The sequence below is a fragment of the Dermacentor albipictus genome, chromosome 9 (genome assembly GCF_038994185.2).
Source record: "Dermacentor albipictus isolate Rhodes 1998 colony chromosome 9, USDA_Dalb.pri_finalv2, whole genome shotgun sequence".
Classification (NCBI taxonomy): domain Eukaryota; kingdom Metazoa; phylum Arthropoda; class Arachnida; order Ixodida; family Ixodidae; genus Dermacentor; species Dermacentor albipictus.
Window position 1 is genome coordinate 124,274,047 of NC_091829.1, and position 555,599 is coordinate 124,829,645.

Sequence of the window (555,599 nt, forward strand, 5' to 3'; positions counted from 1 at the left end):
GCTCGTCGCTGTCGCGCACAAAATCGCGCTAATGAGGTTTTTTTTTTTATTGCATGAATATTGTATAATCTTGTTTTGTTTCCTTTTGTACTTGTTCATTATTGTATACCCGTTATTAGTGTGCGTAATTGTATTTGTTTTAAAAGTCTCGATGCAAAGGCTCTGCCAAGCGAAAGGGGGCTTCGGCTGTGTCGATCTGTATCTGAAAGCTTTTTCTGCGCCTCCGCTATGTGTGCCTTATTTCTGGCTGAAATAAATAATTTGAATTTTAATAAATATTTATCGTAAAAGCATCACGTCTATATGTGCACGAAGTTTGATATGTGCGTGCATACATACACAGTCAATACGCTTTCCAGGGAGCTTTGCACAAAAATGGTAGGTATGCTTCACAGGAGACGGTGCTTGAAAAAACACTCATGATATACCATGAATTTATTAATTCTTAACTGCTTGATTGTTGAATGTCATTAGTTCATTGAGCAAAAATTGGAAGAATTTGATCTAACTCTAGTTTTTCCCAATCAAATCCACGTCGGCAGCAGAAATGCTCCATTTTATGATTTACATTGATTGGCATGCAGCCTTAACTATTCTTAGACGAGTCGACAATAGCTACAAATATTGCAGATTTTAACATCTCTTCACAATTCGGCTTCGTATAATCGCTTCTTTCACCCTCCCCAGTGAAAACATTCAACTGAAATGTTTCCTAGAACTGTATACAGTCCACGAGTCGCCTGCGCTTAGATCGTTTGACGATTTTTGCTGTGCTGCGACAGGGCCGTTTACAATTAACATGCCGTTCGCGAACAATATTGCTTGACTCTTTCCGCAGTTCAGATGACTATTGCGAGGACTGTGTAATGCAATATCCACTTGGTTAAATATTGTTCCCCGTTAAATAGTTCTTTTCTCGATAGTTTAACTACAAAAGAAGAAAGCAATAATGAACGAGACAATAGTGTTGCAAACATATCTGTTTTTGAAGTATTGAAATCGTGTGCTTTTTGGTAAAGCAAATGTAATACTTACGCGATGTGTCTTCTTCTTGCGACTTGCACACTGGTCTCACGTACTCTTGCTCTCATGATAGTGGTCGTTGCATGCACACCCGCATATATGGCGAAAATAAATTTGATTATGATTTCATAATTCACTCTAATTACTAGAGTTCGATCAGTCCGGAACAAAACACAGAACCATCTTTTAGCCGGAAGCTGATCTAACTGCCAGAAGAACTGTCACTAACGTCTGTGTGTGATGGTTGCTGTTTTTCCACGTGTGATGAGCCGCCGTCATCGCTTTTGTATAGCTGGTATATATTCCGTCATTATATATATTCGTCCGTCAACATTTGTTACGCAAAAGCAACAACAACAAAAAATTGCTGCCTCTCACTTCTTCAAAGCACTGCGCAGCCTGTCGGAACGCACTGGCGCGTGTGAACGCATGGCCTGAAGGCTCAATTTCAAAGCGTGGTTCAATTGCTGCCTGAACCACTCGTGAAGACCTTTCGCGCCACGTTACTTTATCATGCTCGCTTTTCTTGTGACCGATGACAAGACATTAAATTCGGCGGCCTCTGCAAAACAAAGCTGCATCAATACAGCTTCTTAACTATATGAATTGGTTCAGCGGCTGTCGGACAGTGTGCATGGTCCCTTGTGGCACGTCACTAAAAAACCAATTAACCACTTAGCGTATATGCATAAAATGGCGCGACCACTAATACAACGTGAGAGGGGACTTTCGGTCTCACAAATAACTATATATATATATATATATATATATATATATATATATATATATATATATATATATATATATATATATATATATATTACACGAAGTGATGCCGCAAGGAAACAGGAAACGACGTATAAAAGCGGGTGCTCGCAAGGCGCAATTTATTCCTCCTTACTGCGAACTGCCGTCGCAAAATGCCGTGAAAGGACGAGTGCCTGCACAATTACTCGTTGTTACTGCTGACTTCTTTGTCGCCGTCGGCGATGACGGTTTCTGCCCCCCATGCGACCGAAGTTATTCGGCAGGCTTCAGAAATACCCGTAATGGAATCGAATACGGCGAAGGCACTGTGCGACGATTCTCCGGGCGACTTCGAAAGTCGCTCGCTTGGCGCGCCTGCACATCACCGCCGATCGTCTTGCACAAGGTTTCGATTAATACCCCGTAACCATATTGATGCGGCGCTAAGAGTGGTTAAAACCGGGAGGATAAAGGCGGCGCGAAATGAACAGTGAGAACTCCCAGCTCGCGCGCTCTTGCGCACGGTGAAATGTCAGCGTTAGATCAAGTAAAAGAAAAACAGCATACGTTATGTTCATGTCACGAACCCGAGTATAATGCGAAGCGCGTTCCAAGGCTTGAAATTTCGGGGAAAAAACTCGCGCTATGTTCGTGAAAATATTAAGTGCGTATCATCTCGTGTGTGGCCTCTTCTCTGGCTCACGCTGGTAGCAGCAATAACACCTCCTTTTATAGTAATGTTATTTCATTATTTCAATGGTCAACTCACCAGCATTCAGGCAGTCCAGCTACGCGTGTCTCTGTCTGTGGTTGTACCCATTCGCTACATTATGTCATTAATTACAACTACTCATTTAGGCGTAAACCTCGTTTATGCATTATGGTATATGTCTTTATCAATTAGACGTCATTTCGGACGTTCGGTGGTCTCGATTTGTCACGTAAGTGCATCATAGCCCCATATAAAAACCAGAAAACATGTATATTCGAACGCAGAAACGTCGAATCGATCACGTCAAACGACTGTTCTGTTTTTTTTCGTATATGTGCCAGCTAGAAGAAGTGCGGGATATCTACCGGACGTTCATATGTAAAATATCCACAATGAGACTTCCGACGGATGCGATTTCGTATACTGAGGCAGTACATGCATGAGTCATATATTGTAATGATCAAGCTTTATTTTAGATGAGAGCTATAGGTTACGTGGCCGCCTGCATGCAGCGCGCAGTCTGCCATTTGGGAAGTGGTGCCATTGTCGAGAAGGCCCTTCCTCTTGCGCAAGAGCGATATATGAAAGCGCTATACGTGAAAACGTATAAATTTGACAGCAGCAATTGATGGACAAGAAAAAAGAAACCTGTACAATATTGCCTAATGTAAGCCGTTACATGTTTTCAGCCAGAAGCTTATAACTATATTAAATAAAGCTGTATAGGCAAAACTATACTGATTAAAAATATTACAATTAAACTGTACATTTGTTGCGACGCACTACAGCGTATACATCCATGTTAATTCTTCCGCATGCAAGAGCTTTTGTGGTGCTGCCTTGGGTGCGTTTCTGAATTTCTCATCTTAGGCTCAGATAGATCGCACCGTATATTCAAAATTTATTGACAACAGACACCGCTGGCTTCTCGGCCGCAAGTGCAGCCTACAGCGACCGAAACGAAAAGTTTCCCGCGCTTCTCCCTTCCCTGGTTGCGAACGTTTTGTATTTTTCTTTCTTTCCCCTCCTTGCTCCATACTGCGGTTACCCGGCCACGCTACTCGGCCTTGGGCTCGGTCCTCCCTTCTTGCCCGCATTCTTCCCCGCCTCTGGACTATTTTCCTTGACTTTTTTTCCCCCCTTAGTCCGAGTCGCCAGAGCCTACATCAGCTTGTCGTTGGAAGTAGGCATGCGCGTTTACATTGCTTGTTCGTTCGCGCTCAAAGTTCGCAATGAGGTCGCATTCTTTCTTCTTGCATTTTTCACAGAGTGTTTAATTAGTATCTCTGCTTGCCACGGTTCATGCGAAAAAGACACTTTCTACCCAGTCGAACCGAACCAACGGCGAACGAACCAGTTTAAAAGCAATGCAAAGCGTTTCACCAATGCGGAGAAAAAAAATGCCGCTTTTTAGCGAAACGTGAGTTGAAACCAAGCAGCAACATGAGCAAACTCATACAAAAAAAATAAATTACAAGATAGGTCCAGAGTTGCGGTCTGGTGCTTCGGCAGTGTGCATCAGTTGTGGCAGCATGCAAAATGCTTATTATTGTAGTTATCTGCTTAGCGCAATGCATTTTATGCTCTCTAAAAAAAAAAATACATGGAGCCAAAGTTCAGTCGGCAACTAAAGCCGGCCCGATGCATTGCCGGCTTGTCGCGCCGACGAGCGTTTGGCGCGCTCGGCGTCCAGTCGTGCTCTGACGGAGGCCGTGCGGCCGGCCGCGTGCCGATGTAGCTGGAAGGGGACGTCGGGCCGACTGTTTTCGGAAGTCGGGTGGCCAGTGAAGCCGGCTGCCGACTATTTCCCAACAATCGGCCAATCATTGGCAGTCGGCTAGGGTTGCTTGGGCTGTAGCGTGGCTGGGCACACGGTGCGAAGCGGGGAAGGAGGTGGGCCAGGTTGCCTCAAGGCTTGCGAATATGACATACGGGGGCTGTCAGTTCTTAGCAGTCGAGCTTCTGTGTTGAAGGGTGCATGGTTCTCTTAGCGCATGCTGAGCTTCGTCGTGGAGAACGCTGCACAAGGAGCTGAGCGACGGCTGTGAGGATACCAACAGTTTCTGGCGTTCTTCGCAGAAAACGGACCGAATGAGCTCTCGAAAGAAATCAACGTGGCCCTTGAGAGCTTCGAAGTAGTTCGTAGGTGAGGCAGCGTTCACTTGGCGTTCGTATGATGGTGCCCGCTGCCGAAGTGTCTGTTCCATGGTGACAGCCTCGGAAAGAAATTTTGACACCGTCTTGGGAGGACTGCGCATGAGACCACCGAACAGCTGCTCTTTCACTCCGCGCATCAGGTACCGCACCTTCTTCCGACATGCTGGGGTCGGCTTGTCGAAAGAGATCCGTCATGTCCTCAACATACATTGTAACACCTTCGTTCGGCATTTGTATACGGGACTGGAGATCACGCTCGGCTCGCTCTCGGCAATTGGGGCTCACATAACGTCTCAAGAAGCCGGCGTTTGAATTCTGCCCGTGAAATTAGGGCATTTGAACGGTTCTCATACCAAACACGTGCGCCATCATTAAGGCTGAAATATACGTTTTCAGTTTCTCTGCGTCATCCCACTTTTTGAACAGGGCAACACGCTCATAGTGCACCAGCCAATCTTCAACATCCTCATGTATGGCGCCATGGAAGAGATTCGGCGCTCGCGGATTAAGTAGCGTACAATGAATTGGCCTTCCCTACCAGTTGGGGTGGTCGGAGCCATAGAGTTTCCTACAAAATTTTGTAGGAAACTCTATGGTCGGAGCTGCCATTTTCTTTAGGAGGAGTCCAAACTCAGGGGCTTGTTCATGGATCCTACTGCTGGCGCGGTGTACAGGCGTAACCACCAGTACGGGGCTGGAGCTCCTGCTGCTCGGAGGGTTTTCGTGCATAGATTACTTTGCCCAGCACCTTCACCAGTTTGTCACGCGCTAAGGCAAGAGTAAGCAACAGTAACAGCAGCCAGACACGAAGGGACGGTGATGATGATGATGATGAATCCTCAACAAATGGCACAAACCCACTATGGGGGATTAGCCCCGAGAACGTACAGGGGCTCTGCGAGCGCCGCTCGCGTGACGTCAGGGCAAGGACTCGCGCCTGTCGTCGTTATAGTCCCTCGTCTGTGTTAAGTAGATCCAATGTGGTGATGTATAATTGTTTCCCTGGAGGCGCGCGTCGCCAAATGCGAGCGTCCTGCAGAGAGAGAGACCGATGCGGAGGCGAAAAGATTCTTCTTTCGGCTTTGTAGTGATCGACAATTTCCCTGTACGTGATCATGCCATCTTTTATCCCTGGAACTGGCTGCTCTAGAGTTGCCCGATGGTAGATTGCTCGGGCGAGCTCATGAGCGGCTTCGTTGCCTGGGACTTCTTCATGGGCTGGTACCCAAATAAAAGTTATGTCCCTCCTGGGAGGGTTTTTGAGTAGAATGTGGAGGGCTTCTTCCGAGATTCTCCCTTTGTTAAAATTTCGGATAGCTAATTTGTTATCGCATAATATTACTCCCGCTTTTGTTCCCGCACAAGCGAGCGCTACTGCAGCCTCCTCGGCTGTACAGGCGTCCCTCGTGCACGTGGAGCACGCTATCTTAACGCACCCGTCGCCATCAACCACCGTCGATACCGCAGCCCCGTCTCTGCCGCAAGCGGCGTCCACGTACGCTACGTTATGCGCCGGTATGTCTTAAAGTTTATTTACTAGAGCCTTAGCCCTGTGAGCTCTCCTCTCTTTGTTGTAGATGGGATGCATATTTTTAGGTAGGGGCGCGATTCGGAAGCGCTTACGCACGTCCAACGGAATGTCTTTTTTGTCAGTCGGGGCACCCCTGTCACATTGAATTCCTACCCATTCCATGATTTTTCTCCCCGTTTTAGACTGGCCTAATCTTTCCAACTGAGACACTCATACTGCTTCACTGAGTTCAACTAGCGTGTTGTGTACCCCCATTTTGAGGATGAGGTCTGTCGAGGTCGAGTCTGGGAGCCCTAGGGCTCTCTTAACGCTCTTCCTAATGATCGCATCTATTTTATCCTTTTCTTCTCCTCTAAACACAAGATACGGTGTGGCATATGCTATACGGCTGCAAAATTTGTAAGCAAAAAGGTACGCTATACCATATAATATGGGAGTGTGCTGGCTCCCCAGGGGCCAAGGAAAACATTGTTGGTAGAGAAGCCTGGGAGGCCTTGCTCCAGAGCGAGGCTGAAGACGACCAGCGTCGAGCAATCCGCCTGGCCGTTGAGGCCGTGAAGACTCACCGTCCTCAACGCGCGGGGACTGCTTCGTCCTCCTCCCCTACCTACGTGTAGGTTAAGAAGCGGGCACCCCAGCTCGGTGGAACAATAAAGTTTTCAATCAATCAATCAATCGCGCCTGTCGTCTGCTACAGTTCGGGCGGTGTCCGGGCGCTTTCTGCGGTGTTTTAGTTTGCTCGCTCTCGTTCTCTCTGCCTGTATACTTATGGCGGTCGTCTCATATATATTTTTACGACGTCTTCATTTGTGAAAATTTATTCAAAGAACTTATTACTTAGACGACGATGCAGCTCTCGAAGGCAACGCTACAGTACCTGCCGAAGAAGCGCAGACCCGCCCATTGCAGGTTTTTCAATCGACAACCGCAAAAATATAGAAAATAAGAATCCAGTTATGACACCATACCTGCCGCGGTGCAACAAGTATGTCACAGTCACTGGCTATATATGACTTCTACAACAGTTACAATCCGCTAAAACTGGTTTGCTCACGACGAGTAGATTATGGTGTAATATCAAATTTTTGCGTTTTTTCACAGAAACGCTCGGCAGTAACACGAGGACTTAACTAATACTGCAGTTAGGTTCTACAAGCACAACTTGCTTATTTGACTGCTCCTTAAAATTAGGCGGTTCTTCACGTGTTTATTTTAAGCGGCGGTAACTTGAAGTAAAGCTAATGTACGCTTACGTCTATCTACAGAATACAAATTTGAATGTACCAATATATATTCCTTTTTCTGTGCTACACGTTCAACTCACTTGAGAAATTTACTGGTGCTTGTTGCTTGAGGAATATACATGACGAATTGGTTTGGCGAACTGACACAGGCTACTCGGCCGAAATTTTTTAGTGAACTATGCCTGTTGGACCGCATGCTACAGCCAGAAAGAAGTCGAAGCGTCAATCATTAGTAGTATGGGACATATTGAAAATATAATTCCCCTGTGGTAAAAAATCAAGTGAATATATATGTAAGTTTTGTGGTGTTTCCTTTATGAATGTTTGCGATTGGATTGGAGCAAACTTTATTTTGCCTGCAGTTGGGCGAGGTTCTCTTTTATGTACCGAAGAAGCGAATAGTTCTCCGTTTGCATAACGCTGGATCGAGACATGGCGAGACAGAAAGTGCTTGAATTTTCCTTTTCTAGGCAATCTAATCTGCGCTGTAGTAGCTGGAGAATATTTTAGCCATTCCAATTGGAAATGTAAAAAATGTTTTATGGTTTCAATTCGAAATTGTACTGAACTGATGGGTTTCACGAACAAAGCGTGCATCGCCATACCGACAGTCGGTTGCTACCGTTGCGTGATCAGGGGCGTGCCATATTGTCGATGGAGGCTACTGAGGGCCACTATGAGACATTTCATCACTTGCAATTGATTGGCTCTCGATCTTAACAACGAAACTTCTCTCAGGTGATTGCTACTATGGTATTTGTGAATTAACTATGTAAATACTCTACATGACGCGCCGTCGTGTTACCAGCCATGAGCGATTGGTTTTTTGGAGGCCTGTTGCAGAGAGGGGTGAAACTACCAGCAGACTTTTTCATAAAAAATGGTCGCCTAACTCTTTCTTTTACGCATTAATAAATGACCATATTTGGCTAGAACAACTCACCAGAGTAATAAGAATCATGATGACAGCTTCGCTGGGCAATGTCTTTCTAACACGGATAACATACTGATGCCAATCACCAAGATTTTTCTTTCATGTAAAATGCAATGTCTCTCATCGCTAAATTCTAAGGGAATGTTAAGTGTTTAGCCAAGCATCGTACACCACTTCGCGTATTGAATTTGCAGACATTCTTTTTACGCAAAATTTATGGACAGGCACGTCGCATATATGCATTGTAAGACCAGTCGCCCCGTTCAACGCTACATAGCTTGCGATATCCAAGCCTCAAATTTTATTGACCCACGTTATTTAGGAGAAACTGTGGTTCAGGCATGGCAGCAGAAAGAAGCCGACGTATCAATGAATAAGTGCGGCTCGAGCCACCCATACCCCAAGCATACACGAAGGAAACGAGCGCGCGCGGCCTCCGAGCGAGACGGAGCGAGCGGCGTCCTGGCCCTGACGTCACACGCGAGAGGGCGCCACTCCTAATTCTCGCCGCTAATAGGCCAGGAATCGGGTGGTAATATGATTGAATTAATAAAAGAATTTGGTTAATAAATAACTAACACAAAAAGTAAAATAAATATATAATCCAAGATGAAAAATAAACTGTGAATACATGAGTAAAACTAGTGATCAATACTATAGTAAACCTTGCGTTGATAGGAATACTAAATTATTTAAAAAAAGAAACATATACTTAAACTTGGGTAAGCTAAATTTTTGAACAACAATACTAGAAGGATTTAAACTGTGTATTAGTGCTTTTATATTTTTTTGAATTTCGTAGACTGAAGTTGAAGGAAATCAATCGTGGAAACTCAGAACTATTAACAAGGCATTCTTTTTGTGCCACATAGAAAATTATAAATGGCTAGGCATATGTTCCTGTGGCTGTATCCCAATACTGTTGCTCCAAGGGAGAGAATAGTAGTACTGTTTAAAGGTAATCCTAAACTTTGAAGTGGGATTTCTAGACATAATCTTCGGTGAACAGAAAATCGCCGACAAGATAATAAAATATGATCTATAGATTCGGGTTCATTGCAGAGGTAGCATAGAGGGGATACCGCCAGACCACACCTGTGCAAGTAAAAATTAAGTGTTGGAATACGGCAACGCAGCCTAGTAAATGAAACTTCGAATTTCCGGTTAAGACACCGTTTTCGGTTCCAAGAATAATTTAGGTGCGAAAAATCTCTGCATTTTGCTGATGACAGGGCTTTTTTGTCTTCGCTCAAAGAAAATTGTCTATATCTGGCTGCAGTGACGTGCGCCGTCGCCGGCAGCAGAGATAGCACAGGGCCTGTTAAAGAAGGGATGGTGAGTAGATACCCACGCCTGCCTTCTCTTCACACGAAGAAGCATCAGTTGCTATTACATTTATTTTGAAACGGGCCAAATATTCTTGTAAACAGTCATTCAAATATGTTGTGGGCAGAAATTTGGCATTGTTAGGAACAATGTCTGCAAATTCAATTTTGAGCGATCCTGTAGAGCTATGAAGCGGAATTATTTCTCTAAGGCAAACATTTAAAGGTGTTAATTGTGCTTGCACAAATACAACTTGTGGGGTATGCAACCGTGACCACGTGTTCTCAAAAACTGGATGTGGCTCACTAATAAATGCATATTGTCCCTGTCGTAGCGAAGATTCATAAGCTCCTAAGTAGGTTTGAACCGTAAGCATGCGGAATCGCGTGTGAAGAGTAGGTAGGCGCGCTTCCTGGTATAATACATTATTAGCAACGAATTTAGGGAGACCTAAACATAGTCAAAGAGCTTCTCTTTCTAACAGAATAAGGGGCTTTAATTTATATTTTGCGCTTCCAGAGAATAAAACACAGCCAAATTCTAGAATCGGTCGTATATACATACGATAAATCATAATTAGTGTGTCGCTTCGCATACCAGAACGTCGGTTACTAATTCTACGTAGTAGACCTACGGCTCGTGTCCCCTTCGTTCCAATATTCTCTATGTGAGAACGCCAGTTAAGTTTTCCGTCATATATGATACCCAAGTATTTAATTGACTCTACCTGAGGAATGGTTCTTTGTTCATATACTAATGATAACTGTAACGGCCCGGAAAACGGAAAAACAAGGACTGCACTTTTGTTTACGTTAAGTGATAGATGCAGATCGTGAAGCCACGTCTGTAGAGTACAGAGGTACGTTTGCAAAGACAGGTGCAGAGAATTGATGTCTCTAGCAGTCGCAAAAAATGCAATGTCATCGGCATAGATCTACAGACTTACATCGTGGTGCAGCGGAACTGAACTCAATAGGTTAAATAGCACAGGAGACAGAACAGCCCCCTGGGGCACCCCTCTTGTCTGATTGAACTGACTTGAAGAAAAACCGTTTTGAAAACAATGAAATTTTCTGTTCCTTAGAAATTCAGAAATCCATGCCGTTACATATCTAGGAAAATTGTAGGACTGTAATCTGTCTAGCAGAAGAGAGTACTCAACGCTGTCATAAGCTTTTGCGATGTCAAGAGTCACTAAAGCACTCACTTCTTTTCTATGTTGAGCAAGTTGGATGCGGCTTTCTAAATCTACACGCGCACACCAAATGGACAGACCGGGCCGGAAACCTATTTGGCATGTGCTCAGTAACGAATTTTGGTATACATGATCCATCATACGATCATATAAAACTCTTTCAATTAGTTTTACCATATTTGACGTAAGAGAGATAGGCCTAATGGTGTCAAGATTGTAGCCGGCTCCTTGTTTTTTAAGGAATAATTTTGGCTGTCCTCCATTCTTGTGGAATCCATGAATCTTGTAGAGAATAATTTACCGTATTCAGAATGTTCTCCAGCTGGTGAGGGATCTTTGACTTCGTCGTCTTCTTTGCCATTTCTGCTGGGCACGCAATGCTGACCGTCTGCTGGCTCAAAACACCAGGCGGCAATATTCAAAAAATATATATATAAATACAGTTGCCAACCAATTTACAGAGCTGGATATTTAGGACCCGTTTCATTATTCTAACAGATACCTACAGCAACACCACCCACTTCACTGAACCCATACATGTACAACAGCAACTGTACTTCAGGACAGTGTTACATGAATATTTCAGGAATAAACTTCATGAATATTTCTTTCCGAGAGGCAGGTCATTTTAACCGTGAACATAGATGAAGAGTGACCGTCTACAACGCTCTTCCTTTCCCTTCCTCCTTTATTGCCTGTTTGTTCCTAGAGAATAAATGCTGTGATTAATAATAAACAGTACATATCTTGAGCACTAAAGCAATTTTAGTATTTTTAACCAAAATTTACTATTTTGGGGCTTCAACTGTAGTTTTTTTCATATAATGTTGGCACATTTCGACCACAGTTGAGCACTTCAAGTTTCCGTCTTCCTGCAGTCCGCTGTCCTGTTAAGCGATCAAATAGCACAACAGTACCATATTTGATATTTGATTTCATGATACTACCGTGCCACTGATTGTAACACGTAGTTATATTACCATCTAGATATAAAAAAGCAACTTGGTGCCAGTACAATCGCACACATCGGGTAATGAAACCTGAGTTGATGCATACCGTGTTGAAACAATATTATGGAACATACAAAGGCACACATACACCCACACAGCTGAATCTTAGCAGCTAGTTGCTATGAATTGAATGACGCCTCTTTTTCGCTGTCTAATGACCGCAGAAATTCATCTTCAGTTTCATTGATGCATTAGCAATGCCATATTTCTAGAAGGCTTGCACAACTGCTGTTTGTGGCAGGGCATTCCACATACCATGGACTCATCTTGTGATGTCTCCAAGCCTCCTTCTTCGAGTGTCGCTTACTTCAGACAACCAGGTGGCTAGCTACCTTGCATGTAGGTTTTTTTTTTCAAAGTAAGAATTTGTTTAGTTTTTTATTTTGAGTAGGATTATTTATGATTGTAATGCACGTACAAATTTTGATGTACCTTTTATTGAAAAAAGGTGTGTATTAGAATCGTGCAAATACGGTATTCACGGGACCTTTGCAGATGTGAATGGCTTTCACGTGATGTTTAGCAAGATTTTTCAAAGCCAGCTGCAACAGCAGCACTGCTTGCAGTTGATTTTTCAGTGGTGGTCAGAGCTGAGACTTTTGAGCTAGCAGGTTGCTTCATTTTGGAGCAAGTTAGACTGGCTACATTTGCGCTTGTCCCCCGGTGCCTTCTCCTACATAGCCGGCAGCAAGCCCCATCTGCCCTTTGCTGATGGTGGCAGCTGGTGATTGGCCTAGGTGCGTCTCCAGCCCTTGCCATGTCCTGTTCATCAGGTACTCGCCTGCAAAGCAGAGAGGCCATGCGGGAGGTTAGTTTCTAGCTGCATCACCTAAGCGGAAGCTTTAGCTCAGGCCCAATTCGGATGCTGCCTATTCAGATACATGTGAAAGGCAGAAACGCTTTTCTGGGATAGCCACTAGGCCGATTTTAATGAAATATGTTGTATTTGAGAGAGAATGTTAAATTCTAGTAACTGCTGGAAGCGGGATTTTCATTTAGGGCACAAATTGTTTAAAAGAAGGTTTCGAAAATTGGTGTGTGAAAAAAAAAATGGAAGCACTAAGTTTACAAATTTATAGCTCAGTACTAACAACAGATAGTGCAGTTCTATAAACTGCATCCATTAGAACATTCGAAGCGGACAAATTTGATTTATCAGTTTATATCTTACATGAATTTGTTAGTGTTTGCAAGGGTTTTGCAAAAGCCCTGCTTACATATTAGTGGTCTATTTGAGAGCCATATATAAGGCATCAATTTTGTCCGCTTTGGATATACTATTAGACAAAATTTACAGAATCGCGATATCGTTTTTCATTGCCGAGTTCCAGAGTTGTAAATTTCATTGTTTCGTTTTCTGAAAATTTTCTATTTTCAACCACTTTTATAAAATATTGATGGTATAAATAAAAAATTTGCAACCAACAGTCACCAGATATGTTTATTTTAACTGCAACAAACCTTATCAAATTTGCTGCAGTGGTTGCTGAAAAAAATTATTTCTCCTCCACGTATTCAGATAGGGAACCCCAAGCTAAATAGCAGATCACGGTCAAGCACGCACAAACAAGGACAAAGTGAGGAGTAGACAACACAAGCACTTACTTCCAACCGATGGTGTGTTTACAAAATTGCATCATTTCAACACTTTCCTTCATGACGTCACAAGACCGAAATGCCGACATCGGGTGACCATGCTCAGAAACTTAGTTTCTTTGGATGACATAAAAACAGAAGGTACACTGAGACACGACACATCTGCCTTTCTAATGCAATCCGCTTCAATTATTTCCCCAACATCCTGATTCTTATCTTTGGTCACTATCCTACACATGTTGAACAAGGGTTTACACGGCTTCTTGTTCTGTATTCCACAGTCATGACAATGTACAGAAAGATTCTCATCGCGATAATGCCCCACTTTCCTCCTGTGTTCTAGAAGTCTTTCATTCAGACACCTTCCAGTCTGACCGATATAACTGGCACTACACGATACAGGAAAGTCATATACCATGCCATATACCACGCCCAAGCTAAAGCCTCCTTTTAAGAGAAACACTTCATCTCTTTGAATTTACATCTTGCATTTCATGTGCCAAAACCGCCGTATAATTATGAGGTGTGCTGTAGTGGAGGTATGTGGAAGGCAGTAGGATGGGATGGGGATGAAGACCGCACACAGCAGGACTTGCGTGTTTTAACGCGATAGCGTTAAGGAGCTCGTGTCGCAGAAAAGCCGGTGTCGTCGGCGTTGACCGTGAGCGATAAATCACTGAAGGCACTGCATAAATAAAAAGCAACTTCCAAGATGGGCTGGGTGGGAATCGAACCCGGGTCTCCGGAGTGTGAGACGGAGACGCTACCACTCAGCCACGAGTTTTTTTCTTTATTGCCTTTTTACAAACGCAAACAAAAAGATCAAATACACGACATGTACATATTCTAAAAACACCAGCCACAGCTCGGCCAGTGTAAGGTGTTTAAAAGGGTTTCACAGAAGCCAATTGGTCTAGTACAGGAAGCCATTCCGGGGGTTCACATAGTGTTCTGAACAAGTCGCGTGTGTATATAATGCTCTCAACAAAATAGTGTCTTGCTGAGTGAGCCTGTATATGACAATGCCTGATGTCCATTCTCGTCTTCCATACGCTGTGCATGCAAAGCAGCATTAGCATATCACTCGGCGCTCCCCCTGTTTCTGCACGTGGAAGAAACCGGATTCCAAAAGGGCTTATCGGCAATTCTTTTTTAAGTGTTCTTTGTAGGACGTCCCACAGAAATACGGCGTCATGGCAGTCAATAAAAATATGCTCAATTGATTCTGGCTTATTACAGATTAAGCAGTTTACCGACCAAGGTACAAAAAGACCTTTGCTTTGTAACCATGGCTTTACAGGGAGAGTGTCGGTATGTAATTGAAAAAAGAACGTTTTAGCAGAAGGTCTCACTGGCATTTTTTTAACGCGCTTTAGCACATCGCTGTCAGGACCTAGCCTGTAGGCAGCTCGGTAAACCGGTAATGGTAAAAATACATCGAGAATATCAGAATACAAACACTTTTTCGTGACATCACACAAGTATTCATATGAGAACCTTGCCTTGAGCAGGCGTACAGAAGTAACCACTTCACGCAAATAAGGACTGAGCGGTCCAGCTCCGAATGAAGCAGATGACACGACAAAGTCAGATAGATAATCCTGCAATCGCGCTTGGATCACAGTTCTCAAAAACACATCAGTCTGGTCCCGAACAAAGAAGAATCTGCTTACCAGCTGCTTGAAAAACAGGTGCGAGAGCCCTAGCCCACCATTTTTCACCCGGTGAAACAAATTGCACCGGCTTGTGCGCTCCCATTGCGATCCCCAAATGAAGGTCGCAAACACTCGGTGGATTTTTTGAACCGAAGTTCTTACCATGGCCATCACTTGCAACACGTAGAACACTTTTGCAATTAAAAACATATTACAAACGGAAGCTCTTGCGAACATTGAAAAGTTATGGCCACCCCATTTATCGGTAGCATTTTTGACGCGTTTATTTTCCTCAGACCAATATTCATCAGCATTGAGGTAGTTATTTAGCGGGACACCGAGGTACTTTACGGGGGAGACGGTCCAATTCATATTACAGTACACCTCGGGTGTGCTCTGCCAGTTGCCATGCCAAAATCCCAGGCATTTCGGCCAACTGATCACGCTACCAGTTGCTGTGCAGAACGCCTTAGCAACACCGACAACTTCCTGCACGCTTCTAGCATCAGTGCAAAACAAAGCTACGTCGTCCGCGTACGCTAAGACCTTAACTTCACTGCTGAAAAAAGTGAAGCCTCGAATACATGGTGTTGCAAGCAAACGTAAACAAAACGGCTCCAAGTATATCGCAAAAAGTAGAGGGGACAACGCACATCCTTGTTTCACACTCGACCGCACAGGAATTGACATACTTAATTCTTTGTTGATCACTAATTTGGCTGTGCAATCACGGTACACCATTTTAACACCTTCAGTAATTACAGATCCAACATTTACGTGCTCCAGCAATAAAAACAGAACTTCATGTACAACTTTGTCGAACGCTTTATGTAAATCTAGCTGAATCATAGCTACGCAGTCATGCATTGCGTCACAACATTCCAGAATACTTCTTGCTATGTGTATGTGAAAATTGTTCTCAGGTTTGATGCAGGCCAACGAGGGACTTAACGTTTTGGAGCCTTCTAGCTAACACTTTCAGTATATTTCATAATCTGTATTGGTCAAACTAATGGGACGGTAGGACTCAACTGAAAGTAATTTTGCAGGATCGTCAGTTTTGGGGATCATTACTACGTCCGCTGTCCTGAACGAGAGAGGCGCTTGCTTTTTTTCATAGCATTCAGCGATCACTCGGTGTAAAGCCACTGCCATTTCTGCCTTAAAAAATTTGTATACAGCTGCACCCAGTCCATCTGGCCCAGGTGACTTGCCATTACCCAAGTCATCGATTGCCGCTTCAATTTCGGCCACGGTAATTTCAGATTCCAGTGATTCTGTAACCGTGTCCTCTAATCTTGGCATAAGAGTTAGAAAGTGGGCTTTGAAGTACTCGGGGTCATAAATTCTTCCTCCAAGAAGTTCGGTATAAAATTCAACAAATGCACGTTTTATCTCTTCGCTTTCTCGTGTAATTTTGTTGTAATATAGAATTTCATTTATCTCCTTATTTGCAGCATGCTTCTTTTCTTCACTTCGCACACGCTTAGTGGGCGTTTCGCCCAGCCACAACTTTTCAGTGCGCGCCCTTATCATTGCGCCGCGGTACTTATCTTCGTCGATCAACTCGAGTTTCGCTTTCACCTCTCGTATTTCTTTTTTAAACGCTCCAGGCACTTCATTTTCTACCCCTAACATGTACACCAGTTCACTGTGTAACTGTTTCTCTTGTTGCCTTTCCTTGTGACGCAATACGCATGCTCTATCGATGGCAGCAATTTTAATGTCGCATTTAAACTGCTCCCACACTGATATGAAACAGTTGGTTTTCGTATGCAGGGCATTTGAAAGATACTCCTTGGCTCTCGTGACAAACAATTCATCTTGCAGCAGTTTTTCATTGAACTTCCACAGGAACCAATTAAACTTGACACTCTTGCGTTTTTCGCCAATCGTAACCGAGACCAAACTATGATCGCTGAAACTGAGATATTGTGTTTCATAAGAACACAGTGGTACAAACTTCGCCGGTACGTATATTCTATCAAGCCTCGCATGGGAATCACCTTGAAAGTGCGTATACCGTGCTTGGCCATCTCGCGTCATTGCATAACCAATGTCCTCAAGCTCTCTCTCAATTACTATCGCGTTCAACAGCTCAGCGCTTCTATCGCGTACTTTGAGGCTGGTCGTTTTATCTTCAGCTGTACAGACGCAGTTGAAATCCCCAAGAAACACAACATGTCGTTCTGTTTTCAAAAATCCTTCAGCATACTTAAAAAAAAAATTCGCGTTCATGAATTTTGTTCGGTGCGTAGATGCACACAGCGCGCCACAGTAGACCAGCAAAAATAAAATCACATGCGACAAGTCTCCCACTTTCGCAGGTGGACACTTTTTCTACAACCGATATGCTATTGCGAATAAAAATGACGCAGCCTCCTGACCGTCCAACAGCATGGCACACACATACACTGTATCTAGATCGAAAAACTTGAACCATCTGTTCTTTTTGCTCCTCACTCTCAATTTTTGTTTCTTGTACAGCCAGAAGGTCAACGTCATTCTCTAAAAGCATGCGACTAATCTGGCACTGCCGCCTGCGCGAACACATTCCTCGCACATTCAATGTCGCAACGCGTAGGCTAGATTTAAAGTTAGACGCCATCTCATGGGGTTGCTTGGCCAAGCGTCCTACTCACATCGAAGCTGTGGGGTTCTTGTAGTCATCGTTGAAGGCTACTGGAACGGGTCCTCCGCTAGGGCGGAGGTGTTTTAGGGGCCACCCTACTGCCAGGCGGCACGTTCGACTTCGGTTTAAGCATAGACCGCCGCGTAGTCGATGCCTTCGTTGGAGGTTCGCCGGTGCCTGACGCAGTAGTTATTCCTGTATTGCCAGTGTCTTCGTGGGCACGCTTTGCAGCGATGCTTCCGGTCATAAGCATCTCGACGTCCGTTGCTTCCTGCCCGACTTCTTGCGGCAGTGACGATGACGCGCTTGCTGCCTTCACGCCTGCGTCGCATGTTGCAGTCTCTGGCTTCGTTTCCGGGGCTGCAGCCAAGGGCTCACCCCCCAGGTTCGCTTCCTGGGCAGCTCCTGGGGAGGGTTCAAGGGGCTTTGCAGGAGTCTTCGCCACGTCGTTGTCCTCCCTGCTAGCTTCTTCGGCATCTGCGGCGTCCATCATGTGTTCGGATACTACGTCCCTTTGGAGTGGGCCTGTAACGCTGGCATACGAGCGCACACATTGGGAATCATCGTGGCCGAAGCGACGACAGACCCCACATCGTGGAACGCGGCACTCTCGCCGGATGTGTCCGATGCCACGGCATCGGAGGCAGAGCGGCGCTCTGCCAGGAACGAAGACGAGCGCCATATCCTCAGCCACACGCAGTTGATGTGGTAGGTCGTCCACAGTTAGGCCCACATTTAATTTCAGCGTCACCGAGCGGGTGGTTGATCCTTTGTCGATGCAGCCCTTGACCTTCCACTTGTCTCTGCTGATTTCCGTCACTTTTCCAAACGGCGCCAAAGCCACTCGCACGTCTTCGTCCGGAACGCCATGAAGCAGCCAGTATAGCTTCAGTCGGACACCTCGGTCGCGCGGGTCGATGACCATGCAGCGGTGGTCTTTAACGTTGAACGCTTCAGCTTCTAATATCTTCCTCTTGCCTTCCTCGTCCTTAAACGTCACTGCCCACAGGTCATTCATTTGGTATGCCCCGAGGGCAACCACTTCCGGCAGCAACGAAAGACGTGCAAGGCTCTCTAGGACATGCTCCACTCGATATGGCCTGGCGTTCACATCGGCATGCAAAAAAAACGGTGTTTAAAACAGAAGCACCTGTGGGCAGATGAGGCAGAACAACCTGGTAGTCTTCAGCCGGCTTTTCAGTACACCTGATACCACGGCCCACACGGGCCGCTGAAACCGCCCCTACAAGGGAGCACATGATAGCACGTCTTTCCACTTCGGTAGCCAAGACGCGTCTGCACTCAGCCACGAGTTCGATGCTTCCAAACGGTACAAACGCGGCTCTAGTGAATGCGGTGTTACCTTCGAAACGAGCCGTGGAAAGTTATACTGCGGTGTATATCGGTAATTATGAACATGTAACTTACAGAAGTCGCAATTACACGAGTAGCGAAGTGCGTTTCCGCTGCATTTCTTCTGCGCTTTCCGCACACGCAGAGCCATCTTGCGGCAAACACAGAAGACCCCCTCCTCTCCATGTACGGGGCTGCCCCGACAGATGGCGCGCCACGCGCGCATTGGAGCTGTCTGAGCACTGTTGCGAGGCGGCCTGGACTCTCTCTCCCCCTGACAACGCTTCGCCTTGCTACCTCTGCAGAATCAAGCGTCCTTCCTTTCTTTAGATCACTATCTGTCCTCTCTGCCCGTGCCGATCCCGACGTTTGGCTGGCGTGCATCATTTCCCCCTCCGAGATACCGAGTTCTTTGGTTCGTTCCGTTTGCTCAGGCGCACGTTTCGTTGCTCGACCATATGGCTCGACGCTCACCGCGTCCGATGCGGGGCGCCTCGTAAGTGATGGCTGCCCTGTAGCCCATTGTCTTACACCCCTTGGCGGGTCGACGGGAACGCTGTCGCGTTCCACTCTTGAAGGCGAAGCTTAAGCGTCCTCCAATTTTTTTGTCCTGGTCCCATAGCACTGCTTCAATATACCTTCAGGATGAACCAACACGCCCAAATCAAGTTGTTGCTACCATACTGGGGAAACTACAGATGAATTTTGACCACCTGGTGTTCTTTAACTTGCACCTAAATAAAAGTACATGGTCGATCTTGCATTTTGCCCCTATTGAAATGTGGCAGCCACAGTTGGGATTGAACATGCAACCTTGACCTTAGGAGGGCAATGCCACAGCAACTAAGCTACCATGGCGGGTACACTTGTCCTTTTAACACTATCATGTCAAAACTCAAGTTACATCAATTTCACAGTAATACGTAGTGTTATAAAATAGAAGAAAAGTTACACTGAATATTGTGCTGGCACAACTGCGTGACGTCACGGATTTCAAAGTGTTTTCTCATATTTGGGCCCTTGCGGCCAAGCTACTGAAACTTGCATACGTCAGTATTTGACTCTTTTAGAATAAAATGTAACCCATCTGTATCATTAACAAATTAACTAGGCCCAAGTAAATGTAAATATCCATGATCTCATGACGAACTGGTACAGGAGCTTCAAAGTGGCATCGTCACTTGTCTTTCCCTTTTGGGCTTTTTCTAGCGTACCAAGAGTCTTTTCATGGTAAGCGTGGCCTTTTTCATATTGCAGAAAGGCTAATTTATTAGTATAGCACAATTTATTTTTCCTTAGTGTACTGTTAAAGCGCCTTTGTTTTCTAAGAAAAGACATGGGTCTCAGACAAACAAACAAACAAGCTTTATTCTTAGACGTATGGCTGCTGAAAACTTGCACATATACCAGGTGTTTATATGAGGACTTTAAGTAGTATTTAAAAATAGCTATTCCGAAATAAAGGAATGGCTTTTTTTGAGACATGCCATCAGTGATGGCGACCATGGGGTGATGGGTGATATGGAATAATAAGGTGATAATTAAAAGTCTATAAACCTTTAAACATTTTTGTTTCAGCAGGCTCATCGTTATTGGGAAATTGAAGCGAGCTCTCTAGAGTGTGCAAGCCATATGATCTTCTGGATCTGGAATAAATACGGATACCTGCGGAACTGTGACACGACGAATTCTGGCTATCAGAGCGTGGGAAACCAAAGCTGGGAGGCTGTGTGAAAAGCTGTGCACTTTGAGGGAATGTTCTGCTTGCGTCACCCAGCAGCAGGCAGCCAGCACGCTGTGGCTCTGGGCTCCTCGCTGTCGCAGCGCACTCGCTGCCAGCTGCTGGGTGACGTAATCAGAACATAGCGGCACCGCTTTGCGCTTGATGTAGCCTCCCAGTTTCCATTCTGCGTGCTCTGGGGCATGATTAGAGATCATTGTTCAAAACGCGCGTTCAGTTTGCGTTCAGTCTCGCCTCGCGCAATTGGCCTAGGCCGTGCTGAGTCGTCAGCCTCGCCCGGCGGCTCATGCCTTGGTGTGGCCTAAGCCAATCGTGTGATGCAAGACTGAACACAAACTGAATGTGTGTTTTGAACAACAATCTCCAGTTGTGCCCCGCCCGTGATGCCCAAAATTTGTTGTGCCACAGTTTAACGGATATCCATATTTATTCCAGATCCAAAAGTTGATATGGTTTGTACTCTCTGGAGAGCTCACTTCAATTTCCCAATTAAGATGAGCCCACTGGAATAAATGTTCAAGTTAATTAATGAATATTTGTTAATTAGTGACTAACTACCCTGCATCACAGGTCACTCCATGGTCACCACCACTGACAGCATGTTTACAAAGGAACCGTCTTTTTACTTCAAAATGGCTATTTTAAAAGTTTCCTTTAAATGACTATTGTTGAAGTTTCTTCCAAGCGTCTGGAAGGAAACTTCCAATCTCGGAAATTCAACAAGTGGTGGTAGCGCTGATGATAAACCTTGCAACCTTGAAGCTCCAAGCAAGTGGGGACAGCATAGAGGTGAACCGAGCAGCGTGGTGCTGTATCTGCGGGTGAGCGTGTGGATTTCTTCCCTTGTTATTCGCCAGGCGTCAAATTTTGGGTGACTAGTATTTTGATTGTGATGGGAGTTGGGGCATTTTGTGGCATATTTTGTTTTACGCAAATACATTGTAGAAACGTTTAGCCAACGTTCCAGACAGTTACCATGGATCTGAGAAGGTTAAGAAAGCCAGATTTGCTGTTGGTGTGCGAGGAGCTGGGTAGGGATGCTAACGAAGGAGTAGGAGAGCCAGCTATCCAGAGAGCAATTACTGATAGTCGTAATGACAACGCAAGTATAGCGATAGCTCGGGAGCTGGGACAGGAAACCCAGGAAGAGCATGATCAGAAATAGCAAGAGCAGAAAGAATATGAAAAAGATATGGCAGACTAAGAGATAAAAAAGCTAGAGCTTCAAATTCACAAGGTGCATGCAGTGATGGGGAGTGAAAGTAACGGCTCAAGCAGACCAAGTAATTTCGAACTATGTTGTATTGGATCAAGCCACGAAAGATGGGTGAGGATGTTGCCTTGTTCTCAGTTCATTTCGAAAGAACTTGTGAGAGGTGTAACTTCGCTCTGGGCACATCGTCGCATTGGCTGGTGACTTTGTTGCCATGTGAAGCTACAAATTAGTCACAAGGCTACGTGACACATCTACGAAAAAGTGAAGTCAACGCTCTTCATGAGATACCAACTTTCACTGGAAGCAATCAGGCAGTGTTTCAGAGAAGTGAGCGAAAACAGCAACGAGGACTACTCTGAGTTTGCGTACAGTCTGAAAATGAACTTCATTGAGTGGCTCAAGGGTGCCAAAGTTTACAAAAGTAGAAAGAAGGTTGTAGAATGCATCTGTATCGAACAATTCTATAGCAGAATTATACAGCTAGTGAGGTTTTGGTTGCAGAATAGAGAGGCTCTAGACATGGTAGAAAAGGCGGCTCGGCTAGCTGATAATTACGCAATGCAGTGAAAACACATTGCTGAGGGAGGGTGTTGAGAGGGAAGGGATAACATAAAAACATACACTGGTGAAGCCTACTGGGCAGGCTGAGTATGTGAAAACCCAAGAAATGGCCAAAGATAACAGTGCTAGTCATTCTAGGGAGGAAGTTTCCGAGGAGGCCAGTTTACAAGGAACAAGTCTACATGTCCTTTCGGGCAAACAACACACCCAAGGCCAAACCGCGGGACATTTTCCTGGCCAGCTGCAGGACCTGCGTTTTCAGTCTCCTGCTCGACCTTCTCACGCCAGCCACGCCGCCTGTTAAGACGCTGGGTGAGCTGCTCGCCATACTATACTCGCATTTCAACCCAGCGCTATCCACACTAATGGAGTGTTTCCGCTTCAACAACTGGAGCCGCCGGGAAGGAGAGACCCTCGGGCAGTTCGTTGCTATGCTACGAGGGTTAGCGAGTACCTGCGCTTTCGCGGACCAGCTGGACTCACTGCTCCAGGACCGTTTTGTCTGCGGCATCAACAGCCCCGCCATGCAGACGCAACTCCTGGAGCTTCCCAACCCTTCGCTGGACGATGCCATGAAGGCAGCGCTGGGAATGGAAGCTGCTGCCAAGGACGCCAAAGAGATTGCTCGTGCGACTGGCTCACTGTCGGGGGAAGCGGCGGTCAAGAAGTTGGCGACAAAGGGCAGTACCTGCAATCGCTGTGCTGGTGCCCACTCCCCTTCACAGTGCCAGTTCTCTCAAGCCCAATGCTTCACGTGCAGAAAACTGGGCTCCTGGCACGGGTATGCCACAGGGGGAGGATGAACAGAAACAGCAGCAGCAGCCTGGTTCAAGCCCAGGTACCACACAAGCCCGCGGCCAGAGTAGCCGTTGCAAGGGTACGCAGTGGGAGCATGCGGCAGCAGGGTCGAGTTCTTCTGTGGCCAGGCTTCACATCGTGGCCGCGGACCCGCCAATTTTCAACATGTGGCACACAGGCCTTGTACCGTTGTCTGTGCCACGTACATGCTGACCGTCGAAATCTGCGGGCACCCCATTTCCATGGAGCTGGACAGAGGGGCCAGCGTGTCAGTAATGGCCGGGAAAGTCTTCAAGCATACTTTCTCCGGCGTGTCCGTCGAAGCTTCGGGGGTGATGCTGCGCAGCTACTCCGGGCAGCTCTCCCAGGTCCAGGGTCAGGCACAGGTCAGCGTTCGCTTTGGCGACAGGGAGGCATCCCTTCCCCTTTACCTAACCAAGGGGTCGTCGCCGACGCGGCTGGGCCGAAACTGGATTCAGGCACAGGGAGTTCGTTTGCCAGAGTACCAGGAAGCCAGCCTGCATGCGGTGAAAGACGTTCCCAGCCTCCTAAGTGAGTTCAAGTGCTTGTTCCAGCCAGGGGTGGGCACATCCGCCGGCAGGACGGCTGGAATCTATGTACCTGAGGGAGCCCGGCCACGTTTTTTCAAGCCTCGCCCACTGCCATACGCCCTGAAGGACGAGATGACCCAGGAGCTGCAACGGTTACAGCGACAGGGCATCCTAGTGCCCGTGAAGGCGTCTGAATGGGCCGCTCCCATAGTACCAGTCCTCAAGCAAGACGGCAGTGTCAGGATCTGTGGGGATTTCAAGGTTACCATCAACCCCGACGCTACCATCGAGAAGTACCCGCTGCCCCGGATAGATATCTCTGGTCAACGTTGTCTGGTGGACAGAAGTTTACCAAGCTCGACTTCAGAGATGCTTACCAGCAGCTGGTGCTCCAGGATGCCTCCCGAAAGTATGTTACAATATTAACAACTTTTGGGCTCTGTCAGTACACGTGTGCTTACAATTTGGCGTGGCCTCAGCCGCGGCCATACTTCAGAGGGAGATGGACAACCTCTTCAGGGGCATGAGTCATGTGGTGGTGTACTTGGATAACATCCTGGTTACTGGCAGCATTGATGGGGACCACCTGCAAAACCTGCACAATGTCCTGGCACGACTGCAGGACGCCGATCTCAAGCTCAAGCTGGAAAAGTGAATCTTCCTGGCCCCCAGTGTTGAGTACTTGGGACATGTCATTTCCCAGGCTGGCCTAGCGCCGGCTCCCCACAAAGTTGACACTGTGCCCAAGGCACCTAAGCCTCAGAACAAGAAGGATCTTCAGAGCTACCTTGGCCTCATCAACTTCTACAGGAGTTTCTGCCGAACCTGTCAGAGCATCTACAGCCGCTCTATCTTCTGCTTCGAGATGGTCAGCAATGGGTTTGGAAGAAGGAACAGGACCGGGCCTTCCAGTACAGCAAGGAGCTAATCACCAAGGCTTCAGTGCTAGTATACTTCGATCCTGCCAAGCCTGTCGTCCTGACCGCAGATGTGTCGCCGTACGGCGTGGGAGCCGTCCTGGTGCACCGAGACAAGGATGGCCAGGAATGCCCTGTGTTGTTTGCTTCTCGTTGGCTTCATGCTGCAGAGCAATGCTACAACCACCTGGACAAGGAAGGCCTGGCCCTCATGTTCATGTCGAATGCTTCCACCAGTATCTGTAGGGCTGGAAGTTCAAGGTAGTCACGGACCACAAGACGCTGTTGGGGCTGCTCGGGCCTGACATGGCAGTTCCCGTGCAGGCATCACCTCGAGTGGTACGCTGGGCCTCGAGACTGGCAGCTTACAGTTACCAGCTGGTTTATCATCCGGGAAAGGACCTGGGACCTGCTGATGCCCTGAACCGCCTGCCCCTGCCTGAGGTGCCTGATACTGTTCCAGAACCTGCTGAAGTGTTCATGCTGGATCATGTGTACCCGGAAGTACTCTTCAGATCAGTGCACTGTATTGCAAGCGACCAGCCGGGACTCAGTCCTGTCTCAGGTGGTCAAGGCGGTGTTCTGTGGGGATGAATTGGTTCAGCAGGCCTACAGGCACAAGGCCGCCAAGCTGAGCTTGCAGCAGTACTGCCTACTGTGGGGTTTCAAGGTGGTGATCCCACAAAGTCTCTGGTCCAGGGTCCTGCAGTTGCTGCTTGCGGGTCATCCTGGCGTCGAAAAGACTAAGATGGTGGCCCGGTCCCACGGTTGATGGCCTGGCCTGGACCAGGACATCGCTCGCACGGTGCAGAGCTGCCAAGTCTGCCAGGAGCATCAGTGGGCCTCGCATCATGTGTAAATCACCCCCTGGCCGTTCCCACAGAGACCCTGGTCCCACCTGCATGTGGATTTTGGGGGGCCCTTCAAGGGCCATTACTTCCTGGTAGTGGTCGACGCCTTTTCAAAGTGGGTGGAGCTTCTACCTGTCAGCACTCTATCAGCAGGCGCGACCATTGCAGTGCTACGACAGGTCTTTGCCGCTCAGGGGTTGCCGGACATCACCGTGTCCGACAATGGTCCTGCTTTCGCCAGCACAAAGTACCTGGCCTGGATGATGGAGAACGGAATCTGCTGGATGATGGTTCCACCATACTACCCTGCTTCTAATGGTGCAGCCGAGCGGATGGTGCAAACTATCAAGGACAAGGTCAAGAAGAGCCAGATGGTATTTCTGGGATTTCAGCACCGGACCACGCCCCACGATGTCACTGGCCGTGCCCCCAGTGAGCTCCTGCTGGGTCGGATGGTCAAGACACCCTTGGACGTCTTGCATCCGGACTTCCGATCAGTGCTCCTGAAGCAGCTGAAGCAGAAGCTGTCTGCTGACCGAGGGTGCCGTCCCGGGCCTTTGCCGGAGTTGGGAGTTCCAGTTTTCACCAGGAAATTCCGTCCTGGCTCACCCTGGTTCGCCGGACAGGTGGTGTCTCCTGCCAGCACTTCATTGCTGCTCGTCCACATGCCAGAGGGGGCCACGTGGCAGACACGCCGACCATATTAGGCCTCGTCTTGGGACCTGGCCAGCACCCTCAACTGCCACTTCAGAGTTACAGCCTGCAGGAGGACTAGCGGCACCACCAGTCACTTCCAGCGAAGCACCACCCACCTCGGAGGTGGCAAGCATTGCGAGTGATGCGGCGCTTGTTGAGCCGGTGTCAAGTCTGGCACCACTCACAAGGCCGACCGGTGCGGACCCTCCAGACGGAGTGAGTCTGGCTTAGGCAGCACCCGGCGTTGCCACACCCGACCCGTCAACACCGGTGCCTAAGCGGACTACTCAACGGCAGAGGCCACCGGACCGCTACTCGCTTGGGTAGCAGGCACCATCGACCTCGCTAGAACGGAAGCAGAGTCTCGTACATTGAACTTGGAAGTCTTTTTGTTGTCGACAAACAAACTGGGGGTAAGGGGGGTGTAACAAGCATGTGACGCCCCCTCGGGTATATTCTTCATTGGCCTGCCAGGCTTGGTAGGCAACATTGGTCACCGCACCAATAAACACTGGCGAAACACCAGTCAGTCATTGTTTATCACCACCACGCAGCAGAGCATCTGTCTAACGGGAGGTGCCTCGAACCCTCCCTCATTCAGGAACCTGGGCGGATTGTGACAGGTATGATGTTACATTTGTCACGGACTATGGCACTGTGCCTTGCAATGTAAGAAAAAGGCAGTGGTACTCTTCTATGTTAGCAGAAGTGTTAAAAGTTCGCAGCTATCCATCCATAACTTCTGGAGCTGCAAGTAAACGGAATGACTTGTAGGGTATTAAGGGACAGCCGCGCGACCATGTACCGAATTCACCTTCTATTGTGAGAACCAAAGGCTATACCAAAGTGTCTACCAAGTTGACATTTCCAAATTCCCTGAGTTTTCCACGTTTTCCCTGAGCACCTTTGCAAAATTCCCTGAATGAGCCAGAACTTTGTTTTATGTCAAGACAGGCTGACACCATGTTGCCCAATGCTGTCACTCTCTAGCAAGCATGTCGAAACAAAAAAATGATTTCATCCAGTTTGAATAGTAAGGAGTAATATCTATTTTATTCAAAAAGAAGACAGAAAGAAGGTGATAGTAAAATGCACAGCGAAAAAAATGGTAAAACCCATTCCGAATCGAGTCGAACATTTTAATATACGAATGAAGAGGAGATGCATACAGAAGTAAATATTTTCGAATATGAGCTATTTCTATCCACTGATAGCAAGTTCATCGGTATGAGGCCTGAACTTTGTCACAACTAAGATTCTCTCTCAGCAGATGGGAAGTCAACCTCAACTGTCCTGACATACTCGCAGCCCATACACAATATCTCAGTGCTGGGTTTCACTATTTTAAAGAGTTTATTTTGGTTTGGATGAGGGACACCTGCATCTCAGCGTCAGCCAACACTTTGTTTTTTTGAGCTCAAGCTCCTGCGAAGAAGCAGCGGCACACTTCCTTTCTTGTTAATTCCTCAGTGCGTCCGTCCTCTCTGTTCTCATCCTCCTGCCTCCACGCGTTCGCCCCATGGATCATTTGAAGCATCTTCTTGCTTAGTTGTAAAGTCAACGTCCGATTTTTCGGACTCCCTAGGGGCTGCGAAAACATCCAAAAAATCAGGCAGTCCGAAAAAAAATGAATGCATGTCTTTAACTGCCCTTAACTCTTTTGTTACCACGCATATTAAAATAGATCACTGGGGATCGATAGTTTAGATCACCGATTGCGACATGTTGGAGCCGTTTCATATACACTTAATGCCATCTAATAGTTAGTACAGGCACTGAACTGTCAGAACCAGTTGTGATTTTTGATGAACCTTTTTGTGAACGAATGCGTGTATGTTGTAGCGAAAAGGGGTGTGGCCGTCCCTTTCTCCTGCGCTTGAGAAAAAATCACGTCGCTCATGATTACACTGCACTCGCATCAAAATATTGCAATCAAATGACTCCCAGTAAGTCAAGAATTAAATTATATCGTCGGTTTTGAAGTCCGACAATGCTGAGTGGTGATAATTAACTGAAAACGACGCCAGCTGTTCACTAGTGAGCTTTGGTTTGGAGTCCGAGTCGTTTTATTCCACCAAAGTGTATTTCTGAAGGTGCACTGCATGTCTAGCATGTGGACCTGGCATTTTCAACCAGTTTCCAAGAGTATTGGTTTCGCTTCTCTTGTAAAATCCAGGTACGGGGTGCTGCCGGTGTCACTGCGCAGTTATTGGAAGTGGCTCCCATGGTGTCATCCCGCGCGGCTGGATCGTGAGAAAAGTGTCATGGTCAAAACTATGCTGCACTCGCACTTCAATTTAGTAATGAGGACTCGATTTATGATTCCCAAGATGACAGCAAAGCAGATTCAAGCTCTGACAGCTACGTTGTTTTAAGTCACCATGGGACATCCGCAACTGTTCACTGTAAGTTTAGGTTACGGCCTTGAGCGGTCTCCTTCCTTGTGCGCACTTAACTGCCGATCTTTTTGCACGACCTGAGAGCTCTCCTTATTATCTTCAGGGTGTATACTTTGCTTGGTTATGATGTGCTGCCATCGGCAGCCAAGAAACATCTGTTCACGCCAAGAAGGCCACCCATAGCACATCTCAGCCCAGCACTGCAGATCAGCGCAAGACAGTTTGCAAGGGTGTGGGATTTCTTTCTACTCTTCTTCTCTGAAGAAGTGATAAAGATAATCTGCAAAAATGCAAACAGATATGTTTGGATGCATAATCTTGTAGTTGCCCAGCTACGCTGAGAGCAATTGGCCCTGGAAGAGGTGCATGATCAACTCTAGATGAACTGGTGAAGTATGTTCTCTGGTCTTCTCATCGGATCATCATCAAAAGATGCCGAAAAGACAGAACTGAAAAATATGTTACGAGGACCACAAAGATGACCAAATACCAAACATTTTGTGGGAAAAGTGCAGAGTGCACCTATGCTTCACAAAATCCAGGAACTGCTTAGCCGCATGGCATGAGCGATGAACTGGTCTTAGTTTCTTTTTTGTACCCGTAGAACGGCTGTGTACTGAGCATTTATTGTTTAGACACTATTTATGGGTTATTTATCTTTGAAATGTATATTTGGAATTTCCTTTGATATTAATGTTTTAGCAGATATAGTTTTATTATTGTTGTTTTTATCAACTGGCAGCAAAAATTACGCTTTCTAGAATTTTTATGTTGTACCTAAAAATTTTTTTGTTTGGGAATGTATGTTCTTCGAAAGAGAATTTCATTATGCACAACGTGCTATGCTGCAATGTGTGCTGGAATATTATTTGTAGTGGTAAATATTTTTTTTTCCGAGACCTATAAACAACTACTATTTTCTCGTGGTAACGAAAGAGTTAAGGGCTCAAATTGCCACAGGCACGTCTGAAAAAGCTCTTGAGGCCTGCCACTACTACACTTATTAGGCATATTGTTGCTCATACTGTGACAGGAGACGGGGGTGCACGCATGTATAATTAGGGAATACATACTGTGTCCCGTAACAATTTCCCCTTCCCATGCATGTTATGCTTCACCGCGTAACATTCCTGTATTAAGGCGAAGCTAACTTTCGAAGACTGGCATTACACAACGCGCTGTGCTTCGCGAGATTCGAAGCCAATCGCGAGAATAATAAAGGCGGAGTCGGTGCCATTGTTGACGGCGGCGAATTCTTTCAATGAAAAACACGGCACCACACGGCAAGAAGCTAGCGAACGTAGAAGCAGCTAAGCCTAACATTGCGTGGTGGTTGCTATGGCTACCAGCGGATCTGCGTGCGAGAGCACCGGTACGAGGCGGCGAGATAATCAAAATGGCAGCGGTGGCGGCTTATTAATGCCATTTCAGAACTGCAGCCAGGGTAATATACATTTACTTTATGAAGTACGTGGTGGTGTCACGAAGCCGTGCGAATTATTAGGCAGGTCCGAAAAATCGGTCGTTAACTACTCTGACAATACCTCGTGCCGATGACACGGCGTCAATGACGATTGGTTGCGATTCCTCTGTTACTGGATCCAGCATTAACACGACTTTCATTCCCTTTCAATAAAATTACAGCAATTTTTTTCTGGTACAAACACAAATTCCCTGCGTTTTCCCTGAGTATTTCAAGACTATTCAAGTTCCCTGAGAATTCCCGGTTTTCCCGGTTGGTAGACACCCTGTATAATAATACAGGGGAACTATTAGATGAGTACAGTGTGTGCCTGCTGGTAGCATGGGTGACAATTTCTGGTCCCTTTGGAGAACTAAGGATAGGAGCGGGCATCTCGAAAGCGCTACCCATGGACCATCTGTTCCTTATTTCAGACCGTTCAGCTCATTTGTTGCGCAAGCGTGGTCAGGTGTTCGAAAAAGGAAGGGTACATGCGTTAACCCACTCACAAGCACGCCAGATTGCTGCTCAGCTAACGTAGAATTCAAGATCAGATGTAGCAGAAAAAGATGGAGTGCTTCATAAAATAGGGGTAATTGAGGGAAAAGCAAACAGTGCAGTTGTGGAGGTGCCAGTCGAGATAATACCCGAAGAAAAGTTGCGTAACACAGAAATTATATAAGTAGAAATCACATACATGAACAACGGTAGTGCTGTCACCTGCCTCTAGGACAGACAGAGCACTGCTCAGCACAGAGCAAAAGGAAGACATGAGTCTAGCACATTTGCACATGAGCAAGAAAGAGGGCATCGCTATACACAATGTCAAAAAAAGATGAGTCCTGTACAGACACTACAGAGATTGTAGAGGCTGGATTCTCGATTAGCTAATCGTGCCCGAGAGGTATCGAGCTCATCTTCTGAGTTTGTGTCACAGAAATGGCTAGTCGGGTCATCTAGGAATTAGGAAAACAAAAGAGAGGCTTTTGTTAGAATACTACCGGGTCGGATGTTTTAAGGACATTGAGAACTATGTAAGATTGTGTGATGTGTGGCAGCAAGTTTGGAAACTAGGAAATAAAGGCAAAGCGCCTTTAAAGCTGGCTCCCTTGATCATGTCCGACGGCTGGTAATCGACACAGTGGGGCCTTTGCCGCAAAGCACAGCAGGGTGCAAATACCTTTTGACCATGTTTGTCGGGTGGCAAAGTTTCCTGAAGCTATCCCTTTGAAGGATTCAAGCTCTGTCGAGATAGTTGATGCTCTGTTGTCAACTTCTGTGAGGATTCGCTTTGTGGCTGGAATTCAGGCTGACCAGGGGACAGTCTTTACAGATGCCTTAACAATGATGAAGAGGTTTGGGGAGCGGCTGATGCACAGCTCCATGTATCATGCACAGTCAACCAATGTTGAGAAATTGCACTCGGTACTTAAGAGAGCATTGCATGCATTGTGCCAAGAGGACAAAGAGGACTGGGAGGGTTGTTTACCTGCAACACTGTTTGCATTGAGGTCAGTTCCACACAAAGCAACAGGGTTCACCCTAGCAGAGGTGGTGTATGGCCGAACCCTTTGTTTGCCTCTCAGAATGCTGTGAGAAATGTGGGAACAAATGGAAGACAGCCACATGGTAGTGAGCTACGCATTGAAGTTGCTGGACCACATAAGTGTCTCGCATGAGCTGGTGGAGAAAAACCGAAAGGATGCGAGAGAAAGCGTGAAGGTGTAGTACGTCAGGAACGCACCTATTTGAAATTTCAGGGTAGGTGGCAGCCATGATCCTACAGGCCTCGCGGAAAAACAAACAAGTACAGTGCGAAGGGCCTGTCGAGATTACGCACGAGATCTTGGAGACAAATTACACCCTAAAAATTCCAGGAAAGAATAAAGTGAGCATTTACCACTGCAATTTAATGGAGCCCTATGTCAGAAGGGAGGAGATTGTGAATGCAGTACTCATTCCAATTTTGGACATCCAGACAGGTGCGAAGTGCACTGCAGGTGACATCGGATCTGTCAGTAAACCGGTAAGCTCACAACACAATGAAGTAAGAGACCTTCGAGAGCTTGATGAGTTTCGCCAGTGTTTCAGTGGCCAGCCAAGAAGGTCAAACTTCATCACTCATGGTGTTGTGCTAGCAGCGTGAGATGAGCCAGTCAGGTCAAAACTGTATCCGGTCTCACCTCACCAGCGAGAAATATTGGAGGCAGAAACAAAATGAATGTTCGAACTTGGGGTAACTGAGCCTATGGACAGTGATTACACTTGTACCATGATTCTCATAGAAACGAGTGGGAAAGAACCTCATCCATGCGCAGAATATAGGAAATTGAATGCGGTCACGAAGGAATAAGTTTACTCCATAACAAACATAGAGGAGCAGGTAGAACATGCAAGCGGCACAAAGTACATTTCCACACTTGACTTGCTTTACTGGCAGGTACCCATGTCAGAAAGCGCCAGCCGTGATGTGGTCTTTATTTCCTCTATTGGTACCTTTTGACCACTGATGCTAAATTTTGGTTTTAAGAACACACTGTTCAGCTTTTCGAAGCACATGGACATTGTTCTCCAAGACACGCAAGGCTATGCTATCCCGTATTTCGATGATGCAGTGATCTTCTCGAACAGCTGGGATGAGCACATATTGAACAGAAGAACTGTACCAACACATTTGCGGGACGAGGGTCTCATGATAAAGGCTGAAAAGTGCACCTTTGGGTGCTCGCAGGTTACCTATCTTGGGCGTGTCATGGGTCAATAAATGCGGTGGCCCTCCGAACTAATGTTAGGACCTATCGCTAACTTTCCTCAACTGCAAACAAGAACAGGTGTCAGGACATGTCCTCAGATTGTGGGGTATTACCAGCGGTACATCACCAATTACTTTGATATCGAGCCCACTGACAGATGTGCTCCGAAAAGGAGAGCCCGAACAGGCTTGCTGGGATGAGGTGAAAGAAAGAGCGTTTCAGGACCTAAAAAGCGTTCTAATCTCACGACCCGTGCTTCAAACCCCCAACTATTCTAAAGAGTTCGTTGTGCAGTGTGACACCGGTGACAAAATGTTGGGAGTAGTTCTTAGTCATATAGGTGGAGACGGGGAGGAGCACCTAGCACGTTATGCTAGCCACAAGTTAACCAAATGAGAAGAGGCCTACAGTGCCTCAGAGAATGAATGTGCCTGCCCAGTTTGGGTAGCCCAGAAGTTTTCTTTCTATTTGTACAGAGTGAAGTTCACTTTCAAAACAGACCACAGGCTCCAAGAAATGTCTCATAAGAACCGATGCTTGCTCTGGTAGGGCCTAGTTCTCCAGGAATATAATTTCACCAACAGGTTAAAAAAAAAAAAAGAAAGGCAGGATGAATGGAAACACTGATGGGTTCAGTAGATCATTTTAATAAACTGAGGTTTCACATGCACTACTTTGTTAGTAATGTGCATGACATGTTAGTCTGAAGTTTCTCTAATCATTGTAGCCTCAATTTTTTTTCTTGTTTTTGTACTAGTACAGTTCTTTTTATTTTGCTTTCAATGTTTGCACCAACAAGCTGTGGCTCTGTCTGCTTTAGATGAGGTAACGTACGCTGTTTGGAAGGGCGGCTGAACCTCTCCAGTCAAAGTTCAAAACGAGAAAGTTGAATTTAAGAATTTAGTATGAGCCTGGTGGGTCAAGGGCAAAGGCTTGCACTAACATGTGGGGCAGCGTGCTGTTGCTTCGTTTGATTTGATGTTTGTTCTCCAGAAGGGGGGGACCTGGGAGTTCGCCTATGAAGATCAGCGCCTGTGGAAAATGTGAATATTCGTTGTTATTCTGCTTCTTCACACGCTCTCAATTATTTTTTCTTCTTTCTTCAATAATTAGCATTATTTTAACTTATGTATCCAATTTCCTGTTATAGATAATCAACTTGCCAAATTATTATTATTATTGTTCACATGACTGTACTTCTTTGCTGTCTTTGTATAATAACCCTATTTATGTAATCATAGGAGGTCCCCTGGCACGTCCTGCTGTAATACTATTACCATGTAGCTCCAATATGACTGTTCCAATAAACTTGACTTGACTGGCGGCAATCAAACAAACTGCTCTCATAACTAAAGAACTAGAAGCCAATGTACTTCCTTGTCTGATCTGTACTGTCTCCTTGCCATTCACCTTCAGGTGCTGCAAGTACGAGGGTTTACCAACTAGTCTGCGGACAATTATCTGCAAAGTGTAGTATAGTGTCGCCCCCTGTCAGATCTATGTGTCATCGCACATGTATGTTTTGTAGTTGTTTAGCTAGATGGCGCACCCCCCTTCTGTCATGTGATGAACATTGGACCAATCCGGAGGTGTCATCTGGCGTGTGAAGCCTTTTTAAGAATTAACGGCCGTGACTCGGCCGAGTCTTCGTTCCGGTATTCATCGGGAGCAGTTCGCTTTGAGTCTCCTTCACTGTGCCGGCGTTAGCCGCGTGTTCACTGGTAGGGGCCCCCCGCTTGCCTGCCGCTGCCGACACAACACAAAGCAATAAAGTGTATTCAACCACACTTTATACACTATGTGCAGGCATCCACAATGAGTATGTCACAGCAGTTATATATTCTTCACAAGAAAAAAAAAATCAACGAATGCCATCCATGTAAAATGTGCAAGGTTCATCTGATAGACAGTGGCCTTGACTTCAATATCATAGTGAAATGAGTGATTATGCATGCATGCACGTGGAAACTTATTGCCTTCATCATAAACATAACTGATCGGAAAGTTACAAAGATAGAGTATAATAAATTATGCCACAAGAGCATCTGAAGCCACAGGCACAAGAATTAGACATACCCATGTACAGACATCATCATCATCATCATCATCATCATCAGCCTGGTTACGCCCACTGCAGGGCAAAGGCCTCTCCCATATTTCTCCAACAACCCCGGTCATGTACTAATTGTGGCCATGCCGTCCCTGCAAATTTCTTAATCTCATCCGCCCACCTAACTTTCTGCCGTCCCCTGCTACACTTCCCTTCCCTTGGAATCCAGTCCGTAACCCTTAATGACCATCGGTTATCTTCCCTCCTCATTACATGTCCTGCCCATGCCCATTTCTTTTTCTTGATTTCAACTAAGATGTCATTAACTCGCGTTTGTTCCCTCACCCAATCTGCTCTTTTCTTATCCCTTAACGTTACACCTATCATTCTTCTTTCCATAGCTCGTTGCGTCGTCCTCAATTTGAGTAGAACCCTTTTCATAAGCCTCCAGGTTTCTGCCCCGTAGGTGAGTACAGACATGCCAACCTCAAAAGTTGAAAAATACTACAACAGAAACCGAAGATTACTAAAATCCGTGGGAATAAAAAGTTGTTACTCGTAATAATAACTGTTTATTTTTTAAAATTTGGAGCGTGCACTTTGCAGGAATGATGTCAACAAGCATGCTGTTTTATACTCACAGCAAGAACGATCTGTGCCACAGACAAATGGCATAGGTTATAAAGTGCATTCATTAAGCATTAACGCAACAGTGGCCAAGTATTTGGTTGCTTTTATATGCTTGTTGAATGCGTGTGTGGTGTTGCTGTAAGTAGGGGCCAAATAATTCAGCAGGTTCTAAAAACCAGGCTGAGAAATCTGTCAAGGAATGTTTCGTATCCTCTTGAAATAATTTCACCCCACAGCATAGTACCGTAAAGTTATAGATGTCAATACGACAAGCATAAATGAGCTCTAAAAATCAGATACTATGTCGTGATAAATTTGTAAAATTTAGCAGGTGTGCGTGTGCTGCCCATCATTCCCGTGGCAGATGAAGAATCACAATGTTGGGGTTACGCTGTATACCAGCGTTTGGACGAGCAAGCAAAAACAAAGAGAGCAAAGTGGTGCGCGACCAAGGACTCTGAGCTCGTGACCACGCAACCTGCCTTGCAGTGTTCTAAAATGAAATAAAAGGCATCTTGCAATACTGGCAACGAGGGAATGAGACCCTGCGAAGCAAGTTTCCCTTGAAGACAATGCCTAAAGGCAAGATACCAGAATCTGTGCCCGGCACCAGCTGGTCGTCATGGGTAGAGTGCCTCCAGTTCTACTATGAAGCCAACCACGTCGTTGAATCTTCGAAGATGCGAGCGGTTCTCCTCACGCTATGCGGTTAGGAGACCTACAAGATGCTGAGGGCCTGGTTGCACCACGGAAACCTTCTGAGGTGAATTTGGTGGACATCAAGTTAATGAGGCAGGCACTTCGATCCCTGGCTTTCTGAATTACTCGGACGATATTGCTCTCAGAAATGAGATCAGCTTGCTAATGAATCCGTCAAAGACTATGTGACAGCTCTGCGAACTTTTGCAACATAAACTCCCCGATAGTGGGTCCTAATACGTTGGGCGGAAGTACAATCTCAAGCAGGGAGTACAAGGCTTCCCTTGGAAATAGGATGTCTATTTCTTCAAGGTCCTCACAGGCTCCAAAATGGAGTATTGTTTGAAGGGTGTTACAACAAGATTAAGCAATGAAAAGGAGCAAGGAAGCTTGTTTCATATAAATTCACCATTATGGAAATGGGAGCTATACAATAGCTAGCCATTGATTTGACAACGCATGCTTTCGGGATATATGTATTTTTCTTATGCTCATGTCCCATAAAGGCTTTTCCTGACTAAAAAAAAAAAAATCCAGAAAGCACACATTGTCAACCCAATGGCAAAACCCTAACATACGGCAAACTATATACAAAGCTAGTTAATTGAAAATATTGTCTTAAGACCTCGCATATGACGTATTATGAAGCTGAAAATATTTATAAAAATCTATCGACGTGGCCACGTCATCTCGTTATTGCTGCTTCCAACGACACGTCGTTGGGCCCGCCGATGCGTTGTAGACTCGACGTCACTGTGTCCGACGTTCGCTCCGCGGTTGGCCTGGTCAGGGGGTCAAGAGGGTGGAGTGACCTAGGCGCCTGAATCGGCCGGTCAACTCTGCAAGTTGTGGATCGTAGCCGCAGGAAATCCAGGAAGTGGCACCATCAGCCTGTAGCTGCGGCTTCCGATGGGAGGTTCACTCAGCTCGCGGGTTGTGGCCACGGCAGCTTAAGAACTGCTTCCACTGGGTTGCCGCCGTCTCAGCGAACCACCTGTCCTGTTCAGCCTCCAGCCCCTTCTCCTTGCCTTTGTCCCAAAGCCTAGCTGGGCCGCTCTTTTTGACTATGTGTCCCTTCTCCCATTGGCCACGTAGCTGCAGGTGCACTTTTGCGCTTCTTCTTCTGCTTTCATATTGTATTCTTTTTATTCGTACGCTCTTATTTTCTATCTTATTTTTTCTTTATTTCTGCCACCGACTCCTCGTGTCTTCTTGTTTTCTTATCTTCTGCTTTTTTTTCTTCCTTTATTGGCTCATGACAGTAGTACAGTCTGTCATTGTTAGAACGGATCCAGATACAACAAACTTTTGGATATAACGGACCATATTTCAGCCTTAGTTTCTTCTGCCTATTTTATTAATGCAACGAAGTTTGCTCTTAACAGACCTCGCTACAACGGATTATCGGTCTAATGGATGAAATTAGCAGCAATTCTTTTCAAAATCGGGCGTATAAGACATCCTTTCACCATGTCGACAAAGGCTGACAACTGATTCGTGAGGGTCAGCCAAAGATCATGGCTCAATATTGTGTGTGAGGGAGGAAGGCAGGGCGGAAATGCACTGTCTTCTTTCATGCGCGTAGCATTGGGGGGGGGGGGGAGAGAGAGAGAGGTGGGTTCTATGGTGGCTGCTGCTTACGGCGCGGCCACCGTACCTTGAAAGCGATCCGATCTGCAATGTGGACAAAGTGCTCCCTCGCGTGGTTGCCGTATTTTAACGCGATAGCGTTAAGGAGCTCGTGTCGCAGAAAAGCTGGTGTCGTCGGCGTCGGTGTCGGCGTTGACCGTGAGCGATAAATCACGGCAGGCACTCCATAAATAAAAAGCAACTTCCAAGATGGGCTGGGTGGGAATCGAACCAGGGTCTCCGGAGTGTGAGACGGAGACGCTACCACTCAGCCACGATTTCGATGCTTCCAAAAGGTACAAACGCGCCTCTAGTGAATGCGGTGTTGCCTTCGAAACGAGCCGTGGAAAGTTATACTGTGGTGTATATCGGTAATTATGAACATGTAACTTACAGAAGTCGCAATTACACGAGTAGCGAAGTGCGTTTCGCTGCATTTCTTCTGCGCCTTCCGCACACGGAGAGCCATCTTGCGGCAAACACAGAAGACCCCCTCCTCTCCATGTACGGCGCTGCCCCGACAGATGGCGCGCCACGCGCGCATTGGAGCTGTCGCGGCTCGGACTCTCTCCCCTGACAACGCTTCGCCTTGCTCCCTCTGTAGAATCAAGCGTCCTTCCTTTCTTTAGATCACTATCTCTCTGCCCGTGCCGATCACAGCGTTTGGCTGGCGTGCATCATTTCCCCCTCCGGGATACCGAGTTCTTTGGTTCGCTCCGCTTGCTCAGGCGCACGTTTCGTTGCTGCGCCGAACGCCGCGTTGCTCGACCATATGGCTCGACGCTCACCGCGTCTGATGCGGGGCGCCTCGTAAGTAATGGCTGCCCTGTAGCCCATTGTCTTACACCCATTGGCGGGTCGACGGGAACGCTATCGCGTTCCACTCTTGAAGGCGAAGCTTAAGCGTCCTCCAATTTTTGGAAGCAATCTGCAATGTGGACAAAGTGTGCACCCATGTGGGCCTCATATTCAAAGCAATCCGCAATGTGGACAAAGCGCATCCCGTTCCGGTAGCTTCATATGCGCTGTGCTTTCAATGTTTTGTTCGCGTTATAAGCGAGAGACAGCACGAAGGTCAATTTACTCGCTGCTGCTGTAAGGCTTATCTTGCTTAATTTGCTATCGCAATTGATGCTTCACCTTTCAGGTGAAACCGACTTGTTTGTTAGTTTTTTACTTTGGACGCTCATCGCTCACTCTTTGCAACAAAGTTGTTAGACGTCGCAACGAAAGTTTTGGAAGTGAGGATACAGTGAACCCTCATTAAACCGTAGTTGGCTGGAGCTCAGAAAAAGTACAGTAGAACCTTGTTAATTATAAGTCCGTCGGACCGTGAAAAATGATGGAATTAACCGGGTTTTCGAATTATCAAAAATGGATGAAAAACGAGAAATAAACATATGAAATGTGGCTGAATCAACACTGCACCTTTATTTTGCCTGAAAAACGGTCACTTGAAGTACCGTATTTTCACTAATGTAAGGCGACTGGAATGTTAGTCGACCCCCCTCCCCCCCATATCGCGTGACAGAAAAAAAAAGAGAGAGAAAAAAGGAGAGCACATTTGAGGGTGCATTTGATAACGAAAATTTATTAGTAGCTGACATGGTCACTGGACTACTCAGCTTCACTAGTGCTGCCATCCTCATCGTTGCTACGGTCCCACAGCGCGTCGTTGTCCCGCATAATTTCATATTTGGCAAACGACCGCACCACGACATCAAGCGCCGCCATTCTGAGGGTGCTGCCACAAATGGAACAGCGGCATTTCCATCAACTATCGACACCCCCTCATGAGTGCTGTGTGCACTGTAAAACTCTCAAAAATGTTGAAAAACCCTTCTGAAAAGCCAACAAACACGCGGGATAGCGAAAATCTACGGGTAGGGCCATAGAGCAAACAAAATTCAAACTACGTTGTAGCTCCCGTTGGTCTCCCTTTTTTGGCGGTGCTATGTTTTGGTTTCGATTGTAAGTCGACCCCCCCCCCACTCCAGATTTTCAAATTTAAAAAAAGTGTTCGACTTACAGTCGTGTAAATATGGTAGTCATCGATGCGTGACTGCTTGGCGCGGTAGTTAGCCGCACCGTTGGCTGCGTCCTCCAGTCTGCTTACAGTGCGCAGCAATTCACTGTTACCGCCATGGATCACGGAGGCACCGAAAAATCACGGAGGCCATGGTTTAAACTGACGGATTATCCGGATATGGGCATGCTGGCTGTTCAAATTATCCGGCAAAATTTGCATGCAAACTGTTGGGACTGTCGAAAACCTTCGAATTACGCGGGATTTCGAATAAGCTGAGTTCGAATTAACGAGGTTTTACTTACGTACTAAATGGTAGTACTGCTTAACCGAAGTGCAAGATTGCCCACTTATCTGTCAAAAACGGAACTACGAGAAAGTGCGATGAAAAGGCAGAAATCATGCAGTATTTATTCACTTCACGTGACAAAAGCGTGTTATTTTCATCTGATGCTTCAGTGGGCTAGCAGCGATGACGACGGCCTTAAACTCACTCAAGCTACGAGCCAGCTTTTTCGCCAGCCCCCTCTTCTCAGTAAACACCAGCATGAGGCTGACGTAACGCACAAAATGTGCCACTGCCGAGCCTGAATCACCCCTGCTGTCGCTTTCCGTGTCGTCCTCACCACTGCCGTTAGGCGACACTTCGGAAATAACACAGGCAACGATGGCGAAAAGTTGAACCTCACAGCCGACATATTTTCACAGTCGTAGCAGCATTGCCTATTAACTTCTTCGCATTTCCAAATGCCACACACCATAGTCAACGGTCAGTGGCGTAGCCAGAAATTTCGTTTGTGGGGGGCTCACTTTGCAGCTCGGCCTCCCCTTATGATTTAGTCGAAGGATAAAAAAGAATATATATATATGTATATATATATATATATATATATATATATATATATATATATATATATATATATATATATATATATATATATATATATATATATATCTGTCATTTAACAACCTTGTTTACATTTTCGTACATATGCAACGACCAGGGCAAAATCTCAATGACGCTTTCCTTTGTTAGAATGTATTGAGCAGGAGCAGTTGTCACCGGTTATGTATTGCGAGTAATTGCTCGGAAATTATAGTTGCAACAGAGAGCCCATATAAAAAGCAGGAGTTCTGCAAAATATACGAGGGCGAGTCAGATGAAAGTGAGCCAATGCGAATATATGACAAACGGGGTACTTTATTTAAAGTAGTCACCATGAGTATTTAGACACTTGTCCTACTAACCAGTCGCGTGATTCCCGTCTCATAAAACTCCTTGAGTTTCTGCCTCAAAAATCTGTAAATGACTACACGTCATCTTCCGACACGAGTGTGGTTCCCTTGAGCAGTTTTTACAAATTTTACCAAATGTGGAAGACGCAAGGCAACAGGTCTGGGCTGCCTGAGCGATGTTGCAGCGTTTCCCACTTGAACTTTGCCAGTTTTGTATCAACAACATCAGCGACGTGGGAACGGGCAATGTGGTGAAGCAAGATGTTCCCAATGCTCAATTTTCCACGTCGTTTGTTCTTGATGGCGACACGCAGCCGATACGACCGTTCAGAATATCTGAAACGATTTAGAGTTTCTCCAGGTTTAGAAAATTCGATCAATAATGGCCCCTAACGATCTAAAAAGAAGTCAACACTTTTCCGGCAGAAATGACGGCCTTTGTTTTCCTTGGGAATGGTGAATTCAAATGTTTCCACTGTAAGCTTTGCCGTAGTGTTTCAGGCTAGCAGTAGCGGCACCACGAGTCACCGCCGGTCACAATCGCAGACAAAAAGTCGTCACCCTCATCTGGGGTTCTTTGACGTGCACCTAAATCTAAGTACACCAGTGTTTTCGCATTTGGCCTCCATCGAAATGCAGCCGCCGTGACCGGGATTCGATCCCGCGAACTCGTGCTCAGCAGCCCAACACAATAGCCACTGAGCAACCACGGCCTTTTCAATTGTGTTGGGGGTAATTGCACGGTGGCTTTGGTCCGGCCATGGATCTTCTTTGTAACTTTCATGTCTTTCTGTGTACAGTTGGCTACAACGCTTCGCACTAGCCAATGAAACGCAATGTTCAACGTATACGGCAGCCATACGGCGAATTATTTCTTTTTGGGAAACATCTTCATTTGCCAAAAACCTCACGACACCAAGCTGTTCAACTTTTGGAGTGTCCAATATGCCACGCAATCATGTTCAACCCAGTGTATGAGGGCATTAAAGAATATTTAGCCTCGCCTCTGCATGTCACTTGTAAATGAGATGCGTATGTGCTACGCGCATGCCTCGAAAATAATTAACCGAACCATTACTGCGCGGGGTGAAGATACAGCTTGATACAGGGCAAAAAAATTGTTACTGGAAACAAAGTTAACTGCGCATATATACAAAACCTCGCAACAAGATATTTAAATATACGTATAAGTCTCCAATAAATCTACGTACCTAAGAAAACGTCACTATATATAATGCGTCAAACAAGGTAAATAAACAGGTTGCGCAACCACAGATTCACAGATCACACCTCCCCCCTTCCTCAACTCCCAAAATATATCGCGTTCGACGGAAGGCGGCGCGCTTCCTCCCCGCTTTTCTCCCTTGCGCACACAAGACTCATCGTCGGCTCACCCCTCCCCCTTCCCCCCCCCCCACGCTTTCATTTGCACATAGAGCATGCGGCGCGTGGTCACGATGTTATCGCCCTTGGCCTTTATTTATACGGAACATGCGGGCAACAGCAAGAATGCGCCTGGAGTCATCATATAGCTGCCATCGCAATAATATAATAGTATCCGGCAACTGAAGCGTCCCATGGCCCATTACTTTCCGCAAAAGAAGTAACAAAATCGAACTTTCACCATGCGACAATTCGCTGCGCCGCAACAATGTCTTCTTTTTTTTCTTTTATCGGGTGGGGGGCGGTGAAATAGAATAACGCAAAGGAACGCATGTTGGCTACAATCGAATGCCTACTTTGGGCACCTAGTGTGGCTACCGAAGGAATATCGAAGAAAACGTGTGACGCTTGGTCCACAGAAAACCGTACGCACACTGCTCGGTATCCTACACCAGCGAGACAAAATTTTCTGGAGAGGTTGCGGTCAAGGAAACGCATTGCAATCCGTCGAGTCCCCGCAGTGCTGGCGGCGAGCGACTATGCATTGTTTCTTTTTCTCGTCTGCTAGCCAGAAAGCGTCTAACACACTGCCAGGCGAAAATGCAGTAGGACAGAGAAAAAGGGACGCGCATCCATGTGCGTAGCGCGGTTGTCGATGCAGCACGAGAAAAACGCATGCGCTTTGGCTGGATTGGCAGCTCGCCGGTTACGAGAACAAAAGAAAAAAAGAAGACGAAGGGGCTCAATGTATCCTCGCGAATAAAAGTCTAGGTAGAAAAATAAATAAGAACTTAGTTACAATGGTGGATTTAGTGTCTTGACATGGATGCTTTGGCGCAGGTGGGAAAAAAAATCTTCATTTCTTTTCTGTGACCGGACGGCACAAATGAACCACCACAACGCTTTGTCTCATCGGACCTCGCTGCGTGCTTTGTCAACTTGTCTGATAGTATGTTGATTTGGCTTGTCTCGTTGTATGGCCCGATGTACGACTTTAGAAAAGTCGATGCACCTTTGGCGTCAAATGTTTACAACAGCATTAAACCCACAAAGTTCTGTAATTGAAAATCTAAAGCACGACTTCGGAAATGTCAATGCACATTTCGCATCAAAATGTTATGAGAACTTTATACCCACAAAGTTTCAGAATTTAAATCCAAGCGCTCCGTAGATTCCACGGCCTCCGCGAGATGCCGAGACGAGCCAGCTCGCCTTTAAAACACCCTTGAAATTGTGTGATCGGTGGGGCTCCTTGCGTTACGATATGCGACTCCCGATGCATGGGCATTGCCGCGAAATACAGCCTGATTTCGCAATGTTCGCTCTTAAATGTCTTTTCGAGCGTGAATTAAGGACATTTTAGACAAAATTGAGCATGATTTCCGGCGCCGGGAGTTGTTTTGGTCGGCGGCACATAACAGCACGAAAAAATTTCGGGGGGGGGCTGAAGCCCCATAAGCCCCCCCCTTGGCTACGCCCCTGTCAACGGTAGATCCCTCTCGCGTGCCAGCACCGACTTCTTCGTGCCACGTTCGACGACATGAACGATGTCTAATTTTTCTTCAATACTGAGCATCCGGTTTCTGTCCTAGCTTGCCCGAAACCACAACGCGGGCCACAATGCTCTGACTCTGGGGCACAGCACCAAAGTGATGTTGATGTGGCTTCACCCTTCCAAGCACCCTCTGCGTTTACGCTTGGAGGTCATTAAAATCTACGAGGCTCATTTGCTCTGTCGGGCCGACGTACCGTCATGATTTTGTGACGAAAAGTGGAAACACTATGTGTTAACCGATACATATGCGATAAGCTGGTATGGTTTATGCGGATACAAAACGCATTATGTTCTGTGGCCACTGGGTCGATAATTTCATTTTACTACTTTTAAAACGAAACTACTGTTTAAGTGGATACAGTTTAACAAGGTTTTACTGTATCACAGACTTTGGATAAAATGGACGTTCCATTGCAACGAAAGTCGACTGTAGTTGAAGAATGCGGCAAGAGGTCTTTTGCAACGATGACCCAGGCTGGCTGGTGGCACAGGCGTCACGAGGATCATATATACGTTGATTGAAAATGCAGTTCAAGAATCAGCCTATTATTCTTGTCTAGGGAATGACTCACTCGAAGACAACCGTTTCACTACTACAAGACCCCTACTCAGTACAGGTGTCGAGCGTCCAACAGAAGATGCACCCACGGCTTTTGACCTGTCTCCCAATGCATGCGCAGATTTGCGCACTGAAACTGGGATACCCGAAAGAATGCAGCAATCAGAACAGTCGCAAGCCGCTTCCAACTGTATACCATACAGTCACTATGGTCGTGTTCTGAAGGCACCAGAGTGATTACGCATTTGAATATGTCAACATAAAATTGACTGAGATGTGTTGAGGGTTCACTAGAGGGGGGAAGTATTAAGGAAGTATATATGTAATATTGTAAGGAAGTATTATAGCTGTAATATATAAAAAAGGCAACCGAAATGATTTGGGCGATTTGGACGTTAATGAATTTATCCAAATTCATTAACAAGTATGAACTGCTTACTGCACATCAATATGGTTTCACCAAAAATAAATCAACTGAACTGGCACTTCTTGCACAGAAAGAATTTATACTTGAACAGCTTGAAAAGAAGTGTATGGTACTTAGCATATTTGTCGATTTTTCAAAGGCTTTCCACTTGGTGGATCGTAACATATTATTGCAAAAATTAGATGAATATGGAGTTCGCGGTAAGGCTTTGCAACTAATACGGTTGTATTTATCCCAGAGAAAGCAAGTGGTTCAGCTAACTAGTTCCTTTTCTGCAATTAAATCTATCCAAACTGGTGTGGCACAAGGTAGCATACTAGGACCTCTCCTCTTTAATTTGTACCTTAATGAGATTGTAAACATAAATCCTGATGTAAGATTTATTATTTATGCAGATGACGCTACTATGTTCTTTTCAGGAAAGAATACCTCTGAAATGATATCCCCATGTAGCAAAACCTTGACCGCACTAGGAAAATGGGAAATATCAAACTCTATGCGTATAAATGAACAGAAAACTAAGGCAGTCATTTTCCGACGAATTAACAAAATCATTCTGCCATACCAACCCATAGTATTGAACTTCCGCAACACAGATATTGTAGAGAGTTTCAAATGTCTGGGCGTAATTTTCTCTTGCCATATGTTCTGGGATGATCATATAAACTAACAACAAAAATAGCCCCAATCATCGGTATGATAGGCCGATTAAAACATCAGCTATAACCACAAACTAAATTGCTTCTTTATAACTCCCTTTTTTTTTCTCACTTCACTACTGCCAACTCATATGGGGAACCTCAGTGCCCTCTAGCCTGCAACACATTCATCTTTTGCAGAAGAAATACCTTCGTCATGTTTACAATGCACCTTACCGATCCCACACAGCTCAACTTTCTCACAATTCTAGAATAATTAGTATACACAGCTTATATAAGTACCGACTGAGCGTGAAGTTTAAAACAGAAATAAGACATAACCTCAATAGTTTACAATTTCTTGCAAATACTCATCTTACTACCGGACAACAGCATTTATCCTACACATTACCCTCTCTTTTGAACGCCTACAAATTAGATAACTTTGATTTATTTTCTAGTTTTTACCAGAATCTTCGCCTTATGCTTGATTCCGGATACTTCCTTTCGCAGTGACTTCATGTTATTCTATGGTTTGTATTGTAATTAGAATCTGTTTCTGTTCGACCCTGTGCTTGCCAAAATAAACAGACCAGGGGTTGTGGGCTCATCAAGCTGCCTGCGAGCAGCTTTTTTCCCTCTGCCCTCCCTTCTAACATGTATGACGGCAAAAGAAACATTATTATTATTATTATCATATCAACGTTTGGATGAGCGAGCGAAGACGAAGAGAGCGAAATGGCACGACCAAGGACTCTTAGTTGATGACCACACAGCCTCCCTTGCAGCATTCTAAAACGCAATAAAAGGCATTTGACAATAGATTTTCTCTAGTAATATTTAAGAAAAACTCTATGGTAGACATGGTCTATAGTCGTCACTCCAGAAGACAGCCGAGGCACTACTGAAGTTTTGAGTTTGAGTGGCCTATTGAACTATGATTCTCCCGGGTGTTCCCGACCACCTCTATTTTTTTTTCTTGCGCGTTTGCTTTATTTCTATGGTATTCTTTCCATTGTACTTATTCCCCTCACCCTTCCCTCTGTGTATGATAGCAAACCAGAAGCTCCTCTTCCAGTTAATCTCCCTGCTTTTCCCATCTCATTTCTCTCTCTCTCTGGTTAGACGAAAGGTGGTCTCCTTGCCATGTGCACAGCACCATAATATCTGGCACATGCAACTTAGTTAGAACTATGTGTTTTACGCGCCGCACTTGTTCACTCAAAATGCTCGAACCTGTTCAGAACCACCCACCAGTGACAAACACACTGAAAGGAAAGACAGCTATACCTGCAGCAGCAATGTGGAGCCCGGGCACAGCGACTGTGGCCTCTTTAGCCACGAGTGCACCGTGGGCGGTGCTGCCCTCGTCCTTCGTGTTGTCCTCAATGCCGAGGCTTCTTATCTTGCCAGTGATCAGGGAGACGTCGTGCTTTGGCTGTGAGGATTGCTCTGTGAGCTCCAAGTACAGCTCACCACCTGCCGATGGGAAGGAAAGACAAGAGACGTGGTTGCCACGCATATACAGTGGACATTTGGTGACACGATTCTGATATGGATTCGTAAAGCTGCTCTGCTACTGTGCATCGTCTTACAGCAGCAAATAGACACTAAATACTGACGCATGCTGGGTAATGGGTGAAGCCATTGAAGCATAAATAAGACAAACATGAAGGGCAAAAGACCGGACACGATGACCGCTACCCATTCAAAGACATCAGGAAGGTGGCAGGCAGGCACAACATAGCTGTGGTTCTTTTAGGTGCTGTAAAAACTCACTGTTATGCGAAAACAGAAAGCATGGATGCCAGAGGAAGCAAGCCAGGTCAAATGGGAAATGCACACCAGGCACAGTTTACTTTATACCACTGTTTATTTATTTATTTATACATACTTTCAAGGCTCTAAGGCACTACAGAAAGGAGTGGTACATAACAAAGCAAAGTAATATACAGACAATGGTATAAAGGAAAACGTTAAGCGATAGTGTGGTAGACTGCTGTTTTGAATGAAGATGTATCTGTGATCTGAATGATGGAAGCAGGCAGGTGGCTCCAGTTGACACTTGTGCGGGATAAAAAAAGAATCATGATACTTGTTCGTTCGGCAGGAGGGGATGGCAACTTTATATCTGTGGTCAGAACGGGATGAAACGTAGAAAGGTGGGGTGATAAGTTGATCCTTGAGCACGTGGTTAGAGTGATAAACCTTGTGGAATAGGCAAAGGTGAGCACATTTGCGATGTAATGAAAGATCTGGCAGATTGAGGGTTCTTTTCATATACGTTACACTGGATTGGCAGGAATAGTTGGATAAAATAAAGCGAACTGCTTGATTTTGAAGCACTTCAAGGTTTATGGTTAGTGATGCTTGGTTGTTATCCCAAATGGCAGGTGTGTATTCTAGTTTTTAGCGAACTAGGGTTTGGTAGAGTGTCAATTTTACCAAAGTACAACGGTAGAAAAGTTACGATGAAGATATTCTAACATGCAATTAGCATTAGCAGTAATATAATTAGTATGCATATCCCATGAGAGATCATTAGTTATGTGAAGACCAAGATATTTGTGAAGGTAACGAATGCTAATAAAGTGTCACTAAGTACATATCTGCACTGATTGCCATTGCTGGCTGTACGTGATATGTGCATTGATTTACACTTGCTAGTATTACGTTTCATGAGCCATTTATTAGACCAGAGTGATACATTGTAAAGATCCCCTGGCAGTTTATCTTGATCACCAGGGTTAGTGACCGTTCGGTATACTACATCATCGTCTGCACACAGATTAATTGATGATGATGTTACGCAGGTAGGGAGATCAGGTAAAAAACAATTAGCATACTTAGTCCCATCCTTCATAAATGCACATCCTAACACGATCACTATCGCGCAAAACTTCAGATCATTAAACTGCTTTAAAAGTGCCATGAAAAAATATTTGCTTTCCCTTTCTGATTGACATTGTGCTAATTGGTTTTTTGTGTGTCTTATGTACAATTATTTTAAGTGCGTTTCATTTTGTGCTTGTATATATATATATGTGTGTGTGTGTGTGTGTGTGTGTGTGTGTGTGTGTGTGTGTGTGTGTGTGTGTGTGTGTGTGTGTGTGTATATGTGTATATATATATATGTATATATATATATATATATGTATATATATATATATTATGTATACAGTTTTTTTGTGCTTATATTACTCTGTTGATCCTAAACGGTTTCTGCTTAGAAAGTTGTATAGTTATTGTTGTATTTAATGCACGTATGTTTGCAATGTATGCTATGTACGTCTAATCCACGCTATTGATATGTGTGTATACTATCTGTATGTTATATGCTACCACACTGTTGAGCAATGTATGGGTGACAGGGCCTTAGTCAGGCAGACAATGTACTGCCTTTAGCCTTGCCATCCAAGACCTTCACTGTGTCTGAATCAATGCTGAATAAAAAAAAAATATAAATCAAGAAAAGTGAAGGCCCCAAGACGTAGCCTTGTGGCACTTTGGATGTAACTGTTGACAAAGCAAATGAATAGTTATTGGTTGTGACATATTGAGTTTGAGTAGAAAAAAACTCCTTAATCGAAGACAACACATTTGGGTCAATATTAAGCTGATTAAGTTTATGGATAAGTAGGTTGTGACGTACGGTGTCAAAAGCTTTGGCAAAATCTAAAAAAATACAGTCAATATCGAATCCTTGATCTAAGGCGGCGAACAAATCGTTAGTGAAATAAAGAAGTTGAGTATGGCATGAAAAAGTTTTTCTAAAACCATGTTGAGATGGATGGAAGAACGAGTTGCTTTCCAGAAAATCGATGAGGTGAGAATATATTATGTGTTCTAAGAGTTTGCATGGAAAGCTAGTTAATGAGATGGGTCGGTAGTTCTCGGGACGGGACAACCTGCATTACCTGATTCATGGACTGGAACAACCCTCGCAATTTTCCAGTCCGTAAGCGATGAGTGCTGTACTGACTGAGTAAACAGTTTAGATAGAATAACAGATGAAAATAATGCCGTACATCTTAACATTTTTGAATTAGTAAGCTCAGGAACTGCAGAAGATGAGATCTTTTGATTATAAATCAAACGGGTAATACCAACTCAATCAAGTATTATGGGATCCATAGCACAAAACAAAGAATGAGGAATATTCGGTAAATCGGCAAGGTTATTATCACAAAAAAATGAGGTAGACACTTCATTTAACACAGTGCAACACTGGTTTTCATCAACATCACTGCCATCAACATGAACTAAATGAATAGAGTCAGTTTCTTGTTGTGAACAATGCACCAGAATTTACGTGGGTTCATTAGTAAGAGGGATGGCAGTGTGACATTAAAATAGGTTTTTTTAGCATTGCTAGCAGCATAAATGTACTCGGCTTCTACACGATGGTAAGCATCCCAGCGATTGGCAAGATTGGTATGTTTGGCACGACAGAAAATATGTTTCTTTTTGTTGCATAGTCACTTAAGGGAATTGTTGAATCAAGGTGAGCGCGAGTTATAAGGAATTTGCTTTTGAAGTATATACCGGTTAATCAAGTGGAGAAATTTATTTTTGTAGAGCTACCAGTTTTCTTCGTCAGAGCGTTCATCAAATTTATTAAGGTAGTCACTGGTAAACATTTCCAGTTGACCGGTAATTGAGGGTATGTCAGCGTGGTTATAGTCAACAATAATTTTAGATCACTTCTTGGAAGATACATGCATTTTCAACGTGAAATTAATGATCAAGTGATCACTTACACCCTGGAGTAAATCAGTTTAGAAACAATGTCAGGCACAGTGGTGTAAATAAGGTCCAGGATGTTAGATGATGTAGAAGTTGTATGAGTGGGTTCATGTACTAACTGTGACAAGTTAAAGTCTGAACAGATATTCAGAAATTGTGCATCCTCGGAAGAGCTTTTTGCCAGGGCACGGAACACGAAATCACTTCTCCACAAAATACTAGGAAAATTAAAGTCCCCCAGAATAAACAAAGGTGACGCAGGGCACCGAACAGTTAGATTGTTTAGAACATCATGTAAATCATCGCAGAAAGATTTTGGTGCTGTTGGGGGTCTATAGCAAGCGTGGGTGGGCCTACATAGGTCAAATTAGATGGTGTGTTAATCGCCAACATGATCGCCTTGTGTATTATTCTGTACATTTTCTTTTTTCGTCTTCTAGGGGACTGTAACAGATAAGTTGTCAATGTACTGCCCATGGTAACCGGTCTTCTGTTCTTTGTGCTTGTTTTATTTGTGCTACAATGGCTTCACCAAGTACCAGCCAACTTGCCCAAGAACAGCTTACCATGAGTTACCCTTTTAGGTTGTGTCTGGTTAACCGCCTAGAGACCTTCTAAAAATATTGTGATTAGCTTTTTGAGTGAAGCTGCTAGTAGTGCCTGTGACACGTCTTTCACTGGCTGTGTTGTAATGCTGCATTATGTTAAACAAGCATGAACTAGCCTGACAACATGTCCTCCCCATGTCAGTTTTATGCAATGAGACATCTCATTCGCAGAGAAAATCTTGATTGAACAGGATGCACATTTTTTGTGTGAATTAAATGGCCCGCTATGACTGAGTTTGTTCTTCTGTGCAACGCACCACTGTGGTTTGGGTGACATACTAAACTCACCCTGACAATGATCGAGAAGGCCTCCCTAGACAGGGTTTTACAAGTTCCAGTGTACAACCAACATTTCCAAAGGGACCTGGAGCAGGATCCACTTTTGTGGCCTCTATAGAGAGATGTCTCATTCACTGACAGCTTTAAAAATTTACATTGCAATTGACGCAGGCTCATCGACAGGCTAGTATACCCCAAAGACTGCACTCTTTTATTTCTTTTGTTTGCTAATGATGATGTATGGGTTTTTTTTTTGGCGCCAGGGCCACGTATGGCCAAAGAGCGCCATGTCTGTGCTAATGGGTTTGCAGTGTACTTATGATTACTATGAAGTTGGTGTGACATGGCTGTAAAGGGGCCTTAAAATATACGCACTAAAGTGCGTAAAATCTGTATAATAAAATTATGGCGATGACGTATGACTTGTACTATGAACATTTAGATGCATTTAAAACGAATGATAGGATAGGTAAAATATAGCAGATTATAAGAAATGCTAGAGCACTACTGCCTCCTTAGGGCCCTTGAAACACAAGGGTCTGGAGGCATGTGCTATGCAAAACAATTATCGCAGTGGCATCCTTTGGAGAGAGGAGGCGCTACGTATGCATGGGACTAATAACATGTAAGACCACATCTCTGATGAAACCTAGGACTGTGTCTGTATTAAAAAGTGGTTCTGGACCAAGAAGCATTGCAGGATGAAGAGGAATGTGCTGTCGGTACGCTAATGAAAAATGTCTCTTTCTCTCAGATTCGGCTTCCCGACACTCCAGGAGGACGTGGAGTACGGTCAGCCTCTCCTTGCATCTACCACAGGTTGGAGGCTCACTTCCGGTGAGTAGGAAATTATGGGTGCCAAACGTGTGTCCTATTCTGAGACGACAAAATAGGACACCTGTTCGGCGCGATATTGTAGTAGAGGGCCAGAATCCTAACTGTGGTTTTATCAGGTGGAGCTTATTATCCGTTTCCGCGTCCCACATGCGTTGCCAGTGGTCTCGCAATCTCCTTCGCAAGAAAGGTCTCAGATCTGTGACAGGCACCGCAGCGGTAGAGTTAACAGCTTGCGATGCGATTGACGTGGCCATCTCGTCCACCAGAACGTTACCCTCAATGCCTCTGTGGCCAGGCACCCAGCATATAATGATACGCTGGTTAGATATGTACGCTTTACAAAAGACGGTGTAGAGTTCATTAAGTACAGGATTTTTGTGCGTATAGATTGACATCAAGGCCTTCACGACGCTTAGGGAGTCTGTATAGATCGCTGCTTTTGGAAGTTTTGATTTTCTTATATGCTTCACAGCAGAGAGTAATGCGTAGCCCTCGGCCGTAAATATGCTTGTTTACGGATGCAGTACGTCGGATTCCGAGAAGGATGGGCCGACGGCTGCATAGGATACCCCGGCATTTGACTTCGAAGCGTCTGTGTAGCACTCTGCACAGGAATGCTTGTGCTGGAGTTCTAGGAAATGCATTCTGATTTCAATCTCGGGTGCATATTTTGTTACTTCTAAAAAGGATATGTCACATTCTACGATCTGCCACTCCCAAGGTGGTAACAACTTGGTTGGATGCATTAGGCGAAGCTCGAGGAGTGGGACACGTATTTCATTACTAAGCTCCCTCACACGAAGCGAGAAAGGCTGTCTTACAGAGGGACGGTTATGGAAAAGTGTAGTAGTACATGTCATATCGTTAACAGTGTTAAAACATGGATGTTGATGATTGGAGTGCACTTTTAGGAAATAAGTAAGGTTGATGTAAGTTCTCTGTAGATGGAGGGACCATTCATTTGATTCCGCGTATAAGCTTTCAATCGGGTTTGTTCTGAAAGCGCCAGTGGCTAAACGGATACCTAGATGGTGGACAGGATCTAGGATCTTTAGTGCGCTCGGAGCGGCAGAGTTATATACGACGGCGCCATAGTCCAATCGTGATCGAATTAGGCTCTTATAAACATTCATCAGACACCTCCTGTCGCTACCCCATGTTGAGTGGGATAGAAATTTAGGCAAGTTTATTGCCCTTAGACATTTTTCCTTAAGATATTTAATGTGCTGTATAAAAGTGAGCTTGGAGTCAAGTATAATACCTAAAAATTTGTGTTCTTTGTTGATAGGTATTTGATGTCCACTCAGTTTAACACAAGGATCTGGAACCAGGCCTCTCTTTCTAGTAAAAAGAACACAAGAGCTTTTGTGGGGATTGATTCTAAATCCGTTTTCGTCTGCTCACTTGGAAACCTTGTTCAAGCCCTGCTGTACCTGTCTCTCACATACTGTGAGGTTGCAGGATTTGAAGCCTATTTGTATATTGTCTACGTATACGGAATAAAAAATGGCCGGTGGCAGTGATGCACGTAGTGCGTTCATCTTAACGATAAAGAGAGTGCAGCTGAGTACGCCTCCCTGGGGTACACCAGTTTCCTGCGTAAAGGGACTTGACAGTGCGTTGCCGACTTTTACTTGGAATGTACGATGTGACAAATAGCTCTCAATTGTGTTCAGCATATTTCCACGGATGCCAATTTCCGACAGGTCTCGCAAGATCCCGTAACGCCATGCCGTGTCATATGCCTTCTCCATATCGAGGAATATCGATAGGAAAAACTGTTTATGTATACATGCATCGCGGATATTTCCTTCAATGCACACAAGGTGATCGGTAGTCGACCGCCCTTCTCGGAAGACACACTGATAAGGATCGAGCATATTGTTGAGCTCAATGAAATGAATAAGTCGGCGATTTATCATTTTTTCAAAAAGCTTACACAGACAATTTGTTAGAGCTATCGGACGGTAACTTGCCGCCAAGGAGGGGTCTTTTCCCTGCTTCAGGACAGGAACCACAATCGCCTCTTTCCATGTAGATGGGAGGTATCCCTCAGCCCACAGAGTGTTGAAAAGTGTAAGTAGTGTAACTTGTGTGTCAGTATGCAAGTTTCTGATCATGTCATACATCACTCTGTCAGGTCCCGGTGCAGTGCTTTTGCATGTGTTCAAGGCAGCTCTCAACTCGGCAATACTGAAAGGCCGGTTATAGGGTTCATTTTGTCTGGATTTTCTAATTAGTGGCTTACATTCTTCTGTTTGTTTATATTTGAGGAAGGACTGAGAATAATGGGTTGAGCTCGACACGCTCTCAAAGTGCTCCCCAAGTGAGTATGCCTGATCTTGCAGGGTATCGCCTTGTGTGTTTACCAGAGGCAGTGATTGTGCTTGTCGCGCCCTATTATCCTAATAACCCTGTTCCAGACTTTGGCCTCATCTGTATACGTGTTGATACCCGATAAAAACTTCTGCCAACTCTCTCTTCTGGCCTGTCGGCGCATTCTCCTGCCTTCGGATTTTGCTTTTTTAAAGTTAATAAGATTCTCCGCAGTGGGAGAGGCGCGTAGCAATCCCCATGCTTTGTTTTGTTTCTTACGGGCGGTCCTACATTCGTCGTTCCACCACGGGACACGCCGTTTGCATGCGAAACCACTTACTTCAGATATGCATTTAGATGCGGCATCTATAATGAAGGCTGTAAAATACTGCACAGCAGCATCAATTCCTAAAGAGGACATGTCATTCCATGAGATCCTGGTGAGAGTTCGGAATTTCTCCCAGTCGGCTATATCAATTTTCCACCTAGGAGCCTGTGGTAGACATTCGTTTTCTTTATATATTCTTAGTAGTATAGGGAAGTGGTTGCTCCCATAAGGATTGTCGTTAACTTCCCATTCAAGTTCAGACAGCAGTGACGGGGAGACTAGGCTAAGATCTATTGAAGAAAATGTTTGCAAGAGAATAGTATGTCGCCTTCTTCTTATTCAGAAGACAAGCATCAGAAGAGAAAAGGAGCTGTTCAACAAGGCGTCCTCGCGCATCTATACGAGGGTCGCCCCACAGGTAGTTGTGTGCATTGAAGTCGCCAAAACAACATAAGGTTCTGGCAATTCATCTATAAAGGACTGAAATTCATGTTTGGTTAATTTGTAATGTGGGGGTATATAAAGCGAGCAAATAGTGATGAGTTTGTTTAGCAGAACAACTCGCACCACCACTGCTTCAAGGGGCGTTCGCAGCTGTAAAGGTTGACAGGCTAAACTTTTATCAGTGAAAATCGCAACACCACCGGATGATGCGACGGCATCATCGCGATCTTTGCAAAACTTAACATACGTTCGGAGGAAGTTTGTGTGTTTGGATTTTAGGTGTGTTTCCTGTAAACACAGCACCTTTGGATTATGTTTGTGGATGAGTTCTTGCAAGTCATCAAGGTTTCTAAGGAGACCTCTGATGTTCCATTGAATAATTTGTGTATCCATATTTAATGTAAGTGGTGTGTGTACGGAAAGGGAGGTGATGCCTTAGGTTACAGAGCTCTTTCGAAGCCCTGTAACGAGGGTTCTGCCCTTTCTGGAGCGTTCGAGGGAGCCTCGCCGCTCCTTAGGCGCTTGGCGCGCCGTGGGGATAGGTGTAGTGTCCATTGCCTCTCGTGAGGCGCCGGACACGTGCTCTTTCGAGCGAGAAGTTTTCAGAGAGAGTCCCGCCTTGGAGGGCAAGACCCCTGCGCCCACCAGCCCGAAGGTCGATGGGGCTCCCTGAGGGATCTGGCTGCGCCGGCCGTTGCCAGCGCTGGATGGGGCGGGGGAGGTTGGGGTAACCTCGGCTGCGCCCACCTTCGGGGTCGATGGCCCCGTCTGCTGTGTTGGCGTAGCAGCGTTAGCTGCAGCCGCCGAGGGGGCGGATGGCGTCACTGCCGCCTCACTGGGTGTGGGTCGGACAGCCGCCGGGCGCCGTTGTGGCGCTGCCCCCTGATGTGCCACTTCGGCATATGTGTTCTTAGGCAGGTATGCCACCCGCCTACGTGCCTCCTTGAATGATATATTTTCTTTCACTTTGATCCTGACAATTTCTTTTTCTTTTTTCCAAGATGGGCACGACCGCGAGTACGAGGCGTGCTCTCCATCACAGTTTACACTATGCAAAGAGTTCGCGCAAGCTTCAGACGTGTGTTCATGGGCACTGCATTTTGCACACGTTTGGCGGCCTCGGCAGCTCTGCGAGCTGTGGCCGAAACGTTGGCATTTGTAACATCTCAGGGGGTTTGGCACATATGGCCTAACACGGAGCTTAATGTACCCTGCCTCGATTGACTCGGGCAGGACACTCGAACCGAAGGTGACTATCAAGTGTTTCGTTTGGATTTTTTTTCCATCTCGCCTTATCTTAATTCTTTTGACATTTATAGCATTCTGTTCACTGAAGCCCTCTAAGAGCTCAGCCTCAGTGAGCTCCAGCAAATCATCGTCCAAGACAACGCCCCGGGTGGCGTTCAAAGTACGGTGCGGGGTTACTGTTAGTTGGTTATCCCCAAATGACACAAGCTTATACAGTTTCTCGTATTGTTTCTTATTGCGGAGCTCAAGGAGGAGATCACCGCTTGCCATCCTGGTCGCCTTATAACCAGCTCCAAAAACATCAGTCAAAGTCTTTGATACAAGGAACGGTGAAATAGTGCGCACTGATTTGCTGGGTTTTTCCGAGTGAACTACATGGAAACGTGGGAAGTTGTGGACTTGGCGTCCTAAAAACTGAAAAACTTCATCGGTGCGCCCTCTTTTCTGAGGGCGATCAGGGAGTGGAGGAAAGGAGCTATCCATAAATATATGTGAAATTTCGGCAGCAACGCTAGCCACCCACCATGGAGTCCAACAAGCGGACGCTGCAGGGCCTGAAAAACAGGGCCTGCAAACGCCAACTGTACGTTGCCGCTATAACCCAATATGATATAACCAAGGTTGGCTACTCACACAAGGTTAACCCTTGCTGCCAGGAAGGTCGGAAGTAATAAAGAAATGAGAAGGAGACAGGAAAGGTGGAAAGTAAGGAAAAGACGAAGGTTGTAGGGAGAGAGAGACAGGAAAAGGCAACTACCGATTTCCCCCGGGTGGGTCAGTCCGAGGGCGCCGTCTATGTGAAGCAGAGGCCAAAGGGATGTGTTGCCTCCGCCGGGGGGCCTTAAAGGTCCAAACACCCAGCATCGGCTCAACCCCCAGGATCCCCTTTTCCCCAGACGCGGCTAAGCCGCGCACGGCTACACGCGAGAGGGTCCAACCCTCGTGTGCTCGGGTACGTGGTGTCGCAACACACCAAACGCCTGCTGACGCAGACACCCCTGCGGGGTTTTGTTTGCTAATGGATTTGGGATTCATGCTTTCCTGACAATTACTCCCAAAAACTTTGGTGCTGCAATCATGCAATCATTCAACACATTGCAGTAACTCAGTGGCTGTGGCATTATGCCGGTGAGCTCAAAGTAACAGGTTAGATTCCTGCCTGCGGTGGCTGAATTTCAATGCAAAAAATGCTTGTGCATTGGGCGCCTGTTAAATAATCCGAAAAGCGTTACGTTTTGGCCGAGTTGGTTGAACATGGTTCTTGTCAAACTTTTGCGCGCACAAAGACAGGATGTCGAACGAATAATGTCCTGTCTTTGTGCGCGCAAAAGTTTAATAAGAACCAAACAACCCCAGGTGGTCAAAATTCGTTCACCGTCTCCCACTGCGGTGTACCTCACAATCAGATCATGGTTTTGGCATGCAGAGCCCCAGAATTAAATTTTTGTAACCATTCAGTTACCATAAAAATGATAAGTTTGTCCCATATAGATTCAGACATTCTCGTGGTATCTATAGCTTTCTAAATTTCTAAGAAATCATAGTTTTCTAATCACTTTCTAATCACAAATCTTTGTGCAGATGCATAAACATGCAAATTGTTGTATTTATAGTGCAATATCTTATTGAAAATGATAAGTTTGCAAAATCACAAAGCCGTTTGAAGCCAGGAAAAAGTTTAGGCAAATCCCCGCATTGTACCCATCACTCCCATGGTGGCTGAATCACCATAGCTGCAGTTCCCATGGACGCTATGCTAGATTTCGCTTTAGTAAATATAGCATAATGCTTTATGGCGCCCACATCTGCATGGTTCCATGAGTACCAAGGCTGCCCGTGTGACAGTGACGTTATGCTGGCCACTTTTTGGCTAGTTCTGCTGTGCTATCCAACTGCACAAGTCATGTTAGGCGCACTGGCCTCCTAGACTCACCAGTGTAGCCTGCTGCACGGGCGCTGCCCTAGTGTTGTGATAGTAACCTAAAGCAGAAGACCGTGCAACCATAGTAGCAAAAAACCTGAACAACTACTTGCCTGGCAGGATGTCATTGAAGGATGCTGAAAACACTTGGCTCCACTTCCTTGAAGGGTTCAGGGCTAGTTCCAGCTCAAGGGGAGTCACGATGGGCCGGAAGAACTCTTTGGAGTCGAGCAGTGTGTTCTCGGGACAAGCAACTAGCACATACACGTCAACCTCCTGAAAATTGGCGAGCTTGGCTACATTCAGCTTGCCTGTGACGAGAGTGTAGGGCTTCTTTCCTGCATTCCGGATCAGCTTCTTCAGGTGGCCTATTGCCGAGAGGTAGTTCTTAACTCCCAGGGTGCCCACGAGAATTCCCACAATGTTGGCGTCTTTCGCCTTCTCGATGAGGTAGTAACGACGCATGAGCTGTTGGTTGACTGCCAGGCTCTCCTGACGAGTCTTCCGAGTGCTTGGGTTGTACGAGTAGCACGCACAATTATTAAATGTCAAAACAATGTTTGTCAGTGTCCGGTTCTCGGGTCCAATGAACAGTACAGAGTAGTCGGCAAGGCTGGTGTCTTCTGCAAGATAAATTCTCCGTGAGCATTTGGTTATGGCCTTTATCCCTCTGCTGTTGTCCTTCAATTCCTGCTGCATAGACGGTATGACCAGTTCAGAGCAGATGGCATTTCTGAACAGGGCCGAGATCTTGGTAAAGATGTCACCTGCAGTAAAGCACGAAAGGCATGCTGGCAAAGGGAGGAACAACAAGTGTCCGCAGGATGCCTCTGTTATCCAAATTTTCAGCTAAATAAAACAACAAAAGGTTTCAATGCAGCGGCTGCAATTCTGTCTATCTAGGAAGAGTGTGACCAGCATAGTAAGAGACACACAAATCTGTGTCTATCTCCTTCAGGTGCAAATTGTTTCTGTACATTGAAAATTTAGTTTCACAAAAGTTCTTGCATGTTCAGAACAACGAGAACTGTACAGCTGCAAAACTAAATAAGAATTTTAACTCTTCAGTGAGTTTTGTCATGTTTAGAGAATGTGGGCTCCATGCGAGAACTTGCTACAGGAGCATCAGATATGAGATCATTAACTATTTCATGTCTAGCACACTTGGAAACTACCATTTCAAAAGTATGCCTGATAGTGAAAACACTGTGAAGCACAGTGAAAAAGAATGAATGAGGTGGACCCGCCACACAATGACATGCTGACACTGAGAGTGAGCACCCAATTGCCTATCCTCCAACACATATCGCTAAAATGATTTAACCATACTGCTCAAACTTGCAGCACAGGTCAAATCAGAAGTGTTTCAAGATGCATGCGACATGTTTTAAGTATTATTATTTTCATCAGCGCTTTGATTTCGATGCACTATCTTGGTGTGCGCAATTAGGCACACCGCACCTGAAATAATAATAATATTTATTGCCACCAAAAATGCGAAACACAAACAGGCCGGTCTAAGCCTCAGTTGGCTTGCAGGACCGTGCCTATGGATATGATACACATGGCAATAAAAGAAATATTAAAAAAACTACACGAATTGATGAGACATGTAGAATAAAGAAATAAAATGAGTGACAAAAAATGGAAAAGAACAAGGTAACATTTGGTTATTCTATTTAAAGGAAGTTTCTTTGAAAGAAGTCCTATTAGGGTTATTATAATTACACGAAGGTATTTCGCCCTCGCCAGCAGCAGTACTTGAGATAGCTATTCTGGTGGCTAGCTTCCCACGTTTTGCGTGCCGCCCTCACACCTGTTTAAGCTTTTCCTAGACGCTAGAGCTATAGTATGCCCGCGCAACCTTGAGCGATCGGAAAGCGCGTTTTCCACTCTTGGCAGGCGGAGAGGGGAAGCTTCGTTTCGGCCACGAAGCTCTCCACATCTCTGTAAGGTGCCTGGTGGTGGTCTTGTGCTGACGATGCCCTCTCGGTGAGCGCATATTTCCCCCCTCATTTTTTAAGAGGTTCAATACATACAAGCATTTGTCTCTCGATCAGATTTATTTCAAGGGAATTTTCCACGTCTCAATAATTTCTCTCGTCGTATTCGAGTGTTGATTGCCGTGTTATAGTTTGTTAACGAAGCTTTCCCTCAAGTCTAAATATTTTAAGGCAGTTTGTCGTGTGCGTATCATGGCCACGCACGCTTATATCGCCTTCCGTTTCTCTACCACGGTTGTGCTTTAAAACCACGGCGCTGCAAGTTTGCTTCAGAGACTATCCTTTCCTTCCCTCTCCTCCGCCCTTAAACTGGCTCTCTTAACTACTACACGCAGAGACAAAGCAACAGCGCGCGCTTTAGATCCTATAGATGAGATGAATATTTACAATTATTATTAGGGTTATAATTAAATTCAAGTGCTGATTGCCGTGTTATAGTTTGTTAACGAAGCTTCCCCTCAAGTCTAAATATTTTAAGGCAGTTTTCCTAGTCTCTAAAGCCGCTCGAGTTCACGCTGCTCCTCTGGCGGCCATTTTTCCAAGACATTATGCCTTCCAACCACTCAGAATCAGCAAAAATCGACTGTCGCGGACAACATCAGTCCCTTTTCACATAAGTATGAGGCTCGGAGCAGGAGCTATGGCGCTTGAAAGTAACCGGTGGCTTGACGAACCAACCGACTGAGCTACCTTTCCGGGCAACATTGAAGGGTCACGAGTTCAAATCACATGTTATGTTCCTTTTCCCCCCCCTTTTTTTCTTTTTTTTCCCCTTTCTTTTTAATGTCTTTTCCTTCATTTTATCGCTGTACGGAAACCCTCCTAAAAAAAATTACATATCCTCAATTATGTGTGGCCACACATGTGCAGGTCATAAATACCTGGTTCTCTAGCCGAGTGCCATCCATGCGGTATAACCGAGCTCAGATTGGTCCACCTTGACTGATCAAATAGGGCACCACTGTAGGTTAAATGAGGCGTACAACTCCTGCGGGACCCGCCGTGGTTGCTCAGTGGTTATGGTGTTAGACTGCTGAGCACAAGGTCGCAGGATCGGACCCCGGCCACGGCGGCCGCATTTCGATGGGGGCGAAATGCGAAAACACCCGTGTACTTAGAATTAGGTGCACGTTAAAGAACCCCAGGTGGTCGAAATTTTCGGAGTCCTCCACTACGGCGTGCATAATCAGAAAGTGGTTTTGTCACGTAAAACCCCATAATTTAATTTTTAATTTAACTCCTGCGGGGACGGTAGAGTATCTGTTTCCAGTGCAAGAGGACCGTGATTCAAATCCCGGTGCCGCGCAATTCTCCACCGGAAAATTAAAAAAAAAACGGGTGTTGAGAAAATTGCACAAACAGGCCTGGAGTGCGGCCTGATCCCGGTGACCAGAACCAGTAACGCACTCTCTCACCAGAGCAGGATTGGCCACCCTGGTGCAGTACTTGGCCACAACCTCCTATATGAATACAACAATCAAACCCCGGCCCTCAGTCCCCAGCAGCCGCAAAGCAACTGACCACGGCGGCGGTCAGATCTGTGACGCTGCAGAGGGTGCTAAGAATACCTGGCTCCGGACAGGCCGCCATTGGAATCTGAACTTGGCAATGTTTAATGTTAGAACGCTATCTAGTGAGGCGAGTCTAGCAGTGTTATTGGAGGAATTAGAGGGTAGTAAATGGGATATAATAGGGCTCAGTGAGGTTAAGAGGACAAAAGAAGCATATACAGTGCTAAAAAGCGGGCATGTACTGTGTTACCGAAGCTTAGGGGAGAGACGAGAACTAGGAGTCAGATTCCTGATTAATAAGGAAATAGCTGGTAACATACAGGAATTCTGTAGCATTAACGAGAGGGTGGCAGGTCTTGCTGTGAAACCTAATAAGAGGTACAAATTGAAGGTGGTACAAGTCTATGCCCCTACATGCAGTCATGATGACCAGGAAGTCGAAAGCTTTTATGAAGACGTAGAATCGGCGATGGGTAAAGTCAAAACAAGTACACTATACTGATGGGCGACTTCAATGCCAGGGTAGGCAAGAAGCAGGCTGGAGACAAGTCAGTGGGGGAATATGGCATAGGCTCTAGGAATAGCAGAGGAAAATTATTAGTAGAGTTTGCAGAACAGAATAATATGCGGATAATGAATAGTACCTTTTTCCGCAAGTGGGTTAGTCAAAAGTGTACGTGGAGGAGCCCGAATGGTGAGACTAGAAATGAAATCGACTTCATACTCTGCGCGAACCCTGGCATCATACAAGATGTAGACGTGCTCGGCAAGGTATGCTGCAGTGACCATAGGATGGTAAGAACTCGAATTAGCCTAGACTTGAGAAGGGAACGGAAGAAACTGGTACACAAGAAGCCAATCAATGAGTTAGCGATAAGAGGGAAACTAGAGGAATTCCGGATCAAGCTACAGAACAGGTATTCGGCTTTAACTCAGGAAGAGGACCTTAGTGTTGAAGCAATGAACGACAATCTCATGGGCATCATTAAGGAGTGCGCAATAGAAGTCGGTGGTAACGCCGTTAGACAGGAAACCAGTAAGCTATCGCAGGAGACGAAAGATCTGATCAAGAAACGCCAATGTATGAAAGCCTCTAACCCTACAGCTAGAATAGAACTGGCAGAATTTTCTAAGTTAATCAACAAGCGTAAGACAGCGGACATCAGGAACTATAATATGGATAGAATTTAACAGGCTCTCAGGAACGGAGGAAGCCTAAAAACAGTGAAGAAGAAACTAGGAATAGGCAAGAATCAGATGTGTGCATTAAGAGACAAAGCCGGCAATATTGTTACTAATATGGATGAGATAGTTCAAGTGGCTGAGGAGTTCTATAGAGATTTATACAGTACCAGTGGCACCCACGACGATAGTGGAAGAGAGAATAGCCTAGAAGAATTCGAAATCCCACAGGTAACACCAGAAGAAGTAAAGAAAGCCTTAGGAGCTATGCAAAGGGGGAAGGCAGCTGGGGAGGATCAGGTAACAGCAGATTTGTTGAAGGATGGTGGTCAGATTGTTCTAGAGAAACTGGCCACCCTGTATACGCAATGCCTCATAACCTCGAGCGTACCGGAATCTTGGAAGAACGCTAACATAATCCTAATCCATAAGAAAGGGGACGCCAAAGACTTGAAAAATTATAGACCGATCAGCTTACTGTCCGTTGCCTACAAAGTATTTACTAAGGTAATCGCAAATAGAATCAGGAACACCTTAGACTTCTGTCAACCAAAGGACCAGGCAGGATTCCGTAAAGGTTACTCAACAATAGGCCATATTCACACTATCAATCAAGAGATAGAGAAATGTGCGGAATACAACCAACCCTTATATATAGCTTTCATTGATTACGAGAAAGCGTTTGATTCAGTCGAAACCTCAGCAGTCAAGGAGGCATTACGGAATCGGAGTGTAGATGAGCCATATGTAAAAATACTGGAAGATATCTATAGCGGCTCCACAGCCACCGTAGTCCTCCACAAAGAAAGCAACAAAATTTTTATAAAGAAAGGCCTCAGACAGGGAGATACGATATCTCCAATGCTATTCACAGCATGTTTACAGGAGGTATTCAGAGGCCTGGAGTGGGAAGAATTGGAGATAAAAGTTGATGGAGAATACCTTAGCAACTTGCGATTCGCTGATGATATTGCCTTGCTTAGTAACTCAGGAGACCAATTGCAATGCATGCTCACTGACCTGGAGAGGCAAAGCAGAAGGGTGGGTCTGAAAATTAATCTGCAGAAAACTAAAGTATTGTTTAACAGTCTCGGAAGAGAACAGCAGTTTACGATAGGTAGCGAAGCACTGGAAGTGGTAAGGGAATACATCTACTTAGGGCAGGTAGTGACCACGGATCCGGATCATGAGACTGAAATAACCAGAAGAATAAGAATGGGCTGGGGTGCGTTTGGCAGGCATTCTCAAATCATGAACAGCAGGTTGCCACTATCCCTCAAAAGGAAAGTGTATAACAGCTGTGTGTTACCAGTACTCACATATGGGGCAGAAACCTGGAGGCTTACGAAAAGGGTTCTGCTGAAATTGAGGACGACGCAACGAGCTATGGAAAGAAGAATGATGGGTGTAACGTTAAGGGATAAGAAAAGAGCAGATTGGGTGAGGCAACAAACGCGGGTAAATGACGTCTTAGTTGAAATCAAGAAAAAGAAATGGGCATGGGCCGGACATGTAATGAGGAGGGAAGATAACCGATGGTCACTAAGGGTTACGGACTGGATTCCAAGGGAAGGGAAGCGTAGCAGGGGGCGGCAGAAAGTTAGGTGGGCGGATGACATTAAGACGTTTGCAGGGACAACATGGCCACAATTAGTACATGACCGGGGTAGTTGGAGAAGTATGGGAGAGGCCTTTGCCCTGCAGTGGGCGTAACTAGGCTGATGATGATGATGATGAAGAAGAAAATATTATGATGCAAAAAGGTTCTGGCGGTTAATTTCACCATAGCTGCTTTAATAATTCTATCAGCATGCTTTTCGATGTCACGTTTAAAATTTCACCTGGTAATTTGTTAAAGATGTCCGGCACATATGCACAGCATCTGGCCTCACCATACCTTGTGGCTGAATGGGGAACTACATAACGGACGTGCTTTCTAAGTTCTCCTGTGGTGGCACTTTTACGTTTGAAGGCAAGATTCCAAAAATGTTTGATGACAACTATTTCTATAAGCAATGAATGAAAATTCAGTATACCAAGTTTACAGAAGATATTTGCAGCTGTTACTATTGGGGAATTGTAGGCAACATTTTTAAGAACATTTTTTTATAATCCTGTCTACCCTGCATCTCCAATGATCTGAACAGAAGCCGAAGACTTTAATGCCGTATCTCAACCCACTGTAACCCAGTGCATGTATAATAATCTTTTTTATGGACAAGGGTGCAAAACTTTTGATATTAAACAACAGCCAAGCTACTGACCTCAGTTTAGAACAAATAAGTGATAAGTGATGTTGCCATGACAAGTTGCTATCGAAAGATTCCAAGATATTTCACACAATCCACGTATGGAATAGGCGCACATTTACAAGAAACACAGTCCGACTCATGTAAGTAGAGAGGCATGTTAATTACTGGGATACACTCCAAAGAATCTGGCCGGTATGGTAGAATTGTGTCCACAGTGCATGAAGGTTCGTGTCCATAAAGGACAAAGAAAGGGGAGAACCCAGTGGTGCTTTGCATAGTGGTATTGCAGGTGTAGGTGAAAGGTAGAACGCAATCCCAATTCGAGTGGTCAGATGAAGTATGCATGGCCAACATGTCGCCAAGGGTGCGGTTGAAACGTTCTGTCATCCCATTAGTCTGAGGATAATATGCTGCGGTAGTGCAGTGAATGATGCGACACTCCTTTAGCAATGCTGAAAGGATGTCGGAGAGGAAAATACGGTACGGCACGGCAAGCGGTACGGCACATCCGTCCCGCTTGCTTCCCGAACCCCCAAGAGAGCAAGCGCCTTCCTTTCGGCGCCCAAGTAACCTCGCCTGTCGGTGGCGTTAGCAGCGCAACACTTGCGCCATCTCTCGCACTGCGCTTCAACCACTCCGACCGCCGCGGGCGCCAGGCCACGCGGCGGGCGAAGCCACTTTGCAGGAGACGAGCTATGCAGAAAAACTAGATCTCAGGGGAGGCGTGAGAGTCACGCATAGCCACAAAGCGGACCGCATAGGTCAATGCCGACGCGGTGGAACGCACGCGCGGGGCATGGTAAAGGTTGCAAAGGGCCGGTGGCATGTTGAGGTGGCGTCTTACGTCGTTGGCATATGTGGCATGACCAGAAGGTACTGGCGAACGAAACGGTACATACCGCACCACTAGTACCGAAGGTGGAGGCGAGATTATGTCTTTAATACACCAGCGTGGCCGCACTGTAGGTTGTCATGGAACGTGGCACAGATGTCGAAGCGGGGGTGTCGGGTATAACAAGCAACCACTCGCGGCCACTCGAATTGTAGTTGCGGTAGCACAGCAGGTTATCCCGAATGATGAAGTGCGCGGCTTGACGACGGAGCGTCCAAGAGATCGGCGCTAGCGACTGGCTAGAGAGAAAGTCAATAAGCAAAAAGATTCATGGGTCTTTGCGCTGCTCTGATGGCATGTCGGAAATATTGAGGGCGAAGGCACCGCAGGTTGAAATAGACGAGTAGACAGGACCAGAGGGCAGGGGTGACCGGGATAGAGCATCTGTGTCTGAATGCTTTCGGCCTGAGTGATAAACAATGTGGATGTCGTACTCTTGTAGGCGCAATGCCTAATTGGAAAGCCGACCAGTTGGATCTTTTAGTGAAGATAACCAGCATAGGGCATGATGGTCGGTCACGATGTCAAATGGACGCCCGTACACATAAGGACGAAATTTTCCGATAGCCCAAATGATGGCCAGACATTCCTTCTCAGTAGCTGAGTAGTTCGCCTCGGCTTTGGTAAGGGAGCGGCTGGCATGCACGACGATGTGCTCTTTGAAGCCATCCTTGCGTTGTGCAAGAACAGCACCAAGCCCGACACCACTAGTATCCGTATGTATCTCAGTTGGAGCAGAGGGATCGAAGTGTCGCAGTACTGGAGGCGAGGTGAAAACGCGTCGCAGTTATTGGAACGCGTCATCGCACGCCGGGGACCAGGCTGATAGGTCAGAACTGCCAGTGAGAAGCTGCGTCAAGAGGGCAATGATAGAGGCAAAGTTACGGACGAAGCATCGGAAATATGAGCACAGGCCAATGAAGCTGCGAAGCTCTTTCATGGTGGTTGGTTTAGGGAACTTGGGTACGGCGTTAAGTTTTGTGGGGTCCGAGAGGATACCATCTTTTGAAATTACATGGACAAGAATAGCAAGCATGCGAGTGCCGAAGTGGCATTTCTTCAAATTTAGTTGCAGTCCTGCAGTGGAGAGGTGCATAAGTACTTGCTCGAGGCGGCTGAGGTGCGATGCAAAGTCGGTGGAAAAAAAACCGCAATGCCATCTAAATAACAGAGGCACGTTTTCCACTTCAGCCCTCGAAGAGTGTGTCCATCATTCGCTTGAAAGTGGCAGGCGTGTTGCAGAGGCCGAACGGCATGATGGTAAATTCATATAGCCCATCAGGTGTTACGAAGGCTGTCTTTTGGTGATCGGCCTCTGCCATTGGCACTTTCCAGTACCCGGAGTGCAGATCCAGCGAGGAAAAGAATTCCACTCCTTGCAGACAGTCCAAGGCATTGTCGATGCGCGGCAGAGGATAGACATCTTTACGCGTTATTCAGTTAAGGCAGCAATAGTCGACGCAGGACCGAATGGAGCCATCTTTTTTTTAAGGAGGACAACCGGAGATGCCCAGGGGCTGTTATAGGGCTGGATGATGCCACGCTCCAGCATGTTGTGAACGTGCTGGTTGATGATATGGTGTTCAGCAGCCGACACACGATACGGACGCCGGCGCAATGTTGTTTGTTGACCGGTGTTGACATGGTGAACGACTACGGACGCTCAGCCCAAGGACAGTTGGTCAATGTCAAATGAGGAACAAAAACGTTGGAGGAGCTTGATGATTTCTGTGTGCTACGTAGGCGTGAGTTCTGCGTCGACGGCACGAGCGAAGACATCTACAGGGGCAGCGGTCGCGGTGGGAGGAGTAACGGCACAAATCGGAAGTGATGCCGTATCACCAAACATGGTGGCCGGGAGAACGCAATCAAAAGCTTCAGAGGTACCCAGGCACTCGCCGCGGAGGAGGGATGATGGGCAGACGGACGGATGGCACACGTAAAGGGCAGCAGAACCTTCACAAGAAGTGACGACAGCAAACGGAAGCAGGAAGTTCCGGCGGCGTGCACAAGTGGCCGATGGTGTAAAGAGAACAGATGAGTTCACAGCAGAGTTACATGACACAGGAACCAGAGCGGCAGAAAAAGATGCGATATCGATGTCAGAGGCGACAACAACTTTAGGAGAAGAATGGTCATCAGGGTCAAAGCACGGCACTGATAACGCAAGTTTGGCGAGCGCAGTCGATAAGAGCTTGATTGACAGATAGGAAATTCCATCCAAGAATAACATCGTGTGAGGAACGGGATAGGACGACAAATTCGATAACATACATAACGCTTTGAATGACGACCCGGGCTGTGCACGACACTGAAGGCTGAATGCGATGCAAGGTTTCCATACGCAGAGAAAGAGAGGTAAGGGGAATCGTGACTTTGTTCAAATTGTGGCAGAGTTTCTCACTAATAATAGAAACGGCGGCTCCGGTGTCGATAAGTGCATGTATGGTGACGCCGTCTATGGACAGTTCAATTTTGTTCGCCGGTGCAGAATGAGGCCTTGAAATGTTCGACGTAAACGCAGTTCTTGTCTCTGGAACTGTGGCTGTTAGTTTTCGCTCGGGGTGGGCTGGGTCGGCGTACCATCGGGGAAATGGATCGGCGACGTGGGGAAGGTGATCAGCGTGAATCGAAGGGGAGGCGACTGTAAGACGAGTCCGGAGGAAGGTTAGATGGGTTGTGACGCGGAAGTCGAGCAGGCCTGTAGCTTGAGGTGCCCCCACTGTCGGGTAAACGGCGGCTGTGATGGCGGCAGAATTATGCTACGTGGCCCGGAAAATGGCAGAAATAGCATATTGGCCAGTTGTCAGGTGTATGCCATGGGTTGACGACAGGAGCTCCAGCGGCCGAGTAACGGACGACAATTGGGCGTGAAGGTGGCGGCGGCACATGGAAGGTGCCAGTGGCCCGGGTAGGCATCAGGAGCCTGAGGAGCATAAGGCCGGGTGACAACGTCAGCCTAAGTTAGCGGTCCAGCTGCAGGCTGCGGAGGAGGGGCAGATGGCAGCGCAGTGGCAACTTGCGTCTGAATGATGTTGACGGCTTCGGTGTGCTGTTCACTAGAGAGAGTTGGCGTGCGACTTCTTGACAGATGAACTGCGAGCTGGTCTTCCACGTCATGGTCGTCTGTGTCGCTAAATATAGCCGGATCGCGCTGCCGGATGACGCCAGAGCAGACGATGGCCAGGGCACGGGAGCAGCAGCCTGGGACGGTGCCGGTTCATCCATTGCAGTAGCTGGTGGTTGCGTCCAACTGCAGAGTTCCAGGATGTCGAAGAGAAACCCAGCAGCTTCACCAAATACAACAGGGGTGTTCGCCTAGCAGCACTAGTTCTATGTTGTAGCCGTAGGCTTAAACAGGTCAGCGCTATATCGAAACGGGGAAGCCAGCACTTCTCGTCGTCTTCTTCTCTTGCACCAGCACCATGCCCACTGCCCAGTGCCTTCAGTACAGTTATAATACTTAAATACGAGGTAAATAAAGGTCCGTGGATCGCAAAAAATAAATAAATCAGAATATCGAAAATTTGGACAATTCGGCCACTTCAATTGCCGCGTACCCCTTTACGGGGAAACATGACTTTCGCATCGTGAAACATGGAAAAACATAACTGACTTTTTGAAAATCACATTTTCAGTTTCCGTAACCCTTTTTCTGCCTGATTCCGAAATATCATCACTGTAAAGCATGTAGAAGTGCTCTAAAAAAATTATTTTATCAGCAAAGGAGGTGAAAGATTTACGGAAATCAAGAAAGAATGGCGTTTTTGGCGCACACATAGTATACGCCAAAGTATGTTTCATATAAGGTCCAAGGGTTATAACACCATCACCGCACGCATTATGCTATATGTGCAAGCGAAAGCACATGAGGGAAGCCAACGATCGCAGCTCAATATTATGCATGCAAGGGAAGAAAGCGGGCAGGAAGCACGCTGTCTTCCGTCGAGTGCGAGGCTCCGAGGACGGGAGGAGGGGTGGCGTTGTACACTAGCAGCAACTGTGTCATGCAGGGATGAGCACAGTCGTGCTTGCTGTACTTTGGAAGCTATTTGCATTGGAGGCAGAGTCTGGGTGCGCTGAAGGCTCATGCCTTTATGCGTGCTGTGTTCTCGCCGGTCAGTTTGCATTGAAGCGATAGACAGCACAAAGGTCACTTCGCTCGCTGCTGCTGTCACGCTTGCTCACGCCGGTGTTTTGAGAGCGAGTGTCTCCCGCCATCGAGTTTGCCATAGTGCACTGCCAATATGCTTGTTAATTTACTTAATAAGCAAATGTGAACAAGTTTAGATGGCTGAATAAACCTACTATCCTTACTTTGTATAGTTGTCTACTAATTTGCTATCGCAATCGATGGTTTGCCTTTCACGCAAAACTGCAACTTTTTTGAAACGTGAGAGTTAAAAATAAAGTGGGCAGTTCACCACAACTCTCACTCCTCATTTTTCCTATTTCCTGGCTCTTGCATTTCCTGGCTCATACATATTTCTTCTTTTTTTACGGTTCCGTGAAAAACGTATCAGCGGTGTTCTATTGTAGAATGCAAACAGTCTGCCAATCTCGCGGAGTTAGCTAAGGCAGCTGACGGCCTCATGGAGCATGCTTGGAGGCATTTGCAGTACAAGCCGGCTCCGCCTGCGAATCACCAAGTGGCGGAGGATCTTGCCTTCTAGTTAGCTGTAACTGTGACTGGCCTGCCAGCAGCACAACTGTGTGTTGATGGCTGCAGCTGTTGTGCCTTCCTCCGCGCGTCTTCACTGCACTCATGCCATCTAGTCCAGTCTCGCAACTACAGTGAAATGTGTACGCGGCCTCTGAGAACCATGCCTTGCCTTGCTTCAATTGGAGCTTTCGGTCCACTTACGCCGCCACTCTCTCCTCGTTGCGAGTTGGTCTGTCAATGATTGCATTTTTTAGAGTGCAGTACTTAGGCACCTGTTCCTGCGTTGAACATTAGCATGCCTCATCCTGTGCACAAATTCTCACTAACTTCACTGCAATACACTGAATGCTTCGCCACATCACACAGATGCCCATGTTGAAGCCATCAGAAATTACCGTTTTCTTTTTTCTTAACAAAGAATTTTAGCATGCTCGGTGTTTTAGTAGAGTTTCCCCTTTGGTCTATGCTTTATTCCAATAAGAGATGAGACAATTTCGTGTTGGCCATGCACTTTTCCTTTACACATAGTGGGTACAGTCAAACCCACTTATGACAATATTTAAATGCCATGAAAATTCCATCACTATAACCGATATTTGTTAAAACTGGGTTGCATGAAAAAATCAAACTGACACGGCAGAGATGATCTTAGCAAACTATAATGGCGGGGAGGCCACGGCACCTCCCCACAACCTTCCTCCATCCGGCTGCTGATTGTGCTCACTTGTTCAACTGCTTCCTAGGCGCTCTGATCACGTGTAACAAGCCACGGCTGTCGGCGTTAAGGAATGGCACTGCTATAACTGCAAAGAGGGGTCACGGGTGGCAAGCGATATGCAAGTACCACCGAGGCAGCGCTTTGGTGGGCCCAAAAGGGGCCTTTTAAAAAATGCGAGGAGGTTGCTGAGGCAGCCTGTCAGCTTGAGAAATCCAGAAGAAACACTGAGGCAAGATCGCCACAAGCGTCTCGTCACATACATCGCATTGCATTGCACGGGAAAACCCTATGCCCGTCAGCCTTGCCAACATCCTTCTCCAAGGTATCCAGGTGCTCCACGTAGTGCAGCTGAAGGTTCCTCATGAAAATGAAACCCCGGAGCGATTGAATCATCTGCCGGGCCTCCTGCGAGGACAACGATGAGGCAGCCTGCCCTACCACGTCATCGCAGCTGTCGTCGCCGTCGCCATCCGATACAAGCGCGTTCGTGACGATCACCTCATCGGTTTAGTTTAAAAATCTATAACCGTGCGCTTTCTTTTCACCAGCAACGTCATGCATTGCCGATTATCACTGGGCGGGTCAGTCATCTTCTGTTTCGGCGGCGAGTCAAAAGAGGCTGAGAAACGATGTGGCCAGGAACGGTTTCGACACAACCAACAAAGATGAACACGGGCGATTATGCTGTTTGCAGAACTGCGCCGAATGAGGAGCCAGCGAGCGAGATGCGAGTAGCACAGTTGGCGCAGTCCATTCGTGTTTTGTAGGGTGGCACAGTGTAGAGATATGGGTACAGCCCATTCGTGTTCAGAGGGGTGTAAGGGCGACGGGAGAGAGGAGCGTGAAGAAGGCTGGAAAATGAGCGCGCCGCGGTCGTTCGGGCAGCAGAATCATGCAGCGGCTTTAACTTCTTGCTTTCCTTTTTTTCTTTTCAAGGATTTCGCATTTCACTACCTTTCGGCTCGAATGCCGACCAGCCAGACTTCATCATTATAACCGATAATGTGGCATCGGGGCATTGTAGTATGCGGGTTATTTCACCATGCAAAACATACAAAAGTTAATGGTGCAGCAGTTTCTCATTGTTATAACCAGTATCACTATAAGTGGGTTCGACTGTATAAGAAAATCATATCCCAGGAAGAACTGGGTGTCAGAGCTAAGCCACACGCATGGCAGCAGGAAAGTGCTTATGGTTTGAAGCATGCTTTAAAGGCTTATGGACGCATACCTGCAAATATATGCGCGCTTCTCATTCCGTCTGGCATATGCACTCAGTCACTCTGTGTGGCGTCAAAATATTTTGGACACGTGTGCGCTCCACATAACGTATGCGGCCTTAAGTCTTACCTCATTGTACTAGAGTTCTCAAAAATATGCACTCTGGCTCCATAATCATGCTGCCGCCACGTTCTTCCTTCTTGAGGTGGCGCGTGTCCGCATTCTGCATGAATGCTTTTTCAGCATCGTTGAAAACAGAGCGACGTGGCTTTTGGCAGCGAGGTGTGGCGTTGTCAAAGGCCTGCACACAACCCTTGTTCAATGTTGCACAGGCATTTTTTAAAGCATTTCAAGTTGCTTCACGTGCCTCGGAGACACCACAGTGCAAGTAATGCGTGCTCTTATCAGCAAATGGACGTCAGTGCCCACTGCTGCATCGCGTTCACCACGGTGGCAGCCCAGCATCGGAGCATAAACAAACTTAAATCTCGGAGGCAACGTCAGAGGCCACGGCCCTGGGTGCTGCCACGCTAGTGGAAGTGGCCTGCGGCGAGAGCCAATAGGCGCGCAGCTCTGACCCTTCAGCACCCAGGGGATATGTTTTCCTCATAGACAACCCAGTAAACTAGTTGCAGTTGCCTGACACAGTTCACCAGCATCCTTTTTAGTGGCTTCCATCGCCAGGGCAGTTTTTGCTACATCCTTGAATGTGAGGTTAGAACTTGTGGGATCGCAAGCGCATCCTGATATCTCCGGAGCGACCACGCGGTTATCACGCGATAATCACATGCTCGCTCGCGGAGGGTAGCGGGGAGAGGGCCCGTTCACCGCTCCCGCTGCGCTTTGCGCCTGGCCGCGACGCCGCAGCCAGGGCACCCCGTTCCCTCCTTTCCCTTTCTTGGAACCAGAAGGACTCCCTCTCCGCCGCTCGGGGAGAAGTGCTATTCCCCCAATGCATCTTTGTCTTTCGGCTGAGGAGCTTGCGACTGGCCTTATCTCAATTCAGCTGCTGAGACCGCCGTATGCCGTCCCCCTGCAGCGCTCAGCCTTCGTGAGCGACTGAACACCCTAGGGCCCGAAGCGGATCCACTCTGGGTGAGCTTAACTCTTATCAGCCCTTTTTGTGGTTTCCAACATTGTGCGGTTTCTGTCGCCTCAGACGCGCGGAACGCTCTGCCGCTGTGGTTTTGCATTTGTGTTTGTGGTTGCTGTTGCTGCTTGTTGGTATTGTACTACAAGGTAAATAAACACCTTAAGTCCGAGACTCACTGTGTCCCCCTGGCCTGAACCTGCCGTGGTTGCAACTCACTGCGAACTGCGGGTTAAGGGTCACAGCTCTGACTGTTAGGGCTGCTATGAAAGTGCTAGCAAGCGACTGCCACTCCAGAGAAGGGTCAGGTGCGCACACGCGAACTTGAGTAATACCCCTATAAACTCTGGAGTAGCCGCGTCTGAACCACTGCATTGTTTATGTCACATATTATTCAGTTTCTCAACATGTTGGTGAGTTCGGTTCCACAATCGCAATGTTCAGACAAACACTTCAGGGTTGCAACAAAGTCGCTGTCTGCTCCTCCTTCGGAACGCCCCCTCGAATTCAAGTGAAACCGTTGCACTATGACAGATGGCATGGGAGCATAGTGCCTGCCAAGTACGGCCAGTATCTCATCGAGAATTTTATCTTGGGGTGTTTCCGGCTTTAGAAGGTTGCAAAGTAGTGTATAGGTACGAGGTCTGCAGCAGCTAAAGAAAATTGACCTTTTCTTTGCTGGCTCATTGTTCCCAGTCTAGTAGCATGAATGCTTCTTTCCAGCTTGTAGCGAATAGTGCACCAGTCTCACAAGATCCAGCACAGCACATCAAAGATTGTTGTCTCCTTGTATGACACTTATGGTGTAATAGGATGCAAAACAATGTGAAGTAAGAACTAACACGACATTTCCTGTCCTGTTCTTGGTTCACGTTTTGTGATTACCTGATAAGTATGAACGAACTATCCCAACAAAAAGTAGTGATAGGTCACGTTTGTGAGACACTCTTCTTGTGAGATTTATAAATGGGATACAGTTAGTGTACTGGACCAAGTAGCCAACTCCTGCTCTGGTGAGAGCACATCTTTCCTTAGCTTAGTATACCTTCCTAATGTGGTTAACCCAGGACTAGTGTAATCTCACTGGCTCCCTGCAGTTTATTATTGTGGTGGAATCAGATGCCACTCCAAGCTTGAAAAATATAAATGCTTGGATGGGGATTAGAATAAAGAAGCATGAACACTCCATGCCACTGCAATTTCATATCATTTCTCTATAAGTGATGTGAAGAAACACACAAAATTATGAGATGTGAATGGATTTTTTCAGTTCACTCTGGCTGCTCTTCGATGATGCCAAACCAACCAGGCTGTGCTCCATGACAACTAAGATTGTAGTATAGGCTTTGTCCACAAAGCTGCATTATGATTGCCCTCTGTGCTTCCAAACTCAGAAATTCAGTTCTCAAGGAACACCAACACCGGAAGAAGTTCGCCTCTTCTGTGATGCCACGAAAACAAGCGAATGTAATTCACTGGCACATCTATATAAACCATCTTTGAGTTGACAGTTTTTTGCCAGCACATTTTTAGGCTATCACCAACTTGTGCACAAGCGTTACTTACAGCTGCAGTGGTCGTACTGCGTGTCGAAAAGCACCACTATCCTGGCATCGGGGTCAGGGAAGACATTTTGCAGTCCCCGCAGCAATCCCTCCAAGCTACATGGTGACCTTCCAAACACAAACAGCACCGGAAGTCTTGACGGCATGCTCAGGCAGGAGTGGCCGAAATGGATGATGGCATCCGCCAGAATGTGCTCCGCAGCAGCTTCGTCGACACAGCAACTGGAATTACATTTCCGAGCAAAGTTAGAGCCTATTAAGGCCAAGGCTGGATGTAGCAGTGAGCGGTGATGTTGGAGGCAAACAAGCCTCCTTGGGACATGTCTGTGTGGTCAATGCTTAGATAGGCGTATACTGCCACATTGTAATTACGGTGAAGAACAGAACCCCCAAAAGTGCTAGTAAAAAATTTAACTCGTTATTGGGCAAACCTGTGCCTAGCAAAACTCGAATCACGATAGTGGCAAGCACAGTTGTCGAAATTGGACCCATGGGTCAAGCACTGCAGCTATTTATATGACTCATGGCACATTTCAATGATGTGTGCACAATCTGATTAGATAAGGCTTTCTTGCTTCAGAATCGGTGACAACATTGAAAATTTCTTATACATGTAGGCGTACTGTGCCAAACAAAAAGTTGACAGTCACTTTAGCATATACTAAAGGGATTAAGGTGAAAGCCTGCATGCTCACGAGACATTCGTTAAATTAGCCAACATTCTCATTTGAATGTGTTGTTACTTCCTATTACTTGTTTTCACTAACCAAAGGTCGTGGGTTAGAGTGCCTGAATTAACTCTACCTTAATTAACTGTGCCTTCATTAGCTTTGCCGTTGTTAACACCAAAGGCTGCAAGTTTTTGTGTCTTGTCTTAATCTTAATTGTATCTTAATTAACTCCACTCTAATCAACACCAAAGGTCGTGGGTTCTAGTCCCTTAATTAATAATGTGCAAGTGTTGATATCTTGCATCTGTGCCCCAACAATGGTAAAACCATACAACTGTTGGACATGTAATTGGGTGCGCTTGGAAAGCATTCTAGTACAGTTAAACCTCAATATAGCGAAGTCGGCAATATCGGCTATTCGCTTTGTTAGATTGAAATTCCGTTCTATTGAAATTCAACCTTTTATGTAAATAATACAGTCACCGATCACTTTTTCTTACATGGAAAAGGGCTGCAGAATTTCCAAATTATCAAGCAATCGAAAAAAGCAGATTTGAATAAGAAAACAATTCATTTTGATAAATTTGGGATTTGGCAACGAATGATACGGTTTCATGCCAAGTATGTCGATGATATCTTCTTGGCAGCATGAATTAAGTGAAGCCAGCCACGCCTTCATGTGCACTCTTCTCCTGTGGCTATAGCGTCGCCCGCACTCGCACTGGGAAAACGCTCTTAGGAAAAGCGCCAACAGAGGGGAGCGAATGCTCCGTCTCCCTCTCGCTCTAATGGGTCACCGAAACTCGAGATTACGCAACCTCCAATACTAAATGCATGGTAAGACAGTTTACATGGTGCCACACCGTCTCGACACGCTGACTCTTTGCATATGCGGCATATTACTGCTAAAGCATGGTGCACAGCTGCGTATGCGCTCAGCCACGCTTACGGCCATGTGACGCACACCGCCCCCTCGCCCGTGCGCGCTCATGATCACATTATTGCGAGCTCGCTCCTCTCTTTCCCTTTCCTCGCAAAGGAAGGCACAGCACTCGCAAAGCCACCGCCTTTCTTGTCTCACCCTCGTACACTTTCACTCGCACCTAAAGCACACAGTGCGCGTAGTGTTGTAGGATCTTATCGCACTTGGACTTTAACGGAACATGATGCAGCTCCACTTTGGTGGTCACTCTTGTTGCATGATTTGAGAAGTGCGCTTGAAAAACAGCCACTGGTAATTCAATCATTCGACCAAGTGCATGACGTTTCTATTTATTGTCTCGGCATTACATTGTAGTGGCAGTGAAATGTTGTTATATTTAAATGGCACATACATATACTTCGTTATATTGAGGTTCTAAAACATGGTCTTTTATGGACAAGAGGTTATGAAAAGTTAAGTACTTCGTTATATATTGAGAATTTCGTTATACTGAAGTTCATTATATCGAGGTTTAACTGTACAAGCAGACAAGAGCAAGAGGAGACGGGATGTCTATGTCTCCATGTTATTTCATTCCTATGCCAGCGGCTACACCAATGGGTTCCGATGAGTCACAAACTGAAACTTGCTCTGGAAGAAGGCACTCCATGCTGTTACTCAAGCTTCCTTGTACACAAAGTGAAGATACACCCATCTGCATGTTGATGTACAACCTCAGCTCATACAGTGAAACTCCGTGGTATGTGGGACTGGAGTGTAAGGAGGACAATGACACAGACCTGGGCGAGCTCACACTTGGTGCCGTCACAGCCAGCCAGCACAAGCTGGCAAGGAGGTCTACTGCCACCTAGTTAGACTGCTGCTGTCACTACACGGATGTGTACTCGCTGCTGATTCTGCTACTTGGTCTTGGGTTTACGCAGTGCTTTCTGGCTTTGTAGCAGAGGTGGCATCGGTTGATCTCTTAGCCTGCTGGCTGATGTACTTGAAAAGCATTCTGGCGCAAGCAGACAAGAACAAGAGGAAGATGTGATGTCTACCTCACCTATTCTTGTCTGCTTGTGGTAAAATGCATTCTGAATGGTAAAAGTCCTTTACTTGAAAAATTCTTGCACTTATAACGCTGCATCTATTTCAGCATGTAAAACTGTGTGACAGACACTGTGGGTAATGGCCACATGTTCTGTTACAAGGTGTATATTAGAATACTAGATTGTGTGACAGCAAAATTAGAATTTACTCTTTAAATTTTGATGGGCAAAACATGCATGCAATGTTGTCCAGTTTTTATTAAAGAAATAAAACGGTTCTACTCTTATGGAGTCTTGTTCACTCAAAGACAGGTTGGCTGTATTTATTTATTTATTTATTTCAAGTACCTGCAGTGCCCGAAGGCATTACTGCAGAGGGGAATACACAGTGTTACATAAGCTCGATAAAATACAGAACTGATTAACCAAAAATAAGACAGCAATAGAAAAGTTCCCGCCGCTATAAATTCAATGGAAATGCTCTGAATGATGCTTCAGTGCGACAATCAGCAATTTCCTGCGGTAGCCGATTCCACTGTGATATTGTGTGTGCCTGACGAAGGCTGATGAAGTCCAGGGTATTAAAGAGACCTGTCTGGTTGGGATGAAACATATTAAAGGGTAAAAAATCCATGCTATGGCGATCAAACTTTCTGACTTGACGACGACTTTAATGAACAGACTTTTCGTTAAATACTTGAATAGCATAGCATGCATTTTTCACCATTTAATATGTTTCATTGAGACCACATAAGCTTAGAACTCCTGGATTCTGTGGAAATTTATTTTTGGCTGCTAGTGACAATGCATGCAGTGACATCTGACGATGGGTGCAAGCAGCAGGGCTGGCTTGCACCACAGCTTTCCTGTCTTTACATGCAGGTGCATGCAAGAAACAGCTAATTCTTTAAACGCTGTAACACCAATAGGTGCTGTGGGTGTAATGTCTGTTGTGAAATGCATTTGTATTCCTTCCATGGAAACTGCTAGTGCTGAAAATCAGGCATGAAAGTACAGGGACCAGGCTGTGGAAAACAGTGATGACAGTGCAACACACTTCAAAAATGAAAGCACTTCAAATCGGGCTGTAGTAACAAAGGGAAGTGCGGGAAGAACACAAATGTAATTCATGCTTTCCTGTGATAAGATATTGGGCACACAAGTTCTTTTGTGCTGTTGCCTGTTAGGCGCGTCATTTTTTTCCCTCTTATGCTCCATGTCTTTTCTGCCTATCTAGTGACAAGTAAAAGACGAGTTTTATGTTGTGTCACAAGTTGTACTTGTGAAACTTCATTGTTCTTTTTCTTGACTTCTTACATTAAGTACACTATACTTTCCATGTCCCGACAAAGGTGTTGAATGTGCAAGTCTTGCTAGCTTTTTAGTTGTGCTAGTCACCGTACTCTCAGCTTTCAGCACATTCTGTGTGCACTTCAAATGGGTGTGTCTGTAAAACCATAATGTCGTGCCATGCAATATTTACTTGCTATATCAATCTATATGCCTGCAACACTTCCAAATCAACCAAATGTTCTGCCTAATGTTCTGCATGTCTAAAAAAAGAAAACCAAGTGAAGGTCCAGAAAACACCTTCCATAGGATGTGTCGCCTAGAATGAAGAGTTCAGCCAGAACACTAGCCTGGAGTGCTAATGTTACGTTCACGGAGTCGACCAACATTTCGTCTGGGAACTGCAGAGCTACCTGGAAATGAAAAAAAAAGCAACATTAATGAAAAGGTTAACTACACTATTAGTACAAAAGAAAATAGCAGCTCTGCCAGACCACACTTTTTGAACACCAAATGACTGTTTTTTGGGGCATGATTTCTAGAACTTCAAATGCATCAGGTGGGACGCTTAGGAAGAATGCATCCATGGCAACTATGTTGCTGCTTTTATCTAATGTTTCTAGTGTGAAACACTAGATCTGCTATCAATTAAGCACTGCTGACACACATACTACACAGGTCCACGTCGCAGAGGCTGAACTTCTGCTTGGGAAGCAACCACAATCGCCTGACGTGTTTTGGCATCCACCTACCAAGAGCCTAGTTGCGCAATACCTGACAGATAGACATGGCCAACAGACATGTCCAAGTGGCACACAAGTCAGTTACCCAGCAATTTGAGAAAAGAGTCATCCACAAGACACTGGCCGCTGACATATTCGAAGATCTTAACAGTGCTGCATGATGTTTTATCATGAAATCTGCTCCAAGAAATGAGGGGGCACGTAGATGCAAGAGTCAAAGGGATAGGAAGCGAGGGTGGCTCTTGAAGTGCGACGGGCTGCAAATTGAGCTGGATGGAATATCTAGGCAAGAAGAGGCAAATGCAGCAAATTGTGCGCGCACAAAATTTCATTGTGGTGGATTGCCACATGCCCGGATGTTGCAGGGGCTTGTCTTTGCAGATTATCTGGTGCTCCTGGCACAAAACATGGAGCAACTGCAAAACTTGGTCCGGCTATCTGCTAACTACCTGGCCTTGCGGAGCCTGACCTTTAATGTCAAAAAGCTTGCAGTTCTCCATTTCTCAGGGCTTATGGACAAGCATCACCTGCTGCTAACGAGAGGGAAGGCCACACCGCAAACTATGTAATACTGCTACTTTGGAGCGATCTCCTGCAGGAGTGTGTTACGGGGCCTGCAGGGTGAAGCTGAAGCAATAGTCACATCAACCGAGTGCTGAAGCAATAGTCACATCAACCGAGTGATGCCCTATGGAGATCACGTCTATGGGGCATCAAATGGTATGTGATGGGGTGCGCACTATGGAAAGTGGTACAGATGTCGAGCTTGACTTTTGTGAATGCCATTACGTGCCTACAGTGAGTACTCATTCTTGACTGGAACGCAGCCAACAGGAGGTGGGCAGTACAGCAGGCAGTGAGTGTGACATCGGATGGTTATCATTTGAGGCCTGGGAGGCCTGCAGCAACATATTGTTCGAGGCCTGCCTTCGTTGCCTGGATGACTCGTGATAGGCCAGGTGCACAGTGATCCAACACTGTGTATCTGCTGTGAGGCAAATTTGGCTTCTTCAGCAAAGAAACCGACAGTACCATTGAATGCCCTAAAGCTCAGTCTGTGCGGAGGCGTGTGTGCAAGGTGGAAAGGGCACAGTCGTGACTATGTGTAAAACAAACATCCACACAGGAGACACATATACTGTACAAGACTGCCATTGCCAGGGATAGCCTACACAATAACAGAAAAGGTGATGCATTGCAACTCAAGGGGTGCGCAGGAGCAAAGTGTAAGTTCACCTACTGCTGCCATTTTGATTCTGCTCCTCATGTTGAAGCCACATGTTACAGCTGTGCAGGCCAGATATGAGACTGATAATCACACTACACTTGAATGCATCTTTGTCCCCAACCAACAAAAGACACTACTCAGCTGTGCAATGGAGGAGGAGGAAAATGATGTCGAAACGTCAACCACAAATGCTTGCCTCCGACTCTTGTGGAAGACCATGCTGCACTGAACAGGGACATGGCTACACATCAGTGCAAGCGGATGCGCAATGTTCTATTAAAGATGAGTTTCTGTACCCTATTCCCCTGGCTAGGTTACAGAATCTTTGGCCACATGCCGCATCGACATCAACACATCTCACCATCGCAGGTGGTGGAGAATGCGAGAGTTGAGTGACCACGCACTGAAAGTGATATCAACGAGAAAAACCATCTGAGAATACTGACATCATGCTATGCTGTCATAGGATTGGCATTATACAAGTCAAATAAAGAACCAGTTGCTTTGATTTTGATCTTTGATTGATCTATTGATTTAGATCTATTGTTGCGCGTTAGCGTCACTGCAGTTCGAATAAAACGTTATACACCCGCTGCGCTATCTCGAGGTCACGGCTTCGAGCCTGGCATTGCGGTGGCACTCCGATGGAGGCGAAATAATGCAGAAACGCTCGTGTACTATAACGGCACGTTAAAGAACCCCAGGTGGTCACAATTAATCCACAGTCCCCCATGACGGCATGCCTCATAATTAGACTGTTATTGTTACTTTGGCATGTAAAACCTCAAAACATATTCCCTTTCTTTTAAACATTACATAACAATGTGAAGTAAACCACGAGTATGCTGAGCCTAGCTAGTACAAAACTGAAAGTGCTTCTGACCACAAAACAGCAAGCGATGCATGGTCGTGCAATCTGCCCACCGGATGGATGAATGGATGTTACTAGCGTCCCCTTTGAAATGGCGCGGTTGGTTGCACCACCAAGCTCTTGAGATTATGCTGCCTAATGTCCATCATCATCATCATCAGCCTGGTCACGCCCACTGCAGGGCAAAGGCCTCTCCCATATTTCTCCAACAACCCCGGTCATGTACTAATTGTGGCCATGCCGTCCCTGCAAACTTCTTAATCTCATCCGCCGACCTAACTTTCTGCCGCCCCCTGCTACGCTTCCCTTCCCTTGGAATCCAGTCCGTAACCCTTAATGACCATCAGTTATCTTCCCTCCTCATTACATGTCCTGCCCATGCCCATTTCTTTTTCTTGATTTCAACTAAGATGTCATTAACGCACGTTTGTTCCCTCACCCAATCTGCTCTTTTCTTATCCCTTAACGTTACACCTATCATTCTTCTTTCCATAGCTCGTTGCATCGTCCTCAATTTGAGTAGAACCCTTTTCGTAAGCCTCCAGGTGTCTGCCCCGTAGGTGAGTACTGGTAAGACACAGCTATTATACACTTTTCTGTGTTCAATGTCCTACCTAGGTTAAAAAAGAAAAGAAAGAATAAAAAGAACCCTATGAACTCCTACAACCAAATTTCCTGATCCCCTATTGCGAACTTTGCTTGCGAACTCCACCAATCTTCCAATCGCCTCTTACATATCTCTATAGCAGACATGTTTACTTTTCCACTGCTCTAGCTGAACCCAAGGGCTTCAAGGAGGCCAGTGGTGCCTAAATCGACCACTGGGCAGTCTGTCTTCACATTCTAATAAAAATGCATCGTTTCCCTAGGTTTAGCGCAGCAAGCACATGCTTAGTCTTCCTTCTTATATCTCGCTTTATAGGTCCGTGTTCTAAGGCATTCCGATCTCACACCGAAAAGTAATGAGCTTCCCTTTGAGTTATCATAAATTGTTTCTTTCCTGATTTCATTTTTTCCTCTTAAGTAGTTACTCATGGCAGGTTACTTTTCCATTGCCACCACCCATGAGATTATTTCGGCCTCTCTGACTTTCCGCTTGACGTTCTTTCTTGCTGTGTTGCCCACCTTAAAGGCCGCAGACTTGCTGGTAAGCTTCCTAGTTCTTTTCCTCCACTGTGAGGAGGAGAAATAAACTCTATTTGTGCACAGCAGATTTAAGACCTAGGCCTCTCTACCTAGATGACAACCTCCAGCCCTTAGATGACAACCTCCAGCCCTTGGGCCCTGACGGCATCTTCGGCCTGCTGTATTGCCTTGAGTTGGCCTTCCGGTGCACAGCTGCGCAACGCGGTCTCCCACTGCTCTCTGGTCTTGTTTATTTTGTTGTGTGTGGGTGTCTGAGGACAAGCCCAAACCATATGTTGTAGGCCCGCCCTTTCTTGACAGAATCTACATCTATCCGTGTAAAGCTCCGGGTAGTAGCGGTGGTAGGCCACCGGGTTCGGATATGTATCTGTTTGTAAGAGGCGCCATGCCGTCACTTGCCGTCTACTCAGTGAGGAGTGTGCCGGGGGGAAATGGGCCCTTCCTAATTTATAGTGTTTGGTGATCTCGTTAAAGCTGGTCATCCGGTCTCTCTCTATTCCCAGTACTTGTTGTGTGTCACCTGCTTGGCCCGTCAGTTCTCGAGCCAGGTTGTGCGCTATTTCGTTCCCGGGAAGGGAGGAGTGTGTGGGTGGCCATATAATGCGAATGTCGCGATCTTCACGAAAGTTGTGTAAAATTCTAAGCGCTTCCGTAAGATTATTCCTTTTGCATAGTTCTTGATGGCTGTCTTGCAGTTGCTTACTATGATGTTAGCTTCCGTGGAGGCTATTGCCAGTGCTAAGGCAGCCTCCTCCGCCACCTCCACCTACCGTTTTAACCATGCCACCAACTCTGCAGTCACCCTCTAGACTCGTAACAACTATCGAGATACTCTGTCTATCTGCGTACTCCGCCGTGTCCACCCAGACCGTGTCCTTGGCACTACGGAATCTTTTGTGGAGAGCTCTCGCTCTTGCGGTTTTTCTATCTTGGTGAAATTCCGGGTGGATGTTTCTGGGGATTGGGGGTATTGATAGATGTTCCCTTATTTTCCTTGGGACGTCTCTCCACACTCCGTGCTGTGCTTCATAGGTTATTCCGATGTCATCTAAGATGTGTCTCCCCGTCAAACTCTGTGTAAGCCTTCCATACTGCGCTATCCTCTGGGCCTCAATAAGTTCGTCTAGTAGGTTGTTCACGTCGAGCACCAAGAATTTCTTGTTTGACGTATTTGCTGGAAGTTCCAAGGCTTGCTTATACGCCCTCCTAATAATGCATTCTATCTTGCCTTTGCTTGAGGTAAGGGACCACATATACAATATGACTAATTACGAATGTTTCCATTAATCAGATGAGATTGTGCTTTTTCATAAAATAGTGCCTGTTGCATATTCGCTTTATTAGTCTGATTGTTTGTTGAACACTATTGTCAAGTAGTCTAATCGTTTCTCTGTTACGGCCGTTTTCGGATATGCGGAGTCCCAGTATTCTCCGGCTCTCCACTATCAGTATTGTGGTGCCTTCTACTGTGACCACAATGCCTGGCCTTTCCTTAATGCTTTTTCGACCCGGGCATGTGGGTCTACAGAGTAGAAGTTCTGATTTTTGCGAGGAGCCTCTGAGTCCCTTGTCTCTGATGTAGTCTTCGACCGTGTTTACTGCTGTTTGAAGGATCTTTTCCACATGCCCATCGTGTCCACCCGCCACCCAAAGGGTGATGTCGTCCGCGTATATGCTGTGTCCAAGTACTTTGATCTTTTCGAGTCTCGAAGGAAGACCGATCATTGCCACGTTGAATAGAAAGGGAGATAGGACTGAACCCTGCGGGGTAGCCCTATTACCTAGTTTGAGCGCCTCAGATTTGGATTCTTCAATCGAAATCTTTGCGGTACGATCCGTCAAGAAGTCTTTGATGTACGTGTATGTTTTACGCCCTACATCCAGCTTTTGTAGATTTGTGCATGACGGTGTCAAAGACCTTAGTTAGATCGAGACCTAGTATTGCCTTGGTGTCTAGTTTTCTCACCCGCATCTATGATCTCATGTTTTAGTTTGAGCATAATATCCTGCGTCGATAACTTGGGTCGAAATCCAACCATGGTATGTGGGTAAAGTCCTCCATCATCCATGTATCTCGGGGGGCGTGTGAGAACCACATGTCCCATGAGTTTACTGACGCAGGATGTTAGCAATATGGGCCTTAAGTTCGTCAGTTGTGGTTTCTTTCCAGGCTTCAATATAAAAATGATTTGGGCTGATTTCCATTGACTTGGCATGCCACCTTGCTCCCAGCGGTTATTCATGTAGTCCGTGAAAGCTCGGATGGATACATCATTTGGGTTCCCGAGTGTTTTGTTGCTTATCCCATCAGGTCCTGGTGTAGATTTTGCATTGAGCCTGGCAAGTTCATATCTGACTTCTGCCTCTGTAATAGGGGTATCCAGATCAGGATTTTCATTACCTAGATAATCCAGGAGTCGTTCTCTATCCGCATCTCCAATGTACATTTTTTGGAGCTCTCGAAAGAGCTCTTCCTCTGTACCGTCGTAGCTGTGTATAACCTTCTGTACATTGTGTCCTTGTAAGGTATTTGTACTACTGGGGTCCAAGAGGCATCAGAGAACGTTCAGGTCTTGGACATTCCTATCTGCCTTTCCATCAAGTTGCATGTGGCCTCCCACTTTTGTTGGATTAACTTATTTGCATATATCTCGATTTCCTTGTTTAATTCGACAATTCTCTTCCTTAATTCCCGATTACGTTTTTGCTTTTTCCATCTTTTCAGCATACTACCTTTCGCTTCCCACACGTGCAATAATCTGCTATCCGTATCTTTTATCCCTGCCTCCTCTGGAACAGTTTTGGTAGCTTGTTTACTGCTTTCTTGTAGTTTCTCTGCCGATTTCTCAATGTCCGTTATAGTGTCTTCTGCATCTTCTGGTCGGATTTTGCGGGAAAAGTCCCATTCTACAAGTTTCAGTTCTCTACCCTCTTTTTCCTTGGGCCTGCTTGTACCGTTGTGACGACGATGGAGTGGTCCCTACCTAAGCTTTCCTGCATGTTTGTCCGTTGAGAATCTGCTACATTCTTTGTAAATGTGAGATCTGGTGCCGTGTCGTTGGTTACGCTGTTTCCTATTCTGGTTGGTGCCTGAGAGTCAGTTATGAGCGTTAGTCCTTCGTGCTGAGGACTGCCCATAGGCTTTGGCCCTTAATGTTTTCTATGCTGTATCCCCAAGCCATGTGTGGCACGCTAAAATCGCCGACCATGACTAGCGCCTGCTTGTGTGCTACGCTCAACACATTGGGGAAGAGTGGGTCGAATTTGGGCTTGTGTTGGGCTGGACTGCATATGTTAAGAATAAAAAGACTTCCCTCTTCTTTACGGGAGGGGATTATTTCAATCAGGACGTGGTCTGTGCTGCACATACCGGTATCATGCTTGACAGCTGAGAGGTTTCTGTGTATCAGGGTTGTGACGGTTGCCTTCTCACCGAAAGCAACGTAAGATTTTACCCCAATAATTTTGCCATCCCCCCCCCGGTCTCCTACAGGGCGATGACATCTGGAGTCTCCTTACTTGTTACGAACTGCTGCAGATTTCCTCGCTTGCGATGATACCCGCGACACTTCCATTGCCAAATTGCATATTGGTGACAATGTCCGTTATAGTGTCTTCCGCATCTTCTGGTCAGATTTTGCGGAAAAAGTCGGAAAAAGTTGTATCGCCATGTTGATATATCTGTTCTTCCCCGGTGGCCTGGCTATTTTCTACCTCATTTGGCCTACTATACGGTTTACTTTTAACCGGTCCCTTCTCCTGCCGGCCAAATATCCTTTGGTATGCTTTCTCGTGCCGCTACTCTATTCCCTAATCCATCGAATTGTTGTTTAATCTCTACATACATGTTTGTGATTTGTTGCTGCAACCCATCGAACATTCCTTTAAACGTTCCCATAACCTCGCTGATTCCATAACCTAGAACGTTCCCATAACCTCGCTCTTTTCTTCAACCGTTTCTTGCGCCCTCCTTTTGTGTAGTGGTGCTTCCCCATTCGTTCGTGTGGGAACGGGTGTTGGAGCTCGACTAGGCGTTGATGTCGTACTGGTGGAGGGTGTGAATCAGTGTTTTTCCTGTACAGATACCTCAACACACCCAACCAATTTACTTTCTTCTATATTCCTCAGTCGTTCTTCATAATCAATTTTAATGCGATGAACAGCAGTGGGGATAAAGGGCCCACTGCCTCAGTCCCTTGTTGATATCAACTTTCTCCTCACTCCTCATCCCTTCCAATTCAATGGAAACAATTTGTTCTAGGTAAACCTCTCTTAAAAGCTGTAGACAACAGTCACCTAATCCTTCCTCTTCCAGAATATTCCACAAAATGTTGCGATCTACGTTGTCATAGGCTCCTGTAATGTCTAAAAAGGCCACATATAACGGTCTGCTTTCTACTTTTCATATTTCAATACACAAACATAACAATAACGAATAACAAATAAGTTATACAAACTTTTACCTATTCTGAAGCCACTCTGAAGTTCTCCCAAAATGCCATTATTCTCTGCCCGTGCTTGCAGCTTTAATTTGATTGCCTGCATTGCTAGCCTGTATATTACCAACGTAATGGTCAATGGTTTATACGAGTGAATTATATCTTTCTCCCCCCTTAATAAGTTAAATTAATTCTACTTTGTCGCCAGCTGTCTAGTATTCGTCTATCTTTTAAAGTTTTTTCCACTGCTTTCACCAGAGTTTCCTTATTTTTTGGTCCTAGTTCATTAATCAGCCAAACAGGAACCTCGTCTAGGCCTGTGGCTGTGCGCTTAGGAATTTTCTCTTCGGCTTTCTTCCAGTTGAAATTTGTCAGCAGCAGCTCCTTGTCCACTTGGGTCTCTTTCATGCTCTTTTGTTTCTTCAAGTACAACCTTGTCATTGTCTTGGAAAGATTCAGTCGTTATTTTTACGATGTAACTTATTACCGCTTCTCCTTCCATTCCGTTTCCATCTTCGTCTAGGATATGCTGTTATATTGCTGTTGACTTCCTGCGTAATAACTTTATGTGGTTCTAAAATATTCTAGGTGCGGCCTTCTTTTTCTCACATATTTCTGACAACCAACATTCACTTTCACTTTTTATCTTTGCTTGAACCAGTATTTGAACCATATACTTTTTCTCCCGGTATATTTCCCATTTACTGGCTACTTCATCCAGCGGCAACTGCGCCTTCTTTGCCTGTCTGTGCTGTCGGGATGCTTTCTGTCATTTGTGTCTCATATCTCCCTGTTCCACCAGCTTTTCGGTTAATTTTTTCCTTTCCAACGAACACGTTGTTTCTCTTTCCATATTTCTGTCATTACTAAACTTAGAAGCTCACTATATTCCTGCTCTTTACTAGGCCATTTGCCAAGTTCTTCCTCGACTCTAGTGACTACATTTGTTATTTGTTCAGCATTCAAATTTGGACTGGCCATTTTGCACTCCTTGCTCTCTTTCCCAACTACATATCCTATTTTTAAAATGATGTGTTTATGGTCACTCCTAATGCTGCTATACGCTTCCTCATCAATGACCATTTCTCTCAACTTACGATGAGTTCCTTCTGTCATCAGACATATAATCAATGGTCGATTGCTGGTTTCCCACTTGCCACGTGATCTGCCCTTCACACTTAGGCCCTGTATTCATGATAACGAGGATGTTGCTCACAAAGGTCTAGCACTGACTTCCCGTTGTTGTCGGTATAGCCATCTAAATCCTGTATGTGGGCATTCATGTAACCTAATAGGATAATTTCAGCATGATTCCCGAAACCCTTAATATCAGCACTTATGCACTCCACTAATCCTTTCTTTTTCTCTGCAATTATTTCTGGTCCACAAATACGTAACACCCAGCCAAGTTTTTTTTTTCCTACTCATTGTACCTGATAACCAATGATGCTCTTGACATTTTGCATTTACTCTTTTCCATTTGGCTCCTTGATGGATGAGCATTCCGACTGCCTCTCGCTTTCTTTCCGACTTAGTTCTGTTGCACGCTCCCCAAACATAATTCTCAATCACTGATGGCTCTTCCTAATCTCTAAGGTGCGTTTCTTTAAGGAAACGCACCTTAGATTGTGACGGCACGCACGCAGAAACAAGCGCGGTCAGGCACGGTCGCGGAGACTGCGAAGGAGCGGAACACCAGTGCTGACGTCACTACGCCGCGGTTGCCGGTCTCCGCTCGCATTGTCAGCGTCAGCAGCAGCGCGCGGCACTCGACGGAATTCAACTATTTAAAAACAAAAGCAAGCTCAAAGCATGCACAAAAGCTGCCACGGAGCCCTTTGCTCAAGATCAAGCCAACCACCGCAAGTGTGAGAAGCAGCGCCTTCTACAGTAACGCTTAAGCGCCTGGTTTAAGAGGCAGCGGTTTCAACTAGAGTATACTAGAATAATCGACATAGTGTCGCAATGAACAGGAACGAACAAACTGCCTCTCCACGGCTTTTAACACACGCTACCCTACGTATACTATGTTGCCAAACACTTGACGAGAGGCAAGGTCCTACCTTCTTGAAGCGATTTTCACAGATCCAGGCAATAGCACGCTTGACTTCGTACTTGAACTCGAGTTCCGAGCAGCCTACCGTAGGTTTGACATCGTCAGCCGACACGTCGGCGGTGCGATCAATCGCTGCTTGATCACTGCTGCTGAATGCTGATGCCATGGCAACAATCAATATCAGCGCATCAATTTGATAACTTACTGAACTTTCACAGTGATTCAAGGCTCGAACCTAAGCTGTCCTGTGCCACATTTTCAGAGCACGTTGTAAACCACGTTGTAAACATAAACACATGGAGGAAGACACATGTTTGAGGGGTTGCCAGAACGTTCAATAAACGTCGCCACTAGCGTTGTCACCGCTAAAAATAAAGGGCCAAAATAAAAGCCAGCTACAGCTTAAACTACTAAAAGTTTACAAAAACGAACATAAGCTAAAAATATTATAGGCAGCCAAATGTTTGATGATGTCTACAAACTATAGTGCCTAGAATATACTGGCTAGTGTGCCGTCCACGGCCTCTCGGGTGGCACGGTGGCACCAAATGCAATGAATGCCGGCGGCTGCCACTAGGGGCGCTGCAGTGCAGGTGGGTGCCGCGGCACCATTCGGTCTTCGTAGCCCGCTGTGTTTCCACAGCATCGGCAAGCGGGCTGCTGCGCTTTTTGTTTTTATTAAGCTGTAGCAGCAGCACAGTTCAAATGTGGGCAGCTGATTTATAAATTAGGGTTTGTTTCGATTACAACAGGCTTCTCTAGCGCTTGTCGCTTGCGTGAAAAGCGTGTGCTAGCTCAGCTGGGCTTCGAGCGGGGAACCTGATGTGTTTCTATGCTGGCGAAGAGAAAACGTAATTTCTAAGGCAAACGCCTTGATCTCCATGTTCCAAGGCCATGTTGCGAGGAACAGAACATATCACACGATCCAAGGAAGGCCAGAAACGAACCAAAGCATGTCCAGCAGTGTATAGGAGATGCTAAATGATTAGCAAATTTAATTATTCATTATAGTGATTGGATTAAGGGGATAAGGCTGAATTAGAGGGATTAAGGTGTATTAATTAAGGATTACAGTGAATTAGAGTAGGCTTTACAAGGCTTTCACCTTCGTACGTGTATATCTTCGGCGATAGCTGGACACTTTTTTTATTCTAGCGATGATGGCAGCGTAATTTTTTAAGGGTACGTTTCAGGTTACATTTTTCATTCTAATAAAGTAAAGGATTTCTAAGGTTAGGTTACTATTCTATTGATGTTATATTAATGCATAACCATTCAAAACCGCTGTAACCGATCATCTTTTGAAATGACTTGAATTTCTGTGTTCTTTCTTTGTATTTTATTTGCTGCTATTTCTGCCTACTATCTTATTGTTGTCCTCGTATGTTTGAATGTTTTTGATGGTTTGTAAACCATATACCCATCTCCTCATATTTCCCATTGGGCCCCGAGGATAGGATAATAAGCAAAAAAAAATGCCTGTAAAATGGACTACACGTGTGGTGTTCCGTGTACTATACATTCTTTTAATACCTGGTAAATACGTGCAGATTTCTTTTTATGTCTGATATACGTGAAGAAAAATAGGAAACAGATATTTCATTTAAGCGTAACAAAGATTTTATTCATGCGTAACAACAGTCAATCGCAGGCATATAAGACAGCCCTAGATGAGATAATGCACACATGCATGAATAGATCGCGCAGTGACGCAGTTTCAGCGCTTCTGCCGTTGCCTTTACGCTTCAAGTTCAAGTTTATTGTTGTTATGACATGTACAAAAAATGGCTGTGGCTTAGCTAGGTAAGGTTAAGCCCAGGATGCGAAGCATACTACCCTTTATTTTAGTTGTTGAACCACTGTTTAGCCTGGTGAACTGCTGTTGCTTGGCTATATTTGGTTCGGCTAGACGAAGAAACAACTCATGCATTACTTCTTCGCCTTCAAGAGTGGAACGCGACAGCGTTCCCGTCGACCCGCCAAGGGGTGTAAGACAATGGGCTACAGGGCAGCGACTACGCGCCCCGCATTGGACGCGGTGAGCGTCAAGCAAAGCAGCGTTCGGCGCGGCAACGAAATGTGCGCCTGAGCAAGAGACGCACGCCTTAGAAACAGCGCGTTTCTAAGGCAACACCGCATTCACTAGAGGCGCTTTTGTACCGCTTTGAAGCGTTGTACTCGTGGCTCAGTGGTAGCGTCTCCGTCCCACACTCCGGAGACCCTGGTTCGATTCCCACCCAGCCCGTCTTGCAAGAGTTGAGCCAAAGCCACTTCTCCTCTGTCGTGACGTCACGGTGTCACGTGATTTCATGGTCACCGCCGCGCCTGAGAAGCTGGGTTGAGCCCTCGTAATATGCTTCGCATAAAAAACGGGCTTACATATTATATACAGCATCAGGAGGTCACAGAGTGAGAAACTGCCAGGGGGACCTCCTATCATTAGTGGGTGCATAAGAGTGTTAAGAGCAGCAATAAGTAGAGGGCGAACAAGCAAACAAAACAAAAGAAAAAAAACGCGTTAAAAATACAATTCGTAGGGAACAAGTGCAAATAAATAGAAGTCAAGCCTTTCACAAAAAAAAAACGAAACATCAAGAAAACAAAGAACTTTGCAACTGCTGTACGTCAAAAGCTGGTTTTTCATGCTCTGGGCACCCTGGTTGAGGAAAGGCCAGCTGTCTGCAGCTGACCTGAAAAATCAGCTATACTCGCTACATGTAACTTGTTTTTGCTGAAGAACACAGTACAAGCATCTTCCCCGGCCTTCACAGCGGGTCTGGCTAAGATAGACAAGCAAGGCCTCCATTGTCAAAATGGGAAGTGCAATAATGAATTCTGTACTAGCTTCAGCTTTACTTACGCAAAGGAAGCCTGCACAATGTGGTCAAGAATTTTGGGCAGTAATCTATCGTGCAACATAACCTGCAGTATAGTAGATCAAAGCACTACTGCTCGTTTTTTCTTCTTTTTTTCCCCTGGTACTCAGGAAAAGTAAGCTGAATGCTCGGGAAATATCGTGGGTATAGCTTAGGGTTTCAGGCGTGGTCACGATGGAAGAATACTTCCCCCGTGGGCGTGTTTTATCGCGGGGTATCTCGTGGACAACGTCATTCACGGTGATAGAGAACGCGCGCTCGACTAAGCTGTTTTCGAACTGTTTTTCACAAACCGCAGCAGTTGGTGCCGGCCTTCTGTCCGTTCTCCTGATCATTCTTGCCCATTCTGCTGCCGCTTCGTATCATATGGTAGAGTGAACAAGGATACACGCCCTTTGTTCGAGCGGTAACCGCTTCAACACAACGGCACAAAGCAGGTCCTCTCCTTGCACTGTCTCTTCGGAATTCTTTCACCGCCGCCGCATAGTTCTTGTAATGACAGGCACACGAACACAGCAGCGACGCACTCACTCTTTGACAACACCAAGAACAAACACGCAACGCTGTAGTAACACTGAAAACGCCAACATAGATACCGACGCAACAACTGCGAAATTGATATGCGAAGCAGACGACACACGCAGTCTGCACCCACCCGTGTGGCAGCGACCTCTGCCGGCCATCGTGGGCATTCATTGCAGGCGGCGCCACGCTCGTCCATTGAAAAGAGCTGGTGCACGGCACACTAGCCAGTACAGACAAGAACGGCACCGAGAGCGGCGCTGCTGCGCCGGCGTTGAGAGCGCCGCATGCGAAGCAAAATTCGGGTGGTACCCCTCTCCCATCTCTCGTTCGCGCCGCCTTGATTTCCTCCTGCACTGCGCGTGTTTGGGCACGTTTCGTGCCACGCGCGGTGTATGCCTACGTGCGTGCGCGTGGACATTTCCTTCGAAAGGCGGTGTGCAGTCTGTTTCACATTTAGGGGAAAACTCGGAGCGCATTGCATCGCGATGCGGCGAGCGCTTGAGTCAGGCGGCGGCAGCAGCTCGCGCAGGTGCTCGAGGGGCGGGATCTTGAACGGCGGCGCGCGCTGGCCGCATTGTCGGGAAACGTTCTACTGTCGGGTGCAGGGCGCCGTTCCCATCGTGACTGCGTGAAATGAGCCGGTATTCTTTGCTAAGCGTTGCGCGACGCCCACTGATACGCCTGGAATGTAAGTTCATCGCTGCAGGGCAGTCATAGACGATGTACTGATTCCATACATTCTTGACGGCCCGTTCCTGGAAGGCGACTATATATTCTAACGCGATAGGACGCCGATCCACACAGCTCGTGCTGTGCAAGAACTGCTAGAAGAGCGCGCAGTCACTCTCTTGGAGCGGCCGACTCAATCCCCGGGCGCCAACATCATTTAAAATGTCTGGGGCTCGTTGAAAGTATCGCTGGCGCAACATCCCCTCTATCAGTCGCCCGAGGATAGGCTTCGATCCACCATCGTCAGCGACTGAGACGTGCTGCGAATGAACACATCCCTGATCAAGTCATTCTACACTTCACTGCCTTCCAGGATGAGCGCTGTCATCGCTGCCGCTGGGGACATGACGAGATACTAACTGAAGTTCCTAGCGTGACGTGTCCAATTCCCCACCGGCGGGCAGGGTCTGCCTGGTGTAGCGAACGATTGTCGAGAAAAATCACTTCCAGCTCATTGTCTGAACCTAAAACTTTCATTCGTATCCGTTTGTTTCATCGTGTTCGATTCCCATTGTTGAGTGCCGTTTTCCTTTCGAGCCAAACAAAGACTGAGCACGTTGCGCGCACATCTTGGTGCGTTTTATCGCTGCTCATTACGGTAGCGCACACACAGTGAAGAAATATACGTGCACACGCTCAGTACTCCGGCCTTTCGAAAGAACAAATGAACCATGCTGTCAAAAGAAGTTTGTGGAACTCCATTATCGCCAATGAAGGATCAGAGTTTGGCGACGCACAACGTTTAGTAAAGAATATCAGCTCAGTTCCCGCAGTACCGATAAAATCGGTGCACTGCCCCTGACAGTACCACGCTTCCCGAAAATGCGGCCAGCGCGCGCCGCCGTAGCAGACGACGCAGATCACGACACCGCCCCTCAAGCGTGTGCGCCTGCTCGAGCTGCTGCCGTCGCACGACTCCATTGCTTGCCGCATCGCGATGCAATACGTTCCAAGTTTTCCCCTTAGTGTGAAACAAACTGCACACGCTATATTTGCCTTTAAGAAGATCGGTACGCTTGACGATTATTTTTATGGCTGCAATGCGGTGAAAGGGCAGCGTCTGCTTAACCATGTAAGTGACGCTGAGCAGGTAATTGGAAACGACATCGTATGTGCCGCCGGAAAAATCGTCAGCACATACGATGCGGCACATACATACGGCACCTACGAGCTAAAGTCATTTTTGCAGTTTCTCACATTATGTTTGCTACAAATCCGTGTTGTCTCTGATGGCGACAACGGACTTCTATCGACACTGTGCGGAAATAAACAAGATATATCGCTGCATAGCACAAGTACAACATGCGCACACAACTAGTACGTCCCCTACAATATGGAATAGAGGCAGCAATGTAGACAGCTCGGCCATTTTTTAACAGTACTCAAGAGACGGAAGCTGAAAGTATTAGTAATCATTCATGCTTCAGCAATGCCGGCGCGACCAAGACGCGGGTGTGTATCGTCCAGTAACCCGATCGATCGGTGCAGTGGTGAAGCGGGAATGAACTCCGGTCATGTTTAATGCATCATGCACATATTCAATTCCTCGGCACGCGTGAACTTCGGCCACTGCTAACGCATACAACAGACGTGGTTTCCATTCTTGGGCAGCGCACACACAAACGAAACACGAGAAAGAAGACAGGACAAGCGCTCGTTGAACTTAAAGTTTTTATATGAATAAAAGGATTATGTACCGAGTAATTATTAAATTCACGTGGGTTACATATAGAAACCGTCATACACTCAGGAGTGATCAATGAACGAGCTCGCTTCGTTTGCCAGTTTTAACGCGATAGCGTTAAGGAGCTCGTGTCGCAGAAAAGCCGGTGTCGTCGGCGGCGTTGACCGTGAGCGATAAATCACGGCAGGCGCTTCATAAATAAAAAGCAACTTCCAAGATTGGCCCGGTGGGAATCGAACCCGGGTCTCCGGAGTGTGAGACGGAGACGCTACCACTCAGCCACGAGTTCGATGCTTTTTACTTCGCTCGGCGCACCGCAGTAATCCATGTCTGTCGTCTGCTTCTTTCGTACCATTTTCTTGTGAATCGGCAGAATTTCACTGGTGGCATCAACCATATCATGTTTACATTGCTGTCGTGACAGTTAACAACACAATAATAATTTCCGGTTATTGGAAAGGCGCCGTCGCAAACAAGACACGTTTCGCGCGCAGCGCGAACTGAACGCGGGCGCGACCGCGAAGGGAGCGGCGACGGAAACCTACACCCGTTGGAGATGAAATCGCTCCGCCAGGGGAGAAACGAGCGCTGGCGTCTAGGATGAAACTTGGCGTGCGGTCGTCTATGACGTCCAGGTAGCTCACGTACCATCCCAAAAATTACGCCACCGGCTGGTAAACGTGAAAGACAAGCTTCCAAAGACTAAGTTTCCTGGCATCGTCTACGGGATTCCATGTGAAGACTGCGACTGCGTATATACAGGAAATTTCGAACAGCGGTTGAAGCAGCATATCAACGATGTAAAAAAGAAAAAAGTAGCCTCAAACGCCTTGGTAGAGCATGCAGATGACTTGGACCACAGGATTGATTGGGATAACGCGAAGATATTAGAAAAAGAAAGAAATTTGTCGTCAAGACACCACTTGGAATCTCTCCTAATCCAAATGACAGATAACACCCTCAACCGGAATGACGGAACCCTCCCCCCCATCTACACGCACCGCTTACATCATATTTTAAAACCATATAAACATTGTATCGCACGCCCTTGATTTCATTGTGAACAAGGCTCCCGTCAGGAGAGCCGAAACGTCTTTTCTTGTATTCATTCAGTGGTCGGTGTCTTTCTTTTTACCCTTCTTCAGAAAAATGATTGGAAGTGCAGGTTTCGAATTTACTTCAATTTTTACACCAACGTTTAGACATACGTCCGTCTTTCGTCAGTTTTTTGTTTCGTTTCTGATAGAAGTTGCTCCATTTCTGGTAGATTTCCGGTTTCTATTTTGAGAAGTTGTTATTTCACAGTTCTTATAATGTTGAGCCTCTTTGTGAAAATTTGTCATATCTGAGCTAGCTAGGTATTGTAAATGCGTTTCTGGTAATGAACTTGAAACATGACTTCTGCTTTCACTTCTGGTTTCATGTTGGTTGCGCTGCGCCGTCTGCCGTTATCCTTCTCCGTTTTGTAGGTGTTATATGATGTGTCGTGATTTGCTCTCTTGAAAAGCTTCTTGAAGAAGCGTTTCCGCGTCTCATGACAGCAAGAAGTTCCCTATGCCGTGCTGTTTTGCCCCCGGCTGCACCAGCGGCGTAAGACATGATGCGGCTGGTCATCATTTTTTCGCACCGCCGCGAGACGCTGGAGAGTTTAAAAGTTGGGAACGCATATGCTACACCGAAAAGACAAGCGCCTCACAAACAAATCAAAAGTGTGTGAACTCCACTCTGAGGACGACGACATTTTGAAACACTACAAGCATGTTGTGGGTAACAAAGAAATATTGATTGCTCGCGGGAAATGGATGCTTGTTCCTGGCCTACTTCTTCGGCTCTTTTCTGGGCTGCCTGAGCACATCTCAAAGCCAAAAATGTGAAGCGAAAGCGACGTCCACCAAAAGAACGAGCGCAAGTGCCGGCAAGTACATCGGGCGAAGCTTAAGTGTAGTGACAGCGCTTCAACTAACCTGCTGTTTGGCTTGGAAGAAGGAACTTGAGAAATACGCGCTACACACTTGGTGCTCAACGAGCTCACGAACGTGACACTGCCTTCTGCGCTCTGGAAGTTCGAAATTGTTGAGGAAGACGCAACACAGAAGCGATGCGGAATATTTTATATAGAGGCAACTGGTAGCCAGGCATCTGCGAGTAATGAAAACAGTTGTGCTTGAAGAGGATATGGTACTTACTGCATAAACGGCTACAGCAAAATTCACAGGAAGCTATTTCGAGCTGCGACTAGCATTGCAAGTGTGGAAAGAATCCTGAGAGAAGCAGAGAGCTTGAACATGTGTGCGGGCGTGAAAGCAGGCCAGCGTGACACGGTGACATCAGATAATATGCACCACAAGCAGTGCAATGTACTTACAAAGCAACTAGTCTGCGCGCGTTGTCTCCGTCTACAGAGGAAACTTCGACTGAGCATTAAAGCTCCGAGCGCAACGCTCAAGCAATATCAGAAGCCACGCATTGCGAAGAAGAGGCTGCCTAGCTAGGCCAGCTGCTGCGCATCAAAAGCAAAAGAATGAAATCTTGGCTCTGAAGAAGGCTTTCTCAAATGTCCGCGGTAACGGAATCGAGGAAGCGTTGGCCGAACTTCCTTGCATTTATGACATCGTTTAAACAGTTGAAAGCAAAGTCTCCGTGTGGCGTGCGGTACAATGCGGACTGGCTTCTTAATTGTTTAATGCTGAGGATATTAGCGAGCCCTCGAGCATATAAGCTTCTATCTGACATAAATATGCTGCCCTTGCCCTCCATGAGCCGTGTCACACAAATAATGAAAGGAACACCATGCAAGTAGGGTTTCAATGCTCTCTGTATGGAAGCCATTAGAAAAAATTAAATTATGGGGTTTTACGTGCCAAAACCATGTGCACTTTCTGATTATGAGGCACGCCGCAGTGGAAGACTCCGGAAATTTCCACCACCTGTGGTTCTTTAACGTGCACCTAAATCTCAGCACCCGGGCGAAGCTATTGGAAAACAGCTGGCAACAGAGCAGATGGGAAGAAATTCGGCACACTGATTTTGGATGAAATTAATTAAGTTACGCCAGGCGTACAATTTCAACAAGTCAACCTCCAAACTTGATGGTTTTGTGGACTACGATGGTATTTCAAATGAAGGAACTGACCAACTTGCAGATCATGCGCTCGTGCTGATGTTCTGGAGAGCTGGGTGCAACCGCGTGCCACCTATAGCTTTGCCACGAAAGGTGCTGCGCCTGGCAGGATTTTAGCAGAGCTGGTGTTGCAAGAAATAATGCAATTGCATAAACGTGGTGCTGTGGTGATCGCCGTGGTCAGTGACGGATCGAGCTGCGAACAATCGCTCGATGTGGCAGCAGATGGGAATCAGCGGCAGCGTAACCTCACCTTCTCACAAGATTCCACATAGTACATGCCTGCCTGAGCGCGCGTACCTTTATTTCCAGTGTGATGTGCCACATGCCCTGAAGTGTGTACGCAACCATTTGCTGAAGCACAAATATGGACAGGTGAGCTAGTAGGTTATTTCATATATAACCTGTGCTGATTGGCGTCGATAACTCGCTGACATAACAGGTGGAAGCAGCCAGAAAGAGGGCAAAATTGCTTTGAGCAAAAGTAGCACAAAATTACTTTTTTGTGCACAAAGTAAATAAAAAGTGCCACTGTGTTTGTTGTTTGTTTTGTTCGCCAAAAAGAAAATGAATTAAACTTTGACATAAATATGTTCATAGTATTTAACTTCGTCCTTGTCACTGCTCACAGATCACTTCCAACTCATTTGCACGTCCCATAATGTCCGCGGACAACTATAAAAAATACATGTGTCAATTAAATTTATTAGGCGAAGAAGCGTTGACGGGGGTGGATCAATTCACCACAGCGTTATCTCAAGCGACCGCTGGGCGTGATGCGTTAATGTCCCTACGTCTGCACAGGCGCTCGCCGTCTTTCATGAATACACATATTAAGAATAAGCAGCAAAAAACAAAGCCCCCGCTGAAGGGAGCACCGTGGCGCTTTTATAGGGGGAAAAAAAATTGGTTTACAAGCGGAATCGAAGTGCACGACCTCTCATTTGCGGTGTAGTTGCAGCTTCTAAAGACTGGCTAGACATGTCATTCAAAGGTCCTTGGCATAAAATACTGTTCGGGCAGCCAAAACGCAGTCGTCGAAGAGCGAACGGCACAGCCCAGTTGGGGAAAACGACCCACCGCAGAGATGACATCGTAGGAGTAGACGATATGCGCGCTGCGTGAGAGATATGTCACTGCAGCGCCGATAGTGCACAGACACCATGAAGTCCCCGTTACTTACGCCCGGCAGGTTTGTCACAAAACTTATACTGCGTATCTAAACTACATTTACCGATGGATAAGCGCCTACAGGCCTGTTGGTGCAAACGACGCATCGCAGCAGGAGCAGACGACGCGCGGCGCATGACGAAAGACGCGACTGCAGCGCCGGTAGTTTCAGTGACACCCGTACAATGGGCTAGCATAGGGAGCTGCGAAACTGAGAACGTTGCTATAGACTAGTGGCGTTTGCTTGCGGCGCAAGCTAAACTCAAATATTATTGCGTGAAATTTAATTTTATTTCTTAAGTGTGTTATATAGTTACAACATGCTACATAAACTTTGTATGCATAGAGTTTCTCATTATAACATGGTAATGTAGTGAGAAACTCTATGTTTGTATCATAGAGTTAGTAGAACAACTCTAGAGGAAAAGCTGGGCCGGAAAAGTGGGAACCTCTAGGGCGCCGCCCTGTTGCTACTGGTCAATGTGGCCAGCGCAATTACTATTGAAAGAGCTGAGAACAAGTACAGGTCACCTTATGCTTTGTCACCTAAAAACGCATACCTGATGGCTTTATGAAGGTGGTACGTTAATATTAAATTTACAGAAAGCGATCGCTAAGTCCGTGACTTATGTAAATTACGATGTACGCATTCATGCAATAAAGGATGACGCGAATTTCGGTTTCGAATCTGTTTTTTGGATGCGTAGTAGTAGAGAGTTTTAGTATAGCGTAAAACCCTTGCGTTAGCGTTAGCGTGCGACGCAACGCTAACGCAAAGAAAGACTGCACTGCGCGGCACAAGGTAGTGCTTTAGAATAGCGGAACGGAGAAAAGCGTTAACGTTAACGCAAACAAATACAGCGCCATCTAGATGTAAAGACACAAAGTACTGGAAAGCCAAATCCACACGAAATGTCGAGCTTATCCAATGCCGAATCCGCAAGTGTGTCCCTAAGTCAAGCTTATCGAAAGCCACAGTCGCTGCGTTAATTACGCATGCAGGTGTTTGGTTTGAGCGTTGTTTTGTCGAGAGTCGCGAAACATACCGATTAATTTTGGCATGCTGCGATCGAGTGTTCTGTGGGACCCATATTACGTGTCCTTTTTAAGTTGGGATGACATAGACACCCTCATGCTTCGGGAATGAGAGCGACCGCGCAGGTTCTACGTGTCCTCAAAATCCACTCAACGTCGAAGCTATACCGGAGGGGACGTTTCGCCGGCAATTTCTCTTCCAGAAAGCGGATTTCCCACTTCTTTCCAATTTTTTGCAACGGACGCCCACCTTGACGTCCATCCGAATGGGTTCAAGGCGAAAACCTCCTTCACGAGGTTCATATCGTCGTCGTTGGTAAAACGCACACGCATTGTGACCACAGCACCGACCACACTACTGTGTTTTGCCGCGGAAAACATGACATTCATCGCTTCCACATGCGGCTTTACACCAAGCGAACGAGCGAAATACACTTGGGCGCCATCTCGAGGCGGATACAGCAAACACATTAAGCAAACCCATAGAGTTGTTCTACTAACTCTATGAGCAAACCCTCTCGTTAAGCCTACTGCGCCGCTAATCGAGAACGTATATCGTAAACAACGCCCATTTGTCACCTGTGCACCGCTGCCGAAGCATCATCACACAAATCTAAGGCGAACACGAGCATTAGTGGGGAAGGATAGAGCCTAGCAGTGCAGGCAGACGGCTCGATAGATCCGAAGCGGGCTGCTCTCACTTCGACTGGCGCCGCCATCTTGCCGTACGTAAGGCTCCCCTTGCGTGCGTTAGCGTTCAACGCTAAATCCTGAAAATAGCGTACGTACGTAAGAGCTCCAGCAGCGTTTACGTATAGCGCATGCGCAGTGTGGTGCACGCAACGCTAACGCTAACGCTAACTCTTTGCGTTTGCTGCTTTACGCTATACTAAAACTCTCTAGTTTCGTTTGACATGCGATCGCGCGCCGACATCGGACGCTATGACACACTCGTGCCTTATGTGCCACCGAAGCCCCGAAGTGGTCTGGCATATACCTTCACATGTAAGTAAACGAATTTATCTCCTTGTTGAGAATATCACGCGAGTAGGCAGCTCTTGTGGCACATCACAATCGTTCGAGAAGCGTCACAGTAGAGCATTTTTCTGCATGCGGAGCGGTGTTTTTATTTGCAGGTTTCCCTTCAGTAGGAAATTGCTGGACAGGCGGACCAGCGCACCGGAATTGTACTGGCGAAGCCACAAGCAACTCAAAGAATCTGTTTAATTGTTGCACTTTGAACAATCATGCTTCTACAAAGGCCACAGCAGAAAAACAGCCTGATGACCGAGTATTTCTGTGCCACGAAGTAATCAAGAGGCGAGTGCCTAATGCGGACGAAATAGAGTGCATCGAGACTTAGAACGACAGAAAGCTGAGCTAGTTCGTAAGGATTCATTATGCAAAACAGAGGTGAGGCGTGCAGACAGGACACAAGAGTAGAGAAGTGGGCGGCGCGCGTGTTGTTTGCTTGTAAATACTCTACTCTTGTTTCCTGTCTGCACGCCTCACCTCCGTTTTGCATAACGAGTGCATCAAGCCACATATTAATAGCTTAGGCGTTTTATTAACTGTGCAATATTTTCAACACTTCCTTGCATGCCATTTCATGTGGCATATCTTTTCTGGTCACAAATTTGTGCAGCGAATCTATTTGCATGATCGACCGAGCACTTTCAAAATTCAATTATTTTCGACAACAGGCACATATGCAATACTGACATAATCCGGAATACCACTAAGCAGCTGGGACACATTTTTGTTGACCATACTCGCAGGTAAAATAAGTACACCATGTGGACAGCTCCAGCTCATTTTCCTTAAGTCAGTGTGTACAAGGGTTATGCAAAAATAATTTTTTTCTCGCGCACCGATTATTTTGCTTTATAAGCAAGAGAACCCACCACGTTAGTGTAACGTATCTTGTGCATCACACTAATATGTGCTTTCATTTACCAAGTGAGATGAGTTACTTTTATGGCTCATTCAGTCATATCACACTGCAAGCTGCATTCATCAATCTTCAATGGGATTTTGCAAATGTTTAATGAAACATGTTTCCCTTTTATGCAGATATGCAATGGCAAGCCCTTCCGTGTGTTCCAAAGGTAAAATTTAAGCTCTAAATTAAAGAAGACATTTCTAGTCAGAAACAAGCAAAAATAGTGAATGCAGAGTATCAGAAGCGCAAGGTACAGACATTATGAGAAGTGTCGAATGATTTTAAGGAAAGAGTCGTATTTAAAAATGCAAGACCCTTTAGTGGAGGTCAAGCAAGTCAATATAGGTAGAATACTCTGCAAAATTATGCGAGTGAGGGCATGTCAAACAATGGGTCAGGAAATGCATTGTTTTTCTGCAAAACAAAAGCTGATTGCCATTACATAAGTCACTTTAGCATCATGATAAATTCAGAAATAAACCAAAAAACAAGACACGCAAAAATAAACAAAACATTTAATGATATTTCAGCAGAACTTTTTGTTGGGCTAGTTGGTGCATATTACTGAAGTACTATAGCGCCAAACAGACGACACAAGAAGAAGAGACACGGACATAAGCGCTCGTCCGTGTCTCTTCTTGTGTCGTCTGTTTGGCGCTATAGTACTTCAGCCATTTAATGATGCTCTCTCCACACTGGGATAAATAAAAACAAACACATCACATCTAATGTGGACATATCAGATGCCTTGTGAAACATAAAGGAACAATTCAGTTTCGAGCTATGGCACTTGCCGCATAGATGTGGGGGGGCCTTGCACCAATAGTGATAGTTACCACTGCATTTAGAAATTGAAAGCATTCGTGCAGACAAGGATGATTCTTTATATTTTTGGGTACCACTTCAAATGCCTCCACCAGGTGTTACAAAATGCTGCACGCAGCCATACTAAGGATCTCGCAACAACACCTGCAGGTAAAAAGCAGAAGCAGTCAAAGTGCTCTTTTAGGCAAGAAGAGTGCAAGAAGCAGACATAACTGCATTTATTTCCATAATTCCCCATTTAAATGGCCTTTTCTTTTTGCTTAGACAATGCCTACGCCTAGCCACAGCAGCTCCCTCATACAGACTCCGCAAACCAAGAGGCCGTGGAGGCAAATGCAGGTAAGAGGCAATAAGCAATAGCACTGGTATCGACATTCATCTAATTTCTTTTTATTTCGTTTAGGCAGCCAGCACACCTCGAACAGCCACCTTGACTGCGGGTGTGTCACCCTAGTCGCCAAGGAAACATTTGAGGGAAAGTGACAGGCAATGTGAACAGCCACTCCTCCATGTAAACAATACTCTTTCTCTCGGATGACTCCCACGCCTCACCACGCCAGCACACTTGTGCACAAAGGTGCCGCAGAGGCACATGCAGGTCAGAGGCAAGAAGCAGTGGCACTGGTGTCGACATTTACCCAATTTCTTTTTCTTACACTGAGGCAGCCAGCACACCTCGAACAGCCACCTCGACTGCGGGTGTGTTAGTTGATCCCTGTTGTACATATGCTCATAATAAACTTCAGTAAACTTGAACTTCATAATAAACTTGAAGGCAAATGGTACATTGATGCATTGTATTTTTGAACATTTATTGTACACATACAATATATGTTATACTTTGCAGTGCTACAGAGCGTATTTTGAAGCTTCCCCCTATATTTTGCACCTTTAATTACGTATGTGTTGTGTGGCCCTCAATGCAGTTCATGTTGTAGCAGCTGCTTTGTCTGTGTATCGCACATTGGCTTAAGCTCGTGATATCCACATACTTCTCTCACATATACAAAATAAATTTCTATGTAGTCCTCAGTGTTACAACAAAAAATGAAAGTAAACAATCCGATCGTGGAATTATGTTTATTACAGTGATTCCTACGACAGTTACTGACAAGTTGACAACTTGAACTGGTCAATCGGTCCATAGTCTCCTCTATTTTTCAAAAATAAAGGAGGCTATGATCAGTCATGGCAAGGAATTGTATGTATACATAAAAAAAAGGGGGTATGTGTGTGTTTGTAGTGGGGGTATAGGATTAGGGCGGTACGAAAAAATGTACCAACACTGTCCTCTAGACCCATTCCGTTGAGGTACCGTAACAAAACGAATTATGCATAAAGTTCATACAACCAACTCTGATATTACTACAGACGCCAGGCGACGCGAGCTACATTTGTCATGATGCATTCGCGACTGCACCGGATTCCCTCCACATTATTCTCGTTAATCATGCTCGCTGCGCCGAGGCAAAAGAAAGACCATGGGCGCAGGTGCCTTTAAAGTATCTCGACCTTGCGAGGCACGGCTGCGCGTGCCAGGGGAGCTGTCCGTGCGAACACTCCCTGGCACACACCTGCCTCGGCGGCCCCAACCTAGGTACCGTTCTGCTTCGAGCTTTGATCCCCCCACTGTCCCTCGGGTGCCCTGGAGTTCATGCGCCGCCTGCTCTACTACCATCTCAGGTGCTCTCCTGAGACTTCCGTTTGTCGGTTACATGTGCCCTACAGCTGGATCATTACTTATAATAATAAAAAACCCGATCTATCGTCACGACGATAGATCGCGAAAGCGGCTTTTGCAACATACCGCGCCCGTGCGAAGATAATTACGGAACGCCAACGAGGAATCTGACCACAGCTTCGAGCTCGTAACGTCGTCGAGCGACACTCCTGCAACAGGCGTGACCGCTGAAAACCGCATACCGCCAGAAGCTTGAACAGGATCATCCCTCGGTTGCATAACTGCCAGCTCTACGGCCAACATGGACCACACCCACACCATCCCGCAACATAGAATAAAGAACCGACTTATGAAGCCCAAACACACGGCTGCACGCACACATCACAACACTTCAAGCGAGACGCCATGCTGGCCATGCTGCTACGCTGCTACTGTTGCCGGATTAATACTGACTACTGTCACCAAGTCTAGCAAGCGTCTCAGGAGCTGGCAACCTCGGCGCGTAGCAACATGGCGGCGCTCTTGAGGTTCCCGATTTTAATGCATGGGCCCTATGGGTACAGTGGCCTAGAAGGGGCAGTGCAGCGAGCGGAGGCGGCGGCGCGTTGAGTAGCCTGACTCCGGTGGTGGCGAACGGAGCGGCGGCGCTGCAGTCGACCAATCTTGAATGTGATCGCCGTCTGCACGTGGGAGTCGACGACTGCTGTGCTTGTTAGGCGGTGTTTCTCGTTTCTTTGTGTGTGAATGTGGGCTTCTACAACGCCCGAATGGCTCAGAAGCAACGCCTGAACCATTGTTTCGCACCGGGGTGCAACACAGGATACTCCCGGATCAAGCAAACGGCCAAACTCTCGTTATTCAAAGCACCCGCCGACCCGGAGAGAAGAAGCGTGTGGGAACGCAACCTTCGCAGAGACGACAGGAGACTCACACCTGATTGTGCTGTTTGTGAGTTGCATTTCGAGAAGCATTTCATCGTCAGGGACTATGTTCATTGTATTAATGGCACGGAGGTGCGAATTCCGCGCGGGATCCCGACGCTCACACCGGACGCCGTTCCGACTATTCTACCGAACGTTCCCTCATATTTAAGCAAGCGCTTACCTGCGAAAAGAAATGAAAGGAACAGGAAATCTGCAGACGATGTCGTGCCCAGGAAAAAGTCACGACTGTCTACTACTGACGAGCCTGATGTCTTGGACGAGCCCACGACAAGCCAGGGCGCCGTTGTAACAGTTGCCTCCTTGAAAGAAGCGAGACTGCCTGATAAGTACTGGACGTTTCATGAGCTACGTAACGCTGAGGGTGCGTGTTTTACGTGTTGCGCCCTGAACGCCGGCACAGGGGAGGTCAGCGTAGAAAAGGCAGTGTTTTTCACTGTAAACAGCGATGGTGTTTTCAGCTCGAGAACGTTTGTGCTCGGGAAGCTCGTAGGAGAGGCGGCGGTAGTTACTGTGTGGGATGTGGAAACCGTTCTGGGTCAAGCGTGCGCACTGCACTTGTGTAAAGGAGCAGCTGCCCATCGCGATTCATTGTTGAGCAATCTGACTACAAACTTGCAAGGCCAAATGCAGTTCAAGTGTGGGTCTGCTTTCAGCATTAAGTGCCTAGGAAGCGCGAAGAAGGTGGGAACGCCTTGCGTCAGCTGCAAGTATTTAAGGAAGGCCCTTCTCACGCGGCAGTCGCGACTGAAGAAGCTTAGGAAAACAACGGCTAATACCTGTGGAAGTGCCGAGCGGAAGCTGAAGGTATGCAAGCGCAGAAACAAGAGGCTCTTGTTGAGGCTAGGAAGCCTTGAAGAACACATTCAGAAACTGAAAAATGAATCTTCTGCTAGTACTGAAGAAGCATTAGCAGCAAAGATAGGATCACTACCTCCAAAACAGCAGCTTGCCGTCAAACAGTGCTTTGAAGCAGCAAAAAGGAAGAGTTTATGTGGAATGCGATACAACAATGAATGGATGCTGGAGTGCATTTTGCTCAAGATAAGAAGCCCGAAGTTGTATCAGTACATGAGGAAGCAAAACATCCTTGCACTTCCAAGCGAAACCACAATACGCAAGTACACTGCTCGCTACAGAACTGGCTATGGTTTCAATGAAAAGATGCTGAGCGCGTTGAAAACAAAAGTAGCCCAACTTGAAAATATGCACCGGCATGGAGGTATCGTCATTGACGAAATGAAGCTTTCTGAGCACTTGACTGTGAGCAATGAAGGCAAGATTGAAGGCTTTGTAGATTTGGCGCAGTACACGCCTAAGGGCCAAGAATCACTGCCCTGCAATCACGGGCTTGTCGTCTTGTTTGTGCCACTTGTGGGCAGCTGGACACAGGTGCTTGGGACATTCGGTAGTCATGAGAACGTCAGAGGTGACCTATTAGCCAAAATCGTGCTGGAGGCTACAGTTTTGGCAGAGAAGGCTGGCCTATTCGTGGACTACTTAACCTGTGATGGAGCTTCATGGAACAGAGTGATGTGGCGAAAATTCAACATACATGCTTCATCGAAGGAAGTGGTCTGCAAAACTGTGCACCCTGTTGACAGCAGCCGCTTTCTTTACTTCCTTTCTGATTTTCGTCACCTCGTGAAAAACGTTCGCAACCGACTTCTGACAACCTCGCTGAACACTCCCGAGGGGCTAGTTTCTTTGGAGTTTGTGAAAGAAGCCTTCAAACTGGACAGCAATTCGGTAACATTGAAAGCGATGCCAAGTATTACCACTGTTCACTTAGCTCCCAACAATTTTGAGAAAATGAGAGCGAGTTATGCCTTTCAGCTATTCGGACACGGTCCACTGCAGGCATTTTTTTTGTACCGCACTCAGCTTGAGAGACAGTGTGGTAAAATTCAAGCTACAGAGAAATTTTTTATGCGAATGAAATCTTTGATAGCTGTTATGACTAGCAGATATGCTGCAGAAGCTCTACGGCCAGCCTCTACTAAGGTGGAAGTCATAAAAGAAATGCTTGATTTTCTAAATTTATGGGAGGCTCATGCCGACAAGCAGCAGTTCCTAAGTGTGTCTACTGCAGAGGGGCTAAGGGTGACACTTACTAGTACACTTGAGCTGCTCGGCTACCTGAATAAAGTGGTTGGATTCAGCTATGTTCTGACATCCCGGCTCAGCCAAGACAAGATTGAGAATTTTTTCGGCATTGTAAGGATGTCGTCAGGCTGCAATGCGCACCCAACGCCACAGCAGTTTCTGCTCACAGTTAACTGCCTATCATTTTATAACCTCGCCCGAAGTGTTACAGGTGCCAACGTCGACGGAGATACTATCAGTTCTCTCCTCAGCGTTGAAGACAAAGAAAAAACTGCAAAACAGAAACTGGTGGATATCGTGAAATCTTACACAGACAAGCTGGCACCTTCATCTGCTTCAGGAGATCCTGTAGACCATCCCTACATCGTGAGCAGGAGTGACTCTAGGCTTATATGCCACATTGCTGGTTAAGCGGCAAAGAAGTGTGTATTGCCAACCAAGTGTCCATCTTGCACCGACCGTCTTTTGCTCCCGGCACAGGAAGGGCGCCGCTTAGCTGCAGCGGAATACATAAAGCACAACGACCGTGGTGGCTTGGTGTACCCCTCACTCGAACTGTTCAGGTTCATCACACGCTTAGAAGACGTCTTTACAAACTGCTTTAGCACACGGAAACTGCACTGTGAAAGCATTATGGATGTTCTGCAGATGATTCACAAAGCTGCTCCACTACAGGTTGGATGTGAAGAGCACGTAAATAGCCTAACGCCGCGAATTGTAGGCTTTTATATCACCATGAGGCTTCATTTTTTTGTGAAAGGCGTCAACAAATCAAATCTCCTGAAAAAGCGTAACTCGACCAAGCACCTCAAGCTCAGCAGGTTGACCTAAGTGGAGGTCTTACCTATACAGATTGTAAACATACATGCATGTGCACAAACTGCGTCCTTGTGTTTCTTTCTTGCAACATAACCTTGCAAACACCCCTCCTTTGCATGGTCTCTTAAACTAAAGCAGTTGTTCTGCCATTTGTTTGAAGTTTCCCTCTTTGCCTTCTGCTTCAGTGTTTGTGTTGATCCATTTCTGCAGCTCATTCATATGCGGGCGTTAAGCTCTTGAGAATAAATTGCTTGTGTGGGCATATTGCAGGACTCATAATTGTTTATTCCATGGATGGATTCAATCTGCACTTATATTATTGCATGAATTTACCATCCAAGGTGAGTAATCAGCTTCTTTCTGTCGTACCATTCAGTTCTCCTGGGTGTTAATATTTTGCAGAAGTTTTGAGTTCTCCAATATCCTTGTGAAAAGTTGTACCAAACGTTAGGAAGCGTGCAGTGTAAGAACTAATTATATAAAAATAATTAAAACCGCCGCGCTACTGCCGAGTTTAATAATAATTGGTTTTGGGGGAAAGGAAATGGCGCAGTATCTGCCTCGTATATCGTTGGACACCTGAAGCGCGCCGTAAGGGAAAGGATAAAGGAGGGAGCGAAAGAAGAAAGGAAGAAAGAAAGAGGTGCCGTAGTGGAGGGCTCCGGAATAATTTCGACCATCTGGGGATCTTTAACGTGCACTGACATCGCACTGCCGAGTTTAAATTTAATTTTTAACGTGTTTATTACCGCAGCCACATTTCAGTGGTGGATACAGAGACGCCAAGTTCGTTTCAGCGTGTGCTTTGTATCTACCGTATGCACTTTGCATTTAATTTCTTCGCTGTAACCAAAGAATATGAAATTAACTCTTCCATATGATAATTTTGAAGAAAAGCACTTGCGTGCGATATGATCATATGAACGCCTCCGCGAAACGCGCGCCATTCGCTACAGCAGTTTCGCCTGCTAGCTTGGAAGATAGTTCGACCGCAGCGCCGCCGCTACTGCCGACGCTCCAAGGGTCGCCTGGAGAGCGGCGCCCGCTGCACTGCCCCTTCTAGGCCACTGTACTATGGGTAGCTTGTCCTCTGGAGTCAGTATAGTAACTCCATGGTTTGTATGACTTTGAGATGGAAGCATAGAGTTACTATATGGATGGAAGCATGTTTTACTATGGTTTATCACCAGGACACACCAGGGTATGCATTATTGTGCGATTCTGTTCCCGATTTAACGCCAAGAAGTATTTATTTATTTATTTATTTTTGCAACAACAATAACAACCGTGCATGTACTTATACAAAAATACTCATCAAGTATTTCTGGAAATAAAAATGTTGTATTGTGAGAAAGTGTTGCACCCTTGAGCGGAATGCTACAAGTGTCGTCTGCTACGACGCCTGCTCGCTGCAAACGCGAGACTTTTCTCGCAGACAGCAGGCACTTCCGAACTCTCTCGCTCTTTCTAAAGGCTGCGTCGGCTATCACGATTGCTGAACATATTCAAGTACTTTTAAGCACATCTGCTGCAGTGCGACTAGGACGCTAGTGGCCTAGCTCCTACAAGTATGCTTCATCGTATCTTATATTGACGTACCGTTTCCGAAGCGTTATGGCGTGACTTTGCACTGACCCATTTTGCGACACTAGACTACAACTAGAATGCAGCAACCTTTTCTACCACGAGTAAGCTTGTGTTCTCAAAGCCCTAAAACACGCATTTCAATGAGCAAATAAACGAGCAATGCATCACGTGGCGCCACGGCATCACTTGGCGCCACCATCGCGCCTTCTCAAAAGTCCCTAAACAAGCCTGTCCACTGGCCTGTCTCTAGGTGCCCAGAATAAGGTCACGTGAGGGATTTTTGTTGTCGCGTCCCCGGCAAAAGGCACGTGTGTTGATGTGCCGGCGTGCCATGTGGCCCATGCGGATTTCTTTGGCCGGTGGTTTTCAAATATTGGCAAGTGTGTAGCTGGTGTAAATGCACAACGCTAAAACTGCCCTAGTGCAGCTTAAAAGACGGGTATTCGGCGATGGATCTCGAAAAAATCCCTCACCGCTTCGTGGACAGCATTAGCTTTAGCGTGTTCAGCACCGAAGAACTGCTGCGCCAAGGCGTGCTCGAAGTCACTTGCTCCGAAACTTTTGACATCGTCGGACACCCGACCAAAGGTGGCCTCCACGATGCCCTGCTCGGTAAGACGGACTTGCAGTATGCGCTGCAATGCGACCGGCTTCTTTAACTGACCTGTTTTGGAATGGACACTTTCGTCTACGTTTTCGTGGCACGCCCGTGTTTTGCCTCTTGTGGGTTATCTCACATTTTCTTGTTTGTACATTTATGTCGTAGCCATGCTGCCATCTTGCACGCTTGACACGCATCCTTGCTGCGGATGCCTGTCGGGTATATATAATCAAAGTTTTCATGGTTACGTTCGATTTCCTCATGGTTCACAGCACCGTGACTGCATCAGGGCTGCCGAAAAAGTAGCGACGGGCCTGCAGCACGCAGGCGTACCAGGGCAGGGGGGGGGGGAGGGGAAAGGGGTTCGCACCGTACACGGGAAGCCCCTTCCCGAAATTTGTTTCATTATGCGGCCTGCCCAGCCTTTCCTTTCCCCACTTACGCTCCCCGACCCCGGTCAAGTGCGTGACCCCCCATCCACTTCGAAGGACAACATAAAAGAAAAAGTCTGGCTATGCCACTGGTCAGATTCAGAATCAGAATTTATTGTTAGAATTTGGGTCAAATTACATGTATTTAGTATGCAGGAGGAGGTCCCATAGTCAAAGACTGTATCGGGACCTCCTGTACAAGAATAGTTATGATAATTGACATCGCAAAGCAACAGTAGCATATAATAAGGTATTATACAAGCAACAGGAAATGAACGATATACCTTCTACTACTAATGTCTGCTACAATTCTGCAATATTAAAATCTGGAAATGCTGTTCCTTTTATAACAAAAGTGTCACCTGATTTTGCTGACGCATTACAACACTTCTTGGAACAGTTAACAAATCTGACGTAATCAAATATTTATCAAGTGTGCAACTCATTTGCATATTTTTCATTTCATATTTCATTTAATATATCATTTTTTTTCTTCTGAAATATGTACTTTTGTATAATGTAGTTTGGATTTTATGTTACATTTCCTTAAAATTTATTGGTTTTATGTTCGACCTCATATTTCATCAAAATTGTATGCTTTTGTTGATGAACCTGCTGATTTGATTTTTATTTATTTTATTTAACAATGTCCTTACAGGCCTCGTATGAGGCATTGGGTAATGGGGGCGTTACAATAAGATTAAAAGAGTATATAGAGCATATAAAAAACATAATAGACATACATTATTAATTGACAGTGGAAAAATGTATACATATCTTATACAAGTATTAAAAGCATTGTACAAAATAACAAGGTCTGGAATGTACATATTAGAAAAAGACAAATGATACAGTTCCTTTAATAAACAATGAAAAATAATGTTGCCGCTCCAGTACAAATACTAAACAATACTAAAAAAATACAAGAATAATAAGCGAAATGAGCTCATAAACAAGAGAGCACATAACTGAAAAAAAAAAGCATCGTGCACTTTATTGAAGTTACACGGTGGAATATGAACTGATGAGCTGGCGAAATCATCGGGATTGGGTTCGGAGACGATGAAATCAGGAAGAGTGTTCCACAATCGAATGGCACGAGGAAGCGCCGACTAGTTAAATGCATGTGTGTTCCCGTAGATGCGAGGGAAGCTGAGGTGATTATGTAATCTGCGAGATGTGAAAGGTGCGACTTCAAGCCGTAAAGATTTTCTATCCGCATAAACATACTTGTGAAATAATGATGAGTGCAAAATCGCGTCAAGTACTTAGTGGCTGAAGTGAAATATCAAGTTTTATTTGTGAGATGCTTGAATTGTAGGTGTAGTTACGCGAAATAAACCTGATGATTGTATATTTGATTTTGTTCAGATTTGTTTACCATGTTCGAATAGCCATTGTAATAAAACAAATTCTTTTTTTGGACCTAAGCTAGCCTAGGGCTAAGGATCCACACGGTGTGGGAAAATCTTATGTTGCAAAAGAAGAAAATAGTCAATTAGAAAATGAAAAAAAGAAAATGGTGATTTGAAGTATTCAACGATCTTCTGAGCGAGGGATGTCTGTGGCTGGTACTAATGTTTCGACAAGAAAAGAATTGCTTTCCTTGGCATTGTTTATAAAGCATGCTCTCTCCCTCTACTACTTGTGAGGAGTATGAGGCAACTAATTGAGCTAGTAGGTGCATGTATTAATCTGCTTAAGACAAGTTCTTTAAAGGCACCATAAGCCATCTCTGACTTTCTGAACACATTTTAAATAAACATGCATTGCGTACAGAATATCATGACATCCGTTTCTACTGAGAATGGCAATGTTATGCACCACCACAGTGAAGCTATTATTTTAAGCACTAAGCTTGCACTTCTGTTTTGTCCCTTCTTGCCATGTCGTGTTGTCAGCAAGGTCTTGTGCATGGCATCAGGGTAGAAGCTGTTGCTTGTTTAGTCGACGACCACACCAAAGGTACAAGAGTTGGCTGCACGTTCTGAGAAGGGGGGGGAGCTCGCCCATTGTGCAGTATTGATCCTTCCTTGACGCTTACATTCAGTTGGCGTTGCATGGAGGGCAACTACAGAGGGAGGAGCGTTTCTTCATGGGCGTTGATGGCGACTTGCAGCTTTCACAGTGAGAGAGTGCGATAAGGAAAAGACAGAACCAGTGGGGAGGGCACCGAAGGTGACTGAGGTAGTATGGTTGTTATCCTGTAACTTTGCTGTTACAGCATAATTTCCCACAATTATTGCACCTGTTTTTTAATCATAGACTCATACGCAGCTGCCACTATACAACAAAATTTTGAGCTTGTAATGGCTTAAGGGTTCTCTATGCTGACTGAGATGCTTTCCTGTGGCCTGAAAAGGCCTGTCTAACCATCTTGTGCACTGGCGTCCCCGTTTTCTCTTGACCTTCAACTTCGGCAAGCATTAAATTGTGTTCATTTGAACAGGCAGCCTTCATGACATGGGCAAGCTAAAAAGCTTTATCATCATGACTTTTGGGCTGGAAGAATATTCAGGTTTAATCTAATTTGGGCTGGAAGAATATTCAGGTTTAATCTAATTTGTGACCAAATGATTGGTTTGTTTGGCAGACCTTGGAATTCTCCAAAACTATGCCAGTACTTAAGCTCGAAGGAATCAAGTATTTTTTTTCATGTTTCGACAAGGTCCATACGCTCTTATAGGTGTTGGCATACAGTATGTATATACATACTGTCTTATCAGAACGTTTTGAATCGTTTTGCACACTTAGTAAAGACTGTGACGTGAATACATTAGTTCACCAATTTGAAAACATTATAAAGCTATGTATTCAACGCTTTGTTCCATTAAAAACTAAGAAAAAAATCGTGCCCTCTCTTGGATGACTAGAGAAATCTTGCAGTTATCACGCCGCGTTCAAAGACTGAGACGCTCAAAATGCAGTAATGACCCTGATGCAATTGCTGGATTCACCTCTGCCAAAGAGGAACTAAATTTGAAAATGAATACGGCCAAAGGTTTTTTCTTTCTTATCGAGCTGCCAGGTTTACTAAGAAATAATCCTCGGAAGTTCTGGCGTTCTGTCATACCTACTACTGAATCTTCATCTTCATTGACTATCAGTGATGAAAGTATAAATGATCCTGTACGCATCTCCAATGCATTCAATGACTATTTCCATTCGGTGTACGCAAACGATTCCCATGTCTGCCCTGCTTTTGATAATGATTCAGATTTTTCTATTTCCAACATTTCCGTTGATGTTAATGGCGTTTTTAATTTGATTCTAAATTTAGACACAAAAAAGTCTAGTGGCTCCGACGGTATTCCTAATTCCTTTTTACTTCGCTATTCACAATGGACATCACGCTATCTTGAAATTATATTCAATAAGTCTCTAGATACAGGAATCGTTCCTTCATCGTGGAAACTTGCAAGAGTAATACCCTTGTATAAAACAGGCAGGAAGACAGACATAACGAATTACAGACCCATTTATTTAACTTCCCAATTGTGCAAAATGCTGGAACATATTATTTACAAACACATAATAGATTTTCTGGAGTCCAACACCATTCTAACTAATGTTCCGCACGGCTTTAGACGTGGTTTCAGTACTATCACGCAGTTAACCGACTTCACCCATGACATCGCTTATCAGTTGGATCTCGGTAAACAGATTAATGCTATCTTCATTGATTTTTCTAAAGCTTTCGATTCATTACTTCATTCTCACCTCTTGCAAAAATTAAATGCAATACTAAAAAATTCCCATCTGGTCAATTGGATCGCTAGTTTCCTTTCTAACCGGTCCCAATACGTCGACTTTAGTTCTGCAAGGTCATCCATACTTGAAGTAGGCTCCGGGGTTCCTCAAGGATCCGTCCTGGGTCCTTTATTATTTTTAATTTATGTCAATGACCTCCGAAAACATGTTTCCTCTAATATTCGTCTTTATGCTGATGATTGTGTCTTATACGACGTGATTGATTCCCCGAATAGTTCTCAGCGATTAAACGATTCTTTTGTCTCTTTCAGTGCTTGGTGTGAAAAATGGAAAATGAACATTAATTAAAAAAAACGGTTGTTTTGTCCTTCACGAAAAGAGCAGCACCTGTAATTGCGACATATTCATTGAATGGGTCTCCTTTAACCAGAGTTCGACAATACAAATACCTTGGCGTAACATTTACTCACAATCTCTCATGGACTACACACATTGACCAAACATGTTCAAAGGCCCTAAAACAGCTTGGATACCTTCGTCGCACTATGCAAAAGGCTCCGAAAGCAACAAATCGATTATGCCGCAACAGTCTGGTCACCACATAACCAAAACAACATAATCAAACTAGAAGCAGTTCAGAAAAAAGCCGTCCGTTTCATTTTACATCGGTATGACCGCTATTTTTCACTGTCGTCCGTGCCCTCCCTACGCTGAATCTAACATTACTTTCAGTACGTCGTGATGTGGAATCATTAAAATTTTTGCACAACATAATTAACAAGTCATACCACACTTCAAACACAGCTTGCATATCTTTCACCAAGCCTTCTTGCACGCGCGTAATTTCCACGAGCTTAATCTTAACCCTCTCTATGCCCGTACAAATACCTTCAAGTACAGCTTCTTTCCCCGCACAATAGAATTATGGAATTCCTTGCCTGGCTCCGTTCGTTCACTCCCGATAAGGGAATTTGAAATTGCCGTCTATAAAAACCAGTATATGTAACTATTTAAATCAGGTTTAGTGTGCGTATTGCTGTGTCGTTGCTCTTTATGAATCGTTGAAAACAATTTGTAAGATTTTGTAAATGATTGTTAAGATGTTGTAAGAGTCAATGTTGCTTTCACTTTATTTTTGTTCAACACTGTTTTTACCCACTCCTGCAATAGCCCTCCTATGGGGCTGCACTATGTACAAATAAATAAATAAATACATACACACACACACACACACACACATACATACATACATGCATAAGTATACATTGAGTTGGTACAGATATAAATCTTCAGTAACGCTGATTTTAAGGTTTACATTGTTGCATTTTACAATGTGTATGTTTGTTATGGTGTCCTGAGTGTTTCACATCTTTCTCATAGTAATTATTTGTTTTTTTTCTTTTCACAATTTCTTGTACTGCAGTACTTATGTACATGTCTTCCCTTGCGATGATCTCGCATGAGATTGGCAGTATTGTGAAATAATGCATGAAATAATATCACTGCATGAAAAATAAGAGCATTAACCAGCAGTTTTTTCTTTATTTTTTTGTAAACAATTTTATGTTTCATACCCGTTAAAAATCCTTCTATTGCTCTCTATCTGAGTACTGTTCTCTGAATTTCTTTAGCATTAATGGCAGATTTACTTATGCTGGATTCTAGAAAGCAGTGTTCTACAGAACCACTCGTATTATTTAATCTGTTCGCCCTGTTCTTCACTGTTGTCATTACTTTAGTTTTGTTTATGTTTAGGAAAAGATCAGCATTTGACTTTCTTTTTTGACTTTAAAAATGAGTGTTTTTACCCGCCTTGGTGGCTTAGCGGCTATGGTGTGGTGCTGCTAAGCACAAGGTCGTGGGATCGAATACTGGCTGTGGCGACTGCATTTCGATTAGGGACAAATGCAGAAATGCCCATGTATGCCCAGGCGCATTGGGGGCACATTGAAAATCCCCTGGTGGTAAAAGTTAATCCGGAATTCGCCACTGCGGTGTGCCTCATAATCATATCGAGGTTTTGGCATGTAAAACTCCTGAATTCAATTCGGAATGATTGTTTTTAAGTCCTTCATACAGTGCTGGCTGAAGCAAAAAAGTTCCATTGCCACTGCTCTTAGGTGTGCTGCTGTTTTGTTCTTCCAGGGCCTAGTGACCGTGATGAAGTCTGTGCCACCTGTGGCCTTGGCTTCACGCACTGCCCAGGCCACATTGGGTACATCAGGCTACCCTTGCTCGTGTTCAATCCCGTGTTCCTTAGGACTCTCTATCAGGTAAGGCTTACATCTGTGAAGTTGTGCTGATCGGTTGGTTCCCAACTTGTGATATCGACATGTTTGCGCAGCGCAAGAGACGAAAACTGGAGGCAGAACACAACGCAGGCGCTGACTTCAACTGATCTTTATTTGCGAAATCGCCAGAACTATATAAATGAACAAAAGTAATCAAAAAACAACTTTTGCATTAAGTCACACTTGGGCCCCTATTGCATCACAGCCAGATACTTGATTTAGTTTTTTTGTGAGGGCAATAGACGGCACTGATGCGAAGGTTGCCCAGCCGCTGTATCTTCGGATAGTGGTTAGTCTTCGGATAGTGAATTCTGGTGGTTATTGTTAAAATGTCAATTTTGGCCACCTGGAATTCTTCAACATTCACCAAAAGTATGGCCCCCTAGTGTTCTTGCATTGTACCCCTTTTGGAATGTAGGGAATCACACTGGGAGCTCTGTGGCCGAATGCCACGGCAACCGGACCACCATAGAGGATATAATTGCTACGAACCCTACACTTCGAACACACTCGGCCATCGTCAAAAATTTGGTCAGCGGGTCAAGCGCGTCGGCTTTTATACATCGGTCATCAAAGGTACCCGAGTAATCACTGGGACTCGTGTATCTTCCAGAAAGTTCTGCATCATTCGTGACACGCAATGAAATGAGATTGCACCAGGTTAGGTGACAACAGACAGCATAGGACCATTGATAACATTTGAGAAACTTCTGATACATGCAAGCGTGTCCTGTGCTGTGCCATAAGTAACATTTGTTAGGCAGTGAAATGCGGTCAACCGATAAAGATAAACAAGTATACCTGTCAATACACCCCCTCTTAAAGAGCATTGTCCGGATGCTACAAACATAAGAGAGCGAAACACAAAAGGACACTTATTAAACAAAAGTAACAAAACAACGAAATGAAAAAAAGTCCAAAGTAACACAGTCCAGGAAAAGTCCAAAGGTGAGCTATGCAAATTACCAAAGTTCATTAGCACTGGTAAAACAGCTTAAGTCGCACAATGTGTATTATTTGAAGTTGTGAGCGGCGCCGCTGTGATAGCGAAATGCCATCTAGTACGACCTCATAGTTGAGTGTGCCAATGCATCGGATGATCTTATAGGGTCCACAATAGCGGTGTAAAAGCTTCTCACTAAGTTCTTGTCGGCATATTGAGGTCCAAACTCGAACACTGTAGCGTCGTCCAAGGTTGTAGTGTTGGCTGTCGGTCCTCTGCTGGTTCTTGTTTCGCGTGTGGGCGAGCTGTCGGGCGCCTTCAGTGTGCTGGAGATAGGTGGTGATGTCAAGATTCTTTTCATCGGCAACGTGCGGCAACATGGCGTCGAGAGTCGTGGTCGGGTTCCTGCCGTAAACCAGCTGGAACGGTGTGATCTGTGCTGTTTCTTGCACCGCCGTGTTGTAAGCGAAGGTTACGTATAGCAGGATGGCATCCCAGGTCTTGTGTTCGACGTCAACGTACATTGCTACCGTGTCGAGGCAAGGGTCTCAACAGGTGCTCCGTAAGACCGTTTGTCTGCGGGTGGTAGGCAGTTGGCCTCCTGTGGCTTGTCTGGCTGTGTCGCAGAATGGTTTGGGTGAGCTCCGCTGTAAAGGCTGTTCCTCTGTTGGTGATGAGGACTTATGGGGTGCCTTGTTGCAGAAGGATGTTCTCCATGAAGAATTTCGCCACTTTGGCTGTGTTACCTTTTGGCAGAGCTTTCATTTCAGCGAAGCGGTTGAGGTACTCCGTTGCCACGATGATCCACTTATTTCCAGTTGTTGACGTTAGATAGAGTTGCAACTAGTCCATCCCGATCTGCTGAGATAGTTGGCAAGGAGTCTTGATTGACTGTAGTAATCCTGTTGGCCCTGTTGGTGGTGTCTTGCATCGCTGACAGTCTCAGCATGTCTTGACGTAATGGGCGACGTCAGTGGTCTGGCATGGTCACTAATACTTTTCCTGTATCCTCGATAGCGTCCGGGAGAGTCCGAGTTGCCTAGCGGTCGGATTGTCATGTAAGGGGTGCAATATTTCTGGATGCAGCGCTGAGGGAACAAGAAGAAGTTGGCACGGACTGGTGAGAAGTTCTTCTTTACGAGTAGGTTGTTTTGAAGCGAGAACGAAGACAATCTTCACTTAAATGCCCTAGGGACCACGCCGGTGTGCCGTTCCAAATATTCGACGAGGCTTTTTAGCTCCGGTTTTTCTCATTGCTGTTCAGCGAAATGTTCTGCGTTCATTATTCCAAGAAAGATGTCATCTCACGGCGGCAAGTCAATGGGGACGCATGATGCGCAATCGGCATCAGAGTGTTTTCGTCTGGACTTGTAGGTTACAGTGATGTCATATTCTGAGGCTCCACTGTGCCAGCCGTCCCGAAAGGTCCTTTAAGTTCACTAGCCAACACAACGGGTGGTGGTCGCTAACGACTTTGAATGGCCTGCCATACAGGTAAGGGCGGAATTTCGCTGTAGCCCAAATGATGGCGAGGCATTCCTTTTCGGTCGTAGAATAATTGCCTTCCACTTTTGACAGTGACCAGCTAGCGTAAGCTATCACCCGTTCAAGTTTGTATTTCCTCTGGACTAGGACGGCACCGAGGCTTCGACTACTGGTGTCAGGATGGATTTCGCTATCAGCGTCCTCGTCGAAGTGCGCAAGTACTGGAGGTGACCGCATGCGTTGTTTGAGTTCTTGAAATGCATAAGCCTGCGGTGTTTCCCATTTGAATTCGACATCACATTCAGTTAGATGTGTCAGCTGCTCAGCAATGCGTTAAAAGTCCTTGAAAAAGCGCCTTTAGTAAGCACACATGCCAAGGAATTGACGGATGGCCTGTGGGAACTTTGTGATGGCAGCTGTCTTCTGTGGGTCAGGGCGGACTCCGGATTCGTTGATGATGTGGCCCAGGTACAGAAGCTCATCGTAAGCGAAGCGGCACTTTTCTGGCTTCAGAGTGAGCCCTGATGACTTGATGGCCTCTAGTACTGTCGTAAGCCGCCTAAGGTGATCGCCGAAATTTCTGGCAAGAACGACGACGTTATCCAAATAAACAAGACAGGTCTGCCACTTCAATTCGGCTAACACCGTGTCCATGACGCACTGGAACATTGCAGGCACCAAGCACAGTCCGAATGGCATGACCTTGAACTTGTAGAAGCCGTCTGATGTGATGAAGGTGGTTTTTTCGGGACCTCTGTCATCGGCTTCTATTTGCCAGTAGCCAGACTTGAGATCCATCGACGAGAAGTATTTAGCGTTGCCGAGCCGATCCAGTGTGTCATCTATCCGTGGTAGGGAGTATACATCCTTCTTTGTGATCTTATTCAGTTGACGGTAATCGACACAGAAACATAAGGTTCCGTCCCTTTTCTTCACCAAGAAAGCAGGAGATGCCCATGCACTTTTCGATGGCTGCATGATGTCGTCGTGCAGCATTTCGTCGACTTGTCTTATAGCTTCACGTTCTCATGTCGAAACTCGGTAAGGGTTCTGGCGGAGTGGTCGAGCGCACTCTTCGTTTATTATGCAATGCTTTGCGGCTGCTGTTTGTCGAATCCTCGATGACGTTAAAAAGCTGTTTGTATCGGCGGAGCAGACTTCTGAGCTGTTGCTGCTTAATCATGGGGAGACTTGGATTTATGTCAAAGTCTGGTTCGGAAACTACGGTCGTCGGGTAGATGCGGCAGAATCTGAGAGGACGAGTGTATTGCTGGTTTCCAGAATATCCTCAATGTATGCGATCGTCATGCCTTTGTTGATGTGCTTAAACCCCTGGCTGACCTTTGTCAACATCACTTTCGCTTTCCCTCCATGCTGTCGAGCGATCGTTCTTGTGATGCAAATTTCATGGTTAAGCAGTGGGTGCCGGTTGCCCTCGATGATCCCTTCTAAGTCTGCTGGTGTTTTGGTACTGACGGAAATAACAATGCTGGAGTGAGGCGGGATGCTCACTTGATCTTCAAGCACACTCAAGGCGTGGTGACTATGGCAGCTTTCTGGTAGTATTGCTTGATCTTCCGACAGTGTTATTGACTTTGACTTTAGGTTGATGACTGCGCCTTGTTGGATCAGGAAGTCTGTGCCGAGAATTATGTCTCGTGAACACTATTGGAGGGTAACGAAGGTAACGGGTTAGGTTCGGTCATGAATCGTGTAATTCCTGCCGTGCAGATTCCAGTTGGCGTTATTAGGTGCCCTCCAGCGGTCCGAATTTGGGGGCCTTCCCACACAGTCTTAACTTTCTTGAACTTGGAGTGAAGTGTCCACTCATGACTTAGTAGTCGGCTCCTGTGTCTACTAATGCGCTGACTGTGTGGCCATCGAGAAGCACGTTGAGGTCAGTGGTTTGATGTGATGCGTCGCGTTGATGTGTGGCTTGTACGTCGCGGCATCAGGTCCTTGTTTGGTGCATTCTTTGCTTCCATGCTTCATCGGGATGGCAGTGTGTCGTTATTTTCTCGAGATTGTCTCTTCAACGGTGATGGAGGATCTTCGTCATTTCGACGAACAGCAATTGCACCTCCATTGGTTGCTGCTTTTAGTTTTCCAGATATGGGCTTGCAGACTGGCCGCAGGGTTCTCCAGTGTATGGTCAGTGTTGCGGGGACAGGTAACAGCCAGGTGACGCTGAACGCGATGCTCGTCGGGAGTTCCACTGAGTGGCGGCTTGGTAATCGGTGATGTCTCAAGCTGTGGATGCTGCGCGTTGACGGTGAATCCTCTCAGACCCATGTCGCGGTATGGGCATTGGCGGTACACATGGCCGGCTTCTTCGCAGTGATAGCACAGCAGGCGGTGGTCGGGGGCTAGCGAAATGTCAGTCTTCCTCGCGCAGCTGGGCGATGGGTGGGTGTGCTGGTGGCGGTGGATGATGGAATTGTGGCGTTAGAGGGCCCTGGCATGGTCGCGGAGGGGTGCCTTGACGGCGTGCGACAGACATCAGCGACGATCATTCGTGCAACAGACAGCAGATAGGACCATTGATAACATTTGAGAACCTTCCAGTACATGCAAGCATATGCTGCGTTGTGCGATAACATTTATTAGGTGGTGAAACACGGTCACCTGATGAAGATAAACAAGTACACATGTCAATAGGTTCGCATCTGGAGCGCTTTTTACGTACTAGTTACATATATTTTGCAGCATAGAGCTATGAGACATAGAAAGATGCTTTAGCTTGGCGGCTCCTATCTATATACATGGGAACAGATAAATAATTTTTCTTTGCAACCGCTGCACCGAATTTAATAACGTTTGTTGTATTTGAAAGAAAACATCAATATCTGGTGGCTCTAGAAAGCATATTTTAGATTTAGGCTGGCAATTTTTTGACAAATATTGTTGAATATTGCTAAATGGAAGTTCACTCTGTAACTTGGCAATAAAAGGTATTATAATTCGGTAAAGTGCTCCTAATAATACTTCTAAAGTAGATAAAAATTGATGTATTAGAATCTGCTCTGAAATATACCTCTAATTTGGTAGCAGAAGTTTTGCAACACATTTGTAAGCATTTTAACAATTTTGCATAGGCTGTAAATTCATATGTCAAAATTGTTTGCTTTATATGCTCTGAGAGACACAGTTTACAGAACTATGATGTCTGTTTTTGGTGCAGAGTTAACAATTTGTAGACTTCATACTTTAATTTTTTTTAAAACTTAGCCGTTTCTGGCGAAATTGTAAGCAAACTGCAGGCCCTAGATCAGAATTCTGCTTCTCTGAGTTGCTAGAATTTTTTTTTCTCTCAAATCCATCAAATCTAATTGAAATATGTTGTCATTCATGTCGTGTTCTTTTACAAAGAAAATTGAATGACTGGCTGAAAGCACATGAACATTGGCTGCGAGCATTACAAGAAAGACAATGTTTGCCATAGCTACTGGAATGCAGCACATCGAACATGGCAGCATGTTTAAGTGCAAGACTCAACATGCTGAACTAAAGCAGAGCCATCTGGAGTGGGCTCAATTTACCTGCAGTGCAGTGTCAGAGGTTTCATTCATGCCACCACTTGGCAGAACTGGCAGAAGCAAATGTGCGTAAGTGTGTACACTGGTGGCTGAAGGGAATAACTTCTTTTTGTGCATGACACGTTGCTTTTTGGTCTCGTATGCGTGCAGTGAGAGAAGTCTCTTTAGCCATTAAAAGCGTTGCCATGCTATTGAGAAAGAGTGTCTAGTATGGCACCCTGTCCTTGCGCTGACTGCATCAATTTCTCTGTGCAGTTGCTTCGGGGCAGTTGCTTCTCCTGCCACCGTTTACTTTCGCCTCCGGTTGCCTGCCAGGTGGCACTGGCGCAGCTGCAGGTGCTCCAGTATGGGGCTGTTGGTGCGGTGCAAGAACTGCAGGACATTGCCAACGAGACCCTGACTGACGACGACGACAAGGGTCGGCTGGTCCACCGCGGAGTTGTTAGGCCTGTGCTTCAGCGGCGCATCGAGCAGAGTGTAGCGTCGGTCATCGACAGTGTTGGCGATGTGGAAGAGGCTCGTCGCGCAGCAGGTGCAGTGGTGCCAAGCCTCTAATGTTGAGCGGTCCTTTGGCTTAGTGACTTGTACCAGGTGTACTAGGGTTACAGAATGGGTGCCAAGGGAAGCGCAGTCGAAGATGGCAGAGAATTAAGGTGGTGGGATGAAATTAGGAAATTTTTGGGCTCAACTTGAAATCTGGCAGTGGTCATAAATATAGGCTACTGATGATGATGACCAGGTGTTATCTCTTGTGAGGAAATAATATCTAGGCCCCTGCCATTCTTGCGGATAGGTTACATGGCTAGTCAGACAGGAGCAGCAAGCAAAGTTTCAATGCCTTCGCGATGGTAGCGACATTTTGTTACATATATTGAAATCATGTATAAACAAACTTCGTTATATTGAGGTTCAAAAAAACATGGCGTTATGGACAGGAAGTTATAAAAGGTTAAATACTTTGTTATATTTACAATTTCGTTACATTGAAATTCATTATATTGAAGATTAACTGTATTGTTGAGACCAATATTGTTATAAGTGTTTATGACTGTATGCATTTACAAATTTTATCAGCTTTAATGAAAATGAAATGTAAATATAAGTGTACTATGGTATGATTTACTTGAATTTGTTGCTGTATTTGACAATGTTGTAACTGGCCAAAGCAACTTCAGCATGTGAAATCCGAAGCCCAGAAGCAAAATGATGCATGCTGTGTCAAAGCTGTTTCAATGCTGACCTCAGGAAGCTTGCCGAGTACAACTCCTGGTAAGAGAGCTGTAGGTGACAGTTATCTATAAATTATGTTCTGCAGTATAGACTCTGTTCGAAATACTTTTCTATGTTGCACCGTGTTAGTTACCATGTTGAGAGTATGCATCCTCTGCCGAATGAGTTATGGCAAACACATTAAATAACAAATAACATTAAGTTTGTCTGTGTGCCATCATGCAAATGGCATTAGCAAATTAACGTCATGTTTTGTGCCTGTGTGGCATTGGTATAACTCTCATTGAACAAAGTGTGCAATGGGCCAGAAGGTGGTTGTTGCCACAATGGACAAGGCGGCTTTGAAAAGCCACCTGAATAGCTTGAAGGATGGATCCAATTCAGTGGCTGCTTAGCTGCTGGCAGATTTCAGTATTTGTTAGCATGTGTATGAATAAAGCTTGATCCCCATTGCTTGAATTGTGACCATTGAACATCCCTGCTAATGAGCTAATGGGGATCCCTGAAATCCTTGAATTGTCCTTGAATATTTAGTTAAATATTCTGCAAAAGCCCTGGGAAACTGCAAAATTGAAGTGTGAAATCATATTTGCTTAGCAGAAATATTAACACTAGCACCACTTCCGTTATACTGGGCCTTAATGTGTGCTCGGAAATACGTTAACGTTGCAGTTCTGAACTGTAGGAGACACAGCTTTCAGAACTGTTAACCAGAATTCAAATGTTTATGAAAACTGCAGAGGTCTAGATGCAGTCAAACTCACTCATAACGATCTCAGATATCATGATCTATCGGTTATAATGACCACATTTGAGTGCATTTATGATTTTCTGACCCTCCCTATGGAAACTTCTTCCAGATATAACAAAACTGTTTTAAATTGCCGTGTTGCTACAACAAACGCTTCGAACCTGGTCACTGTAAAAAGAGGGCATACAGGAAGGTCCAAAACATGGAAGCACGACCAAACTGGGCGCATGGTAGCGTGTGCCCCGCTGCAGTCCAACTGCAGCGATAATATGGCCTTCGAGATGAACGAGCTAGCGCTTGCCTCCTGCGGATTCTGGAAGCCACGAAGAAGGCGATGCATTTTCGAAGCACGCCTCCAGGGTGAAGTGCCGCGTACAGTATAAACAGCCTGGCGAGGGGCTTGTGCTGGCGCGTGCGCCTGTGTGCCATCAGATGCTGCAACGATGTCACTCTTGTTTTTGCGCAGTTGTCTGTGTGGCACCACATGCATTATGCCTGTTTCAACTATTTGAAATGACAATCTACGTCTTTCCATCATGGGAACAAAAGCCGCTCAAGTGTTCCTGTCGACGCGGCCTGAGTTGGCAACAACGTTGCACCACGCGCGGCCGCCACTGTCACTATGCAAAAGTTGCAAAAGGTTGGCGGTTACTACACTGTTCTTAGAAGATCACAGTATGGCGGCGCTTCGTTTATGCATTGCCAATTGCTGGCAACGGCTTGCGGTGACATTTTACCCTTCGAACATCACATTTTTGGGGGGCAAGAAGTGACATAGATAAAGTAATTTTATGGCTCTTGTGTGGTTGTCGTGTAGTCGTAATGCCGTGACCATGGTGTCTGAGACTGTCGCAGAATGGCGGCATATCGCTGCAGTTTTAACAGTTTTCGATTCCGGCCAACTGGAACGCTGCATTCTCATGTGCAGAATACAGCCGTCTCCCTGGTAGTAAAATATATCCCAAGCTTTTGAATAAAAAAATGGTGTCTGCGCTTGCAGTTTCGAAGTGACCAGGTGCTGTTTTGAAAGATCGAGGTACAAAACACTGCATTTTGTTCTTTAGATGAACGTTTCTATCAGTAGTTTACAGCCAGGTGTGGGAACGCACTGGGAACGAAAATGAAACTGAAAATTTGATTTTCTGACCAAAGTGCTGCCGAATAGTAACTGCTGATGCCAGCTTCTGTGGGGTGAATTGTTTAGCACTTTGAAGAGTGAGTCCATATATATGAACTATGGATATAATGACCACTTTTTGCTGAACTATCCAGTTCGTTATACATAGGTTCGACTGTATGACAATAATAATAAAAAAAAATGGAAAAAGAGGAAGGCGTTTCGCACAAGAAACAGCATTTAATGTATATTTTTTCAGGTGTTGCTTATAATTTGTGCCTGATCTTTTTTCCCCCCTCTTTTTGGATATATATATATGTTTACATGTACAGATGCAAATATGTATAGATGCTGAGTTGGTGCAGATACATATGTGCACAGATGTGAATAGATGTATATAGGTGTTATATATGTTCTGATGTCAATGTGGATGTATGTATAATATGAATTCGTTTTGTACATATGTAACACATTCTAGTTGTGAATATGCTGCAACTGGTTGTCCAAGAAAGGGGACAGGAACCTTGTCAAGCTGCAGTTGTGCAGCTTCTTGTTCTTGCCCTTGCATTTTCTTTTGCTGTAAAAAGGAAAATGTGAAATAAAGCTGAAAGAAAGGTTGAAAGTTGTGCCCCTTCTGGGGGCAGTTGCCAGCATCTGGTATTTGCATAGTTGTAGCACGTAGGATGTAGGAATCGGGGCTAACAGTGTCATTGACAAGTGAGCTAATGGAGATTTCTGATGGGCAAACAGCACTGTAGGTTGAGATATGCCAGGAGTTGCAATTTTATCGCTGGCACAGGTTTCCTTGTTTTTGTACTAGAAAGAATGCCTTACTGTTCATGCTTTCGTGAAAGGGAGAGAACAGAATTTGTACATCTACAAATACTAAAAACAGCACTGTTGCTCTAGCATGAAATGGTTCACAGAACATGAGTTTAATTTCTTCAAAAGTATGAGGGCATTCCGAAAGTAAGTTTCATCATTTATTTTCACACAGAAACTTTATTGCAAAAAAAGAAAGAACACCACGGCATCATGAACTATACAACTTGCACTGTTTTCGCACATAGTCACCACCGACATTGAGACATTTGTCGTAGTGTGCAATCAGTTTGAAGAAATCACTCTGGTAAATCTCGACGCCTTGCGATGCAAGAAATTATCGCACAGCCTGCTCCACCTCAACATTGTTTTGGAAGTGACGTCCTGAGAGTGGCTTTTAATGTAGGGAATAGGTGCCCATTCATACTGGATAACAGGATGCACTTCCATTGATGGCCACGTTGTTAGCACAGATCTATCGGCCATCATGATTTGTGCTCGAATAATCTCAGCCACGCAGATCTGCTGCTACTCTCTCTTCTCTTCTTTGGCGCTCTGTGCATGCGTCATTCCTCCTCCTCTGATGCTCCTTCCGTTGCAACAAGCGTAGATTCTTATGGGGATTGTTTGTTTCACCTGGTGTAACATCTTTAAAAAAAATGACGAAACTTACTATCGGAATGTCCCTCATAGTAATAGATGTATCATTCAACAGTGGATGCAGCTAAACACTTTTCACAAACATGTCTTTTGGAGTATCTGCAGTGCACAGGATTGAAGCGGACGGGGAGGCCTGTGTGAGGAGCCATAGGCTGGTTGTGGCTATGCAGCTGTTCTAGGGCTGGTGCGGGAATGTGTCTTGCTCTTCCCAACATACCTAATTTTCTCAGTCTTGCAGATAGGTAGCAAAGCCGCTACATGGCACTGCAAAAGTGATGCCACAGAAAGCATGCCAAGCAGGGTTCCTAGCAGTTTTTGAAACCTCTACCGGACGAACGTAGACAAATGAAGTTCCCTCTTTGGCCCCCTAGTGGCCAAAGAGGAAACTTGCTGGAACGCCAAAATGGGCTGGACCAGCCTGGTCCATTACTGGCACTTGGAAAGAGTTCCCAAACAAATGGGTGAGACAGACTTGTCCTTGGCACTAATTGCAAAAAGATATGGTTGATCCCTCTTTCGTAGAAATTGGTAGAAAACGAAAGGGGAATGTGCCTTCACAGAAGCTGTTGCACAATTGCTCCATGAGCTCGCAGTCCGCTGCCGCGAGAGGTGCACGATTTGCGGGTCGGCGTCCATGTTGCAGGTTTCCTTGGCGTGCGGCGTCCTGCTGCAGAGTCATATTGGTGAAGGTATCAGCATTTTGGTCTTGCTTCATAGTGTCTTGGGAAGCCAGTCTGAGTTATGAAGCGCTCAGCTTCAGGAATGCGAATGGCCGAGTTAGCAGCATGCACTGCGAACATGCGAAGGCGTTCTGCTTCACACTGGCATGTCTTTTGCTGGACCGAAGCGAGATTCGCCTGTCAACATCATTGCCTTGCTGCACCGCTTAGCACAGCAGTTGTTTTATTTGGTGCCATCGCAAGCGAAGCAGTAGGTGGCTTGTAAGCACTGCTGACGCATGTTGAAGCTGCACTCTTTAGGCGACGAGGTGTCACAGGCTGACCTCATGTGAAAGAGGAACCAGGTGCAGAAACGTCACCGTAGCAGGAGGCCTACACTAGGCTGCACCACGTTGGAGCCTCCGCTGCACTGAGGTTACCAAAGCGCTCACTGTTGGTGCTCGTTAGTGTCATGGTACAGTACATTGCTTCACTGCTCCTAAATGGTGGCACCATTCCTGTGCAACATTGCACGTGTTTGTGCAATGTTGCATCCATTACAGGGAGTTGATCATGGAACCCCGCAAAAAACACTTTTGTGTGAGAAAAATTGTCCATGGCACTTTTAAAGGGTCAAGTTTCGTGATGTGCTTCAAAATTCTCAAATTTTGCTTTGATTTTATTGGTGAGTGTGACTAGGTTTATGCAAGCTAAGAGTCCGGCCAATCCAATTAGTTTAGCAGCTTTATAGTAGACGGCCATCTACGGTAGTTCACGGTAGCTGGTGACGGTTTATGCAAAAAAAAATAAAATCTTAGCACTAATTTTTGTTGGTATTAGGTAAAGGTCCTAGACCTTGAAATCCTAGAAGAAATAGTAGCAAGCCTCAGAGCACTTCAAAGTGCACTTTGCTATGCATACAAGGAGTGGGCAAGCAACAAATGCAATGGCTTTATGTAACCATTTTTTGCACTGTTCTTTTTAATAAGTCCAGCTCAGATGAACTCACTCTTACAGAAAATTAAAATGATACAAAAACCACATCCTAAAAACTTAACGTCTTCAAGAGCACTCAGATGACATCTCCAACTTCCTTGTGTGTTTGTGTTCAGGAGCGATGTGAGGTTAAAATTGCGGTTTTCTCCAAAAGTATGCATTCCATTTGTTTCGGATTCCTCAACTTATAAAGAAGATTCTCGCCAAGTTTGGTTGCCATCTGTCCTTTAGAAAAGAAGAAAAGCCACCGTAGTTGGTGCTTCGCCAAGGCAAGAGTTTCAGCAAAATCAGTTGTTGCCATGATGAAGCGTTCGCTCCAGCAACATTGCTTGTTCGAACTTTATTGATGAAAGATTTGCTAAGGGACTAATAGATCTGAGACCTAATGGCCAGGGGTTTTTTGCTGCCCTGCAGATGTGAAGAATGTCGTCGAGTGCAGGCAACGGATCGTGAAGACGTTCATCCGTGAACATCTGATGGGGGCACCACGTAAGTGCCCACATTGCGGTGAGTTGCGCCGAGCCATGACCATCCAGAACAACAGCCGCTTTGTGTACACCAGCAAGATCCGACCCGCGGTGAAGCCACCTACCTCGTCCATGCCTTTTAGGTGAGACACCACTGCAATGCAATGCTCAATTCACTGTGTGCAGGAATGAATATGTGTACGAGCAAACTGTTTTTTTACCAAGAACACTAGGGGGTAATGTGACAGTAACGTCTGCATACTTTGTCGGTATGCAAAAGTATCGACAGCTGAGGGAGTTGGTGTGGCAACATGATGAAACAGTGCCAAAGTTAAACACGAAGAAAAGAAACTCCTTACTCCCACTCAGCGAACCATTGCAAGAAATGTGGCTGTACTCCTCGTTTCGATCACATGAACATTCTCACCTGCAATGGGGACTAAATTAACTGACATTATTGAAGCTTTTCACAACTATTGCCTTCAAGGTGAATGTGTAAGCTAACTATCGATTACACTAACAAGGTAAAAGAATAGAATATCTCTCACATTCGTGTGACTCCCAATCCTGATGGCTTGTGGCTGTGTGAAAATGTCTTTTTGCATCACGTTTACTTTAAGTTTATTGTTATTTCTTTTCTGCAATGTCTGATTTTTGTTGTTCACTAGGTGGTGCATATGCAGAAATTCAAAACATAAATAATTGTAAATAAGGTACGTATGTATGCCACGAAAGGGTGGACTGATTGCTCTCTGTAAGTGGCGTAGCTCCAGGCACCCATCTCGGGTTGAGTGAATGCCGCACATGTCTTAATAGGATGTAGCATCACAAAGGAAAAAACAAACAAAGAAAAAACTATTGGGTGAGGCCTTGTCCCCTTACCATCCCCCCTGTGTAGCTTCCAGCTTGCTAATGGAGATGAAAGGAGAGAGCCGCTCACTGGTGTAATAACTGCCTCTAACTCCGCTGATACTTTTGCGGCAGTATATATATATTTTATATTTATATTTTATATTTTTGCGGCAGTTGATTTGTAGCCGACATTCTCTAATAGTGAGACCATTCTATGACTAGTTGGGAAAGTGTTTCAGGGCCCCTTTAAAGTTCACAGGTTGGCAGGTATAGTTGTAGAAGTCCGTGCGCTGTTGGAAAAAGCGACGGCACTGGACGAGTGAATTTGACGCTTTGGCAGCCATACGGTTTCCTTGTTCACAATGTTGAAGATATAGTGTTGTAGTTCAATTATATAAGTAGCACATGTGATGTAGTGAGGGGACATAATGATGGTGTCAAAATGGATGGTCATATGCCTAGTGCGCTCACAGAACCTGCGCACAAGTGCACTCTTGTCATCAAATGGGACAGTGTGTCAATTGTTGCAACAGACAACGAAGTTTATGCTCTAATTTTTGCTTATACAGATAATATATAATGCAATACTAAGGCAGAAAAGGCGGAGGGGATGGTTTAACTGTGAACAAACTTGGGAGGCCTGGCTGGGCGTTACATAATGCTCCCCGCTAGTTTATTCTCCACCTTCTCGTCTGTTTGGGACAGGAAGAGGATGCAAACAACAGTCTCTGTCTGCAGGCGTACGTACAATGGCTTTGAGGACGAGGATGACATGTTAGTCGAAGAAGAGGAGGAGCGCCAAGCCCAGCAGAAGCAGGCTGAGGAAGAGGCGGCGGGCGGGGCGCTCTCCTACTTGACACCTGTCGAGGCTCGTGCCCACCTGCGAGAGCTGTGGACCAAGGAGCGGTCGCTGCTACAGAACCTGTTCGGCATCCTGGCCCTCGCGTCCGGCTCGCATGAGAGTCCCGTTGATATGTTCTTCCTCGAGGCGCTGGTTGTTCCTCCGACACGGTTTCGCCCGGTGAGTTCTCGTTTTGAACACTCAGAGGTATGGACATGCGTGAGTGGGAACAAGATGGATGGATGCGTGCACTGTTTTCTGTGTGGGGACACACGGAGAAATCGTGTATTCATGATTGTGTTTTCTTCATGTTTGGCACGTCAGAACTATCCCACTTACCCGATTCTAACACGTCTCCAAATCTAACGCCCACCCAATTTTCCCTTGTTTAAAGTAACAAAATAAAAGTGCACTTGAATGTAATATGCTGCCTATTCGTTGAATAAAAATATAGCACGCCCCCAAGTTCGCGATTTCAAAAGAATGACACGCAGAATTGACCTTCAAAGACGATAATTTCTTTTTCCTCATGAATTTCCATGGTAAAAGCGGCGCGTCATTGTTACCATTTGTGCGTCAGTGGCCACAGATACTAAGCACCTAGATAAAGTATTCTCGAGCAATCACTTCTACAGATACAGTCAAACCCACATATAACAATATTCAATTGCCACGAAAATTCCATTGTTATAACCGATAATTGTTATAACAGTGTTGCACAAAAAAATCAAAATAGGGGAATGGCAGAGCTGTTGTGAGGAAATTATAATGGCGGGGATGCCATTGCCCCTCCCCACCACCTTCCACCATCCGGCTGCTGATTATGTTCACTTGTTCAACTGCTTTCTGGGCGCTCCGATCGCGTGTAACAAGCTGCAGCTGTCGGCGTTAAAGAATGGAGCTGCTATAACAACTGCAAAGAAGGGTCTTGGGCACCAAGCGATATGAGAGCTCCACCGAAGTATCGCTTTGGTGTCCCCAAAAGGGGCCTTTCAAAAAATGTGAAAAGGTTGCTTGGAAGCCTGCCAGCTTGAGAAATCCAGAAGAAACGCTGAGGCGAGGTCGCCACAAGCATCTCGCCACTGGCTTGCACGAGAAAACCCTATGTCCGTCAGCCGTGCATGCTTTATGCGAAGCTTGCTGACATCCTTCTCCAAGGCAATGAAAATGAAGCCTCAGATGGACTGAATCATCTGCCGGACCTCCTGTGAGGACAACGTTGAGGCAGCCTGCCCTACCGCATCATTGCTGCCGTTGTCGCTGTTGCTATCCGATGCAAACACGTTTGCGACGATTGCCTCATTGGTTAGAAGCACTTAGTTTACAAATCTATAACTGTGCTTCTTTTCACTGGCAACGTCGTGCATTGCCGATTGTCACCGAGCGGATCAGTCATCTTCTGTTTCAGCGGCGAGTCAAAAGAGGCTGAGAAATCACGTGGCCAGGAACGATTTCGACGCAACCAACAAAGACGAACACGAGTGATTATGCTGTTTGCAGAACTGTGCTGAATGAGGAGCCAGTGAGCAAGATCGGAGCAGCGCAGTCGGCGCAGTCCATTCTTGTTTCGGAGGGTGCCTCAGCGTAGAGCTATGGACAAAGCCCATTTGTGTTCGGAGGGGTGGAAGGGTGACAGGAAAGGGATGCGCCGAGAAGGCTGGTAAATGAGCCCGCAGCAGCTGTTGGAGCAGTGGGCCATCGTCAGTGGCTCGAATTTCTCGTTTTCTTTTTGTCTTTCCAAGGATTTCGCATTTCTCTACATTTTGGCTCAGACACCCACCAGCCAGACTTCATCGTTTATAACCGATAATGCGGTATCGGGGCATTGTACAGTCAAACCTCGATATATCGAACACGGATATATCGAATTATTGCGTATATCGAACGATTTCTATGTCACATGGAAAATCGCATGCATTTTTAATTCTTTATTTCGAACGGGGCCGGATGTAAAATGGATATATCGAACTCCGCCGCCCCAGACCAAGTGCGCTCTGTTGACAGGAGGCGAGCTTTCCCGCAAGACTCTCAAAGATAGCGGCGGCGCAATTAGTGTTCCAGACTGCTGTGTACGACAGCTGCCCACATCGGTTGCGCCGAGCGTAACCGATTTGAACGTAGCGGCGTACACACGTGGCGGCCTGGAGCCAGCACGGCCGCCTCGATCACGCGCGCACCTATGCGCGCACGGCGGGGATAACCGCCTCGACCACGCGCGCACGGCGAGGCTTGCCCCCGCCGTGCGCGTGTGATTGAGGCGGCCGTGGAGCCAGTTGGAGCACTTTGTCGCTGCTGAGCCACACATCATGTGCATTGCGGACTTCTTTGGCGGTGACGACAGCACCGGAACAGTGGCGGAGTTAACAGACGTGGAGATCGCGGCACAAGTGACTGCTGAGTGGCCAAACGAAGACGCTGCCGAGACTGATCCAGCAAGCGCTGATGTTGCCCCGCTCCCGACTGCAACTGAGGCTGTAGCTGCTTTGGCCGTTGTACGCCGCTACTGCGGCGCTATAGAAGGCACTGGACTGTCTCTTGTGGACGACTGTTCGGACTATGTTGAGGACGCTGTGGTCAAGCACGCGGTTGCCAATATGAAGCAGGCTACGCTGCTTCAGTACTTTCAGCGAACTAAATAAATACTTTGTTTGAAGCTTCATGTGAGTAGCTATTGCGCCACGATTGGTGCATTGATTGATTTGCGCTAGTTTTTGACGCGTTTTCTATGTGATTTTATATATCGAATTCTGGCTATATTGAACTATTTTGCGATCACCGCGCTGTTCGATATATCGAGGTTTGACTGTAGTAAGCGTCATATTACACCATGGAAAATATACAAAAGTAGATAGCGCAGCAGCTTCTCAGTGTCATAATTGATATATTGTTAAAACCGGTATAGTTATAAGTGTGTTTGACTGTGTTACTATCACTTTCACAAGACTGCATCGAATTTGCCAAATTACCGTATTTACTCGCATAATGATCGCACTCGCGTAATGATCGCACCCCTAAAATTTGTCGTCAAAATTCGATTTTTTTTATTTCCCGCGTAATGATCGCACCCCGAACTTGCCGCAGTGATATGTCGTGTGCTAAGTCTAGCGAATAATGATCGCGCTTACCACCTGTCGAATGCTACGCGAACGACTCTTCAAGACAAGCCAAGCGGCCTGCACGCACTAAACATTCTTAAGTAGATGCCTCATTTCATTACTTTCATCACTTTCCGCACTTCCATGACAAAATTAGGTACAACCAAACTTGCCTTTATTATGGGTTGGCTTTATAATGGCTGATGTCAACAAAAATAAAGGCGCATTTCGATTCTTTTCATCTGCTTTTGCACTCGTGAGCACGCAACAAATCGCGCGCGGCAATGATAGTAGCCACGTTTACTCTGATACGTTAAAAGTGTACCCTATTCATGCGCCGACGCTTGTAACACAGCTAAGATATTCGCCCACTCTTAGCGGAAAGTAGTGAAGACAGATGCCGCAGTTTCCGCAGCATGCCCGTCATGTGTTTCTGTCACTGGCAGCTAAGCGCGCCCACCTATTTCTGTCCCCTCAAAGTGGACATGGCTACGTTATTGCCGCAAACTTGCCGATAATAACGATATTATTCATCACTAATACGGAAGAAACTGTTTCAATGCACGTAATGTACTCACGAGAAGAAATAAAAATCACATTCGGCGCGTTCGGCTCGCTCCGCTAGCCGCCATTTTTGTTTTGGTGTCCCGCACCCGCAATCTCGCATCCCGCAGCAAACGCGGACGAAAAAAAATTTTTTTTTTTCCCGGGAAATTTAACCCGCGTAATGATCGCACCCCTGAATTTGCTTCAATTTTTCTGACAAAAAAAGTGCGATCATTATGCGAGTAAATACGGTATGTGTCCTACAGTGTTCCTGGTACTGTGCGCAGATGACAAGCTTGGCACAGGGCCGGAAACGGTGTGGCCAATTTATGCCAGTGCATCTGGCTCCAAGTCGCATGAAACACTCGTGAAAATGATGGCATTTCCGAAAATTATTGGTTGAAAATAAAACTCAAGATCGTAGTCAAGCATAGAATGAACCTACCACAACTTTCACAATAATGTGCTCCGTTGCCATCTTGTGTTAGCGATGACGCTGCATCTGACGGCTTTGATCATGCATACCTGCCAACCCTCCCGATTCGCCTGGGAGACTCCTGATTTTTGACTGCACCTTCTGATTGTACGATCACTGTCTTATATCTCCTGAAAAGTGGTCTTTGTTCACGCAATAATGGGTTTTGCGAAACTGCACCGCGGAATCTACAGCCACATCGTAATCGTTGGCATCACCAACAATGGCTGCTCTAGCACCATCGGTATCATCGACTAAGCAGCCGACTACGGTGTTTAGTAAGCCGACCAAAGCCAGAGCCAATGTAGCTCTTGCATTTCGTGTATGCCTTCCTCCATCGTGCATCTTGTTGCTGCTGCTTGTATGTATGATTAGTGTTGGCTAGGCCGTGTGTGTGCCGTGTGCCGTGCACCGTATAAAGTTACAATCCTTGTGTGCTTGATGCCATGGCGCATCAAAGCCCAAGAAAAGGTATTTGCAGAAGTTTTTGCGATCTTATACTTTCGAATTCTCGTGTTTTTTGACATCAAGAAAAGGAGAACATTTTGCATTTTATAGAACGTTTGGATGCGACGTCAGCTTGTCTCACAGTGTCAACGGCGACTTGAAACTGCACGTTTGCACGGCGAAGCATCAAAGCTATGTTCGCACAGCTGAGTAGCAAGACAACATAGTGCACTTTCAAGACTGCGACGACCGGGTCATACGTGGGGAGTGCCCGTTTACGGGATTCCTCATCGAACACAACCTACCCCTTAGTGTCAGCTACCACGTTGGGCCTCTTCTACGGAGAATGTTTCCGAAATTCGAAGAGGCGAAGCGTTATGGATCTGGACGCAACTCTGAAACGCAACTCTGAAGAATGCGGAGGTGGCCAACCTGAAATTCATTTCGCAGGCATTGCTCTCGAGTCTTCGTTTCTTTATTCAGTTTCCCTCAGCTGCTGCCCCGAGATTCCAAAGAATCTGCTGAAGATGCTTTAGATGTTCTCAAAGCTGAGTTTGCCACATTACAGGCGTACAGTCTTCAAAAGGACATTCTGAATGAACAAAGGTGGGACATGCAGTGGTCTACGGTTGAAAAAATGAAAAACGCTGATGGAAAACATGTTTCACTGAGTTGCTAAGGTGATGCTTGATTTACTTGTGATACCACATAGCAAGCCAGAGTGTGAGAGGATTTTTAGCACGGCATGAAAAACTAGGACTGAATTCCTCTCATCAGTGTGCAACACAACCCTCCAACACCTGCTGCTAGTGAAGGGCCGTCAGTCTGGACCATGTTTTGAGCAAAGCTACTCCGGCAAATTCTCGAAGTGAGCAAAGTCTGCTACTGCAAGGTCCCTGCAAAAGGACTTATCGAATGCTGCCTGAAAGTTTGAACGAACCCCCCCCCCCTCCCCCTCCGTTTGCCCGAATAAAAGGTCTCCCGATTTTGGATCTCACCAAGTTGCCAGGTAGGTAGGTTGTTGCCAGCACTACGAACCCTGTTTCGGTTTCAGATCTGATTGTAAAGTGCAGGCAGGTTTTGGACCCATGTTGTCAAAAAAAACAAAAGTGTGCATTAGATTTGGAACACAGTGTGCAGTGCAACTGTGCAGGCAAGATCGAGAACCAACTAGCCTACACACAACTGTTTATTAAAGGAGATCTGATACAAAATTTTTACAAAAATACACAATTACTAGTGTTGGGCAAATATTCAGCACTCTTGAATATTCCATCAAATATTAAGCTATTTGGTATTCTTTCCGGATGAAATTTCAGTATCTGGAATTTTTCAATCATTTGGAACAAACGTTAGTTTTAAAATTTACGATGAACAGTTTCTCTCTCTCTACTGTCCCTTCATTTTCAAACTGCCTTATGTAGCCATATTGTCAAACCAATGTGTAATTTTTACTGTGTCTCCGTGAAAATACAGATAATTTGATTTTTACTGTTTTTCTGAGCCACAGCCTCCTATATTCTGTGCCTGCAGGATGATCGTCAAACCAAAGGGAAACAGCTGTTGTTGAGGCTACGGAGGTGGCACCACTTATGTAGGGCTGTCTTGAGCTCACTATTTACATTTTTTGGTGCTTGCTGCTAATGCTAAATGCCTGGGGATCAATATGAGAGTGGTAGTATTAAGAGAAGTATGAGGAGGAGGAAATAACCTTATTGAGTCCTGAGGAACCCTTCCTCACCCACTCTTGGTTTAGTGGTCGGAAGGGGTCGCGGGCCGCACCCACATTGGGACGGGAAGCCTGTGAGCCTCTGCCCTTTCGTGAGCCCTCTGGACGGCGCGTAGCTGGGTCTGGTGTTAGTCGCTTCGCAGGGCGTCCACCCAGTCTTTTTCTTTACTGAACACGGTGCCGCTTAACGTGGAGCATTGCCAGAGCATGTGTGCTAGTGAGCAGTACGATTCGCCACAATCTGGACACTGCGGCTCTACTTCTGGTGAATAAAGGCTCAGTCTGCCTCTCGAGGGGAACGACCCTTTCTGAAGCATTCTGAATATAGATGACTGTGGTCTAGTGAGTTTAGCGGGGGGGAGCGGGAAGGTGCTCCGCGACAGCTGATAGTGCGTTATTTCATTGAAGGTAAGCAGCGGGTCTCGGTGCTCTCCTCCCTCCCCGCCACTTCGCTCGCCATGATCGCCGCGGTGCGCGAGTCCTCGCGCGCTTCCATGCGCCAGCTCGTTGGCGTTGGGAAAGTCGGGGTGCACGTTGGCTCCCATGTGGGCTGGAAATCATTTGACGATGTGATGACCTGGGGCTCCCTCGCTGCTGAGGACGGCCGCCGCTTCCTGCGATATCGAGCCCGAGGCGAATGCTCTGGCCGCTGATCGCGAATCTGTATACACGTAAGGACGTTCGGGGTCCCTCATTGCCATGACTATTGCCACCTGTTTGGCCACCTCTGACGTTACCCCCTTGACTGATGCTGCGTTAATGATTGTACCATCCCAGTGTATCGAGACGGCTGCGTACCGGTCGCTGCGCCCGTACTGGGCCGCGTCTACAAATGCCGCCAGTCCCGGGCAGTTGGCGGTCGATTTCAGCAGTGCTCGGGCCCTCGCCTTTAGGCGCCCCTTGTTGAATTGCGGGTGGAAGTTTCTCGGAAGCGGTTCTACCTTGAAAGTGCCCCTGACTGCTGCGCTCAGCGCGACCTTGCATGCGTTGCACTCGGCCTCTGTATTTATCCCTGCTTCTAGGATGCGTCTGCCGGCCCTGGTGGTCGACAGCCACACAACCTGTGCCTTGGTCAGTGCTTCGATGATTTCCGCTAGTGCATTGTGGACCCTTAACTGATCGAGCCGCTTCATGTTTGTAGTGATCGGAAGACCTAGCACCCTTTTGATGCTCTTGCACACCAGTGTCTCTATCTTGGCCGCACCTCTCTTGGTCCATTTTAGCTCCGAGGCTACGTAATTTACGTGACTCATGAAGAAGGCATGGTAAAGTCTGATGAGATTGCTCTTGCTGAGCCCTCCCCTGCGTTTCGTTACCCTAAGGATCAGCCGAAGCATGTTTTCCGTTTTGGACGTGACTTTCATGACCGTTTGCGTGTTACTGCCTTTAGCCTCAATTAGCAGCCCAAGGATTCCTATAGTGTCCACTCTGGGGATCGGCTGGCCGGCGCTTGTGTGTAATTTGATAGGTATTTGACTGATCGGTGTCAAATTCCTCATGCCCTGTTTCGAGGGCCTGTACAGCAACAGTTCTGATTTGCTAGGTGACAGACGGAGTCCCGTTTCCTTCAGGTACTCTTCCGTTATGTCCAGTGCCTCTTGAAGAGCCTGCTTGACTCCTGCGTCGGACCCTCCCGGGCACCACACCGTAATGCCGTCTACGTACAGGGCGTGATTGACGTTGGTCACTCTCGCCAGCCGGTCCAAGAGCCCTTTCATTGCTAGATTGAATAATAGTGGGGAGAGCAACGCCCCTTGTGGGGTGCCCCTCACGCCCAGCATGTACCAATCGGACGGAGACAAGTATGAGAATCGGAGAGAAGTATGAGTTTTTTGTTTATATGTAGAGTCGACTCTCATTACAATGGACTCTGATAATCCGACAAAAGACGTCCGTTTTATCCGAAGTCTGTAATATCCAAAACGCCTCACTTGCGAAACTTTCATCGCAATGTCTAACAACGCTATTGCAAAGAGTGAGTGACGAATGCTCAAAGTAAGAAAGAAAGAAGTCGCAGTTTTGCCCAAAAGGCAAAGCATTAATTGCAATAGCAAATTAAGCAACATACTAAGTGTGCCAGTAGCAGCGAGCGAATTGCCTCTTGCGCTGTATCGCACTTTAATGCGAACTGAATGTTGAAAGCACAGCGCATACAAAGCTACCGGCACTGGGTGCACTTTGTCCACATCACCGGTCACTTTCCAGCTACGGCGGCTGCGCCATAAGCAGCAGCCGCTGGAGTATTGAATTGAATTGAATTTTATTCTGCAACAAGAAAAAGTTGTGAGGAGGACAGCTAAAAGCTGTAAGACAGCTTGAGAAGCCCTGACCCCCTAGCACACGGTGTTAGATATGGAGCTGTTTCCTGCGATTACTTCGAGTTCCCCAAACCACATCGGATTGCAGCACAGCTAATTGAGGAATGCAGAAGCAGGAAAGCGCATTCCAGAGGAGACACGTGCAAACAAGTTTGCGACCCCCAGGTCGTGTGCCGCCGGGATTAGAAGGGGCCCTGGGACAATAGAGCTCAATCGTCCCCCTTCGCCTTTGAAGAAGGCATTTGCCACCGCTGCGGAGCCGAGTCACGGGAAGCAGGTGGGCCCTTGTACAATGGAGCATGAGCGCCCCCCTCCTTCTCCATCTTAGAAGAAGTGGGTTGCACCACTGCGAGGCAAGACCGCAGAGAGCCGCCAGGTGTCACACCGCGACACGGGCGCCTACCATTGGCTGAAAGTGGCGTCATCGGAGCGGACTCTTCCATTGGTCAAACATGACGTGACTTACAGTGCTCGAAGGGTTTATAAGAAGCCTTCCAGAGAGACCTGAGGATTCTGGAGCATTCCCTGATTCCCTGATTCACCTCTCTCGAACTTCTTGCCGCGGGCCGCAGCGTCCGAGTTGCTGCCGGCCCGTAATGACTGTACGACTCTTAATTGACGCTCACCTCCCTGTACATAATGTAGAATAAATCCTCCCAAGTTTTTTGTTTACATCCCGACGCCCGTCCCTCAACCCCTACATCTGGTGGCAGCGGTGGGATCGCCTCCGAATGCATCAGCTAGTGGCAGCGCTACGGATAAACCTTCGTCAAGAGAGATCCTAAGGAACCGGGAAGAGCGAAGAAGAGAGAGCCTTCGTCGAAAGAGGTCCGAAGAAACTGGGAGTTGCGAAGAAGGAGCGAGCCTTCGACCCAGGGAGTCCGGAGGAACCGGGAGCAGCGGACGAGTGAACCGGATGGCAGGGTGCTGCAACCGTAAGTGAGCGCGTGGTTTTTTTCCTTATGATTCGCCAGACTCAAATGCTGTGTGTTCATTTTGATAGTTCTGGGAATCGGGAGTTTGTTGCATTGTGTGTTTGCACAAATTAATTAAGGAAAACAGTTTTAACCACCTGTCGTGGCAGCTGCCATGGATCTTAGAAGGTTGACGAGGTTAGACTTGTTGTTGGTGTGCGACGATTTGGGAGTTGAGGCGGACGAACGGATGAAAACGCCAGCCATCATAAAGGCGATTAACGATAGTGGAAATGATGGCAAAAGTATTGAGCTTGCTTGGGAAGTGATACAGGAGCCACGGGAGCGAGAGCGTCGTGTACGTTTGCGAGAGCGTCGTGAACTTAGGAGTAAGCGTCAGCGTGAAGAACGCGAGAATGAACGGAAGCAGGAGCTTCAAGAACTTACTCTTAGGTGTCAGCGTCACGAACGTGAGAATGAACGCAAACGTGAGTATCAGGAACGTAAGCTTGAGCGTGAGCAAAAGTATGAGAGAGAGAAGGCAGCACTGATCAAAGAGATACAGTATTGTGATCAGTTATTGGCACAGAGACAACGGCTGTCTGAGAATTCTGTAGGTAGTACAGAGCGAAAGAATGAGCAAGTGTCTAGTGGTTTGAAAAGAGTAGTGCCTGTGAGATTAGCTGCAGATTCATAAGTGAAGGGAAAAGGCTAGCTGCTAACGATGCCTTAGTGGCAATAGAGGCCGTTAAAGGCCAGAGTGAGAGCGACGAGGTGCTGTGCCAACAGATGACTGTGGAGACAGCTAGGCCAGCTGCGAACAAATTGGCACAGTTACCGAGCGTGTGCGTCGCTGGTAATGTTAGCGAGGTTGCTAGCGAAGAAAAGGGTACTGTTGACGCGACTGACGCGAGCACCCATGTCAGGTCAGATCTGCGTGCAGAAGTGAAGGGCGAACTGAGCGATGCAGTTGAGAGTAGTTCTCGGGATGGCGAACTCCGTAGTTCACGAGAAAACAACTGCATTGTTCAGGGATTGGTGCGGCTCTCCGCCAGTTTAGATAGCCCAGATAGGGATGATTCTGTGGTTAATCATTCGGACTGTGCGCGTGAGACAGCGATCGATACCGACGGGCTGTGTGCCGATGCACAGCGTGAGCTGGGCAATGTAGCAGAAGGCAGTTCGCAAGAGTGCGAGTTGTCTTACTCGAGTAAAGCCTGCTGCATTGTGCCAGAGTCGGTTGAGCTGTCCGCCAGTCGAGGCAGAGAGAGGATTGATTTAAATGTAAATCACTCAGACTGTGCGGGTAAGAGACCGATCCGGACCGACGAAGTGTGTACCGGCCAGCTCGAGGCACGAGAAGGCGACATGAAGGCGAGTGCAAAGAGAAAGCGCCGTAAAAAGAAGCGCGGTAAAGACCGAAAGTCGGTAATTAATGTAGCACCGCCAAAAATGGCCAGAAACCCAAATGGGCAGGGCGCGAGGAGAACAAAGGTGCAGTCGTCACTGACGATGTTGACGCATCCTAAACGTTCGAGCCACAGGTCAAAGGGGGACCGCGAAGAATGTTCTGCACGGACGCGGACAAAGGGCACGAGGCAGTTAAGCTCCTCGTCGTTCCGTAGTTCTTTTCACAGCTCAGCGTGCAGTTCGAAGAAACGCAAGGTGACAGGACGAGACCAGGTGGGGAGTAGCGACGCGCTCAATCGAGTTTGTGTTGAAAGAGGGGCGCGAGGACGCAAATTGGCAGGAGACCGTAACGTCTTGAAGGAGCTGATAGTGAGTCAGCCCTTTTGTTGTTCCTCCATAGCCAGAGTAGCTTGTAAACTTCGCCCACCGCGGGTTCGACTCAAAGTATGAGTCAGACGTAAGCGTTTGGAAAGGGAGCCCAAGAGAGCTTCCGTAGAAATGAAGTGTTTTGTTTTTTTATTTTGAGCATCGGAAAGTTTTTCGCGATTTGAGACTAGGATTTCTTTCAATGTGTAAGGTTAGATCTTTGTTTGTGTTTTCGTTTGAGAAGCTCCGTGATTTGAAAGATGAGGTTTATGTAAACATGTAGTCTCGCGAGATGCTCATTAATAAGTAGATAGGTTTTTTTTTTGTGCGTGTGTGAGTAACCTGAGGGTCAAGGTTATTGTTGAGAGGCCTATCGTAACGCGCGTGTGTGTTATTTAACCTTCTTTCTTTTTAAGCGTTTTTGAATTTTGTAAGGTTAAGCGCGTAGATTTGAGTGAGTGCATGATTTGCACTGAGAAGCGTTCTTAGTTCCATTAGCGCATGTCCTGTGTGGACGGAAGGAAGCAGATTTATGAGTGGGTTGCTCGTGTGTGTATAGGGCAGCCGTATTCTGACTTCTCTGATAAGTATGCGTGGAACGAGTTATTAAAAGACGCATTATTTTAAGAGTTCTGCGGAGTGTGTAAGTCCCGCAAGTTTAATTGTTCATTTATGTCACGTGTCCTGTAGGACTTTCAGGAAAGAAACGTGAGTAAGCGTGAATGAAAAGTTTGCCTACAATGCAAGTACGCGTTCTGTTTAGTGACCACAAGGCTGGTGCGCTTGTGATTACGTACTTGTGAGGTTGACCAGATTATTCAGTGGCACCAATACGTGCGAAAAGTACGCCACTGCGATAGATTGGAAACATGCTGTTCGTGTAGTTAGGCCACTTAAGTTATGTTCGGCTGTTTTCATTTGTTGTTTGCATCGTCAACGAACCTTTCGTTTTGCAACAACAATAGTACTCTGGTCTTGTCGGCAATCGAGGAGAAATGGATAGCTGTTTGGAAGGGTGGTTGGAACTGCTTTGTCAAAATTGGGGAACTAAAAGATCAGGGTTCATTTTGACTCAGTAATAGCCTGGCGAGTCAGGGGCGAAGAGCCTGCGCTTACACGTGGGGCAGCACTGTGTTGTTTTGTTTGTTTGACGTCTGTTCTCCAGGGCCAAGGATCCCGAAGTTCGTCAAATGAGGCTCGACCCCAGTACCCTGCAGCTTCTATCAGCGTTCCTCATGGCCAGCGAATTGAGTTTACCGGCCATTCAGAACTACCGGGGCGAGGACGAGCTGTTAGATATGGAGCTGTTTCCTGCGATTACTTCGAGTTCCCCAAACCACATCGGATTGCAGCACAGCTAATTGAGGAATGCAGAAGCAGGAAAGCGCATTCCAGAGGAGACATGTGCAAACAAGTTTGCGACCCCCAGGTCGTGTGCCGCCGGGATTAGAAGGGGCCCTGGGACAATAGAGCTCAATCGTCCCCCTTCGCCTTTGAAGAAGGCATTTGCCACCGCTGCGGAGCCGAGTCACGGGAAGCAGGTGGGCCCTTGTACAATGGAGCATGAGCGCCCCCCTCCTTCTCCATCTTAGAAGAAGTGGGTTGCACCACTGCGAGGCAAGACCGCAGAGAGCCGCCAGGTGTCACACCGCGACACGGGCGCCTACCATTGGCTGAAAGTGGCGTCATCGGAGCGGACTCTTCCATTGGTCAAACATGACGTGACTTACAGTGCTCGAAGGGTTTATAAGAAGCCTTCCAGAGAGACCTGAGGATTCTGGAGCATTCCCTGATTCCCTGATTCACCTCTCTCGAACTTCTTGCCGCGGGCCGCAGCGTCCGAGTTGCTGCCGGCCCGTAATGACTGTACGACTCTTAACTGACGCTCACCTCCCTGTACATAATGTAGAATAAATCCTCCCAAGTTTTTTGTTTACATCCCGACGCCCGTCCCTCAACCCCTACAACGGGGAAGCACAAAAGCGTGCGGCTAAAGGAGTACAACCTGCTAAGATGAAAACACTTACAGGAGTTATAAAATGTCACTTGAAAAAGGGATTATATAGTAGTCATGAAGAAAAGGAAATCATCGTATCACATCATTATACAAACATTAAACACAGTTTTTTTGGTGATTTACTAGATATGTCGATCTTATTATTTTTTATTATGTAGTTAAGAGGTGTAGGCAATTGAAATTGTAACATTCGATTTCCGTAATTGGTTCTACATTTGGCGACATACCACACTTCAGGATGACAAACATTATACGCAAGGAAGTTTTTCTCTAGCCTTGCTAGGTTTGTCATGGCATCATTATTTTTCAGCAAACCGAGTTTATATATATAAACGGCATAGCTTGTAATCGTACATTGATGGAACCTGAATGATGTGGTGCTTCTTAAACAATTCTGCACTGTGGTAGCGACATGGCACTTTACAGGCTAGGCGTAGAGGACTTTTTTGCAAGATGGAAAGTTTGCTAATGTTTGAAGCTGTTGTTGTTGACCATACAAGAAATGCGCAATTCAATAGAGAAGAAAATAAAGAGTTATATATGAGTATGTTAACAGAGGTAGGAAAATAGTTGCAGTGATGGCGCATAGTGCCAATTGTTCTAGATAGTTATTAATAATGTAGTTCACATGATCATTCCATGTCATGTTTTGTGAAAAATACACGCCCAGTGATTTGAAGCTTTTTACCACTTCAATTTTAGAGTTATTTAACGAAATGGTGGGCAACTGGACATATGTGGGGGCGGGGGTGAAATAAAACAGCTTTCGTTTTATTACTGTTTAGTTTTAATGAGTTCATTTGAGCCGATGCATTAATTTCAGACAGTGCGCTATTCACTCGACTACCCAAATTGGCACACGATTTGCCTGAAAAGAATAAACTCTTATCGTCAGCATAGATTATATAATGGTCTGTTTCATCAATGTGGACAATCTCATTAATATAAAGTATGAAAAGAAACGGTCCCAGGATGCTTCCCTGAGGGACACCTGTTTTAATAGATATTATCGAGGAATGTTTTCCTTCAATGACAACAAATTGAGTATGGTATAGCAAATACGACTTGATTAGTTTGTGCACGATACCTCTTATGTCACAGTGATCCAGTTTTTGAAGCAGAATATCATGATTAATGAGGTCAAAGGGTTTTGAAAAGTCGAAAAAAAACCCAAGTACCATATTTCTGCACTCGAAACTTTCTAGAATGATTGGGCTAGTAGTGCGAGTTCTGTAGACTTGTTTCTCCGAAAATCATACTGTGCAGAACTGATCACGTTGAAGTGGTCAGTTAAAGAGGTCAGGCGTTTCAAAATTTTCTCCAAACCTTTGGAAAATACAGGCAGAACTGATATAGGTCGGTAGTTGGACATGTCGTTTCTATTACCCTTTTTATATACAACTGTTACTTTTGCTGTCTGCATATTTCGAGGGAAGAATCCCGTAGATAAACACCTAATAAAGATGTAGGTAAGGCAGGGTGCTAGTATATGCATGACATATTTTACTGGTTTCATTTAAATATTGTCCGCATCAGTGGCTTTGCTATTGCTGAGAGTTAGAAATGTAGGAACAAGCACACCATCTGAAACTGGCTCTAGAAATATGCTATGGTTAGTTTGATCATTCACATATCTTAGGTCAGCGCTGCTGGTGGTAGCGTCACCAACTGATAGGAAGAAGTCGTTAAATGCATTGGCTAGCTCAGGGCCTTGAATTTCTATTCCATCTTCTACAATTTTGGTTACTGCCTCATATGCACTACTAATTACAGTGTTAAGTGCCTTCCAAACATTTTCTGTGCGTCCGTGTGTCGAGTTGAACAGGTTAGAATAATATTGCTTTTTTGCATCACGAAGATGTTTAGTGACAAAATTTATGTATTTCTTGAAAGCTTTGAGGGCTTCAGGGGATTTACTCACTATAAATGCCTTAAACAAATCGTCCCGCTTTCTTATAAGCTTGAGGCATCTTTATTTACCCAAGGTTTCCGACTGTTCTTGCGTTTTTAAAAGTCTTGATGGGAAAACACGCAAAGTATCATTCAGAGAACTTCTTCACAAACAAATCGTATGCCAAGTTGTGGTCGCTCGTTACAAATACGTCATTCGAGTTTGTTCTGCGTAAGCAATCTTTAAAAGTGGACAGTGTTTCAGGAGTAATTAGTCTGTAGGAAAATTCTGAATGCAGTCATTTAAGTGTATCAGTGAATTGACTGCCAAACATAAATATAGGCAAGTGGTTGCTAATATTATCAATTAAAGTGCCAGCCTTAACAAAGTAAGTATCGAAACTGGTTATAAACAGATCTAAAAGTGTTGTTGATTGTGGAGTGATTCGCATGGGGGATTTTATAAAATTTTGACTAGAATGAGAGTTTAACAGCGATTCGAGTTCTAATTTAGCACTGCTGACATGTTGATGTTGAAGTCACCACCCAGAATTAATGCATATTTTCTTTCCCTGATGAATTCTAACAGAGAGTTCAAAAAGGAGAAAAACAGACGGATATTATTTGAAGGAGGGCAGTAACAAACACAAAGAACCACATCTGATAGCATGCGTTTCATAAAAAGGAGTGATACAGCAGAATTCTGACATTAGTTCAGAATCAATTAAGTTGGAGATTAGCATTGCTGCGCCACCACCACTTCTGCCTTTGTGGTTCATGTAGTAGGATTTATATGTTGGAGATGTAAACGCATTCTCTTTCGAGGCAAACCAGGTTTCTGAATACATCACAACATCAAAGCGTACTTGCGCTTCACTAAAAAAATAATCAAATTCATCCTGCTTATTTCTACCAGATCTAAGGTTAAAATGAGCACGACTAAGGCATTTTTGGCAGCCAGTATCATAGAAGTTTTTAAAGTTTATAACCTGCACAGTTGAGGAAGGAAGCATGGTGAGAGGCGCAATGCAACCACTGCGCAGGTCTCGGCAGAATATTTTCCGCGTCAGTAGGGAGCACATCGGAAGGTGATAAATCTTAGGCATCCCGGCACCCGCTTGTCGGCATTCCCCAGCGCAGTCTGCGCGGGCACTGTCGGCGCCATTAGAGACTTGACGCGATGTTTCCGTATGCCGCGTTGGATCACCGAAACCTCGACAGAGCACACAGAGCAAACACCACCGTGCCGACACCAGTCACACAAACGAAAAAACGCGGCCTGCTCGCAGCGTCATGCGCGAAGACACAAATCAGCTGCTGGATTGTCTTGACATGGCTTACTAAGCTGAAACCAGAACTACTGCAGAGCCACTCTATCGAAGCAGGCAGAAACGATGATGATGAGCGGGAATTTCTAGTAGCACCACTTCGTGGGGCAGCAAGGAAGCTCCGTTCACAACAAAAATCGCGTTCAGCAAGTCGAACCATACACCGGTCAGAGTCGTTGCATGGTGCTCTCGACCTAGTTGGCTCCAGAAGTGTCCGAAAAATCAAACGAGAGGTTGCAAGGTGTCCGAACTTTCGGCAGTTATACATTGTGGTCTATGGGGAGGATGGCGGTGCCACGAAGCTGACCGACTAATCGGGCATGTCCGAATTTTTGGAGTCCGGAAAATCGGTCGGCGACTGTAGTTGCTTTTCAAAACGAAATCACCTGCTGCGCCTGCTGCTGCCACACATGAACACTATTGTTTCTAGAGTAGAAACAGCTTTTGCCCTCCACTGCCAATGGTGTGGGATAGCAAGCTGACAAGGTTTGTCATTACCCTGACCAAAATATCATCACTCTAACCCTATGTGTGTGGTTCCTTCATAGAAGAGGCAATTTCTTTGGTGATCTGTCAGGTAGAGAATTTAAGTCTGAATGCATGTCCCTGGTTTTAGAGTGTCTGTTCTCTTCTCGTGCCACAGATGAACTTCATGAATGGCCGCAAGTACGAGAATGCGCAGACGGTAAGCCTGTCACGGGTGCTGCAGTGTTGTGACACCCTGCGAGCAGTGCTCAAGCTGCTTGCGCGCAGGGGCTCGGACCAGTCTGAGCGGCCAGAAGACCAGATGGAGACCGAGCGGCTTGAGGTGGGAAATACTGTATTTACTTGATTCTAACTTGCCCTCCATTGCAACGCACATTAGTTTTTCTCTGTGTGGACTGAATGTGTGGACCAGATTACAAAGAGTTTTACTGCCAATGGCGATAGCTTGTCAGTCTTGTTGCTTCTAATGGATTGAGCATTCTTGGGACACTTCATGAACTTTTCCGTATGGTTCTGTGCTTTTTCTGTCTCTAACCATTTTTCTGGTGACTTGGGTCACTGCGTAGTCTGTGGTCTAATGGGTTGGATATTGGGCTGTTGTTTTGAAGAAACTGGTTTTAAAACCATCCATCGGACCAACTTGGGTGACTGAAAATGTGACACCAAGTATTGTATTACGATTATATATTATGATTATAACACGAAGTGATTCCGCCAAAAAAAAAGGGAAACTAGGAATAAAAGCAGATGTGTGCAGGGCTTTATTTATCGCTTCTGCGAACTGCCGCTGCAAAGTAAGTGGTAATAAGTGCCGACATCTTTCACTGTGGGCGATAACGGCATTGTCTTCTGTAACAGTCACCAAGGTTACTTGAATTGAATTGAATTGAATTGAACTTTATTCTCCTTGAACAAATACACAAGGAAGGAGCAGCCACAAAAAGCTACTGAGATTAGTAGCTTGACGAGGTGGCTGCCTGCCCTTTACACAGCAGCAGCAGCAGTAGTTATGAAACAATTTTCTTACAAATGACTGCTTTCATACATATGCACGGACAATGATTGCACAACAGAACATCAGCATTTTGCAAAATACAAAAGAAAACTTCACATTAACGCGCAAAATATATGAAAATAGATAAATAAATGCATCATAGTTCACAGGAACTGATCTCCCATTGTTTTTTTTGGACAACTGTGACACATCTACAGATCTGTTGGCAAAATTATTGAGCAGAGCTGGGAGAGTAAAAGCGATCGATTGTTTCGCATAGTTGTTTTGAGGTGTAGGTATGTGCCAAATATTATGGTGACGCGTAGGGTATACAGCAATATTTTCTCTTAATTCTGAAATCTCGCTGTAAAAGGAGTTGTTCTTTTTTGTGGCCGAACAGTATGTCTGAAGTAAACGATAATTATAAAAATCATGGACATTTATAACCTTAAACTGTTTAAAGAGTTGCTGCGTGTGAGAATCATATGGGACGTTTGCAATTATTCGCATAAACTTCTTTTGAATTAGGAACAGTCTGTTTAGATTCGTTGTTGTTGTTGTGCCTCATACTAGGTGGGCGTAGGATAACTGAGAAAGGGCTAACGAGTTATATAATAGTAGTTTTATACGTTGCGGAATGATATGTCTACATTTGTTTAGCATACTTGCAGTTTTGCACAATTTTTTATGAGTTTCGCGGATATGGTCATCCCAAGTTAAAGTACTTGAAAAATATACGCCCAGCACTTTCATGCATTCTACTATTTCAATCACATTGTGACCAAGTGTAATCAGCGGCAAATTTACAACCTTATTTTTTGGTCTGAAGAGTATTGCTTTTGATTTTGCGGTATTAATAAGTAAGGAGTTGCACTTCGTCCATTCCAGTAACAGTGGCGTTGTTTCATCAGATATCTTTTGTATTTTGTCAGTTGTTTTACCGGTGATTAATAATGTAGTGTCATCAGCATAGCAAATTGATGTTACATGTGGATTTGAGGTAAAGGAGTGTAGGTCGTTAACGTAAACACAAAATAAAAGTGGCCCCAATATGCTGCCCTGAGGTACTCCCATCTTTATGTATTTAATATCTGAAGAAGATGTTCCTATTGATACATACTGCTTACGATGCCTTAAATAAGAAGCTAAGAGGTCATACGCAATGCCGTGTACACCCTATGACTGCAATTTATCAAGTAGTATTTCATGCTGTAATGAATCAAAGGCTTTCGATAATTCTACATATACTGCCAGTGTTAAATTATGGTCTGAAAAGTTTTTTAAGATTATTTCCTTTTGCTGTAGAAGCGCGGTTTCCGTTGAGCAATGCTGATGAAATCCATGCTGAAAATTGTGTAGTAATGACTGCTTAGAAAAATAGTCAGACAATCTTATATACAAGAGCTTTTCTATCGCTTTGGAAAAAACTGGTAAAATCGATATAGGTCTATAGTTCTTCAATACATTTCTGTCACCACCCTTAAAAATTAAAGTTACTTTTGCAATCTGCATGTTTTTTGGAAATACACCAGTGGAGAGAATAATGGATGCGCTATCTCATGCACTGCATACTTTAGTGGTCCTAATTGCAGGTTGTCTACGTCGCAAACGCTACTGTTTTTAAGGTTTGTTATTGCGGAAGCTACCTCTTGAGCGTCTGTTGCGCAAAAAAATATGGTGTTTGGGGTTGTGTAAGGTCTGTGTATACTTTTGTGTTGTTGTACTGCATTACTTGTGAATTGGTTAATGAAAAAATTGTTGAACAGATTGGTTAAAGCAGAACCAGAAACATAATCGTTACCGTAACATATTGAGTCAATTTTGTTGGAATCTTGGTTACGCCCAAGCACAGTGTTTATTTTTTTCCAGGTTAGGTTGGTACGCTTAGTGTCATGTGAAAAAAGATTAGAGTAATACGCCGACTTCGCTTTCCGGAGCAATTTCACAATGTTGTTTCGAAGCCGCTTAAGTTCAGCAAATACATTTAGGTCCTTGGTTTTAAGGAAGGTAGCGTAAAGTTGTTCTTTGGTTTAAATTTTATCGTATATATCCTTGCTCACCCAAGGTTTTCTTATTTTGTGTGTCCGTTTAGCAGTTTTTGTGGGAAAACTTGCGTGATAAGCATCTTTTACTACATTAAGAAATTCGTCATATGCCTTATCTGCATCTTTGACTTCATATATGCACTCCCATGTAACATCCTGCAGGGATTCTTTAAATCGTGTCAAGTTTGCATCCGAAATATCTTGATAAACGCATTGATGTCTTGCTTTTTTATGGCAAACTGTGTCTAAAAGTAGAAAAACGGGTAAATGATCACTGATATCACAAGCTATGGTGCCAGCGGTAGTTTTTTCAAGCATGGTATTCGTTATGAATAAATCTATCAAAGTCTCTGATGTGTCTGTTATTCTCGTTGCGCTTGTCGGAACAATATCATAGCCATACATACTAACAGTCGATAACAAAGTCATTTGCTTAGAATCACGTTGAAGTAAATTAATATTAAAATCACCTCCGACAACAAGTTTGAGATTCTGCTCAGTTGAAAAACATAATGAGCGTGCAAAAAAGCTAAAGAAATTGTCAGAGCTGCCAGCGGGCGGCCTCTACAAGCCAACAAACATGTTTTCATTTGCACGGACCGCTACAGCTTCATAGTCATCAGTTACACATGTGTACTCTCTTTCAAGGTGGCAATCGATGCATTTTTGCATAAGGATAGATACACCGCCCCCTCTTTTGTTGTTTCGCGTCACGAAGAAATGAGCATACGGCGGTGGCGCATACATTTCCGAGTCCTTTTCATACCAGGTTTCTGTTAATATAATCACAGAGAAGGGGAAGCTTACGCGATGAAAAAAAAAAGTTCTAGGTCATCTATTTTTCATTTTGCAGACCGACAATTGAGAGTAAGAAAAGACAAAGAAAAATTTCGTGGTTTTACTTTTTCAGAGAACTGGTGGGGTAAGACAACCATATTGGATAATCACACGAGCAATGCTACTAAGTCAACGATTGCAACCGCGTGTCTTTCTCGACAGCAATCGCTCGATCCCCAGTGGCCTTCCGCATAAGAATTTTGCCGTTCGCATGCCAGACAAAACGGAAGTTGTTCGCCGCTGCCCAGTCTTTTGTTGAGCGTAGAAGTTCTCGGTTCTGTTTCGTTATATTTCATAGGATTGAAGCGCGATTCCCAACGTCTCTTAGCCTCTTACGTGTGGCGTACCACATTTCTCTCTCTTTTTGACGATTGAAACGAACAATTATACCGAGGGTTTTGTCTGGCCTTGCGGGAAGTCGGTGTATGGCAGTAATATCATTATCTTTCAGGCAAGGTACTTCAAGAACAGGTGCAAGTTCATTCACTTTACCGAGCAAACCTTCACCAGGTGTCACAGGAATACCATGGAACTCTAAATTTAGGCGCCTGCTGCGCCATTCGAGTTCATTGATGGCCTCCTGTAACTGCATCTGTGTTTCGCTCAATCGCGCTTCGTCAATCTTGTCCACTCTTTTCTTGAGCGACTGTATATCTTTGTCCTGTTTATCTAGACGTTTCATGATGTCGTCAAACGTTTGTGACATATGGTGAATCGATTCCTCTATTACGAGAACAGATTTGCTTAGCGGTAATAGTTTCTCTAGCTTTTCTCCTATCATCGCTAGCTGTAAGGCAACATCGGTTGCTTCGTATGCTGAACTGGAACTTTTTGCCGATATGCCAGCGGATTTTGCTTCCCGACAAGATTCGCGCTTCCATGTTTTCCGATAGGTATCACTTTTCGAGCGGAGTACCTTTTGTGTTACATCGCAACAGCTTCCAGCATGGAAAATGTTATTGCACTTAATACAAGCAATAGTCAATTCATCGTGTGTGGTAGGCTTTTCACAGACAGAACACTCTGTACTAGACATAACTGCAAGGGTTCAATGGCAGCAGCGGCAGGCGAGACAGATTAAGGGCACTAATAGTACAAAGCTATGGTTAACTGACCTGCGTAAAGCAGCAAGCAGATTTACGATGCGCTCTGGTCACCGCCGCTGCTGCCAGTGGAAAGCCATGCAGATATCGCTGGGTTTATATCAGGCCAAGCAGTGTCCAGATGTCGCTGCAGTGCCGTGACGTTGCGCTGAAGTACGATGCAGTGGTTCAGCTTGTAGATATGGTCCTCGTGGTTGGCGTTCCGTGGCAAGATAACAGCGACCTTTCTTCTTTTTTCCCTGCGTAAAGCAGCAAGCAGATTTACGATGCGCTCTGGTCACCGCCGCTGCTGCCAGTGGAAAGCCATGCAGACATCACTGGGTTTATATCGGGCCAAGCAGTGTCCAGATGTTGCTGCAGTGCCGTGACGTTGCGCTGAAGTACGATGCAGTGGTTCAGCTTGTAGATATGGTCCTCGTGGTTGGCGTTCCGTGGCGAGATAACAGCGACCTTTCTTCTTTTTTCCCTGCGTAAAGCAGCAAGCAGATTTACGATGCGCTCTGGTCACCGCCGCTGCTGCTACTGGCAGCAGCGGCGGTGACCAGAGCACTTTGTACAGGCAGTCCCGTACAGTGCCGTACAGTGCAGTGCCGGACAGGCAGTGCCCCAGAAATGCCCTCAACATGATCCCCATGACAGCAAAGCCTTTCCGGACTGTTTGGGGACCAAATGTGGAACATTGCAGACCACTCGCTTGCATGTCTGCACTACAGCGCCGATCATTCTGCTCGAGGTTGCGAGTAAGAAATAAAAGAAAGAAAGAAAAAAAAGCAGTTATACTCGTGTCACGAACTCTAATACCGTAGAACCTTGTTGGTGTGATTCTGAAAACAAGAAAATGCGACAAAGGACATACAAACCGGGAAAACATATGTTCTGAAGTCACTGAGAAAACTAAAACAAAATGTGTTTTTGTGTTGAGTCAACACAATAATGTGTGTCGGCAATAATGTGTTGACTCAAGTGTAGTCGACATTTTAGTAAGGTGAAGCGTTGCAAGATCTTTGCAGCAGGAGACACCAAAGCGCGCCAAGCTAGTGGGTCCCGAGCAGCTCGAGATGTCCCTTGTCGTTCTGGCGGGTTTGGCAAACTTACGTTCGTGCACCTCGTATTCAGTCTAGGTCGGCAGCTTCCTTGGGCTGGGCATTTGGTCAGGGAGTCTCAACATGCCACCAACCTGGTGAGAATCGTTGCAGTGTGAGTTGGCCGATATGTGTCGAACTGGTGGGCCTTGAGACGTCCGAGATGCGCAGTGTCATTTTCTTATTGCATGCTGTTTTAAGGCGGGACACTGTTATTGAAATAATGTTATCCTCTTTTTCATCAATATTAATGAAACTTTCCGGTCTTATTAAGATTATTGGGCTGATTTCAAATATGTAATTAGTTTTTTTGTAGGTCAATTAGTTTCCACGATAATTAACATTTCACTTCCGTTGTTTAAGGCCACAATGGAAAATAAATGGCACAATAAAAGATTGCTTGTAAGGCATGTTTAGATAGCATAAATACTAAGGAATGAAACATGGCAAGCACATTTTTTATCTGACCCTTAAGGGGGTACCTGGGCCTTGAGCAATACCATTATTGATATTGCTGCTAGAGGAATGAAATTTGTAGGTAATATGTAATTTAATGCAAAAAAAGAGGTGAGGCGTACAGACAGGATGCAAGAGTATAGAGGTGGACAACACGAATGCCGACTAGCAGCTGAAGGGAGCACTGAGGCGAAAAAAGAAAGAAGACGCAAGGCTCATCTGCGCAATCTCAGAAATGAATGAATGAATGAATGAATGAATGAATGAATGAATGAATGAATGAATGAATGAATGAATGAATAAATCCTTACCAACTAGCTCAGCTTTCTGTCATTCTAATATGTAATTTAATGTGCTTGATGCAAACATGTACAGTCGCCGACCGTTTTTCGTACCTCACGGGGACTGCGAAAATGTCCGAATAAACAGGTGTCCGAAAAAGCAGATTAAGAAAAAAAAATGAGATCCTTTATTTCCACGCACTTATTCGGGCTCGGCAGTAGGCTTAGAAGAAATCATGAATGCGCCGTTGCACGCTGTTTCGTTTACGCGCAATCAGATAAGCCTGAATCTCGGAGAGGGTCGTACAGTCACTATTAGTGGTTGAAAGCACAGTCACTGCTTGTACACGCTTCGCATGCGACGGCAGCGTAGCACATGGTGCGTCATCTTCCGACTCAGAGTCATCGTCCGGCGGTGCAGCAGAAACCTGACGAATGATCTTGCCGTCGTCGAGTTCTGCGCATGTCAATACAGCAGTGTCAGTACCTATGAAACTGTCAAACGAGACGTTGTCCGGAATCGCAATGCAACCACTGCGCAGGTCTCGGCAGAACATTTTCCGCGTCAGTAGGGAGCACATCGGAAGGTGACAAATCTTAGCCCTCCCGGCATCCACTTGCCGGCATTCCCCAGCGAAGTCTGCGCGGGCACTGTCGGTGCCATTAGACACTTGACGCGATGTTTACGTATGCCGCGTTGGATTACCAAAACCTCGACACAGCACACAAAGCAAACACCACCGTGCCGACCCCAGTCGTACAAACGAAAAACGCGGCCCTCACAGCGTCTTGCGCTAAGAAACAAATCAGCTGCTGGATTGTCTTGACATGGCTTACTAAGCTGAAACTGGAACTGCTGCAGAGCCACTCTATCGAACTAGGCAGAAACGATGATGATGAGCGGGGATTTACAGTAGCGCCACTTCGTGGGGCAGCAAGGAAGCTCCGTTCAAAACAAAAATGGCATTCAGCAAGTCGAATCATGCGCCGGTCAGGGTCGGTGCATGGTGCTCTCGATCGAGTTGGCTCAAGGAGTGTCCGAAAAAATCAGACGAGAGGTTGCAAGGTGTCTGAACTTTCGGCAGTTGTTACACATTATGGTCTATGGGGAGAATGGCGGTGCCGCAAAGCTGACTGAATAATCGGGCATGTCCGAATTTTTGGAGTCTGGAAAATCGGACGACGACTGTAATAAGTTTTTCACTGTATAATGAGAAAAATATTTTATACAATTTTTCCTGTTCCCAGGTTTCGGGGTGACTGGCAGAAAATGTTTTGCAGTAAGAAGTGTAAAAGTTATCTGAAAATATTCCTGAATGCTCAAGGAGTGCAATAAGCATTGTCTTATGTTTCTACCTCTGCTCTATCCAAAGTTACAAAAGTTCAAAGTTGTAACTTGACATGCAATATATATATTTCTTCCTCAAAATTTCAATAGGTTTCAAGGTGTTGAAATGCGGTATTATAGACTCATTCCACTCCCTTGGAGCCTAGCTATTGGATAAAGCAAGCATTATTCAAATTGGATGATTAGGCAAGTAACTATGCCTCCCGGAATATTGCTGATTACCAAAAAAAAGAAGAGAAATGTGTTGAGAAAAGTGGAAAAAGCTAGCCACCATGGGAAAAAAAAAATTTTATTCTCCTGGATGTACGAAATTGTCATAGCCAATGGCTCAGAAGGCTCTGGGGGAATAATCTGGATGGGAATTTCCTCGCTGCCTCTGCTTTGCAGCTGCTTGAAACGCTGCTGATGACATTCGCTTTCTCTCCACACTAACAATGTGATGACAGTCCTTTTCAGGGAAGACACTGCTATTGATATAATATTCATTTTTTTCATCAATATTAATGAAACTTTCTAACCTTATTAAGATTTTTGTGCTGATTTCAGATATGTAATTCTTTTTCCAATAGGCTGTTTACTTCTGAAGATAAATGAAATTCATTGTTCATCATTTGCAGAAACTAGAAAAATACCTGCGCTACGAAAATTCATATTACCGCATGCCTAGTACTAAAAAACATAAGGAACACAATGGTAGGAATACTTTTTTGATATAACTAATATTAGTAACTCTATAGCAATTCAATATTTACTGTTCCAAATGTGGGTTTCCTACTGTCTGAGCTAAAGCAGAATTGAAAATATTTAAAGCATAAATTCCAAAATCTGTTCCTACCGTTGTGTACTTTGCACACTCAGCTACAAGCCACAACAAAAATTATAGCTCTACCTGCCTTGAAGGCAGAGACATCACTGCCCCAAATCAGCAAGAAGTAAAAAATTGGTGTTTTGAGAAAACGAGAAAAAAAGAAATTCATTCACTTTTAATCAAAAGTGCAGAAACAATTTGCAATATTTTGCAGTGAAAGTGATTAAAAGCCACCAGGAATGTTGTCGCTCTGACCACGGCAACCCAAATATGGTAAAAACATCGTTTGGCGCCGTTCACAGATTCCTGGTAGCTTGCATCACGTGCGCGGCAAGGTTGCTGTTCACGCGGGTTGAGCTCCACGCCAATTTGATATCACCGCAGCACGCACAGGTGATAATGATCTTTATGGCTTGGCCATATTCCCGTTTGCTTTTGCCTACTGCGACGCTACTGCGACACATCTCGCACTTCACAAACGACATCAGTGCGTTCATAGAGTCCAACTGACAATAGCGAAACCTGCCTCGGCGTCGACTGGTGCGGCTGCAACGGCGTCGGGGCAAGTGAGCAAATCCAACTCTTGCTTTGTTGCTGGCGTTGACGCAAGAACTTGAAGCTTTTTTTGAGCATTCATCTCCCACTGCAGCGAATCCGCACGCTGCAACATTACAGTGCCACGCTGAATGCGGCCGCTGTCTGGAACACACTCACTCGTTGGTGAGCTGGCTAGGCCTACATGGGCATCGTTCGTGGCGTCAGCATCACTTGTGGTTGGTGGCGGACAATGCAGAAGATTATCGATGTTCTTCGAAGGAATGGAACACTTTTGAAAGTTATAAGCAGACCGCTTCTTCTGTTTGCCGAAGTGGTGGATCGGTCATAGTTTCACATTTGTCACAAACCTAAGACACCTCACCTGCGGAATGGAGCAGACGACAGGAATCTCGCGTAGCCAACCACAGCACGCGTTTCTGGTCGAAGGATGGGATCATGTGTTTTGACTTTTTTTCTTCCTGGATTTTAACGTCATCGGTGAGCCGGCGGAGTCCCTTTTGGTGGGAAATTGAAGAAGAAAGGCTCCTCTTTCCAACGAGACCAAGATGGCTGTGATCGCATGCGTAGGAAAAGAGCTACGCACTGTGATGAAAAGGGTAGTTTTTGCGCGGAATTCAGCTCACAGTGATGTCATAAATTATATTGCAGGCAAAATACTCTTCTGCAAGATGTGAAGCTTGGCGAAGTAAGGGAATAGTAGCTGTAGGTATTGAAAATGTTATTTTCAAAAAATCGATTTTTTTCTCACTTTTTTCGCCTCAAGACCCGTGTCCCCCCTTAAAAACTGAATCAATGACAAGGGTGATGTTCGAATTGAAGTCACCCGACGACAGGACAGCGAAACCACCTTCTTTGTCAGAGGGTAAAAGTGATAATGAGTTCACTTTCAGAAACATATCCAATGTAACACATGTAAACAAATGTAACATATCCGATCAGGAGTACCTTTGTGGAAGGTTTGCAATGCATCAAAACATCCACACCTTCTGCAACACACCTTTCAGATTCGGTATCTGGGGCACGTCTTGCAACTTGCCTGACAAGGGTGAGAAGCTTGCGTGGGGACTTTTGAAGTTCCACAGTGAACTTTGGCCCAACCGCTAACACATGTTGCACCTTTTTAGGTAATGTGACCCTTGATGGAAGTGTCGCATCTACAACACAGTGCGCATTTTTCCTCAGCAGTGGTGGCTTCTTTGGAGGTATGGCACGTAGTTGTAAAAGCGCATGTTGCCACAAATATTCAGCAGTTCTGTTGACGATAGCACGCTTCTTCCGTGTTCTTTAACTTCACAGTTCTGACAGACCGTCTACAGCAAAGAAAAAGTGGCATGAGTTGTCTACTATCGTTGAAGGCCACCCTTGCCATTGATTCAGTTTTTAAACATGATGATAGTGTTTCTCTTGCGAATGTGAAATTAAAAGCAAAAAAACTATGCAAATCCCTTAGCCTTGACAAGCTAGCAAAAGTGATATAAAAAACTAAAAAGTAAAGCCTAGATATTTTGTTTTCAGCTAAGACGCATAAGATTGACTGCCCTCTGCGGGTTATTGTAACTGAAGCAGCGACTCGGTAAAAGCTGTTGGCTTGTTTTTGCAAGATAAACTAACCCTTCTAATCATTGACGATCCTTTCCTTGTTAGAGATTCTGGTGAAGTTATTCGTTTTTTGAGAGAGACTGAAAGGGGACTCAAAACGCTCTCAATCGACGTTAAAGATCTGTACTGTTCACTTCCGCATGGCAAGTTGCTTCTGTTTGTTGAAGAATGCATTGATGACTTTGGAACAGTTGGCTTTCAAAATGCCGCAGGTGTTTCTGTTAGCGGCTTTCTTGAATTGCTAACCTTCTATTCGAAATCAACTTTCACCTCATGAAATGAACGAAATTACATACAAAGGTATGATGTTTCTATAGGATCGTGCCTGGAACCAGTCGTCAAGGAATTAGTCAAGGAACCAGCCAGTTGAAAGACGCAGCTTTGCAGTGCTACCATATACAAGGACTGGGAGAGCAGACATACACTGTGCCGACTTCCAACAATATTTTATTGCCTTGCCACATCATGTGTATACAGTGAAACCTCGTTAAACCGTAGTTGGCTGGAGCTCGGAAAAACTACGTACTAAACGGTAGTACTGTTTAGCTGAAATAGCATGAGATCGCTCACTTACCTGTCGAAAACGGAACTCAGAGAGAGTGCGATGAAATGGGAAAAAAACATGCAGTATTTATTCACTTCCCGCGACAAAAGTGTTATTTTCGTTTGATGCCACGGTGGCCTAGCACGACGACAGTGGCCTCAAACTTACTGAAGCTGCGTGCCAGCTTTTCAGCCAGCCCCCTCTTCTCGGCAAACACTCGCATGGCAGATTCCTTGTTGGCGTTACGTATTCTCCGTGCACGCGCGCAGTAGTGCTGCAGAAGTCCCGGAGGGGCATTTTCATTGCTGGGTGCTGGAGTTTTGAATACTTTTCGTTTGGAATAGAGTTAAGTTATCGCGCCCCTGTTCTTGTCGCGACGATCGCATTTCATTCATGAGGCTGACGTAACGCGTAGCTTCTGCCACTGTCGGGCCTGAATCGCCCGTGCTGTCGCTTTCTGTGTCGTCCTTATCACTGTCACTAGGCGACACTTCGGCAACAGAGGCAACGATGGTGAAAAGTCGAGCCTCGTAGCCGACATGTCTTCGCGGTCAAAGTAGCGCTGCTGAGCAACTTCTTCGCATTCCAAATGCCACACACTGTAGTCAACAGCAGATCCTTGTCGCGTGCCAGCGCCAATTTCTCCGTGTCACGTTCGATAGCACGGACGTCGTCTAATTTTTCTTCTATGCTGAGCACCCGGCGTCTTTTTTATCCGAGCTTCGGAATGACGCGAGTCCTCGCTTGCACGACGCCATAACGCTCTCTGGCACGGCGGCGAAATGATGTTGATGTTGATGTGGCTTCACGCGCAAACGCACAGGGCGCTTGGAGGCCGTTGTTCCGATCTCTGAGGCTTGTTCTGCCGGGCTGCCCGATGGAGACGACGCACCGCCGTGTTTGCGCGACGAAAAGTTGAAACGCTACGTTTTAACCGATGCGTACGCAATAAGCTGGTATGGTTTATGCGGATACAAAACACATTATGTTCAATGGCCGCTAAGTCGGGAATTTGATTTCACTACTTTTAAAATGAAACTACTGTTTAAGCGGGTACGGTTTAACGAGGTTTTACTGTATATATAAGAGGGGGCATGTGCAGAAAATATTATGTGTCCATAATGAGCGCTAACCTATGACGTCGCCTCAAAAAAGTTCTTACGCCTGCCATCACTCGAGCCGTATGCGTCAACAATGGCGCCACTGTTGCTGTCAGGGGTATGTGCACTGCTCGCATAGGAATTTCTGGCCGCCAAGTTCCAGTCCTGTTTCCCGTGCTGACTAGTTGCCCTTATGACCTAATCTTCAGGCTCGACTTTCTGACGACGCACTCTGCCCTCATCGACTGTTCCACCGGTATACTGTGCTTCGAGCTTCCTCTTCTTTCAGACGTTCGCCCCGAACAAACGAACACCCTCTGCACTACAGTGTTTGTTTGCTTACCTCCAAAAGCCCTAACCTTCGTCAAATTAGCCTCAACGGCAGCCATACCTGATGGTGACTATGTCGTCGCACCTATTCGTGATGTCCTCCTGGCGCGCGACATCTATGTGCCACACTCCGTCGTAACCCTTGCCGCTATTCAGATGTCTCCCCGATATCAATTTTGGCTCGATGAAGCAAGTGTTACCTGAAGGCATAGTGGTGGCCACGCTCCGGTCAATGACAGACGACCACGTCACTGCTTTTGCAGCCGACGCGTCTCCAGATCCTCCTGATTACCCGAGGATGCCTTGAACCTCGACGGCCTATTATGTCCCATGGTCGCTCCGGACCTCGCACCTGACCAAGCAGCCACCCTATATCGCCTTTTGCTTTCCTACCGTGACATATTTGACACTCACAATTGACCACTTGGTCAGACGTCCCTTGTTAGGCATCGGATAAGCACTGGTGATGCTGTTCCCATTGTACAGCTGACCGGCGATACCCTGGCGGGACAAGAAGCTCTTGTCCAGCAAGTACGTCGAGCAGCCATGGCCAGTGGAGTCCTGGAATGAGGACCCCACCCACTCGACCTCAAGAGCAACCACCTCGATCGTCCAAATAAATGTTTTTTCTCTCTCTCCCATTCACTGCCGATCGTATCGCCTGTCCACAGCAGAGCGGCAAGTTATTCAGCAAGAAGTAACCAAGATGCTCGCCAGAGACATTTTTGAGCCCTTGTCGAGTCCTTTGGCGTCGCCGGTCGTGCTCGTGAAAAAGAAAGATTGCACGTGGCGTTTCTGCGTTGATTACCACCACCTAAACCGAATTACTAAATAGGGCGTTTACCATTTACCACGAATTGATGACGCTCTTGATTGTCTCCACGGTGCCAAATACTTTTTGTCCATCGACCTTCGATCTGGTTATTGGCAGGTTTCGGTCGTTGAGCAAGACCAAGAAAAGACCGCTTTCGTCAATACAGATGGCCTCTACCAATTCCACGTTATGCCGTTCGGTTTATGCAATGCCCCTGCCACATTCGAGCGGATGATCAACTCTGCTTCAAGGTTTCAAATGGTCAACTTGCCTTTGTTACCTCGACAACGTCCTTGTGTTTTCTCCTACATTTGAGATGCACCTTGAGTGTGTCACAGCTATCCTTGACGTCTTCCGCAAGACTGGGCTCCAATTAAACTCATCGAACTGCCACTTCGGGCGCCGACAGATTACAGTGCTAGGCCATCTCGTCGAAGCTTCTGGGGTACAACCCGACCTGGAGAAGGTTCGAGCAGTAACGTCTTTTCCTGTACCTCAGTCTGTTAAGGACGTCCGGAGTTTTGTGGAGCTCTGTTCTTATTTCCGACGGTTCGTGAAAGATTTTGCAGCAATCGCTCGAGCACTCACTGAACTTCTGAAGAAAGATGTGCCTTTTACGTGGTGGTTCCCTCCAGGCTGCTGTATTTTCATGCCTTATCACGACTCTCGCCAATCCACCGCTCTTGGCCCACTTTGACCCGTCCGCACCTACAGAGGCCCGAACCGATGCCAGTGTTTATGGGATATGCGCTGTCTTATCGCAACGCCAACACGGTCACGACCGCATTATAGCCTACAATAGCCGGATCCTGACAACTGCAGAGCGCAACTATTCCATTACCGAACGCGAATGTCTTGCTCTCGTCTGGGCTGTTTCGAATTCCCGCCCATATTTATATGGCAAGCCCTTCTCAGTAATCACAGACCATCATCTTCGGCAGCACATCTTCGGCGATCGCCTCTTCGGTGATCTCATCGCAGAATGAGACAGCACTGTCTGCAGTCAAAAACTTCTCCTTCGACACACCACCTGTGTCACCAGTAGGAACGAGCTCCCAGAGCTCGGTTATGTCAGCGACTTCCACCGGGTCGGTCTCATCGGGTTGGGGAAGTTCGTCCTTACGCACAAAGCCCGCCTTCTTGAAGCAATTGATGAACCACTGGTAAAGCGCCTCTTCAACATCGGCGTAAAAAGGGTCCCTAACCCTTTTTCGCTGATCGGCATGGCCGCTGATAGCTCCTGCCTTCACAATCGCGGTGCTCCCGGTTTTCAAGATGGTTGATATCGTTAACTGGACGACCTCATACTTCTTCACGAGGGCGCCCACCTTGAAGCCGCATCGAGAGTCCTGCAAAATATCCATCTTCGTGTCAAGCGACACAGCTTTGCGCTTTGTCGGCGCCATCTTCGATCTGGGTTGAACCGTTGGTTGCACGCTGCTTCGGTGGCGTCAGCCTGCTATCGCGAGAGAGATGTGAGACGGGCGCCACCGCACCGCTTTGCTTGTCGCTTTTTTTTCTTTCTCTTTTGGAGCGACTGTGGCCGACGCGCATGAAGCAGCTAGCGCCATCTTGTGGCACACTGCACCTACTCAGCTATTCTCCGGTGCGCGGGCGGGGCGAGACGCGCTGCGCGGTAATGGCGGCAGATACGAACTTACGGAGGTAAACATCGCCTCGTCTCGACATCGTTCGTTTCAGGGAACTAAGCAACGCAAATGTTATGATTATTTGGCATGGAAAACGCCGTCCAGACTGCAAAATTTTGATTATTATATCCGATATGCGGTGAATAACCTATCGTTATAGATGGTTTTTTTCCCCATAGACCTAATGCATAAAATGACTCTCATGTCGACCCATCGTTATAACCGATATATCGTTATATGTGGTATCGTTATAAGGGGACTGCACTGTAATTATAGAAATCAATCTTAAGTAGTAAGGAGGTTGACTTAATGTGGCACATGGTTTTCTCTATCCTCCAGTAGTAATAAATTTGCTATGTATTGTTTTTTCAGATGCACTCACTTGCCTGTGAATATTTGTTTCAAACTGACCTTTGGCCTTTGGCTAACAGTCCAGTTGTGTCGATATTTCATAGCAAGAAAAAAAAGATCAAAAACCAAAAGAGAGTTGAGGATTTTATTTGATTTGATGCAGCAACTGATGAGCAAGACGATGGGCAAGGACCTGGACGCGAAGATGCACTTTGCCTGGAATGCGCTACAAGTGGCAGTCAACGTTGTTGTGGACAGCGAGCTCGATCGGCTCAACACCAACAAAGGCACACCGGGCATCAAGCAGGTAGGAACAACAGCACAGGCCCTGTTTACTGTATTGATTGTAACTCAAGATTTATTTGTGATTTTCGTTGTTCAAACTCAGCCCTCTTGTTATGTTCAAATGATGGCAAAATTAACCATTTTAACACAAATACAGTCAAGCCCACTTATAACAAAATTCAAATGCCATGAAAATTCCATTGTTATAACCAATAATTGTTATAACCAGGTTGCATGAAAAGTTCAAAATAGGGGGATGGCAGAGCTGATATGAGAAAACTATATACAGTGAAACCTCGTTAAACTGTAGTCGGCCGGAGCTCGGAAAAAGTACGTACTAAACGGTAGTACTGTTTAAGCGAAATAGCATGAGATCGCCCACTTACCTGTCGAAAACTGAACTCAGAGAGAGTGCGATGAAAGGGGAAAGAACATGCAGTATTTATTCACTTCGCGGGATGTAAGTGTTATTTTCGCATGATGTTGCGGCGGCCTAGCACGATGACAGCGGCCTCAAACTTACTGAAGCTGCATGCCAGCTTCTCAGCCAGCCCCCCTCCTCTCGGCAAACACTCGCACGGCAGATTCCTCGTTGGCGTTACGTATTCTCCGTGCACATGCGCAGTAGTGCTGCATAAGTCCCGGGGCGCCTTTTTCAATGCCGGGTGCCGGAGTTCGGAAAACTTTTCGTTTGGAATAGTTACGTTATCGCGCCCCTGTTCTTGCGACGATCGCATTCATGAGGCTGACGTAATGCGCAGCCTCTGCCACTGTCGGGCCCGAATAGCCAGTGCTGTCGCTTTCCGCGTCGTCCTCATCAATGTCGCTAGTTGACACTTCGGCAACAACAGCGGCAACGATGGTGAAAAGTCAAACCTCGTAGCCGACATCTCTTCGCGGTCGCAGCAGCGCTGCCGAACAACTTCGCATTCCAAATGCCGCACACTGTAGTTAACAGCAGAACCATGTCCCAGGCCAGCACCGACTTCTTCGTGTCACGTTCGGTAGCACGGACGGCGTCTAATTTTTCTTCTATGCTGAGCACCCAGCGTCTTTTTTATCCGAGCTTCAGAATGACGCGAGTCCTCGCTTGCACGACGCCATAATGCTCTCTGGCACGGCGTCGAAATGATGTTGATGTTGATGCGGCTTCACGTGCAAACGCACAGGCCGCTTGGAGGCCGTTGTACCGATCTCTGAGGCTTGTTGTTCTGCCGGGCCGCCCGATGGAGACGACGCACCGCCGTGTTTGCGCGACGGAAAGTAGAAACGCTACGTTTTAACCGATGCGTACGCAATAAGCTGGCACGGTTTATGCGGATACAAAATACATTATGTTCAATGGCCGCTGAGTCGGGGAATTGACTTTACTACTTTTAAACCGAAACTACTGTTTAAGCGGGTACGGTTTAACGAGGTTTTAGTGTACCGTATTTACACGATTGTAAGTCGACTCGAATGGAGGTCGACCCCCCCCAAAATCACATGCCTCACAAAAAGAAAAAAAAAGTGCGTGCGCATTTCTCACAAGAAAAATTTATTGCCATGGTTGATGACTACTCATCCTCACTGTAGTCATCCTCACTGGTGCTGCTGCCGTCATAGCTGCTGTGGTCCCACAGCACGTCGTCGTCAAGTGCGAGTCCACATTTGGGGAACGACTGCACCACAACATCGCGCGGTACCGCCGCCCAGACAGAGAGGTCCCACCCGCACACAGTAGCCAAGGAGGCCCTCCTCAGGCGCCCGCTTTGGGTGAGGTCGGGGTTTCCTCTGGAAATCCAGTCATTGTATTCGTGGCGCAGCAGGTCTTTAAAAGAGTTGTTGACCCTCACGTCGAGAGGCTGAAGCTTCCCCGTCAAGCCACCGGGGATTACAAGCATGTTGGTGTGCTCCTTATGAAGCACCGCTTTCACCTTGTCAGTGAGCTGGCCCCCGGAAAGAGTCCAACACTAACAGGTTGGGGATGTCTCTGTTGAGGGATGCCCCCGGCCTCAGGAGCCACACGAGACGGTTCCACCATTCCACTACCATATCATCCGTCATAAATCGCTTTGCATTCGCCTGTACCACAAGGCCTTTGGGAAGCACCTCTTTAGGCATCGTCTTCCTCTTAAACACGATGTACGTGCGAAGCTTGGTGCCATCCGCCAAGCATGACAACATGACCGTAAAACGCAGCTTTTCGTTGCCCGTTGTCAGTAGGTTTACATCGCGTGCTCCCCTAACGCTCACGGTTGTGCTACTGGTCATATTGAAGTATACAGGAGTCTGGTCGGCATTGCCGATCTGGCCGAGCAAATACCATCGGGAGTCTCGAAGTTTGAGGAAGTGCCTATGGAAGGCGAGGACCTTATCCTCGTATGCGGCCGGCAACTTCTGGCACATGCTGGTGCGTCTACGAAGGGAGAAGCCAGCCCTCTTCATAAATTTAGAGGCCCAGGCCCTGCTGGCTTTGAATTCAGTCTTCAGTATTCCTGCTTCCGAAGCGAAGACATGGGCTTGTTGAGTGATCATTTCGCATGTGACCAGCAGTGATCGATCGTGTAGATACGTCACGTACGCCGCAAGCTTCGTATCCAGCTCCGGAAAGCGTCCGGACTTAGGCCTGCGAAAACCACGGCGCTTGGAGTCGCATGAAAAAATTTCCGCGTGCTGAAGCCGCCACTGCCGCACCACACGTTCACTCACTCCAAACTTGCGTCCTGCAGCGCAGTTTTAGTTTCCTCGGCATGGAGGATAGCAGCCCGTTTGAATGCAGCAGTGAACGAGCGCTGACAGTTCTTTCGGGCACTCATGACAGGCACGACGATTCGACACAACAGAAGCACTGACAATCACGTGGTCGTCGAAAAAATCGTATCTCAAAGAGAAGCTCTTCCGCCAACTACCAATACCCCCCAAACGGCGACTTTTCCATCAATGATCAATGATCCCGCAAGAGCCTTGCGCTCGCGGTGCGCACAGTAAATGTTTCTTTAAAGAAGAAAAAAAAGCTTCTGTACAAGCTCGTGAAATAACCATACGCTGTGGGTTGAGCGTGAAACTTTATTTGCAAGAACACATTCGCTGCGAGATGACGACTATCCAATCAACCGGAAGCGGCCACTGCCGCACTGTGGGATACCAAAACAAGCTACATGCGACTGACGAAAACGGCCACACGCAATTTCCTTTACCTTGTGAGTATGTTACTCATATTCAGTGAGTGTTCTGTTGGTCTCTAATAATAAAATGAGTTATCAGCGAATTCCTTGATTCAGTTCATGGCGCTAACGTAGCCATGATCATATCACATTGTTCAATACATTTCCGAACTCGATGGCGGGAGGTTTGTTGCTCTAGGTACGGTGGCCAATGGGCACAGATTGGGAGCGCCAACTTTCAAAGTGGGCATCACCTGTATTGACATCAAAATGCATGCAATATGGTAAATTATTGCGCTACGCTTCTGCCGTAGCCAAGGAAACGTAGGTACAAAGTTGTAACCACGCTGTAGCGTCCCTGATTTCTCGATTTTCTTGCTTTTACTACCAGTTCACGGTTCGGTTTCGATTCTAAGTAGACCCCCCAACTTTGGATTGTCAAATTTGAAAAAATGGGTCGTGTAAATACGGTAGAATCGTGTAAATACGGTAGGCAGGGAGGGCAGTGTACCTCCCCACCACCTTCCTCTGCCCAGCTGCTGATTGTGTTCACTCGTTTAACTGTTTCCTGGGTGCTCCGATCGTGTGTAACAAGCCACAGCTGTTGGCGTTAAAGAATGGCATTGCTATAACAACTGCAAAGAGTTGTCACGGGTGGCAAGCGATATGCGAGCACTGCCAAGGCATCACTTTGGCGGCCCCAAAAGAGACCTTTTAAAAATCACGAGAAGGCTGCCGTGGCAGCCTGTCAGCTTGACAAATCCAGGAGAAATGTTTAGGAGAGCTCGCCACAAGCATCTCATTAAATACTTTTCACTGGCTTGCACGAGAAAAGCCTATGTCTTGCTTTACGTGAAGCTTGCTGACATCCTTCTCTAAGGCATCGAAGTGCTCCACATTGTGCAGTGGAAGGTTCCTCGCGAAAACGAAGCCCCAGAGGGACTGAATCATGCCGGGCCTCCTGTGAGGACAACGTTGAGGCAGCCTGCCCTACCGTATCATCGCTGCCGTTGTCGCTGTCTCTATCCGATGCAAGCACGTTCACGACGATCGTCTCATTGGTTAGAAGCGCTTAGTTTCCAAATCTATAGCTGTGCATTTTCCTTTCATTGGCACGTGCATTGCCGATGATCAGCGGGCGGATCAGCCATGTTCTGTTTCAACGGCGAGTCAAGTGAAGTTGAGAAACCGCGTGGCTAGGAACGACTTCGACACAACCAACAAAAAGGAACCCGAGCAATTAAAGCTGTTAGCAGAATTGCATTAAATGAAGAGCCAGTGAGCAACATGCAAGCAATCCACTTGCGGCGTAGTTGGCATAGTCCATTTGTGTTTCGGAGGGTAGGGTGGCGTAGAGCTATGGGTGCAGCCCATTCGTGTTTGGAGGGGTAGAAGGGCGACAGGAGAGAGCCGCGTGGAGATGGCTGGAAAATGAGCTTGTGGCGGCTGTTGGAGCAACGGCCCATCATGCAGCGGCTAGAATTTCTCGTTTTCTTTTTTTCTTTTCAAGGATTTCGCATTTCACTACCTTCGGCTCGGACACCCAGCAACCAGATTCATCGTTATAACTGATAATGCTGCATCGGGCATGGTAGTAAGCGGGTTATTTCACCATGGAAAACATACAAAAGTCGACGGTGCAGCAGCTTCTCATTGTTATAACCAATATATTGTTAAAACCGGTATCATTATAAGCGGGTTCGCCGTATTCCTAATCCCACTGTTTTTAGCGCTACATTGGAACTCTGCATGTTCATGTCTCGATGCAATCTATAGAGAAGTTGACCGAAGTCAAAACTTGTTTTTGTTTTTCAAACGATGTCATTTCCACTGTGTTTTTATGTCACGGTTACGAAGCTGCAGCACCCTATGGCCTTTCACACTTCGACTTCATTCATTCGTGATGTTATGGCAATGCAGTGGGTTCGGATGACGCTTGCTTTGAGTGAGGAGCAATTTTGATGGCCTAGAAGCTGGGAAACTCTGTTGTGGCTTGGCAGCTCGACATCAATAAGTCGACGATTAATGGATGGCAGGACCAACAGGAGGCCCTTTGTGAGGCCGGTCGGAAGCGCTCCATGGACCACGTAGTGGCTTGGCACTGCTCCTTAATGAAGTAGTTTTGCGGTCTTTTAAGAGGTGCTTAATCTTGAACAGGCTCGATAGCACAGAGGGTTACTTGATTCTTGGGCGATAACTTTCATGGCTTGTCTCGGCACCAAACCCCTTGAAGTATAAGGCCGATGGCGCTCTTGGCACTTTTCAAAGGTAGTGAGCTTGCCACAGTGCGAGGAACACTTGTCAAGGACAGGTTCGGTGCCGAGTTGCACGAAATTTCGTGAAGGGGAAATTATCTCCGAAAGTGACCCACCAAGAATACATTCCTAGAAAAGCTCTGCCTCTTACTCAGATGACAGTGCTGAGTGAAAAGAACTCGTTTCCAAATTGTGATTCCTTGAATAAGAGTACCACTTCTTTTTCTGTTCATGTCACGTTACATTTGCTGTTTTATTTTTCTAATTTCATGTTACTGGAAAATTGACCCTCGTGTTACAGTTGGGGCTATACTACATTCGAGTAAATATGGTACCTCTTTATTTTTACTTACCATATTTATTTACTCGATTTTAATGCTTCCTCGATTGTAACGCGCACATGTTTTCCGCTACAAAAAAAAAAAAGCTCCTGATTGTAACGTGCTCCTGTTTGCCGTGACCTAAAAAAAAGGAAAAGTCCTTTACAGTACCACGCACCGCATTCTTTCATACAGAAATACAACTTTCTCTCACTTGAAAAAACAAAGATGCATTGAAATTGCGACAAATAAAAGAAAGTAGCAGTTTTGCCCAAAAGGCGAAGCATTGCTTACGATAGCAGATTAGTAGACAGCTATTCGAAAAGTAAGGATAGTAGTTTTATCGGCTGTATAAACTTCGAAACATTCGCTTACTAGCTAAATTAACAAGCACAGTGTCACGTGCACACAAGCAAACGTGATCACTTCTCACTCAATGACCGCGCAAACTTTTTATCAAAATGCTGGAGCGAGGAAGTGTGGTAGCAGGAGTGAGAGAATTGACATTTGCGTGGCCTTCGCTTCAACGCGAACTAAGCAACGAGAACACAGCGCGGTGTGCCCAAATGCGTAGACTCTTGTCTTCGTTGCAGATCTCCATCGCAGACTGTACGTAGCAGCCGCCTGTGTAGAATGCCTCTCCTGTTTGCGCCAGTCCCGCAAGCAAAATTCGGCAACTCCAAACGCCTGTGATGCGGCCCGACTTCCGTCGTTCTCCGCACACGTGATTGCTCTCCTTTTAATTGCGGAATCGTGATGAACTCAGCATGTCTTTGCAGTTGGCGCTTCCATGGTGATAGAGCAAACGCAGAAAACGAGAAGGCGGACGGTGCACTAACCTAAGCCAAAGGAAGGATTGCCTAAGCACATATACTGTAGCACATGGAGGAAGCTATGGCAGCTAGGCTCGAAGCGCGTAAGATGCGGGCATATTGAAATGCCGATGGCGATATGGTAATGCAGATTTAGGGTCGTACTCGGTTCTAACGTGCACGCAATTTTTGGACCTGTTTTATGGGAAAAAAATTTGCGTTAGGTTCGAGTAAATATCGTATTTACATGATTGTAAGTTGACCTACTTTTTTAATTTGAAAATCTGAAGGGGGGGGGGGGTTCAACTTACTATCGAAACCAAAACATGGCACTGCCAAAAAAGCAAGACCAACGAGATATCAGGGGGGCTACAACGTAGTTGCAATATTATGTTTGCTCTATGACCCTACCCGTAGTTTTTGCTATCCCGCGTGTTTGTTTGCTTTTCAGGAGGTTTTTCAACATTTTTTTAGAATTTTACAGCGAACACAACACTTGGAGGGGGGGGGGGTTGTCCTGTAACCTCGCAGTCTGCGAGAGACAAGTACAGCATGGCTTGAACAAGGTGTCCAAGTGGGCAGACCAAAATGGGTTTAAAATCAACCCCCCAAAAAAGCTCTTGTGTTCTCTTTACAGCAAAGAGAGGCCTGGTCCCAGATCCTTGCTTAGAACTGTGTGGACAACAAATAACTATCAACAAAGAGCACAAATTCCTAGGTATTATACTTGACTATAGACTCACTTTCATTCCACACATTAAATATCTGAAAGAAAGATGTCTAAAAACAATGATCTTAATGAAACTTCTATCCCAGACTACATGGGGTAGTGACAGAAAGTGTTTAATGAATCTATACAAGAGCCTAATTCAGTCTCGATTGGATTATGGTGCTTTAGTATATAACTCTGCCGCCCCGAGCGCACTAAATATGCTAGATCCTGTTCGGCATCTAGGTATCCGCTTAGCCACTGGCGCTTTCAGAACAAGCCAGATTGAAAGCTTATACCTGGAATCAAATGAATGGTTCTATCTACAGAGAACTTACATCAGCCTTACATACTTCCTGAAAATACAATCCGATCATCAACATCCATGTTTTAATTGTAACACTGTTAACGATATGACGTGTACTACACTTTTCCATAATCGACCATCTGCAAGACAGCCTTTCTTGCTTCGTGTGAGGGAGCTTAGTCATGAAATGCATGTCCCACTCCTCGAGCTTCGCATAATGCATCCAACCAACTTGTTACCACCTTGGGAGTGGCAGGTCGTAGAATGTGACGTATCCTTTTTAGAAGTAACAAAACACGCACCAGAGATCGAAATCCGAATGCATTTCCTAGAACTCCAGCACAAGCACTCCTGTGCAGAGTTCTACACAGATGCTTCGAAGTCAAATGTCGGGGTGTCCTATTCTGCTGTTGGCCCATCCTTCTCAGAATCTGATGTACTGCATCCGGAAACAGGTATCTTTACGGCCGAGGCCTACGTATTACTGTCTGCTGTGAACCATGTAGGAAAATCAAAACTCCCTAAAGCAGCGATTTATACAGACTCCCTAAGTGTCGTGAAGGCCTTGATGTTACTCTATACGCACAAAAATCCAGTGCTTAATGAACTCTATTCCGTCTTGTGTAAAGCGTACATATCCAACCAGCGTATCATTATATGCTGGGTGCCTGGCCACAGAGGCATTGAGGGTAACGTTCTGGTGGACGAGATGGCCACGTCAATCGCATCGCAAGCTGTTAACTCTACCGCTGCGGTGCCTGTCACAGATCTGAGACCTTTCTTGCGAAGGAGATTGCGAGACCACTGGCAACGCATGTGGGACGCGGAAACGGATAATAAGCTCCACCTGATAAAACCACAGTTAGGATTCTGGCCCTCTACTACAATATCGCGCCGAACAGGTGTCCTATTTTGTCGTCTCAGAATAGGACACACGTTTGGCACCCATAATTTCCTACTCACCGGAAGTGAGCCTCCAACCTGTGGTAGATGCAAGGAGAGGCTGACCGTACTCCACGTCCTCCTGGAGTGTCGGGAAGCCGAATCTGAGAGAAAGAGACATTTTTCATTAGCGTACCGACAGCACATTCCTCTTCATCCTGCAATGTTTCTCGGTCCAGAGCCGCTTTTTAATACAGACACAGTCCTAGGTTTCCTCAGAGATGTGGTCTTACATGTTATTAGTCCCATACATTCGTAGCGCCTCCTCTCTCCAGAGGATGCCACTGCGATAATTGTTTTGCATAGCACATGCCTCGAGGCCCTTGTGTTTCAAGGGCTTTAAGGAGGCAGTAGTGCTCTAGCATATCTTATAACCTGACATATTTTTACGCATCGTATCATTCTTTTTAAATGGATCTTAAAGGGCCCTTGAAACGGTTCGGACAAATTTTGTAGACACGTAGAGTACAGTTTAAGTAGAACATCCGCACCACAATTTAAGTGAAGCGTTATGTATTAATGGAGCTACAAGCGATTAGAAGTTACCCTCCTCCCCAGCCATGCTTTTCCTCCTCAACTCGTTTGCCGAGCGAGCGGGGCTAAGCTCCGCCTTCACTGGTCCTGCGTCACGAGGCGACGTCACATCGTCCACTTCCGGTTGTTTTGAAGCCCGCCCCCACCTGCGCGAAACCTCTCTGCTAGCCGCTTGGCTGTCGACCCCAAGCGAGAGCTATCGAAGCAGCGTGCGTTGCGAGCATTCTGTCGTAGCGCCGAACGTGTCTGGTATTCCGTTAGCCACAGGCAAGCTGGTCATATCGGCAAATGACTGGAGGCATAAACTCAAGCTGATGAAGGAACTTTGGCGCAGACGTACGTGAGCGGCCTGATAGGTCTGCACGGTCCAGACACTTGTTGGCGCAGTGCTTAACCAGCCAAACAAAGCGCTAATATTGCTCTAACCAAGTGTAAAACATTTTAAACATTTATAAAAACAACGTGTTGATGATTACACTCCTGCGAAAAATACGCACCAGCAGCAAAAAAGAATACGTTACGTTGCTGCTACTATGTATGGTTGAGCTCTATGCCACCAGGTAGCTGCACCGTGCAGACCATTCACCTTTGCCCTTCTGCTCATCTCGGCTCATCCCGTTACGGCACAGTCAAGCGGCCAGACCCTGTCCCTTTGCGCTTACGTTTGCCCTGATACGGGACTCGCGATACGCTAGTGCGTTAGTAATCTTCCGGTGTAAAGTGACGGCCACAAACATGCAAATCCTGGCGCCGATCGGATAGCGGCAGTCCGATGCGCAGCAGCCAGTTCGCTCGTACGCTGCCCTGCAGAGGGACACGGATGTCGCAGCTTGACATATTGCCAGTCGCTACGTTTGCAGTCCACAAGGCAACAAAGTCGAATCATAGTGCTTGCGAAAAGACTGAGACCAACTCTGACCGCGGAGATCTCGTCAAAATGGAGTGAGTTGTAACACAAGCAGACGACACTTGCTGTGTGCCGGAAGTGATTAAGTGTTCTGAAAAATTGTTCTTGTGCATTCTCTTTCTTCTACTTTCTCTTTATAAAAACAAATTAACTAACATTCCAACTAATACAAAGATCATTTGTTTACCATAAAGTTGGAAAAATTGTCGATCACGCGCCCTGGTCAGCCAATCAAATAGCTCGCCCCACTGACGTCATATGGGTTATTTCGGTCATATGGGTAGGGGCGGCTTAAAATTCCGCCGAGCAGTGCGCTGCGATCGGCAGCGATGTGCATTTTTAAAACCTTATAATAAATTTCACGCTTTACGCAGAGCACTTAGATGTGTCAATTAATGATCAGAAGGACCTACTCTAACGACTCGGTATGTTTGTAGAAAATCGTCAAAAGCGTTTCAGGGTCCCTTTAATGTTCATAGTACACGTCATACGTCATCACCATAATCTTATTATACAGAGTTTACGCATTTTAGAGCGACCACTTTTTAAGGCCCCTTTACAGCCTCGTCACACCCACTTCATAGAACTCATAATTACACTGCAAACTCATTACCACTGACATGGCGCTCTTTGGCCATACTTAATGGCCCTTGCGCCATTAAACACCAAATATTCATTCATTCAAACTGAATTGTCACACCTGGCTTCTCATTTGCACCGTACAGCTACAGCCTCAATGCACGTGCATTTTGAAGTCGGCACAGGGAAATGTAGTTTTTTGCATTTACCTTGGCATAAAAATTTGACTGGGCAGCTAAACCACATTCACTAATCAGCAAGCGGTATAGGTTAGGTGGGGCAAATGACGCATCGTAGCAATCATAGTAGACGAAGCACCATGCGTGAAGAGAAACACGACTGCAAGACACATTAACTCAGATACACCAACACAGTAAAGTCGCTGCTACTTAAGTGCGGCAGGTTTGTTGCATAACTCAGAGTGTGTGTCTAAACTACATTTACCGACGGATAAGTGGTACAGGCCAGTTGGTGCGAACGACACATTGCGGCAGGAGCAGACGACGCGTGGCACGTGACGAAAGACGTGACTGCAGCGCCAGTTGTTCCAGTGACAGCCGCTGTGGCCATGTCAACCAGTGGGCTCACATAGGGAGCTGTGAAACTGAAGTATGTCTACGAACATTGGTCCCCGCAGCAAAACAATGGCAGAACTGGGGATGCTTCTGCTATGATGCCACCAGTAGAGTGCTGCGATCGACCGGCATGCCTAGCGTGCGAAATTTGTACATGTTGTGTGAAACTGTCTACATTTATGAGCTAAAACACCCTCAAAACAATTGAAATGGACATAATTCACAAAAAAATAAACACTACAAAGTCATAAGACATATCAAAACGGCATCTAAGCTTGCACGTTTCCAATCGCAGATCATGTAGTGTTCCTGATCGTCTGCTCAGCATTTCAGTTGCAGAAGACAAACAAACACTCGTCTACTCGTTGCGTTCGGTAAGCACACATATGTTTTTAGTATTTTGAATCGCACAACGATAAGAAGCCCAGAAGGAGCATCTGCACTGTGCCTGGTGGGTTGCATGGGATTCCTTTCATGTTGCATCAGCCAGAAAGGCGGTTGCCAGGTTTCACTGAATAGAACAAACAAACAAATGCACATGCACATACAGTTATTTAGAACTGTGGTGCTTCCCATGCACATAAAGAATGTGCAAATGCGGCAGGAAAAACCATAACAAGCAATCAGCGAGCTCTGTACGTACATGCATGACCTCTGCGGCCACCATAACTGCCAATCCAGGAGGCCCTGTGTTGCACCATTATTTTCGCTCTTGCCAGCAATGACTGCAAGCTGCAGCAACTGGTGGTGCTGCAGTAGATTGGAATGCTCCAGCACCTCCGGCCGTCATCGCAAGAAGAGGCACGTTTTCGCCGCCGTACGACACACTACCCTATTCCAGTACACCATAGCTCGGTCACAGCCATGGTCACGGCCTTGTTTCCTTTGAGCGGTCGTGGCTATGTCAGCAAAGTGGCATGAAAACGCTGCACTTAGTGTAGATGTAGAAAGGCACAAACTAGCAAAATATGTACGTATACAGGTATTTTTAAGCCTCGAAAAACTTCGAAAACGTTCGACGTTATTGAATAGCCCTATTCGATTCGAAGGTCGAATCGAATATGACATTATTCACTTCGGTATTCGAAAGTTTCGAATATTCGCACAACCCTATGTAGAAGCAATCAATTCCTGCTTGTGGTGCATTCAGATGCACACGTCAAGTGACTGTCGCAGCTTCTCGTCATCACCATTGCCATTTGCGCAGCTGCTTTGCATGTCTGCACCAGGTCTGTGAACACCTGCACCAATTTCCTCATAGACATTGACAAAATCTTCAAAAGAGATACTTACAGAAGGGGTCAGCTGCATTAATAGGAGATAACATCTGTGATAGGATCACCTTATAGGGGCCATGTGCAACCTGTGGATATGCTCCTGAATAAATTTGATGATTATTGGGTTTTTATGGAGCAAGGGCCAGTTCTGGCCAAAGAGCGTCAAACGTGAATAAAGTTAAATGCACACATTTTGTCATGTTGTCATGTCACATTTGAACAGTCTAGCCTTGTTATAATGAAGCCATATCTGGCATTACACTACCTTTTCAATATCCTATACATTTGAATCTTGGAATAATGAAATCTGGGTGAGTGGGCAGAGTGAGGGGGGGTGCAAAAAAATTCACTTTCGTGAGAATTGCAAAATGAGACAGCATAGACAGAGAACGCATTGCAAAAGTAAACTGTAATGTCAAAATTTCGTTCGCCTATTTTAGCAAGCCTTGCTTGAGACTATAGAACCGCATTGCTAACAGCACAAGTGCACCCTATGCATCAGTCAGCATTGGTGGCACTGCCTTAAAGTGGTACTCACAGTTGAATGCTTTTGGAGATATGATCACTTCGGCAAGATTTCGCGCAGCTTGGCACTGGACGCTGTGCAACAGCATTCCACGCACGCAACAGCGCTCTTCCAGCGCACGCTGTCACCCATAGACGCCAACGTGTCGGGTACCGAGCGTGAAAGTGATTGTATCTCATTTCCCCAGATGCAGTCCACCACGAATATGGCCCATTCACGCAAATCTACATACGGTGATGCCAAATCCATATGTGATGCTTGCTGGGTGGTGCCGAAGCCAGCGTTTTTGAAGCAAGGGACGTATATTCTCAGACACTCGCTCAATCATAGCTGGAGGCATGGCAGCCCACACTGCGGCCGCCCTCTCAAGTGCCATAAACAGGTCTACGTTGGTGGGCAGTGGATTTCTTTGTTTTTGCTTCATTTTCCTCACTGAACTGCAGATTAGGCACGGCGCTGGGTATGCAAGCATTGTCATTACATGTCGGTAGAGACATGTGGCCGTGCTGTTTGAAACGGCGCTCAACGAACCTGATAGTGACCCTAACATGTTTCTGGTGCATGCCATCGCTAAACGCTTCGATTTATCCATAACAAATTTAGATGGGAAGGCTCTCCCTCTAACCTTCTAGCTATTTCTGGGCTTCTTAAGCTTGAAGCATGAGCAAAACAGGCACGTTTAAAATTTCTTTATCAAATCCTGCATAATTATTTCAAAATTGACATTTGAAATTACATTTCTTATTCGCAAACACGACCTACCAGGCACAAACATACGAATACCATAGTAGAGTGTAAATGTAATAATGATGTGTTTAAATATTTTTTTTCCGGTTGCCATCCGTGATTGAAATATGCTAACGCCTCTCACCACTAAAGCTGAGTCACTGTCTCAGTTTGAATTAAAAATTGAAAAAATTTCCTAGCAGGTGAAAATTGCTAGTGCTACTATTAGATCATACAAACCAGCATGTACTTGTACCCTGTGTAAGTAGTCGTGTATGTAGCATAGAATGCCGAAATTGCCATTTTATTCTATCTTGAAAATTATCATGTACTTGTATTTGGTGCACATATTATGTAGTGTAAATTGTCTGTGTGTAAAGTGCAAAGGTGATGTTATACATGTATTGCTTGATCCTTAACATGATGACTGTTCTTTGTATAGGAGGCATGCACTCAGCTTGACCCGCGAGGCGGCGGCAGTGTCGCTGGGGCAGCCGCGCCATGTTGACGGTCAGGGAGCATCGAAAGAAATGGCAGCGGTCTTACTAGCGCAAACATCTGATTCCTATCTTTTGGCTCGCCGTTCGCCTTGTTTTTTTATCCAGTCGCTGATATATAAGCAGGACGTTTCAGTGTCTCGTGTGCAGTGCTGTTCTACGTCTACGAACAGGTCTACATACAATGTTTACGTATCTGGACAGACTACGCTCCGGCGTGGCCATGCGTCAACTGAGCTTCGGTGTCGCGGTGAACTGTGCTGTGTTCGGATGCAGCAGTCACACAAAAAAGAAACTCGGTGATAGGAATATGTTGTCCAAATTGAGTTCCTCTCGTTACGTGGTTATTTCTCTTTTTAACTGCAACATTAATGTAAAAGAACACAGCAGCTATGTGCGAGCATGCCTCTGCCACGCCTGCCTTGCAGGCGCAGTGTGCCGCCAGCACCTCGCCGTTTTATTTTGCGAGAAGCCATGGTACGAGTGGCTTTTCATCGAATGATTGTGATTGACAAACCTGGGAGGGCAAAAAAAAAAAGAGACTGTTTTGGCAAGACCAGAATAATTGACGTAACATAAAAATTACGAAGGCTGTGTAAAATCAGTGTTTAGTTCTCGGGGGAAGGGGTCTTTATTTTTTTTTTCATTGAAGCAAGTTTAACGCTATCCTTTGACAACGCAAGTGGACAATGCGGAGTAAATTCCGTAATGAAGGCGATCATGTTACGCGAGCACTTTGATGGCGGCTGCTGCACCCAGCTGCTCGCCAGATCATTGTGGCCTTCCATCGACTTGTAGGGTTTCGATTGCTCGTGGGTCGCAGAGCTCGTTGCATTTGCAGTGTAATTCTTGATGTCTGCGACGTCCACATGAGGCATTAGTCCGACATCGCGTTGAAGCTGATGATCTTTGAGTTCGAGCTGGTCGACACAGTCGCACGAGCCCATTTCGTTTTCAGAACGCGATTTTTCTGGTTCACTCAAACCACGCACATACGTGCTTAGGCCCATCGTTGACCTAACACGTACTACTTGATAGCCAAGTCAGAAAGGCACATTGAAAAGGTCGTTTGACGGTTTGTGCGTACCGGTGGGCCACTTGGCGACGCAGGCCTGCTCGCGTAGGCAGCGCGAACTTGCGACCGCAGTTATGGCAGCCTCCGCGGATGCCGCTAGCGCTCCTAGCGGATGACGTCATGTGCATGCCCCCTATACGTACGTATATATAGTGCCCACCTGCTATGGTCTCAGAAGAGACTGGCAGTATTGTAAATAAATAAATAAATAAATAAATAAATAAATAAATAAATAAATAAATAAATAAATTTCATTGTTGAGAGATACGAAATGCATTAGATCCTATGAGCATTCGCTGGGGATACGGAATTATTTCGTTTTCGTAAGAATTTCATTTTCACGAATTCATTACCCGCGGATATTCATGAGAAACATTTTAGATTAACTTTCTGATTTCTGATAAATAATTTTATCCGTATTCTTTTCATCAAGATTCAGTTGTATGTGTTTATCTGAAGTTGATAACGGTCGCACAGGCAGGTGCTTTGGGCTCATGCTTATATTGCGAGTCTTCTCGTGTCACCCCTATCCTCACTTCTCTCATATTTTTAAACCTTGGTATTTATGGAGTTTTATTGAAACTAGAAAGCTAAGCTGAACTAAGTGGAGCATATTGTGGTTGGAGCGTTTCCTTACCATGAGCTATGCCGCCATCTCTTCTTGTATGGCTGTGTTCCAGTAAGATGGCTAATAGACAGTAAAGCAGACAATGGCCACCTTAACTCTAGTTCCAATCGTGACGAAGCCGATAAAATATACAGCTTTGCGAAGACAGCTGTGAAGTGAAAAACAGTGCAGGCTACTTTGCTGTTCATACAAAATTGCGGCTGCGCAGAAGCCTCGAAAAGTCGATGGGAAGTCGTCTGCCCCCAGGAAAACATCACATTTTCTTACGCAGTTTATGCGAGCTACATTGTGTTTCTTTGTAGGTTCGCAAGTGCAAAGTGTTAAAATATAGCTGTGATAAATGCTTCTCTTAGCGTCTTATTGACGCAAGGTAGCATCACGTTCCAGTAACATCTTTCAGATGGTTCCAGACAGGTTCCATTACTTGGCCACGAAACTGTCTATGTAGACTATCTCTGATGCTTTCTCTGATGAGAATTGAGACACGCCACTTGTGTGGCCTACACTGATGGACCGTTTCTATGAATTTATAGAAAATTAGAAATATATGATGAGATTAGAGAGGTATTGACATCAGTGCTGTTCTTCCTTGCAGATCCTGGAGAAGAAAGAGGGACTCTTTCGCAAGCACATGATGGGCAAGCGCGTCAATTATGCGGCCCGCTCGGTGATCTCGCCTGATCCCTACATTGATGTGGAGGAGATTGGTGTGCCTATGGTGTTTGCCACCAAACTGTCATACCCGGAGCCAGTGACTGATCGCAACATAGCTGAGCTGCGAAGAGCGGTCATCAATGGCCCGGACATTTATCCCGGGTAAGCGTGGTGGCACTGGATTTAGTGCCATCTTTCAGAGGTGGTGGCAGTTCTACATGAGAGTTGTGTGATATTGCTCCAAGGCTCTTGTGCACTTCTATGCAATCCGCCTTTTTCATTTTCCTGTGCTGCCCTCTGCCGCACACCGTTGGAAACATTCTGGAAGGGTGCAGGTGCTTTTGTTGGTTACTTTGAGTACCTGCGCCCATGTTGAGTGTGCATTGTTTGTGCATTTCGTGGACCACGATTAATTATTAATGGCTTCTTTGGGGCAGCATGTCGTTCCTGGAAGCCATGTAGCACTCGTAGACTACTGGGTGAGGCAAGCCTGGGGGCACTCTTGCGCAAACAGTGCGAGCGTTAAAGGCACGTCGAGTTCCGTTTGCCGACATGGCTGCCTTGGAGTTTGTTGTCATTTATGTCTGCTCTTGTACCTTACTTTTTGTGCTCCTTTTACACATTGATTACACATTTCGCATATTCAAGACATCTTCAAACACAGTCTTCCACATCGGATTTGTTTACATTGACATCTGTAGCCACAGAATGTTGTCAGCTTCTGATATTGTGTAAACGGTGTATTGGTGATATGAAATATAATGTGAAAACGTCACAAAACATACATATTTGCACAAATGAGCAGCTGCGTTGTTCCACCCTGAGACCGGTCGATATGAACGACTGAGCCACTTAAACAGCAACTGTGGTCCAGACATATATTACAGGCTGGTATCCCTTTTCTTTAACTTCATCATACTTGCAGTATGTACCGTATTTACTCGCATAATGCTCGCACCCCTGAATTTTGTCGTCAAAATTCAATTTTTTAAATTTCCCGTGTAATGATCGCACCCCGAACTTGCCGCAGCGAAATGTCGTGTGCCAAGTCTAGCTAATATTGATAGCCCTTACCATCTGTCGAATGCTACGGGAACGACTCTTCAAGACAAACCAAGCGGTATGCACACACCAAACATTCTTAAGTAGATGCCTCATTTCATTACTTTCATCACTTTCCGCATTTCCATGACCAAAAAAAAGCTGCAACCATACTTGCCTTTATTATGTGTAGGCTTTATAATGGTTGTGGTCAACAACAACAAAAAAAGGTGCCTTTCGATTCTTCTCATCTGCAGTCGTGGTCATGCAACAAATCGCGAGCGGCAACGATAATAGTCACGTTTACACTAATACGTTAAAGGTGTACCCTATTCATACGCCGACGCTTCTAACACAGCTGAGATATTCACCCACCCTTAGCGGAAATGTGCCGTATTAGGATAGTAGTGAAGACAGATGCCGCAGTTTCCGCATGCCGGCCATGGGTTTCTAAGTCACTGGCAGCTAAGCGCGCCCATCTGTTTCTGTCCCCTCAAAGTGGACATGGCTAGGTTATTGCCGCAAACTTGCCGATATTAACGATATTATTCATTACTGATACGGAAGAAGCTGTTTCAATGCACGTAATGTACTCACGAGAAGAAAAAAAAAAATTGCGTCCCGCTGCAAACGTGGGACGAAAATATTTTTTTTTCTTTTCGCGGGAAATTTAACCTGTGTAATGATCGCACCCCTGATTTTGCGTCAATTTTTCTGGCAAATAAGTGCGATCATTATGCGAGTAAATACGGTATGTGCCGTAAAGTATTGTTAGAGAAAACTGTGCTCAGCATAAATGCTTATAGGTCTTGTAGTTCTCTCGTGAAAACAGGGACGCCATCGCTTGCACCGTTGGTAACTGAGCGAGTTTCTGCTGCTGTAACGAATGCACTCTTTTTTGTTTCCCGTTTGACACAGATGTAAACAGCGCTTCTATGGACTTAAAAAATGTCAGCATTACAACATGTACAGATCTACCCATCTACATAGTGAATGCGACCGGCAGCTTTCGGGAATAGGGGCATACAGTTGTTGGCACAGTGCTGTGTCGCTGCTTGCCGCTTATCGTATGTGCTGTGTGCAGGGAAGAGTAGTTGATATCAAATTGCTATAGAGCCGCAAATGAACTATAAAAACAGTTTCCTTCGTGCTAACTGCTTATCTTAAAGTTCAGGTCCACTGGTAGCGGGTGCACGAACTCGGCTGGGTCAGGCCTAACCCAACCTTTGCTAAGCAGGATCAACATTGGTTCAAACTTCATGTGCATGATGTGCATGGCTTGAGAGGATAGAAGCTTGTGCATTTGAACTTCAAAGGCATGTTTTTACTCATTTTGTATGCGATAAAATATGTATACAAGCGCAGGCGCTGCGGCTATCGGGTTGTCAGTTCGATGGCTGATCGCAGGGGGTTCGGTCGAGCGGTCCTGGTCGGCACACCGATTTTGTCGGTGCCATTAAGAACAAAGTCCATCGTGCTACGACAGCTTGTTCCCGTCGATTGCATCGTTGTCTGCCTGTTATGATGAAATGGTCCGAGTGACACACTGTGCTCTTTACTTGGCCAATCATTGGCGTCAGTGCCTTGTCAGTCTCGTATCAACCCAGTGTTACCATGCCTTAAGGGGGGACGCGGGTCTTGAAACGGCAAAAAATCACAAAAAAGTCGATTTTCGGAAAAGTGCATTTTCGCTACGTTTATACATTCAAGAATCCCTCCGCGAAATCTAGAAGCTAAATTTAACCGGAAAATAATAAAAAATCGCGCTTAAAGGGGCCAGGGTGAACGCGAAATCAGCAAAATTTGGTCAAAAATGTTCAAACTTCGCGCCATCACCATTTGCGAAGGCGGTGGCCGATGGCCGCCATCTTGCGCTTGTTTTGAAGCTGTTTTCTTTGTGCGCATTTTGCACCAGTTCAAAATGGCGTCGGTGAAGGGAAACCGATGCTATCGCGTCATTTCTGGAGGATGCGTCCGTGCCGCCGATTGGCCAAAGCGCGCACACCCCCGCGCGCCTCGCTCCCATTGGTCCGGTGCTCGTCGGCGCGCGCTCGACCGCTCTTGCGTCTTGCTACGTTTGTTTATCTCTGGTTTCATCGCGCCGCTGTCTACGTTTGTTCAGCCGCTTGCTTCGCGACGTTTGATAAGATGCTCATTTCGCTGCCCGGATGGCTGGAAAAGATTGTCGTCTCAACGCTACTACGTGTCAAGCGGCTGTGCAATGCGCGACGGAAGGCGTCTAGGCCTGTCATACTCGCGGAGTTGCCGGTTGCTGGTCTGCCGGGACATTCTACCGGATCGAGTTCCGAGCTGCAAACTGGCGCGTATAGCGTCAACACTTCGTCCGCCCACGCCACGCGTGTTGGCACAGATCGTGCAGGCACCGTTTCCTTCACGACTGAAGAAAGTAGCGAGCGCGCAGCGAGCGCCGGAAAACGTCCAGAGCGCCGGACCTTCGAAGTGCTAACTCCAGCAAGAAGCGAGAAGCCTCTTTGAGCGCAAGGAAGCTGGCCAAAAAGCGGCAAAAAGATAGGATGTATCCAGATTATGCCCCTGGCGAATTTCCTTGAGATGATAATGGTATTTTCTCAATAAAAATGTTGCAGAATGTTTTTCCTTGATTTCTCAAAACAACAATTCCGACAGACTCCCAGTTTTGGAGGTAAAATAGCTTCTGTCCTATTTCAGCTATCAACATAATTTTTTTTTTGCCAGAAAGATAAATGTATGCAGTAAGCAATATGCACCTTTTCAAAGCAGCACTCTTCTCAAAAAGTTTTTGAAGTGGGTCACATGCTTGACATGTCAAGATGGCATTTTTTTCTCACAACTTTGATGAGCTCTAACTCTTGCTCAGATTAGCCTAGAACATTGAGTAATACCTTATGGCACTCCCTGAACATCCTAGATAGTCTTTATACTCAAATTACTGTGTTAGGGTTTTCTGTTTAGAAGCTAATTTTCCTCCAAACAAAGGACTCAGCTTATACAATGCATTTAGAGTATATCAGAAACTACTTATCTTATGGCAAAATTAATTATATTTTTAGAATCTGCATATTCACAATGTGTCAAAATTTCGTTGAGATCTGTCCACAAATAAAAAAGTTGTAATTCAAGTGTAGCCTCCCCCCTTAAATGCGTACGTGAATCCAGGCACATGCTGCCACCATGGACCAGAAAGAGAGGGCAACTTCGTCAACCACGTGGTGTTTTTGAAGTATTGCCCAAATGTAATGCAAGTGTTTATTGATAAAGTTACTAGCCATCAATGCAAGGCAGAAACTTCTAGGTTCACTGTGCAGTTTGGATGAAACCTTGCCTGCTTTCTGTTTTAAAGGGCCCCTAAACCGCCTGGAGGTAAAATTTAGCTGTGCTGTTGCAGTTGTGTACGAGTCTGCAATGAACACTTAGCCTCGAGAATTTTTCAGAATAGTGCCGTAATAGTTAAGTTACATGTGTTTGATGATCAAAACGAGGCCCTTGTTTGTTTCACTCTTTCCTTTGCTACTCTGTTTGTCGGTCGGTCTCTTCCTCACCGAGTGCTCCTCCAATAGTCACATGACATACGTCATCGCCATTGTGCTTTTCAAAACACTGTTCATTCTCGGTTACTGCGACTCTGCGCTTCTCGGCTGCCCGCTGCAGCTGCCGTGCCTGCCCATGCTCCTGCAAAGCATGTTGCTATGGGCCCTGTGTTGCATGCATCTTTAGAAAAGCTCACCAATAAAATAGACTCGTACAGTGATACACAGTGCCGAAGCACCTTCGCTGGAGATGAACAGCTGCTGTTGTCGTCTTCCCCAGATCGTGGCAATGATACGGGTTGTTACCTTCTGCTGTTTTTGCCCACTGCCTGTTAGGCTGTTCCGTGCTAATGGCATCATTAATGCAGGTGCACGTGCGGTCTATGCATGGTAAGTACAAATGCCGAGGAGAACGTTTGCTGCAGGGAGGTGACAGAAGTCATTGCTAAAGGAAATTATGACTGCATCACGCGGCACCCAAATTTTTCGAGCATATGTCTGAATACTGATGTCCTCAAGGTGGCGCACTACACTTTCTGGGAGCTCGGCATGCACATAGAAGAGTAACAGAAGTGAGCAAAATATTTGTTCATTAAAACTTTACTAGGTTAACTCGTTCAAACGGCTCCAATGCACTCAAGCAAGGCATTACGCAGGGCGTCAAAGTGAGGCAGCGGTGTCGCATCGTTTCGTTTTTCCGGTTGGCACTCTTGCAGCCAAGCACAGCACACAGATGCCATCTAGCCATTGCAAAACACTGTCGAACTCTCTTCACAAATCTAATCAGACTGTTATGTGTGACTGTTGGAACGTGAGTGATTTGTGTTGCGGGGCGCAGTTACTGATTTGCATGTGCACACAAGTGAGCATACCTGCTAGCAGACTAACCGGAAGTCGCAGGTTCTTGTTCTACCAGTTGACAGCGTCTTCTCCTGGTGACATTACCAGATGCACAATGGTAACGTCACGATGACTGCTGGGGATGCTGGAAAGGCCCGGAGAGGAGCACGGGATTGTGTCTTTATTTTGTGGCAAACCAGTGGCATGTAGCGCTGCAGCGTTTGACATCGTTGAGCGTGACGGCATTCTGAACTTGATGCGCGTGTTTATTAAAATGTTAAAAAAATATTGGAGGTGGTTAAGGGGCCCTTTACAGTGGAGTTGCAGTCTTGTGCTATGCACATTTTTAGCATAGCACATAGACCTACATAGAGCTACAGTGAAACATCGTTAAACCGTAGTTGGCTGAAGCTCGGAAAAAGTGCATACTAAACGGTAGTATTGTTTAACCGAAATAGCATGAGATCGACCACTTACCTGTCAAAAACGGAACTCAGAGAGAGTGCGATGAAAGGAGAAAAAACATACAGTATTTATTCACTTCGCGCAACAAAAGTGTTATTTTTGTATGATGCCGCGGCGGCCTAGCAGTGTTGACAGCGGTCTCAAACTTGCTGAAGCTGCGAGGCAGCTTTTCAGCCAGCCCCTCTCTTTTCGGCAAACACTTGCATGGCAGATTCCTCATTGGTGTTGTGTATTCTCCGTGCACGCGCGCGGTAGCGCTGCAGAAGTCACGGGGCGCCTTTTTCATTGCGGGGTGCTGTTCTCGTCTTGATGATTGCATTAATGAGGCTGACGTAACGCGCAGCTTCTGCCGCTGTCGGGCTTGAATCGCCCGTGATGCTGTTTTCCGTGTCATCCTCATCACTGTTGCTACTCGACACTTCGGCAACAACAGAGGCAACGATGGCAAAAAGTCGAACCTCCTAGCCGACATCTCTTTGCAGTTGCAGCACCACTGCCGAGCAACTTCGCATTCCAAATGCCACACACTGTAGTCAACAACGGATCACTGCGTGTGCCAGTGCCTACTTTGTGTCACGTTCGATATAGAAGCGAAATAGAAGCGACTCCCGATATATTGAACGTCAAGCTGCGGAAAAGTGCCCCCAGAAGTTGGCTTTCCCTCGCAGTAGTGGGGAAATCCGGCGGCGCGGCTCCATCCAACCACTCTCCCTACCGTGGCCGCGCTGCCTCGGGCTGCTTGGGCGAGCTGTCGACACCCCCCTGCAAAAAATTATTCTGGCCCGCTCGCAGCGCTTGCTCAGACAGCCAATCAGAGGCTCTTGTGCTCTCATCGTGCAAGATGGCGAAAGTGTGAGTTGTCTCGCTGTTTTTCTGGTTTATTGTGTTTGTGCCTTGTGGGCCTTCTACCGCAGTGCTGCCGTGACGAAGTGGCAGAATTCGCCTTTCGTTGTGATGCTTGAAATCATAAGTCAGGTCGAATGTGATGAGAAGTCTGATGTCCCTGCAGTGTGCAAGATTCAGAGGAGCACTCTTGGCACGATTAGGGCTAAAGCGGCCAAACTCGCGACCCGGTGCCCATGGCGCCCGACGCGTATGCATGGCTGTGTACAACTGGTTCTTCATACGTGCCGGTTTCCATATGCTCGGGGATGACTAAGTTCTGATGAATGTGAGATAGCCATTGTTGGTGTTGCCGAAGTTTGGAGCGTGCTGTCAGAATTTTTGGAAGCTGTTGACGAATCAACGGTGGACGAGTTTGTGAGTGCAAGGTGATTCTGTCGCAACCACAGGAGAGCCCAAAAACGAAGACTACACCGCCGACATCGTACCGAGCACAAATGAAAGTGGGCACAATGAGGAAAGCAACAAGGGTCCTTGCCCCACATCCTCCTTAGTGATTGGTGCAGTTGCACTAGTCCGGTGCTTCTGTGCGAATGCGGAATGTTGCGGCCTGAGCTGCTCCAACTCCTTTTGACAATGTGAGGAAGTACGTGCGTCGCAGGCAGCGAAATTGCCCGAGCAGAAGAAAATGCAGGACTAATTTATGCGAAACTAAGCTAGTCTCATCAATAAAGTGATTTTATAAATGGTATGTGCTTTTATGACATCCAATTATTTAGCAGGCTTACATCGAATTATGCTCTGTATCGAACTGGTAGGCGTTTTTTTGCGAGTTCAATATAACCGGGTTCGGCTATGTCAGTGGTGTTCTGACGCAGTACACGGAATGAGTGTTTGCTGCAATGCATGTCCTCGTGCTTTGCTTTTCGTGGGACTTTCCTCCGATATCGGGCTGCATGGCTGTGTACGTGGGCTTCCCTTCCAAAGCGTCTCGTGACTAATCTGCTAGGGCAGGGTGCATGCATCGTCAGACTGTAAAAAAGGCAGATTGCCATGAGAAAGCATGCCGGTTGTGCTCACTGTATGAATGCTGATGCAGGGGTGAAGGTTTTGAGGTCTTAGAAGAATAACACAGTACTACAGTAGACTTCCATTAGTTCAACTCTGGTTAACTTGATCTTTTGGGTAATTTGATAATGACCAGATGCCCCCGCCAGCACTCGTGCATTTTTATTGGCCTGAACTTTCGGTAATTCGATGCTAAAATTGGTCTTTGTTAGATAGTTCGAACATAGCTGGTTATCACAGACGCCGCTCGGCTGCAACGGTGATCGCAGTGGTGACTGTAATAGTGTAATTCATTTTGCCAGTGCCCAGCGTACGAGGAATACATTGAACACATTTGAACCCCGAAAAGTAGCCTTACCCATCCCAGTTCAAGCCGAAGGGTCGAATAAGCGCAGGTAATTGAAATCATCACCACGGAAAAATCCGACGAAACATTTTCATTCTCAACTTGTGCAGCTCTCCTTCGGCTTATAAGCATAACCTCCACTCACTACTAAATAGGATCACAACCACTGTGATGTCATAGGCCTTAATAGTCGCAGGAGATTTCAATGCTCCCCACCCTGCTTGGCATATGTAACACAAACAAAGGGGCCAACCTAGTTGCAGCAAGTACAGACCTAAACTTAACGCTTGTCTTGGACCCACGTTTCCCCACGAGGCTTGGAAACTCGATCGCCAGAGACACAATGCCTGATCTCAGCTTCCATAGAAATGTGGTGGCCTAGTGGTCCAACTTACAGAACTTGGGGAGCGACCACTACATAATAGAACTCGGGATGGAAATAATAGCAACTCCTCCCAAAACCTCTAAATACAGACTAGGACCTCCTTAGGAAAATAAAGGTGAAGATGAGGCAGTATACGACACCTTCAGTGAACTGCTTGTACAGGTCCAGATGGATGTCGAGAAGGCCACCAAGGAAATAGTTGCAGATTTTGATGCCCCAGGGATGGATGCAAGATTAGCGCACCTCCTGAAAGCCAAATGCTCTCTCCTCGAGAGATGGAAAACACAGACTCAATTGCAGGCTACGGAAAAAGATCGCGGAGTTCAATAAACACATTGAGGAGCATTGCTCCGAACTTAAAGGGACACTAAAGGTTACTATTAAGTCAACGTTGTCTGTTGAAATACCATCACAGAAACCTCGAAACGCTTGTTTCATGCCAAGGAGAGACTTATTTTAAGAGAAAATGCGTTCTGAAGCGTCCGTGTACCTCTAGCGCAGTTCAAATCGCCCGCCCTCCAATCGAGGAGTACTGACATCATGGTCTCATAGTGACGTTGCGCCATCGGTAAGTAGAACGGCGTCCGCAGACGGCGCTACGGCTTTTCTGCGCAAAACGCAAACGCGCGGCCATAAACAGAGCCAAGACAGAGCCGACAGCAGAGCGAAAGCGGGAGTATGGTGGCTAGCGGAAGGAGAAACGAATTACGTCCCACGTTACGTCCCACAGCACACGGAGAGTCCGTTTTCGTTAAACTATAGGCTGCGGCGAGCTCGCAGCGTGGTCGGCATGGTCTGTGAGCCTTTTCGCACTCGCAACAGGGCATAAAAAAGTGCGAATCGACCCAAAACTCGGCCTAGAAACGTGCTTCGCCACAGCCAGGGCTCAATACGACCCAAGCTGGCATGACCCAGATGTCGTTTCCCGCACCGCCACCAGGCGCCGCTACTATACCTCAAACTCCAGCGCAAGACGGCCATAAGCTGGTACTTCATTCTACGACGCAAACTTCGACGCTCGTCGCAATGGACCCTGACACCGACAGATTGGCTCGCGATGGTGGGCTTAACTTCAGCGATTTGAGCACCGACGAGCGCGACCTGCTGCTGAGGGCTCGCACTGCCGGCGTCGTTGCGTACTACGACGGTGGCCTCGACACCGGCTCTCCGGAGCGGGAAAGCAACGAGGGCTTCCCACGACATCACATGGACGTGGAATTCTCGCTGCTTGTTCCAAATGAAAGTTTCGCGAGCCAGCAGAACCCTCACAGCACGACGCGATAACGAAAGTACTGAAACTCCAAAGCGTGCGCGGCGCAGAGTCGAGCGCACAGAGTCGAGCGAAAACGAAACCTTTCGAACACCCATATTACTGAAGGGCAACGTCAAAATGTTATTTTTTCTTAGAATCGAATAGACGTAGACTAGTAGCATTTTTTTTCCGTCTTATAATTGAATGAAATGATATTTTTAATACGAGTATTTGAGTATTAGTAACACAAATTATGAGGAGTCCTTTCGTCATCGGGCTAGTACAGGAATGTCGCTGGAGGGTCTCAAATCGTGTCATGCATTTACCTCAATTTCTCGGTTACTAAAGCTCGGTTCGCGATTAAATTGACGCCTTAGACGTTCTAGAACATTGCTCTACCACTTTAACTTGAGTTTCCGGTAACCTTTAGTGTCCCTTTAACAGCAGTGGAGAGACGCCTGCTCGACAGCGGATGGGAAAATGCGCAAAGGAGGCAAATGGGCCCTCTTCAAACATCTCTTAGATGTTGGACAATCCAAATGTAATTGGAGACTAGTTATAGACCGATTAATATAATAAGGAAAAAATGGAAGGCACCTCAGGAGCCTCCATATTTCGGAAACTAGCCAACAAATGCCTTCCAATTGGCCAAAGCCCAGGTCCCCCCTCCCCCCCCCCCCCAAGTATGATGGCGCACCTGCCCAACACCACCTAGACAAGAGAAGGCCTGAGCGCTCGGCGAGTGACGTCACGGAGAAGAGGCTGACGGCGTGCTCGGGGATACAGGTTGAATGAAGGGATCGCGCCCTAATGGGCAACGTTAACCAGAGCGCAGTTATTGTTTTTTTAGGCATGGTTGAGCAGATGACCCGCAGAGAACAGAGGGGGTTCCAAGATTATTTTATTTATACAAAACTACTTACGCGCTGCATTATTAAAAAGCCCGTCCATAAAAAATGAAATGGTTCAACCTTAGGATTGAAAACGAATTTCGGGTAAATGATGGCAGGGAGCATGGCTTATATTGAAAAGTCACAGTGCTGCCCTCTTCTTCAGAGTAGCTTCTTTGCCTTGATTTAACGTCGGCGTCAAGGAGTTTGCTGTTCATGAGACCGCAAAAGTTCTTCAACAAAATGTTAGCACTGCACCATAACACATATCTCTTGACAACTTCACTGGTTACCCTTCTTCACATTCGGGACACATGTACTCATTCCAGGCTAGATTAGGCTCTAGATGAGTAATTTCACTTTCGAGGCATTATTGCATACAGTACCGCCGTCCACAGGTTTACAACGCCTCATATGAGTTTAGCAATGGAGATATAAAACATTCGTGTAACTATATACAAAGAAACAACTGCCTTTTTCTGCAAAATTTCAGCTTTTCTCTTCTTTGCCTTAGCATTGGCACCCAATATTCTGTCATTGATCTTGCGGAAACATGAATGCATGATTTTTCAGCTCTGATTTGTAATTGTTCCAGCAATTGGGCAGGCAGCACTTATTAGGCATATCTTGGCATGAACGTAATCCACATTCTGCGGCAATGAAGGCTTGCCAGACACACAACCGCAATCGCAGCACAAGCGCAGAGACTACATGCACGGTTCATGTCCATAAAAAAAGTGCTCTCGGAAGCATGTAGCAGCATGTCAGGACTTTTCTAACCCCGAAGCTATCCAAGGAGTGGCAGGGTTCCCGGAACTAATCGAATTGTTATCGCCGTCGTTGTCCACTTGGTCTTCCGCGTCTCATTTTCAACACAGGTGCGCCGCTCGTAGCTTCGTAGCACACTGCACGGAACTTCTATGTGGGCCTTTTTTGCGTGACGTAGCGTAAGGGGAGAGGGTACAGCCAGAAGGCCTTAAAGGGAAGCTGAAACACTTTTCGAAAAAAATGAGTTCTCTGCGGCATTCTACAGTTTTGAGTCCCCTGAACACGAATATCAGGTTCAAAAAGGGCGGAAACAAACGCAAGCGGCTGTTTTTTGAAGAAAACGCGCACCAGCGCCTCAGGGCATCGCGTGAACGCCGCTGTTGCCCGCGATTGGTCGGGGCTGCTGTGACGTCGTTGGCGGTAGTCGCCGGTCAGCGCCGCCACATGTCTCCGTTTCAGAGCGTAGCACCATTACTTTCTCTCTGGTAGCACACGGTTCTGCTGTTCTGGCTTCATAGCTGAGTTGTAAGATGGAACGTTCTCACTGTCTCCGACAGCTTGTATTTTCCCCGTACATGTTTGAACCCACAGCCGATACGGAAAACGATGGCGGCAACGGCGGCAACGACGATGTTGAGCATGCCAACAGCGAGAGCGACGTGTGCACCTTCTCGCGCGCTGGAAATCTTAGCTTCAAACTCTTCATTATATGCCTGTGTCACACTGGCTTATATTAATTAATATAAGTATATAAGTATATAGGTAAGTATATAAGTATGTATAAGTAAGTATATAAGTATAAGTAAGTATATAAGTATATTAATTATATTATTAATCTTCATTATATGCCTGTGTCTCTGCTTCTTCGCCTTGCAAATGAAATTAAAGACTCCAACCTCGATCTTATCGAGGCTGTTCAGGTGCGAAAGCTAGGTTCCTTTCATGTCGCCGCAACAACGGCGAATCAAGCTGAACGTGGCTGTCACTTCAGCGGCAGAGTACGAGCGTGTAGCCGCCCCCATGTCTGGACGATCTTCGTCGCCATTCGAGCTGTCGGCCTGGGTCCCTGCGACTGCAGCTACAATGTCCTCGTCGGCGAGGCTCGTAACAGCCTGAACATTGCTGTCAACGTTCACAAAATTGTCAGCAGACAGTTCGGCTGGAACGGCAGCCGGGAAATGGGACGACAACTCGCGAAACACGTCGTCCATGCACTCGTTGTCGCCATCGCTGTCTTCGCAGGTTTCGGGAAGTTTGGCCGTCATGAGGCCTGCCTTCCGGAAACAGTTGGCCACGATATCCTGCTTCACGTCTCTCCAAGCGACCTGCTGGGGGCCATTCATCATTTGAATGGCCCCCAGCAGGTCAACCTTAAGCTTGGTGCCCATGCGGAGGTTCATCAAAAGCCTATCAATGAGTCGCTTCCTGTAGCCGACTTTGAACGACTTAATGATGCCCTGGTCGAGCGGCTGCAACTTCGCTGTCGTGTTCGCCGGCAGAAACTTGAGCGCGATGTTTTCGAGCTCGCAGGTGGTGCGATGGGCCGATCGACGAGAATGCAAGCGTGACACCCCGACTTGCCCAGTTCGGCGTCCCACGCTTGCATCCATTCTGTAAACAGCTGACGCGTCATCCATGCCTTCTTATTGAAGGCGTAGTGAATGGGGAGCTGCTTACAGTTTTTGAAGCAGCGCGGTGCCCTTGCTTTGCCGATCACAAAGGGCTGGAGCTTTTGAGAGCCATCCATGTTTGCAGCGAGCAGAACGCTCATGCGGACTTTGCTCATCTTGCCCCCGTGACACGGGCTGCCCCGGAGGTCAAGCGTCTTTCTGGGCAGCATCTGCCAAAACAACCCGGTCTCGTCGGCGTTGAAAATTTCCGCGGGTGAAAACTTCACACAAATTTCCGGCCATTCCTTCGAAATCCACTGCTGGATATCCTGGCTGATGACGGCTCCGCTTTCCCCAGAAATGGTTTTGCCAACTATCTTATGGCGGTTCTTAAACCTCTGCAGCCATCCTGTGTTGTCGACGAGGTTGTCATCACTGAGTGCAGCGGCAAACTATTTAGCTTTAGCCATTAGCATTGGGCCATCCACCGGAACGTTCTTAGCCCGCACCTCTAAAAACCACGCATAGAGGGCCTTTTCAACTTTCTCGTGGGCAGGAGCGCGCACACAACAAGCTCCCGACGTCCGTTGCTCCGCCGCTTTCGACTTTATGTCCGCCTTGTTTCTTAACCCTTTGACGGTTTTCGCCGTACATGTACGGTGGCGGTTTTCTGTCCCGCAAGGTCTTCGCCGTATGGGTACGGTTTCGATCCTCCGTTTGAAATTTCGCGCCATAATGACGATGCACACTCACTGGGAGGTGCTGCCACCTCTAAGGACTTACAAGAGGCGTTTGAAATTTGCGCTACATTCTTGGGGAGATAACCAGAACTGACTTCTAGCTTCAGCGCGTCGCGCAGACTGCGGCAACACCCCTTTTGCGGTTTCGATTTCGCTGCGTGATCGCAACAGAGGCGCGCGAAACGTCGTTTTTCTATTTGTCGGCACTCTCTTGCAGATGCGGTGGAAGTTGATTTCTATCTTGATTGGCGCTGCTCTTAGCTTGTTTATAATCGCCGCTCGCGAGGTATTCTCGCTCTCAGCGGCAACGCGCTTTCGCGGTTTCGGTTTCGCCGCAACGGAGGCGCGCGAAACGTGATTTTTATCTTTGTCGGCACGCTATCGCAGGGGCGGCGGGAGTTGATTTCTATCTTGATTGGTACTGCTCCTGGCGCGTTTATCACCGACGCTCATGAGGTATTCTCGCTCTCTGTGGCTGTGCGGAGACTCGTGTTCCAAGGAGTACCACACTCTGAAATACTATTGAACATTTTTCAGTTCTGAGTGATGCCGACACCAAACTACTGTTCCTAATTTTTTTTTACTATTTATTCCCGACTTTATACATCTTGTACATTCAAGATCCGCAATAAAGTAATTGGACCACCTGGGAAAGTTTTCTTCAAGATAATTCGACCTTCAAAGGGTTAACAAGGTGCTTAAAGTGCTCCGAGGAATCCCGAAGTAGTCTTCCACCGTCGCACTTTTCTCGCCCGCCTCAACACGCTGAATGGCTTTCAGCTTTGTCGCAAAGTCTAGGTTCTTGCGCTTCTTGACGCTGCATGTGCTTGCTGCAGCCATTGCTTCCGCATCAGCTCACCACGATCCAGTCACACGTGTCGTGAGATGCACGCAAAACAATAATGAACACGAAACACAAGAACGCGCACAAAACACAAGAACTCACGTGCGCAGCCTCCGCCAACAAAGCGCTCGCGATGGCCACCTCCGAGGGCGACAGCGACGTACGAAAGGTACGAGCTGTGGTTGACTGAGCAAAACTCGTACAAGAAAAAAAAAGGCAAAAGGAGGAGGCCCCCGGCGCCTTCGTTCCTGGCTACGCGGAGAAGGATGAGAGACATTGGGAGAGAGAGAGAGAGAGAGAGAAAAAACAGTTCCGCAAGTTGGAGAGCGTGCGCAGCGGGAGTACAGTCCGAGCCGTGTGCAGTTGGAGTACAGTCCAAGCCTCCCTCCCTCTCGCTCTCACATTTTCCGAGCCTTTTGGGGGAGGCGCGGAGCTCGCGGGTGCAGCGAGTGCCGAGATCGCGCGGTGTTCTATATATCCATGGCGGGTAAAAATATTGTTAGGTATAAACGTACGAATTTGTATACTTTAACACAAAATTTTCAAGGGGATAATTTACGAGTTCGATACAGACAATAATTCTATATATGTGGGTTCGATATATCCGTGTTAGATTGTATATGATTTTTCTATACTCCATTATATACTGTACATAGCAGTCCACGCTGTGGAAGCTACGCAAGAAGTTCTGTCAAGAAAAGTTACCACTCCGCGCATTCTGTCTATGCTTCGCTGCACGTCAACAACGTATGCACGCGAGGCTCATCGTGGCGGGTTGCAAATAAAAGCTCAAAAGAACAACAAAAATAAAAAGATTTAGTAGAGCAATGCATTATATGGCAGCTGTATACTACAGTTTGTCCGTTTCTAAGGGTTAAAACTTTTCATTCAATACTGACCCTATATAATCAGGGTGTCTACCAACTGGGAAAACTGGGAAAACCAGGAATTCTCAAGGATGTTGAGTAGTCTGGAAAAACTTGGGGAATTGGTGCTTCTATCAGGGAAAATTAGCTGTAATTTTATTGAAATGGTTGAAAGTCGAGGTAATGCTGGCTCGAGTAACAGACAGGAATCGTAATGAATCGTCTTTTACGCCCTGTCGTCGGCTGGAGGAGTTGCCAGTGTACAGTCAATGACAGACTTTCCGGATTACCGATAATTTGGACGGCTTTGCAGCACCACCACATACCCCGTAGAGTCAATGTATCAGAACGTCTGAAATTTCAAACGTAAGAACTCTTTGCCGTCCGATTTTCTGGAGGTTTTGCTGCGACCGCAGGTCCGAAACGGCATTAATCAAAGCCACCACCGCTGTCATTTTGATTAGCTTGCCGCCTTGAACGGGTGCTCTCGCAAGCAGATCCGCTGGCAGCCGTAGCCACCACGGCGTCAACGCTACGCGTAGCTGCTTCGATGTTCGCTATGAAGCATCTTGCCGTTGGATGCCGTGTCTTTCATTGAAAGAATTTGCTGCTGTCAGCAATGGCACGCATTCCGCCTTTGTGGTCCTCGCGATTGGCTTAGAGGCTTGGAAAGCATGGTGCATTGTATAATGCCGGTTCCCGAAAATCAGCTTTGCCTCCATACACAAATGTTACTTGGTGAAGCATATGCAAAAGTACTGCAGTGAAGCATAACAAGCGCGGGAAGGGGCTATTGCCATGGGACACTGTATGTATTGCTTAATTATACACTCATGCACCCGGTATTTCCTGTCACAGTACAAGCACCGATATGCCTTAATACATGTACCGGCAGGGCTTCAGAGTGTTTTTGAATGTGCCTGTGGCGGTTTGAGCCCTTAAGGGCAGTAAATGACATGCATTTATTTTTTCCAACTGGCCGATTTTTCTGACATTTTCGCGGCTCTTAGGGAGTTCGAAAAATCGGACATGGACTGTTCAACTGACCAAAAAGATGCTTCAAGTGGTCTGTGGTGCGAACGAGTGGCGGAAGGAGGACAAGAACAGAAAAGACCTACCATTTGAGGAATAAACGGGAAAGGAAGCATGCTGCTGCCGTTCTGAAGGAGGTTGAGCTCAAAAAACGAAGTGTTGGCTGATGCGAGATGCAAGTGTCCCTCATCCAAACCAAAATAAACTCTTTAAAGCAGTGAAACACAACACTGAGGCGTCGTGCGCGGCTGAGAGTATGTCAGGACAGTTGAGGTCAACTTACGAGCTGTTGAGAGGGAATCTAAATTGTGACAAAGTTCGGGCCTCATTCCAGTGTGCTTGCAACCAATTGATACAAATAGCTCATGTTTGAAAATATTTGCTTCTGTATGCGTCTCCTTTTTATTCATATTTGAGAATGTCTAACTCGATTTGCAATTTTTTTCGAAGACATTTTATTTGTTGTGCATTTTTAACCCCTCCATTTTATTCTATTTATGAATAACATAAACACTACTCTTTAGTATTCAAATCGGACTAAGTCATTTTTAAAAAAAATTTTTCGTATGCTTACTAGAGTGACAGCATCGGGCGATATGGTTTCAGCCCGTCTTGACATAAAACATAGTTCTGCACGACTCAGGGAATTTCGCGAAGGCACTCAGGGAAAACCTAGAAAACTCTGGGAATTTGGAAATGTCAACTTGGTAGATGCCCTGATAATGAACACTTGCGCACAATTGCAGTAAAAAAACATCGAACTATATCCCAGTGCGAATGAAGCCACTGCAAGAAGTCTCTCTAGCTTCCACAGCATTGGCTGCTATGTACGGAACAGAGTACAGTAAAACCTCGCTATAATGAAGTTGAGGGGGAATCCAGAACTACTTCGATAAGTCCATTACTCGGTTACATCAGTGTTGCTTGTACTGCAACGAATCCCTTAGATGATTTCAAGGAGAATTTTCCTTACTTCATTATAACTATTAGGCTTGTTTGAATATTCAATATTTTCGTATAGTTGAATGAATAATGCGCTATTCGATATTCGCTTCGATTATAATTTTGTTATTTGGAAATTTCGAAGTATTTGGCTCGAACGAATTGCCACACGCAACAGGGAGTAGGTGTTTTGGAAGTTTCGGTTTTGGATTCAGTAATACTTTTCCCAATCTAATCCAATCCAAACCAAGCCAGGAAAACGGAACTATACTCGGAACAAAGGCGTACAAAAATGCTCCTCGTCGGTGTGGTGTTCTGGTCGATTGCGTTTAGTGGGCGACTCTGTCTCTGCCGTAGTGGCATTTTATCAATTCCAGCTGCCTTGGACCACTCCAGAGATCACCATGGGGGACTTGTTTGCGGCCAGCAATCCGATTTGGAACTTTTTTGTAAAGATTCCACCGGGAACTGAAGCTCGATGTCTTAAATGCAAGGCAGTTGTGAAGACCCTGACATGTACAACAACAACCCTAGCAACTTATTTAAGGAGACACCCGTACTTGCACAAGGACTACCAAGAGAAGCGGGACGCGTGAAAAGCCATCCAAGCTCGAGGGGGCAAGCTAGGCAAGTGGTCAACAGCCATCCATAGCCGACAGTTTCAGGCCGAAAATGAAAGCGTCGGCCCCTAAAGCCCAACAGATGACTGACAAAAATGATAGCTCGCTTCGTAGCTCGTGGTATGCACCCCTACAACATTGTCGAAGAACCGGGTGTCCTCAACATGGTGAAGTTCACTATGCCGGATTATGCTGTGCCGTCTTGGACAACATTCTCTAGAGCCATTATTCCAGACCTCTACGCATCAAGCAAAGAGAAGGTGAAAAAAAAAGCTTGGGACATTTTTGCAAGCGGAGTGGAGTCGCTCTCATTCACAACTGACGGTTGGACATCGCAGGCAAATGACAGTTACGTTTGTGTAACATGTCACGTCATGGACAGTGACTTCTTGCAACACGTGCATGCATTGGCTTGCATGGAGATCACAGACACTCACACTGCTGAAAACCTGGAGCTATTTATTACAGGTGTCATTGAGGAGTGGGAACTTCCAGCCCATGATACTGTGCCGATCTTCGTCATTGCATATAATGGAAGGAACTTTACTTCTGCAGTAGTGCAGTTGTCCTGGAGTAGTGTGCAGTGTTTCGGATACATTCTTCAGTTTTGTGTCTGTGATGCAAAAAGAGAAGTGTCAGGGTTTTTGCAGCTCTGTGCTAAGGCCGGAGCGATTGTGGCTAGATACAAACAGAGTGCGAATACCCGAGGACGGCTTCAGGAAATTCAAAGAAACATGCAGCTGGACCCTCTCGAGGTTGTACAAGACGTCCCGATGCGATGGAACAGTGAGCATGCCATGATGGCCAGGCTTGTGAAGCTCCGTACGGTCATCACCGTAGAACTTTCAGTATATGATGCAGTTACAAACTTGAATGCTAATGAGTGGAAGCTTATGAATGCAGCAGTGCAAGTCTTGAAGCCACTTGCCCATGCCACAACTGAACTGTCTGGGGACACATATCCCACGCTGTCACAAGTCATTCCCCTGTTGCAGTATACCGAGGTGGGTCTAGCTGAACAATGTTTCGAAGGTGGTGAGGCAGCATTGCTTGCCTCATTGCATAGCATCAAGACGAGGTTCCCTGATATCAAGATGTCACGCCTTCCTGCATTGGCAATGTTGGTCAATCCTAGAAACAAAGATGTCTGTTATGCTGAACCACCCGCAAAGCAATGGGCGTTCACTCTACTCACAACGGCAGCAGAAGAGACTGTGCCAGTTGATCAACATGGTACAGCAACAAGTGAGAACAGCACCTGCTCTGCAGACCCATCAGAAGAGTCTGTGTGGAGTGCTTTTACACACTTCAGTTCGCGTGCACATCATCAGTCAAGCTGTACAATCTCGGATGAGGTTGCTGGGTATTTGAAGGCCCTCTTTCTTTCCTGGTCCGAAGACCCCCTTGTGTGGTGGAAAAGCAAGGGCAGCCACCTTTACCCAACTCTGGTTGCAGCTGCCCGTAGGCATCTTTCGATACCAGCCACCCAGACAAGAAGTGAAAGGCTTTTTTCGACTGCAGGAACCGTTGTAAGCTGCAGAAGGGAGCACCTCAAACCCCAGCATGTGGAACAGCTAGTGTTCTTGCATGAAAATGTGTAGATTTTCGTAAATAATCAAGTTGTTTACTTTCCTTGCATAAATCCCAGACCTTAGCCCTCTGCTGTCTTTTTTTCTTTACTTGCTACTGTTCAAAGTATTCGCTTCGAAATTATTCTAGAATTACTATTTGCTTCGAACCAAAAAAGCACTATTCGCACAAGCCTAGTAACCATTATTGCGTTATATCCCATTTCGTTATAACGAGGTTGGGCTGTATACATATGTTAGCTTGAGAAATTCAATTAGTTCAGTAACTTCCTTGCGCCACATGGAGGGCCTGGGTATGGGTGGTTGGAAAATTTTTTTGTCAAAATGACGTTTGATGCTAGACGCCGGATGCCAACGCTGGGTTTTCTGCAACACGGAGCCTTTAACGCTATCGTGTTAAAACTGCCTTTGCAGCTTACGCTTTACTGTATTGCACCAATATATTGCGGTGAAGCTGACTTTAGGAATAGTACGGTGAAGGTAACCTTAGGAAAACCGGCTGCTGTTGTGCTGCACTTATTGTTCTTGCTAAAAAATCTTGCTAAAGTAATGGGCCACTTGAGTGCAAATGTGGGAAAAAAGCAGGCTGGTGAACAAGCAATTGGCAACTATGGTGTCGGTTCTAGGAATGCTACAGAAGAGATGCTGCTAGAATTCACTGAAAGGAATGAGCATTAACGGACACCTTCTTCAGGAAGTGTAGCAACAGAAAGTGGACCTGGAAAAGCCCTAATGGTGAAACAAGAAATGAAATAGATTTCATACTTCCTGCCGATCCCAGCATAGTGCAGGATGTAGAAGTGTTAGGTAAGGTAAAGTGCAGTGATCATAGGTTAATGAGGCCTAGGATTCACCTCAGTTTGAAGAGAGAAAGTGTAAAATTGGTCAAGAAGAAGTTGACCAACCTAGACGCAGCAAGGGTAAAAGCAGACCCATTCCGGCTGGTACTTGCAAACAAATATGCAGCCTTAGAACAGAGAGATGAAGATGACATAGAGGTAACAAATAAAGCTGTAACTAGGCTGACTTCAGAAGCAGCAGTTGAAGTGGGAGGTAAGACACCAACACAACCATTAGGTAAGCTCTCCCAAGTAAGAAAGGCCCTAATAAAGAAGTGACAACGAATGAAAGTGTCCAACTCAAGAGATCAGATAGAATTTAGGGAACTGTCAGAACTGGTCAACAAGGTGAAAATAAGTGATATTCGAAACTATTACGTAAGAACGACTGAAGAAGCCGTAATAAATGGACGCAGCCTGAAATCAGTGAGAAGGAAACTTGGCATAGGACAAACCAAGATGTATGCACTGTAAGATAAGCCGAATAATATAGCATCAGCAATCTCGAAGATATAGTAAGAGACGCGGAAAAATTCTATACTTACCTGTGCAGTACCCAGAGGAGTCGGGACACCTCCATTAGAAACAGTAGTGAGCAGGATACAGAAACTCCTCCGATAACTAGTGATGAAGTTAGGCAGGCCTGGGAAGACATGAAACAGGGAAAAGTGGCAGGAGAAGATGGAATTACAGTCGATTTAATCAAAGGTGAAGGAGACCTAATGCTAGAAAATCTGGCGGCTCTCTAATACAAAGTGTCTATTGACTGCAAGGGTCCCAGAAAACTGGAAGAATGCAAACATTATCCACAAAAAGGAAGACGTTAAAGAACTGAAAAATTATAAGCCCATTAGCTTACTCCCAGTATTATATAAAATATTTATAAAAATAATCTTCAATAGAATAAGGGCAACATTGGACTTTAGTCAACCAAGGGAACAGGCAGGCTTCAGGAATGGAGGCTCTACAATTGATCATGTGCATGTCATTAATCAGGTTATCGAGAAATCTGCAGAGTACAATAAGCCTCTCTTTATGGCTTTCATAGATTACGAAGAGTAATTTGATTCAGTAGAGATACCAGCAGTCATAGAGGCATTACGTAATCAAGGAGTACAGAATGCTTAAATAAATATCTTGCAAAATATCTACAAAGATTCTGCAGCTACCTTGATTCTCCATAAGAAAAGTAGAAAAAGACAATAAGGAAAGGAGTCAGGCAAGGAGACAGTCTCTCCAATGCTATTCACTGCGTGCTTGGAAGAAGTATTCAAGCTATTAAACCGGGAAGGCTTAGTAGTGAGGATTAATGGTGAATATGTCAGCAACCTTCGATTTGCCGATGAGATTATTCTGTTAAGCAACACTGGAGATCAGTTGCAACAAATTATTGAGGACCTTAAAAGGGAGTGTAAGAGTTGGGTTGAAGTTTAATATGCCGAAGACAAAGATAATTATCAATAGTCAGGCAAAGGAACAGGAGTTCAGGATTGCCAGTCAGCTTCTAGAGTCTGTGAAGGAGTATGTTTACCTAGGTCAATTATTCACAGAAGACCCTGATCATGAGAAGGAAATTTACAGAAGAATAAAAATAGGTTGAAGCATGTACGGCAGAAATTGTCAGATCCTGACTGGAAACTTACCATTATCATTAAAAAGGGGTGCAACCAGTGCATTCTACCCATGTTAACTTATAGGGCAGAAGCTTGGAGACTGACAAAGAAGTTTGTAAAGAAGTTAAGGACCGTACGAAGAGCGATGGATCAAAGAATGTTAGGCGTAATGTTAAGAGGCAGAAAGAGAGCGGTGTGGATCAGAGAGCAAGTGGGTATAGCTGATATTCAAATTGACATTAAGAGAAAAGAAAGGAGCTGGGCAGGTCATGTAATTGCGTAGGTTAGATAACCGGTGGACCATAAGAGTCACAGAGTAAGTGCCAAGGGAAGGGAAGTGTAGTCGAGGATGGCAGAAGACTAGGTGAGGTGATTAAATTAAGGAATTCGCAGGCGCTAGTTGAAATCAGTTGTCACAGGACAGGGGTAATTTCAGATCGCAGGGAGAGGCCTTTTTCCTGCAGTGGACATAAAAGAGGCTGCTGCTGCTGCTGATGATGATGATGAAAAAATCGGGTGCCTCCTAAATTTCTACTTTGTTAAGGAGCTTTAATGTAATTTCTATGGCAGTTTTTTTTTATACTTTGAACACATAGAACTTGGGTGCATGCTTGATTTGGGGGCATGTTTGACTCTGGAAAATACTGCCAAATGAATTGGTGCTGTGTTAACATGTTTTTTGTGCATGATGTAATAATTCCGCAGACACCTGTAAGGTGGAGAGAAGCAATTAATAAAGGGAAAATGAGACATCCACCTGTTCATAGCAATTGCTACAAAGGAAACCCATACAGGCTTGTCGAAAGAAAAGCTTTGCAGTTGAAGAAAAATTCATCCTGGTCCCGGACTCGAACCCCGGACCACCGCCTTTCCAGGACAGCCACTCTACCATCTGAGCTAACCAGTCGGCTAGCAGATGGTAAAGCTTCCTTCCATATGGGTTTCCTCTGTAGCAATTGCTACGATTGGGTAGAAGTCTTATTTCCCCTTCATTTAATTGTTCTGCATCTTGTCTAATTCGACGGGCCGGAAAAATTGGTGGATTTTGTCGGTGCAGTCAGGGTAGAATTAATAGAAGTCGACTGTGTTACCATATTTACTTGCATAATGCATGGGACAGAATTTGCTGGGTGCCAGTTAAATGTTTGTTATCAAGTAAGCATCACATAGCATTTGAAAGCACATGAAAACTCAATCTTTTATTGAAGAACAAAACTGTGAAAGCAGACAAAGACAAAGCAGTGCTTCTGAGAATGTGCAATTAAATTGTTAACTGGCGTCAGCAGTGCTAAGGTTTGTATGTGAAACGGGATACAGGAAGTTGCCGCATTTTTTGTGTGTGTGGTATTAACTAGTTTTTTAAATTTTGTGAGAATGACCAACTTGAAGTGGTATTCTAGAGCCATCACTTTCATTTCCGCAAGATTTTGTAACATTTAGCGCGAGTAGTGCCGGACGCTTCGGCTTTTACGAGCGATTGCATTTGTATCACGATGCTCAGTGTGTGTCTTGGTAAAGCGAGAGTATTGTAGTCACCCGTAGATGACGACGTGTCCGGTACAAGTTGCACAAAATCATGTGAAAGTGAAACTATCTTCATAAGTGATCGCCTAAGAATACCACCTCCGTCTGAATTAGTTTATTCTCTTTGGAGTTTTCTTGAGATTTGGCGCTCACTATTAATGCTATGTAACAAAGTGGGACCCCAGTTGTATGATTTTCTCCGGACCAGGTGGAAACGTCACATAATCCCGGCGTTGTAATATTCGGTCAACAAGCATAATGTCTATGATACACAATATCACACAAAAGAGTTACGAGGAGCTTCACTTTAACCCTCTGAAGGTCGTCGTTTTTTTTCACCATATATGACTGCCCAGGGTCGATTTTTTTATTGCAGATTCCAATTCTTGTGAGGCACCTATTTCGAAAAAAAAAAAATTGCCGTAATTTTTATTGAGTGATTGTAAAGGGAGAAATATTTTGTGTTTGTTTGTATGTACTGTTTATTCACGGATAATAAGAATAATAAAAGGAAATAGAATTATAAGAATAAAAAATTTGATGCATTGTTATACACATAGTTCAAGGCTTAGAAAATGCGCACACAAGAATATTTTGCAACTCTGAAATGTTCATGCACTAATATTTATTTCCATAGCATAATCAAACTGCATAGGTGAGCGCACTCAAGAAAACTGTGTGGTTGTGTGCCTGTCAAAAAAGCAGAACATGTGACAAACTTCTGCTAATCATCTTATCGCGAACCAGAGGCAATTAGCTTTTGTGCATCTCCAAAAAAGAAAAAAAAAAGAAGAGAAAAGGAAACGCATACATGGCGGCATCCTTCCTATGTGCACCCCTGTCAGCACTAAACGAGCGAGAAACAGGTGGTCGCCCTTTGAGCGATTAGTAACGAGGTAGCCATCAGTTTTGCGAGTGCAAAAAGCCGAAACTGCTCGTGGAACAAAACCTAGACTGCCGCCCGCCCGTGTGCATGCCAACGCGCGAGCGGTAGTATATAGACGATCTGAAACAAACTAGCTCTAAAACAAACCATGCAATGAAAAGTGAGAGAGGGAGGTGCGAGAAAAAAATTCCCTGTATTCCCACATAGTGGCAGCACATGCCAGAAAAGAAAAAGTTAGGAAAAAGGCGCACTTTTTAAATGTACAGACGGCGCTGTAAATATACGGCCTATTATCTCAGTGTGCCAGCACGCTGAGAGCTGCCTTCTGATTGGCCATTGCTATGGCAACTAGGCCTAGCAGGTGAGCTCATCTGCTGGGCCTGCCAGTGGCTCTGCTATGGAAACTGTTGATATGCCATTTCTGTACTGATAGTATTGCGAACATAAGCGGCAAACCGATGCCCTTTAATGTTTGAAACCGAACACGCTTTCACGAAAAGCGAAGTGCAAGCCGACTGCACTTCTTGCGGCCAGAAAGAGGAGGTGGTTGTATTAAGTTTCTGATGGGTTCAGTGCATCGCGTAATCTCATACTGCATCGGCAATAATGCAGCAGTGAAGCTAACCATTGCCCATTGTCCCCGCCTGTAGGTGTACCTTGGAGACTGCAGACAATGTGCCGATGCGTCTTCCTGTTCCTCTTGCGCGTACACGGGTTCCTGTTGGTGCATTCCAGATTCTGTTACGAGCCTACATGTGCGCGTAATGTCAACATCAGTGGAAGAATTCTGTGTTTTTAATTATCTACATATATTGTGATTACTATTTCTCGGTTGTGAAGCTTGAAATATATATTTTCCCAGTTTTTCTTTCTTTTGTTTTTAATTTTTCTTGAGTATAGCTTTTTTAAAGTTTCATTTTGGGATCTGCACTGTGTCCCTTCTACACATTCAGTTCTCGACATCCTTCTCTTGAATACTGGCTAGTCAGAGAGCGCACAAAAACTGTGATATAATGTCTTAGGACACTTAAATATTTTGAAATCCTGTAGAACTTGCCGGCAAGAATTCACATTTGTAAAACTGCAACATTAGAATTTCATAACCTTGGCCAAAATACATATACAAATATCAACATGCTAACTTGCAGTATTTGAACATCCAGGAACATACCTGCTTACTTTTAGCTATCTTGTTCCAGTACGTTTTTTGCAAATCACATCCCGAATTTTTGAACACCAGAAGAATTGCAACTGCTTTTTTTTTATTGACCTCAAAAGAAATCTAATTGCATATTTGAAGCAGTGGACAAGATTGGATATGTCCTGAAAGCTTCATGCGTCCAGAGCTGACCGCTATGCTGACTCTTGCTCGGGCTGTGGCAGCTCCTCCCACGTCGTTTCGTGTCACGGTGGAGTGCACCACAAAATTATTCCCTCCCTTCCTAGTTATCGTGCACACCATCCGCACCAAAGAGCTGTGGAAAGATGCCCTCAGCGCCGGGCCTCCCGAGGGCTGCCGGGCTCTAGTTCAACGGGCCCGTGCTGTTGCTAAGATCGTTCTAGGGACCCCAGGCTAAGGGTCCCTCCCACACTCTTACTTTCTTTTTTTTAAATAAAATTGTTTACTCTCTCTCTATAGCGAATATCAACAATGGTTGTTCTGGATGCCATATTTCCTCATATATAATGCTGTTTGTCTTTTGTACTTTTCTCAAAACGAAAATTTTGGGCTCTATGTAATATTCAGGCCTTGATATCTCAACAACAACAGAAAGAACTAAATTTCTTTTGCAGAACGGAGCCTATGTATACTCCATTAAGTATAGCAAGCTGTTCTTTTTTTGTTTTCCCTTCGGAAATTAATTATTTTGTTGCATTTTCTGTCACATGGTTGCCATATATTGTGGGCTTGTATTCAATGGGCTGTAAAATATTTACTAATGGCCAGATAAAAATAGTGCTTGCTATTCTTTATTTCTTATTCTTTATGCTACCTAACCATGCCTTACAAATAATTTTTCCTTGTGCCATTTATTTTTCATTGTGGCCTTAAGCAATGGAAGTAAAGTGGTAACTATCGTAGGAATTAATTGACCTACATTAAAACTAATTAAATATTTGAAATCAGCATGAAAATCCTAATAGGAGTGGAAAGTTTCATTAATATTGATGAAATGAATTATGAACATTATTTTAGTAGCAGTGTCCGTAGCAGTAGCAGTAGCATTATAATTGCACTGAGAACAATAAAAATAGCATCACCGGCTAGAGCTACTCTCTGGCGTTCTGGCCGTATACTTTGTTTTTCCTTTTGACAAAGTTAAGTTCTTGAAAAGTCCCGTAAGAAATTGATTGAATTTCTGTATTAAAAACTTTGCATCATTTGTTCTAATGAAGATATACAAAATCTAATTAGATATTTGCAATCAGCAGAAAAGGCTGAACAATACTGTTAAATATCATCCCGTTCACGCTAAAATTAACAAAGTTGGTTTTGGGACCCACGTTTCCCCTTAAAGGGACACTAAAGGTTACCAGAAAGTCAAGTTAAAGTGGTAGAGCAATGTTCTAGAACGTCTAAGGCGTCAATATAATCGCGAACAGAGCTTTAGTAACCGAGAAATTGAGGTAAATGCATGACACGATTTGAGACCCCCCAGTGACATTCCGGTACTAAACCGATGACGAAAGGTCTCCCCGTAATTTATGTTACTAATATTCAACTACTCGTATTAAAAATATCATTTCATTCGATTATAAGACGGAAGAAAATGCTACTTGTCTACGTCTACTCGATTCTAACAAAAAATAAGATTTTGACGTTACCCTTCAGTAGTATGGGTGGTCGAAAGGTTTCGTTTTCGCTCGACTCCGCGCGCTCGACTCTGCGCCGCGCACGCTTTGGAGTTTCAGTACTTTCGTTATCGCGTCGTGCTGTGCGGGTTCTGCTGGCTCGTGAAACTTTCATTTGGAACAAGCAGCGAGAATGCCACGTCCATGTGATGTTGTGGGAAGCCCTCGTTGCTTTCCCGCTCCGGAGAGCCGGTGTCGAGGCCGCCGTCGTAGTACGCAGCGACGCTGGCAGTGCGAGCCCTCAGCAGCAGGTCGCGCTCGTCGGTGCTCAAATCGCTGACGTTAAGCCCACCATCGCGAGCCAATCTGTCGGTGTCAGGGTCCATTGCGACGAGCGTCGAAGTTTGCGTCATAGAATGAAGTACCAGCTTATGAGCATCTTGCGCTAGAGCTTGAGGTATAGTAGCGGCGCCTGGTGGCGGTGCGGGAAACGACATCTGGGTCAGCTGTGGCGAAGCACGTTTCTAGGCCGAGTTTTGCGTCGATTCGCACTTTTTTATGCCCTGTTGCGAGTGCGAAAAGGCTCGTCACTTCTCACAGACCACGCCGACCACGCTGCGAGCTCGCCGCAGCCTATAGTTTAACGAAAACGGACTCTCCGTGTGCCGTGGGACGTAATGTGGGACGTAATTCGTTTCTCCTTCCGCTAGCCACCATACTCCCGCTTTCGCTTTGCTGTCGGCTCCGTCTTGGCTCTGTTTCTGGCCGCGCGTTTGCGTTTTGCGCAGAAAAGCCGTAGCGCCGTCTGCGGAAGCCGTTCTACTCACTGATGGCGCAACGTCACTATGAGACCATGATGTCAGTTCTCCTCGATCGGAGGGCGGGCGATTTGAACTGCGCTAGAGGTACACGGACGCTTCAGAACGCATTTTCTCTTAAAATAAGTCTCTCCTTGGCACGAAACAAGCGTTTCGAGGTTTCTGTGATGGTATTTCAACAGTCCATGTTGACTTAATAGTAACCTTTAGTGTCCCTTTAAGTAACATTTGGAACTTGTGTCATGTGGATTTGAAGCTGACATATCGATACGTTATAAACGGATTTACCATTGAACATTAAGTTCCATTGAACACACTAATGTGGGGCGCGTGTGCTTAGCCACCACGGTCTCTTGAAAGCAGTTTGAGTGTTCTTTCATATGTCACATTAATGAGAGTGCAGATGGGGGCGAAATGCGAAAACACCCGTGTACTTAGATTTAGGTGCACGTTAAAGAACCCCAGGTGGTCGAAATTTCCGGAGTCCTCCACTACGGCGAGTCTCATAATCAGAAAGTGGTTTTGGCACGTTAAACCCCATAATTTAATTTTAATGAGAGTGCATGCAATCTGATTAGCCCAAGACTCTTTCGGTATAAGAATTGGTGACAAGATTCAAGAAATTTTAGATAGAGCATTTTTTTCATATAGAGTAGGTGCAGCATGGGGTTGATAAGTGATAATGAAGTGAAAAATGGTCACTAGCATAAAAGCAAAGCAAACTCCTGACAATAGCTTTGCTTCAGGTATACAGCACATCGTTCCCATGCTGGCTAGACTGCCACACTTGTAGCTCACGTCGGCACACGTGCGAAGCTATCCTCCAGGGGTCTTTGTAGGAAATTCTGGGCTCATCATAGCTCACGGGGCTTACAACTTAGGGACAAAAAGAAAGCCCGGCCATGTTTACTCTCCTCGCTCTTCCGAATGCCATCACTAACTTTTTCGACGCTGATATTTCCTAGAACACTTGTATAAAACATGTTTGTTCCGAAATTCGAAAAATTGCTCGTCTTTTGTACTTTATCAAGTCACCATGTCCACGTCAAATATGAATGCAGATAGCATACTCCTAAGCATATAGTGTGCTGCTTGTCTGTGCGCCAGGTTCGAGAAGCATATTCGTGAATACTACCCTCCTTTTTAACTTGCCTGTAGGGATGTTCTCCATGAATGGTCTCAAAGCTGTGAGAAAAAGAACCTTTTAAAGCTTATTGCATTCAAGCCTGTTATTATAGCATATCAATTTTTGTTGACTCTGTTCTCATGTTTCCAGCTGCCGAGCACTGTGCCTCAAGCCCTCGTCTAGAATTGGCAGACTTGTTTTTGTATGCTGCTGTTGTCGTCTAATAAACATTATTATTATTATTATTATGATTGTTAACAGGGCGCTGCTGGTGGAACGGGAGGATGGCGTCGTGATGCGACTGGACCCGACCAACCGTACGCGGCGGGAGGCAGTGGCCAAGCAGCTGCTGACTCCGACGGAGGCACACCAGCACATGCTGCGTCGCTGCAAAACTGTGCATCGGCACCTGCGATCTGGTGACATGCTGCTCCTGAACCGGCAGCCGACACTGCACAAGCCCAGCATCATGGCGCACAGGGTCAGTGCTTCCTGCATAATTGCCCATGCAGAAACGACCTGGTCCTGCATGCGCTGCGCTGTGGAGCCTTGAGGTTGCGGGTTCGATTCCCCCTACCGCTGCATGCCTCATAGTGAGATCGTGGTTTCAGCATGTAAAACTCCAGAATTCGGAGAATGAATATATTTTTGTATGCAGTTGAGGCAGCTTTGGGCTAACTTTTGCGCCTGGTACTTTGGAACCACAATTGGGCAACTTGGTAGGATTTGGGCGTGAGCTAGTTTAAATGATACGTTCATAGTGAAACAGGGCTATAAAAACGGGGACAAGCGAAGAACACAAGAACGAACACTCGTGATTGTTAGCTGTATATAGCTTGTCATGACGTATTCATTCGATTATAAGGCAGTTATGATTTAAGGCGAGGGTGCAGCTGTGGGCCCAATAAAGATAACTGAAGTATGCACTCTAATATGGAGTAGCCGACAGACTATTCAGTCTTGACGGGATTTGCTTGAAATGCTGAATTAGTAAAACAGCCAAAATGTGAAATGGTGACCATGAAATAAAGGGCAAGGAAGCTTTAAACGTCCAGTGGCGAGTTTTATTCGAATTTTGCCTTTAGGTGTGGCTTCATGGCAGTGTGCATTTCCCCTTATAGTGCGACTTCACGGTATCATGGAGCGTACTGCCTTAAAACCACGCTATCAGACAAAAATCCCGCTGTCGAGAAGCCACACTATTAAATGAAATTCGCACTGCTGTGAAGCCACAACTAAAGGCAAAATTCATATATATAAGGCAAGGGTTGACTTCGAAGCATAGCATTCTGGGAAACATTGCCTTATATTCTAATAACTACGGTACTTGAGGACAACTTTCTGTGGCACTGAAGAGATTGCTATGGATGCGAAGCACGCATTTACTTGATAGAGCTTCTGAAAATAAGCAAATATTCCCACATTCTCATTTGTTTGGCTAAGCTGGGGAACTGCTAACTAACGGAACTGCTTCACTGTCACTTCACTGGCTTTGTCGTTGTATCACCTAACAAGAATATTTTGCACATCATCTCTTCACACCATCTCCGATGTGTGCAGAGTTGTATGCGGACTTTCGATGTGTGCACACTTTCGCTAGACAGGTTTTCACCTTTTGGAATTCGATTGTTCTTCACTGGTCTAGTACCAGGTGTGTCCTTCACTGCCAATTTATAAAGTACTGGACCAGCCGCTAAGTATCTGTCAAAAAGGAGGTGTGTTCCAGGAGCGAGATTGGTTGCAAGCCTGAGCACAGCTGACTCTCCTATTCCAGAACTTCCTTGATACAAAGTAGACTTCAGTCCTTTCAAAATCCAAAAGGCCATTTGGCGTCGCAAGCACAAAATTTTTTAGGCAATCGGGGTTGGGTTTTCGAGGCATGCACTGTCTCAACTTTGCTGAGACAGTTCGTAATTGCAGGTAATTGCAGCCAAATATTTCTTATTCGCTAAGTAGTTCCAACAGACTGCATGTGTGTACAGTCATAATTTTTTTTTTTATTGTGACCCAATGTCCAATATATTGGACATTCTAAAACATGTCACGCACTCGCGAAAACTACCGCATTGGTAGCTCAAATACGCGTTTCTCTGTGTTCCTTGAGTTCTTACCAACACAAACCAAGGCCTAAATGTGCTTTATCACATGCGAAAAAACATACAACTTCACTTACTTCTTAGGCAGCAGCCGTCTCAGTCTGTGCTCAGTCCCACCATTTTCAACTATCCTGGAAACGCGAGCAACAGAGTGACTTTGACCATAGTCAATAGATAACAGCACGGGTCATAGTAGCAGCTGGAAAAGCCCTGTCTATGAGGAAAAATCTGTTTTGACAGCCGTGGCGCGCTGTGCTTCATTGTCCAATATACCGGACAAATCTTCCATTGGTGGGCGACGTATGTCGCTGCTCCCCAAACATGTCAAGCACTTATCCTTCCTTTGGGACAACATCAGATAGCTGAAGTTATGGTACTGTCAAACAAGTGTCGTACTTGAGAGTTTTGTTCACTACAAAGCATAATTTTCATGTATGTTATTTGTTGGGCAACGAACTTGCTTGTTTTTAATATGCCACCCACTCTTTGTTTCTCTCTTTGTTGAGAGGTGAAATAAAGTTTGATTTGATTTGAAAGCATTACAGTGAAACCTCGTTAAATCGTAGTTGGCCGGAGCGCGGAAAAAGTACGTACTAAACGGTCGTACTGTTTAACCGAATTAGCATGAGATCGCCCACTTACCTGTTGAAAACGGAACTTGGAGAGAGTGCGATGAAAGGGGAAAAAACATGCAGTGTTTATCACTTGGCGCGACAAAAGTGTTATTTTCGTTGGGTGCCGCGGCGGCCTAGCACGACGACAGCGGCCTCAAACTTACTGAAGCTGCGTGCCAGCTTTTCAGCCAGCCCCCTTTTCTCGGCAAACACTGGCATGGCAGATGGTGAGTCGGAGATTTGACTTTACTACTTTTAAAACGAAACTACTGTTTAAGCGGGTACGGTTTAACGAGGTTTTACTGTACATGCCCCATTATGTGAACATCTGGTGGTGGCGGTGTGACCAAGCAATGTTACCAAAAATGGTCAATGGCACAAAAAGCAAAAACACATAAATATGCTCAGATTGATGTCAAAATTTTCAGGGAAGTTCCTGTAAACAAAGTAAATTAATGGCCTTGAAAAGAAAATGTACGTTTTGGTCTGAGTGGGAAACGAATACAGGTCTCTGAAGTGCAAGACGAGCATGTTTCCCTAACACAACGGCAGCTCCACGTTTGCGAAAACAATTACATTTTTGCAGAACCAGTAATATTCATATTCAAAAAATATTTTAAAAACTCACAATTCGATTCGCACTTGGGTTTTATTATTTGAAATTGCTATGAAACTAAAAAAAGTTGATATTCACACACCTCTAATTAAAATAGATCATAAAATACACCACTCAGCTTTACATGTGTAAAGATACTCGACTCTCCTGATGTTTGTCTTTTCTGCATGGCTCTCACATTTAAAAATTGGTTTCCTTGCATAACACATGATGGGAGTAGGTGTTGGTAGTTTTCAGTTGTGACAAGAAATGACGGATGGGTTGCGTGCAATGGCAGATTAACTCTGTGCAAGAGGGACTGGCTCCTTTCTCTTTGGTATTATCAATGGCAAAATACAATTGCTTTTAATGCGTTTCCATATACAACTTAGTCCTAGGTGTCTGGCATGGGCTAAAAATTTCCTTGGTAATATAATTTTCTCTGGTGGTTTGAACTTGATTGATTAATGAACATTTTCGATCGAAGAACTATTTCTTGTATGTAGCAAGGCTACCTGACATTCTTTGCAAAACAAACCATAAATGCCTGTTTTGTGTTTGTGTTACTGTGCTGTCAATCTTTTTGTAATCAAAGGCACTTGATACTGCACAATTATTTTTATTTGATCTTTTATGTTTTGGAGAATGTGGAACTGTGACAAGTGACAAGCTTTGTTGATTCAACATCTGATCTGAGAAACCAGAACACAAAGCATTGCCAGACCAGACCAGTGCTTGGAGCAGTAATGCCTGTGCAGAAGCTCTGCCCTTGCAGCTTTCTCTTCTTTGGCGCGAAAAGTTGTGCATGAGTTAGCTGTACAGTTGAACCCACCTATAACAATATTCAAGTGCCAAGGATGACCCATTGTTTTAACCAATAAATGTTATCACCAGGGCCACGAATTTATAGTGACGCCTTTTCTCGTTGCTAATGCTTCTTGCTGCTTTTCATGTTCGTGAGTGGTAAAGTGGCGCTTCACTCAGGGTGAGGAGTATAACGTGGCCACTTATGCACATGAAAAGTGGGGAAAGGTAAAAGCATTAGCATTGGAAATGGCATTAGCATCGGAAAAGGCATCGCTACGAAATACCAGCTCAGGTTGCAAAAAAGAAAGCAGAGGGGACAGACAAGTACAGTGAAACCTTGTTGCTATGAACACTACATTCAGAAACTTTTCAGATGAATGAATTTTTCAGAAATCCCCTGCTGATTGCTCATAGTATCAATGTAAAAATATATCATTACTACAAACTTCAGAAAGTGATCTTTATTCAGTTTTCATGGCATGTTAGCAATGCCTCAGTATTACATACAAACTAATTTTCAGAAATCTGGGGATCTTTAGATTTCCGTGTATCCTTTACGGCAGCTAGAACAGTAGGCTAGCAGACGACATGGCATAGAAAGCGGATGCTGTGCTGCATGGGTGCGGAAAACCCAAGACGGTGCTGGAGAAGGACGCCCGAAGCCCAGACAAGTGTCGCCTAGCAACAGAGGTGTGTCTCTTCCTTTTCTCGCCCTTCTTCCTGCGCATGGCTCTTCTTTCTTTGGCACTTCTTTCTGTGGTCATACCAGCTACTTGTGCAGAGAAATGTAACCTCTGCCACATGGTCCCACTTTTCAGATGACATCGTTGACACGCGCTTGCACTTTAGAATAGTTGAGGTGTCCACCTCAAGCGAGGCAGTTGCAGTGTCCACGGCAAGGAATGTGAAAAACAAACAAACAAATGGTACGCTTGACAGGTGACATGGGGCTTCTTCTTCGTCAGTGTTTTTCTTTGCATCAGCGTCTCCTTTGCACGCGCCATGCTATATTGGGGGTGAGCTCCACCACTGGAAAAGCTGCCGCCACCGTCGGCGTGACGTGGCATGAGGGATCACGTGAACACAGCAGCTGCATCAGCTGCTTCGGAAGGGCCGAAGTGAGCTGAAAACGAAAGTTTAATGTCCCACCTGCGCTGCGGTATGGCACGAAGGCAGGTGTGGTGAAAAGTTGCGCCATGCTGGCGGTTTGCATTCTTTCTTGTTTTTGGCACATGCACCTGGTAGCCAGATTTACTTGTAACTGATAATGCGGCAGGCGAACATCGTAGTAAGTGCCATAAACATATACAGAAATGTACGGTGCATCAGCTGTTCACGTTTATATTCGATGTATGGTTGAAACCAGTATTGTTATAAGTGGGTTTGGCACAGCTTGGATAGTACAGCCTTGCTGCAGGGATGGGTTTATAGTTTGAATAGCAACAGGACAGATCTTGCATTTGTAACCTGCCACGGTAATCTAGTGGCTATGGCAAAATGCTTGTGTATTTAGATTTAGGTGCCCATCAAAGAGCCCCAGGTGGCCAAAATTATTTCAGAGTTTCCCACTACATGTAAGCTGCTTACAGCATGAGCTGTAAGCATGAGCCACAAGGGAGTTTGTGCAGGTGAACCCAACTCTCTGTTTGTCGCTGACTAGTATTTGGAGGTGGGGTGCTGACAGAAGCTCTGTTGCAGGCACGCGTGCTGCCCGGGGAGCGGACCCTACGGCTGCACTATGCCAACTGCAAGTGCTACAATGCCGACTTTGACGGAGACGAGATGAACGCGCACCTGCCACAAAGTCCCCTGGCGCAGGCCGAGGCCACTGAGGTGGCCAGTGTCAACCGGCAGTACCTGGTGCCCAAGGACGGCACGCCGCTCAGTGGCCTCATCCAGGACCATGTCATTGGGGGCTCGCTCCTGACCATGCAGGGGCGCTTCTTCACCAGGTATGCAGAATGGACTACAGCAAAGGAAGACTCACTAGTTTGGGCTTTGTTAGGCTTTTTGCTGACAGTCGCGTGAATAGGAGCGCCAGGTGTATACAACGGTTCCAGCTTAACATCATCACCATCATCAACCTATTTTACGTCCACTGCAGGACGAAGGCCTCTCCCCGCAATCTCCAATTACCCCTGTCCTGCACCAACTAATTCCAACTAGCACCTGCAAATTTCCTAATTTCGTCGCACCACCTAGTCTACTGTCGTCCTCTACTGCACTTCCCTCCTCTTGGCACGCATTCTGTAATCCTAATAGTCCAACGGTTATCTATCCTACACATTGCATAGCCTGCCCAGCTCCATATTTTTTGTTTTAGTGTCAATTAGAATATCAGCTATTTCCATTTGCTCTCTGATTCAAACTGCTCTCTTTCTGTCTCTTAAAATTGTGCCTAGCACTCTTCGTTCCGTCGCTCCTTGCGCAGTCCTTAACTTGTTCTCAAGCTTCTTTGTCAGTCTCCAAGTCTCTGCCCCATATGTCATCACCAGTAAAATGCACCGATTGTATACCTTCCTTTTCAATGATAATGGTAAGCTTCGAGTCAGGAGCTCACTATGTCTGCCATATGCAATCCAACCCAGTTTTATTCTTCTATGAATTTCCTTCTCATGGTCAGGGTTCCCTGTGATTAGTTGGTCTAGGTAAATGAACTCCTTCACAGACTCTAGAGGCTGACTGGCAATCCTGAACTCTTGTTCCCTTGCCCAGTTGTTCATCGTTATCCTTTTCTTCTGCATATTAACCTTCAACCCCGCTCTTACACTCTCTCTGTTAAGGTCCTCAATCATCTGTTCTAACTTGTCTGCAGTGTTGCTGAATAGAACAATGTTGTTAAAAGGTAAACAAAAACCCGGGGCACTTCGCCGACCAAATAAGATTTAAAAGAAAAGAAGACGTTTCGGCTCCCACACGGGAGCCTTGTTCACAGGTAAAATAATGACCAGACGGGCTTCCGTCAAACACTGAACTTCAATAGAACAATGTCATCGGCAAACTGAAGGTTGCTGAGGTATTCGCCGTCGATCCTTACTCCTAAACCTTCCCAGTTTAATAGTTTGAATATTTCTTCTGAGCACGCAGTGAATAGCATCAGAGGGATTGTGCCCCCTTGTCTGACCCCTTTCTTTATAGGTATCTTCCTACTTTTCTTGTGTAGAATTAAGGTGGCTGTGGAATCTCTGTAGATATTTTCCAAGGTATCTACATAAGTGGTCTGTACTCCTTGATTGTGCAATGACTCTAAGACTGCTGGTATCTCTACTGAATCAAATGCTTTTTCGTAATCTATTAAAGCCACATAAGAGGCTTATTGTACTCTGCAGATTTTTTGATAACCTGAATAATGACATGGATGTGATCCATTGTAGAGAATCCTTTCCCGAAGCCCACCTGTTCCCTTGGTTGACTGAAGTGCAGCGTTGCCCTTATCCTATTGGAGATTATTTTGGTAACTATTTTATATAATACTGGGGGGGTAAGCTAATAGGCCTATAATTTTTCAGTTCTTTAATGTCTCCCTTTTTGTGGATTAGTATAATGTTTGCATTCTTCCTGTTTTCTGAAACCCTTGCAGTTGATAGACATTTTGTATAGAGAGCCGCCAGTCTTCAAGCATTATGTCTCCTCCATCTTTGATTAAATCGGCTGTTATTCCATCTTCTCGTGCCGCTTTTCCCTGTTTCATGTCTTGCAAGGCCCTTCTGACCTCATCTCTAGCTATTGGAATAGTTTCTGTATACTGTTTACTATTGTTTCGAATAGAGTACACTTGAGTCCTCTGGGTACTGTACAGGTCAGTAAAGAATTATATTATACCTTCAAGATTGCTGATGATATTACCCCTGCTTTTATCTTTCAGTGCATACATCTTGGTTTGTCCTATGCCAAGTTTCCCTTCTCATTGATTTCAGGCGTCCTCAGTCTTTCTCATGTCATAATTTCGAATATCAGTTATTTTCGCCTTGTTGATCAGTTTTAACAGTTCTGCGAATTCTATCTTATCTCTTGAGTTGGAAACTTTCATTCTTCGTCATTTCTTTATGAGGTCCTTTATTATTTGGAAAAGCTTGCCTACTGTATGCCTTGGTGCCTTGCATCTCATTTCACTTGCTGACTCTGAAGGCAGCCTCGTTACAGTTTCATTCATTACCTCTATGTCATCATCATTGTAGATATCTTTGGGGAGGTTGTGGCTGAATACTGCACCAGGGAGGCCAATTCCTGTTTTGGTGAGGGAGTGTCTTTGTTCAAGCTTAGTGGGCCTTCCTAATTTGGTTGTACCTGGATTAGTATAGCCCCAATTGCTCGCGGCATCTTTCGTCAGTGTCAGGTGCCGCTCCAAAACTGCAAATGTAGTGCACTGGAGGATGTCATATTCAGATAGACCATCATAGAATAAAAAAGGGGGGGGGGGGCGTGGGGGGGGATTTGAACATGCAACTACCGCAGCCGAGCATGCGACGTAGCTCAGTAAGATAATCCCACAGGTGGCTAAGCTACCGTGTCGCCGAAAAGTGCAGCCCAGAGGCCCTTACAGGCCTAAGAGATCAGCTGATTTGTCTGGGCTTTGTGGGTTTTGCTGATCGTCATAGGCTGCACAATATAGTATCATTTCTTCCTGGTCCTAACATCTTGTTTCCCAAACCTCATGCACGCAATCACTCTTAAACACACCTAGGTGCACGATATATTTTTGCTGAAATTGAGCAGCACTTAACACTTGCTATAAAAATAAAAAAGGGAAAAGTTTTCAGCACTTACCGGGAGGGCCCCGGTCGCGTATCATTCCTTCGTCGCGTATGCGTGTCTCTTGGCGTCCGAAAGCTAGCGCTCTTGGGTATCCAGAATGGTGAGTCCTATCGTCGTATCGATACCGCTCTGAGCCTCATGCAAAGGAAGCGACCTTGAAAGCGCCCAATGGTGTCTCCACCCTTCAGCTTTGGACAGCGGTTATAATAGAGCTAATAAGGAGGAGGAAAGAGGGGTGACTGACCTCGTAGTTTTTCTGGGAATGCTGCGGCGATAAATGCTAGAAAGTTGGGAATTGTATGCCTTCTTTAACCTACAGTACTGCCTTCTTCGATCAGTCAGACATGGTTTGGACATTTTGCACTTGTAAACAATGTACGGCTCTGTTCCTGCCGCGGTCGCCCCTGGCTGAATTCTGCTCACATTTTCCATAGAGATTGCATCACGGAGCGAGTTTGGTTTAAAACCATGTTTATTTAGCGTTGTTGTAAAACTACATTCCATACAGCAGCAATGCATTCTTGGAAAGCTTGTTTGCAACCACGCTCTAAAGATGATAATAGGCTTCCTGTGCAGTTCTTTAATAACACTTGGTGGTATTGTGTGCAAAACTGATTCCTGTTCCTGATAGTTAACTGTCTTTTTTGGACTATAAGCCAGTACAGGCATGGTACCTAATTTAAATGAAATAATTATGGAGTACAGATATGGCAACTCAACTGTGCAGCTATTCGCCAAAGGGGGTCTCGGATTTCAGGTGTGCATGCCAGAGATAGAACAGCTGCTCACACACTAGGCGAAAGCGTGCAGACTGCAAAAGTGCTGCAAGATGAAATAGTTGAGAAGTTGGGAACTTCTGTACCGGATTCTGTTCACTGATAAGAAGGTTTTCGTGGTCAAACCGGCTTGGAATTTCCAGAATCACCGAGAATCGCTGTTGAAGGGTTCTCAGTGAACTGTGGGAGTGGAATAAAACCATTTTCAACGAGAGCATCATAGTTTGGACTGGAATTTCGGGCCTTGGCATTTTGATCCCAAAAGGGATCAAAATCGATGCTGAAACCTACCGGAAGCTGATCCTGGAGGGCAGCGTCATTCCCTGGGTTCAAGAGAATGCAGAAAACATTGATGGGCGACTGAAGCAAGACTGGGCCTCTGCCCATTGCATTAAAAGACCCTTGAGGGGTTTGAGGCGAACCTTCCAGGCTTCTGGATGAAGGATGTTTGGCTGTCCAATTCCCTCGATCTCAGTCTATTGGACTTCGCTGTTTGGGGCATTGTGGAGCAAAAAAAGTGCTCTTTCAAGCACAACTAGTGGCTGCTGCTTATGGCTCGGCCGTGCGGGTGCCATATCTTGAAAGTGATCTGCGATGTGGACCAGGTAAGCCCAGTGCCAGTAGCTTCGCATGCGCTGGGCTTACAACGTTTCGTGTGCGTTGAATTAACAGACAGGATGAGTGTCAATTCGCTCGCTGCCGTGCTTCCTCACACCAACGTTTTGACAGCAACTTTTTGCGGTCATCCAGCGAGGTGTGTTCATGTTTACCTGTGTGCGCGTGACACCGTGTTTGTTAATTTAGTTAGTAAGTGAATGTTTACAGCCTTATATGGCCGATAAATCTTCAATTTGCATAGCTGTCTACAAGTTTGCTATAGCAATTGATGCTTTACCTTTCGGGTGAAACTGCAACTTTTTTTGTTTGTTTTTGCTTTGAATGTTCATCACTCACTCTTTGTAATAACTTTGTTAGACATTGTGACCAAAGTTTCGTAAGTGAGGTGTTTCGGATATTACAGACCTCGAATAAAACGGGCATTTTTTGTCTGGTTATCAGCATCTGTTGTAACGAGAGTCGACTGCACTCTGAAATCTGGGCATTGTAAATTTTCTGTGTATATTTTATGGGAGCCAGAATAGTAGGCTAGCAGACGACAAGGCGCAGAAAGCGGACACCGTGGTGCATGTGTTTGGATAACCTAAGATGGCGCTGGAGGGGAAAAAAGAAAAAAAAAAGAATGCCCGAAAGTGTTGCGAGTGCATACTTCGCCCAGACAAATAAGTGTAACCTAGCAAAAGAGGCGCGCCTCTTCCTTTTCTGGCCCTTTCTGTGCACGTCTCTTCTTTCTTTTAGGGTTCTTTCTGCGGTTGTACCAGCTACATGTGTAGAGAAATGCAACCTCCGTGCTCAGGAGGATGCCACACGGTCGCACTTTTCGGATGATGTCGTTGACACGCGCTTGCAATTTGGAATAGTTGAGGTGTCTGCCTCAAGCGAGGCAGTTGCAGTGTCCATGGCAAGGAATGTGAAAAATAAACAAAAAGAAACACTACGCTTGACAGGGGACATAGAGCTTCTTTGCGTTTTTCTCGGTGTCAACGTTTGTTTTGCACTCGTCACTCTATACTGTATGTGGTGCTGCGATGGTGTGTGGCGTCGGAATCTATGGAAAATAACAGCAGCACGGGGCAGGAGCCAATGTTGACGTTTTCGGTAGCTACAGCATAGGCTGAAAGCCAACAGGGATGCTTTTTGGGATAGCTCATACGGTGACAACCGATGGGTCTATGGGCGAAGTTATTAATTTTTAGGCTTTCACTATAATGACATTTCAGAATAACAATTTGCCGCAATCCTCTGAAGTTCATTACATCAAGATATCACTGTATTCACATTCGATTCATATTCAGAAAATTTGATATACTAAACAACATTTCACTGTAACAACATTTCAGAATAACAATTTGCCACGGTTGGCTGAAGTTCGTTACATCAAAATTTCACTGTATTCACGTTCGATTCATATTCAGAAAATTTGGTATGCGCCCACCTCTATTTAGTATTTTATTGCAATAGCAATTTTAGACACACTCCAGGTGCATTTTTATTATCATTGTTGCCATGCTATCCCAAATAAGAACTCAACTGTGAGGAGGATGAGCGGCCTGTGAAGCCATATGCTGTGGGTTTGAGAGCAAGTGTGTGAGCGTGACCTGGAAAGAACGGTGGCGGGACGCATGCCATCTTTGTGTGCGCCCAATGTTATTCTGCTCCTCTGGCACCACCATGGATGTTGTGAGTGCCAGGAGAAAGGCTGTACTGAGATACTTCAATATAATAAAAACCTTGATCTAAACAAAGTAGTTAGCTTTTGATAACTTGATGTTCATGTAACACTGTGTATCTTTAACCTCAGTGCAGTCACACCTCAATATAACCCGTACTTGCAGCCAAAAAATTTGATAAATCGCAAATTTCGTTACTTTGAGGTTTTAACGTTTCAGCAATAAAAACGATTTGACAGTTTCCCAGGGCATTCCTGGTCTAGAGTACCTTGTCAGTAAGCACCTAAAAACAAATCAAAGATAGTCGGGCAGAATAGCGTGGTTATGAGCATCAGCACATGCCAAGCGCATACCATCGAGAACAATGCATTGACGTGGCTCATGACATCCGATAGATTAGCATATGCTGCAATGTGAGACGCCGTAAATCTAGGCCGCCATGGCTGATGGCACTTAGTGCCCGTAGCTGTCATCAATTGGCACCCACAATTTAAACAAAAGTGTAAAAAGATACGGATATTCATCCTGAGGAAATAAAAAAAAGTTAGCGATAGCAATGAGCTGACTCCGCGAAGTACGGCTCATATTTTGATCCATGTCATGCAACATAACCATACCGTATTTACTCGAATCTAATGTGCACTCATGTTAAGGTTCACTACAGTTCAAAAAGTGCACTCTAACATGCACTTTTTTCCGATAAAATGGGTCAACAAATTGCGTAGGTGTTAGAATAGGGTATGACCCTAAATCTGCGTTATCATATCGCCATCGTGATTTCAACATGTCCGCCTCGTATGCACTTTGAGCCTAGCTGTCATAGCTTCCTCTATGTGCTATAGTACGTGTGTTTAGGTTAGTACACCATCCGTCTTGCTGTTTTCTGCGTTTGCAGCATGGAAGTGTTGACTGCGAAGGCACGCTGAGTGTTTATCCCGATGCCACAAATAAAAGGAATGGGATCATGTGTACAGGCACGGACAGAAATCGGGCCACATCATGGACGTTTGGAGTTTCTAAAACTTGCATGCGGGACTGGCGCGAACAGAAGAGATGTTCTACTCTGGTAGCTGCTGCGTATGGCACGGCTGCGTGGCTCCTTTATTGAAAGTGATCAGCAGCGGAGACGCATCTGGGCACCCAGTCTACGCATCTGGGCGCACTGCACTGTGGTCTCGTTGCTTAGTTTGCGTTGAAGCGAGAGGCTGCACAAAGTTCAATTTGCTTGCTCCTGCTACAACACTTCCTCACTCCAGTGTTTTGATAAGAGTTTCCGCGGTCACTAAGTGAGACATGTTTATCTTTTGCTTGTGCACGCGTGTCGCCATGCTTTTTAATTTAGTTAGCGAATGTTTAAAAGTTTATATGGCCAATAAAACTGCTATCATTACTTTTCGTATAGCTGTCTACTAATTTGCTATCATAATCGATGCTTCGACTTTTGGGCAAGACTGTGACTTTTTCTATTTATCACAACTTTAGTGTATTGGGAGTAAATCTTTGTTTTTCCAAATGAGAGAAAGGTTAAGTCATGGCAAACAGGTGTGCGTTACATTTGAGGGCGGGTTCCTTTTCCAGTTCTCTGTCTTTCTTTTGTCACGGAAAACGGGTGTGCGGTATAATCGAGGGCGCATTAGAATAAATACACTATCTCACTCCATGACCATAAGGTCACCGTCACAAGCAAATGGTTTGCACCATGTCTTGGAAACTTGAGATCGTAATGTGAAATGCCTCCACAGTCACCCTTTCCGTCTTGTTTCTTGATCTGAGCAAAATAGTAGTGTTTTCCCAAATCGGCTTGCAAGGCGTCTTTTGCTTACCCTCACCTTTACCTTTACATCCTTTGCAATGCTGGGCTAAGGTGCCTCCTGCGTCATTCTTTACATTGCAGTTATGTTCACGTGCCCTTTAGTTGAAACACATATACCCGTTTGTCCGATGCAGAACCTGTCACAGGTGAGGGAAATAAACAACCCCACAAATACACTCATTGAACTGCTTATTGTGCGTTGTTGTGCACTGAGGCTTGCACTTATTTCCTTGCATCACCAAATGGCACACTCTGCCGAGTTTACGTGGAGCCGAGAAGATGGCCTTGACCCCGTAACGGCTCGCCGCTTTTTTATGTGTGAAACGCGATGAATGTAGGGCATAAACTGAATTTATCTTTGTTGAAACTCTCATTATGGTTTTTGCAATCTTTTAGTTTCTGCAAGAGACTTTCACATGCGCTGGTGATTAAATTCTCCGGATATCCAGCCGAAAGGAAGCGCTGTACATGCTGATTGAAACTAGCTTCCATTGTATTTCGCAGGATTTTTCCAGGGCGGACTTGCAGGCTGGGGTGGCAGCGCGCTTAACAAGCTTTGAATGCGAGCGTTAAACGGCAGCGGGGTCTTCTTTGTCCTCGGCTTGTAAGACCAACAGATGTGTTTAGTGACGAAATGAAGTTTTAGGTCCAGGAACTGTTGTCACTGGCCAACTCATGGCTGAAAGTGAGACCTCCAGAGGCGGATTCAAACATTTCTAGAATGGAATTAGTAGTATCATCAAGGTTATCCTCTGCATGCAGGTGAAGTATGACAATTGTCCACATACCGTGTTTATTCGATTCTAATGCGCCCTTGATTGTAATGCGCACCCGTTTTCCGTGACCAAAAAAAAAAGCAGTCTTTTACAGTCCTGTGCGCCTCATTCTTACAGAACTACAGAAATACAACTTTCTCTCATCCGGAAAAACAGATTTACTCCCAATACACTGAAGTTGCGATAAATAAAAAAGTCGCAGTTTCGTGCGAAAGGCGAAGCATCGATTATGATAGCAAATTACCGTATTTATTTGCATATTGATCGCACTTTTCTGCAAGAAAAAAATTGACACAAATTCAGGGGTGCGATCATTATGCGAGTTAAATTTGCCGCCAAAAAAAAAAAAATTTTTTTTTCATCCCGCATTTTCTGTGGATGACAACAGGCCAACGAATGGGCGGCTGCTACTGTGTGTAGTGTGGGACACCAAAACAAAAATGGTGGCCGCCGGAGCAAGTCGAACGCGCCAAACGTGATTCTTCTCGTGAGTACATTACGTGCATTGAAACAGTTTCTTCCGTATCAGTAATGAATAATATTGTTAATATCGGCAAGTTTGCGGCAATAACATAAGTGTAATGTAAATAAATTACATAGGGGTAATGTAAATAAATAAATAAATAAATAAATAAATAAATAAATAAATAAATAAATAAATAAATAAAAATAAATAAAAAATAACATAGCCATGTCCACTTTGAGGGGACAGAAACAGATGGGCGCGCTTAGCTGGCAGTAACATAGAAACACATGGCGGGCATGCTGCGAAAACTGTGGCATTAGTCTTCGCTACTATCCTAATATGGCACGTTTCCGCTAAGGGTGAGGAATAGCTTAGCTGTGTTACAAGCGTCAGCGTATGAACCGGGTACATTTCTAACTTATCAGTGTAAACGTAGGTGCCATCGTTGCCGCTCACGGTTTGTTGTGTGCCTACGAGTGCAGACGAGAAGAATCGAAAGGCGCCTTTTTTGTTGTTGTTGACCATAACCATTATAAAGCTTACACATAATAAAGGCAGTTTGGTTGTAGCTTTTTTTTTTGTCATGAAAGTGCTGAAAGGAATGAAATGGGGCAACTGCTTAAGAATGTTTGGTGTGTGCAGACCGATTGGTTTGTCTTGAAGAGTCGTTCACATAGCATTCGACAGATGGTAAGCGCGATTATTATTAGCTAGGCTTGGCTCACGACATATCGCTGTGGCAAGTTCGGAGTGCGATCATTACACGGGAAATAAAAAAAATTGAATTTTGATGACAAAATTCAAGGGTGCGATCATTGTGCGAGTAAATACGGTAGTTGACAGCCATACAAAAAGTAAGGATAGTTGTTTCATAGACTATAAATTTTTAAACATTCGCTTACAAACTAAATTAACAAGCATGGTACCACGCGCACACGAGCAAACATGAAGTCTCTTTCGAGGAGCCCGTATGGGTTTACTTTGTAGCAATTGCTACGAATGGGAACATGTCTGATTTTTACTTTTTTAATTACTTCTCTCCACCTTGCGGGTGTCCGCAGAACTATTACGTCAAACTCTTGCCTTTGCTTCGAGTTGACAAATTCGGCTTCGCCCTGCCATCTGCTAAATTCCTGGTTAGCTGAGATGGTAGAGCGGCTGCCCTGGAAAGGTGGTGGTCCCGAGTTCAAGTTCCGGACCAGGATGAATTTTTCTTCAACTGTAAGGCTTTTCTTTTGAGGAACCCGTATGGGTTTTTTTTGTAGCAATTTCTACGAACGGGTGGATGTCTGATTTTGCCTTTATTACTTCTCTCCACCTTGTGGGTGTCCACAGAACTATTGCGTCAATCTCGTAAGATTCGATGCATTCTGTATCTCTTGACAATTAAACATCACTGAACTGCTATCACTCATTACTGAAATTAGCTGGAACATTAGAAATCATATTTTCTACTTGTGTAATGCAAATAGAGTACAAAAAGTACCTATTGTCACGAGGCGTTATAGTTTAATCGATGAAACCTTCAGGTAACAGAGCACCACAGCGAGAGGTCACACAGCTTAGGCAACACAGGCATAAGGCTTCCAACCACTCATTGTCGTCGTCTTTCTTGAAGCAGTGCCTGCTGCTTGTTCTTCTCCAGTACATTAAATACATTTTCTCTCTGCTTGAATTGCATAAAATACTGTCAAAGAAGGGTTAACCGATGGGCCCGATTTTTATTAATCTTATCATAAGAAGCCAACAAACACTGACACCAAGGACAACATAGGGGAAATTACCTGTGCTTAATAAATGAAATAAAGAAATGATAAATTAATGGAAATGTAAGTGGATGAAAAAACAACTTGCTGCAGGTGGGGACCGAACCCACAACCTTCACATTTCGCATGCGATGCTCTACCAATTGAGCTACCGCGGCGCTGTTTCACCATCCACTTTCTTGCGTATTTATGAATGTTAGCCAGCTTGCCGAAGTGGGGACCGAACCCACAACCTTCGCATTTCGGTCGTAGGTTCGGTCCCCACCTGCGTCAAGTTGTTTCTTCATCCACTTACATTTCCATTAATTTATCATTTCTTTATTTCATTTATTAAGCACAAGTAATTTCCCCTATGTTGTCCTTGGTGTCAGTGTTTGTTGGCTTCTTATGATACTGTATAAATACTGTCGCAGCATGCTTGCAAGGGCACCATCATTTTTGTTAAAAAAAAAAAAAAAGAAAGAGAGAGTGCCAGAAGCAACATCTGTCGCAGGAAGCATGCTATGGCTGCCAACTTGTTTTTTGATCGCCAGTTTCAAATGGGCATGGACGCATCACAATTGAACACCCAACAGGCATCACATGTGGATTCGGCGCCACTGGGCATAGCTGGGCCCATGGGACTGTATTCTTGGTCGATCATTTTTGGGGATACGATCCTTTTCCTAAGGTTTCGCGCAACTCGGAACCGAACGCCTCGGCGACTACAGGCGATGCATCCGTTGTGAAGTTATGCGAAATCTCACGAAGTTGATCGTATCTCTCAAAGCAAATGAACTGAGGGTGTGGCAGCCAAATCATCGTCTGGAATGCTGTTGTCTACAGACATTTATCAGAAAGCTATCGGTGAAGCATGGGGCACACTTTGTAATATTGCAAATAGCTATTGCAATGCCTATGCCTTTCGCGAGCTTCGAGCATGAGTTTACGCAAAATGTTGCGGAAGTGATCAGTTATCTCCAAAAGCGTTTGACCGAGAATACTGTTCCAAGGCAGTGCCCCCACCGCTGACTGGTGCATGGGGACATTAAAATTAAAGATAAGCTTTGATGTTACAGTTTAATTTTGCAGCACGTTTCCTGTCTGTGCTTCTCGTTTCACGGGAACGAAATTCTTGTGAAAGTGAATTTTGCTTGCTTTCCCTGCCTATTTTGTTATCGCAGGGTTCAACTCTGTTGTCGAAGCTGGTTATGCACTATTGAGTTTGACTGTGTTTTCTTCTTTCTAATTATAATGTTTTGATGTCTGTCCAATCTGTTTATTTTTTTCATGCAACCGAGTTGTAACAATTACTGGTTATAACAGCAGAATTTTCTTGGCAATGGAACTTTGTTATAAGTTCGTTTCACTGAACGTTCATATAGTTCTGTATTCTGCGTGCACCTTCTTTCAGCGCCCGATTTGGAGTTTTTGTTGCCACTAGTGCTCCTCGCTGCCTTGTGTAGCAGTGACAGTGATAAACATAAGTAGTGGTAGGGTGGAACTAGTAGGTGCAACGCCCTGTCGCTTGATGACAAAGGTATTGTCAGAGTCCTTTATCCTGCAAGCGATCTCGATCCTTGAGAAAAGGGATGTCGTCGCTCGTTTCAGAGGACTAGTTCTCCATGATCTTGAAGTCAAAAGAAGCTGCCTTCGACTTGTAGAAAGGGACAGATTCCCAGAGAGTACAATTGAAAACATTGAAACCGATAGACTACTTTTACAGCAGTAAATGTGTTTTCAGTGACTGTGCTGTTCCTGCAACAAGTTTTGGATGCAAGTTGCCAGCGAGTTTTCGGAGCTTCTCACACTTTCGGGAGCTTCTTGCCATGAAACAGTGCTCTAGGATTTCTGTGATAAAACCGTGATAAAGCTGAATAAATATCCTGTTGAACCAATGCATGATGGTGACCGCAATTTTTGATGCAGTACTGGATCTTGCTGGATTTTTCAGACATGATGCACTCGCAGTGCCTCAAGACAGAAAATGTGGTGTCTGGCATCAAAGTTGTTGTAATTCTTGTTGTTGCCTCGCTTCCATGGGATTTTGAAGCAAAGCTTTTCTGCAGCATCTGAAAAATTTTGATGCTTCGTTGATCACACTGTGTGGTGCGGTTCGGTGAACATAGCATTCGGTGGGCAGCATCCGAGGTTGTGCTGGCAAGCCACAGCAGCAGAATGGATGCGACGAGACCTTTGCTTACCCCGATCACCACAGTGCGTGGGACCTGCCTTTTTTTTTTTTTGCTTTCCTGTCTTAGTAAAGACTAGACATCATCGGTTAGGCATCAGGTTGTAAAAGTGGTCGCAGACTCTCAATTTCAACTACAGTGGCTTTCTTTTTGTTACTAAAGTTAGTTTTTTCTGTACTGCCTGATTATTATGGCATTTCTTGTGGCCCTTTTCATGTAAAAATAAAATCGGTTGCCAACTGTACTTTGCATAAAAGGTTGAATTTTAATGTAGCAAAATTTTGACATAATCAAGTGCCAATTTTACTGACTTCATTGTGCCGAAGTTTAACTGCAGCTGGTGTCTTTAAGCACACTATTTTCTTGCACACCAAGTGTTGAAGGTCCTGTTATCTGAGATTCGGAGATGTGGCATTGTTTGAATGTTGAAGCAAGGGGCAGCACAACACTTTCGCTTTGGGACAAGTACGCATGCTCACTGCTGTTAGAGCTCATCATGCCAGCGTTGTGGCATAGAGTGAGACCTACTAATGTTAGTCTGGGCATGTGTGACGATGATTGTTTAATTACTAAGCCGTAGTTTACTGCAATTTGTATGGCCGATAAAACTGGGCACTTACCTCATGTAATTGCCTAATACAATCAAACCTCGATATTTTGAACAGCGCAGTGGTCACGAAACAGTTCGACATAACCAGAATTCGATATATAACATCACGTAAAAAACTTGTCAAAAGCTTCTGCAAATCAATCAATGAACCAAGGGCCCAATCGGGGATTGTTGTTCGGAGAATGCGTATGGTTGCGCCACGTGCAATAGGCCTAGGCCGTGCCGATTTCATTGGCTGGGAGTGTGCGGTCGATTGCATCGCACGCAACTAACGTAGGCTGCGCTGACTTCATCGGCCGTGCGAAGTCGGTTCAGTCTAGGCCAATCGCGCACTCTGAACAACAATCCCCAATGGCACCCCAATCGTGGTGCAGTAATTACTCGAAGCTTCACACAAAGTATTAATTTATTTGGCTGGAAGTACTGCAGTAGTGTAGCCTGCTTCTTAATGGCAGCCACGTGCTTGAACACAGAGTCCTCAACATAGTCTAAATGGTCCACAAGTGATAGGCCGGTGCCCTCTATTGCACCACAGTAGAGGTGTAGAACGGCCAAAGCAGCTATAGCACCAGTTGAGGTCGGGAGCGGGGCGACATTAGTGCTTGCGGGATCAACCTCGGCAGCGTCTTCGTTTGGCTGCTACTTCCACCGTGACCTCCACGTGTGTCAATCGAAGCATTTTGAAACACTGTCAATAACAAAGTATTAACTGCCAAGGTGTCTATGAGTGAGCCCAGTGAGCGCGCGCTGAGGGGCGTCTTTGTGGATGCAAACTGCCAGTTCTTGTGAGGTGTGGCAGGTGCAGAGCTCGGCACCGAGGAGGAGTCAGTACGGCAAATGCAATGCGTCATTGAGGTTGTCGAACTAGCCAAGCCGCCGTGTGCATATGCTGCTACGTTCAAATGGCGCCCTTGGCACAGTAGATATGTGCAGCTGTAGTCTGCAGCAGTCGGAAATGCTCATCGCTATTTTCGAGGCTGTTGCGGGAAAGCTCGCCGTCTGTCAACAGAGTGCATGTGGTTTCGGATGGCTGAGTTTGATATATCCATTTTACTTCGGACCACGTTTGAAATAAAAATTAAAAATGCATGTATTTTTCCAGGTGATCTGGAAAGTGTTCGATATATGCAATAATTCGATACATCTGTGCTGATATACCTGTGTTCGATATATCGAGGTTTGACTGTACTTTGCTGTTGCTATCAATGCTATGCCTTTTCACGCGAAAGTGTGACTTCTGTTTAAGTCCCGTTTCTTCACACAATTTGTAGACCCAGATAGTGCGATTCACATTCAATTTTTGCTGGAGAAATGCAGATACTGTGGTGTGGGTATGGTGATATTTGTGGCGAGATTGGTTTACACCTTGGAATTGAGCTGTCACATGTGTATATCGCTTAGATAGCCTCATAAACAGCTGTGAACATGTTAATTTGTGTGTTGTTGGCAGAGAGGACTACAACCAGCTCGTCTTTGGAGCCCTGACTTTTGTCAAGATGGCCATCAAGCTCCTGCCACCGGCCGTCCAAAAGCCACAGGCACTATGGACAGGCAAACAGGTAGGCATCGCTGTGTTTTGAAGGGGGCAGTAGGTGCCATTAACACTACAATGCCCAAACACCATTCCACATCAAAGAAAATTACAATGGCTTGTTCATTTCTGTTTCTAAAACCAAGAAGAGTACATGCACGCTAAAAAAACAATGCAATGTTTTGTGAATAAAAAAACAGTTAGCATAGTAATTTGTCATGCAGGCATTAGTTTGCTGAATTATCCACTATTGAAAACTCACTCCAGCTTATTAAAAATGCTACTATGGTCTTTGAGTTAAGTTACCAGATATTCAGGTATAAAGCTTGGCACAGCAATATATATATATATATATATATATATATATATATATATATATATATACACACACACACACACACACACACACACACACACACACACACACACACACACACACACACACACACACACACACATACATACATACACACATACACATTAGGCTTTGTGGATTGAGGCTTCAATTTTAGTTCATCATTTCACTACAACCGTGACCACCGGTAGCAAATCGTAAGAAGGCCACAACATGAAAATTAAAAGTTCTTGACCTTGGGGTAAGTAGGCCAGCTCTGATGGACAGTGGGTCAGTTCCATCGCCAATGTTGAGATATTTCTACGTGCTTTCTGCCTGCAGCAACATTGCTTGGTGTCTTCACTGTGTGGTCCAGACAACTAGCCAGTTTTCTCTCGCCATTTGCCATCTTTAACCTTCGCAACATTGCTTCTACATTGCCATCACTAAGCTTTCTTGTAACAATAATGAGCTGCAAGGTCGCTCCTCAGTTCCAAAGCTGTGCAATGCTACTCATTCATAGTTGCAACTATGTGGGAAATTATTTGTCATCTTAAATTGAAATGCAAAAGTAACACAAAGAAGGGTTGTGTGATTGCAACTATTTAGTAGAAACAGTAAGGACAGGTCACACAGTTGCAACGAATGAAAACTCGAGCTCCTTGGATTCTCCTATTTTTGTTCACTGTATAGTGAGGAGTTTGACTTTGACAGCTCTGATGCCATGAGGTAGCATGCGATGGTTTTTTGGCCTGCTCTTGAGCTCTCGCACTGTGTGTTGCGGGTGGTTAAAACAGTATGCTCCACGTGCACTGCCTTGGCCATCAGCGGTGCTGGCTTCCAGGGCCAATCTTGTGAACATACGCAAATGCCCCGGACAAGAAGATTGTGCGATGTGGGAGTTTGGCCCCATCTGCAAAGTTATATTTTTGTCTACTTTAATTTCCCTTCACCGTTACCTTTACCTTACCCTATATAGCCTTTCCATACTATTTTTACATTTTGATTAATGATAACAAATAATTTCCCCTATGCATTATCTGGGTTGCATTTATATTATATGTATATAGTAGAACTCTGATATGTTCCCGTTACGTATGTTTTCCCAGCATCAACTTTCGCAATCGAGAACACAGGAAATGACCCAATAGAGTCGTGCTCATTTTTACTGGTTCATACGTTCCCAGAACATAAGATTTTTCAGCACCAACGTTCAGTAAATCGCCAAACTGCGATTGTACGATGCGCTTCCTGGCCACTAGATCCCGTGTAAACAAGAAAATGTGCGAAGCACATGCAATCGAGAACAGTACATAGCTGTCCGCTGAGGCAGCTTCACCGCAATACTCACCTGCCCTGCTCACGTGAAAATGCCGGCACGCACTCGGTTTCTCATTTCGCCTCCAGCAAATCTCCGGGGTTGTTGTATGCGGCATTCACAGCTATTGCTGCTAATCCTATTGTGATAAGCATCTTCGCATATCTGTTTCACATCATGTGGTGCTGTTGGAAGCATAGTGCACAACATTAATAGTTGATAACCAAAATGTGCTGCCATTCCCGGCTGCAGACTGATCGTATACGTTTTCCGGCTGCTAGATCTATGGGAACAAAAAAAGGCGCGAGGCGCCTGCGATCAAGAACAGTATATAGCCGCCCGTCTCACGTGAAAACGACGGTGCATACACTGTATTTACACTATTGTAAATCAACTCGAATGTAAGTCGACCCCCCATATCGCGTCATCGTTGCTACGGTCCCACAGCGCTTCGTTGTCCCGTGAAATTTCACATTTGGCAAACGACCACGCCACGACATCTTGTGGAACAGCAGCCCACGCCAAATGCACCCACCCACACGCAGCCGTCAGGGAGGCTCTTTTGACAGGTCCGGTTGGCGTAATTTCGTGGTCTTCTGCGCCAGCCACTTGTACTCACGGCGGAGCAGGTCCTTAAAAGGCGAAGATCCGGGCTTGTTTCATGACTATGTCGCACTTCACTGGCAGGGACTGATGGCGCATTTCAGCGACGTATGTTGCAAGCTTAGCCTACAGCTCCGGAAGGCGTCCAGACTTCGGCACGGGGGAATTCCTCACTTGCCGTAAACAGGTGAAAATTTCGCTTCGCTGCAGTCGCCACTCTCGCACCACCCGTTCAGAAACATTGAACTTGCAGCCCGCTGCGCAGTGATTTGTTTCTTCGGCGTAAAGGTTGGTAGCCTTCTTGAACACTGCTGTGAACGAGCGCCGAATGATTAGTGGGCCTGGAGCACTCATGACGACTGAGGAAGCATAGAAGTAGCACGTAGCCGGCGGTCAAGTGGAACGCGTCAAACCAATGCCTTTTGACAGGCAAAGAGAAACCCGCAACCTGATGAACCCACTTTTGACAGGTAAAGAGGAACCCGCGAGCAGTGTCTGCTCTTCCATGAACTACCGATGCTCCCCGCAAGCGCCGCCATTCTGAGGGTGCCGCCGTGAAAGGAACGGCGGCGCTTCCATCAACTATCGACACTCCCTCATGAGTGTTGTGTGCACTGTAAAACTCTCAAACATGTTGAAAAACCCTTCCAAAAAGCAAACAAACATGCGGGATAGCGAAAAGCTACGGGTAGGGCCATAGAGCAAACATAAAATTGCAGCTACGTTGTAGCTCCCGTTGGTCTCGCTTTTTTGGCGGTGCCATGTTTTGGTTTCGATTGTAAGTCGACCCCCAACTTCAGATTTTCAAATTTAAAAAAAGTGGTCGACTTACAATCGTGTAAATACGGCAGTTTCTTATTTCGGCCTGAGCAAATCTTCAGCCGGGCTGTCCCATCCCACATTCCCAGCTATCGCCACCAAATCTATTGCGATAGCATCGGCACCTATCTGTTTTACAGCGCGTAGTGTGTGGTGCCATTGGTAGCGTACTGCATGCTTCTAGTAGGCGATAATCCAAGCGTGCTCCCGTTCTCTGCTGTAGGCTGTGCAATGTGGCCATCACATTTCGCTTCGGCACCATCCGGCATCGCCCACCAGCTTGATTTCATTTTGATTTCCCATTGTCCTCTTAAAGCACCATGCAATAGGAAAGCAACAAACCGCGTCCCAGGCTGCAACAATCTGTGTGACGCCTCGTGTTACGTAGATGTCAACCATAGTTAAGTCTGTCACATTTTTTTAGTTACTTCTGGTCGTACACCTTCCCGGTTAATGTTTTTTCTAGCGTTGTTTTCCAAAACGTATGAATAAGGTTTTACTTATGTAACTAATAAACAAGTCAAGCTCATCAGATTCTGTTGTTTTAAGTCTTATTGTGTGCAGCGTTTTACAATTGAGTTGTAAGAGTGTGGTTTGGCTCTTTTGTTGTGGTGGCTTTGGTCTCATGGAAGTTTGATAAAGAACTATAACATTTGTTGGCCTAATAGCACATCAGTTAATATCTGAGAAAAAAGTTTAATGCAGGGACAGCGCAAGGGTCAGGATGCACAGAAGGAACTGAAGCACTGACTGCCAAACAATTTCTACTGCACCCACGCTATATTCGGGTGCGTGATAGAAAAAAGGAGAGGAACAGACAAAAAAGTAAACTATGACACAAGGAATGAGACATGATGTCAAAAATAACAAAAATCTCAATATGGGTGCAATTATCCACTTCAAAGAAATACATTGTTTTTTAAGTTTAACGACACCGATGACGCACTCACGTACATGTTGCCTTTTTTGTCGATGCATACAGCCTCGTATATCTCACGTGTGCGCTGGCCCCTGTAACGCCTTAGTATTTTGCGCTGATTAAAGAGGGCCTGATAACATCTTTGGAGTGATGCATTGTAGGTAGCTGCCTAGACTTCATTTCATTAAGCTTCTGTTTGTCCTGTCTCTTCTGCTGTTACTCTTCTTAATTAACTCCAACATGTACCAGCCAGGGCATGTCAGCATTAGTAATTTAGTAGTGCCACACTACACATGAATCAATTGAAAGCGAGAGAAGATGATTGAAAGTGCAGCAGGTTCCACCTGTGGAATAGCAGACAATGAACGTGAGTCTTGCTGATGTCAGCAAAGTGCCACTTATCATGCCATCATTGGTCACTCACGAGGCCAATAGATGTATTTTCTGTTTACAGCGCTGCATGTTCAACTTGGTCTGCATTTTCTTGGCGTCTAAATTTCATGTCACTTTGACTAGGTGCTGTCAACCGTCCTGCTCAACTGCATACCGCATGGCAAGCCACCTCCTACGGTTGAAGGCAAGGCCAAAATTCCAGCTAAGGCAAGTGTGGGCATGTAGTGCATTCTGTGTTGAATGAGATGTGCAGTCTGCCAGTGTCCAAGGCAGCATTGACATGCAGGGTATCAAACTGAACCAGAACTGAATTGAAAAACCGGAGCTGTACTGTTATTTTCATCTGAATCAGAACTGAACTGAGCTGTTATTTTTCTTCCATCTTGGAACTGAACCCAAACCAGAACTTAGGGACTCTTCTGAACTGGTTTGACAAACTTTTCGGAAGGCTCTGTGGACTCTCTGCTGGGGCACATCACAGGGAACATGTTTGACAAAGGCTCAAGGCCTCCCGTAAGTCGAGACGTGCACCAACTTACCCCTCTCTTCCCCGCCCCCTCACACTTGCTTCATCACATTACCGCGAGCTTTCTCCCCTTCTTTCCTTTTGTTCGCCTGGGAAGGTGGCACTCGTGATGCTGCCATCTTCCTTATCGCACCCGCGCACGCTTTCACTCACACCTAAAGCACACAGCGTGCGGGACATGATAGGATCTTATCGTACTTGGACTTCATAAGGAACATGATGCTGCTCCACTTCAGCGCTCACTCTTGGTGCGTAGCACATGGCGTGCGATTTGAGAGGTGCATTCATAAGCAGCCACTTGTAATTGAATCATTTGACCCTCTGCGTCCGTGGAAGTTTCCATTTACTGTCTTGGTATTCCATTGTGGCAATAGTGAAATTTCGTTATATTGAAATTGCATATGAACATACTTAGTTATATTGAGGTTCTATATACATGGTGTCCTATGGACAAGAGGGCATGAAAAGTTACAGTTCATTATATAGAGAATTTCATTATATTCATATTCACATAGACAATATCACCTCTGCAGCCCGGAAAAGATTCAGATTTCTAAAGTTTAAATTTGGTGACTCCACATCCTCATTCAGATTAAGAGCCTATAAAACGTACGTTAGACCTCTCACAGAATATCCGAGTATCGTTTGGGATCCTCACACAGTGGTAGGTATTGAAAAACTAGAAAGAATTCAAAGGTTAGCCGCGCGCTTCATTTATGGGTGCTTCAAATGACGTCGTTCCCCAGCCAGTACGTTGGAAACTGCAAACTTGGAACAACTAACTGATCGAAGAAAAACTGCCAGATTAAATTTCTTTCGCCAGCTTTACTATGGGAAACTAGGAATACAACCGTGCGGCTATATTGTTAAGGACACATCTCGAATTTCTCGCCACGAACACAGCCAGTATTTAAAACCGATCTTTTCACGAACAAACCTTTTTAAATATAATTTTTTTCTGAAAACAATCAATGATTGGAATACCCTACCTAGAAATTCCCACTGGTCTCAACCACCCACTTGATGTATCTTGTTGACTCTCGCTTTTCATGACCCTTGTATATATTTGCATGTTCACTTTTTTTTTTATTGGTTCATGTAGCCCCCTCCTGCAAATTACACCCATAGGGTGTAATTTTGCTTAAGAGTGTAGACTTGTACAGTAAAACCCTCATAAACTGTACCCGCTTAAACAGTAGTATCATTTTAGAAGTAGTAAAGTCAAATCCCTGACTCAGTGGCCTTTGAACATAATGTGTTTTGTATCCATATAAACCGTACCAGGTTATTGCATATGTATCAGTTAACACGTAGTGTTTCCACTTTTCATTGCACAAACACGGCGGTGCACAGTCTCCATCGGGTGGCCTGGCAGAACAACAAGCCTTAGAGATCGGAACAATGGCCTTCAAGCGCTCTGTGTGTTTGTGCGTGAAGCCACATCAACATCAACTTAATTTCGGCGCTGTGCCAGACAGCTTTATTCTATGTGATAGTGTCGAGCTAGGGTCGAGCATTGGGGCGTTGTGCAAGCAAGGACTCGCGTCATGCTGAAGCTTGGATAAAAAAGGCGTCGGGTGCCCTGCATAGAAGAAAAAAATTAGACACCGTTCATGCTATGGAACATGCAACGAAGAAGTCAGTGCTGGCATGCGACAGGGATTTACTGTTGACTACCGTGTGTGGCATTTGGAATGGGAAGAAGTTGCTCGGCAGTGTTGCTGCATCCGCGAAGAGATGTAGGCTACGAGGTTCAATTTCTCGCCATTGTTGCCTCTGTTGTAGCCGAAGCGTCGCCTAGCGACAGTGATGAGAAGCTGATGTAAGTCAGCTTCTCATGACTTACGTCAGCTTCACGAATGCAATCGTTGTGACGAGAAGAGCTCCCTGCAAGAAAAAGTCGCCCCGCGACTTCTGCAGTTAGGTAGCGCTGCAGAAGTCGCGGAATATGCAACGCCAAAGAGGAATCTGCCATGCGAGTGTTTGCCGAGAAGAGAGGGCTGGCTGGAAAGCTGGCTCGCAGCTTCAGTAAGTTTGAGGCTGCTGTCATCGCTGCTAGGCCGTCACGGCATCAAACGAAAAATAACACTTTTCTCGCGCGAAGTGAATAAATGCTGCATGTTCTTTCCCCTTTCATCAAACTCTCTCGGAGTTCTGTTTTTGACAGGGAAGTGGGAGATCTCATGCTGTTTCGGTTAAGCAGTACTACTGTTTTGTACGTACTTTTTCGGAGCTCTGGCCAACTAAGGTTTAAAGAGGTTTCACTGTAGAATGGGTGCAAAGGGAAGGGAAGTGCAGTTGAGAATGTCAGATAATTGGGTGGCATGATGAGAATATGGAATTTGCGGACAAACCTTGTAATGAGGTAGTGCAAGACATTTGGAAGTCACTGAGAGAGGCCTTCGTCCGGCAGTGGCATTAAAATAGGCTGGCGATGAACAAGAAGAGCACTAAATCAAGTTAGACTAATAAAGTATTGTGTAGCATATTTTTTTTAATTAATTTTGTGGCAAGAAGTTAGTTCAAGAAAAAAAGTTATAGACTTCCAGTTTCTGAATATTGCGCTCAAACGCAAGCTCTGGCAATGTCACGGATTTCAGAGTATCTTTTTTTTTTCATATTTGTGCCTTGTGCCTGCCTTTGGCTACTTTAGAATACGATATAGCCCATATTTACCGGTAAACAAATAAATAGACCCAAGTAGGCTCTGTCAAAACTGATGACATCACAATGAGTTGGTGCAAGAAGTCTCGTGTATTTCGTTCCTGCACCCTATTTTTTTATCTGGCTAAGCCTCATCCCGTGGTACTTTATAACACAGCCCAACATATTATTTTCTTTAGTAACTCTTTAAGGCAATGCTAAGCAGTTAATTGGTAAAAATGTATTCGTGGCAACAGTCATTGGTGTATGTCTGCTAATGACAAGGGGCTGGATTTTGAGGCACTAAAAACCTTGGCTACAGGCACCTAATACATGCAGTTAACGCTTCATTTTAAGCAGCGATTGAAAACCTTAGCTTGTTGTATGTATTCGATGTGTTCAGTTCATTCTCATGCTAAGAAACTGATTTGGCATTCACTTTTAAGGTCTGGAAGGCAGCAACCATAGTGTGCAATCCATCGCTTCACAGGGCATTACTATGCAAACGAGCGGCTACTCATTTGTCAATTCACGTACTGCAGCTAACACAAAGGGACTGACACCCAGTTGTCATGGTACCCATTTTTCTTTTATTGCAAAGGAAAGCTTACTTTTCAGTGTCTAATAATCAAGTGGTAACGTGGCAAACGCCGGGGAACATTTATCGGAATTTCTCTATCTGCAGGGTGGATGTAGTCGTTCACTGGAAGCATGCTGAAACAGTGATAGTAGAGCACGATAGCGATTATATGCCAGCATTGGTGGGATGCAGACGACAAGTGCGACGGTAGCTGTGAGAAAGTATATTTTGTTCATCAAGCTGATGTTCCTGCAGTTCATGTTTTTCGAAGTGTTAAATTATTTATACAATAATAGCTATGTGTTTTCATGGTTTCCTGTTCCACTGCTTTGGTCAGAAATAAGTCAAGAATGCTTTTTGGCCAAACCTAGTTAAGTTCTCTCGAAAACGAAACAACGCTCTTACCCATGATACGCAGTTCAGCATGTTGCCGTAGCCACACATGTGCTAATAGTATGGTGCTGGCATCCATTTATGGCACAACTAGTCAATGGCATTTTGTATCTTACAGGGAGACTCTACATCTCTGGGTACTTACTCGCAAACTCGCATGCGTACAACAGCATGTGCATCGCCAAGCATTTTGGGACGCGCATGCTGCTTGTTAGCATGGGCTTTCCTTACTTTGTAATATGCATAGAATAAAGTGCGAGTGTCTAATAATATATTAACTGCAATTTTAAGCAAGAAATGGGCTGTACTTAATGACAGCCGACTCACCTACATTATTCTCATATACTACATCCCGAGCACCTAGACTTCATCACGGGGATGTGCCACTCGCTGGTTTTTGAGACTTTCTTTGCCAATTTAGAATCATAATTCCTGCTTAAATCGCAAGCAGCGTGCTCGATTCTGTCACTATAAATAATTATCATTTCATTTCCATCAACGCCTCACAACACTTTCTGGTCAGTTGTCATTCCTATTGATGCATTTACTCTGGCACTATGCGCAAGCAGTGTGTATCCAGTAGAAAAATATTCCTGCTTACAATGGTGCATCAAGTGGAGAAAGCAAGAAAAACATAAAATATGCCAGGAAAACTTATGAGAGAAGCTATAATTTATGTCAAATGGTTTAAAGTGAACAAATGTTCCAGTAAGAAAAGCGTCGAATGGTGTATGTTTACAAGATCTTCTAGCAGTTAGAACAACAGCAGCACATTTCTACTGCACATTGTAGCACAGGAGCAGGTACAGTAAAAGCTCATTAATTCGAAATCTAGGATAATTCGAAGTAGCTGCCGTGGTCCGTCCAACAATGTATTGAAAGCATTACACATTTACATCCGCACTGCCACCGATAATTGTAACAATCCGATCACATGTAACCAGGGTGTCTACCAACCGGGAAAACCGGGAATTCTCAGGGAATTTGAACAGTCTGGAAAAACTCAGGGAAAACTCAGGGAATTCGTGCTTCTATCAGGGAAAATTAGCTCTAACTTTATTGAAAGGGAATGAAAGTCGTGTTAGTGCTGGCTCCAGTAATAGAGGAATCGCAAAGAATCGTCATTGACGCCGTGTCATCGGCACGATGCATTGCCAGAGCAGTTAACGACCGATTTTCCAGACGCCCGATTTTTCGGACATGCCCGATAATTTGCACGTCTTTGCTGCACCACCACGTACTTTATATAGTCAGTGTATATTGCCCTGACTGCAGGTCTTAAATGGCATTACTCAAAGCCACCACCGCCGCCATTTTGATTATCTCGCCGCCTCAAACCGGCACTCTCGCAGGCAGATCCGCTGGCAGCCGTAACCACGACCGCGGCAACGTTAGGCCTAGCTGCTTCTATGTTCGCTATTAAGCTTCTTGCCGAGCGGTGCCGTGTTTTTCATTGAAATAATTCGCCGCTATCACCAATGGCACCGACTCCGCCTTTTTCATCCTCGCGATTGGCTTTGAAGCTCGCAGAGCACAGCGTGTTGCGTAATGCCAGTCTCCGAAAGTTAGCTTCGCCTCAGTACACTAGTGTTAGGCGGTGAAGCATAACAAGCGTGGGAAGGGGGCAATTGTCACGGGACACAGTATGTATTCCTTAATTACACATGCGTGCACCCCGTCTCCTGTCACAGTACAAGACCTGATATGCCTAATAAGCGTACTGGCAGGCCTTCAGAGCTTTTTCAGACGTGCCTGTGGTAATTTTAGCCCTTAAAGGCAGTTAAAAACATGCATTAATTTTTTTCAGACTGCCCGTTTTTTTTTCGTTTTTTTTTTGCTGCCCCTCGGAATTCCGAAAAATGAAATGTTGACTGTACAACTGACCAAGGGGATGCTTCAGATGATCCATGTGGTGAAAGCGTGGTAGTAGGAGGATGAGAACAGAAAGGACCGACGCACTGAGGAATTAACGGGAAAGGAAGGGTGCCGCCGCCTTTTTGAAGGAGCTTGAGCAAAAAAAAACTAAGTGTTGGCTGACGCTGAGACACAGGTGTCCCTCATCCAAACCAAAATAAATTGTTTAAGCAGTGAAACCCAACACTGAGATGTTGTGTACAGGCTGAGAGTATGTCAGGACAGTTGAGGTTGACTTCCCAGCTGCTGAGAGAGAACCTTAGTTGTGACAAAGTTCAGGTCCTCATACAGATCAACTTGCTATCAGTTGATAGAAATAGCTGATATTAAAAAAAAATATTTACTTATGTATGCATCTCCTTTTCATTCGTATTTGAAAATGTTCGACTCAATTTGGAATGAGCTTTACCATTTCTTTCGCTGTGCATTTTACTAACAGCTTCCTTCTGTTTTCTTTTTAAATAAAATAGATATTACTCCTTACTATTCAAACTGGATTAAGTCATTTTTTTTTTGTTTCAGTATGCTTACTAGAGAGTGACAGCATCGGGCAATGTGGTGTCAGCCTGTCTTGACATAAAACAAAGTTCTGGCTCATTCAGGGAATTTCGCAAAGGTGCTCAGGGAAAACCTGGAAAACTCGGGGAATTTGGAAATGTCAACTTGGTAGACACCCTGTGTAACAAGCCGCAGCTGTTGGTGTTAAAGAATGGCACTGCTATAACAACTGCAAAGAGGCGCCACGGATGGCAAGTGGTATGCAAGCACCGCATAGGCATCGCTTTGGTGGCCCCAGAAGGGGCCTTTTAAATATTGTGAGAAAGCTGCCATGGCGACCTGAAAAATCCAGAAGGAAATGCTGAGGCGATATCGCCACAAGCATGTCGCCACATACTTCTCACTGGCTTGCACAAGAAAACCCCAAATCCGTCAGCCTTGCATGCTTTACGCGAAGCTTGCCGACATCCTTCGCCAAGGCATCCAGGTGCTCCATGTAGTGGAACAGAAGGTTCCTCACGAAAATGAAGCCCCACAGGGGCAGAATCATCTGCCGGGCCTCCTGTGAGGACAATGTTGAGACAGTCTGCCCTACCGCATCATCGCTGCCGTCACTATCTGATGCAAGCACGTTCGTAACGATCGCCTCATTGGGCAGCCTGCCCTACCGTGCCATCGCTGCTGTCGTTATCTGATGCAAGCACGTTCGCGAGGATCACCTCAAGGTTGTTTCACATGGCGTGATTGGGACAAAAAATATCTTTCTCCCACGCACACCACAGAGTGATTTTCGCTGACAGCTTTCACATGCATTTGTGGCAGTGCGATTTCTGTCACAGCGATGCGCAAGGTTGCCCCCCCCCCCCCCCCCCCCCGCTCACGAGGTATCCATGCCTGCATCGTGAAATAAAAAGGACATTGAAACTAGTCACATATTCGAATTTTTCTATTATTATTATTCCATAAGGGAGTAAGTACACCATTTTTTTACGTTTAAAAGCTTGGAGACTTTACAACAGCTTGCAGATGCGGTCAGTGAGACGCTGCACCACACTGCAAGTACGAGCGCACAGCTTGTGCGGCGTTGGTGGGGTGGTTCCGTTTAGTACACTCTAGTTTCGTTGTTACATGGAAGCCACAACTTCTTTCATGGATGAGTATTTGCTTTTGCAGAACAATCTACTATTGAGTATGCATGTATAAGCAGCTGGCACAATTTTTAGCGATGAAGAGGTTGACGGCGGTGGCGATCGAGTGGGTATGTGCCTTACATTGAAACGGTGTCCTTCTCCTGACCTGGATAGTGTGCAGCTTCTCCTTTTAAACGAATTGTTTAAGCGGAAGAAAAACAAGATATTTATGAAGCTCCTAAACCGCAAGCGCTGGTGGGTACAGCCCTATTAAAACATAACTAAAACTGGTGCGCAACATTGCTCAACAGACCTACCAACGCATGGTAAAGCAGGAAGGTGCCTATTTTGACAGCGCTTTGTTTCGTCACACATTGCCCCTCCCACATCACACTGATCGCTGCAACTCAGCGACGGTGCCACCAATTTGTTGGAATCCATTCACGCAGAGCCCATGACGTCGTGGCGGTCGCTGAGTGACGGAATTCGCTGTGTCGCTGACTGAAAATCGCGGCATGTGAAACAGCCATACCTGATGCAAGCATGTTCGCGACGATCGTCTCATCGGGCAGCCTGCTCTACCGCGTCATCGCTGTCATCAAAAATCAAAAGATTAGGAGAGACTTGCGTTAGCCACGCATCATTGTCTCTGTTTGAATGCGAATTTCAGTATCTTCACAGCATGTGTGTTAATCTCAAGTGGTGTCTTTTTATTGTTTGCTTTTTGGCTTCCCTACCTCTTGATATGTTTGACCTTGTCATGTTCTTGTCTTTAGACCTTGTCATGTCCATATGCTGCGGTATTTCCAATCACCTGTACATATGTTGTTAGTAGACAGTTTAGCGTACGCAACTTATAGCGTACGCTATACGCCACTCTAGTGTACGCTAAGCAGCGCACATTTTTTACAGTTTTAGTTGGCCGACGAGATCTTCGGATCTCAGAGGCCATATGCCGTCGTTGCGATTTCCTGACTGTAGCGATAGGTGGTGCTGACATCTTGAATGTTTCTTTCGTTAGGCTTCGATTCATTCGAAACGAGAAGCGATCTCGAAAACACTACAAGGTTATCCATAACACTCTGTCGTTGAAGTGGCCTGAGTTAAAACGAAAGCCATTTACAGAATCATTTTCTACGAAGCGCATTTTACAAAAGCAACACCAAATTCAGTTTGAAGCAGGCAGCTGGGACCGCCGCCATGTTTCACTGAAACTCCGCAAACCACGCAAAGGCACTAATGCTCAATTTGAGAAACAGCGTGTGTACGTTATACGCTATGGGTTCTTTATCATTCTTCGCATGCACAGTGACGACCCGCTGTTTTATAGCGTACTCTTTACTAATACTGTCTTTCTTCAATAAAAATTTTGTTGAGAGTTAGCGCGCTCATCCTGTCTGATTCTAGTCTCCGTCTGTGTCACTTTGCGCAATAATCCAAGATCCTGCTACCGTGTCATCGCTGCCATCACTATCTGATGCAAGCACGGTTGCGACGATCACCTGATCGGTTAGAACACTTAGTTTCCAAATCTACAGTTGTGCGCTTTCTTTCCACCAGCAATGTCGTGCATTGCTGATGATCAGTGAGTGGATCAGCCAGCTTCCATTTCACTGGTGAGAAACCATGTGGCCAGAAACGATTTTGATGCAAGCAATGAAGATGTAAACAAGTGATTAAGCTGTTTGCAGAACTGCACTGAATGAGGAGCCACCGAGCAACATGTGAGCAGTGCAGTTGGCGCGGTACATTTGTGTTTTGGAAGATGGGGCGGCGTAGGCTGTGGGCGCAGCGGAGCTGTGCGCGCAGCCCATTTGTGTTCGGAGGGGTGGAAGGGCAACGGGAGAGAGGCACGCAGAGATGGCTAGAAAATGAGCGCGCGACAGCTGTTGGCGCAGCGGCCCATCGTGCAGCAGCTCGAGTTTCTCGTTTCATTTTTTCCTTTTCAAGGATTTCGCATTTCACTACCTTTCGGCTCGGTCACCCAGCAGTCAGACTTCATCGTTATTACCGATAATGTGACATCGAGCCATTTTAGTAAGCGGGTAATTTCACCATGGAAAACACGGCAATTGTCAGTGCACCAGCTTCTCATTGTTATAACCGATATATTGTTAAAACCGGTATCGTTATAAGTGGGTTCGACTGTAGTGGAACTCAACAGTGTGCAGCCAGTGCAGCTACAGAAGTACAGTGGAGACCAATGTCGCAACAGGTTGTGGTGCATTTGGGAGTGCATTTTAGAACACAGCTCCTGTTCCCGTGATAAGTGTTGACGGTGCAAAGACGCGTTTATAGTCTGACGTTTTCGGCGCGCATCTCTTGCGGCTAGTCACGCTACACCGCTTGCACTGCGACAGCCGAAATGCTATCCCCTCTAGACTTCATGAGCGTGCTGTCGGCTGTTTTCTTTGGAGCATGCGCAGAACAATCCCAAACTCGCATGCCTCTTTGAACACTTTGAATGGCTGTCTGCGACTGTTGGCAAAGCAGCGGGGGCACCTTTTTTCTCTGCACCACACATTGTGGGTTGGTGAAGTCGGCACGACGAATGAGCGGATGGAGCTAGAGCCATCTTGCTGTCGGGCATGTCAGACCACGATGGCGCTGTCCGGTTGCATTGGCTGTGCCTGTGCTTCGAACTGTAGACGTTGCTCTCGTCAAGGTGAAATGACGAGTGCGTGCTCAAGCTACGTTGGACTATATACGCACTTTAACGGAGCCATTTCTTTTTCACTTGACTCATTAGCTTGAATTTTGTATAATTTGAATGCACTGTCGTTTTTTTGCAATAGTCCGTGCGGCACCATGTGCCAGGGGCGTAGCCAGGGGGGGGGCTTATGGGGCTTCAGCCCCCCCCGAAATTTTTTCGTGCTGTCCATGCACCGCCGACCAAAGCGTCCCCCGGCGCGGGAAATCACTCTGGATTTTGTCTAGAATGTCTTTTTGACGCTCGAAAAGACATTTAACCGCGAAGATTGCAAACTCGGGCTGGATTTCGTGGCAACGCCCATACACCGGGAGTCACATAACGCCAAGCAGTCCCATCCGAGCACAAAGTTTCAAGGGCATTTTGATGGTGAGTGGGCTCGCCGCGGCATCTCACTGAGGCCACGGAATCTATGGAGCGCATGGATATCAATTGCGACACTTTATGGGTATATATCTCATAAGCTCTTGATGTGAAAGGTGCATTGACATTTCCAAAGTTGTGCTTTAGATTTTCAATTGCGGAACTTTGTGGGTTTAATGTTGTTATAAACATTTGACGCCAAAGGTCTATTGATTTTTCTAAAGTCTTACATCGGAACATACAACGAGACAAGCCAGATCAACACACTAGCAGACAAGTTGACAAAGCAGGCATCGAGGTCCAATGAGACGAAGCGTTGGGGTGGTTCATTTGTGCCGTCATGTCACATAAAAAAATATGAACATTTTTTTTTTAACCTACGCCAGAACATCCATGTCAAGACACTAAAGCCAGCCAAAGTAACTACATTCTTATTTATTTTTTCTACTTTGACTTTTATTCGCGAGAACACATTGAGCCTCTTCATTTTTTTTTTTTTTTGGTCTCGCTACCCTACCCGCGGGCTGCCAGATCCAGCCAGAGCGCATACGTTTTTCTCGTATGGCCCCGACCACCGTGCGGTGCACTTCAGTGCGCGTTCGGTTTGCTCTGGCCGAGTGGATTTTCACCGGACAGAGTTTTGGACGCTTTCTGGCTAGCAGACGACAAAAAAAAAAAAACAATGGTCGCTCGCCGCCATCACCGTAGGGACTCGAAGGATTGCACCGCATTCCTTGAGCGGAACCTATCCGGAAAGTCTTGTTTCGCCGCTGTAGGATACTGAGCAGTATGCGTCTGGTTCTCAGTGGACCAAGCGTCTCATGTTTTCTTCGGTATTCCTTCCGTAGCCCCATTACGTGCCCGAAGTAGGCATTAGATTCTAGCCAACATACTTTCCTATGCGTTTTTTTTTTCATTTCGTTGCCTCCGCCTCACAGAAAAAAAGTACATTGTTGCGGCGCAGCGAATTGTCGCATGGTAAAAGTTCGATTTTGATACTTCTTTTGGGGAAAGTAATGGGCGACGGGACGCTTCAGTTGCCGGATACGTTTATTATATTATTGCGAAAGCAATTATATGGACACTCCAGGCGCATTCCTGCCATCGCCCTCATCTTTCGTATAAAGTCCAAGGGTGATAACATCGTGACCACGCGCTGCATACTGTATGTGCGAGTGAAAGCGTAGGAGGGGAGGTTGAATAGGTGAGCCGACGATGGTGGCTCAGTCTTGTGTGTGCAGAGGAGGAAAGCGGGGAGCAAGCGCGCCGCCTTCCGTCGCGCGCAATACATCGGGGGGAGTGGATGCAATGGGGGCGGAATCTAGGATTCTGTGAATCTATGATTGTGCAACATGTTTATTTGCCTTGTTTGATGCATTATATACAGTTACTTCTTCTTACATACATGGACACATTGGAGACTTATACGTATACTTAAATATCTTATCGCGAGGTTTTGTATATACATGCAGTGAACTTTGTTTCCAGTGACACTTTTTTGTCCTTTATCAAGCCGTATTTTCGCATTTGTATATCCCATTGTATCTTTGCATTTCTAATGTACGAGGGCGAGTCAAATGGAAGTGAGCCTACCCTAACCGCGCAATAATGGTTCGGTTCATTATCTGCGAGGCATGCGCGTAGGAGAACGGCATGTCTCATTTACAAAAGTGACGCGCAGGTGTGAAGATAAATGTTCTTTAATGCTCTCATACACTGGGTTGAATATGGTTGTGTCACATAATGGAAACTTCAAAAGTTGAACAGCTCGGTGTCGCGAAGTTTTTGACAGCTGAAGGTGTTTCCAAAACAAAAATTATTCACCATATGACTGCCGTGTACGTTGAACACTGCATTTCATTGACCACTGTGAAGCGTTGGAGCAAACGGTTCAAAGGACGTTGCAAAGACATTCCAAGACCGGGCCAAAACCATCGTGCAATCACCCCCCACACAATTTTAAAGGTTCATGAGCTGCTGAAACAAGAACGGAGGGTAAGCATCGATGAACTGGCAGACCGTCTGAACATCAGTCACGGTTCGGTTCACGCCATAATTCATGAGCTTCTCGGTTATCGGCTCTTTGGTGCGCAATGGATCCCCAAGATTTTTATCCATCGCGAGAAGACGGAGAAGTTTCGCGCTGCCCTGACTCATCTGATCGGGTATCACAATGTGCATGACGACTTCTTGTTTGCAACTGTGATCGGGGACGAACCTTGGTGCCACTACTACGAGCCTGAAACACGACGACAAAGCTTACAGTGAAAACATTCGAATTTACCACGCCCAAAGAACGTAAAGGTTATCATTTCCGCTGGAAAGGTGTTGTTGACTTTTTTTTTTCGATCGACAGGGTCCATTACTGATAGAATTTGTTAAATCTTGAGAGGCTATCAATTCTTTCCGATATTGTGAAACGCCAGAACGGCAGCGTGTCGCAATCAAGAACGAACAACGTGGAAAATTGACGAATGGGGTCATCTTGTTCCACGACAATGCCTGTCCCCACGTCGCTTATGTGGTTAATACAAAACTGGCAAAGTTCAAGTGGGAAACGCTGCAACATCCGCCATACAGCTCAGACCTGTCACCTTGCGACTTTTACATTTTGGGGCAACCGAAAAAACAGCTCAAGGGAACCAGATACAGACTTTTTGAAGCAGCAACCCAAGGAGTTTTATAAGACGGGAATCACGCAACTCGTTAGTCAATAGGACAAATGTCTAAATTCTCATGAAGACTACTTTTGAATAAAGTACCCCGTTGTTGGCTCATTCATTTGACTTGCCCTCATATATCTTGCAGAACTCCTGCTTTTTATACGTGCTCTCTGTCGCGACTATAACTTCGGTGCAATTACTCACAATACACGACAAGGGACAGCTACTCCTGCGTAATACATTGGAACAAACGACAGTGTCAATGAGATTTTTCACTGGCCATTGCATATATACAAGAATGTAAGCATGGTTCTTGAATGACAAAGTTTCATTAACATATTTGTCCTCAACTTGTTCAGTTCATTGCCTTTTAATTTTTCATATCAGCGGCATGCACTGCTTTCCTGGTTTCGAACTGATATAGTTCTGAAGTTCGTGTGATATTTTCTTTACTTAAAAAATAGACAAAAAACATGGAAGCATTGACGTCAGTTATGTTGGGCACAATTTTTGGCACATACGAGCATAATATTTTATGAAAAAATACATATTTTACTTGTATTTACACTGCGTAGCTTTCAAGAATTCTTTTGCAGCATCTTTGGCAATGACAATGCAGTTATTATTCATGTATTCGATCCCTCGATAAATTGTTTAAGAGGAAGCTTTAGCTCTGGCTCAATCCGACGCGGCCTATTCAAATACTTGTAAAACGCAGAAACGCTTTTCTGAGATAACCCTGCTAATTGCTTTTATTGAAATTGCTTGCATTTGAGAGAGAAAGTTAAATCCTAGTGTCTGTTGGAAACAGAACTTCGATTTAGGGCCTGAATTTTGTTTAATATGTTTTGGAAAATTCGAAAGTTAGAAAAAATAGAAGCACCACGTTTACAAGCTAATAGCTATGCATGAAGAACAGATATTGTGGTTCTGTAAACGGCATTTATTATAACAGTCAAAGCGGACAAGTTTGCTGTGTCAATTTGTATCCCACGTGAATTGGTTACGTTGTGTACAAGGGTTCTGCAAAAGCCGTATTTCCACAATACTAAATTTTTTTGAGATTCATGTGTAACATTTCTATTTTGTCCGCTGTAGATGTACTATTAGATGCAATTCACAGAATTGTGATATCACTTTTCATTGTTGAGTCACGGAGTTTTAAACTTGATAGTTTCGTTTCCTGAAAATTTTCAGTTTTGGCCAATTTTTAATAAATAATTGAACACCTAAATGAAAAATTTGAAGCCAGTAGTCACTAGAATTAAACTTTTCTTTTAAATGCAATAAACCTCCTCAAATTTGGTGAAGTGGTTGCAGGGAAAAACGAATTCCCCTTCTACATGTATTAAATAGGAGCACCCGAGCTAAAGCTTCCTCTTAAGAAGGAGGCTGAGCTGCAACCTGCAGCTACGTATATATATATATATATATATATGTATATATATATATATATATATATTGTTACAAGCACGGGGAAAAGGGGTTTATTGAGGCGTGCGAGAGCAGGAACGGCAGGCTACGAAGAACAGGAATGGCCGCTGCACAGTCTTCGTTCTCCTCTTCCCTTCTCTTCTTGATTCCCGCGTCCCTTTGACGCGCTTGGACGTAACATACCTCCCCTCGCAGACAAAGCCCCCTGGGCGAGTCAACTAGCTTGTCGTGGCGTGCATGATTTTAACCGTGCGACATGTGCGACTTGTGTCCTAGCAGAACGTCTACCAGTGTTCGTGAGGCGCGCGAGAGTATAGTTCACTTCGCTGACTTTGTCGATGACAACATACGGTCCATCATAGTTTGCCAGCAGCTTTTGACACAAACCGCGCTTCCTTGTGGGAGTCCAAAGCCAAACGAGATCACCAGGGTTATATGTAACAGGCCGATGTCGTGCGTCGTAGCGGGCTTTGGAGTTTTCTTGTGATGCCAAAGTCCGAAGACGCGCAAGTCTCCGAGCCTCTTCAGCAAGGCACAGCGTATCGGCGACCGTAGGATTGTCGTGGTGGTAAAAAGGGAGGACAGTGTCGAGCGTATACTGGGGCGGCCGAGCATATAGAAGGAAGAAGGGGCTGTAGCCGGTTGTCTCGTGCTTGGCGGTGTTGTATGCGTAAGTAATAAACGGTAGAACTTCATCCCAATTCTTGTGATCGGACGCAACATACATGGAAAGCATATTTGTGATCGTTCGATTAGTGCGCTCAGTGAGGCCATTCGTTTGCGGATGATACGGCGTCGAGTGCCTGAGGTGCGAGTTACACAAACGCACAAGCTCTTCCACTATATCCGCCGTGAATTGACGTCCCCGGTCGCTTATGATAACACCAGGTGGTCCATGTCGTAGAACAATAGCGTGAAGTAAGAAAAGCGACACTTCGGTGGCAGTTGCTGATGGTATAGCCGCCGTCTCGCAATAGCGTGTGAAATAGTCGGCGCAGACAATTATCCAGCGGTTCCCCTTAGATGACTTTGGAAAAGGGCCTAACAGATCAATTCCAACTTGCCGAAAGGGCGAGCTAGAAAGCGGCACAGGTTGAAGGAGACCAGATGGGGCAGTGGTTGGGCGTTTACGACGTTGGCACTGTATGCAGCTGGCGACATAAAACTCAACCGAATGTCGCATCCGGGGCCAGTAAAAGCGTTCTTGAATGCGATAAAGTGTGCGCACAGTGCCTAAGTGCCCGGAGGTAGGGTCATCGTGCATAGCCTGAAGGATTGCTGGCCGGAGACGCTCCGGCACCACTAGAAGGAAGCGTGCACCCGTGCTTGAGTAGTTCCTTTTGTACAGGAGCCCGTCACGTACACAGTAGCTGCTTGTTGCACTTGAATGGGCAGAAGTAAAGAGTGGCTCCAATTTAGTGTCTGTCCGTTGTTCCGTTTTGAACGCATCAATATCTGGAAAAGCGGGTGTCACAGAAGCGACGAGATGATCAAAATCGTCTGCGTCGCAGTCCGTCGTGGCAAGCGGCATACGGGAAAGGCAGTCTGCGTCAGCGTGTTTTCGGCCACTCTTGTAGGAAACAGTGAAGTTATATTCCTGCAACCTCAAAGCCCAGCGCGCAAGGCGACCACAAGGGTCGCGAAGGTTGACGAGCCAGCACAGGGAATGGTGGTCTGTGACGACTTGGAATGGGCGTCCGTACAAGTACGAGCGAAATCGCTGAACCGCAAAGATTACAGCGAGGCATTCTTGCTCTGTCACCGTGTAATTTCGTTCAGGTTTGCTTAATGAGCGGCTTGCATAAGCAATCACGTGCTGACGGTCGTCATAGCGTTGGACCAATACGGCACCCAGACCAACGCCACTAGCATCTGTGTGGATTTCTGTCGGCGCAGTAGGATTGAAGTGGCGAAGGATAGGTCGGGAGGTCAGCAGGAACTTCAACTGACGAAATGCAGAATCGCACTCGGGTGTCCACTCAAACCGGGCGTCTTTATGTAGCAGATTTGTCAGAGGATAAGCGACGTCAGCAAAACCAGGAATAAATCGGCGAAAGTAAGAGCAAAGACCCAGAAAACTACGAAGTTGCTTCACTGACTGCGGTGCACTGAATGCCTCGACAGCTGCCGTCTTGAGGGGATCAGGCCGGATACCGTCTTTGTCAACAAGATGACCCAGCACAAGGGTTTGACGGTCACCAAAGTTACATTTCTTGGAGTTCAGAACCAGGCCAGCGTTTTTGATGCAGTCGAGGACAATATCCAGGCGCGTATTGTGCTCATTGAATGTGCGCCCGAATATAACAACGTCGTCAAGATAGCACATACAGATGTTCCACTTTAACCCACGCAGAATTGTGTCCATGAACCTTTCAAAGGTTGCTGGAGCGTTGCACAACCCAAATGGCATCACATTGAATTCGAATAATCCATCCGGGGTTATGAAGGCTGTTTTCTCCTTGTCTGCCGGGTGTATCAGGATTTGCCAATATCCTGAGCGCAGGTCCACTGAAGAAAAATAAGAGGCCGAATGCAGGCAATCAATTGCATCATCAATCCGGGGCAGGGGGTAGACATCCTTCTTAGTCACGGCGTTTAATCTTCGATAATCGACGCAAAATCTCCAGCTACCGTCTTTCTTTCTGACAAGTATGACCGGAGCTGCCCAAGGACTCGAGGACTCTTGTATTATTCCATTTTTCATCATGTCACTCACTTGTTCCCCGATTATCTTCCGCTCGTTAGGCGACACGCGATAAGGCTTTTGCCTGATCGGGCGCGCAGATCCCGTATCGATAGTATGGCGTGTTCGTGACTCGGGAATCGAGAACGCTTTGTCCGGCTGCGCAAAGTCAAACACTGACAGATGCTTAGAAAGCGTATCCACCAAGGTATGGCGCTCCCTTGTGCTGAGTGACTTGTTTATCATAGACAGAAGCTTTTTGTCTGAAACGTGGCGAAGGTCAGCAGGTTCACACGGTGGATCTGTTAGTACGGCTACGGACGAAGACGTGTATTCTGTAAAGTAGGCGAGTTTCAAGCCGTCTGGAAGCAGGACAGGTTCTGCTGAGCAGTTGGCCGTCCACAAGCCAGCACGCCCGTTGCCAATAGAAACCACACAATGAGGGACAAAAACGTTCTTCTTCATACAATTTAGAAGCATTGGCTCTACGGAGGCATCGAAACTGTCTGGAACTTCACCGCGACACACAACCGGCACGCACACAGAGGTGGACGCAGGCACAACAGTATCTGCAGATACACAAAGTTCACCTTGACTGCAAGTCTCCTCTAAGAGCCCGGACGAAACATGGCCATCGACGCAAACTTCCCCCGTGCGACAATCGACGGTCGCACCACACTGTCGCAAAAAGTCGATGCCCAAAATCACTTCGTGCGTCGATCGGGGAATAACTACAAACTCTGTCGCGAAAACTCCACCAGCCAAGGATACGTCAGCAGTGCACACACAAACAGGGCGCAACGAGTCGCCGCTCACTCCACAAAACGTTGCAGCCTGGTCCCACCGAAATACAACTTTACGCCCCAACCGACCTTTAAAACCGAGACTCATTACGGATACAGTTGCTCCGGTATCCACTAAAGCCATTGTAGAAACACCATCAACAAGTACATGCACTTTGTTCTTAATCATAGCAACTGCAGGGGGCATTTCTGTCGATAGCACGTGTCGAGCGACCTCACCCCCATCGGCCGCGCTAGCTAGTTTTCCGGTTGTGAAGGCGAGGCGGAGCGGCGCACTGGCGATGGATATTGACGTAAACGTGGCGCACGAGAAGTTGGCGGTGGTGTCAAACTCCTGTCAGATGCCGGCGAGCGGCTCCGGAAGCTTCTCTCCCAGTAATCGTTGTCGGGAGGGACGCCAGCTGACCAAGAGGTGGTGTACGGCTGTTGAGTAGTCCTCGTAGGAGGTGTGGGCCTTGTTGAAGATCCGGATCGACCATTCCACGTTGTTGGGCGACGATTGCAAAACCTCGCTATGTGGCCCGCGACACCGCATTGGAAACACACCGGCAGATGCCTCAAATTGCGATGTTCTTCCATGTAGTCGCGCATGTTGCTGTCGACTGCACAGACAGCAGGTGGGTGACATTCATCATGGCTAGGCATCGGCCGCTGGGAGGCGTGCGTGTGGCGTGGGCGTTGGTCGTAGTCATGACCTTGATAGCTCATGGTCCCTCTCGTTTGTGGGGTAGACCTATACTCGATGGACGCTGAGTGAACCGTGGGTTGCCATGATGTCGAAACGGCCGTGTTTCTCGTCTCGTGTGGTGAGTACGCGCCAGTGATGCCGGGTGTGCAACGGTACATCTCTTCTTGATGGAGCAACTCTTCGCGAACAATCTGCCGTATAGTGGATGGAAGGTCAACACACGAGCTCGGCTCTACACTTGCCACCGTCGTGACATTAGCCAGGCGACCAAACTTCGGTATTATCCGTCGCATCTTCAGCGTCTCAAAGGTCCTGCAGTGGCGAATGACGTCAGACACGGAATCCAAACTTTCCTTGCCGATCAAAAAATTGTAGACGTCTTCGGCTATTCCTTTTAACAAATGTCCAACTTTGTCATCTTCAGACATTTGAGAGTTGACTATTTTACACAGTTTCAGCACTTCTTCAATATAAGTCGTACATGTCTCGCCGGGAATCTGAGCTCTTTGCGAAAGCGTCTGTTCAGCGCGTTTCTTTTTTGCGCTAGAGTCTCCAAAACACGCTCTGATCTCCTCGACGAAAAGCTCCCATGAAGTGAGCGTGTCTTCGTGATTCTCATACCAGACGAGCGCTGTGTCGGTGAGGGAAAACACTACGTTGGACAATTGTGCGGTCGAGTTCCAACCGTTAGATCGGCTCACCCTTCGGTAGTTCGTGAGCCACTCGTTGACATCTTCTCCGGCTTTTCCTCCGAATGTGAGTGGCACCCGGTAGTACTGCCACGGAACACCAGGTGTTGACCTTGAAGCCGCGTCAGATCCTTCGGGAATCTGGCAGGCGTATTCAGGCATGGCAGGTGAGGGTGGCGGAAGTCCGGCAAGTCGACGGCTTCGGCGAAGTTGTAGCAGCGTAGGCTCCGTGGTTACGAGGTGTACCCCGCACCTCCACCAATTTGTTACAAGCACGGGGAAAAGGGGTTTATTGAGGCGTGCGAGAGCAGGAACGGCAGGCTACGAAGAACAGGAATGGCCGCTGCACAGTCTTCGTTCTCCTCTTCCCTTCTCTTCTTGATTCCCGCGTCCCTTTGACGCGCTTGGACGTAACAATATATATATAGCCAGTGGCGTAGCCCCCCCCGAACAAAATTTCTGGCTACGCCACTGCCATGTGCACTGCACCTGTTTCAGTGATTTGGGATAACCATCTATGTCTTTCGACCGTGGGAAGCTCAAGTGTTCCTGTTTACACGGCCCTATGTGGTCTGAGTTGGCAAGAATGCAGCACCGTCATGTGCTGCCACCACGCATTGTTGCAAAGGATCAGCAGTTACTACACCATTGTCAGGAGATCACGGTTCGGCGATGCTTTGCTTGTGTGTTGCCCATTGCTGATAATGGTTTGGAGTGGCATTTTACCTTTTGAACATCTCATTTTATTTGCCTGAAGTGACATAGATTACAATTTTACAGCTCTTGTGTGACTGACGCGTGTTCGTAATGCCAAGACCATCATGTCTGAGACTTTCACAGAATAGTAGCATGCCACAGTAGTTTTCAAAGTTTACGCTTTCAGCCAATTAGAAAGCTTCAATCTCTTATTCAGAATATAGTCATGTTTTGCTGGTAGTAAAATGTATCACAAGCTCTCAAACAAAAAATGACGCCTGTGCTTGCAGTTTCGAAATTACAGTTGATGGAACTGGGCGCCGTTTCGAAACAGCTATACGCCGCCACCTTTCATTCCTGAGATGGACGTTTCTAACAGAAATGCACAGCTAGGCACGGAAAAGCGGCAGGAAAAAACATGACACTGAAAATCTAGTTTTCAGACCAAAGTACTGCAAATTAAAACTGCTGACGTCAGTTTCAGTACAGTTAATTTTTGAGCATGTTTAAGGGCGAGTCCATATATAATGAACTAAGCATGTAACAGCTGCTTTTTGTAGAACTATCGAGTTCGTTATTAACAGGTTTGGCTGTATAAGCACAAAACACAGAAATAGGCATCTATAGGCACTATAAAATGAGTGCTAAACCACTTCTTAACCCGTAATTTATGCTTATACGTGAAAAGGGCGGAGCCTTCACATGCGGGAACAAATAGACATTTGCCTGTAATGAGGTCTCTAGTAATGACATATTAACTGATCAGTTGTGTGCAGTAGTCAGTTGAGTTTATCATTTATGTCGGTGCATCTGTTGCAGATGCATAATAAGAATGTGTTCAGCACTATGCAATCTGAAACTTGCCTGAGATTTGAATCAACATCCCTGAAATCTGTCACAAAATACATTTGGTGTTCCAAAAACTTTTGCCCTGGAGTGTGTGCTAGAAAGGTTTTGTGGGAAAATGCTACTGCGAATGTCAAAGCATTTTTTGTATGTTTACGGAGATATATTTTGAAGCTCAAGCTGCTGAAAGGCTTGTGAATATACTGAATGGCCATGAATGACTGGCTTGAATTCTGCAGTAGCAACACATGCACTAAAATAATTTATTTGAAGACTCACCAGTGGCAGTTAGATTTATAATATGTGATTATCAGATATTTCTAGGATGTCAGTGGACATGAGCATGTATTGATTAAAATAGACACGATTGTCTCGACTGCTCTGTCTTAAAAATAATTGGATCTTGTTCATTATAAGAGGTAGTATGACAATCGTACCGGGTAAAAAATTCAAATTGAGGTGGGTTTTGCTATTAGAATATTCATTAGAGTTATCTTAGGTAGTGTTCGTGTTTTTCTGTGTGTGTTATCAGTGCATATTGACAACCCTTGTGTAAAAAACCATGACTGGGGTTGTTAAAGTATTGAACTGATTTCTCACACCCTTTCCTGCCAGGCGTGGTCAAAGGGGGGTGAAGCTGAGGCAAACATGACTGAGGGTGATGTGGTCATTCGGGACGGTGAGCTTCTCTGTGGCATCCTTGACAAGGCCCACTATGGTCCAACCCAGTTTGGTCTGGTGCATGTCTGCTACGAGGTAAGTGGTATTTTTGTGTCTCTCTTGCAAGCACGCCTTTTTGGTGAATGTGCAGACCAGGGTTGTAACAGAACAGATAACTAGACTGAAAAGGCAGCCATCACCGTTTATTTCAGCTCATCCAAGCCCCCCACTTCTTCGTCTTCGGAATCGCCTTTCTCGCTTTTTCACCTTTTTTGGCTAGGTTACACTTCCCCACTTTTCTGCGTCACTCCTCCTGGGGTGATAACGAAGAATGTTGCTTATGGCCGCAAACACCAGCTGTCCATTATTTATGTACCCCACAGTCTCGAGTACACCTTGTTGCACCGATAACTTCACTACTTCAAAAAGGTCCAAGAATCTTTGTTTCACTGGCCGGTAGTCCTTTTCCAATGAGCACAAGGTCTTGTAGTCCAACATCTGGTGTATGGCCTTGGCGCCGCTTGTCAGAGCGAAACTTCATGGTGTTTCTATATCTGTATTGCTCCTCAGATGTTTTGCAACGCTCAATTAGCATTAGCCTGTCTGCAATTCCAAGCTCTTCGTCTGCGCTTAGCTTTGGAACCTCACCATAGGCAACCAAATACGGACTGCTCCCAAAACTGCTTCTATGAGTCCTGTTATGATGAGCCACAGCCGCTTCTAGGCAACATTTCCAGCCGCTGTTAAAATTTGGAGACATCGACATGAATTGTTTCAAATCGCGTATCACTTCTCGCATATCTTCACATGATGAGGCAGCACTATCTGCAATCAGAAATTTCTCCATCAAAACACCACTCGTTTCATCGTCAGTAGTGACATGCTTCCAGAGCTCAGCAATGTCAGTGGTGGAACCATGTTGGATCCAGGGGTTTCGCCCAGTCGCACAACGCCCACCTTTTCCGTTGATCGGCATGGCCCCTGTTTGCTGCGGCCATGATCATGGCACTCCTGTGTGAGCTCACACTTTGGGCTTTGCAAAATTTGCAGCTTCGTCTCAAGCGGTACAACATTGCGCTTTGTCAGTGCCATGCACTGCTGCTTCTGCTGCGTATTTCCGTGCTCGCTGAGAAGGGGGCAAAGGGGGGGTGCCGCTTCGCTTCATGCCTTTTTTTTTTCTCTCCTCACGTGTAGCTTGATTGTGGGCGACGTGGACCATAGGGGGCTACGCCATCTTGTGGCACCAGGCGGAATGCACTGTGGGGTTGATGGCGGCTGAGACGAACGTGCATAGACAAACGTATCACCCCCTCTCAGCCTTGTTCGTTTAAGGGGAACTTAGGAATGCAAATTTAACAATCATTCTGCATGAAAAACGTTGGCCAGAAGGCAAAATTTTGGTTGTTATATCCGATATGCGATGAATAACTTATCTATATATATGTTTCTTTTTTCTCATAGCCCTAATGTATAAGTTAATCTTCTTAAGTCGCCTCATAGTTATAACCGATATATCTATATTGCTGCGACGCTATCTGTGCCCAACCACGCAGACGCCGAAGATGATGACCTCGAGTGTGCAAACGAAGGGCTAGAGAAGAAGCCTGAACTGAGCGCTGGTTCTAATAGTCTCAATTAAAATACCGCTCTCCTCTCTTGTCTCAAGTGAGCCGTGACACTGTTGGACGTGCTGGGTATCACATCATCGCCTAATGATAGGGACGACTCCTGCGGGTAGCCCTGCATCCAGCCCTTCAAGACACCCTCCAAGCGTCGAGACATCTAAGCATGCACCGTGCAAGTAATTCTGGGCATAGACCTGCAAGGTCTATGCCCAGAATTTGGTCTCTTGCAAGGAAGTTTGTCAGCGACCTCACCGACTCAGGAAATGGCACTTGCAAGTCCAACACAGGTGACTGTTCAAAACAATCTAGTCCCCACAGGCTTCCACGGTGACACGTATGAAGACGCCGAAGACTAGCTGGACCAATACGAACGCAATACAAATCATGAGCAATACGAAATCACGAGGCACATTTGACAATGTGGGATGAATTTTGCCATCGGCTATTTGATACCTTCGCAAGCACTGATTGCCGAGCTAATGCACAACGCCTTCTCGAGTTGCGCATTCAGAAGCCCAACGAAAGTGTTTCCATGTTTGCCGAGGACATGTCTCGTTTGTTTTGCTGCGCGGATCCCAACATGCCTGATTTGAAGAAGCTGAGCCATTTCATGCGTGGCGTAAAGAACAGCTATTCGCTGGTCTCGTGCGTAACCTGCCTACAACAGTGGAAGAATTCATTAAGAAAGCCACAGCAATCGAGCTGGCGCTCCAGCATCGTTGCCGGCAATACGAATGCCTGACTAACGATGCGCCTGCAGGAGCTGCAGTACTGACAGTGACAGGCGAGATCTCGCTGTGTCAACTGATAAGACATATTGTGCACAAGGAGATTGCGAAGCAAACTGCGACACCGAAGGAGTTTGTTGTTACTTTAGTCGCTGAAGTTGTGCGCAAGAAATCCAGCAAGCATTTGTATCTCCTGAGCTACTCCCCAAACCGTGTCACGCGCATACAGCTACGCAGACGCTGTCCATCGCCTGCTTTCTACCCTGCCAGTACAGCAGTCACCTATTGCTGCCTGGATACAGAGGGAGCATTTCAGGCGACCCCAGCTTCGCAGGACCAGTGTATGGTGCACTGCTGATTGTCGACCATTGTGTTTTCACTGTGGCGAACCAGGGCACATTTATCGTTTTTGTCCTCATCGCCAAGGTGGCATGTCTGTATTGCGTGGCTGAGAAAGAGCGCGAAGCAATACAGCCGCAAGTAAAAAAAAAAAATGCTAGGAGATGATGTCATCCAGCCATCAAAAAGCCCTTGGGCATCACCAGTGGTACTCGTTACGAAGAAGGATGGTAGCGTGCAGTTTTGTATCGATTATCGCAAGCTCAATCACGATACAAAAAAAAGATATGTATCCCTTACCATGCATCGACGATTCCCTCAACAGGCTACGACATGCATGTTACTTCTCATCGATGGACTTAAAAAGTGGATACTGGCAAATAGAGGTCGATGAGTGGGATCGCGAAAATACTGGTGTGTGAGGCCTGATGTGCTCTATGAATTCAAAGTTCTCCTTTTTGGTTTGGGTTCTGCCCCAGCCACATTCCAAAGGCTAATGGATACTGTTCTCCCACACCTTAAGTGGAAGACTTGCTTAGTGTACCTAGACGATGTGATTGTTTATTCTGCCACATTTGATGAACATCTCAGACAGCTATGGTCAGTTCTTCAAGCCATACAGTCCACTGGGCTTACCTTTTAACCTTAAAGTGCTACTTTGGCTATGAAGAACTACAGTTTTGTGGTTATGTTGTAAGTCACACAGGTGTCAGACTTGATCCTGATAAAATCGCAGCCGTCGCAAAGTTTTCAAGGCCTACGAACAAGAAGGCAGTCAGATGCTCCCTGGGCCTATGCGCATATTACCGGCGATTTATTGTGGGTTTTGCACGCATCGCCTCACCGCTCACCTGCCTAACAGAGAAGGTCACGTTTGTGTGGGGCAAGGAGCTGGAGGCGGCATTTAAGCAGTTGCAGCACCGTCTACAAACTCCGCCTGTTCTTTCCCTTTTTGGCGTGCATGCGTGGACAATGATCCACACCAATGCCAGCAACATGGGTTTATACGCCATCCAGAGTCGTCACTTATGCGAGTAGAAAACTGTCACATGCTGAGTCGAACTACACCACAAAGAAGGAACGCTTGGCTGTAGTATGAGCAGTTACCAAGTTCCGCCTGTACATATACAGCTGCCCATTTCAAGTCATAAGTTACCATCATTTTCTCTATTGGTTGACCAACATGAAAGATCCATCGGCACATTTGGCATGCTGGAGCCTACGGCTTCAAGAGTACGACATGACAGTGGTCTATAAATTGGGAAGGCAGCACATAGATGCTGATTGCCTTTCCAGATCGCCGACCAAGACGTCAGGTTTAGATGACGAATCTGCAGGCTTTTTAGGAGTTGTTGATGCGGCCACCATCTCTCAACAACAGCAAGAGGCCCAGGAGCTTGCTTCACTAATTGATTTCTTAGAAGGCGGCAGCACAAACAAGCCCAGATTGTTCTCAAGGGACCTGTCATCATTCTGCACACGCAACAGTGTTCTTTTTAGGAGGAACTTCTCTTTAACAGGGAAGAGATATCTACTAGTCCCTAAAACTCTCTGCGATTAAATTTTGCAGCCCTGTCACGATGAAGCTACCTCGGCCACCTAGGCTACACAAGAACATTAGCACGGGTCAAGGATAAATACTACTGGCCATGGCTCGCAACACAGGTGAAGCACTACGTTCGAACATGCCTTGACTGTCAGCGACGAAAAGTGCCACCGACGAAACCTGCCGGACTATTACACCCCGTTTCAGTGCCGGAATCACCGTTTGCACAAATCGGGATGGACATTTTGGGCCCATTCCTAATATCTGCTGCCTGAAATAAGTGGATCACAGTCGCGACAGATTACCTCATGCGATATGCAGAAACCAAGGCACTTCCGAGCAGCACTGCAGCCGAGGCCGCACAGTTCTTCATCGGAAACGTTCTGAGGCACGGTGCTCCAGCGGTCATCGTAACCGACAAAGGAACTGCGTTCACGGCTGAACTTTTGTGAACTGTACTCACGCTCAGTGGCATGGCATACAGAACGACGACAGCCTATCACCCGCAAAGCAATGGACTTGCGGAGCGCCACAACAAGACTCTCACAGGCATGCTGTGCATGTATGTCGATGTGGAACACAAGAACTGGGACCAAATATTACCCTACGTAATGTTTGTCTATAATACGACTCGGCAAGAAACCACAAGAATGCGCCATTCAGTCTCCTCCACGGTCGAGAAGTGGCTACAATGCTGGATGCTATGCCTCCTCATGATTCCAGCGATTCTGAGACTGACGCCACAGATTTTGCAGAGCGCGCCGAAGAAGCAAGACAGCTCGTGCATGTTCGCATAACTAGCCAGCAAGACCCTGATGCCTGATGTTACAATCAACACCATCGATGCGTCGTCTACCAGCCCAGCCAGAGTCTGGGTTTGGGCTCCAGTACGCTGCCAAGGCCTCGCGGAGAATCTTCTATGCCGATACTTTGGACCATTCAAGGTTCTAAGATGCCTTAGCGACGTCAACTATGAAGTCGTTCCTGATAGTCTATCCTGCTCGAGGCGCCGTCAGGACCTGCCTGAGACTGTGCACGTGGTGCGCGTGAAACCTTATTTTTCTGAGTGACATGGACACTCTCTGGTTGGCTGTACACCGGATGCTACCCACCGAGCATTGGGATGATGCTCCTTCTGGAGGGGGGCAAATGCCACGATGCTATCTGTGCCCAACCACGTTGACGATGAAGACGATGACCTCGAGTGTGCAAGCAAGGTGCTAGAGAAGAAGAAGCCTGAACTGAGCGCTTGTTCTAATTGTCTCAATTAAAATACCGCTCTCCGCTATTGTCTCAAGTGAGCCGGGACAATATGTGGTATCGCTATAAGTGGACTGCACTGTACAAGGAAAGAGTGACATAGTAGTCATTGCCTAGGCTGTGTTTTTTTAAGTATGGGTAGCGTTTCTGGAGGGGGTGAGTGTAGGTGACAACTTGTGTTTTCTGCACTGAAACTCTACACGAGTCATGAACTCTGCATTAAAAGACTGGGTATGCTTTGTGAGGCACGCATAGCAGGTTTCAAGATTAGTTTCGCTAATTCGTATCATTGTAGCATTAATTTTATCATCCTAAAAACATTTTTCTTGGGATCTGTTAGAAATCCATCGCCGCTTTTTCAGGCTTTTCTTCCTCAACCAGTTGGCCCTACATTGACATAATTCGGCAGAAGCTCTTGAAGCCTCCCACATACTATTTTCAAAGGAGGGATAACGGTAAGAAAATGGGAAAGATTTAGTCCCATGCCGCAATATTCCAGTCATCCCTTTTCCACACAAAATATATGAGTGGAACAACTTAACTGATGCTGCTGCTATTGTGTCCAGTGAGTTGTTTGCCTCCTCACCCTATTGACACCTGCATCATATGTAGTCATGATTTAGAAGTGTTACAAAAGTATGCCCAGTGCACCTTTCATCTTTTATTTTTCTGTATACATTGACTGATACTGTTCTATGTTGTTGTTTCCATAATTTTTGTTGTATCTTTAGTTCATCTTGTAATGTACCCCTGCTATAACTGTCCTCTTGGTCCATGTAGTGACCTTAACAAATTAATCAATAATAGCTCAGTCCACAAGTGCAGAGTTGTGGTTGGGCCATTTGCTGAGTCCATTCAGTTTTCAAATTTACTGATGGTCACATCGATGAGGTTCACTGTTGAAGTTGCAGTACAGGTCATTACAGGGCTAGCTGTTAATGGAATAATGCTACTGTATCAATATCCAGCAAACCGTCAGGAGTGGTGCTGTAGGTTGCAAACAGTGTTGCACTGCAAATGCTTGTACTTTTCTTCCCAGCTTTATGGAGGTGCGACGTCCAGCCTGGTACTGAGTGCCTTTGCAAGGCTCTTCACGCACTACCTGCAGACTTTCACTGGATTCACGCTTGGGATTGAAGACATCCTGGTTACCGACAAGGTGTGTGCCATGATCGTTTCTTCTTTTTATGCTGGTCTTGAGTGCCAGTTTCATACATTTACGTCATCTCTTGTAGCCTGGGCTTTGCGTTAAAATGTGTGATGTTCTGTCAGGGTAAGTGGCTTACAGTGCGTGAGATGTGTTCTAATGTTCAGTTCCTGGTGCTGTGCTTGTACACTTCTTGAGGGGCTGTGTGGGCACTTGTGCTGGAAGTGAGCTTAATTTTTTTTTACATCATTTGTTGCTGAAATTTTGCGTAACTCTTTGAATATGTCATTTGTAAATGTCTGTGTGAAATTGAGTGATTTTCTTGTGACTACACTCGAACCCGACTATATCAAACCCATTTACATCGAATCATTCTATACATCGAACAACTTCTGGACACAGTGTAATTACAATGAGTATATATAGAAAAAATTACACCTACATCGAACAAATATAGCAGTGACTCCCGATATATCGAACGTGAAGCGGTGGAAAAGTGCCCCCACAAGTTGGCTTTCCCTTGCGATGGCGGGGAAACCCGGCGGCGCAGCTCCATCCAACCGCTCTCCCTACTGTGACCTTGCTGACCGGACGAGCTGTCGACATCCCCCATGCAAAAAATGATCCTGGCCCACCCGCAGTGCTTGCTCAGACAGCCAATCAGAGGCTTTTGTGCCCTCGTCGTGCAAGATGGTGAAAGTGCGAGTTGTCTTGTTGCTTTTCTGGTTCATTGTGTGTGTGCCTTGTGGGCCTTCTCCTGCAGTGTCGCCGTGATGAAGTGGCAGAATTCGCCTTTTGTCGTGAAGCTCAAAATCATAAATCGGGTCGAATGCGCTGAGAAGTCGGATGTCCCCGCAGCGTGTGAGATCCCGAGGAGCACTCTCAGCACGATCTTGAAGAATAAGGGGGAGATTAGGGCTAAAGCGGCCAAGTTCGCGACCCGATGCCCGTGGCGCTCAACGTGTATGCATGACCGTGTGCGAGTGGTTATATGAAATCGCTTCAGCCGTGCCGGCTTCCACGTGCTCGGTGATGATTGTAAATTCTGATGAATGCGACGAAGCCATTGCCGGTGTTGCCGAAGTTTGAAGCGAGCTGTCAGAATTTCTTGAAGCCGTTGACAAATCAACGGTGGATGAGTTTGTGAGTGCAAATGATAGTGTCGCGACCATGGGAGAGCCCGAAAACGGAGACTACATTGCCGACATCGTACCGAACACAAGTGAAAGTAGGCACAATTAGAAAAGCAACGACGGTCCTTTGCCCACATCCTCTGAAGTGATTGGTGCGCTCGCACTAGTCCGGTGCTTCTGTGCGAATGCAGAAGGTTGCGGCCTCAGCTGCTCCAACTCCGTTTGACAATGTGGGGAAGTGCGTGCGTCACAGGCAGCGAAACTGCCCAAGAAAATGCAGGACTATTTCATGCGAAACTAAGCTAGTTTCATCAACATAGTGATCTTACATATGGTATGTGCTTTTATGATGTCCAATTATTTAGCAGGCTTATATCGAATTAGGCTCTATATCGAACTGATAGGCGTATTTTTTCGAGTTCGATATAGCCGGGTTCGACTGTATTTCTAAGCAAAGGTGACCTTGGCGTGTAGAATATAGATTTCCTGCTGTTTCCTCCTGTAAAAGGGCTGGGACTCACTTCCGCCATTTTTTTCTTTTTAGTCTCATGCCTTCGATACACCTGTACCGGCAAGAAATAAATCTTGTTAATATTCTGTGTGTTCTTGCAAAACCTACATTTCGTAAGCTTTTCACTCCAGCCGTGTTGAGCTCTGTGTGCTGCTTGCCAAGTAACAGATGTTGATGAAACATGCAAGGTACCAGGTGGGTATTGCAGGGTGCAGGAATAACCAGTCGGCTTGATGAGACACTTGTGGAAAACCCATGGTGACTAAAGTGCTAAAGGCCATTTTAATTACAAGGCCAGCCTCCATTAGCCCTCCTCGGTGCCCTGACATCCTATGCAGGCTGACAGGAAGCGCAAGCGTATCATGAAGAAGGCCAAGATGCAAGGCGATGCGGTGGCTGTCAAGGCCCTTGGCCTGGAGAATGAAGAGGAGCTGGATGCTGTCCAGCTGGAAGACCGGCTGAGGGCAGCGCACATGGCACGCAATGACCGACAGATGAAGCAGCTCGACTCCAGCATGAAGGGCGTCACCGACGATGTCAACAACCAGATCAACAAGTGGGTGTCCCCTTCTTTTACTGGCACACCATTGCGGTCAGACCTCATTCATACGTCTTGGGGGGGAAAAAAAATGCGAGACAAGACGTACTATCCGTAAAACTGTATGAGTCGAACTCAGTAAATGCTTGAAAGTCGAAACATTAAAGGGCCCCTGAAACGGTTCGGACAAATTTTGTAGGCGCGTAGGGTACAGCTTAAGTAGAACATTCGCACCACAATTTAAGTGAAGCGTTACGTATTAATGGAGCTGCAAGCGATTAGAAGTTACCCTCCTCCCTAGCTATGCTTTTCCTCCTCAACTCGTTCGCCGAGCGAGCGGCGCTAAGCTCCGCCTTCACTGGTTCAGCGTCACGATGCGACGTCACATTGTTCACTTCCGGTTGTTTAGGAGCACGCCCCCTCCCGCGCGAGACCTCTCCGCTAGCCGCTTGGCCGTCGACCGAGAGCTATCGAAGCAGCGTGCGTTGCGAGCATTCTGTCGTAGCGCCAAACGTGTATTCCGGTAACCACAGGCAAGCTGGTCATTTCGGCAAATGACTGGAGGCATAAACTTAAGCTGATGAAGGAACTTTAGAGTGGACGTACGTGAGCAGCCTGATCGGTCTGCACGGTCCAGACACTTGCTGGCGCAGCGCTTAACCAGTCAAACAAAGCGCTAATATTGCTCTAACCAAATGTAAAACATTTTAAACATTTATAAAAACAACGTGTTGATGATTACACTCCTGCGAAAAATACACACCAGCAGCAAAGAAGAATACACTTCGTTGCTGCTACTGTGTATGGTTGAGCTCTGTGCCACCAGGTGGCTGCACCGTGCAGACCATTCACATTTGCCCTTCTGCTCATATCGTGGCTCATCCCGGCACAGTCAAGCGGCCAGACCCTGTCGCCTTGCGCTTGCGTTTGCGTTTGCCCCAATGCCGGACTCGCGAAACGCTATTGCGTTAGTAATCTTCCGGTGTAAAGTGACGGCCACAAACGCGCAAATCCTGGCACCGATCGGATACCGGCAGTCTGACGCAGCAGCCAGTTCGCTTGTATGCTGCCTTGCAGAGGGACACAATGTCGCAGCTTGACATATTGCCAGTCACTAGGTTTGCAGTCCACAAGGCAACAAAGTCGAAACATAGTGCTCGCGAAAAGACTGAGATCGACTCTGACCGCGGAGCTCGTCAAAATGGAGTACGTTGTAACACAAGCAGACGACACTTGCTGTGTGCCGGAAGTGCTGAAGTGTACTGAAAAATTGTTCTTGTGCATTCTCTTTATGTTACTTTCTTTTTATAAAAACAAATGAACTAACATTCCAACTATTATGAAGATTATTTGTTCACCATAAAGTTGGAAAAATTAACAATCACGTGGCCTGGTCAGCCATTCGCATAGCTCACCCCACTGATGTCATATGGGTGATTTCCGTCATATGGGTAGAGGCGGCTTGAAATTCCGCCGAGCAGCTTGCTGCGATCAGCAGCGATGTGCATTTTCAAAACCTTATAATAAATTACACGCTTTACGCATAGCACTTAGATGTGTCAATTAATGATCAGAAGGACCTACTCTAACGACACAGTACGTTTGTAGAAAATCGTCAAAATCGTTTCAGGCTTCCTTTAATAGAGATAGCAAAGTACAGGAAACCTCTGTTAAGTCAAAGCCTTAAAAAGTGATGAAAAAAAACATCGAGAGAAGTGTCGTTTTAAAATAAGCGAAATCACGAAAATAGAAGCCCGCTGGCTGCACATAGACCAAATTGAGCCTTTCCAAAATGCGAGCAGCAATATTTTTAGTCTATTTCACATGCATGCACCGTAATGGAGTGACTACACCCAACGCTGTCGCTGGCATTGTGCAAAGACAGCATGTTTGGCAAAGTCAAAATGATTGATTCTAACGCAATACTATTTGAAGCCATTTATCTGAGCATAACTGCTTCCAGACATCCAGAAAGCTGACACTGCTACTTTATGCATCGTAATGAATTGCCGAGAAATTTACTTGGAAAACTGAAACTGAACTGTGGAAGAGCGCAATAGTCACGCGCAACAGACAAGTGACACGGCATTTACACCTCACCATTGCGTGAGCATCCACCCGCAATCTGACTGACAGGCTGTGGGCATGCTGGCTTCTATTGAGCGCAGCTGGTGGGCTGATCTTGCCTTCTAAAAAGTGCTGATCATCTTGCCCAAGGTCACAATTAATGCACTATGACCACGTTGATGCATCACTGACACCGTCCAAAACGAGAAAAAAAAACTTCGGCTCCCAGATTACAAATGATGTGTGAGGTCACAACAAAATGGTGGCAAGCAGACGAGCAAGTGCGCACAAGCACTGATAGACAGAAAGTAGGGGAAAAGATAACTTGGTACGGCATGGCTCGGCGAGCAGAAGTGGCGCTGCCGATGCTGCCCCATTGCCTTTTTCCTGGTATTGTCGAATTCGAGATTTCGAGATATCTGAAGTCTGGGTCCAAAATCTTTTCGAGATAGCTGAAAAACACATGAGTTGACATCACCACTGAAAAAAAAATTTTGACTTAGCCGATATCTCGAGAAGCCAGAGGTCGAGTTTAATGAGGGCTTACTGTATTAGACTATGGCCACCAATTAAGCTCAAAAGCTTTGAATCCATCAAAGTTTAAGTGGCAAAATGTGAATGTTGCACTACAAGTATTCGAATAATTTACTGCAGAAGGGCTTCTGGCACATGCCAAGACATTGACAGAGCAGCAGAAACGGTGAACTTTATCAATATTATCTTTCGCTGGTGGTCAATGGTAAATGTTAAAACGCTTTAGAAGGGCTTTCAGATACATGACCCTTTTCAAGAGCCAAGGAAAGCAATGGCGAAAAAATCTAATTTTTTGAGAAGTTTACGAACTGGCTAGACATATGGATTGCACCACGTTTTGACAACGGCGTTTTCACTCGTGAAACGGTTAATGCCTTGTGTCTTACCTCCTGTGGGCTTTTGGAATTCTCTCACTACTGCCTTGAGGAACTTAAGATGCGCTACGTGCTTCTGGAAAAAATTCAGACCGATTTACTTAAGGTGAAGGTTGGTCAATACAGACAACTTGTGTAAGGCAAAACTTCGTTTGCGAAATTCGCTGCCAGTTCTACGAACTTAAGAACTCGGGCTTCCTCAACCGAGCATGCAACAAAAGCAGAACTTTGATAAAGCCTTCAGCATTAAAGTCACAGATTCTGACCTGGATTCTTTGTCTTCAAATCTCCGAGTGATCACATATGCAGCTGGGTTGCTTGTAAAGCACTGAAATGTGAAGAATGTAAAAGAAACCTTGTAGTGGCTAAGAAGGTGGAGGAACCGCATGAAGAAAATAGCCTCATCAATATTCTAATAGAGGTGGTCTTTGTTTTTCAGCACCAGTTGTTGTAAGTGCTATGATGTATGCACACGCAGTAATAGAACAACTTCTCTCTGAGGAACACTGCCTTAGGTTCTCGAAGTTAGAAGACCAGCGCACTGCTCTGATATGCTTAACAATAAAGGTCTTACCAGAATTTGAAGACTTTGACGCATGTCTGAATGGCCATAGACCTGAACAAGTCAAGGACCTATTGCTGCATTCAGCGGCAAACATTCTTCTAAATAACATGTGCAACAGGAAAAACGACCTTCTGTCAGCGTCATCTCATAATGCGGAATTTAAAAAAAAGGAAATTAACTGTCCTGTCCAAAAGTTAGGTTATTTTCATGGCTTTCTGCTCTTTTCTACACTTTTGCTTGGGTAATTTGCTGTGGTTCTCATGTTTTTGGATAATCTTATAATTGCAGTTTAATACATTGCCGCTCAGTGTGTTGCTCGTATTTCACTGTGCATGTGCATGTTTGTATATGGAGTGTTTATTGCTTTGATTTGCTTTTGCAGTACTATATTTTCGAAAGGAACCAAGTTCCTAATTCTAGTCGCTTGCAGTTATTTTCAACAAATATGTTTTGTGCCTATCTGTATATTGCTCGAAATTTTGTGCATTTTTTTTTTTACTGCAAACCATGATTGCTTTGCTACTTGATGAATCACGTACACACAAAGGATGGCTTGCATTGCCGACAGTTGTTCGTTGCTTCATTGCCTTGCAGATGTCTGTTGCAGTGACCTGTCTTTCCCCTATATGTGACGTGCTCCAAATCTTAAGTCTGTTCATGAGCAGATAGAGCTTCTCTGTGTCTTGATATTTAAAGGGTATGTTTGTTCTACAAGTCTGTGGTTTCTACCTGGCAGTTTAATTTTGTCACCTTGATGCTTCATTAGTTTTCTTTTTTTCATTGTCTGCATTTTAATATTGTGTTATTTAATTATGATGCCTTTGAATGCCCTTTACCAATAAACCGAAATTTGTTTTTTGGTTGACGGCTTTTAATTTTGCTTCATTCTGGAATTTTTAGCACGTAATAAACAGCCCCGTGGGAGTAACAGTCTTAGAAAGCTGCAGTGGGTACTATTATGCATTTTGCATGAAGGTGATGAGCTGCTGGTGTTGCTTCCATCGCAAATTCACGTGGTGTGTGCCGCTGAATCAGAAGCTGCCCAAACTGCACTGCAGAAGTTGCCCCACGTTTTGTATTGCAGTTATTCACTCACCTAGAGTACTTCGTCGACCTTACTATTTTAAAAAGTGCACTGCAGCTGACCAGGCCCCTAGCTCTTTCACAGCAGGTTCTTCCTTTCTTTATAAATGAGCGCACACCTATCATTTTTTTCATGTTTGTATAGTGGTCACACTCGCGCTGAATACAGCGGTCGATAGAGAGGGACCAAACTATCCTAAAGAAGTGCGGCGGTGGAAGCGAGGAATGTGACCATCCGTCTACGGATGTGGTGTCACTCACATAGAGCGCAGGCCTGAAGTTTTTAGGAGGTGTTGGCTAAACACACTAGGAAGAAAAAGCTTGTGTGTATGCGTGTGCGCAGGGAGGGGAGTAGCTCTACAAAGGCCCAATAAAACATTCGCAGGCATTCCTGCATTTTCTTTTTTTTTATAACCATATCTTTTTTCTCTGCTGATAAAGTGATGTCTTCCGAGTGGTATCCAGTCTGAAAGCGCATTGAACAAAAGTAGCCCTATGCTAACAATATTTTAGCATTATAACGTGGCAATGACATTTACTTGCAAAAAAATGGTGTAAAGCATATTTGATGATTGCGAAACATTATAGAGTGTGGTGCAAGTAATGTTTGAGATTAACCGCTTGTCGCTGAAAAAACAGATAATGTTTCTGGTCAGAAAATGTTTTATATATGTGACACCAAGTGACTAGAATTGTGAGCGAAATTCAGAATTTGTATTCAACTACAATGTCATTTATCCAATGTGAAATTTTGTGAATTTGCCCTGCGATCGTGCTTCATTTCAAAAGCTGCGTAGGCTATCATTTACTGATGTTACGAGGTTTTGTGACTCATTCATGAGATATTTTCCCCGGCTGCGAGGGCTGTGGTGATGAAAAATAAAAATGAAATTCTGTGATTTTATGTGCCAAAACCACCATATTTTATTTATTTATTTATTAATGAATACTGCGATCTTGTACACAAGATCATAACAGGTGGGAAACATTGTGTGAGATACAGAATTACAGACACAAAGAAAACAAAATTGCACATAGAGATTCAACAAGAGAATACAGCGACAAGGTCAGTTAACAGCAATCAATTCAAATGCTCTTGAAATGAATGTAATGATGTCTGTCTGACAACATCATCCGTGAGGTTATTCCAATCAGTGATGGTCCTTGGAAAAAAGGAATATTTAAAACAATTAACTCGCGGATTTAATGGTGTTATAGAAAGAGAATGGCGATTTCTAGTTTGGTACCCCGAGGAATAGGTAAGGATATTGGAGGTGTCAACTTTGAGATTATTATTAATTAATTGATAGAAAAACTTTAAGCGACATATGCGATTTCTGTTAGGAATAGAGGGTAAACCGCTTTTCTTGAGGAGGGCACTGACTGATGCTAGCCCGTAAGTGTTATATATAAACCTTACGGCTTTCTTTTGGATTCTTTCAAGTTTATTTATGTTTACCTTTGTAAAAGGGTCCCAGATAATTACTGCATATTCTAAGATTGGTCTAATAATAGTGTTGTAGGCAAGGAGGCGTGTACCAGGGGTTGCTAGCTTGAGCAAGCGTCGTAAGAAAAAAAAGCTTTCGGAGAGCGTTTGCTGAAATATAGTCGACATGCCTGGTCCAAGAAAGGTTATCAGAGATCCATAGACCTAGATACTTATATTCTGTGACTTCGTGAAGAAAATTATTATTAGCAGTGTAGTAATATAGAAGAGGGAGCTTTTTAAGTGTTATTCTCATAAATACGGTTTTTTCAAAGTTAATTGACATTTGCCACTTCTCACACCAAGAAACTATTTTTGCAAAATCATTATTCAGCCTAATTTGATCATCAGTCGAACTTATTTTCTCATACAGCACGCAGTCGTCGGCATATAACTTAACACGTACTGACAGGTTTTTAACAATATCATTAATAAATATTAAAAACAGTAGGGGGCCGAGGACGGATCCCTGGGGAACACCAGAATCGACAGGAACGTAATTGGAGCAAGTTTTATGAAGTTCGACAAACTGACGGCGATCAGATAGGTACGATTGTATCCATGTTAATATCTGTTTATTATTTATAATAAAACTGAGTTTATGAAGTAGTTACTTGTGCGAAACCCTATCGAAAGCTTTTCGAAAGTCCATAAAGATAACATCAGTTTGTTTTCCTTCGTTGATTGCTGTTGCAAAATCATGGATTGTTTCGACCAGCTGAGTGCATGTGGAATACCCTCGTCTGAACCCGTGTTGAACATCTGCCAGTACATTATGCTCGTCGAGGAAATTAGTTAGATGCTTATTATTGATGTGTTCCAATAATTTGCACGTTGTCGAAGTTAATGAAATAGGGCGATAATTTTCAATACACGTCTTCTCTCCACTTTTATGCAAAGGCTTAATTCTAGCAGTTTTCCAATCGCACGGTAGAACGCCTTCTTTCAATGATCGAGTGAATAGGACACACAAATACTTTGAACACCACTCTGCATACTGTTTAAGGAAGGCATTCGGAATATCATCTGGTCCAGGTGATTTCTTAACATCCAGTTTTAATAATAGATTAAAAACACCCTCTTCAGAAATTATAATATCAGGCATGGAAGGAAGGGACATGCTAAAAGGTGGGAGACGCCCGTCATCTTTCGTGAAAACTTTCTTAAAGGTGTTATTAAATGCTGATGATACCTGGACATTGTCACTTAAATGTTGTCCATTTATAATAAATGCATCGGTAGAACGAGAAACTGGTGCAATTGACCGCCAAAACTTTTCAGGTGCAGTTTTTATAATATTCGGAAGTTTTTATTGTAGTATTTTTCTTTATGATTATGATTATATTATGTCATTATATGATTATGACCATATGATTATGAGGTACACCATAATGGAGGACTCCGGATTCATTTTAACCATGTGTGGTTCTTTCGCATGCACCTAAATTTAAGTATATATGTGAGTGTTTTTGTATTTCTCCCCTATCTGTATGCGGCTGCCGTGGCTGGGGTCAAATAAGTGACCTTGAGCTTAGCAGCACAGCGCCACAGGCACTATGCTACCACATCAGGAGGGGATATAGCAGATACATTAAATATACAGCATTTGTTGTCTTCGTAATGCTTTTGTTCATAGAAGTAAAACTAGAAAAAGATACAGACAGTAATGGGAGAGCACCGTGCTGCACGAGGCGCAGTGAGAGTGTGAGAAAACGCATGAAAAGGAAGCTATTCTATACACCGTTTTTTCGTGGGTGCCACCATATTTCTACGCAGTGGCGCCCTCTATGAGCACTTGGCATGCTGGCTTGGGCGGGCGCTTCGTTTGGCATGGCAGGTGTACGCTCTGCGCTGGTTTCTGGTGTTTGTTCTCGCGCTAGCACGGTCTATTTAGTGTGATGTGGCGTCTTCTTTGTGGAAAACAGTTCCTTGAGACGTACTGAAGTGGTTTAAGTCGGTATGGCTGGACTTTCTGCTGGCATTGAGGTGGACAAAGTACGCAGTACGATGTGTGCGCGCATGTTTGATCCTTCAATCAGCCTCAGAGATCTACTGTATATCTATGAAAGTTCCATTCACTAATGTAACCTTATTACTGTAGTATTATCTTCTAGTTCTGAGCTGCGGTTTAGGAGCAATGAAACATGCGCGGCGATCATAACAGCATGGGTACCGTTCTGCTATGATAGGAGCTGTGCTGTTATACTTAGAAGCGTTCAAACTGTTAGCTGCAGGTTACATTGTGTGAGTACTTGGTTCGGTGGGTGAGGTTACCACCCATGAACAAAATAGTTTTGGTTAGTAATAACAGCATACTTTTGTGTGAACTATACTTGTCCAGCAAAGTGACCTTTTACGAATTGCTTGAGCGTCCTAAGCAGTGGTAGGTGCTGGATTAAGGATAGCTTCGTTCTGTAAAGCGCTTGTCCAAGCATGCGGCATCAACTTTTATAAATCTATAAACATTGTGCGGCATGACTATTCGAAGTCGTATGGCGGCGTTAGCACGTTTGCTCTTTCTTTTTCGAGAAAGTGGGTGACAACCGATTTTTTTTTTCGGTTGTGTTTGTTCCATTCTCTATGACACACTCGCAGGTATTACGAGAAGAAAGGGGGCTAACTGTGGGGTCTGATTATTATTAGTCATATCATAAGAAGCCAACAAACACTGACACCAAGGACAACATAGGGGAAACTACTTGTGCTGAATAAATGAAACAAGGAAACGATAAATTAATGGAAATTAAAGTGGATGAAAAAACAACTTGCCGCAGGTGGGAACCTGTGGCAAGTTGTTTTTTTGTTGTAAATTGTTTTGTTGTAATAGTTGTTCACTATTAAGTGAACTAGCGATACATTTATGCTGTAGACTTAAACATCAAGTACAATCATCATCACCATCAGCCTGTTTTATGTCCACTGCAGTATGAAGGCCTCTGTTGTGTCGGCAGCGGCAGGCAAGTGGGGGCCCACGCCCAGCGAACGCGCGGCGAGCGCCGACGCAGAGGGAGACACGGAGCTAACTGCTCCTGATGAAAACCGGAACGAAGACTGAGCCGACCCGCGGCCGTTTATTACTAATAAAGACTTCACATGCCAGATGACACCTCCTGATTGGTCCAAGCTCGTCACATGACAGAAGGGGGGTGCGCCATCTAGCTAAACTACTACGAAACATAAATGTATGATAACACAGAGATCTGACAGGGGGCGACACTATACTACAGCCTCTCTCCCGGAGCAGCGATCTCCAGTTACCCCTGTCCTACACCAACCAATTCCAACTAGTGCCCACGAATTTCCTAATTTCATCGCTCCACCTAGTCTTTTGTCATCCTTGATTGCATTTTCCTTCTCTTGGAACCCATTCTTAACCCCAATGGCCAACGGTTACCTAACCGGCGCCAGAGTTCCGGCGCCAGGTTACCTAACCGGCGCCTAACTCGACAGAGTTCGGCGATTAAATGTTGACAGCGTCGGTTTCCATTTGCGGCCTCTCCGGACCCAGAGATTCTTAGCACCCTCTGCTGCGTTACAGGTCTGACCGCTGCCTTGGTCAGGTGCTCCGTAGCCGACCAAGCGTTTGCTGCTGAACTTACAATACATGCAATTTAGCAGTTGTGGATACATGCTCGTGATCTACTGGAGTACACAAAAAGGGGGGCATCTCAGTAGGCACATATCATCAGCGCGTTTCGGAGATCTCTGCAACCCATTTAATAAATCTTACGTGCCTAAATACTTCTTTGATTCACCCGCGATAGATGCGTTTTCCTGATCGTGATAGGTAACTCAATATTGTTACGTAAGAAGACGCAAATGAAAAGCTATATACAAGTATATTTACAACGTAATACTTGGCCTAGAGGCAACAGCCCGCGCTCGCTTCCAATCGTCGTCTTCGTCTTCTTCCTGCTCAGCTCTTCGTCAGTGGGAATATACCCCGTAGCACTACCCCCGGCGGCAAAAGCGCCGTCCCGGAGCGACTAAAGGCTGGACTCTGAAGCAGTGTAGTAGCTCTTGAGCCTACTGACGTGCACGACATCACTAGACGCCAGAGTAGATGACGAGGTTGAGCTCACAGGAGCAATTTCATAAGTCACAGGCGTCACCTGGCGCAGCACGCGGTAGGGTCCTGTGTATCGCGAAAGGAGCTTTTGTGAAAGTCAGACGTGACGAGAGGGCTACCACAAGAGCACGAGCGCACCAGGCGAAAACTGTACGTCACGGTGGCGGGCGTTGTACTGACGCTGCTGAGTGGTTTGCGAGTCCGTCAGTCGAGCACGGGCAAGCTGGCGTGCATGGTCGGCGAGAGCGATGGCGTCGCGCGCATACTCGCTTGTTGAGATCGAAGTAGGAGGAAGTGCCGTGTCAAGGGGCAAGGTCGGTTCGCGACCGTAGAGCAGATAAAAGGGGGAAAATCCGGCGGTGTCGTGCCGGGAAGAATTATAAGCGAATGTGACGTAAGGAAGGGCAATGTCCCAGTCGCGGTGGTCCTTGGAAACGTACTTTGACAGCATATCGGTAAGAGTACGGTTTAACCGCTCGCTCAGGCCATTGGTTTGAGGATGGTATGAGGTAGTCAGCTTGTGTTGAGTGGAGCAGGAACGTACAATGTCGGCGATAACTTTTGAGAGGAAGTTACGACCACGGTCAGTGAGCAGCTGTCTCGGGGTGCCATGAAGGAAGATAATGTCCCACAAGAGAAAGTCCGCGACGTCAGTGGCGCAACTGGTAGGGAGAGCCCGCGTGATAGCGTATCGGGTGGCGTAGTCAGTTGCGACGGCTACCCATTTGTTCCCAGAGGATGACGTGGGAAAGGGACCGAGGAGGTCTAATCCAACACGAAAGAACGGTTCCACAGGGACAGTGATCGGCTGGAGATGACCGGCAGGTAGCACCTGAGGTGTTTTCCGACGCTGGCAGGTATCACAGGCTGTAACATTGTGTCGGACAGAGCGAGCGAGACCAGGCCAATAGAAGCGGCGGCGGACGCGGTCGTACGTGCGGGTTACGCCAAGATGTCCTGCAGTAGGTGCGTCATGCATCTCAAAGAGCACAGTCTGTCGTAGATGTTTTGGCACCACAAGAAGAAGATCAGATCCGTCAGGGAGGAAGTTCCTTCGGTACAGAATGCCGCCCTGGAGGACATATCGGCGAACGGATGCGTTGGTAGGTGTAGAGCGCAGACGCTCGATGAGTACTCGCAGCGATAGGTCTCGGTACTGCTCATCGGCGATGTTAACGAAGGCAGACACAGAGAAAATGCCGTCGGCAGTACTACTGTCGGCGTCGTCAGGCTTGTCTACCGGGTAGCGAGACAGGCAGTCAGCGTCCTTGTGTAGTCGGCCAGATTTGTAGGTGACAGAGAACGAATATTCTTGGAGGCGTAAGGCCCAGCGACCAAGTCTTCCTGAAGGGTCTTTCAATGAGCATAACCAACAAAGCGCGTGATGGTCTGTGATAACGGAAAAGGGTCGGCCATATAAGTATGGGCGGAACTTTGCAACCGCCCAAACTAGGGCCAGACACTCACGCTCAGTGATGGAATAGTTGCGCTCCGCGGGTGAGAGGAGCCTGCTGGCGTAAGCGATAACACGGTCGTTGCCGCGCTGGCGTTGTGCCAGTACTGCGCCAATTCCGTGACCGCTGGCATCAGTACGAACTTCGGTAGGCGCAGAAGGATCGAAATGGGCCAGAACGGGAGGCGTTGTGAGAACGTCGATTAGATGCGAGAATGCAGAGGCGTCGTTAACGCCCCACTAGAAAGGGGCGTATTTTTTCAAAAGCTCGGTTAGTGGTCGTGCTATGGCCGCGAAATTTTTCACGAAACGGCGGAAGTAGGAACAAAGGCCGATGAAGCTGCGCATATCCTTGACACACTTCGGAACAGGAAAGTGCGTAACAGCATGGATCTTGCCTGGGTCCGGTTGCACTCCGTTCGCGTCAACGAGATGCCCAAGGACGGTAATCTGGCAACGGCCGAATTGGCACTTCGATGCGTTCAGCTGCAGACCGGCGCGACGAAAAACGTCCAGGACTGCCGAGAGGCGCTCGAGGTGCGTAGCGAACGTTGGGGAGAATACTATGACGTCGTCCAAGTAGCACAGGCATGTGGACCATTTGAAACCGTGAAGAAGGGAGTCCATCATGCGTTCAAAAGTGGCAGGAGCGTTACATAGACCAAACGGCATTACTTTGAATTGATAAAGACCGTCCGGAGTTACAAAAGCAGTCTTCTCGTGGTCGAGATTGTCCACAGCAATCTGCCAGTAGCCAGAGCGGAGGTCAATAGAAGAGAAGTAGCGAGCACCATGGAGGCAGTCAAGGGCGTCATCGATCCGTGGTAGGGGATACACGTCCTTTTTGGTAACCCTGTTAAGGTGCCGATAATCCACGCAAAAGCGCCATGAACCATCCTTCTTTTTTACCAGTACAACCGGTGACGCCCATGGACTACATGACGGTTCTATGATGTTATTGGCAAGCATTTTGCGAACGTCAGCGTGAATAACTTGACGCTCAACCGGTGACACTCGATACGGGCGGCGATGAATAGGAGGGGCATCGCCGGTATTAATGCGATGTTTAACAGTTGTAGTTTGGGCCAAAGGACGATCGTTAAAGTCAAAAATATCGTTGTAGGAAAGCAGAACGCGGTAGAGCTCACGAGCGTGCTCGGACGGCATGTCGGGCGCAGTCATTTTCTGTAAGTCGGCGATGGTGCAAGTTGTCGACTGAGATGGTAGAGGAGGATCGGCTGAATTGCTGTCTACCTCAATAGATGCTATTGAGTGATCTTCGAATCAGCAAAGTTGGGCCAGAGACATCCCACGTGGCAGCACTTGTGTCGTCAAGCCAAAATTGACCACTGGCAGGCAGACGCAATTAGCCGTAATAGATAAAACGGTATGAGGTACCGTGATCCCGTGTGGAAGGAGGACGTCTTGTATAGGAGCCGCGATATAGTGACCGTCGGGCACTGGTGGGGATGACACTAGGTCAACGTAAGTCAGTGCCGTAGGTGGCAAGCGAACAAAGTCGACGGAACTGAGGCGACTGGGGTGTGGTTCAGCGGGATCCAGAACAGGCAGGTCAAGGCGGAGAGTACTGGCGGAACAATCAATGAGAGCAGAATGTGCGGAGAGGAAGGCTAAGCCGAGGATGATGTCGTGGGGACAGTGGGCGATGACTGTGAATAGCACGACTGTTGAGCGATCGGCGAAGGAGACGCGGGCGGCACACATACCAATTACGGGGGCTGTTCCGCCATCGGCGACACGGACAACAAGCGTCGTGGCGGGCGTGATTATTTTTTTCAGGCGGGTACGAAAGCCCGCGCTCATTACCGACAAATGCGCCCCAGTGTCTATGAGCGCAGACACAGAAACACCGTCGACTTGCACGTCAAGAAGGTTCAGATGAGTGGGCAAAGTCAGTAGAGGATTTGGCGGCGTAGGGGGCAATGCAGCGTCACCTCGAGGCGCTGCATCGTCTAGTTTTCCGGCTGGGAGCGGCGTCCGAAGGGAGTCGGCGAATAGGAGCGACGGGGCTGGGGAGAGCGAGATTGTCGTCGTTGGGGCGAAGGCGAACGAGAATAGGGGCGGTTCGTTGCAGGAGAATCGGTGGCGGCATTATCGGAGCGTGCGGCATAAGGACGAGAAGGGCCACCCGAGGGGCGAGAATAGGCAGTATAATAGGCAGACTTCGACAGTGCCGAGAAATGTGCCCGATGCAACGGCAGTGAAAACAAATGGGCTTGTCGACAGCAGTGCGCCATTCAGCTGGGTTGCGGAAACGTGGTGGGTAAGACGATGCGGGATGGGGCGGAATCGAAGAAGCCGGATGGGTATCAGGGTGATGGGCTGAGCAGATGGTGTGAAGGCCCATGTTTTCGAACTCCTGGCGGACAACTGCCTGGATCAGGGAAACCGTGACTGCCGGTGCGTTGGTGGGGCTGGAGTCGAAGGCAGCCGGATAGGCGGCCTCAATCTCACGCCGAACGATCTTGGTAATATCGCCGGTGTTGTTGGGACGAGGAGCGTCGGCACAGGAAGAAGTCACTGGGGTGTTGGGCAGACGGGCAAACTGCTGATCGATACGTCTGCTTTTAGCGAGTTCCAGGCGGCGGCACTCTTTGATAACAGCATCCACCGTCGCGACGTTGTTGAATACGAGCAAGTTGAAGGCGTCGTCGGCAATGCCTTTGAGGATGTGGGATACCTTGTCTGACTCAGGCATGTGTGCATCAACTTTGCGGCACAGAGCCAGGACGTCCTGAATGTACGTGACATAGGGCTCTGTTGACGTCTGCACACGGCCGGAAAGCACCTTCTGCGCGGCAAGTTTGTGACCGTAGGGGTTGCCGAACAAGTCTCTGAGCTTTTGCTTGAACGAATCCCAACTGGTGAGCTCCTCTTCGTGCGTCCGAAACCAAACTCGAGGTGTGCCACCGAGGTAAAAGACTACGTTGGCGAGCATGATAGTAGGGTCCCACCGGTTATTGCGGCTGACGTGTTCGTACAGGCTGATCCAGTCGTCGACGTCGTCCCCATCTTTGCCCGAGAATACGCCAGGATCACGAGGAGCAGGGAGAGAGATGTAGGTCGTCGAAGTGGCAGGAGGGGTCGGAGGCGGCTGAGTCGAATTGTCATCGCCGGGAGCCATGAAGCTAGGCTCGACGTACCGTCCACTGCGAAGCTCCGTGACGAGGTACAGGGAACGTCCACCTCCACCAGATATGTTACGTAAGAAGATGCAAATGAAAAGCTATATACAAGTATATTTACAACGTAATACGCCGCACTTGGCCTAGAGGCAACAGCCCGCGCTCGCTTCCAATCGTCGTCTTCGTCTTCTTCCTGCTCAGCTCTTCGTCAGTGGGAATATACCCCGTAGCAATATAGAACAATTTCTAAACGCCTCTGGCCTCGCATTATGGATGCAAAAAGAAGTAGTTCCCAATAATTGATATTTTTTTTATATTTCCAGTTTTCAATTCTTGCGTCCCTGCTTAACTTAGTCGTTTACGTTACGAGACACAAGATGCTTCCTTGCAGAACATCTACCTTAAAAGGCCCCTCACCAGGCCCCATAGTAAATTTCGGTTGTATGCTGGAAGTTATGTGCCCTTTAAGGAGCGTTCAACCGCAAGAATTTTTCAAATTGGTTCATTAATAGCCAAGATAGAACTATTTCAGTGCCACAAACCCATGATTTCATGAGGCAAGTGCCACTGCCAAGAGCTACGCTGTCTCTACTTGTCCCCCGTCTAGCTTTCGCAAGCGAAATTCCTTCCCTGCGTTCTCCCATACCGCACCTTGAGGATTACATGAGATACCGTATTTACTCGCATGATGATCGCACTCGCGTAATGTTCGCACCCCTGAATTTTGTTGTCAAAATACGATTTTTTTCCTTCTCATGTAATGATCGCACCCGGAACCTGTCACAGCGATATGTCATGTGCCAAGTCTAGCTAATGATGATCGCGCTTACCATCTGTTGAATGCTACGCAAACGACTCTTGAAGACATATCAAGCGGTCTGCACGCACGCAACATTCTTAAGCAGATGCCCCCATTTCATTCCTTTCATCACTTTCCACACTTCCGTGAAAAAAAAAAAAAGGAAGCTACAGCCAAACTTGCCTCGGCTTTACTATATGTAGGTTTCATAACGGTTTTGGTCAACAACAACAACATAAAGGGCGCCTTTTGATTCTTCTCGTCTGCTCTCGTGGGCACAAAACAAATCGCAAGTAGCAACAATAGTGGCCACGTTACACCGATATGTTAGAAGTGTACCTTATTCATACGCCGATGCCTGTAACGCAGCTAAGATATTTGCCCACCTTTAGCGGATACGTGCCGTATTAGAATAGCAGTGAAAAACAAATGCCGCAGTTTCCGCAGCATGCTCGCCATGTGTTTAGATGTCACTGACTGCAGCTAAGCGCGCCCATCTCTGTTTCTGTCCCCTCAAAGCAGAAATGACTACGTTATTGTCGCAAACTTGCTGATATTTACGATATTATTCATTACTGATATGGAAGAAACTGTTTCAATGTGCATAACGTACTCACGAGAACAAAAATAATCATGTTTGGCGCGTTCGGCTTGCTCCGCCGGCCGCCATTTTTGTTTTGGTGTCTCGTACTGACAGCGGCAGCCGCCTGCCTGTCATCTTGCAGCAAATGCACGATGAGAAAAAAAAAAAAAATGTTTTTTTTTTTCGTGGGAAATTTAACCTGCATAATGATCGCACCCCTGAATTTGCATCAATTTTTTTGACGAAAAAGGGCGACCATTATGCGAGTAAATATGGTATATGTCATGAGCCCCGCCTACATTTTTTTTTTCCCTCTTGCTTTTTAGCTGCTTGGTGGGCTTCTGTTGACAGTGTCGCGCACTAGCTGCTGTGTTTGTCTCGATTTTGCACGTTGTGCACAAGGACACATGACTAGCAGAATAAGTCAGCGCTACACGAATACTGAGGGGACACAAGTGGATCACAGAGCATAATCGCATGCTGGAACACTGTAGAAAATGGCATAGTTGCAGTGTCTGTGCATGCGACTGCATGACATGGGAACATGCAGACGAAATGGAAGTACATCTCTCTTGCTGCAGTGTGGAGTAAAACAATGGCTCGCAGACATTTGGTTTGTTGGTTTTATTATTTCTCTAAACCTTAATTTGTCTATTGATGCAACAGATTACACAGATAACAGATGTTGCCTTGAACGAGAAGAAAGAGGGTTAACTGAAGGGCTCGATTTTTATTTATCATATCGTAAGAAGCCAACAAACAAACACACCAAGGACAACATAAGGGAGATTATTTGTACTTAGTAATTGAAATAAAGAAATTATAAATTAATGGAATTGAGAGTGGATGAAAAAACAACTTGCCATAGGTGGGGTCTGATCCCACGTCTTGCGCATTACGCTAGATGACGCCTGTGCCAGAAAGAATGTTCCACGCCCGCCGCCAAGGTTTGTGAGTGTTGGCGCTGACTAACACTCCCAGGGTCAGTTCTCGTAGCAACTCATAAATACCCTGGACAATGGATTGGGAAACAGCGCTGCGGTAGCTCAATTGGTAGAGTATCGCACGCGTAATGCGAAACACGTGGGATCGATCCTCACCTGCAGCAAGAAGTTTTTTCATCCACTTTCAATTGCATTAATTTGTAATTTCTTTATCTCAATTAGTAAGTACAAGTAATTTCCTCCGTGTCTTTGTTTGTTGGCTTTTTATGAGATGTTGGGCTGCTAAGCACGAGTTCGTGGGATCAAATCGCGCCCACGGCAGCCGAATTTCGATGGGGGCGAAATGCGAAAATGCCCGTACACTTAGATTTAGGTGCACGTTAAGGGACCCCAGATGGTCGAAATTTTTGGAGTCCCTCACTACGGCGTGCCTCATAACTAGAAAGTGGGGGACTCCGTAACTACATTAGAAAATTTTTATGAGATGTTGCCTTGAATAATTCTCAAAGTCACGAGTCACTAAGAGCGACATCATAGCAAAGACACATGTATGTAGGCGTGTGTATACGTCATCCCTGCAGCTTGGAGCGCAGTGCCAGCGAGGAGAAGGGCAAACAGCGTTCAGTTTGAAATTGCAGCTCTTTCCATGGTGTGTAGTGAAGTAACACCTAGCAGACATAATTGTTAGCGTGCATTGTATGCACGGCGCTTGTCAACTCAAAATGGCCAGACCTGGTGAGGGGCCCGTCAAATGGCAAAGACGTGTGATACAGTGTCAATTTGTACTAGCTACTTTCTGTGTTTCAAGTACGATGTGCTTAAGTCTAGAGCTATGCCCCGTATACCGTAATACTAAGTTAATTTTTGCAACAATAGAGCATGCGTCATACTGTCGAATGCCTTACTGTAATCTGTAAATACTCCTAACGTTAAAAAACGCTCTTATAGATTGTTCAGAATGAATTCTTATATTGAAATTCTGCCATTTTAGAATGTAAAAGGGCCCAAATCTTGGGTAGAATGGACTTCAGATATAAAAAACTTGCTGTTGCTTCTAATGAGTGTCAACTGGATTTCTGTTAGCGTTTTATAAAGCATCCACTTGTATTTCAAACATAACATTTTCTAAAAGTTGCTGTATATTTGCACTATCTGAAACTAAGCTTTTTCTGCAATCTAAGATCTGGTTGCAGTTGGTCCTGCTTAACGCATGGGTGCATATAGGTTAACATCATGGCCACAGCATAACCCATTGTGATGCAGGTTCTTTCCTGTAATTGTTGCAGGTGGTTCCCTGAGGCAGAGCCTCTGAGAACTCAAATGAGGACAAGGCTGTTTCTTCCAAAATGCACACAATACTTTAATACAACAAACGAAAACAGAAAAACATAAGATAACCACTCAATGAAAAACTCATAACCAGAAACAAAACACATTAAGAACAATAACAGTAGCCACAGCTCTTGAGTTAGAGGCATATTATGAGTGCGAGTGTGCACGCAACAGTTTGACATGGAAGGACGGAGAAAAGGCGGCAAAAGAAGTGGTGTTGGTCTCACCACAATGCGACAATGTCGATGTAGTTGGTGATAGACAATGACCAGAGTGCAGCTCCGGCTTGGAGAGGGGACGTAGGCGGCTTGGTGGCATGGGCAGATGTAGGTGGCGTCTCGGCCAGGCAGCTGGGTGCAAACTCGGGCCCGTAGCCCAACTGCTTGCCCTGTGCCTGCAGGCGCAGAAGTTCACCGGCCTTGGGTGGAGTAGTTTACCGGCCGTGCTTGGGAAGAGTAGCAGTGCCTAGGGAACAGGATGGCAGGAGGCCCCAGTGGGGTGAAGCCCTGGAGGCTCGGGTCCGGAACCTGACGGCCTATCTTCAGCTCCTGGTCCTGTGGCCAATCTTCATCCTTGTGTCACTTCCTCGAACTCTCCCTGTCTTCCGCCAGCGTGCTTCGTTTTTCTGCCACTCTAGCCGATTTATCTTTTCCTGATTGGTGCCTTGGAAACTCCGTGCACTTTCCCAATTGGGTAATTTTCCTTTTTGTATTATCTTATTGCATCGTGCGTTCGCATGCTTGATGCTCCTCGAGATTGCCGTCTTCCATGCAGCACTGAATTCGCCTCTGTGCAAGCAATCTGTTGTCCGCTTCCTTCTCTTCATCCACCATGGCATTGTTTTGCACACTTCACACATCACACCCATACACTGCTCTTGCAGTCAGTGTCTTCCGCATGTGTGCGTAAAGCTCAATGCTTCCTTTTCACCTGATGTACTTGTAGAAAGATCACTTTAGTTATACCGCACTCACACACTCGCTTTCCCTGGCCATGAATACGAAAGGTCATAGAAATCCACGAGGCCCATTGGCTTCCTTCAGCGAGCTTGCGTGAAAGAGCCAATTTTTCTGGAGCTCTCCTGTGATCTTAGAAGTTTGTTTTGTTTGTTTCTGCGCTATGGGGGGCTGTGTAGGAACCTCACTTTGGTAAGGAACGTTCAATAAAAGAGCAGTTGTATGCAGTTTCAGACCACATTGTTTTACAGCGTTTCAATGCAAAAAAAAAAAAGAAGTTTGAGTGCAATGCAAAACAAATGCAAGTACTCCTATTTTAAATTCTGTCTCAACATATGTATCAAATTCACATTCAGTCTATTTCAATGAGCACACACAAGATGTGGAAACAGCTGGTTGCCTTTCCGAGCTGCACTTTGTTTAGTTTTGTCCCTAATGCTGTGCAATTAGTAATTGTGGTCAATGGCACTCATGTACTTTGACAATTTCTGTAGCTTCTTGACATTGCATGATCAACTGGGAAAGAGTTTTGAATAATGGCAGAGGGTTAAGATTGGCAAATAAATAAATAAATAAATAAATAAATAAATAAATAAACGAACAATCAAACGGACGGACAGACGGGCGGAATAGAATTGCCTCTTTTTCATTGAACCCAGACGATGTAGGCTTCCATATTAGCAAAGAACATTATCATTGTGCCTATGGGTGGGCCAACCAGTGTCTGCAGCCTTGTTTTGTTTTTCTGGCAGTTCCACTTAAGTGAGCTACATTTATTGATGGGACATTGCAAGCTACTCTCTCTCTCTCTCTTTTTTCTTTTTTTTCCTTTCCTCAGGGCCTGCATTCCAGATGGCCTGCTGAAAAAGTTTCCCAGCAACAACCTACAGCTTATGGTGCAGTCTGGAGCCAAGGGTGGAATGGTAAGTCTCTCCTCATACGGGTTTGTTCAAACATCTCCATTTGAATTGAGCACCATTTCAAGATGTTTATGGGCCATCTCAAAACCTATGGTCCATTGCCAACACAAAGGCACCAGAGTGCCCTCCCACATAAGCGTGCTGCGTCTGCTTGCAATCTCTCAGCACTCCCAGAAAAAAAAAAAAAAAAATAACTCTCAGTGGATGTGGCATTTTGCCGATTCGTATGAAGTCGCAGGTTCAATACATAGCCACAGTGGCTAGTGGGGAGGAATGTATTGAGCCTTGGGAGCATGTTGAAAAGTTAAGTTGCTTTAGATACGCTGAAGAGGATGAAGGTGAAAGCCTGTGTGCTCACAGTACATTCCTTAAATTACTTGACATTCTCATTTGAATGCGTTGTTACTTCCTATTACTTGTTTTCTCCCACCAAAGGTCGTGGGTTCCAGTGCCTTAAGTAACTCTACATTTATTAACAGGGCCTTAATTGCCTTCAACTTAATTAACACCAAACGTTGTGGCTTGACTCCCACCAATGGTCATGGGTTCAACCATCAATGGGGGCACCATCAATTTTGGTGCCACAGAATGTTGGTCCCACCAAAGGTCGTGGATTCAAGTGCCTTAATTAACTCTAGCTTAATTAACTGTGCCTTAATTAAGCTCTTTTCAAAGCCATCCAGCACAGCTTCCTTATTTTTAAATACAGTTGATAAAGCAGACGGCATTAAGCCGAATTCCTTCGTGATGTCAGTTTTCTGCCAGCTGCCTTTTCCCATTTATTTTTCAGCGAAACTTCCTGCTCCAAAGTCAGACATTTTCGCCTGGAGAATTTCGTCCATAAAATGCATGTGAATGAAACGTTGCCAATCTGTGGTTGCATTACATCAAAAATCGTGCAGGAATCCCTTCATGTATGAAGGAAGGCAAAGAGAGTGTTGCTTTCATCTGAAGGCATTGCCACCTACACTTCCTAGTTAAAAAAGTTCCTGAAGGCGGGTGTTACCAACCTAAGTAATCGGTGAATGTGAGCAAATACACGTTGAGTGCCTCCCTACATCTGACTGGAACGGATATTTACGCATGTCCGCAGGCATGTTAGGGTTAGGTGCTGTTAGTAAGAAAATGAGAATTTTTAGCCGCGCAGCTTTGCAAAAACTGCTGTGATAGTATATGCTGCTCATATATAACGAATTTAGCCAAGGTGAAATTTCATTGCAGTTTGCTTTCAAAAGATTGATTGTATGAAAGAGCTGAGCATATGTTGTGCGTGCTTGTGTCCTTGCAGGTGAACTGCATGCAGATCTCGTGCTTGCTGGGCCAGATTGAACTGGAAGGGCACCGTGTGCCACTTATGCTCAGTGGTCGTACATTGCCATCCTTTCTGCATTATGACACATCACCACGGGCGGGTGGCTTTGTGGACGGCCGCTTTCTGACGGGCATCCGGCCGCAGGAGTATTTCTTCCACTGCATGGCTGGACGTGAGGTGAGCCACTTGGCTGTCATTGCTGTGTTTACCTAAATCGGCTCATTAATAGCTAAGATAGAAATATTTCAGTGCTGCAAACCCATGATTTCAGCAGGCGGGCTCCACTTCCAAGCAAGATGCTCTCTCCACTCGCCCCGTCTAGCCTACGCAAGCGAAATTCCTTTCCTGCGTTCTCCCATACCGGACCTTGAAGGTCACATACCGCATACGTCACAGGCACCGCCTTCATTTTTTTTTCCTTCTCGCTTTTTTCTTCCCTGCGCTACGCATTTCCGCTGACTGCGTCGCGCACGAGCTGTTGTCTCGTTCGCGCAGCACACGATCTTGCGCGTTGTTCACAAGGACACAGGACCAGCACTATAATTCAGTGCTACATGAATACTGAGGCAGAACAAGCAGCTCGCAGAGCGTGATCAAGCGCTGGGACATGGTAGAAAATAGTATAGTTTCGGTACCTGCACATGTGACCGCACGACCGTGGTAACAAGCAGACGAAGCGGAAGTACATCTCTCTTGTTTCGATGCGAAGTAAAACAGAAAACATGCTGACATTCCGTTTGTGTGTTTTATTATTTCTCTAAACTTCAATTAGTCAATTTAAGCAACAGATCACACAGATGTTGTCTTGAATAATTCTGGAAGTCGCGAGTCACTACGAGCGACATCACACTGCGGACACGATTACGTAGGTGCAGGAGCTCGACTACGACACCGTCCCTCTCCCGGCGGATTCGCCGCGAGTGAAGAGGGAAACAGTGTTCGGATTGAAATTTCAGGCCTTTCCGCGGCGCATAGCGATGTAACACCTAGCACACACGATTGTTAGCGCGCATTGTATGCGCTGCGCTTGTCAGCTCAAAATGGCCAGACCTGGAGGGGCCCTTTAAGCATTACACAAAATATTGAGTGCAGCAGTCCCTTCAAAAAAAAAAAAAAAAAAGGCGTAACCTACAAAAAACACCTATTCTCCCTTTGGCAAGAAGAGAGTTAACAGAGAATGTGTAAGTGTGGGGTCGGAGATTAATATGCAGAAGACAAAGTTAGTTCAATAGCCTGGCAAAGGAACAAGAGTTCTAGATCGCCAGCCAGCCTTTAGAGTCTGTGGAGGGGTACGTTTATTTAGGTCAGTTACTCACGGGGGACCCTGATCACGAGAAGGGAATTTACAGAAGAATAAAAATGGGTTGCAGTGCATACGACAGGCATTGCCAGATCCTGATTGGGAGCTTACCATTATCATCAAAAGAAAGGTGTACAATCAATGTATTCTACCGGTGTCAACATATGGGGACAGAAACTTGGAGACTTACAAAGAAGCTCGAAAACAAGTTAAGGACTGTGCAAAGAGCGATGGAATTAATAATGTTAGGTGTAATGTTAAGAGACAGGAAGAGAGTGGTGTGGATCAGAGAGCAAATGAGGATAGCCGTTATTCTAATTGACATCAAGAGAAAAAAATGGAGCTGGGCAGGCCATGTAATGCGTAGGATGGATAATTGGTGGACCATTAGAGCTACAGAGTAGATGCCAAGAAAAGGGAAGTGCAGTTGTGGACGGCAGAAAAATGGGTGGGGTGATGGAATTAGGAAATTCGCAGGCGCAAGTTGGAGTCAGTTGGTGCAGGATTGGGGTGATTGCAGATTGCAGGGAGAGGCCTTCGTCCTGCAGTGGACATAAAATACTCTGATGATGATGATGATGATTGCCTTAAAAAGATCGTTCTGTGAGTTTTGAAAAAAAATCTAGGTTGTGCTTGAACCACATGTGTGGTAGCTGGCACACATATGACTACATCAAGAACTCATCTGGCAATAACCAGGAGCACTACAGCCTTTGTATGACCGTACAAAAGATACCACACTATAACTAGCTGTGGTGTTATTGGATTGTGAGTAGCATGTATGCGACAAATCGGAAATATGCTATGAGATTGCCATTTCATCTCGTGGAGCACATGTGGATAACTTGAAAAGCATGCAAAGATATGCACTATCAGCACTTGAAGCCGATGAGAAAAATAAGTTGTGGATTTGGAAATGCACGACTTCCCACAATTATTTGCAGTCTTCTGGATTGGCTGAACGACAGACAATTCCCAACAACTGCCGTAACCATAACAATCAGTGAGATAGCTCTCGGTGCAATTTTAGTGGACCTTCTTCCCTCCTCTTTTCCTTCTTTTTTGATGTTGGCGACCAGAAATCGTCAATAAATTGAGCTCGTGGAACCCGAAGTAGCACTTTTTAGGCTTGATGGTGAGGTCAGCAGTACAGATCTCAACGAGGATGCTCTTGAGTTATGCAAGATGTTCGTCAAACGTGCTTGAGAACACGTTGACGTCATCCAAATATACAAGGCAGGTCTACCACTTGAGTTCAGCAAGGACGGCATCCATCATCTGCCGAAAAGTGACAGGCGTGGAACAGAGACTGAAGGGGAGAACTTTGAACTAGTAAAGCCCGCGAGGTGTCACAAATGCTGTTTTCACGATCCTGCTCACCAACTTCAATTTGCCAATACCTGGACTTAAGATCTAATGAAGAAAAAAAACTTGGCATGTTGTAGACGATCCAATTCATTGTTGATGCATGGCGATGGATAAACATTGCGCTTGATGACTAGGTTCAACTTTCTGAAATCTACACAGAAGCGTAGTGTGTTGTCCTTCTTTCTTACTAACACTACAGGGGAGGCCCATGGGCTTGTGGACAGCTGGATCACGTCTTGGAGCATCTCTTTGACCTGCTGTTTGATGGCTTCTAGGTATTTTCATTGGAGACACCTTGTAAGGATGCTGGGAAGCAGGACGTGCTGGCTCATCTGTAATAATGCGGTGCTTTGTGATAGACGTGTGCCATACTTTGGACACGTTGAGAAACAGTCGGAAAATTAATTCATGGCTCAGTAGATGGTTTTTCTGATAATCTGGCAGATCAGTGTCAATTGAATACATTCTTCTAGGCTGGGTAACAGATTGCTGAGACGATGCGAGTTCCAATGGGCCAATGTCGGTGACATTGATGATTTCGTGAAAAGAGGTGATTGTTGTTCCTCGCAGTACATGCCGATACTCATTGCTAAAGTTTGTTAGCAGAACAACTGAACATTTGTTTTGCACCTGAAGAAGCCCTTTGGCAATACAAATATTGCATTCAAGAAGCAGGGGAACGTTTGCCTCAGCAATGCCTTAGGCGTTGTCCTCCATGTCGCATTGGACAACGGTCAGCAGACTGCTCTTGGGTGGCAATGGGATGTGATCGTCAGCTATGCGAAGGGCAATGTCACAGTCGTTTTCATTACACTTTGGTATGCTTTGTATAGTAACCAAGCTGACACTACACTTTTGCAAGTTGATGATAGAAATGTTCGCCTGAAGGAAATCCATGCAGTGTATAAGGCCTTTTGAACATTCAGGAAGAATGACGAAGTCACTGAAGTACGTGAAGCTTCAAATTTTGACACGTGCCATGCACTGGTCCACTGAAGTTATGAGGTGCCCTCCTGCAGTACAAATGTGAGTTCAAACCCATTGTGCCGAAACTTTCTTCAGTGTATGTGTGATATTCTGGCTTATAACAGACGTGCCCACAACCGTGTCGATTAAGGTGATGACTTTGTGGTCATCTGTGGTTACTGGTATGTCGCAAGATACCGACATTGTACTACACTGCTTTGTCTGCATCTGAACTTGTCATGTAGTGGTGGTCAGGACTCAGTTTTTCCTGGTGGCAGGGCTGGTGAGCTACGCCTGGTTGTGCTTGACATGAGGAGGAGGCTGGAAGGCCTGTTTCGGGCAGGTGATGGTGACGTGGAGAAAACGAGCGCCTGGTCCCCGTGAGGTAATCTTAGATCTCCGTGGGGCATTCGCCATTGCGAGAACAATGCGCATTAAACTGAAGGCCACGGAGCCCCGCTCGGCAGTAAGGACATGCCCTTTAGAGCTGATTTAGGCTGCACCGCAGTGAAAACACAAGGGCCTCTGGTTCGCAGTGTGCCAGACGTTGCACTTGCAGGGTGGGCGTGTTTCAGGCATAAATGGTGTGCTGAAATGCCTGAAGTCGCCAGTCGCTTGTTGAATGGGACGATGCTCACACTGTGGAAAATCAGGGACAACAAACCTTTAGTGGCTTCCACATACGACACGCGAGACGGTAGCTGCTGTATTTCGTGCTGTGGTGTCTCCCTTCGTTTTGGGATTTGGACAGCCTGCCTGATTTCCTCATGGACGACCTCAGCCAGAGAAAGGCGTGGTACCGATGCCAGAGTCACTTAAAACTTTTGGAGCTCCTCCCAAACAACAAGCCTGATGAGCTCCCGCTAGGCATCAGTATGCTCCCGCTAGGCTTCGGTGCTGCAGGGTCTTTTCCATTGATGTGGCTTCCGCGAGAAACTCTGCAGTGGTCTTTGGCGGGTTGCTTATCAGGCCACCGAATAGCTCTTGCTTGACACTGCGCATCAAGTTAAAGTTTTCTTCAAGCATGGACGGATCTGTGTGTCAGAAACTTCGGCGCACATCTTTCACAAACATTGTGACCCTTTCGTTTGGCTGCTGTATCCTCACCTGAATAGCAGATTCAGCTCACTCCTTGCGATCAAGGATTGCATATGTGCTAATTAGCTGTCGTCGGAATTCACCCCATGACGATAAGGCTGCCTTGTGGTTCACAAACCACGACCACGCATATTCTTCGAGAGCAAAGTGGGTATTGCATAGCCTGTGCTCTGGAGTCCAGCCGTTGAATTTGGCAACACACTCAAAGTGACAGAGCCAGTCGTCAGCATCCTCGAAAGCATGCCCATGGAAGGATTTGGGGATTTGCAACTGGTTAAGGATGGCCTCGGTTGGTGAAGGTACTGAGGTACTCATTTTTCCAACGTGGTTGGATAGAGGCTCATACTCAGGTGGTAGTCCTTGAAGTCCGACAGCTTGTCCGTACGTGAACAGGAGTCAGCTGGACCATACTTTGTACTGGGCTCGTGGATGGGATTCAATTTGAAAGCAGTAGCATGTACTGAGGACCTCCACCAGAAAAATTTAACGTAGGTTAAAGACAGAGGCTGGCAAAAAAGACACCGTCTCTTTAATGGTGGACCAGAAGAGCGTGCAGCTAACGCGCTTCGTCTTTCATAGCCCTGACCTTTGCGTGCCTTTCCCGCGGTGTGGATGTCCCACATTATTGTGTCAATATATGGACTTTCCTTTAAAAATGCTAAAAAATTAACTGCACTGAAGCTGGCATCAGCAGTCACAATTCGGCAGCGCCTTGGTCAGAACAAAAGATTTTCAGTGTCATTTTTATTCCCAGTGTGTTCCTGCACCTAGCTGCAAACTTCCGTTAGAAATATCCATTGTGGGCTCAGAGCCGTGGCTTCACAGCCAGTGGCCACCTGAGGCTCCCAGACACGACGCATAGTGCAGGAGACCTGCAAAGGACAACCTTTGCTGTCTGGAGCGCAGAACAACTCAGACAAAACCCAGCTTCCTGATCGCCACTCCCCATGCCAGGCTCACCGTGTGTGGCCCGGGCACATAAGCCCCGCTCCGATGATGATGATGGTGGCACAGAGCGGCTGATGTCTCCATACTGCCCTCTCCCCTGGGGATCACGGATCCATGTCAAGGAAGATGAGGGCCTCCAAGGGTGCTTGGGGGATGTCTCCTGGTGCGCACCTAGGACCTTGTCGCGAAGAAAGTGGGGGCACAGGGACCGGAGTAAAGCAATAGTGATCTCCACTGTGCCGGGAATCGGTGGCTGCAGGCCAGGATTGCAAAGAGCAGCTGCAGTGAGCCAGGTCCGGTAGAGAGATCCGGCGTGATGAGCGCGTCGGGAGATCTCCGGAATGCGGCATGAGGGACAAAGGATGCGGGCTTCCTCTGGCATATAGACAGGAGGCTGCTCAGATGCATCGCTATCCATCTGAGGAGCCTCCTCGGAGAGGAGACTGTTTGGATGGATAGTGATCTATCCGAGCATGCGGCATTAGATCATCTACAATCCGGGGCCTTCTCTCCAAGGAGAAGGTCCAAGTTGCCGAGGTCTAATTTATTTATTTATACAATACTGCAGGCCTTGGTGTGGCCCAAGCAGAAGTGGCATACAAATGATAATAAAAAATAATAACATTAGCTGACTTAAATTAACTGTGCACAGAATACCAATAAGAGTCCATCAGCTACGAGTACATAGCAGGGAAAGAACACTTGATCATGTAATGAAGAAATTCCCAAAACAAACAGTCAAGAGCATACGTAGAAATGAATCATCAATACATTTAAGCGAAGTAAAAGGACAATAAAGCAAAAATCAACTTGGCTAATCAATTCATAAGAGAGCAATGATGTCAATAATTCAGATGGTCGATGGAATAAATACTGGTTAGTAGCACTGAGGTAAACTGTTCCAATTGTTACAATTCGTAATGGTGCGTGGGAAAAAAGAATATTTAAAGATGTTATTTGTGGCATTATAAGAAGTTGAAGAGTCAGCGTGCCGATGCCGTCTTCGGCATGCCACCATTGGTGTTACAAAAAGCTCTGCAGGAACCAGAAGGTTCCCGGAGGCGCACCTGGTCCGGTCTTCTTCCCTGACCTCGCTCAGGGGAGTGTACACAGCAGGTAACAACAGAGGTACACAGAGGGCATGGGCAGGACACGTAATGAGGAGGGAAGATAACTGATGGTCATTAAGAGTCACGGAATGGATTCCAAGGGAAGGGAAGCGTAGCAAAGGGCGGCAGAAAGTTAGGTGGGTGCATGAGATTAAGAAGTTTGCAGGGACAACATGACCACAATTAGTACATGACTGGGGTAGTTGGAGAAGTATGGGAGAGGCCTTTGCCCTGCAGTGGGCGTAACCAGGCTGATGATGATGATGATGGCACAGCAGGCAGCCTGCAGGTGCAGCCGCAGGCTTACTTTCATGCCACTGCACAGAGACCACCAGCGCCAGCCACTACAGGTGCGCAGGTAACAGGAGGGGAAGATTGCCGGCTATCATGATTATTGCTTGAAGAGTGCTTCTTCCACTACAGTTGAAAACTGGCCTCGAGCGCCCACGATTTCACTGGAACCCCCGGCACCACTCACCGAGTCCTCTAGAGCCTACTGTGTGGAAATCCTCACAATACATCGCCAAGGGACGCAGCCACTCACGGAGGTGATGCCAACGCCATCACGCTGATGTCACCCACGCTGGTAGCTTCCTTCTCTAATGACAGCGCCAAGTGCTGCAACAGCTCGCTGCAGACGAAGGCGCCCCCAAGTCCCATTCCAGACCTGATGACGATGACAGAGGAGGAGCCAACAGAAACGCTTTTCAGTGAACACCAGAGCTGCAGCTCGCACTGCGGAGATGGTCATGCACCAGGACAGGCAGGCATCAGTACTGGCTGTGGAATCGGCGCCGCCTGCCTTCCCCACGATCATGGTCCGTCCCGGAACGTAGCCAGGGCCCCATGTTACAGGTGCCAATGTGGGAACGATGTGGTCCCTCAGTCCACGATAGCAGGCATTAGTCCTGGCCACCCATGCCCAAGAGCGCCCAACCACCGCTCGTGCTCCCGAGTCACTTCGTCCTCCACTTCTTCCACTGCTGACTCCGATGCCGGAGTTCCGATGATGCCGGTGCCTCTGATGATGATGATGGCGGAGTTCCCATACCATCTATAGAACAGCCTGGTTCCGATCACCTGTCATTTCAAAGCTGCAAGTGCAGTTGCTGTTTTTTATGCTGGAGCTTGTGACATATTTTACTACCTGCCTGACATTACTCTATTCTGCACGTGAAAGTGAAGTGCTTTGCGTGAAAGAAATGTTATGCTTGATAAATAAAACGTCAGCACGAACCATTATCAGCAATTGGCAATGCATAAACGAAGTGCCACCAAACCGTGATTTTTTGATAATGGCATAGTGTGACGGCAGTGCGTGTTGCAGTGTTCTCGCTGATTTGGGCCACTTGGACGGGAATTCTTGAGCGGCTATCGTTCTCATGGTGGAAAGAGATAGATGATCGTTCTAAATTGTTGAAACGGGCATAATGTATGTGATGCTGCGCAGTGTTGCATACTCCAGGGTAGCGTATCCTACTGCTCCCAAGTTGTAGTGAAGCCTGCCTATTGAAGCTTGAGCGACGTTACTTATTGGGTAGCGTGGCGTTGTCGGCGGGCTGCAGGCATCCGGTAGACCATGGCAACCAAGGAAGGGCGAGACGATTTCTAGTGTGAAACGTGCACGGTTTATTCAAAGGTAGACGAAAGAAAATGAGAAGAGCATGAAGTGATCAAAAGTACATTTCGGAGCCCCTTAAATAGGCTCTCTACAATCGTGGGCAGGATCTTGCTTCTGTCAACGTCACGTGACCGGCACAGAAAGAGGGCCCTCCTCCTCTGGTTGTACCAAGCCTGCTGAAAGGAGGAGGTCGTCACGCTTCCTGGAATTGTAGATGCCTGTCCGTCTCTTCTGCGCGTTGTGGGTTCATGGAAGTTCTCCTCTAGGTCCAATTCGAGGAAAGGGCCTCTCTAAACTTGCACACACACACACACACACACACACACACACACACACACACACACACACACACACACACACACACACACACACACACACACACACACACACACACACACACACACACACACACACACACACACAAAAGAGGCCTGTACACTGCGGGGTGGCTTCCGGCAGACAGGCAGACACTCGAAATGGCCATGCCGAATGAGGAAGTCACGCTTATTTTCGAAGAGGCCTGGTAGACGAAGGTCGGGTGAGAAAAAGTTCTTTGTGCACGAGGTGTGGGACGCCAACAATAGCAGGCGAAGTCACGCCTCATTTCGACGATGCAGGGTGAGAGATGGTCGGTTGAAATTCCTTTCAACATGTGGTGCCAGAGGCCAAGCCTAACAGCATCTCCGGCGGGGGAACAAGATCCCGATGTGTAGGGGCCAGCAGCCGCTGTACGAGGGATCGGCGTTTCGGTAGCAGAATTCCCCTTAGAGGTGACGAACCCTTAGTTCATAGCAGGTAGATTCCTGGGAATGGTCCTGAGTCCTCGTGGCGCTCTTGTGACTTTTCTTCCTGGTCCGGTCCGGTGAAATTGAACTTGCAAGCAGGTTTCGCAACTTTTCGTCTCCTGCGTGGGCAAGCAATCACCCCAGAACAGAGCCGGACCCACAACCACAAAGCAGCGAGCACAAGGCCACCCTCCCCCAAGACACACCCGGCTTTAAAAAAAAGAAAAAAGAAAAAAAGGAAAACCCGCTACACCTTTCCCTTTCCCTACGCGCGTCCTCCCCCCCTGAACACTAAAAACAGCCATTTGTTGAAAGCGTTAAAATGTGGTTATTGAAATCAGCTAACAATCGGCTTCACCTTGGAGAAACGTATGAATTCGGACAAATGTATGAACGAACGTAAAAATGCCACGGAAACCCGGATGTGCGTGAGGCTTTCGTTACTCTAGGGGCAACAACTCAAACCATCGACATTGCCATTAAGCTTACCCTTCTTGTAGCGAATATCGAAGGTGTACTGTTGAAGAGCCAAGCTCCAGCGCAAAAGACGCCTGTTTTTCTTAGACATGGACTGCAGCCATGTGAGGTGACAGTGGTCAGTCTCTATGGTGAACCTTGAACCAGCAATAGCAAGCTAGCTTCTGCACCGCCCATGCTACGCAGGCGCATTCTTTTTCTGATGCACTGTATGCTTCCTCACGAACTGAAAGCTTTCTACTGGTGTACAGTACAGGGTGTTCATTCTCGTTGTCCCTTTTTTGACAGAGCACCACCCCCATACCTCTGTCACTGGCATCACACTGAAGAATGAATGGCTTAGAGTAGTCGGGGGCGTTCAACACTGGCTGACTCTTTAATGCTTTCTTCAGCATACTAAAAGCCTTTTCTTTTGCATCATCCCACCTTACCGTTTGTGGTTCTGTTTTTCTGAGAGCATCCGTCAAAGAACTCGCAATCTCGGAATACCGCAGGATATATCTTTGGTAATAACCCGCCAAGCCAAGGAATGATCTGATGTCCCGCTTGGTGCAGGAAGTTGTCTATTGCAGTCAGTTTAACCTCGAAAGGCTGATGATGACCTTGCCCTATTACATGACCTAGATAAGCTACCTCCGCGCGCCCTAATTGGCATTTGGGAGTCTTAACAGTTAAGTTGGCCTCTTGTAGATGACAGCACGGTTTGCAGGTGTTGCATATGGTCCGCCCAGGATGAAGAAAAGATTGCTATGTCATTGAGATAGGGAAGTGCAAAGTCCTCCATTCCTCGTAGCACCTGGTCCATGAGGTTAGAGAAGCAATATGGCACATTCTTCAATCCAAAGCTCAGGACTTTCAGACAAAAGGTTCCCATAGGGGAAATAAATGCTGCAAGCCTGCTTGCCCTCTCGGTCAATGGAACCTGCCAATACCCTCTGACTAAATCGAGTGTAGAGATGAAATTAGCACTGCTCACTTTCTCAAGCCTTTCCTCAATATGCGGTATTGGATAAGTCTGGTCCTTCGTGATTAAATTGAGCCTGCGGTAGTCGATACATGGTCGCAACTCCTTTCCTGGGACCTCAACCAAGATAAGAGGCGAGCTATAATCACTCTCTCCTGGCTCGATTACACCTAGCTCTAACATCTTGTTTATTTCAGCGGTCATGACTTCACGTTGAAGAGACGAAATGCGATAAGCTTTCGAACAAACTGGGTCCGATGAGGTTAGCTCGATATCGTGAATGATCGCAGTGGTCCTGCCGGGTGTGTCTGAAAATACATCTTTAAATTCAAACACGAGATCCCTAAGTTCGGCCCTTTGATTGGGATTCAACTCCGCCTGTTCTACTAACTTGTCAATGGTCTCGTGAATGTCTTTTGCCTCCGTCACTGCTGTTAACTCTGGAAAGTCGACAGGCATCTCCTGAGGTTGGTTATTCAACCAGGGTTTCAGGATCATTACCTTTTCCCCAACTTCAAAGCGTTGCGTGCGAGCTGTCCTGTCATAGTAGTGCTCAGCATTGCTTTGTGCCTTACGCATTTCCTGCTCAGCGATCATTGTGGCAGGGCTTACGTTCAACAACTTTTGTCTGCATTCTGCCTCGCGAGATATTTCAGGCTCCGCTGCTTTCCTGACCTTTTCATTAGCTGGTGTACTTTCCGCATCATCCCCTGTAGGGCTGTCCTGTTCGGTACTGGTTGACGAATCCTCTGTCAAACCTGTTTCCTCCACCACCGGACACTCATACACTGCTTTGGCCGCGAGCTCCCTTGCTGTGGAATGAGTTAAGCCTTGCACTATCCCTTCACTAAACCCGATCCCCCTGTGTCGCAGCAAATCCTCAGATTTGTTAGAAATGGATACTGAGGCGGGAGATGTGCCGAGACGGCAGCTTCAGTGTCCAGTACTCCAAAAGGGCCTTTGATACGAATCTTGGCCACAGGGAGACAAACACTGGAGGTCTCCACGGCTTGCCTTATCCAAGCACATTCTCCCATGAACTGGCCTTCCTCTACGTACGACGGATGCACCATGTCTATTGTGGCTGCCGAGTCGCGAAGCACTCTACACTGTTTGCCGTTTACCACGAGGTCTCGAATGTATGGTTCTAGCAAGTTCAGATTTTCTACGTTACTACTTAGTGACATCAATACTAGTTTGAGATTTCAGCACCCCACGGAGATGTGCCCCGTTTGCTGGCAGTTGTAGCAAACTACTGGTTTCTTTGCCCCGAAAGTTTTTTTTTTCTTCTGCCTTTCTGCACTCCGTACGGGTGGTTCCTTTTCTCCCTCGCTTTCCTCGTCACTAGTTTTTACCGTATCTGACCTTTCCATTGTTTTATACCGACTCAACTTTGACCTTTGCTTTGGCTTGTCAGGTCTGTATTTACTCATCTCCTTCTTAGGAGCTTCATTGCCTTTGTCCGCACATCGAGTTACGTATTCCTCAGCGAGATTGGCTGCTCTCGTGATAGTGTCTACGCCTGGCCTATCCTGAACCCAATACTTGGATGTTTACTCGCAGCCGGCGGTAGAACTGTTCTAAAGCAATGCACTGCATTGTCTTTTCGGCATTGCCAAGTGCACCCTCTTCTCTGAGCCATTCCTTCAGGTTTTTTTTTTTGTGTTGGGCTGCTGAGCACGAGGTCGCGGGATCGAATCCCGGCCACGGCGGCCGCATTTCGATGGGGGCGAAATGCGAAAACACCCGTGTGCTTAGATTTAGGTGCACGTTAAAGAACCCCAGTTGGTCAAAATTTCCGGAGTCCTCCACTACGGCGTGCCTCATAATCAGAAAGTGGTTTTGGCACGTAAAACCCCAAATATTATTATATTATTCCTTCAGGTTTACCTCCAAGGTGTATGCAAAATCTGAATATGACTCACTTTTGGTCTTCTCGACTTCCCTGAACTTTCGCCTGAATTCTTCCGCTGATAATTTGTTCTTTTTTAGCAGATTTGCTTTAACTTCATCGAAGTCCTCTGCTTCTTTTCCCATGCAAGCGATGATATCAGCTACCTCACGTGGCAGTAACGTTAGCATGCGTTGCGGCCACGTGTTTCTCGCAAATTTTGCTCTCTCACACATGCGCTCAAACTGTGCCAGAAAAAGACCTATGTCCCCTCCTACTTCGTAGGGTGCCATCAAGTTTGTCATTCTGCGCTCGCTTTCACATGCCTCTGTGCTAAGTCTTTCACTATTTTGGGCTTTCAGAAGCTCAATCTCTAGGTGCTTCATTTTGAGTGCGTCGTGTGCAACACGGTCGCGCTCTTCTTTGGCTTCACGTGCTGCCCGCTCGCGCTCTTTTTTGGCCTCACATGCTGCTCGCTCGCACTCTTCTTTTTCCTCTAGGCACTTACGCTCTTCCTCCTTCTCTTCAATGCTCTCTAAGCATTCCTTCAGTTCATCGTCATCTGCCCGGATCTTTCGATCGCTTCAATTATCTCCGGAGCTTTCTCTTTGATTCGGCAATTTGGAGGCCCAACTCTATGGCCAAGCTCAACAATTCCAGCTTCTTTAGTTCCTTCAAGTTCATGGCTGCCCTTAGTGCTGCTAACTCTTCACTCTATAACAACCTTGACTAACTCAAAACTTACGTCAACGGTTAAAGAAAAATCACTGCAATGTACTTTCCAAAAAATATGTTAAGCCAAGTGATATCTTAGTGAAGAAAAGCCGTACACTCACCATATGCAGTCATGAATCCAGACACCTTCCTTTTGAACGTGTCGTCGCCAGGATGAAGAGGCTACAATCTCGTAGTTGTTGTCCAAGTTGGGGTCTCCAGGTTTCCGTATCCCAATCGCTGCCAGTCGGTTTGTTGTGTACTCCAGGGCAGCGTATCATACTGCTCCCGAGTTGTAGTGACGCCTGCCTATTGAAGCTCAACAGACGTTACTTATTGGGTAGCATGACGTTGTTGGCGGGCTGCAGGCATCCGGTAGACCATGGCGACCAGGCAAGGGCGAGACGATTTCTAGTGCGAAACTTGCACGGTCTATTCAAAGGTAGACGAAAGAAAATGAGAAGAGCATGAAGTGATCAAAAGTACATTTTGGAGCCCCTTAAATAGGCTCCCTACAATCGTGGGCGGGATCTTGCTTCTGTCAACGTCACGTGACCGGCACAGAAAGAGGGCCCTCCTCCTCTGGTTATACCGAGCCTGCTGAAAGGAGGAGGTCATCACGCTTCCTGGAATTGTAGATGCCTGTCCATCTCTTCTGCACGTTGTGGGTTCATGGAAGTTCTCCTCTAGGAGAACTTCCAAACTCGCACGCGCGCGCGCGTGCAAACACACACACACACACACACACACACACACACACACACACACACACGCACACACACACACACACACAAAAGAAGCCTGTACACTGCGGGGCTTCCGGCAGACAGTCAGACACTCGAAATGGTCATGGCGAATTAGGAAGTCGCGCTTCATTTTGACGAGGTCTGGTGGACGAAGGTTGGGTGAGAGAAAGTTCTTTGTGCACGAGATGCGGGACGCCGACAATAGCAGGTGAAGGAGTCACGCCTCATTTCGACAATGCAGGGTGACAGATGGTCGGTTGAAATTCCTTTCAACACGTGGTGCCAGACGCCAACTCTAACAACAGACAATTGCGCAAAAATGAGAGTGGTGCCATTGTGGCATCTGATACCACACCATGTGTGCCAGCTCTGTGCCATCTTATTTATGCTCTATGCCTCTTTCCTGGAGGTGTTCCTTGAAAGCGCATGACCACCCGTGACCTTCTTCACTGCTTCCAAAATCCATGGGCAGTCACCCGCTCATCTCAAAGACGTGTATTATCGTCACGGTTGGACTGGAGTGGGGCACGCACTTCCATGCTTTGGTACTTACACATGCCCTCTTTTTACTGTGACTGGGTGCGCAGCGCTCATTTAACAGTACCGTAATTTAAAAAATGTTCGTTATAGCTGGAAGCAGCAGGGCTTGAAATATGCAGGGCTCAAAAATCGTAATTTGACTGAAATGTGGTTGTTATGACGGATAGATCATTATATCTGGGATTGTTATGAGGGGCTTCAACCATACTGCTGTCATTTTGATTATTGGAACCTGGAGGTGATTACAAAAATGATGGGAAAAGATGTAAATAATAAATGAATTTACACAGTAATTGTGCAGCCACACTAGGCAGCTCAGCACCTAGGTGCTCACTGTTTTTTGAACGCTGGCTGCTTACATATGGCAATTTCTCCACACTACAGCCCACACTGCAGCATCTGCATTAGCTCTACCCTGCACAATGCAAATATTTTCCTGTTTCCAAAAAAAATTGTTTCAATGGCTATTTCTGCGTAGGCGGCCAGCTCACCGCCATGCCACCTGCCCGGCCAGAGTGTGTTGTTGCCACCAATGACCAACACAGGCTAGTTTGTTTTTTACACAAACAATGCTCGGTGAAATAAACTGAGGTTTTAATTTCATATTTGTGACTGGCGACGACCACTGTTACACCTGTGGCATGAACGAGGACTGCAATACTAGGAAAGTTCAACTTGGAGCCTGTGCCCGGGCACTGGTACACTGCATGCGAAAACGGCTCAACCGCATCACGTGCTCCGTAGCCTGGACACCGCAGCCTGTCTTCTCTCTTGTGTGAATTGATGAAATGAGAAATAAAGCGTTCTTAAAATGATGCATTTTGTGATCGTCAGCAGCTGTTTTTTGAAGCGTCATGTGCTACGACATTGAAGCAAAGTGGGTTGGGTCTAGCAGCGCCCTCGGCACTTGCTCGGTGTCAAGCTGACAGCAGTGAGTTGTTTGTATGGTCGCCCCAAAAAACTCTCTGTTAGCTGGCGGGGTGCGCATGGCATGCGTTTGTGGGAAAGTTGCTGCTAAGGTGTTCGTTCGGTAAGAAGAAAACAAGTGAATTTACACACGTCTGCAAGTGGCCGGAAATAGTTATGTGCAGTGAGCTGCCACACACACTCATTGTTGCAGCAAAATATGTTGTACTATATGCACCTTCAAGACAAATTTTGAACAAAATTTAGTTTGTTGCAGCTGAGTCCATTATAGCCAGGTACGTTTAAAGTGGAATTCATTGCAGGAGTGATAAGGCAGACCAAGCTATGTGTGAGAAGAATGGTCTGTTATATGAAAGTATGTTGTATGGGGATCTGTTGTAACAGGCATGGACTGTACTTATATGGTACTTTTTGCTTGGCAAACACCAGCCACGACTTGGTGTATCAGCATTTGGCAGGACATGCTACATTCAAACAGATCATCCCAAGGTGTTTCCGTCTGACGTAGTTCTGGTGCGGTCTCGGTTTCGATATTTTTATTTTGATTTTGGAGTTTGATGATGAATATTTTGATTTAGGCACAATTTTCAAAATTAAAAAAAAGGGAGATGCATCAAAATATGACTGCCTCCAAATTTGCCATTCAAACAACTGCCTCCAAGGCTATAATAAAAAATGTTAACACTTTTTTCGCTAATCAGTAATCGGTATGTTTGCCTCACTAACGAACTTATCTGCGAGAACGACACGTTTGCTATGCTCATAGCCTTATTTTGTAAAAAATCGTTATAGTCTACAAAAACACCCTGTAGTAAATTATTTAGGGCCCCTTGGGGCTCGACAGTAATTTTTCTGTGGTTTAGAGGTACTGGACCTTCAATGAAAGAACACACAAAATAAAATAGTAAAAAAAAATGCAAGCCTAATCAAATCAGCCATTGTGATCATGCTGTCACATGCAGGGTCTGGTGGACACGGCTGTGAAGACCAGCCGCAGTGGCTACCTGCAACGTTGCCTCATCAAGCACCTGGAGGGGCTCATGGTCTGCTACGACCAGACTGTCAGGGACAGCGATGGAAGTGTCATTCAGGTAGGTCATGCCTGCCCTTCTTTGGCAGGGTTTTGTCACAACGTGGAAAGTTGATTGACCTTGCACACTTTTGTTGGGCCCAGCGAAACACGTGCTTTTCCATTCTGTCACAGAGCTGCTTTGCATGTGCTTTGAAGGCACCTAGTTGTGTTAGCGGTACCACAGACATTATGAGGTTTTGCAGGAGGAGGCTTTGCAGGAGGGTGTCCACGGCTCGCATGACGCAGTGCGGTCATGGTAGGCAGAGCAGGTGGATGGAGGAGCCACGTCGCCGAGTTTTCCCGCCACCACAAGGGAAAGCCAACTTCTGGGGGCCCTTTTGCACTGCTTGATGTTTAATATATTGAGAGTCGCTGCTATTTTTGTTCGATGTAATTGTAATTTTTGCTACATATACTCATTGTAACTATATCATGTCATAAATTGTTCAATATACAGGATAATTCGATTAAATGGGTTTAATATAGTGACGTTTGACTGTAGCAGGACCCTTTGGTAAGATGCGTGCCGCCATGTCTTGTGAACGTCCAGTCATGCAAGGTCTTTCCTCCACCTGCTGCAGTTCCAGTATGGAGAGGATGGCTTAGATGTGCTCAAGATGCAGATGCTCAAGCCAAGCCAGTTCCCTGTGCTCATCAAGAACAGCCAGGCAGTCATTAACCGTGAGGACATCGAGCAGTGCGCACGGGCCACCGACCACGACAAACTGCACAAGTTAAAGAGAGCGGTGAGGATCACTGTCTGTCTATGAAAATGCTCCTGTCAGTAGATTTAGGTGCATCTTAAGGGGCGAAGTGGCTTTGGAGATCAACTTCCTTATTTCTTCATGGCTTTTGATGAAATTGGCACAAATGTTTAGAATGTCACCCTGATGCTTCCATAAAAGTTCCATAGCGATATCTTGAGAACATTTTATTAAATTTTATTCAGCAGAATTTTTCTCCCTCGGAATTTCTGGAGAACCTGGGGAAATTAAAAAACGTGATAGGGAAGGCTTGTTAAGTATTGACTGCATGGCTAAATGCTTGCTGAAGGTCGTGGCATTCTTGCGTTTCTTTTTTTCGGATCACAAATTTTTTGGAGTGCCATTTTTTATGTTACCTTCACATCAAGCACACTTTTGGAGTAGACGAATAGCCATATCATAAACTTACAAAGGGTCAAGATAAGAAAGCGAGGATGTCATGACCTGCACTATAGCCCAAGGAACATGACCAAAAAAAAAACAACAACAACAAAGAAAACAGAGTCAAAATATGTTAAATGGTAACAAAGAAATCAGCTCCAGAAACTGAGCAGAAAGGCAAAAAATAAAACAGTTTTGAGAAAATGGCTCTCAAAGCTTCACCTTCTCTTCAGTCCTCTAAACAGCACCAAATTTATATATATATATATTTTTTGTAGGCAGGGTGTCTACCAACCGGGAAAACCGGGAATTCTCAGGGGATTTGAATAGTCTGGAAATACTCAGGGAAAACTCGGGGAATTTGGGCTTCTATCTGGGAAAATTAGCTGTAACTTTATTGAAAGGGAATGAAAGTCGTGTTAGTGCTGGCTCCAGTAATAGAGGAATCGCAAAGAATCGTCATTGACGCCGTGTCATCGGCACGATGCATTGCCAGAGCAGTTAACGACCGATTTTCCAGACGCCCGATTTTTCGGACATGCCCGATAATTTGCACGTCTTTGCTGCACCACCACGTACTTTATATAGTCAGTGTATATTGCCCTGACTGCAGGTCTTAAATGGCATTACTCAAAGCCACCACCGCCGCCATTTTGATTATCTCGCCGCCTCGAACCGGCACTGCACGTAGATCCGCTGGCAGCCGTAGCCACTATCGCGGCAACGTTAGTCTGCTGCTATGTTCGCTATTAAGCTTCTTGCCATGGGGTGCCGTGTTTTTCATTGAAAGAATTCGCCGCTGTCATCAATGGCACCGAATTCGCCTTTGTAATCCTCGCAATTGCTTCGAAGCTCGCAGAGCACAGCGCGCTGCGTAATGCCAGTCTCCGAAAGTTAGCTTCGCCTCAGTACAGCAGTGATAGGTGGTGAAGCATAACAAGCATGGGAAGGGGCAATTGTCACGGGACACAGTATGTATTCTTTAATTATACACGCGTGCACCCCCGTCTCCTGTCACAGTACGAGCACCGATATGCCTAATAAGTGTACTGGTAAGCCTTAAGGGGGTATGTTAAGGTAAACCCCCCCAAAAATTGAATTTGAAATTTTGGCACAGAAAAATCGACTGCACTATGAGGAACAAACCTGCGGAAGGGCAAGGCAACCCCGAGCGCTCGCTGAAAGCGGTTCAAATGTCACGCCGAAGTGTGCCGCGTGTCCTGGCGTTTAAAAATGGCGGGCAGAGGTTAGTTTGTTTATCGTTGTCATTTGCGGTTTTCTTCATTATGGCGTTTTTTTTCTTGTGTGTGTGTGTGGTAAGTAAATGGTTTGTACTAAAGAATTATATATTAATTAAAAGAAAATGAGGCATCCACCCAATCATAGCAATTGCCACAAAAGAATCTCATGTGGGTTCCTCGAAAGAAAAGCATCCCAGTTGATGAAAAATTCGTCCTGGTCCGGGGCTCGAGCACGGGACCACCGCCTTTCTGGGGCAGTCACTCTACCATATGAGTTAACCAGGCGGCTAGCAGATGGCAGGGTGAAGTCGAATTTGTTAACCGCTCGAAGCAAGAGTTTGACATAATAGCCCTTCGTAGAAAAGAACTATTACGTCAAAATCTTGCTTTTGCTTACGTGGTCGTAGTCGTCTCTGTTTTGAGTTTTAAACATATTGCTTGTCCAGAAGATGGCACGATTGTCGAGCAAATGGAGCAGAAAGAGAACTTTAAAGGTAATCGGTCTTCTGAGCAAATGTATTTATGGACGAACACAGAACACTGATGAGTCGCTCAACCAACTCATCTGGTGCCGCTGCCCCAAGAAAACTTTGTCAGTGCTTACACATTGAAGACAGCAACTAACGATGCTGTAGCCAACTACAATGATGGTAATTCTGCACGAAAAACTGTTCTGGAGGCCCTTGGAATTGTTCCAGGTCTGTTTCGTAATATTGGCCTTGAAGGGCCGACAAAGAGCATGTTGACAGGGCAGAATTCTATGGCTCTGCCGAGAGCAAGGAAGGATGAATCATAAAAAGGAACACTAAGAAGGGTTTTGGCGACACCTGCAAGAAAGTCGGCAGTGAAATGCATTCTCCTGGGGCATTTTGAGCATCCGCAAGCAGTATTCGAACAGAAGACTTAATTTTTCTCAAATTGCATTTTTTATTATTTTTTCAAGTTCAGTGTACCTTTTCTCAGAAAGTATTCATTCCATTCCAGTGAAGCTTTGATCACACATGCACTACAACCAATCATAAATATTCTGAACTAAAGAAATCTCTGATAATATTGTTACATAGGAAGACGCAGACGAAAAGCTATGCACAAGTATATTTACAAGAAAATACGCTGCACTTGGCCAAGAGGCAACAGCCCGCGCTAGCTTCTAAATCGTTGTCGTCGTCTTCACACTGCTCGCCTCTTCGTGATCGCACATATTGTTTCGTAGCACTACCCCCGGCTGCAAAAGCGCCGTCCCGGAGCGACTAAAGACCGGACTCGGAAGCAGTGTAGTAGACCTTGAGCCTACTGACATGCATGACATCACTTGATGCCAGAGGAGAGGACGAGGTTGAACCCACAAGAGCAATTTCGTAAGTCACAGGCGTCACCTGGCGCAGCACGCGGTAGGGCCCTGTGTATCGCGAAAGGAGCTTTTCTGAAAGTTGTGGGGATGCGTGACTCTCACGCATCCCCTGATATGCTGTTTTTCCGCAGGGCTCGCGTGGCCTGGCGCCCCCGGTGGTCGGAGTGGTACAAGCGCGGTGCGAGAGATGGCGCGAGTGTCGCGCCGCTGCGACGTTACTTGGGTGCGGGAGCGGAAGGCGCGCTTCCTCTGGGATTTAGGACAGCAAGCGGTATGGACGTGCCGTGCCGCGCATGCGCCGACCCACGCTTCTGCGAGACCGTCTCGCGTGGCCGCCTTCGAACGCACCACCGTTGGCGTGACCGAACACGCGAACGACCAGGCGTTGGGATCCAGCATGGGGCGAACATATTCGCTCGCTTCCGGTCGCGGTGAGTCGGACTTCTAGATTTGTCGCGCGCCCATCGGCATGTTTTGTGGATAGCAACTCGGCTAGCAGGCATTGATCTATGAAAGGTGCAATAAATGCCCTTGTGATTGTTTGCACTACTGTGTTGTCGTTCCTTTGTCCCAAGAGTACGGAGGAGAACCCCACAAAGTCCGACGTGACGGGAGGGTGATCACAGGAGCACGAGCGCACCAGGCGAAAACTGTACGTCACGATGGCGGGCATTGTAATGACACTGCTGAGTGGCTTGTGAGGTCGTCAGTCGAGCACCTCCACCAGATATGTTAGGTAGGAAGACGCAGACGAAAAGCTATGTACAAGTATATTTACAAGAAAATACGCTGCGCTTGGCCAAGAGGCAACAGCCCGCGCTAGCTTCTAAACCGTCGTCGTCGTCTTCACACTGCTCGCCTCTTCGTGATCGCACATATAGTTCCGTAGAAATATGAATGACAACACTGGAAAAATTCGCACTGCAAGAAACCCCCCTTCTGGCTTTGCGCAAGCAGAGGTATTTTTTTTTTTGGGTGCGAAGTTCAAAGTGGATATGATATCTCTTTAGTTCAGATATAACCTATTGGTATTTAGAAAAGCACTGTAACATTATCACATTCCTCTGCGTTCTTGCAGAGAAAAAGTACATCAAATAATTAGGTAAACACACCTGAAATTTTGGGAGTGGGCCACAGGAAAGTCAAAATGTCTAGACTCGAACAAAGTATCTCAATTTGTGCCCAAGCGCAACCTTTGTAAGCACGCGAAATTTTATGCCGATATCTGCAGGCGCTTCTAAAATGCGTTAACACTAAAATGCACCATTTACCCTACCATACCTCTTTAAGAGCTTTTTCCGACGTGCCTGTGGCAATTTCAGCCCTTAACGGCAGTTAAAGACATGCATTCATTTTTTTTTCGGACTGGCAGATTTTTCGGATGTTCTTGAAGTCCGAAAAATCGGACGTTGACTGTACAACTGACCAAGAGGATGCTTCAAATGATCCATGGGGTGAAAGCATGGCAGAAGGAGGATGAGAACAGAAAGGACCGACGCACTAAGGAATTAACGGGAAAGGAAGCGTGCCGCCACTGCTTTGAAGGAGCTTGAGCTCAAAAAACAGTTTTGGCTGAGGCCGAGATGCAGGTGTCCCTCATCCAAACCAAAATAAACTGAAAGTTAAACCCAACACTGAGATGTTGTGTACGGGCTGAAAGTACGTCAGGACAGTTGAGGTTGACTTCCCAGCTGCTGAGAGAGAATCTTAGTTGTGACAAAGTTCAGGTCTCATACCGGTGAGCTTGCTATCAGTTGATAGAAATAGCTCATATTCTAAAATATTTACTTATGTATGGATCTCCTTTTCATTCGTATTTGAAAATGTTCGTCTTAATTTGGAATGGGTCTGACCATATTTTTTTCGCTGTGCATTTTACTAACACCTTCCTTCTGTTTTCTTTTTAAATAAAATAGATATTACTCCTTACTATTCCAATTGGATTAAGTGATTTTCTTTTTGTTTCGACATGCTTACTAGAGAGTGACAGCATAGGGCAACATGGTGTCAGCCTGTCTTGACATAAAACAAAATTCTGGCTCATTTTTAGGGAATTTTGCAAAGGTGCTCCAGGAAAACCTGGAAAAATCAGGGAATTTGGAAATGTCAGCTACTCCAGCACGACCTTCAATCATTTGCTTTTTAAAGCGAAAGCTTTACTGGCTGCGAACTTGCGATTTTGCCGTGGCAGTGCTCCGGGGAGGCACATGACGTCACAACGCGCGCCTTGCCGCTGATATTTCTCTCTCTCTCTCTCGCTCCCTAGTCACTACTGCGCATGCGTTGCTAGTAGGCAGCACCGAGCCACAGGTGTTTCGCCTGTGTGCAGCGCCGCGCCATTCCGCCTCCGCTGTTTGGTTTGACGTCATACGGTGTTTCTTGTCGTTGCGCTCGCCTCCGCTCACTTTGCCAGCTGCTTTGCATGCCTGATAACATACCGGCGGATTGAAAAGGAGAGCTCGCATGTGCCGTAACCACAGTTGAGGCAGCACTGTGGACAGTGATAATTATGATAAGCAGGTAAGCAGGGGGAGGCCTGGAATAAACATTGGAACGAGATGAAGCGGAAACGAATAGCCAAGGAAACAGACAAACAGCGTGCCGAACAACTGGCTAAACGCCGCAACATAGCTAGACAACCGCACTAACCTGGACTTGCAATCAAGATTACCCAAGGCTAACCATGCTATGCCTTAGCTTTCGCTACGTATATCCTGGCATAGCTGAGCTAAGCCACTGCCAATTTATTTGTGTGCTTGTTTCTGTACAGGGGAGACAGCTGAAGCAGCAAATTTGAAGATGTAGAAATGCGCTTTCCAACGAGACCAAGATGGTGGCTCTCGATTGCGCCGTTCCAGAGATGTTGTGGCTTGAAAAACGCTGTGCTTTCATGATTTCCACTAAATTTCTTGCCACCTTGGCTGGTAAAACACATTTTTTAGAGCACTTCTACCTGGTTTATAGGGATGGTATTTTGGAATCAGACAGATAGACAGTTATAGAAACTGAAAATGTGATTTTCAGAAAATATATTTTTTGGCTATTTTTCGTGATGCGAAACCTGTGTCCCCACCTTAAAGAATCCCAGCTGGTCAGAATTAATCCGTGATCCCTCACTGCGGTATGCCTCATAACCATATTGGTTTTGGCCCATAATACCGCAGGATTATGCTGCAGCGGTGGCGTAGAGGCAGAGCATCCACCTCGCATGCAAGAGGGCCGCGGTACGAATTCCGCTGCCGTGCAATTTTCCACTGGACTTAAAAAAAAAATCAATAAAAAATTCGCATGCTGATAAAATTGAATAAACAAGCCTGGAATGTGGCCTCGTCCCAGTGACCAGAACCAGTAATGCGCTCCCTCACCAGAGCAGGATTGGCCACCCTGGTGCAGTACTTGGCTACATCCTCATATGTGAATACAACAATCAAACCCCGGCCCTCAGTCTCCGGCAGCTGCGAAGCATTTGACCACAATGGTGATCAGACCTGTGACGCAGCAGAGGCTGTTAAGAATCGCTGGATCCGGACAGGCCGCCATTGGAATCTGAACCTGGCAACGCTTTACGCTAGAACGTTATCTAGTGCGGCGAGTCTAGCAGTGCTATTGGAGGAATTAGAGGGCAGTAACTGGGATATAATAGGGCTCAGTGAAGTTAGGAGGACAAATGAAGCATATACAGTGCTAAAAAGCCGGCACGTTGTGTGTTACCGGTGCTTAGCAGAGAGACTAGAACTAGGAGTCGGATTCCTGATTAATAAGAATATAGCTGGTAACATACAGGAATTCTATAGCATTAACGAGAGAGTGGCAGGTCTTGTTGTGAAACTTAATAAGAGGTACAAATTGAAGGTCGTACAGGTCTACGCCCCTACATCCAGTCATGATGACCAGGAAGTTGAAAGCTTCTATGAGGACGTGGAATCGGCAATGGGTGATGTCAAAACAAAATACACTATCCTGATGGGCGACTTCAATGCCAGGGTAGGCAAAACGCAGGCTGGAGACAACTCAGTGGGGGAGTATGGCTTAGGTTATGGGAATAGCAAGGGAGAGTTGTTAGTAGAGTTTGCAGAACGGAATAATTTACGGATAATGAATACCTTCTTCCGCAAGCGGCATAGCCGAAAGTGGACGTGGAGGAGTCCAAATGGCGAGACTAGAAATGAAATAGACCTCATACTTTGCGCTAACCCTGGCATCATACAAGGTGTGGACGTGCTCGGCAAGGTGTGCTGCATTGACTATAGGATGGTATGATCTCGAATTAGCCTAGACTTGAAGTGGTAACGTTAAAAACTGATAGATAAGAAGCCGATCAGTGAGTTAGCGGTAAGAGGGAAAATAGAGGAATTCCGGATCAAGCTGGAGAACAGGTATTCGGCTTTAACTCAGGAAGAGGACCTTAGTGTTGAAGCAATGAACGACAATCTTATGGGCATCATTAAGGAATGTGGAATAGAAGTCGGTGGTAACTCCGTTAGACAGAATATCAGTAAGCTATTGCAGGAGACGAAAGAGCTGATCAAGAAACGCCAATGTATGAAAGCCTCTAACCCTACAGCTAGAATAGAACCGGCAGAACTTTCCAAGTTAATCAACAAGCGTAAGACAGCTGACATAAGGAAGTATAAGATGGATAGAATTGAACATGCTCTCAGGAATGGAGGAAGCCTAAAAGCAGTGAAGAAGAAACTAGGAATAGGCAATGATCAGATGTATGCATTAATAATATGGATAAAATAGTTCAAGTGGCTGAGGAGTTCTATAGAGATTTATACAGTAGCAGTGGCACCCACGAAGATAATGGAAAAGGAATAGTCTAGAGGAATTTGACATCGCACAAGTAACGCCGGAAGAAGTAAAGAAAGCCTTAGGAGCTATGCAAAGGGGGAAGGCAGCTGGGGAGGATCAGGTAACCGCAGATTTGTTGAAGGATGGTGGGCAGATTGTTCTAGAAACACTGGCCACCCTCTATACGCAATGCCTCATGACTTCGAGCGTACCGGAATCTTGCAAGAACACTAACATAATCCTAATCCATAAGAAAGGGGACGCCAAAGACTTGAAAAATTATACACCGATCAGCTTGCTGTCCGTTGCCTACAAAGTATTTACTAAGGTAATCGCAAATAGAATCAGGAACACCTTAGAGTTCTGTCAACCAAAGGACCAGGCAGGATTCCGTAAAGGCTAGTCAACAATAGACCATATTCACACTATCAATCAGGTGATAGAGAAATATACAGAATATAACCACCAACCCTTATATATAGCTTTCATTGATTACGAGAAAGCGTTTGATTCAGTCGAAACCTCAGCAGTCATGGAGGCATTACGGAATCAGGGTGTAGACGAGCCGTATGTAAAGGTACTGAAGGATATCTATAGCGGCTCCACAGCCACTGTAGTCCTCCATAAAGAAAGCAACAAAATCCCAATAAAGAAAGGTGTCAGGCAGAGAGATACGATCTCTCCAATGCTATTCACAGCCTGTTTACACGAGGTATTCAGAGACCTGGAGTGGGAAGAATTGAGGATAAAAGTTGATGGAGCATACCTTAGCAACTTGCGATTCGCTGATGATATATTGCCTTGCTTAGTAACTCAGGGGACCAACTGCAATGCATGCTTACTGACCTGGAGAGGCAAAGCCGAAGGGTGGGTCTAAAAATGAATCTACAGAAAACTATAGTAATGTTTAACAATCTCGGAAGAGAGCAGCAGTTTATGATAGGTAGCGAGGCACTAGAAGTGGTATGGGAATACATCTACTTAGGACAGGTAGTGACCGCGGATACGGGTTATGAGACTGAAATAATCAGAAGAATAAGAATCGGCTGGGGTGCATTTGGCAGGCATTCTCAGATCATGAACAGCAGGTTGCCATTATCCCTCGAGAGAAAAGTGTACAACAGCTGTGTCTTACCAGTATTCGCCTACGGGGCAGAAACCTGGAGGCTCACGAAAAGGATTCTACATAAATTGAAGACGACGCAACGAGCTACGGAAAAAAGAATGATGGGTGTAATGTTAAGAGGGGAAGAGAAGAGAGCAGATTGGGTGAGGGAACAAATGCGAGTTAAGGCATCATAGTTGAAATCAAGAAAAAGAATCGTGCATGGGCAGGTCATGTAATGAGGAGGGAAGATATCCGGGGGTCATTAAGGGCTACGGACTGGATTCCAAAAGAATGGAAGTGTAGTAGGGGGCGGCAGAAAGCTAGGTGGATGGATGAGATTAAGAAGTTCGCAGAGACAACATGGCCACAATTAGCACATGACCGGGGTAATGCCTTCACTTTACATACCCCCGCGTCACAGACAGTTGATACTTGAATTCGAAGCCGCAAAAACAAGTGGCGCGCACACAAGAACAATGTGTTATTGCACTTTCTGCAATCGATACAGTCATCTAGTCTCACTGTCTACTACTCTTGCACAACCCCCTGCATGCCGCCACATTCTTTAATTTCACTTGATATAAATATCTTGCTGCCAAATTATGCTGCGGTAGCTGCACCTAATTTAGTCTGCAATTTGCCACGTGGAAGGATCTGGATGCCATGAGTCACAAAATTATGGCTGCCGTCATGATTAGCCAGCAGTGAAAGAGGGTGTGCAAGGGAACCCACTCTCGCTCTGTTGTCTATGAGCTGCATGAGCTCAGCTGTAATTTAGAATCCTCCACCACAGGTTCATTCATCCTTATTCTGTTAGTATCATTCAAACTGAATACCTTGGACAGAGTGACTACTTCCTCACTTAGCTTTGCGTGGATACTGACATGTTAGCAAAAGATGTTCAATACGTCTTCGTTAATTCAAATTTCATAAGGACGCTTAACAAGTTCAAATTAAACCGAATTTGAATGAACGAAAGTCATTGAAAAAAGCCAGAATTGCTAGAAAGCCCTTGTAACTCACATTGTTTATTGACCAAAATAATCTGTGATCACTTCTTGCTTCTTTGAAAGCAATGGTCATCAGTTTGTCTTCCAAAGCATGAATGTGATGCAAAGCATCACCTTCACCCTCCTTGAATTTAAAGAATGGGTGCGCAAAACCAAGCGCCTCCATTACTTGCAAAGCAGGGGGCTGCATCGGTTCTTCGTCTTCCTTGCCATCTTCATCGATGACAGGTTCTTCACCAGTAGCCTGCGTGAGGACGTTGTCGTCCGTCAGAGCAGCGCACACCTTCACACTGGCATCCGCCTCGATGTAGTTGTCGAAGCTGATCTCTTCCAGTGCATTGCATAATCCTGCGAGGATGACCTTATGCTGACCGGGCTTGCAATCTGCTTCCGTGCCTTGGGCCTCATCTGCCACAATGAAGCCACAGGGGCGGAAACAGTTAGCAACTGTTGCTGTAATGACCTGATCCCTGCCACACACAAACATATGCAAGGCCGTGAACAGTGTCACAGTGTGCTTTCATGTCTGCGCACACAGCGAAACGCTCCAACATGTGGTGCCTTTAGAACGATTTTAAATTCTTAATGACTACCAGGGCCGTTGCTTGCAAGGCTGCCATTGTGTTTGGAGGGAGAAGCACAAGGTTAACGGCCATCAGACCGACATCGACCTTGTGTGCAGAACTGTTGTTGACAATCAAAAGCACTTTTCCATTGCTTAGTTCAAACTTACTGTCAAGCTTGATTAGCCACTGCTTGAATATTTTTTGCGTCATCAAAGCCTTGCGATTAGCTGTGTATTTCGCCAGCAGTGTGCAGATATTTTTGAAGCCGTGAGGCTTAAGAGCAGTTTCTCCGTCCCGGTCCCGTTTGCTGCAAACAAGACGGTTTTGCGCTCCTTGCTGCGCTTCCCGCCTGTACAGCTGTCTCCTTTGTATGTCATTGGCTTGCTTGGTAACAGCTTGTAGAAAAGAGCGGTTTCTTCTGCGTTCAAGATATTCTGTGGCCTTCAAGTACTCCTGCAAAGCACCATTCTACCATGTTGCGCATGTCTTCCGGCTCACATCTTTGCTTTCGCCTGATAAAGTGTGAAACACGATCTTGTGTCTGTCCTGGAAACGATATAGCCACCCATCTGAAGCGCTGAAATGCTTCATCTTAAGGCGAGGCGCGTAATCTGCTGCCTACACATTAATATCAACTACTCAGTGAAATGTCCTGACTTTTCATCTCCTTTATCCAAGTGTCTACTGTGTGCTCCGATTCCGGCTGCTTTGCAGGCCAAAGTGTCTTGTGACTGTTAACACTTTCCTGTCCGTGGGAAAATAAGCACTTTTCGGGTGGTCTAGTAAACATTTTTTTTGCTGCTACACCAATTGTTTGATATTAAAATGTTTAGTATCAATTTGTAGAAGAGGTAATGTACTTCTTAATGGTGTTGTTTGAAAGCAAACACTTATTACCAATTAATTGAAAAAAAATCACTTAATAAAAAATTTGTAACAAAAACGAGGAAACTCCGCAAAAACGTCGATGCTGCTTTGCACCAAGACAACATAAAAAAAATTCGAAATATACATTTTGAAGGGACAGGCCGTATACAACATTCCTGCAAATATAAACTTTCTATCTGCACACGTTATTTTTTTACAAAGGAAAAGGTTATCCCTAGTGGCTATCGTGCCACCGCACAAAGCAGTTGCGTGATGTGGTGAAGCACAAGTTTGCGGAGCACGTCTCGCAGAAAACGTTCGTTTTTTGTTCCACTTTCCGTTCTTGATAGCACAATTTGCAGTTCCTGTATCTTTGTAGCTTCTGGGGCTTGTGCTTTTGATCCTTAGGGGCACATGTAGCGGGAACAGCAGGAGGAGCCTTGGGTTCTGGATGTTGTTGCTCATCAAGCCCTATGAGCTGCTCTACCAGCTCTAGCCTGAACGCGAACTGATCAAAGCGCGAACCCCTTGACAATTCAGGTACTTCGGGATGTTGCCGACGGTGCTCATCAAATAGAATAAAGCTGTTGACAACAGCAATATCTATACTGTGGAAAAACAGCGTTTTCCACCAACGCACGCACTTCATCAGAACATTGTATGTCCCAATCAGCTGGTCCGATTTATCGACGCCGAGCATGCCCGCATTGTACTTGTCAATCAGCATTGGCTTTTTCACCGATACTTCTTGCCACTTATTGTCCACTTTCCTTCGGCGCTTCGCAAGTACGAATTTGTTGGCTGTGTGGGCTGTCGACATCATGTGAACAACACGCTTGTCCTTCCATTGCAAATATAGTACGTCCTGGTCCCGTAGCCAGCGAACATCTCCTCTCTTTGCTTTTTTTTCCCATTGGGTGTCCTTGAGCTCGGCTGGAAAGCCCCGACGATCCTTGCGCGTTGTGCCACAAGCAAGCGTCTTGCGCTCCAACAAGTGTATGAACAAGGATGTCGACGTGTAAAAGTTGTCTAAATAAATGATGTACCCTTGATCTAGGTAGTCCTCTGCCAGTCGCGTCACAACATCGAATGCCAGCCCACGTGCGCTAGGTGCTTCACGCTTTCCTGTGTATACACTGAACTGAACAGTGTAACCAGATTTGGAGTCCGCCAAAACCCACAATTTATACCCCCATTTAATAACTTTGTCCCGCATGTACTGTCTAATTCCGGATCTGCCTTTGGATTTTACCATCCTCTCGTCAACGGAGAGGCTCCGATCAGGCTGGAAAAATTGGGCGGATGAGGCGTTGATGTGCTTCAGCAGCGAAGCTACGCGATGCAGCTTGCCATGAGATGCGGCAGTTGTCTTCTCAGGGTCGGACACACTCAGGAATGCAAGCAACGCTTTGAATCTATTTCTTGGCATTACCGAAGGCGGAAGAAGACCAGAAAATAATTTCCGCGTGCTCCAGTAGCAGTGCAAGCGCGGTACTTGTACAATACCCATGTAAATGAGAAGTCCGATAAACTTCTTCATCTCATCGGGAGTCACTTCCTTCCAAGATCCATCTCTCTCACTGTACGATTGTTTCTCCAAAATGTGCATCCACGCATATTTATTTGTCATCGTGCATATCTCGGTGATTATTTCCGCCGTGAAGAACAGCGCGAAGAAGTCGACGGCTCTTGCGAAGCGCCGCGCGGCACTACGGAGCGCAGTGCCGAGGTCGACTCCTGGCCGTCTTCTCGCGCAAAACTCCACTCTTTGTGCCGCCGCCGACAAGTGGTCCTGTCCAAACGACGTTGACACCCTGCAGAAAAGAGCCGTAGCCTTTAGAACACGCCGCATGTCTTTAGATCTGATCGCGGCCGCGATAAAATGGCTCGGAGTGGAAAACGGAACTTACCGGCGGATACCTGTCGACGTTCCGGGGCTACTTGACGCACTTTCACCGTCCGTGCTGAAGTCAGATGAGTCAAAATCATCTCCCGAGTCTCCGCTGCTACCACCATCACAAAATTCTGATGCAGACTCATCGGAATCCGTCGAAACTCGCCGTTTCCGAGGAGCAGCTGCGCGCGACGTCGACGCCATATCCGAAACTAAACGCGCTCGTCAAGCGCGATTAAAAGGCGTTTTAAAAATCCCTCCCGCGGCCAAAAAAGGAAACACAAAACCGAAACTTGAAAAATAGTTGTCCTTTTATGCGCTGGATGGCGCTAGCTGTCCGTAAGCACTCTGAACGGGAGAAAATCGACGTTGAAACCATCGATAACATACTGTCGACGGGCATAGGCGCGGACAGGAAAGTGTTAATGAAGGCTTCAGCTTCATAAGCCTCCTCAATCGCCTACTTATTTTGTATATAAGGTAAGAGCATGCTCTTCGGAATGCAATGCTTCTTTGCAATGTCCAGTTTGCTATTCTTGCTGGCGTACACTTCCAAGAAGGATCTCCACCTTCTCCTTGAGCGTTTTGGCACTGTAGCCTATGCCACGAGGAGACATTGTGTGGTAGGCCTAATGACCAAGCCTGTCGGCACAACACAAGAGCAGCAAAGTAGCGTACATGGTGAAATACACAAGATGTGAGAGAACCGCTGATATTGCTCCCGGCGACACCACTGGCAACACTGCATGATCGTGCCACGCATCTGGGCAATGCACTGCTCTTGGAGCATTTGCTCCACCTATCGTTATGCCAAGAAACCTTTTGCAGCTTCAGTATGAAATACCTTGAGATAACAAAGTAAGTAAAATCGGCAATTAGCTTTGTTCTGTTGAAATTTCGTAGTATTGAAATTCAACCTTTTATGTAAATAAGTACAGTTGTCGATTGATTTTTCTTGCGCGGAAAGGGACTGCAGAATTTTCCTAATTATGGGGCAATCGAAAAAAGTAAATTTGAATTTGAAAACAATTCATTTTGACAAATTTGGGAGTTGGTGACGAATGTACGGTTTCATGCCACGTCGACAATATCTTCACATCCGCAGTGCAAATCAAGCGAAGTCCCCACGGCTGATAGTGTGGCCCGCCCTGGGACGACGCTATCATTAAAAGTGCCAGCGGTGGGGAGCAAATGGGTCATCTGCCTTTCGCTCCATTGAGTCACCGAAACTTGAGATTATGCAACCTCTAATCATAAATGCACGGGAACACAACTTACATAACATTACGGCGTCTTTGCACGTGCGGCAGATTACTTGTAAAGCAGGGTACGCGGCTGCGTATGCACTCAGCCACACTTACCCCCCCTCCCCCTCCCCTCTCACGTCCGTTTGATCGCGTTGCCGCAAGCTCACTCCCCTCCCCCTTTTCCCTTTGCTTGCATGGGAAGGCAGCACTCATGATGCCACCATCTCTCTTGTCTCACCCTCGAACACTTTCTCTTGCACCTAAAGGAGAAAGCCCACAGGGTGCGATAGGATCTTATCGTATTTCGACTTTATACAGAGCATGATGTGGCTCCACTTCAGCGGTCGCTTTTGTTGCACCAAGTGCAATTCGAGAGGTGCCTTTGCAAGCAGCCGCTTGTACACTTGTAACAATACCAGTTTTAACAATATATCGTTTGTAACAATTAGAAGCTGCTGCACTGTCAACTTTTGTATGTTTTGCATGGTAAAATAACCTGCTTACTACAATGCCCCGATGCCGCATTATCGGTTATAACAATGAAGTTTGGCTGCTTGGCGTCCGAGCCGAAAGCTAGTGAAATGTGAAATCCTGAGAAGAAAAAAGAAGACAAGAAATTCGTGCCGTTGCACGATGGCCTACTGCTCGAACGGCCACTGTGGGCTCATTTCCCAGCCTTCTCTAAGCGCCTCTCTCCTGTCACCCTTCCAACCCTTTCAACATGAATGGCCTGCGCTGTGACGCGCAAGACCCGCGACAAGCGAGCCCAAGACCCGCGACAAGGAGCCACGGTTCTCGGAGGCCAGGCGCGGGATTGACAGTAGTTGACTGAGCGACGAACAGGTGGCGTGAGTGCGGAGAGGACAGCGGCGCGAGCATGCGAGCGTGCGGGGAGAGAGTGGCAAAAGGGAGAACTCGGAGTGTGGTTGTGGGGTGCGGAAGGTTGGCGTTCGGGAAATAAAGCGGTAGTTCGGGACCACGTGTGGCGTCTCGTCGATCGTGACAAGTGGGGGCTCGTCCGGGATCTACGTGGACATGGAGACAGTGGACGTTCCCGAACAATTGGTACAGCATCTGCTGGGGCAGACAAGCGGATCTACCATGGAATGCGAGCAAATCGCGGCAGCTGTCAGACAAAGACTGATGGCGGCCGAGGCAGTGCCTATGGGTTCTACGACAACGGCGGCGGCGGTTCAACCGGTGAGCGACTGCGCTCCGCGCTCCACAGGAGGTCAGCCAGGTCAGCCTCCAAGGTTTAAGGGGTTCAACGACCATCAGTCCCCCGAGGAATTTTTGGACCGGCTTGAAACGTTTTGTTTGGTCAGCGGTGTCGCAGCTGACAAGAGGCTTACGCACATTGTGCCTGCTGCGCTGGAAGGTAGCGCGAAGTTGTGGTGGCGATTCGTGAACTCGTTTGCGTCGTGGGAGGAGTTCACTGCGGCGTTTATTGCGGAATTCTCCTCCATTGACGTGAAGCGCCGCTTGAAACAATAGCTGGAGCACCGGACGCAACATCCCCAAGAAAATTTAAAGGAATTTATATATACCATCGCGGCCTACTACGACCGGATTGGCGGCGAAGTGCCGGAGTCGGAAAAGGTTGACCGCGTGCTGCGGCAGATGCACCCGCAACTCCAGGATTTGGTGGAGGGAAGACAGTTCAGCAGTCTCGCGGAGTTGGCGAAGGCCGCTGACGGTCTCATGGAGCGTTTCTGGAGGCGCATGCAGTACAAGCCACCACCACCCCCGACTGACCAAGTCGCGAGAGACTTGGCCTTCCAATCGACTATAAACGTGGCCGGCGTGCCGAGAACACAACCCGGAGGGTTGATCACAGCGGCTGCCGCGTCGTTCCAGTATCCGCCGGCGGCATCCCCCTGGCCGTTGCACCCCGCGGCGATACAGCCCTCCTACCACCGAGACCAATTGCACGGATTGGCCGCATTCGCCACAAGGACGCCACATCTCTCAACGCCGTCACAGCAGCAAAGGTACCAGCCACGTGAGCACAGAGAATTCAACTGCCATCGCTGCGGAGGCGTCGGTCACATGGCCCGCGAGTGCCCTACAGGTCGGCGTGGCGGCCCACCCCGCTGCTACCAATGCAACGGGATCGGACATATCCGCTCTCAGTGTACGGGAAACGGGGGACGGTAGGTGCTACACCGGCAAGCACCTACGAGACTGCGCTGCAAGTAGCGGCCTTGGCCGGCAACAAGGAGCCTTTCCTGGAAGTGCAGATCGGGAGGACGACGTTCCAGGCCCTACTGGACACAGGCTCGAGTGTGAGCTTGCTTGGATTGCCGGCGGCAAGGGTAGCGGTCGAGGCGGGCGCCAAACCCAAGACACAGGAACAAGCACTCCGCCTGGCAACAGGTTGGTCTCAGTCGACGACTTCCCTCAAGTGCAAAATAAAGTGGGCCACAAGCAGCCGCAATCAACGCTTCCTGTGTGTGCCAGACTTGTGTCGGGACATTGTGCTGGGCAGAGATTTTTTAACAGCAACAGGCATCTCTTTACATGTATCGCTGGGTGGCTGGACGATTGGAACCGATCCACAGTGCATGGTGCCATTTGCTAAGCGTGAAAAGGACCCAGCGACAGCACTTGCAATAGAAGATGGAGAGTCGTACCACTTGCACAGCCTCTTTGAAGAAGTGCTTGTAGTTCCAGGCATAGAGAACATGCATCAGGCTGGCACCCCGGAACTACACCCAAGCATGAGTAAAGTTCTCGATGACTTTAGCCATCTGTTTACTACAGTTGCGGGATGTACCACCCTGGCTCAGCGCCTCATTGACACGGGGGACAGTGCGCCCGTGAGATGCAAGCTACGTCCAGTGAATGCGAAGAAGCAGAAGATCATTGAGGGCTGTGTGGATGACCTCCTACAACATGGCCTTATAAGACGAAGCACCAGCCCGTGGAATAGCGCCCCAGTGCTCGTTGCAAAGAAGTCTGGAGGCTACCGGCTCGCTGTGGACTACTGTCCGTTAAATGCACACACCCGAGTACCTGCCTACCCAATGCCTCGAACAGACTGGCTGCTAGCGCAGTTGGACCGAGCAATGTGGTTTTCCAGCTTTGATCTCTCCCAAGGGTTTTTCCAAATTCCTGTTTGCAAGGCTGACATAGCTAAAACGGCCTTCATTTGCCATCAAGGTACATTTGAATTTACGAGGATGCCCTTCGGGGTGGCAGGTGGTCCAGCAACTTTTCAAACCCTAATGGACCGGGTGCTGCAGGGAATCAATCGCCACTTTGCTATGGCATTTTTAGATGATGTCCTTGTATACTCAGAGACACTGGAGAAACATGTTGAACATGTAAGGGAAGTGCTACAACGTATTGAGGGTGCTGGCCTTACGATTAATCCAGATAAAGTACAGGTCTGCCGTCAGTCCCTCAAGTTTTCAGGTCACATCATCTCCCCTGGGCAGTGCAGACCAGATGAGGACAAGGTGCATGCAGTGCTGGATTACCCAAGACCCAGTACAGTTAAGCAGCTGCAAGCCTTCCTGGCACTTGCCGGCTACTATAGAAGCTTCATCCCTCACTTTTCACTGACGGCACATTCACTGACCAACCTTTTGAAGAACGAGCCATGGCAGTGGGAGGAGCGCCAAGAACAAGCTTTCACTGCACTCAAGCAGGCCTTAGCTCAGGATGCTGTTATAAGCCTCCCAGATCTAAATCGACCCTTTGTGGTGGAGACAGATGCAAGTGGCATTGGCATTGCAGCTGTGCTACTGCAGGCTGGCCCTGATGGTCTGCAGCCTGTTTCCTTCATTAGCAGAGTCCTTACAGCAGCCGAGAGCCATTATACTGTCCAGGAGTGGGAATGCCTGGCAGTAGTCTGGGCAGTGGACAAGTTCAGGGCATATCTTGAATTTACGGAGTTCGAAATACACTGTGACCACTCCTCCCTGGCATGGATGTTTAATACCGACCAAGCTTCACCCAGGGTCAAGCGTTGGGTTCTTCGGCTGCAGGGCTTCAACTGCCGAATCAAGCACAGACGAGGGCTGGCAAACATACCCGCTGATGCCTTGAGTAGAGCCCCTCTCCAGTGTGAAGACAACCCAAGTGACAACCTACATGAGACGCTGTTCCCCATTGCTGCTCCAGAACCGGAAGGCAAAATTACATTTGATGAGGTAGCTGTGGCCTCGGAGGTTGACTCTTCGCTGCTGAGTGACACAACACAGCTGGTACAAGAACAGGCTCGTGATGATCGCCTCTTAAAGCTGAAGGCAGTGGTCCAAGGGACTCAGCTCCCAAGTTCGAACCCTGATCATCGCTTCTTTCGTGATCTGGCCGAAACAACGGAACTGCAGCCAAGCGCATTGCTGGTTCAGCAAAGAGGCAACCAGAAGGTAGCGTGGTTACCTAATCACTTGCGGCAGCTGGCACTGAAGGTGGCCCACGACCATCCCACTGCAGGCCATGCTGGATTTTTCAAAACTCTAAGGCGTGTTGCTGCACGATTCGTCTGGCTGGGCATGCGAGCAGACATATCAAAGTATGTGCAGTGCTGTACTGTCTGTCAGCGCACGAAAGCTCAGCGCAAGAAACCAGAGGGCCTCATGAGCAGTCAGTGGGCAACATCACCCATGGAAGAGCTCAGTGTTGACATTATCGGGCCCTTGCCATCTACACCCCGGGGCCACAAATACTTGCTGGTAGTTATTGACAAGTTTACGAAGTTCCCAGAGCTTTTCCCTCTACGAGCAGCAACAAGTGCGAAAATACTGGAGTGCATGGCGCAAGTCTTCTGCCGCCATGGCACACCTGTGGCCATCACCAGTGACAATGGCAAGCCCTTTGTTAGCACACTATGGCGCAACCTCTTGAAACACTGGGGCATCAAAGATCGTCACACAGTGCCTTACCGGCCGGCTGGCCAAATGGTGGAGCGTCACAATGGCACAATTAAGCAGTGTCTACGGGCATACTGCTCCAACCACAAAGACTGCGACCGGCACATACCTGAGATCGCCCTTGCCATGCGTACTGCCGAGAGTGTTGTCACCGGATATACTCCAGCATTGTTGTGTTACGGCCGCGAGTTGCGCACCCCATGGGAACCTACAAGCGACAAGGAGGACACAGAGCCTCCAAAAGCAGCACACCATGCACTTGCTGCAGAACTCCAGCAGTGCCTTGGAGAGGCCCTCCAGTATGCTCGGTCACATCAGGCAGCTGCTTGGAAGGTGCAGAAATCCTGTTACGACCGTCATCGTCAGCCAACAACCATCAAAGAGGGTGACCTTGTGCTCCTGGATTCCCATACCTTGAGTGATGCGGCCAAGGGCGTTTCGGCGAAATTGGCACCGCGGCGAAGTGGACCTTATTGTGTAATCAAACGATTAGGTGACAATAACTTTGTTTTGAGCGATCCTGCTACAGGACGTCATCGAACTACTGCCCATGCTGATCAGTTGATGCTCTACCATGAGCCATGGCCCCTCCCTACCAGCACAGCTTCACGATTCGAGGGGGGGGAGAGTTGTGACGCGCAAGACCCGCGACGAGGAGCCACGGTTCTCGGAGGCCAGGCGCGGGATTGACAGTAGTTGACTGAGCGACGAACAGGTGGCGTGAGTGCGGAGAGGACAGTGGCGCGAGCATGCGAGCGTGCGGGGAGAGAGTGGCAAAAGGGAGAACTCGGAGTGTGGTTGTGGGGTGCGGAAGGTTGGCGTTCGGGAAATAAAGCGGTAGTTCGGGACCACGTGTGGCGTGTCGTCGATCGTGACAGCGCCTATATCTCTACGCCACACCACCTTCCAAAACACAAATGGACCGTGCCAACTGCACTGCTTGTACCTTGTTCGCCGGCTCCTCATTCAGCGCAGTTCAGTCGGTTCAGAGTTCAGGTCGGCTCTGCAGTTCAGAGCAGTACAGTTGAACCAACTGTACTTTCTCCCTGTCTGTGGTGACACAATTATTTTTCTTGCACTTCGAGCGCGTTTTCAGCTGAACCATTTTGATCCAGTGCACATTAGGCATTGCAGATTCCGAAATGAGTAATTTCCCAAATTGTGTTTTTTTTTTTCAGCGATTTTTGCAATTTGATCGCCTACACTCCCCTTAAGTGGCATAGAGTATAGCAATACATAACATTGATTTTTACACTATCTTATGGAAACATTGGACAGCTGCCATCTGGGGCTTTAACTTACAGTTATTTTTTATCACACTTGAGTGCACAGCACTACAGTGAATTCATATGCTTGAAAATTTTTCTACAAATGTGTTCACTGCTTCACGGCCATGTTAAATTTGATGTGTTGTAGGAATGCATGTGCTGCTTCATGACCACGTTAAATTTAATGTCACGCACAGAATTGACAGATTCATATAACAGCCCCAGATTATGCTGCACAAGAATAGAAAATAAAACTCCCTTTAGTTCCTTGCAAAGTGCTATGCTTGTGAGGCTGCGGGCCTGGCATAACTAGCTAACAAGCACAAAAAGCATATAGATGCATTTTCCATTGATGATGCTCAATTTCTGTAGTGTTGTGACGAACGTGACTGTTTATTCTTTAAAACAAATTCTTGTCGTTGCGTCGGCTGCCATGTTTAAGGCAAGGGACATCTTTTTTCTAGGTGCGCAAATGGAGGAACAAAATGGACAGAGATGCTGACACTCGCACGTCTCGCAGACAGAGTGCATTTACCCTCTTCTCGCAAACCCAAGGGTCGCTAGTGCGGGAAGAGCACTTCAGCCGATTTCACAATGGAACTTCCGAGACGGCTCGCCAGGCGATCTTGGAGGCTTACTTCAACCTCGACGAAAGGACACGTCATAAGTAAGGCTCCGCATTCACTTGCAGTAAAATGTTTTCATTGAAATGTTTGTATCAGCTCTCTTCAGCATCAAGTTTATTTGGTGGGGATGCTTGATTCTCTCGTGTCCACAGAGTGATGTTTGTTCCACATGGCACTCAAGTCACGTGGAGAATACTTAGGGGACTTGAGAATTTGAGGGTCACTACAGTTTAAAGGTCAACTGCAACAAAACATTTAGACTGCTTAAAAAGCTTAGTTTGACATAGTGTATAACATTCTCATGCTAATGCAGCCATAAAGGAGTACCAACATGAGATCTTGCATTATTTTTTTGTTAAAAGTGAGGTAGAAATTTTCTGAGCCTAAGCAGAAGTAGTGCAAGAATCAGAGCATCATTAGTGGTTATGATGATGCTTGTTTCTGCTAACTATTGTCTGTATAAGCACCCAGAAGCTGGACACGTTAAGGTGTACCAGTTAGCTTCATTCTTGTGATCACTGTGGCTGCTACTCATGAGCGTAACCAGAGAAAATGTGTGCAGCGCTATTGTTTCCTTTATGTATTGTCAATGTCGTCATACCTGGCCTGATTATCACATAAGAATAGCAAGTTTTTGAGGTTTGTACACCTCCTTGAAATCCTTAAATACCTTTGAATTTGGAAAAAGATTCAAGCACCCTTACAACTTCTTGAAAGTAAATGTGCTTTTTCATTTCCTTAAAAACTGGAGTTAGGGGTGACTTCTGAACATTCAAAGTAACAAACTCTGCATTAGCACTATGTCGTGGACAATGTCTATTGGGAAATGGTTCTATATATTCTATTTTAACAGTTTCACCAAGTGCTTGCGGGGGGACATGTCCACAACCACTGACAGGCTTGTTTAACTCACCATTGCCATTATGGTGCTAGACGTAGCCAGGCCAGCCAATCAATCTGCACCATTTTTCTTGTTTTGTAGTTGGTTTACATTGCAGGCATCCTGGCTACCTTTTTGGTGGCATTCTAGAAATGCCTGGAAGAAAGTAATATTTAGTTATTTGACTTTTACGTGGCTAGTATCTTTCGGTGAAGCCGGACACTAGTAACCCTCACATAGCGAAGTGTGCGATGTGCCACTAGGCGATTTACATGGAATGAGAAAGCTGAATTTTAAAATTCACTTGAAGAGCTTGGAAGTTTGTGTGCAATTCACTGGCTGCTTAGCTATTTAAGAATTTTTTTAGTTTATGTGTATGACTAAAATTTGTTGCATCTTTCTGAAGTTTTGGCTTTCAGCACCCTGGAAATTCTTGAATTCTCCTTGAATTTTGCATTGGATGTTCTGTATGAACCCTGAAATTCGGGCTGGCAAGACTTCACAATAATGGCGATAATGGGCATGTCTTGCATTTCAGGACTAACTTTAATATTGTTACGAGACTATGATCAGTGTGACAAAGACGTTGGCCACTGGAGGGAAGAAAATTACAAGTGTAAAGGTTGTCTCACTGCCATCGTGGCAGTGCTGCAGGTCGCTGTAGATAGTTTTAAAATATATTCTTAATAATATCTTTTCCCCTGGCATTTTGTTAGAAGTGCTGGGTTCTACAAAAGGCAGAATTTTGCAGTGAAGGTATCCTGGTAAGTTTCACCATGTCAGCAGATGGAGATACTGTGCTTGGATACTGCATCAAACACAGCACTGCCACTCCAGCCACTGATCTTGATCCAACCCCGTGACCTTGCCTCTTTCTGTGGCACAAACACCATGGACGTCAATAACTGGCTTGGGAATTATGAGCGCGTCGCAAAGAACTACAGTAAAACCTCATTATAATGAAGTTGAAGGGGGGGTCATAATTACTTCGTTATAACCATTAGTTCGTTATAGCCACTATTCATTTCTGTCCACAATTAGCAAGCAAGAGAGGATGTACTCACCACCAAATCTCACAGCAGCCCGTCATGCAAAAAAGAAGATGGCCGTTGCATGGAAAAAAACAAGCGAAAAAGAAGACGGCAAGGAATTGTTACTTTATTCACGCCAAACGGCTCATCACTGATCAATCAGCAGCACACGAGCTGGCGGCTCACTTCACAGAAAATAAGTCCTTGATAGATTTTTGCCACATCTTCAGGCGAATGATGGCTTTTTCAGCTGCAGCCGCTATTTCCAGTCCGTCCTTGCGGTCATCGTGAGCGCCAAAGAAGCGGCGCAGCAGGTCTGCTGCATCCAGGGCTTGTGCGGGCTTCGGTACATCGGATTCGCCAATATTAGGCGTCGGGCTGTCGTTGACACATTCGACACCGTCGTCATTAGGCACCTCAGTCACTGCACGCACAATTTCCGCCTCTGTTAGCTTTTCTGTCGTCATCGTGTGAGCATCAGCACTGACGTATGTGCAGAAGGTGTCACAGTCGGGCACAACGCCGGCGTCAAGGAGAGCGTCCCACAACGCTAGGGCTTGGTCGCCCGCGGCACCCTCATTGGCGGCAGCACCGAGATCTTCGCTGTAACCGCCACTGCTGACTGCCAAATGAGGCGTGCTGGAAGCACTTGGCGATCATGCTTGCCAGTACAGCCGTCCAAGCAGCCTGTAGCATCTCGATCGCCATGTACAAGTTGATCGTGGACTCGCGCTTCATGCTCATATTGAGCAGAATCTGGTCGATCACACGCTTTCGTTAGCCCGACCTAAAGTTCATGATAACTCCTTGGTCAAGAGGTTGCACAACTGCAGTGCATTTTAGCAGCAAGAAGCATAGCTCGATGTTTTTGAGCACAGCGACAGTGTGGTGGGCTCTACAGTTGTCCAGTATGACACATATCTTCCGGTTCAGCTTGCCCAGCCACTCGTCCCATTCCTGCAGCCATTGTGCTAAAATTTCTGTCATCATCCAAGCCTTACGGTTGGATGCATAACTCACTTGAAGCTTTCGTTTGCCTTTGAGGCATCGCGGTGACACACTTATGCTGACCAAGAGGGCCGGCACCTTTTCCGACCCATCCATGTTGGCCCAAAGCAACACGGTTACGCAGACCTTGCTCTATTTACCGTCCTGGCAGCATTCACCTTTGAAGGCCAAGGTTTCTTGTGGCAGCATCTGGTAGAACAGGGCTGTCTCATCCGCATTGAACAGATCCTTAACACTGTGTTTTTCTAGCAGCTGTCCAACGTTTGTCTCCACCCACGCCACTGCAACTTCGCAGCCGACAGACTGCGCTTCCCCGCTGACAGCCCTGCCGACGATGTTGTGATGCTCCTTGAAATGCTGCAACCAGCCGACAGTCACCACAAAACCGTTGTGCCCCATGATGCATGCGAAGTCGCTCGCTTTGCTCTGCAACAGTGCCCCACTCACAGGAGGGCTGCTTGCTCTTGCGTCCAAAAACGACTTGAAGGCCACCTTCTCTACAGCTTCGGAAGCATCGCAGCTTCTTTCTGTCACCACGTGCGATAGCACTGGTGGCAGGTTCTTTGCTGCTCAAAATCATGGACAGCGTGCTCAACGCTATGCCGAACTCTTTGGCCACTTCTTTCTTCTTCACGTTAGGCTCGACGGCTTTCAGCATAGCCACCTTCTGCTCGATTGATATTGTTTTGCACTTCCGTTTGCCGTCGTCCATCTCCTTTTTGGTGGCGGGAACTCGCACGAACAAACCGATAGAAACACTGATATCGTTGATGTGCACGGAGGCAACAAGCAGCAACAAAACCGTGGTCGTTGCTGCCCCACACACGCAGCGGAAGAGCGGACGGGTCCACCAGTTCCACGGGAAAGGGGAGGCCGGGAGATGCGCACGGGAGACGCGAACGTCGCACGCTATAAGACATTGACCTGACGGGTACCAAAAAAGTCAGTAAATGCTCATTCTGGAAAAAAAAAAAAAATGCCGACGATTACATTACTTCCTAGTGCAAAATTTGAGTGCAGCTCTTTAGCTGTTTCGGCTTTTCTATATACTGAGGCACATATTTCGAACAAGACATGTATGTACAGTTACAACATTTTATTCTTCACTTCTTCAAGAAACACTCCACTCCCAGTTCTTGATTGTCATGAAGGTAGCTTTGTGGTCGGAGGAATAGATGGATATACGCTAGACTTGCTGCACCAATGCCTGGTTCGGCATAGCGCACCTCTGGTAGCGATGGTGCTGGGCCTCTGCTTAGGCAGCTCGTTTAGCAGTAGCGGCAGATGAAGGACTTCCACCAGTTGCCTCGCTCATGGCTCAGAAAGAACTGGCTGCGAATAAACTACTTTTGTAGGCAGGCGGGTAGAGTTTGTGCCGCTGTGGAAAAAAGGACGTTTGGAGGTAAAGAGGAGGTTGAAGTGTCTCGACAATCGGTAGGTGGCGTTGCCCTAGCTACTGAGCTACAACCTTGTAACTGTATATATTGTAAATAGATACATTTTCTCCCTGTAACAATATTCCCTAAATATTGTTACCTTGAAATTTGTTCACTCTTATGAATACCTAGGCGGGCATATCTCTGGTAATTTATCTTGGAATGTTCATACAGACTACGTAATCCACAATGCTAACCGCGTGCTTGGCTACCTATGCCGTAACTTTTCAACTGCCCCTTCATCTCTAGGAATGCTTCATTATATACTACCCTTATACGTCCGAAACTAGAATATGCATGCGCTGTTTGGGATCCTGCCATTGACAAACTAATTAATTCGTTTGAACTCGTACAAAATAATTCAGTTCGTTTCATCTTAAGTTACTACAACAGAACTGCAAGTGTGTCTGCCATGAAAACCAACCCTGCATTTAACACATTTTCTTCTCGTCGTAAAATCACATGTTTAGTTCTTTTTAATAAATTATACCTTTATTCAACACTCCGCAACAATTGCTTCTCAGCCACAATACGTATTGCCTTGAATTGACCATCGCTATAAGTTTGGTCTCAAATCACGCCACACGAAAACTTTTTTGCAGTCATTTTTCCTTCGGTCATCCATGAAATGGAACCATCTTCCTGGTGAAGTCGTATCCATTTACGATAACAAAAGATTTTGAGCACCTTTAGCTAACAATGTGTAATCAAAACATTTTTTATTTACTGTAGTACTGTAGTGTTGTAACCTAAGTGCATTTGTGCTTGCCACTTTACTATCTTAGTTTGCTACCAATTTATCATGATGTTGTAAAACATAGATAAAACTATATAATCAGAAGCCTCCATACATAAACGTTCCAACTGCTTATGTTTGTTTCTTTTTCTCATTTGCTGTAACCCACTCCCCGCTTTGATTTCCTTGGCCCTGAGGGTAATAATAAATAAATAAATAAGCATACATTCATTACACATTCATAATGCTGATAAAGATTTTAGATTTACTTTGTTAAGTCTCATGATTCACTGTATTCTTGTTTGTTGTGCAGTAAAACATCCATAATTCGACACTCATTAATTTGGGAAATCAGATAATTCGGATTCGCTCTTTGGTGCCAGCAGGCGTATGCATTATTTAATGCAATGAAACGCTAGTTAATTTGGACGTATTTGGCCGCACATCGGTTAATTCAGACAACTCTCAGAGCTCGGCGAGTGCTGTAGCGCCGAAAATGTGCGACGCAAGAGAGCTAAAATGGTGTCAGCATCCACTGAAATGAAGCGGCGGAGTCCTCATCACTGTAGTCATCAGTGACAATCGTACCCGAATGACATCAACGCGGGAACACTTTGTGCATCTTTGTACCTCTAAATCCTTTGTTCTTGCGTCTACTGCCACGCATAGCACCGTGTTAGCTGCGTTCCTTCATTCCTGCATATTTGGCATTCATAATCGCATTGATAATGACTGTGGTTTCATCTCCGGTTGCAGCAAACGGTAGTTTTATTTTGACTCAGTGCGTGCATCAGCTGCACGCCATCAGGACCTGCAAGGTCACCATCCATAATCGCGTAATCAGCAGCCGTGGTTTCGTCCACAGCTGTTGTGCAAACAGTAGTTTCATTTTGACAAGCTTTTGAGGATGAAGAGCACTGGCTACATCATGATGGACAATGACCAGCTTACTGGTGAAAAAAATTATCTGGATGTGGGCGCAGTAGTAAAAGGCCCGTCTTGGATGGAAAACGTGCGCCGCGGCCATGCTGTGGAAGTCGCGAGGCCTTTGCCACTGCGGGTGCTAATAAGCCACAAGATGAAGAGAATCGCAGCTTGCGTACTGCTTTTGTGCAAAATAGAAACGGGATTGGCTCATTATTTTGGTAATGAAAGCGTGTTGATATTGATTTCTTGTTACCTTCGATAATTTGACATTCTGTTAATTCTGGCATTTTTTTCGGTCCTGTGGAATCCGAATTAACACTGTTTTACTGTATTAGCATTTTACTAATTTATTGCAAGTTGTTTGGCATACCCAAGGCATACCTACATTTCATCTGCTTGTTCCCACGTCGTGCAGTTGTGCATGGTGAGATCAAAACTACATCATTTTCTACCATGTTCCAACATGCGATAATGCTCTGTGTTCTGCTTGCATCTTCCTCAGTGTTTGTGTAGCTCTGACTTAAACCACTAGGGAGGTGTTCATGCGCACAGCACACAAAATCGTGCGCTGTGCGAAGTGCAACAAATGCAACAGCTCCTGCGCCCGACTATTAGCAGAAGTGTGTTGGGCAGCAGGAAAGCGTGGGAAAAAGAAAAAGAAGGTGGAGCATGAGACATATGCGTCATGCGATCCTCCAGCTCCGGTATGGGAGAACGCAGGGAAGGAATTTCGCTTGCATAGTCTAGACTGGACATGTGGAGAGTGTGTCTTTTTTGGTGGCGATGCTCGCCTCCTGAAATCATGGGTTCAAGGCACTTAATAATGTCTGTCTTGGCTATTAATGAACCAATTTGAAAAATTATTGTAGTGGCACACGACCAAGAGGGTGCGTAACAACTTCCAGCGTGCAACCGAAATTGGCTCTGGGGCCTGGTGAGGGGCCCTTAATCAGCAGTTGTCAAACAAGAGATGCTGCTGGTGCCGACGTGTTGTCAATACAGTGCCAGTACCAAATAACTGACTCGTTCTAAAGGCCGCATTGGACGGAAACCACTTCTCTCCGATGCAATTTATGCTGCTTTTCCCGATTATGCGAGGCTTCTAGAGAGGCCTATTACAAGTAAAACTGGGCGGTGCAATAATGACCAAGCACGGGAGCATACATTTTTAATTTATAATAAAGGCAATGTGTGTCTGCCTGCATATTGCATGGCTTGCAAGTGTGAACCTCAATTTCGAGAGATTAAGATTATGTGCAGGCAAAGTAACTACTGCGCACAACCTTTTGGAGGCCTTTCACACCAGGAAAAGAGGCCCAGGTTGCATCATTGATACTACTGCATGTCTGTTGGGAAGTGAGAAGTCTTTTTAAAATTTTTTTTCCTTGCCGTGTTCAATATGTGCGCATGCCCATTTTATTGTAGACTTTCTTCGATTGTCCTCCAGGGGATGTAATTAATCAGTTGTGAGCACAGCACCTATGGTGTTTTGTTTTTTTTGCTGTGTCTTTAAGAGCTGTAGAGGCTTTCCATAAAAATAAATGGACTTTAAGTGGAAGTGAAGATAGACCGTGATCTGTTGCAGGCTCAACAAATCCACTATGAAGTGTGCAGACCCAGTGTGTTCCAAGCTGCGCAGTGACGTCCACCTCGGTGCCGTGTCTGAACGGCTGGATACTCTAATCGAAGACTACATCGAGAAAAATCCTCATGGCCTCGTCTTGGCCGAGGATTCGGGAGAAGGGCAAGCCATGGAAAAAAAGACTGTGACTGCGGATGACTTCCGGAAAATGGTCTACATACGAAACATGAAAGCCATCTGTGACCCGGGCGAGCCAGTAGGCCTGTTGGCTGCTCAGGTGGGACCATTCTTGATGCAGTGTGCTATGCTTAGTTTCATACATAGCAGGCAACGCTACTTAGGCTGGGGAGAGTTCCCTCACTGTTTGCATCTGTGATCAAAAATTAGTGCGTCGCAGATATGAAAGAAAACTATTAGGTGCGTGCCATGAAATTTAATATAAGATTAATTCTCATACCTTTAGCCAGCAATCCATAGCTGATATGGCTAGTTGAGGATCCATTACAAAAAGGTTGAGTAAGTACAACATTCATTGGCAAGTACAATATTAATATGAAAATTCGAGCATCCATGTGGCAGGTATAGAATATCAGCCGTAATTTTCAAGTACAACATCAATATGGTTACTGGTAGCTTCCTGAAAGAATCCGTCTGGAGTGATGGTGCAATATTTGGCAGATGTTCAATAAAGCTAGGTATATCGTTCCAAATTTTTGTGCCAACAAAGGATATTCTTCCGTCACAAGCTTTGTGGACAATCTGCAGACTAAGATTTTGTTATTCCGCCCATTCAGGGTTACACCTGGGTTGTGTTACTGATGAGGGCTAGGAAATATTCTTGTAACTTATTTTGTGCACTGACTTCAAGCTTTTATGTTGCCTTACAATATTCAATGGCATTGTGTTCAAATTGTGCCTCCATTCACCCTTGCCGCTTGCTCATCGATAGAGCAGGTTGGCTCGCTCCTTGTGACCTGCTTTGGTAGTCATGCTATGTATTAAGGTTGGCGAGGTATTACAAGGAAGCTGGACAGGCGTCAAGAAATGTAAGACAAGAATGCAGGCTAACCAAGCATTAGACAAACATGACTAAACAGAGGCATCATAGTTGTTGCTCTGTGGTTTAACACCAGGGTTTCTCGTTCTGACAAGATTTTCAGTATTCCGAGTGAGCACAAGTCTTTTCTGGATTGTCGCAGTGGATACTTGTTTTGCATGCACACGCCAGTATTGTAGTGGTGCTCAGTTTCTGCACAAGCCTGTGTGACATAAGAGCAGCGCCACTCTGTTCATTTGTCGTGATGGTCGCTACTTTTCGTGCTGCCAATGAAATACTTGTAGTATGGAGTTGAGTTTGTGTTAGTTGGGCTACACCTCTCATTCAAACTTTGATTTGCCTACCTATACTGCCAAGCCTAAAAAATGAAAAAGCATGATCAATCTATTTTATTGAGGTTTAAGAGCAGTGACGATATCGGGCGTCAAGGTAATGGTTAGCTCAGTTTTCAGGTGGCGATGCTAACATTCATACAGATATAAGTAAAACTCCTCGCCCTTGCCTTTCTTACTTGCGCTTGATCATGTTATTGCAAGCTCACTCCCCGCCTTTCCCCATGCTCACACAGGAAGGCGGCACTGATCAAGCCACCATGCTTCTCGGTTCAACCACACATGCTTTCACTCACATCTAAAGCATCCTATCTCAGGGCGCGATAGGATCTTGGACTTTATACGGAACATGACGCTGCTTTGCTTCGGTGGTCGCTTTTAGTCACGTGGCGCGTGATTTGAGAGGCGTGTTCGGAAGCAGCCGCGTGTAATACAACCATTTGACCATCTGCGTCCAAAGATGTTTCCATTATAGTCTCAGTATCCCTTTGTGGCAACTGTGAAATTTCATTGTACAGTATTATTATATTGAGATCATGTATAAAGGCACTTCATTATATTGAGATGGACAGGAAGTTACGAAAAGTTTGATACTTCACTATATCTTGAATTTCGTTACATTGAATTTTTGTTATAGATGGTATATTGAAGTTTGTTATATAGTTTGTATGTGTAAACATTGAGTTCTATGGGAAGATAAGCGGGAGTCAGAAAGGACTGCATTATATCTGGTCCTGCACATAAGTGATTACATTAAAAGTGGTCTGAGCTGCATGTGAAGTAATATCCTTAAAGTTACATTTCAAATCATGAACCACTCCATGGAGTGAAATTTCCATGACTTTACTACTTGTGAAGCTTGTGCATCATTGCCTGCTTTAAGTTTGAAACCGAGTATAGACCCAAAGATGTGCTTTTCACTACAACATGGCAGCATTTATACATGTGGTACTGGGTGCTACATAGATAAGTGTACATAGCCCTTCCTGCTAAACTGCTGGTTGATTGCTGCTCAAATTGAGCATAGATTTAGCATATTTGTAGAGGGTTCAGTTTGCTAATATGACTGTGAGCATTACTTGCCTATTTTGTTTATAATAATTTAAGGTATCGGTTATCTGTGGCAATGACACACAAAAATTTCAAATTTTGCTGCAGTGTAACAGCGGTGCCATCTGTCACCGCTTTGGTGATATGTGCCCTTCACCATAGCAATGACAGATGCGCCACTTTTTTGTTGCAATAATATTAGAATTGCATCTCCGAATGTTGGGTTAAATGCAATAAGCTTTGATGGTTAGTGTTTTTAATTGGTCTAACTCTAAGCCTTTTTAGCTTGCCCGCTTGCTTGCATGTTTGCTTGATCTTGCTTGTGTGATGGCGAAGACAATGTTTTTTTCCAGAAGAGGGTTGTAGCGCCAAGAAAAAAACAACACATAGCAAGCGAGACAGGACAGGCGCAACTTCCAACTGTTTATTCATCACGTATGTGAATGAATATAATGACAAATCAAGATAGGCAGCAAGAACCACACATGAGTGTGAGGGTTTTTACAAAAAAAGCGGATAAAAGATAGGTGAGGCATGCACGTATCTCACGCCTGTGTACGTAAAAAGCAGTTTCATTCTTATAAATGGAGATAGATGGGGCGCTAACACAATCGCTACTGTTTCTTTTAATATAGAAGGCCTTCAACAGTTCACGAGCTGTCTGGTCCTTACTTCTGTTTAAAACCTTTGCTTCTTTCAGCCTTGCCACACACTTAATCTTCCATTCTTCTCCGCAGGCTTTACAATGATGCGGCAGATGAGAACCAGTGCCATTTTGTAAATCCCGATTATGTTCCACTAATCGGTCGTTAATACAGCGGCCCGTTTGTCCGATGTACTTCTTTCCGCATGTGGGAGGTATTTGATATACAACTCCCACGGTACATTCAACAGGCGGAGCTGCATGTCTCTTTTTACATTCAGTTTTGTTTACCTTGTTGGGATCAGTTTTAATGCACAAGCCAGACAGTTTCTTTGGGGCGGAAAAAACCACAGGAACCTTATATTTTATCGCCACATGCTTCAAATTGTGTGCTACCTTATGGGTGTACGGGATGACAACCGGTCTACTTTTGCTTTTGGTGACCTCATCTTGGGCGCCCTTTTTTCTACTTTCTTTCTCAAATTTTCGCAGCAAAGCTTCAGCTACTCCGGTTAAGATCGAGGTTGGAAAGCCTGCTTTTTCCAGCTTCTGAATCTGGGTGTGAAAGCTTTCCTCTGCCTTATCGCTACAAGATTTCTTCAGCGACGCTTCCAGGCACATCTGAGCAATGGCGCGCTTTACTGTCTTTGAATGGGAGGAATCATAGGGCATTAGTTATTTTTGTACGCGAGGGCGATACATCCAGCAAAAGGTTTGGTCTTTAAGGGTGATGTCAATGTCTAAAAACTGCCTTGGGCAAGCTCATGGGTGAAGTCCAAACCTTTTCCAAGTAGTTAAATACCAGATAAAACTTATTCTACTATTTGTGTGTAAGATGAGGAAACCTGTTTCCTTAAAATAATAAAAAAATCGTCAACATATCTAAAAGTTTTCAGCACTTTGGCTTTGTCAAATGGACAGGTCACTGGCGGATACTTTTGACGTCACCAAAAGCAAAAGTAGATCGGTTGTCATCCCGTACACCCATAAGATAGTGCACAAGTTGAAGCATGTGGCGACAAAATATAAGGTTCCTGTGGTTTTTTCCGCCCCAAAGAAACTGGCTGGCTTGTGCATTAAAACTGATCCCAACAATGTAAACAAAACTGAATGTAAAAAGAGACATGCGGAAAGAGGTACATCGGACAAACCGGCCTCTGTATTAACGACCGATTAGCGGAACATAATCGGGATTTACAAAATAGCACTGGTTCTCATCTGCCGCATCATTGTAAAGCCTGTGGGGAAGAAAGAAAGATTAAGTGTGTGGCAAGGCTGAAAGAAGCAAAGGTTTTAAACAGAAATAAGGACCAGACAGCCCGTGAACTGTTGGAGGCCTTCTATATTAAAAGAAACAGTAGCGATTGTGTTAGCACCCCATCTATCTCCATGTATAAGAATGAAACTGCTTTTTTAGATACACGGGCGTGAGATACGTGCGTGCCACACCTATCTTTTATCCGCTTTTTTTGTAAAAACCCTCGCACGCATGTGTGGTTCTTGCTACCTATCTTGATTTGTCCTTATATTCATTCGCATACGCGGTGAATAAACAGTTGGAAGTTGCGCCTGTCCTGTCTCGCTTGCTATATGTTGTCTTTTTTGGTGCTACAACCCTCTTCTGGAAACATGCACCAACTTGCCCCCCAACAAGTATTCCACGGTGTTTTTTGTTTTTGTCTAGGTCCAGCTTAATGTTTCTTTGGTCCTTGAACATTACTTTGTCAGGGTCTCAGCAGTCCTTAAAATGCCTTGAATAATTTCCTTAAAGGATTCCTGAAATGATTTGGACAAATTTTGTAGAAGCGTAAGGTACAGCTACAGTAAAATATTAGTGCCACAATTTAAAGGAAGCATCTCATGTAAGTGAGCTGCAGACAATTATAAGTTACCCTCCTACTTAGCCATGCTTTTCCTCCTCAACTTGTTCGCCGAGTGATCGAGGCTAAGCTCCACCTTCACTGGCTGTGCGTCCTGTCATCTACTTCCTGTTATCTTGGAGCCAGCACGCTAAGCATCTCCAACCTCACTGCTAGCAGCCTGGCCACCTATCTCCAGCGAAAGCTGCCCAAGCAGCGTGCATTGTGAGCGTTCTGTCACAGTGCGGAGTGTGTCTGGTATTCCGGTAAGCGCAGGTGAGCTGGGCATTCTGGCAGATGGGCGGAGGTGTAAACTAAAGCCCCTCCATACTACTACTGCTGTGATGAAGGGGCTTTGGCTTGAACGTGAGTGACCTGGGCGATCTGCACGGTGTAGCCCTCATGGTGGTGCAGAGCTTAACCAGCCAAACACAGGATAACTATTGCTGTAACTAAGTAACCAAAATGACATGTTCACGATTGTGCTCCTGCAGAAAATTTCCACCAGCAGCAAAGTAGAATACACTTAGTTACTGCTCTATTAGCTCTGTATTTGTCTGGTTGAGCTCTGTGTCACCAGGTGGCTGCACCGTGCAGGTCATTCATGTGTATGCCACTCACCCGGTAAAACGCCCAGTCCCACTTTCGCTAGAGTTTACCCAAATACCGCACATGCTAAAACTCTCTATTGTGGTAGTAATCCTCCAGCATGGAGTGGCGGAAATCCTGGCATCAATCGGACACCGGCAGCCTGATTTGCTGCAGCCACTCTGCTCGTCTACTGCCTTGCAGAGGTACATATCGCCAAATGCTACGTTTGCAGCCCACAACGCTACAAGGGTGAACCATGGTGCTCGCGAAAAGAAAGCTTGAGACCAACACTGATTGCGCAGCTCGTGTTTACGTGGAGTACTTTGTGTATCCTCTTTCTGTTACTTCTTTTTATAGAAGCAAGATAACCAATATTCCAACTGTTATGAATAACATTTGTTCACTGTAAAGTTGAAAAAATTATCGATGACGTGACCTGGGTAGCCAATCGGGGTAGCTCACCCAGCTGATGGCAGTTCGACCAAATGCAGCAATTAGGATGGAGCGGCTGAAAACTCAGGGGAGCAGCGTCACTGCATTCAGTAGTGATGTGCATATTTAAAACCTTATAATAAATTATAAGGCTTAAATGGTATCACCTAGTGATCAAAAGGACGTACCGTAACAACTCTGTATGTTTGCACAAAATTAACAAGATTGTTTCAGGGTCCCTTTACGAGCTTCTGCGAACTTTGCTTATGCAGAGCATTGGCGAGCCCTCGACACAGATGACACTGAACACGTTTCACTTTGCGGGTCGAGGCGAGATGAACGTGACTCTGGGGATCCCGCGGATGAGGGAGATCCTCATGGTAGCCAGTGCCAACATTGCGACCCCAACCATGGACCTACATTTGCTACCACAGCCAGACATTGAGCAGCGTGCTGAGGAGCTACGAGTCAAGATCACATCTGTCAACCTTTCACAGGTGCTTTTTCCTGGAAACCACCCACTCCTAAGTCATGTAGATCCTCTTTGATGATTGAATTGCGGTCCAAAAAGGCATAAAAGGAAGATAAGTAAGGCAGAACATGCCACTAGTCTAGGTCTGAGTGTCTTGTATGCTATTTCAGGGCACATTACTGTCTTGTCCTTGATTTGATAATGAAGGGTTTGCTGACTGCACTGTGCTCTTCAAATTGACTTCATGCAGTAGCGTTAGTCCATTTGTGGTTGATTCGAGAAACGGCAAATGACGGGGTCCTTCAGTGGCTGCCCTTTTCTCATTGATTTGCAAGTGCCATGAGGTGTGCAGATGCGGCACAAGTGTGACTCCTGGAGATGGTTCCACTTACGTGGTATTTAACGAGACTCATCACTGGAGACATTGAACAGTGCTCTTGCCACTGTGCGAAGATGGCGAGCTTGGCACAACACCTAAAATGCTGTCGGCTGTATAAGCTGATGCATCTGGTGCCAAGTCATGTGAAATCTTGTGAAACTAAAGCTATCTCCAGAAGTTATCACCAGAGAATACTACCCTTGCACTCGCATTAACGCAAACTTGTATGGCACCGTGCATGGCACTTTTTAGAACTGGCTCAGAATGTGCAGAAATGCTGTAGATGGGAGGGTAAAAATCAGTTGTTAGCAAAAGGTAGCATGTTTTCTGTACATTCACTGCCTCCCCCCCATCGCCAACAAACAGTGGTCATTGGTGTCACCATCAGGATCAGTCGCATGTTGATCAACAGTTGGAATGACTTGGTTGGGGCCAGTTTAAGGATCAAAAAGTCTTAAATGTCTGGGTATAACGTTGATCGTATTTACCAAAAAGCCAAATTAATGGAAGTCTGCTATGTATGTAACATGAAGATTCAGTGGGGGACCTGCATGCCATCATCCTCCCATGTGGCTGCTTCCTTGCCCACAACCTTTCTTAGGTGGAGGAAGTCTCTTTGGAGACCTAGATCTTGGGCAACCCATACACCAGCCATCACTTGTACCTGGCATCAACCATGCAAAGACAATGATCCACTTTCTGAAGTGATCCACTCCTGCATCTACAGCAGATGCCCATCGTGTACTTCAGGCATGACGTGGCACAAAGGCCGTCCGCAAAAGTGCACTTAAGAATGCTAACTTAGGAATTGACTAACCTAACAACTATGAATGATGGCTTATGGACAGTGCATTTCATAAGTCCATGCAACGAGCCTGCATGCTTTGATAGAATTTAGTTCCCTCATTGTACCACATGGTAAAACAGCTGAAAAAAAAAAGGGTTAAGTAATGTAAGACAGAAGTATGTAATTCGTGTAGTGTACTGGCTTACTCGATAATAACTAAATACTAAATTGGGCCGCAAGTAGCTATCGTCTGCACTGTCATATGTCAAGCCAAAGATGCTGTAAAAGCTTAGTTCTTGACCACTTTATGTAATGTAATGAGCTATTCGCATGTGGAATATTCTAAACCAGTACTAGCATTTAGCATCCAACACTTGCGATGGCGTGACTGCGTCTTAGGCGAGAGGACAGTGCTAGTGCAGATTCCAACGGTGAATATCTCAATTGTGCATGCTGCAGGTTGTGCCATCATTGCTCCACTACGTGTCTAGCAAACAGTTCAATATTTTTCTTCTTGTTCACTGCTTGGCAACCATTCTCCCAGGTGCTCGAGGAAGTGTCTGTCAAGGAAATGCTACACGTCAAGGGAAGGTCGTAAGTGATTGTTTTGTTGCTATAGTCATTTCGGGGTGAACAGTGTGCATCACACTGTACTCAGTGGGGCACCTGCCATCTACAGTAGGACTCCAATCGAGTTTTCACTTGTAATCAAGGCATGCTTGTAATAAATGGCATATGTTTTCAAAAAAAAACATAACCAAATCAATCCGTACGCATACCTGCCAACTCTTACAATTTTATAGTAAAATGCCCGATCTTTAGTGCTTCATTTTGATTGTTATATCAGCATCTATAATTTTATGTTCTCTATTCGTATCAAGTTTATGGCAAAACTCATTTGAAAAGAATGCAATACATTCACCGAGTGATATTTCAAAGCTTTGTATTTCGGACGTAAACACAGCAGGACCACCTACTCGTATAACCTATTTATGACGATGACTGAAATGCTGGCCACTGTTACGTAATAGCATTTGATAAGCTACACAGACTTATCTGTTTTTCTGCGGCTCAGATTGTTGCTGCTGCAACTTAGAATCAAATGCTTATTGAAAAGCACCCCTACAGAACAAAGTTAGCACATTTTTTAAATGAACAGCTAATATCTTGAGTAATGAATAGGGGTGTGTGAATACTCAATCACTGAATCAAATAGCGAACGTTCGAATAATTTGATTTGTGAATATTTGATATTATTTAGTGCCGAGACCCGCAAAGTGTCGTGTGTGCCCTTTTGCTTGATGCCGCCCAAGTGAGCATTCCACTTTGTTTTCGCTACAAAAGAAGCACTGAGCGTGCCGCGGACGTCTTCGCCTGGCTGACGCAGTCGGGGACTTTGTCACTGTGAGCGCTCCCCAATGTTGGCCCATTGCAGGCATCACACATGCACAATGCCCGTGTGCCACAATTCACAGCGTGGCACTGCAACGGCCGACGCTGTCTCTGTCGGTACAATGTTCGGCGGGGTCAGCGGGACCGACTGAAATTATAACGAGACATGGACAGAGGGAAGAGAAACGTAAACACCGTGTAATTCGGAAAGTGCAAAAGCATGTGTGAAGATAGAGAAGATTAGCCGCTGATGGGCAAGCAGATTATGTTGGATACGTGGCGACGAAGTTGATGTCGCTTCAACAGCCGTCAATCTAACCCGCACGCATTATTGATCACTGATAAGCTCCTCGTACGAACATATTAGTGGGAAATATTCCACGATAGCTTGTGGCCCGTCACCACATCGGCCAGAGGGGAATTTTTGTCACAATCACACTGCCTAGGCACTCAGGCCTAATCGGCGCAGCTTCATTGGGTGTTGGCGACTAACGTTCAGGTTTGGTGCCAAACCGACACTGATCTATTCGCAGAGGCTGTGCAACACTATAGTCGGATACAACTTTAGAAAAAAAGGGGGCACTTACTCCTCCGAGGCGGAGGCACACAAACATCCACTAATGGGCACGCGCTCTGGACTAACGTCATGAGCCGGGCAGTTGGTGACCCCACTGACGGAGAAGATGGCTGCCCGCGCTTCGAACTGGGCGAGGTCGTGTCAGCTGTGTGCTTCAGCGCCACATCAGAGTGAATTCCAGAACTGTTTGTGATGGTCTATCATGCCGGAAATATTACTGCGAGCTTATGATGCGGCATTTGTGCCGCATGCGTTTATTCTGAGCCGTGATCTGGCGAAGGAACATTGCAGCGAGCATCGCTGGCGCTGCGCTACACTTTGCCTGAAAACAGGATCCCGCGGCGACCGCTACAAACACGCATCCTGCGTGTTTCTTCCATGTTGTTTTATTTCGCTCCCGAGTGAAGTTACGTCGAGAAAAGTTTTCCAAGGACTGGTGCCTACTGTTAGCGGCGGGTGTGTTCGTTTACTGTGTCGCTCCGTTTTTCGGGGTGAAGTGATGGAGCAAAACCATTCTCAGGAGAAATCAGAAAAGTGTGCGCGCATGAAACAAACCTACGAGTGTCTCAACAGAAAATATTTGCAGCAGAAGCCTTCAACGCAAAGATTTGTCGCCGTCAACTTAGCGTGAACGATCATTGTCAACAGTGAGATAGCCGAGCGTCTAGTGAGAGTGTTCGAGCATTGTGTAGCAGCGTCAATTGATTGCTGTCTACCAGTGCTCACTGTACGTGTAAGCTGTTGAATGCGTGCTGTTAAATTGTGAAAACCCAAAACCCCAAAATATAAATTTTATGCTATTTAAAACCAAGAGTATTTATTTAAAACGATGAATGAAGCATTTTTGTACCTTGCTGCCTCGACCGTATTCTCGCCCCAGGTTTGTAATGGTTGCGATAAATGCATTGCTTTATATAAGTACTTTTTCAATAGCAGCTGATTCATTTTAATCTTGGAAAACAGGTAGTAGATACGCCGTGTACATGTGAACAAGCGCAAAAGCCTTGCAGAGATGCTCTTTCTACTTTTGTCACTTGCAATGAAGCTAAAGAGCAGACGATGGGCAGCGTTGTAGAAGGCACGGGGTTATTTTTCTGTCGCTATGCGGCATGTGCTGTAGCACATGAGAGTTCTACTAAACCAGTCATCAAAATACAAAAGCCTTCATTTATATCGAGAATTACGCGCTTCAGGAGCACGATTTTTCGAGCGGGACTATTTTAGTCGTGGAGGCAATCGGCTGTCGCGCTGCAGTCATCTGGGCGGGGCCTCCCCTTTTTTCTAAAGTTGTATCCGACTATAGGAAAGCCAACAAACTGCCTCACAAATAGAAGCAAGAGACGGCGGAGGAGAAAGGGGGCAATAGTGGGCGTGCCGTGGCTCTCCACATTTCAGATTCTTTGACCGGTGGCGAATCATGCCAAACCAGTCAATGAAGACTGTGGTGCCTGCTCTTTACCACTGGCGCCGGCTAGGTGTGGAGTAGTGATCAAGCCATGTGATGCACGTTCCTTTCACCTGTTGCACAGATTGGCCTTATGATAACCCAACAGCCATAAAGTTAATTTAGCCCTTCAGTGTTTTGGAGAATAACTGTAAAGAAAAACTCTATGCAATAAATAAATGACATCCGCAAAACACAGCTCTGCTATTATACTGAGAACCTCATTGGCATTCAGTACAACAGAACGTCACTAATTCATTAGTTTCATTGGAAAGAAGAAAGCACTTGGTTCTCTTCAACATAAATTCCATCGATAAAAAAAAATATATTTTCCAGACCTTCATATGCAAGAAATAAGCTGTAATCAGTGCTGGCGTACTAATTTGGTGCTCCCTTTAATAAGAGTGGACCATACTGTATACCTTGATTTCCATGTGCCTAAGTTACTATCTTCCAACGTTCTTGTTATGCAATACTAGGAGACTCGGAAGCATGTGCAGTACTGTATTTCCTTGCCCAAAATTTGTGAGCAATAAATCGTGAATAATTCTCTGAGATTTCTTGTTCAAGTCAATATTCGTTTTTTTTTTCCTTGATCCAATTCAGTATTCGATTTCAAATCTACCATTCAGTATTCACACGCCTCTAACGAAATCATTTTTGGTAACTTTCAGTAAATTTTAGTGTTTTCTGCAAAATGGTTGTTAGCCGGGCTCATTGGTACGATGGCATAATGTAGTCTTTTCTGGCTTCGACTGCAGTGTTCTTCAATTCTTAAGGTTGCCAGGTCTGCTTATGTGTTCCGTAAATTCCTTGCACCTGGCAGACAAGCTTACAGGGCCCTAGAAGGACTTTTGTGAAAGTTGGTAAATGCATCTGGTTTTGCCTGCAACAGTAGCTCAGTGGCTTTATTGCATTCGACTGCTGAGTGTAGGGCTGTGAGTTTGATTCCCGGCCACAGCAAATGCAGTCCAATGGAGTAGTACGCAAAAATGCTTGTATGTCACACTTTCGGTGCATTCTAAAGAGCCCCACGTAGCTGAAAGTAATCCGGAGCCCTGTGCTACGGTATCTCTCATGGCCTGTGTGAATTTAGGACATTAAGGGGGATTTGTGGTGCAGTAAGTAAATGCATGCAGACAAGAAAAACAAGATGGATAGCATGAATGCTGACTATTACCTTCTGTAGAATCTGGTTATTTCTAATTCCAAGGGGACCGGAAAATTATTCAAATATAACAGGGTTCAAATTAAGGAGAGCCTCTTTGAATATTGCGCCCAATCAATGTCTCCTTGCAGCATGTGAAGCCAAAATTGTGAGTGGGTCTGCATTGAAAAAGTCTTATCATTCCTCCATCAGCGCACGACGATGCATGCCGAAAAGGGCCTAGGTTTCTTACTAAGTTCAAGTGCGATAGGCCCAAGCCTTGCGCACCATTTGCTGTGGGTAGGAGGGTGAGCCGAGAAGCATGGTGGCTTGATACATGCTGTCCTCCCGCATGCCCAGTCACATTATCAGACGCGCATTGGGGGACGTGGCCGTGGCTGTGTGGCTGAGTGCATACAAGGGTCATGCACCGTATTGTGGAGGTAACTGCTGCGGGTACTGAGACTGGGCAAGCCGAGATGGCAGGTTTCTTCACGTGTGCTGTCTTCTTGGGAAGTTCCTTGTGAACATGATCCTGAAAGTCGTGGAGAGAAGTCCTCTTAGGTACTCTTTTGTTCGAGGGTTGTCATGTTGCGACTCCAGAGAAATGTCTAAGATAGACATGTGTCTTTGGAAGCTAAAAGTTGTTCTTAACTGCTTAATAAAAAACTAGCTTCTCTCTGAGCACAAGCGAGATATTGTGTGTACGCGGTACATTCAGTTCTGCCAAGAAAAATGGCATGAACTACAAAACTATGAAAGAGGCCAGGAACGTCTTGACGTTCTCTTCGTGTGCCTGTTGAAGCATGACCTCTTGTTCTTGATGTTATAGCAAGTGCTGAAGGTCCTACTGCTTAGCCATGGGCAGGCTTCAGTATAAAGTGGTTTCAGTGCAAATAAGCAGGTTGTGGTCGAAAATATGACAGAGCTCTCATATATATGTCATATATATCAACTATAGGTATCAGTTTAGGCATGCCAATTTCTTTTTATGCAAGATTATCGAGGGCTGACTTACTCATGTACTGCTTTCACTGATATAATATGCCATGCCTCGATTAGTATTGCTAGAATGACTAGAATATTACTTTTTGCAAATTTTGAAGAACGCTTGCAATTTGGACAGTGCATAAAAAAAGTTAGGTGGCATTCCACTGATGAACAATTGTTTGTGCTCAATTATTTTCCAATTGATGCAGTCACTCAGAGATCTATACAATGCTTACAAGTCAACACTAAAGCCACTGAAAGCCATGATATGTTGGATGTGCTTGGAGTGCTTTACATGGGGCACGGCCATGACACGTGCTTTTTCACTTTTCTTACTTCCCCCCTCCTCTAGAGAGCGGTATCGCCGGTATCGCGTCCACTTTCAGTTTTTGCCTCGGCGAGCATACCGCAAGAAGCTGCAGGCTACACCGGCACGCATACTGCGCTATATGGAGACCACTTTTCTCCGGAGGCTCATTGATTCCATCAAGCGCAAAATGGAGCAGGTCTCCTCAGAGAGGTGAGTTTTGGGATTTATTTATTCTGCACTTACTTTCCAGACCTGAAGATATTAAAGAAAGGAGTAGTACGTATAAATAAATACATCTGCAGCTGTAAAGTTACTTCTGAGACTTTTGTTGTGATGTCTAACAAAGTTATTGCAAAGAGTGGCGAACGTCAAAAAATAAATAAATAAAAGTTGCAGTTTCGCTTGAAAGGCGAAGCATTGATTGTGGCAGCAAATTAAGCAATATCAGTGCAACAACAGCAGTGAGCGAATTGACCTTCATGCTGTCTTGCTTCAACGCGGACTAAACATCGAAAGCACAGCGCATACGGAGCTACTGGTACTGGGTGCACTTTGTCCTGATTGCAGATCGCTTTCAAGACAAGGCGCTCGTGCGGGTGTGCACTTTGTCCGCATCGCAGATCGCTTTCAAGATACGGTAGCCGTGCCAGAAGCAGCAGCCGTCTGAGTAGAACTCCCCTCTTTCTTACCTCCCCCCACCCCCTGTGCCTCGCGTGCAAAAGACGACTGCACGTTTCTGCCCCATCTTCCTTCCTTGCACGCTCGATATTGAGCCACAATCGTCGGTTGACCCTTGCGAGCCAGTGGTCAGCCTGTGTCGACAGGGCAAAAGTCCATTTTATAGACCCGCCTTGAAAAAAAAAAAAAAAGGAAAGAACTGCTGCTAATTTTATCCGCTGTAGCCGATAGTCTGTTGTAGCGCGGTCCATTAAAAGCTAACTTTGTCACATTGATAAAAGAGGTAGTACAAACTAAGCTTGAGATATGGTCCGTTATATCCGAAAGTCTGTTGTATGTGGGTTCACTGCAACGAGCATTGACTGCATTAATGATAAGGACAATTAGTCCGAAGGAAGTAGGTGAGGTGTAAGTTCCTGCGAGGGTGGCTCCTCAGTGGTTGTTGCAGGAGATGCTCACTAGGGGAGCACACACACATGCGAGGTAAAGTCCCTCAGTAAACAAGCTTCAAGCTAGCACCATTCTTTCATCTAGTCGTCGTCCTCAACCTTGCACGCTTCCACTGTATTACTCGCGACATCTGTGGACAACAGACTGTCGGATTTGCTTTAAAGCTCTGGAACTTGCTTTCTCTTGATATTGTCACATTTTAGTGACATTGACAAACACAGTAGCAGAACTTTGAATCACGAAACTAACCTTATATAAGGCGAACCTCTGCTTACAAAAGCAAGTGTCGCTCAAAGCACAACGATAGCGGCGAGCACAGTTGACGATTCTCGAAGTCTGATCTGCAGGTCAAGTGTGTCAGCTTTTATACGTGACCCGTTGAAGGTTCCAGTGTAATCGCTGGTGCTCGCATACCTTCTACAAAGCACAACACAGGTAAAAAATAGAATAAACGATAACATTTGAGTAAGTCCCGAATGATGCAGGTGGACCTTGCGCTGAATGATAATGATAAATGGTTAGTGGGTAAAATGGTGCTGTTGGGAATAAGGACAAACAAGTACTACCCATGTCAGTATCAGACACTCGTCATCCCTCTCTTTATTTAAGTGTTCTCTTTACAGATGCACAAAGTGTAGCTAACACGCTCTTATGCATCACTTCTCTGTATAGTCGAATCTCATTAATTCAAACTCCAAGGGGGACCAGAAATTTTAGAATAATACAGAGTTCATACTAAGGAGAACCCCATTAAATGTAGAATACAATCGGTCGTGCAGTACAGCGTGCAAAGGCAGAACTGTCATTGGGCTATTTTCTGCATCAGCACGTGAAGACACGCTCTGGAAAATGCCTAGGTTCTGCATAAAATTGAACTGTATAAGATGATAGTGCCTCGCGTGCTGTTTGCTGTGAGTGCAAAGAAAAACATGTGAGGGTGAGCCGAGAAGGATCGTGGCTTGACGCGTGCAATGTTGGAGATGATGTGATCGAGTGCACGCTGGGAGAATTGGGGTAGGGCCTAGGTGAGTGCGGTAATGTGATCAAGCACCCACTAGAGGCACCTTTCTTCTCCTTTCAAGCCGGATGAAAACGGAGGGTGCACACCACTCTGCTTGCTCCGGTTCGGTCTCGGCTTGCCATGACTCTTTCCTTGGCTTTCTTGCGGCATGCAAAATTATGGTAGTTAGTGATGCATCGAACCTTCTCCTTTGATTCAGATTTGTCCGAAAAGCAGTCCATGGGAGTGAGAAATGTTGTTTGAATAATAGTATGTGGTTTTAAAGCGAAGCTTTCTTTGCCTTTTCCTTCAAATTTCCCACTGCTGTGGCTGCTGCTATTCTGCACACCGCGTCAGGGGTTGGTTCAGAGCGTGTATATACATGGAAGGAACGTGGCAGAGAAGAAAAGAGACACGAGGAACTCATTTGGACCGCACCGTGTCGAATGTGCCCTCTGGAGCTCCCAGGTCGTCGCCACGTTAGCCTCTTGGCAGCTGTGATTATTCGTGACATTATAGACATTATAGACATCAGGCATTTGGCCAGGCTATTTGTAGCACAGCCTCTGCCTAGAGGCTGTAGCTGCAATGAAATCACTTACAGAGCACATGCCTCACAGCCCTTGTGCTAAAGGGCTCCGCAGAGGCACTGGTGCTGCTATAAATTAACACGTTTTAGTATCTACTCGTTCACAACGTACTTTTGCAACCATAGAACTCACTTTTCATTGGCATTACTTTAATAGATACAGATTTTACACTATTTATAGGGAATATTTTAGGCCAATATACAGCCACTCGATTTACGCCATATTCAACGATACTCATTGCCATTCATCATCAAATGTCATGGCGCTCTTTGGCCATTTCTGGCCCTTGCGCCAAGAAACAATATCCATCAATCAATTATTCGTGACCCCCCACAAGTGCTTACCTTTCTACCAACGTGAAAGTCCAGAGGGTAGCTAGATAAAATGAAAGAGAGGAGGGGGTAGAGGAGGCAGAGAATGGGTAGAGCCGACGCAGTCACGAAACAGCCTTGCCACTCATCGCTAAGCAGTTACCATGCAAATGCGGGGGGGGGAGGTAGGGAAAAGGTGACATGAGAAGGCAAGCAAATGCTGGATAAACTTGAGTTTAAGGCACGGCACAGTGCGTTTCTGTTATTTCTGAAAAATGAAACCATGCAAATATGTCTAGCGGATAACTTATGCAGGGCGTGCAGAAGCAGAGCTGCATTAATGAAAGTGCACCGCAGGTTCTAGGCGAGACAATGGAAGCGGTCGCAGGTAAAATCAACGCTTTTGTGCTTGGCGCATTATCTTTGCGGCTATGGCATTGCTCGATGTCACGGATTTGAACGAGGCAGCCGCAGTTCGGTGGGGGCGAAATAAAAAACACTTGCGCACTTTGATTTAGGGACATGTTAAACAACACCACGGTACCAAAATTAATCTGGAGTGCGCCACTACGGCCTGCCTCGTAATTCGATAGTGGTTTTGGCACGTACAGCTCCATAATCCAATTCAAGTTTAATGCTACTGCCACGATGTGATGTGCCATGTGAAGCAATGACAATGCTCAACCCTCTCAGAGGTTATGAAATATGGCGCACAACGCCTCAAGCAAACACATCTTCCTTTGCGTTTTGTGTGCTACGCAGATAAGCAGCAGTGGTGCATACAAGGTAACATATAACATCAACTCACCATTCTTGTGTTGGGCAAAACGTTGAAGAAAGTAAACATTCGCCGTCAACATCACCGCTTATTATCGTCGATCAAAGCAAACAGCCCAGAAAGCTTCGCTTACATCTATTCCCACAGTGTTTGGGATGTGCATGATGTTTTTTTTAGTTTGAATTCGTGGTAATTTTTTCTTATTGAAATATACATAGGGCTTTGTCAGGACCAACAGAGCAGTTTGATTTACCTTATTTACTGGAATTTAATGCACACTTTTTTTTCAGATAAAACAGGTCGAAAAATTGCGTGCGCGCTAGAATCAAGTACGACCCTAAATCTGCATTGCCGTATCTCCATCAGCATTTCAAAATGGCCATCTCACACGCACTTTGAGCCTAGCTACCGTAGCTTCCTCCATGTTCTGTAGTATGTGTGCTTAGGTTAGTGCACTGTCCATTTTCCCAGCCTTCCTGTTTTCCAAATTTGCTCTATCAGCATGGAAGTGCCGACTGCAACGACATGTCAAGTTAATCTCGATGCCGCAATTAAAAAAAAAAGTGATCACGTATGCAGAGGTGGGCGGAAATGAGGCCGCATCACGGGCGTTCGGAGTTCCCAAAACTTGCGTGCGGGACTGGCGCAAACAGGAGAAGCTTTCTACTCTGGCGGCTGCTACGTACGGCGCAGCTGTGCAGTCCCTAGCTTGAAAGCGATCTGCGATGGTGACAGAGTCTACGTATCTAATTAAATTAAATTATGGGGTTTTACGTGCCAAAACCACTTTCTGATTATGAGGCACACCGTAGTGGAGGACTCCGGAAATTTCGACCACCTGGGGTTCTTTAACGTGCACCCAAATCTAAGTACACGGGTGTTTTTGCATTTCGCCCCCATTGAAATGCGGTCACCGTGGCCGAGAATCGATCCCATGACCTCGTGCTCAGCAGCCGAACACCATAGCCACTGAGCAACCACGGTGGGTTCTACGCATCTACCGTAGGCATACGGCATAGATACGTAGTCACTACGTATCTGATACGTAGTGACTGAGATACATCACTGATTCTTTTGCATATTTTGGTGCTGATGATATTTATCCTTCTTGACCCATTAGCTCTTTTGTTACCACTAGAAATGTGTTCATTTTCGGTGCTATTAAGTTTTAATGCTTTATTTCAAGATGTAGTAGTCGCAATGTATACTGCAACACATAATATTCTAGCCTGATCACTGGTGTTTTGAATGGATGAAAGAGTAGTAATTGCGCAGACAGTTATTGAAAATTCTTATGTGAAACTTCGATGAAGCACCTCAAGGAACAAAAATGAGTAAAAATTTGCTTTTTTTAAATACAAATACTGAGAGTAAAAAAGAAATCTGAAATATGCACCTGGCTTCTAGTTCCCAACTTTTGTTAGTGAGATTGTGAAAAGGGTTATGAAGCTTTGTTGGTGTCAATACTAGCCATAATGGTGCCCGTGCTATGCGGGAAAGCAGAAGCTTAGCAAATGTGAAAACTGGCAAGTTCCTGTTGTACAGGGAGCATTTGTTTTCAGTAGATGCTGCAAATGCCTGGTTTGCTTTTTACTGTGTTCTCTAGGCTTGCAAAGGCTTCGTTGTCAAGTCAGGGAGCATGCAGGAGCTTCCTCATATCGCATTCGATCAGCCTTCCTGTGCGAGCAAGGTGGTCCAATATGTGTTCAACTGGTGCAGCAGCCTCCACATGCTTTGCTGAGTTCCTGTGCAATGCTGGGCAGTAATACTGAGTGTAGCTCAGGATTGTACACTAATGAATAACACCACTTGCACAGGTGATGTTCAAAATGCAAGAGTTTTGACAGCTAGTCCAGCTTCGGTGGAAGGTCAGTCTGGAATCGACTGCATGGTCTTGTAGGAGTGAGGACCCTACACAACGGGAAGGATTGCTTGTAATAATTTATATCTACACTGTGAAAACTCTGATGGGTACAAGTGACCCATGGTGGGCAAAGTAAAGTTTCATTTTCTATTAGCCAAACTCAATTATCAAACTAATGTGCACTCAAGAGCATCTACTGCAGTTTGAGATATTGTTAAAGCAGCCTAGAAGTCATATTGGAAAATTAGACAACCCGACAGAAGCTTCTGTGTCTTTGCTGTTGCTGTCGTTCAAAAATTATGTTGCCGAGTTGACCAAAGTGCAAATTTTGTGTCGTTTTATTGAAAAAATGCTGCAAGCACTGGGATGCTAGCTTCAATGATACCTCCAGTCAAAGCTGTATTTTTCCAGACTAACTGATCTGCCCAAAAGTGTCATATTTGACAAATAGTTAAAGTTCAGTCATCATTTCAGATGGTGCATGAAATTGCTAGTGGAAGGATTCTAACAGAAATGTTTATCAGGGTGTAGAAAAACTTTTGGTGAAATTGATCAATTTCTAAAGGCACTATAACTAAAGCCCAAACTGGGCTTGTGTTGGTTGTTTTGTACCACCATTGCCAAAGGCGAGCTCTACTCGTCCAGGCCACAGCTTCTGTGCAAGAGACGAGCCTTGCTTATTACTCAGTTTACATCGTGCATTTGAGGTTTCATACATGAACACATTTCCAAATGCTTTGAGTTCCTTTCATTATCCTCATCTATACAGATAACTATGCTCAAAACCTAAACTTGTGCTGAGGGAAAGTCTCTCTTTCCAAACAGATTTAATTATTATTTTCAGTGAGAGAGAGGGACTAACTGCATGTGTAATATCTGTATAGAACCTGGAAATAATATGAAGTAATTTGCCACTATAAAACAAAACAGTGAATTTTGTTCACTTTTCCACTAAAGAAGTTGGGAAGTAAGGGGTTAATGTTCAGATGTTTCATATGTGTAATAACAAGATGTCCCATTACAGTAATATACTGTGGAACATCTTTCTCTGTACTACTCTACAATGTAAATATAGTTGGACCACCTTATAAGAATATTCAAATGCCAAGAAAATTGCATGGTTATAACCTTGTTGTGCAAAAAGAAAGCTGAGAGGACAGACATTGAAACATTTTAGTTTTGACATTTAGTCAAAACCACTGCAACATGATGCAATGCTACATGTGCCATGCAGAGTGCGCGGCACAAAGGCAGATGTAGCAAAGCATTCATTTTCCTTTCGGCAGACGCACCCAGTAGCCTGATGCAATTGTTATAACTGAAAACATGGTATGTCACCGTTGTAGTAGGAGGTTTATTTTACAGGGTGTCTACCAGCCAGGCAAACCGGAAATTCTCAGGGAAAACTCAGGGAATTTGTGCTTCTATTAGGGAAAATTAGCTGTAATTTTATTGAAAGGGAACGAAAGTCACAGTAATTCTGGCTTGCGTAACAGAGAGGGATCGTAACGAATCGCCTTTTGACGCCATGTCGTTGGCTGGAGAAGTTGCCAGTGTGCAGTCAGTGGCCAACTTTCCGGACGCCTGACGGCTCCGCGGCACCATCACGTACCCCATAGAATCAATGCCTAAGAACGTCTGAAATTTCAGGACCGCATGTTCAAAACGGCATTAATCAAAGCCACCACTGCCACCGTTCTGATTACCTCGCCGCCGTGGTAAACGCTAGGCCTAGCTGCTTCAACGTTCATTTTTAAGCTTTTTGCCGTTCGGCGCCGTGTTTTTCACTGAAAGAATTCGCTGCTGTAAGCAATGGCACTGACTCCGTCTTTGTGGTCCTCACGATTGGCTTCGAAGCTCGGAAAGTATGGCGCGTTGCATAATGCCGGTTCCCAAAAATCAGCTTTGCTGCGATACTGAATTGTTACGCGGTGAAGCATAAGTGTGGGAAGAGGAAATTGTCAAGGCACACAGTATCTATTCCTTAATTATACACGCGCCCATCCGCCATCTCCTGTCGCAGTACAAGCACCGATATGCCTAATTAGTGTGCTGGTAGGTCTTTTCGGATGTGCCTGTGGCGATGTCAGCCTTTAAGGGCAGTAAAAAACATGCATTCATTTTTTCGGACTGCCCAATTTTACGGATGTTTTCGTGGCCCTTAGGAAGTCCGAAAAATCGTACATTGACTTTACAGCTGACGAAGAGAATGCTTCAAATGGTCCATGGGGCGAACGCGCGGTGGAAGGAGGGCGAGAACAGAAAGGACCTAAGTAGTGAGGAATGAACGGGAAAGGAAGCCTGCCGCCACTTTCTTCAAGGAGCTTGAGCTCAAAAAACAGTGTTGGCTGATGCCGGAATGCAAGTGTCCCTCATCCAAGCCGAGATAAGCTCTTTAAAGCAGCAAAACACAACACTGAGGCATTGTGCTTGGGCGGAGAGTATGTCAGGAGAGTTGAGGTTGACACACCAGCTGTTGAGAATCTCATTTATGACAAAGTTCGGGCCTCACATCAATGAGCTTACTATAAATTGATAAAAGTAGCTCATATCACCTTCAGTTATGGTGCCCACATTTGTAGACGCGACCTGTTTTTGCCATTTCTATGCAGTGATGCAGTGAATTACGGCAAATTAAAGATTCTGATAACCTAAATTACTTCCATTTTGCTTCTGAGTGATATGTATCGTTACAGAGCATCAATTTGGTGAAGGCACTACCATGTTTTATGTGACGCTTGATGTGGGGCGTGTCGGTAGCAATCTTGAAATATATATATTTTTTTCTTTTTAGAAATGCTTGAAGCTTATGAAAAACTTGTGCATGTAATTCGAGCGGGGGATTTAATCATTTCTATGAAGAAACGTAGCATGACTTTACAATATTTAAATATATAGTTACTCTAACTATAACGACTCATCATAAAATGCTCAAAGAGTTGTTCTATCACCTTGATTTGCTTTCAGTGGAGTCTCAAGCACCACCTATGTTTCGCACATATGTATCGACAGTCGATCATAATTCGCGACTGAAGTAGATATTCGAAAACATTTGTTTATGTATGCATCTCATTTTTATTCGTATTTGAGAATGGACCATTCAATTTGCAATGAGTTTACCATTTTTTTCGAATATATTTTATTCGCTGTGCATTTTACTAACCCCTCAACTCGGATTAAAAAAAATAATAATAATAAATTATACTGCCTACTATTCAAACTGGATTAAGTCATTTTTTAGCATACTTACTAGAGAGTGACAGCGTTGGGCGACATAGTGTCAGCCTGTCTCGACGTAAAACAAAGTTCTGTGTCACACAGGGAATTTCGCAAAGGCAATCAGGGAAAACCTGTAAAAATTTGGGAATGTGTATTGGTAAACACCCTGTTTTACCGTAGAACACATACAAAAGTTGACGGTGCATTGGGTATTGTTATGTCTGATATATTGTTAAAACCATTGTGATATATGGGATTGACTGTACCTAGAAAAGACAACTAAAACACTACTACTGCTACCAGGATGACACGCACGACAAAAGCTCGAGAACGTCGTGGGGAAGAAGCTGCTTCAGCAGAGGATGCCAGCATGGCACCACCACGTCCGGAAGCTGACGAAGGAGGCGAGAGCTCGGATGAGGGCGAAGGGGACGGTGACACGGTTGCCCACCAGGCTTCTGCACGCCATGCCCAGGAGCGGGAATATGAGGAAGCCGAGGAAGAGGAACGCATCGCTGTTGAATCTGGTGGGTGTCCAGCGCATAACAGCCCTTTGAAAATGTCATGTACGCACTGCTTTGAGGCATTGTTTGAGGAACCCGATGGCTATTCTAATGCGCACTTGATTTTCGTTGGTTGCAGCGACCACTTTGAGAGATACTACTATTATTTTCGTGAGACTGCATTGGACTTATTGAAGTATGCGGCTGATATTGTTCCTGTCACTGTGCACAGCTAGCACGCTTGGCGCAATGCTGAAACGCTTACAGCTGTACACACGAATGCATCCAGTGATGAATTGCCTGAACTCTAGCAAAAGTGATTAACCCAGAATAATGCTCCAAATCGTAGTCAAGCACAAAATGAACCCATGGCAACCTTCAGGAAAATGCACTCTGTTGCCATCTGGTAATGGAGATGATGCGGTGTCTTACGGCTTTGAGGCTAGGCTGTTGTGAATTCCGCAAATGCGTTTTCGATTTAGTTTTAACATGCAGGTGACTTTTGGACTCATTTTCTCAGAGAAAAGGTGTACGTTGGTTTCGAGTAAATACGGTATAGAGATGTGGGATGCCAAAATGGTATTGAAATGTCAAAAAAGGTGAGGAATGCCAAATTGTATTGTTGGGCTGGTTGGTTGAGCTTCAGCAAAGGTGAAATCGTAGAGTGTCTGCCTCATATGCCGGTAGTACTGGGTTTGAATTCTGGTGCCACCATAAACCCACCATTCTTTTTTTTTCGAATGGGTAGAGATGCACTGTGACTTCTCTCTTAGGTAATTACGTATAGGGTTCTCATGTCAGAAGGGGGCCTTATAGAGATTGGCAAAGGTCTCTGAGTGCCCCTTGCTTGTGTCGCCACTGTGGGAGGCAGACGAGTGTTGCTGTCGTGTCTGTACCAGTAAAATGGGTATACAAGCTTTCTCCTGGCTGCTCGGCAACTACGGGAGTTCCAGATTGCAAACTGCAAGTGAAGCGTGAAAATTGGGGACGGACAGAGGGTACAACACACTCGCTATCTCTCCTTGTTTTTTGCAATTCACTTGCAGTATGTCGTACCAACGAGGTAGAATATCTACCCTTCTCAAGTTCCAAATGCTTGAAAGGACAATCACCTTATGGGAATATGGCGGCTTGGGACCGCCAGACTCCTTTTTTTAACTGCAGCAGTGGTGAAATGGTAGTGCATCCACCTCGTATGTGGGAGGGGCTGGGTTTGAATCCGGTGCCACCAAGAGGCAGACGTGCGCTGCCCCCGAGTATCTACCGTTAAAACAAGCACAAGTGCTCTTCTGGCCTGCGGCCTCGCAACTATGGGAGTTTTAGATGCTTGAAGGGACACCCACCTATTAGGAAGATGGTGGCATGGGACCGCCAGTCTGTTTATGAGAGTTGTTCAGTGTTTTGTTGTTAAGTGTTAAGTTTTAATGAAATTATGGGGCTGTATGTAATTCAATGAATACGCGAGGTCTGTTAGAAAAGTATCCGACCTAATTTTTTATTGCGAGCACCTGATGGATATGAACAAATGTGTTTGCGTCAGCTGAGCTTGAAACTTCATGCGCATGCGAGAATTTTTTCCCGCTTGCCAATAGCGTCAGTCGCTGGCACACAGCATTTCAGTGAGGCAGTGCGCAGTACTCTCATCGGTTTTTTATTGCAAGGGAAATGGTGGAGCGACTGGAGCAGTGCTACTGCATCAAATTTTGCCAGAAACTGGGCGACAGCCAAGTGGAAACCATTCGGGAGATTCATATGGCTTTCGTTGACGATGCTATGAGCAGCACACAGATTAAGGAGTGGTACAACCGGTTTAAAGACGGCCACACATCGGTGGAGAGCGAGCCACGCTCCGGTCGGCCATCAACATGCCGAAATGACCAGGTCATTGCCGAACTGAACACTGTGGTGATGCGGAACTGTCGTGTGGCTATCTGAGAAATTGCGGAAGAGGTGGGCATCAGCACTTTTTCTGCACATTCTGTTATGACCAAAGATTTGGCCACGAAGAGAGTTGCGGCGAAATTCGTGCCGAAGCTGCTCACGGTGGAGCAAAAGCAACTTCATATTGAAGTCTCATAGGACATGCTGGATTCCACAAACAGTGACCCCGACTTCATGAACACCATAATCACTGGTGACGAATCTTGGGTGGTACGACCCGGAAACTTGACATAAAAATTGTTACAGCGCAAACACATGCAACCACAAAGTATGAAGGACAGGACACAAGCGCTGACTGTCAACTAAATTTTATTGACGGAAGACGGATACCTTATATAAGGGGAAAGGCAGAAGTGAAGGGGGAAGGGAGTGATACAATTGGGGAAAATGACAATGCGCATCGATAAACGAACGTGCCAGCAGTCAATGGAATCAGGCGCAGAAAAAACAAGAAAATGAAAAAACTAGAAAAACACTAGCAAAAGGCGAGGGATACTAACATACAATGAAATCAGTAAGCAGTCGCTTCTAAAAAAATGAAGCTCTGCCGCAAAAAGCGATACAGAAGGGGTGCTTATGCACTTGCTGCCATATTTGTGTATGTGGAACGCTTCCAAACTGACGCGCGTCGTCGCGCCGGCACTCTTGCCGAGAATCTTCATCTCTCCCAAACGAGCCTCGCATCCTGTGCATCCTGTGCACAGGATGCGAGGATGCATCCTTCTGTATCGCTTTTTGCGGCAAAGCTTCATTTTTTGAAAGCGACTGCTTACTGATTTCATTGTATGTTAGTATCCCTCGCCTTTTGCTAGTGTTTTTCTAGTTTTTTTGTTTTCTTGTTTTTTCTGCGCCTGATTCCATTGACTGCTGGCACGTTCGTTCATCGATGCGCATTGTCATTTTCCCTGATTGTATCACTCCCTTCCCCCTTAACTTCGGCCTTTCCCCTTATATAAGGTATCCGCCTTCCGTCAATAAAATTTAGTTGACAGTCAGCGTTTGTGTCCTGTCCTTCATACTTTGTGGTTGCATGTGTTTGCGCTGTAACAATTTTTATGTCAAGTATGCACCAACTCGCCCAGAAAGAAGATTTAATGACCCGGAAACCAAATCCCAGTCGCCACAGTGGAAGCATTCCACGTCACCAAGACCAAAGAAGGCCCACCAAGTGCGCAGCAACATCAAAGTGATGCTGACTGCTATCTTTGACTCTCGTGGTGTGGCACACCACGAGTATGCACCACAGGTTCAAACAATCACCAAAGAGTGCTACAGGGATGTCGTCCGTCACTTACGCAATGCTGTGCGGCGCAAGAGACCGGAGTTGTGGTCAACAGGAAATTGGCGCATCCATCACGACAATGCTCCTGCACCTTCCTCGCACTTGATTCAGACCTTTTTTGGCGAAAGACCAGACTCCTGCAGTTCAACAGGCTCCTTACTCTCCTGATTGGCCCCCTGCAACTTCTGGCCGTTTCCCAAAATCAGGAGGCCATTGAAAGGAGTGCGATTTCAGACAAGGGAGGACATTATGGCTGCAACGACAGCTGAGCTAAACTCCATTCTGAAAGAGGCCTTCTCGGAATGCTTCCAACAATAGCAGCACCGCTGGGAGAAGTGTGTGGAGTCCCAAGGAGACTAATTTGAGGGTGGTTAGGTTTCCAACACTCCACTTATGCCAGTTTTTTTTCTTCGGCCAAAGGTCGGATACTTTTCTAACAGACCTTGTAATTGTGTGTATACATTATATACATAAATTCGTGGTCTGCACCATGTTTCGCTGCTTAGCAAAGATGCTCCTGTTCCGTGTGATGCTTTTTTCGGGATTAGGTGTCCTTGATACTGAGTGCACACTTTGGAGCCATTTTGCTTGCCCTTGTTTACGAGCTGCTTCTACATACGTGGCCAGCAGGCTGTAGACGCCAGTTCCAAGTGCTCTCTTCAGGCTATGGACGATTGTAACGTTTACGCTATCACAGCCCAGCACGTGACCCCCACAGTCCAGCACCTGCATTTTTGTCGCATAGGAAATCAAGCAGAGCACGTGCCATATGCACAAACTATGCATCCTGGCCAGCAGTGCCGCTGGCTGGGATGTGCGGAGGCGAGCTCCATCTGGTAGTTTTGCGAGAAATCCAGCAGTGCATGTGAGCACAACCAGGAGGCAAGCGCCATCTGGCGGTGTTGCAAGAAAGCAAGCGGCATGCGCAGCAAGGTCATAACAACAGCAGCAGCAGCACCCGGAAATTCGGGAGAAGAGGCAAAGAAAGCTTTGCTTTAAAATTTCCCTTCAAATTTCTACTGAAATACATGCAGCCATTAGTACTTTGTCTTAACGAAGCAAGGCTTCTCTGCCATCAGATATACGGAATCCTTCTCATGGGGACCAAGGTGTGCCCCAGCACTTTTGTGTGGGCGTTTGCCTATTCTGTCGTCCCTATGTTTCTGCCTTTTCACCCACGACGTTTGTCAGGGGTGGCTTTTTCACCTTACTGGTTTTCAGCTATGGCACTTCGCGCTGCCAGTAGTGGTGGCATGATTGGTGCAATCAGCAGAGTGAACATGAGAGAGACCTCACCGGGACAGCACAGGGTCATACACATTTTTCCTCTCGTCCGCCAGCTCCTTTGTTTGCGCATTGTTTGTAGTGGAGCTCATCTGCGGTGCCTTACACCTAGAGCGAGCACATACCTTGCACTGATTCTTATCCCGATGTTAAGCCGAAGAGCAGCGCCTATTGCTTGTGTGTGGTCATACTATGCCAAGCCACACTTACTGGAGACCAAGTTGACAGATGTTGCTCTAGCTCTTGCAAGCGGGCTCATCTGCTATTGCGAGAGTCGGCAGCATAGCCAGGGGGGCACTTTTCCCTTAGCGACATGTCATGGGAAGCCATCTTCCCACAGCGACATGCTAGCGGTACCCTTTTCTGTATTTGGCTCCTGGCACAGGAGCCTCTTTGCATCTGCCACCTGCCCGGGACCAGGTGTTGTACAGTGTTGGGAATTGCTGGAGACAAATAAACCTGTTTTCATTAACTTGGGTCAATGGACTGTGTTTTCCTACTGCCCAATGGCTTGCTCGATTGCATGAGGCGCAACGGCTGATGTGGCCCTGTGGCTTGCTCAGCCCGGACCTATGGTGGTCGGTATTTCTATGAGTTACAGACCCTACATTCTCGCAAAGCAAAAGGTAACTGGACATTTTGCAGACACTATTTGCTTGAAAACTATGTTGCATGCTGCCATCGGCATCAATTCAAAGGTCCTGCATCTGGCACAATCTCGCAAAAGCGCCAAGCATCATCCACCTTGACTCTGAACAAGGCATGCGGCAACACATCTTGCATACATAAAAAACTAAAGAATTGGTTATGACAAAAAACAATAACAAAAAAAAAACAGATAAGCGATAATCGTTGAAAAAAGCAAGGCATCCTAAAATTTGGCCAGTGACAATTTTTTATCGTGTAGTGCACAATCACCAAACAGTCAGACAGGCCACTGTAATGGTACCACAGTGTAGCCATTTTAATTGTAAATATTTCTAGTCAAGGTCATGCGTGCCTATAGCAGAGTAACTTTTGTGCCCCTTCAACTTCATTAAAACGAGTTTGGACTCCAATACAGTTTGGCGCTCGTTACAACAGACCTGCGTACAACAGACTTTCGGCTATAACGGATCTCATTTCAGCCTTATTTTGCTCGACCTGTTTTATTAATGCAACAAAGTTCGCTTTTAATGGACCACGTTACAATGGAATATCAGCTACAGTGGACGAAATTGGCGGCAATTTTGTCAAAATTGGGCGTATAAAATGGAGTTTTGCCGTGTCAATGCGGGCGACAACTGACTTGTGAGGGTTAGCTGATGATCGCGGCTCAATATTGCGTGCGTGATGGAGGAAGGTTAGGCCGAAGCGTGCCGTCTTTCGTTTGCGAGGTACAGGGGGTCGGGGTGAGGGGAGTTCTGCTCAGGTGTTTGTTGCTTACGGGCGCCATATCTTGAGAGTAATCTGTGATGTGGACAAAGTACGTGCCCACGCGGGTGCCGTAGCTTGAAAGCGGTCTGCAACGTAGACAAAGTGCACCCAGTGTCGGTAGCTTCGTGTAAGCTGTGCTTTCGACGTTCGCATTGAAACAAAAGCGAGCACGAAGGTAAATTTGCTCGCTGCTACCTCACTTCCTCACTCCGTTTTGACAACTTTTCAGTCATCGAGTGAGATGTGTTTATGTTTACCTGTGTGCGCATGACATCATGCTTGTTAATGTAGTTAGTAAGTGAATGTTTACAACTTTATACGGCCAATAAAACTACTATCCTTACTTCGTATAGTTGTCCACTAATATGCTTTCACAATCGATGCTTCGCCTCTTGGATGAAACAGCGATTTTTTTTTTGTTTTTTACTTTGGACATTTGTCACTCACTCTTTGCAATAATGTTGTTACACATTGTGACCAAAGTTTCGGAAGTGAGGCGTTTTGGATATTACAGACTTCGAATAAAACTGTCATTTTTTGTCAGGATTCTCAGGGTCTGTTCTAACGAGAGTCCACTGTATATATTTGAGCTTGTATAATTATGACTCTCTTGTCCAGCAACTAAGCAAGTTGCGGGACACATTAAAGAAATGTTGCTGGACCCTTTTAATGATAACTATGATCATGGTGAAAAATACTCATTATTTAGAGGTCACAGGTTGGTACTCATCGAGACCCATCCAAGTTTAGTAATACCAGTGTCACATGGGCACTTTCAATCATAGTGGAGCCTGATCAGGATCAAATTTCTCAATTTTGATTAATTCCTTCGCACAAGCTGCAGAAGCAGCCATTTGTGATTGAGAAATTTGATTATGATTGGGCTTGATTGCAATCAAAAATGCCTAATGTGAACAGCATAAAACAGTTGTAGTGCTTCCATACGGGATATGGTTGCACTGGCAGATCTTGATTTGGGCCTTTGAAGCTTTTCACCCTCGTAACTTCATATATACCTGCACTTCAGCACTAGTAAAGTGAGCAGTGAACTCCCCTTCCTGATGCCACTGCATGGTTCAGTAAATATTTTAACTGCATAGTTTTGTACACAGGGGAATTCCTGTGTCTTCAATAAGCGCTGTGGATCAGGAGTCAAACTTAAGTCTAATACATTTCTGCATTTGTTATTGCTCACGTTGCAATCTCCTGTCCTTTCTTAAAATGTTTACTGTTACATGGCTTTATGGCTTTCTTGTTGTCTGCCAGGCATTGCCAGTCGAAGGCATGGCAGTAACTATAGCACGCTTAAATAAATCCTGTACTTTGATGTCTGTTTTTTTTTGGTAACAAAAGTATCATCATCATCAATCTAACTGAAAAAAGAAATTAAGTCTGAAGCATTCAGTTCGTGTTCCTCTGGTGCTTTACAACCACATGAAGCGAAAAGACACTTGTTGCACAAGTTATGACTAAACCTTTTGGGCTGAACAAGACCTTGAATGCAGGTTAATTCGAACATATTTTTTTTTGTAGATCTACGAAGAGCCAAAATAATTCGGCTTGCAATCACAGCTTTCCCTGTTTTTTTTTTGTTTTTTTTTCTGTGCTACAGACGAAGAGTTGCTTGACGGTGCTGAGAACGTGCCAGCTACTGAACGTGCTCTGTCGTCAGCTGAAGAGGGCGCCACATCCGATGACATCCTCGTCTCACTCCAGGAGGTCGTTCGCGATGAGAAGGCTGAGAAGCTGAAGCAAGCCAGGATTTTTGTAAGTCCTACACTTGCTCTTTATTTATTTATTTATTTATTTATTTATTTATTTTGTTTATTGTACCTTCATGGCAGAATCATTACAGAGGGGAGTGGTAAAAAGAGGAAAAAAAGTCATTTCTGTGAAAAGATACACCAACATAATGTTACATAATGTATCAATACAATACAGATACAATACTTTAATCATCACATCAAATCATCAATACAAACAATCAAACTATATAAAACAATATATAAACTCATAATATGATACAGGCAGGCACAAGCACACAAGAAGAAACAACGAACAAACATGAGGTAAAGAACTAGTTAGTTACTGTTAGTTAAGAAATAGTGAAATGAAAAATTCTATGATTGGTCAGTGTATTATGTTTGACAGCAGCATTTTGGCAAACTTCTTATCCCTTTGATCAATAGTGGGACACATCAGTCCCACTTTTCATTTCAGGGCAACTTTGCTGTGCTGTAGATGGGATATATAACAACTATGGTCTCGCTTTTTCCTGTGGCTATGGTTCTAGAGCTTGTTAGAACATCTTTCTTTATTCCATACAGTAACCTTCTGTTAATTTGACTCCAGTTAATTAGGTCTTTCGGTTGATTTGATCCTGATGAAATGTTCTGGCCAGCACCTATGCATTTTTATTAAATGATTTTTATTTTTATGTGCCCAAACATTCGTTATTTTCATCCTAAATTGGATTTCGCCGGATGCATTGAACTTGACCAGTCTGCACCTACATGCCTGATGCCTGTTTTGACCCCAATAAAGACCCTTTAGTGCTAGCGTCTGTTTTGGCAACGCTTAGAGGATAGCAAATCTCCTCTTGAAAATGCCTATTGCAGCATAGGCTGTTATGCTTTTGTGGGTTTGTGATGGTGTCCGTTGTCTGTAGCAGCTATCACTGGGAATGAGGAAAAAAAAAAAAACAGTTCTCGCCAAGATCAAACCCAGCTACTCTACCACTGAGCCACGCCAGTGCTTGTTAGCATGCAGTGGAAAATGTGAGGAGACGTGCAGTGTGATATACGCACTGCGTAGCCTCGATACGTGCACATGTCGCATTGCAGTTTTCACATTGTTACACCAGGTAGAACTCCATGTAGCAGATGCACAGTAGTGGTACAACGTAGTTAGACAAGGTTTGAGGGGAAAAAAAAGTTTAAGGAGATGTATACACAAGAAAGCTAGAAAAAATCTTATATTGTGTACCTGACTGAGTCAAGCTGTCTTGGTGACTATGTCACCGCTGCGTTTCAACATCACCATCATCAGTGTACCATGCCCCTGGTTAAGGGATGTAACATGTGCGCCACGTAGTCTCTATACCTGTGTTTACTCCTTGGTACATGTTATGGCGCCTCCTTGCAAGGTACAAAGCGCTGCTGAAGAAGCTAATCGTAGAGCTATGCCCGCGGCTGCAACCAGGCAACATCAGGCTCAGCAGAGAGCAGGAAAAGCTGCAGCTCGCTATCGACTCCGGCCAGACAGTTCAGATCGTTCTCGTGAAAATGACGTGAAGACCCTGTAGTGTGTAGTGTCGAAATTGCAGCTCGTATAGTGCCGCTCCTCCAGCTTACCCTGTGACTGTGCTGCATGAGCCGCACCAGCTAGTGCCGTCTTTTTCCACCCACCCTGTCCATACAGCACACGGCATGCGGCGACGGTGTTATCGCCCTTGGACTTTATACGGAGCATCACGGCGATGGCAAAAATATGCCAGGAGTGTCCATATAATTCCTATCACAATAAAATTGGGTGCACATTAGATTTATAGTTTGGTTAGGAGTTGCAAGTCATTTGTATGTTAGTTTTCTACTTTAGACGCATTGAAAGTGTGCGCACGTTTTATTAAGATTCGAGCAAATACTGCCAATGAATCAGTGGTGTGTTTTGGTGTTTTCCTGCACCTTGTTCAATTCGACTCGCTGGATAATTGGATCAGTTTCGTCAATCTCATCGGGCGCATGCCCATGTTCAGGCACGCACCCGACCCCCATGGTCAGGCACGTGCATGCTGTCTAGTCAAGTTTGAATTATCCGCTGAAGGCCAGTTTTAGGATTGGAATAAGGAAAGTTTGGGCACATAGAAGTGCATGAGTACCGGCCAGGACGTTCGGTCAAGATCAAATTGAATGAAAAATCAAGTTAACTGGAGTCGAAGTAACGGAAGTCAACTGTATGAGAAATGAGTACGTCTTGTTAAGAGGCACCGTTTTTTTGTTTTTTTTTCAAGAGCTGCTGCGATACTGGGAAGCCTTGAGAAATTGTGCTGGTGCAAAGTGAGGAAGTAGAACTAGGAAATTAGGCCATGTGATGGCCTATTTGATGAAAATGGGGGGCGATATACAGTCCCTGTCTGATTAATCGGAAACAATAATTTGGACATGTTCAATTATTTGGACAAGTGCACGGCACTACCACTGGCCCCATAGACTTAATTTATAAGAACGACCAAAATTTTGGATGCGCTGCTCAGTAGTTCTGACTCCGCCTGCATTACTAAAGCTAATTCAGCCACCGAGGTGAGCAGTAAAAGCTATGTTTATAGTTTGAGATGTCTGGGCTTCATGTAAATCAAAACGAAAGAAGCTAGGGTAAATTAAATACAGTCAACATCTACTTTTTTGGACACCTCAGGGGCTGTGGAAACGTCTGAAACATTGGGCAGTCCAATAAAATGAACGCATGCCTTTTAGTGGCCCCAAGAACTCAAATAGCCACAGGCACGTTGGAAATAGCTCTGAAGTCCTGCCACTACACTTATTCGGCATGTTTGTGCTCATAACATGGCAGGAGATGGCAGGTGCACATATTTATAATTAAGGACTACATAGTACTGTGTCCTGTGACAGCAATCCCTTTCCATTCTTGGTATGCTTCGCTGCAAAACTCAGGTGGTATGTTTCTGCGCATAACATCCTAGTTTCGCGGCAAAGCTGACTCTTGGGAAATGACATTATGCAGCGCTTAATTCTTGCTGTGCTTTCTGGGCTTCGAAGCCATCAGCGATAATGACAAAGGTGTAGTCATCACCATTGCTGACAGCATCAAATTGTTTCAATGAAAAACATGGCACTGAAGAGCAGGAAGCTTGGTAGCGAATGTAAAACAGCTAGGCCTAGTGCTCTTTATTTTATTTATTTATTTATTTATTTCAGAATACTGCCGGCTTCCATTTGGAAGCCCAGGCAGGAGTGGTACAACATCACGTGATTTCAAACTTTTTTCCTCAAGGGGATAAAAAAAATAAAAAGAGTAAAAAAAAAACACTCTAATAGGCAAAGTAAACATACGCAAATACACAAAAGAAATACAATACACGGTAAATGAGTAACTGTGGTAGTGGCTACAGCTACAGCGGATCGGCATGTGACAGAGCTGGTTCAAGGCTGCGAGATGCTAAACATGGTGGCAATGATGGCTTCACGTAATGCTGTCCTCTTCTGCAGTCATTTTCAATGTAAAAATATTTCAGAACTATGAATTTTAATGCAGCACATGTTACAGAATAATGCATGTAGTTTATTTTCCCCTTTATAACCGAGGAACATCAATATTATGAATTCAGCTAAAAGTAAAAGCACCGCGGCTCTCGCCTGAAACAGAAACCGCGAGTGCAGTAGCTATCGTCATCACCATGTCGAGTGCCAACTGCTTCACCAAAACTTCACCAGGAACTTGATGACAAAGGTTTGGCGATGTTCGCGTGAGATCCAACGACGAATGCAGCTAGTGACAGCGCCAAGAAGAAGCGAAAGCAGTTTTCGCTGCAGGACAAATTGGACGTATTGCAGGAAATTAACGCAGAGAAAAAGCAAGTCGACGTGCGCAGACAGCGTGGCATTGTCCCATCGACCATCACGACCATTTTGAAAGACTGAGAAAGAATTGTCAAGCTTCACTGGGAATCGGAACTTGCTCCTACGAGAAAACAGCTGCAACTGGGAAACCTTCACAATGTGGGCTAAGCTGTTCTCGCATGGTTCAAAGATGCCAGACTGCAAAACGTTCCCGTGTCTGGCCAAATGCTCCAAGGAAAAGCCTGCGAATTCGCTGATACACTTGAAGTAACTGGGTTCAATGCCAGTGCGGGTTGGCTTTTTCATTTCTGCAAAAGAACGACTGAATTATGAGTAATTGACTGTATGTCTCATGTCTTTCTTCTACATAATGCTTGTTAGCTTTCAGATTAATGTTTTTGTAAACAATACCTCATTAAGAATGCATTTGTAATGCATTTAAGCACAAGGTGACTAAGTCTCTTGTTGTTTTCATCAAATGATTAAATAGAATCGTCCCTTGACCATGGTGGCTGCATTCAAATATGCGCAGAATATGAAACGTTTGTGTGCCCTACATGGCCTGCACGTTAACCTCAAGTGGTCAGAATTATTATGGAATCCCCCGCTATGGTGTGACTAATAATCAAATTGTGGTTCTGGCACATGGAACTCCAGAATTTTTTTTTTAAGGAACACTTCGAGATGTGACCAGGTTTTGCTCATTACACAGGGGTTTTGCCTTCCTGACATTGCATGCTAGCACAGGCCAGAAAGGTGGGTTCTCAGCAGGACATTTTCTGAGGGCCAAGCTCATTCATATTTCAGCTAGAAGCACATATGCCGTGTTCTTGAAACACGGCATATGTTGGCACGCACTTTATTGATTGACTTCGGGTTAATTTGTGATACCAGGGTAAATGAAGTAGTGTAAGAAAGAGAACGAATGTGCGCACAGAGTCAACAGCATCAAGCGCGCAGCAGAGTTTGAGCTCGGGAACTGCTCGGTGCATCCTAGAATCGGCGGTCGCTATGAACCCCAATAAATCTCCTTTATAAGTGGTGGAGGTGCTGGGTAACATTCCATTCTACCATCCTGAAACTTCGTTCTCGGACGCTACCGTCCGCCATACTGGACGCCGACCAGCAGACTCTTCCATCGCCACCCGTCCCTTTCGCTGGCACCGTTTGCCACCGGGAGACCCCTATCTTCAGTGGAACCGATGACAACGATGTTGAAGAGTGGCTGTCGTCCTACGAACAGGTGGGCGTTCACAACAGATGGAATGACTCGGTCAAACTGGCTTACATATAATTCTACCTCGCGGGCGTGGCCAGTCTCTGGTTCAGAAATCATGAGTGAAATATCAAAACGTGGTCGGCATTCAAGAGGTCGATTACAGAAATATTTGACCGACCCGCCGTCAGGAAACTCCGAGCTGAGCAGCGTTTGTGTACACACGCACAGGACACGGGTGAGGCATTCACCAGCTATATAGAAGACGTTCTAGATTTGTGCAGGCGCGTGAACGCTGCCATGATGGAAGCGGAAAAGATCAAGCACGTCATGAAGGGAATCGATGATGACGCGTTTCAGATGCTTCTGGCCAAGGACCCGCGCACTGTTGGCTACGTCATCAGCTTGTGCCAGAGCTATGATTAATTACGCAAGCAGCGAGCTCTGACAAGGCGACATCCCACACCAAATGCTGCGTCACTCTACAGCCTGACCACCAACCCCGAACAAACCTCCCTGATAACCAAAATCAAGGATTTCATCTGCGAAGAAGTCGCACGACAGCTATTTCTGGTGTCCGTCACTCAGAAGTCTGCCAGCACTTTGCCGTCTCATATCCGTAACGTGATCCATGAAGAGGTCGCGGAAGCGCTGGCGGCTGTTCACCAGCAGGATGCCGTGGCTACATCGTTCACTAATGCTACGGTTGCTGCAATGGTCCCTCGCAGTGTGCCCGTGCGTCGCTTCCAGCAGCCTGTGCACCGCCCTCCTCCTCCCGTCCTCTGGACCACCACTGCCGTCGCTAACCCGTGGCGTACACCGGAAAATTGCCCTAGATGCTTTGCATGTAGGTATCCTGGTTATGTCGCAAGGTTCTGCCGCCGCCAATCGCAGGCGTTCGATGACGATCACCGAACGCCCTATGTGCCGCCTGATTCAAATGCGCCTTACGGACCCTTCGACCCATCACCTGCTCACTCCCAGACTGATCGCCGTCCTCGGTTCGAACGCCTCCGATCACCCTCCCCACATCGCCGATTGCTTTCCCCTATGCATCGACGACCCGTCTCTAACGAAGAGGGAAACTAGACGCTGCAGTTCCTGAGGCAAGAACTGCGCAAGTGTCGCCATGCCGAAGTCCTCCTCCTTTACCTGCCAATGTCATTGATGTGTTTATCGAAGATGTCGCTACAGTCGCCCTCGTCAATACCGGTGCCGCTATTTCTGTTATGGATGCCAGGTTTTACCGTTCGCTTCGTAAAGTGGCGAGGTCTCTGTCTGGATTGTCGCTTCGAACAGCGAATGCTCAACCCATTTGCCCTACCGCTGCTTGTACTGCCCATGTGACCATACGGGACGTTTTGTACACGATTGAATTCATAGTTCTTTCATCGTGCTCCCATGCCGTTATTCTAGGAAGGGATTTTCTCTCATGCCACAATGCCATCATCAATTGCGCTCGGGCTGAGATTGAACTTTTCCGCCTTGGTGACCTGTTCTCCGTCGATGCTCACCCTGCCGCTAAAATTGGCGTGAAAGAAGACACCTGCATTCCCCTGTGCTCTTCAGCATTCGTACCAGTCTTCTGTAGTACCATATCCGACAGGACGGTCTTCTTCATGCGCTCTCATCACTTTGTTACCAGAAAAGCACTTCCTTTGCCCTTTGCAGCTCTTGACCTTGCCGCCGGTGTCAGCACGATGCCCATTTACAATCATCTTTCATCGCCGCTATCACTGCTCTGCCACGAATGCCTTGGTTACGTTGAGTCGGTCGATTCAACGCGAATTGTCTCCGTCCTCGACGAAGTGCCTTCTACTGCCGTCCCTGAACTGAGTGCCCTCTCCGTACCCGACTCAACATGGACTGGGGTGTTCAGGCCATTCATCGCCGAAGATCTGACGCATTCGCAGCGATCTCAACTTCTCGCAATCCTTCAGCACTTCCGCCGTTCTTTCGACGTTGCGCAAACATCTCTTGGCCGTGCATCAACAGTTGAGCATTACGTCGACACTGGCTCTCACTCACCGCTGGGACAAAGACCATATCGCGTGTCCGCTATGGAACGTCGCGTCATTGCAGACCAGGTCGATGACATGCTCCGTCGAGGCATCATTCAACCTTTCCAAAGCCCATGGGCCTCTCCCGTGGTCCTCGTCACAAAAAAAAGACGGTTCCATCCGCTTCTGTGTTGATTTTCGACGATTGAACAAGATTACGCTGAAGGACGTCTACCCATTACCATGCATCGATGATGGTCTGGACTGTTTGCAGGGAGCCGAGTTCTTTGCTGGATTAGCGGTCAGGCTACTGGCAGGTTCCGATGGCAGAGGCCGATCCCCGAAAACTGCCTTTGTTACACCAGACGGCTTCTATGAATTCACTGTCATGCTTTCGGACTTTGCAACGCACCTGCTACGTTCGAAAGAATGATGGATAATGTTCTGCGTGGCCTCAAATGGAAAACCTGTCTGCTATTTTGACGACATTGTGGTGTTCGCCCCTGATTTCGCAACGCACCTGCTCCGCCTCCAGCACGCACTCACTTGCTTGACCAATGCCGGGTTGCAACTTAACCTGAAGAAGTGTCAATTTGCAGTTCGTCAGCTCACAATTTTAGGCCATGTCGTGTCAAAGGAGGGCATTCGCCCGGATCCCGAGAAGCTATGTGCTGTTACTGCGTTCCCGAAACCTACCACTATGAAAGAGCTGCACAGTTTTATCGGCCTGACCTTACTTCCGGCGATTCGTTTGAAACTTTGTGTCAATTATATCGCCTCTCACACAGCTCCTTAATGGTGCTAGAGATCTCTCATCATGGTCTCCAGCGTGTGACGACGCCTTCAAAACCTTGCGCCATCTTCTCACGACGGCACTCATTCTTGGCCATTTTGACCCTCAAACGCCAACTGAAATCCATACCGATGCAAGCGGTGTAGGCCTTGGTGCTGTGTTGGCACAGCGTCAACCTGGCCACACAGAATACGTCGTCGCATACGCGAGTCGCACGTTAACCTAGGCGGAGACCAATTACAGCGTTAAAGAAAAGGAGCGTTTCACCATTGTGTGGACGCTTGGCAAGTTTCGCCCATATTTATACGGCCGATCGTTTGACGTAGTGACCGACCACCTTGAACTATGTTGGCTGTCGATGCTCAAAGATCCATCGGGCCGCCTTGCCCGCTGGGCATTGCGAATCCAAGAATATGACATCCGCGTGGTTTACCGTTCCGGGCGAAAGCACTCCGACGCTGATGCGCTATCCCGATCGCCGCTTCCCCCGAAGGCCAGTCACGACTCCTCCTGCGAGTGCACATTATCCTCTCTGGACGTTGACACTATCACTGCTGCACAGCGTAATGATCCCTGAAGTGCATCTCTGCTCGACCTTCTCTCAAATATGTCGAAAGTTCCGGCATCACGTACACTTCAGCACCAAGTTCCTCATTTTGCGATTCGAGACCAGCTACTATATTGACGCAACTATGAGCCAGAGGGACGCACCTGTTTACTCATCATTCCGAGAATCTTGCTCCTTTATAGTATTAAATTGTGGGGTGTAACGTCCCAAAGCTGCAAAGTGGGCTACCAACGAGGCTGTAATGGATGGCTAGGTTAGGTATGATGACATTGCTCATAAAAAAGTAAGCAAGAGCTGTGCTTGTTTTCTTTCATCTGCACTCAGTGCATAGCAGTTGCAAGAGCAGAGCGAGCTGATGTGTCATGCATGACAAGGTAGTGAAACCGAAACTGATTCATAGAAACAAGTGTTTTGGTAAGTTGCAAAGATTCAGGATACTCTGATGCTCCCTGGAATTTTCTTGTATGGTTTAGAGTGTTCAGACCTTCATATAACATATATGAAAAATTGTCATGTAAAAAATGTAGTGTCGTGAATCCTTTTAAGCTGGCTTCACATGCGGGGACAGTCTGGCTTTGCTCTGTGGGCCAAGCACCCACGGGATCACTTCACAAAGGCTCCACCAGGCAAGGTTGCATTCATACAGTTCGAGGTCTGCCCACAGAATTCGTGTGTTGACTCTAGACTACAACGCTTACATGTGTAACCAAAGCACTGGAGAAGAGAGCGTTCATTTCTGAGTCTGGCTCAGGTTGTTGTAGTTGTGTTTGCCGCCAACAAACCAACTAAGTGAAAACTTGCTTTTGCAATTGTGAACAGGATTCTGCACCAGGTGGCTAGCCTCGTGAGGCAGAACAGTCTGACCCATGTTAACAGACTTGACACTGAGTAGGCTGGACAGAGGACAGACTGCCAAATGGACTAACAGAAATGGCAGCCAGCATTTTTAATCTGGCGTGCAAGCGGAGAAGGCTGGACGCTGCGAGTGGAGCCCGTTTTTATGATATGTTTTTATTTCATGTTATAAGCTGCTCACTGCCGAAATTCCCGCTCCTGCCTGTCATGCCAGTAGTCCTTTTTAAATGCTTGACTTTTCTTCTATTTGCATGTGGCCAACAGTCAGTTGTGAAGTACAACACTTGGGTTCTGGAGTATGACTATGACGACGCCAAGGAGGAGTGGTGTACGTTTACGTTCCAGGTGAGCCAGCTTTTGGTGTGGCCTGCTTGGGAGTGGACCTGTGCATGCTTCTTTTTTGTCCTGTCCTATAGCTGGCACACTGTTGTTCACAGATTATGAATGTGATGTAGCTTAGAACGGAGGATGTGAGACGAGACAAAATTAGCACACAAGGTAATCTTCGTTCCGCATCTATCGTGCTACAGTACGTCATTCTCCATCAAAGCCAACCAGCCAAATTTTCTGTTCTGCTGTGATTATGAATGGCCATTATGATTATTATGAGGTACTAGGCCAGTGTTGGCCTTTGGTGTCCTTTTAGCTCTGCTTTTCAAGAAGTTGTGCCTTGTGTACGGATGCTACTGCCACTGACTTATGATGAACACCTCGAACACCTCTGTCCTCACGAGCACAACAGGAGAAACCTGGAATATAGGATAAGGGCCAGATGCCCGAAGTACTGTGGGACTGGACAATGAATCGGTAATGCTATCTGAAATGGTGAAATCGGCAGAGAAAGTGGAAAGTTTGCTTTCACGAGAATTTCATTCTCGTAAAACAAGACAGCAGAGACTGAGGATGCACTGAAAAAAAATTAAAGTTTACTGTCAAACTTTTATTAGCCTACTTTGGTGAGCTGTGCCTGAGGTCGTCCAGTCTAGAACCACTTTGCTGACAGCAGAAAGTGTGGTGCATGAGTTGGTCAGTGCTGGCATGAAGCGGTATTCTCAGCCATATGGTCAATTTTGAGAGAGTTCACCTGACTCGGCACCAGTTGCACCAATGCCTATGAGCAGCTTTGGGCTCATGAGCAGCTTTTACTTTGTGAAAATTTCTTGTTCACTGGCCTCTCACGTTCAAAAGCATTCGGTTTGTCTTTTGTAAAATTTTTAACACCACATTACTACATGTTAGCGCATTTCTTGCACTGTATTTTTTGTATATGTATTCATGTATGTATTCTAATTATTGTATAATCTTTGAGTGTACTCTCCCCCCTTACACAATGCCTCTAGGGGCCTGTTTAATAAAAAGTAAAAAGAGCAGTGTTCCTGCAGTGCTATGCATGCTGTCTTTATGCCAGGAATGCTGTTGCTCATTCACATAGAATGGCGTCACTGTAGACGTCGACGCACCCGGTGCCGAGTCAATGAAATCTTGCAAAAGTGATCGACCGAAAATGCGGTTGTTTCCCGACAAATGTTCGTCTGGCAATGTGAAATCCTCACATAATGATTGCTGGGGTGTACTGAAACCAGGGTGCTTGAATTGAGGGCCGTATTTTCATGTCCTCACTTTCAGTGATGCGACACTGCCCCTATTCTCAATCACAGCTGCTCATGCAATGGCCTTCATCTCATGCGCATTAACAAGTTCGCGTCGGTGGACTTGCTTTGTTTTTTCTACAAACCACAGACAAACTTAATGCACACCAAGCTTCACAATATGCATGCATTATGCATGGTACACAAATTATGTTTCACTACAGGTAGGCAGCGATCTGGCCATGCCATTTGAAATGGGCAATCGAGAATTAAGATGGCAGCCACAATATGTTTCTGGTATCTGAAATCACTTTTGGCACTTCACTGTATCTGTTAACAAAAACTGGTGGCACCCACACAAGCGTGCCGTGGCAGTATTTTATGCAATTTAAGTTGGCTGAAAATGCGTTTGCACACTTTTTGTACTTCAGGTTAGCATTACGTGGGTAGGTAATGTGGTGACTAACATTCTGACAAATTTCGTTAATGTGGGATTGCGGTTTAGTGACATTTGGTTGTCGGAAGATGCGAAATGCATTGAATGCTATGGGCGATTGCCAGCGATGTGAAAACATTTTGTTGTGGCGAGAATTTCATTGCCTCAGGCTTTTGTTATTACGAGTTTCAACTGTACTGTAAGTTCACTGCCAATTTTACTTCAGTATTATTTATAAATTCATGACTCACTACCTTATAGAAAACACTGGCATCATTTTATTTAGATTTGAGTTACACATTTATTATGATATGTAGCTTGATTTAGTATCCTTATGTGGTTTTTGTGTTTTCATAGTTATATTCCACTATATATGTCTTTAGGCATACATATCATGCCTATATATAAACTTTGCTCACTACTGTAATATTTATTTTTTCTCACTGTTAGTGTTAGCAAGAGGTCTTGCCCTTACAGTACTTAGCTTTGAGACCTATTTCTATATATACTATTCCATACCTGAATGTATTATGGATAACAAAATAAATAAATTGAAAATAACCTTTACTAACACATACTTCAAGACATCTGTAGTAAGGGATCCAATTCAGATGTTTTTTATTCCTTTATTCCAGCTTGAGCTTAAAGGGAGCAAATTTGACTTCACCTCGCTGGTGGAAGAAGAGTCTGCAAAAGCAGTGTTCCATTCCGTGCCTAGCATTACACGGGCCTTCCTAGTCAAGGACACCAAGGACAAGTCGGGGTGTGGAAAGATGCTGCAGACAGAAGGGGTCAACTTTGTGGTGAGTCCTTTTCCTCTGTTTTGACTTCATTCATTTTTTTTGCTGAAACAAGCCCAGTGTTGCGCGCTTCTCCAATTCAATTTTTGATCATGTGGGCAGGCTGTCTTGGTCTGTGACTCAAGCATTTTCTAGATTTTGTGTTCTACAGTGTCTAGTTAACACGCTTATGAAATGCCATATATGTCTGCACAATCCTTTTCATGCTTAGAAATCAACTGTAACACCATGCATTAAGGTGGCACAGTTGATTGATGTGCACTGAGTTGGAGCTATCAGTAGTCTGCTGTACGAAGTTGTTGTGGTAACTTCAGCATGGTTAGATAGCATTTCATGTCGCTGTTGTCTGCAGTGAAGGCATCAGTTTTTTACCACGTGAGTTTGGCTGGATGTGTCATGAGCACAAGACACATGTGCTTCCAATAGTAGGACTGTGATTAAGTGTATTTTCAAGTTTAAATTAACCTAAGTAGTGTGACTAGCCAGCATCAATACATAGGCCATGCAGCCTTTAATCTTGATCTTATATGTTAAACATGTAGTGTTTGACTGTGCATGATATATGCCACAGAGAAATGTGTTATTGGTTGTTTATTCGTTATAAAAGTGACAGAGGAAATTGCTGCTGGCTGCACTGTAACTGTTTAGCTGACTCTGCTGACTCCTGAACGTCAATCAGCACGGGGGTTTGTAGTGGGGGAGTAAAAGACAACAGCAGAAAGGATAGTATATATGGTAAGGCGAAAAAGACCATCTACAGTGTTTGTGGCTAGTCTAAATCGTTCACCTTAGTTCACGTGTTTGACACTGCAGATTGTGTTTGTCTACAGCCTTGCGCCCAGTCATGGTATATGTAGAGCCCCAGCTGCTCTAGAAAGTAGGGGTGGGCAAATACTCGAATATCACTGAATCATATTGAATAGTGAAAGTTAGAATAATTTGATTCAGAAATCAAATATCTACTATTTGATTTTTTTGAATATTCTATATATGTATATACTCACTGAATAAACTGAATTTTTTTCCCGAAATACCAAAGAAAAGTAAGTTGAAGAGCAGGGGGGGGGGGTGCATTTATTATGCAGGGTGAAATTTATGGGAACCTTTTTGAAACAGCAAAAATTGAAAAGTGATGGTAATGTAAATGAGGTTGGAGTTTACAAGTGTATTTTTGTCTGCATGTTTTCATATGATACATCGTGAGAACAGCACAGAACTATTGGAGTGTGCACACATGCAAGCACACCTCACTGTTCCACATCAACTGCTGACGATGGTAGATTTGGCAGCGTCACCTAATGATAACAGAAATGATTTGAAAAATGTTTTGGGTAACTTCCCAGTGCAGTAAAAATACACCTATACTATTTGCAAACCGTAACAGCGTTTTTATTGCACTTGACTGCATCTTAACCACCAGACCTGTCGTCCAGGTATCTGGCCGCTTCATCCACATTGTGGTTCCACAACAGCTCATCCTTTCAGCCGCTTCCGGCCATCTGCCGTTATCACAACCCATCTGCCTTTTGGCATTACAGTGAAATCTCAATATAACGAACTACAGGGGACCATGGTAAATTGTTAATTATTCTGAATGATTATTATACTGAAAGCCCTAAAATTAACCATTCTGCCCACCAACCACCAACCATCAGTTCATAAGTTGCCACTATATATGAGCTATCCACAAAAATGATGCTGTTGGCCCTCGGCATGCACTGTTGCTCTTTTCCATAGATTCCGCCATCACGCACCACCGAAGCAATGTATAGTAAGAGTGACGGGCACAAAACAGATGTTGACGCTTAGAAACCTACCGACAAGGTAGCTACATGTCGCCTCCAAAGCGCAATGTTTGTTGCTTTTTGTTTGTTTTTTACATTTCTTGCCATGGACACCACAACTGTCTCGCCTGATGCGGGCACCTGAGCTATGTCAACGTGCAAGCACATATAAGCAACACCGTCTCTAAACTGCAAAGTGTGACCGTGTGGCATCCCCACGTGTACGGAGGGGACATTTCACCGCATGCGTAGCTAGTATGGCCGCAGAAAGAAGTGCGAAAGAAAGAGGCGGTCACAGAAAGAAGTGTGAATGAAGGAAGAGACGCACCTCCATTGTTAGGCGACACCTCTCTGGGCGGACCCTGCAAGGGCATCTGCATCAGCAGGCGTTTGGTGTGTTGTGACATCACATACCCAAGCACACGAGGGTTGGGCTCTCCCGCATGTAGCCGTGCGCGCATTAGCCGTGTCTGGGGAAAGGGGGATCCTGGAGGTTGAGCTGATGCTGGGTGTTTGGACGTTTAAGGCCCCCTGGCGGAGGCAACACACTTCTTTGGCCTCTGCTTCACACGACGGCACCTCCAGACTGACCCGCCTGGAGGAAATTGGCAGTCTCTTTTCCCTGTTTTCCTCTCAAATCTTCCATCTTTCTCTCTTGTCTTTTCCTCTTTTCTGTCTTCTTTTCACTTCTTCTCACTTCTGTATTCTGGGTGGCAAGGGTTATCGTGGTGTAAATATGCAACCTTGGGTATTTTATATTAGGTTACAGCAGCGATGCATGGTTGGCATCTGCAGCTATTCTCCCGACCCTGTAGCGTCCCCTTGTTGGGCTTGGTAGTGGGTGGCCACTATCGCCGCTGAATTTTCCAATTTTTTTTATGGCAAATGCTTTTCCCCCACTGCCTGATCGCTCCCTGAAGAGGGGGCGCAGCGATGAACCGTTCAACTTTTATTCAACGTTCAACCGAAAGAGTCTTTTCCCAAATACCACGTTGTTCACATTCAGCGTGAAACTAAGACAGTCCAAATGATGCCACCATTTCTTGTAGCCAAATTTCTCACTGAAGCAATAGGCCCAGGTTATAACGTAACGAAGATGGGAAGTGGCGATCTTCTGCTCGAAGTTTGCAACAAGCCACAGTACGACAAGCTCTCGAAACTTGCAGCATTTGGGGACATTAGCGTTTCAGTTGGTCCACACAGGTTGATGAACGCAGTGTGCGGTGTCATCTCGGAAGATGACTTTTTGAACTTTGCAAAAGTGAATTACTAGAGGATGGCAAGAACAGAATGTTGTCAAGGTGCAAAGGATAAAAACAAAGCAAGATGACAAAGAAATACCAACTAGGCATGTAATTATCACTTTTGGAACCAGCATTCTTCCTGAATCAATTGAAACCAGTTACTGTAAGCTTCGTGTTAGACCGTACATCCCAAATCTACATCGATGCATCAAGTGCCAGTGTTTCGGGCATGGGCTGCAAACCTGCAGGGGGCGGACTGCTTGTGCCAAGTGCAGCTTCACTGAACACTCTCCTTCCTGAGCATTGCACTTCAGCAACCCACTGTGCCAACTGTGAAGGAGACCACCCTGCTTACTCGCGATCCTGCCCCTCGTGGAAAAAAGAAAAACAAATAATAGAACTCAAGGTGAAACTAAATCTATCTCTCCCAGAGGCACATAAGTGTTTCTATTCAAACAATCAGTCTAGTCCTTCCTATGCCGATGTGGCGCGCCAGGGGGCAGCACCACGTTATTCGGCGGCTGCCCAAGTCACATGGAAAGTGACGGTGGTCACGCCATCAGGCCCCCTGACTGGAACAGCGAGCGCTGTTCCATCCCCCGCAAAAGAGGGCCAGCAGACTCCTGAGCCTGCTGTACCCAGGGCCACCGCCTGTGCAGATCGGCCTAAAACACCACTTCAGATGAGGTGATGGATACGAGCACAACTCTGGCGCCTCAGACGCTCAAGGAATGGCGCAGCTCCCTTGATGCGCCAGGAAGAAAAATCACATATCACGGGGCCTGGAAAGGTCTCGTGAGCTAATCTAATCTAATCTCGCAGGCACACAGCACAAAACATATATTATGGATACACAGATATTACAGTGAAATGTGAGGGGTTTACTCCACAACCTAGACGACATTAAGGAACTCTTGCATAACTACACTCCAAAGGCGCTATGTGTCCAAGATGCTGTGTGTCCTTCACGAACTTTCTCCGGCAGTATGCCATTTACCAAAAAGACCATAACGAGGCCCTTGCCTCGTCAGACGGTGTGGCAATAGTAGTAGATGAGAGTGTTGCTTGTTGGCAGTTACATCTTAAAATGCCCCTAGAGGCAGTTGCGGTCTGTGCGGTACTCTTTAATAAGTTGGTCACAATTACCTCTCTATAGTACATCCCCCTGAACTACCATTTTTCAAAAACAGTATTTCACAGCTTTATCTATGAACTTCCGGAACCTTATATTGTCCTGGGAGATTTTAATGCTTTGAGGAGGTTGCCATTGTGATGTCAGAGGATGCTTAGTAGAAAACTTCCTCTTCACTACACATGCTTGCTTGCTTAATGGGAAAGACCTTACATTCTACAGTGCCACAAACAAAACATTCTCATCTATTGATTGAAGCATCACACTGAGTCCACTCTTGCTGCATCTGGAGTGGAACGCGATTAAGAATCTGTACAGCAATGACCATTTTCCTGTCGCCGTAAAACTAACAAAAGATGTAGAGTGCTCTCCACATGTCTCCCAGTGGAAAGTCGATTGTGCCGACTGGACGCGATACAGGGAACTCACGCATTTGACCTGGAATGACATCTGTACACTTTCTATCGATGATGCAGGGACATATTTCACGGCGTTTATAGTTGACGCAGTGTCAATATGTATCCCCATAACAAATGGATTGCCCTGTAAGCGACGTGTTCCCTGGTGGAACGACGAGTGTAAGGAAGCACGTAGAATTCATAGTGAAATATTTAGCGCACACAATTGACAAGGACACAGTGAAGGGGGACACACGCTTACTCACAACTGTTTTATTTTCGGAAAGATGCAGAACGTATACGTACCCCAGCTATCAGAGCTGAGCATGTGCAACAAGAGTCGTCAGTAAAACAGAAACAGATTAAAAACAGATTAAGAAGGTTCAACCAGCATTTAAAAAAGCAAATTAATTTTCAGTGAATTTGGTGCATTCACTGAAAATGCTCACATCAGTTCTGTTGTAGCACGTAGAAATTAAAATAATGCTTGGAGCCACCTTCCAGATTCACCAACTACGGAGAACCTGATCATTTTCAAGAAAGTAAAGTCTGAGGGTAGAAGAACACGGTGCCGTGCCAAAAGGGGCAGCTGGCAAAGATTAATTTCCAGCATGAACTCTTATACTGACGAAAAAAAAGCCTGGAACAGAGTGAACAAAATCAAAGGTTGCCAAACTCATCCTCTATCAGTAGTAAACACGCAGGGAAATACTCTTGAGGATAAAGCTGATTGTCCAGGGGCACATTTTTAGTACATTTCTAGCTCATTGCATCACTCAGATACATTCCTGAGGTACCAAAAACAAGCCGAGTGACTGTTTCTGGATCGGAAAGGCAAACGAAGTGAATCCTGCAACCGCCCTTTTAACATGGCGGAATTTCAGGCTGCACTACATTGTTGTAATAAGTCGGCCCCTGGAAACGATCGACTGGTTTACGAGACGATTGAACACCTACACCCCGAAGCACACAAAACACTCCTACCTCTTTTTAACGCTATATATTCTCTGCCAGCTACAATCCGTTCGCCTGGAAGCAAGCATTCATAATCCCTATTCTGAAAGAGAGCAAAGGCCCCTCTTTGACAGCAGCTACAGGCCTATAGCTCTAACAAGTTGCCTATGTAAGCTTTTTGAGAAAATGACTAACTGGCGCATGATCTATTTTCTTCAAAGCAGCAAGACACTAGATCTTTTGCAGTGTGGCTTCAGGGAACATAGATCCACAACAGATGAACTTGTCCGCATCGAGACAAATATGCAGGATGCCTTTGTGCACAAACAGTTTTTCTTATCAGTATTTTTAGACATAGAGAAAGCATATGATACCACTTGGCGTTTTGAAATCCTTCGTGATCTAGCTGGAATGGGCGTCTGAGGCAACTTGCTAAACTTGATTCAAAGTTATCTGTGCAACCGCACATTTCATGTTCGGTTTGGTAGCATCCTGTCTAGTCTATGTACTCAGGAAACTGGTGCGCCAGAAGGCGCAGTGCTGAGTTGTACTCTGTTTGTTGTAAAAATTAACTCGCTTCATACTATCACACCATGTACAATGTTTTATTCGGTATATGTGGATGATATCTGTATAGGTTACAAATCATGTAATCTTAGTATCTGCAAGCGACAAGTGTAGCTTGGCCTGAATAAATTGTCTTAAGTGAGCAGACGACAACGGTTTTAAACTAAACCCTCAAAAAAGTATGTGCATTCTCTTCTCGAATAAGAGAGGTGTAATACCGGAGCCCGTTATTGATCTTAATGGAGAATGGCTATCTGTGAGCCATGAACATAAATTTCTAAGCCTCATTTTAGATTCTAAACGAACTTTTATCCCACACTTGAAATACAGTCCAACACGGATATATCGAACCCACATATATCGAATTATTGTCTGTATCGAACTCGTAAATTATCCCCTTAAAAATTCTGTGTAAAAGTATAGAAATTCGTACGTTTATATCGAACGATATTTTTACCCGCCATTGGATATATAGAACGCCGCGCGATCTCGGCACTCGCTGCACCCACGTGCTCCGCGCCACCCCCGAAAGGCTCGGAAAATGTGAGAGCGAGAGGGAGGGAGGCTCAGACGGTACTCCAGCTGCTCACGCTCTCCGACTTGCGGCAACACCCTGCTTGCGGAACTGCTTTTATTTTTCTCTCTCCCAATGTCTCTCATCCTTCCCCCGGGTAACCATAGTGATCGGCTCGGAAAAGGTAGCCAGGAACGAAGGCGGCGGTGGCCTCCTCCTTTTGCCCTTTTTTTTCTTGTTGCTTTTTCACGAGTTTTGCTCAGCCAACCACAGCTCGTGCCTTTCGTACGTCGCTGTCGCCCTCGGAGGTGGCCATTGCGAGCGCTTTGTTGGTGGTGGCTGCGCACGTGAATTCTTGTGTTTTGTGCACGTTCTTGTGTTTCGTGCTCATTATTGTTTTGCGTGCGTCTCACGACACGTGTGACTGGATCGTGGTGAGTTGACGCGGAAGCAATGGCTGCAGCAAGCACAAGCAGCATCAAGAAGCGCAAGAACCTGGACTTTGCGACAAAGCTGAAAGCCATTCAGCGTGTTGAGGTGGGCGAGAAAAGTGCGACGGTGGCAGACGACTTCGGGATTCCTCGGAGCACTCTAAGCACCTTGTTAAAAAACAAGGCGGACATAAAGTCGAAAGCGGCGGAGTTACGAACGTCGGGAGCTTGTCGTGTGCGCGCTCCTGCCCACGAGAAAGTTGAAAAGGCCCTCTATGCGTGGTTTTTAGAGGTGCGGGCTAAGAACATTCCGGTGGATGGCCCAATGCTAATGGCTAAAGCCAAATGGTTTGCCGCTGCACTCGGTGATGACAACTTCGCCGACAACACAGGGTGGCTGCAGAGGTTTAAGAACCGCCATAAGATAGTTGGCAAAACCATTTCTGGGGAAAGTGGTGCCGTCATCAGCCAGGATATCCAGCAGTGGATTTCGAAGGAATGGCCAGAAATTTGTGCGAAGTTTTCATCCGCGGAAATCTTCAACGCCGACGAGACCGGGTTGTTTTGGCAGATGCTGCCCAGCAAGACGCTCGACGTCCGGGGCAGCACGTGTCACGGGGGCAAGATGAGCAAAGTCCGCGTGAGCGTTCTGCTCGCTGCTAACATGGATGGCTCTCAAAAGCTCCAGCCCTTTGTGATTGGCAAAGCAAGGGCACCGCACTGCTTCAAAAACTGTAAGCAGCTCCCCGTTCACTACGCCTTCAATAAGAAGGCGTGGATGACGCGTCAGCTGTTCACAGAATGGCTGCAAGCGTGGGACGCCGAACTGGGCAAATCGGGGCATCACGCTTGCCTCCTCGTCGATAACTGCTCGGCCCATCACACCACCTGCAAGCTCAAAAACATCACGCTCAAGTTTCTGCCGGCGAACACGACAGCAAAGTTGCAGCTGCTCGACCAGGGCATCATTAAGTCGTTCAAAGTTGGCTACAGGAGGCGACTCATTGATAGGCTTTTGGTGAACCTCCGCATGGGCACCGAGCTTAAGGTTGACCTGCTGGGGGCCATTCAAATGATGACGGGCACCTGGAGAGATGTGAAGCAGGATACTGTGGCCAACTGCTTCCGGAAGGCAGGCCTCGTGACAGCCAAACTTCCTGAAACCTGCGAAGACGGCGGCGGCGACAACGAGTGCATGGACGACGCGTTTCGCGAGTTGTCCCTTTTCCCGGCTGCCGTTCCAGCCGAAGTGTCTGCTGACGATTATGTGAACATTGACAGCAATGTTCAGGCTGTTGCGAGCCTCGCCGACGAGGACATTGTAGCTGCAGTCGGAGGGACCCAGGCTGACAGCTCGAGTGGCGACGAAGATCGTCCGGACGAGGGCACGGCTACACGCTCGTACTCCGCCGCTGAAGTGGCGGCAGCGTTCAGCTTGATTTGCCGTTGTTGCGGTGACATGGAAGGAACCGGGCTTTCACACCTGAACAGCCTCGATAAGATCGAGGTTGGCGTCTTTAATTTCATTTGCAAGGCGAAGAAGCAGACCAACATAAGGGATTTTTTTTCACGCAAATAAAGCATTACGTTGCGTCGTGTGTGCGGAAATAGTTGTCATTCTTGAATGCGCCGATCGGTACGTCATCGTCCGCCACAGGTAAAGTCTCTGGGCCTGTATTTTTTATATCGACTTTTTGATATATCGAATTAATTCGCGATCCCCTTCGAGTTCGATATATCCGTGTTCGACTGTATTTGAAAAACGAAGTGCTTGAAGACAGTGAATCTACTGAAGCTGTTGTCCCCGCACATCTTGGGGAAGTGATAGAAGACGCTTCTTGAGCTTGTACAAAAGTCTTATATGGTCACGCCGTGACTAGGGAGCCGTTGTCTATAACTCTGCCAGGCCTGGTTCTTTGAAGATGCTGGATTCCGTCCACCACTTGGGTATTCGTCTTGCTAGTGATGTGTTCAGGGCTAGCCCCGTAGAAAGCCTGTATGTTGAATTCAAAGAATGGTTTCTACATCTCCAAAGGGCATACTGAAGTTTCTCTTATGCCCTGCAGGTGAAATCAGATTTCCATCATCCATGCCATTCAGTTATTTACGACCTGTCTACGGCTAGGCTTTTCCTTAACCGCCCAGGAACTAGACCTCCTCTGTCCCTCCGATTGGAAGCACTGTACAAAGAAACGGGCGCCTCACTTTTAGAGAATGTCATAATGGCAACTACACGGCTTCCATGGCCTTGGAAGCGGCAGGCTATCGAGTGTGACGTCTTGTTTGCAGAAATATCAAAACAAGCACCTGAGGCACACATACGTTCACATTTTCTTGAGCTTCAGGAGAAGTATTCTTGTGCTGAATTTTACACAGATGCCTCTAAGTCGCCTTCTGGTGTTGCTTACGCAGCACTAGGACCAGCATTTTTTATATCTGGTACACTTAATCCACATAAATGTATTTTTACAGTGGAAGCATATGCAATACTCTCTGCAGTAAAGCACATCAAGCAAACGAATCTGACTAGGGCTATTGTGTTCACAAACTCATCGAGTGTAGTGCGAGCCGTAATGAATGTACGTAAACATAAAAACACTGTCTTTAATTAACTGTATACATTGCTATGCTCAGCTTATAGTAGTGCTAAACAAATTATCATACAATGCCGGGTACATGGCCACTGTGGTATAAAAGGCAACGAAGCTGCCGACGAGAAAGCTACTTCAGTAGCTTTTAGTGACACGGACATAAACATACCCATCCCAGCCACAGATTTTACAGCATACTTGCATCACAAGCTGAAAATCCACTGGCAGCAACAGTGGAATGCTCTGATATCCAATAAAATGCACTTGATCAAACCCAATTTAGGGCACTGGATATCTGAGAAAACATCGCGATACAATGGAGTGCTCCTTTGCCGATTAAGAATAGGACACACTGATAGCACTCACTCTTCCCTTTTGATGGGGGGTATCCTCCGACTTGTAGTAAGTGCGGCAAAAATCTCACAGTACTGCATGTTCTTATTCAATGTCCTGCCTGCAATAATAGCAGAGAGGTAAAGGTATTTTCCTTCTGCATATCGTGAAAATATACCTCTTTCCTTAGAATATTTTTTTAGCAATGAACCGCTTTTTAACCTGAAATTAGTCTTACAGTTTTTAGCTGAAACAGACACTCTGAAAATTATTTGGCCAGGTTATTTTTAGCACACGACTAACAGCCGTTGTATTCAAGGGCTCTCTCGAAGCTCTAGTGTCACTGTTATGTTTTGTTCCATCATGTTTTCAACGAAACCCAATTCCAATAGCCCACATCACAAACTAATCAGTTTCATTATTTTACTACTTATATGTTTTACATTTACAGGAATTTGACATGCCACAAGTAACACTGGAAGAAGTAAAGAGAGCCTTGGGAGCTATGCAAAGGGGGAAAGCAGCTGGGGAGGATCAGGTTACCGCAGATTTGTTGAAGGATGGTGGGCAGATTGTTTTAGAAAAACTGGCCACTCTGTATACGCAATGCCTCATGACCTTGAGCGTACTGGAATCTTGGAAGAACGCCAAATAATCTATAATCTAAAATATTGCCTTGCCTAGTAATAATTGCAATGCATGCTCACTGACCTGGAGAGACAAAGCAGAATCGTGGGTCTAAAAATTAATCTGCAAAAAACTAAATTAATGTTTAACAGTCTCTGAAGAGAACAGCAGTTTACGATAGGTAGCGAGCCACTGGAAGTGGTAAGGAAATACATTGACTTAGGGCAGGCATTGACCGCAGATCTAGGTCATGAGACTGAAATAATCAGAAGAATAAGAATGGGCTGGGGTGTTTTTGGCAGGCATTCTCGGATCATGAACAGCAGGTTGCCATTATCCCTCAAGAGAAAAGTGTATAACAGCTTTGTCTTACCAGTGCTCAACTATGGGGCAGAAACTTGGAGGCTTACAAAAAGGGTTCTACAGTCAAACCTCGATATAACGAACATGCATATAACGAATTATTGAATATATCGAACTATTCCGAAATATTTTTGTCAAACACATGTATTTTTAACTTCCTATAACGAACGCGGTTTGGCATAAAACGGATATAACGAACTTCGCAACGCCAAGCCCTACCTCACTTTAATAGCAGGCGGCAGGCTTCGTTGCACTACAAGAGTGTTGCGCGGCGCAGCAAACGTTCAGGACTACTTCGCAGGCGCTGACAGCGCCACAGATGCCACGTCGTCATCGAGAGTTGACAGCCAAAGAAATCCTCCGCATCTCAATCGTCCGCAGTGGGTTTGCCCTTGTTGAGTGTTTGCAAACTGTGGAACAGGGCGTGATACGGAATGCGATCAACACCAAGAAGCAGGCCGCGATAACGCAGTTCTTTGTGCGTAAATGAACGCGACCCAAGTAAGCATCGTTCGAGTTGCTGTGCCTTCTCTGATTGAATTTTGCTCCTCTTGCATGTATTTTTTACGAAATTTTATATTACGAATTATGGATATAGCGAACTAATTTCCGAATTTTTAACTGTTCGTTATAACGAGGTTTCACTGTACTTAAATTGAGGACGATGCAATGAGCTATGGAAAGAAGAATGATGGGTGTAAGGTTAAGGGATAAGAAAAGGGCAGATTGGGTGAGTGAACAAACGCGAGTTAATGACATCTTACTTAAAATCAAGAAAAAGAAATGGGCATGGACAGGACATGTAATGAGGAGTTAAGATAACTGATGGTCATTAAGGATTACGGACTAGATTCCAAGAGAAGAGAAGCATAGCAGGGGGCGGCAGAAAGTTAGGTGGGTGGATGAGATTAAGAAGTTTGCAGGGACAACATGGCCACAATCAACACATGACCGAGGTAGTTGAAAAAAGTACAGGAGAGGCCTTTGCCCTGCAGTAGGCGTAGCCAGGCTGATGATGATGATGATGATTTACGTCATTTACAGCGAGCTTTTTGGCCCCTTTACAGCCTTGTCACATGTACCATGAGGAATTCGTTGTCCATGCCATCCGCAGTACATCATTAACATTACCATGTGCCATGGTATCTTTGGCCATAATTGACCTTTGCGCCAAAAGACACCTCATATCATCATCATAATTTTTCTGGACGGAGCATGCACTTGCAAAACCTGATTCGTCATCGCCTCCGCTCGCTCGCATTCTTTCTCGCTTGGGCATTGTCTCAGGTTTTCCGAACCCATGCGTCGCAACGTCCGCTCTCTGTGCCTTGTTGCTGTTAGCCTACTGTTTCAGCTGCCGTGAAGGATACACGGGAATCTAAGAATCCCCAGGTTTCAGAATATATTAGTTCTTAGTACTGAAGCATTGTAAACATCACAGGGAATCTGAATAACGATAGTTATCCCGAAAAGTTTGATGTTCTGAAGTTCGTAGTACTGAAATATTTTTACATTGAAGCTATAAGAAGTCAGCAGGAGATTTCTGAAAAGTTTGGTAATCTGAAAAGTTTGTTAGTATGGGTGTTCATAGTAACAAGGTACCACTGTAGTTGTTTTGACAAGCACTCTGTGTGCACCTCTTTCCTGGACTGCCCTGCTCGTCGGCATGCCAAAGTTTATCGGCGTTGAATCAGCATCTCCGTTTTATGCGTAGATGAGCTGTATCCCTCAACGGGCGTATAAGTCGACTTAGGGCCCATCGCACACAGCGAAACCAACAGGCAGAATAGCGAAAAACAAATGCAAATCCGACACTATGCCCCACTATGCCAGCGAAGCAGTACGCATGCAATGTGCAGCAAGGTGCGGCAGGTGGGGGAGTACAAGTGTTGAAGTCCCTTCAACACTTGTACTCTCCCACCTGCCGCACCTTGCTGCACATTGCATGCGTACTGCTCTCCCATTATGTGTTGCCGAGAGCAGTCACACGTCTTTTGCCCTCTTGAGTCAGTGAGGTGCCTTTGTGCAGGCACTGGTGGCAAGCATGCGGTAAGAGCAGGCTGATTTTTCCGTGAGGTGCCGAGCGGCCGTGATAATGTACAGCCTGTTCTTACCGCATGCTTTCCTCCACTGTTCTCTCATCGTGGCTTTGCCGTCAGCTTCTACGTTGGCTTCTCCGTCATCAAACACACTGCCCCCCCCTGCCAGTGTGCCGCCAGGGCATGTTTGCTGCTAGTGTGCACACTTATGTGCAGTGCAGCCAAGCATTGCTTTATGGCACTTGTTGTTTTGGTAAGCATGCCATGGTCACCTTAATCTCGATACCCATCACTGTGTTGAAAAAAAACTCAATTACGCCACGTGATTTCCACGTTTGCTCAAACGGTGTCGTGGCATTAATTAGTTCCAACCCAGCGATGGGCATTGAGATATAGGTGGCTTGCCCTAAACACATGTGTCAGTGTAAAAGATTTCAGTCTTTTCAAAAAACTACAACAGCAAAGCTGGGGGTGCGATCATTTATGGGGGGGGGGGGAGGGGGGGGTAAACAAAAATGCATTATTTCAAGAGCAAAGTTATGAGTACATTTATTATGTGAGTGTGTTCATTGCACGAGTATACTATACAGTATTTGGTGTAGAGACTCTGCAGTGCTACATTTTACATGCGCCGCAGAGCCCCTCATGCTCGAAGCCTCCCAAGGGAGCATTTCACTTCAGTTTTGGTGCGAAACAAGCGCTGAGCATGTTGCAGATCGACTGCCCTGACTGATGCAGTAGCAGGCTGTGCCACTGCGAGTGCTCCCCTACGTGGGCCCGATTCAGGGATCATACACACAGCGCTGCATTGGCCAGGTCCGCCTCTCTCAGTACAAGCTTCGTCTGGGTCGACAGGGCTGATCGAAATGATGACACAACACAGACGGAGAGAACGAAAACAAAAGCAATGCATAGATTATAAAAGTGCAAAAGCATGTGGGTCATTCCGTGCCAAGTGTCCCTGACGTGTGGCTCGACCATCTCGGGTATTTCTTCAAAGGGCCCTTCGCCAGGTCGGGCCACTTTTAGCTGACAAGCGCAGTGCATACAATGCATGCTATTGATTGTGTCTGCTTAAGTATTGCTTCCCTGTGTGCTGCAGAAAGAGCCTAAATTTCAAACCAAATGCCGTTTGCCCCTTTCCTCGTGGGCACCTGCGCTCCCAGCCAGAGAGTCGACGTCAATCCTATTGTGCAAGTGCACCTAGGTACAAAGATGCACATGTCCGTGCTGTGACGTCACTCATAGTTATACTAGGAGAATGCCAGTAAACTTGAGAGTAGAAAAAAATCAAGAGGCAGACATAGACAAAGAGACGGGAAGGTGGCTGGACTAACAACTGATCTTCATTCATGAAAACGACGTCCCCCTAGTCCGTACTGAACATGGGCAGGCACAACAAAAGAAAAACACAGTCAACACCTTATCTATTCACGTGTACAGTTGTCAAGAAATAAAAGCTCTTTCTTGGTTAGGAACACAGATGGCGCGCTTACACATTTTTCGGAGCCAAGTTTATAGATGCGATAGGCTTCGATCAGCTCTCTTTCCTGCTGAATCTTAGCCTTCGCCAAGATTGAAATGTCACTGAAGATAGGGTTACAACCGCACTCCTTACAATGCAGCAGAAGATTACCTCCTGTGCCTGTGGGTATTAGATTTGCATGCTCACGCATGCGATCATTCACACAGCGAACGGTTTGTCCTATGTAATCTCTACCACATTTGCAAAGAATACTGCACACTACACATGTGTCGCACGTGCAGTACTTCACGGCATGCTTGGCATTGCACGTACTCTTTCACGAACTGTGCTGCGAGACCCTCATGCAAAGTTTTGCAAGCTTACAAGGTGCAGAACAAACCAAACTGACGTCGTTTCTTGCCGCAACCTTTTTCAATCTGTGAAATGCCATGTACGTAAGGCATAACCACCAAGTTCTTTTATATTTTGTCTCGCACTTCACGATCCCTCCTGTTTTTCATTTTCAAACCCTTGTACACAGATTCAGCCACTGCAGTGATCAAATCTTTGGATAGCCTGCCGCTAACAGTCTCCTTTCTTGTTGGGCGGCACTGTCTTGCATTAGATGCGTACAATTCTTTTCCGCCGCATTCGACGAGCACAAAGAGGCTATGCCACGCTTGACCAGTTTCGAGTGAGTGGATTGGTACGGTAGCAACGTCTTTTTAGTTCTTGGACCAGCAAATGTGACCTTGAGTGTGAAAGGTTAGAGTCAAATCTAAGAACCCGATGGAATTTTCTTGTGGTGCCTCATGGGTGAAACTAAGATGTTGAGAGCAATGCTGAAAAGCTGATAAAATACTGCAAATGATATCAGTGACAATCACTTCGTCTGATATTTAAGAGAACCAGGAAATCGTCAATGTACCTAAACACCCAGGCAGCATGGTAATCGGTAATGGTGTCTGACAGAGACTTGTCGAATTTCACTAAGAAATTACCGCACAGTATCGGCGCAACACCTGACCGTATACATATACCATTCTTCTGTAAAAACATCTTGCCATCGAATTTAACAAAAGTTACCACAAGTAAAAAGATGACAGTTCCATAAAACTCAGTCGAGAGGCCACAACTACCTTGAAAACCTCGCGGACTTGGGGGATGTCGTTTTCATGAATGAAGATCAGTTGTTAGTCCAGCCACCTTCCTGTCTCTTTGTCTATGTCTGCCTCTTGATTTTTTTCTACTCTCAAGTTTGCTGGCATTCTCCTAGTATAACCATGTACCAACTAGCCCAACGAGCCACTCTCATGAAAGTCACTCATAGTGACACGTGACTTCAAGAATTATTGAGGCAACATCAGGTATTTGTTTAAGCTGCTGCTTAAATAGATGAATTAAAGTTCACAGAAATAATAAATGATACAAACTGAATTCCTGCGTGTTTTTGTTTTACTTCATGCCCTAGCAAGAGGTTCCCATGCTGTACAGTTGTACAAGCAGAGAAACGTAATTTTCTACAATGTTCCAGCACCGCAATCATACTCTTTCATCCTCTTGCTCTTGCCTCAACAGATCTGATTGTGTCACTGTCTTATACTGCTAATCAGGCATTCTCGTGCAGAGTGCCCAAAATCGTCCACTGTGCAAAACGAGACAAACGCAACAGCTCGTGCATGAAACGATCACAGGAAGTGCTCCATTCTGCAGAAATGCATGAGAAAAAAAAAAGAAGAAGGTGGTGCCCATGACGTATTCGTCACGCGATAATGTAGTGAAGAAATTTCACTTGCGGACACAAGACGGGGAAAGTGGAGAGAGTGTCTAAGTTGGCGGTGCGCCTCGTTTCCTGAGGTCACGGGCTCGCAGCACTTCAAATGTTTGTTTCTGCTATTAATGAACTAATTAGAAAAACTCTTGTGGTAGAACATTCCCTGCAGGAAATGTGACAACTTCCAGCTTATAACCAAAATTTGCTATGTGTCCTGGTTAGGGGCCCTTTTAAAAAGTTATGGATCATGGGTCCTACAAATATTTTTCTTATTTTTGATTGAATCATTAATAAACTCCAGTCCTTGGTAATTTTTCGTGCTGATTTCAAATCTGTAATTCGATTTTTGATAGCTGTAGCAGTTAAAAAAATATTGAGGTCTGAAGTAAAATTAATTTCAAGCTCATTAGGGGCTTTTTGACGATTCCGTCTTGCTAAACCAAAAAATAAACGCATGACACCATTGCTAAAGACTTACTGTAGGGTGTGATGCTATCGTTATTCATTTGGAAGCATTTTACGGACAAAAAAACAATCTTGCATTTATTATGAACATATTTTTTCTAATTAGCAGCGAGTACTATACCTAAATGTAATTTTCATGACGGTGCAAGAGTAATAAAAATAGCATCACCCCCAGATCATTTCAATGCGAATAAAATGATACCACCCTCATCATTTTTGGCCAGAAACAACCCAGAAAAAACACCTGCAAGACTGAGTACGGTGTGCAGAAACATCAAACTGAAATAAACGCATTTGAAGTTTCTAACAAATGTGGCTTTTGCTGAAGTAAATCTACAGCAATACAAATGGGACCATTTTGAAGCTCAATCTTTTGTGAAAATGGCCATACTAAATATGTGACTGTGTGGCATTTTCTCATTTGGTAGACTTGACCATGTTACTGAATGAAGGCTCTGAGTGTAAGTAGCCTTCCAAGTCATCTTCACCTGACAATGGCTGTGGAACTTAGGATCAGAGAGCCAGTAATAGATATGCAGCTGCTAGGTGCTTTCCAGAATTGTACTTTTGTATGATGCCTCGATCAATTCTGCAGCCAGATGTTGTGCCAGGCCAAGGGGCCTAGTGAACAGAGCTCATGATGAGGTTCCCTTTATGGAGGGGGGGGGTATGATAGATATTGTTACGAGCTATCGTTACAATATGATCATAGAGCGAACATGCAATATTGCGAGTCCGAGGTGCCGACACGCGAAATGCCTAGCTGCAGATACAAGGAGTCAACGCTCGATGTGCAGATGCGTGAAATGCCTAGCCGCGCAGTCCGAGGTGCCGACGCACAAAATGCCTAGACGCGGGCTCGGGGAGTCGACACTCGATGCGCTTATTCGCGCAGTCCGAGGTGCCGATCCATGAAATACCTAGACGCGGGCTCGAGGAGTCGACACTCGATGCTTCTGTTCGCGCAGTCCGAGGAGCCGAGCGCGAAATTCCTAGCCACGGGCTCGAGGTGTCAACGCTCGATGTATTTAGTCGTGCAGTCAGAGGTGCCGACGTGCGAAATGCCTAGACGCTGGCTCGAGGAGTCGACACTCAATGCGCCTATTCGCGCAGTCCGAGGTGACGACGCACGAAATGCCTAAACGCGGACTCGAGGAGTCGACACTCTATGCTTTTGTTCGTGCAGTCTGAGGTGCCGAGCGCGAAATTCCTAGCCGCGGACTCGAGGAGTCGACACTCGATGCTCTTGTTCGCGCAGTCCGAGGTGCCGAGTGCGAAATTCCTAGCCGCAGGCTCAAGGAGTCGACGCTCAATGTATTTAGTCGCGCAGTCGGAGATGCCGACATGCTAAATGCCTAGGCGCTGGCTTGAGGAGTCGACACTCGATGCGTCTATTCGCGCAGTCCGAGGTGCCGAGCGCGAAATTCTTAGCCGCGGGCTTGAGGAGTCGACGCTCAATGTATTTAGTCGCACAGTCGGAGGTGCTGATGTGCGAAATGCCTAGACATGGGCTCGAGGAGTCGACACTCGATGCTCTTGTTCGCGCAGTCCGAGGTGCCGATGCGCAAAATGCTTTGACGCGAGCTCGAGGAGTCGACATTCAATGTACTTAGTCGCGTAGTCCGAGGCGCCGATGCAAAACATGCTTAGACGAGGGCCCGAGATGTCCGCGCGCGATGTGCTTGATCGACAAGTCGGAGACTCCTATGCGTGATATGCTTAGCCGCGGTACGAGGATTGCATGTGCGATGTGCTTGGTCACGAATTCCAAAACACCAAGTGCTTAAAGGCTTAGCCGCATGTCCGATGATTCCATGTGCGAATCTTGGTCGCGAAGTCCGTGTCGCCGATGTGCGGAATGCTTTGCCGTGGATCTGAGACGTCCACAAACGTAGGAATCTGACATGCTACTGCAATGTCCGCATAGCACCTGTTTTGACACGTCGAGATTACGGCGAGCGGAGACTTCCATGCTCGCGAGGTACAAAGAGCCGAGCAGACGATGCGAGCGCCGAACCAATGGCGAACCACGCTGGAGTCACGTGGCGGGCGCGGCCAATCGCAGACTCTGGTACGACCTTCAATCATTTGCTTTTTATGTGCTTGTTTCTGTATGGAGGAGATAACTGAAGATGGAGAAATGTGCTTGCCAATGAGACTAAGATGGCGGCGCTCGGTTGCTCCGTTCCAGTGATATTGTGGCTTGAAAAATGCTGTTCTTTCTTGATTTTTCCGAAATTTTTCGCCACGTTGGCTGATAAAACCATTTGTTTAGAGCACTTCTACGTGGTTTACATAGATGATATTTCGGAATCGGATAGAAAAAGAGTTATAGAAACTCAAAATGTGATTTTAAAATAATAGATTTTTTGGCCATTTTTCGCTATGCAAAACCCGTGGTGTCTTAGAGTGGTATCTGAGGATATTTTTGTTGAAAAAATTATTACTGCTATGTGGCGTGCTTTCAAAATTTGCCCTGAGTTGGGCTGGACAAGTTTTGAAGTGAGGAAAGCTCACAGTAAAATTTATTATGAAGAACGACTGAAGAGTATGGAAGAAAGTAAATTGGCTGGGAGATTGTCTCATATTCATTAATGACTTGCCAGAAGTATTAACACATGCACACTGCCTTCATGCTGATGACACCACTATTTTTGCATTTGATAAAAATTAATTTGTAATGCGGGATAAACTTAACGCTGACCTAGCGAATGTTCATTAATGGTGTGCAAAAAACAAGCTAACCATTAACCCATCTAAGACAACATTTATGGTATTCCATTCTTCAAAAACTTTCTACGTTGACTTTATTGTAGCGTCTCTAAGTAATAATGTATTTGCAAGATCCGCATCTACTAAATTTTTTGGTGTAGTTCTAGATGACAACCTAAAGTTCCAGTGCCATATTCAATCACTTATTAAAAATATCTCATTTGGTATTCACATCATCATAAAAACTCGCTGCCTTTTTCAGCAAACAATTCTTATGTCTTTATATTATGCGTATATATACACAGTCATCTTTCATACTGCCTGTCATCTTGGGGTAATACATATGCCACACATCTTCATCAGCTAGAAGTTTTGCGAAAGCAGGCATTACGATTAATTGCATTCCAATCGCAGACATCTCCCTCTGCTCCCATATTCCATTCCGTAACTGTTTTACCTTTACGCATGTTATTCAGTCATAAGCTGTCACTACTTATGTTTCGTCTTATAAATACCGAGTTTAATATTCCAGCTTTTACTCGCTCTAGCCTCATCAATTATAACAACACAAGATTTTTAGCACAACTCAATCTTCTTCCAAAAGCAAGAACTAATTATGAGAAATTTACCATTGCATTTTCAGGCATTTCTGTTTGGAATTCAATACCATCTGATATGAAGTCATCTACATTATTATCATTCAAGCATAGAATGAAGGAGCATATCATGAACACTTTATCTGACTCATAGTATAATTTAACAAACCTAAAATTAATGAGATTTTGTTCTGCTTTACCATTACGCAATGTACTGTTCAATTACTGAGTCACTGAATTTTGCCTATAATTGATAGTTCTCCTAATTGTTAGCTTTACGTGGCCATTTATCCTCATTTGAATTTCTGCAAGTTATCTTTAAGATTTCTTCAATTCTGTTTTGTTTTTTCTTTTTAGCTGTGTGATTATACTTGTGATATTTTTGAATAGATTTTTTTTCTCTTACCCTTTATTTCCGATGATGACATAGAAATTGTATAATATATGACATGACTCACTGTTTGCCACTATCCTACTATCCCCTTTTCATGTCTTGTTAGGAGGTGCCCCCGACAGTTGCTACTTCGGGACCTCCGAATGTGTACTTATACCCATCTTGTATTTGATTTCGTCAAACATGCGTGTGCCTGACCTTTATGTTGACCCCGATAGCGACCCCTTAAGTGGCAGCACCTGTTTCGGTGGAGCAGCGAACACACATAAGCTATTTTCATCTATCTTTCACCTATTTTCGGAAGATTTTCAAGCAATAACTGTAGCCCACAATGCCTGATTGTGGTATTTAGCCGATTCTAACGCGTGGTTTTTTTCCCTAAGAAAATTGGAACAAAAATTGCCTGCACGTGAAACCAAAACCATCTTTGCGGCGTTCATGTGGTTTACCGCATACCACAGATGTATTGTGAGGAACTTGACTTTAAAGAAAAGCGCGGCAAAGCTGGCTTGAGGAAACTTGCCTTCATTGTGCAACACATATAAGACCTTTGCCCATTTTATTGCTAGAAAATTGGGTTCACATTAGATTTCCACTTTATTTAGAAGCTTTAATGTCATTTCTATGTTATTTTTCTACTTTGGACGCATAGAAAGTAGGCACACATTTGATTTAGGGGCATGTTGGAATTGCAAAAATACTACGAATAATACAGTGGTGTGTTTTGCTGTTTTTTCTCCATCTTGTTTAATTCGACCTGCTGGATAACTTGATCTATTTAGTTGGTCCTGTCAGGGCTGAATTAAAGGAAGTCAACTGTATCGAGGTTTAATTAGATATACTGCAGACTTCTGCTTTGAACATACAATTTGTTGTGCTTTTTCGTTACGTTTTTCCTTTTGCTAAAGGAAGTATAATTCTGCTGAAGTTGTAGTGAACAAGCTGGTGGTTAAAGGGCCCCCCACCATGCCCCATAGCAAATTTTGCTTATACGCTGGAAGTTGTTACGTGCCCTTCTAGGGAGCATTCTCCCGCAAAAATTTTCCAAATTGATTAATTAATAGCCGAGATAAAAATATTTCAGTGCCGCGACCCCATTATTTCAGGAAGCGAGCTCCACTGCCTGGTGAGCTACTCTCTCTACTTGCCCCGTCTATCCTTCGCAAGCGAAATTACTTCCCTGCATTATCCCATACCGGACCTCGAGGATCGCTTGACGCATACTTTTTTTTTCTCCTCGGTTTTTTGCGGCGTGGCGCACTTCTGCTGATAGCGTCACATGCGAGCTGTTGTGATTGTCTCGTTTTACGCAGCGCACAATTTTGCGCGCTGTGCACAGCAACATCTGACTAGCGGTATAAATCAGTGCTACGCGAACACTGAGGCAGACAAAAGCGGATCACAGAGCATGATCGTGCACTGGAACACGGTAGAAAATGACATAATTTCGGTGTCTGCTCGCACAACTGCACGACGTGCCAACAATCAGACAGAACAGAAGTGCATCTCTGTTGCTGCAGTGCAAAGTGAAACAAACACACGCAGACATTCATTTGCGTGTCATAGTATTTCTCTAAACCTTAATTCATCTATGGATGGAACAGATTACACAAATAACACATGTTGCCTTGAATAATTCTCGAAGCCGCGTGTCACTAAGGCTGACGTCACAGCAAAGACACATGTACGTAGGTGCACTTACACTTATACGTCATCCCTCCAGCTTGGAGCGCAGCGGCCACAAGGAGAAGGGCAAACAGCGTTCGGTCTGGAATTTCGGCTCTTTCCACGGTGCATAGAGATGTAGTTCTTAGCAGACACGATCGTTAATGCACATTGTTTGCATGGCGCTTGTCAGCTCAAAATGGCCAGACCTGGTGAGGGGCCCTTTAACCTTTATGCATAATTTATTTTTCTCCACTGTCATGTAGGGAATGTATATTGTGGCTCTAGAGGCCTAATCAAGTGACTGTTGTCACCTTTTGTCTCCAGCATAATGGAAATCATGCATTGACAAACAAATAAGGCAGATATATTTAATGAGACTCGACGTTTTAATCGCACCTGCAAGCTGGGAGATGCGCATGTGAATCTTACACTTATGTGCACAGTTGTGTGGCAATTGCAGAGCCCTTCTTTGAAGCTGTCAGTGTTGTGTGTGATGGTGGTGCACTATATTTTGCAGGAAATGTTCCGGTACGGTGAAATAATCGATCTGAAGCGCATCTACAGCAATGACATTCATGCCATTGCCAACACTTTTGGCATTGAAGCTGCAAGAACAGCGATTGCTAGGGTAAGTTTATAGCATGTGGGCTTTTATGACAAACTGCATTTTTACGTGGCTACTGTAGCACTACATCTGCAGGCTTGTAGTGATGCCTGAAACAGGCAGAAGATGCTGAGAGCGAGTGAGGCTATACCAATTGAGGTACAACCAAATTATAAAGGCCCACTAGGCTTCAACAAAGACACTTCCTCACCAGAACAGGAATTGGCCTCCTTGGTGCAGTATTCGGCCACTCCCTCCCTCATGATTCCTACAATTAATCCATGGCCCTCAGTCCCCAGCAGCTGTGAAGCAAGTGACCAAGGCGGCAGTCAGACCAGTAACGCAGCAGAGGGTGCTAAGAATCTCTGGACCCGGACAGGCGGCCAATGGAAACTGACCCTGGCAACCTTTAACAGCCGAACTCCGTCGAGTGAGGCTAGCTTAGCAGGACTCTTTGAGGAACTATCAAATATTGTTTGGGATATCATTGGCCTTATCGAGGTTAGAAGAACTGGTGAGGTTTATACAGCGCTGACTAATGGCCATGTCCTTTGCTTTAAAGGTTTTCCAGATAAGGAGCAATACAGGGTAGGATTCCTAATCCATAAGGACATAGCGGACAACATTGACAAATTCTACAGCATTAATGAAAGGGTACTAGGGTTGAGGATTGGCCGAGTTGGTATAGCATTCTAAAACTGGTGCTTCAGTAAACTGTATCTCCTGTTTTAAAACTGGAGATATATAGACCAAACTGGTCGCTGTCTTAATGAAAGGCTAAAAGAGCATGATTACAATGTGCACCAAGCTATACAGGGACACTTAGGAATTCACTGTCACGACTGTGGGTGCAAGCCGAATATTTATCCGTGAGAGGTGCTAAAAAAGCTCCAATCACAACTTAGTGAGAGAATATTCAAGATGATCTCATAGCAAGGGCTGGCAGCACGTGTGTTAGAGCGCCATGTTTGTGCCTACCTCCACAGGAAGCAAGATTTCTTGATCAGTTTAACCTTGCATGACAGAATTACGCGTTCTATCACATATGATGGTGTAGCCTTATTGGCCTCGAGCTCCTCCACTGGAAAATCTGGCACCACTGTCAGCGTGACATGCTATGAGGGATCACGTGGACATAGCGGCCGCGTCGGCTGCTTTTTGGGAGTGCCGAAGCGAGCTGAAAATGAGTTTAAATTCCCTTGTACGCTGCAGTCCTCATTTAGTGGCGAGATTTTCCCACTTCGAGTGTCTCCTTTACAACGCTTGAAAGCACTACAATAGGTAGTGGCTGCTTTTGAAGGCGTGCAACATGGTAGGCTACTGCTCGGTGCCGCAGTGCCGGACGTACGTAACGAAGCTCGGTGTCGGCCTTCTTCACACGTAGCCACAGGACAAGAAGCTGCATGAAGCTTGGCTCGCGAAACATAAAACCGGCAAACAGTCATCGGCTACAACTCAGGTATGCAGCAAGCACAGAGCGAGGAAGATTTCTGCTATGGCGCCAGGTCTGCGATGTTCAGAAAATGTGCACTGAGACGCTCGCCCAAGTCTGCTGCCCGACTAATGTCATGACGGTTTGGTCTATGAACTTGTCGACACTATGAACTTGTCGACAGCAGTCGGTTGCTGCGAATCTGTACGATCGCTGCATTGAGGCTTCATTCTATTACGCTCCATTTAGTTATACAAACACTATAAGAACATATCTCACATAGTGTGCTCTCGGCGTTTACCTACCTTTCACGCAAGGAGCCTGTTTGGGAGACTCCATCGCGGCGACCGCACGCAGTGGCGTTCACTCTACTTATTCGCTAAAGAGATAGCGTCTGTAAACGATTGCTTTCAGTTTGCTCACGATAATTATTTAGACAGTAAAAAACTTCTCTTGTTTCGAAAGTACTTACAGAAATATCCGGGAGAGCTCGCGCGTGGTGTTTTCAGTGAGCGCTGACAGCAAAACCTACAAGGAGCGCGCCGCGTGATCCCTCATACTACGTCAGAGAGGCGCTTCCGATGGATGGCGACTCCGTAACTCCTCGCCGCCAATATCGGTGTGACGCTTGGTGAAGTGTTTTGATTACATGTCCTGGTACTTTCTTGTAACTATATATTTCGTGCAACTTGCCAATGAATCAGTTGGAAGTCAGCGCTCTGTTCCTTTACCTGGCCAGCTCGGCTTTTTTTTTCTTCCTTTCTATGTTGCACTGTACCAGTTTTAAAATATGAGGGTAGCAGTAGTCGTAATCAAACTTAATAAGAGGTATAGATTAAAGGTAGTATAAGTAAAGATATGGCGCCTATCATCCGTGGCCCATGAGGCTTTGCAAGCGTGTCAAAACAACACCATGGAAAAACACGTTCTCTCAATGGCAACTCAAATAGTTGGCCAAGAACACCTACGCCTAACGCTTAATAAGCTCAGCCATGCCTGCACACTCAATTGAGCTGCTTGATCAAAGCACGATATGATAGTTGAGTTTTCTCACGTCCAGAGATATGCTGTAGTTGTGTTTGCGTTGCTGGGAGTGACACTTCACCAGCACAGTCACACCGGCGACTTCTTTCATGCTGTGAACGTACCCGGCAGCGTAGGGCTTTTCCCCTTTACAATGAATGGCAGGGCGTATTCGACCGTATAATTTTGAGATTGGTTTGAAACCACACAGCAAAACTTCGCCATTTGTTTGTTTCAAAAAAAGCATGAACATGCGATCACGTTGGCAAATCCACGTGGCAGCCCGAGTAGCGTGGTCTGTCAGTGTCAGTTTTGACGGAAGGTGCTACAAGAGGCGCTGACGATCACTGCGCGGACGCGCCACCTGGGCCGTGTCAGGAGCGTATACAGCGGTATTACGCGGTGAAGCATACTGAGCGTGGAAAGGGGCAACTGTCACAGGACACTGGGAATTCTCGGGAATTTTGAATAGTCTGGAAATACTCAGGGAATTTCTGCTTCTATCAGGGAAAATTAGCTGTAATTTTACTGAAAGTGAACAAAAGTCGCGGTAACGCTGGCTGGAGTAACAGAGTAACGTAACGAATCGTCTTTGACGCTGTATTGTCGACTGGAGGAGTTCCCAGTGTACAGTCAACTACCAACTTTCCGGACGCCCAATAATTCAAATGACTCCGCGGCACCGCCACGTTCCCCATAGAGTCAATGCATAAGAACGTCTGAAATTTCGGACGCAAGAACCCTTTACCGTCCGACTTTCTTCCGTGACCGCAGGTCCGAAACGGCATTAAACAAAGCCACCACCGCCGCCATTTTGATTACCTCGCCGCCTCGAACCGGCGCTCTCGCTCACAGATCCGCTGGCAGCCACCACTGCAACGCTAGGCCTAGCTGCTTCGACATTCGCTGTTAAGCTTCTTGCCGTTCGGTGCCGTGTTTTCCACTGAAAGAATTTGCCATTGTCAGCAGTGTCACCAACTCCGCCCTTGGGGTCCTCGCGATTGGCTTCGAAGCTCGGAAAGCACGGCGCGTTGCATAATGCCGATTTCCGAAAGTCAGCTTCGCCTCGTTACAGCGATGTCACGCCGTGAAAATACGCGAAAGTGTTGCGGTGAAGCATAACAAGTGTGGGAAGAGGCAGTTGTCACGGGACACAGTTTGTATTCCTTAAAGGAACACTAAGGGCAAATACTAAGTTGACATAGAGTGTTTAAATACCATTCCAGAAACATTGCAACGCTTGTTTCGCGCCAAGAAAAGACTTCGTTTATGAGAAAATTACATCTGAAGGGTCCCAGTGCCTTTTTCGAAATTCAAATCTCCCGCCGCCCAACCGGGAGAGTGGTGACGTTGCATACGCCATCAACACTCTTTGCTGTTAATTGTTAACACAGTTTTTGTAAATGTTTAAAATGTTTTACACTTGGTTAAAGCAATATTAGCTCTTTGTTTGGCTGGTTAAACTCTGTGCCAACGGCTGGCTGGACCATGGAGACCAATCAGGCAGCTCACGTGCGTCTACACTAAAGTTCCTTCATCAGCTTGAGTTTATGCCTCCACCGTTCCGTTGAAATGCCCAGCTCGCCTGTGGTTACTAGAATACCAGACACGTTCAGTGCTGCGACAGAATGCTCGCAACGCACGCTGCTCTGATAGCTCTAGCTTGGGGTCGACTGCCAAGCAGATGGCGGGGAGTTTGGAGAGGCTTCGCGCACGCGCTCCTAGAGAACTGGAAGTTGACGACGAGACGTGCCATCATGACGCAGAGCCAGTGAAGGCGGAGCTTAGCCCCGATCACTCGGCGAACGAGTTGAGGAAAAAATGCATGACTATGGAGGATGGTAACTTGTAATCGTCTATAGCCCTCTTAATATGAGATGTTTCACACAAATTGTGGCGCGAATGATTAACTTTAGCTGTGCCCTACGTGTCTACAAAATGTGTCCGAACCATTTCAGGGGCCTTTTAAGAATGTTTGGTGCATGCAGACCGCTTGGTACGTCTTCAAGAGTCGTTTGCGTGGCATTCGACTGATGGTAAGCGCGAGCATCATTAGCTAGGCTTTGCACACGACATATCGCTGGGACAAGTTCGGGGTGCAATCATTGCACGGGAAAGAAAAAAAAAAAAACTAATCTAATTTTGACAACAGAATTCAGGGGTGCGATCATTATGTGAGTGCAATCATTATGCGAGTAAATATGGTACTTGTACTGGTGCATACGCATATTGATAGCTGTTGCTAGCAGCACTTTCCGAGTCGCTGCTTTGTAATGGATCCTATCAAAGGGGGTTGGCTACGTCTAATTCGGCGGCGACTACCGCAAGCAGGAAATAGTCACTGCTGGACGACGAAAACACGGACGACAATGATGGCAAGGACATCACAAAGCATGTGCAAATGTATCAGACGAACTAGCAAAATGAAGCTCTCATGCCAGCAAGCGTGCTGGTGTGCGTACGTCAGTTTTGTGCGATCACATGTCCAGCTGTGTTTAGATTCCTTCTTTGGCCCATCTTGTTGCTCTCTCAAACCGAAACTTGGACTGGTCGCACTCTGAAGCCAATGATGTTTTGTGCCATGTTTACTGGTTCATTAGCTACTTATTGCAGCTAAAAAAACAAGGTAGAAAATTTTTGCGTTGGTACTCCTTGAAGTTGAGATCGGCATGCATCGCACCAGTGAACGTTGCCATTGAACATGCGTCCTGATTGAAATGTCCTACAATGAGCATGGACATGTCGCAGTGCAGAGCTGAAGGCAGATTCCTCTGCATGACGTGCCACCTAGTGTATCGCCCACCAGGCAGAGTCCAACCACATGCACAGCCTCAAAGACATTCATCACTGTTGCCTGTTTTAACAATGGCACAATGCAATAATGGTGCAGTGGTTAGCCCTCTCGGCTACGGAGCAGTAGTGGTGGGGCAAAGGATCAAATCCTCACTGTGGCCATTTTCCTTTCTGTAGTTGGGTTAAGGTTATGTTATTTGTGTGCTGTTTTTCTGCCATGGCTTTCTGATGATGTTGGGGTCACACAATGAGCCAAGTGATGCTCTTACATTAAAACGGCTTTGACAAACTCTGTGCAGGAGGTGGCCAATGTGTTTGCCGTGTATGGCATTGAGGTGGACCCAAGGCACCTGCTGCTTGTCGCCGACTACATGACATTTGACGGCAGCTACCGTGCCTGCAACCGCATAGCCATGGAGAGCAATGCCTCGCCCCTGCAGCAGATGACCTTCGAGACCACCATGAACTTTCTCAAGTCAGCCACGCTTGCCGGTACAGTGCGCCTCTGTTTCCTGAGCAGTGTTCTTGCCCCAGCTAGTTGTTGAGAAATATGTACTTGTAGTGGTAAGTAGTGGCAACAAACAGTATCACAAGGACACAAGCACTAACTGCCACCTGTACTTCTTGCTAAATGTGCAGGCCACATAAAACAGGCTTGGCGAGGTATGGATGTTTGGTGCAGTAAAACGAGTTCTCGGGCGAGGTGGTCACTTATTGCAGGCATGACAGCAGCGCCTAAAAACACAATAAAGAAAGGAACGCTGACAGACACGATTGTCCATGTCTCTTCCTTTCTTTTGTGTGTGTTTTTTGGCGCTGCTGTTATGCCTGTGATGTTTGGTGGTTGAAGCCTAAAAGCGTGACTGATATTGAAGAATTTTTAGAACTGGGTGATTGATTGAACAATCTTGCAATTATGTGGTAATGCTTCAAATTGCCAACTGTGACAATATTTTACTTCGGCTAAATTTGGTTATAAATAAGTAGTATATGCTTAGCAACAATTTTGACAAAGCTGCAGGGCTGGTAATTATGTAATCTTTCTATTTCAAGCTTTTAAATAGCACCTTAACAGTTGGCGTGTGCACCTGGTTGTTAGCGGGTAGGACACAAATCTTGGCACATTGCTTCCGAGATTTTCAGTGCACCGTGGGTGATCCTTAATTTTAGTCGTGTCACTGCGCTGGTTCTCTATGTGCTGTGCTCCGCGTTAATTCTAGTGTCATAATGGCAACTATTTTTTTTTCAGGTTTCGTATTGAAAACGTTCATTTTGTGAGCTTTTTGAGATTCATTCAATATAGTAGACTTCTGTTAATTTGACTCAGATGAATTACATTATTTTGCTTATTTCTTCCCAGCTGATAGTCCCAGCCAGTGCTCATGCATATCTATAGTCTCAAACTTGTTATTTCAATCTTAAAATTGGCCATCGCTGGATAATTTGATTTTACCAGTCATCACATATGCGCCTGGCCCCTATGGTAACCCCTATAGTGACCCCTTTAGTTTCAGCGTCTTGTCTTGGTGGAATTTAGAGGACAGTCAAGGTGTTGAGCACACGTAATCTCTTGTTGAAAACGCCTATTTTCGGCCTGCCCTAGGAAGATTTTGAAGGAATAACTGCAGCTCATAGGGTTTGATTACGGTATTTACCTGATTATAATGCATGCCTTTTAAAAAAATTGGGCTGAAGTTTGCTTGTGTTGTGCAGTCAGACACGAAACCAAAACCGCCTTTGCAGTGTTCTCATGCTTTGCCGCATAACACCAGTGCAGTGCGGCGATGCTGCCTTTAAAAACCGGCCACCATTATGCAACAATCTTTCTTGCTAAAAAAGTCGGGTGCCTTTTAGATTTCTATTTTGTTTAGAAGCTTTAATATCATTTCTGCGTTAGTTTAGTACTTTGGACACACATAAAATGGGTGCATGTTTGACTTGGCTGCATGTTAAAATTGGGCAAGTACAGTCAAATGAATTAACGGTGTGTTTTGGCATTTTTTCTGCACCTTGTTTAATTTGACCCTCCGGAAACTAGATTTTGTTGGTCCCTTCAAGGCCGAATTAAAGGAAGTCGACTGTAGTACTTTAAACGCAGAAGTTTTTCTTTAACATTATTTCAAAATTGGGCTTTTTAAACACCATTCTAAATTTCTTTGCAATTGGCCTTTAATTGAAAATGAATGTTTTCTTGTCATTGATTTGTTGGGGTACTAAAATCTGGCAAGTATCAACACTGGCTTCTCTCCTTCACTTTTTCAACAGCAAGCAAGGGACCCACAGATAAAGCTACAATGTTCTGGCTAAGATGGCGCCTGCATGTCTCTCAGGATCAAAGCCACTCGTACGCGCTGTATTTTGGACTAGTGGAAGGAAAAATTCAGTCCGCAGCATCTGGTAGCCAGTTGGTGTTAAGGGGAAACTTTGGTTCGGGGCCAACTTCAATGCCACCTATTAAAATATGCGTAAAACCCCTGGACAACTCCTGGATTGCTTGAATGGCATTTGTGTATTTGGGAAAGGGAGTTGACTTCTAGTGACCGTAGAAAGCAGAATTTTCGTTTATGGTATGTACCTTTACTTACAAACATTGTCGAAAATTGGAAAGCTTTAAAAAGATGTATAAGCACAAAGTTTACAAATCTGTAACTGTGCACCAAAACCAGATACAGTCGACTCTGGTAACAACGGACCATGATAATCCGACGAAAAAATGCCCGTTTCACCCGAAGTCCGTAATATCCAGAACGCCTCACTTCTGAGACTTTGGTTGCGATGTGTAACAATGTTATTGCAAAGAGTGAGTGACAAGCGCACTTTGTACACATCGCAGATAGCTTTCAAGATATGGCGGCCATAAGCAGAAGCCACCTGAGTAGAACCCCCCTCTCCCTCGCCTCTTCCCCGTGCCTCAGGCGGGAAAGAAGGGGGCGCACTTCTGCTGCGCCTTCCTGCCTCGCGTGCGCGATATTAGGCCGCGATCATCGGCTTATTCTCGCAAGCCCGTTGTCAGCCCGTGTCCACATGGCAAAAGTTCATTTTATACGCCCGATATGGGAAAAAATTGGCGCTAATTTCGTCCGCTGTAGCCGATAGTACATTCTAGCACGGTCCGTTAAAAGCGAACTTTGTTGCATTAATAAAATAGGTAGAGCAATCTTAAGGTATATTTGTGCTCCGTTATATCCGAAAGTCTTTTGTATGCCGGTCCGTTGTAACGAGTGTAGACTGTATTGCAGTTCTGTAAACTGCATCTGTTGGAGGATTTGAACCGGACAATTTTGCCATGTTAATTTACAGCTTAAATAAATTTTTGACAGGGTTTTCAAGGGTTCCGAAACATCCCACTAACAGATTAGTAGTATATTTCTGAGCGGTGTATAATATGTCAGTTTTGTCTACCTTGATATGAAGAAAAGCTTGATAATTAAATCTCGCTTTATTTGAAGATTCAGTTACTTCATAAAATTTGTGCAGTACCATAATTTACAATATGAATTATACTGAATGTACTGCAATTAGTTGGGAAACTTGTGCACATTGATGGAAGTTCATATTTGACAAACAGCAGCTGGATAATTTGAAAGGCCTGCATGCATCCTTTTGTATAATTTGCAGTTTGACAAACTTTGTAACCATTGTTTAAACACCCTTTCAGTCTTCCTCCTTGAAAAAGAAAAGCGGTTTTTACAAGGTATAAGCTGTTCTCCTTTTTTGCTGTGCCAAATATTGACCCTTTTCGCAGTGCTATTAGTTTGTTTCAGAAGAATGAAATGGTGCTTCTGCAAGTGTGCCGCGCGCTGCCTCAGTGAAAGCACACGAATGTGAAACCGTTACCGCTTCTCTTCTGCTACTGTGCCATCAGCTGTCGGAAATGTAATTGGGTGTTCACTAATGGCATTTTTCACTGGTCGATGTGGAGTGGCCGCCGAAATCCTCGAGTGAGCACTTGGGCTTCACAAATCCAAATCAGCCAGCGGAGCGCAAAAACGCTTCACGGCGGATCACACAGGAAGTCTGCGTACATGTCACATAAACCAGTTACAGAAGCCATGCCCGACTTCCGCTCTGTAAATTTCCACGGCAACCAAAGTTGCCGTGCGTAATTTGACCGTGGCAGTCACAGAGTCCGTCATTTCCATGCCACACCCGCAAAGATTGTGCATGGACAATGTACATAGAAGGCTTCATGCAGCACCTGCATCACCTCGTAATCGCTGTCGTCTGATCTCTCATTGCTAAACGCAAGCTCTGCAGTGGCACTGGACGCAGCCATTTTGTGGAGCAACACAATGTTGTGAGTACCGACTGGGTATCGATTTCGCTTGAAGACGGAAGTGGTGTGAGCTATTTCCCCCCGAATCTGTGCCTTGGTGGTGGAGCAAGTGAGAGCGATCTGGCATGGAACAAGTTGATCTGAAACAACCAGCAGAAAGCACGAAACCGCTCCAGATCGACCAGTGAAATTCGGATTAGTTGCCATGGAGCAAGATATCCTGCTTCGAATCAATCGGTGAAAAATGCCATAACACTCTGTGCTCCATTCATGCTGAAAAATGTCGAGCAGCAGAGGGAAGAGATGTGCTGTGGTTGGCTGTAAAAATATTGACTGGCATACTATTAAGAGGAAGCTTTAGCTCAGGCCGAACTGACGCTGCCTATTCAAATACATGTAAAATGCAGAAACGCTTTTCTGAGATAACCTCTGGACCCACTTTTATGAAATTTGTTGTATTTGATAAAGAAAGTTAAATTCTAGTGACTGTTGGAAGCAGAATTTCGATATAAGGCCTGAATTTTGTTAAAAGAATTTTCGCAAGTTCGAAAAAAAGATGTACAAAGTTTATAAATAGCTCTGCATCAAGAACAGATATCGCGGTTCTGTAAATGGCTACCATTAGATCATTCAAAGCGGACAAATTCGATATGTCAATTTGTTACGTTGTGTACAAGGGTTCTGCAGATGCTGCATTTCCATATTACTGAAGTTTTTCAGATTCATGTGTAGCATATCAATTTTGTCTGCTTTAGATGTACTGTAAAATGCAATTCACAGAATTGTGCTATCATTTTTCCTTGCTGAGTTAAAGTTGTAAACTTGATAGTTTTGTTTTTCTGAAAATTTGCATTCTTTGCCAATTTTTCATAAATACTGACCATCTAAATAAAAAATTTGAACCCAACAGTCAGAGATTTTAAGTTTTTCTTTTGCATACAACAAACCTCGTCAAATTTGCTGCAGTGGTTGCCAAGAAAAACGAATTCTCCTTTTACGTGTATTTATATAGGAGCATTTGAGCTAAAGCTTCCTCTTAAGAAATGGAATGAATGTGTGGCCAAGTTCACAGACAGCTGCTGCACAAGGGCTGCCCGTGTTGCTGGCCCTTCGCAATGCATGGCTTTCCTCGAGGATGAAAAAATTTGCTCATCCTCCAGCGTTGTATCACTAACTTCTCAAAAAAGGACTTCAACCTAGAAACGTCGGCAAGAGTGAGTACCGATTGTTACACAGTGACAATTCAGAAGGGACATGGCTTTCGGAGACAGCTTCCTTATTCATGAATTTTGACGAAAATTGGCAGAGATAGTGGTAATGCTTTTGCGATGCTATCATAGCTGCTTTATTTACAATATTTTCTTCTTTTGGGCTTGTCCCAAGCATGAACAACTTACAAAATGTTATAGAAGACTCGTTTAAAGCGCTGTGCGTTTGAAAATGAATGGCTGAGTGTGTTACATTCGTAGATTTTATATTTACCACGTGACTTTTTCCATTTCCTCATCTCTTATGAAGTGATTGTACAACATGCATCTAGACTGTGAAAACTAATTGAATCATTAATCCAAGATCACTTGCACTGCACAAGCAAGAATGTCACGCCCTGAACTGCACTTCAGTGAACATAGCAAAAAAAAAGAAAGAAGGAATTGAAATAGATCAAGCAGTCGCGAAGAAATCAGCGGAACATGCTGAGCAGGAGGCAAGAAAAACAGTTCTGAGAAAAGCGAAGGTTGTGTGCATTTCGCAGAACCTTCGAATTTCTGAGAAATGTGAAGGTTGTGGGAGTGTTCTCCACCTGCGGCAAGTTGTTTTTTCATCCACTTTCATTTCCACTAATTTATTGTTTCTTTATTTCATTTGTTAAGCACAAGTGATTTCCCCTATTTTGTTCGTGTTGTTAGTGTTTGTTGGCTTCTTATGATATGACTAATAAAAATCGGGCCCCTCGGCCAACCCCCTTTCTTCTCGTTTAGTTCTCAGAAAATGGATTTCAAAGTTGTACCTTGGACAATAATTTATCACAGGGCATCAGGGCTGTAGTGATTGATGTCTTACGAGATGTGGGGCTTCTGGAGTGTTTTGCCTTTAGTCTGAAATGATTTACTTGCCTTTTTTCCTCCAAGACATCCTCCTCTGCTGCTCTGTGAAGAGCATGTTGGCCAGATTGCAGACCAGGTGTTGTGCAATATCCCACAAAGGCATAGCAAGTCCTAAAATTGTGCAGTAAAACCTCTTAATATGCACATGCTTAATAAGTAATTCCTGGTTAAATACAGTCGTGATGAACCTCCCGCCCTGTTGCCATTGAACCTAATGCATTGGCTGACTGCTTAAGCTGTAGTCGCTTAATGAATGCCAAATGGTTTGTGGGTAGTATTACAGTGAAGCTGTATGTGGCTAGCCGATTCGTCCATTCGTCTGTTGCCTGTGCACCAATAACTCCTCTGGTGCAACTCTATGCACATGCGCAGAAAAAAAAAAAGGAGGGAGAAAGAGAGGCGCATGATCAGCCAACAACACCTAGATTGCACAAGGCCTGTTTACTCCGATCCATGAAGTCATGCTACCTGGCCCAAAATTTACATTGGTAAGGCTAGCGTGATGAAAGCAGCGACGTCAAAATCACTGTTGCCTACTTGGGAGCATCCCCATTAGATTCTGTGGCAGTTGGGCCAGGTAACATGATGTCATGGATTGGAGTGAAAAGGCCATGTGCTGTCTAGGTGGTGGTGCATTAGCTGCACCAGTAGTGACGTCGTTGCTCTCTCTCGTAGCCAAGCGCGTGCAAGCAGTTTCTCTCGGGTTCCGAAATAGGAAGGCCATGCATCCTACGTACTCCTGAGGAGCAGCAAGCTTTTGATCAGCAACACCGCAAGCTGAACCGGGAATGAGCTCATCTACGCCATGCCGATGCTGCATCCCGTGCACAAGAACAGGCTTGTGCAGCTGAGCGCAAGCAGCAACTGCGTACTGAGGATCTGGCAGTCTACCAAGCCATAGTTTAATGAACCATCAGGATTAACCTAGTGATAAACACCGAGGCTGCACATTTCAGCTTCGCTGGTTAACCATTTGTACGGAGTGCTTGGGCGATGATTTTTTTACTTAATTTTTCGGCATGTAAAAAATGTGGCATGGTGGAGTGTTGTATGCGCATATCATAGATAGCTAGATTGTGTCTCCACGTGTCTGAAGGTGCCATGCGCGAAGCGCTTGGTCACAAAGTTCACGTCGCTGATGTTCGGAATGCTTAGCTGTGGGGATGAGACATCAAGTAACGGAGGGGTCGGCGGTGTTTCTGCGATGTCTGTAGAAGCACGGATATTGCAGAAGTGCAATACGTATCTCGTTTCATCGAGATCAGGGTGGTCAAGGTGCAGAGAGTTTGCACACCTGCTCCTTGCACTGAGACAACGGCCATACGGAGCGAGTGCCGGAACAATGGCGAGTCGCACTGGAGTTGCGTGGTGGGCGGGGCCAATCGGAGACTCCGGAGCGACCTTCAATCATTTGTTTTTTGTGCGCTTGTTTATGTATGGAGGGGATAGCCGAGGCAGCGTGAACTTGAAGACAGAGAAACACGCTTTCCAATGAGACCACGATGGCGACGCTCGGGTGCGCCGTTCTGGAGATATTGTGGTTTGAAAAACACTGCTCTTTCGTGATTTCCACAAAATCTTTCGCTACCTTGGCTTATACAAAAAAATTTTATAGCACTTCTACGTGCTTTTCGGTGATGGCATTTCAGAATCGGGTAGAAAAAAGGATATAGAAACTGAAAAAAGGATTTTCGATTCTTTTGACCATTTCTCGCAATGCGAAAGCCGTGTGCCGCTTACTGGCACAGTAAATTCCTTGAACGTTTTCTGCGCCTATCCACCTCAACTCGCACTTACACAAGTCTATTGTCCATGTATCAAGCACAAGGGAATAGAATCAATGCTCCAGAGCATGAGCCACAGCTATATGGACATCACATGAATGTTCGAAGCAGAACATTCTGTTACGGTCCACAGGGTAAACGAATGACTAACAATAATATGTCTTTGCTACAAGCTATTACAAAGTACAAAATGTCTTATGTTCTAAGCCTTGAGTGCTGCAACAAAAATTTGTCGCAACTGAGCGCACCTGCGAGGCATTTGGGAGAAAAAAAAGAATTTGCGTGGTTCTGCTATCGCAAACACCAGAGACCAGCGAAGCTGGTGGAAGGCCAGTAAAGTAGTGCCAAACCGTACACGTATTCTAATTTTTGCTGGGCTTCCTCCAACTCTGCTGGTCTCTGGTGTTTGCGATAATAGAGCCACACGATTTTTTCCACTGCTAGAAACAGGACTGCTGAAGCAAGCGTGCTGGTTTTTATTCGGAGAGCAATGACTTAACACCACCTGCGTCCTCGCCATGCTGCTCCTTCTGCCCTGCTAGGCTCCACCCACCCTCGCCGTGTCGCTATGCTGCACGATGCTATCTTTATACTGTGCTTTCACTCTTTCTCAGCTCTTTCCTCCAGGCTTGCAATGCTGCGGACGTCAAGAGAAACCCAGCGAGGTTCTAACAGCTCCACTGTTATAAGCAGTTCTATAGTGACCACACTGAGGAACGTTGCTGAGCCAGAAACATGACAAGCCACCGTTTCACAGTTACTGTGCCAAATAAAGAACAAGGAGTGAAAGACACTGATTCTTATTTAATTCAGAAGCAGAAAGGTTAGGCACCTTAGAATGGATTTCTAGCCCCGATTCTAATGCAAGTACCATAAACGCCACCCGTACCGGTTGTACAAGGCTTGATGAGCTCAAAAGGTGCTTGCATGTCCTCCTAAGCTGCGGCCAATGTTTCGTGTCGTCCACCCAGCTGCTGTCTACGATGTCCCCCAAAACAGTTTTGCTGAGCCGCATCCGTCATGCGCATCCATTTTAAACACAGAGGCAGCTGAGGCAACTAATGGATGTGTTGCCACATGATCAAACATGGTTGCGCCCACGGGATTGCCATGAAAAGGATTTATAAATGTGCGCCCTCTATAAAATAAAGACCAGTTAAAAGTCAGCACTGTGTATGTCTCTTCTATGTGGATCCCTAGTTATTTATGAGCTGTTATTTGATGATCACGAATAACCAACTAGCCTGAATTTCAGTTCTAGCTTTTCATCTGCTTGAGTAAGTCTCTGCTTGATTGGGCAGAATCCAGTAAGTGAAGTGCCGCATGAAACGTCATAGCATCTGCGCTAAACTATGTTAGTCTGCACCAGCCTGCTTGAAATGTAGGTGAAAAAAAAAAAAAGCCCTAGTTTAACTCGCTTTATACAATAGCCAACATGCATTTCATTGCATTCGCTTAGAACGCTTGGGAATGCGTAATTTACAAGCTTGACTAAAGCTAATTGGGCAACTCTCTGTATATTTAATACAGCATTTTTCTCTCTCACTTTTGCCTGGGAGAGAGAGAGAATGAAACCTTTATTTGAATCAGTGACTTGTCAGACACCTGGGAAACCATTCCAATAGCATACGTTCAGTTTGCCACTTACATCCCTAATTTTGTTGGCTTTCTTTATAACAGTATGTCATTTGGAGGAGCACAATGTCAATGATTATCATGGTTTATGACCCCCTCTCCGCCCATGTTTTCTTGATTTCAGGTGCTGAAGACCACCTCAACTCCCCATCCGCCCGGCTTGTGGTGGGCAGGGTGGTGCCCCTGGGCACGGGTTGCATGCAGCTACGGCAGCCTCCGGTCCCCAGCTTCAAGTTGCGCTCACGCTAAACCCATCGCTGCTCTGGTAGAGCCACCGGCCATTGCAGGACCACTGATTGCTAAAATGGTTTTACTGTCTTGGATGCTTGTTTGTTCTAATATTAAACTAATATTTTGCCTGTTTTTAAAGTTTATTGTTTATTTTAGTGCCTATTTAAAGCTTATTTTTTCATATTGTTACAGATGATTGTGTGTTTATTTACAGAGTAAGGTTAGTAGAGATGATAGCCGTTGAAGTGCTGCTGCGCAGGGACCGTTGTCGTCCTCTTCTTCAACTTTCTTCTCTCGCCACATTACAATCCCTCTTTTGCCAACGAAGCTCGCTGGAAGAGTTATTGTTCAGTGACAAAATAATAGCGCTTAAGACGAGCAACATGTGCAAGTTGGGTTTTGCTGGACGGCCGATCTGTAGACAATGGGCATGTGACCACATAAGTCACTCAAACAGTCTAAAACAGCTAACAGGCCAACATAGTGTGACAGAAACTTGCGGTGCAAGCCATACCTGCCCTGTGGGGTCCAAAGCCACACCAAATAACATTTTTAAAGAGAAACTGATTTTGAGTGTGGCCGTACCACTGTTTTCAGCTGTTTTGCAATGTTACCGCGCAAATGCGTTCTATCTCTGGGGCTTCTTCGGCAAGGCAGTCTTGGCGATTGAATCTTCGGAGTATAGGGAAGGCAATAGGATGGCCTCACGGGAGATCTGCGACGATCGGGCATAAAGCAGGTAGAAAGGGCGGTAAGTTGTTTCATGTTTTGCTTTGCTATATATGCATACACAATGAATGGCGAGACGTCATCCCAGTTCTTGAGGTCAGAGGACATGTACATGGCCAGCATGTTCGTCAGAGTTCGGTTTGTCCGTTCAACGAGACCGTTGGTCTTTGGACGATATGGTGTCGAGTGTAGGAAATGAACATTGCACTCTCGCAGCAGCTCTTCTACAGCGTCGGTGATGAACTGCCTACCGTGGTCACTTACAATCACTTGAGGTGGGCCATGGCGTAGAATAACAAAACGCAACAAGAAATCTGCGGCGCAAGCAGCGGTGGATGAGCTGCTGTTTCTGGGTACCAAGTGAGCTGGTCAACACAGACGACGACCCAACAGTTTTTCGACGATCATGGAAAGGGGCCCTGGAGGTAGATACCAACTTGTTCAAAAGGTGTATGTGGAGGAATCAGTGGGTGTAGAAGTGGCACACTTGAAGGTCGCTTGTAGCGTTATCATTGATCGCAACAGACCATGAATTATTTTGTCGTGTGATGCACATGTGGCCAGCAAAAGCGTTTCTGGACAAGTTGCAGCATCAGGGCGAATGATCGGATGTCGCGTCGGATCATGCATTGCACATTTATTTATTTATTTATTATTACCTCAAAGGCCCCAGTGTGGGGTATTACATGAGGGATGGGTGACCACTTCAGTGGAATATGGACTCAATGGCAGCCTTGAAATGATGTGGATTGGAGTGGTGCACGGCATCGGCGGAAAGGTCATTCCAGTCCCGGGCAGTCTTCACAAAGAAAGAATGTAGGTGCGCAGTGGTCCGGGCAGGCGGAGGATACACAGATTTTTCATGACATAATCGACAAGACTGGTGGTGTGCTGGAATGATGGCTAAAGTACTAGGAGCAGAATGATAAAATTTGTGATAAAGACACAGTCTGAAAACATGACGCCTTATATCTAGATTGGAAATTCCTGCTTTTAGCTTTAGCTGAGAGACACTAGTGTGGTAAGAATAATCAGAATAAATATAGCGAGCTGCACGATTCTGAACTGCTTCTAGAGTGTGACTTTGAAGACTTTCTGGCATAAGGAGGAAGCGAGCTGTACTCGCTGAGTAGTTGGTTTTATACAGCAGGCCGTTGCGTAGAGAAAACGGACCACTGGCTTTTGGATTGTGAGCAGCGACAAAAAGACGTTACAAGCTTGCGTCGTTACACTGACCTGGCTGGAAAGCAGTAAAGTGGGGAAATTCTGGAGTAATAGCAGCTAGACAGTCATCGAAGTTGTCTTCATTGGAGTGTGTTGTTGCCAATCGTAGATGGTAAAGGCAATCAGCTGCGGCCACGCCTGTAAGTTACCGCGAAGTCATTCTTGAATTCCTAAAGCCCATCATGCCAGATGATATTCTTATTTTGGTCGAAAGATTAAAAAAAAAGCACTTTTATTATTCAATCAGAAAATAATGTGTTGCTGCAAGAACAACATACAAGCATGATCCATTAATTACGTAAAATCAGCGACATGCAGACCCCCCCCCCCCCCAAATAAGCCATTGCTTGGCAGCCTTTCCTACTGCCTACCCTCCTTCCCGTGGCACCACCACTGTAGTGAATGCCATCCTGTACAAATGGGTGAGAGCCAGGCTCATACACGTCCTAGTTTACCTCCATTACGCCGTACCCAATTCGTTGGCTCAGTCCCCTGATGAGACGGTTAGCCTCAATCACACTCCTTTTCATCCCGCTAGACTGCCCCTGGACCTTGGGATTGTGCACATGCAGCACCTTCGCAGAGCCCTATCCGAGTAGACGCAACCCAACGTCTAACTGTACAGCTCTTAAGGTACTGGGGTTCTTTAATGTGCACCTTAACAGAATTACGAATTACAAATAGAATTCCGGGATCTGGTTTGGACGCTTGGGCCAAACCATACGTGGGCCAGTGGGCCGATACCGAAGATAGTACAATATCGAGCTGACCCGCAGCCAGTTCGCCATTAAGGAGCCCACATGCACAGATTCGCTGGTCATCTTTCACAGAGTGGAAGGGCACTGAGTTTTGTTGTTGTTAAGCATGAACTGGACATGAAATTTCAGGCGCCCTACAAGCCAAAAATTAGCATATATAATCGCTACCTGAAACTGTTTTCAGTTACCGAGTGCCGTCCGCAATAAAAAAAAAAAAACGTGCCAATTACTCCGCATTCTGTTGTGCGAGGAAGACGGAAACATGAATGGTATGTTGCACTGCAGTTTTTTTTTTCTAGCAGAGTACTTTTAAATCTGAGTACAGGGTGCCGGATGGGGCCCATATTTTATTTGCTTGAAGTGGCAAGCAGGACGTTTACATATGTTTTTTCTGGCTGCGCCTCGCAAGACGTACTGATGAAAAACTATATGCGCAAAAATACACACGAGGGATACATACTGCTTGAAGAACCAAAAATATTCTTTCTCCAAAGGGAACCGTACAATAACATAGTAGAATAAAAGCCGACACTCCAGCCGTCACCGAGCAGCATTAAAAATCAATAAAAGGAAATGAAGAGAAAGAAAGGAATCTATTCCTAACGCATAAATACACGTCGTATCCAATAATAAACACCATTTGGGTGGTCTAATCGCAAACAGTAGTGCGCGAAGCAGTATGGACGATCCCGGCTAGCAGAATCGGCAGCAGTTTCGAACAGCGCGACCTTGATGTGGCCGTATCCAGTTAAGGGCCCAAACATGGTCAATCCGGCCGTCCATTCCGCCCTCGTCCACCCGCGTATGGACGCCCAAAAGGCGGATAGTGTCCGCGAAATTCGGCACGCATTCAATGCGCACAAGCGGATCGCACGCGCACGCCTGTTGGGCGACACGGCCTGTTGACAGCTGGCAACCATACGGCGGACCAAATGTGTTCAAGGTTGGCAACTACCTTTGACAGTAGACATCGCCTCCTTTATGCAGAGCAGGTGCTGCAGCATACGACACTGGCATATGGTACTGCATCGGCCTAAAATATGCATTCTCACATGCATTGAATACAGCTCCTAAATTAGTTTACATACAGGTATGAAATGTTGTAACTGCACCATGTGATAAAATTTCAATAAGATCACCTGAATACCACATAGAACATCTTTAAGGGTATAGTTGGTGCAACGTGCCTTGATATTAGAAGTTGTGCTGTTTTATTCACACACACATGCACGTAAATGTAAGGTACACATACATTTGTGTTTACGTGTTACTGTGTGCATCAAATGAACAGCACCACTTATACAACAAGCCATAAAGACAAATAATTTTTTCGTACCAGTCCAATTCCTATTAGCTATGCAGTGATTTTTTTTTCTCACATGCAGCAACTCAACTCTGTGCATAAGTTAAGCTGATGTTGCTAATCTAAGCTAGACGTGGGTGTCATGTCCAGAATATCATAAAATAAAGAAGTGACCATGCGTATGGGCCTAAAATTGATGGTTTGGCAATATCTTATGTGGCTGGGTAGTAAATTTATGTCAGAAAAGAACAATTCTGCACACTGACAAAGCAGTGTGGCTAACCTAATATAGGGAGCAGACACTGCCGGCAGAGTCGCTTGAAAATTTTGCCAGCAGTTCGTCCTCATTGGCTGGCTTCGATCACATAACTAATGCCGACATAACTGTGAAAAATTGTGTTCAGGATAAACTCGTAGCAGCCATCAGGCACGTTTTATATTGTGATAGCAGCTGACTTCTCAGGGACAATGCACTGTGGCCATGAACATGCATGCTCAAGAATGACAAGAGGTGAGGTCCCCCTTTCCTTAGTCTGGCAGCGCAGCTGAAAATGGTTCAGTTAATGAGTGGAACCATGGCCTATGCAAAATAAAGATCAGTCAGATAGCCACTTATAGCGTCCAACATCCTACACCCACGAATGATGGGTAGCAGTAAGCTTACTGGCACATGAAAGTGCACCGGAACAACATTTGATGGACATACTTTGCAGGCCCAAGTCAGTTTAATGCACATTATTTGCTAATCACTGTTGGAAAAATGAACACGAAGAAAGAAAATAAAGCACTTATCAGGCACATAATGCTGGTATTTGTGCTATTGTTCGCTTTAAACTGAAGGCTCGTGCCAAAACAAGCGACACGAACCAGATAATCAAATAGAGTGGATATACAAAGTAACGGCAAACTTTCGCTTACCAAATTCAGCCTGCATTAGTAATGTGACCATAGTTAGCCAGTGAGGAAGAACTATAGGCAAAATTTCATTCAAGCATTTATGCTGGCTGCTAGCAGAATATCGTGTATCACCATACCTGTCACACTTGTTACTACTCGTCTTACGTGTTCATTTTTACATTCACATTGCTTTTTGTCAGCAAATGTTAAATTTGTACTTAATAAGAAGGAAGTTCCCAGTTCTTGTCTATAACATATTCATCTACCATGCCACTGGTGTCATCACAAACAGACTGTGTGCCTAGTCACCAGCCAAAAACGAGCAGTTAGGATTTTTGGCTATATGTAAGACGCATCACAAAATATAAAACAGTTTACTTTGTGAAATCTAGAAATTCTTGCCATCCACACCAATGTCCACACAATAAAAAGCAAGGCTGCCCGAAATTTTTATTCATGACATTAGTGCTGTCAGGCGTGTCCACATTTCAGGACAAGGCTGTATGTCTTGATGCACGTTCCCTAAACTCCCCCACAATAGAACCACCTTAAAAAGTGCAGTAACAACTTCTGAAACTAATCATACAAGCACGAAGCAGAAAAACGCCGGTGTGATAGGGCTTATATGTAAGGGTACTAAATATGAAAACGCGATCGGCAACACTTCTGCACAGTTTACTTCTGAGCACACGCACATTGCGTAGAATGAGCACTTCTACATCCAGCAATGCTGCGACACATCGCACATATATATCGCGGTTTGTAGCTTGCGAACACACTTCCTAACAGCAAGAACACAGCTCGAACGTCGCGGTCACCACGGCGCATCGCAGCCGGCAAAACGGCTCACACGCTGAATGGCAGCGATAACGAGGCAACAAAAACTTATCGCTACTGATCGTATCACTACTTCCGAAAGCTGCGAACTGCTGGCATTCACCACTTCGCGGCAACGAACCGCATACCAATCGTGTTCGCTGGGTGCTGTTAGATATGGCGCCGTTTCCTGAGGCTACTTCGAGTTCCCCAAACCACTTCGAATCGCAGCACAGCTAATTGAGGAATGCAGAAGCAGGGGTGCCACATTCCTGAGGCAGGACACTTGCAAACAAGTTCGTACGCCGCCGGGATTAGACGGGGCCTTCGGACAATAGAGCCCAATCGTCACCCTTCTTTTGCTACCGAAGACATTTGCTACCGCTGTGGGGCCGTAGCACCGGGAGCAGGTGGGCCTCGGACAATGGAGCATGAGCGCCCCCACTTCTCCTCCTTTGAAGAAGCGCATTGCCAGTCTGCGAGGCAAGAGCGCAGGGGGATCAAGTGATCAAGCAAGGGGGCCCAAGCGGCGACTCTCTTCGCCGGGTATGACACCATCGCACGGGCGCCTACCATTGGCTGAAAGTGGCGTCATCTGAGCAAACCCTCCCAAGTTTGGTTTTCATCCCGAAGTCCGTACCTCAACCCCTACATCTGGTTGGCAGCGGTGAGATCGCCTCCGAATGCATCAGCTGGTGGCAGCGCTACGGATGAACCTTCGTCGAGAGAGATCCTAAGGAACCGGGAAGAGCGAAGAAGAGAGATCCTTCGTCGAAAGAGGTCCGAAGAAACTGGGAGTAGCGAAGAAGGAGCGAGCCTTCGACCCAGGGAGTCCGGAGGAACCGGGAACAGCGGACGAATGAACCGGATGGCAGGGTGCTGCAACCGTAAGTGAGCGCGTGGTTTTTTTCCTTATGATTAGCCAGACTCAAATGTTGTGTGTTCATTTTGATAGTTCTGGGAATCGGGAGTTTGATGCATTGTGTGTTTGCACAAATTAATTAAGGAAAACAGTTTTAACCACCGGTCGGGGCAGCTGCCATGGATCTTAGAAGGTTGGCGAGGTTAGACTTGTTGGTGTGCGACGATTTGGGAGTTGAGGCGGACGAACGGATGGAAACGCCAGCTATCATAAAGGCGATTAACGATAGTGGCAATGATGGCAAAAGCATTGAGCTTGCTTGGGAGGTGATACAGGAACAACGGGAGCGTGAGCGTCGTGAACGTTTGCGGGAGCGTCGTGAACTTAGGAGTGAGCGTAAGCGTGAAGAACGCGAGAATGAATGGAAGCATGAGCTTCAAGAACTTACTCTTAGGTGTGAGCGTCACGAACGTGAGAATGAACGCGAACGTGAGTATCAGGAACGTAAGCTTGAGCGTGAACAAAAGTATGAGAGAGAGAAGGCAGCACTGATCAAAGAGATACAGTATTGTGATCAGTTATTGGCACAGAGACAACGGCTGTCTGAGAATTCTGTAGGTAGTACAGAGCGAAAGAATGTGAAAGTGTCTAGCGGACTTTCGCCAAAAGCCGACGAGAAGAGTAGTGCCTGTGAGATTGGCTGCCGATTCATAAGAAAAGGGAAAAGGCTAGCTGCTAATGATGCCTTAGTGGCAACAGAGGCCGTTAAAGGCCGTAGTGAGAGCGACGAGGTGCTGTGCCAACAGATGACTGTGGAGACAGCTAGGCCAGCTGCGAACAAATTAGCACAGTTACCGCGCGTGTGCGTCGCTGGTAATGTTAGCGAGGTTGCTAGCGAAGAAAAGGGTACTTCTGACCCGACAGAAGCGAGCACCCATGTAGAGCCAGATGTGCGTGCAGAAGTGAAGTGCGAGCTAGCTCGAGCGATGCAGTTGAGGGTAATTCTCAGGATTGCGAGCTGCGTAGCTCAAGAGAATACAACTGCATTATTCAGGGATTGGTGCGGCTCTCCGCCAGTCTAGATGGCCTAGATATGGATGATTCAGTTGTTAATCATTCGGACTGTGCGCGTGAGATAGCGATCGATACCGACGGGCTGTGTGCCGATGCACAGCGTGAGCTGGGCAATGTAGTAGAGGGCAGTTCGCAAGAGTGCGAGTTGTCTAACTCGAGTAAAGCCTGCTGCATTGTTCCAGAGTCGGTTGGGCTGTCCGCCAGTCGAGGCAAAGTGAGAGTAGATTTAAATGTAAATCACTCAGACTGTGCGGGTAAGAGACCGATCCGGGCCGACGAAATGTGTACCGGCCAGCACGAGGCACGAGAAGGCGACAGGAAAGCGAGTGCAAAGAGAAAGCGCCGTAAAAAGAAGCGCGATAAAAACCGAAAGACGGTAACTAATGTAGCGCCGCCAAAGATGGCGAGAACCCCAAATGGGCAGGGCGCGAGGAGAAGAAAGGTGCGGTCGTCACTGACGATGTTGACGCATCCTAAACGTTCAAACCACCGGTCCAAGGGGGACCGCGAAGCATGTTCTGCGCGGACGCGGACAAAGGGCACGAGGCTGTTAACTCCTCGTCGTTCCGTAGTTCTTTTCATAGCTCAGCGTGCAGTTCGAAGAAACACAAGGTGGCAGGACGAGACCAGGTGGGGAGTAGCGACGCGGTCAATCGAGTTTGTGTTGAAAGCGGTGCGGGAGGACCCAAATTGGCAGGGGACTGTAACGTCTTGAAGGAGCTGATAGTGAGTCAGCCCTTTTGTTGTTCCCCCGTAGCCAGAGTAGCTTTGAAACCGCGACCACCCCGCGTTCGACTCAAAGTATGAGTCAGACGTTAGCGTTTGGAAAGGGAGGCCAAGAGCCCTTCCGTAGTAATGAAGTGTTTGTTTTTTATTTTTGAGCATCGGAAAGTTTTCGCGATTTGAGACTAGGATTTCTTTCAAGGTGTAAGGTTTGAGCTTTGTTTATGTTTTGGTTTGAGAAAGCTCCGAGATTTGAAAGATGCGTTTTAAGTAAACATGTAGTCTCGCGAGATGCTCATTAATAAGTAGATAGGCTTTTTTATTGTGTGTGTGTGTGTGAGTAACCTGAAGGTCAAGGTTATCGTTCAGAGGCCTATCGTAACGCGCGTGTGTTTTAGTTAACCTTCTTTTTTTATAAGCGTTTTTTATTTTCTAAGGTTAACCGCGTAGTTTTCAGTGAGTGCATGAGTTGCACTGAGAGGCGTTCTTAGTTCCATTAACGCGTGTCCTGTGCGGACGGAAGGAAGCAGAACGTTGATGACTGGGTTGCTCGTGTGTGTTGAGGGCAGCCGTATTCTGACTTCTCTGATAAGTATGCGTGGAACGAGTTATTAAAAGACGCATTATTTTAAGGGTTCTGCGGAGTGTGTAAGTCCCGCAAGTTTAATTGTTCGTTTATGTCACGTGTCCTGTAGGACTTTCAGGGAAGAAACGTGAGTAAGCGTAAATGAAAAGTTTGCCTACAACGCAAGTACGCGTTTTGTTTAGTGACCACAATGCTAGTGCGCTTGTGATTACGTGCTTGTGAGGTTGACCAGACTGTTCAGTGGCACCAATACGTGCGATAAGTACGCCACTGCGATAGATTGGAAACATGCTGTTCGTGTAGTTATGCCACTTAAGTTATGTTCGGCTGTTTTCATTTGTTGTTTGCATCGTCAACGACATTTTGTTTTGCAACAACAATGGTACTCTGGTCTTGTCGGCATTCGGGGAGAAATGGATAGCGGTTTGGAAAGGTGGTTGGAACTGTTTAGTCAAAATTGGGGAAATAAAAGATCAGGGTTCATTTTGACTCAGTAATAGCCTGGCGAGTCAGGGGTGAAGAGCCTGCGCTTACACGTGGTGCAGCGCTTTGTTGTTTTGTTTGTTTGACATCTGTTCTCCAGGGCCAAGGATCCCAAAGTTCGTCATTCGAGGCTCGACACCAATACCCTGCAGGTTCTTTCAGCGTTCCTCATGGCCAGCGAATTGAGTTCACCGGCCATTCAGAACAACCGGGGCGAGGACGAGCTGTTAGATATGGCGCCGTTTCCTGAGGCTACTTCGAGTTCCCCAAACCACTTCGAATCGCAGCACAGCTAACTGAGGAATGCAGAAGCAGGGGCGCCACATTCCTGAGGCAGGGCACTTGCAAACAAGTTCGTACGCCGCCGGGATTAGAAGGGGCCTTCGGACAATAGAGCCCAATCGTCACCCTTCTTCGCCTTTGAAGAAGACATTTGCTACCGCTGCGGGGCCGTAGCACCGGGAGCAGGTGGGCCTCGGACAATGGAGCATGAGCGCCCCCACTTCTCCTCCTTTGAAGAAGCGCATTGCCAGTCTGCGAGGCAAGAGCGCAGGGGGATCAAGTGATCAAGCAAGGGGGCCCAAGCGGCGACTCTCTTCGCCGGGTATGACACCATCGCACGGGCTCCTACCATTGGCTGAAAGTAGCGTCATCTGAGCGGACTCTCCCAAGTTTTGTTTTCATCCCGAAGTCCGTCCTCCAACCCCTACAGTGCGCCAATCTGTCACTACTTATTTCGCCACGCACTGAACATGTGTCCTGTTCAGAATGCACATGTATATGATGGACTTCTCGTTTGCGACGCGCACGCGTAGCATGGAACAAAAAAATCACAAAGTCCACGGCTTCAAATACTTCCGATGCTCTCATTAACACAACGCACTTCCTGCACTCCCATGCACTGATGAGGCCTGGCAGGGTGCACTGGCTTGCTGTCTTCTGTGACTATCTCCGTGGGTGCCAAATAACTCTAGTAAAAATCATAGGAAGGAGAAAAATAGACTGTCTGATGCGGCTGTAGCTTAGGCCTCGCGTCCCTGCTTCGCTTCGCTTTGAGCAAGCGCCATGTTTGTAGTCACGACACCCGACCCTGACGTCACTCTTTGTGAAGCGGAAGTGAAGCCGGAAGTTGGCGTTGCTCATGGCGTTGCTCCGCCTATCGGGCCAGCTCTCCTCTCTTGTTTACATTTCTCGCGAAACCACGCCGCGCTGCGCGCAACCGTGCTGCTCGGACCCGCGCGCTCCGCAGCAATAAACAATTTAGCACGTTAGCATGATTCCGCCAAAGAGGGTAACATTTCCCGCGGACATTTCTTCGTCCTTAGCCATTGCCGTGGCGCGGTACATTGCGTACAGTGTTGCATGCGCGTTCATTTCACGAACTTTAGTTCCTCCTGTCCCACCTGGCCACAGCAACATCCGGTAGAGCACGGTCCAGATAACGCAGCGCAACAAAACACGGAGACCAACGCAAACCTGCCCGCACGGCGCCTTTGCCACGGTACGAAACCTACGGAGCAACACGTGTGAGCGCACAGAACAATAACAAAGCCGCCATTGTGGCCCGAAAGGCGGGGCCACTACAGCAAAGAAATAAAGAAACAGCAAAACAAAGGAGAACCTATTACGTCATTTCCTCCACACTTTTCTCCTAGCGCAGCTTAGTTTCCTTCCACCATGACGCGACCCGACACCGTCCGCCTCGGACCAGCCAACGAGAGACGAGCAGGCGTGCCCGCCTTGTGCGACGCCCAAGTGCGCATGTGCAGCGCCCTAGCGGCTGATAAGCGAAGCAATTTGGCAGGCGCACGGCCGGACTCGGCTCTCCTCCGTATGAGTGAAGTACGGTCGTGGCGAGCCAGTGGCGGTCGTGGCAGTGGCAAGTCGTGGCACTTGTCAGTGGAATAGGGTGCCAGCCGTTTCTCTTACACTCTTACAGACCGGCACATATCCGTGTCTTGCCGTTCTACACGGTTTACCCCGACGTATAACGCGACCGCGCCTGCCCGTCCAGCGGGCAGACCTCCACTCTATACCATACATGCTCCGGGAGTGCGGGTCGCGATACCCCAAGTTCAGCAAGGGGGAGTGGGACTCGTGTTTGCGTGCCCTACTATAGACAAGCAAATTCTGGCTGTCCGGCGTGCCCGTGACCGTGGGCTAGACCTGCCAGTCCCGATGCTGGACTTGCCGGGTATGCGGCAAGTTCGCGTCCTCGCCGGAACTCCAACAAAGTTCTTTCATTCACTTGTCAGCCTTGTCATTCTCGCTGCCGCGCGCATGGAACCCCTTTCGAACATTATTGCCATCGAAATTTGGTGCTATGCCAATGTCGGGTCTCGTTTACGACTGCACCTCCCGTGACAATCCCAGCAGGACAATGCGGATTTTCCGATTTCCGTCGGTAAAAGGCGATCGACAGCGCCGTGAAGCCTGGATTTAGGGATGCACTTTGTGACAGGTATGCATCGGCCTATGCAGTTAATCTCTCTGTTTTTGTTATTACTGACTCATGCGAATAATCTCGACAAAGACGCAAATGTATTTTTTTATATGTTTGAGCTAGCGAAACAAACCGTCTCTGAGCTCGCGCGACCTGGTTGAGTGCAAAGCTAAGTTTTTTTTTTTCTTTTCTATCGTCTCTGTGCATCCGTCGCTAGAACGCCATCATTTCGCAACTTCACACCGTGCATACTTGCAGCCTTATAAACGCTCAGCGAATGCTCGTGATGTCGGCGTAGTTATCTGTCGGAGCCAAGCTCACCTGCACTCTGGAAGTAGCTGGCAATGCTAGTTAAGTTAGCAATCGTTGCTAGTTATCGTTTCGTCATTCTTGTCGGCACCAAGTAAGGTAATAAATACTTGCAGAAGACTTTTATGTTCGTTTAGCGAATCAGGATGTAGGGCGGTATGTACTAATTAAGGCTGATTTTCCTATGCGGCATCTTCTGGAGTCGAGTGGCGCGTCTTACTGGGTAACTGATACATTTCAGAGGCGTCTTCGCTGTCGCCCAGACTTCTGGACTTCATACTGATGCGTGTACTAGTTGTCTTTTTGGGTGACCGCTCTTCACCGCCAAACAAATTCTATCGCTCAGCGCGGGACGCGCCCGCATGTATCGGAAGTTTGTCGAATATATCGATCGTTCTATCCGCTGTCTGTCATCGCCGAACCTTGTGTAATCTGATTGCATGCATGCGCGGCACGAATGGTGTAGAACTTTCTGGAAGACACGCGGGCGCCAGCGATTACTCTCGAACGTTCGGTGGCTCATATATAAAATCTGACCCGCTTGAACCGCTGATCAGATGTCGACGATCGCCGACTGTGTTCACCGCTATCGCTGTTCTTTAAAGGCAAGCTGAAGAGTCTGTCGAATTCAATAAGACGCTCATATAAGGATGCAGGAACCTTATAAACCATTTCGGTAAAATTTGGAGTTTTTTTTTCAATTAGGAGCGACGTAATCGTCGGTTGAAATTGCGCTGTAGCTCCGCCCCCCGTCGAATGCCGCGCGCTGCTGCTGACGCTGACGATGCGAGCGGAGACCAGAAACCGCGGTGTTGTGACGTCAACTCTAGTGTTTCGTTCCGTCGCAGCGTCCGCGACTGTGCCCGACCGCGCTTGTTTTTGCGTGCGTGCCATCGTAATCTGCTTCGATCGACCCTGCATTCCTTCGTTGGTGCGTCTGCGTGTATGTAGAGTGGTAGTCAACGTGCGTGGTCGTCAACGTGAGTGGTAATCAACGTGAGTGGTAGTCAACGTGGTAGTCAACAGATGAAGGTCACTACACGTACTGCATGAACCGGGAAGCGTTTCACGCGTTTAAACCGTCTTTGTAGATTGCCGACAGCTTTGGACAGCGCACAAATGCCGACGATCGCATCCCCGCTTACGTTCCACGAGGAGGCATGCAGGAACACAACACTACAGTTGTTTGACCGGAAACGAGCTCACTAGATCGGCGAAAGATCGGCGAGATCATTAGATCGCTTTGCGAAAAACATACTCACCAAAGAGCATTTCCAACACGAGGAGATCCCAAGACTTTGCTTTCGTTCGCGTCGAAAGCACTGCTCGCACCAGCATCGTTTGCTTCTTCGAGAGGCCGGCTCTTCGCAATCGGCTCGTACATGTAGGGAGTAACGCCGAACTCCTCAGAAAAACGCAGTTTCTCTAAAGTTTCCATTACCGTCTCAGAAAAACAGCACCAAACTACCTGGCACCGCGCTTCATGTGTAGCGGCAGAGGTCGGTTACTTGTGTTGACGTCACGAGGCGCCCGACCAATCACAGGCGGAAACGAGACGCGCGAGCTGGGCGTGTTCGCTGCTGCACTTTTCGTCGAAATAAAATATACTTGCGCTTTCTTTCGCTCAATTTCGATACGATATGCGAATTCGGAGGGTTGAAAACCATTATGTACAGATGTTCACTCATTTTTTCTGGAAAACCTTTCAGCTTAACTTTAAGTGCAGCCTGGTCTGTGGGCACAGGTTCGGCCAATAAAAGTTAGTTTCGTCATTCACAGTATTGCTATTGTGTTCTTTGCCGTCACTACTACGCGACAATAGCGACGCTGTGTGTGTCCACGCACCAGTTCAAAAAAAAAAAAAGGACGCGGTCGACCGCTATGCTCGCACCGCGGCGCGTTCTAAGAGGAAGGCAGGTGCCCTACAAACAAGGGGTATCACCGATAATCACCATTCTGACCATTTTTGGCATTTTTGTATTTGTACACACAATATATGTGGGTAAATAGCGTATGCAACTCGGCATTCTGTTGGCCTCCCCACTGCCTGTGTATGTATGTACGCCTAGAAATATGGCACACCATAAAGCAAGACATGCAGTGGTGAAACGTGATATTCGCCCTAAGAACTAAACCTCATGCCCTATTCAAGTCATACGTTTTTGTGCGTTCTCGTACTGCTTTGTTACTTTTCACTTTACGCCACACATGCAGTGGTTTCAGGCCAAGGAGGAGCTTGTAAAGCGTTGCCGAAGCTCTTCTTCCAGCCGTTCGTCACGCTGAAGAAACCTCCGGGTACAAAGCATTCACCAGCGGGCTGGATGGCTAGCTGAGGATGACAAAATATGAAGGCGCGTACACGTTGTTTCGGTCTTGCCTGAAACGCTGCTTGTTTGTTCGCGAGTCTCGCGTGGGGCGGCTGTCGCGGCGCCTGCCAAATTGTGTCTCGTGGCCAACGCACGATGGCGCCACAATGCATCGCAAAATAAAGCCCCTGGATAATTTGAAAGTAGCGACACTCTCCTCCTCACGGCGGGTCCTCCTCACAAGGACTCCGAGCTGGAGTTCCTTCCGGCCATGGATCGTCGCAGCCGCTCCAGAACCCGCTCGCCGTCGAGGAGCCGATCTTGTTCCGGGCAGCCGGGCCAGAGGAGACGTTCGGCATCCCGACCTAAGGTGCCTCAGCAGCAAGATCAGACAAAAAAGAAAGAGGCCCCAAGAAGCAAGTCACCAGGGATCCTACTGGCATGCAGCACCCCACAATATAATCAGGTGAGCTGGGCGCAAGTCGCATCTCCCACTGCCACTCCTAAGAATACACCTACACCAATCACACAAAACCCAGAGTACAAGAAAATAGTAGAAGAAAACAAAATACTTCGAAACAGTTTAGCCGAGCTACGAGCCGAGTTTGAAGCTTTTAAGCGCATGGCAAACAACAGCACATCACAGCAACGCATACAAACTGCGGACCACACTTCCAAATCACCACCGCAGACATCACTGCAACAAAGTACCGCCTCCAGCGCTCATTCGTTAACGCTGGAAGAGTTAGCACAAAACATGCAACTAATGTTCGCAGAGCTACACAAACTCAAACGAATGGTAGAGGATGTGCAAACAAAAGCCGCGGCCGTCCCCCGAAAGAGGGTCAGTCAAAGTCCGGGAGCTCCTACCAGGACACCGAAAGCTATAGAGCACACTGATAGCGACAGTAATATCCATGGATAATATGGCAAACAACACAAAGACCGGACACATTGAAATCTGGCAATGGAATTGCTGCACGCTACGGACTAAATTGGCTCATTTCACGCACTACATAGAATCGGCGCCAATCCCTCCCGACGTTATCTGTATCCAGAAAATAGGGAAACAAAATCCAAAACTCAAAGGGTACGAGCTTCGTGCACACTCTGACTACCCTCAAGTAGCCACCTTTGCCAAGAAGGATGTCACGATTAGCGTAAATTATTCTTTTCGGGAACCTATTCAGCACCAGATAATCACGATTTGGCCACAGAAAAGGGGCAAACCTAAAACAATTATTGTCAACGTTAATAGTTCTCCCAGAGAAAAACTGGTGGATCTTGAAAACGTGGTGGCCACCGCGGTGCGACTCGCTCAAGGTAGGGACAAATTAATATTGTTAGGCGACTTTAACGCACAACACTCAAACTGGGGCTACTATAGAGGCAATCCTAAGGGCATATTGTTAGCAGACGTTGTAGAGCGCTACAGACTTTTCCAGCTAACTCAACCAGATCTCCCAACGCGAATCGGGAACAGCGTGTCCCAGGACACTTCCCCCGACCTCACGTTCACCAACAACGAAAGTGAGACGCGATGGACGAACCTAGGTGAAAAGCTAGGAAGCGATCACTATATCTTAAGCATATCGGTTAATGCAGCCAGGATTCGAAGAGCTATTGGCAAGGCAAGGCTATCCGACTGGACCAAATTTCGGGAAAAACAGAAAACAATCGGCAGCATAACAGACGTAGGAGAATGGGCCGAGCGGATCCGAGTTATTCGCTTTAGGGTCACAAAAACAATTGAAACGACAACGGAAGCTCCAGCCGTGGATCATCACCTCTTGCTTCTCTGGGAAGCCCGGAGAGGCCTCACAAAAAGGTGGAAAAGGCAGAAGCTTAATCGCAAACTCAGGATACGGATAGCTCAGCTAGCGCAGGAAGCTAACGAATACGCACAAAAGTAAAGCGACAGCAATTGGCGTCAGTTCAGCGACTCGCTTCGGGGCACGTTGACTACAAAGGAAACATGGCGCATTCTTCGAAGTATGATTGACCCGGGAGGAACAAAAACAGTCGCGAATCGCACACTCAAGCTGCTTGAAAACGAGTTTGAAGGTTGGGAATCTGACATGATAGACAAAATTAAAGAGATATGCGTAGGAACTGTACCGACCGGGCAATCCACCAAACCCGTTTACGAAGGTCAGGACCAACCGGAACTGGACGCCCCCATAACCTTCGAAGAGGTTTACGCAGCGGCACACTCCTTCAAGAAAAAAACGACCCCAGTGGTAGATCAGGTCACGAACGCAATGATTCGCAATCTAAGTTACGACACGCTAAAGAGCTTAACCAAATTCTTTAACGACACGGTCTGGACAGAGGACGGCGTCCTTCCAAAAGAATGGAAGGAAGCAACAATTATTCTTATTCCAAAACCAGGTAAGCCTCGTAACATCAACAACCTTCGACCCATCTCCCTAACGTCGTGCGCGGGGAAACTCTTTGAAAAGGTTGTGCAGGTCCGGCTCTCGAACCACATAGAGCTAAACAACATGTTCCCCTCCAACATGTTCGGTTTCCGACCCCACGTGTTAGCGCAGGACGTTTCTCTACTACTAAAACACGAGGTCCTGCACCCCAACAGAAGGTCGGAAGATAAATTTGTACTGGCATTGGACATCAAAAAGGCCTTCGACAGCATCTCCCACCACGCTATTCTGGAGGGACTGGAAGAGGTGAACTGCGGAACGCGAATTTATAACTACGTGCGCTCGTTCCTCAGCCACCGCACGGCCACAATCGGATTAGGCTCCACGAGGTCTGACACCTTCAACTGTCCCGACAGAGGTACCTCTCAGGGAGCTATACTCTCTCCACTGCTATTCAATGTAGGGATGTAGCTAGCCCTGGAGCTAGATAAACACCCGAATCTCGGTTGTGCGATATATGCCGACGATATCACGTTCTGGGCTCACCAGGGGTCCTACGGGGACAAGCAAGAAACCCTTCAAAAGGCCATAGACGCAGTCGTGGAATACGCGAGGGCGGCGGACATGGCATGCGCACCCGAAAAATCGGAATTCATTCGGGTGCGTGCGAAACACGCAATAAAGAAGGACTGGATGCCGCTCATTCTGACTCTCGACGGGGCGCCAATTCGTGATGTGGAGACACTCAGAATATTGGGGATGTGGATACAGCAGAATGCTGGAACATCTCACACCCTACAAAAACTGAAGGCGGTCACAGGAAACGTGGCCAGAATGATAAGGAGAGTGGAAAGAAGCAGAGACAGCCTAACGAGGGAGAGACCATCAGCCTGGTTCACGAATTCGTAATTAGCCGACTCACATATGCCCTTTCGTATCAGGCCTTGACAAACCAAGAGATTAAACAGGCAAATGCAATAATAAGAAAAGCCTTCAAAGCCGCCCTTGGTCTTCCCGAATGCGCTAGCACAGAGAGATTAGAGGGACTGGGCCTGCACAATACTTTTGACGAGTACGCAGTCGCGACGTTATATGCCCAGAAAGAACGACTTTGTTCTTCAACTCAGGGCAGGGAAGTATTGGCGAGGTTAGGCTTTCCCCTGAGACCCCAGTATTGCGGAGAGGAAACGGCACAAATAGACCGCAATGTTCGATCGCACATCGCGGTGGCCCCAATTCCCAAAAACATGCACCCCAAGTACCATCCCGGACGACGCAGAGCAAGGGCAAAGACCCTTCACAAACGTTTCGGCATGGGACCGGGGGTGTATTATACGGATGCCAGTCGAGCCAGCTCAGACACTTTCACCATAGTTTCTACATGCAACAACAACATAACAACGGCACCCTTCAAAACCGCCTCGGCATGCGTGGCAGAGGCTGCAGCCATCGCCTTGGCCATTAAGGACGCCGAGCGCCAAACCAATTCGGGTGTCATATTATCCGACTCACAAGCGGCTTAACGCCTGTTTTTACAAGGAACGGCACCCAAATCAATAATCAAAATTTTAGGCACTCAACTAGAGGGGCACCACACTATCGTCTGGTGTCCGGCACACGAGCGACTGGCAGGAAACGCTAGGGCAGACCGTGTCGCTCGAGGTTTGAACGTCCGAGCAACGGCATGGCCTAGCGACGACCTTCCACCGAATTCTCGTGGCATCCTCCTACAGCAAAGGCAGGAGCGGAGACGTTTTGGACATCCTCACTCCGATTTAAACAGCCAACAGGAGAGGGACTGGCGTCGTATTCAGACGAATACATACCCCAACCTGCACCACCTACACAGAATACACCCCACGAGGTTCACTGACGAGTGCCCGTGGTGCACAGACACACCCACACTAAAACACATCACATGGGAGTGTCCCAGGAGGCCTCCGCACATAGACAGTCCCATATTACACGAACATCCACTAATGAGGAATAGGCAGTGGGAGGCATGGCTTGCGGACGAGGGTCGGGAGAGCCAGTTGGCTCTTCTGGACCAAGCCCAGCGAGCCGCTCGTGCCAGTCGGGCCCTGGAATAGGGCTCCAACCATCGTGCCTTGTTTTATTTACATTTAATAAAGTTTTACTCTCTCTCCCGCGGACGGGCCGCAGGATTCTATGGAGGTGTGCTATTTCGGGCAAGTTGCGCGCCCCAGTGGGGTTGAAAATTTTGAGAAATGCTAATAACAGCATCGATAATGCTGAAAGCAACGTTTATGAGGAGGTTGGTTTTTTTCTTACAGCTGTATGAACGAGGTATACTGATTTAAAGGGAGCTTTGAGGCGAGTTCTATACTCCAGACAATTTTTCTGCCACATGATCAGACGCTTTACTTCGCGCGTCTGGTCTAGTATTGCTTGTGATACATCCCTTTGCGTGTGGCTTATTAAGCGAAAGCCTTAGACCTCTGTTTCAAGGTCCCGTTGTGGGCTACAGAAAATATCACGTGACCGAAGGAAGGCGGGAAGCGAACCAAAGCATGTGCAGCTGTGTATAATAGATTAATAATGATTACCAAAGTAATGATTGATTAGTGATTGGATTGTTGTTCATGCACCCTAATCCACCGCAATCGGTCTTAATACTCTTTCATAACACTTCACCATAATTCGCCTTAATCCTCCTCCACGCACCTTAATCTTTATTCATGAATCTTAATCCTTCGTAATGCACTCTAATCCACCTTATTCTTCTTTAATACACTCTAATCAACCTTAATCCTCCCTAATCTACCTTATGTCAACCACTAATGATCATTAATTAACTTGGGTAATCGTTCTCTTATACAGGGGTGGACATGCTTTGGGTCCCCTCTGGCCTTCCTTGGGTCACGTGATACTTCAAGTTTACAACGCGACTTTGAAACATAAAGATCTAAAGGCTGTCGCCTTAAAACAAAAAAAAGCTCAATTTTGACTAGTTAACGCTCATCACCTACAATACTACGGGGATACTTGCCACTAATTTTTTCAGGGCGCAAAGCAGAATCAATAATACTGCGCTTCCGACTGAATAACAACAGTTAGCGACGTGCGATGATGGAGCCGCCCCAGAATATTAAACATACTGAGGACAACCGCAGCAAAAACGCTGGTGAGCAGGCCGGAAGAATGAAAAAAAATGCAGCATTACGGGATGCTTTGCTACGAGCAATAAGAAAGACTCCTCAGCTCACAAACAACGCTGTTCTTTGTCAGAACAAAGTTGCTTCGGCCAATGTCATGCAGCCACTGCTTCCTACGCAAGCCGTTACGCTTTCGTTGTGGTATCATAAAAAGGGCATAACTATCTTCAGGCTTCTTACTGCAGTTATATGCGCAACAGCCCGGCATAGCGCTAACACATAGAGCAGAAAACACAGCGTACAACGTTCGCTACGCCGAGCTATAGCGCCGAGCCAGCCGTCCTCAAGAGGAAAATGGCGCGAACGAAAAAGAAAAACAGAAGCAAAACTCAAGTTTCGCGCGTTTCCAAGGGCAACGGCAGGGAGACCAATCGTCGTGAAGAAAAACGGGGGAAAAACTGGTTGCCGCGGGGGAACGCGCAAGGGGCGAGGAGAAGGCGAGGAGGTCGCGCGGTGGCAGCAGAGTTCAAAGAGTGTCGCTACTTTCAAATTATCAAAGGATTTTATCGCAAAAGGCTCGTCCCTCTCCACTAGAGGCGATGCTCACGTAGGTGGCAGCAAAACGCGCGGATTTGAACCCTAAAACCCCTCAATTTTCCAAAAGTAGCGTCATTCTTAGATCTTCCCGCCACCCATCTCTCTCCGACGTTTCCTCCTCCACGCCTTTCTCGCCCCTGCCTCCTCCGCTCCGCCATTAGACAATCTGTGTCACGTGGAAGCAGGCGCCGCGCTTTTATAGGTTTCTTTTTTTTGTTTGTTTCCAGCATGCTCTGGTCGCAATTGTCGGCCTTGCGCGACGAAAGTACGCGCAAACGGACTGATTGAGTGTGTTAGGGAGGAGAACTTAGTTGTAATGCCACGGCTACTGCGCCTTCGGTTGCCGCAACCGACACAGCGGCGGCAAAAGGCTTCTTTCTTTACTAACCGGCGAGCGCAACGCACAAAAAATAGAAAAATGTGGATACATAGGGTCGGGCGGGCTGACTTCGAGGAAGTGGCAAAAAACGCACGGCTTTTTGAAGTGCCGCCGTTCCTCACAACCTCTTCTTTTGAGCCTAGTCCACGCTTGCCGCTTCGAAAAAGTGTATGTGTTCATGCTGTGCGTGCTTTTAGCGCGTTTAAGTTCACTTTCTTTCGAATGTGCTCTCTTTGTTTATGTAGTTTCGTCTTGCGGCCAAGTGTACGCATCTGCAGCTGACCTGTGACATAAAAGCAACTTTATTCTTGTTATGTTTTGAGCTCCACCAGAAGTTACCACATTCTCGACGCTTTTGCAAGGCTCACTATGACTTACGGATGCAGTCGTTTAGCTTCGAATGTACGCCCCCAATGTATTGATTTGGTTTGTGGTGATTAACGTTTTTAACGTCCCAAAGCGGCTAAAGCTACGAGGGAGGTCGTAGTGCATGGCTCCGAAAAACTTTATTTAGGTCACCTAGGGATGTTTAACGTGCACTTTGATCGTAATTGTACGTGGGCCGGTAAATTCCTCGTTGGCGTTTCGTAATTCTTCTGCGGGCGTGGTAGCGCTGCGCCAGGAGTTGACGTCTCTGCGTGATTGTATTTATTAGATTTTATTTACGAGTTGTAACAACGTGTCATTATTTCGTATTATTGACGGCGCCTCCAGGGTACCAAAGCAGCAACGGGAATACTTGTAATGTCACGTGCTCTCCAGAGGCCTCTGTTAGCCGTTACATGTGCCCTCCTGGAGCAGTACTTGCAATATATATATATATATATATATATATTATAATACCGAGACCGATCAAGCTGTGCAGCGCTGTTTATTCCACAAAAGGCAGCGCCCCCAGCTCACGCGCGAAGAAGTCGAAGAACAGGGAAGATGATGATGGCTATGTACAAAGGAAAACGACGAAGTACGTTAATAGTGCTTACACTAACTTCCCCCCCCGTCATGGAAGCGGCCAGCCTGGCCGCAGATTAGAGATTATCTAAACGGGGAGTGAAGGGCTTCATCCGCGAGACGTGAACAATTTCGGCATTCCGGCGGCGCCGGTCAGTGACGGAGTGTACTGGGCGGATGAGATAGTTCACTGCAGATGTTTGCTGCACAACGGTGTATGGGCCAATGTAGCGTGGAAGGAACTTCTCACAGAGGCCTGGGGTGCGGACTGGAGTCCAAAGCAGGACTTGGTCTCCAGGGTGAAAACGTAGGTCACGGCGTTTGTTGTCGCAGTAACGCTTGCGCTCAGCTTGGGTAGCTTCTGTGCTTTGCCGGGCAATTTGACGGCAATGTGCAACTCGGGCAGCAAAATCTTCTGGAAGCGACGCGTTAGGCGAAGAAGGTGCGAAAAATAGTTCTCTGTCGAATATGGTGGAAGGAGATCGTCCATACGCAAGGAAGAAAGGGCTGTAGCCGGTAGTCCGTTGAATAGCAGTATTATATGCGAATGTCACAAAAGGAAGAATTTTATCCCAGTCAGTGTGGTCAGGACGGATGTACATGGAAATCATGTCAGACAGCGTACGGTGGAAGCGCTCAGTAAGGCCATTGGTTTGCGGATGATAAGTAGAAGTAGATTTGTGGACGGTATTAGTGGCTCGAAGAACTTCCTCGAGAACTTGTGAAATAAACGCCTTGCCACGGTCACAGAAGAACGCGAGGAGCCCCGTGGCGCAAGACGATGGCGCGCAAGAAAAAGTCGGCGACCTCAGAAGCGGTGCCGGATCGCAGAGGGGCAGTCTCGGCATATCTTGTTAAATGGTCGACCGAAGTGAAAATCCAACGGTGACCGGAGGGTGTCAACGGCAAGGGACCATATAAATCAATGCCAACAAATTCAAAAGGTGCGTCCGGGCAAGGGAGAGGTTGTAGTAAACCGGCAGGAGGGGATGTCGAGCGTTTGCGGTGCTGACAAGACGCACAAGAGGCAATGTATTTGGCCACCGTTGAGGATAGGCCAGGCCAGAAGCAGCGGGTCTTTATGCGGTCGTAAGTCTTGTGGAAGCCTAAGTGGCCAGCCGATACATCGTCGTGAAGAGCCTCTAATACCCGCAAACGAAGGCAGCGAGGTAGAACTGGGACCCACCGGTGACCTGTTGGGTGGTAAACGTAGCGGTGTAGCACGCCACCTTGAAGGCGGAATTGTCGAAGTTGGCGTCGCAAGCGGCTGTTGGGTGGTTCGGCGAACCCACTAAGGCGATCCATGAGAGCTCGACAGTAGGAGTCGGCCCACTGAAGTGAGACGAAATCAGAGCGTGATGAAAGCGTAACTTGGTCCAGGGGCGTTATCGAGAGTTGGTGAGAGGCAGGCGTAGCATCGGAACGACGTGGTTGGGAAGACGACGGCGCGTTACCTGGAGAGAGTGAGAGCGGGCAGCGAGACAATGCGTCTGCATCATGATGGCGTTTTCCAGACTGTTACGTTATAGTGAAGTCATATTCCCGCAAGCGGAGTATCCAGCGTCCTAAGCGTCCTGACATGTTTTTCATTGATGACAGCCAACACAGAGCATGATTGTCGGTGACGATGGTGAAGTGGCGGCCGTAAAGGTATGGGCGAAATTTCTGAATCGACCAAACGATAGCCAGGCACGCTTGCTCTGTAATGGTGTAGTTCCGCTCAGCTGGAGAAAGTGTTCGGCTGGCATATGCTATGATTTGCTCTTTAGATGCTGTATTACGTTGCAGAAGTACTGCGCCAATACCTTGTGCGCTTGCGTCAGTATGGAGTATGGTGGGGGCACGATTATCGAAGTGGCGAAGCACTGGTCCGGAAGTAAGATGCCGCTTAAGAGCTTGAAAAGCCGACTCGCAGTCGCTAGTCCACGTGAAAGAGGCACCGGTAACCAGTAGCTTGTGTAGAGGAGCTGCTATTGCTGCGAAGTTGCGTATAAACCTACGAAAATATGACGCCAAGCCGAGGAAACTACGTAGATCTTTCTGTTGCTGGGGGCGAGGAAACTGAAGAACGGTACTAATCTTTTCGGGGTCAGGCTGGATGCCATCTTTTGAAACGACGTGACCCAATACTTTTACTGTGTTGCTTGTAAATTTGCATTTTTTTGTATTGATCCCCAGTTGAAAATGACAACAGAGGTTGTGTTCAGTACTACAGAAATTTCTGTTGTACAACAGGATTTTTCTGTAGTAACTACAGATTCCTGATGGAGCGACAGACTTTTCTGATGTACAACATACATTTGTTGTTGCTACTACAGAAGTACAGTCTGTCGTATGTCTGTTGTTACAACAGAAAGCTGAAGCTCTACAACAGATTTTTGTAGTACTACAGAAATTTCTGTTGTACAACAGGATTTTTCTGTAGTAACTACAGATTCCTGATGGAGCGACAGACTTTTCTGATGTACAACAGACATTTGTTGTTGCTACTACAGAAGTACAGTCTGTCGTATGTCTGTTGTTACAACAGAAAGCTGAAGCTCTACAACAGATTTTTGTAGTGCTACAGAAAAAATTGTCATCACTACAGGCACCCTGTTGTCCCAACAGAAATGTTCCTGAAGTAACCCGAAAAACTTCTGTAGTGCTACAGAGAGCTGTTGAAATACTACAGAAACCTATTGTGGCAACAGGCCCCCAATTCTCACAACAGAAGTGTTCCTGAAGTAATGCTACCAACTTCTGTTGTACTACAGAAAAATGTTGTTGTACGACAGATGCCTATCATTGCAACAGGCCCCCAGTTGTCATAACAGAAGTGTTCCTGAAGTAATGGACAAACTTCTGTTGTACTACAGAGAACTGTTCCACAACGGAAACCTATCGCCGCAACATGTACCCAATGATGACAACAGAAGTGCACTGAAATTGTGTGATGCGACAAGCTTCTGTAGTGCCTTGTTAAAAAAGACAAAAGGAATTCCTGTCGCAACTACAGAAATTCTGTTGTACGACAGAAATTGTTGACATTTCTTAATTGGGAGACATTTCTGACATTACGACAGAAATTCTGATTTCGCAACAGAAGCATTCTGTCGCGACAACAAGAGTTCTGAAGTCGGAACAACAGCTTTATATCCTGACAGCGACTACGACGTTACGACACCAATTCTGACGTCGCCGCAGAAACATTCGGTCGCGACGGCCAAGAGTTCCGAAGTCGCAACAGAAGCGCTTTCCGTCGCGGTCCTTTAAAATTGTATGTTTTCGCATCGGTGGTGTACACTGTACTTTTCTCTTGCGCGGTATTCAATCGCGCTTCTCTGAAGCCGGCAATGCTGATGGCACCGACACCGGTAATAAAGTCGACGTGGCGAATAGTTATAATTGTGCCGTGACGACGCGGCACCAGCAACGCCCTACCGGCCTCCTCAAAATCGGCCGCTGATCAAAATCATACCATCTGCGGGAATGGCTGCGTATCCGATTTTTTTTTTGTAAGATGTGGCACACAGGCCTGTGGACTTACATGTGCTGTTACACTGACACATTAGTTAATTTCCCAGGTATATTTCACAAGCTTTATGCGAAGCAGAAAAGAAGATTTGGGTTGTTCCACAAAGTTGCGTGAAAAGCTGTCTCGCTCGGGTCTCATTAATCTGGTACAGTGCTGCCGTGAGAAGCCAGTATGCTGTCAGAAAGAACTCTCATCCACGAATGTTTATGTAGCTATTTTGCATTGAACACACGAATTATATGCGCGCTCAAAAGTGTAAAGAACGAGAGACTACTGTCGAAACTAGCAGTAATAACCCTAAAAGTCAACGTTGCCTATTTCTGAATTCCTTATTTAATATGGATATCGTACATCAAAATCGATGTTCTAGCACTGCACGATGTACCTGTCGATGGTACGAACACTCTTGCTCTTCTAGAAATGCGGCACTTGACGCCGTGGAGTGATAGCGGATCTTGGCTCTCAAAATGCAAATGTAAACATCAGCGCATCAGCACGTCGTACTATTCACATAGCCAAAACGTACACTCGAAAAGCATGTCAGACGCGTCTTGGCTACCGAAGTGGAAGGACGTGCTATCATGTGCTCCCTTGTAGGGGCGGTTTCAGCGGCCCGTGTGGGCCGTGGTATCAGGTGTACTGAAAAGCCGGCTGAAGACTACCAGGTTGTTCTGCCTCATCTGCCCACAGGTGCTTCTGTTTTAAACACCGTTTTTTTGCATGCCGATGTGAAAGCCAGGCCATATCGAGTGGAGCATGTCCGAGATAGCCTTGCACGTCTTTCGTTGCTGCCGGAAGTGGTGGCCCTCGGGGCATACCAAATGAATCACCTGTGGGCAGTGACGTTTAAGGACGAGGAAGGCAAGAGGAAGATATTAGAAGCTGAAGCGTTCAACGTTAAAGACCACCGCTGCATGGTCATCGACCCGCGTGACCGAGGTGTCCGACTGAAGCTATACTGGCTGCTTCATGACGTACCGGACGAAGACGTGCGAGTGGCTTTGGCGCCGTTTGGAAAAGTGACGGAAATTAGCAGAGACAAGTGGAAGGTCAAGGGCTGCATTGACAAAGGATCAACCACCCGCTCGGTGACGCTGAAATTAAATGTGGGCCTCACTGTGGACGACCTACCACACCAACTGCGTGTTGCTGAGGATATGGCGCTCGTCTTCGTTCCTGGCAGAGCGCCGCTCTGCCTCCGATGCCGTGGCATCGGACACATCCGGCGAGAGTGCCGCGTTCCACGATGTGGGGTCTGTCGTCGCTTCGGCCACGATGATTCCCAATGTGTGCGCTCTTATGCCAGCGTTACAGGCCCACTCCAAAGGGACCTAGTATCCGAACACATGATGGACGCCGCAGATGCCGAAGAAGCTAGCAGGGAGGACAACGACGTGGCGAAGACTCCTGCAAAGCCCCTTGAACCCTCCCCAGGAGCTGTCCAGGAAGCGACCCTGGGGGGTGAGCCCTTGGCTGCAGCCCCGGAAACGAAGCCAGAGACTGCGACATGCGACGCAGGCGTGAACGCAGCAAGCGCGTCATCGTCACTGCCGCAAGAAGTCGGCCAGGAAGCAACGGACGTCGAAATGATTACGACCGGAAGCATCGCTGCAAAGCGTGCTCACGAAGACACTGGCAATGCAGGAATAACTACTGCGTCGGGCACCGGCGAACCTCCAACGAAGGCATCGACTACGCGGCGGTCTATGCGCAAACCGCAGCCGAACGTGCCGCCTGGCAGTAGGGTGGCCCCTAAAACGCCTCCGCCCTAGCGGAGGACCCGTTCCAGTAGCCTTCAACGATGACTACAAGAACCCCACAGCTTCGATGTGAGTAGGACGCTTGGCCAAGCAACCCCATGAGATGGCGTCTAACTTTAAATCTAGCCTACGCGTTGCGACATTGAATGTGCGAGGAATGTGTTCGCGCAGGCGGCAGTGCCAGATTAGTCGCATGCTTTTAGAGAATGACGTTGACCTTCTGGCTGTGCAAGAAACAAAAATTGAGAGTGAGGAGCAAACAGAACAGATGGTTCAAGTTTTTCGATCTAGATACAGTGTATGTGTGTGCCATGCTGTTGGACGGTCAGGAGGCTGCGTCATTTTTATTCGCAATAGCATATCGGTTGTGGAAAAAGTGTCCACCTGCGAAAGTGGGAGACTTGTAGCATGTGATTTTATTTTTGCTGGTCTACTGTGGCGCGCTGTCTGCATCTACGCACCGAACAAAATTCATGAACGCGAAATTTTTTTTAAGTATGCTGAAGGATTTTTGAAAACAGAACGACATGTTGTGCTTCTTGGGGATTTCAACTGCGTCTGTACAGCTGAAGATAAAACGACGAGCCTCAAAGTACGCGATAGAAGCGCTGAGCTGTTGAACGCGATAGTAAATGAGAGAGAGCTTGAGGACATTGGTTATGCAATGACGCGAGATGGCCAAGCACGGTATACGCACTTTCAAGGTGATTCCCATGCGAGGCTTGATAGAATATACGTACCGGCGAAGTTTGTACCACTGTGTTCCTCTTATGAAACACAATATCTCAGTTTTAGCGATCATAGTTTGGTCTCGATTACGATTGGCGAAAAACGAAAGAGTGTCAAGTTTAATTGGTTCCTGTGGAAGTTCAATGAAAAACTGCTGCAAGATGAATTGTTTGTCACGAGAGCCAAGGAGTATCTTTCAAATGCCCTGCATACGGAAACCAACTGTTTCATATCAGTGTGGGAGCAGTTTAAATGCGACTTTAAAATTGCTGCCATCGATAGAGCATGCGTATTGCGTCACAAGGAAAGGCAACAAGAGGAACAGTTACACAGTGAACTGGTGTACATGTTAGGGGTAGAACATGAAGTGCCTGGAGCGTTTAAAAAAGAAATACGAGAGGTGAAAGCGAAACTCGAGTTGATCGACGAAGATAAGTACCGCGGCGCAATGATAAGGGCGCGCACTGAAAAGTTGTGGCTGGGCGAAACGCCCAATAAGCGTGTGCTAAGTGAAGAAAAGAAGCATGCTGCAAATAAGGAGATAAATGAAATTCGCTATTACAACAAAATTACACGAGAAAGCGAAGAAATAAAACGTGCATTTGTTGATTTTTATACCGAACTTCTTGGAGGAAGAATTTATGACCCCGAGTACTTCAAAGCCCACTTTCTAACTCTTATGCCAAGATTAGAGGACACGGTTAGAGAATCACTGGAATCTGAAATTACCGTGGCCGAAATTGAAGCGGCAATCGATGACTTGGGTAATGGCAAGTCACCTGGGCCAGATGGACTGGGCGCAGCCGTATACAAATTTTTTAAGGCAGAAATGGCAGTGGCTTTACACCGAGTGATCGCTGAATGCTATGGAAAAAAGCAAGCGCCTCTCTCGTTCAGGACAGCGCACGTAGTAATGATCCCCAAAACTGACGATCCTGCAAAATTACTTTCAGTTGAGTCCTACCGTCCCATTAGTTTGACCAATACAGATTATAAAATATACATGAAAGTGTTAGCTAGAAGGCTCCAAAACGTTATTAAGTCCCTCGTTGGCCCGCATCAAACCTGTGGCATTAAAAGTAGAACAATTTTTACGAACATACACATAGCAAGAAGTATTCTGGAATGTTGTGACGCAATGCATGACCGCGTAGCTATGATTCAGCTAGATTTACATAAAGCGTTCGACAAAGTTGTACATGAAGTTCTGTTTTTATTGCTGGAGCACGTAAATGTTGGATCTGTAATTACTGAAGGCGTTAAAATGGTGTATCATGATTGCACAGCCAAATTAGTGATCAACAAAGAATTAAGTATGTCAATTCCTGTGCGGTCGAGTGTGAAACAAGGATGTGCGTTGTCCCCACTACTTTTTGCGATATACTTGGAGCCGTTTTGTTTACGTTTGCTTGCAACACCATGTATTCGAGGCTTCACTTTTTTCAGCAGTGAAGTTAAGGTCTTAGCGTACGCGGACGACATAGCCGTGTTTTGCACTGATGCTAGAAGCGTGCAGGAAGTTGTCAGTGTTGCTAAGGCGTTCTGCACAGCAACTGGTAGCGTGATCAGTTGGCCGAAATGCCTTGGATTTTGGCATGGCAACTGGCAGAGCACCCCCGAGGTGTACTGTAATATGAATTGGACCGTCTCCCCCGGAAATTACCTCGGTGTCCCGCTAAATAACTACCTCAATGCTGATGAATATTGTTCTGAGGAAAATAAACGCGTCAAAAATGCTACCGATAAATGGGGTGGCCATAACTTCTCAATGTTCGCAAGAGCTTCCGTTTGTAATATGTTTTTAATTGCAAAAGTGTTCTACGTGTTGCAAGTGATGGCCATGACAAGAACTTCGGTTCAAAAAATCCACCGAGTGTTTGCGACCTTTATTTGGGGATCGCAATGGGAGCGCACAAGCCGGTGCAATTTGTTTCACAAGGTGAAAAATGGTGGGCTAGGGCTCTCACACCTGTTTTTCAAGCAGCTAGTAAGCAGATTCTTCTTTGTGCGGGACCAAACTGATGTGTTTTTGAGAACTGTGATCCAAGCACGATTGCAGGATTATCTATCTGACTTTGTCGTGTCATCTGTTTCTTTTGGAGCTGGACCGCTCAGTCCTTATTTGCGTGAAGTGGTTACTTCTGTACGTCTGCTCAAGGCAAGGTTCTCATATGAATACTTGTGTGATGTCACGAAAAAGCGTTTGTATTCTGATATTCTCGATGTATTTTTACCATTACCGGTTTACCGAGCTGCCTACAGGCTAGGTCCTGAGCGCGATGTGCTAAAGCGCGTTAAAAAAATGCCAGTGAGACCCTCTGCTAAAACGTTCTTTTTTCAATTACATACTGACACTCTCCCTGTAAAGCCATGGTTACAAAGCAAAGGTCTTTCTGTACCTTGGTCGGTAAACTGCTTAATCTGTAATAAGCCAGAATCAATTGAGCATATTTTTATTGACTGCCATGACGCCGTATTTCTGTGGGACGTCCTACAAAGAACACTTAAAAAAGAATTGCCGATAAGCCCTTTTGGAATCCGGTTTCTTCCACGTGCAGAAACAGGGGAAGCGCCGAGTGATATGCTAATGCTGCTTTGCATGCATAGCGTATGGAAGACGAGAATGGACATCAGACATTGTCATATACAGGCTCACTCAGCAAGACACTATTTTGTTGAGAGCATTATATACACACGCGACTTGTTCAGAGCACTATGTGAACCCCCGGAATGGCTTCCTGTACTAGACCAATTGGCTTCTGTGAAGCCCTTCTAAACACCTTACACTGGCCGAGCTGTGGCTGGTGTTTTTAGAATATGTACATGTCGTGTAATTGATCTTTTTGTTTGCGTTTGTGAAAAGGCAATAAAAAAAAAAAAAGTCAGCGGTGGTGCAGTGGTAAGATGTCGGGCTGGGAATCGTGAGGTCGCATGTTCGAATCCTAGGCGAAGACGTTTTTTTTTTTAATTTTTTTTTTACTTTTATGTTTTTCTTTTTTGTACTAACAAATTTACATAACCTTACGGACGTCTCTGTCAATTTTTAATTAAATATTGATCAAGAACTACAGAACTTTCTACTACAGGACGTCACACTACAGACAACAGAACTACAGACAACAGAACTACAGACAACAGAACTACAGGCAACAGAACTACAGGCAACAGAACTACAGGCAACAGAACTACAGGCAACAGAACTACAGGCAACAGAACTACAGGCAACAGAACTACAGGCAACAGAACTACAGAAACAACGTCCCAAAATACGACAGACTGTTAAAATTTCCTGTTGTGTTTTTCAACTGGGTCTGGAGACCAGCATTCGCAAGGCACTTGAGAACTTCGTCTAATCGATGAAGATGTTGGCTGAAGTCAGACGAAAAGATGACAATATCGTCCAGATGAGAGGCATGTCTTCCATTTTAGACCACGAAGTACGTTGTCTATCATACGCTCAAATGTGGCAGGAGCATTACAAAGGCCAAAAGGCATCACGTTAAATTCATAAAGGCCATCCGGTGTAGCGAATGCGGTCTTTTCTTTGTCAGTCTCGTTCATCGGAATTTGCCAATATCCTGATCGAAGATCAAGGCTGGAGAAATACTCCGCCCCTTGTAGTGTGTCCAAAGCGTCGTCAATTCGAGGTATTGGATATACGTCCTTGCGTGTGATCTTATTGAGCGCTCGATAATCGACGCAAAGGCAAACTGAGCCATCTTTTTTCTTTACCAGGACCACGGGAGACGCCCATGGGCTAGATGAAGGTCGTATTACCTTCCGCGCAAGCATGTCAGCGGCCTGTTGTTCAATGACCTTTCGTTCGGACGGCGATACACGATAGGGGCGTCGTCGTATTATAGCGGAACCATCGGTTTCGATGCGGTGTGTAGCCGCAGGAGTTTGGCTCAACACAGGGGAACAGCTATCGAAACAGGCTTTGTGTTTTGCCAAGACCACCATTAAGGCTTCGGACTGCGCGGCTGTTAGGTCGGAACCAAGAACGGCCGGAGGAGGGAAAGAATCATCCAAACCTGAGGGTGGTGCTGGCGATGAACAAGGGCAAAGCGTGACTAGAGAGATAGGTTGAGTGTCGGCGAGGGTTGCCACAGTCATCCCTTTGGGCAGCATCACAGGATCTGGGGTCGTGTTGCAAGCAGACAGAAGGGCGCGGCCGCGTGAAAACCGGACGAGACAGGTGGCAATGAGAATGCCGCGAGAAGTACAGCGGGAAGAAGGGGCGACTAGGGCGTCTCCGTAGGCGATCTGACTGGATGTTATGGCTACAACGTCTTCGTGACCAGGACGCAGGACGTAGTCTGCAGCGATGGCCAAGTTCACGCATGAAAGTCAAGAGTCCGCAACAGGTTCAAGCTCTGTATCCGTGATGTGGACAACTTCCTCTCTACATGAAATGACGGCTGAAGCAGAATGTAGGAAGTCCCAACCCAGTATAAGTTCATGGATACACGTTGGAAGGATGATAAACTCGATGTGGTGGCGTATGCCGTCGATGACAACACGAGCAGTACACTGTCCGTCAGGGTGAATGAATGCATTATTAGCACCACGCAAAATAGGTCCAAGATAAGGCGTTTTTACTTTACGGAGCCGGGAACACAGATCACTCCGAAGAACAGAAACGGCGGCACCGGTATCGATGAGAGCTGACGCGGCAACACCTTCGACAGTCACAGAAAGCATGTTGGCCGGGCGAACAGGAGGAGTTTTCGAAGACCGATAAGAAGCAGTTTCCCCTCCAAAAACTGCAACAGTTAGTCTTCCGAGTGCTGGTCGACAAAATGGGAAGTGGGACGAAGCGGTGATGTAGAGCGCCGGTAAGGGGATGGAGAACGACGTCTGGCCGAACGGGAACTATGAGGCAGATTGGGAGCAGCTGGTGGAGACGGAGAACGCTGTTGAGGGAACGAGTGCGGTCCGGTATAGTAGTCGTCTGATCGGCGAGTGCGGTCTCTTTCGTGCTCATCATAGCCTCGCCTTTCATCCTGCTGGCGCCGGCGGCAGAAGCGAGATATATGGCCGCGTATACCACAGTAAAAACAAACCGGACGAGGTGGACGCCACTGAGGGTACGATGGCGCAGCAAGTGCTCTGGTTCCCATCGAAGCCAAATGGTAATAGGAAACGCCAGCAGGCACGGAAGTCACGGTAGCGGTGGGTAGCGAAACAACATCCGCGTAGGTAGGTGTGGAGCACGCTACCGGAGCAAGATGCGTCGTGGGTGTAGTCATCGCTGTCAACTCCTGCTTTACGACCTCGCGCAATCGAAGGTGGGGGTTGGTGCGCAGGCAGCAGGGGGACGCTTTAGGTCTTGTAGTTGAAGCTCCTCGCGGATGATGGTGCGGATAAGAGCACGTAGATCTGGAGAATGAGGAACCTGAGGATCGCTGCTGTCATGTGGAAGACGAATAGACTGCAGCTCGTCGAGGCGTTGACATGTTGAAGTGATGTCTTGGACAGAAGCCGGATTTTGCATGATTAAGGCGTTGAACGCGACAGGCCCAATGCCTTTTAAGATGTGGCGAACGCGTTCGGCTTCCGTCATGCTAGGATTCGCACGGCGGCACAGAGCCAAGACATCCTCTATGTATGAGGTGTAAGACTCTTGGGGAAGTTAGCAGCGCGTTCCCAGCTTCTGTTTGGCGACTTCTGCACGGCCAGACGAGGAAGCGAAGATTTGCCGCAGCTTCCAGGTAAACGTGGACCAATCCGCGACGTCGGATTCGTGGTTGAAATACCACGTCTTCGCAAGACCGGTCAAGTAGAAGGCGACGTGCCTCAATTTCTGGGTGTCGTTCCACTTGTTGCAAGAACTCACGCGGTCGTAGTGGTCGATCCAATCGTCTACGTCATCACCGCGGAGTCCCGCAAAGACAGGGGGATCTTGCTGAGGGCTCGTCACAGTCCAAGAGGGCGCCGCAGGTGGGGTCGTCTGTGTGGTAGGGTTTGAGGCGCCGGAAGGGCCGGGGTTGGAAGTGTCCATTGTTGTAGGGGTAGCTGGGTGCAGGCGGCGACCGGAACGGAGCTCCAGGGAGGACGGGAACGCGAGAGGACGTCGGGATCTTGACGTACCTCCACCACTTTATAATACCGAGACCGATCGAGTTGTCCAGCGCTGTTTATTCCACAAAAGGCAACGCCCCCAGCTCACGCGCGAAGAAGTCGAAGAACAGGGAAGATGATGATATCTATGTACAAATGAAAACGACGAAGTACGTTAATAGTGCTTTCAATATATATATATATATTTATATCGTCGTGATTACCAGAGCACCCTGCGACTGCTGCAATATACCGCGCCCGTGCGAGAATTACGGAACACCAACGAGGAATCTCTCCACGGGCCTTTTGTACTTCGCCTCCATCCCGGCTGCTGCCGGACGCGTCCTCAATATTGGAGGCATGAGCAGCGGCTACTTGCACGTTTTGTATGCAGGATTATAATGACCGAGAAAGGCCGCAAAGGACCGCGGGCCCGCTGATAAGGAATAACATTTTTACAGCTTAACGTTAACATTTTTATGCGTCTGATTAAGTAAATGGGTATCGCGCGCGTCATATACACTGTGTGTGAACCTACGAAACCACGTACAGATACATACTTTCACGCCGTCAAAACCTGAAACTCTCGTAATTACGCGCGTTTGAGCACACCGCTTGCATGCGTCCTGTTTTCGCAACGCGAACTCTCAAGGTGCGCGTGCTTTACGCCTTAAAGAACCCCTGAAACGGTTCGGACAAATTTTGTAGGCTCGCAGGGTACAGTTTAAGTTGAACATTCGCACCACAATTTAAGTGAAGCGTTACGTATTAATGGAGCTACAAGCGATTACAAGTTACCCTCCTCCCTAGCCATGTATTTCCTTCTCAACTCGTTCGCCGAGCGATCGGGGCTAAGCTCAGCCTTCACTGGTTCTGCGTCAGGATGCGAGCTCACATCGTCCACTTCCGGTTGTTTTGGAGCCCGCCCCCGCTCGCGAGAAGCCTCTCCGCTACCGCTTGGCCGTCGACCTCAAGCGAGAGCTATCGAAGCAGCGTGCGTTGCGAGCATTCTGTCGTAGCGCCGAACGTGTCTGGTACTCCGGTAATCACACACTACCTGAATTATTTCGATGGAACGGTGGAGGTATAAACTCAAGCTGATGAAGGAACCTTAGCCTAGACGTACGTGAGCTGCCTGATCGGTCTCCACGGTCCAGCCACCCGTTGACGCAGAGCTTAACCAGCCAAAGAAAGAGCTAATATTGCTCTAACCAAGCGTAAAACATTTAAACATTTACAAAAACAACGTGTTAACGATTACACTCCTGCGAAAAAGTTACGACCCGCCGTGGTTGTTCAGTGGCTATGGTGTTAGGCTGCTGAGCATGAGGTCGCGGGATCGAATCCCGGCCACGGCGGCCGCATTTCGATGGGGGCGAAATGCGAAAACACCCGTGTACTTAGATTTAGGTGCACATCAAAGAACCCCAGGTGGTCGAAATTTCCGGAATCCTCCACTACGGCGTGCCTCATAATCAGAAAGTGGTTTTGGCACGTAAGACCCCATAATTAAATTAAAATTAAAAAGTTACGCCAGCAGCAAAGAATACATTTTGTTACTGCTACTGTGTGTGGGCTAGCTCAATGCCACCAGGTGGCTGCACCGTGCAGACCACAGCTGTCCAACTGAATTTTTATGCTTCTTAATTCGTTGGTGTAAGTACCTGGTTGGGAGCATTCTATACCCGTAAAAATTCAAGTTGCTCACGAGGCAGTGTTTCGTTTCGTTTGTCTTCATACCGCAATGTGTTACTTCTTTCGATGGCTTTCATTTTTACTACTTGCTTAAAATCTTCCCACTCTACACCGACACTTAAACATTGCACTGCGAGTAGCTTCTTTAGCTTCTCATCTACATCCTTAACGAAACCCTGATCCTCCATCAATTTCGCATTAAGCTTCCAAAGTTCCCACTTGAAGTACTTTTTGTATTCTTTTTTCATCAAAGGTTGCAATAACCAGAGAGTGGTCACTGAAAGACACTGGCTTAACCTCGTACGATGTGCATAGGGGCACAAGTTCAAGTGACACGTACAGCCTGGCCAATCGTGCATGGCTATCGCCTTGAAAATGTGTGAACTACGGACGCGTGCTATTCGTGACAGCACTTCCGATATCTTCTAAGTTGTGGTCGTCAACTACTACATTCAAGGGCGTGGTGAATGGGAAGAAACGCCAGACTACTTCACTCGACTTCGGTGGTTAACCACTGCAACAACGTATCTAGGCGTGCCTCTCGACTCTTATCGCGACCCTGAGCCGTACTGGAATGAACAAGTGGCGAGAGAAAAGGCTAACGCGTGGCAGGGGCGACAGTTGTCAATGTTCTCGCGCACCACAGTCTGTAATCTATTTCTTACCTCCAATATATTATATGTCATGAATCGTCTGTGTGCTTCGCGGATCAACATCCAAAAAATCCACCGTGTCTTCGCTGTATTCATATGGGCATCGACTTGAGAAAGAACCAGCCGCACAAACTTATTCTTGCCCGTAAGGAGAGGGGGCCTTGGATTGGCACATTTATTTGCGCGACAAGTTGTGTGGCGCTTATGCATCTTCGCGATCAGAATGATGTGTTCCTTCGCACAGTCATGTAAGTGCTTTTATGTCGTCATCTTCCAGGATTTATTGTACGCTCGTGTGAAGCAATGCATGGTGCCGTTAAAGGTTATCTGCGAGAAGTCGTGCTTGCGTACAGAATGCTGCTTGCACGGTTTTCAGGGCAGTATCTCGCCAATATTACTAGGAAAAAACTGTATGAGGACCTAATTGACACTATGCTCCCTGTACCGATTTACCGTATGTCAAACCGTGGAGGCCCAGATGTCCTCAAAAGGGTTAAAAGAATGCCAGTACACCCTTCGCTAAAAACTTTTTTCTTTAAACTACACACCAATACATTATCAGTTAAAACATGGATGGATAACAAAGGTATTTTTGTCCCGTGGTCCATTCACTGCCTCTTATGCATGAAACCTGAAACGATAGAGTATGCGTTTCTAGATTGCTGGGATCCCATCCTTTTCTGGGATGTGCTACAAATGAAGTTAAAGAAAGAGTTACCGTTAGATCCACATGGAATAAGATTCTTACCGGTAGAAACAGAGGCTTTCCCGCATGACGCTACAATGCTCCTGGGCCTCTACAGTTTGTGGAAAGCTAGAACGCAGTTCAAGAATGCTGATGTCAATTCGCGACCTACACGCGATCACTTCGTTGAAGCTGTAGTACGATTCAGGGATGTCCATCGGGCACTCCCTGAACAGCCAACATCGATTGACATGCTAGATAAACTGGTAGCATTAAAAAAATTTAATATGTCGTTCTAGCAAAATCCTTGTTAACATGTTTTATCTTTTTTGTATTTTTGTGTATGTCAAAGTCGGCAATAAAGAAAAACAAGCGTCCGTGGCTTAATGGTTTCAATATCAGGCTTCTGTGCTAGAGTTCCTCTGTTCGAATCTTGCCGTCGGACAATTTTATTGACGTTTATTGAAATATTTATTACGCAATACACTGATGAAAATGATGAGTTTACAAAGTCACAAAGCCGGTTTGAAGAAAGGACGAAGTTTAGGCAAATCCATGTACTTCCCTTGATTCGCATGCTGGTACAACTGCTCCCATTGCAACTCTTGTAGACACTAGCGCGAGAGTTCCCTCTAGTAATCTTTGTAGGAAACTCTATGGTCCCACCCAACTGTATTCTACACTCTAAAAACGGTTGCACCCTTTGGGGTGTATATTTGTCCCACAACAATAATCGTCATCTGTCTTGGCCGCGTTTCCTTTCTTTAACGCTGCGAGCCCGGTACTTCCCAGTCACGAACGGCATGCGCGTTATCAGTGTGACGCTGCATTCTCGACAGGAAAGTAGCGAGCGCCGAGTTTTCAAGAAAGGAAACGCAAGCAAGGCAGATGTCGATTATTGTTGTGGGACAAATATACACCCCAAAGGGTGCAAACTGTTTTTAGAGTGTAGCACACACTACACTCTTAGAAAGTTTACACCCTTTGGGGCGTATCTTGTCCCACAACAACAATCGTCGTCTGCCTTGCCCGCGTTTCCTTTCTTTAACGCTGCGAGCCCGGTACTTCCCAGTCACGAACAGCATGCGCGTTATCAGTGTGACGCAGCATTCTCGACAGGAAAGTAGCGAGCATTTTTAGAGTTTGGAGTGTGGCAAGGTACACTCTTAGGCAAAGTTACACCATTTGGGGTGTATCTCTGCCACACAACGATAATCGTCATCTGCCTTGCTTGCGTTTCCTTTCTTGAAAACGCCGCGCCCGTTACTTTCCTGTCGGGAATGCTATGCCATGCTGATAACGTGTATATGCCATTCGTTACTGGAAAGTACCGGGCTCGCCGCGTTAAAGAAAGGAAATGCGGACAAGACAGATGACGATTATCGTTGTTTGGCAAAAGGGTGTAATTTTGCTTAAAATTGTACGACTCAAAGGGTGTAAATTTTGCTTAGTGCATCTGTGAGTAAAATGGCGCCTGACAGATGGTGGTACCGAGCCAAGACAGAGCGGTGGATTCGCCGCTGCAGCTGCTTTTCGGTCAAGTGGCGCATCCCGCGACATCTCATAGGAGTTGAATTCTCTGCTACTTGCAGTTTGTGTGAGTTTCGCGGGACAGCAAGACCAGCGCAGCACTACGCGATAACAAAACTACTGAAACGCTAAAGTTTGCGCGGCTCGGAGTCGAGCGAAAACGAAACCCTTCGATGCTCGCGTCGTTGTCGCGGGTAATTTCAATGAGTTCTTCTTTTATATAAATAATATAGAATTGGACAAGTAGCATTTTATTTCGTCTTACAATACAATGATGTTTTTTGCAGCGAGTGGTTGAGTACTAGTGACGGAATTTAACTGAGGAGTGCTTTCGTGATCGGACAAGTACTTGAATGTCGCGGGGGACTTTCTCCGTCCAGCATTTCACCCGCCCAGCATATCATGTCGAGCATTTACCTCATTTTCTCTATTGTTAAGGCTCTGTTCGCGATAATATTGACGCCTTAGGTATTCTAGAGCACTCCCCTATCACTTAAACTTGATATAATATAAGCACATCATTGAGACCAGCATGGATTTAATGACATGGTTTTCGTCCTGCATGTTGTCCCATACCACCGCTTGAGCTTTGGCCATTGCGCCAACCATGCATTTCCCTGACTGGGCCTCCACTTCAACCGCCTGCCGGCTTTGACCTTGTAATACTTAATTTTTAAGACGCCAAAAAACCCCACACGGCACACGAGAAAACAACGGGATAGAGCACCCTGAAATTTAGTATAATGATTCTATGGCAACTTGCACAGTAAGAAATTATCGTTCACCTTGTAAAGGCGCCCTTCTCAACCCTCGCCGCCCCACTGAACCTACATTGGTCTATTAGCCGTCTACAAAAGACCTTGGCAAGACCACCAAGACGTCTTGAAAATCATTATAAACGTTTACAAGACGTCTTCGCAAGACATTTAGAAGTTCTTGAAGACGTCTTACCAAAATATTGTCCGATGTCTTAAAACGACTTGTAGCTGCCGTGAAGACTGTCTAATGCACCGCCAAATGAGGAATATAAAACGTTTTGCTGTAGCCGTTTTAAAAATCGCTTTAAAACGTTTTGCGAGACGTTTTTATAGCCATTTTAGAAACGGCTATGAGATGCTTTGCAAAACGTCTTCATCGTCATGAGCCTGGATACGCCCACTGCAGGGCAAAGGCCTCTCCCGTACTTCTCCAACTACCCCTGTCATGTGCTAATTGTGGCCATGTTGTCCCTGCAAACTTCTTAATCTCATCCGCTCACCTAACTTTCTGCCGCCCCCTGCTACGCTTCCCTTCTCTTGGAATCCAGTCCGTAACCCTTAATGACCATCGGTTATCTTCACTCCTCCTTACATGTCCTGCACATGCCCATTTATTTTTCTTGATTTCAAGTAGGATGCCATTCTCTCGCGTTGTTTCCCTCACCCAATCTGCTTTTTCAAAGCGAAAGCTTTACTGGCCGCGAACTTGCGATGTCGCCATGGCCGTGCTCCGACGAGGCACATGACGTCGCATCGCGTTCCTCGTCGTTGCGTTCGCCTCCGCTCGCTCCGCCAGCTGCGTCGCATGTCTGATAAGATGTCGGAGGAATTGCAAAGGAAAGCTCGCGTGCGCCACAACCACAGTTTAGGCAGCAGTATGGACGGCGACAATTCTGATAAGCAGGATGAGGCCTGGAATCGACATCAGAGCAAGATGAAGAGGAAACGAATCACCCAGGAAACAGAGGAACAGCGCGCCGAACGACTGGCTACACGCCGCAACATAGCTAGACAGCCAGACTAACCTGGACTTGCAATCAAGATTAACCAAGGCTAACCATGCTATGCCTTAGCTTTCGCTACGTATATCCTGGCGTAGCCGAGCTAAGCCACTGCCAATTTTTTCTTATCCCCTTAACGTTAGAACCATCATTTTTCTTTCCCAAGGCTCGTTGCGTCGTCCTGAATTTAAGTAGAACCCTTTTCGTAAGCCTCCAGGTTTCTGCCCCGTAAATGAGTACTGGTAAGACACAGCTATTATACACTTTTCTTCTGAGGGATAATGACAACCTGCTGTTCATCATCTGAGAATGCTTGCCGTTTTAAAAACGGCCGTAAGGAATTTTGCCAGACGTTGTGTAGCCGTCCTAAAAAAATTTTCCGAAGAGTCTGAAGAGACTTGACGAGCAAGGTACGGTACCTTCTAGTCAATATTTGTGTAACTTAGGCCTATAAGTTTGTAAATCAATTAGCTGACAGGTCATTTAAGGCCCCAAGGTAACGAAAGTACAACCCATTCAAAGCTCTTTAAAAAGTGGCGGCACTTCTAGTCAGGAATATCTAAGATTCATTGCAAGCATGAAATTTAACATTGTTACGAGGAGTTGCGAGGAAATGGTTTTATTTACAGGCGATGGACGATGATCGTAGCGTGATCGCAGCGCAGCTCGGCCTCCCAAACTCCTCGTCCTCTTCGTCTTCTCTCCTCTTGTCCGTGCCTTTCGTATCCGTTACATTTCCCCGCAAGCAGACGAAGCCTGTGGGGCGAGTCAGGATGGACAAGCAGGGTATAGAAAGGCTTCAGGCGAGCAATACGAGTCAGCCGAGTTCTGCTTGATCGCCGACCATTGCACAGGAGGCAAGCTATGACGTAAGTGAGTTCGCTCAGGCGGTCCACGACTACAAATGGGCCTGAATATAGTGACAAGAACTTTTGGCACAATCCGCGCTTGCGTTGCGGTGTCCAAAGAAGGACCAAGTCACCTTTCTCCAACGATACTTGTACGTGACGGTCGTCGTATCGCTCTTTCGAACGACTTTGCGAGGCCAGAGTACGAAGACGAGCTATTCGACGGGCTTCTTCGGCGAGACACAAAGTCTTCGATACAGAATCGTCACTGTGCAGCACGAAGGGTAAGACAGTGTCGAGAGGGCTTCGCGGTAACCTTGCATACAAAAGATAAAATGGGCTATGGTTCGTGGTTTCGTGTTTTGCAGTGTTGTATGCGTAAGTGATGAAGGGCAGCACGTCGTCCCAGTTCTTATGATTGGAGGAGACGTACATGGCAAGCATGTTGGTCAGCGTTCTGTTCGTCCTTTCAACGAGGCCATTGGTCTGTGGATGATATGGCGTGGAATGACGGAACTGGGAAGTGCACAAACGAAGTAACTCTTCAATGGCATCAGCAGTGAATTGGCGACCATGGTCGCTGATGATGACACGTGGTGGGCTATGACGAAGGACCACGGAACGCAGCAGGAAGACCGCCACGCCAGCAGCGGTAGAAGACAGTATGGCTGCAGTTTCTGCATACCGTGTAAGATGGTCTACGCAGACAATTATCCAACGATTCTTGCTGTTAGATAACGGGAATGGACCCAAAAGGTCAATGCCTACTTGCTCGAACGGCGTACTGGGCGGTGTCAATGGCCGAAGGGGACCCGGAGCTGCGGTGGTCGGTCGCTTGTAACGTTAATTGGCACGTTTCACAACTAGCGACATAGCGCTTGGTTGTTTCGTACATCTTGGGCAAGTAAAAGTGCTCCTGCGTGCGATGCAGCATTCGTACGAAGCCGAAATGGCCGGACGTCGCATCGTCATGCATGGCGCGTAGAACGTCGGAGCGGAGACTCTCGGGGACAACAAGCAGAAAACGCGCTCCATGCCCGGAGTAATTAGTTTTGTAGAGCAATTCATCACGGATAGTAAATCGACCGCTGCCTTTAGAAGTACGGGCGGCGACAAAAAGCGGATCGAGGGTAACATCATTCCGTTGTTCTCGCTCAAAGTCTGCCTCGTCAGGGAACGTAGAAGTAACAGCAGCGAGACAGTCGTCAAAATTCTCTCCATCGCAGTCGGTAGTCGCAAGAGGAATCCGAGAGAGGCAGTCTGCGTCAGCGTGACGACGGCCACTCTTGTACGATATCACAAAGTCGTATTCCTGGAGGCGCAGCGCCCAACGTGCGAGACGACCAGAGGGATCACGCAAACCGACCAGCCAGCATAAAGAATGGTGGTCGGTGATAATCTTGAATGGTCTATCGTAAAGATAACATCGAAACTTTTGTATGGCGAAAACCGCTGCCAGGCATTCCTGTTCCGTAACCGTATAATTGCGTTCAGATTTGCTCAGGCAACGACTTGCATATGCGACAACATGTTCTGCGCCACTGTGACGTTGTACAAGCACCGCTCCTATCCCGATTCCAGTAGCATCAGTGTGAACTTCAGTCGGGGAAGATGGATTGAAGTGACGCAAGAGGGGTGCTGACGTTAGTACAAACTTCAGTTGAGAGAATGATGCGTCACACTCTGGTGTCCAATTGAAGGATGCATTTTGTCGCAAAATACTTGTCAACGGGTGAACGATGTCGGCAAACCGGGGAACAAAGAGACGAAAATACGAACATAGGCCAATGAATGAGCGGAGTTCTCGTGCTGACTGCGGTGGCTTGAAGGAGCTCACCGCTTCAATCTTACGAGGATCGGGTCTGACGCCATCCTTGTCGACTAAGTGTCCCAGGACCAGTGTTTGACGTTCGCCGAACCGACACTTTTTTGAGTTTAGAACCAGTCCAGCTTTCTCAATGCAGTCGAGAACGAGGCTGAGGCGTTCGTTATGTTCTTCAAACGTGCGGCCAAAGATTACAACATCATCGAGGTAACACATGCATATCTCCCACTTTAGACCACGTAGTACTGTGTCCATGAATCTTTCAAAGGTGGCAGGAGCATTGCAAAGGCCAAAAGGCATAACATTAAATTCGAATAGGCCATCTGAAGTCACGAAAGCGGTCTTTTCCTTGTCGGCAGGGTCCATAGGTATTTGCCGATACCCCGATCGCAAATTAAGTGTTGAGAAGTAAGAAGCAGAGTGTAAGCAATCAATGACGTCGTCAATTCGGGGTAGTGGATATACATCCTTCTTCGTCACTGCGTTTAGATGTCTGTAGTCCACGCAGAATCTCCAGGAGCCATCTTTTTTTCGGACCAGGATTACCGGGGCTGCCCATGGACTACACGACTCTTGAACACCTTTGTTCATCATCTCCTTGACTTGTTCTGCAATAACTTTGCGTTCGGATGATGACACTCGGTAGGGCTTCCGGCGGATGGGGTGTGCTGAGCCGGTATCTATTCTGTGACGAGCGCGGGACGACGGTAAATGAAGGGGTACATCTCCATGCGTGAAATCGAATGCTGCCTCATGCCTGGCAAGGACCTGTACCAGTGCTTGCCGTTCCGATGTACCGAGAGCCTTGCTGATCATGCCGAGCATTAGCTCTTCAGAATGGCGATTATCGCAAGGGGAGCAAGCTGTAGAGAAGTCCGTAGTTAGTGCCGCTATTGAGGTACACGCGGCTTTATCGAAGAGAGCGATTTTCATACCGCGAGGAAGGACAACCGACGTGGCGGAACAGTTCAGCGCCCACAATGTGGCGACTCCTTTCGTCATGCACACGACAGAGAAGGGCACAAGTATATCTTTTTTAGCACAGTTTATGCGGAGAGGCCTAACTACAAGGTCAACACAATCAGCATCAACAGTAGTTGCAGAAACACGAACGGGCGTCAGGCACCACGATGGTGCAATCACTTCATCAAGAACACTGAGTGTGTCTGTGTCCCTGTCTTCACCACCCGACCTTTGTTCGGAATGTGCTGATATAAATAACTTGTTCAATGATATTTCGCTACAACCACAGTCCACGGAAGCGCCGCACTGTTCAAGAAAATCTATCCCAAGGATAACATCGTGCGAACAACGAGAAAGAACAAGGAATTCCGACACAAACACTTTCCCAGCCAACAAAACACTCGCAGCACGAACACCAAGGGGATGAAGCCACTCGCCGCCTACTCCACGAAAGGTAATACCGTCGTTCCAAGAAAACATAACTTTGTGGCCTAAATGGTTTTTGAAAGCGAGACTCATCACAGACACAGTCGCCCCAGTATCAACTAACGCCATGGTCGGTATTCCGTCAATCGAGACATTCACTTTGTTTTTGAGCATCACAACAGGCAGAGGCATTTCTGGCAAAGACCGTCCGGCGACCACACCTCCATTGGCCGCGGATGCTAGTTTCCCGGCGGCGGTGAGGAAGAATGGCGCCGAGGAGACGGCGAGCGGCGGGGACGGTTATTTGGTGGCGTCAAACTGCGCTCAGACGCTGGCGAATCGCTGCGTCTGGGCTCGTGTGAGAAGTGGTCCATTGTAAGGAAATCGGTCGTCCGCAAGTCATATGAAGTACGGGTTCTGGGTGACGAGAACATCGGTGGTGTCCTACGTGATTGACGGCCTTGGCGACAATACCGAGCTATATGGCCTGTGGAACCGCAGTTGTAGCACACGGGAGGGTCGCGGTTCACAGCGTCTTCCTCGAAACGAATGGTAGGCGGCTGCGGGTGGCGAGAAAGTTCGTTGTCATGTGGATATTGTGTCCCTGCTGCTTGCTGAAATCCGTTGTATCTTTCATAAGTCACGTCGTGGTAGTAGGGTCGATGCTGTTCTTGTCGCGGCCTGACAGAAGTCGGAGGGCCTCGGGGGTAAAAACGCGGCTGCTCTCGTTGTGGCCGAGCGTCATCAGCAGAGCCTCTGTCGTAGAGACGTGGCTGCTGTCGAGATGCGAGTTCATAATCCTCAGTGCCCCTTGACGCAGGATACGGAGAGAAGGATGCCACGTTTGGCTCAAAATCTGGTGGTAGGCGGACGCTATGAGTGCCTGGATGTGTCACTTGCGCGTGCAGGCTGAGCTCTTCCCGAACTATTTGCCGGATCGTTGATGCAAGATCGAGAGGCTGGTTGCTGTCCACGCTTGCAACTGTTGTCACATTGGCTAGCCTGCCAAACTTCGGCGTGATGCGCCTCGTCTTTAGTTGCTCGAAAGTGCGACAGTGCCGAATGACGTCAGCGACGGAAGCCAGGTTGTCTTTTGCAATGAGGAAATTGTATACGTCCTCGGCAATTCCTTTTAGGATGTGCCCGACTTTGTCTTCCTCGGACATTCCACAGACCACCGTCCTACACAGTTTTATTACTGCCTCGATGTACGTCGTGCAGGTTTCACCTGGCACTTGCGCACGTTGCAGTAGCGTCTGTTCTGCCCTTTTCTTTTTCGTCGAGGAGTCGCCGAATCGCTCTTTGATTTCCGAAACAAATCTTCCCCATGTTGTGAACGTCTCCTCGTGATTGTCGAGCCATAACAACGCCGTATCCGTAAGAAAGAACACGACGTTCGAAAGCTGAGAAGCGCTATTCCACTTGTTGGCGGCACTCACCCGGTGATAATGGATGAGCCATTCCTCGACGTCTTCGTCCGATCTTCCGGCGAAGGGACGCGCATCTCTCAGTTGCAGAACAGAACTTGTCGGTGCAGCAGTTGGAATGGGCCGTTGTTCCTCTGCGTCGTGGGACATATTCAACTCTGGTGGATTCGGTGGTAGTCCAGCAAGGCGACGGCTCCGTCGAAGAACTTGTGGTTCAGCCTCCGTCTTCGGGTGTCGATTACCCCGCACCTCCCACCACAACTGTTACGAGGAGTTGCGAGGAAATGGTTTTATTCACAGGCGATGGACGATGATCGTAGCGTGATCGCAGCGCAGCTCGGCCTCCCAAACTCCTCGTCCTCTTCGTATTCTCTTCTCTTGTCCGTGCCTTTCGTATCCGTTACAATATTGTATCGAAAAGTACCACTTATTCATTGTGCTAGGGAGTAGTTGCAAGAATGACAGCAAGAGCTACCAAACCTGTAAATTTACAGTGGGGACACTATTGTCAGGGGTAGCACCAGCACAAAGGCGACATTTCAAGTAGCCTTTTGATGCTAAACTTCAGTCATAACACTGTAATCCAGTGGCGGTTTCCTTCCAAATCAACTCTCCAACGAAACGATGATGAGATTCAGTGATCTGGCTATAAACGGCTTACACTGCACATATGCGATGGTTTGCTAAGACCCAAGATCACTTTCCTTACTTTGTCAACATTGTTCAAGATTTGCGGATGGAATGATAATGTTATGTGTAGCTGAAGCCGAATACTATTTCAGGGAAACTAACGGAGGCCAAGATGGCGACGCTATATCAAACCGGCACACACGTCGTCTTTGTCCTCCTCAGTGCAGCCACACTGTGGCGGCTGTTCCGTAGCGTCACCCCCGGCAGTAGAAGCACCGTCCCGGTGCTTAATCTGCACATTCGCGGTGAAAGGTGTGTGGTATGGTTTTAGTCTCGCCACGTGAACAATGTCACTTGTAGCTGATGATGACGCTGAGAGGTCGGCGGGGATGATTTCATATGTCACATCGGTCACTTGTCGTACCACACGGTAAGGGTCATTGTAGCGCGACAGCAGCTTTTCGGAAAGACCCACACGTCGAATGGGTGACCAGAGAAGCACCGGAGAACCCGGAGAAAAGTGCACGTCGCGATGGTGGCAATTATAGAGGCGTCTCTGATGCTCCTGTGAGGCCTCGAGACGGGTGCGGGTGAGCTGGCGTGCGTGCTCGGCGTGTGCGATCGCGTCGTGGGCGTATTCAGTGGTTGAACGTATGACCGAGGGCAGCAAAGTGTCCAAGGGCAACGCGGGTTCTCGGCCATAAAGGAGGTAGTATGGTGAATAGCCGGCGGTGTCGTGACGCGATGAATTATACGCGAACTTCACATATGGTAAGTGAAGATCCCAGTCGTGGTGGTCGGTCGCAACGTATTTTGAAAGCATGTCGGCGATGGTCTAGTTGAGGCGCTCCGTGAGGCCGTTGGTCTGTGGGTGGTAGGACGTGCTGAACTTGTGCTTTGTCGAGCGGGAGCGGAGGATGTCCTCGACGACTGCCGAGAGAAAGCTGCGGCCACGGTCAATGAGTAATTGGCGCGGAGCACCGTGCACTAAAATGATGTCATACAGAAGAAAGTCGGCAACGTCAGTAGCACAACTTGTCGGGAGGGCTCTGGTGATTGCGTACCGCGTAGCATATTCAGTAGCGACGGCGACCCATCTATTTCCGGAACCCGAGAGAGTAAATAGTCGAAGAAAGTCTAGACCAACACGGAAAAAGGGTTCGGGTGGGATATCGATCGGCTGGAGACATCCAGCTGGAGGTGTGGAGGGCTTCTTCCGGCGCTGACAGGTCTCACAAGCGGTAACGTAGCGCCGCACGGAACGGGCGAGACCCGGCCAAAAGAATCGACGGCGTACACGGTCGTATGTGCGCGAGACGCCCAAGTGTCCAGCCAAGGGAGAGTCGTGAAGTTGCTGGAGGACAGTCGAACGCAGATGCGATGGAATGACGAGCAGAAGGTCAAGGCCGTGTGGATCAATATTGCGGCGGTATAATGCCCCATCCTTAAGGAGAAATATCCGGAGAGAGGCGTCGCCAGGAGTTGACTCCAGGCGGACGATGAGGGCTCGTAATGAAGGATCGCGGCGTTGCTCGTGGCCGATTTGAAGCAACTGGGACACAGAGAAAACGCAAGCGATGGCGTCCGCATCAGCCGGTTTGTCGACGGGGTAGCGGGACAAACAATCGGCATCCTGGTGCAAGCGTCCCGTCTTGTATACCACGGAGAAGGTATATTCTCGCAGGCGTAACGCCCAGCGAGCGAGTCGTCCCGTGGGGTCCTTGAGCGAGGATAGCCAGCAGAGAGCGTGGTGATCAGTGATGACACAGAAGGGGCGTCCGCACAAGTATGGACGAAACTTCGCAACAGCCCACACAAGAGCGAGGCACTCGCGCTCTGTGATTGAATAATTGCGCTCGGCGGGTGATAGAAGTCGGCTGGCATAGGCTATAACGCGATCATGTCCACGCTGGCGCTGTGCTAACACTGCTCCTATGCCGTGACCACTGGCATCAGTGCGAACTTCCGTTGAGGCAGACGGGTCAAAGTGGGCCGAAATCGGAGGCGTGGTAAGGAGAGTAGTCAGCTGCGAAAAAGATGCGGCATGGTCAGGACCTCAAGAAAAAGGGGCGTCTTTCTTCAAGAGGTCGGTAAGGGGACGTGCGATGGTCGCAAAATCCTTCACAAAGCATCGGAAATAATAGCAAAGCCCTACGATTCTACGAACGTCCTTGGTAAACTTGGGAACAGGAAAATTCGTAACGGCGCGAATTTTGTCCGGATCGGGTCGCACCCCTCTGGCGTCCACGAGGTGTCCAAGGACGGCGATTTGGCGGCAAACGTAGTGACAATTTGACGAGTTGAACTGGAGACCGGCGCGGCGGAACACGTCAAGAATCGCTGAAAGACGGTCTAGATGCGTGTCGAATGTGGGCGAATAAACGATGACGTCGTCCAGATAGCACAAACAGGTGGACCACTTGAACCCCTGAAGTAAAGAGTCCATCATTCGTTCGAAGGTGGCGGGCGCGTTACAGAGACCGAAAGGCATCACCTTGAACTGATAAAGGCCGTCAGGGGTAACAAATGCAGTATTCTCTCGGTGCATGTCGTCGACGGATATCTGCCAGTAGCCGGACCGTAAGTCGATAGAAGAAAAATAGGTGGCACCGTACAGGCAGTCTAGAGCGTCATCAATACGTGGCAAAGGGCACACGTCCTTTTTTGTGATTTTGTTCAGGTGGCGATAATCTGCACAAAAGCGCCACGTTCCATCCTTCTTCTTGACAAGTACCACGGGAGACGCCCAGGGACTACAGGAAGGTTCGATAATGTCCTTTTCAAGCATATTTTTGACTTCCTGTTGGATAACAGCTCGTTCTGACGCAGAAACACGATATGGACGTTGGTGAATAGGGTGCTCATCGCCAGTGTTTATGCGATGGGTCACGACGGACGTTTGACCTAAGGGTCGATTGTCAAAGTCAAAAATGTCGCGATAGCCTTCAAGAACGCGGCAAAGAGCTTCAGATTGAGCAGGTGTAAGGTCAGAGGAAACCATCTTCTCAATGTGGACGTCAGTACCGTGCGATGACGTCACGGTATGGGCTGGGCTGTAACGATCTTCCACTTTGAATGGCTCGACCTCATCATCCTGCAAAGCGCTAATTATAGCCAAGGAGATCCCCTGAGGCAGAACTTGCGCGGTTAGCGCGAAATTGACAAGGGGAAGGCAGGTGCGGTTGCCAGTAATTTTCAGCACAGTGTGCGGCACGATAACACCATGTGTAAGCATAACGGCCGGAATTGGTGCGGCCACGTAATTGCCGTCAGGTACAGCTGGTGAAGACAACAAGTCGACGTGTGTCACAGAGTGGGGCGGTAGGCGAATGAAATCCATGCAGCTCAAATGGCTTGGAGGTGGGTTCACAGGGTCGGCAAGAAGAGGCAAGTCAAGGCGAAGTAAGCCGGCCGAACAGTCAATGAGGGCAGAATGATTGGCAAGAAAATCCAGACCGACAATGAGTTCGTGAGGGCAATGTTCGATGACGGTGAATAGAACGACGGTGTGTCTCTCAGCAATGGTGAGTCGGGCAGAACACATGCCGACAATAGTGACAGTACCTCCGTCGGTGACTTGTACAACTCGGTTCGGGGCAGGGGTCAGAACTTTCTTGAGCCGACGGCGAAGAGCAGCACTCATAATTGACACATGCGCCCCGGTGTCAATCAACGCGCACACAGGAACATTGTCGACGAGAACGTCCAAAAGATTCTTGTTCGTAGGTAAGGTGAAGCGAGGATGTCAAGCCAATGTCGTCAATGCAGCTTCACCTCCAGAAGCGGCACTGTCAAGTTTTCCGGTCGGGGGTGCGGCGAGTAGGTCGGAGAATGAGCACGGCGTGACGGAGGCGAGAGAGATTGGCGGCGCGAGGGAGAAGGCGAGCGGGAGTAGCGGGGTCGAGTCAAAGGTGTCGCAGGGTCAGATGATGGGGCGGGCATAGCAGGAGCGAAGGAAAAGGACGCGCTAGAGGGGCGAGGGTGGTAATCAGGAGAATAGTGCGTCGGAGAAGTCCAGCGGCTGCGGCAGTGGCGAGCAACATGTCGAATGCGTCGGCAGTTAAAACAGATCGGCTTGTCGTCCACGGTTCGCCATTCGGAGGGGTTGCGCTGTCCATAAAAGGGGTAAGAAGAGCGGGGTGGTGATGTGCGGGGAGAAAGAGGTTCCGTGCGTACGGAACGAATGGATTGCAGGCCGACGTTGGACAACTCTTGACGGACGAAGGCCTGGATCAAGGAGATTGTCACCGGAGAATGATCAGGGGACGGGAATGAAGGGGCCGCCGGTTGTGCCACTTCGACCTCACGACGAGTGATGCGGGTCAAGTTGTCACATCGCGACGGCTGGTGGAAGAGGTCGTCACAGGATGACGTAGCAGCTGTGTTGGGAAGTCGCGTGATGTGCTGGGACACCCGGTGGCTTTTAGCATGCTCGAGACGGCGGCACTCCTTGAGGATAGTATCGATGCTGGTGACGTTCGTAAACACCAGTAAATTGAACGCGTCGTCAGCAATGCCTTTGAGGACGTGATTAACCTTATCGTCCTCAGACATGTTCGGGTCAGCCTTGGCACAAAGGGCCAAGACGTCGAGAATGTACGACACGTAGGTCTCGGTCGACGTCTGTACACGTAAGGCAAGGACTTTTTTGGCATTGACTTGTCGACCAAAAGGATAGCCAGAAAAGTCGCGGAGCTTGTGTTTGAAGAGATTCCAGCTCGAGATCTCCTCTTCGTGAGTCTGGAACCATGCAAGTGGAGCTCCGTCGAGGTAAAAAAGAACGTTCGCAAGCATAACAGTCGGATCCCACCTGCGACTGGTGCTGACACGTTCGTATAAGCGGAGCCAGTCGTGAACATCAAGACTGCCGACTCCGTTGAAAACATCAGGATCCCGAGGTGGGGAAACGGCGACGTAGGTCGGGGCTGCAGGTGGAGACGCTTGCGTAGATGAAGTGCCGCCAGGAGGAGCTGAAGTTGCATTGTCGCCATTGCGACCGCTGCGAAGCTCCGTGACGGGTACGGGGAACGTCCACGTACCTCCACCAAATAATGTTACGTGTAGCTGAAGCAGAATACTATTTCAGGGAAGCTAACGGAGGCCAAGGTGGCGACGCTATATGAAACCGGCACACACGTCGTCTTCGTCCTCCTCAGTGCAGCCACACTGTGGCGGCTTTTCCGCAGCAATATCAAGGACTCCAGCAACACTGTCACAGAAGTTTTTCTTACATGAATGTTTGGCACACACATGAATTTAGGATCACAATACACCCTCCACTATAGCATTAACTATAAAGGAATTGAGTGGCTCCTGACACGCTAACTGGACAAATCAATGGGAATGTTCCTAATTCTCGCATTATTGAAAGTTTGGCTGCACCGACAGAACAAATGCCTATGACCCATTTCTTACAACCCACCATAGCACCACTGAAATATTGGCAATGCCACAAAACTGACAACACATGTTAAAGTTGCGCTTAACATAAAGAATGAGAAATCACACAAATCAAGCGCTGAAGTGGCCAAAGGTTTCAAATAATTTTTAATAAATCCAAATCAATTACAACACTACATAAGCAAAATATTTCTAATGCACCTTCTAGACATTTGCTTTGTGACTATGTTATCACACATTGGTCATTTCTTGATTCAGAGAGCTGGCTTAGGAAGTTCCACAGGCTGATGCACCTGCAGACAATGTAACTTGTTCCTAATGTTGCTTCAGCTCACATCTGCCACCTGTAAATAGAAGATGAGCAAAACGTGAACAAGGTGAATGCAGGAGCCAACGTTTCGACAAGTGGACTTTTCTTCAAGGCGACAAACGCTTTCCTCGCCACGGTATATATTATTTACGAATACGAATACTGTTGGCCTGTCGGCCGTTACAGGGTGGGTCAAAGCAGCACTTGGACAATCAGTACAATACATGGTATTACAATTATACATATAGCAAAAAAACAAAAAACAAAAAAAAACAAGTTAGTAGCAGTATTTCGGCAATTAGTACAGTACATGAAGCCAGTACATGAATAGTGTTTTAATATGAGAACATAAGTGAACAAAGAAGATACATAAGCGAAATATAATACATATACTCCGATAAATATGACTATAAACGCAGTGTTAATAAACGAGGTCATACACTCTACCCTCCAAAAAAAAAACAAAAAAAAACACGAATACGTGCGAGCTTCTTTCAATGTTGCCTTAAGTTTTTCTCGAATTCTTCCGCACTGATGCTTTCTCGCGTTAACACCGGTAACTCATTCCATTCTTTAATGGTTCTTGGGAAGAAGGAAAATGCGTAGGCGTTAATGTGTATCTGAGGTATTTGAAAAGTATTATGTTTGCTTTTCCGTAGTGTTCTACCTTGTCGTGCTATCAAATACTGTTCGCTATTAATGTTGAATGTGCTTTTAGTGAGAAGAAAAAAGAACTTTAACCTAGCTATGCGCCTGCGTTCAGCGAGCGTAGGCAAGTGCAGCAATCCGAGCATTTCGGAGACTGAATCTGTGCGAGAATAACGCGATAGGATAAACCTTGCTGCTCGACGTTGAACTCTTTCCAGTCTCTCAATTAGCCCTGACTGATAAGGGTCCCAGATTATGCTGGCGTATTCTAACGTGGGTCGAACGTACGTTAAATAAGCTGTTAGTTTTACTGACTGTGAGGCTAACTGCAATTTCCGTCGTAAGAACCAAAGCTTCCTTTCCGCAGTTTGGCATATTCTTGTAACATGGTTGGACCAGCTTAAATTCGCGGATATATGTATGCCTAAGTATTTGAGCACGTCAACCGTGGAAAGCACCGAAGAATTCACTGTGTAATTAAAATCAAAAATACGATTTATTTTATTCGTTATGCGCAATACAACAGTTTTACTCTCATTTATTTTCATTTTCCATTTGTCACACCATTTTTCTATAGCACTAAGAGCGTCACTGAGTAATTTCTGATCTTCTGTGCTATTAATTTCTTTGTATATTAAGCAATCGTCGGCGAAAAGTCGCACTGTGATACCTTCGTCAATTGCTGAAGAAATGTCATTAATATATACTAAAAATAGTACAGGGCCTAACACAGACCCCTGAGGGACACCAGACGTTACGTTCAACGGCTTTGATTTAGTGCGTTCCACTTCTACGTATTGGGTTCTGCCCCGGAGGTACGCGGTTATCCATTTTACTATTTTCGCGTTTATTCCCATATTAGTCAGTTTCACAATCAGTTCTGCATGTACCACTCTGTCGAATGCTTTCGAGAGATCAATACAGATGGCATCTATCTGTTTCCTATTGTTTAATGCACTGACAAAGTCATGGATTGTTCCAAGAAGTTGTGTTGCTGTGGAAAGGCGCTGTCGGAATCCGTGTTGGTTGGGAAAAAATGAGTTCGCATTTTCGATGTACGTGTAAATTGACTTGGCTACAACATGTTCTAAGAGCTTGCAGCAAACGCAGGTCAGCGATATTGGACGATAATTTTCAATTATCTGTCTATCTCCAGATTTGTGCACCGGTACAACCTTTGCCGTAAGCCAGTCATCAGGGACTCGGCCTTCCGCAAGTGACACGTCAAACAAAATTTTTAAGTAATGCGCAACCCATTCCGCATACCTGCGCAGAAATGCGTTGGGTATGTCATCGGGGCCTACCGATTTTTTGACGTCAATGTTTAGTAGAAGCACTACAATTCCATCATACGAGACTTCAACGTCTGACATCTCTTCCGAGCGAAGCGATGGGGAGAGTATGGATTCAGTACTGGATTCTGATGGAGCAGAAAACACCGACTGGAAGAACTCATTGTAAGAAGAAGCAATGACTCCAGGATCAGTAACTACAGTGTTATCAATTACAATGCTATGCGACTCGTTGTCCTTTTTCGACATGTGACGCCAAAATTTATCGGGAGACGACCTCATGAAATCTGTCAATGTTTCTTTGTAATATTTACTTTTGGCTTCAGTAATCATAGAACGCAGTTGTGCAGACAACTCAGTTATTTTTGCGTGGTCTTTGGTTACTTTCCGTCTCTGGCGGCTTATTCGACGTTTTAGTTGGATGATTTCCCTGTTGATCCAAGGGTTCCGTTTAGTTTTCTTTCTTTTACGAATCGGCACAAATTTGCTAATACAATGGAAAATAATATCCTTGAACGACAGCCACATGGTGTTGATATCACTTTGAGAATCAAAATTGTCCAGTGCAAATGACAAGTAGTCAATGATACTTGTGTCATCAGCTTCCGAAAAATTTGGCACAAATGTAACTGCCTCTTTATACTTTGACTTTGTCTCGTTATGTGGTATCTGAACGAAGACAACTTCATGGTCTGAGATACCCTCCTCAACCGACACTTCAAACTGGTCAAAGCGCCCGTCAAGAAATACCAGATCCAGGATAGATGGACATTCCCCTGAATTTCGCGTACTTTGACGAACAATTTGTGAAAGGTCGTAAGTGAATGCAATGTCAAGGAGCAAATCGCAGTGTGCCTGTTCCCGCAATTCTGTTGCGAATGTATCCCAGTTAATTGCAGGTAAATTGAAGTCCCCGGTTAGGAGTAGTCGGCAGTGGCGCTTTTTGTTTGCTTCTAAGTAACTCTGTATCGACTCTAAGAATGAAAGAGGCGAGTTTGGGGGTCGGTAAATTGTACCCAGAAGGACTCGTGACGTTCCAATATTCATTTCACACCAAAGACTTTCGTGTTCTGGGATACCATTTAGTGTTTTGAAGTCAATATTTTCTTTCACTATTATTGCAACGCCGCCTCCTCGAGACTGTCGATCCCGACGTACTATCTTGTATCCGGGAGGTATTATCTCATTATCTTGAATTTCTGAACGCAACCATGTCTCTGTGATCGTAACAACGTCCGGATCATAATTCACTAAAATGTACTCTAAGCCTGCAGTCTTATTCACGATACTTCTAGCGTTAAAGTTAACTAGGCGAAATTCATGATGCCTTCTCTGTTTCGGTCAGTCCTCGCTTACAGCTGATAGAGTACTCTTATTACGCCTGAGCTTGACTCGACGGTTTTTTTCGTCGTCCCAACTGTACATATCACCATCAATGAACATTTTATCATAGTCAAGACGCACGCGCTTTCCTTGTTTTCGTTCATCCTGCGCAGAATTCCAAAGAAGCTTGCGTTTGGTAACTGTTTCCTTGCTGTAGTCATCAGCAATGGATATGCCAGTTCCCTTTAGTTTTTTACAGTTTTTGTAAACTTTTGACTTTTCTCTGGAATCGTACAGCTTTAAAATAACAGGTCGTGGCTGTTTGCTCTGCCGTTTCCCGATCCTATGTATTCGTTCAACTGTGTGCAGAGATACGTTCAGCTGTTTGTCAAATAAATCGGTAAGCACTTTTGTAGATAGTTCTTCTGTTGTTTCTTTTTCGCCCTCCGGAATTCCAAAAACCATGAGGTTATTTCGTCTGCTTCTGTCTTCCAAAGACACCAGCCTATCGTGCAGCATTTTTACAGACGCGTTCAGGGTTTTGTTTGTCTTAGTTAACTCAGCTATCACTTTGGCTTGGTCCCTGACAGCCTGCACTGTCTTCTCAACTTCTTTTATTCTCTCGCTCAAGGCGGCTAAATCCGTTTTGATCGCTTGTTGCCCGTCAAGCAATTCTTTCAAGAGCGTTGTTGTGTTAGGACCTGGATTCATCTCAATGTCACCAGATAACAACAGACACAGAGAAGCGAATGACAAATAAAGCACTTTTGGGCACGGCAGCACTACAATGAAGCGATTATCATTCTTGTAACCATAATACGAATAGAAACCAACCTGTTCAAGGAACAGAAGACGAGTTACAGGTGACATGGCTTCTGCGGTGCCACCGTGCCCACTGACGCAGGCTGCTGAATCCGCCGCCTTTATAGGACAGGACGAAGTTCCCGTGATGCTTCCATAGTATCTGGTGCCGAGGGTGTCGCTGGCAGGCACTTCCCAGTCGAAGACGGCCATATCAGGAACGGATCCAACGATGCACGTGTTGTATGCGTTCTCATGGCAAGATGCGCAGATCAACAGCACCTGTTCAAGGAACAGAAGACGAGTTACAGGTGACATGGCTTCTGCGGTGCCACCGTGCCCACAGAGGTGGGATTATATAGGTGGGATTCTTCTAAAAGGGAGAGGGTGTGAGGCGGGAGGGTGCGGAAACGAGGGAAGGTGGGGTGCCGAATTGAGAGTAAAGAAACGCTGTGCACAAGTTCAAAGCCAGGGCCATTCCCCCCCACCCCCCACCCCCCATCCCGGTCTGTCAACGCACGCGTGTTAGCCGGCGTGTCAAGGGCGTCTGACACGCCGGCTGAAAAAAAAAGGGAATGGAAAGCGGGTAAAAGAGAGAAAAAAAGGGGGGGGATAGGCCAAGAAATCAAACTAAGTGTTGTTGCCTATAGCTTGAAGTTTAGCATACCGAATAGATTCTAAACCTCCCTTTGAAATTTGGAATTATTGGTTGCGCTTTGTAGACGATCACAAGGAAGAAGACAGGACAGGCGCAAACTAACAACTGAGGTTTATTCGAGGAAAACACTTAAATATCAGACCATGCAAGCGCAGGTGCATCAGGGTATCAGCAGCAGAAAAGAAGAAAAAACACAAAATCAGAAAAAACTATTGGCGTGGCTCAGCTAAACATATTATCTAGAAAACGTGCCTCCCTATTGTAAAGCATGACCGATGTTTCACTGATGCATGCTTGTCCCTTCTTTTTTATATAATATGCCTCTAGAAGTTCTCGTGCTTTTTCGTTATTGCACATGCGCAGGATCTTAACCTGGTTGAGCAAAGGCCTGCATTTATGATCTAAGCAATGCATGGGTAAATGACGTTGCTCCCGGTTTATAATTGACCTTTCGTGTTCTCGGACTCGCACGTTCAAACAGCGGCCCGTCTGGCCTATGTAGGTTTTGCCGCATGTGGCATCGTCTGCAACAACCTAGCTGACAAGGCTGCCCGGTGTGGCCACGAAGATACCAAGACGCGTCCAACACCTTTGGCGAGGTCAGACGCTGCCAGAGAACTTCGCCTACTTGCGCGCAAGAAGTACCAAGATCTCTGGATTTCAAGTGGCTTCAATTGCAGATTACGTAAACTGGACCCCACGCTACGGCTACAACTGCCATTTAGCCTTTCTCGCGGCGAAGCAACCTTGTTGTGTCGCTTGTGGTTGGGAGTGGCGTTCACGAACGCATACTCCAACCGTATGGGAATGGCCGAGAGCCCGATGTGCGACTCCTGTGGGTGCGAGGAGACCATCGAGCACCTATTGTGTACCTGCCCTCGCTACGATGTCCAACGCCTCTCTCTGCGGGCAACTTTACGCAGACTAGACTAGAGACCGTTCACCGAGTCAAAGATACCCGGACCGTGGCCACAACCGTCACTGGCTCGAAAAGCGATTCGTGCACTAGTGCGGTACTTGAAGTGCACGGGCTTAAGAGACCGCTTATAGTGTCATTGTGTACATTGTCCCTCCCACACATACTCAGTGCTTACTCTCTCCCTTTCTTCCTCTTTCTATTCCCTTTTCCCCCACACCCAGTGTAGGGTAGCAAACCGGATGCTGTTCTGGTTGACCTCCCTGCCTTTCCTACCCTTGCTTTCTCTCTCTCTCTCTCTATCTCTCTCTCTCTCAGGGGAATCTGATAAATAACGCCAACTTGGCAATCTACATGGGGGTCCTTGTGTTTCACGCCACAGCCACCTTGCTTTTTTTCTGGCGTAAAGTCTCCCAATGCGGGCGCAAAGGTGACTCAGCTTGCAGGGAGCCGAGAAAACGAGTGAGATACCATGCTTGGTTGGTTACTATCTTCTTCAGATTGTGTGCAGTTCTGTGAACACATGGAATTACGACTGGCTTTGAAGCTTTGTTGATAACATCAGAGTTTACTTTTTGAGGCGCTTTTAGCCTCTTTTCGACAGTTTCAACCACATCAAGAAAGCCAGCCTCTTTCAGCCTAGAAATTTGCATGTCGAAGCTGGCCAGCATGGCATGCGTACATGACTTCTTCAAAGATTGCCCAATAATCTGTTTAGCAATGGCCCTTTTGGTGATTTTAGAGTGAGCTGAATCATATGGTATTAGTTGTTTTTGTGTGCGAGGGCAGAAACATCAACAAACGTGCTCTTTTCCAAAGGTAAGTTTGAGGTCGAGGAACTAGACCTCAAATGCACTAGACCTCAATTGAACTACACTCAAATGAAATAGACATCAATTTGCATGTCGAAGCTGGCCATGAAGGCCAGCTTCGACACGCAAATTTCTAGGCTAAAAGAGGCTGGCTTCCCTGATGTGGTTGTGCTGGCAGTGGTTGAAACGCTCGAAAAGAGGCTAAAAGCGCCTCAAAAAGTAAACTTTGATGTTATCAACAAAGCCTCAAAGCCAGTCGTAATTCCATATGTTCACAGAATCTGAAGAAGATAGCAACCAAGAATGGTGTCTCACTCGTTTTCTAGGCTCCCTGCAAGCTGAGTCCCCTTTGCGCCCGCATTGGAAGACTTCACGCCAGAAAGAAGCAAGGTGGCTGTGGCCTGAAACACAAGAACCCGCATGTAGATTGCCAAGTTGGCGTTATTTATCAGATTCCCCTGACATGCGGCAAAACCTACATAGGCCAGACGGCCCGTTGTTTGTACGCGCGAATCCGGGAACACGAAAGGTCAATTATAAACCGGGAGCAACGTCATATACATGCATTGCTTAGATCATAAATGCAGGCCTTTGCTCAACCAGGTTAAGATTCTGCTCAAGTGCAATAACGAAAAAGCAAGAGAACTTCTAGAGGCATATTATATAAAAAAGAAGGGACAACCATGCATCAGTGAAACATCGGTCATGCTTTACAATAGGGAGGCACGTTTCCTAGATAATATGTTTAGCTGAGCCACGCCATTAGTTTTTCTGATTTTGTGTTTTTTCTTCTTTTCTGCTGCTGATACCCTGATGCGCCTGCGCTGGCATGGTCTGATATTTAGGTGTTTTCCTCGTATAAACCTCAGTTGTTAGTTTGCGCCTGTGCTGTCTTCTTCCTTGTGATTGTCTACAAAGCGCAACCAATCTTTCCAAATACAATGAACCAACTTGCCCAACAACGCATTTTGCTAAACTACATCTCTTTGAAACGTTTATGCCTATTGGTTGCAATGTCTTGAACTTATGGATTACGTACGCTTCTCTGTATTTTCTTTCTCGTCCAGAACGGAAATTTGACTGTAAGATGTAGAGTTTTAGTTCATTAAAGTTATGATCCTGGTTGGTTGAAATGCTCGGCGACGGCTTTGGGAAGCTTTTGTAGCTGTGTCCGCGCGATGTCCGTTTAATCTGACGTTCATTGATTCTCCTGTTTCACCGATATATTGTTTCTTACAGAAGGAACAGTCAAGCATATAAATCACATACGAACTTAAGGAGGTAAGACAATTAAGGTATTAACAAATACATGATACAGTGGAACTTCGTTATAACGAAACGGAGCATAACGATTATTGGATGTAACAAAGTGAAATCCCCGTTGAAATCTCCGTAGATATCCACGTTTTAAAAACTTTCAACGAAGTAGAATTATCCTGCCAGTAGATTTGCCGAACTTGATTTGTCTCCGAAACAAGAAATACCCGGCCTTTGAAGACTCAGTCGCATTCCGTTGGATTCGGCACACATTTGGTGCCAAAACTTTGAGGTATTTGCGTTGAATGCGCCGTCGGGCATTGTTCCTTTTAACCTGCGCGTAGCTGTGCAGAAGCAGTGGCCCAGTATCGCCATCACAATTGCTCCAACTGCGGGACCGCGCAGGCCAGTGCAGCCAGAGATTGTACCGGTGCAATCTCAGAGACCACGCCTCCTTATGGTGTGGCACGTGCTGCTCGAACGCGGCAAACGTTGTTGGCGTCGCAGCGTGCAACCTATTCAACCGCGCTGCCATTTCGCGATGCTATAGAGACAAGCCACCTGAAAGCGGAAACTAAAGACCATCACACTGAAACAGAAGGCAGCTGTCGTAAACGCGATCGTGTCAGATGCTAAGAAGTTGTGTGTTGAGGAGGCGGATTTTTTTTTGCTGTTTTCTGTTCAGTGCATTGGGCCATGCAACGGTTCCACTAGCCACAAGGCTGTCTTCTATGCAAGTTCATAATTGTGCAATTCATTACGCATGTATTACAGTGAAGGGCCGTAATGAATATACCGAATTTCGGCTCCTTTTCAACGTGGTTATACAAATATTTGTTAGCATGTGACTAATAAGAGCTCCCATTCATTTGTACGGAAGCTTTGTTTGCAAATATTAAGTGCTAGAAATTCGACTTAGGCATCTTGCGTACGCATACGGAATAATGCCATCGCTGCGAGTCAGCCTTTTGTGTAGTGTGATAGGAAGCACCCATGACTCCGACGTGAAGTCCAGATTCTTGGCGACAACGAAAGCCTTATCCAAGGCCAGTATCATGGTTAGAGCCTGCCACGTCCTCCGCAAGTACATCGCAAGCGACATTTTTCGTTTTCGCATCATACACATGCTCCTTCAAGCACTTTCCTAAATGCATCTTTTGTTCAGGCAAACGTAGTCACCGTTCGCGCCCGGCATACCTATACCACGCCGAAAACCCATTTTACAGCATGACCTTCACACCCTTTCAGAAACCTCCATATCGCGCATACGAGCTTTCTGCCATTAAACTATGTGCGCCATAATAACGGGTTGTGCGTGTTCGGTCCATTATTCGTTAGCGGTGCGTCGCGCATTCATACTTCGTACTGGCGACGTGGCCTTGGTGGGAGAGGTGTTCGTTAACCGAGGACGCGCACATCGCACGTTCGGCACGGCAGCTGTGTCACGGTGCACTCAGCAAACTGAAACTTCCTGGCTTGTTATCAGCTGCTTTGCTGTCTTGCGCATTTATCTGCGTGTACTCATGACGCAGCGGACTTGTAGCTCGGTCATTTCACTAGCCGAACGACTTTAGGAGGAAAGTGAAATTGCATCATTGGCCATTAGCATTCGACGTGATTATGCCATGAGCTTTTTTTCCCCTTTATGTGGCTCGCTTTATCACTCCGGACGCGCAGTATTTTTTTTTTCTGGGTGCGCTGGTTAACTCAGTGTGACCATAGATGGTTGTAATTTGTTCGTGAGTTGTCGTGTACGTCGATTATCTTCCTCGAGAATAATAGCAATGGTGCGCGCCGGTACTCTGGAACCATTTTTGATGCGGACGAATAGTGTCCGGCCGATAACCATACGAAATTATTGTTGACTGCTCCAATATCAGCTACAAAGCTCTTGGCCATTCCCGCCAGTGCACATAGAAGGCAGCTTAATAACGTAAATGTTTTAAGCAGTGATATGACTGGCCCCTTGTGCATGTCCACGTTTAGTCTCAATTTAATTGACTGTGCTGTTACTGGCAAACTAAATGTACCGCTAAGCAGCTTGAGCTTACCATTGAGGCGAGGATGCCAGGAGAATGTAAATACGCCATCGCGGCCTCGATAATGAAGTTGTACTTCAAAGAACACATGGATGGAACGTCTTGTTGTGTGTACTTATGTTGTTTGCGCCTTTAAATAATTGAATTGATAAGTGTGTCCTGTATGTGCGGCGTATGTATCTTTGTGTCATCTTTTTTTCTACTTCATTATTGAGGCCGCAATGACGTATTTACCTTCTCGCACATTCACCTCAATGCTGCAAGCCATGGTAAGGTCAACCTACTTAGCGGTAGATTTAGCTTGCCGAAACAGCACATATAATTAACTTGAGACTAAACGGGGACATGCGCAATTGGCCAGTCATATCACTGCTTCAAACCGTTACGTTATTAAAGGAGTACTGACACAAAAGTTCGAAGTCGTGTTAACGTGTGAGATCGATTTATGTGAGCACACACACATCGTCTGCAAAATATAAATGACTAATATAGCTTAGAACAAATTTAAAATCAATTTTGAAGTGCACGTGCGTACAGCCAACCACCAAATGTAGCACCTCGTGACATCGACATAAGGAAGGAATGTAAACAAGCGAGAAAACACTACGTCACGAGTTTGCGCTATCATCGGGGCGGGCCTTGTAAGCAAGTTTCTCGACGCTCCGATAGCCCCGATGTTCTTTTATGCGAAGCATATTACGAGAGCTCAACCCAGCTCCTCAGGCGCGGCGGTGTCGCCTTCAATACCACGTGGCACGGTGACGTCACGACAGAGGAGAAACGGGGCTCCAACTCGCGCCGTCGCTCGCGGCGTCGCCCCCCGCATCGGACGCGGTGAGCGTCGAGCGACGCAGCGTTCGGCGCGACAAGGAAATGTGCGCCTGAGCAAGCGCCGCACGCCTGAGCCTACGCCGACGACACCGGCTTTTCTGCGACACGAGCTCCTTGACGCTGTCGCGTTAAAATAAAGGCTAGTATGCTTCGCATCGTGGGCTTAACCTTAGCTAAGCCACAGCCATTTTTTTTTCGCCGCTGACGGCAGCGCGGAAAATCAGCAAAATTTTTCCTTCCGACGCGAAATACCTCAGAGTAAAGTGACCTCGAAAGTGTGCATGTCAAAAAACGTTGCACGAAATACTTGATGAAATGAGCGCTGCGAAGACGCGGACGAAAGAACACATGTACTACAGACAAGGCGCTACTTCCAACTAAATGTTTTTTGAAGAAACAGAACTTTAAATAGATGCAACCAAGAATGGCCCAACGTGACATCACGACCTCCCTATCTCTTCAGAAAAGCTATTTCTTTTTCAGTAAGCGTCACTGAAGAGCAATTATATTTTAATGAAAGGGCGCGTGAGCACAATTGGGCCGTAAATAACAATGCGGGGGGCCATCTGGCGGAACACTGTAAACGCCACAATTGCCGTCCGTATCTTCGCGACACCAGGTTTCTGGCATGGTCTAGAGATAGACTAGAACGGGAGATATTGGAAGCCTTTTACATTGCTAAGGCCGAGGGCACGTGCATTAGTTGCCCTTCAGTTACGCTTACTGAAAAAGAGATAGCTTTTCTGAAGAGATAGGGAGCTCGTGATGTCACGTTGGGCCATTCTTGGTTGCATCTATTTAAAGTTCTGTTTCTTCAAAAAACATTTAGTTGGAAGTAGCGCCTTGTCTGTCGTACATGTGTTCTTTCGTCCGCGTCTTCGCAGCGCTCATTTCATCAAGTATGCATAACCAACTCACCCACATCATCATCATCATCATCATCATCATCATCATCATCATCATCATCATCATCATCATCAGCCTGGTTACGCCCACTGCAGGTCAAAGGCCTCTCCCATACCTCTCCAACAACCCCGGTCATGTACTAATTGTGGCCATGCCGCGCCTGCAAACTTCTTAATCTCATCCGCCCACCTAACTTTCCGTCGCCCCCTGCTACGCTTCCCTTCCCTTGGGATCCAGTCCGTAACCCTTAATGACCATCGGTTATCTTCCCTCCTCATTACATGTCCTGCCCATGCCCATTTCGTTTTCTTGATTTCAACTAAGATGTCATTAACTCGTGTTTGTTCCCTCACCCAATCTGCTCTTTTCTTATCCCTTAACGTTACACCTATCATTCTTCTTTCCATAGCTCGTTGCGTCGTCCTCAATTTGAGTAGAACCCTTTTCGTAAGCCTCCAGGTTTCTGCCCCGTAGGTGAGTACTGGTAAGACACAGCTATTATATACTTTTCTCTTGAGGGATAATGGCAACCCGCTGTTCATGATCTGAGAATGCCTGCCAAACGCTCCCCAGCCCATTCTTATTCTTCTGATGATTTCCTTCTCATGATCCGGATCCGCCGTCACTACCTGCCCTAAGTAGATGTATTCCCTTACGACTTCCAGTGCCTCGCTGCCTATTGTAAATTGCTGTTCTCTACAGAGACTGTTAAGCATTACTTTAGTTTTCTGCAGATTAATTTTTAGACCCACTCTTCTGCTTTGCCTCTCCAGCTCAGTGAGCATGCATTGCAATTGGTCCCCTGAGTTACTAAGCAAGGCAATATCATCCGCGAATCGCAAGTTACTAAGGTATTCTCCATTAACTTTTATCCCCAATTCTTCCCAATCCAGGTCTCTGAATACCTCCTGTAAGCACGCTGTGAATAGCATTGGAGATATCGTATCTCCCTGCCTGACGCCTTTCTTTATTGGGATTTCGTTGCTTGCTTTATGGAGGACTATGGTGGCTGTGGAGCCGCTATAGATATCTTTCAGTATTTTTACATACGGCTCGTCTACACCCTGATTCCGTAATGCCTCCATGACTGCTGAGGTTTCGACAGAATTGAACGCTTTCTCGTAATCAATGAAAGCTATATATAAGGGTTGGTTATATTCCGCACATTTCTCTATCACCTGATTGATAGTGTGAATATGATCTATTGTTGAGTAGCCTTTACGGAATCCTGCCTGGTCCTTTGGTTGACAGAAGTCGAAGGTGCTCCTGATTCTATTTGCGATTACCTTAGTAAATAGTTTGTAGGCAACGGACAGTAAGCTGATCGGTCTATAATTTTTCAAGTCTTTGGCGTCCCCTTTCTTATGGATTAGGATTATGTTAGCGCTCTTCCAAGATTCCGGTACGCTCGAGGTCATGAGGCATTGCGTATACAGGGTGGCCAGTTTCTCTAGAACAATCTGTCCCCCATCCTTCAACAAATCTGCTGTTACCTGATCGTCCCCAGCTGCCTTCCCCCTTTGCATATCTCCCAAGGCTTTCTTTACTTCTTCCGGGGTTACCTTTGGGATTTTGAATTCGTCTAGACTATTTTCTCTTCCATTATCGTCGTGGGTGCCACTGGTACTGTATAAATCTCTATAGAACTCCTCAGCCACTTGAACTATCTCATTCATATTAGTAATGATATTGCCGGCTTTGTCTCTTAACGCATACATCTGATTCTTGCCAATTCCTAGTTTCTTCTTCACTGTTTTTAGGCTTCCTCCGTTCCTGAGAGCATGTTCAATTCTATCCATATTGTACTTCCTTATGTCAGCTGTCTTACGCTTGTTGATCAACTTCGAAAGTTCTGCCAGTTCTATTCTAGCTGTGGGGTTAGATGCTTTCATACATTGGCGTTTCTTGATCAGATCTTTCGTCTCCTGCGATAGTTTGCTGGTATCCTGCCTAACGGAGTTACCACCGACTTCCATTGCACACTCCTTAATGATGCCCACAAGATTGTCGTTCATTGTTTCAACACTAAAGTCCTCTTCCTGAGTTAAAGCCGAATACCTGTTCTGTAGCTTGATCTGGAATTCCTCTATTTTCCCTCTTACCGCTAACCCACCCACATCAAGCTTCTGCTACATGCACGAAATAGTAAATCAATGGCGTGATTTCGACTCGCAAGCGGTCAGCGCAGCCGCCGCTGCAATCGCCTCTGCGAAGCGGCTCGCTTGGCTAGCGTGTTTTCTCATCGCTACCAACGGCGTCGGGAAAACTAATTATATTGTCACTTATAAACGACATATAATGTGCAGATGGAGATTGTGTTGACGAATGTAGGTGCTTTATTACGAGCTGGGGGCGGATCGCATGTGCCGTCGGCCTCGGATCCGACGGCCAACGGGCTAGGCATGTGCCGTTTCCTAGCGATCGCCAGCTCGCCCGGCTTGCTCGTTCGCTACCGTCGGTGTCGATGAGCGACATAAGTGGTCCAAGTTCGTGCGCGCCGCTGGACGCTTAGAATGGATCCCGTTGAAGAGCAGGCAGCTGTGCTCATTTCGAGCGTGCCTGGTATAAACAAAACTCGCCGAGCTTGGCGCAGTCCGATGATCTTCCACGAAGAGTACGTACCCTCAAGCCTGATGCTGTGCCGCCTTTTGCCCCGCCTGGTGTCCTGTTCCGGAATGTGCTTCATTCACCAAACACCCACTACCACGGCTGCTCGATGCAAAGCAAGGTGCGGCCAGCTACGTCGCGGCGCGGACAATAGGCGGGCGCGTCTCGGCCGACTTTACAGTTGCGACCGCTTTTCTTGGTGAGAGCGCCACTGCTCGGGGATGCTTTCGCGACTTCGCGCGGGGCTAAGCGGGCGTTGGTTCTCGCGTCAGAACGTGTTTGCCTCGTGCTATATGCATTAATCGCGTGCTTTTTCGCGTGCGTGTGTGTGAGCAAGTCGGTTCGCGTCAGATCATGTTTGCCTCGTGTGATATGCATTAATCTCGTGCTTTTTCGCGTGCGTGTGTTTGCGCAAGTTTGCCTGTGCTTGCTGTGCTTTGTTAAGGCTCTTCGGTGTGCGTGTGTGCCGTAGCCAGCCTCATTCATGTGGCGCGATGCCGCGCAACTGTTGTGTGCCACTCTGCGACACAAATGCCAAAAAGGACCCGACTGTGAAATATCACGAGTTCTCCAGCGACTTGGAGCGTCGAGAAGCGTGACTAAAAAGTATCTCTCGCCAAGGAGCGTCAAGAAAAGGAAGCAAGTGGGAACCGAGTGATAGGTCTCTGGTATGTTCCCTGCACTTTACAGAAAGGGATTATAAAAAGAACATGAAACTTAGGCTCCTGCCTCCGAATGCGGTACCGACCGTGTTTTGAAAATATCCACAGTACCTGCAAAAAGAGAATGTGCAGCCCAAAAAACGCCATCGAAGAAATTTTACTAATCACGCAGTAGTTGAGGCAAGCGATAATTGCGGCAGCTCAGGAGAAAGCCCCAATCGAAAGTACCCTGCAGTTTCTCAGCGACGAGGTGGAAACTCTAGTTCCAGAGACTGCCTTAGAATTATGCTCTGAACGTAGTTTTTCTGTTGACCAGGCCTGCCAAACTACATTAGATATTGTGAACGTCCTAGAACAGTCAAAGAAAGCAGTCAAGAGATTGAAAAGAAAGGTTGCCCGTCAAGGAGAAGAGTTGAAAAAATTGCAGTCCGAATGGGACGATATGAAAAACCGCCTCTTAGTTTATGAAAACAACAACGAAATTCAGTCCTTTGTTCAAAGAGCGGAAAACGGAGACATGTTTTTATCAGCAACCAAGTGGCCACTTCAGGGGAAATAAAAAAGAAGCCTGCCAACAATGAAAGAATCCTGCGGGAATGTGTTTTATGGAAAACGTGCTCAAACAAAGGGTATATATGAACATGTTCGAAGCAGAGGCCTTTTGAAGCTTCGTTAAAAGGGGCGTACTCCTTAGATAACCTCTAGTATCACTCAATATGCTTCGATAACCTCTAGTATCACTCAATATGCTTCGTTTTCATGAGAAACAATCTACTGATGATTATTTGCAATGATAAGCGTTTTTATTTCATCTAAGTTAGTTTTCATTACTTGGGAAACTCGGTACAAGTTCACCCTATGTAAAGTTTTTACTTTGCGTACGTGTTCACGAGAAGTGAATAAAAGTACTGATAGATTGCTTCAAGCAAAACCTCTCGATGGAAGTGCACCACCCGGTCGTGCATCGTAAGGGCAACCGTCACGGATAGCGTTCAGGCGTATTCTAGAACAGATTTCCACCCCTGTGACAATCTGTTGGCGTTTGTGGCGTAATCAGCACTTCCAATGACGATTTAAACGATTTCGTCTGCAATTTCCAAATATAAAAAGCATTATTTACCGCTTGACTCGAGTGGGGATCGCGCGTGCCAACGCAGATGTGAAGGCGCTCTCTAGCAGCAGCGATCCCTGAGCCGTGGCGCCGCAGCGGGCGCACGGAGAACTAGGCCCGAGACGCCTTTCAGGCGCGACGCAGCGGGCCGCACCTTGTGCTTTTGGATCGAGCGGCCACGTCACTACGAAGGGTTTGTACGACTTGTAGCTAGCAGTGCGTACGCACATTGATCGCCGTCGCTGGCCGCACTTTCCGAGTCACTGCTTTGTAGTGGATCCAATCAAAAGGATTTGGCCACGTCTAATACGGCGGCGACTCCCGCCTGCAGGAAACAGTCGCCGCTGGAGGACGAAAACGAGGATGACGATGATGGCGAGGACATCGCAAAGCACGTGCAGACGCAGCAGACGAACTAGCAACATGAAGCTCGCGCGCCGGCGAGTGCGCTGGCGTGCGTACGGTCTCGTCCACTCGACGAGACTGCACGTCACAGTTTTGTGCGATCACGTGCTCATCTGTGTTTACATTCCTTCTTTGGCCCTCTCGTTGCTCTCTGAAACCGAAACTTGGACTGGTCGCTACAGACAAAACCCCAAATACAAAAAAATTATTGGGTCTTACGTGCCAAAACCACTTTCTGATTGTGAGGCACGCCGTAGTGGAGGACTCCGGAAATTTCGACCACCTGGGATTATTTAACGTGCACCTAAATCTAAGTACACGGGTGTTTTCGCATTTCGCCCCCATCGAAAACCCCAAATAATCACCTGCCATGCTCTGAAGCCAAATGATATTTCCCGCTGCGATTACTGGGTCATTAGCTACTTACTGGAGTGGAAATACCAAGATCGAAAATTTTTGCGTCAGTACTCCTTTTAACTCCTTTCTATGTGCACTGGTTGTAATGGTCGAGAGCTTTGTAGCTGATGTTGTACCAGTCAACAATAATTTTGAATATTAACGGCTGGACACTATTCCTACGCATCAAAAATGGCTGCAGAGTACCGGCGCGCACCATTGCTATTGTTCTCGATGAAGATAACCGACGCACGCGACCACTAATAATTAATAATTATGGGGTTTTTACGTGCCAAAACCACTTTCTGATTATGAGGCACGGCGCAGTGGAGGACTCCGGAAATTTCGACCACCTGGGGTTCTTAACATGCACCTGAATCTAAGTACACGGGTATTTTCGCTCCCATCGAAATGCGTCCACCGTGGCCGGGATTCGATTCCGCGACCTCGTGCTCAGCAGCCTAACACCGTAGCCACTGAGCAACCACGGCGTGTGCACGCGACCACTCACGGACGAAATACTACCATCCGCGTCCACACTGAGTAAACCAGCACACCCGAAAAAAAAAAGACACTGCGCATCCGGTGTGGTAAAGCGAGCTACATAAAGGCACAAAGAAACTCACGGCATAGTCACGTGCCACGTGACTAGCATTGGCCGTTAGCATTCGGAATGCTAATGGCCAATGAAGCAATTTCACTTTCGTGCTAAAGTCCTGCAGCTAGTAAAATGGCCGAGCTACAAGTCCGTTGCGTTATGAGCACACATAGATAAATGACACAGCAAAGCAGCTGATAACAAGCGAGGGAGTAAGTTTCAGTTTGCTGAGTGACCATGACACAGCTGCCACGCCGAACGCGCGAAGTGTGCGTCGTTGATTGAGGGTGACCTCTCCAGTACTAAGTACGAATGCGTGATGCATCACGAACGCATATCGGACCGAGCACGTAGGCCTGACAGCATCTCATCCTAAACTACGCACAACCCGTTATTATGGCACACAGAGCTTAATGACGGAGCAGTCACATGCACGACACGAGGTTCCCTGCAAGATGATGCGCAAACACGCACTGGCACGTGGTACTGCACTAGATTAGCTCAGTGACTCTTCAGCTCATTTATCCTTATGAATGGCAGATGTCACACTCTTCGCATTAGGTGGCCGCGACCGCCACCTGGCGCCGACCACAACTCATCTTCGCCGCGGCCTCAGAGACTGCGCGATGCGGCTCATCCTGGAGAAGCTTTAACGGAATGTAGCAGGTGTGAGCAATCGTAGCAGCAATCCCACCACTGCTTGAGTGTTGTCATTCCACATGACATTTTTTAACTGAACAAAATGTTTAAATAGCACAATCCTAACCCTTGTACGAAACTACTCGTTGAGGCGGCGTAGTTTTCTTACGAAAGATGAAAATGCTTAATTGAATCATTGATATTGTCACGTGGTCGTGACGTCAAAGAACACAGTAGGAATACTGTGAAAGGCAAAAACTAGCTTTTACTGCGCGAACCTGTGCCCACAAAACAGGCTACACTTAAAGCACAACGAGAGCGGCGAACACAGTCGGTGATCGTCCTAAATCTGATCAGGGGGTCAAGCGCGTCGGCTTTTATAGAGCAGTCGTCGAATGTTCCAGAATAATCGTTCGGACCCGCGTGCCTTCCACAAAGTTCTACACCAATCGCGTCAGGTGATGAAATCAGATAACGTAAGGTTCGGCGACAACAAACAGCGGATAGAAGCATCGATAACTTTCCAGAAACTTCGGATACATGCAGGCGCGTCCCACGCTGTGCGATTACATTTGTTAAGCGGCGAAACGTGGTCGCCCGATAAAGATAAGTACACGTGTCAATACCCCCCTCTTAAAAAGCATCGACCCGATGCTGCAAACAAACGAAGGTAATAAACAAAAGCGCACGTAGCAAAGAAAAGAACAAAAATGTCGAAGTTCGTCGGCGTCCGTAGAAGCGTTTAAGGCGCACCACGTGGACCACTTCAGATCATGCGCGGCGCCGCTGTGAATGCGAAATGCCGTCTGGCACGACCTCATCGTCCAGAGCGCCAATACGTCGGATGACCTTGTAGGGTCCGAAATAGCGTCGGAGTAGTTTCTCACTGAGTCCTCGTCGGCGTATCGGGGTCCAGACCCAAACACGGTCGCCAGGTTGGTACTCGACGAAGCGTCGTCGGAGGTTGTAGTGTCGGCTGTCGGTCCTCTGCTGGCTCTTGATTCGCAGGCGGGCGAGCTGTCGGGCTTCTTCCGCGCGCTGGAGATAGCTAGCGACGTCAACATTCTCTTCGTCAGTTACGTGCGGTAGCATGGCGTCAAGCGTCGTCGTCGGGTTCCTGCCGTAAACGAGCTTAAACGGCGTGATCTGTGTTGTCTCTTGCACCGCCGTGTTGTACGCAAAGGTTACGTACGGCAGGACGGCATCCCACGTCTTGTGTTCGACGTCGACGTACATTGCTAGCATGTCGGCGAGGGCCTTGTTCAGGAGCTCCGTGAGACCATTCGTCTGCGGAGGCAGTTGTCCTCTTGTGGCTTGTCTGGCTGTACTGCAGAATGGCTTGGGTGAGCTCTGCTGTAAAAGCCGTTCCTCTGTCGGTGATGAGGACCTCTGGGGCACCATGTCGCAGCAGGATGTTCTCCGCGAAAAATCTCGCCACTTCGGCTGCACTGCCTTTTGGTAGAGCTTTAGTTTCAGCAAAACGGGTGAGACAGTCCGTCGCCACGACGATCCACTTATTCCCGGATGTTGATATCGGAAACGGCCCCAACAAATCCATCCCAATCTGCTGGAATGATCGGCGAGGAGGTTCGATCGGCTGTAGCAACCCTGCTGGCCTTGTCGGTGGTGTCTTGCGTCGTTGACATTCTCGGCATGTCTTGACGTAACGGGCGACGTCGGCGGTCAGACGCGGCCAGTAATACCTTTCCTGTATTCTCGACAGCGTCCGGGAGAATCCGAGGTGTCCAGTGGTTGGATCGTCGTGTAGGGCGTGCAGTATTTCTGGACGCAGCGCTGACGGTACAACGAGAAGGTAGCTGGCGCGGACTGGTGAGAAGTTCTTCACGAGTAGGTTGTTTTGTAGCGTGAACAAAGACAATCCACGCTTAAATGCCCAAGGGACAACGTCGGTGTTCCCTTCCAAATACTGGACGAGGCCTTTTAGCTCCGGGTCGGCTCGTTGCTGTTTAGTGAAGTCTTCCGCGCTTATTATCCCAAGGAAGGCGTTGTCGTCCTCGTCGTCTTGCGGCGGGGGATCGATGGGGGCGCGCGATAAGCAGTCGGGGTGTTTTCTTCCGGACTTGTATATTACCGTGACGTCATATTCTTGTAGTCTGAGGCTCCACCGCGCCAGCCGTCCTGAAGGGTCCTTTAAGTTAGCTAGCCAACACAATGCGTGATGGTCAATGACGACTTTGAATGGCCTGCCATAGAGGTAAGGGCGGAATTTAGCTGTAGCCCAAATGGTGGTGGGGCATTCCTTTTCAGTCGTAGAATAGTTGCTTTCCGCTTTTGACAGCGACCGGCTAGCATACGATATCACCCTTTCAAGTCCTTCTTTCCTCTGGACTAGGACGGTACCGAGGCCTAGGCTACTGGCGTCAGTGTGGATTTCGGTATCGGCGCCCTCGTCGAAGTGTGCAAGTACCAGCGGCGACTGCATGCGTCGTTTGAGTTCTTGAAATGCGTTGGCCTGCGGCGTTTCCCACTTGAACGCGACATCACATTTGGTTAGATGTGTTAGCGGCTCCGCGATGCGTGAAAAGTCCTTGACAAAGCGTCTATAGTAGGCACACATGCCAAGGAATCTGCGCACTGCCTTCTTGTCGGTTGGCTGCGGGAACTTTGCGATGGCAGCTGTCTTCTGTGGGTCGGGGCGTACTCCTGATTTGCTGATCACGTGGCCTAGGAACAAAAGCTTATCGTAAGCGAAGCGGCACTTTTCCGGCTTCAGAGTGAGCCCTGATGACTTGATGGCTTCTAACACTGTTGCAAGCCGCCTAAGGTGATCGTCGAAATTTCCGGCGAAGAGAACGACGTCATCCAGGTAAACAAGGCACGTCTGCCACTTCAGTCCGGCTAACACCGTGTCCATGACGCGCTGAAACGTTGCAGGCGCCGAACACAGTCCGAATGGCATGACCTTGAACTCGTAGAGGCCGTCTGGCGTGATGAAGGCAGTCTTTTCGCGATCTCTCTCGTCGACTTCTATTTGCCAGTAGCCAGACTTGAGGTCCATCGGCGAGAAGTATTTAGCGTTGCACAGCCGATCCAATGCGTCGTCTATCCGTGGAAGGGGGTACACATCCTTATTCGTGATCTTGCTCAGTCGACGATAATCGACGCAGAAGCGTGGGGTTCCGTCCTTTTTCTTTATCAGGACTACAGGAGAGGCCCACGGGCTTTTAGACGGCTGGATGATGTCGTCGCGCAGCATTTCGTCGACTTGTTGCCTAATAGCTTCGAGTTCTCGCGTTGAAACTCGGTAAGGGCTCTGGCGGAGTGGTCGAGCGTTCTCTTCGGTTATTATGCGATGCTTTGCAACTGGTGTTTGTCGAATCCTCGATGACGTCGAAAAGCAGTCTTTGTATCGTCGGAGAAGACTTCTGATCTGTTGCTGCTTACTCAGAGGAAGGCTTGGATTCACGTCGAAGTCTGGTTCGGGGACAATTCTCATCGGTGTAGATGCGGCTGAATCCGAGAGGACAAAGGCATTGCTGGTTTCCACAATGTCCTCGATGTATGCGATTGTCGTGCCCTTGTTGATGTGCTTGAACTCTTGGCTTAAGTTGGTTAGCATAACTTCCACTTGCCCTCCGTGGCGTCGAGCGATCCCTCTTGCGACGCGAATTTCACGGTCAAGTAGTAGATGTTGGTCGCCCTCGATGACGCTTTCTACGTCAGCGGGTGTTTCAGTGCCGACGGAAATAATAATGCTGGAGCGCGGCGGGATGCTCACTTGATCTTCAAGCACACTCAAGGCGTGGTGACTACGACAGCTCTCCGGCGGTATCGCTTGATCTTGTGACAACGTTATCGATTTCGACTTCAGGTCGATGACTGCGCCATGTTGATTCAGGAAGTCCATGCCGAGAATGACGTCTCATGAACACTGTTGGAGGACAACGAAGGTGGCAGGGTAAGTCCGGTCATGAACGGTAATTCTTGCCGTGCAGATTCCAGTCGGCGTAATGGGTGTCGGCCTTGGGCTCGTTCTCGGCGTACGACGCTTGCGAATGTATGCAGGAAGCCGCTTCGGAAAAGTTCCCAGGTCGTTAAGGTGGCTTCTCGGTTCTAGAACCATGTCCTGCCTGCGTCTTCCAAAGCGAAGAAGACATGTCGCAGTTTGTCGTCGCTGTTCCAGTTGTTAAAGGTAGCGACACTCTCGTACGTCTCAAACCAGCTTTCCGGGTCCTCGAAAGTTGAACCGCGGAACGTCGGAGGCTCCCTGGGCTGCTGCAGCACGACGGGTGACGCTGGGGCTGCCATTGGGGTGGACTTGGTGGCCATCTTCCTGGTCGTCTCAGGCAAAAGTCCGTGCTCCGGGGGCAGTTGTTGAAGACGGCGGCTTGCTCGATGGTCCGGGACTACGTTGGTGTTGTCTTTGCGTTCTGGGCTTGGATCACGGCTTGTCGGGGGCGTCCGGTACATGAACCAAAAGCACCTCCACCAGATGTCACGTGGTCGTGACGTCAAAGAACACAGTAGCAATACTGTGAAAGGCAAAAACTAGCTTTTATTGGGCGAACATGTGCCCACAAAACAGGCTACTCTTAAAGCACAACGAGAGCGGCGAACACAGTCGGCGATCGTCGTAAATCTGATCAGCGGGTCAAGCGCGTCGGCTTTTATAGAGCAGTCGTCGAATGTTCCAGACTAATCGTTCGGACCCGCGTGCCTTCCACAAAGTTCTCGTCAGGTAATGAAATCAGATAACGTGAGGTTCGGCGACAACAGACAGCGGATAGAACCATCGATAACTTTCCAGAAACTTCGGATACATGCAGCCGGGTCCCACGCTGTGCGATTACATTTGTTAAGCGGCGAAACGTAGTCGCCCAATAAAGATAAGTACACGTGTCAATATAAATATGCGAATTAACTTTTTATCAATTACACTGCACATATTTCAATCCACGTATTGTGAGTATATAGTGGGTATGAAAAGCATACCGACTTGAAACGAATTCTGAGGATGACATTCGCTTCAACATAGACGGTGTCAAACTTGCGGTAACAATGCGCTCTTAATTTTTAAGTAATTAATTTAACTTAATTTTTGAGGTAACGCGCCGCTTCATGCACTGAAGCATAAGCTACTTTAAACGGCAATGCATTTGGTGTAAAGGTAAAGGTAAACACAGGTAAAGTGTATCGCCAATTACTTAGAATGATTTAGAATTAATTGTGCTACCTGCCATAGGGAAGTATTATAAATCTGGTGCACTAAAAATAAAGCATCATTTATATCGGAACACTAAATCCACTTTGCAAGAAAAATGTGCCATCGGGTCAACATAAATATGTTGCCTGGTGAAATGCAGACACTTCTAAATTACCTTTCCTCATGTCTATGGTAGAAGAGTATTTAGAAATGACCTTTTTCGGCCTTGCAAATAATTTTCCGATAAGAATGGCCCATCGTTATGGGGACATCACAGGGAACAGCACCTCACGCATCATTCTGTTTACCAGCTCCTGAGGTTGCTGATGCAAAGCTACGAGCATCTGATATTGCTGAACGCTTCACGCAACGTGTGAGTAGGCACACATACCTTAATTTAATTATTGAGATACCTCACAGGTACCCACCGAAACATTGATTGAAGGAGCATTCACCGTATGCCACTCGACTATTGCACTACCGTGTCCACCAGCTATCAGCTGGTCTACGTGCACTACCTAAGACGCGCCACGCATGCAACTGGCGCGACTTGGCGTGCATGCACCGACCGGACTTGTGCCGTAGAGCGCCGCGGCAACGGTATAGAGCGCTAAGGTGACTGGGCATGTTGGTAGGCCACGAATGCAGCTTTTTGCGCACAAGATGAGGACAAAGATGAGGCTGAGACACACGAGCGCACGCTCACAACAGTGGTTTATTTTGAGGAAAGTGACCGCATATATAGCAGAATCTGTGACACATCACGAGTGCGCCGCCCGCGTAAAATTCCCATCTCTACGCAAGAAGGAGAGCTCCTTGCTGGAAAGAGCGATAGACGGTTTTGACATGCTCCTAGGTGTCACCACACTTGTCAATCAATTAAAAAAATGAAATTATGGGGTTTTACATGCCGAGACCACGATCTGATTATGAGGCATGCCGTAATGGGGGACTCCGGAAATTCGGACCACACGAGGTTCTTTAACGTGCACCTAAATCTAAGTACACCGGTGTTTTCGCATTTCGCCCCCATCGAAAAGCGGCCGCCCTGGCCGGGTTTCGATCCCGCGACATCGTGCTTAGCAGCCTAACACCATAGTCACCCAGCAAGCACGGCGGGTATCAATCAACTCCGCTTCGATGATTTCTCGGGTTGACTGATTACGATTTTTTTGACAACTATACGATTTTTTGACGACTAATATACCAGTTCACACGTGACCGTATTTGTGGCGTCTGCCTGAATACGCCTACAATTTCTACAGTGGGCATCCAAAAACCCCCCTCTCGCTTGGGTCCAACTATGTTGGCCAGAGCGGACGCTGTCCAAATGGCAGGCTACGGCAGCATCACTACAATGTGGCAGGAATGAGACGGGGATTTTCGGATGCCCACTGTAGAAATTGTATGCATGCCTAATCAAGCAGACGCCAAAAATACGGTCACGTGTAAAGAGGTTATAGTGCATGCTGAATGTCACCAAAAATCGTAATCAGTTAACCCGAGAAATCATCTAAGTGGAATTAATTGACAGGTGTGATGACAGCTGTGTGTTGAAACCATCCATCGCCTTTTCCAGCAAGGGGCTATTCTTCTTGCGTAGAGATAGGAATTGTGCGCGGTCGGCGCACACATGATGTGTCACAGATTCTGCCATATGTGTGGTCACTTTCTTCAAGACTGTTGTAAGCCTGCGCGCGTGTGTCTCAGCCTCTACTAATTCCTGGTCTTGTGCGTAAAAAGCTGCATTCAGGGATAGAACGATGCATAGCGCTATGGTTTCGAACAACCTTAAAATTGCAATTGTTCTTCAACATCCCGATATATATATATATATATATATATATATATATATATATATATATATATATATATATATATATATATATATATATATATATATATACCAGAAAAAAAGCAGTTCTGGGTCCGGGTAAATATTCACAGTGAAGTAGACGCGCGTATGAAGCGGTTTATTGACGTTTCGGCCGGAGTCCGGCCTTCATCAGAATGATGAATGATGAAGGCCGGACTCCGGCCGAAACGTCAATAAACCGCTTCATACGCGCGTCTACTTCACTGTGTGTATATATATATATATATATATATATATATATATATATATATATATATATATATATATATATATATATATATATATATATATATATATATATATATATATTGTTACGGGAAGGAGTAAGCGTTCGTCTATTTACAGGTAGCTTTTAATGGCTGAGCCAACAAGCGTAGAGCATCGATACTGCTAAACACTTCTTCGTCGTCCCCAAGACCACCATCAGCGTCGTCTTCTTTCCACATTACCGACTGTGACATCACCCCCGTCGGAAAAAGCACCTGATTGGTGCGGCTCATCGGTCGGAGAAAGGTAAGGTTTGAGACGGCTGACGTGGATGATGTCAGAGAGGGGTGAAGGCACCGTGGAATTCAGCGGAGACACTTCATATGTGACAGGGGTCACCTGGCGAAGGATGCGGTAAGGGCCATAGTATCGCGAGAGGAATTTCTCGGAAAGACCAACATGCCGCGAGCCGGATACCATACTAGCACAAGAGCACCTGGTTCGTAGTTCACGTCGCGATGGCGCTGGTCGTAACGGCACTTCTGGCGTGTCTGGGAAGCAGAAAGACGGATGCGGGCAATCTGGCGTGCTTGGGTCGCTGTGGCTATTACATCCCGAGTGCACTCTGTCGGCGAGTCGAGTGTGGTCGAGAGGAGTGTCTCGAAAGGCAAAGTCGGCTCACGGCCGAAGAGGAGATAGTAGGGTGAATAGCCAGCTGTGTCGTGGCGCGAGGAATTGTAGGCAAACGTGAGAAATGGTAGAGCAATGTCCCAGTCGCGATGATCGGAGGAAACATACATTGCTAGCATGTCCGTTAATGTGCGGTTCAGGTGTTCGGTAAGACCGTTAGTTTGAGGATGGTAAGCGGTAGTAAGTTTATGTTTAGTAGCACATGATCGAAGTAGGTCGTCTACGACTTTGGCAAGAAAGTATCTGTCACGATCGGTGAGAAGGTGACGAGGTGCACCGTGGTGCAAGATAACGTCGTGAAGCAAGACATCAGCGACATCTGTAGCGCAGCTGGTCGGTAGGGCTTTAGTAATGGCATAGCGAGTTGTATAGTCCGTAGCGACGGCAATCCACCTATTTCCGTCCTTGGATATAGGGAATGGTCCGAGGAGATCAAGGCCAACGCGAAAAAAAGGGTCGGCCGGTATATTTAAAGGCTGCAGCAGTCCGGCAAGAGGCACAGCTGGTCTTTTTCGGCGTTGACACGACTCACACACGGCAGCATAGCGCCGGACGGAGCGGTTGAGACGGGGCCAGAAGAACCGTCGCCGAATTCGGTCATAGGTCCGCGTGACGCCAAGGTGTCCAGCGGTGGGAACGTCGTGCACTTGCTGCAGTACAATATTTTGCAGATGAGACGGAATGATGGTTAGGAGCTCGGACCCGTCGGGGTGCATGTTGCGGCGATACAGGATGCCATTTTGTAGTACGAACATGTGAAGGGATGGGTCAGACGGAGCAGAGAGCAGGCGTTCGATAATGGGGCGTAACGACTCGTCGCGTCGTTGTTCAGCGCCAATGTCTTGGAAGGCTGAGAGGGAAAGAACGCAGATCGATGCGACATCCACTAAACCGTCCGGTACATCGACGGGATGACGAGACAGGCAGTCGGCGTCCTGATGTAGACGACCCGACTTGTAGACCACAGTGTATGTATATTCTTGCAGCCGTAGGGCCCAGCGACCGAGGCGGCCGGTGGGATCCTTGAGAGAGGAAAGCCAACAAAGGGCGTGGTGGTCGGTTGTAACTGTAAATGGTCGTCCATATATGTAGGGTCGGAACTTGCCCACCGCGCAAATGAGGGCGAGGCACTCGCGCTCAGTAATCGAGTAATTGCGCTCGGCGGGAAAGAGGAGGCGACTGGCGTAGGTGATAATGCGGTCGTGCCCACATTGGCGTTGAGCTAAAACTGCGCCGATTCCGTAGCCACTGGCGTCAGTGCGGATTTCTGTCGGAGCGGAGGGGTCAAAATGGGCGAGAACAGGGGGTGTAGTAAGCAGCGTGATGAGCTGCAAGAAAGCAGACGCTTGTTCAGAGCCCCAATAGAAAGGAACGTCTTTCTTCAGGAGGTCGGTCAGGGGACGGGCAAGATGGGCGAAATTTTCCACAAACCTGCGGAAGTAAGAGCAAAGGCCCATAAAGCTGCGAACATCTTTGGCACAAGTTGGTACAGGGAAATTCTGCACAGCATGAACTTTAGCGGGGTCGGGGCGAATGGCTGACGAATCGACAAGGTGTCCGAGCATAGTTATTTGGCGGTGACCGAAGTGGCACTTGGACGAGTTAAGCTGTAAGCCAGCGGTGCGAAAAATAGAAAGAACAGATTAAAGTCTTTCAAGATGAGTCGCAAAAGTTGAAGAGAATACGATGACGTCATCCAAGTAGCACAAACAGATGGACCATTTCAAACCACGCAAGAGCATGTCCATCATCCGTTCAAAGGTCGCCGGGGCATTGCACAAGCCAAATGGCGTTACACGAAACTGATATAGGCCGTCTGGTGTGACGAATGCGGTCTTTTCACGGTCCATTTCATCCACGGCAATTCGCCAATATCCAGACCGAAGGTCTATAGATGAAAGATAAGTGGCACCGTGGAGACAATCCAGAGCATCGTCAATGCGGGGAAGTGGATATAAATCTTTCTTGGTGATCGTGTTTAGATGACGATAGTCAACGCAGAATCGCCAGCTGTTATCCTTCTTTTTGACGAGAACAACAGGGGACGCCCACGGAATGGAAGAGTGTTCAATAGTCCCTTTGGCAAGCATCTTGTCAACCTCGCTCTGGATAACTTGTCGCTCAGAGGGCGACACCCGGTATGGGCGTCTGCGAACAGGTGCTGCATCGCCGGTATTGATCCGATGTGTCACGACCGTAGTTTGACGCAAAGGGCGATCGTTCAGATCGAAAATGTCGGAGTAGGATTCGAGGAGGCCACGTAGCTGTGCGGCTTGTTGGGTGTAGAGGTCCGGTGCAATCATCTTTGTAAAGTCCTCGGTCGGGGCTGATGCAGAAGGCGCAGAATGAGCAGTGGTCGAAGACGGCGCAACAGATAGAGCAGAAATGTGGCACTCGTGCGTTGGTGACAACGTGGCAAGAGACATGCCTCGAGGAACTACTTGCGGGCACTGTCCGAAATTTAGGATCGGAAGACATGTCTGATTGTCCGCAACAGAAACGATGGTGTGTGGGAAGGAGACATTGTGAGAAAGCAGGACTGACGTCGCGGGAGTAAGGACATAGTCTCCATCAGGTACAGGTGGGCTGGCTAAAACAGGGATGAAGGTTGCTGCAAAAGATGGCAGGCGTATAAAATCCGCGGAACAAAGCTGAGCTGGAGCTTGAGCAGGAAGGTCAATGGGAACAGGTAGGGGTAAGTCAAGTTGTACAACACCGGCGGAACAGTCAATCAGAGCAGAATGGGCGGACAAAAAGTCGAGTCCGAGGATCACATTGTGAGGGCAACGTTCAAGCCCACTAAACAAAACGGACGTATGGCGACCGGCGACACTGACACGAGCAGTACACATTCCAAGCACAGCCGGAGTTCCACCATCGGCGACCTGGAGCAGTCGAGTCGGAGCAGGAGTAAGTACCTTTATCAAGCGCGTTCGAAGCTCCGCACTCATGATGGAAATTTGGGCTCCAGTGTCGATGAGTGCTGTAACGGGCAAACCATCCACGTCCACGTCCAGAAGGTTCCGATTAGTAGGCAGGGTCAGCAGAGGAATTTCAGGCCGGTGTTCTAGAGCAGCGTCACCTCCAGGAGCTGCCCCAGTTAGTTTCCCGTCGGAGAGCGGCGACGGTAAGCTGGGGATGGAGAGCGACGCAGCTGGGGCGAACGGGAGCGGCGACTATGTGGTGATGGCGATCGGCTGGTCGCGGTGGCTCGAGCGTTGTCAAGTGCGTCTTCAACCTCGGTGGGGAGGGATGGCGGGCGAGGATTCAGTGGGGGGCGGCGGTAGGCGGGAAAGCTTGGTCGAGAGTGGGCTGGCCAGGAACTTCGACAGTGGCGAGAGATGTGGTCCACACGTCCACAGTAAAAGCAGATGGGTCTATCGTCATGGGTGCGCCATTCGGCCGGGTTGCGATAGCTCGGATACGGACCGTATTGGCTCCGGTGAACAGGGGCAGTGGCCGCAGACGAAGCAAAGTCAGGACGGGTGGCGGAGCAGATGGATGGAAGACCTAGATTGGCAAGTTCTTGGCGAATGACCGACTGAATGAGTGACACAAGCGACCGGGAATCGTCAAAGCACTGCGTCACAGGTGTGGCAGGAGACGCTGCTTCGATTTCTCGCCGAACAATACGGACGACGTTCTCGGAGGAGGTGGGCTCACGCGGTGGACAAATGTCTTCGCACGTCGATGAAGCTGCGGTATTAGGTAGACGCGTAAACTGTTGAACTATGCGGCGACTCTTCGAGTCTTCAAAGCGGCGACATTCGTTGATGATCTCATTGACCGTTGTGATGTTCTTATAAAGAAGCAGGTTAAACGCGTCGTCCGCGATGCCCTTTAAGATGTGGCTGACCTTGTCTGCCTCTGCCATATTGTTATCTACTTTGCGGCAAAGAGCGAGGACGTCCTGGATATACGCCACGTAAGATTCAGTGGACGTCTGTACACGGGTCTCAAGGTGCTGCTTTGCAGCACGTTGGCGGCCGACGGGTTTGCCGAACAAATCTCTAAGCTTCTGTTTACACTGGTCCTAACTCGTAATCTCTTCTTCATGTGTTTCGAACCAGACCCATACTGTTTTCTTGAGGTAGAATATTACATTAGCCAGCATAAGCGTGTTATCCCACCTGTTGTGTGCGCTGACCCGTTCATAATTCTGTAACCAGTCATCGGCGTCAACGTTGTCAATCCCGGAAAACATGCCAGGGTCGCGAGGCTGGGCCAGGATGACCGTCGGTGGTGACGATGGGGCCGCGGTTGAACTGTCTCCTTCGGAAGACATGGCGGCCAGGTTATGTCCGTTGCGGAGCTCCGTCTTGCTCGATTACCCCGCACGTCCACCAATGATGTTACGGGAAGGAAGAAGCGTTCGTATATTTACCGGTAGCTTTTAATGGCTGAGCCAACAAGCGTAGAGCATCGATACTGCTAAACACTTCTTCGTCGTCCCCAAGACCACCATCAGCGTCGTCTTCTTTCCACATTACCGACTGTGATAATTTACACACACACACACACACACACACACACACACACATATATATATATATATATATATATATATATATATATATATATATATATATATATATATATATATATATGAAATCGCTATAGGAGAGCAACACTTCACCGGCCATAAAATGAAGCGCTGATAAAATAAAAGGCAAACAAGAAACGAAGCACGTGTTAGTGTAGTGCTAGCACGTGTTAGTGTTATCACGCGTGCTTGATAACACTACACGTGCAGTACCCGCTGTGAAAAGCTTGTTATAAATAATTAACACTCCCTTATGTCCCCGTATATCATCATCATCAGCAGCATCATCATCAGCCTGGTTACGTCCACTGCAGGGCAAAGACCTCTCCCATACTTCAACTACCCCGGTCATGTACTAATTGTGGCCATGTCGTCCCTACAAATTTCTCAATCTCATCCGCCCACCTAACTTTCCGCCGCCTCCTGCTACGCTTCCCTTCCCTTGAAATCCAGTCCGTAACCCTTAATGACCATCGGTTATCTTCCCTCCTCATTACATGTCCTGCCCATGCCCATTTCTTTTTCTTGATTTCAACTAAGATGTCATTCACTCGCGTTTGCTCCCTCACCCAATCTGCTCTTTCCTTATCCCTTAACGTCACACCTATCATTCTTCTTTCCATAGCTCGTTGCGTCGTCCTCAATTTAAGTAGAACCCTTTTCGTAAGCCTCCAAGTTTCTGCCCCGTAGGTGAGTGCTGGTAAGACACAGCTATCATGCACTATTCTCTTGAGGGATAATGGCAACCTGCTGTTCATGATCTCAGAATGCCTGCCAAACGCACCCCAGCCCATTATTATTCTTCTGATTATTTCCGCCTCATGATCCGGATCCGCGGTCACTACCTGCCCTGAGTAGATGCATTCCCTTACCACTTCCAGTGCCTCGCTACCTATTGTAAATTGCTGTTCTCTTCCGAGAGAGTTAAACATTACTTTAGTTTTCTGCAGATTCATTTTTAGACCCACTCTTCTGCTTTGCCACTCCAGGTCAGTGAGCATGCATTGCAGTTGGTCCCCTGAGTTACTAAGCAAGGCAATATCATCAGCGAATCGCAAGTTAGTCAGTATTCTCCATTAACTCTTATCCCCAATTCTTCCCAATCCAGGTGTCTGAATACCTCCTGTAAACACGCTGTGAATACCATTGGAGAGATCGTATCTCCCTGCCTGACGCCTTTCTTTATTGGGATTTTGTTGCTGTCTTTATGGAGGACTACGGTGGCTGTGGAGCCGCTATAGATATGTTTCAGTATTTTTACATACGGCTCGTCTACACCCTGATTCCGTAATGCCTTCATGACTGCTGGGGTTTCGACAGAATCAAACGCTTTCTCGTAATCAATGAAAGCTATATATAAGGGTTGGTTATATTCCGCACATTTCTGTATCACCTGATTGATAGTGTGAATATGATCTATTGTTGAGTAGCCTTTACGGAATCCTGCCTCGTCCTTTGCTTGACAGAAGTCGAAGGTGTTCCTGATTCTATTTGCGATTACCTTCATAAATAGTTTGTAGGCAACGGACAGTAAGCTGATCGGTCTATAATTTTTCAAGTCTTTGGCGTCCCCTTTCTTGTGGATTAGGATTACGTTAGCGTTCTTCCAAGATTCCGGTAGGTCGAGGTCATGAGGCCTTGCTTATATAGAGGGGCCAGTTTCTCTAGAACAATCTGCCCACCATCCTTCAAGAAATCTGCTGTTACCTGATCCTCCCCAGCTGCCTTCCCCCTTTGCATAGTTCCCAAGGCTTTCCCTACTTCTTCCGGCGTTACTTGTGGGGTTTAGAATTCCTCTAGGCTATGCTCTCTTCCATTATCGTTGTGGGTGCCACTGCTAGTGTATAAATCTCTATAGAACTCCTTAGCCACTTGAACTATCTCATCCATATTAGTAATGATATTGCCGTAATGATATTGTTAGAACTGATACTGTTAGAACGTAATGATATTGTTAGTGATGATATTGTTAGAACCCATGTATATACAGGGGTTCTAACTCTCCCGTACGCATTTCACGGACCATGGATGGCTGCGATTAAAGTTTGTCTGTTAGCACTACATCTTGGAAGCGTGCCAGGATCGCGGAGAAAAACATGAAAACGCGAGACATAGTCGTTCACAATGTGGAAACAAAGCACTCATTTATCTGTGAAATTACATGTCTTAAGGTTAGGTCGGACATCACGGCAAGCTCGCAGCGCAAGGTAAGCTCGCATCGCAAGGTAGATTCGACCGCGCGGCGCGAGCGATGACGGTGCAAATTGCACCACGCGCACTGCTGTTCTCGCCGACAGCACTTGTGGTTTCGGAGATCTGTGCGACACCACTCGCCGTAAACTGCATTATTTTAGCTTCATTTTTACTTTTTATTTTCTCCCTTTCAAATGTAAGAACCCGAAAAGAAGCGAAATTATCTCGTTAGAGGAAAATCGCGCTGTGCGGCCAAACCGGATGTGCGCGTCGGTCAATGGTGATGACTGGACGGTGCTCACTACACCTTCACTTATGCTTGGGCCACGCGCTCCGCTGTTCAACTTTCATTTGACGCTGATAGTACGTCTCCCGGGGTGTATACCAACCGGGAAAACCCGGAAAACCGGGAATTATCAGAGATTTTGAGTAGTCTGGAAAAAGTCAGCGAAAACTCAGGGAACTTGTACCTCTATCAGGGAAAATTAGCTGTAATATAATTGAAAGGGTCCAAAGTCGCGGTAATGCTGGCTCGAGTAACAGACAGGAATCTTAATGAATCATCTTTGACGCCCTGTCGTCGGCTGGAGGAGTAGGCAGTGTGCAGTTAACGACCGACTTTCTGGATTCCCGATAATTTGGACGGCTTCGCGGCACCCCCACGTACACCATAGAGTGAATGAATCAGAATGTCTGAAATTCCTGACTCAAGAACTCTTCGCCGTCCGATTTTCCTGACGTTTTGCCGTGACCGCAGGTGCGAAACGGAATAATTCAAAGCCACCAGCACTGCCATTTTGATTACCTCGCCGCCTCGAACCGGCGCTCTCGCACGCAGATCCGCTGGCAGCCGTAGCCACCACTGCAGCGACACTTGGCCTAGCTGCTTCGACGTAAGCTATGAAGCTTCCTGCCGTTGGGTGCCGTGATTTTTATTGAAAGAATTCGCTACTGTCAGCAATGGCACGGACTCTGCCTTTGTGGTACTCGCGATTGGCTTAGAAGCTTGGAAAGTGGTGCATTGTATAATGCCGGTTCTCGAAAGTCAGCTTCGCTTCTGTACAGAAATGTTACTTGGTGAGCATACGCAAAAGCATTGCAGTGAAGCATAACAAGCCTGGGAAAGGGCAATTGCCACGGGGCACACTATGTATTTCTTAATTATACATGCGTGCACCCCCCGGTATTCTCTGTCACAGTACGAGCACCGATATGCCTAATACGCGTAGCCACAGGCCTTCAGAGTGTTTTCGAGTGTGCCTGTGGCGGTTTGAGCCCTTAAGGGCAGTAAATGACACACATTTATTTTTACAACTGGCCGATTTTACGGACGTTTTCACGCCCCCGAGGGAGTTCCAAAAATCGGACGTGGACTATACAACTGACCAAGAAGATGCTTCAAATGGTCCTTGTGACGAACGAGTGGCGGAAGGAGGACAAGAACAGAAAAGACCTAGGCATTGAGGAATGAACGGGAAAGGAAGCGCGCTGCCGCCGTTTTGAAGGAGCTTGAATTCAAAAAACAAAGTGTTGGCTGATGCCGAGATGCAGGTCCAAACCAAAATAAACTCTTTAAAGCAGTGAAACACAACACTGAGGCTGAGAGTATGTCAGGACAGTTGAGGTTGACTTACGAGCTGTTGAGAGAGAATCTCAATTGTGACAAAGTTCGGGCCTCATACACTGAGCTTGCTATCAGTTGATAGAAATAGCTCCTATTAAAAAAATATTTGCTTCTGGATGGATCTCCTTTTTATTCGTGTTTGAGAATAATGCCAGATTCCATTTGCAATTTTTTTCGGAGACATTTTATTTGCTGTGCATTTTCCTAACCCCTCCATTCTATTCACTTTTCGAATAACATACACTACTCCTTAGTATTCAAATTGGATTAAGTCGTTTTTGAAAATTTTTTTGTATGCTTACTAGAGAGTGACAGCATCAGGTGATATGGTTTCAGCCCGTCATTACATAAAACATAGTTCTGCATCACTCAGGGAATTTCGCAAAGGCACTGAGGGAAAGCCGGGAAAACGCAGGGAATTTGGAAATGTCCACTTGGCAGACACCCTGGTCTCCGTTTTCTGTCATTTCCCTACTTTTCTTCCACCAATCTTCTACTCGCCTCTTACTAATCTCTATTGCAGACACGTTTACTTTTAACCTGCTCTTGCTGAACCCAAGGACTTCAAGGAGGACAGTAGTGCCTAAATCGACCGCTGGGCAGACATCTTCACATTCTAATAAAGCATGTTCCATCGTTTCCGTAGCTTTACCGCAGCAAGCACATGCTTCTTCTTCCTTCTATCTCGCTTTATAGGTGCGTGTTCTAAGGCATCCCGATCTCGCTTCGAAAAGTAATGAGCTTCCCTTTGAGTTATCATAAATTGTTTCTTTCCTGATTTCGTTTTTTTCCTCTTAAGTAGTAGTTAATCATGGCAGGTTTCTTTTCCATTGCCACCACCGATGATATTATTTCAGCATTTCCGACTTGGAGCGCGGCGAGCAAACGTGACATGTCCATGCAAAGGACATTTTGCGCGGTTCATAAGGCTTAGCGCCTTCTATACGAGGAGGGAACACTTCCGGCGAAGAAAAAAACAATGTGACACCATATCCGTTAAAAACTGAAGTGACGTCATTTTGTTCTCAAAGGCGCGAAATTTGTTTTGGTGGTCTGTCCTTGGAGCTGTATATTGACATATGTTCTTCTTTATCTTTATCAGGCCACCACATCTCACCACCTAGCAAATGTTATCGCACAGCGCAGGACGCGCCTGCATGTAAAAGAAGTTTCTGGAATGTTAGCAATGGTTCCATCCGCTGTCTTTCCCCGCAACTTGTGTAATCTGATTGCATGTATGCGCGACGCGAATAGTGTAGAACTTTGTGGAAGACACGCGAGGGCCAGCGGTTACTCTGGAACATTCGGCGACTGATCTATAAAGGCCGACGCGCTTGACCCGCTGATCAGATTTTCGACGATCGCCGACTGTGTTCGCCTCTGTCGTTGTGCTTTAGGTGTAGCCTGTCTTTGTGGCACAGGCTCGCCCAATAAAAGCTTATTTTGTCTTTCACAGTATTGCTAATGTGTTCTTTAACGTCACTACCACGTGATATCTGGTGGAGGTGCTTTTCGTCCATGTATCGGATGCCTCCGACAAGCTGGGATCCAAGCCCGCACCGCAAAGAGAGCACAAACGTAGTCCCGGACCATCGAGCAAGCCGTCGTCTACAACAGCTGCCCCCGAAGCACGGACTTCTACCTGAGAAGACCAAAAATATTGTGGCCAAGACAACCACAATGGCAGCCCCAGTGTCACCCGTCGTACTTTAACAACCCAGAGAGCCCCCTACCTTCCGTGGAGCTGCATCGGAGGATCCAGAAACCTGGCTCGAAACCTTCGAAAGGATCTCGACCTATAACAACTGGACATCTGAGGATAAGCTACGACATGTGTACTCCTCATTGGAAGACGCAGCGAGGACTTGGTTTGAGAACCGGGAGTCCACCCTTGCAACGTGGGATCTGTTCCGCAGTAACTTTCTGAGGACGTTCACGAGCGTTGTGCGAAAAAAAAAGGGCCGAAGTTCTGCTGGAAACCCGAGGCCAACTACCCAATGAGACCATCGCCATCTTTACAGAAGAGATGACCCGACTTTTCCGGCACGCCGACCCGGAAATGACCGAAGACAAAAAAGTACGTTTCTTGATGCTAGGCGTAAAGCAAGAATTTTTCGCCGGACTAATCTGAAACCCACCGAAGACCGTAGCTGAGTTCCTGACAGAGGCTACGACGATTGAGAAAACTTTAGAAATGCGCACTAGGTAATATAACCACCAAGTGCTCACGCCTAAGTGCGCCATCCAAGCGCTGGGTTCCGTTGATTTCCAAGAGACCATCAGGGCCATTGTGCGCGAAGAACTGCGCAAGGTCCTGCCTTCGTCGCAGCATCAAGTAGCTTCGATCGCTAACATCGTGAAAGCTGAGGTTCAGCGATCGCTGCGAGTTCCTGAGGTGCAACCCCAATTACCGCATCCCCAGCCAGAAGCGATGACCTACGCCTCCGTCGCACGCCGTCAAGGCCTCCCTCCGCGACCGCGCCAGGGCCGCAACGCCAGCGACGGCGGCGTCCGCCGGCGCCGCCGCCGCCGCCAGCACGGCCACCCGTCGCTCAGCGCACCTACGCGAGGAAGGCGGACATTTGGCGCGCCCCCGACCACCACCCGCTCTGCTACCATTGCGGCGAAGCCGGCCACGTGTACCGCCGATGCTCATACCACGACCTGGGATTGCGAGGCTTCGCCGTCAACGCACAGCGCGCGAGGGAAGGTGAACGCCCTCGTGACATCGCCGACTACCTCACCGCTACTCAGTGGAGCACTCGACGACCGTCCCGTTCGCCGTCACCAAGCCGCTACCTGTCGCCGCAGTGCCGTCCATGCCTTGGTCAAGCCCGGGGCCGGTCAGCGAGCCCATATCCGGAAAACTAAAAGCAGCAACCGATGAAGGTGCGCTTGCTGTTCGTCGAACTGATGAAGATCCTCCGCCGCCGACGCAGACGACGAAGAAACCACCTCGACGACATAACGACACGCCGCCGTCCCGACGAAGTATGGAATCAAAGAACACGACGACGAAAGACGACCTGACGTCGTCCCATACCAGTCACAGCTCAACGCGACACAGCCATGATCCGACGCCAAGACCTAACTGTAACGCAAGACAAAGAACCACCCACCTCGACGTGCTTCTCGACGGCCACGCAGTCACCGCCTCAGTCGACACAGGGGCCGATTACTCCGTCATGAGTGGACACATCGCCGCCCAGTTGAAGAAGGTTAAGACTGAATGGGAGGGTCCTCAAATTCGGACCGCTGGAGGACACCTCATTACGCCGACTGCAATCTGCACGGCAAGAATTACCGTTCATGACCAAACTTATCCTGCCACCTTCGATATCCTCCAACTGTGTTCGGGAGACGTCATGCTAATTTGCAATACTTTATTTTCTTCCAGGCCTAATTATTGTCACCTAGTTTGGGCCTCTACGACGCAAACCGATCTGCAAAAAATCCATGTTTTGCAAAAAAAGTTTCTGCGAGTTATTGCGGATGTACCCAGGTACTATCCATCTGAGCCCTTATTTCGCAGCTACAACATAATGCCAGTAACAAATATTTATGATTATTGCCTGTACAAGTGATATTAACAAGAGATAAAAAATAATACTTGTTTCTTGCGTCAGTTAGCGAAGTTGAAATATCACTCTACTACATATAATACGCGAAATTTTGAAACATGGGCAATAAATACTTGTAGGACAACATATGGCTTACAAATGTTGAAAAACCGGCTGCCAAGGTTATTGAAGACACTACAGAAACAAAATAAAGAGCCCGACAAAATTACTTTTGCGGACCTTCGAAAATACTTTAGTGCGTAGAAGAAGAAAACAAAAAGGGAAAAAAGAATGGTATAGTTAGTGTATAATTTTGCTACACTTTTACTGCGGAGTTATCTGCGCTTTCTGCGGTTCATTTTGTGCGCGCTGGTCTCTGGTGGCGTTCATGTATGGATAAACAGTGTCTTGAAAGCTGAATGTTCGCACTTCATAATTGTATAACTTGAAATTGTATTGTATTACTTGTATTTGTATTGCATTTGTAATTGTAATAATTGTATAACTTCAAATTGCATAACATTATTGTATAACGATGTCTGAGTATGGAATGAGTTTTATCTTTTTGTATATATAGATTTCAGTGAGTGCTGATAATAACTCGCATATATTTTATAATTTGCTGACTGCTTCGTGAAGTTGCCAGTGCGGGGGCCTTGCGGCCTTGTGAAGCTGCAATGCGACAGCTTTTTCTGTAGGCCACCGGCATCGTGTATTTCGGATGCAAATAAAGTTATTATTATTATTATTACTAATATTACTGCTAGACCGTGAAATTTGCGTTACAAGAGGGATCGCTCGACTGCGCGAAGGCAAAACTAAAGTCTTGCTGACAAACTTCAGCGAGGAGTTCAAACACATAAACAAGGGCACTACGATCGCGTACATCGAGGAAATTCTGGTAATCAGTCATGCGTTTGTTCTCTCCGGTTCTGCCGCATCTACTCCGACGACCATAGTTCCCGAACCAGACTTTGACATAAATCCAAGTCTCCCCATGAGCAAGCAGCAACAGCTCAGAAGTCTTCTCCTACGATACAATGACTGCTTTTCGACGTCATCGAAGATTCGACAAACACCAGTTGCAAAGCATCGCATATTAACCGAAGAGTGCGCTCAACCACTCCGCCAGAGCCTTTACCGAGTTTCGACGCGAGAACGTGAAGCTATTAGGCAACAAGTCAACGAAATGCTCCGCGACGACATCATCGAGCCGTCGAAAAGCCCGTGGGCATCTCCTGTTGTCCTGGTCAAGAAAGATGACGGAACCCTACGCTTCTGCGTCGACTATCGTCGACTGAACAAGATCACGAAGAAATACGTATGCCCCCTTCCACGGATAGACGACGCATTGGATCGGCTGTGTAACGCTAAATACTTCTCGCCGATGGACCTCAAGTCTGGCTACTGGCAAATAGAAGTCGACGAGAGAGATCGCGAAAAGACTGCCTTCATCACGCCAGACGGCCTCTACGAGTTCAAGGTCATGCCATTCGGACTGTGTTCGGCGCCTGCAACGTTTCAGCGCGTCATGGACACGGTGTTAGCCGGACTGAAGTGGCAGACGTGCCTTGTTTACCTGGATGACGTCGTTGTCTTCGCCGGAAATTTCCACGATCACCTTAGGCGGCTTGCGACAGTGTTAGAAGCCATCAAGTCATCAGGGACTCACTCACTCTGAAGACTCACTCTGAAGCCGAAAAAGTGCCGTTTCACTTACGGTGAGCTTTTCTTCCTAGGCCACGTGATCAGCAAATCAGGAGTACGCCCCGACCCACAGAAGACAGCTGCCATCGCAAAGTTCCCGCAGCCAACCGACAAGAAGGCAGTGCGCAGATTCCTTGGCATGTGTGCCTACTATAGGCGCTTTGTCAAGGACTTTTCACGCATCGCTGAGCCGCTAACGCATCTAACCAAATCTGATGTCGAGTTCAAGCGGGAAACGCCACAGGCCGACGCATTTCAAGAAATAAAACGACGCATGCAGTCGCCGCCGGTACTTGCACACTTCGACGAGGACGCCGATACCGAAATCCACACTGACGCCAGTAGCCTAGGCCTCGGTGCCGCCTAGTCCAGAAGAAAGACGGACATGAACAGGTGATATCTTATGCTAGCCTGTCGCTGTCAAAAGCGGAAGGCAATTATTCTACGACTGAATAGGAATGCCTCGCCATCATTTGGGCTACAGCAAAATTCCACCCTTACCTATATGGCAGGCCATTCAAAGTCGTCAGCGACCATCACGCGTTGTGTTGGCTAGCTAACTTAAGGACCCTTCAGACGGCTTGCGAGGTGGAGCCTCAGATTGCAAGAATATGACGTCATGGTAATCTACATGTCCGGACGAAAACAATCAGACGCCGACTGCTTATCAAGCGCCCCCATCGATCCCCCGCCGGAAGATGACGAGGATGACGACGCCTTCCTCGGAATAATAAGCGCAGAAGACTTTACTAAACCGCAACGAGCAGACCCGGAGCTAAAAGGCATCGTCGAGTATTTGGAAGGGAACACCGACGTAGTACCTAGGGCATTTAGGCGCGGATGGTCTTCGTTCACATTACAGAACAACCTGCTCGTAAAGAACTTCTCCCAGTCCGCGCCAGATACCTTCTTGTTGTTCCGTCAGTGCTGCATCCAGAAGTACTGTACGCCCTACATGACAATCCAACCGCTGGGCACCCCGATTGCTCCCCGACGAGGATACACGAGGATGCTAAAGAGGATACAGGAAAGGTATTACTGGCCGCGCCTGACTGCCGACGTCGCCCGTTAGGTCAAGACATGCCGAGACTGTCAGCGACGCAAGACACCATCGACAAGGCTAGCAGGATTACTACAGCCGATCAAACCTCCTTGCCGACCATTTCAGCAGATCGGGATGGATTTGTTGGGACCGTTTCCAGCGTCAACATCCGGAAATGAGTGGGTCGTCATGACGATGAACTATCTCACCAGCTTCGCTGAAACTAAAGCTCTACCGAAAGGCAGCGCAACCGAAGTGGCGAAATTATCGTCGAGAACATTCTGCTGCGACATGGTGCCCCATAAGTCCTAATCACCGACAGAGGAACAGCATTTACAGCAGAGCTCACCCAAGCTCTTCTGCAGTACAGCCATACAAGCCACAGAAGGACAACTGCCTACCGCCCCCAGACGAATGGTCTCACGGAGCGCCTGATCGCCGACATGCTAGCAATGTACGTCGACGTCGAGCACAAGACGTGGGACGCGGTCCTGCCGTACGTAACCTTTGCTTACAACATGGCGGCGCAAGAAATAGCACAGATCACGCCGTTCAAGCTGGTTTATGGCAAAAACCCGACGCCATGCTGTCGCACGTCACCGACGAAGAGAATCTTGACGTCGCGACGTATCTTCAGCGCGCCGAAGAAGCCCGACTGCTCGCCCGCCTACGGATCAAGAACCAGGAGCGTACCGGCAGCCGACACTGCAACCTCCGACGACGCTTCGTCGAGTATCAGCCCGGTGACCATGCTTGGGTTTGGAGTCCTATACGCAGACGATGTCTGAGCGAGAAGCTTTTCCCTTACAAAAAAAATTGTTGAAAGGTTATTGAAATATCATTGGTCAACGTCAACAAATGACCTTGAAAGATCATTGGGGAATTGTTGAAACATCATTGAGGAAATTGTTGACAAGTGTTGATAATTGGCCCGCGACATTTTGTCGAAACATCATTGTGGCCTCTCAATTTGAAAGATCATTGGCATATCGTTGAAACGATGGTGTATTTCACTCTTGAAAGCCCATTGAAGCAGTGTTGAAGATGTGTTGTTTGTCAATGTTGAAAGCCCATTGGGGTATTGTTGAAATGTATTCTTTGTCAATGTTGAAAGCCCATTGAAGCATTGTTGAAGCTCGAAATTGAAAGCCCATTGAGGTATTGTTGAAATTTGTTGTTTGTCGATGTTGAAAGCCCATTGAAGCATTGTTGAAGCTCAAAATTGAAAGCCCATTGGGGTATTGTTGAAATGTGCTGTTTGTCAATGTTGACAGCCCATTGAAGCATTGTTGCAGATGTGTTGAGTCTCAATTGAAAGCCCATGGAGGTATTGTTGAAATGTGTAGTTCGTCAATATTGAAACCCCATGGAAGAAATGTTGCAGATCTGTTGAACATCAACACAAATTACGTTGAAAGCCCTTTATGCCCCACTGGGTATTTAGCAGTTTAAACCTGCACTTACCTTAAAATACTGCTGAGCTATGTTGCATATAATTACCTTTGATGTCACGGTGGTATGTCTGCTGTGAGAGGATAGGGATAAAATTTAAATAGAGGCATTTTGTACCGCAGGCCTCTGTCACCTTGGGCTCAAAAGCATGCTCCTAGATTGCCTGTAATAAACCATATTGTAAAACTGCTAGCAGTACTGTTATGCCACTTTTTTCAATTGTCAGAGTGAATGGTCCTCTGAAAAATCAAGAGTGCTGAACTGATGCAGACAAAAACCATTTTTCTAGGTGAACTGTTTATTTGTAACCACACATCTGTGTAAATGTACAACCATTTGTAGTTTGAGATCAGAAACTTCTTAAAAACTATCGCACAGTACAAACTTCCTGCAGCTTGACACCATAACAAAATTGAATACTGAAGATGTAGTCAGTGTGGCTCTCAAGTAAAACACATTTACCAAAAGAAATAAATTTTAAAAAATAAATGCCTAAATAAAAAAATGTACAAGCAGATTGACATGACTGTAAATAAGAACACTCAAAAAAGGTACTTGCTTTCTCTATTAGGTAGCCAGTGGTACTATAACCATGGCACAATTTGCTTGTGCCCACAGCACTCAACTGAGACCTGATATGCAGGGTGGTTATCTTTAAGTTTCATGGAACTGAAGACTGACTGTTGCAGCTAACATAATTCTAGATACAGAGTGCCAAACATTACTTGCATGAGAAACAAGACACCATAGTCAGCTGATTAACAAAAACTCAGTTCCTAATAAAGTTTTTACGAATTGTAGCCGGTAATTTTACAAGGTGTATGCACTTAGAATGAATTTCCAGAATGACACTAGTAACGAGACACATGCCATCAAACTGGCTGTAGAAATGCACTGCTGTAGCACTTACTTTTTTTAACAAAACGCACTGTTATGCATCGAAGCACAAAAGTAACTGGAATGCCCATGTATTTCTCTCACATTTATGGAAAAATTTCGAAACTGGTGTCATCTTGGAAATTAATTTCAAGTGAATGTCTTGAAAACTCACTGGCTACAATTTGCAAACTGAAATATGTGTTGTGATGTTATAAGTGAATTAATAAATTTATGACAATCAGTTTAATGTTTTCATTTCTTGTGCTAGTAATGTCCACCTCTGAATAATCCAGCTCAAGAACAAGAATTATGCTACCTGGCAGACAACTTAAATATCTGTAAAACTGAAAAAGGATCACTGTACAATCCTTATATGTTGGTTGAATGGTGTGCGCCAATTTCAGTAAACCTTACATACTTTTGAAACATGGCAATCACAATAAGTGATGCTTATGGGAGCAGTTTATTATGCTGCATTGCTGTTGCATGATCCAGTTGTGTTTTCTGCCATGATAACGTTCCTGCACAGGTAATTCCAAATCAAGCAACTTATTCATATTAACTGCTTCAGATTTTCATATGAAACAAGGACAGCTATTAGAGATGTGCTGGAATACAGCAAAATTGCTCCTTGTGCGAGTTCCATTTCAATTTTATTCGCTGCCACAAAAAATAACGAAAGAATTCAGAAGATATGGTTTTATGTAAACATGAAAGGCACATCATCGCCATTACTGGAGATGTTTCGTTGCATAATAAATTTAAGCCGACTTATACCTATTAATTTTACTCATGTATTTTAGATAGCAATAAACCATTTTTACAAAGTTATGTAAAATGCCGTTTTTACTGAACTCTAAAAATGGCACAGATGCACTTGCAGGTACGCGATTCCATGCCGAATTGACAAGCATTTTTTTGACACCGCACATATATCTGAAACATTGCCACGTGTTTACTAGAGTTCGAAGCTCGTTACCCACTTTATTTATTTTTGCCAGATATTTTGTAGCATTTTAGGTGACAGTTTAGTTTTCCTGTTCAGCTGAGCTAGAGGACATCAAATGTCCTCTAGCTTTTCATTTTTTTATCAAATGCTTCAAATACTTTTTTTATTCAAATGCACATTGTATTGATCAAGGCCTTCAAATGGTGTGCGTGGAAATACGGTGAAGTGATGAAACTGCCAAAATAGCCAATTTTTCAAATATTTGAATACTTCAATTGCTTTTGGCACCGGCAAAAATGAGTCAAATTGCAATCCGTTAGTTTTTTTTTCGTCAGAAAAAATTCACAGGACAGAAATTAAATACAGAATGGTACCCCAGGTGACATAGTATAGCAGAAAAATATATGAAGCTCTGAAGGTTCAGTTGATCGCCTGTAAAAAAAAAATTCTAATCTTTTGCAAGAAGCTTCATGTTCAAGGAAAAAACAGCCTTCGTAGTTGGCGAAAAAATGTGATACATTATTGGATAGCTCTACATGTCTGCTTTGCATGTGTGAAGTTAAAAAAGGCATTTTTAAATGCGAGAAATTCTTTTTTGAAATTTTGTCAGCACCGACTTTTCTCTGAGGTGCGCACAGCTTGCTGGCCGGGAATGCAGACGACAAAGTCGGCTTCGTATGCAACACGGATGACAAAGAAGCGGTGTTAGGGTCTGCATTTGATTGCCAAGGGACACATGCTCTAATGCAACGACGCTTGTGTTTGGTGTGGGCCAGGCAAACCATACAGCCATTGCACATAAAATATCGATACGAGGTCTGTTAGAAGAGTATCCGACCTTTGGCTGAAGAAAAAAAACTGGCATAACTGAAGCGTTGGAAACTTAATCACCCTCAAAATAGTCTCCTTGGGAATCCAGCCATTCCTCCCAGCGGTGCTGCCATTGTTAGAAGCATTCCGAGAAGGCCTCTTTCCAAATGGACTTTAGCTCAGCTGTCGTTGCAGCCATAATGTCTTCTCTTGTCTGAAATCACGCTTGTTTCAATGGCCCCTTGATTTCGGGAAACAGCCAGAAGTTGCAGGCCGCCATATCAGGAGAGCAAGGAGCCTGTCGAACTACAGGAGTCTGGTTTTTCGCCAAAAAAGTCTGAATCAAGTGCGAGAAAAGCATTGTCGTGATGGATGTGCCAATTTCCTGTTGACAACTTCGGTATCATGCTCCATACAGCATCACATAGGCCATGGAGGACATCCCTGTAGTAGTCTTTAGTGATTGTTTGACCCTGTGGTGTGTATCCTTGGTGTACCACACTGCGGGAGTCAAAGAAAGCAGTCAGCAACACTTTGACGTTGCTGCACACTTAGCGGTCTTTGGTTGGCGACGTGGAATGCTTCCACTGTAACGACTGGGATTTGGTTTCCGGGTCGTAAACATACACCCAAGACTTGTCACAAGTGATTATGGTGTGGAATGCTTCCACTGTAACGACTGGGATTTGGTTTCCGGGTCGTAAACATACACCCAAGTAAACATACACCCAAGACTTGTCACAAGTGATTATGGTGTGGAATGCTTCCACTGTAACGACTGGGATTTGGTTTCCGGGTCGTAAACATACACCCAAGACTTGTCACAAGTGATTATGGTGTTCATGAAGTTGGGGTCACTGTTTGTGGAATCCAGCATGTCTGTGAGACTTCAACACGAAGTTGCTTTTGCTCCACCATGAGCAGCTTGGGAACGAATTTCGGCGCAACTCTCTTCATGGCCAAATCTTTGGTGATAATGGAATGTGGATAAAATGTGCTGATGCCCACCTCTTCCGCAATTTCTTGGATAGTTACACTACGGTCCCGCATCACCACGGGGTTCACTTCGGCAATGACCTGGTCATTTCGGCATGTTGATGGCCGACTGGAGCGTGGCTCGCTCTCAACCGATGTGTGGCCGTCTTTATACTGGTTGTACCACTCCTTAATCTGTGTGCTGCTCATAGCATAGTCACCGAAAGCAGTCTGAATCTTCCGGATGGTTTCCACTTGGCTGTCGCCCAGTTTCTGGCAAAATTTGATGCAGTAGCACTGCTCCAGTCGCACTGCCATTTTCCTTGCAATAAAAAACCGACGAGAGCACTGTACTACCTCATTCAAACGCTGCGTCTCAGCAATTCACGATATTGGCAGGTGGGAAAAAATTCGTGCATGCGCACAAAGGTTCAAGGGCGGCTGATGAAAATGTGCTTGTTTCATATTCATCAGGTGTTCGCAAAAAAAGGTCGAATACTTTTCTAACAGACCTCGTACGTAATAAATATGTGAGGGAATCCTGCAGTGCTAAAAGATATGTTCCATGCAGTTTAGAAAAAGAAATATCAGCTATTATGTAGACAGTAAATCCAGAAAGAGCACTGATATTGTTCATACAAAGCATCTTAAAGGGCATGTCGCATTGCAATGCAACATAGAGGGAGCAGGACATTTTGTGCCCTGCTCCCTGAAGCCCAATGATGATGCAAGTAGAAAACACCTTCATAATTCAGACTGAAAACCTACATGAGTATGAACAAATTCTTGTGGTGTTGTTTGCTACCACTGTTTCAGAACTGGAACATGCTCATCTATGAAAGTCATATGTGCCATGTTCAGTCTGATGTGGTCAGACACCATTGGCGACCACTTTTTGCGTTCATGTTAAAAAAATACGAGTTGAGACTGCAGCAGCAGCGCTTGACGTCACCTGCTTTCGTAATGATAAAAAAGGCAGTCAGTTTGTTGAGTAGTTCCTGTGGCTAATATATTAACAACCTTTCCTTGCTAGATGACATGGCTTCATATATTTATGCTGTATGTGTGATCCACAAATGAACATTATAAAAAATAATATATCGCACTTAAAGAATAATAACTTTTTGTTACTTGTCACATGCATAGCAGACATGTACGGCTGTGTAGTGATGGGTGACACATTTTTGTGCCAACCACCAAAGCTAATTTTTTACCTTCAACACGAAGCTTGCAAAAAATTTCAACTTTAGTTTTTTTAGCTGATCAACTGAACCTCCAAGCCTTGAAATATTTTGCAGCTATACCAAGTGAACCAGTCTGATTTTATATTCATTTTGTGCCTTCTGTATTTCCCTACGTTAGAAGAAAATTCAAACTTTGCAAATTTTGGCAGTCACCACTTCAGTCTCTTGACATGAACACCATCTGAATATCTGGATCATACAATTTCCCTTTCAGAAGAAACGTGTATCAGTGGCTTCTAGCTTAGCTGGGCAAGAACAATAAATTTTTGCCAAAATTCAAAAAAATTTTTGTGAAGGAAAATAAATGGGGAGCAAGAGTTCGAAGCTTCAACTATATCTGTGATGGCCAAAAAAACGCTGGTTGGTTGCCCTGTAATGACTTAAGAGTATGTATGAAAGCAAATTTTCTCGAACATTTTCTCGCTGTACCTACTCAAAATCAAGCAAACTTGAAATGGTTTGCCATAATGGAACAGTTCTTGAAAAAATTGTTGGGTGGTTTGGCATGAAATGACTTAAGATACTTAAAAAATATATTAATAAGGAAACACTATCCTTAATGGAACCATATCAAAAACTAACATAAAAATGTAGTGAACTATAACAAAGCACAGCACTTGTATTCTGGATTGAGCAATCCAATGTGGGCTTCTCAGGAGACTAGCATAATTAACATAAATAATATTAACATAAAAATGTCAAGCCATAGAAAGGCACAACATTTGTATGCTCATATGAGAAATCCAAATTGGGTCCCTCAGGAGACTAACATAAAACATAAGAATGTCGAGAGTTACAAGAGCACAACACTTGTGTTTTGGTTTGAGCTGTCCAACTTGGGCTCTTCAGAGGTGAAGGGGCAGGGGCAGTTGCTTCAGGGGCAGGGTCCCATGCGAGAAGCGAGGCCAGAGTTCTTTACATAGGGCATGTTGGTACCAGGAAATTTGCGACACGTGAAGCCTGCAAAAACAAGCCAGAACAAGTTTTAAACAGCAACTTCCACATGCAAAAGAATGGCATGCAATATGCCCTCGTTATAATGAAATTGATTTATGTATTTGTGTTGCTTTATTCCAATTTTCCACGGGTACAGCTTTACAGCATGACCATTTAAATTTATTTAGTGTGGCACAGGACTCCACTAAGTGTCAAATGCAGGAAAGGGCAAAGAGGAACAAAACACTGTAGCAATATAACTTTATGAATATCTTCAATGTCAAAGATGTGAACTTTGCTTGCTGAGAAAAAAATGGTGAAAAAAATTCATGTCGTTCATAAAGAACCCTGAACTGACAACTAAAATTATTTCTTGTAACTTCATAATTAAAATGTGCAGCACTTCACTGCTTTTCCATGCTCCTAATACAATAGTGTCATGTCACTAGAATTGAGTGTAGCTTCATTTGATGTTAGGTTTCCTGAGTTCACATGCAATCGGAACGTACTTCTCGCCTTACAATGACTTAGGACTTTCTACATTAAAGACACTGCTTACAGCGAAGTATGTTTTCTGCCTCAACGACTGAATTACTGTTATAATGAGGATTCCGTGTAGTTGTGCATCAGGCTGCTTAGCATGACACATGCAGAATGTGACAGATACGAAGAAATGCTGTCTTTTAAGAGCCATATGCCATAGGACTGACTTCTTTAACCCTTTTAGAGTTCACTGCCATACATCTGTGGCTGTGACAGAACGTTCTGAAAAAATTTGCCTTTTCAGAACAAAGTGTTGCCTAGCATCCCACTGGAGGTGCTGCAACCTTCTGAGACTTCTAGAAAATATTCTTATAGTGCTGTCGCTCCTTGGGCTTCTCCCAAACTGATCTTTCACTTAGCTCCTTGGTGTCTGTCATTGCACTAATTTGGGAGTGTTGCCACAAGTTTTTGTAAGTTTCATTACACAAAAAACTATGCTGCTTTATCCTGCATAAAAAATAAAACATGTAAAACTGCAAATACTGAAATGGTATTTCCACTTTATTGTTATTTAAAAACATTATTTACCAGTTTATTTTCTCGGAAAGTCGCCCTGAAGAACTTAAATCTGCAATAAAAATATTAAGGATGCGCGAAAAGTGATTTTTGAGACTGAACCGAATAATGCCAGAAGCAAATCAAATATTGGATAGCTTCTGAATAATGAACAGCTGATATCACAATTAATGTAAGATGAGGTTCACATACTACTATTCTTAAAGTTAGCAAGTTTCTGTCATTGTTATGTTATGAAGAGCTGTTTATTAAAAACACAAATGGAGCAGCAAAAAGTTTCTTCACATGCACAGGACTCTTCAGTAAGCATAAATGATTGCTGTACAGCCTCTAAAGTATAGCTACTTTAGTAACGTAGCCTGGTCTGCTATTCTTACAAGTTCTTACGTTTTATGTCTATACTATGTTATTGTAGGTGAAAATTTACCGTACTTTGGCTCAAATTTCATGTTTTATTGGTGTTTCAAAATATTAGAATAATACTCACATTTACAAATAGTGACCATTCAAAGACTAAATTGAATAGGACACTATTCAATTCGAAAGTTTTGAGTATGTGCACACCACAAAAGATATATAACTCCTAAATTAGAGGCATATTTCTCCCCAAAATGTGATCCTCAACGGGCTAAACAAGAGCGACAGAAAAGCCCATTCATCTTTTTGATAAATTTAAGCCCATAATCTACTTGGCAATGGTTCATAACCATGTTATAACCCTGTTAACAGGTAGGTGAAGTAAGGAAGCAGGAAACAATTCTAATAATTTCAGAATGGGAGTAGTGGACATGTCCGATGGTCTGTAAGAAGCTTTATACATTAGGCCCCAAGAGCCTATTCTCCATTTATTTAAGTATATGGGGAAAAGCCACATAATATTTTTTTCATATCTTAGAATACAAAGTGATAAAGTGCATGTTAATAAATACGAGTCATAGGTTAGGTGCTTAGAATAAGTAAGCATCCACTAAACATAGTACTGTTGACAGTGAAGCTGGCAACTCTGTCCATGTTGTTTCTTTGATTGAAACAACCAAAAGAAAATTGCCACACCACTCAGGTTCCCTCTGCTAAAAGGCTGCTGTCTGGCATCACATGGACCTTCTTCAATATAGGAGCAACCTTAATTCGATGTGGTCTGTTAAAATTGGTGAAACTACTGTTTCACATCTCAGAACATGCAGAGCTGTTTTGATTTCTGCAATTTGGTGAACGTGCTCCTGCTCGAGCTGAGCAGTAACCACACTTGAGCATAGCTTCTCCACAATTCGTGTATTAGAATAACACTTTCAGGCTACTTAACCATGTCCTCCATGCCAAAAGATTTGGAGCGTGCTTCACAGACTATTCCTTGCAATGACAGCCAAGTAGCACTGCTAATGCACAAATGCAGCTCATTTTATTTGGTGGAGATGCTAAAAACTTTCGGCAGTGAAGGCAGCTTTTAAATTTTAGAAGCATTTGAGTATGGCGGCATTAGGCACTTAAGATCATATGAACAGTCATTCCAAATGGTAGGCTATTGTAGTACACAACTGCACACACGGGCTACATGAAAGTCGTTTGTTATGCCAATGGCAAGTTCATAATTTTAGAAAAAAAATGTGAATGTAAAAATGCAACCGGAAAGGATATGTGGTACTTGCCTATAACAGCACTGACCCTGATGGGGTCAAGAGCCTCTGTTGCCCCTTGGTGTTATTTCCAAAGCCCAAATGGCCCATGAGCTCCTCCTCTGTGAACACATGGTGAAGCAAGGCCCTTGCAAACTTTCCTGGTCCACCATGGCAGGCCATAGTAAGCTGGGCCAGGATAACCTTCTGAATGTGCACTCTTACAGCCTATGTGAACCTGCATGTTTAAGTAAATGTTAGCAAAACAGTTTTAAGCCTTTCAAGTACATTCACACAACAGCCCTACTGCAAATAAATTACAAAAGTACCTGTTGCAAATCTAGAACGCTAAACTTGAATTCTTACAAGCTTCTGATACTGTCTGGATGCCACATGTTTCAAAAAAACAATCCAGCACAAACAAGAATTATAAACCAAAGTATCCAAACATCTAGTACTTGAAAAAGGGGAGTACCAGCGAAACACACATGACACGCACACAAGGAAACGGCATTAGACATGGACGGACATTGGGACGGACCAGCGTTTGTCCCTGTCTAACGCCTTTTCCATGTGTGCGCGTCCTTTGTTTTGCTGGTACCCCCCATTTTCAAGTTCATCATGCACCAACTGGCCCAAGAGCTTGCGTTAATGCACATCTAGTACTATTTATTGTGATTACCATTCTTGGGATACTTCATATTTTCAGGTGTTTGTCTCGATTGTCCCATCCATTTGTGTGAATATGTAGCCCATGGTCTAATGGGGAGATTGGGCTGCTATGTTTAGGGAAGAGTTCAATATCAACCGTTGGAACAGCTTAGGTGACTGGGTATGCGACCCTGGGCATATGCCACTTTTCAACGAATCTCTTTCACGCTATCTTGAGCATATGCTGCTGCTTGTGTTGGCAAGCAGCATTAGGAGCTCGAAGTGGGACATGATTGTCGATCATTACTAAGATTACCACTACACATCACGTTCGCTTGCTGTGCTCCAGAAGTAATGCGAGATTCCACTCCACTGTATGAAATGTACATAAGCCGCAAGGACAGTAAATTAAATCTCAATAAAATTATTCTACACGCAACGCACAGGCTGCACAAGATCACGGAGTGAACTCAGAAGTTTGTGGACAGTCAGTTGATGTCCATGTCAGGGACCTCTAGGGAGACTCGGTCATTTCCTCGATGTGCATCATCGTGCCGTCACACATTGTATTACAATTCTGTCTCGTTGTACCACTAATAGTCATCACGTATCACAGAATTCAAAATATAAATAGACACTTATATCTACTGTTTATTTAATCTTTACGGAAAATACTTTGAGCATGAGTTTTTGCAGAGATCATGAATTCGACCGCTTAAAGGAGCACTAAAGTAAAATTAAATTAATTAAATTTCGGCGTTTTAAGTGCCAAAACGACAATCTGATGTTTAAGCTTGTTTCACATGCAAGCGATTCAGCGAATGGAGCGAACAGCGGCGCGGCGCTGCGAAGCTTTTCGCGAAGTTTCGTTTCACATGCATTGCCGCCGCGCATTTTCCGCTGCTGCGAATAGCAATGTTGCTGGCATAAAACACAGCACTTTCAGCCAGTTTCGGTAGTTTGCGACTACCAACATAAGCATTGCTTTGTCCCTGCCTCTCAAATTTTTATTTTATAAATACATATCCTGCGCTTAGCAATTTAACAATTCGTTGAAAAGCTCTCTTGGCATGTTGCCTGTACCACGCGTAGCAAGTAAATAAACATCGTCCTATGCGCAGGCTTTCCAGAACTAATCCCCCGCTGGTCAAGTGTCGAAGTGGGCCATTCGGAAGCAGTGCTGCCGCTCTGCCTCTGCCTGTTCGCTGCGATGAAATTCCAACTTGCCCGAACCTTGCCGCTCCCGCCACCGCTTGAAACTGATTTCTGCGGCGCGGCGGCAGGATTTGCAAGCATTTTCGCTTGCATGTGAAACAGGCTTTAGGCACGCCATAGTGGGGAACTCTGGATTAATTTTTACCAAATCAGGCTGCAAGGTACATGGGCAGTTTTGGATTTCACCTCCATCAAAATGCGGTTGTTTGATCCTGTGACCTCGTGCTTAGCGGCGCTGTGCCAATACCCCTAAGCAACTATGGCAAGAAAGCACTAATGAGAAAAATTATTTTAGATGTATCTGTAAATGACCTTTCTACAATTCAAGAGATTCACTCGTACCGTGACAAGAGGCTGAGTAAATTGTAAAAGCAGCTAGAGGAAAGATTGGTGGCAGAGCTGCCTTGAAGTTACCACACCCGCTTGCTATGACGTCATGGATTTTGATGATGTCTGTTCAGGTGCAGCAATTTTTTTTACACATAAATATGTTCTTCATCGTATTCCAAAAACTTAACAACCGTCAGGAACTTTTACTGAAACAATACAACCCAAGTTTGTAAAAATACTTGAAATCCACGATGTGACAATGAGATGTCGGCACAAAGATTTTGGGGCGATACTCAGAAAATTGAACGTTGAGCTTTATTTTCTCCAATAATCAAGCAATTACCAAGAAATTTACAGAAATAGATATTTAAAATGATGCTTTATTTTAAATTCATTTAGGGTGTCATTAGTGTCCCCTTAATACAAAACAAGGAATGCACTTGGCTGCGTAATAGGTTAACATGCATCACTGGTTCTCATTAAGGCAGGATTATCAGTATAGCAAAGGGCATGCACTGGCTGCTCCAGAGGGGAGCCCTTCCACTTCCCCTCAACCTCCCAATTTCCAATTTATGAGCAGTGATACAATTTCTGTATCTTAACAAGACATAATGCCAAGATAGAGCATGTGGTGACCGGCACTTCGCACCATCCAGCTCGGCATCAATCTTTTTGGAATTTGGCCCTTGAAATGCAGAAAGCCCCGATCATTGCTCGTTCTTCAGCCAACTTTCTCAAAGGGTGCTGCTGTTCTGGTTTGATACCTCTAGCAGTGCACTGCAGTATGACATAGGTCATTATACCTTCGTTCTGGTAAAACTATAAAGATGTTCACTCATGTAGACCACTAACGTCCACACTAAGTTTCATATCAGGCATATACACTGAAAAAGACACATTCTGCGTTTAATATGTTCACAAGTGACACTGAAATTCACTCCTAGTCCCGGTGCAGTTGTTAAGTCTTTCAGCTGAGTGCTTAAAGGCACCATGTCTCCTAATGAAGGCACTCTGCACCAATTGATCACTGGAGCAATTGCCTTGCAGTTGCATCAGCAATGTTGTTTTTTTTCCTGCTTCCTGCAATACATTTTCACAGCATCACTGTATTTGATCATGGTGACGCTACAGAATGGATGACCAAAGAATTCACCTTTAGCGTTCCGGCTGGGGCGTCTCCCAGCTCACTTTGAATCTGAAAAAAGATTTCAGTATTAAAACGTGAAGCCACGATGCAGCAAAATCGACAATCAAAAGAGCTACATGGACCATTAGGCTGACATAAATGTACGGATACAAATGACTAGTCATCGAATACACGAAAGTGTGGCCGCTCTTGCCAATGGCAGTGTGAGCTTGTCAAATAATTTATTTCACGTTCCTCTACTTATTTTAAAAATTATTTCCACGCATCTACTTAACTGTTATGGCCACATATTAAAGGCAGCTCCTTCATATAAAGCCACAGTGTTACATTCTTTTACTCCCCGTCTACCTGATGCTACTGACGTTTTGCTTACACTCAAAGAAAGAATTTCACAGACCTGCTTTTTCGACAAAGCATTATTCCAAGCTTGTGGCAAAGCGTCGTCATTTAGTTCACAACGATGCGCTCCCCTTTCAATCTGCTCACTGTGTAGTGCTCGGATTCAAAGCAAAAATGGCTTTTCGACATAACTAGCTACTTCTATGGTCACAAGAAACAATGCTAATTATTGATGTTTATGTTGCCGATAACATATACATGCCGCCTCGAAACACAGTGGGACGACAAGGCAGATATGCCAGGCATTTATCTCGTTCCTTTACTGATTTTAAAACTTTGTTACATCAATCAGTTACTAAAGTGCGAAAAGCTGAAATTTCACGCTGTTACATTTCTTTAATGTTCTATCCCAGTAAAGTAGGACCTGGAGTGCCATGAAATCTGCCTTTCCGTGAATGCAGAGCGCCTACGCGAAGCCGTTTGGGCGAAGCACTCGATGGCACCGAACGGTGAAGATAAAAAAAAGAAAGTTGAATGCGCGCTAACACGTGGAAAACAAAACACACGCGGTTGGCAAGGCGTATAACTCGGTGATTTCGCAGCACTCTGGCATCACCCCTATTGTATGTCACGTATCGCATAGAAGCGCATGTACACACTTGAAATTTTTTATTATTGCGAGACAGCCTCCTCTGTGTTTTCCGGTCGCGCGAACGTCGGCCGCACGGCGTGACAGATAGTGGCGTTGAAGCACCGCGGTGTCACTCGATCATGAAGGGAACAGCAGGGAACAGCGCAACAGAATACATTTTCGCTGATCCCACCGCCCCCCCCCCCCCCCCCCCCTTTGTTGCTACAGCTCACTCACACGCCTTGTACTAGCGTGGCGCAAACGAAATATCTTCGATTACAGTACAGATCGGATGGTTTCACGTCGCATTGTTATGCGCTCATTAATAAGGCTAACTCAATCGGTGCTCGAACACCGTATCAGAAATCATGGCGTACAACAGCCCTGTTTTAGCTGGCACCACATAGCTGCCTTACGTCACCACAAGCGGAGAGTAAAGTTAAACCAGGACAAAGCTCCACGTTATATATCACAAATCTGGTGCTGTACAACCAATTCTCGCAACGGAAGGATAGTGCTAGGAATGAAAACTAGAAAAGAGGCGCGCGGAAAACACGCACAGGCGCTAAACTCATTTCCGGGCATTACCGCGTCGCAATGGACGAACAAGGGCAATTCGAAACACTCAACTCACCGTTGATGTCGCTGAGTCGGAGGCGATCATGGCGATCTTCGAGGCAACAAGCCCATAAAAAGCGAGCAACACGCAGGAATATTCCAAAGATGTCACAGCGAAGCACACAGAGAACGCAGAAAAGCAGGAAGCTTTCAAGCGAACAGCGTACACGAACTCGCCGGAATGCTCCAAGCATCAACACCGCAAACGCGCAATCATACATGTACACTCATACAAATACACGCTTATATTATCATAAATTGTACCATTTGATAACAAATTCTGTGATGTCATGTTATTACAGAACAATTGTTGCGCTTTGCAAGTGTATGAAAATTTTTTGCTTCACTTCTTTGATGAACTACTTTCTTTAGCGCAGTACCGCGGTGCACCGGCCGGAGCTAATGAAGTGCGCGGGAAAAGGCGCCAAATTCAAACGTCGCAAACGCCGTGCTAATTTGTGCGCGCACAGTTTTCGTCGTTTGGATTAAAAAAAAAAAAAAGTAACGCGTGCTGCAACCATGCGGACTGAACTGTTGACCAGAAAAGTACAGAAACGTCGCTGTTTGTGCTTCTTATTTCGACGTCACAGCAAACTGCAGGCGGTCTGTCGTCCCATTCTTTTAAACATTTGTGTGTGTGCTTCTGCGCTGTGCGATTTGTCACCGAGAACGTATAGCAGCGCACATTCTGCTTGGTGGCCGAGCAGATTCCCAACACATTCGCCAGCACCCCGTCTACGTCACAGAAAAGAATTTGGCCTCCATGTGAAATATGAGCACGATGACATACATATCAGCCAAGCTTTTCGTTTCGTTCTGTATCGTGCTAACGGGTAACATCTAAGCGATACGCACTCTGTAAAAACGATGTTCACTCCTTTATCCGCCGCACCCGCCGTGGTGGCATAGTGGCCTGAGGTGTTGCGCTAATAACCCGAGTGCTTGGGATCTAATGCCGGCCGGGGCGGCTGCATTTCGATGGAGGTGAAATGCAAGAACGTGCGTGTACTGCGCGTTCGGTGCAGGTTAAAGGACCCCAGATGGTGAAAATAAATATGGAGTTTCTTACTACGGTGCGGCTCATAATCAAAGCGTGGATCTGGCACGTCGAACCCCAGACTTGAATTTTGTTAACGTTCTCCGCCACCTTGACCATATTTAACATGGAGGCATGCAATGCCGTTTCCTAACACACAGCCAGGGTACTGCCCCCTTATAATGGACGCCGATGGAAATGCAGGATGCGTCCAATCATCGGTTGTTTGTCACTGCTTGTAGGGACGTTTGTCTTCTCAAACTGCATATATATATATATATATATATATATATATATATATATATATATATATATATATATATATATATATATATATATATATGTGTGTGTGTGTGTGTTTCTGCTAACTTTATGCCGAGTGTAAACTCTATGCCCTCTATGACGACGCGACTAAATGCATGTTGCTCCCTTTGGTATGTAGCGTGTCGCGCTATTTCTATATATTGCTTAATTAGCTAATTAGTCAAGGATAATTAACCAACTTCTGAAGCAAGGAAGTTAGGAAAGAAATTCCAATTAGAAAGTTGCAGAGCAGTCGGCAACACGTCCGAATAAGCAGTTTCTGTCTTTCTATCTGTTAAGTATTAGTGTTTTTCAGCTTACTGCGGATGCTCGCGAAATACAAAAAGCACCACGTGACATGCCCGCCTGCGAGTCATGATTGCACTGCTCCTAAGCCTTCTGCGCACAAACGAAAACATACCATTTAACCGGTGTGAACACCCGTTGTTAGATATGGAGCTGTTTCCTGCGATTACTTCGAGTTCCCCAGACCACATCGGATGGCAGCACAGCTAATTGAGGAATGCAGAAGCAGGAAAGTGCATTCCAGAGAAGCGGCCGAGCAAACAAGTTTAAGGCAACAAGTTCACGTGCCAACAAGTTCGTGCGTCGCCGGGATTAGAAGGGGGCCTCGTACAATGGAGCTCAATCGTCCCCCTTCGGCTTTGAAGAAGGCATCTGCTACCGCTGCGGAGCCGAGCCACCGGGTGCATGTGGGCCCTTGTGCAATGAAGCATGAGCGCCCCCCCTCCTTCTCCAGCCTAGAAGAAGTGGATTGCCAGTCTGCGAGGCAAGACCGCAGAGAGCCGCCAGGTGCGACACCGCGACACGGGCGCCTACCATTGGCTGAAAGTGGCGTCATCGGAGCGGACTCTCCCATTGGTGAAACATGACGTGACTTACAGTGCTCGAAGGGTTTATAAGAAGCCTTCCAGAGAGACCTGAGCATTCTGGGACATGCCCTGATTCCCTGATTCACCTCTCTCGAACTGCTTGCCGCGGGCCGCAGCGTCCGAGTTGCTGCCGGCCCGTAATGACTGTACGACTGTTACCTGACGTCTCACCTCCCTGTACATAATGTAGAATAAACCCTCCCAAGTTTTGGGTTTTCATTCCGCGAAGTCCGTCCCTCAACCCCTACATCTGGTGGCAGCGATGGGATCGCCTCCGAATGCATCAGCTGGTGGCAGCGCTACGGATAAACCTTCGTCGAGAGAGATCCTAAGGAACCGGGAAGAGCGAAGAAGAGAGAGCCTTCGTCGAAAGAGGTCCGAAGAAACTGGGAGTAGCGAAGAAGGAGCGAGCCTTCGACCCAGGGAGTCCGGAGGAGCCGGGAACAGCGGACAAATGAACCGGATGGCAGGGTGCTGCAACCGTAAGTGAGCGCGTGGTTTTTTTCCTTATGATTCGCCAGACTCAAAGGTTGTGTGTTCAATTTTGATAGTTCTGGGAATCGGGAGTTTGTTGCATTGTGTGTTTGCACAAATTAATTAAGGAAAACAGTTTTAACCACCTGTCGGGGCAGCTGCCATGGATCTTAGAAGGTTGACGAGGTTAGACTTGTTGTTGGTGTGCGACGATTTGGGAGTTGAGGCGGACGAACGGATGGAAACGCCAGCTATCATAAAGGCGATTAACGATAGTGGCAATGATGACAAAAGCATTGAGCTTGCTTGGGAGGTGATACAGGAGCCACGGGAGCGTGTGCGTCGTGTACGTTTGCGGGAGCGTCGTGAACTTAAGAGTAAGAGTAGGCGTGAAAAACGCGAGAATGAACGGAAGCAGGAGCTTCAAGAACTTACTCTTAGGTGTGAGCGTCACGTACGTGAGAATGAACGCGAACGGGAGTATCAGGAACGTAAGCTTGAGCGTGAGCAAAGGTATGAGAGAGAGAAGGCAGCACTGATCAAAGAGATACAGCATTGTGATCAGTTATTGGCACAGAGACAACGGCTGTCTGAGAATTCTGTAGGTAGTACAGAGCGAAAGAATGAGGCAGCATCGAGCGGATTTTCGCCAGAAGCCGACGAGAAGAGTAGTGCCTGTGAGATTAGCTGCAGATTCATAAGTAAAGGGAAAAGGCTAGCTGCTAACGATGCCTAAGTGGCAATAGAGGCCGTTAAAGGCCAGAGTGAGAGCGACGAGGTGCTGTGCAAACAGATGACTGTGGAGACAGCTAGGCCAGCTGCGAACAAATTGGCACAGTTACCGCGTGTGTGCGTCGCTGGTAATGTTAGCGAGGTTGCTAGTGAAGAAAAGGGTACTTCTGACCCGACAGAAGCGAGCAGCCATGTAGAGCCAGATGTGCGTGCAGAAATGAAGTGCGAGCTGGACGATGCAGTTGAGAATAGTTCTCGGGGTGGCGAGCTCCGTAGCTCACGAGAAAACAACTGCATTGTTCAGGGATCGGTGCGGCTCTCCGCCAGTCTAGATAGCCTAGAGAGGGATGGTTCAGTTAATAATCATTCGGACTGTGCGCGTGAGACAGCGATCGATACCGACGGGCTGTGTGCCGATGCACAGCGTGAGCTGGGCAATGTAGTAGAGGGCAGTTCGCAAGAGTGCGAGTTGTCTTACTCGAGTAAAGCCTGCTGCATTGTGCCAGAGTCGGTTGAGCTGTCCGCCGGTCGAGGCAGAGAGAGTGTTGATTTAAGTGAGAATCACTCAGACTGTGCGGGTAAGAGACCGATCCGGGCCGACGAAATGTGTACCGGCCAGCACGAGGCACGAGAAGGCGACATGAAGGCGAGTGCAGAGAGAAAGCGCCGTAAAAAGAAGCGCAGTAAAGACCGAAAGTCGGTAATTAATGTAGCGCCGCCAAAAATGGCGAGAAACCCAAAAGGGCAGGGCGCGAGGAAGAAGGTGCGGTCGTCTAGGACGATGTTGACGCATCCAGAACGTTTGAGCCACCGGTCAAAGGGGGACCGCGAAGAATGTTCTGCACGGACGCGGACAGAGGGCACGGGGCAGTTAATCTCCTCGTCGTTCCGTAGTTCTTTTCAAAGCTCAGCGTGCGGTTCGAAGAAACGCAAGGTGGCAGGACGAGACCAGGTGGGGAGTAGCGACGCGGTCAATCGAGTTTGTGTTGAAAGCGGGGCGCGAGGATGCAAATTGGCAGGAGACCGTAACGTCTTGGGGGAGCTGATAGTTAGTCAGCCCTTTTGTTGTCTCTCGGCAGCCAGAGTAGCTTTCAAGCCGCGACCAACGCGAGGACGGCTCAGAGTATGAGTCAGACAAAAGCGTTTGGAAAGGGAGGCCAAGAGCGCTTCCGTAGAAATGAAGTGTTTGTTTTTTATTTTTGAGCATCGGAAAATTTCGCGATTTGAGACTAGAGTTTCTTTCAATGTGTAAGGTTTGAGCTTTGTTTATGTTTTGGTTTGAGAAAGCTCCGAGATTTGAAAGATGCGTTTTAAGTAAACATGTAGTCTCGCGAGATGCTCATTAATAAGTAGATAGGCTTTTTTGTGTGTGTGTGAGTAACCTGAGGGACAAGGTTACTGTTGAGAGGCCTATCGTAACGCGCGTGTGTGTTATTTAACCTTCTTTCTTTTTAAGTTTTGAATTTTCGAAGGTTAAGCGCGTAGATTTTCAGTGAGTGCATGAGTTGCACGGAGAAGCGTTCTTAGTTCCAATAGCGCGTGTCCTGTGTGGACGGAAGGAAGCAGACTTTATGACTGGGTTGCTAGTGTGTGTGGAGGGCAGCCGTATTCTGACTTCTATTATAAGTACGCGTGGAACGAGTTATTAAAAGACGCATTATTTTAAGAGTTCTGCGGAGTGTGTAAGTCCCGCAAGTTTAATTGTTCGTTTATCTCACGTGTCCTGTAGGACTTTCAGGGAAGAAACGTGAGTAAGCGTGAATGCAAAGTTTGCCTACAACGCAAGTACGCGTTCTGTTTAGTGACCACAAGGCTAGTGCGCTTGTGATTACGTACTTGTGAGGTTGACCAGATTGTTCAGTGGCACCAATACGTGCGATAAGTACGCCACTGCGATAGATTGGAAACATGCTGTTCGTGTAGTTAGGCCACTTAAGTTATGTTCGGCTGTTTTCATTTGTTGTTTGCATCGTCGACGACCCTTTTGTTTTGCAACAACAATAGTACTCTGGTCTTGTCGGCAATCGAGGAGAAATGGATAGCTGTTTGGAGGGGTGGTTGGAACTGTTTGGTCAAAATTGGGGGAACTAAAAGATCAGGGTTGATTTTGACTCAGTAATAGCCTGGCGAGTCAGGGGTGAAGAGCCTGCGCAATTACGCGTGGTGCAGCGCTGTGTTGTTTGGTTTGTTTGACGTATGTTCTCCAGGGTCCAGGATCCCGAGGGTTGTCAAACGAGGCTCGACCCCAGTACCCTGCAGCTTCTTTCAGCGTTCCTCATGGCCAGCGAATTGAGTTCACCGGCCATTCAGAACAACCTGGGCGAGGACGAGCTGTTAGATATGGAGCTGTTTCCTGCGATTACTTCGAGTTCCCCAGACCACATCGGATGGCAGCACAGCTAATTGAGGAATGCAGAAGCAGGAAAGTGCATTCCAGAGAAGCGGCCGAGCAAACAAGTTTAAGGCAACAAGTTCACGTGCCAACAAGTTCGTGCGTCGCCGGGATTAGAAGGGGGCCTCGTACAATGGAGCTCAATCGTCCCCCTTCGGCTTTGAAGAAGGCATCTGCTACCGCTGTGGAGCCGAGCCACCTGGTGCAGGTGGGCCCTTGTGCAATGAAGCATGAGCGCCCCCCCCCTCCTTCTCCAGCCTAGAAGAAGTGGATTGCCAGTCTGCGAGGCAAGACCGCAGAGAGCCGCCAGGTGCGACACCGCGACACGGGCGCCTACCATTGGCTGAAAGTGGCGTCATCGGAGCGGACTCTCCCATTGGTGAAACATGACGTGACTTACAGTGCTCGAAGGGTTTATAAGAAGCCTTCCAGAGAGACCTGAGCATTCTGGGACATGCCCTGATTCCCTGATTCACCTCTCTCGAACTGCTTGCCGCAGGCCGCAGCGTCCGAGTTGCTGCCGGCCCGTAATGACTGTACGACTGTTACCTGACGTCTCACCTCCCTGTACATAATGTAGAATAAACCCTCCCAAGTTTTGGGTTTTCATTCCGCGAAGTCCGTCCCTCAACCCCTACACCGTCTGCTTATCGCCATCATGAACCGCAGCGAGGGAAGCACGTCGCTGGCGATCAATACTACAGCCAACGCCTTCGTCACTGCCCTGTCGCCTTTTAAGCGGCAACACACCCTGCTCGATGGTATGCTCGTTTGGAGCGCTGCACGCACGGCGCGCAAGCGGGTATGTCAGGTGATATTTTTTGTTTTTCTCGGGCATCCGCAGTAAGCTGAAAAACACTAACACTTAATAGATAGAAAGTTAGAAATTTCCTAATCGGACGTTTTGCAAAGTGGTCTAGAACTTTCTAATTGGAATTTTTCGCCTAACTTTGTTCATTCAGAATGGCTAATTTTCTTGACAAATTAGCTACTTAGGAAAAATACAAGAATAGCGTGACACGTACAAGAGTGAGCAACATGCATTTGGTCGCATCGTCTTATGGTGCATCGGCATATTTTTAAACTCTGAGTAAAGTTAGCTGAAACACGTGTATATACGTATATGGTTCAAGTAACGTGTAACAACACCCTGTATATATGCAATGGTGATCAAGTGATCAGTAAAGCAACATATATGTGCAAAAGACGCACACATACATATGTGCGTGTGTTTTTCACATGTACTTCGAAACTTAATATTGCTCGTGACTCAGTGTTATTCAACAATAAGTTAACAGCATTTAGTCAACGACTTTATTGTTGGAAACTACTCAACAATAGTTCAATACTCAATACTTTTCAACAATATGTCAAGAGAATTTAGTCAACGACTTTATTGTTGAAAACTACTCAACATTAGCTCAATAATATTCAATACTATTCAACAATATATCAACAGAATATAGTCAACGACTTTATTGTTGGAAACTACTCAACAATGGCTCAATAATACTCAATACTATTCAACAATATATCAAGAGAATTTAGTCAACGACTTTATTGTTGAAAATTACTCAACAATGGCTCAATAATACTCAATACTATTCAACACTATACCAACAGAATTTAGTCAACGACTTTTTTGTTGTGAACTGCCCAACAACTTTACTGTTGAATTAGTGCTCTGTGGTTTCAATAATTGTTGAGGTATTGTTGAAAGGCTATTGAGTCAACAGTTCGTCAACAATATGCCAACAACATTTCAACAGTCATTTTTATAAGGGTTGCGTCGCTCATTTCGTACCGCACAAGTTCATCCGACGTATTGGTGCTCTGGACTAAGAGGTCGTGCCAGACGGCATTGCGCTATCACAGCGGCGCCGCTCATGACTTCAAATAGTCCAGGTTGTGCGACTCAAGCCGTACTACCAGCGTTAATGAACTTTGGGACTTCATGTAACTGACCTTTGAACTTTGTTTCTTTTCATTGTTTTGTCACTTTCGTATAATAAGAGTGCTTTTGTTTTTCGCTCTCTTATATTTGTAGCATCGGGACGATGCTTTTTAAGAGGAGCGTAATGACACGTGTACTTCTTTATCTTTATCGGACGACCACATCTCACAACCTAGCAAATGTTATTGCACAGCGCAGGACACGCCTGCATGTAAAATAAGTTTCTGGAATGTTATCGATGGTTCCATCCGCTGTCTTTCCCCGCAACTTGTGTAATCTGATTGTATGTATGCGCGACGCGAATAGTGTAGAACTTTGTGGAAGACACGCGAGGGCCAGCGGTTACTCTGGAACATTCGGCGACTGATCTATAAAGGCCGACGCGGTTGACCCACTGATCAGATTTTCGACGATCGCCGACTGTGTTCGCCGCTATGGTTGTGCTTTAAGTGTAGCCTTTCTTCGTGGGTACAGGTTAGCCCAATAAAAGCTTGTTCTGTCTTTCACAGTATTGCTACTGTGTTCTTTAACGTCACTACCACTTGACAATATTGACACGTGCACTCCTACACCTTTATCGGGCGACTACGTTTCCCCGCCTAACAAAATTAATGTTATCGCACAGCGCAGGACGCTCCTGCATGTATAGGAAGTTTCTGGAATGTTATGGATGGTTCCATCCGCTGTCTGTGACCGAACCTTGTGTAATCTGACTGCATGTATGCGCGATGCGATGCGATGCGATGCGATGCGATGCTTACGCCCCTACATCCAGTCATGATGACCAGGAAGTCAAAAGCTTCTATGAAGACGTGGAATCGGTGATAGGTAGAGTGAAAACTAAATACACTATACTAATGGGCGACTTTAATGCCAAGGTAGGCAAGAAGCAGGCTGGAGACAAGGCAGTGGGGGAATATGGCATAGGCACTAGGAATAGCAGGGGAGAGTTATTAGTAGAGTTTGCGGAACAGAATAACATGAGGATAATGAATACCTTCTTCCGCAAGCGGGATAGCCGAAAGTGGACGTGGTGGAGCCCGAACGGCGAGACTAGAAATGAAATAGACTTCATACTCTGCGCTAACCCTGGCATCATACAAGATGTGGACGTGCTCGGCAAGGTGCGCTGCAGTGACCACAGGATGGTAAGAACTCGAATTAGCCTAGACCTGAGGAGGGAACGGAAGAAACTGGTACATAAGAAGCCAATTAATGAGTTAGTGGTAAGAGGGAAAATAGAGGAATTCCAGATCAAGCTACAGAACAGGTATTCGGCTTTAGCTCAGAAAGAGGACCTTAGTGTTGAAGCAATGAACGACAATCTTGTGGGCATCATTAAGGAGTGTGCAATAGAAGTCGGTGGTAACTCCGTTAGACAGGATGCCAGTAAGCTATCGCAGGAGACGAAAGATCTGATCAAAAAACGCCTATGTATGAAGGCCTCTGACCCTCCAGCTAGAATAGAACTGGCAGAACTTTCGAAGTTAATCAACAAGCGTAAGACAGCTGACATAAGGAAGTATAATATGGATAGAATTGAACATGCTCTCAGGAACGGAGGAAGCCTAAAAACAGTGAAGAAGAAACTAGGAATTGGCAACAATCAGATGTATGCGTTAAGAGACAAAGCCGGCAATATCATTACTAATAGGGATGAGATAGTTCAAGTGGCTGAGGAGTTCTATAGAGATTTAAACAGTACCAGTGGCACCCACGACGATAATGGAAGAGAAAATAGTCTAGAGGAACTCGAAATCCCAAAGGTAACGCCGGAAGAAGTAAAGAAAGCCTTGGGAGATATGCAAAGGGGGAAGGCAGCTGGGGAGGATCAGGTAACAGCAGATTTGTTGAAGGATGGTGGAGATGGTGGACAGATTGTTCTAGAGAAACTGGCCACCCTGTATGCGCAATGCCTCATGACCTCGAGCGTACCGGAATCTTGGAAGAACGCTAACATAATCCTAATTCATAAGAAAGGAGGCGCCAAAGACTTGGAAAATTGTAGACCGATCAGCCTACTGTCCGTTGCCTGCAAACTATTTACTAAGGTAATCGCAAACAGAATCAGGAACACCTTAGACTTCTGTCAAGCAAAGGACCAGGCAGGATTCCGTAAAGGCTACTCAACAATAGATCATATTCACACTATGAATGAGGTGATAGAGAAATGTGCGGAATATAACCAACCCTTATATATAGCTTTCATTGATTACGAGAAAGCGTTTGATTCTGTCGAAACCTCAGCAGTCATGGAGGCATTACGGAATCAGGGTGTAGACGAGCCGTATGTAAAAATGCTGAAAGATATCTATAGCGGCTCCACAACCACCGTGGTCCTCCACAAAGCAAGCAACAAAATCGCAATAAAGAAAGGCGTCAGGCAGGGCGATACGATCTCTCCAATGGTATTCACAGTGTGTTTACAGGAGGTATTCTGACGCCTGGATTGGGAAGAATTGGGGATACAAGTTAATGGAGAATACCTTAGTAACTTGCGATTCGCTGATGATATTGCCTTGCTTAGTAACTCAGGGGACCAATTGCAATGTATGCTCACTGACCTGGAGAGGCCAAGCAGAACAGTGGGTCTAAAAATGAATGTGCAGAAAACTAAAGTAATGTTTAACTGTCTCGGAAGAGAACAGCAATTTACAATAGGCAGCGAGGCACTGCAAGTCGTAAGGGAACACACGTACTTAGGGCAGGTAGTGACGGCGGATCCGGATCATGAGACGGAAATAATCAGAAGAATAAGAATGGGCTGGGGTGCGTTTGGCAGGCATTCTCAGATCATGAACAGCAGGTTGCGTTTATCCCTCAAGAGAAAAGTATATAATAGCTGTGTCATTCCAGTACTCACCTACGGGGCAGAAACCTGGAGGCTCACGAAAAGAGTTCTACTCAAATTGAGGACGACGCAACGAGCTATGGAAAGAAGAATGATAGGTTTAACGTTAAGGGATAAGAAAAGAGCAGATTGGGTGAGGGAACAAACGCGAGTAAATGAGATCTTAGTTGAAATCAAGAAAAAGAATTGGGCATGGGCAGGATATGTATGAGGAGGGAAGATAACCGTTGGTCATTAAGGGTTACGGACTGGATCCCAAGGGAAGGGTAGCGTAGCAGGGGGCGGCAGAAAGTTAGGTGGGCGGATGAGATTAAGAAGTTTGCAGGGACGGCCCGGCCACAATTAGTACATGACCGGGGTTGTTAGAGAAGTATGGGAGAGGCCTTTGCCCTGCAGTGGGCGTAACCAGGCTGATGATGATGATGATGCGCGATGCGAATAATGTAGAGCTTTGTGGAAGACACGCGGGTCCTAGCGATTACTCTGGAACATTCGACGACTGATGTATGAAAGCTGACGCGCTTGACCCGCTGATCAGATTTTCGACCATCGCCGACTGTGTTCGCCGCTGTCGCCATTCTTTGAGTATAGCGTGTTTTCTGAGGGCACAAGTTTCCCAATAATATTCTAGTTTCGTCATTCCGAGTATTGCTGCTTTGCTCACCGTCACTGCTACGTGACATCTGGTGGAGGTGCTTTGCGTTCATGTACCAGACGCCCCCACAAAGCCGTGACCCAGGTCCGAACGCGGAAGACAACACCAACGTCAACAAGAACCTGCGCTGTAGACGCAGGCTGCAAGGACTGCCCCCGGAGCACGGACTTTTGCCTGAGACGAGCAAGAAGAATGTCACCAAGTCAATCCCAATAGCAGCCCCAGCGCCCCCATCGTGCTGCAGCAACCCAGGGAGCCTCCGACGCTCCGCGGTTTAACTTTCGAGAACCCGGAAAGCTGACTTGAGACGTATGAGAGGGTCGCTAGATTTACCAGCTGGAACAGCGACGACAAACTGCGACATGTCTTTTTCGCATTTAAATACGGCGCCAGGACGTGGTTTGAGAACCGAGAAGCCACTTTAACGGCCTGGGACCTGTTCCGAAGCGGCTTCCTGCAGACATTCACAAGCGTCGTACGCCGAGAACGTGCCCAAGCGTTATTAGAAACCCGGATGCAGCTGCCTAATGAGACCACTGCGATCTTCGCGGAGGAAATGAGCCGTCTAGTCTGCCATGCCAACCCGGAAGTGTCCGAGAAGAAAGTCCGCCTACTCGATCATGCGTGGTGTGAAGGAGGAACGTTTCGCCGGAATGGTACGAAGCCCACCGACGACCGTCGCCGAGTTTATTCACAAGGCCACCAGCATCGAAAAGACACTCGAGATGCGGAACAGGCAATTCACCCGCCACACGAACTCGAAAAGTTACGCCGGTGTTCAATCACTGGCCACCAACGATCTACGTGAGACTATCAGAGCGGTCGTACGGGAGGAGCTGCAGAAGCTCAACCCAAGCTCGCACTCTCAAGTGGATTCAATCGCAGAAATCGTCAAATAGGAGGTTCAGCGATCGCTGGGAGTTCTTGAGGCGCAACCAGAATCACCGCAACCCCAGGCGAAAGCGACGACCTCGCCGCCGTCGCCCGCCATCGAGGTCTCCCTCCGCGACCACGCCAAGGCCCTGTAATGCCGCAATTCCGTCATCCACCGCCGCCACCGTCAGCAAGCCCACCCGTCGCCCAGCTCAGCTACGCGAGGAAGATGGGAACTTCGCGTGCCCCCTACCACCACCCGCTCTGCACCACCCGCGATGCCCATACCGCGACTTCGGACTGAGAGGCTTCGCCGTCAATGCGCCGCGTCCACAGCTTGGAGAGCGCCCGCGTGACATCGCTGACTACCTCGACGCTACTCACTGGAGTCCTCGACGACCCTATCCTTCGCCATCATCAGGCCTCTACCTGTCGCCGCAGCGCCGACCATACACTGGCCCAGCCTAGGGCCGCTCTGCAAGGCCATATCAGAAAAACTAAAAGCAGCAACCGATGGAGGTGCGGTTGCTGTTCGCTGAACTGACGAAGATCCTCCGCCGCTGACGAAGACGCCGAAGAGACTATCTTGACGACGTAACAACGAAACGCCGCCGTCTCGACAAAGTCTGGAAGCAAAGCATACGCCGACGAAAGAGGACCTGATGACGCCACATCAACGCGACGCAGCCGACGCAGCCACAGGTCAACGCGACGCAGCCGTGATCCGACGCTAAGACCTAACTGTAACGCAAGACAAAGAACCATCGACCTCGACGTGCTTCTCGACGGCCACGCAGTCACCGCCTTAGTGGACACAGGGGACGATTACTCCGTAATGAGCGGACGCATCGCAGCCCAGTTGAAGGAAGTTAAGACTGCATGGGAAGGCCCTCAAATTCGGAACGCTGTAGGACACCTTATTACGCCGACTGGAATCTGCACGGAAAAAATTACCGTTCATGACCAGACTTACCCTGCCACCTTCGTTATCTTCCAACAGTGTTCATGATACGTCATTCTCGGCATGGACTTCCTGAACCAACACGGCGCAATCATCGACCTGAAGTCGAAATCGGTAACGCTGTCGGAAGATGAAGCGATACCGCCGCAGAGCTCTCGTAGTCACCATGCTTTGAGTGTGCTCAAAGATAAACTGAGCATCCCACCGCGCACCAGCATTATTATTTCCGTCGGCACCAACACACCCAGTGACGTAGACGGTCGCATCGAGGGTGACCAACGTCTGCTTCTGGACCATTAAATTTGCGTCGCAAAAGGGATCACTCGACTATACGGATGGAAAGCGCAAGTGATGCTAACCAACTTCAGCCAGGCTACTGGTGGGATTAGCCTTGCAGTTGCTGCCGGCAACTGCTCCACCGTAGCGACACTTAAAATACATAAATCACATAAATCAGACACAGACGTCACAACTACACATAGTCACTCCTAAGGTTACCATGTGGAGGCCAAATCCGTGTCCTGCAGGTAACTTAAATGAAGGCGAGAAACCTCCTTCCTACACAACTGGTTCCCGCGCGGGAAAACAATGTCCTGAAGAGAGCTGTGAGGAATTCCTGTCTTCTTGAGCGACCCGAATAACACACTCTTTTCCACGTTATACAGAGTACAGCACATAAGGTAACGTTCTGTGTCACCGCACACACCACAGGCTGAACATAATGGAGACAACGCCAGGCCAGTCTTATACATCCACGCAGGGGTACGAGCGGAGCCCGTGCGAATGCGGAGCAGTAAAGTGGCTTGGTTTTTTTTTTTAGAACATTGGTCACACATGGCTTGTGAGGTGAGCTCCACAAAGAACTGAAGTGACCCAACACTGCTTCTCTGAAGAGTGTCTTGTCCTCTTGAGCCACTTTTCACAATGGATTCCCAGGCAGCGCTCTATGGACGAGGCTGTCCGCCATCTCGTTGCCTATGATACCTATGTGCGAGGGCACCCATTGGAAACGTGTGGAGAAGCCTTTGATATGGAGATTGTGCACCGAGCGTAAGGAGCTAAGACATGAGGCATCAGTAGGGAACCCGTGCTGTAACCTTTGAAGGACAGATTTTGAATCTGTAAGAATGACAACAAGTTGAGGCGTACAAAACCGTAGCTTCTTTAGAGCTGCCTCAATGGCGACGCTTTCGGCCGTTGTGGAGGACACGACTGCAGTGAAGCGAACCGACCAATCATACTTCAGAGAGGGAATCTGAAAAGCAGCTGCACTAAATCCTCTGACCTTGTCCACAAAGCAATCAGTAAAGATTTGAAGATGACGTGCATGTTCAGTCACAGGATGTTCCAGTACGAGCGAACGCCTTGCCGCCAAAGGAGAACTCCGCTTAGCGCGAAGGTGAGGAATTGTCAACGAACAATCGAGGCTCGCGAATGACCAAGGTGGTTTCAACCTCTTAGTTCGACCTCTAGCGTCAAGGCCCAGGTAACCAAGAGTATTAAAGGTCCAGTATGCTCGGGACTCAGATCTCTTTCGAAGGCTCTGTAGAAGGGCTCACCTGGCTATCGTCTGTTTTAGGTGGCCAATTTGCATCGATAACCTTTGTGAAGCGACCAGGCTAAGAGGTCTCGATAGAGACTCATGAAGTACTGCATTGTTAGGAGCAGTCTGCGGAACGCCAAGAGCCCTCCTTAGGCCCTTTCTGTGCAAAACCTCAAGTCGTTCCAGCTGTGACAGCGAGGGGGAAATAAAGGGAGCTCGTACATTATTCGACTCGGCACTAGTGCATCGTGCAGCCTGATCAATGAAGAAGGGTGATTTCCCCATTGCTCACTTGCAACTCTACGGATCACATTGAGACGCGGAGATAGTGATGTCACAATAGAGTCCACAGCTCGTCGCCACTGTAGACGGTCGTCAATAATGACGCCCAAAAAGCGCTTGTGCTTCAATTGACGAAGGCAAGATTGATCAAGGTCTATCTGCAGCCGCGCATACTGTCTTCCTCCACCTGGAAACATGATGAAGCCAGATTTTTCCACCGAGAGAGTCAACCCAACACCTCACCTTGAAGATAATTTTGAACTGAAAGTAATGGCTGTCGAGCTATCAGAGCTAAAGGCTTGTGCTGATATCCGGTTAACCAAATACAAATGTCGTCCGCATATATCGACATATGGATATGCCTGCAATATGTTTGCACTTCAGCCTGAAGACCAGCCATTACAACATTAAACAGCGTTGGGGACAGAACACTTCCCTGAGGTAAACCTCGCGATACCGCCCTTTCGGTCTTATGGTGCTTCCTAACCGCACTTGAATTTTACGATCACTGATAAATGAGTGACTGAATCGCAGAAGATAGCCCTGTGCGCCTATGGCCTGCAAATTATTTACTATTGAGCTCTGAAGGACGCTATCATAAGCTTTTGATACGTCTAGGAAAATAGCTAGTGTTGAGAGGCCGAAAACTCTTTGATTTTCATGCGGCTTATCAAGTCCAAGGCGCTATCTTGCGCGCCTAAACCTGTGCGGAATCCAGTCATGGATGTTGGTAGAGCCCTTCTAACTTCGAGCCACCAAGATAAACGCTTACTTGACAGCTTCTCCATGAGCTTAGCCACACACGACGTCAGTGATATAGGACGATACGAGGCCAAGTCAGTCATTTCTTCGCCGGCCTTCAGCACTGGGAGAACACAAGCCACCTTCCATGAAGGATGAACGTCGCAAGTCTCTCATACTCGATTGAGATAGCTTAGGGACATCTTCCTGTGTTCCGGAGGTAGGTTCTGCATCGTCTGGTTGGTAATGCCATCAGGACCTGGTGCACATCGACGCCGCAGGCTGCTGAGTGCTGTCTGTAGCTCTCCAAGTGTGAACGGGGCGTCCATAACAGACGTAGATGTTGCAGGCAGATCACATGGATGAATTCCTGAACTTGCACGTACAAACGCATCTGCAAATTCCACTGCCAAGCACGTGAGAGGTTTCTGCTTGCGCAGTGCAAGCGCTTCGAAAATGCTTACTAGGACGAGAATCACCAGCAAGGCTACCAATGACTCGCCAAATTCTCGTCATCGTTGAGAAAACAGTCAAGTTAGCGCAGAAGGACGCCCACTGCGACCTACAGAGCTTATTCGTATGACGTCGAATGGCAGAGTTAAGCCTATTGAAGGTCGTCTTCAAGGATCTGTCGTCCTTTTTCCGCATCAGTTGTCATTCTGCCCTCCTGTGCGCTGCGCAAAGGTTCCTGAGTTTTAAATCCGGAGTCAGAAAATGATTAGGCAACTTGACCGCCGTGGTTGCAGCTATCTTACCATAGATCATTTTGTCTATCACATCACCAGAAACACTTGCAAGTTGCTCCCTGTGTTTGTCCCAATTACCAACATGGCTCATTTTAGCGCCGCGCATATGCAAGTCGGCAGTAAACACTAAATGGATAGTGATCACTTCCCATGCGGTCAGATGCAGTTGACCCCTTCACACGGACGTCAGGTGAATGTAAGGCTAGGTCTATAGATGTGGCTGAGGCTGGAGGCAGGAAGAAAGTGGGACTTCCGTCATTGCCCACGCGCAGGTCCAAACTGTCGATAAATTAACAACTCAACCTTAGCCAGGAGTTCAAGCATATCAACAAGGGCATGACAATTGAGTACATCGAGGAAATTGTGAAAACCAGCAATGCGTTTGTCCTCTCGGATTCTGCCGCATCTACATCAACGGCCGTTGTTCCCGAACCAGACTTCGACATCAATCCAAGTCTCCCCGTGAGCTCTGAACTCTTCTCCAACGATACAAAGAGTGCTTTTCGACGTCATCGAGGATTCGACGAACACCAGTCGTAAAGCATCGCATAATAACCGAAGAATGCGCTCGACCCCTCCGCCAAAGCCCTTACCGAGTTTCGACGCGAGAACGTGAAGCTATAAGGCACCAAGTCGACGATGGAACTGCGGCACGACGACATCATCCAGCCGTTGAAAAGCCCGTGGGCATCTCCTGTAGTCTTGGTGAAGAACAATGACGGAACCCTACGCTTCTGCGTCGATTATCGTCGACCGAGCAAGATCACGAAGAAGGACGTATACCCCCCCCCCCCCCCCCCCCCCACGTGTAGACGACGCATTGGATCGGCTCTGCAACGCTAAATACTTCTCGTCGATGGACCTCAAGTCTGGCTATTGGGAAATAGAAGTCGGTGAAAGAGATTGCGAAAAGACTGCCTTCATCACGCCAGACGGCCTTTACGAGTCCAAGGTTGAGCCATTTGGACTGTGCTTTGCGCCTGCAACGTTCCAGCGCGTGAAGGACACGGTTTTAGCAGGATTGAAGTGGCAGACCTGTCTCGTTTACTTGGATGACGTCGTCGTGTTTGCCGGAAATTTCGACGATCACCTTAGGTGGCTTGGGACCCCAGTACGGGAGGCCATCAAGTTTTCAGGGCTCATTCTAAAGCCGGAGAAGTGCCGCTTCGCTTCGCTTAAGATAAGCTTCTATTCCTATATATGGAACAGTTAATTGTGCTCTGATGTTTTGTTAGGCAAAAACTCGCTTATTCTTGACCTCAGGATGTCAGCTTTTGTGTTTTGACAGCTGTGCCTCTGTAAAGGAAAGTGACTAAATCAGACATGCACTTTGTTAGTGCCACTTACGCAAAGCTTGCTTTCCTTCGTTTTATGATGAACCGATCTGCCTAACATATGCGTAGCGTCTATTGGTTCTGATGATTGTGACTTGTGCAGCAATTTGTTTCTTTATGAACTGTGCAACTGAATAAAATCTAGCAAATACCTGCCTTACCTTTTATAAATGGCGCAAATATATTGCTAATTTTTACATGCCAGGTTGTAGCGGCTTTAAACTCTTGGAGCTTCAAGTTTAATTACAACTTGGCACCGAATCGCGCGCTTCAGAAAATTTAGTTTCCGCTTTCCAGTCGCGTTGCTTAATTAGTAATTTAACTATCTTCTCCAATGTAAAAAAATATCCAATGTGCGTGTGTGCTGTCATTTTTATTTAACATGTTATTTTATGGGCTTATTATACCGATTTTCATTGGCTGATCTAGTGTTCTGCGGTCGGTCGTACTGTTGCCATGTTGCTTCTTTGAAACGTATCCTGTTCCTTCGGTAAAGGTATTCGAATTGCCTTCTCTTAGTTGTAGGATGCATTTAATGTACTGTGTTTGTAAAGTATTTGGGCAGATCCTTTCTGAAATTATTGAATATTTTACCATCTATTTTTTACACGAGCAGTTGTAGTTCTTGATGTGATGAGTCGCGATCAAACACGACTGCCGTGCTTCACACATTGGTCACATTTTTTTTGAAGCTGGAACGGGCTGATTTCTATCTTTATGGTCGCGAATAAATACACCGTGTTCAATATCCCAGTAGTTGTACCACACTTACTTAGATGCTTTTTTCTACGTAAACCAATAAATAATTGTTGTATTTTGTGACTTGTTTGATGGCATGTAGAGCGATTATACTATGCTTTCCGACGATCCAATTTTCTCCTCCGACCAACCTCTGTCTTGGCTGTTGCCACTGAGAAAGCGATACGCAAAGGCAAAGCCCGCGTATTGACGCAACAAAAGGTGTGCATATCTCGCCAATATGAGTTGGCGCCGAGTGGCGCAGCCATAAATGTTGTTCGAGGGGGGGAGGGGGGGCTCACAATGCACCTCGGCCTCCTCCTAAGAGGAAACATTAGGTGGGATACTCCTATCTAAATACATATAGAATGAGATTTCCTTTGGCTCGGCAACTACTGCACCAAATTTGATTAGGTTTGTTGCATTTAAAAGGAAAACATAATTTCTAGTGATTGTTTGTTTCGTATTCTTGATTTAGGTCGTCAATATTTTAGTGAAAAGTGGCAAACATGGAAAGTTTTCAGAAAACGAAACAATGAAGTTTACAACTCTGTATATCATCAATGAAAATTGATATCACAATTTTGTGAATTGAACATAATAGTACATCTACAGAGGATAAAATTAATGTTACACATGAGTCTCAAAAAATTAAGTATTATGGAAATACCGCTTTTGCAGAACCGTTGTACATAACACAACGAATTCACGTAAGATACAAATAGACATACCAAATTCGTCTGCTTTGAATAGTGTAATTGATGCCGTTTACAGAACCACGATATCTGTTCTTGATGCAGAGCTACTAATTAGAGAACTTCGTGCTTCTATTTTCTTCGAAGTTTCGAATTTTTCAAAATATTTAAAATAATGTTCGGGCCCTAAATCGAAATTCCGCTTCCAACAGACACTAAAATTTAACTTACTCTCTCAAATGCAACAAACTTCATTAAAAGTGATTCAGGAGTTATCTCAGAAAAGCGTTTCTGCGGTTTACATGTATCTGAATAGGCCACGTCGCAGTTGGGCCCGAGCTAAAGCTTCCTTTTAAACAATTTGTCTGGGGATCAAATACATGATTGATAATTGCATTGTCATTGCTAAAGATGCTGCAAACGAATTCTTGAACGCTACGCACTGACAATACGTGGGGACGGGCATTGTCGTGGAACAAGATGCCCCCATTCGTCAATATTTCACGTAGTTTGTTCTTCATTGCGACACGCAGCGGATCTGGCGTTTCACAATATCGGAAACAATTGATTGTCTCTCAAGGTTTAGCAAATTCTGTCAGCAATGGTCCCGGTCGATTGAAAAATAAAAGTCAACAACACCTTTCCGGCGGAAATGGCGGCCTTTGCTTTCTTGGGGGGTGGTGAATTCGAATGTTTCCATTGTAAGCTTTGCTGTCGTGTTTCAGGCTCGTAGTAGTGGTGTGATGATTCTTCTCCGATCACAACTGCCGACAAGAAATCGTCGCCCTTATTGTGATACTGGATCAGATGAGTAAAGGCGGCGCCGAACTTCTCCATATTCTGGCGGTGGTTCAAAATCTTGGGCACACAATATGCACAAAAGAGCCGATAGCCGAGATGTTCATGAATTATGGCGTGAACGGTGACGGTGAACCGAACTGTGACTGATCTGCACATGCTCTGCCAGTTCATCGATGCTTATCCTCCGTTCTTGTGTCATCAGCTCAACAACCTTTTCAATTTTGTTAGCGGTGGCTTTGGTCTGGTCTGAGATCGTCTTTGCAACTTTCACGTCCTTCTTTGAACCGTTTGTTCTAACGCTTCACAGTGGCCAATGAAATGCAATGTTCATTGTACACGGCAGCGATACGGTGACTAATTTATTTTTGGGAAACACCTTCAGTTGTCAAAAACGTCATGGCACCACGCTTCTCAACTTCTGGAGCGCCCACTACGTCACGCAACCATGTTCAACACAGTGTATGAGCCCATTAAAGAACATTAATCCTCACACCTGAGTGTCACTTTTGTAAATGAGAGATGCCTGTGTGCTACGCGCAGGCCTTGCAGATAATGAACAGAACCATAATTGCGCAGGGTGGGTAGGCTCACCTTCATTGGACTCGCCCTCGTACATTGGAAATGTGATACAATGGAATATACAAGTGCGAAGATACAGCTTGATAAAGGGCAAAAAGTGCCACTGGAAACAAAGTTCACTGCACGTATGCACAAAACCTCGCAACAAGATATCTAAACATACGTACAAGTCTCCAATAAATCTACGTATCTAAGAAAAAGTCACGGTATATAATGGTTGAAACAAGGCAAATAAACATGTTGCGCAATCACAGATTCACAGAATCCTAGATCCCGCCCCTACTCCATCCACTCCCCCCGATGTATCACGCGCGACGGAAGGCGGCGCGCTTGCTCCTCACTTTTCTCCCTTGCGCACACAAGACTGAGTCACCATCGTCGTCTCACCCATTTCCCTCCACCCCCCACACGCTTTCACTTGCACATACAGCATGCTGCGCGCAGTCACGATGTTATCACCCTTGGACTTTATGCGGAACATGAGGGCGACGGCAGGAATGCGCTTAGGGTGTCCATATAATTGCTATCGCAATAATATAATAGGCGTAAGCGTATCCGACAGCTGAAGCGTCACATGGCCCATTACTTTCCGCAAAAGAAGTAAAAAAATATAACTTTCACCATGCGACAATTCGCTTCTTCGCAACAATGGTCTTTTTCCTTTTGTGGGGTGGGGGCACCGTAATGAAAAAGAAACGGAAAGGAAAGTATGTTGGTCCCATTCGAATGCCTCCTTTGGGCAACTAATGTGGCTATAAAAGGAATATCAAAGAAAACACGAGACGCTTGGTCCACCAAGAACCATGCGCATACTGCTCGGTATCCTACATCGGCGAGACAAGACTTTCTGCCGAGGTAGCGCTCAAGCGAACGCGGTGCAAACCGTCGAGTCCTCATAGTGATGGCGGCGAGCGAGCATTCTGAGTCTTTTTCTCGTCTGCTGGCTACAAAGCTTCCAAAACTCTGCCAGGCGAAAATGCACTCGGCCAGAGGAAACCGAACGCGCAACGAAGTGCGCCGCGCGGTGGCCGGGGCAACACGAGAAAAACGTATGCGCTCTGGCTGGCTCTGGCAGCCCGCGGGGAGGAGAGCGAGAACAAAAAAGTTCAAGAGGCTCAATGTGTCCTCGCGATTAAAAGTCAAAGTAGAAATAAATAAATAAGAACGTAGTTACCTTGGCTGGCTTTAGTGTCTTCACGGGATGCTTTGGCGCAGGTGAATAAAAAATGTTGATATTTTTTATGTGACATGACGGCACGAACGAACCACCACAGCACTTCGTCTCATCGGGCCTCGCTACGGGCTTTGTCAACTTGTCTGATAGTGTGTTGATTTGGCTTGTTTCGTTGTATGGCCCGATGTAAGGCTTTGGAAAAGTTAATGAACCTTTGGCGTCAAATATTTATTGGAACATCAAACTTACAAAGTTCCGCAATGGAAAATCTAAAGCGCACGCTTGTAAATGTCAATGCACCTTTCACATCAAAAGTTTATGAGAACTTTATACCCACAAAGTTTAGGAATTGACATTCACGCGCTCCGTAGATTCCATGATAGAGTGTAGATTCCGCGGCCTTCGCGAGATGCCGCGGCGAGCCCGTTCGCCATCAAAACGTCTTTGACACTTCGTGCACGGATGGCGCTGCTTGCGTTGTGTGATGTTGTGTGCCGCGAAATCCTGCCCGAGTTCACAATTTTCGCGGTGAAATGGCTTTTCGAGCGTGAAAAAGACGTTCTAGACAAAATTAAGAATGATTTCCGGCGCCGTGGGTTGCTTTGGTCGGCGGTGCATGGACAGCACGAAAAAATTTCGGCGGGGGGGGAGGGGGCTGAAGCCCCATAAGCCCCCCCCCCCCTGGCTACGCCCCTGTTGGCGCCACTCTCGCGCACTCGCCACTTCGGGCGACAGTAAAAACATACTGCGCTATATGTCCGTGTCCGTGTGTATTCTTGCGCGTCGTTGTATTCTTGCGCTTCGTGCAGCAAGAGATGTTGTGTCGACATATGGTGGTATAGCATCGATATAGAATTATTTCATGCTATGAAAAAGTACAAACAAGAAAGCCGGCCACCATATAGGTATCTCTCTCAGAAATCATTGATACACTCCGACAGCTATGCGTCGAACTGTGATAAAGCGTTATTCGCGCCCGTGTGTGCGTGTTTCACGCGCATTTACGCACGTCTTCGTATTTATTTTGAACCTAATTCTGTATTTTTAAATTTTTCGCTCATATTATCCTATGCACGTACACGTTTTCAGTAGAGTTTAACGCTATTAATATTGTGCTCTATGCATGGTTTTTGTCCGTGATTTACGTGTTGACGCAATGGCAGGTTACCAAGAAGTGCACGTATTTATACTAGGTGCAGTGGATATGTAACAGCCATGTAAGCCGAGAAAAGCACGGAAACCACTTTTGCACATCCGAAAACAGGTTAGCACAGACATCTTCCATACGTTTGCGCGAAACGTTCTCAAGCCGTCTTCTGACGACGGTTTAAAGACGTCTTAGCAATATGTAAGCGGAAGACATCTTAACAAGACGTCTGCTAGCCGTCTTTCGCAAAACGTCTTCCAGACATACGTAAAAAGACGTCTTGTAGCCGTCCTAATTAGGTGTAGACGTTTTAGCTCCTTTTGGCGGGCCCAACACGTTTTCGAAAGGTCTTGTGTTCCGTCGGATTGCGCGTTCGTCGGGAGCGGCCGACCTGTGGGGAGTGCTTAACGCCAGCTTCACCTCCGCCGCGGGTTGGGCCGGCATTGCACTATCTGCGGGATCGGCCTACGTATGTGGTGTGCTTAACGCCTGCTTCAAATCAGCCCTATGGCTTGGCCGGGCATTGGACTATCTTCGGGAGCGGCCGACCTATGGGGAGTGCTTAACAGTTTCACTTCCGCGGTGGGAAGGCCCTGCAATACACTATCTTCGGGAGTGGCCGACTTATGGGGAGTGCTTAACGGCAGCTTTACCTCCCTGGTGAGTCGGCCCGGTATTGGACTATCTGAGAAATCGGCCCCCGTAATAGGAGTGCTTATCGCCAGCTTCACCTCCGCCGCGGGTCGGTCCGGTATTTGACTATGCGGGATCGGCCTACGTATGGGGAGTGCCCAACGCCGGCATCACCTTCTCCGCGGGTTGGCACGGCATTGCACTATCTGCGGAATCAGCTCGCGTATGTGGAGTGCTTAACGCCAGCTTCACCTCCGCTGCGGGTCGGTCCGGTATTGGACTATCTGCGGAATCGGGCTACGTATAAGGAGTGCTTAACGCCAGCTTCTACTCCGCCGCGGGTCAGCCCGGTATTGGATTATCTGCGGGATCGGGCTACGTGTGGCAAGTGCTTAACGCCTGCTTCACCTCCGTTGCGGATTGGCGCTGCATTGCACTATCTTCTGGAGCGGCCGACCCATGGGGACTGCTTAAGAGGAAGCTTTAGCTCGGGTGCCCCTATCTAAATATATATGTAAAAGGAGAATTCGTTTTTCTCGGCAACCACTGCACCAAATTTGACAAGATTTGTTGAATTTTAAAGAAGAGCTTAAAATTTATTGACTGTTGGTTTCGCATTTTCGATTTAGGTTGTCAATGTTTTATTAAAAATCGGCAAAAATCTGAAATTTTCAGAAAACGAAACTACTAAGTTTACAACGCTGTAACTCAGCAACAAAAATGGTAATACAATTACATGAATTGCATGTAATAGTGCATCTAAAGCGTACAAAATTGGCATGTTACGCATGAATCTAAAAAAAATTAGTAATATGGGAATACAGCTTTTGCAAAACCCTTGTAAACAACGTAACGAATTCACGTAAGATGTAGAATGACATATCAAATTTGTCCGCTTTTAATGCTCTAATGGATGCCGTTTACAGAACCGCAATACCTGTTTTTGATGCAGAGCTATCAATTCGTAAACTTATTGCTTCTACTTTTTCCGAACTTTCGAATTTTCGAAAATTCTTGTAAGAAAATTCAAGACCTAAATCGAAATTCCGTTTCCAACAGTCAGTAGAATTTAAGTTTCTCTTTTAAATGCAACAAATTGCATTAGAATCGGTCTAGGGGTTATCTCAGAAAAACTTTTTTGCGCTTTACACGAACTTGAATAGGCCGCGTCGGCGTTGGGCCCGAGCTAAAGCTTCCTCTTAACGCCAGCTTTACCTCCGCCGAGGGTCGTCCGGTATTGGACTATCTGCGAAATGGGGAGTGCCTAACGCCGGCTTTACCTTCTCCGCGGGTTGGCCCGGCATTGCACTATTTGCGGAATCAGCTCGCGTATGTGGAGTGCTTAACACCAGATTCACCTCCGCTGCGGGTCAGCCCGGTATTGGACTATCTGCGGGATAAGGTCACGCATGGGTCGTGCTTAATGCCAGCTTTACCTCCGTCGCGGGTTGGCGCTGCATTGCCCTATCTTCTGGATTGGCCCAGGTATGTGGATGCTTAACGCCAGTTTCTCTTTCGCCGCGGGTCGGCCCAGCATTGCTTTATCTGCAGAATCAGCTCGCGCATGGGGAGTGCCTATCGCCAGCTTCACCTCCGCCGCTGGTCAGCCATCCACAGCATACCTGCGGGATCGGCCCACGTATGTGGTGTGCTTAACGCCAGCTTCACCTCCGCCGTCGGTCGGCCCGGCATTGCACTATCTTCGGGATCGGACAACGTATTGGGGGTGTTGGGGGAGCGTGCCAGCCACTCGGGCCACGTGTAGACGCGAGCGTCTACATAACTCTCATGCGGCACCCATGCAGCTGCCGCTACAGAGGGCTCCCCCCTAGAGAGGAGGAAAATTCGACGAACGATGGAAAGTCCATGTGACGCGGCGTGTCTTGGTGTTGCTTTTGGGTGTCACGTACGGAGGCGGCGACGAAGGATGCAGCAGGGTTGCATCGCATATTGGTGGAGCCGATGGCGCGGGTGCTTCAATGTAGGCGGGTTTGAGACGTTCCAGGGCAATTGTGTCTGAGCGGCCGTTGACATTCACGGCAAAAGTCGTCGGACGACGCTCGAGAACACAGTATGGCCCGGAGTAGTGTGGCTGCAAATGCTTCCGCACGGCGCAGTTACGCACGAAAACGTGGGTAGCAGAGGTGAGTGCGGGAGAAACGGAGACCTTGCTTCTTGCGAACGTGTTGGCATCTGGCTGAAGAAAGCTTGCAGTTCCGCAACGTAGTCGCATAGGTGTTTTGGCGGTGGTGATAAAGAACTCGCACGGAAGGCGTAGGTGAGTACCGTAGACTGGCTCAGTACAGCAGCAACCTAGGTCGCTCTTGATTGTGGCTTTGATGCCAAGTAAGACGAGGGGCAAACGCAGGACCCACTTCTCCGGCGATTCATGCGCCATAAGGGAGGCCTTGAGATACCGGTGAAAACAGCATCTCAAGGCCTCAGCGTCACCCCATTCCGGCGGTTTTCACCGGAATGCCAGTGAAAACGTTCAGCTAATCCATTGGGCTGCGGGTGGTAAGCAGTCGTGCGAAAACGTGCCATTCCGAGTAGTTTGAGTAGCTCGTTTGAGTAGATCGGTGATTATTGTGGATGCGCAGCCGAACCTTGCGATCCACGCAGACACGAAAGCTGCTGCAACAGTGGGCGGTGAGATGTCAGATATAGGTGTAGTTGCTGGCCACCGTGTATAGCAGTCGATGCATGTCAGTATGTAGCAGTAACCTTTCGAAGGTGGGAGAGGGCCGACGAGGTCCAGGTGTACGGTGTCAAAATGAGCATCTGGTGGAAGAAAAAGCTTGGCAGGCGGAATGGGGTGACGCTCGATTTTAGAGCGTTGACACGACAAACAGCAGCGAACCTAATCGCGAACTTGCGCGTTTAGCCGAGACCAAACGAGATGACTGGAAAGAGGATTCTGTGTCGCGCGTATGCCAGGATGTGACAGGTTGTGCACGGTTTCGAATAGACGTTTGCGAAGGGGTACCGAATGTAGGGTCGAGGTGTGTCGGTAGAAGTGTCGCAGACGACGGACGTACCATCTGGCGTCACAACGACGTCCACCGATTTCAGGGACGTTGACGAATTCTGGAGTGTACGAAGTTCGTTGTCGTCACGCTGTTGACTGGCGAGTAAGTTGGCATCGATGAGGAAAGATGCCGACGTCAACGTGTAAACGACATTGACGCGACTCATAACGTCGGCTGATGCGTTGTCGGTGCCCTTGATGTGGCGGAACGTTGTTGTAAACTCGGGTATGTAGGGAAGGTGTCGAATCTCGCGGGGCGAGTAAAAGGAAATGGCGAAAATGTTTGATAGCCAGGTAAACGGCAAGTAATTCACGGCCGAAAACGCTGTAGCGGGCTTGCGCAGGCTTCAGTTTCATGGAGAAAAAGGCGAGAGGATGCCACGCATTGTCGGTGAATTGCTGCAGAACGGCACTAACGGCGGTGTTTGAAGCGTCGGTCATGATGGCAGTGGGCGCGTCCGGCTTTGGGTGTCTAAGCAGCGTGGCGTTGGCGAGGGCAGACTTGACTTGTGAAAGCGTCGGTGGCCTCTTCAGTTCACTGAAGCACTTGTTTACGTTTGGTTACCAGCAGAGCGTCTAGCGGAGCCATAAGTCGTGCGCGATCGGGAACGAATCGGCAGCAGAAATTGACAAATCCGAGAAATTGGCGAAGCTTGGTGAGTGTGGTCGGTCGGGGAAGGTTTTGATGACGCGAATCATGGACGGCAGTAGTCGAATGCCGTTAGCGTCGACGATATGACCGAGGAACTCGAGTTCGGGTTGACCGAATTCTCTCTTGGCGGCGTTGACGACAATTCCTTTACTGGCAAGGCATGAAAACAACAACCGCAAGTGGTGAAGATGTTCTTCGGCGGAAGAGCTTGCGACAAGAAGGTAATCAATGTATGGAAAAACGAAAGGCAAGCCTCGGGTTACGGAATCGATGAAACGCTGAAAGAATTGGCCCGCGTTCTGTAAACCGAAAGGCATGCGGAGAAATTGAAAAAGACCGAAGGGTGTGGTGATGGCGGTCTTGGGAATATTTTTTTCAGCGACGGCAGTTGATGATAGGCGCGAACGAGATCGATTTTAGAAAAGATCGTCGCACCATGCAACGCTACCATGAAGTCCTGAATGTTCGGTAGAGGGTAGCGATCAGGAACTGTAACGTTGTTTAGTGCCCGGTAATCGCCGCATGGGCGCCACTCTCCCCTCTTAGGCGCCATGTGACGTGGTGATGCCTAGTTGTAGGAGGAAGGGCGGATGATGCCAAGTTGCAGCATGTGTTCGAACTCCGCGCGAAGGATCTTGAGTTTCTCCGAGGACAAACGCCGGGGTAGGAAATAGACCGGTGGGCCGGAGGGGACGATGTGATGGCACACATCATGCTGCACAGGTTGCGTCCAGCCCGGCAGGCGCGTCAAAGGGGGAAACTCGCGTAGGAGCGCGGCGGAAGGTTCGTCCAACATGGCAGCAATAGGCGCAATCGGCGATGTGCCTGATGATGGGATGCCGGGAACGGATAGCTGGGTCACTGAGTCGATTAGACGGCGTTGTTGGGCATCGACAAGGTGTCTGTAGTTGTGCAAGAAGTCTGGTCCAATAACTGCACGACAAACGTCGGCAACCAGGAAAATCCAGAAGAATGCTCGTCGAAGGTCAAGGTTTAGCATGACGGAGCATTACGAGAAAACTGCTATCCTGGTGCCGTTGACCGCTTGCAAAAACGACACAGGTGTCGCTTTTCGGTTGGACTGGTGGGCGGGGAGAATGCTGACGTCAGCTCCTGTGTCGACTGTTAGATATGGGGCTGTTTCCTGCGCCTATTTCGAGTCCCCCAGACCGCATCGAATCGAAGCACAACTAATTGAGAAGCGCAGAAACGCGGAAAGCACATTCCAGAGGAGCGCTCGAGCAAACAAGTTGAAGGCCCCCACTTCGTACCGCCGGGAGTAGGTGGGCCCTCAGACAATGGGGCCCAAGCGTCCCCCCTTCTCCGCCTTTGAAGAGCGCATTGCAAGTTAGCAAGGCAAGACCGCAGGTAGTAGGTGGGCCCTCGGACAATGGGGCCCAAGCGTCCCCCTTGTCCGCCTTTGAAGAGCGCATTGCAAGTCAGCAAGGCAAGACCGCAGGTAGTAGGTGGGCCCTCGGACAATGGCGCCCAAGTGTCCCCCTTGTCCGCCTTTGAAGAGCGCATTGCAAGTCAGCAAGGCAAGACCGCAGCGAGCCGCCGGGTGTGACACCGCCGCACGGGCGCCTTGCATTGGCCGAAAATGGCGTCATCTGAGCGGACTCTCCCTTTGGCCGAACATGACGCGACTTCCAGTCCTCGAAGGGTTTAAAAGGAGCATTCCAGAGAGACCAGAGCTTTTCCCTGATTCACCTCTCTCGAACTTCTTGCCGCGGGCCGCAGCGTCCGAGTTGCTGCCAACCCGTAATGACTGCACGACTGTTACTTGACTCTCACCTCTCTGTATATAATGTAAAGTAAACCCTCCCAAGTTTTTTCATCCCGACGTCCGTCCTCAAACCCCTACAACTGGTGGCAGCGGTGGGATCGCCTCCGAATGCAAAAGCTGCTGGCAGCGCTACGGATCAACCTTCGTCGAGAGAGATCCTAAGGAACCGGGAAGAGCGAAGAAGAGAGAGCCTTCGTCGAAAGAGGTCCGAAGAAACTGGGAGTAGCGAAGAAGAGCGAGCCTTCGACCCAGGGAGTCCGGAGGAACCGGGAACAGCGGACAAATGAACCGGATGGCAGGGTGCTGCAACCGTAAGTGAGCGCGTGGTTTTTTTCCTTTTGATTCACCAGACTCAAATGTTGTGTGTTCATTTTGATAGTTCTGGGAATCGGGAATTTGTTGCATTGTGTGTTTGCACAAATTAATTAAGGAAAACAGTTCTAACCACCTGTCGGGGCAGCTGCCATGGATCTTAGAAGGTTGACGAGGTTAGACTTGTTGTTGGTGTGCGACGATTTGGGAGTTGAGGCGGACGAACGGATGAGAACGCCAGCTATCATAAAGGCGATTAACGATAGTGGCAATGATGACAAAAGCATTGAGCTTGCTTGGGAGGTGATACGGGAACCACGGGAGCGTGAGCGTCGTGAACGTGAGAGTGAGCGTAAGCATGAAGAACGCGTGAATGAACGGAAGCGTGAGCTTTAAGAACTTACTCTTAGCTGTGAGCGTCACGAAAGTGAGAATGAACGCGAACGTGAGTATCAGGAACGTAAGCGTGAGCGTGAGCAAAAGTATGAGAGAGAGAAGGCAGCATTGTTAAAAGAGATACAGTATTGTGATCAGTTAATGGCACAGAGACAACGCCTGTCTGAAAATGCTGCAGGCAGTACAGAGCGAAAGAATGAGGAAGTGTCTAGCGGATTTTTGCCAAAAGCCGACGAGAAGAGTAGTGCCTGTGAGATTGGCTGCAGATTCATAAGTGAAGGGAAAAGGCTAGCTGCTAACGATGCCTTAGTGGCAACAGAGGCCGTTAAAGGCCGCAAGGAGAGCGATGAGGTGCTGTGCCAACAGATGATTGTGGAGACAGCTAGGCCAGCTGCGAACAAATTGGCACAGTTACCGCGCGTGTGCGTCGCTTGTAATGTTAGCGAGGTTGCTAGAGAAGAAAAGGGTACTGCTGACCCGATAGACACGGGCACCCATGTAGAGCCAGATCAGCGTGCAGAAGTGAAGTGCGAACTGGACAATGCAGTTGAGAGTAGTTCTCGGGATGGCGAGCTCCGTAGTTCACGAGAGAAACTGCATTGTTCAGGGATCGGTGCAGCTCTCCGCCAGTCTAGATAGCCTAGATAGGGATGATTCCGTTGTTAATCATTCGGACTGTGCGCGTGAGACAGCGATCGATACCGATGGGCTGTGTGCCGATGCACAGCGTGAGCTGGCAATGCAGTAGAGGGCAGTTCGCAAGAGTGCGAGTTGCATAACTCGAGTAAAGCCTGCTGTATTGTTCCAGAGTCGGTTGGGCTGCCCGCCAGTCGAGGCAAAGTAGAGTAGATTTAAATGTAAATCACTCAGACTGTGCGGGTAGGAGGCCGATCCGGGCCGACGAAATGTGTACCGGCCAGCACGAGGCACGAGAAGGCGACTGAAAGCGAGTGCAAAGAGAAAGCGCCGTAAAAAGAAGCGCGGTAAAGACCGAAAGACGGTAACTAATGTATCGCCGCCAAAGATGGCGAGAAACCCAAAAGGGCAGGGCGCGAGGAAAAAGGTGCTGTCGTCACGGACGATGTTGACGCATCCAAAACGGTCGTGCCACCGGTCAAAGGGGGACCGCGAACCATGTTCTGCACGGACGCGGAGAAAGGGCACGGGGCAGTTAAACTCCTCGTCGTTCCGTAGTTCTTTTCAAAGCTCAGCGTGCAGTACGAAGAAGCGCAAGGTGGCAGGACGAGACCAGGTGGGGAGTAGCGACGCGGTCAATCGAGTTTGTGAGGAAAGCGGGGCGCCAGGATGCAAATTGGCAGGAGACGGTAACGTCTTGGGGGAGCTGATAGTGAGTCAGCCCTTTTGTTGTTCCTCGGCAGCCAGAGTAGCTTTCAAACCGCGACCACCCCGCGTTCGACTCAAAGTATGAGTCAGATGTTAGCGTTTGGAAAGAGAGGCCAGAGCGCTTCCGAAGAAATGAAGTTTTTTGTTTTTTATTTTGAGCATCGGAAACTTTTCGCGATTTGAGACTAGGATGTCTTTCAATGTGTAAGGTTTGAGCTTTGCTTGTGTTTTCGTTCGAGAAGCTCGAGATTTGAAAGACGCGTTTTTTTTGTAAACATGTAGTCTTGCGAGTGTTAGTTTATGAGTATATAGGCTCGTTTTTTGTGTGTGAGTGAGTAACCTGAAGGACAAGGTTATCGTTGGGAGTCCTATGGTAACGCGCGTGTGTTTTAGTTAACCTTCTTTTTTTATAAGCGTTTTTTATTTTCTAAGGTTAACCGCGTAGATTTTCAGTGAGTGCATGATTTGCACTGAGAAGCGTTCTTAGTTCCATTAGCGCGTGTCCTGTGTGGACAGAAGGAAGCAGATTTAAGACTGGGTTGCTCGTGTGTGTTGAGGGCAGCCGTATTCTGACTTCTTTAGTGAGCGTGCATGGAACTAGTTATTAGAAGACGCATTATTTTAAGGGTTCTGCGGAGTGTGTAAGTCCCGCAAGTTCAATTGTTCGTTTAAGTCATGTGTCCTGTAGGACTTTCAGGGAAGAAACGTGAGTAAGCGTAAATGAAAAGTTTGCCTACAACGCAAGTACGCGTTCTGTTTAGTGACCACAAGGCTAGTGCGCTTGTGATTACGTACTTGTGAGGTTGACCAGATTGTTCAGTGGCACCAATACGTGTGATAAGTACGCCACTGCGATAGATTGGAAACTTGCTGCTCGTGTAGTTAGGCCACTTAAGTTATGTTCGGCTGTTTTCATTTGTTGTTTGCATCGTCAACGACATTTTGTTTTGCAACAACAATGGTACTCTGCTCTTGTCGGCATTCGGGGAGAAATGGATAGCGGTTTGGAAAGGTGGTTGGAACTGTTTAGTCAAAA

The 555,599-nt window shown here is 46.3% G+C and overlaps 4 protein-coding genes, 1 long non-coding RNA gene and 1 pseudogene across 6 annotated transcripts; 3 read left to right on the plus strand and 3 right to left on the minus strand.

Annotated features, from left to right (window-relative positions):
* Nucleotides 1-12,248: 12,248 nt before the first annotated feature.
* Nucleotides 12,249-90,574, minus strand: Dph2 (Diphthamide biosynthesis 2). Of its 2 annotated transcripts, none has more exons than XM_065452557.2 (6): nucleotides 90,142-90,565; nucleotides 79,952-80,064; nucleotides 75,718-75,938; nucleotides 58,733-59,386; nucleotides 47,183-47,371; nucleotides 12,249-12,660 (listed from the first exon to the last, which is right to left on the minus strand). In XM_065452557.2, the coding sequence occupies exons 1-6, from the start codon at nucleotides 90,298-90,300 to the stop codon at nucleotides 12,521-12,523; spliced, it is 1,476 nt and encodes a 491-aa protein (XP_065308629.2). In that variant the 5' UTR covers nucleotides 90,301-90,565; the 3' UTR covers nucleotides 12,249-12,520. The 2 variants fall into 2 exon arrangements, with proteins under 2 accessions (XP_065308629.2, XP_070381456.1); XM_070525355.1 differs by lacking the exon at nucleotides 12,249-12,660 and adding an exon at nucleotides 33,925-34,092 and having other exon boundaries at nucleotides 90,142-90,574.
* Nucleotides 90,575-111,452: 20,878 nt separating this feature from the next.
* Polr1A (RNA polymerase I subunit RpI1) lies at nucleotides 111,453-416,128 on the plus strand. Its single transcript, XM_065452564.2, has 31 exons — nucleotides 111,453-111,787; nucleotides 118,064-118,191; nucleotides 124,429-124,705; nucleotides 130,823-131,018; nucleotides 132,466-132,748; nucleotides 149,747-149,911; nucleotides 165,652-165,795; nucleotides 182,184-182,404; nucleotides 211,771-211,990; nucleotides 217,320-217,573; nucleotides 232,493-232,601; nucleotides 237,083-237,166; nucleotides 258,834-258,974; nucleotides 265,416-265,535; nucleotides 267,506-267,723; nucleotides 287,935-288,019; nucleotides 289,305-289,505; nucleotides 305,745-305,873; nucleotides 306,436-306,600; nucleotides 327,690-327,892; nucleotides 335,455-335,728; nucleotides 341,688-341,912; nucleotides 343,598-343,647; nucleotides 348,956-349,123; nucleotides 358,107-358,330; nucleotides 365,842-365,996; nucleotides 375,502-375,582; nucleotides 377,898-378,065; nucleotides 400,631-400,741; nucleotides 406,265-406,457; nucleotides 415,890-416,128. The coding sequence occupies exons 1-31, from the start codon at nucleotides 111,625-111,627 to the stop codon at nucleotides 416,012-416,014; spliced, it is 5,280 nt and encodes a 1,759-aa protein (XP_065308636.2). The 5' UTR covers nucleotides 111,453-111,624; the 3' UTR covers nucleotides 416,015-416,128.
* Nucleotides 318,172-319,545, minus strand: LOC139049797 (piggyBac transposable element-derived protein 4-like). Its single transcript, XM_070525597.1, has one exon. The coding sequence runs from the start codon at nucleotides 319,543-319,545 to the stop codon at nucleotides 318,172-318,174; it is 1,374 nt and encodes a 457-aa protein (XP_070381698.1).
* LOC135918859 (protein GVQW3-like) lies at nucleotides 359,972-360,481 on the plus strand (annotated as a pseudogene).
* Nucleotides 416,129-442,001: 25,873 nt separating the features above from the next.
* LOC139049663 (uncharacterized) lies at nucleotides 442,002-445,003 on the plus strand. The gene has a single exon (XM_070525356.1). The coding sequence runs from the start codon at nucleotides 442,032-442,034 to the stop codon at nucleotides 443,220-443,222; it is 1,191 nt and encodes a 396-aa protein (XP_070381457.1). The 5' UTR covers nucleotides 442,002-442,031; the 3' UTR covers nucleotides 443,223-445,003.
* Nucleotides 445,004-510,398: 65,395 nt separating this feature from the next.
* LOC135896529 (uncharacterized) lies at nucleotides 510,399-523,630 on the minus strand. The gene is made up of 4 exons (XR_010562733.2): nucleotides 523,525-523,630; nucleotides 521,927-521,968; nucleotides 518,611-518,815; nucleotides 510,399-515,929 (listed from the first exon to the last, which is right to left on the minus strand). It is a non-coding gene; the product is annotated as an uncharacterized lncRNA (long non-coding RNA).
* Nucleotides 523,631-555,599: the final 31,969 nt, after the last annotated feature.

Bases quoted from the DNA above. Each gene is read 5' to 3' on its own strand.
- Dph2 (XM_065452557.2), bottom strand. From the start codon at position 90,300: ATGGCATCAGCATTCAGCAGCAGTGATCAAGCAGCGATTGATCGCACC. The intron at 80,065-90,141 runs GTAGGACCTTGC...TTTCATTTCCAG, and splicing joins GTGAAAATCGCTTCAAGAAG to GTAGCTCTGCAGTTCCCAGA. The intron at 75,939-79,951 runs GTGTTTTCTGGA...ATGTAATTCCAG, and splicing joins GGCGACACATCCTATGGAAG to TTGCTGTGTCGACGAAGCTG.
- Polr1A (XM_065452564.2), top strand. From the start codon at position 111,625: ATGGATCTCGAAAAAATCCCTCACCGCTTCGTGGACAGCATTAGCTTT. The intron at 288,020-289,304 runs GTAAGTCTCTCC...GTGTCCTTGCAG, and splicing joins CTGGAGCCAAGGGTGGAATG to GTGAACTGCATGCAGATCTC. The intron at 327,893-335,454 runs GTAAGGCTCCGC...GATCTGTTGCAG, and splicing joins GACGAAAGGACACGTCATAA to GCTCAACAAATCCACTATGA.
- LOC139049797 (XM_070525597.1), bottom strand. From the start codon at position 319,545: ATGCACATTTTGGAGAAACAATCGTACAGTGAGAGAGATGGATCTTGG.
- LOC139049663 (XM_070525356.1), top strand. From the start codon at position 442,032: ATGTGCTCCCTTGTAGGGGCGGTTTCAGCGGCCCGTGTGGGCCGTGGT.